Source organism: Ixodes scapularis, unplaced genomic scaffold, assembly GCF_016920785.2.
Source record: "Ixodes scapularis isolate PalLabHiFi unplaced genomic scaffold, ASM1692078v2 PGA_scaffold10__122_contigs__length_95168666, whole genome shotgun sequence".
Taxonomy (NCBI): domain Eukaryota; kingdom Metazoa; phylum Arthropoda; class Arachnida; order Ixodida; family Ixodidae; genus Ixodes; species Ixodes scapularis.
In genome coordinates this window covers 3403058-3979773 of record NW_024609836.1, presented here as the reverse complement: position 1 = coordinate 3979773, position 576716 = coordinate 3403058, and the positions used below count along the sequence as shown (strand labels likewise).

General features: G+C 47.5%; 7 protein-coding genes, 1 long non-coding RNA gene and 2 pseudogenes across 12 annotated transcripts; 2 read left to right on the top strand and 8 right to left on the bottom strand.

The window, feature by feature from the left end:
• Nucleotides 1–56966: 56966 nt before the first annotated feature.
• Nucleotides 56967–69229, bottom strand: LOC121834870 (probable serine/threonine-protein kinase clkA). The gene is made up of 3 exons (XM_042288771.1): nt 68947–69229; nt 68344–68889; nt 56967–57187 (listed from the first exon to the last, which is right to left on the bottom strand). Exons 1-3 carry the CDS (start codon nt 69227–69229, stop codon nt 56967–56969), a joined length of 1050 nt encoding a protein of 349 aa, XP_042144705.1.
• A 6964-nt stretch (nt 69230–76193) lies between these two features.
• LOC121834868 lies at nt 76194–85420 on the bottom strand (annotated as a pseudogene).
• A 107701-nt stretch (nt 85421–193121) lies between these two features.
• Nucleotides 193122–195385, bottom strand: LOC120840937. Its single transcript, XM_040211730.3, has 2 exons — nt 195167–195385; nt 193122–194145 (listed from the first exon to the last, which is right to left on the bottom strand). Exons 1-2 carry the CDS (start codon nt 195311–195313, stop codon nt 193348–193350), a joined length of 945 nt encoding a protein of 314 aa, XP_040067664.1. The 5' UTR covers nt 195314–195385; the 3' UTR covers nt 193122–193347.
• Nucleotides 195386–240906: 45521 nt separating this feature from the next.
• On the top strand, nt 240907–241797 carry LOC115320000 (sulfotransferase ssu-1). The gene has a single exon (XM_029980083.4). The coding sequence runs from the start codon at nt 240907–240909 to the stop codon at nt 241795–241797; it is 891 nt and encodes a 296-aa protein (XP_029835943.2).
• Nucleotides 241798–253718: 11921 nt separating this feature from the next.
• Nucleotides 253719–254891, bottom strand: LOC115320011. The gene is given in 1 exon segment (XM_029980090.2): nt 253719–254891. A coding segment is annotated over 1 exon segment (1173 nt).
• Nucleotides 254892–293394: 38503 nt separating this feature from the next.
• On the bottom strand, nt 293395–317177 carry LOC115320174 (annotated as a pseudogene).
• An 853-nt stretch (nt 317178–318030) lies between these two features.
• On the bottom strand, nt 318031–321523 carry LOC115319989. Of its 5 annotated transcripts, XR_005715658.3 has the most exons (16): nt 321472–321514; nt 321245–321296; nt 321018–321069; nt 320791–320842; nt 320564–320615; nt 320335–320386; nt 320108–320159; nt 319881–319932; nt 319650–319701; nt 319423–319474; nt 319196–319247; nt 318969–319020; nt 318738–318789; nt 318507–318558; nt 318280–318331; nt 318031–318104 (listed from the first exon to the last, which is right to left on the bottom strand). It is a non-coding gene; the product is annotated as an uncharacterized LOC115319989 (long non-coding RNA). The 5 variants fall into 5 exon arrangements; XR_005715659.3 differs by lacking the exon at nt 321245–321296 and having other exon boundaries at nt 321472–321523; XR_006076793.1 differs by lacking the exon at nt 320108–320159.
• Nucleotides 321524–326767: 5244 nt separating this feature from the next.
• On the bottom strand, nt 326768–364055 carry LOC8040158 (eukaryotic initiation factor 4A-III). Its single transcript, XM_002413988.4, has 11 exons — nt 363854–364055; nt 361004–361076; nt 358119–358248; nt 355713–355845; nt 352077–352157; nt 343419–343560; nt 341029–341167; nt 334946–335061; nt 332135–332242; nt 330424–330551; nt 326768–326856 (listed from the first exon to the last, which is right to left on the bottom strand). The coding sequence occupies exons 1-11, from the start codon at nt 363993–363995 to the stop codon at nt 326840–326842; spliced, it is 1209 nt and encodes a 402-aa protein (XP_002414033.1). The 5' UTR covers nt 363996–364055; the 3' UTR covers nt 326768–326839.
• Nucleotides 364056–364309: 254 nt separating this feature from the next.
• On the top strand, nt 364310–371603 carry LOC8040157 (protein yippee-like 5). The gene is made up of 3 exons (XM_029980073.4): nt 364310–364490; nt 367447–367615; nt 369105–371603. The coding sequence occupies exons 2-3, from the start codon at nt 367455–367457 to the stop codon at nt 369298–369300; spliced, it is 357 nt and encodes a 118-aa protein (XP_029835933.1). The 5' UTR covers nt 364310–364490; nt 367447–367454; the 3' UTR covers nt 369301–371603.
• A 3744-nt stretch (nt 371604–375347) lies between these two features.
• Nucleotides 375348–571809, bottom strand: LOC8040161. Its single transcript, XM_040211726.3, has 15 exons — nt 571196–571809; nt 426830–427105; nt 421321–421619; nt 409140–409240; nt 408926–409042; nt 406097–406154; nt 397354–397446; nt 395438–395599; nt 391656–391811; nt 389673–389768; nt 388574–388703; nt 385992–386117; nt 385253–385263; nt 380233–380340; nt 375348–378028 (listed from the first exon to the last, which is right to left on the bottom strand). Exons 1-15 carry the CDS (start codon nt 571275–571277, stop codon nt 376040–376042), a joined length of 3804 nt encoding a protein of 1267 aa, XP_040067660.1. The 5' UTR covers nt 571278–571809; the 3' UTR covers nt 375348–376039.
• Nucleotides 571810–576716: the final 4907 nt, after the last annotated feature.

The window sequence follows — 576716 nt, the reverse complement described above, 5'->3', positions numbered from 1 at the left end:
AGCGTGCCATCAAAGAGTTTGGAATAGATGTTTTTAACCAACATTACTAATCACCTAGAGCGTAACAGCTTCATACACCCTTCACAACACGGTTTCTGTGGGGGTCTATTTTGTGAAACACAACTAGCCGGATTCCATCACGACCTACATATTAATTTCGACAATAACACACAGACAGACACCATTTTTCTTGATTTAAAAAAAAGCGTTCGACGAAGTCCCGCATCGCCGACTAATGTCTAAACTTGCCCTGCTTAACCTAGACACATTCGTGTTATCCTGGATAAACATCTTCCTTTCTAACAGAAATCATTTCTTCGTTGTCACTCCCTCTAACACCAGCCCCGTTCTCTCGGGAGTCCCTCAAGGCACAGGCCCTCTTCTCTTTTTGATATACATTAATGATTTACAGCTCTGTCTATCTAATACCATCCGCCTCTTTGCCGATGATTGCGTTTTATATTAAAAATTGACAGTTACAACGACCAAGTAAAATTGCAGGCAGGCATTTCAGCTATAGAAAATTGGTGTAATAAATGGAAAATGTCCTTTAATGTTTCAAAATGTAAACTTCTCTCCTTTTACAAGTGCACGAATTCATTTACTTATAATTATTCCATTAATAGTTCTGTCCTACAAGGAGCTAGTACTTACAAACACCTAGGCGTGCACTTCAGTAAATACCTTTTATGGTCCCTTCACGCAAGCAGTGTAATTTTAAACGAAGGTAAATCCCTTGGTTATCTGCAACGTACCTTAAAATTTGCTCCTTCTCACTTAAGACTGCTCGCCTGTACAATACCCATCTGTCCCAAACTAGTACATGCCGCAGCGATATGGGATACATACCAAAATGATCTTATTGAAAACTTGGAAGCCATTCAAACTCGTGCTGTAAGATTCGTGTACTCCGACTATTCGTCTTTTACCTGCGTCATTCAACTAAAGAAACGTGCCGCTCTGCCTTTGCTAAATCACCATCGAAGAATTGCCTGATCGTCACTGTTTCACCGGTATTATCACACGTTGTCACCAAACCCTTATATCACGCTCCGTTCGCACTTTTCAAATCTCACCAACAACACCCAACAAGTGTCACATCCTCGCCCAAACACGGATCGATTTGCAAATTCCTTTTTTTATTAAAACAGTCAAAGATTGGAGCAATGTTCCTGAAAACATAGTGCAGCTTAGGGATTTAGATAAATTCAAAGGAGCTCTTATAGCGCTAGATCAGTCATAGTGTCATAATGATGAAATCCTTGCCTGCATTTGTGTGCTCTCCCTGTCTTTTTTATATCGATGTGATCTTTTTGTATTCTATTGTATTTTGTCCACAGGTTTTTGGAATTTTCCCGGCTTTGCTGTGTAATACTCACCCCTCCTTAAATACCACCCCCCCCCCCACCCCCCCTTCGTGGGGTATTTGAGGAAAATAAGATATATAAATAAGTAAATATCGAATGAGTATATATCTTCATGAACAACGTGTATTTGCAAATGAACAATACGGGTTTCAGAGGGACAAATCTACAGAAATGGCGCTAGTAAATATTAAAAAAAGGTAAATATTTTTAAATAAAAAAAATTCACTGTTGGAGTTTTTGTTGACTTTAAAAAGGCATTCAGTTAAATGAAACACAACATTCTGTTTCACAAACTTCCTTTTCATGGAATGCAAGGTGTGGCGCTAGAACTGATCCATAGCTCATCGACGGAATGGCGCTGACGGGGAATGACGTGTCTGACAGCGCTCCCCCGAAGGGCGTATGCGGCACGTGTGCTGTGCGTTTCTACGGGAAGCAACAGTTCCTCATCTGCTCCGCCGGTTGTAACCGGCGTTTCCACTGTAAGTGCATAAACGTAGGCCAAGAAGAGTACAACGTTTACATGGCAAGTGGTAAGAGCACCTTCAAGTGCACGGGCTGTACCAGGAGACGCAGCCTGTCACCAACGAACGCCGGCACGAGTTCTCCTTCGGGTGATGTGAATACTACTGACGCAACGCTGGACGAGGATGCGCTCACCGCACTGGCTGGAAACTTCCCCCCACCCGGTCTTGTACGTGTCATCGAAAGCCTGTCAAGCAAGCTCGATGTACTGAAGGCCGAGATCATGTGCCTCAGAGCTGATAACAACAGTCTTCGTTCAGTGGTACAACAACTGCGGAAAAACGTCATGGAAAGGATGCCACTCCCGTCATCCTCGCCGCCCCTGCACGCCTCCGTGACCGCACATTCGTCTGTCGTGTCATCTGTCGCGTCATCCTCGAGATCGACTCGGGACGCGCCAATTCCATCGTCTGGGCCTCCTTCAACGCGTGAGGCTTTCGACGCATCTCCCCGACGGCCTGCTGGGACCACGAACCCGGAAATACTTTCTGGAAATGGTGCGCATGCAGCTACTGAAATCACCGACGATGACGGCTTCACCATGGTTAGACCAAGACGACGTACCAAGCCGTCAACTGGAACAGCTAAAACAAAAAAGGTGACTGCTGTTCCTCGGTCAAAACGCCCTTCAGCGTTGTTTGTTTCTAGGCTTGCTCCGGACACGAGTGTCGCCGACGTGATGGCACTAATCGCTCCTTTCTTAGAGGGAAAGCCAGTCATCTGCTCCAAGATGATAGCTAAATTTGATTCCTACTCTTCTTTCCACTTGTCAGGCGACGAGTCAGTGTTTAATGCTATCAACAATCCTGAAGTGTGGCCAGAGGGCAGCATTTTTCATCAGTTTTTTGGCCGACTTGACAGCTCCCGTGTTCACCCTGTTAGCGAGGTAGATAGTGGAAATGGCCCAGAAGGTTAGTGTTTTCTATCAGAATGTAAGAGGCTTACGTACGAAGGCTGCCGAGTTTATGTCAAATTTGGTAGGTTCTCCGCACAATATTTTTTGTCTTTCTGAAACGTGGCTTTGCAATAGTTTACCAGACACTAATTACTTCAGTCCGAAATTCAATGTATATCGCCGAGATAGAGACTATTCTTGTACAGGGCAGAAGCTAGGCGGTGGTGTTTTGATTGCCTGTGAAGTCTCTGTTGCCTCGCATAGAAGGTTTGACCTTGAATCTTACTCGGAATGTGTATGGGTGGAAATTAAGGCAAGTGACGGTTTTAATTATCTTTTGGGTACGTATTATTTTCCGCCTCTTTCTGACCAGACAGTTTTTATTGAGCATTTTGAGGCAATCAGAAAACAAATTAATTTCGATAAGTATCGTGTGCAAATATATGGAGACTTTAATTTACCAGGTGTTGACTGGGCACTTCAAAATGTGAATAGCAACAGCATCACAACTAACAAAGCATCTTCGTTATTATCTTTTATAAACTTCTGCGGGCTCGAACAGCACAATACGATAAAAAATAGCGTAGGAAATATTCTTGATCTTGCTCTTTCGAATATACCGATTTTAAACTTGAGTCCTGCCTTCGATCCCCTTGTACAGATCGATGTTTTTCATCCACCTTTCATTGTCCAGTTTTATCTTCCCTTCAGGTCACGAGTATCGTGTATGCCATCAAATTATTGCTTTTCGAAAGGGGATTATATGAGTGTTTATAGATCTATCGAGAATTTTGACTGGAGCAATGTTCTTGCTATGTCGGATGTCGATCGCGTTAGCGAGACGCTTACCTCAGTTACTAAAGATGCTATCGATAGCTTTGTGCCTAAAAACATAAACAAAATTTCCATCTATCCTAACTGGTTTTCGCAAGAACTTAAAATATACCTGCGCAAAAAAGAACATTTTCACAGACTCTTCAAAAATACTGGTTAAACACTTTGGTACACCAAATTTAGCATATATCGTGCTTTAGCAAAAAAATTGTTCAAGCGTGATAAACGTTTTCACCTCGATAGCGTTGAGACTAGCTTGATTCGTCGACCAAAAGAGTTCTGGCAGTTTGTAAAACACCACACGCGCGATGCAAGTCAAGGCATCTGTTTACGTGATGATGTAGTGCACACACCGGCCTATCATTCGTCGCCTGATGACGTTGCAAATATTTTTGCCGATTATTTTAGCAAATGTTACACTAGCTGCCACGGGTCTTTCCAGCCTGGTGACGATAAGATAAGCTGTCATGACTTCTTGCATTCCGTACAAGTGGATGATGTCGAAATTGCGGAAGCGATAAGAAAATTAAAACCAAAGTTTTCAAGTGGTGTTGATGGTATACCGAGTTTTATAATCAAAGGATGCGGTGATTTGTTTATTCCCGTTTTAAAGCACATATTTAATCTTTCGCTTAGTTCTGGGGTCTTTCCATCTCTTTGGAAGAAATCAGTTATTGTTCCGATTTTAAAGAGTGGTGATGCCTCGGTTGTTACGAATTATCGTCCTGTTTCTCTGCTCTGTGGGTTTTCTAAGGTTTTCGAGATTGTTGTACATACTCGGATGCTCTTTTATTTCCGTCAAAAATTAACACCTTTGCAGCATGGGTTCCTGAGTGGTAGGTCTGTCCAGACTAATTTGTGTACTTTTCTTGATTTTTGCGCTCCATTTGTTACAAATAGGGGGCAGGTAGACACAATATACTTTGATATGACTAAAGCTTTTGATAAGGTCAGTCACAAATTACTCTTGCATAAATTATTTTTATATGGTCTATCCCCAGAGTTATGTCAGTGGTTCCAGAGTTACCTGTCACTCCGCTCGAACTCTGTTCGCGTTGTTGATAGTTATTCCCATAGTTACTTTTCAACGTCAGGTGTTCCACAGGGGTCAATCCTGGGCCCTCTCTTGTTTTTAATATTTATAAATGATATAGTATCTTGTGTCCAGAGTTCCCAGTTGTTACTTTTTGCTGATGATATCAAGTTGTTTAGAATGATTCACTCTCCTGTGGACTGCGAGATCCTACAGCGTGATGTGTCCCTCATTTTTCAGTGGTGTGAACAAAATCTATTATTGCTTAATCCTGCAAAAACAAAGGTCCTATCCTTGTGCCGACGCCATGTGCCTTTCAGTTTTACTTATCATCTTGATATCATGCCAATTGAACGTGTACTGTGTGTGAAGGATCTGGGCGTGTACGTTGATAGTGCCTTGTCTTTTAGAAATCATGTATCTTTTGTGGTAGGAAGTTCTATGAGAGTTCTGGGAATCATATCACGTTTGTCGAAGAATTTCAGGAGGCCTCATTGTTTGTTACATCTTTACAAATCTTTAGTTAGGTCACGTTTGGAATTTGCCTCGGTAATATGGAACTCAATATCTAGGGCACAGGCCTTGACCATCGAAAATGTTCAAAAAAGATTGATTCGTATTGTTTACGATAGGTACTTTGAAAGGCGCTGTTATTATGACTATGAATACATACTTAGGTCATTTTCGCTTACACTCTTGTCTGAAAGGCGAACGATTCATGATTTTGTATTTTTGCATAAGGTTGTAAATAGTGTAATTGATTCGCCATCAATGCTCAGCAAAGTTAATTTTCATGTTAACTTACGCCATACTAGACATCCTGTATGCTTTGATGTACGTTCACCTTGTTGTACTTCACCGCTTTCTCGGATTCAGACATTATACAACAGCATTGCTCCTAAGCACCTCGATTTCTGTACATCCATTTCATTGTACCGCCATCAGTTGAATAACCTTTTAATTTACTGATAACATTTTGTTTGTTTATTTGTTTTTGGGTGATCGTAATATACCAACGTGTTTCTAGTATTGAACAGGTGCACCAAAGTGAAGACCGCTGTGGTTGTTTTTGGGCACTGAAAATAAAGTCATTATTATTATTATTATTATAGCTATCTGTCGAATAGAATCCAATAAACTTGTCTAAACGGCTACCGATTCATGCCCGAACTAATCACGTATGGTGTTCCGCAGAGATCTGTTCTGGGACTATTGTCCTTTATTATCTATCTAAATGACATTGCAAACATCCCACAAACTGCAAATATAACTTTATGCGCGGACGCTGAGAGCTTGCTCTTTTCCGGTAATCATTTGCGGCTAACATTTGGCTAAGGGAGCAATCTGCCCGAATGGGATCGAATCAGCTACAGGTAAACACGTGAGCAAAACCAAATATGCATTTTTCAAGCCAAGAAATAAACTTGATGACTGCAATATTATCTTAAACTTCCAAAACAGTGTGATTGAACGAGTCGCCGCTGATAAATCTTTAGGTGTTCGTTTTGAAGAAAACTTACCATGGATTCCCCATATAAATAGATCCATAAGAACATCTCTCGATCTACTGGCATCTTATATTGAGTTAGATCTTTGATTCCAAGGTGGTTAAAACTACAATTGTATTACCCTTTAGTGCATTCCTATGTTTATTACAGTATATTAGCCAGGGACATCTAAGAGAAACCTCAAAAGGCTTTTTATCTTCCAAAAAAAGGCAATACGCTGCATAGAAAATACTAATTTCATGGACCATACTGCTCCGTGCTTTCAAAAGCACAATTTGCTTAACGTTAACCAAATGTTTTATCTAAAACTTTGAATTTACATGGGGAACGACTTAATTAACGACCAAACGACGTTTTTGAGACATTCTTTTGGAGTAATACTCTATATAATTTAAGGCATGAATCCTATAGAATACCTCGGTTAAGAACAACCTATGAAAACCATAAATTAGCATACTTGATACCTCAATTCCTAAAGAAACATCCAGATATTATGGGAATAATACTAATAGAGCTTCATGTTGCAGCTTCAAAAACGATGTAAAAAGATATCTGCTGGCATATAGTTTGGAATTAGTTTTGAACGTCAATTTTTCTCGTCATACAATGTGTATAGTATTGTGAACACGCCTCTCTTAGCTACTGTATAAATTATGACGTGTAATTTTTATTTCTATGGAGGTAATGTACCTATGACATTGCACTGCAGTTTCTTTCCGACGTTTTGTTTTTTGGCCGAAGTTTTGTACTTGTTTTTTTCCCAATGTACTGAGGGGACTGGGTCTCGTCAGGCAGAGCCTATCTGACTTTTGTCCCTTTGTCCTTTTTTATTATTTAAGAAAACTGTCAGCGTTCACTTGAAGGCTGTTACAGGAGAGGTGGCAACAATATATATGCAATCATATAAAATTTGAACTCAAAATGGAAGAAGACTGTTATACAATTTTTAATTGAAGACAACATGAACATATCGCTACACTTTGTGAAAAAAAAGAAAAAGAAAAAAAACACCCCGTTTTATTTATTGTTGTCTTTTCTAAAGAAGACTCGAACCGGGACATATTTGCAGAGTTAATACCATAACCTGGGGGTTGGTTCCACTTTTCAATTGTTTGCACAAAGAATTAATATTAAAAAAAAAGAAAACGTATATCCTACTATTATACGGTTGGATTGTTTTATTGTGATTTAATCTGTGCGATCGCTTATGTGTCTCTTTTAAATATACTTCAAGTTCAATGTCTAAGTGTTTGTAATACAGCGGAAATAAGAATTTTAGCCGCGCTATATATCGTCTAGTTACTAATGATTGAAGTCCACACTTGTTAAGCATTTCAGTCACAGAGTCTGTTCGCTTGTATTTGTCAAGAATGAAGCCTGCAGCCTGCCTTTGAGTTTTATCCTAGTTTATTGATGTCTAATTTTTTGTTTGGACTCCATACAACGCTGGCGTACTCTAAGGTAGGACGGATCATTATCTTATAAACTGTCATTTTGGCAGTACTATCTGCATGTTTTAACTTTCGTTTAAGGAAGCACAAACTTAGATAGGCAGAGGAGTAGGCATTATCTATATGGGTGCTTCATTGCAAATCGTGTGAGATCACCGCACCAAGGTAGTTAAAAATGTTTACAATTTTCAAATTAGCATTACCTATATTATAACAAAATTTCAAAACGCTTTTTCTGTTCGTTATATCGATATATGTCGACTTAAGAAAATGTATTTTCATTTGCCAGTCCTCACACCATTCATTGCCTTAAATTTTCCAGGTTCCTATTGAGGGCTAATTGATCATTAGTATTGTTTAACAAAAAGTAAAAAAGGCAATTATATGCAAAACGTTTTAGTTTTATTGGTTCTTCAATGTGCGTAGCTATATCATTCATATGTATATAAAAAACAATAGTGGTCCCAATACTGAGCTCTGCGGGGCTCCTGATTTTACAGATAGAGGTGCAGATATGTTTTCACTTATCTTAACTTTCTGACTCCAATTTGACAGGTATGCTTCTATCCAGTTACGATTTTATCACACAACCTTATCTTTTTTAGTTTCAATAATAATTTTTGTGAAGTATGCGGTTGAATACAAATTACATCGATCTGTTCTTTGTTATTTACAGAAACAAAAAACTCATGAAACGTTTTCACAAGCTGTGTTACGGTTGACGAGCCACTTCGAAAGCCATGTTGATGAGAGTATAACGCCTTCCGCTCCTCTAGAAAACTAAATATATATTTTGAAATGACGTGCTCCACCACTTCACAACAAACGCTGGTCAATGAAATAGGCCGGCAGTTTTCTATCTTAAAGCGGCTTCCTCCTTTCAACACATGGGCGCCACGTGCGGATAACCATTCTTGTGGGAGTGACTCTTTTTGTAACGATCTGTTGAAGTTAATTTTTAAATAAAAAGATATCTACTCTGCACATCGCTTTAAGAATTCATTCGGTATTTCATCTAAGCATGTTGATTTTTTTTGTATCTAGAGACAATAGCTTAGCAAATATTCCGGGGTGGCTTATTTCTATTTCTGGGATACTCGCTTCAATATCAAAATGAAGGACCTCATCGAGATTTTGTAACTCGTGGACTAAAAAGTCTGATTGGAAAAACACGTTACACCGATCTGCCATCTCTGCGCTGTCAGTAATAGCCACGTCGTTTTCAACAATCTGCTCGATCGTTTCCCTCTTCCCTCTTAAGAAACGCCAACGTTTTGGAGGGGCAGCTTTTTAAAAAGTTGTGAAGTGTCACTGAAAATAATCTTTCTTTGGCTTGTTTGAGTGACGTTTTTAATTTAATTTTTAGAGTATTCATATGTTCTTCAGAACTTTTTTTGTGCCTCTTGATTTTACCTTTTAAATGAAAAACTTTACACGTTATCCGTGAATTTGTGGGATGTCTTTTTAGTTTTGTTAGGAACAAAGGAATTAATGCAAAAGGAAGTAGTAGTTTAAAAAAAAAACAAAAAAAAATTCCACAGATCATCTACTAGACCGGTAATGCTTAGTTGGTCTAATTTTGACCGTGTCCGAAATAAAAGAAACAAAGAAACTGCGAAGAGGTGCCCGACGGAACGCAAGCATCATCACGATGCCGACCGCTACCTGAGGGATTCACGTCGTTCGCCTCAAGCCGTTCTAAGCTCGATAGGACTGTGGACGTTTCTTGTACCATGGTTACTCTTCAGTACACCGTTCCTTTTTTTTAACTCTGTGTTGCATGGAGGCGATGCCTTTTTTAAGGGGGGGGGGGGGGGGTGGTGTAATACCTGGCGCGCAGCTGTCCAAGTAGACAGCTCGCCCGTGGCCGAATGGTTAGCGTGCTCGGTTCCTGCAAAAGACCGACATTCGATGCCTGGGAGAGGACGCACCTTCATGGTATTTTTGTTTTTAAATGTCGCGTTCTGGTGTATTCGGGAATTTCGTTCCTTTTGGAGGTCCGAATGTTCTTCTTGCCGAACCTTCTACGCCGATTGTTCGTAAAACGCACGCGAATTCATAAGGAGCCCCGCGTGGCAAACCGGAGTGAGTATTTGGCCAGCGCTCGATCCAGCTGCCACGCCGCCTTCGACGCCCACGTACGATGCCTTTCTTTTTGTTTTGGCCACGAGTTCGCCTCTATTAAACGTATACTTTTCTACTTATTTAACCGTCTTTCTGCACGCCATTTGTGAGAATATGGGGACATGTTAACTCCAGCGAGTTGGAAAGTGCGTTAAGCAGCGACCATAATAGAGGCACTCAGGTGAGCCCCTGAGCGTTATAATTTGAGTCAGCCGACACCTCGAATAGAACGACCTCAGAGCCAGTTTCATTGCGCCACCGCTGCCGCCACGCGTCCTGGAATATACTTTGTGCACGTGCGAGGTGAGCAGAGCACGAGACGGCACGAGCTGCCTCATGAACTGGAGCCTGACTCGCACAAACTACCCTTATTGCGGCGTCACGCCACTGATCTCTACTATTGGCAGCGGGATATTTTCGTTGGCGCCCTTCCATGGCTCCCTCTCGTGACGTCATTACATTAGGAACAACAAGTTCGATGGTGTTTGTTATTAGCATGGTGGCAGCTTGAAACGTAGCTGTCATACCCTACATCCATGGTCTCACACACAACCTAAAAAAGATTGCCGAGAGGCATGATAATCGGGTTGTGTGCTCGGCACCAAACAAGGCCTACTCCATGTGCCGGAGGACTAATCGAAAAAATCAACAGAAGAAGCAATGCACAATTGCTCACAGGACACAATACACCCCGTGCCAAAGCGGCGTTGTGTACAACATACCGCTTTCCTGTGGCAGGTGTTACATAGGGCAAACGGGGCGGTGTGTGAACGATCGAGCTAGGGAGCACGCGGCTTCTGTTAAAGGAACATCGGCAGGACATCTTTCTGCACATTGCCGGTCCTGCAAGTGCTCTCCTAATTTTAACAACATCACCATTATAGGGCGGCACCGGAACGCATATGCACGTGAACTAATTGAAGCTCTGGCCATCGAAGGCAGTGCTCAACTGTGCGTCAGCACCCCGTCTATCACAATCCACCCGAAAGAAAAACAATACTTGGGACGTGGCACGAGCCGCATAACACCCTGAGGGGGGCATCGCGCGGACATGGCGGATGGCTGTCATCACTAGCTGTAGTAAAGGGAAAAAAAAAGGAAGACGAAGTATTAAAGGCAGCAAGTTGATAGTCAGCGGTGTGTATGTATTTCCTTTCACGGTTTTTTTTCTAATTTGTAATTGTTCAGCTGACCATATTCAAGCCTATCAATCGGTCGCCTCTGGGACAAGCCGCTTGCTTCCGGTGGCTTCGTACCTGTCTGCACAATGCGGCATCCAGCCTCCTAGTTGAGATCAGTCATGCGCGAGGGGAACGCTTAGTGAGTTCGTCCAACTAGGAGATTACTTGATGTCCTAGGGGTAACATGAGGTATTGAACAGAATGTTTATTAAAGGGTGCCAGAGGACTCCACGGGGTACTCGACGGGGGTGCCTAATGACCCCCTAAAACGTGGGAGGGGGGATTCTCTGCACTACTGTGAGTACCTGAGTTATGAGGATTGGATCAGGTTTGGTTATATTGTCACGAATGAAAAGTGATGAGGCGGGGATTAACTGAATAAACTGAGCGTTTAAGGGGGGGGAGCTTGAGCCCAAAAGAAAAGAGAAATGGGTCAGCGTCGCAGGCGTCGGTGTCGGCGAACCAGCAAAATCGAGCTGTGGGGCGAGACTGACCCCGGCTTGCCAAGCGGAGCGCCTTTTGTAGCCGCGTGGGTTTCTGGATCATACGGCCTAGCACTTTCGGCGCGTAGAATATTCGTAACTCAATCAGACAAGATAGTTCTCAAATTTGCGGGAACGCCACTTAGGAAGGATAAATAAAAGAACATTCCGCTACCTGGAAGCGAACCTGTATCCTCCGCTCGACAGCCAAGTGCGGTAACTATTCGGCCACGCTCGCGCTCGCTCAGCGACGCCCGAGGCAATGTATAGGGCAGTGTTTGACTCACACCCTGCGGGTGCCCATGAATGCCAATATTTCATTGTGCAGAATTCTGAACTCGGAGTTGCGTTCCTGCCTGGAACGAGACTCCGACTGGTGTGTTTGCCTCGTCCAAATAACTGATCCCTAGATTTACGCCTGGTGAGGCCATCATAGTGTCACGCTGTTGACCGGCTGCAATCCTGGTGGTGTCGGAAGTGTGGTGGTGGACATAATAGACAACTCTTCTCTTGAAGCTCGCTCTCTAGCTTGACCATCGACGGGAGCTTTGGAATTCGGAGACTGAGGCTCAGCGGCGACAACGATGCTCGCGCCGCTCATGCATTTCTCCGAGACTTCGATCTCCAATCGCTAGGTCATACGGCAGCATGGAACGCCGGCTTCTGTGACGTCATTTGTCGCCACTTTGAGACCACTTGTGATTCATGGGCAGCATAGGACGCTAAACGCACCAGTTGAAAACGCGTTCTAGGCAAGATACTTATAGCCTGCCGCCGAAGTAGAGGTAAAATATGGCTTACCTCTAGAAGGCGATCGTAGTTGGCGACCCATACTCTGCTGGTCACCAGAGCATCGTGCACTGGGAACTTGAGAAGCCCATAGTGACGAATTTTCTTCGTCCAGATTTTCTCAAATGCCTCTAGACCAGCTTTTGTATTCAGGTGCTTGTACGCATCGAAGACTTTGCTGCAAGAAATAAGAATGGCGTGAGTTCTTCCTTGCGATTCTTATTTCAATTTTGCTTCCGAAGCCCAGTTCAAGGTTACCCAATCAATCAATTAATCAGTAAGTCGCTCGCTGACTCACTCACAAGTTTAATCATACACTCACTCACTCTATCAATGAATCAATATTCTTAGAGCGCAGCTCTTACCGCTCATTCGCACTGGAAGCGGATTTCGCAAAGCGGTTGCGAACGCGGTTGTATAAAGATCCAGTACAATTGCACACGCATTTGATGTCGTCGAATGCGCGTTCAATTGTACAGAATCTTTATACAACCGCGCTAGCAACCGCTTCGAGAACGCGGATCCGCTTTCCCGAAGCGCTGCGGCCTTCTTGGCTGAAAAGCTTATCGCTCGTCTGTTTCGTCTCGCAGCTTTTCGTCCGCCCGATTTGATCAGCAAAGCAGAGCACGACGGCTATCACTCCTGCAAGGTTCATCCATCGTTTCACCGCCGCTCAAGTTTCGGACTTCGTCATCTTGCGTCGTGAAGTCTGCTACACGGCGGCGACACCATCGAGGTTCGCTTTGGTCGGCGCTATAAAACGGGCGGTTAAGCTGCACTCCGTTGGGATTTGCGGCCTTCTTGGCTGAAAAGCTTATCGCTCGTCTGTTTCGTCTCGCAGGTAAGAACACTGCACCGTTTTTACTTAGCTGTGTTACTCTGGCCGCAAGTCCCAGCGCGAGTGTATCGTGTACGTCTACTTTGTGAGCATGGGCATCTGCCTTGCTGCCTATCGTGCTCGCATTGGACGTTTTTTTCGATCTCGTTCCACTAAAGGACGTCATCGTTTGTTGTTACCTACTCTGAACTTGTCTTTGCCAAAGTTCTGCCTGGTATTCGTCTCAGTGTGCGTTTGCGCTCTACTGATTCTTGCGGGTGATGTCGAGACTAATCCTGGACCTAAAACCGATTCCACGCAGCTCGAAAGGCTCCAGACCACTCTAGACAGGCTTCTGCAGAATACCGATAGCTATCAGAAAGAAAATACGGACAAATTAAATGCTATTCAGGCCGGCATTTCGAGCCTAAGAGGAAGGGTGACGGAACTTAAAAAAAAGTGGACGCTCAATCGAGCTGCCAGGAGGACGTGATTTCAATGAAACAGGATATAAGCTCACTGGAAAGCAATTTACGGAAATTATCTCTAACCTGTGATAATGTTGACGCGGTAGCGCGGCACGTAGATGCTCTGGATAATCGCTCTCGACGAAATAATCTTATCTTCAAAGGAATTCCGGAGGAACACGGTGAGACTTGGAATCGTACTGAACAGATAGTGATAGACTTTGTTAAAACTTACCTAAACGTTGACCCGGGTGAAATTGAAAGGGCACATCGTATAGATAGGAAACGTGACAGGTTTCACCGTATGATTGTTGTTAAGTTCCAAAGTTTTAAGAAAAAACAAGAAGTGCTTAGTAAGGCCCCGGCCTTAAGGAATGTTCCATCCTTAAAAGTATGGATTGACGAAGATTTCTCGCCACATATTCAGGAGGCTCGTAGGAAACTCAGAGAATTTGGAAAACCGCATCGTGATGCGCAGAAAAAAGTTCGATTTGGTTTCGACAAACTGTTCATCGACGACAAAGTGTTTGTTTACGACTCCACTTTTAACCAGGTGGTTGAATTGCAAAACGCTCCCTCCAACCCTGAGCTTCCAATCTCTCAAGAACGAGAATGACGGTCTACCACAGAAAGTGAGGTAAATCAGTTAACTTTCCTTGTTGCTAATTTTAGAAGCTTGTTATCAAAACAAGTTGAGTTGAGTAGCACTATTGAAGTATGCCACCCCCAGGTCATTTTGGGAAGCGAAACATGGCTCTCTAGTAGTATACCTAATGAAGAACTTTTAATTCACAGTGATTTTACCATCCATAGAAAAGATCGTTCATTGTCTAGGGGAGGTGGTGTTCTTGTTGCAATCCAAAAGTGTTTCTCCTCGGTAGTCGTGGAGCTAGATGCCGATATTGAGGTATGCTTTGTCAAAGTTAAATGTGCATTTTCTCATATCTTAGTTGGAGTTTGTTATAGGGCTCCAGACTCGCAAGCTGTGTTTCTCCAGGAATTGTATAAAATTTTGAAGTTTGTTACACTAGGTTACCCGCAGTGTCCTGTATTTCTTGGTGGGGATTTCAATTATCCCGGGATTGACTGGATTGATTGTGTGCCTGAGAGTAGTTGCAGAAGTTCTTCGCAGTGTAGGGACTTCATTGATATTTGTAAATCTTGTTCTCTTGACCAGGTTGTGTTGGTGCCTACGCGAAACAATACGATTCTTGATTTATTCTTTACATCTATTCCGGAGTTAATTCTATCTGTAAATGCTATTGACGCTATCAGTGATCACCGAATGGTGGTGATCGACGCTAACAGTGCTGTTCACAAAAAGTGTTGCGAACATAAAGTCATCTTTGATTATGCTAGGGCAAACCTACCGGAGATTACTTCGGCACTCGAGTCATTCCTTGTCGAATGTCAGGGTTCTTTTAGTCTCAGATCAGTTGAAGATAACTGGACTCTAATCAAGGACAGGCTTTTAGAGCTTATGCATCTATTTGTGCCTAAAATCAAAATACCATCCAATACACAAAAGCCATGGTTCTCAAGGTATCTAAAAGGCCTCCTTAACACCAAAAAACGACTTTTTTTAAGTGCAAAGAAGCATAATAGTACGACATCTTGGGACAAATATTTAACCCATTCTAAACTCTGTAAGCAGGCAATTGAAGATGCCAAACAACGATTCTTTGGTGGCACTCTTAAACAACGACTAAGTTCAAATCCTAAAAAATTTTGGAAAATCATTAGCCCTTCGAAAAGTCAAAATGCCCCGAGCGTTCTTTCTGACATCCATGGGGATACGTTGTCCGATTTAGAAAGTGCGATTACTTTTAATCAATTCTTTGGAGGGGTTTTCACTGATTAGTCATTTCCTTTACCTGCCTGTAATAACATTTATAATAATTCTTTCCTTGATCACATCTTTGTTGATTCTGATGGGATAAGGCAGCTTATCCTCAATCTTTCGAATTCAACTAGCCCGGGTAGTGACGGAATTACGTCTAAACTGCTCAAACTCGCGCTGCCGGTCTCGAGTATTCTTCTGCAACTTTTATTTCAACAAAGTCTGGACCAAGGATACTTACCTAAGGACTGGAAACATGCAAAGCAAAAGTTACCCCTATTTTTAAATCCGGTGATGCTACGTCCGCCAATAAGTACCGTCCCATTTCCCTAACTAGCATACCCTGTAAACTTCTGGAACATGTGATCTACAGCCATATTGTGAATTACCTTACAGAAATTAATTTCTTTTTTCCTAACCAACAAGGCTTCCGTAAAGAGAAGTCGTGTGAAACTCAGTTATTTGAATTTATCACTGATATCCATGACAACATTCATTCACAAACGCAAACTGACGCTATCTTTATCGATTTTTCGAAAGCGTTTGATCGGGTCCCGCACCAGCGTTTGATAAGTAAACTTAAGTCACTTAATATGCATCAGTCTCTTGTAGACTGGATCAAAGAATTCCTTTCTGAAAGAACGCAATCAGTCTCGATGCATAACGACTCATCTCGAAGTATCTCAGTAAAATCCGGTGTCCCGCAAGGCTCCGCCCTCGGCCCTCTTCTCTTTTTAATTTACATTAATGATCTACCTAACTTAATTTGTTCAAAAATTCGGCTATACGCTGACGACTGCGTAATATACAGGAGCATTATCTCGAATGAAGATAGCTTCGTCCTCCAGCGTGACCTAGATTCGCTATGGTTATGGTGCGTTAAATGGCAAATCGATATCAATATTACAAAGACCAAGCTTCTTACTTTTGCTACAATTAAGTCTGCCTTTGATTATAAAGTTAACGGTGCAATTCTTGAAAATGTAACTCATTACAAATACCTCGGATTATTTCTAACGGATAATCTCGACTGCAAAATGCATATTGATCATATTGTGAGCAAAGCGAATCGATCTCTAGGGTATCTTAGGAGGAACTTGCTCTTAGCACCAAGTGACGTTCGATTGTTAGCTTACAAATCTTTTATTCTTTCAAAACTAGAATATGCGAGCATTATTTGGAGCCCATGGCAAGATTATTTAATTAAAAAAATAGAGTCTGTTCAGAACAGAGCCGTACGTTTTGTCCTTAGAGATTATTCCTTTACGTGGAGTGTGACAGCACTAAAAACAAGAGCTGACCTTGTTCCTTTGTGTAATAGACGGAAAGTATCACGACTGGCTTTTCTTCATCGCGTGTATTATTACAACGCTGACCTTAAAAGTCAACTTTTACTTCCGCCCCATAGGATTTTTCCTCGGCATGATCACCGTCATAAAATTAGGCTACCCTTATGTCGCACTAAGCATTTTTCAGAGTCGCCCTTGATCTTGGCTATTCATGAAGGGAATGGCCTCCCTGAAAGTGTGGTTGATATCTCAGACTGTGCACAGTTTAGGAGTGTATGTGAAGAATTATTTAAGTCAGTTTAATTTTATACGCTCTCTGGTGTGTAGCTGTTGTGTCTATAGTATGCTGTGTATGTGTGCGCGATCTGTCGCGTGCTGTTTTCAATGTTAGTGTTTTCTTGTTTTTGCAGCGAACTTTTTCTTTTGTCTCTCCCCCCCTCATGTAATGCCTCCGGGCGCTTTGAGGGAACAATAAATGAAATAAAATGAAATGAAATGTGAATGAGCGGTTAGGCGCCCGTTTCCGGCTAGAGCGGCGCCGCCGTCGGCGTAACCACGGCGACGTTTCGGCTTGGTGACGTTTCGGCACCGTGCCGAAACGTCCGCACGGGATCACATGACGTTACGGGGGTCACGGGACGTTAGGGGGTCACGTGACCTCAGGGGCGTCACGTGACCCCTTAAGGGGTTAGGGGGTCAAGTGACCCCTGTAAGATCACGTGACCCCCGTGAGGTCACGTGGCCCCCGTGAGGTCACGTGGTCACGTGACCCCCGTAAGATCACGTGACCCTCGTGAGGTCACGTGGCCCCCGTGAGGTCACGTGACCCCGGTGACGTCACGTGACCCCCGTGAGGTCACGAGGGTCACGCGGCGTCACAAGAGTAACGTGACCTCACGGTTACGGCGACGGCGACACCGTTGCCGTTCGGAGGGAGGAGTAGCAGGGAGAATGAGGAGAAGGGAGGAGGGGTGTACGCTGCCCTCAGTATCGTTCCCCTCCTCCTCCTCAAGAGCGGCGCTCTAATTCGGCCTTACAGGGAGTTGTAAACGGCTTTCATTTTTTTTTATTACTTTAAAAAAAAGTTGGCATCCCTGGGGAAAAACTCAACAGTGACTGGAGCTTGCTCTTACACGAAATACATGTTCTCAAATATGTTGCTGGATAGCCTAGATTTTCCTCCTGCCTAAACTTCGTAAAAGCAAGAATTTTGCTTTTGCCAACTGAATGGTCGAAAAAACGACACTGGTCCGATTTAGGATTTCGATCATATACCATACTTTTACCGGTCCGCTTTAACTGTTTTTCAGTGTATGATAGGTTGGGCGTAATACCAGCATCGTTCAAAATTAGCTGAATAAAAAACAACACGAAGATCACTCCCAATCCATTGCGACTTATGATCTGGATGCTTGGAACGAGGTCCACGGCTGCTTCTACAGGTAGAAATTGAGAAAGAGGGGGAGACGCAATCGTGCGGGGGCGCCAGAGCCCGGCTCTGACTGGAAGGATCAGTGGGTTTGAACGCTCGAGGCTGGACGCCGGCGTCCGGCGTTCGAACCTGTTTGATGCGTGAGTAGAGACAGAGTCAGCTGTACTCTGGTGCAGTGGAAACGGGAGGCCTTGCATGGGAGCTGGGAGTTGTATGGTTCAACTCTGCTGGCTGGTAGCTGTGCCGAATAGACAAGAGACTCACAAGGATGTCAAATATAGCGAAGAAAAAGACGAAGCGGTGGTGTTCTGTGCCGCTGTGCAACGTGAGTTACAGCACATGCACAGAGAAACACTCCTTGTTTCGGACGCCGGGCAACGCCTTTCTGTTCGACGAATTTGGATGGTGTTATTCCAAAAATATTTCTACTGCGTTCCGCGAAGGACGTTTTGCACATACCGACGGCACCAAGCGGTGGCAGCGCGAACTAAAAATTGAGGAAGTGACCTACCTGCGATACCAATCGATAATGGGAGCTACGCTACCAGTTTCTTCTCTCTCTGAGCTGCGGCGCGTGCCCAACGCAACTTTAAAGAGGGGCGTCCGTGGCGTCCACCCAAACGTCGGGTTTTTCTTTCCGTCCACTTTCTTGTTTTTCTGTGTCACACGATTATATACATGCTGTAATTACGTGTTCTTCTCGCTGATTCACAGCCTCCTTCCGAATTTCCTCGATTTCTCGTGCCGACTTCCGCCGCTTGGCATCGGGCGCTCGCGAGTGCGCAGAACGCTTTTAGAAAAAGGTACATAATATTTCTTGCTCGAGGGCAAAGAAGTGATGCAGAGAAAAATCAGAGGTTTAAAATATGAAAGACGCATAATATGAAAACTAGAGCGTAGCTCTTGAGGAGAAGGAGGGGAGGGTACGGAGGGGAGAGCATGTCCCTCCTCCTCCGTACCCTCCCCTAATCCGCTCCCCCTCTCATCCCCTCCTCCTCTCCCCTTCCTTCCCTCCTCCTTTCCTACTACTCCTTTCCCCTCCTCAACTCCTCCCCCTCCCTTCCTTCTTCTCTCCTCCTTCGGCTAAATTTAGTGGGAAAATGTTCCCGCTAAATTTAGTTGGGAAGTCAACGTCACGGGACTTCATCACCAGTTCAGCTTGCCGGTAAATGTAGCGGAGAAAATGACGTCACTTGACCTTGTGTCATGTCACCCATGATCAGTTTCTCCTCTAGATTTAGCGGAAAAATTGACGTCTCGTGACCTCAACACCAATTCAGTTTCCCGCTACATTTAAAGGTTCGGTCCCGCTCGCGGTGACGCCGAACGCCGCGAAACGCGGAAACGAGCGCCTAAGAGCTGCGCTCTAAAAGAATGTGTGACCTGTGTGACATGTAAGAGAAAATATATTTCTTCAAATGGGATTGCTCTTCAATAAAGCCAGTGGTTGAAGTTACTCCATTTAGCTTTTGGTGTTTATTTTCATATGATGTATGCTCACTGGATGAAATCAGTACAGATATTTCCGGTTCTATAAGCTTTGGATTCATGCAGAAGTGAAGCTCGGTTCGATTAATCCGTGCTTCACAAAAAGGATGTATTGTTGGGAAGAAAAAGACGAGGAATGGTTAGCTACGAGAGAACGAGCAGGTAGCGCGCGTGGCTGCATTGTTGGTTTTCGAACGGTTCACGATATATGTCGCTTCCTCACTGTCTGTTAAATCATCCCCCATTCCACACTTTTGCGGTCGTCCCCCACCCTCTCGCTCGCCTCCGGCTCTCCCACGCTATCGCTCTAGAACTCTGTAGCGGCCGCAATATCACTTCCATGCCAGACCAGGTTCAAAACGCCCGCACCACCTTCCCCTGGAGCCACCACCCCACGAATCGTCAGCAAACCGGCAGCGGGACCCGATGCCTTTTGCAGGCAAACCAAATTCTGAAGACCATGACTGGCTCAAAACCTACAAACTGGCCCGTCTCCACAACCGTTGGGACGCCTCTTTCATGCTCGCGAACGTTTTTTAGAGCGCAGCTCTTTGGCTTTTGTTTCCGGGTTAAGCGTCGTCGTCGTCGCCGTCGGCGAAAACGCGCGTTGCATTATAGGACGCTTGCCATAATGACGTCACACGTGACGTCACCTGTGACGTCACGAGGGTACGGCTGATGCCACGAAGGTCACGAGAGTTACGAATGGCGTCACGATGGTCACGAGGGTCACGGGGGTACGAGTGACGTCACAGTGGTTACGGGGGTCCCGAGTGACGTCACCCTCATGACGTCACACGGGCATACCCTCCCCTCCCATCCTTCTTCTAAAGAGCTGCGCTCTAATTAGGCATCAGAGAATATTAAACGTCTTTCATTTTTTCTCGTCAGGGACACCAGTCCGCAATGGTTTGAATATAATGAAGACAAAATTGATACCCCTGTCAGACGGGCTAGTTTAGTGTCACTACAAGCGAGTGCACTTCACCCTCAGTGTCATTTCCGTAGTGTGCCACACTGCTCCTTCCTGAGGAACACACTTCGCTTGGGGTGAGTTTGAAGAACTCACTTCGCTCGATCGAGTGCGTGGCATCAATAGGAGTGTTTCAACGGTATAACATAACAACACATAGACCAAAAGCGTGGCGTAAGTTTTATTTTATAAAGAAAAAGAAATTCACGAAAGAGACGACATGTAGAAGAGTGGCATTGCAAAAAAATAGTGGGGTGGACTTGGAGTTTAGGCTGATCTGAACCAAGATTAGCGCTGCGGTGAATTGATAAAAGACGACAACGAAATCAGTCATTCATGGCTATCTTGGTTAGCATAGAATGATAGAGCCTACTTTTGTTTTAGCATGTAACTATTTGAAACAACACGATAATTATGATCTGATTAGGCAGTGTCAGGGCCTCCTCGTAGACTTCCGGGGAACGAAGCGGAACGCCAAAGTTGGATATGCTTCGTTCTTTATCTTGGCTTGCAATGATCGATCAAAATCATCCAATTGGCGTAAAAATCGTTCATTAATGCAACGTTGTTTTAGAGCACAACTCCTAGGCACTCATTTCTGAGTTGAGCGGCGTCGGCGTAACCACGCGTTGCATTAAGGGCTGTTTCCCCAAAATAACGTCACACGTGACGTCACGTGTGTCGTCACGAGGGTAAAATTTTCCCGATAAATTTTGCGGTAAAAGTTTTTGCTAAGTTTGGCGAAAAAATTTTCCGCTAAATTTAGAGGGAAAATTTTACCCGTGTGACGTCACACTTAAAATGTCAGATGACGTGTCATGTGCCGTCACACGTCAATTCAGCGGGAAACTTTTCCGGCTAAATTTAGCGGGAAATTTAGCGAAAGTTTTACGCTAAGTGGGATTGGAACAGTAGAGGTGCACTCTTAGAAAAAAAGGAGTCCAAAGGGAGTCGCTGCTTCCATGACTCTCTTTGACACTTCACGACTCTCTTAGAGAGTCAATTTTTCGTGTGACTCTGTTTTGACTCTTCCCCTTCTCAGCGGGAGTCACAGGCCAGCAGCATTTGTACTACCGAAAAAAAAAATTATGAATGCTGCTTCGCGGCGTCCATCCGGCAACCCAAGCCCCGCCGTTTCCCTATGCACCTCTAGAAAGGGAGTCCGACACCATTTAGTTCAAAGCTTTGTCGACATTTTATTTTCAATAATTGTGCAAAAAAAAAATAAAAAGGAAAGGAAAAAAAATAATGCACAAAGTTTCGTCGACATTCATTTTTCTCAAGAATAATTGTAAAAAAAAAAAAAATGTATGTTTATTTTTTCATCGAACCTGGGTTCGCTTTGCAAGAAGCGGGCACCTTTCCACATAGCTACACCTGCGAGTACTCGTTTTGAGAATTCGTTTTATACGAGATTCAACAAGTTTCGCGTCGTGCACATTATTCGAAACCGAATCCTGCGTCTGCATTTTACATATTTCTAGAACTGTCGTGGGGTGCGTCTCTGGGAGCGAGTGAAGGTGCAGCAGCTTATTCAAGACTATACTCCGTTTCATACGTAGCATGCAACGCAGTCAAAGCTAGCGCACCGGTTTGCATCGCCGACCGTGTCCACGTTCACCCCATAAAATAGTGCGTCCCCTGCGAAAACACTTATAAAAAAGTCGAAAAAGGTGCCTCCTTGGATCTAGAAACTGATAGTGGTGTTATGATTTCGACGGAGCACACATTTTTTTCAATAAAAAGGAAACGATAATGTAAACTACTTTAAATTGTTTTCGTTTTCGTCCGTGCGGCAGCAGCTGCGGGTTTTCGGGTTGTGTGGCACTGGCTGGTTTTGAGAAGATGGCGTCTTACGCAACAAGCTCAAGTACCTCTCCTGCTCGGATATGTTCAAAGATTCGTTGTGCGCAGACCTTGAAAGAGTGCAAGCAGGTGATCGCCAACGTGTACTCGAGTAGAAGAACGCGTTTCCCGGAGAAGTCGGTCGTGAAGTCCTGGAGACGGTCAGTAACAACACCGGAGTGTGGGCCCGTACTGTCGCGAAGTACAAGGCGCAGTGTCTATCTGGCAAGCTGGCGTCCCCGGAGCGAAGACCTCGCCATGTAGAAGTTTCGAGCACGGGGACTGTCAAGCATGCCGAATTCACAAACAACGCCATTCGCCTCAAGGTGCATCGCAAGTACCCCGAGAGGGGGATTCCTACCCTTGACAGCTATTTCAAAATAAGCTGTTCAGGCCACAACTATTGTCGATTAACGTCCTATTATAAATTTTGGGGCAAGGCTGCTATCAGTGAGATTCCTCATTCCACGCTGCACGAAAAAAAAAAATATAACTCGGTACTGCAGGCAAATAACACTTGCAAAGCGGCAGAGCAGATGGTAGAAATGTGGCCTCTCGGCGACTTACAAATAAATAGCAAGAAGAAAGGAGGAATCGAAATATGTATTTCGGCAATGCGCACAATCTTGCACAAAAAATGGCTAAAAAAAAAAAAACTGCGCGTCTAGAGGGTTTGAATTACTGCCGCCGAGACGTCGGTATCGCCAGAGCAGCCCTACCACTCGTCCACGAAACGCGCCCAGGAACACTTTTTTTTTCTGTATTTTCATGCGCACCACTTCAGTACCTTTGACAGCTATGCACGCTATGTATGAAAATGAGTATAAGTGCCCATTTTGAGAACCACACCACCACACTGCGAGTTGAAGCAACGCCGAAGGCTCGCGTCTCGCAGCGCCGCCTGTTGAATAACCATTCGAAGAGTTTGCACACTTTGAAGGTAAGAGCGCTCACACCGAAGAGCTCTCTTTACAACGCCTACACACACACAGAGCTCACAATTGAAGGGGGGCCACTGAGGTTTTAAGAGCCACTGATCGTAGCAATCGCATTCCAAAGACGCCGCGTTGTCGTAGATTGTTTTTCACCAGCTAGGTCCTATAGGGATGAGGCCAAGGCCAAGGCTGGGGGATTCATTGCCGGAAACGTAAAGGAACCAAGCAAACGGCGTGAGGCTCGCGGAAGCGGTTCGTGGGAGCCGACGACGTCCAAGCCACGATCCAAGTAGCCCTAGTAGCAGCCTTGCTTCCGAGAAGACTGTATATTCTTTCCGGCGGGCACACAACGCTCCGACAGCATGCTTGCGGCTGATGTGGATTGCAAGAGGTGGCTAACAGGACGACCAATGCACAGAAAATAGGTTGAGCACAACCATGGAGAATAGAAGGGAAGGAGAGGGCATGACGTCAGCCGCGTAGCCTCCACAAGCCATGCTCCCTTGACGCCTCGCCTCTTTCTCATTTTCCTCCTTACTCTCCTCACTCACCATGCCAACGTGACCACATCACGTGACCGTAGCTAGCCTTCGTCTTACTGTAGGCTACTAGAATACACCACAGTCTAGCCTTGGATCTGATAAAACCTACCGGACGGAGCGCGCGCAAGCCTGCAAGGAGTCCTTCTACAATCAACCGTCCATCTCACACGTGACTTGTCACGCGCACCAATCGCCAGACAGATCTGCGGTCACGCTGGGCACAAAATCGTTTAAACTTTTTATGACTAGGCTTCACCAATATTGCAACGTGCCCCCTCCTAGTACTTCTAACCTCCTTGAGCACAACACAGCACGCAACGATTGTCGCCGCCATGTTGAAATAAAACCAAGCTGAGACAGGCCAAGCTACAGTTTAGTATACGACGAAGCTGAGACAGGCCAAGGTTCAGTTTAGTACACAACCAGCATACTTCATTACAAAGAATTAGATAAATGTTTAAACAAATTTTTTTACGTTTAATAGTTTTAATGTATGTCGATTAAGACAGAAACATTCACGTTGCGTCAAATGAGTTTCGTCGTAACCAGCGAACGTCGCCGCGTCGGCCGCGACGCCATCGCCAGCGTAACCAAAATCAAAAACAAAGCAAGCTGCAAACTTTCGGGCGGTTTCAGGCCTTTAGTGCCTTCGAAGAACGTTCTCCGAAAAACAAAAAGTGTCTCAGATGTCGCCGTGCCCATGGACCGAGCTGTGGGTTTTGTGTCTACTTGGTGAGTACTCGTCTATTCGCTTGACTTTTTCAGTGCTTCCCTTTCGGAGCGTTTGTAAAGTGTCCTTGTGTGTGTGTGCAGGAAGCGTGAAGGCGAACGCGGCGAACGTGTGGGGCTCCTTGTCGCACACGTGCTTTGCGCATGGGATGACCTTCGAGCTTTTCCCGAGGAAGTCCCGCAACCAACCTGTCAGCACGGCCTGTCAATGAGCGAGCAGTCCGATTGCGGGAACGCACACAGAGGCGAAGGTCCCACCGAAGCCGGAGGGGGGGGGACGGGACTTCGTAAGTGTATCGGGAGCTTTATCTCGTGGATCGGTGGACAAGGCGAGTTCTACAAATCGGGTGGCGCCTTGGTACGGCTGTGGTACCACCTAACTAGGCGGTGTGTTTCGCGGAACCCGACTGCTATGGTACCCATTATGTGCTGGCGCTCGTATTTGCACCCCGATTGCTTTTACTGCGGGTGTTCGAAATCAGGTTCGTTTCTCTGCATTGTTGATGTTGCTTTCAAAGAGGTCTTTTTTGACTAGGGCACAAACTTTTTATACAAAATGCTGTATATGTTGCAGTTATTTGGTAGCCCTCTGGCTGTAGTGTATTGTGAAGGTTGTGGGAAAAAACGCGCATTGAGTAATTACAAAAAGATATACCGGGTGTTTTTGCGAAGACTTTCAAAAATCCTAAAAATTAGGGCGATTGAACAAAGAAGAAGCTCTCTTCGGGAACAAACTACGAGCCACGGCGGACGGCAGGAATTGCCAAAAACCTACTAATTTGCCAGATAATTAAAACTTGTTAATTAACTTTTTAATTAGTGGAAATAGACATATGATTCCAATTAGAAAGTTGCTGAACGTTATTGAAAACCACTAAATCAGTCATTTTCAGAAAGACTTCAAGCGCTTGAGAAGAGTAGTAGCGCACTAAAATTACCACTTGTGGAGCAGGTACAAGGCTGGGGCTAGATAAGAGGCAGAAAAATCGCGCGGGCGCCTTACCGCAAACGCTAGCCTTGTACCTGCTCCACGAGTGGCAACTTCAGTGCGCTACTACTCGTCTCACGCGCTCAAAGTCTTTCTGAAAATGACTGATTTAGTGGTTTTCAATAACGCTCAGCAACTTTCTAATTGAAACCATATGTCTATTTCCCCTAATTAAAAAGTTAATTAACAAGTTTTAATTAATTATCTGGCTAATTAGTAGGTTTTTGGCAATTCCTGACGTCCGCCGTGGCTGGTAGTTTGTTCCCGAAGAGAGTTTCTTCTTTTTTCAATCGCCCTAATTTTTAGGATTTTTGAAAGTCTTCGCAAAAACACCCGGTATATATATAATGTAGTGTCGAGTACCGTCCGACGGCACTCTTGCAGAACGTTCACGTGCCTTGCAGTGGCACTCCACTCACGTCTTCAAGTGCCGTCCGAAAGTCTTATGTAAAGCGAATTGTCAAAACGAGTTTTTCGAAGTTGTAGCGTAGCTTATTGGAAATTGTAGCATAGCTCGCCTCATAGGCAGCGTACCCGGATTCGATCCACAGTGTGGGCTTACTTTTTAAAATCTTTTTCTCAAACATTTTGTTTTTTCGAGGTATTTGGCGATATTTACGTCATTTCTTTTTTACCATTAACACTGGGGAAAAAAAAAGGATGTTGTCGACGAAACTTTGCTTAAAGGGGGCCCTGCAACAACTTTTTGACTGGTTCTTAATTAACACCGAATTTGAGCGCACTGAACGTAGTAACTTAATCGTTTCCCAAATTTCGCTTTATTTTAAAAGTTATAGGCAATTTAGAATTACAAAAACAAACAAAAAATAACCTCTTTCATGACGTTGTAGGTCCTGGCTTGAGTGGCCGTGAACTAGAGGAGTAGTGAGCTCATCGAGCGCTCACGGCTGCTGCACTCCGTGTCGACGGCTCGAGAGGGCGCTACTAAAGCATATTCTGGATAGGCTGTATCAGACGGGTGGCCAGGGCGGCTTGCATTGCATTTGCTGCGCGATTAAGGACTAATTTGGCATAACACTTCATTGGCCACAAACTACAGCAAACACGGTGTAAAGATCAGTTCAGAACGGGAGCCACTTCGCGCTGCCATACCGCCAAACGGCCAAATCGCCAGCCAAGCCCGTGCTGAAAGCCTTCGGAACGCTCGGAACCGGTCGATTCCTCGATCCGGTATACGACCGCAGCGCCGCCGCGTACATCCGGGACCTTTCTACGCTCGCTGTTCGTCGGAGCCTCATCCCACAAGCCTTTTCTAGTATGCGCCGTTTTTTCCGCCGCTTGGTGGCGGGTTTGTCGACGAGTCTTTTCTTGTTTCCATACTTTATAAACTGCATTTGTTTCTTTTCTGATCTAAATTACCAAACAAAAACTACTTTCATACATAACTGAAACGGTTCGCGACACTTATATTTTGTATTTCGACTAAAAAAAAGCTTTAGCGGCTCTGACCAGTGGTAAGCCCAGGACCAAAGACGTTACATATTGCGCACTTTCGGCGATGCCGGTCGCCCTCATAAATGGAGGAGGTTTCCGCATCTTCCGGTTAAAATATGACTCACTGATATTTAGTTACTCTCTCCGTGCCCGCTGACTTGCCCGAACCCCAAGAGACGTGGAAACCGCAAAGAAGGTAGGCGCTTAAATATGATTGCAGGGCCCCTTTAACAAAATGGTATGGGCGTCCCTTTCCGGAGGTCAACGGGGGACAGCGGGGCTCGGTATAGGGGTATTCACACGAGGGAGAAATCCCGGGGATTTGTCCCCGGCACGCGCGCATCACGAGATAAAAACGCGAGGCTTTTGCACATCGCAAAGCCTGACGTTTTCGTCGTGGGCTTTGGAAGACGGCTCTGGAAAGCTATAGATTAAACAAAACAGTTATTGCCAAAGAAAGCATTTATGACGACTCTACGGGAAGCTCGTTGTTTGAGGCGAGGACGGGTGTTCTGCGAACCAGAACATACAGAGCGAGGTACCAGGAAATGGATACAGTGTGCACTGGTTGTGGAGAGGAGGACGAGACGGCTGAGCACTTGATAATATACTATAAAGGGCTTCACCCTATGCCTACTGAAGACAACATGAATTTAATAAAGTCATTGGGTTTTAGAGACAGCGAAGGGAAAGTGGATTTCAAGACTGTAGAGATTACCAAGCCAAGATTAAGTGAATGGTGGCAGAAAGCGAGAGAAAACTAGGTATTTTCTTATTAACTGATGGCAAGGGGTTTCATAGCCCCACTTTCTTTGCGGTGCGGAGTGAATATAGATTTCACATATAGATATTCTAAGCTTAAATGGTGAAACAAAATGGCTAAGTGGCATAAGCTACCGTCCGATCCAAAGGGCTCAGCCGGATTCATCCATCTATCCATCCGTTGTAAGAGGTTTTAAGGAACCCAGTTTTAAGAGGTCGCAAGAGTGTGAACGGGCCTTTAGAGAACCATGCAGTGAACGGAAAACTTAACAGTTCATGCGTTCTTGGCATTTCATCAGGTTCTCGGCAGGCCTCTTCACGATGTATATTATGTGCATTACTTTGGTATTTGTTGATTTTTCTGGAAACAGGTGCCAGCAGGTAGGGCATAGACAATGGTAATTATATTCGTGCATCTGTACAACTTTTTTTGTTATTTTATTTTAAAGCTTGCTATTTAGTTTTGAAAGAACTTTGTGGTTCCCATGGCAAAGTTGCAAACATGATATTGGTGCACTCAAAACCAGTCCAAGGTCAGAACTAATGCCAAGGCATCTAAAAAAAATAATGTGACCAGAAACAATGTCATTTATTATGTTGTCAAGGTAGGCCTCGCAAATGTTAGCCAAATCGGGTCCACTAATGCCCACCCATGTAAGAGGGTGTCTTTAGTGCCCATGCCTGTTGTTTAATTAGACCTTGAACATGATTCCTTACTACGTAGGACTTGCATTTTGAATGAGTGTTCTAGTTAACGGCGGTGTTCCTGTTAACAAACCATTGTATTAGGTTGGTAGAAAATAAGAGTGAAGAAGTGAACTTTGGTCTTTAATGGCAAGTAGGTTCATATGGAATCATTTTTGCTTCAGTGGAGGCTCAAGTATGCACGACACTGAAGGAACTTTCCTTTCAGTCGACGGAGACAAGGGTACTACAAGAGCCAGCGAGGGAAAGAGAACGGGACCTCTTGGTGTCAACGCCTTGCCGCCTGCGTGGGTGTGCCCCGAACCGTGCAGTTTTTGCCGAGGTAAACAATTCGGCCTTTTGAAAGTTTTGCGGATAAAAAAAAAACATGACTCACTTGCATGCCTTGCTGTAAACAATCCAATGCAGCACTGAAATTTGTGAGTTGCAGATAATGTCACAGGTAGGATAGATAATCTCTACATTCTCAGAGTTCTGTGGACAATGGGGCTGCCCAAAGATTACACAGCAGGATGGCGCCCCGCTACAGAGCACCAGTTTATGTCGTATCATAGCCTCCTTTATACTGACGAAACCTGGCAGATTGCCACGAGGAGCGGTCGCCGAAATGGAAAAATGTGGGGTGGCATACAACGGAGAAGAGTCTCGCTGCAGCGGACGCGAAACACGAAAAAAGTATGTTTTGGGACCTCGCCACTGCAAAAGCTGTGTGCTGACGTCCAGGTTCCCCGAGGAATGGCTCTTTAATGCTCTGTGCTACCAAATCCTCACGTTCCAAATCTGTGACCAGGCACTCTATGACTCCGTCGTCGAACTGGCAGGCTTTATGAGTATAGAGGTGCTATGGTCATACTCTAATCCACTTCACTCCTTTTTTTTTTTCAGTGGGAGAGCATTCGTTTGTTTGCATTCTTAAAAAAGAGGGTTAGACTGTTATGATTAAATTGGTGCGGACAACCACTAACAAGCTCAGTTTGCTATCGTCAGGGCTTACGCTATTCTTATCAATGCCGATCTTCGCAAAAGAAAACAAGATGGGGGAAGGGACAAGAGCAGAGGAAAGCCGTGCCGTTTGCGTGGTAGATGTAACTACTCATGCTGAAGATAAATCACATGTAACTATGGTTGTTTAAGATAAATGTGTTTGAAAGGGTGTCTTCGCTATGCCAATCTATAAACATATTTTTTTTTAAAGCTGGAGACCAAGTGAGATAAGTATCATCTGCTGTCTTCTCAACTGGTTATTTCAATATTTTATTAGGAGTACTTGGCCATGACTTCAAAACAAACCAAAGACCAGATTCGGGCTCATGTTGGAAGGCGGGTCTTTCCTGCCAAACTTCAGAAACATTTATCTAAGCAAAGATGATAAACAAATTACTATTAGTTTTAGTGTCCCGCCATTTCTGCATGCAAAAGATGCCTATATAGGTACAGCACATGAAAATTTATAAGAGACTTTGTAGTGCAGAGATGCATTATGTACTCTTTTTTTTATTGTTGATGAGTGATGATGGAAATTGTAATGATTACTACCTTGTAGTAGGCCTTGTACATGAAGCATTCCCTCACATGCACACAGATGTTAAAGCAAGCTTTAAGCCCTCTCTAAATTCCATCGTGGCTTGCTTTCGTTACAACTCAAAAGGGAGCACAATAAGACGGGGACAAGAAAGGAAGAAACAAGCGCTCACTACCAACTAGTTTATTCAGAAAAAAAGTCTTCCCTTCCTTTCTTGTCCCTGCCTTAATGTACTCTTTTCTTTCATTGCAGCCGCGAAGCACCTTGCCCAGCAAAGAATTTTATAATGCTTCCTTTGACTGTACTAGACACTCTCAGTAGATAAGCCCCAGTCTTGCCTAGCAACTAGATTATGCAGGGTGCTGCAGAACAGGTTCAGCTAGATTTGGTATCCTCCCCTCTTTCCTCAGTAGGGACCGTGCCCCTTGTGCTTCAAGTGCTCTCACTGCACTTACTGATTTATTATTTACGTTCCCTTTGAGCCTTAAATTGATATTCTTTTAAAAGAAAAAGCAGACAATAGCAGCAGCAGCCTCCCCCACCCCTCCACTCTCTATCTCTCTCCATGGGAATATTTTAAGTTCCTCCTGATGGCTAAAATAATTTTGAATGCAATAGCCTGCATTTTTATGGTGTCCATCTGTAACCTGATACATCATCAGGGTGTCTACCAACCTGAAATTCTCAGGGAAATCGTCAAAAAGTTGGCTTCATCAGGGAAAATGACCACTGAGAGTGGAACGGCGATACGAAACAAAGCTTGATGGTTGCACATGGGCACGACTATGCTGAATAATGTTTCCGAATTATGATCCTTTGACCCAGGAGTGGTCAGGAAGTTTTTATCAAAATAGTCAAGGGAAATTTTAGAAAAGTCGAGGAATTTGAAATCAGAAATTTGGTAGACACCCTGATGCGCTAGTTCCACCGCACAAAATGCTTCACAATCAAGTGAGAATTGGGGAAAGCAAAATATAGAAAGGCAGCAATGGGCGTCTGCCTCACTTGCCTTCACCCTGTTGCATGGACTTTCCATCTATGACACTGCGGGCACTTAACATGTCCTCGACAATTTTACTTTGCTCACCTACAACTTCGTCCGACTTCCAGAACTTATTTCTTATCATTGGCTTTTTTTTTCCCCAGGACCCACCCGGTAAAGACTTTCGGGAACCCGGCGTTACTTTTCACTGGAAAGCACCCATGGACATCTGGCAGCATGTGCGTTGTCTGCGAGGCCCTATCAATCGACATCCTGGACTTTTCAGCAGGAATCTCTCGGGTATTAGCCATGTACTGAGCATAGAAAGGTCAGTATGTGGGGGGAATCGACGAAGCACACTTTTTGTGTTTGAGCACCCTCATGGGTAAAAAAAATACAAAGATTTCGGTAAGAGCTGTGAAAGTTGTGACAGCACTTAAAGCACATTCCTAGAACAGGGAAAAAGAATTACCAATATTGGTTACTCTTTTAATGTTTTCCATATGTATTTGGTGAATATTCCAGCTATAATACAAAGGTTTGTGTGTTCCATTGTGTATCTAAACTTCTGTTAGATTTTTTTTTGTGCATCTGTTGATATGAGGATTCAAACCATAGAAGAAGAAACTGCAAAAAGAAAAACAAAGCTTTGAAAAAACAGCAAGTAGGCAAACAAAGCTTTTAGGAAACTTGTTGTAATTTTTTTTAATTCTAATTTAATCCTCAACATCAAGCAGGCAAAGCAAGCCTTCACAAAACTTGTCATTGTAATTTATTTTCGTTCTTGTCTAATAGTTATACCAGTTTTGTGTATTAGTATTATTTCTTATGATGTTATTTGTTTAGTGTTTGTGATAAAACCCCTGTGATAAGCCGAAGCAGGCTTTTGAGCCAATATGTATCACATTAATTTCTAATAAAGTAATTGTTTTAAATACTTGTGGCTTGTTTTGCAGTGCCTGCATGGTAGGACTCATGAAGTTTCATTTCCACAAATGGCAGTGATATGAGCTGAGAGAAAACAGCTATCTTTATTGTTAAATTTGAAGATTCCTGCAATTTATTGCCACCCACCTGCCCACTCAAAGCAGGCATAAAGCAACAGAACATGCTCGTTCACACCAGCTCTTGCCAATAGTATAGACATGTGACATAAAAGATATACAACCTATTGTAAATGATAAGTATAACCAAACTAATAGAAAGTTAAGCTGCCGATTAAAAAAAAACTTTTACTTTTTTTTTTGTTGTGTGCAAATTCCAATGTAACAGAACAATGCTGTCCTGAAAGCTTCTGTTGTGTTTCATGATAAATTTTAGAGCAGCATTCAGTTCAGCATCGTTAAGGCCACCATCGTTCTTTTTTCCATGTTTCATTACAGGAAATTGTAAGATATCAGTTCTGCATTTCGACGTTTACACTTGCAGACAATTGATGTTACCACTTCTTTTAGGTGGAATCGAAATTCCCATTTCAACTTTTATATTTTCACACAGTTGATGTTACTACCCTTGTTTTAGAGTAATTCAAGTTGAACCTCGCAGGCGACAAGAAGTCTCCTAGCGATCACAACGCCTCCCTTTGTTCAACAAACTGATACTTGACTAGGGCTGCTATACTCCAGACAAAGTGAGAGCCAGCACTGACTATCTTTCGGAGAGTCGCTCATACACTCCCATGACTCTTTTGCGATAGGAGTCGGGGGACTCTTCATAAAAGGAGGGTCCTCACAGCTCTTGTTAGAGAGTCACGGGGATTACCAGGATGGAGTCGTGTGACTCTTTTTCTTCGTTGGATAAGAGTCGTTAAAGAGTCGCAGTTGACTACGTCACCTGGAGTCGCCCATACACTACCATGACTCCAGTGTGATGAGAGTCGCGGGACTCTTTTTTAAGTAAGAGTCAAGTGACTCTACAAACGAGTCGTGGAGGAGTCAGATCTGTAGCGCGCAGAGACCCCCCACGGGGAGTCGTGGCGACCCTTTTTAAAAAAAGAGTCGAGGGACTCTACAAACTGGAGTCGATTCTGCGGCGCGCCAATACCCCCCAAAGAGAGTCATAGCGACTCTTTTTTTTTAAGAGTGTGGATGGGAGGGTGTGGAGGGGGAGCAGCTGGCATACCCTCCCCTTCGTACCCTTCTCCCCTCCTCCTCCTCAAGAGCTGCGCTCCAATTCGGCGTTACAGAGAATTGTAAACATTTCATTTCTTTAACGTGTCTTTATTATGGTGTATCGGTGGCCGAGTGGGCTAGCGCCCACCATCGGAGTCCGTGGAGAGAAAGCTCGCGCTCCTCAGCTCAATCCCCAGACCTGCCAGAAGAACACACTTCCAATGAAGTGAGTTCTGGGAGCACACTACGCTCGCTCCGGTAGACCGAGTGTGTAATCTCGATAGCAGTGTTCAAGGAGCAAAAATAATAGAATAAATTAACGCGGCTTAAAAAATAGTATTAACTTGATAGGAGTAATATAGTAGATGCGCACTCGTTTTCTGTTGGCAGGAAAGCAGTGCATTGTAGAAAAACAAGCGGCTAATCGTTTCCAGCCTTGGCCCCTGCGCGACGGCCAGCGACAGCCAGAAGGCACCTGCAAGACTCAGATTCCAAGCTTGAAGGTAAACATGTTTGAGAGAATTCTCTCTGGTTGGGTAAATAATAAAGAGATAAGATAATCCGCCAACCAAAAATTGAAATAGTAGCGACCCTACGTTTCGAAACCGTTCGTTTCTTCTTCAGGGGGATGAATGAAGGACAGCAGCTTCTTTTTCTTCTAGATGTTCAGCGACTTCTTTTTCTTTTTCATTGGTCTTAGTAGGCTGGTCGTGCCGTGCGCAGTCTGTTATAACATCTTGGAGGCCGGTAATATATAAAGTTGGAAGTGCCCCTAACATCTAGAAGAAAAAAAAGCTGCTGTCCTTCATTCATCCCCCTGAAGAAGAAACGAACGGTTTCGAAACGTAGGGTCGCTACTATTTCAATTTTTGGTTGGCGGATTATCTTATCTCTTTAGATTCCAAGCTGGAATCTGAAAGTGGCCGGAGAGACGCGAAAGGCTAGCTTGAAATGGAATTCGCCCGAATGGGGCAAGGTGTCTTCGAACCACCGTTCGTTCCTCTGGAAAGTCCACCGTTCTCGACTGATCACAGGTAGGTTGTCGGTCATGAGAGCGACTATGGTGAAGGCATTGGCCTGCAGCTACTGATCGATGTCACTTGAAATTCTTGCCTGTGCGTCGGCATCCAGGTCCAGCTGCTTCTTATCTGAAAGGCGGTGGGCTCTCACGGAGAAAAGTGCCCCAACCACGCACTTCCAGTGTCCAGCATCGAGAATATCGCCCTCCAGCTCGTCCTCCACACACTCCATGATGTTTCGTTGTGGCGAGTGGCGAGTGGCCTAGTGGGCTCGCGCACACCAGCTCGGAGCACGCGGAGCGAAAGCTCGCGCTGCGAAACCCTGGAATCCTGAGTTTAATCGCTACTTCTACTCGTTTCGATCAATACTCCGTTTCACCTTATGTTGTGCCGGAGACAAGGCTAGAAGCGCGAGCTAATAGCGTTGGGAGCTACTCTCTACGCACGAGAGCTTGTGCCGCCTTGAAGTGCCCTAGAGCAAGGAGCTCGCGCTTGTAGCCTTTTCTGCGGTACATCATAAGGTGAAACAGAGTATAGATGAGCATCGTACCGGCGTGCGGACGTGTATCACTGGCTTGTAATGGCTGATCGTAATGATCAAATTGGATTTAAATTTGGATTAAAGCTCGTGACTTAGCGCAACAATCCGTGGTAACGTGTTTCTAATAAGACGACGAAGTTATTTATGAAAAAATGCGTATGCACTGTAATATTTTGCGTGCCCATTACTTACCCATCGTCATTGCCATCATTTTGGAGTGACGCTAAGTTTTCCCGTGTAGCACCAACACACTTGAAGTGTGTTTCGACGGGTTGAAGTGCACTCGCTTGTAGTGACACTAAACTAGCCCGTCTGACAGGGGTATGACTCGTAGAACACCTTCGAGGCCACTTTTGTAAATGCCTTTGGCAAGCCAGAACAGCGTAAACAGCAAGCAAAGGACAAGTTTGCTAGCGGCTATAATTAAGGAACACACCGAATCATTGACTTCTTAAATCGAGGATGCAGCCGCCTCGGTGGCTCCGAGGCGAGAGCGCTGGCCTACGGATCCCCATGTGGCGGGTTCGGATCCTGGCCGAGGTGCCCGCAATTTGACGGAAGCTTATTTCGGAGAAGGCGCCGTGTAACCGAGCTTTCGGTTGCACGTCAAAAGGTCCCCGGGTGGTCGAATTTAATCCTCAGTCCTCTGCTGGGGCGTGCCAGATGCCCGTCGTTGGTTAGGCACGTGAAACGCCCAAATTTGACTTTAGACTGAGAATGTGCTATGACTATGCTCCCCCGTTGATCCTAAAATGCAAGAGGAGGACCGCATCCAACACATTTTTAAAGGAATTTCGCAGGAGCTATTCACACTTGTTGCAACAAAATTGCCACCAATAGTCCAGAAGCTCATTGTCGAATGCAAAAAGTACGAAGAGCTACAGAGGGCCCGAATATTCATAACACATTTTGAGCCTCTTCCCAAAACGCGTCTTGGCACTACCCCTAGTATCGACATAGTGGCATTAATCCTGACCATCATCTGCGATTAACCATGCCTCTCTCTGGCTTATTGGACACAAGCCGCTACTATCGACCAGCAAACATTGCAGGTGCGATCTATGCAGCAAGTATTCAACATAGAATCCGCGCTGCGTTAGGTCACCTTGCCATATCAACTGCCACTTGCCTGGCTGTGCCATCGGCGCCTCCATGTGTCTGCTCAATGCTTCAAGGCTCACACACCCCCGCTACAGCAGGCCTGCTTTTGAACAGACCTTCCCGGCCTCATGGCCCACGTCGCCAAACTGAAATCTGGCGAACCGAAGACAAGCGTGCCATCTGCTAGCATTGCAACTCCCGAGCCATATCGCACGTTACTGCCGTCGATCAGTAGACACTACAGTCTACCGGCCATTCACGGCAGGAACTTCCTTCACTTTTATTTATTTATTTGCAGTGCTTACCAATGGCTAGAAGCCTAGGATGGTAGAACACCAAGTCACATTACAAAGTTGAAAGCGACAAAACAAATAAATTCAGAAAACAACCGGACGACAACAACGCACTGTATCAGATTGTCAACGCTTCTCTTGAATGGTGTGATGTCATCGTTAAACAAGTCAAGGCGCGTATCAAGATGATTAAAATAGTTCTGTCTGCAAACTACAGGAGAGAAACAGTGCATGGGATTAACGGCAAACGTGCGGTTGTTGCGAAAATGCCTAACAAGCGCATTTAGATTGATGCAAGACACAATAAAAGAGAAGGACAATAAAAGGCGCTCCTTCTGACGACCGACTTAACGCTCTTCCTTTTTCCACAATAAGCAATCGCCGTGGCCGATCCCCGTCGCCTTACTCTCGCCGACCTCCCCCCCCCCCCCCTGCCCCCTCTAATGGGACTAAGAACGCCGTGGCCGATTTCACCGACACGTCGAACTAAAAGCAGGAGTCGTGCTAAACCTGGAGCTCATACTGCACCCTGCAATCTGGACTGAAATCCCCCTTTTGACAGCCAAACGAAGGTTCAAATTTAAAGTGTTGGGAAGGCGTTTAAAGGTCTAGTGGATACAGGGGCCGCCAAATCATGTAAAGTCGGAAATGTTCATCATCACCTACGAAAGCAATAATGTGTTTTAGTTTCCGTCAATAGTGTTTGACGGAGGGAGACATAGGAAAAAATCCAAATAATGCATCTTGAGAAGCCCTGGGCCCCCATCCTTACAAATGGCAGCAGTGGCACAGAAAACAAAACAAAAAAAAAAACAAAAATTCACGTGAACAAATATTCACACGAAAAAGAATACATACACGAAAAACACAGTTTAATACAACAAAGTAAGGCAATATATTTATGGTAGTATTGTTTAAAATGTGAATATTATACGTTTGCTACACAGTCATATTTGATGGAAAAAGTGCTCGAAGGTCTTTAAGTGACATGGTAGGAAGATGGATATTTTTGGTGTGAAGTAAGTTGAGTAGCCTAGGTAGTGTTGTACTTGATATCATTTGCTCGCCATATGTTGTTTTGTAATTTTGGAGCATCCAGTACTCCGTGTTACGGGTGGGATATGCGGTCACTCTTGGTGTCAGGGACGCGAGTTCCAGACATGTACGGGATCTTTTTCTACATGTGATTTATAAGTTATACAGAGTCGATATTGATACAGATAATTCACAGCCATCAGACTCAGGCCTATAAAAATAAATACATTGGGATGGTCATATAGGACATTACGAATGTTTCTTAAAAACTTTTTTGAAGGACACGTTTTTTTATTTAAATTAGTATTTTCTGTATTTTCTCAGACTAGATTGTAATAGTTCACATTGGAAAAAAATGAATTATAAGCTAGTAATTTTACATGTTTTGGCAAAATATTGCGGTGACGGTCTCGCGCCAACCAGGCGTGACAGCTTTACCAATTCCTAATTCACATGGTCGTCCCATCTTATTCGATCTGTGAAGATGACACCAAGTGTTTTAAGACTAGAATTAACTGCTATTTTTTTATCGAAGACATAATCGCTAGTATATTATCATTATTGTTTCTTGGATGAAATAAAATGGCTTTTGTTTTGCTCTCATTCATTTTTAAGGAAGTAGAACTACCCCAAGCCACTAGGCCTATGAGAGTTTTATTTGCTTTAATTACTAATTCGTCACAGCAGTTGCATGAGAAAAAAAAACTCCCATGGTCAGCGTAGATTATATTGTTGGAGCTGGAACGAAAGCCGTTCACGTTGAGTGTTAATGTCTTGGCTTTGCGATCAAGCAATCGGAACGGTCCGTCGTAGGCCGGCACCAGAGGTAGACGGACCTGGTCGCGTCGCAACGAAACGTGCGAGCACGTCTTGAGGTCTTGGCTAACGAACACGTGTCGATAGCTTCGTTGAGTTGGTAAAACGAGACGGAGACGACGAAAGGTTTGTCGAAGGTCGTCGACGTAGCCACTGGGGCCTTCTCTTGACTCAGGTGAAAATGGAGAAAAGAACTTGCCAGGTAGGTGCAGTGGCGTGCCGTAGACTGACTCGGCTGCAGAACAGCCAAGATCTGCCTTGAGGCCAAGCGAAGGCCCAGCAGAACGAGAGGAAGGTGGTCGGCCCAACGTTCTCGCGGCTCGTATGTGGCAAGAGCTGCCTTCAACTGGCGGTGCAGCCGTTCCACCATGCCGTTAGCCGACGGTTGATAAGAGGTGGTGTGAATGTGTCTGATGCCCAGGATGGTGGTGAAGGCGGCAAATAGAGGGGACTGAAATTTCCGTCCCCTGTCAGTAGTGACCACAGCGGGGTAGCCGAAACGGGACACCCAGCCGTCGACGAAGGCTGCAGCGACTGTTTTTGCTGTGATGTCAGGGACAGGGAATACCTCGGGCGATATCTTGAATCTGTCCACGCATGTCAGCAAATAGCAGGTTCCCTGTGATGATGGAAAGGGTCCTACTAAGTCGTTGTGGATATGGGCAAACCTGGAGTCCGGTGGACGAAATGTTGAGAGGGGGGTGATTGTGTGTCGTGTGATTTTGACGCGTTGGCATTGAACGCACGTTCGTGCCCAGCGACGTACTTCTGCGTTCATATTCGACCAGAAGAAGCGAGCAGTTATAATTTTCTGTGAAGCGCGGATTCTTGGGTGGCTCTTGTTTTGTAGATGGTGAAAAAGAGCGAGACGAAACGCTGGTGGTATGAACGGGCGGGACACGCCAGTTGATGTTTCGCAGGTTACCGTTACCGGGGAAAAAGGGAGGGGAACGTATGTAAACTTCAGCGATTCAAGAGAGGCGCGCAAGCGCTGGAGCTCAGAATCGTTTCCTTGAGCGGTTGCCAGCTCTTGCCAGTCTTGTGGATGTGCCGAAAAAAGAGCACCGACGCGGGAAAGTGCGTCAGCAGCAGTGTTTTTATGGCCGCTGACATGGCGAAGATCGACGGTAAATTCTGATATGAAGCAGAGGTGCCGGATCTCACGCGCTGTGTGATTTCTGTGGTTTCGCTGGAATGCGAACGTCAAGGGCTTCTGGTCTGTAAGAACGTGGAAGTTCCGGCCCTCGAGGAAGTGGCGAAAGTGCTTGATTAACAAGTACACTGCCAGAAGTCCGCGTGCCAAAGTGCTGTACTTTTGTTCTGGGTTCCTTAGTTTACGCGCGAAAAATCCGAGAGTCTGTTAGCCATTGACGTTCTGTTGAAGGACCGCATCGACAGCTACGCATTACACGTCGGTGACGAGTGGTAATTCTGCGTCTGGAACGGGGTGAATAAGCATTGCAGCGTCAGCGAGAGCCTTTTTCGCTGAAGAGAAAGCAGAGGCTGCATCTTCGTCCCACTCAAGCGGCGCAGAGGGCTCTGTCTTGGTGGCGAGCAGGTCGGTCAACGGTTTGATCATTTGAACGCAACTCGGTAGGAAGCGATGATGGAAACTTAGGAGGCCTAGGATTTCACGCAGTTTCTTGAGAGATGTTGGCTGCGGAAAGTTTCGAATGGCCGTAACTTTTGCATCTAAGGGCTTGATTTCTTGCGGTGTCACTAGAGGCCCCCGGAATTTGATGGTCGGCACGGCGAAGGTGCATTTGTTTGGGTTGATGACTAACCCGTAGTCGTCAAGCCGGGTGAAAAGAGCGCGAAAATGTTCTTCGTGCTCGGGCTGTGACGTGCTGTGACCATAATATTGTTGAGGCAAGCGAAGACGAAGTCTAGACCTCGAGTAACCTTGTTGATGGTACGTTGAAATGTCTGTGCGGCATTCCGCAAACCGAACGGCATCTTCACATACTCAAAGATGCCAAATGGTGTGGTGATGGCGGTCTTTAGTATGTCGGCAGGCTCAAACGGAATCTGGTGGTATGCCTTCACCAAGTCGATATTGAAGTATATCTGGCAACTAGCCAGATTCGTTGTGAAGTCCTGTACGTGGGGAAGCGGGTAGAGGTCAGACTAGGTGTTGGTTTTGGGGGCGCGGAAATCGCCACATGGTCTCCAGTCGCCTGGGTCTCTCTTGGGCACCATGTGCAGTGGGGAGGCCCAGTCTATCGATGATGGACGAAGAATGCCAAGTTCAAGCATATGCTCAAACTCACGACGAGCAACGGCCAGGCGTTCTCTAGGCAGGCGTCGAGGACGAGCGAAAGCAGGGGGGGCAGAGGTGACAATGTGGTGAGTGATGGTATGCTTCACCGGCGACTCCCTAGTGTGTGGCCTCATGATCTTCAGAAAATTCGCGAGAATTTTCTCATAGGCCGATGATGGTAAAAAGGCTCGAAGTCCTGTTGCCCTGGTCGTGGAGAGCACGCTGTTCACGGAGAGACGTGTCGTCTGGTCGATGAGGCGTCGTGAATAGATGTCGACGGCCAGCTTGTAGAAATTGAGGAAGTCCGCTCCCAAGATGGCCTGCTTAATGTCGGCAACGATGAAGAGCCATCGGAATGTGCGGCGCAGTCCAAGGTTTATTGTGAGGGACCGCTGACCATTGGTTGCGATGGGCGAGTTGTTGATCGCCTGGAGCGGAGAGGTCTTTTGTTTGCATTGTCGGTCTAAAAGAGAGGCCGGTAGAACGCTGACCTCGGCTCCCGTGTCGCCCAGCAAGCGATGGCCAGCCACCATGTACCCTACATAAAAGAGGCGGCTTTCCTGTCGACCGGTATCACTTGCCGCCGTCAGTGCCCGGTCTTCATAGTTTCTCGCCGAAGAGCAGGGCTGGCTGCACTTGCGGGCAGCGTTGTCGAAGGTACGGTAGTACCAACACATGCCCGAGCCCGAGTCAACTTGACTGCTGTTGGAGACGGTGGAGCGCTCTACTGAGGTTGAGTGGGAGCGCAGGCTTCGGCGGGGGTGTGGCCGTTGTTGCGACGTCGTGACAAGGGTGCGAAAGCGACAAGCTGACGACTCATGGCCTCGACATGGTCCTAAAGACGAGACAGACTGAAATCTTCCGAAGTTGTTATGGGAGCTCGGTTAGTGACAGCCCTGATTCCAGGGGTTCGCAAGTAGTCGGCGACACGGTCGGCAAGCTCAGCAAGCCTGACTAGTGACATGTAATGCGGATTCTTGGGCGAGTTGGTACTGAAACTTGGAGAACATAATAGCGCTTCACGACAGGGACGAAGAGTAGGAACGAGGTAACACAACGCGCTAACTTCAACTGGTTTAATCGTCAGAAAATCAAGGTTATAAATACTCTGCATCATCGCGCCATCCAACCAATCCCAAGCTACGCCACTGATCGCAAGAACTGTGTCTCTTTGCCGCCCAAATCGATCGACGCCACGCTGATACATCGATCCCCGTAGTTTTTTTATCAGGTCTGCCTCTATAATTTCCCTTACCGTCTTATCTCTATGTTTTCTAATAACAGTGCACAAATTAAATTTAGGTTTGTACCGACAGTCATGTCAGTGCATCGACAAATGACCGTCACGCTGTCCGCTCACTTTTTGGTTGTGCTCGCGCAATCTGTCATTCAGACATCTTCCCGTCTGTCCAACGTACTTTTTACCGCACGTCAGCGGGATCTCATAAACGACGCCTTCTGCGCAATCTATAAACTGGCTGCGATGCTTCTTCAGGCAGCCAACCGGTGGTTTGCGGTAAGGGTCCGTCATTTTGCACAACTTGGCAAGTTTTTCCGGCGCAAAAAGAACTACCCGAGCATTTACGCGGTTTGCTATCCTTTTGAGATTGTGTGCGGTTTTGTGCATGTAAGGCACAACCGCCACTCTTTATTTCTTTTGGGCCACATCCTGGTCTGGATTCGCTACTACTCGTAGCTTCTCTAAAACCTTTTCTGCAACCGACACCAGGAGCGTCCCCGGAAAAACGGCAGCCACCAAGCGTTCTGACTGCTCCTGTTTGCCTCTCCGTCTTTGTATTCGTCTTTATTCTGCGCTTTCACTACTTTCAACATGCTCCTTCAGACCTGAAGGCATCGCATGATGACACAACCTTCTGGTGGCGTTCACAAAGCACAAATTTACAATTCCTCTCTTAACAAGTTTCGAATGGAATGAATTGAACGGCAACAGGGGCTTATTTGCTCTTGGTTGGTATTTCCAACACACATGTTGCTCCAAAAGTGTGAGCCTGATATCTAAAAACTGTATGACGTTGTCCACAGGTACCTTGTGCATAAGCTTGAGAGGATCTAGGACGGTACTAAAAACTGTTAAAAGGCTGTTGACCACCGAGGGAAAGTGAGAAACATCATGGTGAAGAAAAACTAAATAATCGTCGACAAATCTAAAAACCTTACTACCATTAAAGTCATTCAAGAGTTCCGAGAGAACTCTGTCATGATGGGCTAAAAATATATCGCTTAAAACTGGAGCTAAACACGAGCCAATACACACCCCTCGCTTCTGAATATACACTCCGCTGTTCCGCTCAACAAAGGTCGAGTTTAAATAAAATGTAAGTAATTCGAGAAAGTCATCTACAGTCATTCCTGCTGCGATCTGAAATGCCACCACCCCGCGTTTATCAATGGTTTCCTCTACGCAGGTCAGTAGTTTGTCGTGCGGTAGGGAATAGTATAAATCTTTTTATGTCTAGTGAGCAGGCTAGAAAGCCTTTGTCCGCGTTTGTCTTTAAAAAAATCTACGACTTCATCCGAGCTTTTGACCAAAAACGGGTCGTCAATGCAAATGTCTCCCAGTTTATCTTGCAGAAAGAGTGCTATCGATTTCTGCCATGTGCCTCTCTCCGAAACTATCACTCTTAACGGACAATAAACTTTGTGCGTCTTAGCGCTGAACATCATCTGTAGGCACTCCCCTTTGGTTTTGTCGATACTCTGTGGCAACCTGTCTAATTTTAACCTCTTGCACAATTGTTTCCCCTCTGCTTTTAGCTTAGCTAAAGATACCTTCCGACGCTGATTGAACACTGACAAAATAGCCTCAAGGGCCTTACTCCCGAATTCGGCTTCTGTTAACACCACAAACCCTCCTTCCTTATCGGCGGGAATGATAGACAATCGACGCTCTTTCAATAGCGACACCACACGCTTAACCGGAATGTGGGGCTTCGAAAGTTTGGTATTGTCCCTAGACAGCACGTCCACTCCCTCCGAGATACAACGTTCAACTTGGCCGTCTGGTGCGCACCTGGAGACTTGGCGGACCAGGCCCAAGAGTTCCGGAGCGTCCATGTCCGGCTCAACCGCAAACTTTGGTCCTAGAGCAAGAACTCGTCGTACATTTCCTGGAAGCTGCACATCACTCACTGATTTGATGTCACACTTGGCCACTGGACGTCGCTTGGGTAGGGTGGCGCAGTGACATGTCTTCCGCAGCCGCTAGAACCGGGAGCATGGTCGATGGAACTCGTTGCAAAAAGAACTCACGCAGAAGGCGGTTGTTGGGGTCCGGGTTCTGGGCTCTCAGTAGCTGCAAAAATGTTCCAAAAGCCGGGTGAATTCATGATTGAAAAGGTTTACTCCGACTGAACATAACAAATTAATAACAAAAGATACAGACGTTTCGCCACCTATGCAGGTGGCATCTTCAGTATACACTGACACAAATGAGGTGAGGTCGACCAGTCTACTTATCACACACGTCCCCGTAGACGTCCGGCAGGGGAATTACCATAACAAATTAATAACAAAAGATACAGACGTTTCGCCACCTATGCAGGTGGCATCTTCAGTATACACTGACACAAATGAGGTGAGGTCGACCAGTCTACTTATCACACACGTCCCCGTAGACGTCCGGCAGGGATAATTAACATAACAAATTAATAACAAAAGATACAGACGTTTCGCCACCTATGCAGGTGTACCCTGCCGGACGTCTAGTGTACCCTGCGGACGCCAAGTGTACCCTGCCGGACGTCTACGGGGACGTGTGTGATAAGTAGACTGGTCGACCTCACCTCATTTGTGTCAGTGTATACTGAAGATGCCACCTGCATAGGTGGCGAAACGTCTGTATCTTTTGTTATTAATTTGTTATGTTAATTCCCCTGCCGGACGTCTACGGGGACGTGTGTGATAAGTAGACTGGTCGACCTCACCTCATTTGTGTCAGTGTATACTGAAGATGCCACCTGCATAGGTGGCGAAACGTCTGTATCTTTTGTTATTAATTTGTTATGTTAAGTCGGAGTAAACCTTTTCAATCTCAGTAGCTGACGCATGCGATGAAGAAGCTGGGGTGGGCGTTTGTCACCGAGCTCCTCGGTGTTGAGGAGTTGCTGAAGTCTGCTGCGCTCCAACTCGGTCTTGTAGTCAAGGATGGCGGCCTTCAGTTCGTTGAAGGGGTTAACCGGATCCGGAATGGCGAGAATGTTGGCTAGCTCCTTGGCGACGTCAGTTGGTAAGGAGGACACGGTGTGCAGGTATCGCGTATCTTGACTGGCAATGTGCGCGAGATGGAACAGGGCCTCGACTTGCATCAGCCACACGGTCGGATTTTTCGTTCAAAATGGTGGCAGCCAAATATTCTGTACCGCTGCCGAGGTTCACTGGAGGGGGTCGCCGTCAGGGGGGCGATGGACGCGCCGGAATGAGCCATATAGAGCAGCAGACCTTGAAGCAGCGAATTCGATTCCGGGTCACCAAATCTGTTGGAGCTGGGACGAAAGGAACCAGCTCAGACGGCGTTTGGATTCGGACAGATTTTTTTTTTTTAATATCGCTTGCTGCAGAGGCATCTCCCCCTCGCCGTCATCGTTTGTGCGGCATGAGCAGGCCGTGAGTGCCACTACAATATAATAAATATCTGGGTTTACGCTTACAATATCAGTCACATCACATCATTCAAACAAAAAAAAGTCACAATATACTCCCCTGCGAAACACCGGGTAAGATTGGTTTTACATTGGAACAGAAGCCGTTAATGTCAACATAATGTTTTCGACGCGATATGTATGACGTAACTAAAGTTAAGGCATAACCATGAACTTCATACATTTCCACCTTTGTGATTAATAGATTGTAGTTTGATGACGTAATTAAAGTTGAGGCATAACCATGAACTTCATGCATTTTCACCTTTCTGATTAATATATTGTAGTTTGAATGATTGAATAGGATTGGCTGAAATCGATGAAAATTCCGAGTGTAATCATTTTATCTTTAAAACTGCGAAAAATGTATTTTTCTTTTATTGCTCTAAAAGTGCAAGTTCCATTAGATCGTTTTTTCGAAATCAAAACTGTAACGAACGATTATCTTATGTTTATCAGAATATTTCACTAGTGGCAAATGCAGATTTTTGTCAAGCCCTTTCGAAAACACTGATAATATTTAAATCGCCCTGTAGTTGAATTGAATTGAATTGAATTTATTTCCGCCACATTGTGCCGATGACACCGGACAAAAAGCCTCCATAAGGAGACTTGACAGGGTACGGTGCCCTTGTAGGTACAGGACAGTTACCTATGTCATTCCTATCACCCTTTTTGTACAAAACACTGACCTTTGCAATCTGCATTTTTTTAGGAAATACCCTGTGCTGTGAGCACAAATGAAAGATATGCGTCAAAAAGAAAGATATGAAATCTATATCATATTGTATGGGACTTATCTGGATGTGGTCAGGGTCACAGCTTGTACTGTTTTTTCGCGACCGAAATGTTCGCATCGCTTCCATTTCTACAGCATGCTCAAGAAAGATCCAGCTTACATTTCCAGGCTGAATATATGCGCAAGCGTTTTCGTTATGGTTTTCTCTAAGTTTACAAAATAATCATTATGCATTTGCTATTGGTCGTTCTGTTAATTCAATGCCATTAAGATAAGGTTTTTCAATTTGCTTTGTACCGCGGGAACGGTTTAAAACGCCATTTTATTTCTCCATGCCACGTCGGTTCGCATTGCAGACGATGTAAAGTAATTACTAAAATATCTTGCCCTAGCAATTTTTAGTTCCTCTGTAAGTCTATTAAGGTATACTTTGAACGTTTTAAGGCTTTCAGGGTCCTTTGTTACCATGAATAATATATTTAAAACATTTTTTATTCATTTTTATTCGAAGTTTTTTCAGATACCCAGAGCGTGCGACACTTTTTTGACAACCTAACAGGTGTGTTTGGAAATCACTCTTTATAAATGCGCTGAAATTTGTTTAAAAACAATTTGTATGCTTCGCGAGCGTCTAGTTTGTCGTAAGCGTCATTCCAGTCGAGCTCTGAATGTTTTCACCTGAATTCAAAGGCTGCTTGCTGTAATATTCTGAAATGATCCACGAAATGGGTTCCTCATGGTTTTAATTTTTTTTTTATCTATAGAAATAAATATACCCAGATGGTCACTTATGTGTGATTTTTATATCTGATATTAAATAAGCTAAATTGAAATTTTTTTAAACAAGCGGAGTAATGTTGATGATTCTGCCGTGATTCGCGTAGGCGATGTAATTACGTTAATTTAACCACTACTGTTTAGTAACAGTTCAAGTTTTAGTTTATTAGTTGTATCCTGCAGCATGTTAAGATTATAAGCCCGTCCCAAGATAATATTATATCAATTCTCGGTTGCAAATCTTAAGAACATCTCTAAAAGAAAAAAAAATCCCCTTAAAAAAAATTGGTAACAATTTTCGGCGCGTTTTATCTTTCCGCAAGCCACAACCGTTGCTTTATTGTTGCATTTAACTACCGCACCCGGTGCGTAGAGTCGAAACCTGTACCAAGGCCCGCTACCCAACAAAGTCGCAGATTTGCTACTTTATAAGATCCTACCTCGGCATAGAGCACCCCGAGTCATCATCAGAGATCGCCGCGCACACCATTCATCACCAAGCATTTTGAAGAGATTTTACATCTCTTTAACACTGTTCTCAAGTGGACGAGTGCGTATCACCCACAAACTAACGGGCTAACCGAATGCATTACAACGATATTATCGCAAATTATATCAATGCAAGAATTAAACTAAGAGTAAAATATTCGAGTGCAAGGACAGACGGTACAGTTATTACGACCAGCAACCAAAATTACTGATGTTTGGGTCTGTCCTAGTCTCTAAGTATTTTTATTATTTCTTTGATTTTTATATTTTCATCAATCTGCTCTTTTGTTCTTTGTTTAATATCAAGGTATGTCGATGACTATCATATAAACTGAGATATCGCACACAATACTGGGACAGTGCACACATCAGCTGGGTACGCACACAACACAGCACACCAAGCTACCACGGGCTTTCCCCCTACCACCTGTTATATGCCCGCGAACGTCTCAGCACTCTTGACAGTCTCGCCCTTTATCAACGACTACCTAGTGAGTAGCCTTGCCGGCGATATCGTCTGTCGAGCCCAAGATGCTCGTCAAGTTGCCCGTCTTCACACCCTAATGTCCCAACAGCAACAACAGCTTCGCCAAGCCGAAGGACATTCTCCCGTCACTTACTGAATCGGGGACACAGTTCTCTTAGCCACACCAATGCGTCAACCGGGACGGGACTATATTGAAAACTTCCCTCCAAGTACAGTGGACTCTATCGTGTTATTCGTCGCCTTTGCCCCACGAGTTATGACGTGTCAGTGTCACCATGGTCGCCTCCACAAGATCATAGTTCAAGGACCAGTGACAATGTTCACGTAGCCTGGATGAAGCCCATCTACGTTGCAGGCAATGCCTTTTTAGCCTGACTCATTTATACTCTCCACCCCACCGGCGGGAAAAGTTAGCAAGATATAGACGAGGGACGGTTGGATACGAGAGAATGCGCTGGTTGTACGAGAGGCTACGTTGTTGTCTTACAAAAAATTCACTATATCTGTCGCTTCCTCACTGTCTATTAATTCATCCCCCCATTTCAGACCCTGACTGCAGCCAAAGCTACAAGCGCGAGCTATCCCGCACTCCTGGTTTAGAGTCGTGCATTTACAGCTCGAGCGCTCGTTCTGTTTCTACCCATGAATTTTTCCGGCCACAGCTTAAAGCTCTAGTAGCGCCGCGCGCCCTGATCTCCTCCTCTCTCTTAGGTTCTACCTACAAGCGGACCACAGATTTTTTAGTGTATTTACGAGTCCTTACAATTCTTTCTTTGGTTTAATAATTATTTGGGAAAATCTTCGCAGTAAAAGGAAGCCCAGATATTTTGTTCTAAGTAAGTCCTTAGGTAGGTAGCGCCTCTAACTGTAACTTAAACCGAGAAAGTTTTTCGATGCAAAGCTACTTCAGAAGGCGCTCTCTTATGGCGTCAAACCGTCAGCCAGGAAGCAGCAAGAACATAGCTATAGAAAACACATTTAAAACGCGCCATGCAACGGCTTGGTTAGAGAAGGTTAAGCATCGTCTAAAATCCTCAGTTTCGGATTTGTAAATGGCGACCAAAAGCAAATTGGACTGCCGAGATGGGAGACGACGCAGCCGCTTCCCTTCGCCGGATTGCCGGTCGAGTGACGTGCGTGGCACGTGACACCACGAGACAACTGCGCTTTATGCAGGTTTCGGTTCAGGAAACGCTTATGGACTTACAATGGTTAACGTTGAGTGGAGGGACAAACTTCCGGCGATTTACTTTAGTGAACAGCCAGGCAGGTGGGGTTGCAAGGGGCGGGTGGGGGGGAGGGGGGAGGTCAGGGTTATAACATCGAGGAAGAGGAATAAGAAGGAAGAAAGGAATGGAAGAATAAAGGGGCTTTCTGTAGATGTGTATGTCCAGGCCCGTTGCTGTCAAGGCAGTCTGCTCCTTTCTATGACCGGTTTGCACCACGTTTCCGGCGTTCGATGCCGATCCTGTGACTCTGTCGCTTATAGAGCCTCTTGTCGTTTGTGTCCGGACATCGGACACTTCCAGATGGATGTCGTCGCACTTCGCGTCCGGTTGCAGGCAATAGACACACTTGTCCGAGTCTGGCACGTGTTCTGGATCGCGGCAGTGTCTTTTTGCGTCGTCCCACTTCTTAATTAGGGCAGGGATAATTGCGTCTCAGGCCCTCAGTCTTTTTAGCGTAACGGTTCCGTGGCGTCGAAAAACCGCTCGAGGAAGGAATATTGTCCTCGAGTGATGGTGGCTCGGTGTGGTGGCGGTTGGGGGGGGGGGGGGGGGGAGGGGCACGAGGAGGACCGCACCTACCGTTGCCGTCGCCGAGAGATGGAACGAGTTAGCTCCTCGACGGCGGCTGGGTGTGCAGACTTGTTGCCTGCGACAACCTTGCGCCCCGGTACCCATTTCACAGATACTCGCTGCGATATTTCGTCTTCCCTCTTCATCTCCAGTTCATCCGCCAGTCGAAAGATCACTCCGACGACGGCGTACGACCGAGTGCGTGCTCTGACTTCTGAGTGCACGCACCGTCGACTGTGAGTCCGTAAAAATTCGCAGCTTCCTGACAAGTGGTGGCGTGGGCGACGTGGTCGCGTCTCTTAGCGCTTCGAGTCGCTTCGCTTCACACTGGCACTCTGGAACCTCCTTGCTCTTTGTGACACCTGTGCCCGGGAGTACGCGACGCCCATGTAGACCGTTGCCGTGTCTTGGGTTGCTTCTAGCAGCTCTCGTCCGTGTTCTTTTTGGCACACTTGCGTCTTCGGCCTCGGTGTAGAGCCGCACTCAGCCTGCGCTGGATCGATCGGTTTTCTGGTGCCTGGTCGTCTTTTCCCACGGCGGGATTTACTCGGGGATGGGTGCAGAACCGTTCTACTACCATCTGAGTAGTTCGGACCGGGCCTTACTCTGTATACATCAACTTAAGCCGAAAGTTGAACTCCTGCTGGGATACAGACTTGGGAAGTGACCCGCTAACGAACTCCTTGTAATTCGTTACTTTTTCAAGTAATTTTGTAATTGCCATGTTCCATTTTCGGAAGTTTTCGTAATGTAATTTTGTTACAAAATATTGCTAAAGGATTATTTTAATTACTCGTTACTTTTTAACAATATGAGCATAATACAGTAACAAAAGCAAAATGAGCAGAACGTTCAGCAACATAACGAGAGCAACTTTAACAAAATAGAAAACATCGAGAATGGGAAACTAGCCCAAAAGAAAACACGATTTTTTCACTAGAACCACAAGAAAAACGTGCAAGATATGTACAAATAAACGAAAGACAAAGATCAAGTAAGGCAACGCCGAGTAGGCTCTCCGTCGCCTTCCATCATGTTTTTTTTTTTTTTTTTTGTCTTTTCCGAGGCAGGAGAAAACTTTTCGAGTTTATTTATCGTTTACACCGTTTCACCCTTTCCAATTTCTTTGACGTCTCCCGTCACCTGCGCAGGCACCAAACGCGGGTCGGCACCCCCATCGATTCGCGGGTTCACAACTAGCGTAACAGAGGATGTGGCCTCGCGCGAAGGGGTCGAATTTTCTCTGTCTTTGATGTGAGCTACTGTATTCTAGCACGCTCTTAAATCACGGCTCAAAACCGCCGAACGCGATGCTAAGACCATCGTCTTCGAGTGTACGGACGATACTTCTTTTGGTTTCCGTGTGTGGGCATGGTGGTCGAATCCACTCGTCACTTTACAGGGGGGGAGGGGGGGGAGGCCATCTAAGGAGGGCTGACAAAAAGAGAGAGAGAACGCGTAAAGGTGGTGTGATCCTCTGTTATTTTGCGGGACCGATGGCCACCGTTTCTCTCGCACTTTTTACCTTCCTCTTCCCTGGCCTCCACGAATATTGGTATGAAATTGAGACCCGATGAACGATCGATAACCCGTAAGCGCCACTGTTTTTCTGACTTGTCGAGTTTTCGGTCATGGAGTCTCCATGGCCATCACTTATTGAGATGTTAAAAATTGAGAGCATTAAGGAGAACGAAAACCTAGAGTTTCAGTCCATACTTTGCTTGCCAAAACAAAAACGCACATTGTCATCATTATGAACAACAAAATCTAATCTACGGAAACACATCAAGGTAAGCTGTGACACCTGCATTCGGCATTGGCTGTGCATTTTAACGTTAGAATGCAGTTTTTCTTTTCTTGCGAATAACAGGCGAAACACCCGAGTCAAAAGGGAGCTATCGTAGATCGCTTCTTCAGCTCCTAATCTCGTACCGGAGCTAGACGCAGCTACTGAGCATGCGCACCGCTAGCTTTGTCTCCTCAATTCCAGGGATCATTTCCGGAGTTCGTAAGTTAGCAGGATGGCGGGTGTGGTTGCAGCTTTCGGTGCCTTGTCAGCTTACAGGTGAACGGAGTGAACCTAAACTCTTTTTCTTGAATACAATATTTTAATTTTACAAGAACTACCATAATACGGGTGATGAAAAATGAGAATTAGTGTCGCAGAACATTTTTGAACAATATCGAAATTGTTTTCATTGTTGTTTCTTTTTGTGTGTGTGTGTGGGGGGGGGGGGGATAAGTGTGCAGAAAAAGTAATGTGGAAGTAATCTGTAACATAACGAGTGAAGTAATCCGTTACTTTTCAGCGAAAGTAATTTATAACGGCAATCCATTATATTTCAGGCTCGGTAATTTATAGTTGTAATCCTTTACATTTTTCAAGTAACCAGCACAAGTCTCCTGGGATGTGAACTCGTCCAGGGGTAGCATCGAAACCGCCTTGTGCAGCTCTTCGAGGCGCGTGCATTCGGGCACTCCCGATACGCATCGCCTCGGCTCGTTTAGTAGATTCTTCAACTTTGTCTCGTATGTACAGTTACGCCGGTAGAATCGTAGCCCGTAGGCGATCTTGGATAGTAGCGCTGCTTGGACCAGCCTCTTGGCTACCCGTTCTCTGAGACCTCCCGCACGAGTGGCGACTCTACGCACGATGTTTAAGGCCTGTTTCAAGGTCCCACAAATTCGTTTTACCCACATTGTGGAGTCGAGGCCCAGTTCGACCGTGACTCCCAGGACGATCTGCTCCGTTGTCTTTTGAAGCCGATGTCTATCGAATCTCAGGTTGGCGTCGGCACCGATGCGGTGTCGACGCCAACAGGTGCCGAAAGCCATGTATTTGATGTTTTCTGAGGAAGGGCGCATTCCGGCTGGAGCCAGGAACGCTGCGATTTCATCGAGCACCCTCTGCTTAATTTGTTTCCGCTAAGTGTGCCTTGTCTGACGTCTTGATCATTGTTTACAGTCTAATATCATCTACGTTTATCGTGAACGCCAGGTTTGGAATTGTCGCCAGCTCCCAGAGAAGCGGCGCCATCGCCATGTTAAACCACGTTGGTGACAGTACCGCTCCCTGTGGCACGCCGATATCGTTTCGCTTTGTGTGCTTTGGTTTTCTCTGGTTGTGAACAGGTAGCGTCTGTCCCGCAGGAACGCCTTCACAAAATTCAGGGGTCTTCCTCGCAATCCCAGTTTTTTTTGTTTTTGCCAAGTCCACGACGGTGGCGTGCAGCAGGTTGTCAAATGCCTTCCTGATATCTACGGCTACGAGGAGTTGTCGTTCCCGTTGAACATCTCTCGCCTGCGTTGCGTTCAGGTCCGTCCCGAGCAGCTACTGGCGCAAAAGAGCTAGGCTATCCTGCGTGCCCAGGTTCTTCCTAATGCCCGTCTGAGCCGGGTGAAAGATGCATTTCTTCTCGACAAAAGCGTGTATAGGTGCGAGCATCATGTGTTCAACGTGCTTGCATATTAGCGATGTCAGGGATATCGGCCTCACGTTGCCGGTGCCGTCGGGCGTTTTTCCTGGTTTGGGAGTCGGGCGTCCCTAGGACAGCTTCCATTGTTCTGGGATTTCGCCTTCGGCCGCCTTTTTTTAACGAGTTCTAGCAGCTTCCTTTTGTGGTCATGCGAGAGTTTCTTGAGCGTCGATTTGCCGACGACACTGCCTACAACTGTACCTTCACGGGCCTCAGAGCGAGATATGTCGTCGGACTCCATCGAAGCTGCGTGGATGTCCTGTCTTCAACCCCAGGAATCTGCAGCTACGTCCGATGGACTTCTGACGCAAGTTGCTCCTCCAGGTCGTGAGAACATGGCGAGACTCCCACCAGCGTTACCGGGCCTTCCAATGTCCTTGAAGGAATACAGTCACCTCTTTTCTCCCGAGCTGGGTCACGTGAAGGACAACACTCACAAGGTGAAGATTCGAAAATCAGTGCAGCCTGTGCAGCGTAAAATGCGTCGCACTCCATTGATGGCCCGGAAGCCTGTGACTGAAGAAATCAAACGCCTTGAGGCAGCGGGAGTAATTGAGCGCATATGTGCCTCAGAATGAGTGTCACCCATTGTTGTGGTCCAGAAGAAAGATGGATCAATTCGGATGTGTGTGGACCTTCGGGAAGCTAGTAAGGCTGTCGTTATTGACAGTTACCCTCTTCCTCATATTGAGGAGCTTCTGAATGCGCTGCACGGCGCGAGACGTTTCTCTAAATTGGACCTGGCGTCAGCTTACCATCAGGTCACACTTCACCCTGACAGCCGAGACTTAACCGCGTTTATAACGCACGAAGGCTTATTCCGTTTCAAGAGAGTTTGTTTTGGTCTCGCTTCTGCTCTAGCTATCTTCCAGCAGATGATGGCAACAATTCTAGAAGGATGCGAAGGGGTCTTGTTTTACCTGGACGACGTCATAGTCTTTGGTAGGACTAGAGAAGAACACCTGGAGCGATTGCGCCATGTCCTCAAGCGAATCGTTGATAGTGGACTCAAACTTAACAACAAGTGCGCTTTTCACGTTGCCGAACTTTCATTTTTAGGCCATCATGTCAGCGGCGAAGGAATCGCCCCACCTAAACAAAAGGTAGACGTCATCAACGCAGCTCCCATCCCAGCAGACATTTTGCAACTTCGATCATTCCTTGGGTGGTAGAATACTACAGCCGTTTTGTTCCTCGTCTAGCCGCAGAAGTAGAGCCTCTGCGCAAGTTCTTGAGAAGAGACATTCCATTCATTTGGGATACCGAAGCTGACACCAGTTTCAAGAAAATCAAAACAATGCTATCTTCAGCAAGGGTTCTGAAGATGTTTGACCCCAGTCTTCCCTTAATCGTATCCTCCCATGCGTCTGGATACGGGCTAGGTGCCGTGCTCCAGCAGCGCAATGGGAATGAAGTTCAGACCATCGCTTTCGCCTCTCGCACACTAACAGAAGCAGAGAGAAAGTATTCGGTGGGTGAAAGAGAAGCACTGGCATGCCTGTGGGCATGCGAGTGCTGGCACAACTACCTGTGGGGCCGCCGTTTCACCCTTCGGACCGACCATCAAGCCTTAATGACCCTGCTAGCAACACGGGGTACAGGCTATCGACCCCTTCGACTTACGAGATGGTCGACCCGTCTCCTCTGCTACAACTTTCAAGTCGAGTTTCAACGCGGAGCAGAAAATCAGGTCGCCGACGCGCTTTCTCGCCTCCCTCAGCCTGGGGATGAAGGCGGTACCGAATTTGGCGAGGAAATAATTTCCTTCATTGCATTGCAGAACGAATGCATCACCAAGCTGCAACTTCAAGAAGCTACAGCCAATGACTCGGTCTTGTGTGCTGCCATGACATACGTCACATCTGCGTGGCCCTCAAGACGTAACTTGTCCTCTGAACTCATTCCTTTCTATGACCTTAAAGATGACCTTGCCGTGGATGATGGCATTCTTTTGAGGGATGAGCGGTTCGTGATCCCTCAAGAGCTGCAAGGCATTCTCATCGCCAAGGCGCACGAGGGGCACACCCGGATCGTCAAAACCCGTACGAGGCTCCGAGAGCTCGACTGGAGGCCGAAAATGAACGCTCAAGTGGAGAACGTCATTCATGCTTGTGACATCTGCCAAGCGGCCGACAAAAGCGCAAATACCTTTTCTACTCCGCTTCAACCAGTGCCTTTCCCTGAGCGACCGTGGTCGAAGGTAGGAATCGACATCGTGGGCCCTTTTGAGCGTGCCGAACCATCATGCCGCTACGCCATAACTCAGGTTGATTATTTTTCGAAGTGGCCAGAAGTGCAGTTTTGTGCAGAAGTCACCATCTCAAGGGTAACATAATTTTTTCATCTGGTATTCTCCAGAGAAGGTTTACCAGAGAGCCTAGTGTCCGACAACGGTCCCCAATTCATTTCTCAACAATTCAAAGACTTCTTAAGTTCTCGTGGAGTCAAACATCATCTGATTTCGGTCTACTACCCGCAAGCCAACGGGCAAGTTGAGCGTTTTAGTAGAACACTCAAAGGTTTCATCCAGTGTGCATCGAGGGAGAAACGGCAGATAAAATCTGCTGTAGTTGATTACCTGGGCATATACAGATGCAGACCTCATACGACAACAGGGCTCTGCTACTTCATGGTCGAAAACCCCGAACGCGATTGAACATTCTAGGACTCTCATCGTCAGAGTTTCTTCGTAACCCCTTCGAGGAAGTGCAGCGACTTCGTCGACGTGTTCGACAACAACAAGACAAGACCAAAGCCTACATCGACAGAAGGCGAGGAGCTAGAACACCGAAGTTCAAGGTCGGACAGCAGGTCCGAGTGAAGAAGCCCGGATCTTTCCGAAAGGGTCCTCTGCCTTTAGCAGTCCCTTCCGGATTGTCGAGCGTGTGGGCCGCTGGACATTTTGAGAACATGATCCTTTTTTCTCGTGTTTTTTGTCATTCCCTTTCTCAACGTTTCAAGTTTTTCAGGCGTTTGGTTTATTAATATTTTTTTTAATTCGCATCCGTCTTGCCACGGCAGCAGGAACGGTGTTGTAATGACTGGACGAGTTGATTTCGTTTTTTTGTTGTTTTCTGTAATGTTATGTGAAACAGCGACGACGAATTGAAGCCGCTTGAATACTGTCCTTCAATGTGCTTTTTGAGTGGAACGTGCTGTGCATCAAGTGTGTAGCCGTGGATTTTGAGTTTCGCATATAAGTACCCCCAAAGGTTGGTCAGGGCGAGATGCCGGAGACGAATCTCGAGTTTTTCTCACTAACTCAGTTTTAGCGATTGATGGGGCATTTACTGCGACTGTATGAGTCCGGTGCTGAAAGCGCGTCTTCGTATGCAGACTTTCGAAGTTGTTTAATTAAAAAAACGTTTGGATTTAAAGATTTCATGTTTAGATGAATAATTATATTTGGGCGAGAGAAGATTACGTCAATTTGACTTCTCAAATGTCAACACACCCTTGTCGACAAGATAGTTGGGATAATGGAATTAGAATAATCGCTAACTCTTATTCACAAAGCGCGCGATTATCGGTGTACCAACTAATGTATGAAAGAACGTTGACATTAAATAAATACGCCAGTTTCACCCGAATTTGTTCAAGGTTTGCAGCAGTGCTGGCTGTGAAGTCGCGCCGATCTCCAATACGAGCGAAATATTTGTTGTCTTTCCGTCGATCATTCCGTTTGCCTTTTGGGGACTTAAACATACTGATGCACCCTTTCGTAGCAACACTGTTGGCTGGTTTTGCTCGGGCACGAGTCTTGGTTAGTCCCGGTCGAATGCAGTTAGCTACCAGATTTTGTGCAGAGAACCTAGCTCAAACCGGATGGTTACCGAAGGCCATTTTTTTAGAGTCTAGAGTTTCCAACAAATACGATTGCTCCGAAATAAAAAGAAAAACATTGTCAACAGCACATCAGATGTTCAAACTTTCACCAAATCTGCCATTAGGCGGCACATTTTACCTGGTGAGATTTCACGATGTAGCTTCCTTTCTACCAAAAATAAAACAACAGAAACTTTCTCAGGGCCAACGGTAGACGCTTACATGCACGACCGAGCTAGCGATGCCAATACTCGTGGCGCCATGCCCATATAGCCATCGGACGGCATATTACGTCGTCTCCTAGCGCTGTGCCTATAAGGTTGCAGAAGTTGGAATCATCGTTAACTCGGTCGTCTGCGTTGAGCAGGACAAGCTTTGTTGCTCCAACGCTTTTCTTGGACGGGGGATACGCCCTAAAATGTTACCAAATAAGTGCCCCACCTAATTGCACATTCGGTGAATGTTTTGAATTTTCTATGTGCAGAGACCAGTTTTCCCAGCTCGTTTTGAACAGCTAGAATTTATTGTGGCCACAGTATTAATCTAGAAATGTTCCGGGAAGCCAAAATCCTTCTAAAGCCTACCTGTGTGGTATAGCCAGTCCGTATTGCGTTGAACCAGAGTAGTTAGCGGCGTAGTTCAGAAATGATCTAAATTTGCCTTGGCTGGTGTCGAGCAACGAGCCCCCTCCGTGCAGGTAGAAGGTTTCATAAAATATAATATCGCAGACGCCATCTTGGGGTCTTGGAATGATTTGCGTGTCGATTGTACATAGGATTGGTTTCTTAGCAATTGGTGTCCCTGCAAAAGAAAATGCAGTAATGAAGGCAAAAATGTATTGGGGTCGTGCGGCACCTCAAGAGGGTGCGCCGCTCCACTTGGGCAGGTGGTCGAAGGCGTCACTAAAGGCTCTGTTTACTCCGACGTCGAATGTAGAAAACGCGGTGTAGCGCAGCGCACAAATATACTGATTGGTAGGAACTATCGAGTTTCCCGTCGCCGGACGATGAAAGGCTCACGGTATGCGCTGCGTTCGCTGCGCTCAACGTAGGAATACAACCAAGCTTTAAAGAGCCACTGACACCCCAGAGGTCATATTTTTTTATTGCCTAAACGATGCAAGTTCTAGTCATAGACACGCAAAAAAAAAAAAAACGCATCGCGAAAAAAGATTTTTTCCCGCGCGCGCGCGCCTTTTTATTTTTGGCGTTTTTTTCCCCCGCCGCTCAGCTCCTTGCTTCGTTTGATCGCTGACGTCAAAAATCAGAAAATTTAGAAGTTTTGTACGCGAAATTTCTATAACATTTAATAGCGGCAATCGTAAAACCAGTTTTTTTTTTTTTTTTTTAACGCAATTGCGAACACACTACGGCTCCTCTTTTTGAAATACCCAAAACTCCGAGTTCGGTGTGATGTCGCTTCCTGGATTTCTATCCGCCGACGGAAAACTTGGCGGCGCTCGAGCAGAGGATGACCGGCGAGTCGGGGAAGAGACCGTTTTTTTCCCGCGCCCGGCGCCCTTCTATCCCGTCTGCTCACCTCCTCCTCGCTTCGGGTCGCGGTGGCAACGGCGCTTTGCTTCGTAGCGTGCGGCGGAGGTCCGAAAGAAATTCGACTCGCAGGAGACCGCAAAGTTTGACTCACTGCACTGGCGCGGATCGCGCGGCAACTTCAAATTCGGCTTTTGGAAATTTTTTTTTTTTTTTAATTCAAAAATACTGAATTTTCATTTTTCGAATATAAAGGGTAATGTCCCGGCATCGCTTTCAATCGTTTCGGATAATAAAAAAAAAATGCTTTTGATGTGTCAGTGCTTCTTTAACTACAGCGTGCGCTCCACGCCGCATAGCGAAGCGCTGCCCGCTCTGACCACTTCTAATGCAAACAGCAGCGCCATGGCCGCGTCTGCTTCATCCTTCCATTTTAGTTTTCTATCTCGCTCCGGACACAGGAGTAACGGTTTCATACCTTGGCATTCGAAGACCCGTCCGCGTCCGGCATTGCTCTACGTGTCTCTTCACGTCAATCAACTTGCAGGAGTTGATCGGAGCTCGGGTTTCATTGTGTCCTTCGCAGGTGTAAGCGCTATCCACGGCAACACGCCGCCATATTCCTCCTTCACTTGCGCTGATGCGCTGAAATTCGCATTTACGAAGCGCTTGTGTATTTAACGGTCCGCAGCTCACTTCGGGACAACATTCACCAGTGCCAGTAATTAATAAAATCTTCATGATAAATCTTTTTGAACCTCTTCTTATCATTGATACGACGGCCTGCGTGGGCCACGCGTGTGATTGGTCACGCTCTGTGACGTCATTGGGCAAGCCGCCTTTATGTTCTCGTTGGTTGCTAAATAAAGGAGTTCTGCATTTGGCCAACAACTGAGTCAGCCTACCGTGCGTTGTAACAGTGGCGACGACGGATACGAACCCCGCGCCGCGGCACTCTATTGTTTTCGGCGCTTCAACTCATGGGCACAAGCCCGCCCGCCGACACCCTTTCGCCATTCGCCGCAAACCATTGCCACAAGCTTCTGCTTTCCGAGCTTCGACGAAGCGCAAGATAAGTGGGACATTTATTTGACTCGCATCGAAGACTATTTCGAAGGCAATGGCATCACGACACAGGACAAGAAAAGAGCAGTGTTGGTCGCCGCACTCGCTACGAAAACAATGAGCGTGCTAGCGGGCAGCTGCGCTCCCCGCAAGGTGAATGAGCTGAGTTACGAAGAAGCAGTTTCTTTACTCCAACCAACACTACGCCACGAAACAAAACGAGATTGCCGCATGTTACAAGTTTTGTACAAGGAGCCAAGCGGACGGCGAGACTGTTCAGGAGTACATTGTTGAACTCCGCAAGCTCGCAAACGAGTGCAACTGTGGTACAAGCCTTCAGCGTATGCTTCGTGACCGCACTGTTTGTGGCAATCGAGACCGCACCGTTCAGCGAACGCTGCTAGCACAGGCCGAGTTGACGTTCGCGGAAGCTGAAGCCATTTCCGCAGCAGCGGAGGCCGCTGCAAGGGAAGTCAGCGCCATGACGCAGCCAGATAACAGCAATGCATCGGTATGTAATCTGAGTAACAGAACACGTTACGATAACTACACCCGAGGGAGTACCGGAAAGATAACGCAGTCCGGTGACTGTGCACGATGCGGAGGCCGGGGGCATCGAGCCGATGAGTGCAGAAACAAAATTGCGCAATGTAAGATCTGGTCCTTTCCTTGGACGTTCTTGTGGCAGAGCACCCCGATGGACAGGACCAGATCGTGAGCAAGGTTCTGCACAGACTCCAGGAGAACGGAGTCAAACTGAAGGCGGAGAAGTGTCATTTGCGACCACAGTCGACCGTATACTTGGGCCATCACATCGACAGGGACGGGTTGCATCCTCTGGAAAAGAACCTGGCTGCTATACGAGACTCACCTCAACCCACGAATGTAAGTGAGCTACGTTCCTTTTTGGGTCTGCTTACGTACTATCACCGGTTTTTGTTGCACATGTTCACTCTGTTGGCGCCGCTCTACCGATTACTTCAATTAGAACAACGCTGGAAGTGGGGTCCTCAACAAGAAAGCTCGTATCAGCAAGCTAAGGAAGCTCTGTTAAGCTCTCCAATGTTGTCATACTTTGACCCGGGTCAGGTTGTGAAACTGGAATGCGACGCGTCTCCATCAGGCATCGGAGCTGTTATATCGCACCGTGTTGGGACTGTAGACAAGCCCGTGGCGTTCCGTTCGCGCACGCTGTCGTCGGCCGAACGGAACTATTCGCAATTAGAAAAAGAAGCACTGTCGCTAGTGTTCGGCGTAACTAAGTTCCGCGACTACCTGTTGGGTCGAGAGTTCGTGTTAGTCAGAGACCACCAACCCCTAGTGGGACTCCTACGGGAAGGCAGACCAGTGCCGGCAATGGCGTCAGCACGAATACAAAGATGGGCACTCCTACTAGGCCAATATCAGTACCACATTGAATACAGGGCTGGAAAGCACAACGCGAATGCGGACGCTCCTAGCCGCTTACCCGTGCCAAGTTCCGACGCTCAACAGTCGGACTTCCTGCCACAATACACGCTGTCAATTGAGCACCTAGACAGTTTGCCCATCCCAGCGCACAGGTTACGAACGCTTACAGACGAAGATGAACAGCTGTCCATCGTCAAAACCTTTGTGAAAAAAGGGTGGCCTAAAGCGCTTTCGAAGTGTGATGCACAACTTCAACATTACTTTTCCAGAAGGATGGAACTCTCCACTGCAGAAGGTCTTCTCTACTGGGGCCACCGAGTGGTAGTGCCCTCAGCAGCCCGAGGCGCCATGCTCGCTATTCTACACGAGTGCCACCAAGGAGCTTCCACCATGAAAAGACTCGCTCGGACCCTGTTCTGGTGGCCGGGAGTGGATGGTGAGATCGACGACCTCGCGAGCTCTTGCGTTCCATGTGTGCAGGCTCAGCCAATGCCGTCGCGGAATGTGCCTGTTAGTTGGCCGGAAGCGGGCACAAGATGGTCCCGGTTACATATAGACCATGCAGGACCAGTCGATGGTCGCATGCTGTTGATAATTGTAGACTCGCACACAAAATGGATAGAGGCGATTCCGGTCCGGTCATCAACCACAGAGATAACGATCAGTAGACTCAGGGGATTGTTCGCTTGTTTTGGGTTACCGAGAACTATTGTGTCAGATGACGGCCCCCAGTTCACAAGCCAGCAGTTCGCGAAGTTCGTGGCTGACAACGGCATAACTCACATAAGAAGTGCACCGTATCATCCACAATCTAATGGCCTCGCGGAGCGCGCGGTGCGGACAGTAAAGGACGGTCTTGCAAACTTGCTGCGATCAACGACCTTGAAAAGAAACTGGAGCAAGTTTTGCTCGGCTACCGACGTGCTCCGCTACCATGTGGCAAGTCACCGTCGGAACTGTTGCTGGGCTACAGATTGCGGTCGCGGTTGGATATAAGCTTTCCAACTCCCTCTCCCCCTTCTTTACAGTCTGGCAGGCCTTGCCAGTTCCAGCAAGGGGACCCGGTGTGGGTACGCAACTTCGGCCAAGGGGAACGGTGGAGTCCGGGTGTCATCAAATGCACGAAGGGCTCTCGCCTGGCCACGGTGGAAACTCCAGAGGGCCCAGCTCAACACCACTTCGACCGAATACGTCGCCGGACGCCTAGGACTCCGAAGCTGAAAGAACGAACAGGGCTCGTCCAGAAGCCTGAAGACCAGTCCCCTTCGCAACCAGAGCAGCAGAGCCCGCAGAGACTCTGCCCAGGTAGGGCAAGTGACTGCACTTCCACTCCACCACCGGCCATGCCCGTCCGATCTTCAGAAGCTCCGCCGGAGCTGCGGAGGTCCTCCAGAGTCCGGAAGCCGGTGCAACGACTACAACTTTAAAGAAAGAGAGAAGTGATACGACGGCCTGCGTGGGCCACGCGTGTGATTGGTCACGCTCTGTGACGTCATTGGGCAAGCCGCCTTTATATTCCCGTTTGTTGCTAAATAAAGGAGTTCTGCATTTGGCCACCAACTGAGTCAGTCTACCATCTGTTGTAACAATCATATTGCTAACGCTCACGGGTGGATCGAGTAGACGTACTGGGATTAAGATGACCTTGACGGTTTTTGCCAGTGCATGAAGGCCATCTATGTTCTTAATACACAGCTTTCATGTAAAAGTGTTGACAGCAATAGTGGCATGAAACGTTTTGTAGAGGGCAATGCTCAGGTAAGTTGTCTTTGGTTAAGAAATAAGGTCAAGTGCTACAGAAACATTTTGAGCGACCCTTCAAAGTGCTATCATGCATAAAATACCGTTCTTAGGAGAAATTGATTCAATTGTTTGTGACACATAATATACAAGTTCCGGGAGTGAGGAACCTATATTTTATTACTTTTTGGGGAAACTGAATTGGTTTGCCACGCGGCCAGGGAGCGTTATGGGGAGGGGAGGCAAATGGGAAGGGGGAGGAAGGACCAGGGTGTCCAACCGAAACTCATTAAGGTTCGGTTCAGGTGACGATTCACATATTTCGGTTCCGTTCAGGTTCGACCCCGGAGCGGACGAAATAAAGGTGTAAATCTGTTTAAACCGATTGATACCGGTTCATATATCGGTCGAAGGAAAAGTAAAAAATTTAACCGAATATTCGCACATCTCTACTGGCAGGAAGAGAATTACTACGGTATAAAATATGGAATATATTTTATCGCTTAAAAACAAGGACAAAAAGACGAGGATCAGACACCAGAGTACGCTACTAACAACTGATTTTATTACATGAAACGACACTTATATAGCATCTGAGTTTTTGATATCGCCCCATCACTAGCCAAACCGGTGCCAGACCGCGTCATTGAGGAAGGCGCGTTCCTTGTCAAGTAGATCAATTGAGGCCACGCTGACACATGCTGCCCCACCCTTCTTAATCTCATCTGCCTCGACTCTCTCCCTCACAGTGTTTTCCGTGTGCCTCGCCAGAATCTTACACTCGGAAAACAACGGCACAGCCTTGCAGCTTTGACAATGATGAGACAGATGACCGTCCCGATAATTTCCTGGCTCCTTCTGGCTGTGCGGTGAAACAGAGGAATCCCTTAGTTGAATGTGCGGAGGAAGTAGTGTATCATATTCCCTTATCATGCGGAAGCAAGCATATTGGTCAGACCAGTAGGTGCGTTAATGATAGGCTAAGGGAACACAAACTTAAAGTAGGAAATTATCGGGACGGTCATCGGTCTGATCATTGCGAAAGTTGCAAGTGTGTGCCGTTGTTTCCCGAGTGCAAGATTCTGGCGAGGCAGAAAAAAGAAACTGTGAAGGAGATAGTCGAGCCAGATAAGATTAAGAAGGGTGGGGCAGCATGTGTCAGCGTGGCCTCAATTTATCTACTTGACAAGGAACGTGCGTTCCTCAATGACGCGGCCTGGCATCGGATTGGCTAGTGATGGGGCGATATCAGAAACTCGGATGTTATATAAGTGACGTTTCATGTAATAAAATCAGTTGTTAGTAGCGCACTGTGGTGTCTGTTTCTCGTCGTTTTGTACTTGTTTTTGAGCGCTAAATTGTATTCCGAGTTCCAAAACTAACTAGCTCAACAGTCTACTCTACTGGTATAAAATAAGCTCTAATTTATTGATTTTAGGTTCTTCATGTGTCTATGGAATGATCTTTAAAAACTCAAGACCTGACATGGGAGTGCGTACCAACATTTGATTCACCATAGAAAGTATTTAATAAATCTTTTGCAAGAATGGACCAGGGCCTCCCAAAAACTGTTAAATGCACATGCAATATTAATTTTACTGATATGTGCGCCCTGCCTTGCCTGCGTGAAACGACCGGAGGAAAAGGACCTCATCTAGTATGTCCGGGCTGCATTGCGTTCGTTGGTATGACAGGATGCATTTTAACCTCGAGAAGGACCTTTCTACGATGACTTGCGTGGCCGGTATTGCAAGAGAGACGTGTGCAAGGGAATGCAATTCGGGGCGCAGGGAATTTTCCTTTTCCCAAAATTAGAAGACAATGTACTCTAGCTCATTCGGAGCACCTTTTCAAAGCCGTCCAGTAAGGTCTGAATGTCCCCAAAGATCGAATAATGGCCGCTATATACTTTCAGGCAGCCGCTTTCTTTTTTTTTTTTTCCTGAGGAACCCTTCGAGGTAGTCAACTGGGCAAGTGAAACTACCCGTTGTGCGCGGTGCTTGAGGTTGCTGTGGCTGGGCATCTTCTTTAAGCGCGCCAAGCTTCCTCCACGCGAGGAGCAGATGCTGCTTTGCTCCGGGCCTCTCCTCGCTTGTTAGCGGGACAGGGTATCGTGGATCCAAGTATAGAGCAACACAGAATATCTGGCTTCCGAAGAACCAATTCTCGCCTTTTCATGGCAACGGACAGCTGATTCGTGGCCCAGTGCCAATATTTGACCTCTCAATCCGACACATGAGCCATGCTCTGTGGAAGACTGCACTGTTGGTACCTCGGCCGGCCCCAGGTAGGCAACTACGTGTCTTATTGTTTGCCAGTCTTCTCGAGTGAGGCGGTGTTGATCATTGTCTGCGATAAACTCGTCGCAGAACTCTCTCGGGTCCAGCAATGGTCGCATCCTGGCCCCGGTGGTCATCCACCTCGGTACGCGAACCTGATAAGCTTTTTCAGATCGAGCTTCTTAAGTAGAGACAGCACGGCCTTCGGCCTTATTTTTTGTACAACTTTAAAGCACTTCTGTACGATGTCGCTAGCAGCTGTAGACTTGAGAGTGTCATGTATAAGCGAGCTGCAGCGTGTGCCCAGCACACCTCTTTCCTTGAAGTTGCGCTGCGCACTGTCTAGTAATGCACGCTCGAAGTAGGGGATACTTCATTTGAAGCAGCTTCCCCTTTTCGATAAACGGCGTGTCTGTAAACTGAGGCTGCCTTTTTTCTAAACCAGTGTGTCGAACCGAAAAAAATACGGGTTCGGTTACGGTTCAAGTTCAGGTAAATTTATTTTGTTCCGGTTCAGTTCCGGTTCGATTAATTCGATCCGCGAACCGGTTCGCGAACCGGTTCGGGGCGCTGAACCGGTTCGCGAACGGGTTCGGAAATTATAAATGACAAATTGCAACATCAAAATAAATTGCAAATGAAACATCTGAAATGAGCACATACGAAACGGGATACATCGTAGTGTAAGGCTCAGGGATTTCTACCAGGAATGGTTTCTTTATGTGCACTCAAAGCTTACCTCACCGACGTTTACGCATTCGGACTTCATCTAATTGTGTCCGACGCAGTAGCTGTAAAATCCGCGACCTCCTTACAAACCCACTCGCTAACTATCCCGCCACCTCGGCGTGTAAGCAATTGAAGGAACAGTGGGGAGAAAATACAGCTTTCTTTATTTGAACTAGTCTTCGGTAACTCAAATTAGACCCTTAAAGAAGTTTTCATCAAACAAGATACGGAATATGAAAAACACTTCACCGAACGCAACGCCAGAAGGACGAAATAGGATAAATATTAAAATAGAAGAGTTCGCTGTCTCACAAATATGTTAGCTTCTAAGTGCCTATACGAAACCGGATGCATTATTATCAAACTCCACAGCCTTTTCTTTTCTCATTCCGATGGAAGCAAGCTTCAAAAACTTGCGCGTTCTAGAAACGTGTTATGAAATGAGCACACAGCAGCATTTAGGATTTACGAGATTGTAGGAAAATAAAATCCCGTGACGCGACTTTTTTTTTTTTTTTTTTGCACAGCCTTCCAATTCTTTTTCTTCCGTGCAAGCCGCGACCACCGCAATACTGGTTCCTATGTCAAGATTCATGGATGCAGCGTTTGTCAAGATTCATGGATGCAGCGTTTATATTCCTAAGACTGAGCGGAGAAGAAAAATATGCAAGCAAGGTGTGTGTCAGTTGACGGCACTTAAAAACAAATGGCATTGATAGCACATTCATTGTCAACAGCGCGTGGCCGAACCGTTTTGACATGAGCCGGTAACCGTTATTTTTTTTTCCAGTTCAGTTCCGGTTCGGGTTCATCGCGATAACAATATAACGGTTCGGGTTCGGGTTCAGTTCCGGAAAAAATACCGGTTCGGTTCCGATTTTCGGTCCGGTTCGGTTCCGGTTCGACACCCTGTTCTAAACCCAGCTTCGATGAAACATGCCCATTCTCTAAAACGTTTTTCAATGAAATGGCGTTCGGTCCACCGTAGTGAACCCCAAAAAATTAAGAAAAAAATATGCGGACAATTAACGCGGGCTACTTAGGTTATCTAATCCACATTGTGCAGCCTGGCAAAACAAGCTAACAAACTGCTTACTTTTTATTCCAAATTCCTACTCAATGTGATCTAAAAAAAAATAACACGACAAATACAAGCATGTAGGATTTCCGGCCACCTCTTAGAACCGAGTGCAAGTGAAGCCCGATTTCAAATGACCGAGTGGGCCCAGGACCAGGAGTGCAGCTGAGCGCCATCACAACATTCCTTGCCAGGTCGTTTCCTTCTCACCGCTGGTCAAGGGCGCGCCTCTGTCCTTTGGACCCTCGTTGCGGTGCGGTCTCAAAAGTTTGGCGAGCGGAGGAGGGGGAAGCTCCGGGCCGGCCCAGCGTTTCTTCGGCCAACGGTTTCTTTCTCTCCAGTGTGGATACGAACCACGCGCAAGGCATGTGAACATTCGTCAAAAGCCTGGGGGTTTTCACGATACAATGTTCTCCGTCTTCCTTTGAGACCTATGTTGTACAAGTTCCTCAAAAAAAAAAAAAGGAACGAAAGCTCGTTTTTTGTTCCTTTTGATTTTCGGAACGGATTTGGAATAAGGGCTGGAACACAAGCGCTATAAAAAGTCAGAGGCATGATGAACTTAAAACAAAAGAATTGACTAAGTTCAATTATACGGTGAAAGATAGGAGAGCTCGAAATCTGTTTAAAGCCTAAGTGTGTGGAATCTGTTTTCCTCGCCATGGCCTCCGAGATTCTTGGCGCGCAAAGCTCTCCTCCGGCCATTTCCATTTGTCAGGAGAGCTCGCGGCTGCGCGCCAGTTTCCCGGATAAAGAGGCGCTTGTTTACCCCGAACTATAGTCGTTTCAGGCGGTAACGCCCCGGAAGTCTGGTCCGTCTGGTGGTGCGGTTGCTCACTTCGGTCAAGGAAGCGGGCTGCAATGGGGGGGGGGGGGGGGGGGGGGGGGGGGGGGGGGGGGGGGGGGGGGTGCCCAGGAGACGTTGACGGCTGCAACTGCAAAGAAAGGCATTCATATCTAGGGCTTGAAATGTAGCGCCGCGGTCACTGGGTATAGCATCCTGTCATTCTCGTCATCGTCGTCCATAATGGTGGTGCCTGCAAGCCAGCGTTCGGAAGGTCCAGAGGAGAGCTATACGCGCTACGAATCTTGGAGGCCATGGCCCCGTTCACATCAGTCTCATTCGTAAAACACACACGGCGTGTGTGGTGTGCATATTTTTTTATTAAATTCCGCCAAGCGCTGCTGCTTGTCACACTTGCACTTTCACCGGTTGCTCTCTGAGCACTTCCGTCGCTTAGCTCAGCTGACAATCACTTGGTCGAGGGCTCGATTCCTGTCGGGAATGTCCTTGTGTTCTTTTGAACCCCATTATCGTCTTATAAACTGTATTTATGGCCTTAAAATTTGTTTAACGTTCGAAATGACGCTAAAATTTAACGCAGGAAACAACGCTGGAAGATGACAGGTTTTTCATGGAATTTGGCATATAGAACACATTCATAAAAGTATCACGCCATTAATTCAAAACAAACAGTGTGCGAGGGTGGGGGGGGGGGGGGGGGGGGGGTATGTATCGCAAAGGCGTCGCAAGTAGATGTTTAAATACTGAGTCGCGCAATTGTGCGAACGACAGTTTTTTTTTTTTTTTTTTGCTCTCTTGCCACGAGATAACACTGGCACCCTGCGCCATCTGTAAAAAAGTTACCATAAAATATCCTTTCAGCAGAACGGGTTTTGCCGTGTTTGCGAAGTCAAATGTACATACTCTTTTTGAGAGATGTTCGATTATAAGATTGTAAAGCGGTTTTAAAGACTATAAAAAGGAATATTATACTAAAAATGTGAAGTATTCGAGAATTAAAAGTCTTCCATTCCTACCCGATTGATGGTGTCTTGCTCTAAGAATCACAAGAAAATTTAAGTCACTCGGTCGGCAGCTGTCGCGAGTTTATGAACTAGCCTCAACGAAACCATATTTACAATATGCGTGCTGTAAATACACTCCTATGTCCAGAGCTAAGAATTACTTTTACGTGTTCCGAATGCTGCGCTATTTTTTGTTGGTTATTCCCACATGTGGGAATAACCAACTCTTGTATTGTGATTTGAGAACACCGATGTCGCTCTAAGTTACGAGCATCTTTTGGAGAGTTGCGGGTTTCGCTGAAACTTACGAGGTGCCGTAGTTTTGGTTGTTGTTGTAGCATTTGCCGTTGTTTTTACCGCTGTTGTTGCCTTGGTAGTCGGCGTTATAGTCGGCTTTGTAGTCGGCTTTGGAATCGTTGTTGTAGTTGATGTTGCTCTTGTTCTTCGTGTTATAGTAGCATTTGCCTCGGTTTTTGCCTCTGTAGTCGGCGTTGTTGTTGTAGCCATTTCCGGTATTGTTTCCTTGGTACCCGGCTTTGTAGTCGGCTTTGGAATCGTTGTTGTAGTTGATGTTGCTCTTGTTCTTCGTGTTATAGTAGCATTTGCCTCGGTTTTTGCCTCTGTAGTCGGCGTTGTTGTTGTAGCCATTTCCGGTATTGTTTCCTTGGTACCCGGCTTTGTAGTCGGCTTTGGAATCGTTGTTGTAGTTGATGTTGCTCTTGTTCTTCGTGTTATAGTAGCATTTGCCTCGGTTTTTGCCTCTGTAGTCGGCGTTGTTGTTGTAGCCATTTCCGGTATTGTTTCCTTGGTACCCGGCTTTGTAGTCGGCTTTGGAATCATTGTTGTAGATGACGTTTTCCAGGTTGTTGTAGTTTTTGCATGTGTTGTTGCCTTTGTAGTGGGCTTTGTAGTCAGCATTGAAGCAGTTATTATATATTTAGCACTCGGTGTTGATTTGACCTTTGCCATTGTTGTTGCCTCTGCTATAGTTGTTGATCTCAATGAAGATTTTATCGCTGATGCCACTATTTTTGATGTTATGTGGCTTTTGGTCGGCGTTATTGTCGATGACCTGGCTGTTATTGGTTTCGCCTTTGTTGTGGGCCTGGGTGGTTGGCGTGGAGACTTGGGGGAACTCCTGGGGCCAGTGGTAGATGGAACAGTGTGCAATACCCCCTCGGGTGTGGAGTCGAAGTCCTCTGTTCCTATAATGCAAAGAAGAGAAGAACATCGTTTGGAGCATTTTATGACACCTCAATCAATGAGGGTCGGTTCTCGGATGAGGAAACAAACTGCAGCTTAGAGCACAATTAGAGCGCAAGCTTGCGCCGTGGAACCCGGGAATGCTACGTTCATATAATACCACCTATGAGACAAAGCGTCCGCTTTTCCCCCGAAGTCATCACTAGTGAATCCACGGAGCGCCACCTAGCTTGCGTGGGCATCACCGCCAGCGCCACTAACAGCGTCTCACAACGATTGCCACCCTAGCACGTGGCGAGGCAGACAAGTGCGCCTGACGCCTTGCGGCGACGTTTGTTGAGTTTCAGCCTGTTTAGATGCTTAGGGCGGGATGGAAAGCCACTAAATATGACGTCATGCGCATTCCTTGTCTTCTATACTCGTTGCCACCATAGGTACCGTAGTAAAAGATGTCCGGCTTCTGGAGGAGTTTCACTACATTTCCCTTTTATTTGGAGAATTAAGGCATATCTCGCTGCCTTTTAGATTGGATACACATCTTACAAATGTTTTGAACACCAAAAGCATCGCGTCTTCCTCCAACAGTCAGCTTTTTCAAACTACTTTGCGCTGCGCATGAACAGTGCACACAGCTTAAACCCCTGTCAGACGGGCTAGTTTAGTGTCACTACAAGCGAGTGCACTTCAACCCGCCGAAACACACTCCAAGTGTGTTGGTGCCACACGGAAAAACTTAGTGCCACTCCAAAATGATGGCAATGGCGATGGGTAAGTAATGGGCACGCAAAATATTACAGTGCATATGCATTCGTTCTTAAATAATTTCGTCGTCTCATTAAAAACACGTTTCCACACATTGTTGCGCTAAGTCACGAGCTTTAATACAAATTCAAATCCAGCTTGATCATTACGATCAGCCATTACAAGCCAGTGATACACGTCCGCACGCCGGTACAATGCTCATCTATACTCTGTTTCACTTCATAATGTACCACAGGAAAGGCTACAAGCGCGAGCTCCTTGCTCAGGGCACATCTCGGCGGCACAAGCTCGTGCGTTAAGAGTAGCTCCCAACGCTATGAGCTCGCGCTTCTAGCCTTGTCTGCGGTACAACATAAGGTGAAACGGAGTATAGATCGAAACGAGCAGAAGTAGGGATTGAACCCAGGATTCCAGGGTTCTGCAGCGCGAGCTTTCGCACCGCGTGCTCCGAGCTGGTGTGCGCGAGCCCACTTGGCCACTCGCACGGTGGCCACTCGCCACAACGAAACATCATGGAGTGTGTGGAGGACGAGCTGGAGGGCGATGTCCGCGATGTTGGACAGTGAAAGCGCGTGATTGGGCTACTTTTCTCCGTGAGAGCCCAACGCCTTTCAGATGAGAGGCAGCTGGACCTGGATGCCGACGCACAGGCAAGAATTTCAAGTGACATCGATCAGCAGCTGCAGGCCAATGCCTTCACCATAGCCGCTCTCATGACCGACGACCTACCCGTGATCAGCCGAGAACGGTGGACTTCCAGAGGAACGAACGGTGGTTCGAAGACACTTCGCCCCATTTGGGCGAGTTCCATTTCAAGCAAGCCTTTCGCGTCTCTCCTGCCATCTTCAGATTCCTGGTAGAGTCTCGCAGGTGCCTCCTGGCCGTCGCTGGCCGTCGCGCAGGGGCCAAGGCTGGAAACTAGATTAGCCGCTTGTTTTTCTAAAATGTACTACTTTCCTGCCAACAAAAAACAAGTGCGCATCTAATATTACTCCTATAAAAATAATACTCATTTTGCGCAGCGATAATTTCTTGTATTATTTTTACTCCTTGAACACTGCTATCAAGATTACACACTCGGTCTACCGAAACGAGCGTAGTGTGCTCCCCGAACTCACTTCATTGGAAGTGTGTTCTTCGGGCAGGGTTGGGGATTGAGCTCAGGATCACTGGGTTCTCCAGCGCGAGCTTTCTCTCCAGGTACTCCGATCTGATGGGCGCTAGCCCACTCGGCCACCGATACCCTTTAATAAAGACACGTTAAAAAAATTAGACTTTTACAATTCTCTGTGATGCCGAATTGGAGCGCACCTCTTGAGAGGAGGGAGGAAGGGTACGAAGGGGAGGGTATGCAGCTGCTCCCCCTCCGTACCGTCCTATCCTCCTCTCCTATTCCCATCCCACTTAGCGTAAAAAATTTGCTAAATTTCCCGCTAAATTTAGCCGGGAAATTTTCCCGCTGAATTGACGTGTGACGTCACATGACACGTCATCTGAAATTTTAAATGTGACGTCAAACGGGTAAAATTTTTCCTCTAAATTTAGCGGAAAAATTTTCCGCCAAACTTAGCAAAAACTTTTACCGCAAAATTTATCGGGAAAACTTTACCCTCGTGACGTCACACGAGACGACACACGTGACGTCACGTGTGACGTCATTTTGGGAAACAGCCCTTAATGCAACGCGCAGTTACGCCGACGCCGCTTAAAGGGCCATACGCACATTCGCGTTTGAACGCGTTTGAGTGCGTTGCGGAGTACTTGCGGCCAGGCGCGGTCGCTTGCGGAGCGACGCGCGCCTTCCCGGAACGCTCGGTAGCGCGACGCAAGCGAGTAGAGGCTCGCTCAACTTTCCGAAGCGTTGCGGTGCGTTCGGGTGCGTTCGACCAATCAGAAGCCGAAAGAGGAGAGAAGGTGACGTGTTCGCTCGCCCCACCCGGCCAACTCGGCGAGACGTATCCGGTTCGCCGGTCGCACTGCTTGCTTTTTCGTTTTGGGGAGCGGTGGGGACTGTATTTTCCAAGGCTGCGATGGTTCAAGCTTAACAAAACGTCGGAGAAGCCGGCGAGATTCTCCCAAGATCGAACACTTCGACGCTGTCGCCGTGCGCCGCCATGTTGCCTTGGATTTCGCTTACTATTGGTGACCCACTAGCGACGATAGCGCGTTCTTATTGGCTCTTGACTGCGGTTGACTGCGTGTCAACGCAAATGTGCGTACAAGTTTGGCGCAAGCGGTCTTCGCAACGCAACGCGTCCGCTTGCCGCTACGGAACGCACCGCGCTTAAACGCGAATGTGCGTATGGGCCTTAACTCAGAAAGGGGTGCCTACGAGCTGTGCTATAAAACAACGTTGCATTAATGAACGATTTTTACGCCAATTGGATGATTCTGATCGATCATCGCAAGCCAATAAATATAAAGACGAAGCATATCCAACTTTGGCGTTCCGCTTCGTTCCACGGAAGCCTACGAGGAGGCCCTGACACTTCCTAATCAGATCATAATTATCGCGTTGTCTCGAATAATTACATGCTGAAACAAAAGTAGACTATCATTCTCTGCTAACCAAGACAGCCATAAATGACTGACTTTGTCGTCGTCTTTTATCAATTCACCACTGCGCTAATCTTGATTCAGGTAAGCCTGAACTCCAAGTCCACCCCACTACTTTTTTTTGGAATGCCACTCTTCTACATACGTGTCTTTTTCACGAATTTTTTTTTATTTATAAAATAAAACTTACGCAACGCTTTTGATTTCTGTGTTGTTTATGTTTTACTGTTGAAACACTCCTACTGATTCCACGCGCTCGATCGAGCGAAGTGAGTTCGTCAAACTCACTCCAAGCGAAGTGTGTTCCTCAGGAAGGAGCCGTGTGGCACACTACAGAGATGACACTAAGGGCGAAGTGCACTCGCTTGTAGTGACACTAAACTAGCACGTCTGACAGGGGTATTAGTTTTCCTAAAGGTGACAACATATTTGGTTCATTAATTCAATCCACACCCCTGCCCATTTTTTTTTTTTTTTTTTGTGGATAAGCGCTGTGCCTTTTTGTGGTCTGAAACTTCTACTATGTGGTGCATGATAAAGACGCCAAGCTAACAATCGTGCTGAACTGGCTAAATTTGTCTTCTGCGATGAACACACCCGACGCCCTCCTATTGCGATGATCAGTTCCCCCTGTTTAAACGTACACATAGGACGTATGTTCTAGTCAAGGCTGAGTGACTGAAGACCTAGTACAGATATGGTAATCATAAGATCACTCGATCAATCGAACACCCCTCGACGCCTTTCCAAAGGGACCACAAACGGCGTATCATACACCATCACGCAGTGTACAAACGAGCGTGCGCCTTTGGGCGTGCCAGTGCTGAAGCCAGATTCGCGTAAGGTGAAGCGTCTGCACATGCGCAGTGCCAGCAGCAGCGCCACCGCATAGCCGTGACGGTGTACACTCTATAGAAACCTAAAGAGATTTTTTGAAAATTATAGAGAGAAAAACACTAACTCTTCCTGAGGATGCTACCATAGGCTGCGTTTATTTAAGAGAGGGCCACTAAAAATCCATTCACTTAATCCTGCAAGTAAACATAAAACACTTACCTCGTGAATTTTTTTCGTCATTTTAGCTTCGGCGATTGGGAAAGACTTATACCTTTCTAAAAAAAAATGTACTCGAAAATACATTTCATGTGACGACCGAAATGATAATGCTCTGATGTAGGAGAGCCCGGATTAGTATATTTTCGCCGATTGAAGTATGGGAGTAATCCGTTACCACAGAAACAGCGTAGAGAACGAACGAGGGAACGACAGCTACTAATAGCCATTAGACATCACGATATTGAACATGCTACTGCATTCAGCATAAACTATCTGCACTCTGTACTATGTACTATCTCCACTATGTACCACGTAACCTAAGCGGGATTCACGCTGCAAATATGTATTACAGAAGGCAGTTTGCAGACACTGCCTTAGCAGTGTTTCTCCCATGACCGCCTATCTTTTATTTTTTTTACCATCGTGGCAGAACCTTCCACGATGTTAAAAAAATAAAAGATAGGCGGAATTTTTCGAAGCATGCGCATGAATGAAACAAACATGCTCCGAATATGCTTGAGGCGTGTCCTCAAGTAGTATTGTAATCATACCTTGCGCGAACACTGCGTATTTTGTATGATGTATGACAGCGGCTTAAATGTCCGAGAGCTTGTATTCAACATGTGTTCAGCTGAGGTCATTTGCGTCTCAAAAAAGTAAGGCGCCGTTACTCGACAGTGGCTCCAGTGAACCCCGCATAGCATTATCACCATATAACGTCGTCGAACTATATGGTGTCTGAAGTCGCCATGCTCGATCTAAAATGGACCGTAAGAATCGACGCCTGCACGAAGCAATCTAAAGTTTTAGTCAATGGTGTATTTCACAGATTTGTCTTTGCTTGTAATATTTCAAAGCGCAGCTCCATTTATGTAAATAATGGGGCCAAAAAGCTTTCCAGGGTCAACGGCCGGCGGCGACGCAGACGTCTGAGTCGAGTGGTGGGGTGCGTTCGGCGCACGTATTGATATATGGCGCGACCTGCTTATCGAAAGTGCTCGCGATGATTATAATTTACTAAAACGAAGATTTTTTTTTTTTGTAGTGTACCTTTGGTTTAAAGAAATCGAAACAATAAAGAAAAACTTGAAGTTAAGAAAAAAAATACCGCGGTTGCATAACGACGGCGTCCTTGCTGCCGACGAATTTCGCCAGCGTGTCGTCTGCTTTCTTTCGCTGGTCGGCTACACCTTCCGACGCTACTCCCGACGCCATCTATTAATACGTGCGCCAAACGCGCCTCGTCGCTTGACTCAGTCGCCCACGTCGCCGGCCGCATTTGACCCTGGGAAGTTTTTTGGTCCTATGTCCTAAGGGAGCTGCGCTTAGTAATTTTACACAAAAACAAAATCAAAACGGACCTGTGAAATGCGGCATTGACGGAAAGTTTAGTTTCCTTCATGCTGGCGTCGATTTTTACGGTCCGTTTTAGATCCAGCCTGGTGACTTCAGGCACCCTATGCACTGAAGCAAACCCAGCACTTGGGAGCAACACCGACGCCAAACGCGCCCATCTAGAATTCTAGATATTGGCAGAACACGAGGCCCAGCTGAACGCTGACTCCGCCATTTGTCCAATCAGTTTCTGCGGTCGATCCTGCTGTTATGACGTGAATGTTCGGTAGTAAAGACTTTGGTTATTTTATACGGTGTTGCTAGTGTGCGATTAACATCAAATTAGTACGCAGGGTGTACATTTTCATTTTGAAAACATAAAAAAAAGACTGTGGTGAAGGTTTGACGAGTGCCGTCTTCATCATGGATTTATCAGGTTCGGTGGACACCAGACAGTGGATAATCGCCGTGGCAAGTTGACTAATTGACTTAAGTCTGAAAAATAACTTTTGAATGATTGATTTTAGGGGTTGTGGTGAAATTGGAGTCTCTACGGCAATTTCAACTGGAGGCAACCAAAATTAAAACGATTAGCTGTCGTCAGATATGTCGGTATATAGCCATGTCTTGGTTAAGCATATCACATCAGAAAAAAACGTACACTGTTAAAAAAAGTGCCGTTATATTACAGAACCGTACTGCGCTAACTCATGATGCCAGACATTATCTGTAACCCTCCGTAATACCACCAAAGCCGTAGCTGACAGTTCGCATTATCATTTCTGTACAGCACACATACAGCAATAGAAGCGCAGTACGCAAGTACAGGACTAAAGCCGCAAACTTAGCTCGAGGTATCCAAGCCGTCGAGTGTTCAGACGGTATTGAAGGCGTAAGGGAAGGGTACGGTTTCAGTTCCGTATTTTCATACTGCACTTCCATTGCCGTATTGCGACGGTAACAGTTCAGTTACCGTACCCTTCCCTTACGCCTTCAATACCGTCGGAACGCTTGACGGCTTGCATACCTCAAGTATAGTTTGCAGCTTTAATCCCGTACTTGCGTACTGCACTTCTATCTCTGTGTGCTCGCTGTACGGTAACAATAATGTGAACTCTCAGCTACGGCCTGGGTAGTATTACGGAGAGTTACAGATAACGTCTGGCATCATGAGTTAGCGCAGTACAGTTCCGTAATATAACGACACATCCTGAGTAACAAGTGTAGTGTGTCTGAAAAAAGGGACAAGACAAAACGGAGGCAGTTTTGAAATTGAAGAACTATATTGTAAACCGTAAAAGAACATAATTATAAAGAAGCCTTCATGGCATCCGATCGATCATCAGATGAGCTGAAAATAAAACAAATTCATATTCAGATGATTGAAAAGGCTACGGGAGGACCACAACCACTTGCACAAATTGCAGAGGCGCACGCATATGAAGTCACAAAAACCTGTACAGCGGGGCTCCCAAGCTCACAGAGCGATGCCCTAAGCCTCTGGTAGCAGCGCACAAAAACACAAGGACAAAGGGAGGAAATGCACGAGGCGAGCGCTGAACTTCAACTAAATGTTTAATGAAAAGGAAACACCGAAGTCCTGTGCATTCGTCCCTTTGTCCGTGTGTTTTTGCATGCTGCTACCAGTTGTAATCATGCACCAACTCGCCTCTGCATTGCCACATTGAGCAACTCAGCACCATGACAGATCAAGGTTCCTGCCCTCGACCCCTGTGAATGCATTGTCGTGCCGCTATTTGCTTTTTTTTTTAATACAAACAAGACTGGAAACCTTTTGATACCACATCGTACACATGCCAAATCAAATATGTACTCACACTGTTCCATTTTTTCTCGAAAGCAGCAAGATCTGTGGCGGCTTTGATTGCTCTTGCCCGAGCTCTTTTCGACCTCCTGGCCTCCTGTCGTGACCCATCATGTTGTTTGATACCAACTTGGTATCTGAAACAAAAAGCAGATTGGCCCATAAGTATTTGGTCAGAAACCAGACAAGTGAAAAAAAATTGCAGTGAAGGATTTGGGATCAGTACTTGCTGATATTTTACATGCACAACTAATGTCGAATGCCCCAAGCTTTGCCACCAGTGACATAGGTGCACAGTTCAAAAGTATAAGTGTGTTGAAGGTTCCTAAAATAACAATTCAGCCATAACAAGCTGAGCAAAACCTACATTTAAGCCAGCAGACTGTGCACTTAAAGAAAATATGTCAAGGTACAAATTCATGCCTAGATTTTGAGGAAAATAAAACAATGACGGAACAACAACAAAACAATTGTAATAATGTGACACTTTTCTGCAAGAGGAGAAAATCTGGCACTCAAGGCTTCCGTCACTCAGATGCGATGGGGATACAGAACTCGGAATATTTCAGAAGTTATAAGCCCCATGTGGCACATCTTAAGGGGTAGGATTCATATAATGTAACTTTTAGACCTACAAAACACTCAAAACATGTTGATATAAAAAGATATTGAACAGACAGCGATATAATTGATTTGAGTCATTTGGGAGAAGCTTTGGAAGCAAAGAAAAGTAAATTTTATAGCAGCGACATAAACAGAAGAACAAGTACATACTTCGCGCTTATTTCTTTTATTACAATACAGCATTAAAATTTGTCTGTTGTCCTACACAGTCACAAAGCAATTCCTCCTCTGCATTTCTACTCGTAATTAAGCAAGCACTCATTTGCATAATTAGTATTGCAGACAGTTGAATGACCTAAAATACTCAACTAGCTGTTAATGATTGCTTAAAAGCACCAGACATGGCAAAAGGAATGTTGTAAGAGAAGCATTCTCTTTTTTTAGGAAGCCACATTTTGGCCAGCCACTGTCGAAAGAACATACGATTGATAAACATGTATAAAGACGAGAAAAAGGTATTCAGGTACAAAATCAAACGTGAACCACATGCTACTAAAACATGCAGAAATAAAGCTTCAAAAAGTTGTGAAAAGGTTGTATATCAGTCAAATTTAGTTATGAATTAGAGATCATCTGCACATATCACTTCTAGACACTTTTAGAGTGATACAGAATAGTGTGGTGCAGTAAAGAAACTCTTACATAAATAATTAGCTGAGTATATTAAACATATTTTGAGGCTCCAATTTGTTTCCAGCCAAAAATAATTTAATGATGTATACTGCTTATGACTCTGCCTTCGAACTGAAGGCCAAATAGAAGTAATAAGTAAATGACACATTCAGTCAAGATAAAACAATTGGAATAGTAGATATATTGACATATTTATTTGTGATTTCTGGGATAGGATCAAACATAGTCACATTGTAACATTAGGTGAAATTTTTAAATCGAATTATTATGCAAGATATAAAAATTTTTAAAGTAACTGAAAGAGTGTGTTGATAAAATTCTCAGACCACAGAAAGAATAAAACATACCCGGACGAAGGACAACAAACATTTTTTTTTAATTAACAACATGAATGAGCTTAAAAGCACTTACTTCAATTCAGACCGCCAAGGAAATTGAGAGAAAGGGAGGCAGAAAGAGAGAAAGGTAAGTGTCAAAAATTGTAAGGAAGGAAATAAGAAAAAGAGTGAAGTAACAACATGAGTTACAATTCTAACTTTACACTTTCCTTTTTATCTTCCTGCCTCCCTTTCTCTCCATTTTCTTGGCAGTCTGAATTGTACGGAGTGCTCCTAAGTTCATTCCTGTTGTTCTTAGTTGAAAGAAATGTTTGTCGTCTCCTTCGTCCCGAGCACGTTTTATTCGTTCTGTGGTCCGTGAATAAAACATCCTATTGCGGTTTAATAATGGACTCTGAAACTGAGCTTGGAAATGTGGGTAGCCAGTGACAAATTAAAGGACAACTCTACACAATTTAGAAAATTTCAAGATAGTGGATGACCTTACTTGGAAAAGCACTCATGAACAACTCTACATTGTTTCACGAAAAGTAGAATATTGTTTGTGCAACTTTGCTATTTATAACTCAAGTCGCAAATTGAAACCGAAACTTCGGCAAAGGGTGAGCAGCGACGTCAGTTGCATGCCCACTCATGTCCATGGCAGATGCATGATTACGTGAATTACCCCACTCACTGGGTCAACTCTAGGTAGTGTCTGAACCGACTGGACATGTGTTGGCGTTGAGAGAGAAAAAAGCCGGTGTATACAACAGACATCAACATGACGTCACATCTGAAGGAAGTGCCACTGATGGCTAGCCTGCACATCGCTCGCTAAAATTAGCAGATTAGCGCTTGTCAAACTTTGAGGGTCCAATTTAATATACAGAAAGATTTTAGTTGTAGCCTTCCTAGATGATTATAAAGAGAACTAATCGTTTTCTCAGCCAAAATTCAGTAGAGTTGCTCTTTATTGCCTCTCTTAGGCTCAAAATTATGAAGGAAATAAACCATATCTCTGAATGAACTCAAGTGTGGTTCCCGCACCTTTGGCATACTGAATGTTTAAACAATAATAAAGGGCGAAAAGGAGCTCCACAACTTGCAGAAAGCCCACATCTTCCACCATCACCTCATGGTCCACAAACAGCTGGCAGCTGCATTCGAAAAGTGAGCGGCCTAGAAAAGAAACAAGCGATCAATGTAATTAATGCGGAGAAAATGTTAGTATCAGATGTATCGACCTATCTAGTCAAGTAACCAGAAAAGTCATGCGACCGACACCACTACGCCGGCTTTTTCTCTAATAGGGCTTTTAACGCTCACGCATTAAATGAAGAAAAAAATACTATCGTCATATTCGCATCTGGAAACTTCTATAGAGGTATTACCAGCAGGAACACTGAATAGGTAGGCACACTGATATAGGATTGTGACGCATATCTGAGATCTGAGACTGAGATGCATCACAATCACAGATAAGGCACACCTTATATGCCAAGCCAAATAAGGGTCGCACTAAATAGTGTTGAGCAACCATACCCAGTAATGACATCAAGTTATGCAAAGTGCTCCTGAAGGCTTGAACAAAAGAAAAAAATTTGTAAATGAGCATGCAGAATCAAACACTTTTTGTTGAGTTTGTGAACAGAATCAGTAGCATGGAAGTCTGATGCCAACGTGCGATGCCAGTCGTCGGTTTCGTTTAAATTGCTTTTGCTAGAAATTAAATGACCGGAGACCGCATGCGACCACACATTCTACGAGCAGAAAATTTGGCTGTTGGGGTTTGACAAGACACAGAATGCAGGCCCAAACAATCAAATGCCTCACAGGCACCTGCTGTTTGGGCTGTATGCCGTTTTGTGGCACCTGCACTCACAAACCAAAATAAAAACTTCTCTTTTTCTTGCTGGATCAATCAAACATTGATTGTCGAAGTATGGTATAATACCAGGACATGTGCTTTACATTGGTGCTTGACAAGGCTGCCGAAACCAAACGATGTGGTCGTCCATCTAGCTCTGGTCAAAATCGGCACATCACCCTTTGGTTACACCACTGCAGTATTCCAGCACTCTAGTTACACCACTACAGTATTCCACTACAATTGAGTCACTAGGAGTCATCTGCACTGACCCCTCTTCTCTCTCTCACTCTCAAAATGGCACTACCCACGATAAAACGGTCTAGGTTGTTGTTCCAGAATTCAACACAAATTAAAAAAGAAAGCACCTTCAAAAATACAAAGCATGCAAGGAAAAGACACGTGAAGCTCACCCAGTGCAACAATTACAGGAGAAGCGGGCAGACTGCTACGAAACTCTTGTGATTTCTGTTGTCACCTAAGAAAAGTCAGAAAACATGTGTGGTTAATTGAGAAATGCACGAAATGCTAGTGAAGGTACCATACATCTATGGGTCTATATTTATTCCCACAGAATGTAGAACTGTGGGACACGAGCAAGACGACGCAAGGCGGATCGCAAAGAATGATGCCCGAAGAACTTATCGTGGCCGGCGACTTTACCGCAGATGCAGGAATATGGGGATACGAGCGAGACAGTGACAGAGAGTGCAATGTCTTAACACCCACCAAGCAGGCCAATCTATGAATTCTCAAAGAAAAACAGACTGCCATTCGCATTGGCAAACGTCGCACTGAGAACGACACCACAACAGACTTGACATGGGCCATACACAACATCCAAGCCCGAGGGCGAACTGCTCCGACGCCTTGGGAAGCAAGCACCTACCCGTCGAAATAGAATTAATGACAGAAAGACACCGCAACACTAAATGACAAATCAGCTTCATTAACCTAGCACCTGAAAAAGTGTCTAGGTGAGCGAATAATGAAAGCCACATCCACTCAGAAGTACCAAGCCAAACAAGACGACCCAGACCCCGACCTTCATCTCCTCAACTTGTGTGCTATCAGACTGCAAGCCCAACAATGTTACAGGAGAAATAAGGACTGAAAACTCCAAGCCAATTTCAATGCAACCACGGTGAAGATAAAAAAATACACCCAGAAGCTCCGTAAACAACTGAGGTGCAAGCTCCGAGATAACACACGAGTGTGGGGCACATTCAAAGGACTCTGGCAGGAAGGCCGACAACTTTAAATCCAGGAGTCAAAGAAAGAATAAAAACACTTAGGGACAAGGACAGACAGCACAGTTCTTTCAACTAGCAACACACATTTACTGGTGTCTCCTTCAATAGTGCTATCTCCTTCCTAACGTTTGAGACTAAAGAGGAAGATGTGGAAATTATTATTACTACACCCGGAAAAAAAGAACAACACAAATTCACACCCAATACACTAGAAGATAAAGAAATTCAGAAAGAAAGAAAAAACACTATTGACAAATTGAGATAGAGCGCCCTTTTGGCTAATCCAGCTCTGGTTTCAGGTAGTTCTGAATTCTTTATCTTCTAGTGTATTGGGTGTGAATTTGTGTAGCTTTTTTTTTTTTTCCAGGTGTATATATATTAATTTCCGCATCTTCCTCTTTAGTCTCAAACGTTAGGAAGGAGATAGCACTATTGAAGGAGACACCAGTAAATGTGTGTTGATAGTTGAAAGAACTGTGCTATCTGTCCTTGTCCCTAAGTGTTTTTAATCTTTCTTTGACTCCTGTATTTTCACCAACACGCTCTTTCATCTTTGTAACTTTAAAGCCACCGCTTCCTGGTACACCAAACCATTCCCAAGGAAATGAAACAGTGCCTGCCGCCGCATGCGAGTTCCTGTCTTCCCTTATCCTTACCATCCTTGGTGACAACAGCGCCGCCTTCATTGAAAAAGGCACAAAGGATCCCCTATTCTCCCAGGAAGCCAAACAACAGGCCCACTGAAAACACCTCATGGCTCTACTCAAAGAAGACTTAGACCCACTCCCAGATGGTAATTATACCAGGTGGGAAGAGGTTCGCCTGAAAAGACAACGGACCCACACCACTATGGTTTCCAAGGAAACAGCAAAATGTAACACCCACAAGAAGAACATGGTGCATAAGCCGCCATACACAGGAAAAAGACAAGAGCCTATGCGCCCACTGCGAGGTCAGTCTCAGAAGCGCACTCCTGGTACTGCCCACACATGCAAGTCAAGCAACCCCAAACCTTGAAAGAGTCTGTTAATCCCACGGGTATTCGGGAATACCAAAAGGCTATTCTCCATTCACCCCTCACTTATGTGAAAGAGGTTCGTCTCACCCACTTTATTTTCATCTCACCCTTATTTCCTTTAACCCTTCATCCCACCTACAGGAGATAGCGTTTGCTGAGATTAAAGGATGCGGTTCCTGTTATTTTCTCACTAATAAGGACATTTTTAACTACAAACATTTGTTGTCCTAACGCTCAATAACAACTAAAAAAAACAGTGTTAAATAAGCAGCAATGTATCTGCTGATATCTGTCACAAAGCCTCATTGTTACACCAGCGGGACAACGAAGTTGCTAATATTAAAAACAAATGATCCTAACTTAGGAGTCGAAGTGGAAGTACAAACGTTTGTCACTAGTTAATTCTTTAGCATAATTTTTGTGTTAACTCTAACACTCGATCCCAAAAATGCAAAACATCATGTGAACCCATTAGAAGCAAGTGGTGCAAGAGTGGGTGCTCACCGCCGCTCCCCCTTTGGTTTAGTGAAATATTTATGTAGAACATACTATAAGATGACCCAGCCTAGAGTTGCATATCTTCCCATTGCACTCTAATGTGAAGTATAATAAATTGAGTCACCTCAACCAGGAAAAGATTAAGGAAGGTTTGGCTCCTCGTAGAGCAATAGTAATTTCATTTTTTGCGTGCTCATTATCAGCATTGTCGTCAGATACCAAGAAAGCGTTCACAAAGATTTTGCAGACAATTCTTAAAAAGTGGGGGGATGGTCGCTCAGAAAGCTAAACTGCAGAAAGAGTACAAGGCATTGCTCCAATGGTTAAAAATCACTAGGTAGGCGCCTATTTGGACATAGGTGCATGACCGGTATGTTACGGTATACAGGAAGACTGATATAGCTGAAAATTTCAAAAATGAAGAAAAGTTTAGTATTTCCAGATGCATAGTTTCTCAGTGGAATGCTGACTGCCTGTATGAGACTTCCAGGAAGTTCTTTTCAACAAGGTCATGAGGATGTGTCTTTGGAAACAAATAGCCTGGTTATTATGAATGCTACTACCTGATGTAACTGGAAGAGCTCTCCGAGGTTTTCTTTAAAGTAGGATGCAAGCAATGGGAGGAGGCAGACAGCTGCTGCGTTTTGATCTTAGAACTCTGCCTCGGCCTTGTTGATTTTGAGGCTCCACTCGAGCACAGCATCATTTTTGGGGCTTGAACTTAGGAATGTCACGAGGAGGAGGACATTTTTGGGCAGGCTCAATTTTCCAACCAGACAGACACCTGTAAGCCTTAAAAAATTCATGTTATCACTGACTCCTCATATCCAAAATCTTTGTAATCAAAATACCTTTTTGCAAAAAGCAAAATATTGAAGGAAAGAAATCTGCAGGGACCACTGTATGGTGAAAGTAGCAATCATATTCGTCGTTCAAAGCACTTTTTTATGAGCATAATAGTGCATGTTTGTTTTAGGAGTGAGTGACTCTTGCAAAGAACTGAACAGGAGAACAAACTAGATGCCTGGGCCAGCTTGCGAAAGGCAGCGTCTCGGTTGAGACTGCTCAAAGAAAGCGCTGTCAAGGCTAGTGCTAGAGCTTAAACCGAGTCCTAGACGCTCGCGCGCCCGAGCCTTGGCAGCGCTTTCTTTGAGCAGTCTCAACCGAGACGCTGCCTCTCGCAAGCCGGCCCAGGCATCTAGTTTGTTCTCCTTTCTACCTCAAATACTCCAATAAGACAGATGACTTAACTCCAACTATAAGGCAACACATCTTTTTTTTTTTTTTTTCCACTGCTGGCAGCCACTTATTACGGTGCAGTTACCAAATCATTTCTTGCCCGATTTCATTTTCTTTTTTTCTAAACACACGACGCCCTTCGTGCACCCTGCTGTGCTGAGACCGTTTCTTCTCTGAACAGAGCTGCGCCGCGGCAAAATGTTAAGGCGGAAACACATTTGCAAGAAAAGAAACCGAATATAGAACGGAAAACGGAGGGTGCAAAAATTGTTGCACGCAAATTTGGAAGACAAGTTACACGAGAAGAATGATCCCGCGCAAAAGGCAACGTCCTCCGCAGTAAAATTAACGCAAACAACACCAAACGTGCATTCTTGATATATATATATATATATATATATATGACTCCTTGATTAGGACTTGACAGAATCATCGGATAAAAAGAGACTGGCTGTATCAGCTTTGGTTTTCGAAGCAACCGAGGGCTTCACGCACCGGTAAAAAGACTGCTATTACAACAGATGAAGTAAACAGAAGCAACGTGCGGAAACCAGTGTACGTATGCCAACGGTCACGACATCCTTCTACAGCCACACGCTTGCCTCGTTCTTATTCACGAAGTTCCTGGTAGATTAATTCCTTCTTACATGCATGGAGTCAGCCACAATCGGCACTCGATGTTTAGTTGAGATTGAGATGTGCACCGACACAAGCATCGGCCGACGTACAATCGGGAGCAAAAGTTTGCGGGGCACGGGAGCGCCTGTCGAAAAGACTGGCTGCGCCTTCTCACGGCACGTTGCTGCTCCAAGACTCACGCTATGCGCACGCGCTTCCTTTCTTGTTCGCGGTCATGCTTTTTTCGCTCGCTTCCGTTCGACACGCACGATATATAACTGGGACTGGCGCAAGGTGCCGCGAAATGTTATCTGAAGCATGCGCGAGTTTCGTCACCCATCACGGTGGCTGAGGCAGACGCGCGGCGTGATAGCTGTCATAGCGGCACCTTGCGCCGGTCCCTGGTTATCTCGTGCACGTCGGGCGGAAGCGAGCGAAAAAGTCATGGCTTCGAGCACGAAAGGAAGCACATTCTCGAAGCGTGAATCTTGAGAGCGGCCGCGCGCCGCAACCAGTCTTTTCGGCTGACGCTCCCGCGCCCCGCAAACTTTTACCGCCGACTGTACACGAGCAAACTCACCGCGATCTTGCTTTGCCCGAATGCCACAACACAGCGAACAGTCCACATAATTTTCAGCCTCCGCAGTGCTCCGCAGATCGGCGAAAATCAGTCTTCGTACAAAGCTGATCAAAAACCGCGGAAACACTCAACCAGCCTCGGCGGCTGCTGCGCCATAGCGTAGAAAACCCGGAGAGGGAAGGAACGGACGGAACTCCCGAAGTAACGTTGCGACATCGCTCCGTCCCCCTCCGGGTTTCCCCGCCGAAAAAAAAAAAAAAAAAAAAGAAGGCAATAGGAGTTGCTGTCTGATTTTCGTTTGCGATTTCTACATACAATTTGGCCGCTTTTCGCAAATGTGTTTCAGTCATGACTCATTACGTAGAGTCCGGCGCCGTCGCTACACGGTAGCGCGCCAAAGAATGGAGAAAACTAAACTCAACGAACTCAACAAAAAAAAAAAAAAAGACCGCGGACTTAAAGGCGTGCTGCAAAGCATTTGAGTACTGGCAGTGTTAGACACGAAGGTCGAGTCGATCAATTTAAAGTTTCCTAAATTCACACAAGTCTGCCGTAACAATATTGCCACCCGCAGAGCCGAGAAGGCAACGCTCGGTCACGGTCTTCTAGAAGATTCCCGGTCATTCTCGCAGCAGACCTAACTTTCCCTCTGCTTTGTTATTCTCGAAAGTGCCAGTTCATCCTCGCCCCGAGAGCGCGACGCTCGAACCTTCCTTGCCGAACTTTCGAGATAGTGACGCACGGTAGATAAGCAACTGCCCGCGACCTTGTCGAGTCAGTCTCAGTCTCGCTAGCGCTCTCTAGTACCGCCGAATCGCCGCCCGCTTTTCTGCTGCCTCGACGCTCTTCCGTTACTTCTTTTTGTTTGGCACAAGTTCGCCCATTAAACCTTTATTTTCAGTTTACTCTTTTCTTTCTCGTCGCCTTAATTCGTGACATTTCTGGTGGAGGTGCGGGGTACAAAACCCGTGCAACGTATACCCCTAGAAGAACTCGGTCAACAAGCCCCATTTCCCGACGACCTTTCGTTGAAGACCCGAAGCACCGTGCCAGCTGCCGTCTTCAAGGGCAAGCTCCTGAATTCGGACCATTCACCGCGAGGACAAGGCAAGCGAAGACGACGATGGCCAACCAGTCGCCGAACCCCGCCGCTCCTGCCGTCGTCTACCTTACCGTCGCTCCTCGTACGCCGACTCCCTTCCACGGCGAGATCCACGAGGACGTTGAAGACTGGATCAAGAACTACGAGCGTGTGGCGCGCCACAACGGATGGACTGCGGAGCAGTGCCTCCAGAACCTCTACTTTTCGTTGGAGGGTACTGCGAGGCACTGGTTGGAGAATCACGAGGCTGCGCTCACGTCGTGGGACGCCTGCGTCACCGAGCTGAAGCGGGCGTTCATGAATCAGCATCGTAGGCAGCGGGCCGAAGACCTTCTCCAGGCGAGGACTCAAGGCCCCAACGAAACGGTCACCAGTTTCGTTGAAGACATCCTCCGCCTGAGCAGCCGCGCCGACCCGGAAGCCACTGACGAGAAAAAGTTGCGCTTCCTTATGAGAGGCGTAAAAAGCGAAATCTTCGGGGGACTTATTCGCAACCCTCCGACGACCGTCGAAGAATTTGTTGCCGAAGCGACAAACATCGAGCGGGCGCTAATGGCCCGAGCGCTGCACTACCATCGGCTCAACGACGTTTCAACTCTGGCATCGGCAAGCTCCGAGTTCAGCACCAGCACCGACGAGCTTCGCGAGATTATCCGTCAAGTCGTTCGCGAAGAACTCAAGAAACTGCTGCCTGCTGCCGACCCCCCGGCGTCGCTGTTCATTGCCGAAGTTGTGAGGGACGAGCTCGAGAGAGCCATCGAACAACGGGCTCCTGTCAACCCCGCTCCGCTCGAGCAACCGACGGTGAGCTACGCCGCCATGGCCCGACGACCGCCACCTGCTGCCCATCAACCTCCAACACCACGACGACGGGACGCACCGGCACAGCCGTACCCCCGACGTCTCGACGATCGACCTCAGTACGTCCGGCAAGAGCAACCGGCGCCCAGGAAGACCGACGTGTGGCGAACGGCCGATCGACGCCCGTTGTGCTACCACTGCGGGGAAGCCGACCACATCTACCGTCGATGCCCCTACCGCCAGCTGGGCCTACGAGGGTTTGCGCCCAACGACCCTCGACCACGTCTTGGGGAGCGACCTCGGGACATCGAGGACTACCTCCGCCGCTCTTCATCACCTGAGTCGTCTCGCCGCCGAGGATTCCGTTCACCATCTCCCCGACGCTCGTCATCGCCCTTCCGCCGGTCTCGCCGAGACAGCCCGTCACCCATCGCTTCCCGTCGGGAAAACTAAGTGCGGCAATGCCGGGAGGTGGTATTGCCGAGGACGAACGACGCCAATATCCTCCACAAACGTCGGAGGGCTCCCCAACTAGCGACGAGACGGTGTCCAATAACCTCGACGTAATCATCGACGGCCACGACGCGAAGGCGCTCATCGACACCGGAGCAGACTATTCGGTTTTAAGTGGGAAGCTCTCTCGCCGCCTACGGAAGGTGATGATGCCGTGGGATGGCCCGAAAATACGAACCGCCGGCGGACATCTCATCACACCAGTGGGAAGGTGTACTGCGCGCGTGGACATCCACGGAGAGACCTGCCCCGTGAAATTCCTCGTCCTCAAAGACTGTTCGAGAGACGTCATCCTTGGCATGGACTTCCTCTGTGAGTACGGTGCGGTGATCGACCTTGGAGCAAACAGGTTGACCCTGCGAAAGCCCGTGCTACCTCCGGAGGAATCCAAAACGTCGCCAGACGCCGTCCGAGTCATTGCGGACCACGTGAACCTGCCGCCACGGTCGAGTGTTCGTGTGCCCGTCGTGACCGACGCAGTTGCCAGCGGGAAAGTCCTTCTGGAAGGCAACGTCCAACTGCTTCTCGGAAGAGGAATAGGCGTCGCAAGGGGCGTAGCAGAGCTGCAGGATGGACGTTGTGTGGTCCTCGTGACGAACTTTCGACCGGAGGCGCAGCATCTCACGAAAGGGGCCACTATAGGACACGTTGAGGAACTTCTGGCCGACGCCGAAATCGCCGCGATCTCCGACGAGCCCTCGCCATGTCAGCCGTCCAGTACAGTGCCGCCACAGCTCGACGTCAACCCCAAGCTCAGCGCCACGGAACGACGACAGCTCGGAGACCTCCTCGCTGAGTTCGGCGACTGCTTTGCGACGACTTCGAGGGTGCGCCAGACCACAGTTGCGAAACACCGCATCATTACCAACGACGACGCGCTCCCTGTGCATCGGCCGCCGTACCGGGTCTCCCCAAAGGAACGAGAGGCCATTCATGAACAAGTACAGGAGATGCTCAACGACGACATCATTCAGCCTTCGAGCAGCCCGTGGGCCTCTCCAGTCGTGCTTGTGAAGAAGAAAGACGGAACGCTTCGATTCTGCGTCGACTACCGGCGGCTCAACGCGGTCACCAAGAAAGACGTGTATCCGCTCCCCCGCATCGACGACACGCTGGACCGGCTGCGCCACTCCCGATACTTTTCGTCGATGGATCTTAAGAGTGGCTACTGGCAGATCGAAGTCGACGAACGGGACCGAGAAAAGACTGCCTTCGTCACGCCCGACGGACTGTTTGAGTTTAAGGTGATGCCCTTCGGACTGTGCACGGCGCCGGCAACGTTCCAACGTGTCATGGACACCGTCCTGGCAGGCCTCAAGTGGCAGAGCTGTCTCGTTTACCTCGACGACGTCGTGGTATTCTCCGCCAACTTCGACGAGCATTTGCGACGCCTTCGTGCCGTTTTTGAGGCAATCAGGACCGCAGGACTCACCCTCAAGCCGACGAAGTGCCGGTTTGCCTACGGCGAACTGAAGTTCCTGGGCCACGTTGTGAGCAACGAAGGTGTAAGTCCTGACCCTGAGAAAACTCGCGCCGTAGCGACCTTTTCACCGCCCACCGACAAAAAGGCCGTCCGAAGATTCCTTGGACTTTGCGCATACTACCGGCGATTCGTTCAGGATTTCGCCAAGCTTTCTGCGCCGCTAACGCGCCTTACGAAAAACGCCGTGAACTTCGAATGGGGTGGAGAACAACAACAGGCATTCGACGAACTAAAGCGACGGCTCCAGTCACCACCGATTCTCGGCCACTTCGACCAATCAGCCGAAACGGAGGTCCACACGGACGCCAGTAATACAGGACTCGGAGCGGTACTGGTCCAACGACAAGACGGTGCGGAGCGCGTGATCGCATACGCTAGCCGGACGCTGTCAAACGCGGAAAGCAATTACTCGACGACCGAGAAGGAATGTCTGGCCGTCGTCTGGGCCATCACGAAATTCCGCCCATACTTGTACGGGACTCCTTTTCGGGTGGTCACCGACCACCATTCGCTGTGTTGGTTAGCGAGCCTGAAGGACCCTTCGGGACGCCTTGCTCGGTGGAGCCTACGACTGCAAGAGTACGACGTGACCGTGGTCTACAAGTCAGGCCGAAAACACAGCGACGCCGACTGCCTGTCCAGAGCCCCTGTCGAGTCAGCTACCGGATGTGCCAAAGACGACGACGACCACTTTCTTGGCGCGGTGAGCATTCACGGCATGGCAGCGCTCCAGCGGGACGATCCTGAGTTGCGTGCACTGATCGACCACTTGGAGGGACGAGGGGGTACGATTCCCCGAGCCTTCTCGCGTGACCTGCCAAGATTCGCCGTCCGGAGAGGTCTCCTCTATAAAGAGAACTTCGGGGACAACAACTCGACGTGGCTCCTGGTCATTCCTGCTAGTCTTCGAGAAGAGATCTTCCAAGCCTGTCACGACGACCCAACATCTGGTCACCTTGGCTACAGTAGGACTCTTGCACGGATCCGAGAAAAATACTACTGGCCCAAGCTCCCGAAAACTGTCCACCTCTACGTCCGTTCGTGCCACGAATGCCAACGACGCAAGAAACCACCGACGAAGCCGGCAGGTCTCCTGCAACCGATCGCGCCCCCGACTGCACCATTCCAGCAGGTTGGAATGGATCTTCTCGGACCTTTCCCACCGTCGACGCAGGGAAACCGGTGGATAATCGTGGCAACTGATTATCTCACCAGGTACGCCGAGACAAAAGCACTCCCGTCGGGGACCGCCGTGGAAGTAGCCAAGTTCTTCGTGGAGTCTATCGTCCTCCGACACGGCGCTCCCCAAGTCCTGATTACGGACCGAGGATCCTCGTTCATGGCGCAACTGACACAAGAGATACTCCGCCTGAGCCACACCGACCACCGCCGGACCACGGCATACCACCCGCAGACAAACGGGCTGACGGAGCGACTAAACAAGACCATCGCCGACATGATTTCGATGTACGTGGACGTGGAACACAAGACGTGGGATGAAGTGTTGCCCTACGTCACGTTTGCGTACAACACGGCGATTCAAGAAACTACCGGCATTACACCCTTTCAGCTGGTGCACGGCAGAAAGGTGACGACGATGCTCGACGCCATGCTGCCCCACGACCCGACGGACGACGGCACTGACGACGCCCAGCTGGTCACCCAACGAGCAGAAGAAGTACGACAGCTAGCCCGTCTTCGAATTAAGGACCAGCAACGTGTCGACGCAGGCCGCTACAACCTCCGCCGCCGCGACGTGGAGTTCCAGCCCGGAGACAGGGTATGGGTGTGGACGCCCATCCGCCGCCGCGGCCTCAGCGAGAAACTGTTAAAGCGCTACTTCGGACCCTACAAGGTCATCCGCCGCCTTGGGGACCTGAACTACGAGGTGCTCCCCGACGGAACTCGACCATCAGGACGCCGCCAGCCACGACCCGAAGTCGTCCACGTAGTTCGACTCAAGCCGTTCTACGCGCGTTAGGATTGTGAAACTGCATGTTTGTTTTGTTTCCCCGTAATTGTTTTAGCCATTTCCGTTTTCCTTTCGTTTTGCATCGGGGCGATGCACTTTTAAAGGGGGGATAATGCCACCCGCAGAGCCGAGAAGGCAACGCTCGGTCACGGTCTTCTAGAAGATTCCCGGTCATTCTCGCAGCAGACCTAACTTTCCCTCTGCTTTGTTATTCTCGAAAGTGCCAGTTCATCCTCGCCCCGAGAGCGCGACGCTCGAACCTTCCTTGCCGAACTTTCGAGATAGTGACGCACGGTAGATCAGCAACTGCCCGCGACCTTGTCGAGTCAGTCTCAGTCTCGCTAGCGCTCTGTAGTGCCGCCGAATCGCCGCCCGCTTTTCTGCTGCCTCGACGCTCTTCCGTTACTTCTTTTTGTTTGGCACAAGTTCGCCCATTAAAGGGACACTGACACCCCCAAAAAAAAAAAAAATTTATTTTTTTGCCAGGCGCTTCATTATGGTGTCGGAGGACTACCCAATTAATATTTTGCAACAGAGTAGCGTATTTTTTTAATAAAGCCAAAAGACGCAACTCCTCGAAACCGAAACCCGACGGAGGTCGGAGAAGTGGAGAGAAGAGAGTGAGCGGCGGAAGTCACGTGACTACACCCTACCGTGCGTTTTTTTTTTTTTTTTTCTCCTCTCCGGTAGCAGACGACAGGACATGCGGCGTGCGATGGGGCGTGCGGGAACTGCTCGCCGCGCGATTTTTTTGCAGTTATGTTTGTTCCGCTCGTTGTTCTGTACTCCAAGATGAGTTGTTTTGTACATTGAGGAGTTGGAGATGAGTAGTGAGTGCCCGTGGTGAATTTCCATGATCGGCTCCGAAAAGAATACACCCAAGATGTTGCGTGAAGAGCTGGCTCACATTTCCTGAATCCGAAAATAGTGGCATTGTGCGACAGAGTTTCCGAAAGATCAACGGGATCGGGACCAACGGCTGGCTGCAATTCCTGTAGAACATATACAGGCACCTCGGAAAGCGGTCGTTACCTGATTTACATGCTCTTTGCATTTTGTGGAAAGTGATTACATTGAGCTCGCAGGTGTCAAAACGGAAATCCCATACCATTTAAATCAGCGAAGTATCGTCCACAACATTAGTTTGTTATTTTTTTGTTTGTTTCTTCAGTGATGATTGGAAAAAAAATATATATATGTAAACATCGGAAAATGTTCGAAGCAAAAAAAAAAAAATTAAGTTCCACGAGGGATCGAACCCGGTCCTATCGCGTGTGAACCGGACGTCTTTCCCACTGAGCTACTGGCGCATTGCTTATCTGGTAGATCTCTTTCATAATAACTCAGCCGGTAAACTGTAAGTTGGAAAGTTTGCTGTCGATTTTTCTCTAGCAAAAGCACTCCCGGGTCGAAGTTGGGAAGCACCACGCTTTGGGGACATTCGCACCTAGTAAAGAAATCGTACGCGTGCATATTGAACTCGAAGTAGACACGTCGTGCTTGACGTTTGCGCGAGCGATGTCTTCAGCCACGAGAAGGGATCGACGGCTCGGCGACGTCTTCGTGCAAATCGGCTTGGTGGCCGGGCGTGTCGTACGGGATGAATACCAATTCTTTTGATCAGTCCCAAATTTCTCTTTTAACGGTAGACAGAATTCGCCGGTACCGCGAACGACAGTACTGAAATAGAGGTCCCACGCCCGTCGTCCGCTGCTATCGCCGTCCCCTCGAGTCCCACGATACGCGAAACGACGAACGCACAGAATGCTTCCGGTTGTCTGTGGAACTTTTTTTTTTTCAATCAACGTATTTACAGCTTTTTAGAAGCCACAAAAATTGGGTTTCATATTTTTTTTCTATTTTTAATAATCAGTGTGTGCCTTCAGTGACCCACGACTTTGATTAAATTTGGTGGTCGCATCGATACCTTAGAAAACGGCCCGTGACCGCGAAAAAGAGAGTGAGGGAGACTCCAACCGGCCAGTTCTTGATCGGCGGTTTTCGGGCGGAAAGAAACCGAATTTCGAGCCGCAAATTCTGTTCTGGGTAGTTGAGCTCTCATATGTCACGTAAAACTAAAAACCTCAGCGAGCATAAATACCCTGTCAGTGTCCCTTTAAACCTTTATTTTCAGTTTACTCTTTTCTTTCTTGTCGCCTTAATTCGTGACAATATGAGAGTGCACGGAAGCTAAATGTAGGCTCGGCACAAACGAACAAAAAAAAAAGGAATTTTGGCACTAGTTTTTCACACTTCGGTCAAACGTATATTGTATACCATTGTGAGCACTTGTTTCGAAACAAATTGCACCTGAACAGCACGTTATGTCGAACAAGCAGCTACCGAAAAAATCGGCGCGCATGGTCCTCGTACCGGACCAGGGACCTCTGCCTTTCCAGCGGAGCGCTAAACCAAGAGCGCTTCACGTAGCCGAATAATATTTAACTAAGAAGGGAGCAAGAAAAACGTAGAACACCAACACACTACGTCTCATGATAATGCTAGAGTAACACTCGAAAGCACAAGGCAAAGACCCCGTTACCCTAAACGCTACGCACCTCCAGCGCGAGGCGCACATCGTCTGCACACGCTTGTGGCGAGCAATACATAATAGTGAATCCAGACAACTGCGCGACTCATCTAGGAAAACAGTGGTGCGACAGGTATTCATCAAACAGCTCAAGGAAGGGGATGTAATGCACTTACCGTGAAATCTCCAGGATTGAGTGCGGCGAACCAAAACATGTCCGCAAACTCGCCGAATTGCGCGGGATCTGCCTGGTCTCGCTCACTGCGCATGCGCCAGAGGTGCCTTCACGCGGCGCCGCGTTCCCTTTCCCTCCTTCCCCCCCCCCCCCCCCCCTGCTTCACGCGGACAGCCGGACAGCGTTCCACGGGAGCGCGGGAAAGAAGTTCACGTGATCTTCCGCCTCTCCGAATAAAAGGGCTGCATTGACTGCGCCTGCGCAGCGCGCCGACTATGTCTGTTCGTTCGGGTGCGGTGGAGGGGTTTACGGCAAAACGGCAACGACGGCTCGCGAGCGGCTCTGGTCCCGTTGGCGCTCCCTGTAATTTTACGGTTTTTTTTAACAGTGTAGCAAAACATTCTGCATTAACGCAGATAACCTAGAACGCGAGCCCCGTGTGTTCTGAGAATATACTTCAAGGGTTTGAATTATTCGTAACCGTTTCAGATTGGTCACATACACTCGTGAACTGTCCAGTTTTCTAAACAAATTCATGGAAGATCGATCCCCTTTGGCGAAATTTTTATTTGTTTAATATATCAAGAACATATTGGCCACCTGCGATGTGGAGCGATGAATAAGAACGAGATTTCTGTTTGTACTTGGTGACTCAACACAGCTGCTTTCACAGAAGGGGGTTATCAGATCTTTAATGTCTGACACAATTGAGTAAGGATCTAACCTTGAAAGAAAACGTGCTTTCATCCGCGGTTGGCGAGACACAGTTAGTACCTCCTTAGACTTTGCCGTCCCTGTTGATGTCGGAGAACTTCGTTTCCGCACTTGATCGAAGCCTTCGGAATCGGGCTGTGCAGCAGCCAGACGAGCATCTCGACAAAAAGCGGGAACTTTCGAAGTAACGGTGGGCACAACACCATCCGCCGAGCTGATGTCATGCTCCGATGTCGCACCCTCGTCCAAGCTGGTCCGCTTTACCGCCCCCGTACTCAACGTAGGCCTTGCAACGGAAGACTCTGACGAACGCAATGTCGCCGCATAAGACGCTTGAGGTCTTGCAGCCAAAGACAGTCGCTCAAACACCTTTCTGTGCCACAAGGACAGTTCTGAGCGTTAAAAGTTGTTTTCGGCATTGAGGCTCTCTACCTCGGCAACGTCCAACTTTGCAGACATGTTGTGCAGTGGGCGAACAAAGTCTGTCGATGCCCAAAGAGCCGACCCCGTAACAACGCTCTCCTTAGTGAAACACGGATGTGACACCTTAGTCTGGTTATGCCTGTCATCATCGGCGTAGTGCTTGTCGTCCGACTAAGTTAGGCGACGTCTGGTATACTTGGTGCTTGTGTAAGGGCTCTTACCGATTTAAATTAGCTGGTTGTATACTTCTTGGCCTACGTCATTACATTGGCAATGATATTGTCGATTGCGAAAACCTGAACTAGCCGAGAACTGCTACTTTTTATAAAAGCGATGGGTGCACTCACCGCACACGTCTATCGGCATCGCTATAATACGCAAGCATAATGTAGCCCTTTCAGTCACAATATCACTTGTGTCGTCTGCGTATGCAACAAGAACGTGCTGCCGATATAGTGACAACATAACTCAAACGACTACGTCAGCCTTCTAAGCTTTATTGTGGGCAGAGCTTACGGCGCGTTCTTGCGTGATTTTTAAATCTGGTTAAAAACGATAATGTTGATTGGTTAATATATTTTTGCAAATTCTTCCAATTAGTTTGTCCTCTAATTCTAATTGCCGTCAATACTGGAATTGCAACATAACGCCTGATACCAATGATTAAAAAGTTAATTATGAGTTTAGGTTGAGATGCCAAATTATCATCATGATTTTCATTCCTCTAATGTCCGCCGAGCCTGATATATACAAGGTGAAATGTGTACTTGCCCCCCTCATGCAAAAACCAAATATCTTCCGATTAAAATAAGCACCCTGTATAGTTACTCCATTTACAGAAAACAATATGTAATAGTGACTCCAATTCGTTGTCTCGCCGCAATGGCGATCGCTTTTGCTTCGTACTTTTCCTCAAACGTCGTCTTCGTTGCTGTACTCTGTTCCACACTAAGCCCGACCGGCGCCAAGGCTACGATCTGATGGAGTGAGGCAAGCAGCCCTAAGTGTATGTGGCCATGGCACACATCGTCTTGGAGCGTTTTCTATCAATGGGTGAACCAATCGGGGGTGAATGCAGCGTGACTATGCGCGTTTTCGGCGCCGGTGATAACAAAAGCTCAGAGACGCCGAGAGCCGCGGCGGTGCGCTTACGACGCTGCAGATCTGGCGTTATCGGACCGTAGGTCGGCTCTGGTAGGACTATGAGCTCTAGAGTCGGTGACAGCTTAATCGTTCAGGGGAAGCTCGCCCAATTTTCTCCACCTCAGCAGAGCGAACGTGGGAGAGGAGGTCGCCTAATTTCCAGCGTTGACTTTACTACACTGGAAAGGAGTGGGATGAGCTGAATTCTTAACCTGTCACCAACAGAAAGTTGGAGGCGAAAGTTCGCGGAGCACGCCGATTGCGCTTCGTCAGCAAGAGTGCGATATCCTCGTCACGACAGTCCGAAAGGTGCGCTCCATTAACTTTGGCCCCAACTTGGTGTTTGGGGAGTCCGGGGCACAATAGATAAAGAAAGAACTGCCTGAACGGCGCCTTTAATCCATGTATGAAGTGCCGTGGCGCAGCCAGGAATTTTTTTTCTGGGTAAGGGGGGAGGGGGGGGGGGGTGCTGGGATGCTCAACATCATCATCATCATTAGTTATTTTCCTTGAGGGCCCGTGGGGCATTATACGAGAAGGTGGCAATAGCACAAAAAAAAATTCAGCAGTGAACACAATTGTAACATTTAAGCTAGCTAGGTAGCTGAGATACAGGGAGGGTAATGGCTTCAACAAATTTAGTAGTATCATTAATAGAAACGATGTTGTTAGGTAGTGAATTCTAACCCTCAATGGCCAATGGTAGTGTCAAAGTCTGGTGAGAGACAGTTGATGATCGAATTGGACGAATTTACATAGGTGATCTAGACGTGGGAACATACGATGGGGAGGTGATAGCAGTGATTCTTTGCGGTGGCTATTGGGATAAAAAATTCGATGGAGGAGAGAAAGGCGTAGTACTCGGCGGCGAAGGGAAAGTGAATGAAGGTAGCTGTTTGGTGTTATCCTGATATGCTCTTATATGGTGAGTAGTTGTTATAAATAAAACGAATGGCTCCGTTTCGGACGGATTCTACATTATTTGCGAGGTAGGACTACCACGGAAACCGCAGAGATGAGGCGTATTCTAAATTCGATCTTGTAAGTGTGGTATAGGCTAGTCGTTTTACAAAGGGTAGTGTCGAAGTGTGAGGTTACGGCGCAAATGTCCGAGAGAACGGTTAGTATCATGAATAACAGAAGTCTTGTGAGTAGTCCATGATAGGTCAGAGGTGAGATGAACACCCAGGCATTTATAAAATGAGCATGCTATTGCTTGAGTGTTAGTGAGGTAATACAAAAATGGTGTCGCACGCGAACTGCGGGAAAATGATAGGGATCTACATTTATTAAACTTTAACTTCATCGGCCATTTTTCACACCAATGGATTACAGACTCAAGGTCTGGAGAGCATGATGATCATGGTATGAAAAGATGGATCGATAAATGACACAATCGTCGGTGAATAGGCGCACAGAAAAAGCTATTTTAATGTGGAGACCATTAATATAGATTAGGAGCAGAAGGGGCCAAGTAGGGTTCCCTGGGGGACACCTGACGTTACGATACAGGTGGGAGATTTTCCGTTTTTAACGGAGGAATATTGCTTACGGTTAATTAGCATTTCAAAAATCAACTTAACAACAGAGGAGTGAATGTTTATATCGTTAAGTTTTGTTTAAAAAAATGTTGGAGTGGAACTTTGTCGAATGCTTTGGAGAAGTCAATGAAAATGGCGTCGGTCTGAATATTCGAATAGAATCTTGAATAAATATCAGTGAGGAAGGTGGTTAGCTGGGTTTCACACAAGAAGGACTCACGAGAGTCAAGAAAGTTCATTATATTTGAGTAAAGTATATGCTTCATGAGCTTAGATGGAAAGATGGCGAAAGAGATGGGACGGTAGTTACTTATGAGTTGGCGATCACCAGTTTTGTGAACAGGCATTACGTTCGCTATTTTCCAGCCACGTGGAACTATGGAAAGCGTGAGCGATTGTGAGAATATATCAAAGAGGAAAACAGAGGAAATGTTTTTTTGTGTTATCTAAACAGATTTCTTGACCACATGACTTGGGTTGCGGAGAAGGGGGAGGAGGGGGGGGGGGGATGAAGCCTCATAAGCCTCCCCCCTGGCTACGCCACCGGTCAAGTGTATCGAAGGTTTGCTGTGGAACATGACAGGGGCTTGAGGAACCGTCGTCATCCGTGCACATGTTTTCAAAGTCCCGTGACGCGCGGCCACGCGTGCGCGGGAACCTTAAACAGCCAGGAGATGCACGAAATCACGGGGCAATTTCGCACCCATTCCTGGCCTTGTTTAGACAGTTCTGTTATTGTCTACCGTGGTCTAGGGCCCGTGGCTGATTTGTAAGAGAAAGTTGAGTGGAAGGAGAGAGGCCACGCAAACGCATACACGCAGGCGTAAAGCATATTGTGACCGTGCAGCTTCCGGATCTGACGGGATTAGCAGCGTGGAAGACACCTTTAAATTGATACGTAGAGTCGTGACATTCTGATTTTTGAGTTTTTTTGGTTGACGCCATAGCCTCGTAGCCTCCGGTGCGCTCTGAAGGCATAGACAATCCCCCTCCCCTCCTCCAGCTCCTCCTCCACCGTGCAGGATTTGTATCCATCTTGTTCTTGCTCTCCCGCACTCGACCATCACCGTCCCTAGGGAGCAAGTGGCGCTCTTTGAACTCTGTTACTTTTCCGTACAGAGAGACTCTATTGGTATCCCGTGCATTATGTTTAATCATCAATGAGGGCTTCGCGGTAAAACCAAACACCGATTATTTGAAAACATTCGTTGGACGACGATACGACAATGTAGATAAGTGACAAAATCTCTTCCATTTGTAGCGTGCACGTTTTTATAAATACACGTTGAGTGCGTAAAATGCAAATGCCCCTCGTGCATATATGGACTGCACATGTTTTTCTTTAGTCCTGCTGTTCACCTCCAATAACTATGTTTTGCCCGTTTTTTTTTTTTAGAGCGAAGCTCTTAGGCGCTTGTTTCCGGCTTGAGCGGCGTCGGCGTCGGCGCCGCCGTCGCCGTCGGCGTAACCGCGCGGTGCATTATGGGTAAATTTTCCCGAAGGAACCCGAGGTCCTCCTGAAGGACCTCGAGAGAAACTCGAGTTCCTTCGGGAGGACCCCGGGAGGACCTCGGGCTTTTTCGGGAGGACCTTGGGAAGACCTCGGGTTCCTTCGGGAGGACCTTGGGAGCACCTCGGCTTCCTTCGGGATGGACCTCGGGAGGATCTCGGGTTCCTTCGGTGACCTCGGGGAGGGGGGTCACGTGAGCCCTCCCCCCCAGGTCACATGACCCCGCCCCCCTCAGTACCCTTCCCTACTCCTCCTTAAGAGCTGCGCTCTAATTCGGCGTTACAAGGAGTTGTAAACGGCTTTCACTTTTTACTGCGCTCTGCTTACCGAAGTGTACGGTGAGGAACCCGATTACCAATAGCACCAGGAAAAGAAACAGGCAGAGGGAAATGACAGCTATTGTCCTCCTCCTGAAATAAAAGAGGAAAATGTTACATCCGCATAAAAACATATGAGCAGGATAAATTAGCGATGCTTTAATGTTATGGCACGTTAACGTGGTGCACGTTAAAGCCCCCAGGCTAGCGGTTTGTACTGCACTAGCTAAATTTCTCATCTACAGCTGGGAGACAAGTCGCCCGATGCGGCAGACTAAGGTCTAGGCTCTATAAACATGCACACACCCCAATGGCACAAACTATCTTATCTCATTAGGTATATATTCTACGGGTTGTTCGCGGAATCACATACGCAGATTAAAAAAAATGTATATAAAAAAGTACAGCGGTACGCAAAGGAATAATAATGACAGAAGCAATTTAAGTAAGAAATCCACTCGATGTCTTTGTCTGTGAACTGGCACCGTCTCACACTCGGCAAGGAGGCTCATTTTACGAGTAAAGGATTTGCTTTGTGATAGTGATGAGATGAACGGTACATCTTTGTTAGTATTAAAATTAATAGATTTTGGAAGTGATTACGAGGGTGACATACTGTCAGTTTTGATTGCACCCATACCCTTCATCCCAAACAGTATAAAGAAGATGATACCCTACTGAAAAACCCAGCATAACTTTTCAATATCTGTAACCGGAAATCTAGCTGGAATAGTTTATGGAATACTGAAATCCAGATTGGAAACAGGACAATGATTTATGGACACCTGAAATCCAGATAGAATCCAGACAGATTTCCAGTCCCCTAATTCAGATGGCGAAAAGTTATATAGTTTTTTTTTTTTTTTTTTGTGAGTCGACCCCTTCTACGATACAGGCCATGCACCTGTATTCTTTTCCCTACAAACAGTAAACTAGATGGTGTCACGAGCGTATATGATGCTGTAAAACAAGCCATAAATTAAGGCATGCACGTAGAAAGCTCTAGCTTTCACCGAATGTGCTTCAAACTACTTAGTTTTGCCGTCTGAAATTTAAGGCGTAGTTTTGTTCCAGTAAACAGTGGGAGCAACAAAGTTGCCAAAGTAAATGTCAGGTGCGTTCCTAGACGAACGAGTTAGTGCAGCTAGTAACTTGTAGCACTATATCCTGTTATGCGCAGCGAGGGGAGAAGCGTGTGCGTCGTCTAATTGCTGCGCTGTTGGCAGATGACGACGCAAGCTAATAGCGTCGCCAAGTCCATCCTCTGCGAACGAGCCCATCGTTGATTTTTTCAAGTTATTTGCTCAAACGTTTTATATAAAAAAACTACGCCTTCAAAAGTTACACCTTAAAACTTACCTTATCAGGGCACATTTTGGTACACTTCGAGCTCGGCTCATCTTATAGCGTCGAATTCGCTTGTGCCGGGGAGACAGTTGAAAAGTTTAAAATTGAGTGTGCGATAGTACATATCGCACACTCAATTTTAAACTTTTCAACTGTCTCCCCGGAACCAGGACACTAAATTTGGGGGCTAGTGGGCGTTTTTGAAATAATTATATCTTTATGAACAGTCTAGCGGAAAATCCAGGATTAGAAAAGCCAAAATGGTCCTACTCGCTATTGTAAAGAACATGCAGTTGTGGTGACAGTATTCACGGGAATGATGCAAGAAGTATCAGCGCCACTAGAGGCAGGATGAAGCATCCGAAGCTTCAAAAGTTTTACAAAAGTTCTCCTACCCTTGCGAAAATAACCTGTACTACTAGATACTTCTTTCTAGAGGTTCATACCGGTCACCGTTAGAGCCGTACAGCCCCCCATATATGTACCGGTTTCCAGCACATGGATACAAGTGACCCGTTTCCGGGTACGTGCCACCTGGTACCAGGTACCGGGCGCCGACACGAGTTTACTAATCGCCAGTAAAGGGGTAGATGCAACGCTGGTATGATGCTACCGGCGAAAAATCATATAGCCAAGCGGTCGGTATCCTTTCACAGGTAGCTGTATTTTTATACATGTACCCAGCATCGCGTACCACTGCTCTATATACATGACCGGCGGACTGTATTGGCAGGCCGATATGACATACAGGTATACTGTCGTAGCATTTTAAAATTTCCCTTTTCATTATCTTCGAGAATATCTCACATTTAATGACAATTTGTATGTTTTTTTTATTGTGGAAACAACACGAAAACACGATGACGTAGAGGAAACATACGGGACAAGCGCTGACCACCAACTAATCAATTTTATTAAGACACACGAAAACGACCTTTCATTCTATCGCAGTACGATTCCGTGCTGTCAGAGTGATCCTGCGAGAGCTGAACGACGGTTGGAACTGTCATCATGTATTGCGCTTTTATAAAATAAAGGGTCGCGTTTGTGTGTCTCCCTAATAAAATTCGTCAGTTGATAGTCAAGGCTCGTCCCGCGTGTTTCTTCTAGGTCTTCGTGTTTTGGCACTGTTTTTACGATGAATTCCTACCAACGCGTCCAACTATACAATCTTCTAAGTGCACTTTTTCTGTACAAGAGGTTCTTCTAAATGTATTAAGAACCTTCGCACTAATCCTGCTGTTTAGTCGTCAATGATCACGGTGTACGTATGCAAGGTCCGATTGGCGTCAAGGTACCTACGTCAAAAGACCCTTATGAACCCGGAGTTACAAATTATCTACGGCTGGATGGCCCTATCGACGGGGCACTCGAGAAGGTTGTGCCGCATTCCGGGCTTGGAGTGGTGCCAAAGGTGTTGCTTTTTCAATGACTGTTTTCGTGTTGTGGAAACACGTAGCACGAAAAAAAACAGCCATCGGAAAATCGTTATTTCTAGAAATGGTCGAGCATCTCAGCGCAGTTCACCGACTTTCTGTGGAATCAAGTGCTCGCCACAGTAGAAACCAGGAAGAACACAAAGGAACTATGGTGGTCCTAGGTGAACAACTAGTCCCGGAAGAACGCAGACGAGTTCTGCACATGGGCACGAAGTTCTTCTCCAACCCCGCCCTCAAATGAATGAAAAAACTGGAGCTATCAATGTCTGTGTCACGCCAGGTACCGGAGGAGGAAAAATCGAGGTGCTTCGCGGAGTGCGTTGACGTTCTGGCAAGATGTGAAGCTAGAACTGCAATGAGCCGAGCTCTAGGACCTGTGTAAGGCTTCCTGGAGATTAATGAGCTGGAGGCATTGTTGTTCGAAAAGGAAGGTTTTTTTTTTGTAATTTCGCCAAAGTATATGCTTTTTGAGAAATCGGACACAGCGGTACAAAAAACTTTCATCAGAGGTTACAGAGAACGTACAAGGTTAAGGTACGAGCTGTTGGACTACTCAATAAACTCGGCCTTGAAAAAGTGGCCGGAGGTGTAGAGCGAAGAACCTCCGGTCGGACTTATTTATCGCGGTAAAAACACAAAAGCCTGGCCTCCCGTCTGGCTTCCCACAGTTTCTGGCTACCTGCAAAGCCCCCTACACTAGCTGGAAGTTGGTGACCATTGTAGCATCCCCATGGCTCGGGTTGCCGTAGCATTTCTAAAGAAAAACAACCCAGATGGATGCAGCGCGTTCAGCGTAGACGTTGAAGTCCTGTCTCTCCTGATGACCTTTTTGATTTATTTTATTTTGTATTTTGCACCTCAACAAAGAGATGGCCTTCAGATCTCAGTGTGGTGTAGCAGTCGAATAGTTTCTTGAAGTTATTTATCGTTATTTAAAATAACCTTGTATTATATGGCAAGACGACGTCTAGATTCAGAAATCCGGAGTTTCTAGAGGTTTTAGGGTAGTCCCTGGGGTGAGTGGCATTCTTTTTTTTTCTTCTTTTCTTTAAGCGTATGGAGCATTTTAAAAACATTTAAAGGTACCTTTTATAAGGTATTCAGGTCGCAGAGGATTATGCCGTCTTCGTAGAAAAACCCGATTTCAATCGGACGTTTAATAACGGGCTAAAAGATTATTTTAACAAGCAATTATTAGGCCTGAATTTTACGTGTCAAACTTTAAAGCACCAGATACAGGTTGTGAATTTTAGTGTTGATCTGAAGAAAGAACAGGTTTGTTGGCTTCACCATTCCAGAACCGTTAAGTCTCTGCTTGATGTTTGGTCCGTCATTCAAAGCTCAGAAGAAAATGGTGCTGTTGTGTCTTGTATTCGGTCTGCTCTAGCAGAACCCTTCGGGCACAAAAAAGAAAAAGGAAAGAAAAAAAAAAGAGAAGAGAACTGCGTTTCAATTTTAATAGTGAGGCTCTGAGGCGCAGAATTTCGAGATCCAGTGATCACCACGGCCTAAGTAAAAGTAAAGTATCAAGGTAGATGTCGGTAGAGACTGTGGGGGAGAGAGGCCCGGAAAACAGAAATAAGATGGCTACTATCCCTTGCGTTCGCCTTATCTCCCATGAATAAAGGGGGTTGCCTCAAGATACGGAGGGTGTGTCGTTTTTTCCGGGCAAAATCAATTTGAGCCAGACTTTGCCTGCCATAAAAAAAGCGCGTCAGTAAAAATAATAAATAAAATCAAAACAAATGGTCATATTTGGATCAGGAAAAATAATACGAAGTTCATATTGAGTACCGCTGGCGCAGTGTGCAAGATACCATTCATGTGCAGGCAGGCATATATCGGTCAAACTTGGCAGTGTCTGAACATCTGTTTAACAGAGCACCAAAGGTTTTGAAAGGATTTGCTCACTCTCGTCTTGCAATTCGTTCTCGTATTTGTGGGTGAGAGGCAAGATTAATTGACTCATAAGTAAGTTTTAAGCACAAAGATCAAGTGTCTAAAGAGATAGTGGAGGCGTAAAGAAAAGTCGGGAACCCTTGCGTCAGCCTACCGGTGTTGGCGGTGTGAGAATGAGTGGATTTGGGCTAGCTTTTTTTAACCCCTGTCATGACGCCCTTCATATTACAAATTTAATCCGCTGGCTCTAGATCGCATTGCTACTGAATGAAGGGTCGTTCTCATGTGTTTTTTTTATAAAAATTTGTCAGTTGATAATAAGGCCTTATCTCGTGTGTTTCTTCCATGTGCTCCTGTTGTCGTGCTGCTTCCAGGATGAAATCCCGCCAACTCGCCTAACTATCCATTCGTTTATATAAATGGGCTCGTACGAATTCCCAAGTACGTCAAGTAAACAAAGCTTACATATCTACATGGTACACGAAGAAGAAATATTTTCACCTACAAAAGAAAATTCTAACATCTCCCAAAATTGAAGATGCGTCGGTGCAACTTTTTGTGTCCGAGGGTTTTCGGACGACGTGAAAGTTACCAGTTTAATTTCATCGCACCAACATTTGACTTTTGTAAATGTACATATATTAAGTACTTGGAAAGTACAAAGTTGTATGCATATTCTTTCTACAAGGATATGTTTGACCCCTATTTGATTAACTCTCGATCTGCTATTTTTGTGTTTTTAAAATAGCTGACACGACAGGACTTCACCCGTTCAACCACCAGAAACCTGCAACAAAAGGCGGATGTCAGCGTCATGAAAGGTAAGTTCGCGTTATTATAGTTTATTTTCTATACATTTCTAAAGTCGATATAGGTGTAAAACGTTTAAGCGCCGTTCACACTCTTGCGACCGAGTACGACCAAGAGAGACCAAACCGGTTTTTAACCCTTTTGGGACTTCTTAGGACCGGATGCAATGCAGCGGAGCTGGTCCTAAGAGATCGCAAGAGGCTTAAAAACCGGTCTGGTCTCTCTCGGTCTTACTCAGTCGCAAGAGTATGAACGGGCCTTTACATGTCTTCATGAGCAGTTTTAAAATTTAAAACCCAAATAGAAAAAAAAAAAAGCATAGACGCTTTGGAAAGATAAAATCCTCGTTACATGTTGAAAAGTTCTCGGGGTATTAATGAATTATTTTGATGTCTCGCAGCTTACCGCAAATCATGGAAAGAAGGTGGAGCTTTATTGGCAGAATTTACGTCTTGATAAACACCAAGGAGACAAGTTTTAGATAACATTGGGCGGGGTAAAACAGTGCGATACATTGATTGAAGTCAATTCTCAACATTTCTTTGTTTTTATTTTTTGGCACGTTTTATGACTGATAGGCTTTTTTCACTGTCAGAAGTAGATTACCATTTTAACGGCTTCGCCTAGGTAGCTTGCATGCTAGAATTTAAAAAAAGTGGACCTGCGTGCCTACAGGCCCTTTACGCAATCAATTGTTTTTTGTATAAATAGAGGAAAACATATATGCGTACTGGTCCTGCATGAGTACAGGTCGTGCGTGCATACAGGGACAGCAGTTTGAGTACGGGTTGTGTATCTCTTAACATTATATGAGCTAAACTTGTCAAACTTTAGAAATATTTAAACAGGTTTTGAGTCAAATTTCTCTTAGCCATTTTAAGAGGTTCAAAACCACAGTGATATTCAACTCACCGATCAGCTGAAAATAAAATGATAGAGCCAGAATCACATATTTGTGACTATTTGGTCAGTGCTTTCAGAGAACACAATGAAGGTGTACATACTGTCTTCCTCCGGCGGTGCTGAAGCACCTACCAAATTTTGCACGTCCGTGGTTTCAGTGACTGAAAGAGGTGAGATGATTAGAAAGTTAATTTCAGGTTATTTCTCAGAGCCCGTGGGTGGTTAAAAAGTGTGACGAAGCTTGACTGGTCGTCAAAATGTGTCTTTAAATGCCCACTTCCATTGAGGCGCGGTGACCTTTCTTTTTCCTTTCTTTTATATCGATTTTTTTTCTTTCAATTACTGGCGTTCACGCGACTCCGTAACATGCCGTCGCCTCAAAAAAAATAAAATACGCCAACCTGATGTAGAAAATACGCAAAACAACTAGCGTTATGAAGACACGTTAAGTGCACACAAAAAAAACAATCGTCCCACGCGATGGTTGCAAGTCCTGTACACGTATGAAGCATCGTTCTATTGAACAATTTACGAAAGTGAGAATGCCGCAACATGCTCTAAATACGGTTTCAGTTTTTCTACGTGAACGACGTGCCGTTCAAAACCATCATTGAACTCTATTTCGCAGTTCACCGCAGATAGCTTGGCCACATCTTGATGAGCCCCAGTGTACGTTGTCCATTTTTTAAGCCCCACTGGCGGCGACCTTAACAGCACCCACTGGTCTCGTTCAAAGGCTATGTCAGTTCGGTATTCGTGCTTTTTTTTTTTTTTTTTTGCTCGTCCTAAGCCAGCTTGATGTGTCGTGCAGCCAATCTACGCGCTTCGTTCAAGCGCTCGCGCACGAGTCCCACGTATTCGAAGCTTGCTTGCAGCTCTGCTTTTTTCTGTTATAAACATCATCCAAAGGGAACACAGGGTAACATCCATACAAAAGGAAAAATTCTGAAGTACAAACTGTATCCTGATATCCAGTGTTATAACGCAACACTACATGGGGCAGAACGTCAGCCCACTTCCCTCCAGATAATGTCGTGATTAGCATAATTTGTTCCAGCATTTTGCTGGCTCATTCGACGAGGCCATCGCCAGCTTGGTGATAAGCTGTAGTCGTTGCGTTACGTATATCACGGTAATTGAGCTAATCGGAAGTCGCTCTGACAGTCATTTGTGTGCCCCTGTCTGTAATTAGTTCTGTGGGGCATCTGTGCTTGAGGATAATTTTCCTCTCGATGAACTTGTGCACCGTGGAAGCCTCAATGTTACGAACAACTTTCGCCTGAACAAACTTGTTTAGGTAGTCTATGGCACCTATGACAAACTTGTACCTTCGTGAAACCTGAAAGGCCCCAATTATATTTAGTCCAACTGTATGGAATGGCACATCTACTTTAACTGGCTGCAGGAGTCCTTAAGGGCATGCCGTAGTCATATTAATCCGTTAAGAAAGGTCAAAGCTTTTTACGAATTAATGGACGTCCAGATACAGTCGAGGCCAGAAATATGTACATTTTCTCGTATGTGCGTCAGATTCCCAGGTGTGCTTCCAATTGACTTCCATGATATTCGTGAAGTACTTCGCATCGCATTGTCGCCGTCAAATCGTTCATGTGCTGGTCCTGCATCCCTTATGCACAAAATACACAATGAAAAAGCACAAATTGTTTACTTGCTTTCTTCTGCTGTTTCTTTGTACCAGCCTCTTTCTCTAGTAGTTTTATGACTTTCACAAAACGGGTCCTCCTTCTGTGCGGAGCTTAACTCGGGCTCTGCTACTTCGAACGCATCGCAGGTGACGGTCCACCCAGTCTTTCCGAAGCAATCGGTACTTGAATGTTCGCGTGAGCAGAAGCTGCTTGAAATACGGGATAGACAGTCATTGGGAGCGTGACATGCGCCAGACATGTACAAATCTTCAAACGACGAATTTCTGCAGCAGAAGAGACCGCATGAGCAGGTGCTGTCTTTCATTTTTGTAACGAAGATCCCAGCAGAGCGCATGGTGATTTGTAACAACATGGAATTTGCTGCCGTGTAGGGACGTAGTTATTCTAGTGACCACTTAACTGCGAGGGCTCCAAGTTCAGTGTATGTGTAGTTTTGTCTATCAGAATACCGATTGTTTGGCGACAAACAACACGGATTGCGGCGAGGCTTATCAGCCATGACGCAGCTTATAGAAGTGGTTCACATATTCTCAGAAGTTTTGAATCAGAGGAGACAAGTGGACGTCATTCTTCTCGAATTAAAAAAAGAAGTAATTATATAAGGTCAACCATAGGAATTGCTAATGCAAGTACAACTGATGCTTACGAACCCCAATCTCACTACATGAATTGAATCGTTTTTAAGTGGGAGAACGCAATTCGTAGACATGAGAGGTAGAAGGTTCGCTGACAAGTTGCCGGTCCTCCTTTGAACTCGAACGAAATTCCCAAACATTTATACAGCGCCAACTGCGTAAAAAGGGTCGTCTTAGGGTCACCGGGATCCATCCCTATTTGGTAGAATCCTGAAAGGCGGTCCAACGTTAAAAATACTTGCTCCCACTTATTGTCACCAGAGAATCATCTATTCTTGGTAGCAGGTAGATGATGTTATCAGCTACACCATTTACTTTTCTATAGTAGACACACATTCTTGTCGACTTGATTTTTTTTGTTGGACTAGAAAGGTATTTTATATTTGCCTTGACAAAATCTCATTGAGCCGGCGAAGTTTGCCTAGGGTACTGTGCAGTTGGTTTCGCATCACCAGTGGAAACGGAATGCTTCTCTATCCTACAAGAGCTCAGGTGTGCAGTGTTGGTTGTATAAATATAACGCTATTTTATCAACAGTTGTTTTACTGCCTCCAGCCGTTTGGGGTTCAGTGAAGCTGCCACGTTAAACTCAACTCAGCAATTATTATCAGCTGCGTTTTGTCGCTGACTATCGGAACACATTGCACGACTGACTCTCATTCGATAGGAAACACGTCAATCGCTTCAACAACTTCTAGTTTCACTGCAGGTCCTGAAGACGCCCTCGCACGTATTTTGGATGGCCTCAAGGAAATGTTTGTGGCCAAAAATGTGAAAGTATTGGTTTCTGCGCCGATGACTGTCAGTTGCAGTTCCAACAGGTACCGTTCCATAGCTGACTGCTACTAGGTACCGTTCCATATCTGACCTGCTACTAGAAGATATCACGACTTGTCTTGCTGGCTGGGGCTACTACCATGACTTTTATTACCTTCCAAAAAAGTGGCGGCACTACTTGGGTGGTCCTCGCATAAACCTTGAGGTTTTTTTGGCTTGGATTAAAAAGGTGTCTATACCTTCGTCGATAAATGTTTTTGATGAGCGTAAAACGTCATTTCCAAGCAAGAATAGGTCTTATTCTAAAGGTGGAAAATAATATTTGGGGTTTGGGGGATATTTAGACAGCGTGTAGTTGGTCAGCCATTTCAAAGATGAGAAACTTAGCCACTGCAGTACAACCGCTAGCCTGGGGTCTTTTAGTGTGCACCATGCAGTAGTGATACACGACGCACGCCGGTACGATGCTCATCCAGATCGAAACGGGCAGGGGTGGATATTTTACCCAGGATCTCTGGGTTCTGCAGCGCGAGCTTTCGCGCCACGTGCTCCGAGCTGGTGGACGCTAGCCCGCTCGGCCACCGATCCCCCTTTAAAGGTGGATAACAACAAAAGTTTGTTGTAACAACCTTTTTTCCCCATAATTTTGACACTAACTTCTCTAGTATTTCCAAGTGGCAACCCATTTGCTACCACAAGTTTCAGGGAAGATTTTTAAGGTGCCATCTGAAGTCTCAGGCAAACGGCTTTATTCTGAGCACGTCTAATGAAACCAGAATCCAGGATTGCACTGCGTTCAAGGAATCCCATAAAGACTGGAACCCGTTTGACGCCCGCAGGAGATTCACAGCTAACGGGCCGGCTGCACAACTGGTGTCGCCCCTCGGGCTCCGAAGAAACCAGGTCGGAGTTTTCAGGTCAATAGGAACGTTAAGCTCCACTTGAAATGCGCGCTGCCATTCAAGAAATTCTTGCGTGAGAGGCAGGGGTCACCATATAACAAAATAACCTTCCTGTTTTCAATTTAGACAAATGTTGAGTACTTGTTGACGGGATCCTTGAGCCTTGGTCTGGGCTTCGTCGTTCTGGTGACGGAATCGCCCGTGGTTGGCCAGGCTTGGCCGTGGTTTTTCATTCGCATTGCACGCTGCAGGGTATTGCATGCACGTTTCTGTGGAAGTCTGTCTTTGAGTGAACATTGCTCGTTGATTTTCCACGGTGCTTTCTAAATTCTAGTACCGTTGAAATGCGGACTCACGTCATTTCAACTGCTCATTTTCTTGGTATTAAGCTGAAAGCTCACCCAAGCAAAATCTTTGGAAGGAAGTGTTGATATGAGCTGCAGCAGTGCGATATCTTCCGGCACCCCGTAAACTTTCAGCCGAAATTGGACCCGATGGAACCACCAATTGTGTAAGGGGAGAGGAGGGGAGCTCCACTTTCAGCTGCGGTGAATGGCTGAACTCGATGGTGTATGTTATCTCGCAGGCCTCTCCCCTGGTTTTGCTGGTTCGAGTCCTTCCTTGTCTCTGCTTTCAGATCTGCTGCTTGAGTTTGGAACGCTCTCTTGTAGCTCGGTATGCGACCGATGCTGCCCTTTCTTTCTCTTAGATGTCTTATTCCGTAACCCTTGCTGGTCACCGCTTTCAGAGTTGCTTCTCGAGCTTGCGGCTTCCAAGCAGTTGAGCCTCTTGATTACTGGGGACTGTAATCCGCACGCCAGGAACTCCACGGCTTTCAGGGAAGCGCTGTCCCCAGCAGCACTTACGCAGTACACAGGCTTTGATCTATATATCTCTACACTCTAAGAAAAAATGGAGGAAAAGGGTAGCAACGCCGCGTCTTCCTCCCTTCTACTGACGCGCCTCCCAGTGGACACGAGAAGGAAGGAAGGAACGAGACGTTTTCGTCCTTCTCCAGGCAGACGGGAGCAAGCTCTCACCCTCTCGACTCATCTTCTTTCGTTTTCGTTTTTCGACTACGTCGCGCACGTTGTTAAATAAACATTGTTGAGCTAATTGAGCTCCAGCGGCAGCGAAGGCCGCCTGTAATTCCGTCTTCTAGTTCAAACGTGCAGAACATTTCGGTGGCATTGACGTTTTTACCACTAATTTTATCAAACGAGCACATGAAGCCGCTAGAAACAGCGAAGTTCCGGAGCAGTGCGAGCAGCGCTATGTACACTCCGTAAGATGTCCGTCTCTGGATTGCGCGGGACCCACGCGGATCTACAGTAGCGGAACCACGCGGAACCGTGTCGACGTTTTCGACGTTACGGAAATCGCAGGAACTGCGTCCAATGCAGGCAGGTTTTCCTGCCGGCTGCCTGGGTGCCTTCCATGTTGAGTTCGGTTCTGTTCTCCCGTGCCGAGTGCCAAACGGCGTTCAACGTGGTTCTGTATTTCTGCGTGTCAGCAACATAGCAGCAACATCGTGATGGCAGTGTTGTGCGTAGTGAACAGAAGACTGGAATCATCGCCGATGTGACCATGTGTTCGCGTATCAGTGGTTACAACAAGATGAGATGACGTAGACTGTCGGGCATTGATGCCGCTGGTCGGGCCGTGATCGGAGAGGACGGGGTCGCGCAGGTTGATATTCCGCTTTACATTAAAGAGTTTAAGACCACTTGAGGAATTAGGTGCAGTCGATCGACGTGCGGTTTGTCATGTTAGAACGCTGGCTTGAACGGTAAGCTCCTATCGTACAGTGGCCACTAGCCAGTGTGACTGTCGGTCCCCGAGAGCGATTGCGCTCTGGGGAAAAGACTGAACAGTACGAAATTATGACGGAAAGTATGTATATTTACAGTGGAATTTTAGCATTAAAAATAAACAGGTAAAATCGAAAAAAAAAAGAAGCTATCCTTTATTTTACTGTTTAGATAGACTACGGTTCCTGGAGGAACTGCCCTCCAAGTGGCGCGCTGAGATGAGCGCAAGAGGTTTTCGAGCTCGCCACGGCGTAGTTCCGTACACTTAACACCTGACTCAAGTCGCGGCTTCGACTGCATTCAAGTTCATCGAAAAGCGATTTGTCTGGCCGTGAAGCATCACTTACAACTGAGTAAATATCCGCTCTACAGAGATTAATTCAAGACGGCAATTGCAGCTTTGCGCGATCAGCACAAATAGAAACACAAACACTACAATAGAAATACTGGCCACGAAGTGCCGTGCGGGGAAACAAACTCATGGCTTGGAACCGCATTGGAGCGGCTCGATTTATTGGCTTCCAAATAATTAGGGCATGATCGAGCATTTTCTTTTTAATAAGAGATTCATCCCCTGAGCCTTTATAGATATTATCAGAGGTATGACATTGCTGGGAAAAAATAAACATGCTGGGAATATTTTTTTATTGCTTAGGGAGTCGCCGAGAAATTTCGTATATTCAAAACGACCAGTATAAAAGACGGAAACGCAGAGCTTGGGAGTAGTGATCGTGTTAGTGTGGTGTTGTATTGATGTTTGTATGAGCGATGCATGTGTATGTATGTTCAGCTGAATGCGTAATATGTCTACATTTGTATACTATAGAGGATCCTGAAGCGCAATAAAAAATAAATATATTGTTTGAAAATTTTGTTTTGTAATTGTAAATTGGGCGGTACCTAGCGCCACCTAGCAGCTACTTGCGACTACTCTGCTTGACCCTGCCATCTGGTGGCAAGCGATTTAACCTCCTTTTACTCTACGCGGCTCGGCCATAATTTCGTGTTACCGTGCTGAAATGAGCCAAGAGGCTGCTTCGGATTTGCTTTTTTTGAGAGTGGCTTTTGGTTTTGCTGGCGGATGGTTTACCACTCCTCCGCGATGTGAGGTTCACGCAACGGTTGACGAAGCAATTGTGGCTCGAGAAATAGCAAAGGTAGGACATAAAGTGCGCGAACTGGGTGCCGGTTGTCTCCGTTTAACATCGCAGTGCTGGCGATGTGAAGACTGCAGTGAGTCACTGCATGCTTTCGAAACGTAAGTTTCTTTACCTGCAGGGGGAAGCCAGCTTCGGAAATAAATACAGTTCGCAGAAAGCTCGTGTTACATTTTTATTTGCTGCTCCTCTTGCTCCGTACAATATACTTAGCGTTCTCGCTAAGCCTTATTGAGCTCGATTTGCTTGATTCATGGCCACCATATTGAGATGCAGGCGGCGGAGGAACTTTTGCCCCCCTGCTTTAGGGACGAAAGTTTCTCTCTTTCTGAAGGAACATATGTGTCAAGAGCGTTCTTCCATTTAGGGAGGACTATACTGTCCCTTTTTTCTAAGAGTTTATGATGCGTGGCCTCCAATAAGTGACTCCTTCGTCCATGTTCAAAAGGATCCGCTAAAGTTCGCTTCGTGCAGCTGCTGCCTCAAATTAAGCTTGAAACGATGCGTCACTGCCGCGTTTTGCGCAGTCTTCCTCCATCGTTCTTAACTCTGTAAAAAAAAAAAAAAACCGCATCTCCAAGTGGTGAATAACGTTGATTTGGGCGAAGCTCTGGTGCTGCTTGTCTGCGTAGATGCTGAGCCGCAGCATGCCGAGACTTTCGTTCGTTTTCATCCATGTCACGCTGCGGTCAAATGCTCAAAGGCGTGTATAACCACGTTCCATACCACACATTCTCTTTCTGACATGGATGGAAACGAACGAAAGGCTCGGCATGCTGCGGTTCACCGTCTACGCAGACAAGCACCACCAAAGGTTCGCCCCAATCAACATCATTCACCACGTGGAGATGCGTTTTTCTTTGCCCTACACGAGCACGGGAGCACATGCTCACGTACTCGTGACCCGACGGCGGACGGACATACGGACGTGGCTAGCCCCTAAGAAGCTTCGCCCCTAAAAAGAAGGCTGGTTGGCCACGGCCAAATCTTGGGCCAACCAGCCTTCTCGTTGATACGAAGAGCTTAATGGCGATTTGATAATGACCGCCGTCCCCATGTAAATTTACCTCATTACGGAGCCCTACGTTGGGCGCCCATTGCGACGAAGCTTCATTCGTCGCCGAAATATATCTTTTAATATCCGGCTTCATTGAGTCAAGGTGACATTTTTTACTTTTTTTTTTATCGATTTTTTTTTTCTTTTCTTCACGCGACTCCGCCACAAATAGTTAGTGAGATATTTTATTTCAGCACCTGTCCACAGCCAAGTGGCCTCCAGGACAATAAAATTTGTTACATACCGAATACTTAAGCGAGGGATTTTCGAAAATCACAGTCAAAAAGTAAATGTCACAGCGCACCGGAGAGTGTACAAAAAACTCGACCCTAGTCGGCGAAAGGTTGGGAACCCAGTAGAAGCCCCTCTTCCAGCACGCGCGCGTTTCCTTTTGGCAGCCTTTGACTGCGCGCTCAACGAAGTGTTTTAAAAAACGGAAGGCTCGATCTCGTGAAGGAGCAGCTGGTGGTTTTTAGCCTAGCTGTCACCAACCGTAAAAAGTGTTGCGTAACAATGCGTAAAAAAGCGAATTGTTTGTTTCTTTCAAGCGGCCGTTTGACTGAACCCCTGAAATGGATATCTGCATAAAAGGTGTTGACAATTTCCACGTTTTCCCGGATGGGTCTTGGAATGGCACTAACGCCAACAGCCCATTACCGCTGTTGGCTGTGTTGAGTTGATGCGCTAAGAAGTTCCGAATAACACCATGAAAGTGATGCCGTTTAAGGTCGCAGTAAACGTCAGAAACAAAGAGCGTAGCAAGCCCCGTGCATCGTACTTTCACTCCACATCCAAGAGGATTCGGAAATTAGTAGATAAGAACGCCTATAAACAGATCATGAAGCACGAGGTGAGAACGCAATGAGGCACAGCCTGAATCTCTGAAGCTGTCGTCGCGAGCAAAAACCGCGATTAGTTAAGCCGCGAAAGGAGCGAAAAAGAATAGATTGACCGACAAACTTACGAACAAAACACGTTTGTTCAACTGGCTTACGGTGCACTCTACAGGCAAGTTTCTCAAAAATATTTTTTCCCCGCGGTGGAGGAAGAACATTTGAGCAGGTACCGGAATGGCACTAGCTATTGTCCGTTAACTGCGGCCGGTCGGGGAAAGCGTGATCCCAATTCCAGGATTAAAAGCGCTAAAAAACGAGGACCAGTCAAAGAAGACACACACACAGTAGATCGCACTTGGAACTGAGGTTTAATGTGAATTAAACCAAAGAAGAAGCAAATATGCCTTGTCACCAACCATCCACGTCATGTAAAAACATTGTTCAATAATCTACATATAATCTTTCTAGCTTGGGCTAACAAAGGACTGAAGATACGCCACCTCCGAATCGTACAATGCTATCGATGGGCCGGTGATGCACGTGTCGCTGTCGCACATCCTTATGAAAAACGCCTCCGAAATTTCCCTTGTCATTTTGTTACGATTCCTGCTCAGGATAACAGTTTCCTGAAGCTTTGGGCCACAATCGCATCGGTTGCAAATTATCGCAAGATTACCCGAGGGCGAAGATCTTACTGCCAGTGCGTGTTCCCTTAGTCTGTCGTTAATGCACCTTCCGGTTTGTCCTATGTAAACCCTCCCACACGTTAAAGGTATTCTATACACCACCCCCTCCTTGCACTCCACATATTTAGTTCCATGCTTCTTCTTACATATACCCATCCTCAAATCTCCCCTTTCTATTCTTGCACACAGTTTACCCCATTTCTGAAGCGCTGAGAGTAGTACCGGTACTCCATGTTTTTCGACCACTTTCTTCAGACCATGGCTAAATTTGTGCACATATGGTAGCCATAGTCTGAAGAAAGTGGGCGAAAAACATGGAGTAACCGTTGACATGGACTGTTGGCAAAGCGCCAATGTACCTATATATGTTTCCTGACGTCGTTTGAGTGTACCAGGATTCAATGAAATGTCTATGCCGGGGCTTAGTCTCTGCGTCGATAATAACGATCGGCGCAGCGGTTAAGCCTTCCGCGCAGACGTTTTATTGAATCCAGGTGCAATCAAACGAGGTCAGAAAATTAAAATAGTGCCTTGGCGCTTTGCCAGCAGTCTACGTCAACGGGCTTCGCCATTTCGCTGAAAAAACCACATGGAAAAATATTTCATTACAACGGGCATCGCGATAGTCACCCCTGAAGGAGAACCGAGTACGCCTGCTAACGTAGGGTCCCCATTATTAGCATTTGTTGTGTTGTCGTCCTTAATTTCTTGTTTTTCCAACCTCAAAGGGTCCCAATGTCAGGTTGTTAACCCTGGCGCTGTTGGTGCAAAAAGGTAACGTGTTCAATTTTCCACCGTGCTTTTTACACACAACATCGAACTTGTCGTTCGATGCCTTGTTTTTTCTCGCCGGGATAGTAGGACTCTCGGCCAAGTGGCGTAGTACAGGGATTAGCAAGCATTCGTGACGTGGTCCACATGACCTCGATACGCGATGTCGTCGGCTCCTTTTAGTGTGCAAAATCTTATTTGTGCGAATTTATCGTAATTTGTTCTTAGATCTTTAGGCAGCGCAAGGTGAAACACCCCAAAAGGCACCTGGTGTCTCGGAAATGGGCGAGGAATTTAGCGCGCCGGTACCATGCTTATTTATACCTAAATTAGCGGCGACGTGCTTCGAGTCGATGATTCCTGGGTTCTGCGGCGCAAGTTTTTCCTCTGGGTTACTCTCCTGATGTGTATAGGTTTGAAGCCAAACGTGCTAATGAACAAGTACTTGCCTTGTTCAACAGTTGGAAGATCCAAGGCAAGGCTCAAAGGAGCGGGCACGACCTGTTACGGCCTTTGCACGAAGAGTGGTTGCTCTCTGCAGCCGCAGCTCGAAGAGGTCACTGTAACCTTACACTTCCCAGAGCCGTGTATTTGTAGAGTTTGGCCATCCATTGGTCTGAATAGGCGAGCATCTCGGCGCCAACCACAGGCCGCGAAACAGACCCTGGCAGGGATCATGAGCTCTAAAAACGCGACTCAACTAATTTAAGCAGGTTTAGCGTCGCTCGAGTAAAAAGGTATAACTCTTGTTGACTGGAAACTTGGCGCATGTGAGGTTTTTGCAACGAGGTAGATGGGCTTAGAACAATAAACCGGGGTTCCGGTCCGCACTGGAAAGTGAGCTCCATAAGGCGGCTGCCATTGTTAGTAAATTGGACCACTCGTCACGTGACCCAACCAAATACGTGATGTCACAGGAAAGATGGCATCGCCTTGGCAGCGGCTGGCACCAGCTGGGCCGGAGCTGGTCGGGTGCGATTTCAGGCACGGAAGCCACCTCATATGGCGGCTTCCGTGTCTGAAATCAACGAGTTGAGTTCAGACACGGAAGCCGCCATATGAGGCCGGTTGAAAGCGACTTCAGAGTTCAGCGTGGTGACTGACGTAGGTATAACGTGAAAATACGGAGGAACGATGTGCATTTCGCTAGTGACCGGCGGGGATATTGCCTCGAAGGAGACAATCGTCCCTGCGTTGCTCGGACCTGGGATTGATTCGGATATCGCTAGAATAAATTTTAAGGCGACGTTTCTTGCTCTCGTTGGCCATCTGAATCTTCGAGGTCTGCAGTGAAGCGTATGCAATGAATTTGGATACACGATTTAGCGACGGTAATTGCGTGTGTCGTGCTTGGCAGTGTGCAATCGTGGTGCCGCTTCGTTTAAATGACCGAAGACTCACTTTGTTTGTGCGGCGCACCGGAGAGCTGCATTGAAGCTGGTAGCTCTCATGCCGTGCTAAATGATGCTGTGCTGCCTCCCAAATTGTTCCGGCGTAGACGTGCACTTTGACGAAGCACAGCTGTGCGGCGCACCGAAGAGCTGCTTTCAGGCTGGTAGTTCCTGTGCCGTGCTTTAGGTGATGCTGTGCTGCTTCCCAAATCGTTCTGGCGTAGACGTGCACTTTCAGAGAGCACAGGTGTTGCCGTTGGTATTCATTCCGCTGTCTGTCGTACGTTTCGTCGAAACAAGGGTTTCACCAACACTCGTTACGCGAATTGCAAGCTTATGGACATTTCATCAAGCAGGTTACCTACCCAGCTCACCCGTTCACGCCGCTTTGCGGCGACAGTCTGGAGCGGCTCACTATCAGAAAAGTGGTCCCACATCCATTTCAGTTCAGTTCGTTCATAACAGTCGCCAAACCCCGAAAGAGAGGATTTATTCGGACAAAATAATGCGACTAAAGCACTGCAATTTCTTTAGTGTTCAGGATACTCTCTTTTGTCCGTTTTGTTATATTTTCACGGATGCTTGCTCCAGTCCTATCTTTTATAGATATTTACAATTCTGGAAAGTTACAGGCCATACTCGGCTATCATCGTATGTTGTGGTGGAGGTGCTGGGTAGTTCACCCATATCGCTTCACTCTGTGTGCACCCCGGCGGCTCCTTAGCCAAGTTGCCCTATTACGGGACACAGGTGGCGGACTATCCTGCGTCTTAAACCCCGGCGAGCCGTGAACCAAGTCCTATCTCGAGCCCGGCAGGAAAACCTCAAGACGAGCAAGTACCAGAAGAACGAACCTGCGAAATACACCACGAAGAACTTGAAATACGAGCCAGTCACTGCTACCAGCAAGAACCACCGGAATTCGGTTTCCCGCTAGAAAAACTGAAGCTGTCTAAACCAACAATGACAAACATGTAGCTGCAAACCGCTTCCGCTTCCACCATTGTTTGCGTGCCCGTCGCACCTCACACTGCGATGCCCTTTCAAGCAAGGTGTATGAAGACGTCGAGGACTGGATTGAACAACATGACCTTGTCACCCGCCAGAATAGGTTCACAGACAACCAGCTCCTGCAGAATCTATATTCCTCGTGGAAGAAACTGCGAGGCACTGGTTTGAGAACCACGAATCCTTCTTAACGTCGTGGGAAGTTTGCAAGATCGAGTTGAAGCGCACGTTTATCAACAGACATCGACGAGAGAGAGCCGAATTCTTGATTCTGTCCAGGACACGGCCCCAACAGAAGTGTCAGCGTCTATGTGGAGGATCTTTTGCGCCTGATCAAGCACCCACGCCGACCCTGATGCTGCCGAAGACAAGAAGTTAAGAATCCCATGTCCCTCATATGAGGGACACCACCTTCGACAGCCTTTTCCGCAACACATCGAGAATTGTCGAAGGGTTCATATCACCGAGACTTGCAAAATTGAACGTGCACTGCATGCCCGAGTTTGTCACTATCAACAACTTTCAGGCGACTCGACACTTGAGTCGTCCAGCAGCAACTTCGACGCCAGTCTCCCAGGCATCCGCGGCTTCGTCCATGACGTTGTCCGGGAGAATATAAGGAAGCTACTTCCTGCCATCAGTTGGCCGGCTTTTATTTTGATTGCCGAGATTGTTTCGGAACAAGTTTGACTGGCATTTTAACTGGAGACTTCTGCGAGCGAAGCGGCATCTGACGAATCGAGGGTGACTTGCACCACAATGCCACAGCGTTCCTAACATAGAGTGTAGGTCTGCTCTGTGCAAAGTACACCGAGGAAAATGGAGGTTTTGTGAAAAGTCCACCGAAGACCACTCTGCTACCACTGCATGAGGTATTCCTTCCATGTCTACCGGAGCTGCCCATACCAATAAATTAGCCTGCGAGGGTCCGTGTCGAACGACCGTCGACGATGTATCGAGGAGTGACCGCGGGACATTGAGGATTATCTTCGGCGGCGTTTGTCCCTAGTGTCGACATTACCCCGAAGGTCCTGACCCGCACTCCCACGGGATGTAAGCAAATACGATATAGCTTCGCCAATACTGGAAACTACTCCGAAAACCTATGGGAGCGGCGGCGAACGTGACAGTGGCGCCTCTAGCGGACTCGGAGTCTACGGAAGCAGTCGACGCAATGGAAAAGTATAGGCTCCGCGACGTCCTCGAGCATTACGAGCCCCGTTTCGTCACCCTAACAGCAGAAACAATTTATTACGGTCAGTCCGCTTGCAAAGTGGAATTCACTGATCGCAACTGCAACGACAATCGAATAACGACGCGCACATAAACAAAGATAGAGCAGTTTATTTAGCGGTCTCAAACGCCTCTCGGGGGATCACCCGCGTTTGAAACGTGTCTGGGAAGCGGAAAAAAGGCGTTTAGCTACTCGAACTACGTCGTAATCATTAAAACAGGCAAAAACGACATGTTAATATTACCAGAGCAAGCGCTCGAGCTGCTGGAGCATAAAAACAAAACAAAAAGTAAGGATAAAAATGACCGTGCTAACACTTACCGAACTTTGCAGAAAAAATGGTGTCGCCATTCCCGACGAAAATAAGAAGAAATGGGAAAAAGAAGCGAACAACGGCGAATAAAACAAAGAAGCTAGCAAAAAACTATTTCAACGACGACGATCGTTGCGGCGCTTGTAGAAAAAAGGAAAGAAAAATGGAAAGCAGCAAATGAATAGCTGGTGGTCGCCACCGGTGTTGAGTTCACGACAAACAAAGCGGAAGCAACAGACGAAACTAATGAAAAAAGAAGAAAGCGTCCCTTTTTTTTCAGCTGCTTGTTGTACATTTCTTTATTTGCTTTCGCGGCGTAGGTACGAACTAAAAACAAAACAGGGGAAATGAATAACGTAGTGCAGCTCACACTGACCGGTACAAAAGAGTCGCAGAAATGTTTTGGTCGCAGGCAGCAATCTCCCATATGTGTTAGCAGTGAGTAACCTTTTTTTTTGCTTTCGAATTTATTTTTCCAGTGACTTTGGCGGGTTGTTCGTTCGCTCGCTTGACGAAGCAGTTTAAAAGTGCATTCAAGTACTTGTTGACGTAGGTGTCCGTAGGTTGACGTAGGAAGCAGAAGAAAGATTTTCCACCACATCGCACAAACTTCTTGCAATGGTAGGCAGCACATAGCATGCCTGCCATCTCTAAGTATGGTGTATGCTCGAATGCGGCCGGTTGATCAACAAACGATGACCCGTAGCAGACGTGCCGGCCGGAGTATACGAATAAAATTCGAATAAAAATGTATAACGAGCTTACACTTCTTAATATATTTAATAAATATCAAAAAGCACGTATGACAAATTTTGGATTAGAAACTCAATCGAAGGCGAAAATAGGAGGTTATCGCAGACGACAGTGGAAGAAAACAACAACAGCAAAGTTGCAGACGGCCCTCAAAATGCCCGGGCCTAGCGGAGACGAATCGGGGGTAGTAAGCGCCGAAGCGAAGGAAAGGGAATAAAAACTAAGCCAAACAAAGCAAGGATACGCGATGGTTTACACATCGGACAAAAAAGCAAAAAGAAAACAAAAAATATACACAGCAACATATAAGCAAGAGGAAGAAATAACGCGGCTGAGTGGCGTCGCCTCAAAAATATAAAAGAAAGAAGACTCAAAAATGGAAAGGGGGGGACGGTTCAACGGGGTGTCGGCCTTTATCGTAGAAGTAAAGAAGCAGCGAAGCAGAAGATGTTGGTCGTCCCCGCGCTAACAATCGGAATTTGTGCACTGTAAATAACGTGACTGAAATCACATTTTTTCTGGGGGCTGCGACGCTCTCCCCTTCTTTCTTTGCAAGCGCGAGAAGTCTGCTTTTTTTCGTAACTCCGCTTTTGTTAATCTATAATTGCGTCAGATTTGCATATGCACAACGACTTCTTTCGGTGCATACTGACATCGCCGCAACGTACGTGGCTCGAAATTGACTTCTGCTTCTTCATCCGGAGACGATCTTAACGGGATTAGCCAGCTCGCCTGTTCGACGAAACGGTTATAAGCAAGACATTTATGAGAAATGGGAATTGCAACGATAAAAGGAATTGATTGATAGGAACAATAAAGTTGAAATGAAGCTATGTTCTGAAATGTTTGTACATTTCCCTTTTTCACGGAACAGCGCGAAGGCATACATTCGTGTTTTGCTTGGCTTACATAAGTTGTGACAGAATGTTTTCTTCGGGAGAACTCCGAAATTGCACCCAGAAAGCTATAAGATCTTTCCCACGCGAAGGGGATGTCCTTCACTCAAGAGCTGGCACCCATTTTTTAACTTTCAAAGCAGCGAATGTCCGTGACAATTTTTTTTTTTTGTTGGTCACCTCGCTCGGAGATAGGCGAAACCAATGCATTTTGGAGAATTTGTCTGCTAGTGGAGACTCCGAGCTCACCAGGGGCGCTGCAATCACTTTTCGCCCGTTTTCCGCGGGAGTTGCCAGTATTGGCTTTTACGGTATTTGATGTAAGCACGACAAAGCATGTGAGTGGCAATGCAATCACAGTTGATTTGGTGTCGGTTGTTGTCCAAGGACAATACCTAATAATTTGCTGGCCCCATTTAGAATAGAATAGTTTATTTAAGACATACACGTGTCACACACGTGTATAGGGGGCTGCTGCAAAAGAAGGCAAAAAAGCCCTCTGACGTGGCCGCCAGCCCCCCCTCCCTCCCCCATAGCAGTCAACAGACACAGGATGCAATAATTAAGCAACACAATTGAAATAAACATAGACATCAATAAACCATTCCGATCAATATCATTCATACAAGTATATGAACGTAAGCAATGCGTCACAATAAAAACAAAAATATAGAAACACGCAAAACAAGAACAAAAAAAAAACAAAAAAAAAATCATGAAACAAAAAAAAAAAGAGAAAACTGCATTCATGGACATTAACAACGTCCCCTCCCATTATCAACAATATCATTCAACGCACGTCTGACATTAACACATCACAACAATTCCTAACTCCGTGAAAGAGACACATAATAAAGGCACTATATTTGCAATAAGCGCTCATAAAAGTTATTTTCTTACAATAATCTTAAGGTATACGCGGTCAGCTTCAAGGCAATATGTTTTGACTTTTTTCCTGAACGCGTAGATTGTTCTACACTGCTGTGCTATCTGTTCAATGCTTTGGTGTTTATTTAGTAGGTTAGGAATTTGGTAATCTAGTTTTTGTGTGCCATAGTTAGTTCTAACATTTGGTTTTGAATAATTGGTACGTCTGAGATCGTATTCCGCGGGTTTATGAAGATCAGTATCAAAGAAATGTGTCTCATCATACTTGATCTGATGAAAAATTATGATCGCCGATTTATGTGAGAGGACATGTTCTATTGGTAGTATTAGCTTGTGTTTTTCGAATATGGGTGCAGTATGTTCGATGTAGCCTAAATTGTCAATAATTCTTACAGCCTCGTTTTGTAAAAGGAATATTTTCTCAGTGTTGGTTTTTGTTGTTGTGTCACACACTAAAAGACAATATTGTAACCGAGAATATACAAAAGCGTAGTACAGTTGTAGTTTGAACCAGTTTCGTAATAATTCCCTTAATTTGCGCAACATTCCATTTGAACGTGAGATGTTATATCTTAGGTTATTGACATGATTTGTCCAACTTAAAAACTTCTCAATCCATACTCCGAAAAATGTTTGCGCCGCAGTAGACTCTATTGTAGAATTTCGAAAGTGGATATGTGGTTTATACTGTGACCGCTTGTTCTTTGATTTATATATTACATATTCTGTTTTGTTTGTGTTTACTTCTACAGGTTTTCCCGCTCATTTTAATCCAAGCGACGACCAATTTAATCCCGGGGTCACTCAATTTAATCCAAGCGCCATACAATTTAATCCAAGCGCCACACAATTTAATCCCGGGGTCAGTCAATTTAATCCACAATATATATATCCACTTATTGTGTTCAGTGGTCGTGTTTTGCTTACACATTTGGTAACTTAGAATAATTGTTTATACGATTTGAATTTTTGGGGCGTAATTGAGAATTTGGTCACTAATGTGATTACTTTGAGTTACTAGTCCCACTATTGACGAGGCTTAATTGATATGTTGGTTACTCTTTTTACAGCGCAGCTCTTAGGCACCCGTTTCCGGCTTAAGCGGCGTCGGCGTCGCCGACGCCGTCGGCGTAACCACGCGGTGCATGATGGGCAAATTCCCCCGCTAAATTTAGCGGAAAATTTCCCCGCTAAATCTTGCGGAAAATTTTCCCTGCTAAATCTAGCGGAACATTTTCCCCGCTAAATTTAGCGAAAAATTTTCCCCGCTAAATTTCTTCCCGCTATATTTAGAGGAAATTTTCCCCGCTAAATCTAGCGGAAAATTTTCCCAGCTAGATTTATTGGAAAATTTCCCCGCAAAGTCGAGCGGAAAAGCTTCCCCGATAAATCTAGCGGAACAATTTTCCCGCTAAATCTAGCGGAAAATTTTTACTGCTAAATCTAGCGGAACATTTTCCCCGCTAAATTTAGCGGAAAATTTTCCCCGCTCTATCTAGCGGAAAATATTCCCCGCTATATTTAGTGGAATATTTCCCCCGCTAAATCTAGGGGAAAAATTTCCCAGCTAGATTTATCGGAAAATTTGCGCCGCAAAGTCTAGCGGAAAAGCTTCCCCGCTAAATCTAGCGGAGAATTTTCAAGCTAAATCTTGCGGAATGTTTTTCCTCCTAAATCTAGCAGAAAATTGTCCCGCTAAATTTAGCGGACAATTTTCTCCGCTAAATCTAGCGGAAAACTTTTTCCCGCTATATTTAGCGGACAATTTTCTCCGCTAAATCTAGCGGAAAAAATTTTCCCGCTATATTTAGCGGAAAATTTCCCCCGCTAAATATAGCGGAAAATTTTCCCAGCTAGATTTATTGGAAAATTTGCCCCGCAAAGTCGAGCGCAAAAGCTTCCCCGCTAAATCTAGCGGAAAAAATGTCCCGCTAAATCTAGCGGAAAATTTTTACTGCTAAATCTAGCGGAACATTTTCCCCGATAGATCAAGCGGAAAATTTTCCCAGCTAGATTTATCAGAAAATTTGAGCCGCAAAGTCTAGCGGAAAAGCTTCCCCGCTATATCTAGCGGAAGATTTTTAAGCAAAATCTAGCGGAATGTTTTTCCTGCTAAATCTAGCAGAACATTATCCCGCTAAATTTAGCGGTCAATTTTCTCCGCTAAATCTAGTGGAAAATTTTCCCGCTATATTTAGCGGAACATTTCCCCCGCTAAATCTAGCGGAAAATCTTCCCAGCTAGATTTAGCGGAAAATTCGCCCCGCTAAGCCTAGAGGAAATTTTTCCCCGCTATAACTAGCGTAAAATTTTCTCCGCTAAATTTAGCGAAAAATTTTTCCTGCTAAATTTAGCGGGAAATTTTCCTCGCTGTTTAACGAAAAAATTTCCCCGCTAAAATTTGCGGAAAATTTTCCCCGCTGAATCTAGCTGAAAAGTTTCCCCGCTAACTTTAGCAGAAAATGTTCCCCGCTAAATCTAGCGGAAAACTTTTCCCCGCTGAATTAAGCGACAAATTTTCCCCGCTAAATCTAGCGGGGACATTTTCCGCTAGATTTAGCAGAGAAAACTTTACGCTAGATTTAGCGGGAAAAATGTTTCCGCTAAATTTGGTGGGAAAAATTTTACACTAGATTTAGCGGGGAAAATTTTCCGCAAGACTTAGCGGGGAAAATATTTCGCTAAATCTAGCTGGTTAATTCTTCCGCTAAATTTAGCGGGGAAAATTTCCGCTAGATTTAGCGGGAAAACGTTTCCACTAGATTAAGCGGGGAGACTTTTCCGCTAGACTTGGCGGGGCAAATTTTCCGCTAAATCTTGCTGAGAAATTTTTCCGCTAGATTTAGCGGGGAACATTTTCCGCCAGATTTAGCTGGAAAAATTTTCCATTAGATTTAGCGTGGAAGCTTTTCCGCTGGACTTTGCGGGGCAAATTTTTCGCTATATCTAGCTGGGAAAATTTCCCGCTAGATTTAGCGGGGAAAACTTTCCGCTAGATTTAGCGGGAAAATGTTCCCGCTAATTGTAGTGGAAACATTTTACACTAGTTTTAGCGGGGCAAATTTTCCGCTAGGCTTAGCGGGGAAAATTGTCCGCCAAAATCTAGCTGGGAAATTTTTCCGCTAGATTTAGCGGGGAAAATTTTCCGTCAGGTTTAGCGGGAAAATTTTTCTACTAGATTTAGCGAGCAAACTTTTCAGCTCGACTTTGCTGGGCAAATTTTTCGCTAAATCTAGCTGGGAAAATTTTCCGCTAGATTTACCGGGGAAAACTTTCCGCCAGATTTAGCGGGAAAAAATTTTCCGCTAAATTTAGTGGGAAAAATTTTACACTAGATCTAGCTGTTAAACTTTTCCGCAAGACTTAGCGGGGAAACTTTTTCGCTACATCTAGCTGGTAAATTGTTCCGCTAGATTTAGCGGGAAAAATTTTCCGCTAGATTTAGCGGGAAAAATTTTCCACTAGATTTAGCGGGGAAACGTTTCCGCTAGGCTTTGCGGGGCAAATTTTTCGCTAAATCTAGCGGGAAAAATTTTCAACTAGATTTGGCGGGGAAAACATTCCGCTAGGTTTAGCGGGAAAAAAAGTTTCCGCTAAATTTAGCGAGAAAAAGTTTACACTAGATTTAGCGGGGAAACTTTTCTGCTAGACTTAGCGGGTAAAATTTTCCACTAGCATCTGCGGGGCAAATTTTTCGTTAAATCTAGCTGGGAAAATTTTTCGATAGATTTAGCAGGAAAAGTTTTCCGCTAGATTTAGCAGGGAAATTTTTTTGCTATATTTAGCGGGGGAATTTACCCATCATTCACCGCGTGGTTACGCCGACGGCGGCGGCGACGCGGACGCCGCTTAAGTCGGAAACGGGTACCTAAGAGCTGCGCTCTAAAAATAGTAACCAACATATCAGTTAAGCCGTGTCAAAAGTGGGACTAGTAACTCAAAGTAATCACATTAGTGATCAAATTCTCAATTGCACCCCAAAAATTCTAATTGTATAAACAATTGTTCTAAGTTACCAAATGTGTAAGAGAAACACGACCACTGAACACCCCCAAGAGTGCATATATATATATATCTATATTGTGGATTAAATTGACTGACCCCGGGATTAAATTGTGTGGCGCTTGGATTAAATTGTATGGCCCTTGGATTAAATTGAGTGACCCCGGGATTAAATTGGTCGTCGCTTGGATTAAAATGAGCGGGAAAACCTGTAGTTGAATAGACTCTAACCATACATAAAGTTCATTGAAGCCCATATCACAGGGCAGCGTAAAGGTACCTTTAGCTTAGGTCCCTTAGCTGAAGGTACCTGTAGTAAACGGCGTTCTGAATCACGCTATAAATAAGCGGAGCACTTTGATTTGATGCCAATTGCAATGCAGTTTAACCGCGGGAGGAGCACGTGATAAGAAATTATTCCTCAAAATCGGTTTGACGCGCAGTTTTTTTTTTTTTTTTTTTTTTGTTTATTATTGTGCGTGAAATATGACATTTAAAACCGAAATATTATTTCTGTCTGCTTTTGCGGCACTTTACTTTTTTCTTCTAAGTCTGAGGGCGCACCTAAATGAGTCTTGCTCTAAAACGTCCTACCCGTCTGGCCACACTGGCCCTAAATCATCTGCGTTTACGAGTTCGCAATGCGAGGTGGGCGACCTTTTTATGTTTAGCAGCTCCATTTTCTTGCAACGTCCTCACTGAAGTAGCTAAATAGTGCACGGCAGAAACGAACTACGACAGAATCTCATGGATGCATGACGACGAAGATAAAGGGTCGTGGGCAGGAGAGTCGGGCGACTCGTCTACGACCTCGAAAAAGAGTCGCACGGTTCATCGCGTTCGGGTTCGTAGCAGACATTGCTTTCCACGTGCCGCCGCTGCTACCTGCTGGCTAGAGTATGCGTTCGTCGTTAATCTATTATTACATCACATTTGTGGTCGCAATCATTTCATAATTTGGTACTTATATATATTCAAGTTGTTATAACGCATTAAACAAAATATACTTATATATCTGTGATATTATCTTGAGTTCGTGGGTCCGAGGCTACTCCCTGTAGCTGTTAAGGGAGCTCGGCGAGCTCCGTTTAACATAGGACCTCCCTTAGTGAAAGGGACCTTTATGCGCCGTGTGATCACGATCTCCAGCTCCCTTTACTACAGGTACCTGTGCTAAAAGTACCTTTACGCTGCCGTGTGATTTGGGTATAAGCCAGCTATTTGCAGATTATCTCCAGAAAACAACACGTTAGTATCATCAGCATACAATATAATATAGGAAGTAAGCAGCACGTTAACAATATAATTTATATATTGTAGGAATAACAAATTCCAAGGATGGAACCTTGTGGAACACCGTACTGTAAGCGGGAAATCTGCGATCTAAAACCATTCAGGACACCCTGTTGGAAAATCTCGAGATGGAAAGATGACGGAAAAGGCTCATACAAGCGTAACCGTAATATGGGACATCCTATACAAGCGAAAAAGGCGGCTCCAGTATAGTGGAATAAGGTGGAACGATACAGGTGGGCGGAACCATACAAGCGTGTCGTATTATGGGACATCCTATACCAGCGTAGTGGATATAGGCGGAACCATGTAGGCGGACGGAACCATACATGCATAACGTAATATGGGACATCCTATACCAGCAAAAAGGCGATACCAGCATGGTGGAGCCATATGGCTCCAGCGTGTTGGTTTCGCCTTTTCACTGTTGTACAGGGCGATTTAGTTTTAAGCTTTACATATATGTTTAGAAAGGTCGTGAAAGCTATATTAATGCGGTTTGTGCAGGCGAGTTACACGGCCAGGCGTACGTAGTATAGGGACCTAGTCGTAACGATCAGTCAGATAATTAAATACAATTTGTTAATCAACTTTTTAATTAGTGAAAATGAAAATATGGTTTCAATTAGAAACTTGCTGAGTCATTGAAAACCACAAAATCAAGTTTTTTTAGAAGGATATAATTCAGGGGTAGCGTTTTATGCATTCTGTAAAAAACTTTATTTGGACGAGTTTCTAGGTTTCAGTTTCTTATCAGAGCTCATCTCTGCGCCCACGATCCTGTTCCCCAGGGGCATAGACACGCAACACACATGCGCCTTGCTTCCCTTCATCCTACGAGGGAGGCGAGGGGGCGGCTTCGCACTGCGGTCACCGGGCAGCTGGACCGCAGGTGCAAAGATGCGCTCTGGTAAGAAACCGAAGTCTGGAAATGCGTCCAAATTGACCATTTTTTTATAACGCCATAAAATGCTACTCGTCTTATATCTTTACAAAGAAAATTGATTTAGTGTGTTTTGATGATGCTTAGCAGGTTTCTAATTGGAACCATGGGTCTATTTTCACTGATCAAAAATTTCACGAACATACTATACTTAGAGAGAGGCTGAAGCAGTTTTGTATTTGAGAAAGCACTTTTAAATCTTCTTCATTCGACCTCCAGAATCTCAAATATCAAAATTATTTGCTAATTTAATTAATCAAGGCTGCATAGTCATTTTTAAAGCGCTGTGAAAGCACCTCCCTAGAGAGCGACGTCACAACAGCAGCTTTCAAAATCTTTGTTCACGCATCTTCAGCGCCTATCAAAGCTATGCACGCACATGCTATTTTTTAAAAGGGCAGAAAAATGTGTCACGACTGGTGCCAGTGCCGGAGAATATACCTAGAAAACTTGCGATTGGACGCGCGGCCCTTAAGCGACACACGCTTGGCGGCCGAAAGGTCTTCTTACGATGTCACTGTTGGTGGGATGTTTTTTGTGTTTTCTCACGTTTAGTTATATCTTTGAGGAAAACGAACGGGATATTCAGATTCGCGGGATAAAACTACGCTAGAATGAACCTCCATCTAGTTTTCTGAAAGAAGTCTGGCACATCTCTGTAATAAGCCGACGGATCATTACAAATTAGCCTTTTATACTATGCCGCCCTGGCCATATAACTCACGTGCACAGACCGCGTAAATGTAGCTTTTACGGCTTTTTTAACAAAAATCTGTAAAACATAGAAAAAAAACTCTGTAGAATGTCCCCCAATACGATACGATTGTATGGTTCGTTCCCCGCTTGCATTGTTCAAGAAAGACTTGTGGACATCCAGCGTTTCATTGGAATGCTGGATATCAGCGAGTCTCTACATCAGTGAGTGGTTTCAAACAAGCATGGTGTTTGCACACCAGTAAGCTCTTATCCGAGGCTCACCAGGACCACTAAGAGCAGAGGCGAAATGTCGTGACCTGGTAAATTTGGTTGCAGGTATTTATTTTTACAAGAACTGCATGCAGCAAAGCTTAACTTTGCTTAAAAGAAGATTATTAAAAATTCAATACTGAACAATGGTGTCCCTTGAGCTGTCAGACCAAACTCCCACTCTTGCCACTCAGGAGTTCCTAACTTGTGCGTAGAGGATCAGCACAACCCAGATTTGTGCTGCGAGCGCACCTGCAATATAAAAGTTGAATAAACATGAGATGAAATATGAGACGTTTACAATTCTCTGTAACGTGAAATTAGAGCACAGATCTTGAAGAGGAGGATGGGAAGGTATGCCCCTCCTCCCCCTCCCCTCCTCCTCTTCTGCTCCCTCCCATTTAGCAGGAAACTTCCCAGAATTTAGCGGGAAAATTTCCCCACTAAATTTAGCTGGTTAAGTTTCCCACTAAATTTAGCGCAGAAATTGATGTCACATGACCTCAACACAAATGCAGTTTTTCCGCTAAAAGTAGCAGGGAAAATGACGTCGCATGACCGTGTCACGTCAGCCATAAAAAAAATTCAGTTTCTCAGCTAGACTTAGCGGAAATATTAACGTCACATGACCACAACATTAATTCAATTTCCTGCCAAGTTTAGCAGGGTGGTTACGCCGACAGCGACGCCGCGAAACGCGGAAACGGGTGCTAAGAGCTGCGCTAAAACTAAATGCATCAGGTGAAATAAAGTGAACATTAGAGATACTGTAAGAAAAAGAAGAGAATCTAAGATACCGTTCTCAGATCCTTCCTTTTGTCCGTTCTCAAATGTTTTGATTTCAAGAAATGTTTATCTCTTTATCCATACCTAGAGAACCCCTCCCAGTTTCAGCATGAATGCAATAAATCAATGCAGACTAGACCTTGTAAACTATAATCCACATGAAAATTAATGTTTGCCACATAGTCATGTATGAGTCAGTGGCTCAGATCTCTAAATACATTTGTATTGAGGAACATTCTTGAATAAAACTTCTGGGCTTCGAATTCAACAGTTTGTACTTCCATAAGGAACACTGTATGGCACTGGTTTTTTTTTTTGTGACACATCAGAAACAGCACAGCACTGTCATCCTCGCATACCTAACAAGAATTTGTATTTTTTTTTTTTTAGCATGGCATGTGCTATTCTAATGCCCATACAGCATCTTTTAACAAAATTTCCTTTGTAGAGCTTTTTATTGGTTCTTATTTAGCTCGCACGACAGATTCGGTACCTTGAATTCTCACTCGGCATCAACAGTTTTATATATTAATGTAATAGCGAAAGACAAGATGTATGGACTTGAGTACGGCTCAGCAAGCACAGATGTTGAGAAAAGTACTGAAGAAAACTCAGATGTCAAAATAAAAATAAGCTGGAATGTGGAATTATGGACATGGACATGAATACAGTTAGCAGATTCAATATGAAGAATATGTGTTAGACGCACGCTCAAAGAAACCTGTTGCATCTATATTCATTCAAATTACTTTGCAGAACCCAGCGCTGCAGTCTCAGGTGGGAGTTCGCTGAATGAGTCTACTGAAAATGAGTGTAGACGGAAAAAGCAGTTTGATCTGCGATAATGAACATTACATAAGTGACATGTCATTATTACTGTTACAGTGCCGAATGTTCCAAACTGTCAGTCGCATCATTCTGTGAGTTCCCTCCGTACATTACAAGGTTTGGCTCTCTCGAATGCTTTGCGAGAAAAATAATGAACTGAAAATATCTAGAGTAGTTCTAGAAAAACTATTTCCAGAATCTTATCTCAGCATCGCAAAGAATATAAAAAGTTTCTAAAGACAAGGTTAGTGCAGGAGTTGAATAAACTAAATACTTTGTTTTTCGAAACCATCTTGCCGTAGTAAACGTATGAAGTTCCCCTAGGTAGAGCTAGTCATTACGGATGATTGTGCCCATTGCGTACCATAAAAATTTAATTTGCGACCTACAATATTTACAAACTCAATTAACTCTGAATAAGTGGACCACTTGGCATTAAAGATTGGCCTCACCATGACTGTCTGCCAACATCTACATAATAATTTCCATGAACCTATGTATTTCAAGAAAATATTTGGTGCGAGCTGCTTAAAACACAATAGCACTTTTTAGCAAGTGCTGATTGTTGGGCAAGTTGGTACGGTACGTTAGAAAACATGATTGTGCTTTGAAGACGGGGACATAGGAAGGACAGACACCACAGAGTGCTAACTTTCAACTGATTTAATTCAAGAACCTCGGCGTAGAAACACACTGCGTCACCGCACCACATCTCAACCAATCCGTGGCCCTGCCACGGATTGGTTGAGATGTGGTGCGGTGACACAGTCCGTTTCTACGCTGAGGTTCTTGAATTAAATCAGTTGAAAGTTAGCGCTCTGTTGTGTCTGTCCTTCCTATGTCCCCGTCTTCCAAGCGCAATCATATTTTCTACCGCACTTTTTAACACTAATAGAAAGCCTGTAGTGGGCCACAACTTAAGCAGTTTTCACTTCATTATAAAGAGCAATTACACATATGTGAACCATGAATATAGGCCTGCACTGAATTTTTTTCTTAAGCTGAACGTGCTATGCTCTGTTTACTATATAAATCTTTGCAGAGCTGACAATGTGCAAGTTCCTGTTTTTTTATATTTCACATGTCCCGACTGGTGAGTGTGGTAGGGACATAAGATTGATGACACCAACGAAACACAATGATTATTTTAAGAATTTGTTTGGGTATAGCACAAGCAAGGCGATCTGCGGGAAGTTATTTCTGTGACACCGTCGAACCTACATCCGCGGGCTTTAAGTTCACATGTTAATCATGTCTGCAGACTCCTTTTTGTAATTGGAATTTCATCCAACCCAAGATTTGAATATGTTTTTTTTTTCATTTTAGGCTTAGTAGTGCTTTTGCTGTTCTATTAATAGGTAAGAAAAATGCTCATTTCAAGTGGCATACCTAACACCTGGTGGCACGAGGACTCCCCTGTCGTGACGCAGACCGAAAGTCACAGCCAGGGAGATACTGCGATGCTCTTGTTGCTGGGATTACCTCCCCCATGGTCCTGCCCAGACCACAGAAAAAGATTGAGTCCCAGCTTGTGGCCACTAGGATCTCCAGATCTTGAGGCACCCAAGTAGCTGAAAATAAAAACATATCACAATCAAGTACTTGGCAGAGCTACATTAGAATGGCTAGCATATTCTTTCGTGATCAGCACATAGATCCTCTTATTTTAGTCATAGTCACCCCCCAGGACAAAGCTACGTAGGCGTTAAAATGATGGGTACCGAATTTAGGTGAATGATCAAATGCATTCATTTAACCCCCTTTCGCCCCAACCTGAGACTTCTGTCAAATATTCACATTCAACTGTAAAGACTACAAATAAAACTACTACTGCAATGCAAAGCCGTATAGTGGGAGAGTTTAGCCAGCGGGTGTGGCAACGAAGGCGCCGGAGAGGAGGAAAGGGAGGAGAACGCCGAAGGAGGGAGAGAGAAGGCAGCAGGGAAACAAAGAGGAGACGACCACCATTTTGACGCAAAGCTGTCTGCACGGAGCACTGTTGAGGCTACGTGTCGTCTGCTACGGGCTTATTTATTTTTTTTGCCTAAATAAAAGTGCGTTCAAACATGGAGGAACTTCTTTCTTTGGGTTTTTAAGCCACCGAGGAATAACACTATATCATTTTATTGCCAGAGCCTGCCAAATAAAAGGAAAGAACCGAAATTTGAATATCGATCCCATGCCGGGCGAATGAATGAAAATGGCGGCCCTCCCCGCTCAGCTGGGAGCAGCCTAGAGTTCACGCGCATGCGCTCACGCCTCTTGCTCTGTGCCGCGGGCTGATCAGCTCACTCGGAAGGGAGACGTTACGGCAGCGAAATCATAGACTGCCAGACTCTCCCCATATATGGCTCTGCTGCAATGGAAAGATTTTCCTACCCTCGTGCTCAGCGAGTGTCGACTGTGGATACAACTCCGGTTCATACACTCGCTGAACATGAGGGTAGAGTGTACCAGCAGAGGGCAGGTGTCTGTATACAAAGAGTTTAGTTGGCACACCAAGAGGCTAACGAATAAGAATGGGTACCACTCTGATCAAAATGCCAAAAAAGCGTGGATCTCGGCTTGACACTAACAGCGGCACACAGTATCTATTTTAGTGACAAAGGGGTACTAAATCATTATTTTCAGCTTCCTAACTAAACTAAATATTCTTCCCGGCTTGCTTTTTAGGAAAATCTCGAAATTTACAAGAACTACTAAGACAACGTCTAAAAAAAAGCAATGGCAAAACCAGCAATCGAATTCGCCTGCTCTCCAGTAGCACGACATCTATGGCAGGCAGACCTGCAGAATGAGCAAGCAGTTTAAGAAACAGAGATGTCCTATGTATAATTTTTTTTTTATGCTGCAAAGCAAGCGCTGGAAGGAGGTTTCCAACATTAACGAAATTTCTTGCAATCAGTTGAGAACAAATTAGAGCAGTGAACTTGTCCTTGCTTCTGGCATAACGTTTTAGTGTTGCCCATGGAAACTCACATAAATTTGAAAATAAAAACAAAAAAGACTAACCTTCATAAAAAAATCTAACTTTGGCAAAGAAAAGTTACCTTGGAAAAAATATGTACAATACAGTTGTACAGCGTGCATTTGTGTGCTTAACCAATTTTGAGGCAAATCGGCGACAATGAAAAGAAGACGTTTGAGTACAATTAAGGGAAAGACAGAAAGGATGCATACCTACAACAAAAACATTTAGAACGACCACGGGCAGGAAACTCTGGTGAGGCTCTCGGAGTGACTCCCTCATATGGGCCTGCGCAGACCACAGAACAAGATCGGTCAGAGCTTGCAGCCATAAGGTGCTTCATACCATGAAGTTACAGAAGCGGGTGCAATTGGAAGCAAAGTGCATTTCATTTCTCTGAAAAACGAAGAGTTTAATAGGTAGCTTGCATTCATAAGGTGATACAGTCATGAATGCACAGACTTTTCAATGCAGCGCTATATCACCAACTTGTTAACCATGCCGGGCAACACTAAAAACTGAGAGCATTATTTTAAACTATCTCAGCTTAAAGTTAACCACGACAGAAGCTTCAAGCCATCCTTGCAAATTCAGTGCACAAAGCAAGCCATGTGACCTTCTAGTTGGACGCCATGGTACGTCGAGCTTATAATCATGCGTCATGCTGTTTTTGCTGCAAAGGCTTGTAGTTTCAAAAGTGGTCGAGCTTAAAGAGACTAAAAGTATAGACGTTTATGAGTGGGGCCCTCATTTAGTCTGCAGCTACATTGCGAAATGGGACGTTCCAACCGGGATGTTTGCTGCCTGTAACCACACGACCAGCTTGTGCCCAGCGATTGTTTGAGCTGAATACATGTCCTCGACAGTGCCATTATTTGACAAGCATTTCTATGACTGTTAAACATGACTGACTTACAGAGAGACTCCACCTCAACGACTAATGACTTGAGATACCTAACTGAATACTGATATATCAACTAAATGCAAAACAATTACCTGGCAAGCATTAAATTTTTCAAGAGGCTGGGTCGACTCCGCATTAAGTTGAAGGAGTCGATGCGTAATAGGACAATACAAACAAAAATATGCCTTAGAATTCCTTTTGCACCCCCAAAATGATGTGTTTTTGAAGGTAAGGTACACAATGTTCTTGATTTAGAAAGTGCCTCAGCTGTACAAATGCATATGCAATAAGGGCACTTGCCAAGCCTATTCTACTCAGCTCTGTGCAGGTTAAGCTAAGTTAGAGTATAGAAGTACATGCTCACTGACACCATCTGAAAGGCAGGGAGAAGTCTCCGTTGTTCGACCTCCAGCCCGTCTGCTACCTTCGATGACGTTTCAGCGCCTGATGAGCCTGGAGCGAGCACATCTGTCTAAAGCGGGGTGAAAAGCACAAGCATGTGCTGGAGGACGCCCAGCCATTCTCTTTTTGTCATCGGCTATACTACATATTTTTAGTAAGACATATTTTTAAGTGAGGAAAAGTACTGCAAATATGCAGTCCACCTTAAAGATAACAACAGTTGCCATTCACCATTTTCCAAATAAGTGCTCCCACGTACCGGAACATCTACACATGTGGTGCGTGAGTAGGTTCAGGACTGAGAGGCTAGAAAACGAAGCGCTCGCAAGGCTTGTCTGGCCCTTCCAACCATGCGGGTACATTCGTTGCAAGTTCCCGATTTGTAGACAAAATGATTTAGAATGAGCAAATCTTGTCTACGCCCGAGGTAGAACATTGAATTGCGATTCCCCCATATTGTGCGAACCATCCTTCAAACTGCGGTACCACCTGCAAATAAACTATGTTGTGCTGCGGCACGCGTCCATGCTGCCTGCTTCACAGGAAAACCACTGCTCGTGTTGAAGACGACATCCCACAGTGGACAGGCAACAATTTTTAACGAACAAAAACAAAATTGATATCATTCAATAGACACAGATAGGCTCACAAAATGTCGGCACCATGATTGTTGTTGTTGGTTTTACTCTTGCATACAAACAAAGGTGACTTCCTCTCTCCTCCGATGGACAGTAAAACCCCCTTATCTTGGTGGCCCCTATTTCTTCTCGAATCGGTCACAGAGGACATAATCGCAGTCACTGAATTCCGCAAAATTAAAGGCCGCGAAAATTAAAGGTTCGCCAACATTAAGGGGTTTACTGTTCTTCTGAGTGTCACATGATGTTAACATTTCAAGGAGGCTGAAGGTATTGGTTTAAGAAAAAATTGACCTATGAAAAAAATGCCCTTCTCCAGGTTAGGCACGCGAGGTTCTTTTGCACTACCTATAAGGTGGCAAGTTTATTTCGGCAGAGCTTTTGGTAAAACGGAGTCACAAAAGTAGCTATATTTGGCGTCAACTATTTTGTGCTGCATTATAAAGCCAGAGTAGATTCCACAGTGCGTGCTTCAGCAGAGCACTGTTTGTTGCGAGAGCATATGTGGTTTAGTGTTGCATCCCATTTGCATAATCTAGAGAAACTAGCGCTGACAGAGTTGGAGCACTCCAAATATTAACAGCCGACTGTAGAAGCATTGAGAGATGCACACATGCGAACTGTGCATTTCTTAAAGGTGGGTTCGAGCAAAGGTAAAAACAATATCTATACTTACGGCGGCCATACTTGCCTTTCCCAAGCACGACCACTTTTCCCTCGGTAGCACCATCCAGTAAGAAGCACCAGCAACACGCCCATGAGACGCCGCCGCCTCCTGGATTGAATGACGACCCGCCTGAGGTCTTGGAAGGAGATCCGGAACACTGCTTTAGGCCAGATGTTGTATCTGGTGGGGCAGAGACTAAAAGCAAAAATTAACAAATTTATCTGAAGCGCTACATTCCTATAGGACAGCAGTATTTTTTTTAGGCCAGTGATTCGCTTTAATTAAACACAAATGGTTGGTTTATATGATGAACCATCAGCCCCTATTTTTCTTAAGTGTAACGCAGTGTCTAACGTTACGTCCGACGGAACCCGAAATAAAAATTAAAGTTACGCCCAACGTAACTGTCAAGCATTCGAGTTACGTCCGACGTAACCCAAAATAAAAATTAAAGTTACCGTATTTACTCGAAAATAGGTCGAACTCTATTTGTTGGACCCACCGAGAATAAAAAAAAAAAATTCAAATATAGGTCGACTTTTTTTTTTATTTTTAAGAACAGGGGAAATTTTGGGCAAAAGAAAGAAACCTTTATTTACATCACTTCACAGCTTGGTAGACATCCTCGCAAATCCGCCACAATACTTCACTGACACCGTTGTAAAATGACGACAAGAAACGAAAGAAGGTGCGAAGCGACGAAAGACAAACTACAAAGACGCAAACAAAGCCGCCGTGTCGCCATGAGCAACACGCGAGCCGAGCCGCCTCAAGCAACTAACAAAAGTAACATCTTTTTTTTTTTTTTTTTTTTTTTGTGCGCGTTTGCGAGGATGGAGGACAAAGTGCATGGCGCATCGCGTTCCTCTCCTTCCCCATTGCCCAGCAAGGGGAACGCTAGAGGTGCGATGGCGAAATCCAATGCCCCAAGAGGTGCGCGCGATAGCGGCATCGGCCACCGCTGTTGTTTTCGGTTGTTTAACAAAAGCCTTTGGAAACAAGAAGCGGCGCAGCTCTACGGCAACGCCGGCTCGGTGACTCGATAGCTTCATGCCTCCGGTACGGTCGCAAAATTTGGTCGCGAATGTAGGTCGAAATTCTTTAGTCACGATTTCCGAAAAAAAAAATAAATAAATAAAAGAAAAGAAAAAAAAAAAGGTCGACATATATTTGAATAAACACGGTAGTCAGCTGCGCGACGAGACACACATTATGAAAGCGATTGGTGCGAGCGATCAAGGTGATGAGCGACGTTTTCTAGAAGCCCAGGAACCGAGCGGCGCAAGCAGCGAGAGTGAGAAATCTTCGTCGCTCGGCGCCGGCACTCGTAGCTTCTCGTCGTCGCTCGTCTCGTTGATCGCTATATTGCTTACATGCTGTTCAGAAAGGTGCTCTAAGTGGTTACCATTGCATTGGGACCAGCCTCGCATCCAACCGTAACCAGTCTTGACTTTTTTTTAAGCCGCCCAGGTAGAATTTAACATCGTACATACATCGTTTTCAAGCATGGCTCCTCGTTCATTGCTCGATTTACTTTTTCGTAAATGACAAACCGCAATGAAGCACAATTATTCTAGTTCAAAATTGTCACGAACACTTGGCACGCATGCTTACACTGTAGCGCACCTAACGTAATTTAAAAGTAGAACGAAAACGGGACGAGATTCGCTTACCGCTTCACGGGAACAGAGTCCTTCGGATCCTAGGCCTAACGGCCGAAATCGGAAGTCGCCTGCGGTCCGGCGATCGGACGAGTTGAGCCGGCCGCGCTGTGCTGACCCCGGCTGACCACGCCTGGTTGAACCATGAGAGGCGTCGTCGAGTTGAGAGCCAGAGACGCAGTAGAAACGGACCGTAAAACATCTGTCCCGTAAAACGCAGAAGGAGCCAGCGCCAATCCCGCTACGTCTGGCTGCGTCTGCGTCGCCATCTCCGCGACGACCGGAAGTGTGAAAACCGGGACTGGCCGGGAAGTTAGAAAAGGCGCGGCAGCGGAAGCCACTGGGCGGAAGCTTTACGTTTCGGTTTCGCTTTTCTCCGACATCGGCCACGGTCGCGGGCTGGTATGTTTGCGGCTGGTTGCGACGACGCGAGGGGCCACGAAAAGACGCCGAGTTGGCCGAGTACGAGTCACGGCCCACGATACGAGCAACGGGCCATTTGCCCCTGTCGACCGGCGATGCGGTATCCGCGGCTTAGTGTCACGATCGGTTTGTTGCCGTGCACGTTAACTCAAAGCTCGAAGTTATGCAGTTCCGTCAGTTCCGTTCCGGCACCAGCCGCACCACGTTTTCCGGTGCATCGCACGTGGAGGCCTTTCGACGCATTCAGTGAACGTAAAGATCGCGCCCGCTGTCTTCGGTGCTGTGGAAGAAGTTGGGAGACGGAAGAAGCATCAAAACCAAGGCGTTTAGGACTCCAGTCCGGGCCGCCGGTCCACTCTGAACGAGAGGCGACGTGTGTGTGCACGCTTTGAGGAAGCCTCCACGTTTCGCCGCGCCAGACCTCGCCGATCGCGACCAGACCCCGAGTCCGAGAGGCTCTTGCGCAGCCAGGAACGGCAGCGAGGTAGGAGCTGCTCGTTCTGCGCAACCATGCAGTGCTCTACAGTGATCGGAGCTCTCGGTGTCATGCGTGCTTGCACCGAAGCCGTTGTGACCCCTTCGGACGCGCAAGTCGTACTTCGCAAAGGTTTGGACGGGGCCGCCGTCACCGAGCAGCTCCGCTAAATTCCGCTTACTTATGATCGCAATAAAAGCTTGCGTTTGTTCTCGGGAAAAAAATTGCGGGACCGCTCTCCGCGCCGCCGACGAGGTTGGCCGCCACCATGTTCTCAGCTGTTCACTCGCTCCCGCAGCGAGCGCCTTCCGATAATCCTCCCCGTTCCAAAATGCGATGCGATCTTCGTTTACATGGGCTGAATGAATGCGCACTCGCCATCTCGATCCACCTCTGTCTAGCGACTTTAATGCGATGCGCTTTGCGCATTATGCCGTTTACATGACCGCATATTGAATGCGGCAACTGGATTCAATGCGACTAAGCCGCATTCATGTAAACGCGGCTTATGTTATTTTTCGACATGTATGATGTATGTAACGATACCGGTGGTAAACGATGGACGTTTTTGTTGGAAGATGGCGGTCGTCTTTCTGCATGTATGGTTTAGTTATACCGGTGGTCTTGTGGTATAGGCGTTTCGTTGGAAAGATGGCGGTCGCCTACGTCATCGGACGCAAAATCATACCAGCCATACCGAGTCATATCGGCGAGCAAACCGGCTGCCAGTATAGACAGACCCGGAGCCATAGCGGTGCCGGTATCTCCAGTTATGGAGAACGCAAAACCAAACTAGCTGCATGTATAATAACAATAAATTATGGTGGTGTCATACCAGGACTGTACAAGCAGCAGGTTTGTTTCTTGTACGTTTTTCCAATAGGGCAGTAAATTGAGTTCTATCGAATAAATAGTTTTTGATAAGGTTAAGAGCTATTCCCCTTACTCTATTCCGTGGTAATTTTCCTATAAGAATGTCATGCTTTATGAAATCGAACGCTTTGCGAAAGTCTAAAAATATACCGAGTGTGTAAAAGCGATACTCTATATTACTGAATATTTTTTCCTTTCTGTTCAACAGAGCCGATTCTGCGGATTGTTCTTTCTGAAATCGATACTGACAAAGCGTTATATTTTTTTTAAACAAATACTTAGAAAACCTACTGTTTATCACTTCTTCAGCGACTTTTGAAAATAATGGCAGTATCGAAATTGGCCGATAGTTATTTAGATTACTTAGGGCCGGTTGCACCAACGCCGCTTACCTTGACCCAAAGCGGCACTTTCCTAAGCCGGCTTAGCGCCCTAAACCGAGCTCAGGTAAGCACGGGTTTAAATTCCGGTTGCACCAACGTTAAGCCGGCTTTACAGACGCGCCCCTAGCTAAACGCTGGATTTGCGTAGGGAATCTAGGGACAAACAGAGCGAACTAGGGAACGCTCAGAGGGACGAATACGATTGGCGGAGAGGAATCACGTGAAGTAAACAAAAAGAAAAATGCCGTAGTAGTCGCCGGCGGCGTCTGCTTTTCGCTGTATTTCTTCAGTGAGTAACAAATTAAAGGTCTCCAAATTCAATCATTCTTTCGTTTAACTTTCAATAACAGAAGTCAAAGCTTCAAATAAACACGAATGCTCTTTACATCTGTGATTGTGTGTTTAATATCGGTTGATAACAGGATATTTTGACAGTGGTAGTAGTTTTCGTGCTCAAATTGTGAGGTGAAGGAGCCATCGGGGACTCTACTCGCTCCATCGCTGAAGACAAAACATCATTGATATAAGTAGGCAGGTAAGATGACTACTAAAATCAAGTCAAGCCTGAGACCGGTGAAGTTCAAAACAGTGACGAACTCGCCACGGCAGCTGCGAAAATGGCCAGATATCGTCGAATAGAAGTCGGCAAGAGGTCAGGTCACGAGACCTTGCATCGACGGTACTCGTTGCTCTCAGCAAGGTGACAGAACTGCACTGTACCGTCGTTGAACATCTGCTGCAGCCTCAAACGGACTTCAGTTTCACACTGTCGAGTCCAGAGAAAAAAAAAACTCTTATTAGAATATCACATCGTGCCGATAAGAACAGTCGTCTCTTCGCATCGCCTGCCCCAGCCTGCCCCGATACAGCAATGAACGAATCTAGCATAGTAGTCGTTACGATTTGTCGTTGCCACGAATGAAAGATATAAAGCAAAATATTCTTAAAAAATCGCGATCACCAAAAAACTTACGGTTATGGAACGATACAGTTTTCTCAAGCCAAGATTCTACTCGCGAGATTAGGAAAATTCACTGAAGATTGTCTCAAAACTCAGAAAACGAAAGAAATTGAATTTTCGTTGTTTTATTGCTTAAAAGCGCCGCAATCTAATGCGAACGGCAGAGGTGTCGACAATCAGCTGATCGCCGAGATCATGTACTGCCACTATTCAACGCGCTGATCGAATTGAAGGATGCGCGCTGCAAGTGTAAATAAACAAGTTGGTAAATAACAATACGTTACGGTTATGCGAAAATTAGTAAGTACATACGAATAAGCTCGTTGACAGAAGAACCAACGGGAAGACAGACATGAGCCCCGTGAGCCCCACAAACCCACAGCTCCGTACGTATCTCGGTTAGGGCTAACACGCCCTGAGAGTGGAGAGCCAACTTGAAAACAGGGGTCGATAAACACTTCACGCGACAATATTTTGCATCCTTGTCACAATCGAAGGTCATTTTGTAGAGGTTTTTTCACGCTGATGTAGCCTAAAACACTTTGCACAACCAATTTCGTCCACCGCGTCGACCGCGACAAACCAGCCGCCATGTTTTTAATCCACGATTAAGAAAGAACCAAAAGCAAAGCGCCCAATGTTGAGCGCTCAAGTTAAGCGTAGTTTAGTGCTAGGTTTAGCGATAAGCGAGTTTGGTGCAACCGAACGAAACCGAAACTAAGCTTAGGTTCCCGGCTAAGCTCCGCTTTGCGCTAAGCGGCGTTGGTGCAACCGGCCCTTAGAGCACCTGCTTTATGTATGACACATACCCTAGCTTTTTTCATTTTATGAGGAAATAGGCCTATTTCAAGGTTTCTATTACATATATGCGCAAAAAAGAATAACATATCAGGTGGTTTATTGCTTTGATGAGAGCTACAGTCAGGTCGTCAAAGCTTGACGCGGTGTTGTTTTTTAATGATATACTTATGTTTCTGATCTCGCATTCAATGGTTGGTGCCATAAAAATAGAGTTAGATCGATTCATATTAATAAAAGTTACATAGAGATTGCTGTGAGTTTTTGAAGGAGCACTGGCGCCAACAGTAAAAAAAATGGGAATTAAACTTCTCAGCCAGTCACTCGTGCGAATAGGTCTGACCTTCAATTCTGAGTTCGTTTGGAATGACTTTGGGAACTGACGATAATAGGTCTTAAGCTATACTCCATATTTTTCCAGGGATATTTTGGACAGATACAAATTTATTTGTGTGATACCTGATTTTTGCTTTCTTTAGAGCTGCAGCTAGTTTGTTGCGCACTTTGCTCGGCTAGGACTTCAATGTCTTTAGTTTTTATAAACTTATCGAAGAGTCTGTTTCTTTTTGTCATTCTCCTGTTTAATTCGGTGGTAATCCATGGTTTTTGGATATACTGTACTTCTTGTAATGAACTAGAGGGAACGCTGTGTCATAATGTTTTCTTATCTTAAGTACAAAGTTGTCATATGCGTTATCAGGGTTCAGTTCAGATAAAACCTCGCCCCAGTTGTTGCTTGAAACGATAGTGTAAAATTGCTTAGTATTTTCGCTACTCGTGTCGTGGTTTCTTATGTTCTTATGTGGGTTTGATCTCTCGCTTTCAGAGTAGTCGTAGTGTATAAAACAGAATATAGGAAAATAGTCGCTTAAGTCAAGTGAAAATACGCCCGCATACGCGTCATCAGTTCGGCAGTTGGTTTATCTGTGTCCACTCCACGAAGCATACAATTTCCAGCTTTGAGGGAGAATGCCGCTGAGTGACTTGAAGAAATAGAGTAAATGGATGGTTGTTCTCAAAAGTGAACACCAAGCATCACCCGACTTCACTTTTCCACACGAGACTTACACATGTTGCAGTAGTGGCAGGATGCAGAAAAAATTGTGTTGTCCCCTGCAAGCCGGGAACAACACGACAATCGCCACTTACGGGAACTGCTCTCCGTCCATCGACCTGGGCCTTAAGAGAACGTGCCGCTGGGTATTCATAGTGGCCGATGTAATGTTTCCGATCCTTGGAGCAGACTTTCTCCGGAACTTTGTCCTTCTAGTGGACGTGCGCAACAGACGGCTCCGATATCCCGTCTCGCAAACGGTGCCGCAAGGCAAGCTTTCTAGGCACCCCCCCTTAAGCCCCACGCTATTAGGACCGTCGGGCCCTGCCCGCTTCAGGGCAATCTTACAGGAATTCCCTGATTTGACGCGCCTTGTGCAAACGGACTCGGCTGTGAAGCGCAAAGTGCGTCACCACATTACCACCACAGGCCCGCCCGTCCACTCACGACCCCGTCGTCTATCGGCAGAAAAGCTACGAGTAGCTCGTCAGGAATTCGACCACATGCTCGAGCTCGGGATAATGCGCCCATCATCCAGTCCCTGGGCATCCCCACTGCACATGGTGCCAAAGTCCACACCAGGAGACTGGCGCCCGTGCGGAGGTTACCGAGCACTTAACAGAGCGACAGTTCCTGACCGGTACCCGGTTCCACACATTCACGATATTACCACGAACTTACACGGCGCCACAATCTTCTCTAAAGTGGATCTGGTTCGAGCCTACCACCAAATCCCCGTGGCAACAGAAGACGTTCCGAAGACGGCCAAATCAACACCGTTTGGCCTATTCAAGTTACTCCGAATGCCGTTCGGGCTACGCAACGAAGCCCTGACATTCCAGCGCTTCATCGACGGCGTCCTGCATGGCCTTGACTTCTGTAACGCCTACCTCGACGATGAGCTTCTTGCTAGTAGCTCGCCGGAAGAACATGAGGAACAACTGCACACCGTTTTCCGCCGGCTGACTGAACACGGTATCGTGATGAACACCGCGAAATGCGAACTCGGTGTACACGATTTGGCTTTTATCGGCCACCTCATCTCAAGCTCGGGAATTCTGCCAACTCCAGAGAAAGTCGAAGCTATCAGAGAGTTTCCCCCGCCAAACTAAAGACGTCAGCTCCGCGAGTTTCTGGGGAGAGTAAATTTCTATCGCCGCTTTGTTCCCCAATGTCGGCCATCCTGCACCCTCTTCACAGCCTCTTGGCGGCACCAGGGAGCCAAACCACTGCACTTCACTGGACCGATGAGGCAACAGATGCTTTTCGACGAATCAAGAATTGTCTTGCAGATGTGGCACTCCTCGCCTACCCTCAGCCAGGGGCGCCACAATGTGTCATGATCGACGCTTCAGATACAGCCGTCGGAGCCGTTTTGCAATAGCTCAACAACGGAGTGTGGCGACCAACTTCATCCTTCTCCAGGAAGCTGACACCTACTGAGCGACGCTACAGCACATTCGGACGCGAACTACTCGCCATCTACGCGGCAATCGGGCATTTTCGTCCTTTCCTGGAAGGAGTAGACTTTTTCATACTAACGGACCACAAACCCTTGATCTACACCCTCCGTTCTCTCACCTCAGATAGCAGCGCCCATACAGCGCGTGAACTGCGTCAGATGGCTTACATTTCGGAATTTGCGACGGACATTCACCACGTCAAAGGGGTAGACAACGCCATTGCGGATGTGCTATCGCGTAACCCAATCAACGCACTCAAGTAGCCCCCGGGATTCGACTTAAAAAGACTGTCGCTACCTCAGCGACAGCGTGGCGATCTAGATTTAAGCCGGCTGCAATCTACAAGAAACGCACTAAAGCTGCAGTGGTTGCCTCTCACCGGAGCGCAATACAAACTGTGCTGTCATTCTTCCACAGGTGACCCCCGCCCTTTTGTGCCCTCCAGTCTCCGCCGGGATGTGTTCACATCACTGCACATGCTGTCACACCCAGGAATCCGTGCGACACAAAAGATGGTGACTTTCCGCTTCGTCTGGCCTGGAATGACCAGAGACGTCCGGCATGATTTCAAAACCAAGAGTTTGAAGGCAAAGCCGCTTCAACTGTGCCTCAGACTTGAGTTGGAGCAATTGAGGAAGACAATTACAGCTACAAAAAAGGATCATTTGGATATGTTTTTCACAGCAAAAACACACAAGGACGAATATCCTTTTCGAGTTGGGGTCACTGAGAAAGGGTCTTGGCAGGGTTTAATGTCACGGTTCCTCTTAATCCATTTGTCGAATCTCCAGCTGAATGACCCATTCCTAATAACAAACTCAAAGGAAATTATTAAGTATCTGCAACTAAATGCAATGACAGTGCGCTTTGGGTTCTCACTTGATGTGGAGGATCTATTTTACTCAGTACCACACATCGAATTATTTACAGCAGTAAGCGAATGTATTGAAGCCAATGGAACTATTTCCTTTCAAAACAAGTGCGGCATTCCGGTAGAGTCCTTCTTAGAACTTTCAAAGTTCTACCTTTCTGCTACAGTCGTCACTTTTGAAGTAATTCTTTCCTACAAAAGAAACTTATCTGTAGAGGTTCCAGTGCGGCACCTATATTATGTGATATTTACTTGTCCCAATGTGATCGGGGAATATACAGTACAATTTCCAACAGCCATGTATCTCATATCTTTCGATATGTTGATGATTACCTCGTTCTCCTTCAACATCGCCCAGGTGAGAATGAGACCCAAATATTCAACATCATCCGATCTAACGTTTTAGAAAATGGCCAGGGTCTCAGGTTCACCCAAGAGTCACCAGTGAACCCCATACTCCAATTTTTAGATCTAAGACTCGCGTTCTCTGACAACCACGCTTGCTGGATGTATTCCCCTCGATCGAAGAAAGGTCTTTTACAGTATGATTCGGCTCATTTCAAAATTATTAAAAGAGGAATTGCAAAAGATTGCCTGAATACAGCTCTTAAAAAATATTGCGTACACTCAGCGGGGGAAAGCTTCGATGCTCAAGTACAAAGGCTGAAAGCGTCGGGATATCCGAACTCGATAATATATGACGTCGCCGAATCCTTGATGATCTCAAATAAAAAACGTGACACTGAAATACACAAAAAAACACCGACCGACTGTTCTGCCGTATATACACCGCTTGTACCACAACTTGAAGAGAACAGCCGCGAGGTTTGAAGTCCAAGGCGTGCTTTCACTGCGGACAAACTAAAAAGGCTCTGCCCTAAGATCAATTGCCAACAGCATCAACAGGCAGAGTGCTGTGTAAAACATCGACTCAAGTATGTAGAATGTGAAAGTAGAGTAATATATAAAATACAATTTACATGTGGCAAAGTGTATGTAGGTCAGTCGGGGCGATGTATTAATACGAGATTAAGAGAACATGCCCAAACGTTGAACTCAGCACCATCGGGACATCTTGCTGTGCATGTCAGAGACTGCAAATGCTCACCAACATTCAACCAGACCAAAGTTCTAAACGGTTCCGTGACAAAAACACCAGAGAACTGTATGAGGCTCAAGTCAGTGGTGACAACTGTATAAGCGCGCCATCAGTGACCCTAACACTAAAAAAGAACTTCAGTTCCTTCGGTGTTTCCCCTGAAGACCTGAAACACAAGGGGAACTTCAGTTCTAGCGGTGTTTTACCTGAAGACTTTTAAGCCGTTTGCTCAGCGTAATTTTTTTTTCTTGTATTTAATTTTTTTTTTTTTTTTTTGTATACACAGTTTTTTATGTGACAAGTACCTTGCCTTTGGCTTAAGTTAAAATAATTTGTATTTCGATTTCTAAAACTAAATAGGTTCTTTGTAGCAGCAGTGACTTTAATTTTATCTTTCTTTTCTTCCTCCTCCTCTTCTTCTTTCACTCCCACCTTGCCGTTCTCCAGATGCTCTATTAAATTTGACAGTTGTAATTAAGCGCTCTGTCCTGTCCCCTCCTTCTCTTCTTAGTCCTTTGCGCTTTTAAAACCACCGCCTAGATGTTCAACGAACTAGCCCCCCAATTATTTCTGATGTCTCATATTAGGGTTACGCTTGTATGAGGCTTTTTCCATCATCTTTCCATCCTCGTTCGACCGAACGGTGACCGTCAAGCTTCGGAAGAGCAGCGTACGCAATATTGGTGTCTTCGTGTCACAGGCTCGCAGCTCGCTGCTTACCGTCTCGGTTTTAGTGTATTGCTACACGTCATCAAACTGCTCTATAATTATTTATTGGAAGTTTGTTACCACAGGGCTACCGTGCGGTGCAGCATTACAACCGGAGGCTCGCGCTGCGCCTTTGAAGCACAATTTCCAGCGCACGCCGAAAGCGTTGCCGCGCTCATGAGTAAAACCAAAAAAAAAAAAAAAATGTTGTAGTCCTTACACCCCTTGTCAGATATAGGACACTCCAAAACTTCAGTTCGCCGTGCAGCCCACTGACGTCAAGCTGACGGCCCAACTTTTACGAGAGGCTTGATGACGGCGCAACGTAAGATATTAAACAGCTAAAGTACGCATCGAAGAGTACAGAAAAAAAAATCTAGGTTTTGTAGTAAGGCCAAGAAAACGTCGATTACTTTTTGTTCACACTTATTTACACATATTTAAGCTATTTTAATAAGTTGCACAGCTCGGATATCAAGCCGCTCGTGAAAGTTGGTAGCGCCGGTTGAACGTCAGTGCGCTGTACGTGCAACTGAAGCTTAGGGGTGTCGTACGCTATGCAAAAACTGCCTTTTAACATAATAGTCGCGTCTAGGGGTTTTATTTATTGCTCTATCAAATAAATATTTTAATATACCGTGCATTTGTCGCACCGTGGTATTTGCAACATTGGGTTCTCTCTGGCCAAAACTGCGCGTTCTAAGCTCTCGTCACAAACGCCTGGCTGACACAGACGTGCTTAAAATGATTCGAGCATTTCTTTATTTGCTTGGCAATTATCTGAAAGCAAGTACGGCCATTCGTCTTTTTAAAGTTCTTGGAACAAATGGTCATGTTTCTTGTAACGGCCTTAAAACGCGAACCGATTCCTGATTTGCATTGGTAGACATACCTTTGCACGACGAGTTTTCTCCTACTTATGGCAAAAAATAGACTTTCCGTAGACCGTACTATAAAGTTCTTCATTATTAGCGGGAGCGTTTTCCGTCACGTTGAGCACAGATTGAGCTGGCGGCCATGCACAAGACCAGAAATCCGCATCGTATGCGAGTCCCTAATGAAATTAAACATCCCGGTCTTTCGTGCAAGGCTGTTGCAAGTCGGAGCACAAGAATTCCTTTTTTAGCGCGCTCACTTTTTTCGTTAAAACGGCTTCACGCACCAAGGCCGACAGTCCCTGCCACCGTTTCCGCGCCGCCGCCGCCGCTGCCGTCCCCGCTACCCTGGTTCTCCGTTCGTCCGAGGGAGGGCGAGCGGCGCGCTGGAGTTGCGAATAGCCGGTCGGTGGCTTCGTTGATGGCGGACTCTCCTCTCGTCACTCCCATGTCGATCGAGTCTGCTGTTTGTTTGACATTAAGCTCAAATAAACGCCGTATGGATTACTTATACATCGTCTTGTACGTACAGTCGGGAGCAAAAGTTTGCGGGGCACGGCAGCGCGTACCGAAATGCGTCGCCGCGCCGTGCAACGGCGCGCCGCCGCATTAAATAGCCCCGTTTTGCGCGTGCGCGCCCTAGGTGCTGGTAGTCATGTCTCTTTCGCTCGTTTCAGTCCGACTCACTCCTGATAACCGGAGTCGGCGCCAGGGGCACTAGCTGCCGTTTCGCTGGCTGTCACGCCTCGCGTCCTCTTCCGCTGCCTCAGCAACCGGGATGGGTGACAAAGCGCCTGGTTACCCCACCCTGCGAGCTCCGTCACGAAGCGCGGCGGCAAAGGCGGCTGAAGCAGACGTGCAGCATGACAGCCAGCGAAGCGCTAACTCGTGCCCCTGGCGCCGATCCCTGTTATCAGGAGTGCGTCGGAAAGAAACGAGCGAAAAAGACATGATAGCGAGCACGAAAGGCGCGCATGCGCAAAGCGCGGATCCTTAATGCGGCGACGCGCCGTCGGACGGCGCAGCGATGCATTTCGGCACGCGCTCCCGTGCCCCGCAAACTTTTGCTCCCGGCTGTACGCTTTATTTCTTGAGTAGGTTTCATTTATTCCGTTTGGTAGTAGTAAACGTTACAGGTCAACCTAGAGCAGATACCCTGCCAGCTCCGCGGTAGCGTGTTGGCTCCGCAATCAGGCTCACAACGTCTCTATCGGCCTTAGAAGTGGGGGGCACGGTGTCGAAAGCTTTCAACAGCCCACGTGACTGTTCACAACTGACATTTTGGTTTATCAGGGGCGGGTTCCGACGTAATACAGGCAAAGACTAACAAGGTAGCGAGCGACGGGCTGTGGCCACGCTCGCTGCGCCCCGAATAATAAACAAACCCTTAGCCGAACCAAATCACCAGAGCGAATCCCGTTAAGATTAGGAGTCAATTCTTTCTCCGGCAGATTATAAGTGACGGACGGGAACATCACGTTTCTTCGTTGATTTGTCTGCTGTAAAGCTAGGACTACAGCGCCTTGGACACCTCACCTGCGACAGATGCCTTCGTGTTTCGAAAGCCACCGACGTCACGCCAGCGTCGGGTTGGGATTGGTTGCCGTCTCGCGGTTCGCGAACGCGGTTGGGGCGAATCAGTACCGAAGCGGTTGGCGAAAACGCGCTGCAACCGCTTTATCCCAGCCGCTTTGCGGTTGAGAACGCGCGGATCCGCTTAGCTTTCACGGATCCGCTTTCACTGTGAACGCGCCATTAATGCTGCCCCTATAAAGAGTTGATTTAGTGGTTGTCGATGATGTTTAACAAGTTTCAAATTAAAACCATATGCCAATTTCTACAAACTAAAAATGTAATGAACAAATTATACCTAATTAACCGACTCTCACCTGCGCAAACCGTGCAAGTGTAGCTTTCACGACTTCTTTAAAACAGTTTTGTTAAGTTGACAAAAAAAAAACGAAACAAACGTCCTGTATAGTTGTATACAATAAATATCTTACGTATCGACCAGGCGTTATAGCAGCGGGTCGAAAACATCTGTTTTATCGTCATATTTTGTGGCCGCCGTGTGGCCGTGGCCTTTATGACAGAATATTGTGCATTTCTCCGCTCGACACCGTCAGGCCATTTGGCGGTCCACTGAAATAGGTTCAGGCTCTTCCTTTTTTCGCTGACACAAATATTCCGGACAGATTCAGAAAGAGCAGTGGTAAATTTTTTTTGAAGACTCGTAAAATAAACTTTTGTGGGGACATTTGCATCAGTCATCTGTTTCTTGCATTAGCAGATGTTAAGGTACGGTTTCTATCTTCGTCATTGTCGCGTGTTCTTTTATAGGATTTACCACAAGGGCTTACTGCAGGGAATTCTAGTTTTGATGCAGGAATCAATTTTTTTATGCCTGAACTGAAGAGGGAAAGGTTGGGGAGCTAACCTTTCTTTATTCTATGTGGCCTCTGAACATCTATTAAACTGCCAGTGCCGAGTGACTGCTTGTGTCGTGTTTGCTTTCTACTTTGACCTCGTCTTCGACGCCTTTTTAACCAGAATATCGCCATTATATTGAACGTTGTTCGCAGCGCGTTCTCAGAACTACTCCCCTATTTCTCTCCCAAAAACAAGGATCATGATTTTGTGGAATGGATGTTTAACGTCCATCCTCGCGCAATCATCCCAGGCAGTGAAGCCAAAGCTACAAGGCAGTAACCTAAGTGATCAATTTCGGCACCGCCGATGCCCTTGAGAAGTAAATTTTAGAGACACTCCGACGTCGGGACAGCCTACATGAAGTCGTGTAGTATTCCAATATTACCGCACATTCGTGCCTGACAAGGTTGAAGCGAATAAACGAGAGAGAAGGGGGAAATACAGATAGACTTGCCTGTGCCATTGTCTGAGCGCAATAAGGTCATTCCATGTAAAACGTCCCAGACGTTGCTCTCGACCCCTTCCGATTTAAAAAAAGAAAACGCATAGCCTTTGGCCGCAATGTCCGTAGCCATGCCCTAAATGATTTTTGGCGAAAAAAATTTTTTGATGACGTGAGCGCGGTTTTAATTTTTAAAAACAGCGTGAAACTAGGCATCACTCAATAATTGATGAAAGTTCAGTGTTTTAGTGAAACACCCAACAATATTTTTCTTAAATTTGCACGGCTTTCGATTTACAATGATGCTGTGATTGTAAAGTTTTGTGTAATTTAAATATTTAAAAAAAAAAAAAAAAAAAAACTTTAAAATTTTAGCACTTTTGTTATCTTATCAAACAAATATCTAAATGCTCCCGGGACTTAATAGAACTTTTTACGGGCCGTCCTGCACCTATATAATCTATAAAAAAAAATGTTTAAAACCGCTCATTTAAATATCTCGCAGTAAACAAAAATCCTGGAGTTGATAAAAAGTGCGTTTTGACACATAAACAGCCGTTTATTTCACCCTGAGGTGGTCCAAGTAAAAATACAGACTATAATGGGTTTGCAAGAACAATCAATACTCTTTTGATTCTGAAAGTTTAATCAAAGTAATTTTTGTTTAAAGCGAGAAAACAATTTTTGAAGTTGAACTCTCGCACCACAACCCGGCGTCACTTCTTAACGCCTCTTCTCCGCCCAGCACGCCACTTGCGACGATAGCTGACACGATTAGGTACAAAGAAAGAGCGGAGTTTTCTGTCGCTTCCTCTTGTCCGTCTTTCCGGCTGCAAGGGAAGAATAGGCGGGTATCATGTAATAATCGGAGGTGCCGCCAGCATGTAGCAATAGCAGCCCCGTTGTGCCCTTTCTACCTGAGGGCGGCTCGAAACGCGATACCTAATACGGGCGGCATCAGTTGACGTGGACTTCTCCCAAAAGAGAAACGCGATAATATCGCCGCGAAATCTTGCTGTCACGCATACTGCGGTGAAAAGCGGAACTATTTAGTAACGCAACAATTTGTCGTTTCAAAGCCGATTTAAAAACAAACGAGGCGTGAGCCTCCAACTCCGCGCATTCGTTAACACCACATCGCCTCGTCGTATGAGACTGCCTATTCATGGGGCTTTTGTGTTGCTGTCTACATCTGCCTGACGTCGAGAAGAGAGAGTGATTGCGATGTGTACGTAAGCAACAGCTAGCTTACTAGTGGATGCTCTTACCTGGCAGCGCTAAGCATTTGCTGATATTAAGACAGTGGAAGTCCACAGGAGGACAAAGCTGCGCAAAACGCTCAAAATAGCAAAAGCCATAAAGCAACAAGAGTAGAAAAAAGCCTCTTCTCACCAAGATACACCGACAAATTGAGGTCCTGCTTTCTACCTGCGTGCGCACACCGCGACAGCGTCGTGCGCTTTGTCGGACTTGACGGTGGCGTACTGTGCAGAAAAGAGGCTCAATGAACGACGCCAGGCTGCGGCGCGAAAGCTCACCTTCAAAATGTTTTTTTTCCTCTTTAGAACAAAATTGCTTTAGGTTCATTCCATGCAAAAGGAGACGGCAATTTTCGTCATATGTTGGATATGCTTGAAAAAAATAATGGCTAAGTTTGAGGGCTGAATTATGTTTATTTTTGCTGACGTCATGCTCCAAAGTGCCGGGAATTTGAGAAAACCTCCTGTATTTAAAAAAAATTGCTGAAAAAAAAGCTATTCTAACCACATAATTTGACGTTTGCATGCAATCAGGCATAGATATATTCTATCTTATCTTGAAAGGAAAACACCTTACGCCGCCATTTTGGGTCCAAACCGAAGTAAATTTTTAAGATTTCTTGATTTTTTTAGTCAACTTGAAATTAATATTTGACTAAGAAACTTTTTCTACTTATTTTTATAAACCTTATACTCGACTAGGTTGCATTACAACAGTAAAAAATTATTCGGACAGTTTTTAATTAAATGGTGAATGTGACACTTTCTTCAAAAACTGCCCTATAGAGGGTAAAAAAAAGCCATGTGGGCAACGGTGCTCGCATTTTCTGAAATAGCCAAAAGTTTAACCGACCCAATCTGTTCAACATATCAAAAAATTGGAAAAGTACTCTTTGTTATTTTTGGAGAAATTATTTTTTAAATATAAGACGGAACGGCATCACCTCCAGGCGTCCACCTTGTCGGGAACGCACGCCGTCGTCTGGTACGGTCGAGCGAAACACTGCACGGGGTACTTACTTTCGTTAAATATATTTGTATAGCTAAAGCTGAGGATCTTGACATTATGACATGTCTATTTATAGTGACTAGAGAGTGCATTTTTTTCTTTAAACTACATGTCCGGGTGCGCTTGCAAGTTGAATAGCGACAACTCGAAATATTGTTTGGGATACTTTTTATCAAAGCCGGAACAAAGCACATTTGCAGCTCACCGACGTCTTTGTTTCTTAAGTAGATAAATATAACATATAGTCAAGAAATACTATATCACATTTAGAATATCAGTGTTTCATTAGCTTTCAGGTCATGTCATAGGCTAGAACGCTGCGCACGTCTGGAACGTCACGGGTGTGAACCGTCTGCTGCGATGTCTTAAATTCGCATGGAAAACTTCCTGCACGATGGACGTGGGTGTTATTTTAGCCACCACGTAACAATATTCTTTTGGCACGCTAATTTGAAGGCTTTAATTCCACTTTACATGTGCTCAGGTGACTGGAGACAAAGCCGTCGTCTACTAACCGAGTTTGTGAACGCAGACGGTTCGTCAAAATTGGTTAGCAGACGGCGCGTCTTCCCTTTTTGGTCATACTGCGTTTGCTTGTAAAAAATGACATATTGAACGCTGGAGATCGTCAACGATGCCGAGCGATAACGGTGATTTTCCTCCTTTTCAACGAAAAGGTATTGGGGTGCAAATACATAGTGCAACTGAAATACAGAGAGTGAAACATTAAAAGAAGCAGAACATTAAGAGTGGATATTCAGGCCAACGGCCATTCGAAGGTTATAACACAACAAAAGCATGTTGCGTGTTTACCACTTGTAAAATATATGTCTCCCCTATATGAAAAAAAAACTTCTGTGTTGTGCTCCTATCGAAAACCCCTAAATATGAGTATTCGCCTGCCCTTTCTGGGGGGGCGTGGCACCATCGGGATGGCGCACTCACCGTCACTGTACTTACAGATCCTGTTCCTCATCACAACCCCTACCTTTGATGCGGCTCCGCCGCCGACAGTACCTGCGGCGCCTGACGTTCTTCGCCAACAGCAAGCAGCGGAGGATTACCCGACACACCCGCCAAAACTGGACTCATCGCTACCTTTTCACTGGCAACCTACGGCCACAGCGTCGGCAACAGGCAGCGTATATAACGAGGACCCACGCGCCTATCTATTGGGGCGTGACACCATCGGGATGGCGCACTCACCGTCACTGTACTTACAGGTTAGTTATTTAGACCACTGCACTACCTATCGATCGAGCGACTGTTGTTTGTTCGCGGTGTCATGCCCCTTTGACCACCAAAGTATTGGAAAGAGAATTCGCGCGTGCTTTGTATCTTTTTTCCCTTCCTGCTTATCACGTCTAAGGCTTCTTGTGGCAGGAGATGTTGAATCGAACCCTGGCCCCGAAACCCGAAGCGCTGATGTTCAGACAACAATCCTAGCAACTGTGCAAAGAATTGAAGAAGGCCAAACACAAATTCTTAGTGAAGTGAGACTACTTAAAGATAAACAGAAAACCACAGATACTAAACTGCAACAGTTATCGGACAAAGTGACAGCAATAGAAGCCGAGCTTGCGCAGTTCAAGTCCCAATCTCCCTCTCTCTTACCCGCTGAAACCATCCCGTCATTGGAATCTAAAATTAGTCATGTACAGGCTAGATGCGACGATGCAGAAAACAGAGTTCGCCGTTGTAACATTTTGTTTTACGGTATCGAGGATTCTGAAAACGAAACGTGGGCCATGAGCGAGGGAATCATTTTAGAATTCTGCATGCAAAAACTTAAACAGACCGTAAGCTCCGATTGTGTTGAGAGGGCCCATCGCCTGGGACGTTTTTCAGCGGGAAGAAATCGGCCAATAATCGTGAAGTTTTCCCGATTCAAGGAGAAAGATCGCATCTTAATGTCCGGTCCATTGCTTAAGGGGACACCTTTTGCCGTAGGGGAAGACTTTTCTTTGGATGTTCGTATTGCTAGAAGAAAACTTCTCCATTTTGCAAAAGAAAGAAATATGTCTTACAAGCTGACGTTTAATAAGCTGAAAATGGAGAACAGGATATTTGTTTACAATCCCCTATCAGACAGTGTAGAACAACTGACAGCATAACAGCGAATGAAACAAAAATCTAAGCCCTCCTGTCCTAATCGGGTCTTATCAAGAATCTCGGATAAAACGTGCAATGTTTCATTTATGTTCACTAACATCCGCAGTGTAATCCCTAAACATGATTTACTATCATCATATTTGTACGATAACGATACCGACGTTGTAATCCTAACAGAGACTTGGCTTAAACCTGGTATACTTGATAAGGAAATATTTGACACTTGCGCAGACTTCAGCATTTATCGCCGTGACAGATGTATAAGGAGGGGAGGAGGTATCTTGATAGCTGTCAAAAAAGACATTCCCTCGTGCATAATAAAAATTGATAAAGACATCGAGATGTTATGGATCTGTCTTCATACTTCATTCAAGAAAACCATAATTGGCGTCTGTTATCGACCACCCAACAGTGACTCATCATTCTGCGATTCGTTTCACGATAACTTAAACCTGATTCATTGCGACCATCCGAAAGCTGACGTATTTGTATTTGGTGACTTTAACTTTCCATCTATCGACTGGTCGACACTATCATCCCAAAATAATACTGGAACAAATTTCGTGGATATATGCCTAACTTTCAACCTCGTACAAGTCGTATCCGCCAGCACGCGCGGCAACAACATACTCGACTTAGTACTAGCATCAGCACCAGACGTAATCACTTCCTTGACCTGCTGCGACAGTTTCAGTGATCATAAAATTGTGGATCTGAAATTAAACTTATCTACCCCCCAAAAGCTGCATACTATTAAGTTGATAAGAGATTACAGCAAGGCTGACTATGACTCAATTAATAAAAGCCTCCTGCGTTTTTGTTCTTCATTCACTGCCGGCTTTCACACTCGTACAGTAGAAAATAATTGGAATATGTTTAAAAATAAATTATCTGCGCTCATTGATGCTCATATTCCCCTTGTTTCAATCCGTTCCGACGTCAGTCAGCCCTGGTTTAATAAAGTACTAAAAACGCTTCGTAATAAAAAGAAAAGACTATTCCAAAAGGCAAAACAATCCAATTCTGATGCATTGTGGGCGAGGTACTCTAGCTGCGAAAAAGAATATATTACCTGTCTAGAAAACTCAAAGAAAAAGTACTTTAATTACGATTTACCTGCTCTACTTAAAGACAATCCAACTAAATTCTGGAAAAATTTATCGCCTACCGAGTCCCATGATAAGATATCCCTTATTAGCGGCTCTGGCCAACTCGTACCCGACGCGAGCTGCCCCACAGTCCTCAATACTTTCTTTACGTCTGTTTTTACAACCGAGGACCTAAGTAATATTCCGTTTGTACCAGAGCTAGACTGCCGTTTTATGGAACCCATTTCAATATCGCCTGCAGGAATTCTAAAACTCATCAATAACCTTAAAATCTCAACATCCGCGGGCACCGACATGATTAACTCTAAAATATTACGTAACACTGCTGAGGTATCATCAAATATACTTTGCTTACTTTTTGAACAATCATTATCTACCGGATCCATCCCTTCTGACTGGAAGATCGGGAAGATCGTTCCAGTTTTTAAAAGTGGCAATAAAAACTCACCAAATAATTACCGACCCATCTCATTAACGAGTGTTGTCTCAAAGGTATTGGAACATGTTATTTTCTCGAATGTGATGTCCCATCTTGACCAAAACAACTTTTTTTACAAACACCAGCACGGATTTCGTAAGGGGTTCTCATGCGACAACCAACTCCTTGAATTCACTCACGACATACATAGTAACATGGACCTAAACACCCAGACCGACGCCATTTTCTTAGACTTCTCTAAAGCGTTCGACCGCGTGCCGCACTGCCGTCTAATATCTAAACTCTCCTCACTTCGCATTGACGACTTAACTCTTTCCTGGATCCGAAACTTCCTCTCCTTAAGACAGCAGTTCACCACAGTAGGTGATTTTTACTCGGAGCTTTCCGATGTAACCTCCGGGGTGCCGCAAGGTACTGTCCTTGGCCCTCTTCTATTTCTAATATACATTAATGATCTCCCGCAGTCGCTAACATCCTGTGTACGTCTTTTTGCTGACGATTGTGTACTGTACAGAAAGATTAACAACCCTGACGACCACTTACATCTCCAAACTGATATTGATCGGGTAGTTACCTGGTGCCACAAATGGCAAATGACCCTTAACACAGCAAAATGTAAACTTGTTTCTTTTACCCGTAAACGCACAAATTCAGACTTCACATATTTACTCAACAATTCGCCCATCATCGCTGCTTCCGCTTATCAGTACCTCGGTGTCGAACTAACTTCTAATCTTTCTTGGGTTTCTCATATTAACACGATAACCGCTAAAGCATCCCGTACCCTCGGTTACTTGAAACGCAATCTTAAATCTGCGCCCTCTCACCTCCGCAAATTATCCTATGAAACCTATGTTCGCCCGAAATTAGAGTACGCCTCCGCTATGTGGGCCCCTTACCAAACCTACCTTATTAATCAAATCGAATCCATTCAAAACCGTGCAGCCCGCTTCATTTCTTCATCATATTCGCGTTTCGACAGCGTGTCACTAATAAAGCAAAATTATTCTATCTGTCTACTGGAAACTCGACGTAACATTTCTGTCCTATGCTTAATTCACCGATTATGCCACAGCCCCGCTGGGACTTGGTTCTTGCATCTGGAACACCTGAACAAGGAATCACGTAATTTTAACACTAAGAGTTTTAAGCGCATCTTTGGGACATCATTGTCATTCAATAATTCTTCCCTGCCACATGCCATCAAGCTCTGGAATGATCTTCCCGAGGCCGTTGTTTCAATTTCCGACCCAGCACTTTTTCGTTCAGAATTAACCACATATATGTTAGCCAAATAAAAATGTGTAGCGATGTTATTTTCTTGCAAACTGGTCACTGTATCTATATTTTTACTCGAGATGTTAACGGGTGTGTGTATTATTATTATTTTTTATTTCATTATGTGCTTTATGTTACCCAGCTGTGCAAATATTTAGTTTATTCTGTTGCGCGCAGATGTGTATTGTTGTTTGTATAGAGCCGGCGTGCTCCCTGCCATTCCTTCTTTGTGTTAACCAGATTATATAACCCCCCCTCATGTAATGCCGACAGGCCTTTGAGGTACTTTGAATAAATAAATAAATAAATAAATAAATATTGATATCTTATCTGAGTGACATCTGTATATAGTATCTCTGGACTATATATTACATTCATGTACATAAGAAAAAAATAAATGTCGATGAACTACAAATGTGCTTTGTTTCGGCTTTGATAAAAAGTATCCCAAACAGTATTCGAGTTGTCGCTATTCAACTTGCAAGCGCACCCAAACATATTGTTTAGACAAAAAAAAAATATCCCCTTTCTAGTCACTATAAATAGACATGTCATAATGTCAAGATTCTTCGCGTTAGCTATACAAATATAGTTAACGAAATTAAGTACCCCGTGCAGTGTTTCGCTCGACCGTACCAGACGACGGCGTGCGTTGCCGACGAGGTGGACACCTGGGCCGGTTTTCTCGAAGCGATAGTAAACCCATTTTGGTAAACCACGGTGCCTAGGAAGGGAAAAGTACCTAGGTACTGTAATAAACGGCTGGATATAGAACAACAATAAGTATTTTTGATTCGGCAATAAGATGCGCCATCTGTCGGTGGAACAAGCCAGTTATTTTGTTTATCCTCTTTTTCCGCTGGTTGTCATCGATCTAGTATGGTATTTTAAGTCAAAATATAGTAATGTTGTACTTGAAGACCAATTTATTTGCTTCCGAGGGTGCGAAGAAATTTTAGCTACTATACTAGAGTTTGTCGACGAATATTCGAAATGTAAGAAACTTTTCCTTCAATATGTTTCGCCATAAACAACGCATAACTTTCCCGTATTTCTTCCAGTCTGGCAACGCCGGTGCTGTAGTCTCGTTTTCGTTCCTTGCGACGCACGTTTCTGCGATTCCTGCTGATCTCAACTGTTTGCCCTCTCTTCCGTTTGCCCAACCGATTCACCGGCGACGAGAAGCTAAGCTTTTCGTCACCGTTGAATTGCTGGCCACCGGGGATATGTAGAAACCTCAATGCTGTCGGCATACTGTCGGCGCACTGTGAACAAAAAAACAGTACAATGTCTCAGCTGTTCACCCGGAACGAAGACTTTATTGAGGATAACCCCCTTTCTCCGCAAAGTAATCGCTGCTCACGAGTTGGCGTGCATAGTGTAACGAATTAAACGTCTTAGTATAAATATGTACCAACACTCGTTCGCAAAACATTTTTTTTTACTCACCATAAAAACACTTGCAAGGCTTATGTACCGTCATATGTCTTGGATCCCGGACTGCTGCGTTCGCGGAATGCTGCCGTCGGTTAGTTTAGTAGACCCTCAGAACTATCGCTTTGCTTGACGTGCTAATAGGTTGATGGTGAGTCATTAACATAACAGCCAGATCGAAGTGAATGTTCAGCAGAACCAAGCAGAACTATTAGCCCTCATTAAGCGACGCCGCGGCCATTTTGCTTCTAGGTACTGCTCCTCCCTCGGCGCCCCTGCTCTCCCAGTCACGTGACCTGGAATTCCCCCTTCTAGGGACAATAGTTAACTTTAAACCACGGTTCGCGTTCGAGAAAACGGGCCCTGGAGGCGATGTTGTTCTGCCTCATATTTAAAAAATAATTTCTCCAAAATATCAAAAAGTACTTTTCTAATTTTTTTATATGTTGAACAGAGGGGGTAGGTTCAACTTTTGGCTATTTCAGAAAATGCGAGCACCGTTGCCCACATGGCTTTTTTTTACCCTCTATAGGGCAAGTTTTGAAGAAAGTGTCATATTCACCATTTAATTAAAAACTGTCCGAATAATTTTTTTCTGTTGTAATGCAACCTAGTCGAGTATAAGGTTTATAAAAATAAGTAGAAAAATTTTATTTGTCAAATTTTAATTTCAAGTTGTCTAAAAAAATCAAAAAATCTTAAAAATTTGCTTTGGTTTGGAGTGCCTGTCTGGACCCAAAATGGCGGCGTAACGTGTTTTCCTTTCAAGGTAAGATAGAATATATTTATGCCTGATTGCATGCAAACGTAAAATTATGTGGTAAGAATAGCTTTTTTTCAGCAATTTTTTGAAATACAGGAGGTTTTCTCAAATTCCCGGCACTTTGGAGCATGACTTCAGCAAAAATAAACATAATACAGCACTCAAACTTAGCCATCCTTACTTTCAAATGTGTCTTTATTCATATTATTTTTTTTCAAGCATATCCAAAATATGACGAAAATTGCCGTCTCCTTTGGCATTAAACTTTCAAGAACAAAAGGAAATAAACTCTTTTGTAGAAGTCAGCATGTTACGTATTTTTCATTGGGCCATCTCAAGGCACAATTGACGGCTCTTTAAACGGCAAAACGCAATTTTGCAAAAAATTCAGTTTTTTTAGCAAGATATTCAGTTGTACGTCATGAAACATTTTTTTGTGTACAGTATACCTACAGGACTGCCAATAAGAGTTTTTACAATCGCATGCAGCAAGTGCATAGTTTGTAACAAAACTAAAAATATGCTACAATGCTCATATATTCTTTATGTTTTAAAACTGCTTCGAGCATACCAAATTCCATGACCATGATCCTTATTATATAACAATCCAAATACCGTAGGGTCTTTAGGCAAAAATATTTCAGTGTTTTGTAAAAAAATCTTACGTTTCTTCAGTTATTGAATGACTAGTAGTTCCGCCGCCCTTTTTCTAGTTCAAATCGCCATCCCCCCATGAAATTTGTTTTTCGGCAAAAAAAAAAATGTTATAGAGGCACCACAAACGTTACGGTGAAGAGCCATAAATTTTATTTTAGGAATCGGAGGTGGCCGTGGGACCTTCGGCATGGCATGGAGAAGTCCTCGTCACTAGATGCTGCCCGTTGTTTATGCATCGCGTTTCGAGCCGCCCTAGGTACAAAGGGCACAACGGGCTTGATATTGCTACGCACTGGCTGCACATCCGATTATTACACGATACGCGGCAGTTTCTTCCCTTGCAGCCGGAAAGACGGACAAGGGGGAGCGACAGAGAACTCCGTTCTTTCTTTGTACCTAATCCTGTCAGCTATCGTCGCAGGTGGCGTGCCGTGCGACGAAGAGGCGTTAAGAAGCGACGCCGGGTTGTGGTGCGAGAGCTCAACTTCAAAATTGTTTTCTCGCTTTAAACAAAAATTGCTTTGATTAAACTTTCAGAATCAAAAGATTATCGATTGTTCTTCCAAACCCACCATATTTTGTATTTTTACTTGGACCACATCAGGGTGCTTTTGACGTATAAACGGCTGTTTATGCGTCAAAACGCACTTTTTTTGCAACTTCGGGATTGTTTTTTACTGCGAGATATTTATTTGAATGATTTTAAACATTTTTTTATAGATTATATACCTGCAGGGCAGCCAGTCAAAAGTTATATTAAGTCCTGGGAGCAATTAGATATTTTTAAATAAAATAACAAAAATGTCAAATATTTCAAATCATTTTAGTTAAAAAAATATTTAAATTAAACAAAACTTTACAAGCCCAGCAGCATCGTAAGTCGAAAGCCGTGCAAATATAAGGAACAAATATTGTTGGGTGTTTCACTTAAAAGCTGATTTTTCATCAATTATTGAGTGATGCCCAGTTTCACGCTGTTATTAAATGTTAAAACCATGCTCACGTCATCAAAAACTTTTTTTTCGGCAAAAATATTTCAGGGGATGGCTACGGACATTGCGGCAAAAGGCCATGAATTTTTTTTAGAAATCGAAGGGGGTCGAGCGCAACGTATGGGACGTTGCGGCAAAAGGCCATGAGTTTTAGGGGCGAAGTTCCTTAGGGGCTAGCCATGTCCGTATGTCCGTTCAATGACCGGCGTTGGGTGCTCGTGCTCACGAGCACGTCAGCACGGGAGCACGTGAGCACGTGTTCCCGTGCTCGTGTAGGGCAAAAAAAAAACAAAAAAACAACCGCATCTTGACGTGGTGAATGATGTTGATTGGGGCGAAGCTCTGGTGATGCTTGTCTGCGTAGATGGTGAGCCGCAGCATGCCCGAGCCTTTTGTTCGTTTTCATCCATGTCAGAAAGAGAATGTGTGGTATGGAATGTGGTTATTAGCGCCGAGCAGAGCCGTATATGTAGAGAGTTTGGTCAATGGGAGGCGCGGGCAGAGCCAGGGCGTGCGGCAGACTAGGAAAGAGGGCTTGGCATGCTCTCTTGACCAACCAGAAGCCGAAAAGAATCCCCTAGCGGTGGTAACGAGAAACAGTTCTGAGCCGATCGATCATCGAAGGTCTCTGTTCGTATATGGTTTTAATAAGTGCGTAAGAGTGAAGTGTAGTAACTCTTTGTGGTTGAAAATAGGGTGCACCTGTTGCTCATCATGATCATGCAGAACGATGTAAGAAACGAATGCGCCGCTCAACTATGTTTTGCGCGGACAGAGTGTGACCGCTCTGACGGCAGATTCCCGGCGCTCGGCGTTTGGCGTAAGGATTATGTCGATCTTTCCGCTAGTCGCACACTTCCACCATCATTTTAGATGAGTGTGATTGAAACATCACGTGTACCATATTTTCAGCCATTGAGAGTTACTCCAATGCAGTTATCAGGTTTGTTTCTCGCGACCACCGCCAGGGTATTATTTCCGGCTTCTGGTTGGTCACATTCGAACTTCTGAAGACGCCCTGGAACACGCCCAGCCCGCGTTCGGCCAATGGCGCCGCTTCATTTGTCTCCTATACTTCCCAACGAATTGCCAAGCTCTCTACATATACGGCTCTGGCGCCGAGATGTTTCGGTGGCGCCCTCTTATGGTTTTCCTCCGTGACGTCACGACTGCGATTTGCCTCGCCGTGACGTCACGAGTTGTTATCCTGGCTACTTGGCATCAGGTGCGACGACGAGTTCGGTGGTGTGTTTAAAAAGCACAGTAGAAGCTAGAAGCCATCGCAATCAGAAACTAACACCGTCAAAGTTGGCAATCTGACAATCCTCATATGCCCATGGTTTGGCCAATCGTGGAAAGCTGACCACAGCGACGCTTTTCGTCGCGAACATCGCTAATATACGCATTTGAACATTTGACCGCAGCGTGACATGGATGAAAACGAAAGAAAAGGCTCGGCATGCTGCGGCTCAGCGTCTACGCAGACAAGCACCACCTGAGCTTCGCCCCAATCAACATCATTCACCATGTGGAGATGCGATTGTTTTTATTTTTTTAGAAATCGAAGGGGGTCGAGCGCAACGTCTGGGACGTTTGACATGGAATGACCCTATACTCAATACTGGAAAAGAACATGGATTTATGTTTTAATATACAATAAATAAAATGGTTCGGCGCCGAAAAGCATCCAGTATACTCACGATTGTTTCTGTTCTAGGTTTCAGCACTTTTTTTTGGAACCAGCGCAGTCAACAAACCCGAAAGGCCTTCGTCATGGAGGAAGAAATGTTGCCTGATTTCTGAGCTCCGGCGAAAAGTTCGCTCTCGGGTGAACATTGACCGTCGAGCATGAGCATTATTGAAAGCATCGTCCGGCAGCAAGGTACATTATCGGGCAGTTTGATACTTTAGTTGCAGATGTTACAGATGAAAACACAGGATGCGGGATGGCCAAAAAAACATGCTTCTCGTTTAAGGCTCGTCAAATTATGAGGTGCTGGAGAAATGCAGCCTTCTGCGTTAAGTCTTTATTTCGAACTCTGTTCGCCTTCCGCCCATTACAGCGATACTAGATGCGTTCTTAGACCTTTCCCGCATGCTTTTTAATGGGCGGAAGGCGAACAAAAAGAGTTCGAAATAAAGACTTAACGCAGAAGGCTGCATTTCTCCAGCACCTCATAATTTGACGAGCCTTAAACGAAAAGCATGTTTTTTTGGCCATCCCGCATCCTGTGTTTCTATATGTAACATGGTCTAAAGTATCAGACTGTCCATTATCGTTGGATGCTAGACTACAAAAAGTTGGCACACGGATTCACCGGCGGGGCTAGGCGCCGACATGCTTCCGGTATGCTCACGAGCGTTTCGGCTCCAAATATGTCCCCTACGCCGTTCAGACTCCTTTTTTTTGTCGATGCTATGCCCCCATAGCATCAAACGTATCTATACTTGTGCACAAAATAGCACAGTCAGTTGTTTTGCTTTAATATTATGCACCATCAAATCTCTGCTAGTAACATCTGGCGATGTCGGAAGGAACCGTGGTCCAACCGGTATTTAAGAGCGTATGACCGAATTTATGCAAGCGGTATCGCTTGTGCCTAAACTTGAGCAACGAGAGGCAACGCTGTTACAATACCCTAGAAATGTCCGAGCCAAACAGCAGGCGATGAGTGATATGCTAGAATCTTTTTTGTCGAAATTAACACAACGGGATCCGAGTTAAATTAACTCAAAATGCTGAAGGATGACGTGACGAACGTTAGCGCTACACAAAATATGTTTCGATGCAGGATTAATATCTTAAGCTAGGGCAAGATAGACTCGAAAATCAATCCCGCGGGTCGAGTTCACTTTTCTATGATATTTCAGACTCCGAGAGCGAATGGTGGTTTTTTTTTTTTTTTTTTTTTTTTTTCGAAGAAAAGGTAGCGATGCTGTGTTGCGATAACCTCACTTATGTTCTTGAGCAATATGTTCCTGAACGTGCACATAAACTGGGAGTTTACAGCCCTCACTGAGACAGACCCGTTATAGTTAAATTTGTGCCATTGAAAGTAAATCAAGAGCTATTACTGTGACGTTCTAAGAAATAAAAACACATATTTTTAGTATGCACCAGGAGTTCTTGGTTAATGTGCGCGTGTAAAACAAGAAACTGCTCAATTTCGTAAAAAAATTAAATATACATTTCCTATAAAGACTACGACTTAATAAAGCTTTCATGTGCCGAAATAGGTATATTTATAATGCGGAATTACAAACCGTTATCGAATGTCGCCCTTCGCAATTACAAAATGTTTATGCAACACTAGCAACATCACTTGATAACCTTACTTTGGTTATCGTAAACTCTCGAAGCACTTGAAATAAATCGGTTGATTTTGCTAGTCTAATCTCAAAAGCCGCTCCAGGTGTTGTTATGGAAACTGAGTCATGGCTGGATTTATATATTTTTAACATAAAAGAGTTCCATTCAAGTTTTACCGTCTATCGACATGATAGAGATAATCACGGTGGCGGTGTGTTTTCCTCGTGCCGAACAGCGTTTGCATAGCATTCCCATAGAAATTAGTGACGTGTTTTGTGAAGCTTGGTGGTGTAAGATTTCCCTTTCTAGGAGGAATATTTGACCGTGGATCTGTTTTACAGGCCTCGATCGAGTACTGCTCAAAAACTTTTTTTTAATTACATGATACATTTGTTGTTGCTTCGGGACATAGATTTTCAGGCTGTGATTTCAGTGTTCCAGGGCCGGCTCACTAGAAACAGCTTCTTATCTGAGACTGGGTGAAAGAAAGCCTGCCCAAGGCGCGCGAGCGCTTGAGACTCGACTTGAGAAGCCACTCCGCCCGTGTGCTAGCTTTGACAGTGCTCTTTTGCACCCTGTCTTAGCTGAGACGCAGCTTCAAGAAAGCCATCCCAGATTTGTTTTGGTAGATTACTGCCCTGTGAATAATTATTCATCATCTCCTTATTCTACTTTTTTAATATTGTCAGTGATTTTGATTTACACTAGCTTGATCGTCACGGAATCAACAAGGACTGGTGTTAGTCATTAAAGTATTTCAGACATTCATTTTTTCGATAGATTGTCAACATTTACCTCGTTTTTTTTAGTTCGAGGCATGAGCGACCATGAGGCAGTTCTAGCGACTATGAAATGTTCCAATGTACCGAGGTATAGAAATCAAGCTACAAAGGTTTATATGTCTAATAGGAGGAATTATGATAAGCTAGGTTTCGATCTCATTGATATGTTGTCTGAATTTGAAGTATGGAGTGCATCGACCAAAGTGAAGTTTTTTACGAATGTATTTAAGGATAAGGTGCAAGAATTGGTCGACATTCATGTGCCCTCAAAGAGAGAGTGCGAAACGCAAACAAGATAACCCTTGAAGGAACTTGGAAATCAGGCGCTCAATAAAAATTTACAAGCACGTCTTCGCTCAATATATGAAAAGTAATGAGGCAGGCATCATAGACTGTATTTATAATGTATAAAGAGACCTCAAAATTAAAACTAAAAGACACAGAATCTGATTACTTTCTTTCACTTGGTCAAACGCTAAATAAATGTCCCAACGAATTATGGAAGTATGTAAAAACGTAACGAAAGTAAATTGCAGGCGTCTCTTTTATAATGATTGATGGTGATCTGGTGACAGAAAAGTGTTGGAGCAACCGCTTTTAATATATATTTATATTTGGAATTTTTTATTTTTAGCACTCACAGCCTAATTCCTACCTGAAACTAGTGATAAAGTTAGCTTACTTGTGATCACAACATCGTACGCAAATTATTGGGAAATATTGAACTATCAAAATTCTTTAGATCATCTGGAATCCCCAATATTGTAACTGAAATCGTGTGCTGATATCGTAGCGCCTTAGTAATGCTGCTTACGAAGTCGCCAGGAAGTGAATATCTCCCTGACAATGGGAAATGCGGAAATGTAGTTCCACTATACAAAAATGGTAAAATGATAGTGTCGATAGTTATAGGTTCATATCTCTCACGACTGAATGCTGCAAAATTATGGAACACATCGTTTACTCTAACCTGGTGGGCCATCTCAATTACAGAAACTTCTTTGCACCAATTAAACATGACTTTCGCGGAGAGTTTTCATGCAGCTCTCAACTGCTGGCATTTTATCATGATCTTGCCTGTGCATTTGTTGCAAATGCACAGGCAAATGAAAATATGCAAATGTGGCCAAACTGAGTGTGTCTTTCTATATTTAAGAAAATCTTTTCATGTAGCTGACTATTCACTCCTAACTAAAAAATAGGGTAGCCTAAGCATTGAATAATACATTCTTACATCAATAGCTAGTACTCAATTGCAGAAAACAGCGTGTTATCATAAATGGCGTTCACTCATCATATGTATATGTAACGTCAGGAGTGGCTCAAGGCACGCTCTCAGGCCCTCTTCTTTTTTATTTAATATTAATGATATTACCGACACAATCTAATCTATAGTTGCTCGTACGCAGACGATTGTGTCTTACATAAAGTGTTCAGTGACGATGACGCTATTTCTCTTTACAGTGAGGTAAACAAGATTTCACAGTGTTGTGAGAAATAGAATATGTCACAGCCCAATGTATTAATGTTAGATTTGATGGGAAGCGAAATTCTATTAAAAATATTTTATATTAAAAAGGCTCCAAGTACACCTAAGCACTTCTTATGAGTTGTGAATGCGAAAGCACGCACGCTGCTCTTAGCTCCCTTCTTTAATCTGCGGCGTACAACAAGCTGACCTTGGGCGTGGAGCGGTGGAGTCACTGCCTCGCGGACACGCAGCGCCATCGGGTGAGCGATCGTTCAAACTGTCGTGTGCCTTGCGGCGCGAGGAAGGAGCAGAGAGCAACGTAGTTCCTAGCAGAACGAACCCCTGTTTATTTCATGCGCCGTATATATTGTCACGCACCGTACAACCGATAACAGGTGATAGAACGCGGTGATCAGGGATGACACAACAGTGTGATAACACAGTAAAGATGACACCTCACAAACTGACGAGCAGCGGCCAATGGGAGCCTCGTCGACGCGGGTGAGCCAATGGGACGGAAGTGTAAAAGGTGCCGTTGGCTAGCTTTCCGCTTGGTTTCATTAAGGTGCCATTTTGCATGGTTTCAAAGCTGATGACCTCGGCTCGCTCCATGAGACAGTGAATGCTTTCGCATTAAAATCCTCATTTTAATGTTTTGCACGAAGGCAGTCTATCTCGAAGTGCGGCTGAGAGCTGACGTATCATGTAACAGTCACGTGACACTACTTTAATGCGTCGCAGTGTAAAAAATCCAGTCTTGAGGAAACCTTGTACATTTTAAGAGACTGCCGATTTTAAATTACGATTGTATTGTATGGGACCCATATATTTAAAACTGTATAAATCAAATCGAAATAATTGAAAACTAACCCGCGATATATCTTTCTAATAACTATATTTTCCGCAATACTATCTTTGAAATAAAGCTAACACCTGGTTGGAAAGCCCCACAGCAAAGTCGAACATGTCTTCGTCTTACATTTTTTAATAATCTTGATTACAGTAACACGGGTATCAATATATCACAAGATATGATGGCACCAAATTATGTTTCTCGTGGAGATCTTCGTATCACGAGTTTATTGTTTTAAGTAAATATGTTATTGTATTCTGATTGGAATGTTTCCTTTTGAGCATTTATCTTGATTAATCTCATCGTTTATTATTTGCTGTTTTTTCTGTGCTTTTTGTTAATTTTTCTGTCCCCCCCCCATACTGTAATGCCCACTGGGCAATGTAGGTAGAAACAAATAAATATTAAACGAATACAATAAAGATATAGACAGATAAAAGATAAGAGATCAGAATAAAAAGATAGTTTTATGGTGGTTTAAGAACGTATAGACCAGTGTCTGCTCTGTTCCATGGGCGCCGCCATGTTCGTTTATGCTGACGTCATGACACAGAAGGGGGGCTGCGTTTTTTGAAAGGCTCAGATTCTTTTAGAAACCTTTGCCCATATCGTATACTTCGTTTCAGCCTAGGTCCGAGGACGGCCGATGTTATGAGCCGAAGGGCCAATCAAACAGCGAAAAAGGCACAACGTCATGGTGCGCTCTTTGCAGTTGATAGGAATAGCCGGTATTCGCCGGCCCTCTGTGCGTGCTCCTCTGCTGGCTAGTCCTATGAAGCGCAGAGATCACGCCATGACGTTGCGCTTTTTGCGCTGTTTGACTGGTCCTTCGGCTCATAACATCGTCCGCGCTCGAACATAAGGTGAAACGGAGTATGGTGCAAGAACGTAAGAAATGCACAGTCACGAAGCTCCAAGAACCGCACCGACGCCAAGAGTGTTGTAAAAAGCAAAAATATTGTTTTATGCGCAGCCCCCCCCCCCCCCCCCCTCCTCTTTACAAGAGCCTGCGTTTGAGATTATTATTTCCCATTTTTATCGCTGGGGGCTAGGATATCGGACACTGGTCTATAGCTTGCAAGTGTCGCCATTGCTGGGTGCTGACGGTTCTTTCAACTTATTCATTTTTTCGAATTTTATTTTATGCGCCGCGAACCGTAGGCTCGCGGCGCATAAAATATTGACACGGCCGCGAGTGACGTTACACGCAAGCTATGCATAATGTGCTCCCGACAACATCAAATGTGAGAGACGTAAAGAAATTGCTTAGTTTGGTGGAGCAATGATGGCGCAGAAGCTTACCCATTTTTGTAGTTGTCTGCCTCCAACGTTGGGAAGGCTGGAGAAAGAGTCAAATGAAATCTGTCGATACTAGAAATAAAGCAAGTCCGAAAGTGCCGCCGAGGCAAATATCGCGACGCAAATCGCGGACGACCTATCACGCGCTCACTTCCCGAGAGCACACACTGAGTGCAAGACTAAGTAGGACCAGAATAAACTCGGCAAAGACAATGGCGGAACCTGAGCGACTGATTCTTTAAGTTTAAGGTGAATGGAACGGCGAGAGCGTGCGAACGTGACTCTTAACACCGCGAGGGAGCGAGCCATTTCGTTTTTCTCTGATCTCGGCTCGTGACTTGAACCGCGCGCCACTCTCTAAAACAGGCGCCTTGTTTGTTTTTGACTTGGGAACTTGCGAACGTTAAAATCCGACTCCAGTGGCCTAGAGATCCGACTGAGCCGAATATGCGACACCCAACGCGCATCGTCGTGGCCATCGTCGTCTTTGGACGTTTGACATCACTTAACAAACCAATCGCGTGCATAAAAAAGCCCAGTATCGAGTGACATTCATTGTGCGTGACCGATAGAGCCGGTGATATCAAACGTGAAAAACGACGAGTGTTACGACGATGCACTTGTGGGCGGATGGAGTGGATTGGCTTCTGTCGGACTTAACGTGAAACGGAGTATATACTTCGTCTCACCTTAGTATGGACTATTTTTAGCCGCGCGTGCTAAAAACGCGAGCTAGTCGCTTTGAATGCAGTCTTGAACACGTTACTAAAAAAATGTAATCGATTAGAATTACTATTACTCTTGGCTAAAAAGTATTTGATTAGATTACTTGATTACTCGACGGCAAAAGTAATTGGACATTACTTAAATAAGTAATCGTTACTTTTCCGATTACTTTATTGTGTGAACACACATCTTAAGCGCTCATAACAATGAACTACTTCCAACCTATATTTCACATTTGCACAAGTATCGAGGAAGAAAAACTGACTCCCTCTTCGTGGTCGTTGCACCTTCACAATGCGGACACAAGCATAGAACTCGTTTGAAGACGTTTAATGATTTGGGCGTTCGCCAGTGTGTGTGTGTGTGTGGGGGGGGGGGGGGGGGGGCGGAGGAGGTTCTAGATTGTGTTAAGCTTGAGCAAGGGTTGTCGCTCAAAGTTTGCGTCGCTCATTTTATTATTCACATGTGAATGAGCTCGCATGTTACACAAAAGAGCAGCAGCTCCAGGATTTGAAATGGATCATGTGTAGTATCCATTAGCGGAAGAGATCGCCCCGACCACTTCTCAACTTGAAACATTGCTTGTCACAAAGACCACGTAGGGGAAATGGGGAAATATATCAACTGCCTTTGTTATATTTTTCATCCGCTTTAGGCATTCTTCGGTTCTGGTTCTCCTACGGGCTGCGAGTAGGTACCCTAAGCAGGATTTTTTTTATTTTTTTATTTCTGTGTGTGTGCGCGTGAGGGGGCTAGTTTAAACGAAGGACTCACAAATTTACATTCTGCTTCCCCAAACTTCGCCCTGAATGGCCTTTGTCACGCACTGTGGCTTCCCTGGGGCTTCCCACTCCCAGTCCCAGCTCGAAAAAAAAAAAAAAGAAAACGGACATTCCACAGAAACTGTACATAGAAAGAGATTGACCTTGTTTCCTACAACTCCGCAAAAATCTTTCCTTTTTCCGTTCGAAAAAAAGACAAGCAATTTTTATTTTTGTCATTTCATAAAAAAAAAAAGGCGTGTGCCGGGAAGGGGGGGGGGGGGGGGGGGGGTGTCCCGTGGACAAATTGTAACGGTTACAAGTAATTTTATTACTTCAAAAAGTAATCAGATTACTCTTGTGATTACTGCCTAATAAAACTAATCAACTGATTACAAAATTACTCCAAAAAGTAATCGATTACAAGTAATTTGATTACTTGTAATGCGTACGGTACAAGTCTGTTTGAATGAAGCCGCGGCGGTTGCACGAGCGCTCGTGCAGCAAGTGCTCGAGTCAAGGCAGTCAAAACTGGCGCTCGCGCTAGCACAGCCTTCGCGGTTAGTCCATGCTAGGTTGAGACGAAGTATAGCGCTACCGCAAAATAAAGAGTAAAACACATAAAGTAAATTGGCACACCATTCACTGATTTTCTTGCGGGCGACTCCATTTTGGTGCTTTGCCCGTAGCGAACCAAACTGGCGTTTGTCACTATTTAAAAATACTACTCCCTGAGCTATATCAGCACAGAGATATTTTCGTAGCGCTGGATCGTGGCCTTCGAGACTCTTGCTGCGAAATGCTGTTCTCCGGCCCTTCCATGCGCTCTTTTTTTCAGCAGGAGGAATGTCTCGCGAAGTTTCTCCATATCCCTGAAAGATGATGCTGATACAGAGCCAGCATCAGCATCTCAAACGTCAAATGTGAGCGCGCGGTATAAAGCAGAGTTACTAAGCTTGGGGAGTAGAACCGCTTAGAGCCACTAAATGAGCTGCGCTTCGAGTATCGACATTCCGTTCCCCGACACTGTTGTGGGCGGCGCCATTTTGGTGCTTGTGCAGAGCAGACGCAAGTGCCGATTGTCACGATTAACAGTGCGTCCTCCTCAGCATTAGATTTGGTGGTAGGAAGGTCATGTAATATGGCCTTGCTCTGTCGCGAACTGTTTAAACATCTGTAGAGGGCGGAAAAGCGTTTCCTGTGATTTCAGATAAAGCTTCAGATAACAGGCAGCCATTGTTTTAAGACACAGTATGGTCAAGTGTCGTTACTCTGAAGCGTAGCTTATTCAGAGGCACTATTGGGGACAACCTTCTCTGGCATCTACGAAGAAGTGAGGACCACGCGAGCGCAGATCTGATCGGCGCTCAGTGTGCTCGAGGGCACGGGCACGGGTACACCCATAGCTTTGGCGTCATTGGCAAGAAAAGTCTCCAAGTATAAGTCCAAGTCAGTTGACAGGCTTCCTTGAACGCCTCGTGCCTTCTCGTGGAGCGTGCGCTTCCTGGCGATGACAGTATTCTAGGCATAGAGTTATTATAATGGACGCTGGAGGTTCAACTGGGGCTACTGTATGCGACTTTCGGGAGGCAAATGAAAGCAGACAGCAACCAGACAATATGTGCGGTGCTCTTGTGCACAACATTACTGGGTCAAAGAAGTTGACAAGCTCTGAGAAAAGAGTGACGCGCTCCCATTCACTGCCACGTAGCGGCGCTTGTGTCCAAGCGGCCCGATCCGTTCGGTTTGACTGGCCTCGGTACCCGTGGATAAGCCGTGAAACATCGTTTTTTGTGGTTCGCAAAGTGTATTACTAAGGAATGTTGCCAGTGTGATAATGTCCGGATTGAGACATTTTGTGAGTCTTTTGAGGCAAATTTACACCCGGCGGGCCTACTTAGTTTTGTCAGTTTTCCGACATTCGGCACCATGGCAAGCAGATCGGAGAAATGGCTGCGTCTATCGTTCGTGGTTTCTGGCACATGGACCGTTGTGTTTTGGTCCTTTGCAGACTAAAATATCGTGAACTTCCTTCTTCTGGTGTTTTGTGTTTGTGTCAGAAGTTTAGGTTTAAACCGCGCTGCATACATACCAAAGCCGCATTAGGAAAGAATGACAATTTGAAAACGTCGTCGTCATTTGAAAGAATCCGGCTGTTTTTGTATTCGAGCGCAGCTCTTAAGCGTGTTTCACATGCAGCGATTTTGGCCCTAAAGCGGCGCGATTTCTGCCGTCGCGGCGCTTGTGCCGCTCAACCGCTGGCGCTGGCCAGAGCGCCGCGAGGGCAGAAATCGCGCCGCTCTAGGGCCAAAACCGCTGCATGTGAACTAGGCTTTAGGCGCCCGTTTCCGGCTTGAGCGGCGTTGGCGTCGCCATCGGCGTCGCCGTCGGCGTAACCAAGGTCACCCCAAGATCACGTGACCCCCAGGTCATGTGACCCCCAAGGTCACGTGACCCTACCCAAGGTCACGTGACCCTACCCAAGGTCACGTGACCCCCCAGGTCACGTGACCCCTCCCCAGGTCACCTCAAGGTCAAGCGAACCCCCAAGGTGCCCCCAAAGGTCACCCCAAGGTCACGTGACCCCCCAATGTCACGTGGCCCCCTCACCGAGGTCACGTGACCCCCCCCCCCCCCGAGGTCACGTGACCCCCCCCCCCCCCCCCGAGGTCACGTGACACCCTCCCCCGAGGTCAGGTGACCTCCAGAAGAGTGGTTGTTTGGGCGAGTTGGTTCGACATGTTATACAATCTTGTGCGCAACAAAGACGAGGACAAAAGCAGAGAAGAGGACACAACAAGGCGCAACTTTCAACTGAATTTTATTGAAAACGTGTTCTGGTACATATGGTCTCAATCATCGTCACAATGACAACAAAACGACTAAAGTAAAGGAAAAACAAAGGGAAAACACCATGACAGAGCATAACTGGGAAACAACACTATCTCGTTCTCAGGAAAAACAATTCCTTCTCCGATAATGCAATCGACGGCATAGCAACACACGTGTCTCCTAAATAATCAATGTGCTCGGCTTCTATGATTTCGCGTGTTACCGCTGACTTGCATTTCCCAATTTTTTCGAATTCATCCAACAGTGGGTTACAACCGCATGTCCTGCAATGCAAGTAGAAAGCCACCGTTCCTTCTTGACTTGCATTGCAGGACATGCGGTTGTAACCCACTGTTGGATGAATGCGTGAAAATTGGGAAATGCAAGTCAGCGGTAACACGCGAAATCATAGAAGCCGAGCACATTGATTATTTAGGAGACACGTGTGTTGCTATGCCGTCGATTGCATTATCGGAGAAGGAATTGTTTTTCCTGAGAACGAGATAGTGTTGTTTCCCAGTTATGCTCTGTGATGGTGTTTTCCCTTTGTTTTTCCTTTACTTTAGTCGTTTTGTTGTCATTGTGACGATGGTTGAGACTATATATACCGGAACACGTTTTCAATAAAATTCAGTTGAAAGTTGCGCCTTGTTGTGTCCTCTTCTCTGCTTTTGTCCTCGTCTTTGTTGCGCACAAGATTGTATAAGATGTCAGGTGACCCCCCCGTAGCATATTAAAGAATGAGGGGAGGAGGAGGAGAAGGAGGAGGAGGAGGGGTCTACCCTCCCCTCAGTACCCTTTCCTCCTCCTCCTCAAGAGCTGCGCTCCAATTCGGCGTTACAGGGAGTTGTAAACGGCTTTCACTTTTTTGTATTCGCCTACGTCGAAGCCAGCTACTGGTGAAAACGACTGAGTTATTCCTCACGCGTGTTCGTTACGTGTGTTAAAACCTCTCTCCCTTGAGTGTGCGTGCCTCTTTAGAGACGTGTAATAATTTCAAGACATCACTTCCGATCAGTTGATCAGCGCGGATTTGTGTGTGTATATTTGGAGCTTTACGTGTGATCGTGCGATAGACATTAGAAGCGTTATTTTACAGTACCTGCTACAGCTTCGCCGCAACAGTGCACCAATTGTGGGACACCCTCGTTGACTATGTGAAACGAGTTCATTTGTGTAAGCGTATGCATGCTCCATATGCCTGACAGCAACATGCTTGTTAACGTGTTTATAAGCGCGGGTTAATTCAAATTTGCTTTATGTTAACTACTATTTTCTTAAGGTCGTAGTTGTCCCTAAATTATAATGTTGTTTAATTGATCTCGTGACGCTTCTGCAATCTATTTCAAGCCAAAATAAGGACATTTTAGCTACCTTGAGAATGCACAGGAAGGCTGGGAGGCAAAGACCGCTCTTGATAACTGCTATGCCTCTTAGTTGTCACGCAAATGCTCTTCTACGCGAGATACATCAATCGAGAGATGACGGAGAAGGTGATAGTAGCAAACAAGGAAGCTCGGGTCCTGTGATCGCCAACTACGGGTATTTTCAGTCTTGGTGTTTTGCATTCTGCTCGCGACTTTTTTCTTCAAAAAGAAACAAACGTTGCACAGTATTCATCTGCAATTTTAGCCTCGCCGAAGATTTATTGTGGTATCAAATAAAAGGGAGAAAACGCATTTTGTTCGTTTTCTTGTGACAAGTGGGAGCGTTTATCGAGAAATGTATACGGCGCTGACAGCGCACGCGAGCCCCTGCTTGTGGATGATGGTCATAGACGAATATGAAAGGCATCAACTATGGCATACATCCCGTTATACATTAACATTACAGGAACATGGAATCGCACTAGGAAGCCAGACCCAAAGATAGGCACCCATGCTGCTATCCTATGAATCATAGAGTAAAAATCAAAGAAATCGTTAGCGTGCATAATTACAATTGTCACTACAGCAGAATCTACTTGCAGAGTTCATTTTTTTTTTTTAAATAAGTGCGCAAGCACCATTGACATGCCGCCGACCGCCTATTTCGCAATGAAAGGCCAGCGTCCCAAGCTCGCCCAAAGCTCGGCCGGCCTTGCGGCCCGGGCGGGCTCAGAGCCGTATATGTAGAGAGTCTGGTCAATGGGAGGCGCGGGCAGAGCCAGGGTGTGCGGCAGACTCGGAAAGAGGGCTTGGCATGCTCTCTTGACCAACCAGAAGCCAAAAAGAATCGCCTAACGGTGGTAGCGAGAAACAGTTCTGATGAAGGTCTATGTTCGTATATGATTTTAATAAGTGCGTAAGAGTGGAAGTGTATTAACTCTTTGTGGTTGAAAATAGGGCGCACGTGTTGTTTTGATCATGATCATGCAGAAAGATGTTAGAAACGAATGCGCCGCTCAACTTTGTTTTTCGCCGACAGAGTGTGACCGCTGGGACGGCCGATTCCCAGCCCTCGGCGTTCGGCGTACGATTATGTCGATCGTTCCGCTAGTCGCACTCTTCCACCATCCTTTTGGATGAGCGTGATTGAAACATCACGTGTACCATATTTTCAGCCATCGAGAGTTACTCCAACGCAGTTATCAGGCTTGTTTCTCGCGACCACCGCCAGGGTAATATTTCCGGCTTCTGGTTGGTCACATTCGAATTTCTGAAGACGCTCTGGAACACGCCCAGCCCGCTTTCGGCCAATGGCGCTTCCTTATTTGTCTTCTATACTCCCCAACGAATGGCCAGACTTTCTACATATACGGCTCTGGGCGGGCTGCGACGACAGCGCCACCACGCTCGCTCGAACGGAGGGGGCCGGCTTTCCAAAGCGCGGCTAATGCGGAGCTTGTCAACTGCTTGTGCATTCCTATTGGAAAATGCGCGTGCACTTCGTCGTAGTAAAGTGGTAATTTGAACAGTAGTGCACTTAGTCTCTTCGCCAAAAAATATCGTAGAGCACTTTTGTTATTTGGGTTGTACCTGATAGTATGTACATTGATTAACATAGTAAAAGTATAAATGCTTTAGCTGGCGCATTCTTCTTCATCAGTGAACGATGTCTAACTTCGCCATATTTCGAACCCAAACCTCCGTTCCTTAGCAGGTGTGTAAAAACAAGCGACGAATCTAAGCATAATAGCAATCGATAGAAATATAGAGCGTGTTCAAGTCTCGCCAGCATTCCGGGGACGTGTATGTATTGCTAATATGTCAGTCTTGTCACTATATAAAAATGACCCCGTCTTGCATCTTTACGAGTGGTTAAAGTCATTCAAAACGTAAAGAATAAAGTACAGTGGCTAAGAAGGGTGTCGTTTTTATTATTTTTTTCTGACGGGCAGCCTTTGTTTGGCGCTTGGTATCGAAGATTTAGAGCGTGCGGGTGATGTTTTGAACGTAGAACAAGCATCTTTGGAGAGAGCAGAAAAAACAAAGCAGTACTTATTGAAAATCAGATTATATTACGTGACCTTCAATATATTTTGATCTTACATGCACAGGGAGTACTGATCCAGTGTTATTGCGCACTTCTTGCCGACTTTCTTAGTTTTCCAGATGTCCTTCGTTCGTTTGGAACATATATACCTCATGCTGAAAAGCGCCGACATCATGTTGGCGCTAAAGCGGGTTTCCCATGCAGCGATTTTGGCCCCAGAGCGGCGCGATTTCTGCCGTCGCGGCGCTCTGGCCAGCCGCAGCGGCTGAGCGGCACGGTTCCACCAGGTTTGAAATTTTTCGCCGCGGCAGAGCGGCAGCTTCCGTGCTGGCCACTCACAGCGCGGCGGGAAATCACGTGACAGGACGAGAAACATTGCGGGAAAGCTGGCGCATAGGAAGGCGGCGTTTTCACGTTTTTTAAGCAGTTCGTAATGCGTTTATTGGCCATAATCTAGGGGGAAAGGAGGGGGAGGGCGTCGGAAACTATGCGGTCTGGACGCTGGCACGAATTTAAAGAGAAGGGATTAGATGAAGATGTCCAACTTGGCCTCATAGATAAAATCCAGGAGGCCGTTCAGGATTCTCCTTTGGTTGTCCTGGGATCCAGGCGGGTGGGTCCATCTCTCCAGGAAGCTATGTCCGGGGGTCGGTGCTTTGTCCTGGCTTCCTTTGATTTAGGGCACTCCCATAGGATGTGGTGAGTGTCGGCCTTCTTGCCCACGGTGCACCTTGAGCATTTTCCAGACCTGGTTCCTTTGCTCCATGATGCGATGCGGGCAGGCGTGCAGGTGGTGTCCGTGCGTATTTTCGTGAGGAGAACGCTGGCTCGTCTGCCGAAACCCTGGGAAAAGGGATCTGCGCTCGGAGGAAGTTTTTTCCACAGTGTGGTCCGGTATTGCTCTTTAATCTGGGCCCGTTCTTCATCCGGGTCGCATCCTTGATCTTTTTGGCCAGCCGTGTCCTGATCACAGGCGGGGGCATAGCCATGGTCGTGTATATGTGGAGGGACGTCAGCATCTTCGCGGAGAAAGGAAAGGGACGCGCGAGCTAGCTGATGAGCCTCTTCATTGCCCTCGATGCCTCCATGCGCAGGGACCCAGAAGATTTTGGTAGTCGTTCCTTCCTCCAGGAGTCGGGAGGCGAGCTTCTTGATATCCCGAACTATGCGGCTCGGGCTTCTTGCTTTTTGGCATTCTTTAACTTCTTCTCTTGAGTCCGAGAACACTCGAAGTTCGCGAAGTAGCGGGTGTTGTGACTTGAGGACTGTTTCGAGGGCGAGGTGAATCGCCGCAAGTTCACCCCCTTTGATGGAGGTGCGCATTGGAAGTGCGTTCGCGGCCGAGGAGCCGAGAGCTGGAAAGTAGACTGCCGCGACCTTCAGCGAAACCGGGGAGTCTTCTGCGGCGGTGCCGGTATATGCGGCCATGATGTGAGTGAGGTTGGTCCATATCTCAAACATTCTGGAGTGCGCTTTTTGCGATTCGTGCTTGCTGTTGGGAGTCGCTTTTTTGAGCAGTCGGCTTGTTTTCAGCTATATTCATGTGATCCTCCCAAGAAGGGAGTTGCTGGGGAAGGTCGGGGAGGCCTTCTGTTGCGCGCAATAGAAGTTTACGGATTTCCCGTCCTTGCTTAAAGTGCTTAAGACGTTCGCCGTGTGCAACCGTGCGAGCGACGACGGTTCATGAAGTGAGTTGATCTGTGTGTGCTCCTTTAGTTTCCCGACCGGGGTGAACCGAGGAAGGCCCGTGATGATCCGCATAGCTTGGTTATTCAGGGACTCAAGTTTTCGCCACTGTGTCTTGGTGAGCCAGTAGTGTCGGGCTCCGTAGCAGACTCGGGAGACTACCATGGCCTTTACCATCCTTCTGGCGATCTCGTCCGTTGCACCACCCTTGGCGCTATAGATTCTTCTGATGGCATTGAGGGCAGAGTTGCAGTTCTTCAGCGTGTCTTGAAGCCATATGTCCTCTTTGCCTGTCTCCTCCCCGGTAATTCATAGGGTCTTGACAGACGTAGAGGGCTGGATTCGCTTTCCTGCGGGCACGAGATGGAGCTGGCCGCCAATCTTCATTACTCGTTGTCGTTTGGGTGCTATGGTTACATAGTTTGTCTTGCCTGGGGAGGCTTGGAGGCCTACCTTATGAAGGTGGTCTTCAATCATGTCTAGGCCGGCTTGGAGTGTGGCTTGTTGCCTCTCGATGTCTTCGCTCTTGGTCCAGATCGATACGTCGTCGGCGTACATCGTAAACCCTAGCTTGATTTTTTCGAGTTCGTAGGGTAGGGCCGCCATCATGATGTTGAAAAGCATCGGTGAGATGACAGAGCCTTGTGGGATACCTACGGGGTTGGCCTTGGGTTTACTGTAGTTGGCTCCGCAGCGGACCGAAAAGGTTCTGCCTTCGAGGAAAGTCTTGATGAAGTTTAAGGATCTCACAATGATGCCAAGCTGCTGAGATTCTTCTATGATTGTTGACTGTGGAACAGGATCGAAAGCCTTTTTGACATCAACTGTGATGATGGTTCTGATGTTGGAGCGGTCAGGGGTAATGTTGCGGATAATATCTGCCGATATCAGAGCCAGGCTTTCTTAGGTGCCGACGCCGGGTCGAAACCCCGTCTGGGCCGGCTGGAAAGAGTTGTTGGATTCGAGAAGCCATTCTATTCTTGAAAGTACCATGCGCTCCATTATCTTGCAGGTGCAAGACGTAAGGGTGATCGGTCTGTAGTTTGTGAGGGTACCTTTTTCCTTGCCCGGCTTGGGGATCGGGATGACGAGGGAGTGTTTGCAGCTTTTGGGGAGCTTGCCAGTCTCCCAGATCTCAATAATCCACTCTAGAAGCTCGGATTTGGTAAGATCTGGGAGATTTCTCAGCACTGTCATGGTGATCTTGTCGTGTCCGGGGACTGTGTGGGTTTTTCCGCGTTGAAGAGTGCTTTCGAGCTCGCCCCGCGTGAAGGGCCGGTCCATGCCGTAATCCCGAGCCAGGACTTCGTGGTGGTATGGCGAAGGACAATTCCTCAAGTCGGACTGGGGAAAAAAGAGGTCCCCTGCCATTCAGGCGAGTTGTCTCTCAGTCTTCTTGAGTACTGAGGCAAGTGTGAGTGTTGACCCTTTGCATTTCTTCGTTCCTAGAAGCGCGCGATTCGTGGCCCACAGTTTCGATATCGACGTTTTCTCGGAGAGCGATGCGCTGTAGTCGAGCCAGCGGTGTTCGTCGAGTTTTTGTGCGTAAACCTTCGCTTCCACCGTAGCCCTGGTGATGTTGCGTCTGGCTTCGGAGCTTTTCGGCCCTTTACGGTACTTTTGTATCTTTTGCAGTCGCTTGGCCCACAGCTTGAGAAGGTGGAGATTGGGTGTTGGAGTATCTTCACCGATGTCCTTTTTGATGGTTGCAGTCCTCAGGGCAATTTTGAGGTGCGATTCAAAGTGAGCGTCTTCAACTTCCTCGCTGTTAAGGGCTTCCCTAAATTTGTCCCAGTGTACAATGTTGGCTGTGCGTTTTTTAACCTTGTCCTTTACCCGTCTCGTCGGCGAGAATTCGAAGCGGATGGGGAAGTGGTCGCTACCCCACGTATCTGGTAGGCATTTCCACTTGTGGTGTTGAATGTATGGGTTCGTGGTCCTAGTGAGGTCGGGTGTGGTATCCGACTGCCCGGAACCTCCTAATCTTGTTTTGACTCCTTTCTTGTTGACCAAGTTTAAGCGGAAGGTATGCATCTCGCCCACTAAGTCTTTCGCCCCCGGAGATTCATGGTTGTATCCCACATAGGGTGGTGGAGATTAAGGTCTCCTCCGTAGAGCGTTTGTTCTTTGGGGTAAAGATCGTGAATATGCGAGGTCCATAGGTTGGTTCTTTGCTGTGTCGCGGACTTGAGCGGTCTGTAGCAGATGGATGCTAGGACGATGTGGTGCTGCTGGACCTGGATCCGCACCGGCACGAATGGAATGCTTGGATGTTCTGCTTCACCTTCTCAGCCCATAAAGTGCCGCTGTATGTTTTGTAGTATTTTTTACTCTTTCTGTGTTCTCCGACGGCTGATGGAGTCGGTGTTGTTGTTTTTTTTCACTTTCTGGATGTCCTCCCGCATCCGTTTCTTCGTTACCGACCACGTTGGGCATTTGCGATCGGTACCCAGGTGGACTTCCTTCTTGCACCCCTGGCAGTGGGGGGTACAGTCCGGACATCCTGGTCCCTTGGCGGGGTCAGTGTCGGCTAGGTGAGAAACTCCACAGGTCGGGCACACCGCCTGATTCGGGCAGATGTCAGGTTTGTGGCCCAGCCTGTGGCAGTTACGGCACGTAACAGCCTTTGGCTTGTGTGGAAATACCCTCGTGTAGCGCCTGCCGTAAAAGATCGACCTCGGTAGCCTCTCTCCGTCGAATGTTTTCTTTTTTTTCCCGGCGGGTCGAGCTTTTTTCTTCAGCAGTCGCATCGGAAGTGATCAGGAGATTATAAAGAAGGGGGATTGCTGACCCCTTCCTCAGAATTTGTTTTCTCAATGATTTACGTGGCTCTTTTTTACTTTCCTCACCTGAGCACCAACTGTAGCGAGAGCAAGAGACGCTAATCGGAAGCGGCTTGTGCGAGCGCTTGAGAGAAAAAGCAAAGAAGAAGAAGAGCTGAGCGACATTCACATGTCTTTTCCAACACAGATTATCACACAAAGTAAGACAAAATGTATGGCGCACAGTTCATTAAACTGCTTATCAATGAAGTGTCGAAGCGTCGGGTGTTTCGGACGCGCAGTTCAAAGAATTCAGGAACAGCGGGACCAAAGAGAAACACTGGGAAGAGGTGACTGAGGCCGTGAAGGTGATCGACAAGACCGGTATAAAACCACTGCACTACTGCGGAAGGTTCGGGTCTACGAGGTTCGGGTCGGCCATATAAGTTGGAGTCTTTACATCCGAGGAAGGCGCTGTCCGTGACGCTTCCGAGGGTGACCGGAAGTTTAAACCTCCGCGACAACGAAGTTTGAAAAGAAAGAACCATAAACAAATAAGGCGAAGGTTTATTTGGTATTTTAAACGCTTTTTTGTTTTGTTTTATTAAGGTGAAATTAAAGGGGAAACTGAAAACTAAGGCATTAAAATTGTTGTTAGAAGCCGCTGTAACCGACTAGGCGCACCTGCTTGCTGCAAGCAACATCGCCCATCGCGACGGCAGAAGAAGTTTGTGTGAAAGGAAACCTCGCGATCCGTGCCGCCAGGCCGCTAGCTGCAGCGATTTTGGCCGCGGAATCGCTGCATGTGAAACACGCTTAACAGTGTCCGACAGTACAAATAAATACAGGTACGAAGCCGTTTTAGCACCGTTTTAATGCAATGTTTTCGAAAAACAAAACACCGTAACTGCTCAATCATTTCATCTGCCTGACGCAGAGGGTGCCTTCATGAGCGCTTTGCTTAGAGAGATAATATCTTACATTTTTGTTCTTGACGTTTTATTTTTTCGTTCATGAGCGCGAGCAAGCGCGTCTCTCGGCACGAGCTCTTCGGGTTGACAGTGCTATGGCGGCATTTTCTGACCGGCTATTTTCTTGTATTTTTTTCGAGAGTGCGCGCTGTTGGCATCGGGTACTCCTAGAGCCACTCTATATGGCAGCGTAGCTGCCAGAGTAGCGACACGACGGAGAATTATCTAGATGCACGACGTCCGAAGCGCGGATAGTGATCTCCGCTTTGGGCCTGGGAGGTTGCCATAGTAACCGTGGTTCTAGCGACACCGGGCGGCAACCTTTGTAGTCTAGTTGATGTCTCCATTCGTTCATTATAAAGTGGTATAAGACGCTTGGCATCGCGGTACGGCAAGAACCTCTGGAGGAACGGTGCCTGTTTTTTCTGAAAAGTGAGACGATTTGCAGCCCGGGGACTGTCGGGCGACGAGAGCTGCTATGATATCGTACGTGCACGGACAAGGCGAGTGGTTTTCGGCGCCGCCGGGATGGCGGCCGCCTCGTGGGACGAACGTACCGTCCAAGTACTTTCGGACTTCGCTCCAATAGAACAAAATCCGATTACGCCGGCCACGACAGGACGATTGGCTCAGGACATGACTGCTGCTCGACTGCCCCATAGTGAGCGAGTATATATGTTTAGCATCATACTTCTTCAAGACCCGATCATCCCTTCAAGATGAGATTTTCTCACCGACTGGTGAGGAGCGACGTCAACGGGGTTCAACCAAGAAGGACGGCATGGTGGTTTCTAGGGAACTGTTGACGCCATCAAAAGAGACTGACGCCGGATACGAGGTGTTCTTGCCGACAGGCCAAATGGTCGTTCGGAAGTTTACCGGCATTCAAGAAGTCAATATTTTTATCTGCTGTAGCACACGTATTCGTGTTAAAGGGGCCACGAAATTATTTTTAAACTTCTTCTTCCTTACCTGTAATCCTAAACTCAGAGAGAACTGTGAAATCACGCAGTCGTGACATGCTAGGGCACCGGTGCGATGACCCCAACCTTTCACCGTGCTTTTTAAGCACACCGTAGAACTTGGGATTCGCAAGTAATGATAAGTTCCGTCACGGCACTTATTCGCCAGGAACGCGAATTTAAATATCCATGGAAGAATTGATTGCTCACGAGCGCATACATCCGCGCGGCGCAGTTTTCGCGTCCAATGCGTGAGTTGGGGTCGGCTGACGTCAGTTTGGCCTTTGTAGGCATTGTAAAGAGGATATTTAGAACCATACACATATGATGATAACGTCAATGCACACTGACGTTAAGGAGCACAAAACGGGCCCAGCTACAGAAAATAAATATTACACTCGTAAGAAATAAATACGTCTGTAACTTGTTAATTACAAAGACGAACACACCTCTGAGCATCAAAGTTTAATAGTATGTGTTGATGCATTGTCATATAACAGGACATTTCATATACGTCACTTGAGCAAACGCCAGTTTTTCACTTGAAAAACAAACCAAAAAACACTGCGATCAAATTCAAGCTATTGCAACGAAAGCAAGTTGTATCAAACTCTTCAGAACTGCCAATTCGTAAAATTGGCGATTAGTAAAAAAAGGTTAAAGATCGCAGGAGCTTCCTCGCTAAAAAATGCTGTGATTATTCGGTGACCCAGGGCTGAAACAATTTCCCCTAGGCCCTACACGCGCCGTATACCTTTCGTTATGATTCTCAGAAATTAAGACTTTCAAAGGAAGCTAGAAAAATGCGAAAATGTTATCCTAAAAGGTATGTGGAGCGCAAGTTCGTCTGCTTCTTTTTGCAGGATTTGTGGTGACGTCAGAACGCCGAGATCTGAGTGGCTCTTATGGAAGGATAGTGAGTAGACCTAAAAGCAAGTTGATTTCAGGTCTACTTACTATTCTCTACTCAGAACCAATCAGAGCTCGGCGTTCTGACGTCAACACAACCCCTACTAAAAGAAGCAGACGAACTTGCGCTGCGCATATTGCCGCGCGCGCAGCTGGCCAAGTAGGCAGCGCGCGCGTGGCCTAACGGTTATCGCGCTTGCTTTCCACGCTGAAAGCCAGTGTTCGATTCCTGGCCGCGGAGGCACATTTTTGTTGACTCTGTAAAGTAATGTTCTGGTAAATTCGAGAACAATGTTGCTTGTTCGAGGTCGGAATGTTCTACACGCCGAACCTTCTACGCCGATTATTCCAGAAGACCACGCGTGTACAGTCGGGAGCAAAAGTTTGCGGGGCACGGGAGCGCGTGCCGAAAGGCATCGCCGCGCCGTCCGACGGCGCGCCGCCGCATTAAGGAGCCGCGCTTTGCGCATGCGCGCCTTTCGTGCTCGCCATAATGTCATTTTCGCTCGTTTCTTTCCGACGCACTCCTGATAACAAAAGTCGGCGCCAGGGGCGCGAGTTAGCGCTCCGCTGGCTGTCATGCTGCGCGTCTGCTTCAGCTGCCTCGGCCGCCGCGATTTGTGACGGAGCACGCGGGATGGGATAACCAGGCGCTTTGTCACCCAGCGTGGCTGATGAGGCAGCTGAAGAGGACTCGAGGTATGACAGTCAGCGAAACGGCAACTTGCGCCCCTGGCGCCGACTCCGGTTATCAGGAATGAGTCGGACAGAAACGAGCGAAAGAGACATGACTGCCAGCAGGAAGGGCACGCATGCGCAAAGCGCGGCTTTTTAATGCGGCGGGGCGCCGTTGCACGGCGCGGCGATGCATTTCGGCACGCGCTGCCGTGCCCCGCAAACTTTTGCTCCCGACTGTACATAAGGGGCTCCGCGTGGCGAGCCACAGTCAGTCTCGCCCCAGCGTTCGACTCTGCTGCTACGGCGACCTCGAGGCCCGGGACGCTCTGTTATTATCTTTTGTACCCTTTTATTTTTGGCACAAGTTCGCCACATTAAACGTTTATTTCTTTCTGTTTATTTATTGTTTTTGGTCACCACCCGTGACAATATCGTAAAATCGTTAATTAGTATACTTGGGAGTGGTAGTTGGTTGGTCAGCCATTTCAAAGTTGCGAAGGGAGTCACTCGCTGTAGATGAGCAATTTAGCCAATGCAGTATAACCGGTAGCCTGGCCGGGGTCTATAGGTCTTTAACGTGCACCACGCAGTAGTGATACACAACCGCATGCCGGTACGATGCTCATCCAGATCGAAACGGGCAGGGGTGGGGATTGAACCCAGGCTCCCTGGTTCATTAGTACAAAACGTAAACATCGCAAAAGCTTCCTCGCTAAAAGTTTGTGATCACGCGGTTACCTGGGGCAAAAACTAATTCCCGAAGGCCCAACATGCGACGCATAGATTTCGCATCGATTCTCAGACACTCCAACGTTCAAATCAAGCTAAGAGAATGCAAAAACTGCGTGCTAAATGTCTTATCGATCCTCAAACACATCCGGAAACCCGAGCACCGCTAAGGCGATATTAATGATGCTCTCGCACAGGTGCTAATATCCACATCGATCTTGCACAGAAAGGGTATAAAGTATCATTCTTTCAGATCTTCACGTTATACCTACGTCTGAAAGCACGAAGAAGCCCTAAATCGTCGGCAAGCTGCGGCACATCGTGCACGACTAAGGGCACCGAACAAACTCGCATCCACCAGCTCTGGGCGCTGCCATCTTACCGATGACATCACGGCTCTTGAGAGGTCACGTGACGGGTCGTCACTCGGTTGTTACGGAAACCGAGCCAGCTCGGCTCGTTGCTATGGTACCGCGTGTGACCAATCGCGGTGAGAGGCGGCACAGGGAAAAGCGTGGCGCTACTCTGGCAGCTACGCTGCCATATCGAGTGGCTCTAGGTGGAATCGGAGACGACACCGCCGCGGCCGCCGCGAACATCCACGTGCACTTGTGCGTGGACCACGGTGTAAGATACACTCTTTAGGTGTGGACACGGCGGGGCTGAACGCGGGGCGCGAGGAATCAGATAGTGTTCGTTCGACGGGCATCCGCAAGGCTGCATTATTCCGCGGCCACCGTGCCCGCAGCTGACAGTGTCGCCGGTGGCCAAACGACGAAACTGTGTGAGAGCGAAAAAAATTAACTCGTTGCCATGACACCCTGGTACACCGTGGTCTTTCTGCACGTGCGACAACCTCGCTGGAGCTCTGCGCGTGTGGAGCATGAGGCGGCACGAGCCGTCTTTGCCGTGCCCACGGGTCGACGAGTCATCTGCCGGCGCCGCTTGAAACCATAGTGAGAGAGAGAAAGAGACAGAGTGAAAAGCGAACTTTATCTGCACTGCGCGAGGAGCACGCTGTCCTCACCTGAAGAGTACTATCTTACATCGTGGTGCCGCCTCACGCTCCACACGCGCAGAGCTCCAGCGAGGTTGTCGTTCGTGCAGAAAGGCCACGGTGTACCGGGGTGTCATGGCAACGAGATAATTTTTTTCGCTCTCACACAGTTTCGCCGTTTGGCCGCGGGCACGGTTTCGCTGTCAGCCGCGGGCACGGTGGCCGCGGAATGATGCCGCCTTTCGGATGCCGTGTCGAACGAACACTATCTGATTCCTCACGCAGCGCGTTCAGCCCCGCCGTGTCCTCACCTAAAGAGTGTATCTTACACCGTCGTTTGGAGTAATAGTGTTCAAAGAATCCATGAAACGATTTTCGGACTTCCGGCCAAATAAGATGGCGTTAGGGGATTCCCCTGAACTCATACAATGTTTCCCGGGTCACGTGCGCATGACGCGCCGCAGGGTACGCGGCTTCCGGTCTTGCCCTCTCCTTAGCACTGTGGACGTTGCTACCAAATACATTACTAGAAGGAATACATTCCGCTCTGCTCATTTGCATTAGACAGAACGCCTACAGCGCCGAATCCAGCCCTGACGGAGTGGAGGTCCGCGTCAGTCCAAGCGCAAGTGCACGTGGATGTTCGCGGCGGCCGCGGCGGTGTCGACTTCGCGATTCCACCTAAAGCCCCTTCATGTTTGAAAAGTAGCGCAAGGTGCGTCGATGCACGAGGCACGTGGGACGTGCGACCCTTGGGAAGATCATGGCGGCAAAGCGCAGCAAAGTTTTTAGCACACCCCTACAGTGTACTAGAATACTTGGGTAGTGTTGGGACCGGAGCGGCTCGGCAACGGGAGCTCGTGAGGGCGCGTGTATTGACAGTTCGTGGCGGCGCTGTAGTCGAGTTATCCGGCTCGCGCAGCCCGCCTTTTTTTGTTTTTTTTTTTCTTTTTTTTTCTTTTTTCTTTTTGAGCGGTGCATGTATCGAAAGCTAGGAGCGCGAGCTCATAGCGTTGGCAGCTGCCCTTGGTGCACGGGAGCTCGTGCCGCCGAGATGTGCCCTAGAGCAAGGAGCTCGTGCTTGTAGCAGACATTCATATTAAAAATAGCGCAAAAGAGACGGGACAAAAAGACGAAGAAGCACACAGGACAAACGCTAACTGGCAACTAAACTTTATTGAAAGCTTCCAACTTTGCTATCGCCATGCACGTGCTTAGTCTCGTTCAACAGAGACAGGGCGTACCGCCAAATCCGCACAAACGGTTCTTGTAGCGGACGACGTTGCGTCGTCTGCTACCAGAACCGAAGAAAGGTGGATCATCTGTTACACGCTGTATGCTGCAAGTGAAACGATAGAAAAAAAAGTTGCATTGGGAACTTCTGCTATTTAACAAGGGGCACAATTGATGACCTGTGCTTTACTTGGAAGTGCCAATTCATTCTAAAGCGTCATATGCTTAGGTGCGAGGTATCATGTGGCCACAGAGCAGCCGCTTGCAGCCAATTTCGTTTTCTATACCAGGGCAAGTGTTCTTAACGGGATTCTCTCCCATTCTTAGACGGTTGATAGTTAAAAAAAAGGCCGTCCTGAAAGCCCAGAAAATGGCAGTTCCAACAAGGGTACAGGCACCAAGCTAGGCCTAATAGGCACGGACCTATATATCAGATTTTTAAACTGGTGCTTATCGCAGCCAAGCGTAGCGCGTCTCGCGTGCGTCGCCGACGAATCAGTATTGTTATTTCCTTTGATTGTCAAAAAACATCATAAAACTTTGTGGAAGCATTTATTTTGGCCGTACGAGCCAAAACTGTGAAGTTCTGAAAATTGGGGCTGTGTCTCCTTTTCAGAAAGTTTATTTGATTAACACATTTTTTTATTAAATTTATAAATATTGCATACAAATAATAATGTCTCTTAAATTTTTACAAAAATTTTAAACACTCACTCTGTCTGGCAACCGTTCCAAAGCTACCCAAACCATCCAAAACACCTGAAGGTTCAAGCGTTCTTCTGAAACTTCCCGAAACCCAAGTTTCTGAAAAAGTTTTTTCGCATCATCAGTGCATAATGTTGATCAGCAAAATGGATAATGCTTTCTTATGCCTTGGTTATCTTGCAGCCTTCGACGCTCAGCTGCTTAGGCCGTGATAGACCTGCACATCCAGAATGGGCACCTACAGCAGCAGAACAGGGAACTGCAAGTCTGTTGGGCAGGTGCTCGGGCACGTGGTGTCTTTCAAGCACCAGGGAGAGCAGGCGAGGCCCGGGGAAGAGGCGACGCCCCAGGAACCGGCCAGGCCTGAACCACTTGAGCTGTTTCTGATGCCTCTCCGCAACATGGAACAGCTTAGTGCTGCAGAAGCGCAGCTGAAGAACTTCACCAACAGGACACTGCCGGTATTTATGTGTCCTCTTTTTCACAATATTTATTTATTTATTTATTTATTTACCCTCAAGGCCCCGAAGGGCATTACAGAGGGGAGTGGGGGGGGGGGGGGGGGGGGGGGGGGGATTAGGTGACAGGGTACAGTTGTTGATACATGAAATATGATACAGTAATTAATGCACGCTTGCTTAGACACTTCAAAAATATTTACACAATGTTATAACAGTAATAACAACTAGAAAATGGTTAATGAAAACTAACAAACAAGGCATTTTTAAAATCAATAATATTGGTTATGGAGGCTATGTCAGCGGAAAGGCGATTCCAATCGGAGCTAGTACGAGGAACGAAGGAGTTATAATAAGTGTTAGTTTTGTAATTGGGGATACCGACTTTGTACTGGTGATCTACGCGGGATGAAACATAAGTAGGTGGCGTTAGAAGTTCATGGCGCATGAAAGGGTTATTATGGTAAATCTTGTGAAATAAAGTGAGGCGAAAAATGCGTCTACGGTTCATTAGTGTGGGTAAACCAAGGGTATTTTTCATTGAAGTAACACTGGATGTACGATGGTAATTACAGAGTATGAAACGTGCTGCACGATTTTGAACCGATTCCAATGTTTCAATGATAGTATTATGACCGGGGTCCCAGATAGAACATGCATATTCAAGTTTAGTACGTACTAAAGTAGTATATAAAAGGAGTTTTAGTGACCCTGGTGACTGTGAAAAATTTCGTTTGAGATATCCAAGCATGCGATTGGCGTTGTTAGTTACGTAGTTAGTGTGAGTTACCCAGGAAAGATCAGAAGTTATGTAAACACCTAAGTATTTGTAAGAGGACACAGACTGCAGCGGAGTGTCGTCAATGTAGTAATTCGAGCATATGTTAGTATGACGGGAAACTCTCATGGATTTACATTTATTAAGATTGAGTTGCATCAACCACTTGTCGCACCAGTCAGATACAGAGTTAAGATCAGATTGGAGAACAGAGGTGTCAGAGTTATTTGTTATTTCTCTATATAGTACACAATCGTCAGCAAATAAACTAATATTAGAGGAGACACATTCAGAGAGATCATTAATGTAGATGAGGAAAAGTAGCGGTCCTAAAACAGAACCCTGGGGAACTCCAGATCCTACGGGAGTCAGTGAAGAGTTAGTACCATTGGCATGCACAAATTGAGAACGGTTGGTTAAAAACGATTCTATCCAGCGTAGCACGTTCGGATCAATATTGAGGTTGCTAAGTTTTAATAGGAGTAGCCGGTGAGAAACTTTATCGAAGGCCTTAGAGAAATCAAGGAAAACGCAGTCTATCTGGGAGCCACGGTCAAGGACAGAATGAAGCTTATTAGTGAAAAGTAGAAGCTGTGTTTCGCAGGAAAATGATTTGCGGAAGCCGTGTTGAGTAGGGTGAAAAAAAGAATTCGATTCTAGGAAACATGCGAGGTTTGAATATATGATATGTTCGAGTATCTTACAAGGAATGGATGTTAGAGAAATTGGCCGGAAGTTATTCGGTGAGGAGTGGTTGCCACTTTTATGAATTGGAGTCACCTTTCCAACTTTCCAGTCTTCGGGAAGGCAGCCTTCCTCCAATGATTGCTTAAAGATCATTGATAGTATAGCTGATGAATACGATTTCGTGTTCTTTAAGAATTTAGAGTTAATATTGTCAATACCGGATGAAGAGGAGAGCTTCAGGTTATTAATTATTGCAGCTATACCGTCGTATGATATTAATATTGGATTCATTGGAAAAAAGTCAGGGCAATTAAAGTTGGGGTACACAGAAACATCGGTGCAAGAAAAAGATTGAATAAATATATCGTTTAGCAATGATGCACACTCATCATGGCCTACTGGTTCCCCATCTGTGTTTGTAAGCTTCAGGTCACCGTGGTTATCATTAGGTTTGATTAAGTTCCAAAAGTGGCGAACATTTGTAGATAAAATTGTGGGCAACGTGTTAGTAAAAAAATTGCGTTTTACTTCTAATACTGCACGTTTATATTCCTGCTCGGCGTAATGATAGGCGTTAAAATGACTCTCTAGTTTTGAAAGTTTGGCTACACGAAAGAGGCGTTTCTTTTTATTTGAAAGTCGTTTAAGTCTGGTGTTGTACCAAGGGGAATTACTTTTGGATGATAATGTGCGAACAGGAATATATGTGCTTATTAGATAGTTCACTTTGTTTCGGAACAGACACCAATTTTCATCTACAGACCGTTCAAAAAAATTTTCCACAAAATAACTCAGAAATTCACACAATTCAATATTTATAGCCGTAAAATTAGCTTTTCCGTAATCACGAATCGTTTTAACTATTTTCGGGGAATGACTTGTGGTTATATTTAAGGTGAAATGCAGCAATAAATGATCACTAAAACCAGGCAGATAGGTAATAGGAGAAACAAGGTCGGCGAAGGTTGACAATACAAGATCTAGCACTGAGGCACAGGAGGGCGTAATTCTGGTGGGGCGAGACACTAGCTGAGAGAAATTGTAGTCCGAACATAAATTGAGGAATTTGTCACTGTCAGACGAAAAAGGACTTGAGTAAGCTGTTTCCGCCGACCACACAATATTTGGATAGTTAAAATCACCCAGAAGGATGACGTTTGGTGTGGGAGATCGCAAAGTCACTGTACTGATTACGTCATGAAGTTTGTTCAGAAAGCTATCGTCACTTGAGGGAGGGCGGTAACAGGCACCCAAGATATATTTTTTGTGATTCACGGAAAGGCAAACAAAGACTGTTTCGAGATCACTTGCAACATTCAAATGAAGGGAATCTATGTGTTCGGCGACTGCAATCAACACACCTCCGCCTTGGCGAGCTTCCCTATCAGTGCGATAAATTTTGAACCGTTTGTTAGTAGTTAGGATTTCGTTATCATGAATTTTGCTAGAGAGCCACGTTTCTGTCAAAACTACAACATCAGCCCCGGTGGAGTCAATGGCAGAGCATAGATCATCGCGATTTCGCATGACACTTCGGATATTAGTAAACAGAACAGTAATTATTTCGGGCGCGAAAGAAGAACCACTACCCCTCGCACTATGTTAGGGCAAGGCAGATCGGGCAGATGCTGCGCGGGCATTTAAGTTTGGTGCCACGTTATTTTGCAACGATGAGGAAGGTTGATTATTATCGCCTCCAGGGCTTCTTGTATTTGAATTGCTCTTGCCCGGCCTTCTGTCATTTCCAACTTCATACACCCTGTCGTTCGCATTTTCATACATGAAACATTTATTGTTCACGTAAAGCTTATTGTAGCGCAGTTGGAAGACGCTCTTTTGTAATTTTCCAAAATCAAAAAGTTTCTGTCTTGCTAGGCGCGTAGCCGGAGAAAAATCTTCATTAGCCGTTATGCCGCAGGCTTTAAGCTTAGGTCGTGATTGCAAAATTGTTTGTTTTGTTTTGAAAGAAGAGAACTTGACAATCAGTGGCCTGCATCCTCCGACTGCGTGCGAGCCAAGCCTGTGAGCACGTTCAACGCATTCGTCAGAAACTTGCAGACTAAGTGAAGTAGATAACCTATCTAATATTTTTACTTTAGACTGTTCCCAAGATTCAGAGGTGGAATCTTCAATACCGTGAAAGATAATATTGCTCCTTCTTGAGCGGTCCTCAATATCGTTCAGGCGCTCGTGCAGTCTTTGGTTGTCCTTAATAACAGACTGCATTAATCCCTCGGCAGCCAAGAGTTCTTCCCGGGTTGCATCGAAAGTTGCTACTTTGCACTCAACGCCTTCGAGCCGATTTTGGATGTCGGTAACCTTTAGTTCGACGGATTCTTGCTTACTTTTTAACTCGTTAATAGACTTAATTAGGCTAGCTTGGCCTTGGTCAATCTTGACCTGTAGTAAAATAGATAAATGGGCTAGTTGGTACATCATTGAATGGAAAGCGCCGAATAAACAAGGACCAAGAAGGGGACAGAGACGAAGCGCTTCTCACAACTGAAGGTTTATTGAAAACAACATTGACTATTAATACCGTCTATCAGGGTGTTGGCTCAAAAAGAAAAACTCTTTATCAGTTAAGTGCAGTGACGGCGCACTAATACACAGACTCACCCCTTGCTCTCTTATGCGGAATGCCTCGTGTATTTCTCGCGCTGTTTTGTTTTCGTATCTGCCCAGAACTGTTGTTTTTTCCAATTCCGGGCTACATGGGCACCTATCACAATGCACCGCAAGGTTGCCCGACGGGGACTGTTTGACTGACCAGGCATGTTCTCTGGCCCTTTCATTAATGCAACGCCCCGTTTGGCCGACATACGATTTCCCGCAACAATCTAAAAAAAGTGGCGGCTCATTTTGAAGTGCCAGTGGTGTTTTCAGCGCCGCATAAGCTGTTTCACTTGTGTTCAAAAATAAACAACAAAAAGGGAGAGGGTAAGGTGTGTCAAAGGAAACACGCTAATCAATACGTGGAGTGTGCAACGTCAGTGGTGTATAACATACCATTGAGTTGCGGGAAATCGTATGTCGGCCAAACGGGGCGTTGCATTAATGAAAGGGCCAGAGAACATGCCTGGTCAGTCAAACAGTCCCCGTCGGGCAACCTTGCGGTGCATTGTGATAGGTGCCCATGTAGCCCGGAATTGGAAAAAACAACAGTTCTGGGCAGATACGAAAACAAAACAGCGCGAGAAATACACGAGGCATTCCGCATAAGAGAGCAAGGGGTGAGTCTGTGTATTAGTGCGCCGTCACTGCACTTAACTGATAAAGAGTTTTTCTTTTTGAGCCAACACCCTGATAGACGGTATTAATAGTCAATGTTGTTTTCAATAAACCTTCAGTTGTGAGAAGCGCTTCGTCTCTGTCCCCTTCTTGGTCCTTGTTTATTCGGCGCTTTCCATTCAATCTTGACCGTACGTTCATTTACATCTTGCAAGAGTTTGAACATGTCGTTAAACTGCTTGGCCTGATCGATAGACATAGGTCCCGGATTCGCCTCGACGTCACCGGAGCGTAACAAGAGAAGTTTTAATGTATCAGCGGAATGTAGGACAAGCATCGCATGTGTACACAACCAGTAATACAAAGAGCACAAAGAACAAAAAAAGCGCGATGACCGTGGGCACGGTAACTCGAGAAGCCATAGGTTATTACTTCGTCTAGAGTGTATAGACCTTTTCATTTCAGTAGTTGCTTGACCGGCGGGTAGAGGGCGCTGGCGCACTCGCCGCCATTAGGTTGCTTTAGTTTGGTCGGTTTCGGTTTCAACGTGCACGCGATTGTGATGCTGTTTCATGCCACTTTCGATTAATTTTGCAATATAAATTTCTTGTAGCACACAGCGAATGAAACAATAGTATTGAGCCACTTGGCAAACGACGAAGTGGTTTCGAGCCTAAATTGCGATCTTTTTTTACGAACACTATATGCGTCCGATTCCGTCCATCGTTAATTTCGGCCAGGTTCGGCGGTGAAACAACTGCGCTGATGCACAGGGAAAGTTCCATTGTCCAGGGCCGTACTCGCGGATACTAATTTCCAGAAGAAAAATAAATAAATAAAGAGCAGGACAAGCTCCGCCTGCAGCGTGCGCTCGTTGCCTGCCACCGTGCTTTGGCTGTGCGTGCACCGAGTGGTACGGAAGGTAGATAGCTCGCGCTCAAGTCAGAGCTGCTACTGCTAACCTTATATTCCAACATACTATATTGCATGAGTGCTTAGTGAAAAAGCAGGTCGACAACATGATTAACAATCTGCTGAATCACCAAGAACAGATGAACTGACAAGTTTACTGTTCGATGTTTGGTTTCCGTACACCAACCTAACTGCGAGACTGGAAACGTCTTTTATAATGCCTAGAAAAGTTTTATATAATCACGTAGATAATATAAAAAGTGATATTGTCTCGACCGGTTTTATTTAAGGAAATTAAGCGTCCCAGAAATATTTTGATACACCAGCGTAGGCTGACTAGACAATTTCTTTAACTAAAGTACTCCTTTACAGCATTTCAAAATATTGGCCTTATGAAATAAACTTTTTGTTATATGGACATCTGCTTACGACGTTCTCAAGGTATGAGAATAATGAGATAAGTGAATGCCAGACTTTAAATAAAATCTAATATTCATCTTCTGTAAAATTTGCCAAATGAAATTGAAGAGCGCAAAAGAAATGATCTCCGATGATTAAAACTTGTTGTTGGCCTAGTTGCTTCATGATGCAGTCTAGAGGTTTTTGCGCGACACAAGGGACGATCACAAGCGAGTAGACACGGACAAGCGCTTGTGATTGTCCGTGTCTACTCGCTTGTGATTGTCCCTTGTGTCGCGCAAAAACCTCTAGACTTCTTCTCCGATGCGTTTGGCTGAAGTCGAACGCCAGGCGCCACCCAATGGACGAAAGCTGTTCACTGATTTGAAACGATGCGCTTTGCAGATTTTGACGTCGCCAGCTACTGAAAATAACTCCCTATTCGCCGTCGACAACCGGCTGTACTCGGGTGATTTTCATGCAGAAGGATTCTTTTCGGCGTCACATTTTGTGAATCATAGGCACAATCAAGCTGTCTGCGACAGTTTCTTACGCGGGGAGTCCAAATATTTGTGTTGAAATAAATTAATTGAATCTGCGTGGTTATATTTAAAAAAGAATGTCTTAAACAATTTAAAGACTATGGACATGGGACCAAGCACGATATTCAATTCCGTGGAATTCATAAATAAACCGATAAAGCGAATGCTTATATCGCACACGCGATTAAGAACGTAAAACAGATATAGGTATGATATTGCGAACAAACAAGTTGCCTAATGTTAAGGTACCGTTATTTCTAGCATAAAAAAATAATTCAAACTAAACGTTTGTTCCCGCGTCTTGTCCACAAGTTCTCTAGTGTAATCAAAACAAACTGTTTTCGATTTGTTGTAACTGCAAAACACCATGCTTTTGGGAAAAACACGTGGCTAATTACGCCGAGTGTTTTTGTTTCCTTCCTTGACGCCAATGCGCACTCATATATATAATAACATTAGGCTTCCTATTGCAAATGTTCCGCCCTTATTAGTAACCAAACCTCAGTTCTCATTAGATATTGGTATTTGAACCCTCGAGGCTCTCTTCAAGTCATATATGTATTCGATGTGCGCAAGTGCTAATGCTGATTCCTGTATCCCGCACGCCGACGGTAAAAAAAATATTCAAAACGTGTTACAAAATCAACTACAGAAGATACGCGCATAATGATGTAGTGGAATTGCATAGTAAGTATAAGTATCTGACGACACTTTACGGAGTAAGGCAAGAGACGCGGCGAAACGCGACGAAAAACACGAATTCAAAGCATCCGCCAAGGCGCGGACGGGAGAGCGGAGCAACAAGTTGAAGCAACCTAATGGCGGCCGCATCACGTGATTCCAAGATGGCAGCGCCCATGCGGCGGAGGGTGAAAAGGTCTATAGAATACTGATATCTTACCTGTACGTAGAACAAGAAAGGGTTCGTCAGCGACATCGCCGCTAACGAGTCACCGTGCCCACTGGCGTAGGCCACACCATGCGCTGCTTTTGTAGCAATTGACGTGGCTGTCGCAGTCGATGGTCGCGCTAGGTGCGGCTGAATCGACGCAGGATTCTCGATGAGGGCGACGTCCTCCAAGGCCGGTGAAGATGGGCACTTCCATAGGATGATTGACGGGCATAAGGCTGCGATTCTTTGTGGTTTAACTTGGGTTATCTGAAGATTTATGCAAATGGGGTTGGAATGTGGACTGAAGCCTTTTACCGTAATATTTCAAATGGATGCCCACCCAAACTATGTTTTAAGCACGGTCGGTGGCAAATTAAAAATGAGTAAGTTACCCTACCTTCATTACGGGCCTTCTGGTATTTATAACAGCAGAGTGCATGCACAGCCAATGCACAATGGAAGGCTATTTATTGTAAGGGGTACCCTTAAACTGAACCGTGCGATAGAATTGTGTCAAGGTGACTCAACACCAGTTGCACGTTTTGCAAGTCAGCTTTAGTAGCCTGCGTAAACTTTTTGCAATTGTTAAACTACGTTTCATAGAGGCTACTGAAGGGAGAAATGATGGACGGTGGCCACCAAAAATTAAATATTTGTGCATCATTACATTTTTGAACAGTTCTTTCCACCCGACGGTCATGTAGACAAGAGGCCTTCATGTGCATCCTCATTGAACGGCATTTTATGTCTTTTTCAACTGCCGCTTCTTGAGATATTTTTAAGTAAAACATTTCACAATGGGGGAAGTAAAATGGCCCACATATTTGCCTTTGGGTGCTTACAATATGTCGGCCTGCAAATAATCATAAATCATGCTGATTTGCTACGACACTTCTGCCCGTTTTATCCTTATAAGTTAAATTCCGCACCTGCAACAACTCTCGCCGTGAGTATGTGTGCGGAGCACGCACAAACCTGCCTGCGTGCTTTTTGTGTTTAATGCTTGCTTGACAGAAGGATCGAGATGCTGTAGTATATATTGGGCTTCTTTTGGTTTTGTTCCTGTTCTCACTTGAGGCTATAATCAAGAGATCTAAATATTTAGGGCAATAAATTCATTTGTGCTTTCGGCATCTGCTACAGAAGTAAAGGTACATGCTTGAAAATAACTTTTAGCCTGGTCTAAAATCGCTTTTGAGCGTGCCCACCATATGCGTATGCCCAAACAAATTTGTAAGGGGTTGCCAGATAAATCTTAATTAATTCCATCTTTACTTTACATTAGTAGTGCATTTCCAAAATAAGATGTTAACCAGTCCTAACCGAAGGTCACCCTATGAGAGGAAATCAAATTTTCCAAGGTGAAAGAGTAACTGTCATTGCATCCGCCACTTTATTTAGGGGGTGTGAGTGCATGCGTAGCTGTGTCTTCAGGCATAGCCTACGGTAGTCGCACAAGCGATTATTACACGAGGCGAGCTTGAGCTGAGTAAGTTTTTTCATTGGCCTACAGGGCCACAACTGAGTCAGCACTAAACAAAAATATGGAAAGGTAACTACTCATACTGTGCTGCTGTTGCCATTTTTTGCAACTATGATGACGGTTTTGGTCAATTCCTGCCTTTTTATGCCTTTTTCAATTCCAGTCTTCGTAAAGTCGTAAAATAGGTGATAAATTTGTAGGGTGACTAGCCGGCAGCTAGACTAAGCTTTAACAAAGTCAAGATGCGCAGGGTCTTGAATGCACTGTTTTGAGAACCACATACATTATTAAAATTACTGAGTGGATGCTGATGGGCAAAGAGGATCCATCAAAACGTTTGCACAATTTGAACGTTGCAACGAATTTGACTGACTAATGAGATTTAGCGGAGTATGGAGGGGAATATTTTAATCTTTCTGGTTTCGTCTAAGACAGGTAGAGATGCCATATATTCTAATATTTTTTATTCTCTCTCTAGTAAATATTGTAACATTTTGATGCATGTATAGTGTGGCTTGCTGCATTTACCTGGGCATTCACATTCTCTTACTTGAGACATGTTCATACCATTGTATCTGCATATAAATAACTTTATTGACATATTGAGAACACATTTTGTCTTTCTAGGAGGAGCAGCTCGTGTCTCTAGGAGACAGCAAGAACCTGCAGAAGGTGGTACGAGAGATGGTGGGACGCCTGTTCTCAAAGCAAGTCCAGGAGCAGTTCTCCGGCCCTTCTGGGCTACCAAGGAAAGTCAAGGTTCAAGGACGCCATGATGTGTAAGGTGGTCATCGGTAATGCATATTCTTTACTAGATATTAAATTGATGGTATCTCTATTGGAGCACAATAGACAAGCACAATCTTTGAAATATGTTGACAATTAAAGGGAAACTGAAAAACTTTTTGACAAAAAAACGAGTTATAGGTGACTTCTGGCGTATTTTTGTCCTGTGAATCTGAATATCGCTTTCGTTTTCCCCAAAGGTGTAGCTAGACGCGAGAAAACACGAAAAACCTCAGAGCAGTCGTGACGTCGTACTAGGATCTTTGGGGCGCCAAGCACGTGTCGCTCGTGTGGGCGGCGCGTGCAATTGCAAGCTTGCCAGTTGTATTTTTTTCGACACTGACGCCAGTTGTGGCGTCTATTTCTGACCTTTTTAAGAATAGCAAGAGTTAACGTGCATAGGTTTGACAGGAGCTGAATATGAGCGAGAGCAGAAATTCCGAAAACTCCCAGCATGACGTCACGCCTTGGGAAGGAGGGGCTTCAGCTGTACTTTAGAAATTAATTTCTGCAGCCTCCATGCACCAGATTGAAAAAATAAACTCAATATTCGTGATCCTGGAGGCCATATCAAGACGATTTTGGTGTTCTTCCTCAAATACAGAAGAGCTTCAGTTTCTTGTTAAGTCTTGCAATATGCAAAATTTAAATCGTCAATTCCTGTCGTTTTTTTTTTTAATTTGATTTACATTTTCTATTATGAATATCAAGCAAGCAAAAAAGCGCCGAAAAAATACAGGGACACAGACGAAGGGAAACAGGACAAGGCGCTCCTATTATGAATATCTCCTGTGTTAGCATTCTCGGAACCTTCATACTGAAAAGCAGCGTCTTGAAGGAACTGTGAAAAAAGGTTTTTGTTGCTCTTGTATTGTTATCCTGTTAGTTTCCAGGTTGAAAATCTAATGATGACCATTTAGAGGCCTTGGTCTGTAGAGTGTCAGTTGGGAAAGTTTTGCTCCTTTTTTAACCACTCATCTCTGCACCCCACCCCTTCTCGCCCCCCACCCCGTCTCGCCCCCCATTTCAGATTAATAGGATGTTGCGTGAAATAGCCATATGCCTCCATAGAATCTGCACCTTAGCGTGGTAGCCAAACCCACAATCTCCACCTCTGTGGTGCTCTCTTTCTGTCACCTTTGAGATGCAGGCTAAGTGAGGGACCTATATTTACACAAAGGAAACGCTCACAAACTGCAGTGTGTGAACAGCACCTTGTGTGTACCTAATATGCAAGATATTGGCTTCCCCTATCCCTCAACTAATCTGTGTGATCTGACAATTCTCTTTACAGGTGCCATACAAAGTTGCACACGTGCAGCGTGGACGCGGTGCAGAAGTGGCTGACGGGCAGGGAGGCGGGCAAGGGCAATAGAGTTAAAAAGACGGACACTCCACTGGTGGTTCCAACCGCCTTTGACGATGAGGGACACTCTGGCTGAGGAGCTAGCTGCTATGGATGCACGAGTCACAATAAAGAATGTCACGGTAAAAAAATTTTTGTATGTTCCCTTCTTGTACTACCCACAATATGCATCTGGGCGACAGATGAATGGGACATGTCGTCTCAACGAGTATACAATAATTGCCATGAGTAGACTGTATACATGGAGAAAGTCAATTGTTCACACATAATTGTTTTTTAAAATTGCACAAATACTAAACCGGCTTTTTTTCAGTTCAAGTCCGAAAAACATGTTAAAAACGGTCAGCACCTATAAAAGATATGAAAACCAATAAAATAGTTCGGACTGAGAAATTTAGCATTTCCACGTTTAAGTCAATTTGATCTACTGAGAAGTTGGCTGTTCAAAAATGCAGTAGGATGTCATTCCTGGGCTTTAAAGCCTGACACAGCTAGCATTCTGCTGGTTCTATGTTGGGTACACGGAATAACGCATACGCTGGTGCTGATCCGCAATTTCGGAGGCACTGACCCGCAATTACGTTGGCACTGATCTGTTTTTACGCTGGGACTAATCCGCAATTGGACTGGCTCTGACCCGGAATCACGCTGGCACACTGATGGTTTCCTACCGTACCACCGGTTCCATGCCGGGGATCTGTGTCGGGAGCTCGCTGGGGACATCCCGTATTCCCGGCATCCCGGTTTCCCAATAAGGTCCCGGTACCGGCCGGATTCCGGCATTGGGCCCGGCCGATGTCGCCCCTTGGGGCGTTTCCGGTACTGGCCGGTATCGCTATCCCGGCAGGCCAATACCGCCCCATCCCCAACCCGGCGTGTTGTGCTACTTGGGGTACAGAGTATAGGGCACGTAAAAAAATCGGTATTTTCAGTTTTTTTTTTTTTTTTAATTTTTGCGGTAGGCAAAGGGTTAATGAAATGTTTGATGGGCCATATTGCAATTGCAGCTTTAAAGGGAGCCATCATTAAAGGCCAACCTAATTTAAAAAGTTCGCGAACAAACAACGAGCGTTGAGCGAAAGTAACAAGGCGTTCGTTTTTGCTGTGTTTGTCCGTCTATTTTCGATTCTTCCTCAAGCTTAATTATCTCTAACAACCCGCTCGTTCTGTCCTGAAATATTCATCGCTAAACTTTTGCCTTTCTTCAATTAATTAAAAAAACTGCGCGCTGAAAGCGCGAATGAGGTTGTGCTGATATTGATGCGTAGAAGATTGACACAGTTGTTTCTGTCCCCTCGTCACTAACTCGACAGCGTTTCTTCGGTGGACTCGCCGGCGCCACACATCAAGACGACTAAGTTACTTTTCTACGTATTATTTTCATAACGCGGTTTCTGAATCAAGCGAAGAAAGGCAAACTTTTACGATTAATTTTGCGAACCTCGTTGCCTTTTCGCGAATTGTTGAAATTGTGTTTGCCTTTAATAATGACTCCTTTTAAAACTGCAATTGCACCATGGCCAATTAAGCCGCTAATAAACAAGTTAACTAACAGATCTTGGTTCATTATTAAACATTGCAACGGTTATTCACCCATTTATTGTCCACCGAGCCCTACAGATATAACGAAAGACGGCATCCACATATCTGCCACATCCTTTTTTTGCAAAATATGTAAAGTTCTGTAAAGACTAAAACAAAAACACCCTGAATGTCTGCGTGAACCAGATACGCCCCCTGTGGAACCATGGGTGTTTCCCTTCGAATACCCAGCTCAGGCGAGACTTACCTGGTTGTCAGAAAGCAGCTGTCGGTTAAATGTATTGTTGTGAGCATGTAGGTTTCAGATGGTTTACCCTCAAGAGGATAATGCGCTGCATATTGTAACCATGTATGCGCTGCACATTGTAGCCATTATTTCAATGCCGTGCTGTAAACTATTACAACTTTTTCCTTGCCTGATCTACGTGTGCTCATGTTTTCTGCTCAAAATGATGTGAAATAGTTTCTAGTTTTCTTTGAATCTTATAAAGCATTACTTGTTCAGCCCACATTGTCTCAGTTTTTGGACTTAAGTGAAATGTTAAAACGCGTGATAAAAATTGTCACGGCTTATAAGCCATTTCTTACAAGTGAACGTCGGGTGATTCTCGGATGGTCGTGGCAGCCACGAAGAAATAGAAGATTCTCACCCCTTTGCGACCGTCGCTTGGGTGGTTCGTCGCATAAATGGACACAAGAATGAGTGACAAGTGAAGCGAGCTGATTAAGGTCAAGAAAAAGAAGACGGACAGAAAAGAAGACAGAGAAGTTAACCTGGGGTATTAAAAACATACTAAAAGAATTTCGAACTTTAGTATGGGCCGTTTCGTTCCGTTATAAAATAAGATAGGAAAAAAAAAACTGCTTCCGAGTTTTAGATATCCCTTTCAAATATCTAATGTTCGGCATTTGCGACCAAGGAAATGGGCATTTCATTTAAAATGCTCACCATCCGACAAACCGAAACCGCTTCTTTAAAGTCGAAATTGTTTTTATGTAAAGGAAGGGTAATGTAGCTTGTACCGTCCAATACATTGAAGCATCATGTTGCTAACGATCGTGCCGCAGCGTAAAGCCTAGTTCACATGCAGCGATTTTGGCCCTAGAGCGGCACGATTTCTGCCGTCGCGGCGCTCGTGCCGCTCAATCGCTAGTGCTGGCCAGAACGCCGCGACGGCAGAAATCGCGCCGCTCTAGGGCCAAAACCGCTGCATGTGAAACACGCTTAATTGATGCCGCGGTACGACCGCTGGCAGGTCGTAGCTGTATCAGAAATCCTATGTGCACTCCACCAAAGCGGCACCAAAGATTCATATTTTCGCGCGTGCAGCCGCGCATGCGCACACCTTCCGGATAAGGCGCCGGACGCGACACCTGTCGCGATCAATACCACGCGCTTCAGGCGAGCCCCTTCGGTCCGAACACTACCCAAGTATTCTAGTACACTGTAACACCACTGAGCTAGAGTTTAGACGCCATGTTATTCTTAGAAGTGGCGCGCGGCACGTGTCTCGCGCGTTTCCACAACAATGGATTCGGTATGTAGAACATCAATATCATCGATAGCCGAGACCTTCCCGCCGATACATGGCTCTCGCCAAGCCCAGAAAACCTGTCCGCGCCGAGGCTATTGTATTTGAGAGGAGTGGAATGTATTCCCCAAGTAAAGTATTTGTTGCTACAGCGAGAGCAGACTCTCCCCTTTCTCCACATTAATAGGCTGTTAAGACCGGCCATTTTGACGGTGTGGAATGCACGTTGCAAAAGAACAAGCCTGGAAGCTAGCCATCAGCACGCGCTTAGCAATCGCGCACACAGCTACAGCCGCCAGTGAATACTTACTATAGGGAGTATTCACTGGACGCCATATTTGTGGGTACTGTTTAGAGCGCATGCTCAGAACGAGCTCACATCAATAGGCTGCTAAGACCGGCACTCTTGATGGTGCGGAATGCACGTTGCGAAAGAACTGTGGAAGCTCGCCATCAGCACGCGCTCAGCATTCGCGCACACAGCTATGGCCGCCAGTGAATACTCCCTATACTCTGTTTCACCGTGTGTTGTACCGCAGGAAAGGCTACAAGCGCGAGCTCCTTGCTCTAGGGCACACCTTGGCGGCACAAGCTCTTGTGCACCAAGGGCAGCTGCCAACGCTGTGAGCTCGCCCTTCTAGCCTTCGCTGCGGTACAACATAAGGTAAAACGGAGTATTAGCGATGTGCGTGACCAAAAGCGTCGCTCTGGTCCGCTTTCCACTAGGGTGCCTCAATGTGCGTCTGTCATAGGGTGAAAACGCCTATTGTTGTATTGAAAACTGCCGGCACGTGCCGAATGGGCCTTAAAATGGCGCCAAAGCACCGGGCAGGGCTAAGCGCTCGCTCCGAACGAGATCTAAGCTCGTGCATTCTGGGCATAGAAATGGCCGAGATGCCGCCACCCTAAGGCAGACGTGGCAAAAGTGTATGAAGGCACCCTACTTTCCACGATTGGCCAAACCATGGGCATATATGAGCACTGTCATATTGTCAACTTTGACGGTGTTAGTTTCGGATTGCGATGGCTCTTAGCTTCTACAGTGCTTTTTAAACACACCATCGAACTCGTCGTCGCAACCGATGGTAAGTAGCCAGAATAACAACTGGTGACGTCAGGGCGAGGCAAATCCCAGTCGTGACGTCACGGAGAGAAACCATAAGTGGGCGCCACCGAAGCATCTCGGCGCTAATAGTTGCAAGCAGGCGAACCGGGCGCACAGAAAAAAAAGCCAACTCTGCAGCTGCCGAAACGTGGTTTTCATATCGCGCTGATCACACCGCTCGTCCGGTAACAGCCAGCCAACGCTGCTATACTTCGTTTCAGCTTCGGTCCGAGCGCGGCCAATGTTATGCGTCGAAGGGCCAATCAAACAGCGAAAGAGGCACAACGTCATTGCGTGCTCTCTGCAGTTGATAGGACCAGCTGGTATTCGCCGTTTCTCTGCGCGCGCTCCTCCGCCGGCTAGTCCTATCAAGCGCAGAGAGCACACCATGACTTTGCGCTTTTGGCGCTGTTTGATTGGCCCTTCGGCTCATAACATCGGCCGCGCTCGGACCGAAGCGGAAACGAAGTATAGGCAGCGGAGCAGCGGGGAGGGGATGCTTTGACTTACTCCGGATAGATGGCGCTGCGAAAACTTCGTGTACTGAACAAGAATATGAAACTTTCAATTCATTTGTTTATTTTGGAACGAATTATTTCTAAACGTTACCATTAAACTGAGAATATACTTGTTCAAAAGCGATCTCAATAACCGCACCCGCCGTGACGTCACAAAGTTAGTTCCTATGGCCGCCGTACGTGAAGTCAAGTCAAGAAATAGTTCCTTTTTGTCTTCGCGGTTACGCAGCGCATTCGCGACATTTTGAGAGAAGTAATCGTGTGCTTAAATGCGTATGCTTCTTGCGCTTAAATAAACAAGAGGGTAATAACGTACACGTTCTCTCGACGTTCAAATCGTTTCATGGGCCCTTTAACGACGAAAAGAGGGAACCCCTGAGGATAGAATACATTGTAATAGACCATGTAGGGAAATACAAATATCGGGAAGTCTGGCTGAATGAGCGAAGGAAATATCTAGAGGAACATGAGGAGAATATAATTATGAACGGGAAAACAAATTAATCTATTATTAAGCTCAAGGCACTATGCAACTATAATGGATGGTCATGGGTAAATGGAAAGGTGTGATGATACCCGCAGGAGTGGTTTTTAGTAAGGAGGTCATGCTGCATGAAGATCAGAGGTTTAATCAGGATTAGAAATTCGACAAAGGAGCGTAAGCAAAGAACTTAATAACAGTTTAATAACAGTTTATTTCCATTACACCTAATGGTGGAGCCAAGAAAAAAAAGTCGCTCTACGCGGCTTGACGAGTTCTCAGCCCCAGTACATTCTGCAGAAGCGTCGGAAACATCAATATACAAAAAATCGTGCATAATCACAATGAATGCGAAAAAAACCACAAAGAAAACAACATGAAACTAGAAAACGCCACTGAGCACCATATTAGTTGACATTCACAAATCAACACAAAACACACTTTTAAACTAAGAAAGAAGAAATCGCATCAATCTATATATGCAAAATCATGCATGACAGATCGCAATCCACCCAGGCTTAATCTATCTATAAAGACACCTTTAGGATGCAATACATTTAAAAGCTTTGGGATTCGGTATGTTAACATTTCCTTTCCAGTGTTTAGCCGACACGTTGGTACGTGCCAGTAATCTGGGTTACGAATTTGGTATGGTACGATATGTTGTTGCAAAGCAGACAATTCTACCAGGGATGAAGTGTTGTAAAGAAATTCTGTTCTAAGTTTTGTGGATAGCCTATAGTTATAAAGATTGTGAATACTGAGTATATGATAACTTTTAAACAGGTTTTCCGTGTGCGAAAGATAAGGTACGTTTGCAATTACTCGCAACATTCTTTTTGAAGCAGGTGCACCTTCTCAAGATTAGTTGCAGTGGTAGTACCCCAAACTAACGAACAATAATTTAAATGGGAATAAAATAATGATTTGTATAATAATATTTTAACAGATGTAGGAAGTAAATACCGATGCCGACATATAATACCCACAGTTCTTGACAAGTTTTTATTTAAATGTTCAATATGGCTATCCCAGGACATATACTGGGAAAACACTACTCCAAGTGTTTTAAAATGATCAGTTAATTCGATACTTACCGAGTTTAAAGTAATGGTGTTTATTGAAGGGAGAAGTTTATGCTTAGGTTGAAATAGTACTGCTTTAGTTTTACTTGTATTTATTTTTAAAGCGTTCTTATTTGTGCATACCGATATCTGACCTAACAATAGGTTTACTTTTGGCACGAGCTCCTCAGGATCGTCCGCAGCATACAGAAGTGTTGTATCGTCAGCATATATTATCAATTTAGTTGTTTGGTCAATATTCACAATGTCATTTACATATACGTTAAAGAGAAAAGGGCCTAATATACTTCCTTGTGGTACTCCAGAGACTATGGGTTTTATACTGGATGAAAAATTACTACAGCACACATATTGTTTACAATTTTCGAGATATGATTGCAATAAAAGCAGGGCTTGCCCGCGTACTCCATAACATTCAAGCTTCTGTAATAAGAGCGTGTGGTTCAAATAGTCAGAAGCTTTCGTAAAGTCAATATAAACTCCCAAAACTAGTTTTCTATCTTCTAGGTTACGTAAAATAAATTCCTTTTCTTCAAGTAACGCAAGCTCAGTGGAACGGTGCTTTCGAAATCCAAACTGGGACTTTGTAATTAGCTGATGCTTATCAAAAACTTTTGAGAGCCGTGTATGAATAAGTTTTTCTAGCCCTTTTGAAAAAACAGGCAGTATGGAAACTGGTCTATAATTATTTCTATCATTTTTATCGCCTTTCTTATGCAGCACAGAAACTTTTGCTATTTGCATACGCTCAGGGAATACACCTTCAGAAATACACAAGTTAAATATATAAGTCAAATAAGGTATAATTAACTCTAAAACGTATTTCACAGGTTTAATCTGTATATCATCTATATCTCTGCTACGAGTATTATTTAAATTCATAAATGCTTTAAAAACCTCGGAATCGTCAACCGGATCCAAAAAGATTGAATTTCCACTTCTCTTTTCAATATACCTGCAAGCATCATCATCGTAATTTATATTCACTAAATTTACAAAATGGTCATTAAACATATCAGCTAAAGCAGTATTCTTTATTTCTTCGCCGTTTATATACAACTTCTCTAGGTGTTCATTTCTTTGACTACCCCGTAAAATCGTATTCACCTTTCTCCAAGTGACCTCAACATTTCTAATTGTCGAGGTAAAACTGTTCTGGTAATAACGTTCCCTCGCCTTTCGTAATTCTTTTGAGAGCTGGTTTCTATAACATTTGAACTTTTTTTAAATCATCTTGGTTTCTAGTTTTGTTAAAGTTATGAAATAGCTGATTTTTTATAACAATTTTTGATAAAAGGTTTGGGGTAATCCACGGCTTTCGAATTTTACACGACGATTTACATATCTTATAGGGGAAATCCTTCGCATAGATCGTCTGAAACCTATTAAAAAAAACGTTGTATGCTATATTGGAATCAGTCTCTGTTAGAACATCATTCCAACTCGCGCTTACAATATCGTTGCGAAACATATCAAGATTGTCAGGCGTTATGTTTTGAAATTTTCTTAATGGCCGAATGTCTCGTTTTGGGTGAAGGGCTTTGTTAATGCAAATAAATATCGTAAGCGTAAGGAGGAATAAAGTTGAAAGATCGCACAAAAAGGAATGACTCCAAAACGGTCCTACTCTGTTTCCCTTGGAAGCAGTGCTGCTGGTGGCATTGGAAACGCTATCCGCCCGTATCTGTTCGCGTGCAGGTAACAGAAACTCTTGCCTGCACGCTATTAGTACGCGGTCAAAAGCGTCGTTGTGGTCAGCTTTTCACGATTGGCCAAACTATGGGCATATGAGCACTGTCAGATTGTCAACTTTGACGGTGTTAGTTTCGGATTGCGATGGCTCCTAGCTTCAACTGTGCTTTCTAAACACATCATCGCACTCGCCGTCGCACCCGATGGTAAGTGGCCAGAATAACAACTGGTGACGTCACGGCGAGGCAAATCCCAGTCGTGACGTCACGGAGGAAAACCATAAGAGGACGCCACCGAAACATCTAGGCGCTAATAGTGTTAGGCAAAGGCAACGTTACTAGAATCACTCAGTTGGGAAACTGCCATAGAGACTGCTCCGAAAAAGTGGCCCCAATCTGTCCACCAGAACCAAGCTAATGGCGAACACAACGCCGCCATTTCTCCCACAGCGGTCACTCGAGGAACTGCATATTACTTCTATTTTGGCTTTAATCGGCCATTTTCGTGCCGAAACAGATACAGCGGAAGAGGTCACAGGGGTGCCACCCCAGTCTCCCCAGCGGACGCACCGCGATTTTCTACCGAAGTTAAAATGCACCTAGGTCGGGACGCGCTAACTCAAAGGACCGCTGAGGCCTGGTTGTATAAAAACAATATTAATTGTTCCGCAAAACCTTGCAAACTAAAGATGATAAAAAACATCACGCGCCCTTTATTTGTACTAAACTTCAACAAATTTCATACAAAAAGAGTCTTTTTCGTTTGTTTTTACGCAAAAACATGCTTTCTAAAAGCTCAAGTACAGACAAATGATAAAGAGTGGCGCTGTTGTCGTATTTAGCTCGGTCTCGGTGGACGCCAGCGGCCCAGGTTTCGACGGCGAGTTTCCCAACTGAGTGTTCTAGTAACGTTTGGCAAAGGTCTGTTTTGCTCGAATGTCTTTCCTTTCTTCCGAGCGGTTCTGTTGGAACCTCGGAGTTAGCCACAAGACAATTTGTCGTCTGAGTGCTCCTGTGTGTCACGTGCTTTTTCGCTCCATCACTGTGACTGGCTCGAGGGGGGCGCAGCGTTCGCTCTTTGCCAAGTTATGCTGAAACGAGGCTGAGCCACTCGGTAGGAAACAGGTGCGACGTGGCTGAACGACCGTCTGCTTCATCCCCGGGGGACATTACATCGTTGTTCCCGTACCCTCGAAATGACGCGATTTAACGTACGCACTCCAATTTGTCGAATTTAGAAATACACTTTTTACTATGATGACAAAAAAATGCGCGCTGTTAGTGAAAGAGTAGTCACTCAGTGACTAAAGAACGACGCTGCATATTACGTGGGTGAACGACGACGCGTATTCCTTCGAACGACGCGCCGCGTATCCCGCACGACACGTCGTGTCTGTTTCCTGTGTCTTTACAAGCAGTGACAAAGTTTCGATACGCACGGTCGGTTTGTCCAGTCAAGGAGGCGGCCGAGCTCAAGCAATGATGATGCGAAATGACGGGAGACCGAACCAACATTTGTACGAACGGCTGCGGGGTTTAGCTGCGTGAACGTCACCTCCCATAAAACTTCCCACGCTCCCAAATATACTTAAATTAGCCTCGGTCAATCTGCTAAACCCGGAAACGCGTGAATGTGTCGTGCGTGCAACGCATCTGAAACCACCCAAAGCTATCCGCCACCGAGCATTAAAATTAGCGCACGCTACTGCGCACACGACACATTCTGTGCGTCTCTACATTACTCGAATTAATTAAGACAATTTTTTTCTTTCACCGGGTTATACGAGGCGTTCCCTTCGTGTTTCGAAACAACGCGTGCGTCCGTCAAGACGCCATGGACGCACTCGGAACACCGACTGTACTTCTCTTTGTCTGATTACTTCAGCCAATAAAGAAAGGCGTTCGTACGAGATCTAAGAGTAACCCAGTCTAGTGGTAAAAGGAACGGACGCCCCTTTTACCCACCAGACCCCATGGTCATTAGCACGATCGCTCATATCATTGCTGGAACTAATCGACAATCGACACTGATAGCCATGAAGCCAAGATCACGCATCGTATACAAAAGACCGTCTGCAAACAATGTCTAAGGCACGCGTTTTTCTTGTATGGCGGCCCTTCTTGATCATAGAAGAACTATCTGTAGACATTATCGAAGCATGTATAGGTATGAAGTGCTTCGAAGGTACTTGATGCACGTCCTCACATATTGTCACGTCTAGAGCGAACGCAGTGTCTTTTGAATGACATGAGCCGTGTGACCCTGGCTTTAGTGTTTTCAGCAAATCGGGGAGTAGAATGAATGCAGGGACTTGGGAAAGTACTTCTGAAAAAACAGACCGAAATATAAAGTTTTCCATCATTTCCACCTCGAAAGGGTATGGGTGAAATGGTAAAGGTGTAGAAAACACCTTTACCGTGTCTCTCTTCCTCGTCCACGTTTTTCTTTTTTTTTTTTTTTTGTATTTATGTTTTTTTAGGTAGAAAACAATACGCATCCCCCGAGCCGCATGTGTGTGAAACGCACAGCTGCGCAGCAGCAACTAGGCCCGCAATCTGACGGCGGCAGTTGCAGTACAGTGCAGTACAGAACCCAACCCGGGCAACGGAAAGCATCCAGGTAAACGCGTCATGGTCGTATTTTGTTTTTTAACGACTCTGTCAATTCGGCCTAAGGGCATACTTCTCGTCTCGGACAGGCCGAGGGTTTCAAGAACACGCGCTCTTTCCGTCCAAAGAGCAGTTTTTTATTGCAGCGGAGCTGTTAAGGTGCAACCCCACCCTTATTTAGTGTGATTCTGAACCAACAGGTGGCAGTGGGATTGCCTTCCACGCCTGTACGTCAATGCGAGAAATCGTGTGTGGTGACGCTTCGATACAGTAGGGTATTTTTCTATATCCTGAATTTGACATCCCTGGTCTCTTGCTTGTTTTTGTCTGCAAGAGCTTTCTTTGGAAAGCGCACGGCTACGCCAGTTCTCGTGCAAGGGGTCCAGTTGCATACGCTCCGAGCTCACGTCTCCAGTAAATGTGGGCAAAACAAAACGCAAAAATCGTCCTGAGCCAAATGGCGAGACACATGCACAACAAAACCACCGACGCATTGAAAAATATAAAATTGCCTGTGCGCCGTTATGGGAGATTTCAGAATCGAATTACATATATTTCAATGTGATCAGATTTATAATGACGCAAATGAAGGTGACGAGAGGACGATTAGTGGACTGAAAAATAAAAACTTAATCGGCGAACTTGTGCCAAACAAAAAAAAGTAAAGAAAGGGCGTCGAGGCAGCAGAAAAGCAGGCGTTCCTCAGCGTAACAGAGAGCGAGAGCGAGGCTGACTCGAGAAGGTCGCTGGCAGCTGCTTATCTACAGTGCGTCACCATCTCGAAAGTTCGGCAAAGAGGTTCGAGTGTCGTGCGCTCTGGGGACCAACGACCCTCGACCACGTCTTCGAGAGCGACCTCGGGACATCGAGGACTACCTCCGCCGCTCTTCCTCACCTGAGTCGTCTCGCCGCCGAGGATTCCGTTCACCGTCTCTTCGACGCTCGCCATCGCCCTTCCGCAGGTCTCGCCGAGACAGCCTGTCACCCATCGCTTCCCGTCGGGGAAAGTGAGTGCGGCAATGCCGGAAGGTGGTATTGCCGAGGACGAACGACGCCAATATCCTCCACAAACGTCGGAGGGCTCCCCCACTAGCGACGAGACTCATCAGAGCGAAGCTTCTGCGACGGTGTCCAATAATCTCGACGTAATCATCGGCGGCCACGACGCGAAGGCGCTCATCGACACCGGAGCAGACTATTCGGTTTTAAGTGGCAAGCTCTCTCACCGCCTTCGGAAGGTGGTGATGCCGTGGGATGGCTCGAAAATACGAACCGCCGGCGGACATCTCATCGCACCAGTGGGAAGGTGTACAGCGCGCGTGGAAATCCACGGAGAGGCCTGCCCCGTGAAATTCGCCGTCCTCAAAGACTGTTCGAGAGACGTCATCCTTGGCATGGACTTCCTCTGTGAGTACGGTGCGGTGATCGACCTTGGAGCAAACAGGTTGACGCTGCGAAAACCCTTGCTTCCTCCGGAGGGATCCAAAACGTCGCAAGCTGCCGTCCGAGTCACTGCGGACCACGTGAACCTGCCGCCACGGTCGAGTGTTCTTGTGCCCGTCGTGACCTATGCGGTTGCCAGCGGGTAAGTCCTTCTGGAAGGCAATGTCCAACTGCTTCTCGGAAGATTAATAGGCGTCGCAAGGGGCGTAGCAGAGCTGCAGGATGGACGTTCTGTGGTCCTCGTGACGAACTTTCGACCGGAGGCGCAGCCCCTCACGAAAGGTGCCGCTGTAGCACACGTCGAGGAACACCGGGCCGACGCCGAAATCGCCGTGATCTCCGACGAGCCCTCGCCATATCAGCCGTACAGTGCACCGCCGCCACAGCTCGACGTTAACCCGATGCTCAGCGCCACGGAACGACGACAGCTCGGAGACCTCCTCGCCGAGTTCGGCGACTGCTTTGCGATGACGTCGAGGGTGCGCCAGACAACAGTTGCTAAACACCGCATCAATACCAACGAGACGCGCTCCCTGTGCATCGGCCGCCGTACCGGGTCTCCCCAAAGGAACGAGAGGCCGTCCATAAAGAAGTAAAAGAGGTGCTGAACGACAACATCATTCAGCCTTTGAGCAGCCCGTGGGCCTCTCCAGTCATACTCGTAAAGAAGAAGGACGGAACTTCGGTTCTGCGTTGACTACCGGCGGCTCAACGCGGTACCGAAGAAAGACGTGTAACCACTCCCCCGCATCGACGACACGCTGGACCGGCTGCGCCACCCCCGATACTTTTCGTCGATGGGCCTTAAGAGTGGCTATTGGCAGATCGAAGTCGACGAACGGGACCAAGAAAAGACTGCCTTCGTCACGCCCGACGGACTGTATGAGTTCAAGGTGATGCCCTTCGGACTGTGTACGGCGCCGGCAACGTTCCAACGTGTCATGGACACCGTCCTGGCAGGCCTCAAGTGGCAGAGCTGTCTCGTTTACCTCGACGGCGTCGTGGTATGCTCGGCCAACTTCGACGAGCATTTGCGACGCCTTCGGGCCGTTTTTGAGGGAATCAGGACCGCAGGACTCACCCTCAAGCCGACGAAGTGCCGGTTTGCCTACGGCTAACTGAAGTTCCTAGGCCACGTTGTAAGCAACGAAGGTGTAAGTCCTGACACTCGCGCCATAGCGGCCTTTCCACCGCCCACCGACAAAAAGGCTGTCCGAAGATTCCTTGGACTTTGCGCCTACTACCGGTGATTCGTTCAAGATTTCGCCAAGCTTTCTGCGCCGCTAACGCACCTTACGAAAGACGCCGTGATCTTCGAATGGGGTGGAGAACAACAACAGGCATTCGACGAACTAAAGCGACGGCTCCAGTCACCACCGATTCTCGGCTACTTCGAACAATCAGCCGAAACGGAGGTTCACACGGACGCCTGTAATACAGGACTCGGAGCGGTACTGGTCCAGCGACAAGAAGGTGCGGAGCGCGTGATCGCATACGCTAGCCGGACGCTGTCGAATGCGGAACGCAATTACTCGACAACCGAGAAGGAACGTCTGGCCGTCGTCTGGGCCATCACGAAATTCCGCCCGTACTTGTACAGGAGTCCATTTTGGGTGGTAACCGACCACCACGCGCTGTGTTGGTTAGCGAGCCTGAAGGACCCATCGGGACGCCTCGCTCGTTGGAGCCTACGACTGCAAGAGTACGGCGTGACCGTGGTCTACAAGTCAGGCCAAAAACACAGCGACGCCGACTGCCTGTCCAGAGCCCCTGTCGAGTCAGCTACCGGATGTGCCAAAGACGACGGCGACGACGATGACCACTTTCTTGGCGCGGTGAGCATTCACGGTATGGCAGCGCTCCAGCGGGACGATCCTGAGTTGCGTGCACTGATCGACCACTTGGAGGGACTAGGCAGTACGATTCCCCGAGCCTTCTCACGTGACCTGCCAAGATTCGCCGTCCGGAGAGGTATCCTCTATAAAGAAAACTTCGGGGACAACAGCTCGACGTGGCTCCTGGTGATTCCTGTTAGTCTTCGAGAAGAGATCTTCCAAGCCTGCCACGACGACCCAGCATCTGGTAACATTGGTTACAGTAGGGCTCTTGCACGGATCAGAGAGAAATACTACTGGCCCAAGCTGCCGAAGACTGTCCACCTCTACGTCCGTTCGTGCCACGAATGCCAACGACGCAAGAAACCACCGACGAAGCCGGCAGGTCTCCTGCAACCGATCGCGCCCCCGACTGCACCATTACAGCAGATTGAAATGGATCTTCTCGGACCTTTCCCACCGTTGACGCAGGGAAACCTTTGGATAATCGTGGCAACTGATTATCTCACCAAGTACGCCGAGACAAAAGCACTCCCGTCAGGGACCGCCGTGGCAGTAGCCAAGTTCCTCGTGGAGTCTATCGTCCTCCGACACGGCGCTCCCCAAGTCCAGATTACGGACCGAGGATCCTCGTTCATGGTGCAACTGACACAAGAGATACTCCGCCTGAGGCACACCGACCACCGCCGGACCACGGCCTACCAGCCGCAGACCGACGGGCTGACGGAGCAACTGAACAAGACCATCGCCGACATGATTTCGATGTACGTGGACGTGCAACACAAGACGTGGGATGAAGTGTTGCCCTACGTCACATTTGCGTACAACATGGCGACTCAAGAAACTACCGGCATTACGCCCTTTCAGCTGGTACACGGCAGAAAGGTGACGACGATGCTCGACGCCATGCTGCCCGCACGACCCGACGGACGACGGCACCGAAGATGCCCAGCTGGTCACCCAACGAGCAGAAGTACGCCAGCTAGCCCGTCTTCGAATACAGGACCAGCAACGTGTGGACGCTGGCCGGTACAACTTTCGTCGCCGCGACGTGGAGTTCCAGCCCGGAGACAGGGTATGGGTGTAAACGCCCATTCGCCGCCGCGGCCTCAGCGAGAAACTGTTAAAACGCTACTTCGGACCCTACAAAGTCATCCGCCGCCTTGGGGACTTGAACTACGAGGTGCTCCCTGACGGAGCTCGACCATCAGGACGCCGCCAGCCACGACCCAAAGTCGTCCACGTTCGACTCAAGCCGTTCTATGCGGGTTAGGATTGTGACACTGCATGCTTATTTCGTTTCACCGTAAAGGTTTTGTCATTTCCGTTTTCCTTTCGCTTTGCATCAGGGCGATGCACTTTTGAAAGGGGGGATAATGCCGTCCGCAGAGCCGAGAAAGAAACGGTTGGTCACTGTCTTCTAGAAGATTCCCGTTCATTCTCTCACCAGACGTAGCTTTCCCTCTGCTTTGTTATTCTCGAAAGTGCCAGTTCATCCTCGCCCCGAGCGCGCGACGCTCAAGCCTTCTTTGCCGAACTTTCGAGATAGTGACGGACGGTTGATAAGCAGCTATCCGCGACCTTGTCGAGTCAGTCTCGCTCTCGCCCTTTGTTACGCTGCCGAATCACCGCGTGCTTTTCTGCTGCCTCGACGCTCTTTCGTTACTTATTTTTGTTGGCACAAGTTCGCCCATTAAAACTTTATTTTCAGTTCAATTTTCGCCTTCTCGTCGCCTTAATTCGAGACAATATTGCGTTGCTTTGTCGCGAAATGTTTAAACATTTGTGAAGGACAAAAAAGAGTTTCCTGTGATTTCAGATAAAGCTTCAGATAACTGACAACCATCATTTTAAGCACCAAGATCCGTATAAAGCCTAGCTTATTTAGTGGCTCTAGTTTAGCCCGACCACATAGGGACAGAAAGAGAACGAACAGCATTTAAGTTCACGCTCTTGGCGCTGCTTCAGTGGCTTCATCAGCCCGTAGCGTTGGCTGCGCTCCGAACATAAGGTAAAGCAAAGCAAATATTCAAATCTTAGGTTTTCACAAGCCAAACCAACAATGATTACTTAACACGCCCCAATAAAAAAATGCGGGTTTATTTTGATTAACTGAAGATCTTTTGACGTGCAACCGAAATCTCAGAGTGGCCTCCGTCGGACTGCGGGCACCTCGGCCAATATTTAAAACCGACACATATGGATTCATGGGCCAGCACGTTGGCTCAGAAGCACTGTTTTGTTTTTAATGTTTTGTGTTTTAGTTTAATATCATTGCCACTTAAGAGCCACTGAGGTGGTTTTTGTAAAAAAAATATTCAAACCATTCCGACAAGCATAGTTTGATTGCGAAAATGATTTTTGCAAGTGATAAACACATTAAAATATTTTCGCATACGTGTCGGAATCTGAAATGACGGAATACATTTCATGGGGCCAATTTCATTTGGATCGCGTCGGGCATGTGTACCGACACACTGTAGAACCCGCGCAAAAGTGGCTGTGGTGCACCCGCAGCCTCGCGCTTGTTGTTCTGACATCTCTGGCTCGCTCACTGCGGGCATCCAGGCATCTGACACCCGGACATCTGGCGCTTTTTCTGTCTTTCACATGGCGTCCCAAGCGACACACGACCGAAAATGCACATCAAGCTGTTCTTGAACAGGTGTCGCCATCTGTACTTTATATTAAGAAACTATAATTTTCCGTCACCGAATGGGAAACGTTTGATGTCTTATAACATTTTTAACCAGTAATATATCAATAGGAAAGTCCTGAAAAATGTAATATCGAAGGATGCTTCATATTTTAACGTCTCGTTATTTTGGTTAGTTGACGTGATTCCGTTTTATAGCGCCATTAAATAACGCCATTTTAAATTTTATTTTTATATTAAAATATACATTATCTGTACAATTTTAATTTATTACATGCAGCCGAACGTTCACGTAAAATATCGTGAACGATGGAACGTTATAACTCGAGAAACATTTTTTTTCTATATTAGAGACTGTGGTCTATTAAAAGCTGAATAATTAACTAACAACCAAAAATAATCGTAATATCGAGACAATAAACTATCGTTGAAAAACAGCTCTTTAATTTGACATTAACTTTATAATTGTAAGATGAATGTAATTGAAAGAAAGTTATAAGGTGTCAAAAAATGAAAGCCGCTTACAACTCCCTGTAACGCCGAATTAGAGCGCAGCTCTTGAGGAGGAGGAGGGAAGGGCACTGGGGGGGGTTAAACTAACCAGGGGGGGGTCACGTTACCTTGGGGGTCACGTGACCCCCAATGCCGATGATGTCATCACTGACGTCACTGATGACGTCATCAGTGACGATGACGATGCGGGTACCGATGACGTCATTAGTGACGTCACTGATGACTTCACCAGTGATGACGATGACGATGCGAATGTCGGTGACGTCATCAGTGACGTCGCTGATGACGTCATCAGTGATGATGACGATGACGATGCGGATGCCGGTGACGACATCAGTGACGTCACTGATGACGTCATCAGTGATGATGACGATGACAATGCGGATGTCGGTGACGTCATCAGTGATGATGACGATGACGATGTGGATGCCGGTGACGTCATCAGTGATGATGACGATGACGATGTGGATGCCGGTGACGTCATCAGTAATGATGACGATGACGATGTGGATGCCGGTGACGTCATCAGTGACGATGACGATGACGATGCGGATGCCGGTGACGTCATCAGTGATGATGACGATGACGATGTGGATGCCGGTGACGTCATCAGTGATGATGACGATGACGATGTGGATGCCGGTGACGTCATCAGTGATGATGACGATGACGATGCGGATGCCGGTGACGTCATCAGTGATGACGATGACGATGTGGATGCCGGTGACGTCATCAGTGATGATGACGATGACGATGTGGATGCCGGTGACGTCATCAGTGATGATGACGATGACGATGTGGATGCCGGTGACGTCATCAGTGACGATGACGTCATCGGGGGGTCACGCGACATCGGCGGGGGTCACGTGACCTCGAGGAGGGGGCCACGTGACCTCAGGGGAGTCACGTGACTTCGGGGGGTCACGTGACCCCCCACGAGGTCACGTGACCTTGGTGGGGGGCTCGCGCTGTGCATTATGGGACATTTCCCATGATGCACCGCGCGGTTACGCCGACGCCGACGGCGACGGCGACGGCGACGCCGACGCCGACGGCGACGCCGCTCAAGCCGGAAACGGGCCCCTAAGAGCTGCGCTCTAAAAAGCACCAAAACGTCATGCACGGTGGGGTTGCACCTTAAAAGCTAGGTTCCCCAGGATCATGTCCGTGTATGTCGACACAAACCTGCCTGGACAGCTACCGCCATCTATAAGCGACGGCGGTAAGCACACAACCAGTAAGGTTTCCGCCGTGGCTCGTAGATGGCGGCAACCTTTATAGAAGAAAGGATAGTTGGGCGGCGCGTTGGTCGGAATTCATCATAGGAAACAGAACGAAAAACAAACGACGACGAAGAAGAAGCACACAGTGTATCGAATACAGCTCGGCTGGTCTTCCTTCTTCACGAGAGTGGAAAGGCTGAACGTTTTTAGTTCCGCCACTGAAAAGGTGCGATCACAGTCTGAATGGCCAAGAAGGCGTTTGCCTTTTCTGGGGGCGGCTCTGCAAGACGGCGGGACGACGGGACCGGGACATAGCCACCTGCTGCGATTGGTCAGCGCCACGCCGCTGGCCCATCCCAGCAGGCGATGCTGTCTCGGTACCTTCATCCCGCCGTCTTGCAGAGCCCCCCTGGCCGCTCCACGAGCATCGGGGCGTGACACCGACCTTCCCTAATTGGCTGACCTGATCAAAGAAGATGGGCGTTCCCGCTGTGTCGCGGTAGCCTCTCCTGACAGCTTCAGAAATGCAATGCGCGGCTCATTCCCGTTCCCCTTCTTGCCTCCTTGCTTACCAGCTACACACCAACAGGCGGCCATGACGTCGCGCCGTTGCGGTAGTGCTGGTGTCAACACGGCGCTGCTCTTTACACTAATCTGGTTCCTGCGCAGGCGCAGTGCACACACCTGGTGTGCGCGAACGCCGACTTGTTTGCAAACAGCGTGGAGCGAATATGTGGCCAACAAGCGACGCCCCGTGCCACGTCCGCCCTGCGAAGGGTGCAGCAGTCAATGGTTTCACGCCACGCGTAGGGCGAACCGCGCCGGGTTCTTTATTCAAGCAACATGAAGAGAAAAAAAACAGTTGTCTGGGGGACAGTCACAAAAGGCATAGAATATACCTGACGAGGCCCTGTTGCGAGCTGTTGAAGATAGCTGGTAGGACTGCGGGCAAAAAGAGAAGAAGAAAGAAGTCGAGAAAGCATGGACTGATGCGCGAGGACAAAAAGACGAGAAACAGAGAGCACAGTGTGCTACTAAGATCTGATTCTATTACATGAAACGACACTTTTATACCGTCCGAGTTTCTGATTTCGCTCCACCACTAGCCAACCCGATGCCAGGCCGCGTCATTAGGGAGTTTAGTAGATCGTTTTTGTCCACCCGCACTGCAAAGCGGAGCGCGGAATCGCCACTGCGCCTGCGCGCCGATGGCCTTGGCTGTAGAGTTCCTGGTAGCGGAGGGGCTTAGCGGAGGGGGAAACACGGTCTACTAAAACTCGCTATTGAGGAACGCACGCTCCTTGTCCAGGAGATCAATTGAGGCCACGCTGACACATGCTGCACCACCCTTCTTAATCTCATCAGCCTCGACTTTGTAGTACCCGATGCCGACAGCACGCGCTCACGGGGACAATACAAAGAAATCGACGAAAACAGAATGTCGCCAGAGCAGTCAGCGCCACAGACGCGTGCAGGGACACGCTCTTTCACGCGCTTCTGAACAAAAAATAAATGTAAAAGTGGGAACAAAATGGCCAGATGTCTCCACCCTAAGCAAAGCGCACATGAAGGCACCCTAGCCTCGACTACTTGCCACGAATGCAGAACGACAAAGTACGGGCTTGGCATGTGGCGTGAATCAGAAGTGGTACAATGGAGCATGGTTTCAAGGAAGAACAAATAAAAGGACCCGTTGTACAAGAAATAAATTTCAGAAGAGTAGATTGTTGGGCTAGTTGGTTTTGGAGCTTGGAATACATTTTAGCGCTTAAAAAACCAAGGACAAAGAGACGAGAAACAAACAGCACTGCTGCGTGTTTCTCGTCTTTTTGTGCTGTCTGTTTCTCGTCTCTTTGTCCTTGGTTTTTTAAGCGCTAAAATGTATTCCAAGTTCCAAAACCAACTAGCCCAACAATATACTCTACTGATACGCGAGGACCTTGGAAAAGCTTCCTCTGCACAGTTGCCTGTACATATAATAATAATAATAGGAGTTTATTTTCCAACAAAGGACAGGTTGGAGGGCGGCTTGGAAAAACAGCTGTTAGCACAGCTTGACTGGTCCCGAGCCCCCACGACATCACGACATCAGCAGCGGCAGAACAGCGAAAAAAAAGAAAAGAAAAAAAAGATGAAGAAAAAAATCAACATTAATTTTTTCACGAAAGAATCATTTGCACGTATATTAGAAACAAAGTGGGGCTCACTGATCTCTACTATAGGGGGCTGGATGGCGCTTAGCTGCTCTCCGAGCCAGGCGCAAGTGAAGCCACCGGAAGTTCGATGCTTGTCCCGGAAGTCGGGTGTGCGCTGGGCTTCCTAGTGCATTCAGTCGATATTCTGGACCATGCTTTTTTGTGTCTTTGATTGGGTTTTAATACTCCCGTTCTGGATTAAATCTCGAGAATGAGGCATTTGAACTTGGGACATATTCACAACTTGATCAACTAGAATCTCAAAACGTTTACAATGAATGGCTTCCCATGATACTTCTCGGGTCCGCATGCGCTCTTACTGCGCAACAAGCAGGCTCTCTTCAGGGAACAAGCGAAAATCCAGCGCCCTCGACGCTTTTCGAACCAGCACTCGGAAGGGTTACAAAGCCTGCCAAGCGCTCACTTCCGGGACAAGCCGCTCACTTCCGGTGGCTTCATACCTGTTTGCTCAATGCGCCATCCAGCCCCCTCTAGTGGAGATCAGTGGTGGAGCTCTATACAACAACTCACGTTTACAAACAAACCGGAGCGCCTCTAGTGGACGCCACCGGCGCCGCGCATGCGCGATGGGGGTGTGGGCAAGAAGCGCGCCGTCGCCCATAAACAAGCCATTGAAATGCGATGTTGTCGGCGTCGGTGTGAGTTCCCCTGACCTTTTTTGCGTTCGAACTGTTGATTCCACGTCTTCCTGGCAATGTCTGACTACTTGAGTGGCCTCAGCAAAATTAACGAGGCTCGTTACCCCGCAAAACTTCGCGCGAATACTGCGACATGCGGCAATTTATTCCGCGTGGACGCCACAGAATGTACGCTAAAGCCTGATTCGGATGATGAGATTTCGCTCGCAACTTTCGGTCGCGACGTCGCTCGGGCTGCAAAAGCGTGAACCGTAGCTGAGATGGTCGTCGTCGATACTGAAAATCGCAAGCAGAATCGGACCAAGTGAATCAGGCATAACAAGTCGGTGATGGCGACTGGTAACAATGACCAACATATCCTTGTATCTACTCATGTCGTATTACACCTGAGACTGCGGTGGAAGAAATCGGAAGAACTTTCAGTAGAAGGAACAGACACAGAGAACGTCTCAAACTCAGCTAACTGGTTTATTTCTCAAACAGTCTTTAAGTACCCACGGAACTTTTTTCCCAACCACACTCAACAGATAAACTCCTTTGTTGCAGAAAAAAGTTCCGTGGGTACTTAAAGGCTGTTTGAGAAATAAACCAGTTAGCTGAGTTTGAGACGTTCTCTGTGTCTGTTCCTTCTACTGAAAGTTCTTCCGATTTCTTCCACCGCAGTCTCAGGTGTAATACGACATGATTAGCTACCACCAGCTCGCCTGCACTCTCACCGTCTTTTCACTTGTATCTACTGTTTACATACAGCCTGCTTATCAACCTTCAAACTTAAGTCTTTTGAGGTTTGCACTTACTTCTTGTCGCACGTGCCGGGTCCACATTTGGTCTACGGGCCGGTGTCGTCTAAAAGAGCAGACAAGCTGAAACGTTTGAAAGGGCAGACGACAGCACGAATGATCAGGTGCCCGTTTGAACTTGAAGACGCACTGAACGTAGTCCGCAGGTGGTCCGTACAATTTGACGGTTTTCCTGCGTTCATGTTGGAACAAAACAAATAAATCTTATTCAAAAATAATAAAACATTCTAAAGCATCTTTCAGTCATGGTCGTTCCGGCTAGAGAGCATCATTTTCCGCAGACCGCCCACTGATAGGTTATCTAATTCTATGTGATTGGCAGAAAGCTGATTCAGAATTGTTGGAAGTGTGCGAGCTATGGTTTGACGACCGTAATCTGTTCTAGAGAAAGGCACTTACCAGGGTAACATTATACGTGTTTGATAACTGTATTCTCTTTTTTTAGATTTTATAACTCTTCAAGATGTCGTATGTGCATATTTTGTTCAATTTTATATTTTAAGCATAGGCGATATCTATAAAAATAAAAAAAAATATATGTAAATATGTAAATATCCCGTCAGTAAATGAGTGTATTTCTTTTCGATTCAACAACCTCGAACGAATTATTCCGCCTTCAGCTTTGATGATTTGCTGGTCGGGGCCCTGTCTGACGAGACAGCTAACATACATGACCAAGCAAAACTAATTTTGGAGGATGCAGGAATGACACTCCGTAAGAGGTCGACCAATTCAAGAGAATTGCAAAACCTGTTTGACGAAGGTTCAGATACACTGTTCGCCGAACCTAAAACGGTTCTTTGGGTGCGATGAAGGCGCGAAAATGATCAGCTGATGATTCCCGTCACTAACATCTTGAACTTCGTCACGTCGAAAGAAAAAACCAAACGTCACGTACTGCAAGCAGCAGCCAGAGTGTTCGACCCGTTGGGGATGATCACTCCATACTTAATGAGAGTGAAGATACTATTCCAACGCATTTGGGAAAGAGGCCTTGACTGGGATGCTAATCTACCAGACGATTTAGAGTCACAATGGCAAGGTTGGTGCTCTGAACTACAGCGTATACAAGACGTAGTGACAGGTCGCTGTATTATAAAGGCGCCAAGCAAATGCATTCACTCACTACAGCTACACATCGTTTGTGAAGCAAGCCCGCTGGCTTACGGAACTTGCGCTTACTGGAGAGTCAAGGACAGGGATGGGAAAACAAATGCAAATCTGGTATTCTCAAAGTCACGTGTAGCACCGATAAAACGGCTCACACTTCCTCGCCTTGAACTGGTGGCGGCAGTGGTCGGGAGACGAATGGGGCATTACTTCAAAGACATCCTGAGCTGTCAGCACACGTTATACTGGACAGATAGTACTATCGTTCTCCATTGGATCAAGGGAAATGCAAACAAATAGAAGCCCTTTGTTGCAAACAGGGTAGCCGAGATCCAAGCTAAAGGGGCACCTTCAAGCTGAAAACACTGCCCTGGAGTGGATAATCCAGCGGATTTAATAACACGGAAAATAACCGCAGAAGACTTGTTGACAAGTCAAGTATGGTGGAAAGGCCCGACATGCATGGCTTTCAGTGAATGAAAACACTTGGCCAGGTGTGCCTACCACTGAGACTGTTTCGGATGCGGCTATTGAAGACGAAAGGCGACAAGTGCATCGTGCGCTCCAAACGACTACAGAACGGGAGCCACCCCGGTTAGCGTTAAAAGACTACAGCAAGCTTGGACGGATTCTTCGCATCACAGCCTGGGTGATGAGGTTCGCCAAGAATTGTAGGATACAGAACCAACGTCACGGCCCTTTGAAAACGGAGGACCTCGAGCGAGCAGAGGCATATTGGATCTCCCAAACCTAAATGGAGGCCTACTCACAAGAAATGAAAGACATTTCTGATAACAAAGGGAACAATGAAAAATTTACTATACACTCACTAAGCCCCTTCGTCGACTCAACCGGACTTTTGAGGGTTGGTTGACGACTCCAGAACGCTAACGAAACAGTGAGAGCGAAACGCCCATTCCTACTTCCTCCTGAGCACCCTTTTACAGAGCTGACTGTGCACGACTGTCATCTACGAACTCTCCACGGGTGTATCCAGGACACCACAGCACAACTGCGAGAGCGATTGTGGGTGCCGAGAGGACGACAGATAGCAAAGATAATACACAGGTGCAATGGCTGCGCTAGACTGAGAGCAAAGAGGGCCTCTGCTCCCACAGCACCACTTCCACAAGAGCGAGGGAGTGAAGCCGCTCCATTTGAAGTGGCTGGGATAGATTTTGCCGGACCGCTGTTTGTGAAGTCCCAGCCATCCGACGAAAAGGCTTACATCGCACTGTTCATCTGTGCGGTTACGAGTGCAGTTCACCTTGAACTCGTCTCAAATTTATCGGCTGCGGCTTTCATCATGGCATTTCAACGATTTACATCACGATGGGCACTGCCCAGGATTGTTTACACAGACAATGCCCTAACGTTTAAGAAGGCATCGAGAGATCTCTGCAATTGATGGAATGCTATCCGAGACAAAAGTGTCCAGGAGCACTACTCGGAGCATAGGACAACATGGAAATTTATAGTGGAACGAGCGGCATGGTGGGGAGGATTTTGGGAGCGGATGGTGCGAATGGTGAAAACCTGCCTCCGGAACGTTTTGGGGAAAGATCGCTACAACTTCAAGAAACTCACTACTATTCTTCATGAGGTGGAAGCAATTATCAACCATTGACGTTTCTGCATGCCTCATCAGGTGAGCAGGAAGTGCTAATTCCCGCACACTTTCTGACCGGAAAGCGCCTGACGTCGCTTCCAACATCATGTGAACCAGACACACAAATCGACACCAGTAACGACCTCACTCGTCTTTGGAAGCACCATCAAAGGCAGCTAGATCACTTCTGGACTAGATGGCGCCGCGAGTATCTTCTTCACTTGCGGTCCTCGCACGAGTCGCCTAACTGTCAGTTGAGTAGAATACAGGCTTCATAGAAGAGGAAAAGACACCACGACATTTTTGGCGCAAAGGAACGTGTCCAGAAGCTTTTTCACAGGAGGGATGGAGTCGTACGTGCATGCTCCGTTGCCTTGCGGGTGCATAAGTGCTGAAGCGACATGTGCAACTGGTATACCCCTTAGAATTTGTAGAATGAATGAGCGTTTATTGGTGCGCTCATTTCGGGGGGAGCGTGTTGCGAATTGTTGAAGATAGCTCGTGGGCCTGCGGGCAAAAAGAGAAGGAAGAAGTCGAGAAAGCATGGACTGATGCGCAAGGACCTCGGAAAAGCTTCCCCTGCACAGTTGCCTGTGCATATGTAAATATCCCACCAGCAAATGAGTGTATTTCTTTTCGATTCAACAACCTCGAACGAATTATTCCGCCTGGAAGTATAACAGGCCCCCCTCCTCAAAATCGCATCACTCAGCGAGCGAGACAGTATATTCACTGTTGTATACACGAACTCATCTCTGTTACGTCACACCGCGGTGGTGGCGCGTCGGACGCACTTCCGGTCCGGGGTTGTGGGCGGAAGTGCCCATGTGAGACGTGTATTCCTGCGTTGTTTTGAAAGGAACCTGACAAAAACGTGCCTTCTCGTCAAAATATTCCGACTGCGGCTGTACGAAAAGTGTCGAGAAAGATTTGAAGGTCAGTTTTCATGCGCTCGGTTCGTCCGAGAACGTGGATATGTGCCGTGAAAAGGGAAAACCAGACGCCGTCGGACCACGATTGCTTGGGCGGGAAGCATTTTGGGTTGAATTCATGGATACTTCTGGTCATTAAATTTATTTGTTTTGTTCCAAAATGAGTGCCGGAAAATCGTCAAGTTGTACGGACCACCTGCGGACTACGTTCAGTGCGTCTTCAAGTTCAAACGGCCGCCTGATCGTTCGAACTGTCGTCTGCTCTTTCAAAAGTTTCTGCTTGTCGTCTGCTGTTTTAGAGGACACCGGCCCGTAGACCAAACGTGGGCTCAGTACCTACGATAAGAAGTAAGTGCAGGCCTCAAACGACTTAAGTTTGAAGGTTGGTAAGCAGGGTGGACGTAAACAGTAGATACAAGGAGATGTTGATCATTGTTATCAGTAGCCATCACCGACATGTTATGCCTGATTCACTTGGTTATATTCTGCTGCCATTTTCAGTATCGACGTCGACATCTCAGCTACGGTTCACGCTTTCGCAGTCCGAGCGACGTCGCTACAGAAAATAGCGAGCGAAATCTCATCATTATTAAAATACGACGACCAACCAATTCCTAAATCTAGGGCCCAACGTTTCGAAACCGGTTCGGCTTCTTCTTCAGGGGCGACTATGGAGGAAAGGAGTCATAATCTTCTTTTTCCTCTATGACGGAGGCGAATGTGCACGATCCCATCTTCTTCCTCTTTGATCGTTTTTTGAAGACAACTGATGGAGTCCGTTCACATACACAGATGGCAGTGCGCCAAGAGACCTATTAATGTTTGTTGGCGTGGTCTAAATGTGCCAAGATTCAAGGAAGAGCCTCCGGCGAGGATTAGTTTCGATGTCCAGGATGCGTGTGTTTAGAAAGTCAATGCGGTGGTCATTTTTTTCACAGTGTTCAGCAACCGCGCTGCGCTCTTGATCGAAGTTGCGCACATCAGCCTTGTGTTGACGAATCTGTTCATGATAGTTCGTCGTTTCCCCAATGTACGAGGACGGGCACTCTGCGCAGGGAATCTCGTGCACCACACCTTGCGCTTTCTCTTTAGAGGGCCGATCTTTTGGTCGTGGCATAAAGCGTCCAAGGGTTGAAATTGGCTTGTGGGCCATCGCAATACCCTCCTTCGTTAACACCCGCGCCAGCGCTTCACTTGTTCCCTTGATGTATGGGACGCTGATGCGCGTGGTTGGCCGGCGTTTCGTATCAACCTGCGACTGGCGATGTTGTCGACTTCGGTTTTGACGACCGGCAATGCGGTGTATGAAACTGCCCGTATATCCGTTTTTTTGAGGTCGCAAATGGTGATTTCTTCTTCCTTTCGTCGGTCAGAATCAGTTGAGCAAAGGTTCTTTGCCCTTGATAGGAGTCTGTTAACCACCGATACTTTATGGCTCGTTGGGTGGTTGGAGTCAAATTGTTAGTATCTTCCGGTGTGCGTTGGTTTCCGGTAAACTGAGAACTGTAGATGGTTTTTCTTCCTTTGTACAAGCACATCGAGAAACGATAAGGTGTTGTTTTTTTCCCTTTCCACGGTGAATTGGATGTTAGGCTCGATCGAATTGAGGTGTGTCAAAAAGTTGTCTACTTGAGACTTCTTCATGACGCAGAAGCAGTCGCCCACATATCTTGGAAACACCTCGGGGCTTTCAGCAAAGGACTGGAGAGCCTTTTGTTCTATGACTTCAATGCACAGGTTTGCCGTGGCGACAGAGATGGAGGCCCCCATTGCGGTTCCACTGATCTGCTTAAAGTACTCTCCTTTGAAGCTGAAATAAGTGTTACTCAGGCAGAATTCGAGGAGGCGGCAAAGTTCGTCCACGTTGAGCTTGGTCCTGTTGCTCAAATCGCTGTCTTTCTCCAGGGTGTTTCTGGCAGTCATGACTGCTAAGGAGCCCGGGACGCTTGTGAACAGGGAAATCACGTCAAAAGATACCAGAATCTCCTCAGCGTTTATCTTTAAATGCGAAATCTGCTCCACGAAGTCGCTGGCATTGCGCACATATGTCGGGGTTTTCCCAACGAGAGGAGAGATGGTGTGATGAAGGTAGTTTGACAATGCTTTGAGCGGAGAGGTGGTGAAGTCCACGATGGGTCTGAGGGGGACGTCAGGTTTGTGTATTTTTGGAAGTCTGTAGAAACCGGGGGTAAAGCCATTCCGGCAAAGAAGGCGCAAGTGAAGGCTCCTGGAATCTGGGCGCCCTTTGAAAATATCCATAAGAATCTTGTTCAACTTCGCCTGGATCCTGCCAGCGGATAAGGGCAACTCAACGGTCGTCCTCGACCGGGATGCCTACGAGCATAAGGTCCGTGATCTCCTTGACTGCTCTACGTATGAAAAACTCAAGAGGGACCCAACATCACAAATCCAGACGAAGTTGAACAAGATTCTTACGGATATTTTCAAAGGGCACCAGATTCCAGGAGCCCTCACCTGCGCCTTCTTTGCCGGAATGGCTTTACCCCCGGTTTCTACGAACTTCCAAAAATACACAAACCTGACGTCCCCCTCCGACCCATCGTGGACTTTACCACCTCTCCGCTTGAAGCATTGTCAAATTACCTTCATCACACCATCTCTCCTCTCGTTGGGAAAACCCCGACATATGTGCGCAATGCCAGCGACTTCGTGGAGCAGATTTCGCATTTAAAGATAAACGCTGAGGAGATTCTGGTATCTTTTGACGTGATATCCCTGTTCACAAGCGTTCCGGTCTCCTTAGCAGTCATGACTGCCAGAAAAACCCTGGAGAAAGCCAGCGATTTGAGCAACAGGACCAAGCTCAACGTGGACGAACTTTGCCGCCTCCTCGAATTCTGCCTGAGTAACACTTATTTCAGCTTTAAAGCAGAGTACTTTAAGCAGACCAGTGAAGCCCCAATGGGGGCCTCCATCTCTGTCGCCACGACAAACCTGTGCATGAAGCCATACAACAAAAGGCTCTCCAGTCCTTTGCTGAAAGCCCCAAGGTGTTTCCAAGATATGTGGACGACTGCTTCTGCGTCATGAAGAAGTCTCAAGTAGACAACTTTTTGACACACCTCAATTCGATCGAGCCTAACATCCAATTCACCGTGGAAAGGGAAAAAAACAACACCTTACCGTTTCTCGATGTGCCTGTACAAAGGCAGAAAGACCATCTACAGTTCTCAGTTTACCGGAAACCAACGCACACCGGAAGATACTTACAATTTGACTCCAACCACCCAACGAGCCATAAAGTATCGGTGGTTAACACACTCCTATCAAGGGCAAAGAACCTTTGCTCAACTGATTCTGACCGACGAAAGGAAGTCTTGGTTTTAAAAGCGCACAAAAGACGAGGACAGAGTAAGAAACACAAACGACGGACGAGCGCTCACTCGCAACTGATAGGTTTTATTGGAACCTCAGAAAACACAAAAAGCATCCCGCCCCCCCCCCCCCCCTTCCCCAGATCGCTCATGCGCACCGCAGCTCCTTGTTGTCAAAATACACATCTTAAAAACTATAAAATCACGATGTTTACTTGTTGACACGTGTCGTTGTCTATAGAAACGCCAAATCGGCCTCAGTCAGTGCAAGGGAGGGTTGGCTTATGCATCCCACTCCCCGAGAAGCTATCTGAAAGGCCTCCAAGATCTCTCTCGCCCTCTGTTCTTTATACGTGCCCAAAATATGTGTGTCACCGAACGCTGGAGAGCAGCCGCAGCTGTTACAGTGGACAGCCAGGTGGCCCGACGGAGTCGCTCGAAGAGAGGCACGGTGCTCACTGAGCCTTTCATTAACACAGCGACCAGTTTGGCCCACGTACACTTTGCCACAGGATAGAGGAATGCAATACACCACACAAACCCGACATCGAACAAAACAGTTCACATGTTTTTTTCCACAGGAACATTCACCTCTAATCGGTCAAGCCAATTTAACACCGCGAATCTCCTCGCTTTGCTACGAAGTGCGTGAATCTCTTTCTAGTTGTCCCCTTAAACTTTTCTTTTTTTTTAAGGCTGTGCGATCAGCAGTTCGGTCTATGGTTCGCTCAAGTGTGTTGTGGGATCCCTAATCTCTTATGTTGGCCTCGTCATTTGCTTGACAGTATGCAAGCAATAGGTCTCACCGCTCGCGTACCGACCACACGGTAAACACAATTTTGGGTTCGACGGCGTCGCCAACGTTCTTGGCTATCGACACGCATCTTTGTGGGCGCTCCAAAGGGTTCGTCGCGTTGATTTCTTTGAGGAGGTTGCGGGTCGCCTGTCAATACCGCCCTATCAGGCCGAGTTCCACTCGCTCCGAGGAAGTCACACGGGGAAGCGCTACCATTGGGAAGAGGTTTAATCTGCAGTTATGTTTAGAGTCCGATGAAGAGGAGGGCCAAGGCTGTCTAGTGGTCCGGGTCTTCAGTTGGAGGCCTTGCTCGGCACCGGTTCTTTGGTCTGTCTCCAGCTCCGAGGTCCGCGTGTCCTCGCCCGCCACGAACCTCGCCCTTTTTCCCTTCTTTTTTATCTTTCTTCCACAAGGTTGAGGTCATCTTCAATGGTGAAGCGAACCCGTACAATGTGCGTTGCACTTCCAGTGGTTTGCCTCACCGCAGCCATTTTTCAAACTGGAGTAGTCTGGCACTTTCCCGTGCGCAACGAGAGCAACGAGAATGGCACGCAGGGGACCGCTACGTACGCTCGCAAAAATCGATAGCGAGCGTACGTACGCATAGCTCGCTGCAGTACGTACGTTTGGCTCATGCGCAGTGTGGAGGACGCACCGTTAACACTAACGGAGGGGGCTTGCGCTTGCTCCTATACACCAACTCATGTTTACAAACAAACCGAAGCGCCCCTAGCGGACGCCACCGGCGCCGCGCATGCGCGGTGGATGGTGGGCAAGAAGCCCGCCGTCGCCCATAAACAAACCATTGAATTGCGTTGTTGTCGGCGTCGGTGGGAGTCCCCGTGCTCTTTTTCGCGTTGGAATTGTTGATTCTAGGTCCTCCTAACAATGTCCGACTACTTGAGCGGCTTCAGCAAAACTAACGAGGCAAAACTTTGCGTGAATAATGTGACGCGCGGCGATTCATTTCACGTGGACGCCGCAGAATGGGCGCTAAAGCCTGACTCCCACGATGAGATTCTGCTCGCTGTTTTCAGACGCGACATTGCTCGGACTGCAAAAGCGTGGACCGTATCTGAGATGGTGGACGTCGATACTGAAAACTGCAAGTAGAATCGGGCATTACAAATCGGTGATGGCCACTCGAAACAATAATGATCAACATCTTCTTGTATCTGGTTACACTTAGCACTTACCCCAACCAAACTTCAAAAGTGTTTTGAGGCCTGTACTTAGTTCGTATCGCAATTACCGGGTCAACGTTTGGTTTACGGGCCGCTGTCGTTTGAATGAACGGACGACAAAAAGCAGCCAAGTTTGAAAGAGCAGACGACAGTTCGAACGCATGCGTAATGGAGTGCGGGCAAGAAGCACCGCGTCCCGCGTCAACAAACCATTCGAATGTCACGTTGCCGGCGTCTGTGTGAGTCTGCGTACTCTTTTTCGCGTTGGAATTATCGATTCTACGTCCTCGTCGCAATGTCTTGCCACTTTAATTGCCTGAGCGAAATTATCAAGGCTCGTTACGCCGCTAAACATTCCGTAAATAATTTGACGTGCGGCGATTCATTCGCATGAACGCCGCAGAATGGACGCCAAAACCATGATGAGATTCTTCTAGCTATTTTAGGTAGCGACGTCGCTCGTGCTGCAAAAGTGTAGAAGGTAGGGCGACGAACGACGTCGATACTGAAAATCGGAAGCGGGAACAGACCAAGCGTAACAAGTCGGTGATGGCCACCGGTACCAATGATCAACATCTTGTATCTACTGTTTACACCGAGCCTACTTAAGTCTTTTGAGGCCTGCAATTACTTTTTATTGCAATCACCGGGTCAAAGTTTGTTCTACGGGCCGCTTTTGTTTGAACGAGCAGACGACAAAAAGCAGACAAGTTTGAAAAAGCAGACGATCAGGCGGCAGTGTGAATTTGAAGACGCACTGAACCCGCGGGTGGTTCGGACAACTTGGCGGTTTTCTCTCGTTCATGTTGGAACAAAGCAAACACATCTGGCGACCACAAAGTGTTGCACGCACACGCAATCCTAGTTCGACAGCGTCTGGTTTGCCCTTTTCACGGCTACTATCCACGTTCTCGGACGAACGGAGGGGGCAAAAACACATGAAAACTGATCTTCAAACCTTTCCAGACTCTCTTGGTACAGCCCCCGTCGCAGTATTTTTACAAAAAGGCAGGTTTTTTGTCTCGTTTCTTCCAAAGGAACACAGGAATGCATGTCTGGCACGGCGACTTCTGCCCACCGCTCCAGACCGGAAGTGCGTCCGTTGCGCCACCACCACGGCGTGACGTAGGAGAGTTGAGTTGGTGTATACGTATTACTAAAACTCTCTAATATCTGCTGTTGTTTTTATAACAAGTGGTGCAGAGTGTCTTCGGAACGAAGCGTTTTCGACAAAACGCACAACTCCTTTTTGAAGTATGTGCAGGTATTCTATATATCTTTTTGGTGTAGTTCCCCGTACAAGAAGGCACTAATTTAGACGGGAATGAACTAATGTGTAATATAACTGTTTTTTCTTTTTTTAGATGCGGAGCATCTCTTGCTCGGGTCTATGTCCCGCGGCGTCGTAGCCCGCACTCACACTACGCATGCGCAACTCTCCTCCTTCCCTCTCTCCAACAGCTGCGCGTTACTCTCTCCGCTCTCTCTCTCTACCAGCTGCGTGCACTTCGCGTGCGTTCGCTTCAACTCACACCGCGCGCGCATGCGCAACTCTCCTCCTCTAGTCTCCTCTCCTTCAAGTGTGAATATAAGCAGCGGTAGCGCGCTGCGCGCGTTCAGTTCACCGCTGTTGACTCCACTTCACTCCGTTCTTCCGATGAAGTGTGATGGAAGCAACAGTCCCGTCAGTTAGTGGGTTGGCGCAAGCAAGCGTCAGCACCATCCCACAAACTAACGTAATAACACGCAAGTTAACAACGTTACTAACACCGTTAATAACACCGTTAATAACGATCCGCGATGCTCCGCATCAGCCCATGGTTCCCCTCGGGAAGATAGTGTAATTTTTTTTATATATATAATAAGGCATTGCACGCCTTATTATAGATGGCCCCTATAGATCGTAAGATAGCAGTTCTTACTCCTTCGATATGAAACGACTAACCCCCATTTTCATGAAAAGAAACTCCGAGGAACCTACGTGATATTACAAGTTCAATCATTTCCCCTTGAGATCGAATTTGAATTCACCGTTCAATACATTTGTTACGTGAACAAAAGATAATATACTTTTTTTGTTGTTTTTGTATTTAATTCTAGTTTATTTTCACTTAGCCAACATGAGAGATTTGCAAGCCATGCATTAGTTTGTCGCTCAAACCTTTGTCAATGTTTTTAAGCAAAAAATATGTTAGTGTCGTCCGCATATAAAATTACATCTGATATAAGGGGTATGTTTACGATGTCATTTATGTATATATTAAATATAAAAGCGGTCCTAGAACGAACCCCTGCGGGTCACCGCACTTTATTTTACCAAGGTTAGACCTTGCGTGAGTAATATCTGTATATTGTAAACGATTTGTTGAATAACTTTCTATTAAAATAACGATATTTCCTTTGATTCCATGATTGGATAGTTTACTAAACAGTATGTCATGCTTGATAGAATCCAAAGTTTTTGTTTTTCTTTTTAAGACAAGAAACACTCCTTTTGTATAAAAATTGTATTCAGAATCGTCAATTAATTTATCTTTATTTTTAGCAGTACCAATTCAGTCTACTTTTGCTTTTAAAAAACGTGCTTTTATTTCACTAAAACATTTGTTCGTTTAAAGTAATTAAAACAAACATTCATTACTTGGTCGATGGGTTTTGAGAAATTGGTAAGGCAGAAATTGGTCTATACTTTTTTAGGTAATTTTGATCCACTCCTTTCTGTACTACTGACACCCTCGCTATTTTTAATTTATCAGCGAATTTACCAGCAATCAGGATCAGGACACATATATGTGAGTGTGGGTGGTTGAGATGGGCAACTGATTTCAGAGGCTGAGCTTTTCTGCCATCTTCACCGGCGCAAACACTGCCACTCTTCATATCAAGCAATAGGTTGCACATCTTCGATTTCGTAGCAGCAAACAAAAACAGTTTTAATTTTCAGTGCTAGATTTAATGTGAGATGTGTAGTTAGAACTACTCATGGCACCAATTTTTGCAGCACCAGACGCCAAAAAGTGGCGTCTTGTGTTCCGCTTGTCCGTGTCTTCCACTTGTCCTCGTCTTTAGCGCTACCTCTAATTTTGCAATGTTTAACCAACTAGCCCGTCTCATGATCCTAGGCCAAAAAGCGGGCATTGAATGTTTCGGCTACTATAGTTCCGGCCGTAAGGCATCCCTTCAACTGTAAGCTCAAGCATACTCCTATTTTTGTTTTGTTTTTACGAAAGCTTATTTACCGTAAAATTAGTGGCCTTTTTCGCAGCGTGTAGTTCACTCTAGGCAGCAAACGATGCGACGTTACACGGCTGACGTCGCCTGCGGCGGGGATATGGAGGTTGCGGAGCCGGAGCAGGGACCGGCGTCAGGGCGCTCTTCGATCCCTTAGTTTCGGTTTAAAGCCGTGTACGCACCAACTCATGTTTACAAACGAACCGGAGCGCTTCCAGCTGCGGGTCACCGGCGCCGCGCATGCGCGATGAAGTGTGGGCAACAGGCGTTGCGTCCCGTATATCAACAAATAGCCATTGGAAAGGAACGCGATGTTGTGGGCGTCGGTGGGAGTCCCCGTGCTCGTTTTCGCCTCGCAATTGTTGATTCGACGTCCTCTTAGCAACGCCTTGCTACTTAAGTGACCTAAAAAAATTAACGAAGCTCGTTACACCCCAAACTTCGTATAAATAATGCCACGTGCGGCGATTTATTGCGCATGAATGCCACAGAATGAACGCTAAAGCCAGATCCGCATGATGAAATTCTGCTCGCTATTCTAAGACTCGAGGTCGCTCGGGCTGCAAAAGCGTGAACTCTAGCTGCGATGCTCGACGTCGATACTTGAAAAAGTTGGCAGAATCGGATTAAGTGAAGCAGTTGTAACTAGTCGGTGATGGTCACTAGTAACAGTGATCAACATCTCATTTTAGGGGCGAAGCTCCTGAGGGTCTAGCCTTATCCGGCGTCCGTGCTCACATCGATTGCCATCCCATCTGTCTTCTTAAAAAAAGAAAAAAAATGTTTGAGCAGTCAACAGGACTCAACCCTGTACGGGGAGACCCCAATGGATTTCTAGTCCATCACCTTAACCACTGGGCCACGACTGCGGGACGAGTAGGGGACTCTGAGATGTGGTTGTAACTCACAAGCTTGGAATGTCATGAATGAAACGTTCCATATAGCCGCTCCACGTCTATACAGGAGAGGGCGCTGCGGTCAGATGCGTATATAATCGCGTTAAACTTTGCATGCACTGGCTCAACGTTTATAGACAAGAGGGCGCTGCGGTCAAATGCTCAAATGCGTATATAAGCACGTTCCATACCACACATTCTCTTTCTGACATGGACCGTTGACTTAAGCGGTGGAGATGGGTTCCCACGGCTTCTAGCGGATCCAAGCTAATCCAATAGAAGACCCACTGGCTCTGCATTTCACTGACCATAAAGCAGTAATAATGAAGTCGAAACGCAACCCGGAACTCAGCACTACCTATGAACAATAAAATCAGTATCATCAGCGCCACCAGAGCTTCGCCCTAATCAACATCCTTCACCACGTGGAGATGCGGTCATTTCTTTTTTTTTTTTATCTGCTGTTTACACCAAGCCTACTTAGCACAAACAGGTTTAAAACTTAAGTCTTTTAAAGCCTGCACTTAGCTCTCATCGCAACGTTTGGTCTAATTGCCGCTGACGTTTGAACGCGCAGACGACAATTTGAACGAGTTTCGAAGAGCAGACGACAGTCTGAATGACCAGACGGCTGTTTGCATGAAGGTAGCAAGCTTCTGGGGACGACATGACGCCACCAGAGCTGCAGCTGGGGGAGATTTCCGGTTTAGAGGGACACGCCCCCAACGATGGCGAACAAACGAACAAGGCGAAAAGACGCTATTGGACAGAAAGGACAGCTGATTTGGCGTCAACTGCTGTTTTGGTCACCCTGGGTATGGTGCCTAAAGCGCGTCTTGGACTGGTGTGTTTAGTGTCCCAACCCACCCATACATCAAAAGTGGTCCTGAAGTGGCAACAAATGACGTCACAGAAGCCGGAGTGTCACGCTGTCGCGATCCTGCCGATTGGTCGTAGAAATTCTGACGAAAAGCTGCGAGTAACACAAGCCAACGCGAGTGTCGCTGTCGTCACGGCGTCCCAACTTCTGGCTGCCGGAGTTTCCGTGGACTGCCACACTGGAGAGCGACCGTAAGCAGAACAGGCCTCTGCCACATCCAGCACAACTGTTGGGACGCTACCAGGATCGCAACTGGCGACAGCATGACACTTGTATGACGTCATCAGGCGGAGATCGAGGAACTACTTTTTGGACGCGGTAAACGCACCGGTCGGAGACGCGTTCCAGGCACCATACCCTAGGGGGCGTTCCCCAGTGGCCGCAGCCTCCCCTTCCGGCTTCACCTGAGATTTTCTCGTTTGGCTGGATCGAGCTAGTGCCGCTGACATTGAATACCTGTGACTCTAGCCTGAGCCGGTATGTCGCCTCCTCTTCTTCCTACCTCCATGGCTGTTTTGACGTGAACACGCACTGAACGTAAGCCGCGGCTGGTCCGGACAACTTGTCGGTTTTTCCGCGTTTATGTGGAAAGAGAACGAATAAATCTGACGACCACGAGTATCCGACGATTCAACGCAAAGTGCCTCCAGCACAAGCAAACGTGATCCGACGACGTCTGGGTTTCACTTTTCACGTGCCTATCCACATTCTCGAACCGAGCAGAACACTCGTGAACTGATATTCACACTTTTCCTGGCTCTTCTTGTGCAGTCGCGGCGTTTTGACGAGAATGCAGGTTTTTGTACGGTTTCTTCTAAACCAATGCAGGGATGCCCGTCCCGCATGCTGACTTCCGCCCATCGCTTGGAACCGAAAGTGCGCCCGAAGCGCCACCACCGCGGCGTGGCTTAGCAGAGTTGAGTCGGTGTATGGCCCCCGAGATTTTTCGGGCGCTCTGCTCCGGCCTCTTCAAACGCTCAGCTGCCCAGCCGAGCGTTTATAACCAAATCAGAAAGACTGCGACAGAATCGCCTCAAAGCACGATGTCAAGTGGGAGCCGGAGGCATAAAACTTGCATTTTCATTGGTCTCATCACTGATAAATTGATATCTGTTGATTCGTAATTTTTATTCGCTGCTCCGTTTTTGCCCTGTTTCGCTGGATGATAAATCAGAATACAAGATTTAGTGCGAATCGTAATATGCGGATACTGTCTGGGCCGGTGGGACAAGCATACAAAAAAAAAATATTTGTCATGTGAAGAACAGGTTTTTGAACTTGACTGACGTGCATGAACATTTCTTCTACACCTTTCGTGCTTCGAAAAGATCTTCAAACTTCGATCAACTTCTTCCTTGTCAAAGGTCGTTGTGTTGCGGCGATATGCGAGGAGCACATTTCGTCCTGCTCCTAAGTTCCGTAGACCGACGATAATGGTAATGATGATAATTCGCAGCTATTTCTTTCTATCGTTTGATTTTTTTTTTTGTTTGAAGCGGCGTCGTGGAAATGCTCAAGATACCTGCCGCCCGCCACTTCTGGGAAGAACATGGCGTCTGAGATCTAGCTCAGTGCTACGCTGTGCCGCCAGGATCTTCTCAAGGGCTGCACGTGCCTCTCGCATCGACGCACCTTGCGTTACTTTTAAAACATGAGGGGGATTTCAACATTGTAAAACCCGAGACGTAGGAGTGTCCCCTTTATTCTTCTCCTTTGTCTCACGTCTCGGGTTTACAATGTTAAAAGTTGACTAGCTCGCTTGCATCTTCTCTGTAATTTCTAAGGGGCTCATATGGTTGCCAGCGCCACCAAGCGCCCCGCAGCAACAGTCTCTGCCGGCGAATGCAGTGGCCCGGGGAACGCAGTCAGCGCGCGCAAAATCTCGGGGGCTATGGTTGGTGACTAGCACTGATCTCTATTGTAGTAGGCTGGATCGCGGACCGCAGCCTCGGCAGCTGGGGCCGAGTGTCGCCACCGGCGGACATTGATTTACAACAGCCAATGCATGCGACTCTATGGGAAAAACAAGAAAAAGTGACGTTTTCCCTGTTTCTAAGCTGCTGTCGGCACAAATTTTTTGGATGCTTTTCGATAAGCCCGTCAAATAGCTTGCGTACAAACATTAAAACTGACAGCCATCGCAGTTCTTATAAATAAATATTTTGTGGTCGAGAGTGACTCCGCTGTAGTGCAGCTCAATGAGGCGAGAGTTAACTAGAGTTACTGCGGAGTCCGTGGCGGTTTCGTTGAGTTGGGTTTAGCAGACGACAAGTTCGAAGGGTTTGCTACGCGGAATTCGCTCACTCCCAGAAAGCCGCTGTCGAGATGGAACTTCTTTGTCATTCATCAACTTCTGGGAAGGTCCTATTGACGGCAAGTTACGGACGGTCTTATTGACGGCAAGTTAATTTGTTTACTCCACTACGAGAGCAAGCTTGCCAGCTCAGCCGTAGGTGCTCCGGTATGTTTGATTTTTTTTATTCGCCAACCGGACGTTTGACAAATACGGATTCGATCTTCAAACGCCCGACATAAGGATCACAGCGCCTCATAAAATACTCGCCTCCGAGCACAGCGTACATGCTTCAATATGCTTACTTATGTGCGTTTCTCCCATAAACGCGCGTGTATTGCCTGGTGTCAAGCAATGGCCGCCGGTGGCGACACCGACGGGCTCCCGATCCGCGATCCAGCCTACTACAATAGAGTGGTGACTAGGCCAACGCGCTGTTTCCAAACCAGCCCGCATGAGGTGTGGACATGGCGCGTGCGCAGTATCCCAGTCAGGCGAAGCGTCTGCTCAGCGGCTTGGCGTCAGGGGCCGCGTGTTGGTGGCCACGTAGCGCCCACTGCGAATCGTTCAATCAAATTTTCACGTCCCAATTAGACCAGAATCTGGTCAAGTAGCAATTTTACCACTACGTTATGCTCTCCAATATTTTAAGTGGATAAAACATGTTTTACTTAATAAGTCTTTTTTTTTTCTAATGACCTTCATGGCCACACTTAGTGGGACTAAGTGTGGCCATGAAGGCCATTAATAATAAAAAAAAAACTTACGCAAGATTTTTATTTTAACCCTGGACCCATTAAAAACCATGGTTATTCAAATTGCGTTTTCAATTACAACCGTAATTGTGATCTGTTACTTGCATAGTGTCAACGACGTCACCTAATCTCGCCCCTCATTTCAGCATAGGTGAGGGTCGGTAGCGTAGCAGGCCACCGTGGGTAAGGCTTATAAGGGTTCAGCCCCCCCCCCCCCCCCCCCCCCCCTCCGATATCCAGCCGACCCTATATATACACGTTCATTTTGCCCCAAGGCAAAGTGAATGTGTATATTTCCTTACCCCTGGCATGGACATCCCTGCCACCTAAGCCCCTCCCTCCCTCCCCCTCCCCCTCCCCTCCCCCCCCCCCATTCCCCCGCCCCCCCCCCCCCCCCGATAATAATTCCTGGCTACGCCACTAATGGGGTTCCGCGGTTGCGTTTCATCAAAAAGAATCGCGCTGAACGCGATTATCAGCTATTAACTAATACTTTGCGTTGGCGTTCGTTAGTAACTTGTAACAAACTTTCAGCCGAATAATAGAATACATTCCCAGCTCGTCACTCCGAGTGAGTGGCTCTGTTTCAGTCTTGCTTCTATTTCCTCCAGCAGGCGAGCCTAAAACACCAGAAAGGTGCCATGGTGTCCCGCCAGGTGTACAGAGAAGTCGAAGGCCTTCACCTCAGTCAGTTCTACTCCGACCAGAACATCCGCGCAGCACTGGCCTACGAGCCCCGTCCGCACGACATCTTTGCCGTGAGTTACCCCAAGTGCGGAATCACATGGCTGCAGTACCTCGTGTTCAGCATCTTCAGCGGCGGCATTCCTCCTCAAAGCGCCGAAGAATTCTGTTCGAGGACACCCTTCCTGGCGGTCACCGACATCGAGCGGATCAGGAGGATGCCTCGACCGGGAAGCATCAGGACGCATTTCCCGTTCCAAAGTCAGCCTTACTCGAGGCAGGCCAAGTACTTGTATATTGCTAGGAATCCTTACGACTGTTGCGTTTCGTGCTACCACCACACGAGAGCTCTTCCGGTCTACCTCTTCGAGGACGGGACCTTCGACGAGTTCTTGGAGATGTTCGTCGAGGGAGACGTGGAGTGTGGCGACTACTTCGACCATCTGCTGTCGTGGTACGAGCACCGACACGACCACAACGTCCTCTTCCTGACTTACGAAGCCCTCCAGAAGGACACAGAGAGTTGTGTGCTTAAGATTGCCGATTTCTTGGGGGGCAAATACAGCGAAAGGCTGCGAAGGGACAGGAGGCTCGTTTCCCGAATCTCGACGATGTCTAACGTCGAAATAATGAGGCGAATGTTTAGCAGGATATTCGAGATGGCTTTCGAAGGTCCTTTGCTCACACGGAGAGGAAGTCAGGATGTGGATAGTGTCACGCAGCCGATAACAGGACAATGGAGGAGCCATTTTTCGCCGAAACAGGTGGAAAAAATGAAAATGTGGATACGTCTTAAAACTGCAGGAAGTGACGTAATGCAGTTGTGGACTGACGACGACGTTCCGTGACGGCACTCGCAGAGGATCCCAAGTGCATGCTGCACCGCGACCCACTTATAACACCAATCGCTCGGCGACAGGTTACGAGCGCAGTCTATCTCCAGCGCGAGCTTTATTAGGCCCGACCAGAGCCGTATATGCAGAGAGCTCGGTCAATAATTCGTAAGTATTGGGCGAAACTAAGGGCACATCACTGGCCGACATTGTTTCAATGACCTTCGGCCGCCTTCCATGACAAAGCATCTGCGCTGCTCAGTTTCGCTCAGCCAATGGGAATTTAGGTGCCGTTTCGTTCAGCCAATGAGAATTTAGGTGAGGCTTTTCGCTGCTATAGACAACGTCTACAGGCAACGCCGGCTTCGCTCTATAAGACAATCAATGCTTTCGCATTAAAAGGGACATCACGATCCCGGCAAAGAGGCCTTTACGCCTTTTATAAGTGAGCTGACCATTCGACAATGATACCGATCGCCATACTTTGGGATGAAAGGAAGATCAATCAATGGAGGGCGTATTTTTCTTCTCGTTTTTTTCCGGAACGTTCTTACCTTCGCCAAGTCGCCAAGTGGTGGCAGTCTCACAATGAGCCAAAATAGGAATGTATCGATTTCCGAAGAGCTTGAGGGGGTAAATGCAGTGCCGAAGTTTCAGACGTTGTGTATGTTGTGTATCGTTTATTGCATGTCCCTTTTAAATACTTGGGCAGGTACTTGGGTTAATACTTGAGCAGAAGTGAACTGTTAAATACTTGGGCAAATATTTGGGCAGGAGTGAACTGTTTGCATATTAATGTATCCAAAACAAAAGCCGTGATGCTCCGCCCACGACGTCCGAGTAATGGGCTTTACGATCCTCTTAATATTAGTTCTTTAAATATTGAATTTGTAAGAAGCGTTAAAACGCTTGAATTGTTTTCTCGGAAAACATGCTTCGGACTAATCATGTTAAAAATCTCTGCGCTAAATTGCAAAAAATCCTGGGAATTCTTAATAAACCGAGACATATTTTCCAACATGTGTAAAGAGGGTTCTATATAATTCGTTATTTTATTATCATCTGTGTTATTGTAATACAGTCTGTGTAAATACATCTTCATCGAATTTAAACCCACTACATTTACTGCAGAAAAACGTGATTAGAATAATTGCAAATGTCACCTGCATATATTTAACACAGTCATTGTTTAAATCGTACAAAATTCTTAATATACAACAGGTCTATGATTATCGATTAACCATCGCGTATAAGTATGCGCCATTTGGGTGCTCAGATATAGTTCTTAAACTTTCTTATTTAAACGAAAAAACAGACTTTTATTCATGTGGACATCACCAGCCTTGGCAGAATCCGAAGTGTAGGGCTAATTATGGTATACAGAAAATTAGTTGCACTTTGTTTTATTGAATAGCTATTTTGATAAAAATATTGATGTTGTACATCTGTCCAAAAGCATCATCCTGAATTTGTTCATTTAGCATTGTAAGTTGTCCAATATGTGTCATAGTCACACACTTTGTAAACAGAGTTTCCTGTGCTCTGTCGTAGTTCCTGAATGGGGGCACCGGAGCTTGGTCAAGCTGCATTTCTGTAGCTTTTTTCTCCGACCTCCCATTCACCACACGTATCTGTAGTGAAAAATAAAATCGTTTCGTATCGTATCGTATCGTAATCCCGCAGAGTTCGATCGCAGCGACAGGTAACTCTTGAACCATCTGCATGGTTCGAGAGTTTCCTGCCCCTGCGAGCGACGTCTGTTCGAGTTGCTGACAAGTTATTCACATAGTTATTTATCAACGTCTAGTGTTCCCCGGGGATCAATCCTGGGCCCTCTTTTGTTTTAGTTTTTACAAATGACATTGTGTCTTGTGTCCAAAGTTCTCAGTTGCTACTTTTTTCCTGTCCTATAAAGTTGTTTTGTGATTAGGTATAGCATGATGCGTCGTCGATTATCAGTGGTGTAAAAATATTATTTTATTAATCCTGCAAAACTAAAACTGTTATCTTTGTGCCAAAATCATGTGCCTTTCAATTTCATCCATTATCTTGATATCATGCCGATTCAACGTGTATATTATGTGAAAGATCTTGGAGTGCTCTTTGATAGTGCTTTTTCTTCAAAGGGCCCATGAAAGGAATTTTTGGCTGAGATAAATGAATTTAGATTAGGAATATAGACAAACAGCATATAGTTTAGTGGTCCAAATGAAAGAAGGTAGAATGTCAAAAGCCCGACTTTCAGTAGGAAAATTTTGAAACCCATCCGACGATTTCGTACCTCCTCCCCTTCGGAAGCTCTCTGCCTTTTCACTGTGATACATCCGCGGTACCCAAAGCGCGTCACCCGGCCCAAAGGCACGACACATGAGACCAGACCTCACTTCTTTTCGCCCCTAAGCTGACAGTCCGGTGGAAGCTATGCGCTTGCCGGACCAAACAGCCGCCTCCTTTTCATCACCTGCTCTCATTATCTGCGGGTGGGTATGCGCGGGAGAGCGTGATCACGTGGCAAAAGTGTGACTGGCCGAACGAGCACGTAGCTTCCACAACAGTGTCAGCTTAGGCGTGGACGGGGTGTGGAACGCAACCTTTGAGTTTTGAGCAACGGGCTAATCTTCTATAGTCGGTTACAAGTCAAGAAGGTAGGAGAAGCTCCTCCCACAAGTGTGATGCGCCCGTTTCAAATCTCTCCGCAGTCGAAAGAAGAGTTCACTGGAAACGCTCCTTGTTCCGCTTCAATGGATTCCCACTTGTCTCCGATCCCACTTTTTAAAGGGCAACTCCGGTCCATACTGTCGATTTTGGGATTATGGCTGTTTTTAGTGCAGTTAGCGCCCCTGAGTTGCAAGGTGTAATTTTTTTTCTCGTTATTGCGCGTAGTTTTAAAGATATCAACGTCTCAAAGTTTTGTTTGGGGCGCGGCCGACAAAACCGAAACTAGCCGCTCGAGGTTCCGGTAACACTGGAAATGAGCCGCTATGTGGACGTGACGCCAAGATCGTTCTCGTTCAGCGAGTACGCAGTCCAAGCGGCACCTACCTCTGTTGCGCTAGTCGTCTAAAAATAGAAGGTAAACTGATTTTGTCTTAATTCTGTATATGTGGTAGTTATCCAGCATATGTAGCAAGAGTTAGTGCGTATACCCAAAAGCTAGCGACTGGAAAACCCGTCAACTCGTTCGGTGGCGTACTCGGCGGCCGCCGCCGCGCCTCCGCTATGCCGTGCCGTACTCGTTGCTTGTATACCAAAAGCTAGCGACTGGAAAACGAGTGAACTCGTTCGGTGCCGTACTCGGCAGCTGTCGGCGTGCGTGCGGTCTCCCGCACTCGTCGCTAGGCCTAAATTGTCATCGGGACTCCGTGGATGGAGCGGCGTTGCTCTACGCCGCGCTGCCAGTGACGTACAGTGCTGGCGCTTTCGCGCGGCGGGTCAGTCCCAGACACGAAGCTTTGAGGCTCTCCGGCGCTTTCCGCAACAACCGAACAGACGTGTGTCAAGCTGTAAACGTCTGTTTTTTCGTTATTTTTTTCTCAGGCGCGTAAAAGCTGAATTTGTAAGCTACGACACTAATTCACCACATAAGTTCGTCCAGGTAGGGAATATTTGTACAAATAAAAAAAAACTTTCCGCACTTAAAAAAAAAAAAAAGAAAAGTTCTTTGGGCAGTCATTTTCTTCTCAAAGCTAGCAAAAGTTTTTGTGGGTGATAAAGGAAAACAGAGAACGTTAGCAAGGTGAGAACACTTTCTTTCCCTTCCGCATTCCCCGCCCCCACCCACAACAATTTTTTTTTATTAGAATACATAGGATTTTAAGTTTTCCTTCGTAACTTTTGACTAATGCAAGTGTTTTTTTTTGTTTGTTTTTTTGCATTTTTAAATATTATATTTACCTCCAGCCGAACTCGGGCAAATTAGAGAGTTGTAACTTACAAATCCGAACTTTCGCGATTTCTTTAAAGTCCCTTGTGGTATTCACAAGCGCAATGTTAATTAATACTGCTACGTAACGGGTTGGAACGATTGGGAGGCGAATGTTTATATCGCATGAACTTCACGCGCCGGCTGTTCGCTAGTAGTCGTTACGGACCTGAACACTACGCACGAGATTGCGTAATAAACAAGCAGTGACGCAAAGCAGAACATTGTTTTCGTTTTCATTACTAACTTCAGTGTTTGGAGCTAGTTAGTGGTTGTACTCTACATGCCCACCATTCCCTATTCAACAGACATTCAATGGAGCATAAATGCTCAATCTTCAACACTGCACTTGACAATGACTGTTTTATTTATTGATCAGGATACTTTTATCATGTTTACCTTTTCTGTACATGTACTGTCGTGAGCAAAAGTCTGGATAACACGGGAGCGCCGACCGAATTGCATCGCCGCGCTCCCTGACGGCGTGGCGCCTGGTGCCGAGACCCGCGCAATGCGCACGCGCGTCCTTTCTTATCTACTGGCCCACTCGTTCGCTCGCTTCAACGCGATGCGCTCCTGAGCGATTAAATGGGCGCTAGGTGCCGCCCCGGAAACCAAGATTCCGAGAGCCTCGCTCACCGCTCGGACGAGCTCGCGTGCTCCGCGGCACGCGCCGTTCGCGCATATCTTTCCCGCGACTCGGCGACGCGTTAAAAACTGTCGCTTATGTTGATGCAGCCGCAATGAATTCTAGAACTTGTATTCGCGTGCTCGAGGCAGCCTTGGGCTTCCTTCCGAGTGATCATGCACGCGCGGTAAAGTGGTGAATGACGAGCAAAAAGAAAACGCCAAATAAGAAAGAAATATTTATTCAACCCCCTCCCATGAAAAAACAAGAAACAAAACGGAAGGAAAAGGAGCCGCTGGTTCAGTTTGGGTCGCTTGTAATTTTTATATTGTTGATGGCGTCAGAAAAAATCGAAAAAGTATCACCTTCCTGCAAAATGTTGCAATTCTGTTGTATAATCGCAAAGCAGAAATGGAAATATTTCCCTCTCTGCAGTTGTGCGCGGCGGCCATGGGAAACGCGCCTTGACGGTGACGCGGGATCGCTGCAGCTCAACGCCTCACGAAGAGCAGTAGAGAGAGAAAGAATAAACATCCTTGAGGAGAGCGCACGGAAACCGGTGCATCCTCACGTCGACGTCACTGAGCACGTCATTCAGAGAGTTGAGGGGTGCCGGAAACTTGAATCTTTGCTATTGTTTAAAATTATAATTAGGGCACACAGAAAAAATCTTTTTTCTGTTCTTTACTTTAGAAGTGTCGGAGAACAACTTCTATAATTATTTGGCCATTGTCCGGAAATCGTTGCATAGCCGCCTTATTTTATGACTTCCGGTACAAGTCATCACAGCTGATGTCAAACTGAACATTTTAAGGTCACTTCGCGAACAACCATGGTGAGAATTTGTGGCCAGTATTATGTTTTTTTTTTCTCGTTGTTTTCTTGACTTCTTGACCCTTTACAGCGCGTGCATAATAAATTGAGCAGCAGCTGTTTGCATTATAGCCGGGGCAAATATAGCGGGAAGCTTAAAAATGACGAATAGAGGGAAGCGACAGTTTTTAACGCGTCGCCGAGTCGCGGGAAAGATATGCGCGAACGGCGCGTGCCGCGGAGCACGCGAGCTCGTCCCGAGCGGTGAGCGAGGCTCTCGGAATCTTGGTTTCCGGGGCGGCACCTAGCGCCCATTTAATCGCTCAGGAGCGCATCGCGTTGACGCGAGCGAACGAGTAGGCCAGCAGATAAAAAAGGACGCGCGTGCGCATTGCGCGGGTCTCGGCACCAGGCGCCGCGCCGTCAGGGAGCGCGGCGATGCAATTCGGTCGGCGCTCCCGTGTTATCCAGACTTTTGCTCACGACAGTACGATGGGCAGAGAGCGACGGGACGGCATCCTTTTTAAGCCTCGACCCCTTCGCTGACAAGCCACAAGCAACCAACACCCGTAGGTTTCGTTCGTAACTCTCCGGCGAAAAATGATCGGAGCAGAGCTTCGATCTGGGGGTTGACGTCCAAGGCTTTCCAAAGTCCACTCGTCGAACAGCGTTCTCCCACACCTTCTCCAATTTCCGATCCGTTGGAAACTTGTGAAAAAGCACCTCCGGGTTGCGCAGCGGCTTGTTTGAGCAGCCCACAGCGCTTTAAGTTGTACTCGGCATCTTTTGACAAACAGCTGGGCAGTCTCGGGCGCACCGAGTTGCTCGCCAAAACGAGTCTAGGAGACCTCACAAGCAAATAAACAAAAGGCTATACCGAAGCTACACGGGCTACAGGTAAAAGCAACGGCTAAACACGCAATTACAAGCCGAAGTAGCGGTGGTAGCGGCACAAAGAAGCGCGCGCGACGGCTGCGCCGTGCTCCGGTCCGGAACGGAGGAAAAAAAGAGAATGATGTTGACATCACGGCCCAATGTTGCTTTAGCGATCGGCAACCCGCTGGCCGCCCGCTAAGGAGCAGCGGCTCGCGGCGGGTCGCGTTTTTATTATCGGCATTAGTTGAGAATGCGGCGTCCCACGGACGTGAAATTTCGGCTGGGGTCGTATTTTGTGTCACTAAAGCGATACCAGTAATTTAATTCATTTTGAGTTTTGGCCGGAGTTGCCCTTTAAGAAAGTGACCTTTGTATTCATCGGAGAGGAAACCGAGCCCCCGAAAGCAGCCTTTGTATCTATCGGGGGGGAAGCTGATCCCCGAAAGTCGTATTTGTTTCCGTCGGTGGGGGAGAACTCTAATATCCCTCTCGTGGCTTCCACAATGCTAAGTCAAAGTCGAAAGATAAAGCAAATATGTACAGAAAGGCAAGACCCTCCTCGCGCGTTGGCCGCGACGTCACGGAAACGGTGGGACGCTATTGGATGCGGAGGTGGCGGAGGGATATATGATTCCCTTTGAGGGGCATTTGCCGCTACCTTCTTAACCTGTAACTGACTATAGACATTTTCCACAGGAGCGCCGCCATCTTGAATTGTCGTCACTTCCAGTATGGGCGACGACAAAATAGTAAAACGTTTCAACCTGTAACTAGTAAAAAAATAGAGGGGAGCCAAAACGAGAATGTGTGACGGTTAGGCTTATATCCTAAATGTCTTCTATTGGTGTGGTGGCGGCAAAGTAATGTTTTCGCCCATACTGGAAGTGACGACAATTCAAGATGGCGGCGCCCTTGTGGAAAAGGTCTATAGGAGGAGAATGGCGGTGTCCAGGTACACAAACGAGGGTCCGAGCAAACACTTGGTCCGAGCAAGAAGGGAGTCCCTCCTTTCCGTCTTCTTGAACTCTTTGGTACAATGCGCGATTTGTAAGTTGAAGAGGAAAGCTAAGAAGGAAAAAGTTGAAAAATCGTTTCATGACCTCTTAAAAAAATTATACGTATCTTTTGTGGTAAGAAGTTGAATGAGAATGGGTTAGGAATGAGATATCAAGCTTGACGCAGAATTTCAGAAAGCCTCATTGCTTGTAATATCTTTTCAAAGCCTCGATTAGGTCTCGATTGGAACTTGCTTCAGTAATGTGGAATTCAATATCTAAAACACAGGCCATGACCATCGGACATGTTCAGAAAAAACTTATTCGTATTGTTTATTATAGATATTTAAAAAGGCGCCTCTATTATGATTACGAATTCATGCTAAGATTATATTCGCTGACACTTGTTTCTGACAGAAGAACTATTCATGATTGTGTTTTTACATGAAGTTGTTAAAGGGATGGTGAACCGAAATTTGGATTTCAAGAAAAACAAAACAGAAGCTGTAGGCGAAAGCTAGAATCCCTACAACACTACTCGTAAAGCGGTATGCCGAATGGACGGCCGTATTTCTGGAAAAAGAGATCGAGATTGAACGAGGCTGACGATGCGCGTGACGTCAACGTATCTCGTTTCCTCCTCTCTTCGCTTCGCCCCCCCCCCCCCCCCCCCCCCCCCCCCCCCCCCCCAAGGCGGCGAGGTGGAGAAGACGCCCGAGGACCCTCTCCTTTTCGACCCTTCTCGGAAAAACAAGACGTCAACATATGTGTCAAATGCACCTCTTTTTTTAGAAAATGCGGTCATCCGTTCGAGATATCGCTGTATGAGTGATGTTTTGGTGTTTGTAGTATCCCATTGCACGCTTTTGCCGCCAAGAACACAGTTACCAACAGAACAGTGGCGTAGGCAAAAAAAAAAAAAACTGCTTTTCGTTTTCTTTTTTTTTTTTTTGCATGAGACATTTAAAAGAAAAGCAAAAACAGAAAACGACTAAGAAAAAAAAACGATTACTATTTGCCTGTGTCTTAGAAAAGTAAAATTCATCCCCTTGGTATTAAAAAAAAAAGAAAACAAATAGAAATATTGCCGTGCGCGCAGCTGGCCAAGTAGGCAGCGCACGCGTCGCCTATATCGTGCCTGCCTCCCATGCAAAAAGTGAGGGTTCGATTTCTGGGATATTCGTGTCCTTTGTTTATTTCTGCAATTTATTCTTCTGGTAAATTTTAGAATCCTGTTGCTTGTTCGAGGTCCGAATGTTGTACGCGTCGAACCTTGTACGCCGATTATTAGAGAGGCCCACGCGTGCACATAAGGGGCTACGCGTGGCGATCGGGCGAAAGTCATTCTCGCCCAGCGTTCGATCCTGCTGTTTCAGCGAGGTCGACGTCTGCGACGCTAACTTCTATCTTGTTTTGGGCACAAGCTCGTCCCATAGAACACTTCAGTTTTTCTCAGTTATTCCTTTGTTTTGTGACCTCGTCATTCGTGACCTTTTGGTGGAGCTGCGGGATAGTGCATTGCATGCCCGTAAAGCGTACCCCTCCGAAGACCAGGGAGGCGCCAGGCTTTCCAGATTGGGGGGGGGGGACTGGGAGGTCAGTTCTGAGAAAGCTGAAATAAAGCGTTGGCAGCCAGTAAATCCGGAAGTGAGCTGGAGGTCGCTAATAATGTCGACCAGCTGCCCGAGAATGGTGGAAACAAAACGGCAAAGCGTTTTACCGCCGTCTCCGGTATAGTTCCACGACATCACTAAAAGGCGGATAATAAAAAAATAACGGACGATGGCTGCGTAGAATAGTCACTCCCAACGACAGAAAACTGGAAGCGCCAAGCAGTTTGGAATATTTTCACTTCACTTCACGTTATTACCTTAAAGATCCCCTCAGGGGGTATTACATAAGGGGTGGGTACACGTGGATTAATTCTTGAATGCCATAAATATTCAGAGAGAGATACGAGTTGCTACATTGTCCATGAAGGTTGATGGGCAGGTGACGGCAGCGATGTTGTGGGAAAGGCCGTTCCAGTCTGAGGCTGCGCGGGGAAAAAAGGAGGAAAACAAATGTGACAGTACGGGTTCGTGGGCGTGCCACTTGGAGCGGATGACCAGTGCGTTGAGAAATGCGTGCCGGCGGTTTGATGTAAGGCATGGAACCAAGCGGAGAATAGTAGAACTTGTGAAACAAAGAAAGGGTGGTGATGCGACGACGGGTAGAGAGGCTAGGCAAGCCCGATTCTGCTTTCAGGGAAGATATGCTGACGTTATATGAACACGAGGAATGAATGAACCTAGTAGCGCGATTTTGAACTGCTTCAAGCGCGTTTATGAGATATACCTGGTGCGGGCTCCAGATTGCAGACGCATATTCCAGCTTTGACCTGGTAAGTGATTTGTAGGCAAGTAATTTTACATGTTGGGGGGGGGAGTGACGGAGGTGATGTTTTAAGAATCCCAACGTTTTGTTTGCAGATGAGATAACATTAGTAACATGCGTGCGGCAGGATACATCGTTGCACAGAGTGACACCGAGGTGTTTATATGACCCTATGATTTCTACGGGTATGTGAGCGAGAGAGTAATGGAAGAGAAGGGGATTGCGGCGGCAATGAAAGGACACGAGTTTACATTTATCAATGTTTAGCTTCATAAGCCAATCGTCACACCATTCTTGTACGTGGTTAAGGTCGTCTTGGAGAGATTGTTGGTCAGAAACGTTAGTCACAGAGCGATAGATAACACAATCGTGAGCAAACATACGAATATGACCAGACAGACGAAGCGGTAAGTCGTTAATGTATATTAGGAACAAGAGGGTATCAAGAACGGACCCTTGGGGGACGCCTGATGTAACTGGAAGTGAATGAGAGGACTGGTTGTTAACAAGAACAGACTGAGAGCGATTGTTCAGGAATTCTTTAATCCAATATAAGACATCAGAGTTTAGATTTAACTGAGAAACTTTTAGAAGCAAACGTTTATACCGTACTTTATCGAATGCTTTCGCGAAGTCCAAGAAAATGACGTCAGTCTGTAGATTAGAATCAAGATTAACATGCAGATCATGAAGGAAAATAGCCAGCTGGGTTTTGCAAGAAAAGCCTTTGCGAAACTCGTGTTGCGACGAGTGAAAAGAAAAAATTAATAGAGTCTAGGAAATGTATTACTTGGGAGTAGATGACGGGTTCCATGATTTTGCAAGGCACGCTCGTTAAAGAGATGGGACGGTAATTTAGTGGAGAATCTTTGCTACCTGATTTGTAGATTGGAACGACCTTTCTCTTTGTCCAGTCCTCTGGTATGATGCCTTTGGTGAGCGACTGAGTGAATAGTAAGCACAAATACGCTGCGCTCGCATACTTGGCATTTTTTAGGAATTTAGAGTTGATTTCGTCTACGCCGACTGACGATGATAGTTTGATATTTTCGATTACAAAAGAAATGCCATCTGTGAAAAAAAGTGACGGGGGCATTGCTGTCACTATGTTAGTAACAAACATAGGAAATGACGTGTACGGTTCTTACTTCTTCGGTGAAAACTGATGAAAAAGCAGTGTTAAACATGTTCGCGCACTCCGGATCATTAGCAACTTCACCCGATTTCTTTCTAAGGGAAACAGTGTGCGTCTGCTGAGGGTTTACAATTTGCCAGAACTTCCTGGGGTTGTTGAGTAAGATATTAGGTAGGTCGGTGTGAAAGAAAGAGCGCTTAGCGCATCGGATGGCAGACAGATACGCGTCTTCAGCTGCATAGTATTTGTCCCACGCACAAGGGGTTGTCCTTTGCTTAGCTGCGCGGAATAGTCTTTTTTTTTTTCTTATTTTCTAGTCTTTTCAGAGTTTTGGTGAACCATGCTTTTTGGTAACTGGCGCGAAAACTGACTAATGAATTTATTTACCAGTTCTCCTATCTTGCTTTTGAAAATCAACCAATTTTCGTTTATGAATTGGTCATGAAAAAATGACTCAAAAGATCTGAAAGACGTGGTCAATTCATTATTTATGGCGTCGTAATTTCCTTTATTATAGAGACGGATCGCTTTCTTGTATGTTTGATAAGCTGTCCGGATGAGGTCTAGAACGTTTGCAGATTCGCTCGATATGCGTGTTGGTTCTGATACCAGTTGGGTGAGATTGAAGTTGAGACATACTTCCATAAATTCCCTCGTTTCTGCGTTACCCACAGTTAGGTTTGACGAGCTAGTCCAATTAGCGTCCGGGTAATTAAAGTCTCAAAATAGGAGGATATGTGCGTTGAGGTGTTCTGCGGTAAGTTGACTTAAGGGGAAAGTCGGGACTGTTATGCGGGGGTCTATAGCATTCGCCGAGTAGAACAGTTTTAAGGAGCTACAGGGCAGATAAGCCATAATATTTCTAGGTCAGACATAATGTTGATAACAAAACATGACAGGTGTTGGCTAACGGCAATAAGGACGCCTCCCCCTCGAGTGCCCTTACGATCGTTACGAAAGAGGTTGAAATTCGGTAGATCAGCCAACACCTCAGAGTCTGTGACGTCATTAGTCAGCCATGTTTCAGTTAACATCAGTAAATTGCTGGCAGATGAGGACACAAGAGTGGACACGAGTTCGCGCTTCTGGAGTAAACTACGTATGTTAGTCAAGATTGCAGAAAAAGAAAGAATTGTTTGGGCAGTAGTCTGAGGGTGTTTTTTTACTCGCTCGCTGATAGCGGGGTGATCACTATGCTATTTCTTTTACAGTTTCTGTTGCCTCATCAAAAACATAGCGTTTAGAACCGATGAACAATGTTTTGTAGCACAGAGAAAACGCGAATGATTTGGTTTTATCAAAAGCAACAAGGTGCCTCCGACTTCGAGCGTTACGAACAGGGCGAGAGAAGTATTCGCCAATGCTGTAATTTGTGCCCCTCAACTTTGGGCCATTTGAAAGGATGACCTTTTTGATTTTGAAAAAGGCGAACTTTACAATTATTGGACGGGACTGGTCAGCTGTATAACGCCCGAGGCGATGTTTACGTTCTATTTCTTTAGGATCCAAAGTGACGTCGAAGAGATCAAAACAGTAACAAATGACTCTCTGTTCCGACTGGGCAAACGTTTCTGGGGCAGTGGGATCAAAAAGACCATAAAAAATCAAGTTGTTTCGGCGGGAGCGATTCTCGGCATCGTCCAGACGGGCCTCCAGGTCACAAACCTGGCGAGCCGTCTGGGCGGTGTCGGCTCCGGTTGTCTCTAGTTCAGTTCACACAGTTGCAAGGCTTTGTTAATGGCCTTCTAGTTCAGCCATTCGCTTGCTGAGTTCAGACATTGTTTTGTCGGTTGTTTGCAGTTGGAATTTGAGGCCTGTTACCTCAGCAAGTAGTTGAGACTGACCGCCACACAGTTTTTGCAGTTCAACAAGCACGGCACCGTCAGGCCCTGGGTTTGTTTCTACGTCGCCTGACAGCAGTAGCAAAAAACGGACAACATGAACGCATTCAGCACAGACGGCAAGGCAACACTGCGGGTTCGGCAGCTGTACCAAAAAGTAGTTGCTAGATTTCTCAGCAAAAAGACCATACGGTTTACCAACCTGCATGGCGAAGACAAGCGGATTAGTGGACTGGGTTGTAGCACAGCCACCGAGCCCACAGAGCCTTGCCAGTGGTCGTCGCTGCTTTATAGGTGCGGCGTCTGGACGTGTCGGTGTCGATTGTGCCTTCCATGCTTGGTCGAGGATCCAGTGCTCCAGTGGCGGCGCAGCCAGACGTGATGACTCACTGACGGACGGCAGATAGTAGCCATTCACGCTGTGCCCATGGGAGAGGAGTGCACATCCCGGACTGTCGTCCGAAAGAGTAGTCAGCAGTGCAGGAAACAGCACGTGGGTGATGACAGAAGCAAAAACCTGCATGGCGAAGACAAGCGGATAAGTGGACTGTGTTGTAGCACTGGCCACCGAGCCCACCTATATAACATATAACATCTATTATCAACTCAATTTATTTCTTTGGTTGACAGTGTACTTACAACTTGAATTTCATTGCACATGCCCGTTATTTACAGATATTTACATTCCAAAATTTCGCATTAAGGCACGTTCGCACTCGTCCCCCAAAGTTCAGTGAAGACGAATCCGTCTGTTGGAATGGGCAGCATCGAAGGCGTTGACAACGTCATTTAATTAGTTGCAGGCTTTTCGCGGTGGTGTCTTCCATGGCAAGGACCGTCAAGTTCGTGAGCCTCTTGTCAGACATTCTGTTTCAGAGATACGTCTTCAGCCGACGAAGGCACGAGAACGTGCGTTCGCAGGCGACGCTGGATGCAGGGATAGTCAACGCAATAACACAAAGACGGTTCCTGAAAGCAATTGTAAATTTGCCTTAAAATTCGGCAAACCATATTGTGGGGGTCACCCTGCACCCCTTCGCTTTCTTGCATGGCTGTAAAACCTTGGGAAGCAGATTCATCTCGGCCACAGGATTATCCCAGTCGGACGAGTGCTAGCGGTTCGACCAGCGAGATGTCCATGAAGCGATCGTGTTGAGCTTGAAAACAGTTCAGGCCCTTGAGGATGAGATCACTGTCGCTATATTTGCGGTGAAGTTCTTCGCTCATTCTATCCAAGATGGGAAAGAACACGTGCGTGCGGCAGTCGTTTTCAGTGGAGTAGCTGGCGCCTTCTCCGGGCAGCTGGGCTTCAGTTAGATAGTTTGCAAGGTGCGCAGGCAGACTGTTGATTCTTCGCTCTTCTACGAGAAGAATTCCGTTGGTCTCTGCAACGCTTAAAAGGCTCTGCAATCATATTTAAGCGTCCACCTTTTTTGCGCTTTCCATGTCTCTTGGGGTTCAAGTAAGCCAGCGGGCACGGAGAGAGTAACTAAATATCAGTGCGTCATATTTTAGTCGGACGACGCGGAAACCTCCTCCACCTACGATAGCTGCCCGCAGTGCTGAAAGCGCCCAGTATATGACGTCTGTGGTCCTGGGCTTACTACTGGTTAGAGCCACTAAAAGCTTCTTTCTTAGTCGAATACAAAATATAAGTGGCGCGAACCGTTTCAATTATTTATTAAAGTAGTTTCTGTTTAGTATTTCAAAACAGAAAAGAAACAAATGCAGTTTAGAAAGTACGGAAACAAGAAATGTCCCGTCGACATACACACCACCAAGCGGTCGAAAAGGCGGCCCATACTAGAAAGGCGTAGTGGCATCACACACTGACGAGCGGCGAGCGTAAAAAGGTCTCGGATGTACGCGGCGACGCTGCGGTCGTATGGAATGCAGGATCCGAACGGTTCCGAGGAACCGGTCGCAAGCTTCGGCTTGCGGTTTGGACGTTTCGCAGTATGGCAGCGCGAAGTGGCTCCCGTTCTGAACTGATCTTTACCCCGTGTTTGCTGTCGTTTGTGGCCAACGAAGTGTCATGCCGATTTAGTGTTTAACCGTGCAGCAAATGCAATGCGAGCCGCCCTGGCTGCCCGCTTCATACAGCCTAGACAGACATGCTTCAGTGGTACCCTCTCGAGCCGTCGACACGGAGTCGTGAACGCTCGCTGAGCTCGTTACCTCTCCTCTAGTTCATGGCCACTCATGCGACCAAGGACGTCATGAAGACGGTTATTTTTTGCCTGCTTTTGTCATTTTAATATGCCTATGACTTTTAAAATAAAGCGAAATTCGAGAAAAGAAACGCTTCATTAAGTTACATCGTTCAGTGCGCTCAGGCTCGGTGCAAATTAAAAACCAGTAAAAAGGTCCTTGCAGGGCCCTTTAAGCACTGGCTTTAGATGCTTAAGAAGCCATCTTTTTATTTATTTTTATTTCACAATACTGCCAGCCCTGTTAAGGGCCAAAGCAGGAGTGGATAATACAAAAACAAAGAATGTACACTGCGTTCTGTACATCGCACACGTACACAAAAAAAAAAAGCCGGTGTTACAAATCCGCTTACAGAGGCGTGCCAGAAACACATACATATATATATATATATTTTTTTTTTTTTTATTCAAACAACACACGTAGAGCATTCTTGAAACCGGAAATCGACTCGAGAGCAACAACAGCACCTGGAAGTTTATTCCAAGAATCTATAGCCTGCACAAAAAATGATTGTTTAAATATATTTATACGGGCGTGATTGGGTTCGAGCACTTTCGGGTGATGTAAGCGCTCTGAACGGTGGCTTTTGGGTGTTACATATCTAGAGCTGTCGATTTTGAGAAGGTGATTATAAATTTGAGAAAATAATTTCAGGCGTTGACATATTCTCCTTTTTTTCAATGGCTGCATGTCTGCCTGCTTTTTCAGCTCCGTCACAGACGTCGTAGTCCTGAAATCAGAAAATATCGTACGCACCGCAAGTGACTGAACCTTTTCAAGCTCATTAGAAAGCGTGGCCTGCCAAGGATCCCACACCTCGGAAGCATACTCCAGTGTTGGTCTTACAAGAGATTGTAGGCAACAAGCTTAACCGAGGGAGGTGTCCTATACAACTTCCTTCGTAAATACCAAAGTTTTTTAGTTGCCTTTTTTGTTACATAATCCACATGTTTGTTCCATTTCATATCGCTAGTAATAACCACACCCAAGTATTTATAGCTGTCAACTTTAGTAAGCCTGACATAATCAAGCTCGTAGTCAAAGTAATTTTTTTTTTTATTCGTGAAGCGCATGTATTGCGTTTTCTGGGTGTTTATTATCATATTCTTTTCACTGCACCATGACGAGATGCGATATAAAATATCATTTACTTCTATCTGATCGTTTACTGACGAAATGGGAGCATATATAATACAATCATCGGCAAACATTCTTACTTTCACGCGCCCGTTTCTACAGATAGAAAACACTGTTAACATATATTAGGAAAAGCAAGGGACCCAACACGGAGCCCCGTGGAACCCCTGAGTACACGTCCAACAATTCCGAAAAGGTGCCATTTACATCGACGAACTGCCGGCGATTTCTGAGATATGCGCTAATCCATCTTATAATCAATGAAGGAACACCGTAGTCAATTAAAACATTAATAAGTTTAAAATGTGGTACTCGATCGAACGCTTTAGACAGATCTATAAAATTGGCATCCACTTGCAGGCGATTATTAACATAACCAGAAATCTCATGATAGCATTCAAGTAGTTGGGTTTTTGTTGAATACCCTTTCCGAAAACCATGCTGATTGGAACTTAGGATGCCCTTATCCTCCATAAAAGAAACTAGCTGTTTATTCACAATGTGCTCTAGTAGCTTACATGACGTACAGGTCAAAGAAATGGGGCGATAATTATCAACTGAATCACCCTTCCCACTCTTTTTCACGGGCACAACTCTTGCTAATAACCAATCGTCCGGTAAAACAGAGTCTCGGAGTGAAATGAAGAATATAATTGTTAAGTATTTCGCAACCCATTCAGCGTATCTTCTTAGAAATTCATTTGGTACAGTATCTGGTCCTGGCGATTTCCTAGAATTAATTGATAACAATAAGGATACGATACCTTGTTCCGATACAAAACCACTCACATTAGAGCCTTCATCGTTGGCAATGCTGCTGAATTCAGTTGAATCTATTGTAAACACAGACTGAAAATAGTAATTGAATTGAGACGACATTATGGCCCTGACGTGCACAACGTTGTTATTAACACGTAACTGACTTATCTTAGTCCGTGACGGAGTAAGATAACGCCAAAACTTTTCAGGGGAGGATGAAATAAATTCTGGCCACGACTTTGTAAAATAGGTTTCCTTGGCTAGCTTTATCAATGTTTTTAACTTGTCACTCTGCTCACAGATAGCAGGAGAATGATGCTTTCGAAGCCTCTTTACGTTTTGCCTGCAAAATTTGTCTTGTAATCCATGGATTGTGGCGTTTTGTCGTGTTAGTTTTCTTCGGTATAAAATTTAGGATGAAGTGCTCAGTAATACTTTTAAAATTCAACCACATTTCATTTACAACACTGTGATCTTCAAACCCGTCTAGATGCTTTTCTAGATAATCAATAACAGACTCGTCATTAGCCCTTTCGTAGTAATAATACTGTTTTACTTGAGCTGAATCTTTTTGGCAAACATTCATATCGCACTTAAAAAACATTAGTTTGTGATCAGATATTCCTTCATGCACAGTAACGCTACAATGATCGAAATGTTTGCTAACGAACAAGAGATCGAGCAAGCTGCTTGATGTTTCAGTAATTCGCGTAGGTTCTTCAACTGTTTGACGAAGACAACGACCAAATGCAATGTCTACGAGCACTTCAGATAGTTTAGTTCCTGGACAAGCCACGCCCTCATCCGACCAGCTTACGTCGAGTGCATTAAAATCTCCTCCGATACTATTTTTTGTTAGTATTAGCTAGCAAATATTCTAGGATATGTTTTAAGTCATCCGGCGGCAAGCCGGGTTTTCTGTATACAGTTCCAAGTGCTAGCCATGTTCCAAAAAAAATTATTTGACACCAAACACTTTCGAAATCTTCGGTTGATTTCATAGAACGGTACACTATATTTTCCTTAACAGCAATAGCGGCTCCCTCCCCCCCCCCCCCCCCCCCCCCCCCGTGAAATCGAGACGATCTCTCGCTTTTAACGGCTAAGGGCATCGCGGGAAATATTTTTGTAGAGCCTAGTGGTGACCGCAGCGGGAATTCCAGCGGCGCACACGGTCGTCCAGACATCGTCACCAAGCACGGTGCATATAGCACAGTACGCTTAAGCACAGTATCCAGTGTTGCAGTGCATCGGGAAGTTCCGGCGGGCAAGCGGTATCCGAGTTGTCCGAGTATTGTCACCAAGCACACCAGCCCCAAGCGCGTCGAGATGCCGAGCCAAAATGCAATATGGGATCAGCTAGGGTGCCTTCATGTGCGCTCTGCTTAGGGTGGTGGCATCTCGCCATTTTGTCACACACGTTTATTTTTATTTTTTGTTCAGAAGCGCGTGAAAGAGCGTGTCCCTGCACGCGCTTGTGGCGCTGACTGTGCTATGGCGACATTTTGTTTTCGTCGATTTCTTTGTATTTTTCCCGTGAGCGCGTGCTGTCGGCATGTGGTACTACAAAGGGTGGCATCACCCTAAACAGAAGGACATTGAGGCACCCTAGGATCAGCAGCTTCATACTATAGGGAGTATTCACTGGCGGCCATAGCTGTGTGCGTGACTGCTGAGCGCGTGCTGATGGCGAGCTTCCACAGTTTTCTTGCAACGTGCATTCCGCACCATCAAGAGCGCCGGTCTTAGCAGCCTATTGATGTGGGCCTGTTCTGAGCATGCGCTCTAAACAGCACCCACAAATATGGCGTCCAATGAATACTTCCTATATGACGATTCAAAGCCGAGGTCAGTGGGTATCCATGTAGGGCAACGACGGGCGCGTTAGTACCCGGGCGTCCGCAGCGCGAACGTCGCCGTCGGGCGAGGGCCGACAGTTCGACGAGGGAGAAGACCCGAAACTCTCGGAACGCTGACGCCGACTGCGACAGACAAAGCAAGGCGCGGAGAACGTTCGCTCGCAACGCCTACGTACGCTCTCAGTCGGGGGCCGGCTATTGGGCCACTTATAGCCGTGACAAGCAATATCCAACTTGTCACGGCGCTATAGCCGTGACAGCATGTCACGGCTCCAAAGCTGTGACAAGTTGGATCTTGTGTCACGGCTGTATTGCCATGACATTATGTCACGGCTATGTAGCCGTGACAAGTTTGAAAAAAAAAAAAGTCAAATTTGGGGGTTTTACGTGCCAAACCTACGAAGGCATCTGGCACGCCCCAGCGGAGGACTGAGGATTAATTTGAACCACCTGGGGATATTTTGACATGACAAGTTTGATCTCGGTGTCACGGCTGTATTGCCACGACATTATGCCACGGCTATGTAACTGTGACAATTTGGACCTCGTCTCATGGCTATAATGCCGTGACATAATGTCACGGCAATGCAGCCATGACACCAGATCGATTTTCTCACGGCTTTATAGTCGTGACTTGTCAAGTCAATACAGGCGGCCCATCTTCAGCCGGCCCGTTGAACGTGCCCGTCCAATTTGCTGTCTTTTTTCAGCCGGCTGTTTCTACACTTTCCAGCACCCACGCGCAAAGAAGAACAAGAACAACGACCCAGACAGTTACAAACCTATCTATTAAATTAAACCCAGCGTTCCACTTGACCTACTCCATAATAACAAAAACAACACACTCAACCGCTTATGTAAACTAAAATATGTGTACATGGTTTACACCTAAAACATAAAATTAGAAACAAAACGCTTTTTGACCTTAAATGACATGATTAAAAAAAAAGCAAAAACATAATTGTTGAAAGTAGTTGTTTTTCAACAGGTTAGTTTGTCAAAACGAAAAATATAATGTCGGCGTCTACTGCAGCCAGGGGAATTGTGCACGATAAAGACTACAATTAACCACTCAGAGCTCCAGAACTGTATAAAAAAAAACGCCGATCAGTTATTGAACGAATTGCTTATATTTTCGTCACATAAAAGTTACATGCACAGCAAAATTTCACAATTCCTGCCCTGGTTCTAAGATTATCACACGGTCAGCGTGAGCGCATTCCAACCCCAGATATGTGAGATCTCGTTTAATTAAAAGACCACACCAGCATAAAACTTTTTTTCTTTTTTCTACGAACAGCTTGGAAGCCACGGTCAAAAGGCGAATTTTTCACAAACAAATGATGTAATTCGGGCAACATTTTCAGCGCAAGACGCATTTTAGTACGCGGTGCAATTGTTCCAAGTTGCAATCACCACAGGTCCTCCGCTGCTGCAGACAGGTGCGAGAGAGAAAAGTGGAGAGGAAGACCGTCCGCTAAAAGTGCGTTTCGCGCCGTAAATATTGCTCGAAAATAACTTACATTTTCGTGAAAAATATATTTTGACCAGCGCTCTGTATTTAGGCTGTTCGTAAAAAAAAGTGTTTGCGCAGGAGTGCCCCGTGGGCGAAGTGATCGCAAGAATGCATTAAATGAATCCTTGGCTGCCGTTCCAAAGCAGACACTGAGTTGATGGAAACTTGTAAGTTTAACTTTCAAGCAATGTGATGTGAAGTCTTGTAAGGACCTGTGCTGCTGTCAATAGCATGATACCATTTGGAAGCGTGTAGAAGTAATAACATATTACAGGAAGAAAAGAAACTAATGTTGCAACTGGCGACGATGTTTAATTAAGCTTATTACTAACTATTAGCTGATGCTTTTCAATTTACAAAACACTGACACTTATCATGAAACTGCAGCCTTGAATGACAGATTACACAAAGAGTTCTACGAGACATGAACTTCTTAGGCATAAGCATTGATATTCAACCTCGTGCAAAATTTAGGCCCGAAATGTTTACACTCAAAACGCATATGACGGTGTAGCTTTATTAAAAATAAATACCCGAAAATATAGGGTGTCCCCCCAAAACATATTACACGCTAAAATAGCCCGCAAAAGTCAGAAACTTGACGAATTAAGTTGCAACCGCTCTCATAAACGTCGGTCACTGGTGACAGTTCTGTGGTAAAATTTGAGGCCTCAGCTTGTGTACAAGGAAAAGAAGAAAAGCAAAACTGATTTTTACTTGTTCTTTTGACGGCGGAAAAAGGAGACACCACCTCCGGAAAAGGTAAGCAAACCCTTTCTCCGCCATTAAAACACGTGAAAAAATCCGGGTTTTTTTTTTTTTGTTTTTTTTTTTTGTTTTTTTTTATTTGTTTTTGAAGTTCAGGCTTTAACTTCTAACGCAAAAAGATGACTGGTCAAAGATATATTTGTAAGCAGTTACAACTTCATCGGTCATGTTTCTGATTTTTACGGGCTATTTTAGCATCTAAACTTCGTTTGGAGACACCCTGTATAATAAAAGATGCAAAAAAACAAACACAAATGGCACCAACAACACATGCGGGTAAGAGCCATTATCTGATGAGCCCTATTTTTAGATTTTAGATGAAATCCTCTTGTCCACGCCAGTCAGTTTCTTAGTCACCCACGCACGCTCAAACCCTGCCACCCCTTTTAACATACTTAGCACGAGCCCAAGGGTTTGGGCGAAGGAGCTTGGGTAAGTCAGGTCTTTCAAGCAGTATGTAAGGATGCATAAAACAAGAGGTACACGATGACACGATGAGTTGAGTTGGATGACCTCCATTGGGTCTGCACTGCACAAGAAGGTTTTTGCTGTCGGTCCAAAATATATGCGAGGACCTGGCGATCCTCCGGGTAGTATGGGCATGTCTCCCTGGAAGGCATAGTGACAATAGAACTGATCACTATCGGCCTTACATTTGTTCGGATGTATAAAATGCCGAAATCTACAATCCCGCCCGATCCTCTGGTAAAATACCATCGGGGAGGAACAGAATAGCAGCTCTTTTGCGGACTGAATAAAGCTCTCGGAGAACCACTTAAAAAAAAAACATTCTGTCTGAAGCAAGCATACATTTACCAAGGTAATTAGAGAGTACATGGAGAACCTGCTCCTCAGATAATTGTCAATGTCATCAAACCCCATTTAGTACCTCTACTTTCATTATTGATATTGATTTCTGCCTTTTTCATGGTTCAGCTTCTTGGACTGTGCACCATGTTTTCGCTTGAATATTACGGACAACCGTTTTTGCACAGATCTCTATAAATGTATACAGGGTGTTTTTTTGTTTTTATTCAACCGAACAGAATTTAAAAAAAGACAGGTGATAGGTACGTTGAGGCCGTCATCTTGTATATACGTGGGGCTCGGCGTACGTTAGATGAGAACATAAGCGTCACATATATACTAATTAACCAAAATATTATAATTAACCTTTTAATTAACGCTTTAATTGGTCATGTCGCCATTGCAGTTTTAAAGGCCACCATTAATAAACCCTAACCTAATTGGAGCGATCTGCGGAGAGACAACAAGTTTGTGATATTCATCGTTACAATTTTGACGTTTTTCTCTCGATTCAAAACCGGGCGCTGAAGCGCCTGATTCTGAGCGGTCTGTGCGTCCGTCACGATCTTGGAAGTGTGACACCGGGGCGTCCACCAATGACGTGCTGCCGAGAGAGTGACGCGGGGCTCGAAACAGATGCGTCACTCCTCTAATCAGGTGCGCCCTTCGGCGAGCAATTTCGAATGAAGCGACGAAAGGCAAAATTTTAACGGTGAATATTTCAAAGCTCGTTGCTTTTTCGCAAACTCTGTGATTTGGGTTAGCCTTTAATAATGGCCCACTTTAAACCAATAATTGGCACTAAGCCAATTAAACTGTTAATTAAAAAAGAAGTGAAGAGAATTTGGTTAATTAGTCAATATACCGTGACGTTCATGCCCTATCTGATGTGCGCCGAGCCCCAAAGAGATTCAGTGAAAACGGCATCCACGTATCTATTATCTCCTTCTTTTAACTATTAGTTTGTTAAGCTTAAAAAAAACTGTATATACATATATAGGTGAACTCGTAGTGGTGAATGAGCCGGGAGACGTTGTAAGCGAAAAGTAAGCTGATGCAATGACAGACTCTTTGAATATATTGTTAACGGCAAGCCAAATTTATTTCTTTTTATATCTAGAGAGATGTTTCTCTTCACGCATATACTAAATCTGGCTTGGCGGACAGTAGACTCCATTATAGCACTTTATTGCACGTAATGAAAAGGAATGCGCAGGCCGTGCGAGTTTTGCGGAAAGGCAAAGGCCCACGTAAACAGGTGTTTCTGCACAAGTGACCCTCCATGGCCTTCAATATTTAATTAAAGTTTAAACAAATAGTGCATAAAAATAACAATACATCTTGGACCTGTCGCTTTTATTTTCGTTGACTGCTTTGAGGGCCAAGTTATAATTGCAGATAGAAAGCTGATCCATTGGTGTTACACCAGTTCATACAATTTTCGGGGAGGATCTAAAACGCATTGCTTCGACTGACCCGTAACTCGGTACCTAAAAATTGCGTTCTTCGCACGCGTGGTCAACCTTCAACAGCACGTACATCGCCATTGGCAACGCTCGCGGAAGTGCGAGGCAAAGTACTTTCTACTGTATTAATTGGACCCTTAGTACCTGGCCATGGCAACCAGACTGACATCATGTGAAAACTATTTACTACACACGACTTAATTTTCGCGAGGACCTAATTTTCTCGAATTTCACGAATCGCCTACAATTGACAAAAAATATGTCCCGCGAACAATTCCGGTAACACGTAAACACATTGGAATGTATATTGAGATCCCTCCGAGTCGCGAAAATATAGAACCCGCGAATTATTTCAAAACTTCAGCTTTCACCTAAATCGCGAAATATTGAGTCCGCGAAAAATAAGTCGTTTACAGCATTTCATTTATTACTTTTCGCATTTTTGTCATCTTATCTTGAAAATGGACGCAAGCGCGCAGGGACTGCCGCCAATGGCCGCATTCGGAAGTGGCTGCTTTTCCGCGGACTCCAAACGTTATGAGAGAGCAACGTCAACGTAGGCACTAAGCTAGCGTGGGGCGGCAAACTGGCCTGGCAAGCAAACGAATGAATAAAAGCGGAAAGCGAATGAATAAAAGCGGAAAGCAAATGAATAAAAGCGGGAGGCGTCCACTCGATCGAACAATGTTTTATCGAAAGCAAGCGAAACCACGAAGTTTCATCGAATGACACTTTAGCAAATGGCGACGTTCTTATTAGCGAACTTAATAACCTAGCCTTTTGAACTCTAGGCGGTAAACACTAGGCGCGGTACACGCTGGAGCTTGGTATTGTATTCATTTCCGAGGCGCAGTCTGTTCGGAAGCCCATCTGCCGCCGCCTATATACAAACAGCCCATTCACTAAAATATGATTCACGAAAACTTCCATTCGCTCAAATGATTCCTAGTCGCATTGTCTTCCGTAACGGACAACCTAAGGCGAATAGAAGTATTTCTTTCCTTCAACGCCAATGGGTATCCAGTGAGTGAGAGTAATTAATTACCCAGGCGGTTTTGCTGTAGAGGGCTGTGTCCACAGTAGCAACACCATCCAAGTTGACCTCGGAGTGGCGGCGGTCCGGCCAGGTCGCTCGTCCGGGTGTAGCCATCACACACTCACATGTGGCGTCTTGGTTACATCGCCCGCGCCGTACAACTCTAATGACTTTTGAGGTGAGCATTTCCACGATGTCATATTGCCACCCGCAGAGCCAAGAAGGCAACGCTCGGTCACGGTCTTCTAGAAGATTCCCGGTCATTCTCGCAGCAGACGTAACTTTCCTTCTGCTTTGTTATTCTCGAAAGTGCCAGTTCATCCTCGCCCCGAGCGCGCGACGCTCGAACCTTCTTTGCCGAACTTTCGAGATAGTGACGCAGGGTAGATAAGCGGCTCCCGCGACCTTGTCGAGTCAGTCCCAGTTTCGCTAGCGCTCTGTAGTGCCGCCGAACCGCCGCCCGCTTTTCTGCTACCTCGACGCTCTTTCGTTATTTATTTTTGGTTGGCACAAGTTCGCCCATTAAATCTTTATTTTCAGTTCACTGTTCGGCTTTTTGTCACCTTCATTCGTGACATTTCTGGTGGAGGTGCGGGGTACTTTGCACGGGTTTTATACGGTCTACTGCCGAAGAAGACCAACCAGTCGACGAAGCCGACCATGGACCCCCAGTCGTCGCAGACCCCGACTGTCGCCCCCGTCGTCTACCTGCCCGTCGCCCCTCGTACACCGACGTCCTTCCACGGCGAGATCTACGAAGACGTCGAAGATTGGTTGCAGCAATACGAACGGGTGGCGCTGCACAACCAATGGACTCCGGAACAGCGTCTTCAAAATGTCTATTTTTCCCTCGAGGGAACGGCGCGACAGTGGTTCGAAAATCGTGAAACTTCGATTACGTCATGGGACCAGCTGAAAGGAGAGCTCCGAGGGACGTTCGCCAGTCACCACCGAAGGGAGAGAGCCGAGGACCTCCTTCGGACGAGGACGCAAGGCCCCAACGAAAGCGTAACCAGCTTCGTTCAAGACGTCCTGCGGCTGAGTGCGCGTGCCGACCCACAAGCCACTGATGACAAGAAGCTGCGTGTCCTCATGCGCGGGGTGAGGGACGACATCTTTGGGGGCCTCGTCCGCTACCCGCCGACCACCGTCGAAGCGTTTGTCACGGAAGCAACGAACATGGAGCGCGCCCTCCAAGCACGCGCCTCCTACTACCAACGACATCCCGGCGTCGTTGCCTCCACCGACATCGGCGCCCGCACCCGGGACATACACGACGTTATCCGGGACGTCGTCCGAGAGGAGCTCCGAAAGCTGCTCCCCGCTACTGAGCGCCCGGCGTCGCTGTCAGTCGCCGAGATCGTGCGCGACGAGGTACAGCGGGCCTTGCAGCCTGAAACTCCCGTCAACGAGCAAGCCCCTGAGGAACCGAGGCTGACCTACGCCGCCATGGCCAGACGACCGCCGCAAGCTCCCCGCCAAGCTACGGTGCCACCACGACGTCAACCTTCAGCGCCACAGTACTACCAACGTCGCGAAGAACGACAGCACGTGCGCCCGGAAAAACCAGCACCCAGGAAAACTGACGTGTGGCGAACGGCCGACCGACGCCCGCTTTGTTACCATTGCGGGGAAGCCGATCATGTCTACCGCCGTTGCCCGTACCGGCAGCTGGGGTTACGAGGCTTCCACCCCGACGACCCGCGACCACGCTACGGAGAGCGACCTAGGGACATCGACGAATACCTCCGCCGTTCGCCATCCCCAGGACCGTCTCCCCGCCGCGGTTGCCGATCGCCATCACCGCAACGCCTTGCATCGCCTCATCGTAGGTCCCGCCGAGAAAGCCTGTCCCCCCTGCCTCGCCGGGAAAACTGAGTGCGGCAATACCGGGAGGTGGTATTGCCGGTGACGAACGACGCCAATATCCTCCACCAACGTCGGAGGGCTCCCACACTAGCGACAAAACGGATAGGAACGACGCTTCTGTGACGGTGTCGAATAACCTCGACGTTACCATCGACGGCCACGACGCGAAGGCACTCGTCGACACCGGAGCAGACTATTCCGTTTTAAGTGGGAAGCTCTCTCGCCGCCTTCGGAAAGTGATGACGCCGTGGGATGGCCCAAAAATACGAACCGCCGGCGGACATCTCATCACACCAGTGGGAAGGTGTACTGCGCGCGTGGACATCCACGGAGAGACCTGCCCCGTGAAGTTCGTCGTCCTCAAAGACTGTTCGAGAGACGTCATCCTTGGCATGGACTTCCTCTGTGAGTACGGTGCTGTGATCGACCTTGGAGCAAACAGGTTGACGCTGCGAAAGCCCGTGCTACCTCCGGAGGAATCCAAAACGTCGCCAGCCGCCGTCCGAGTCATTGCGGACCACGTGAACCTGCCGCCACGGTCGAGTGTTCTTGTGCCCGTCGTGACCGACGCAGTTGCCAGCGGGAAAGTCCTTCTGGAAGGCAACGTCCAACTGCTTCTCGGAAGAGGAATAGGCGTCGCAAGGGGCGTAGCAGAGCTGCAGGATAGACGTTGTGTGGTCCTCGTGACAAATTTTCGACCGGAGGCGCAGCATCTAACGAAAGGTGCCACTATAGGACACGTCGAGGAACTCCGGGCCGACGCCGAAATCGCCGCGATCTCCGACGAGCCCTCGCCATGTCAGTCGTCCAGTACAGTGCCGCAACAGCTTGACGTTAACCCCAAGCTCAGCGCCACGGAACGAGGACAGCTCGGAGACCTCCTCGCCGAGTTCGGCGACTGCTTTGCGACGACGTCGAGGGTGCGCCAGACAACAGTTGCGAAACACCGCATCATTACCAACGAGGACGCGCTCCCTGTGCATCGGCCGCCGTACCGGGTCTCCCCAAAGGAACGAGAGGCCATTCATGAACAAGTACAGGAGATGCTCAACGACGACATCATTCAGCCTTCGAGCAGCCCGTGGGCCTCTCCAGTTGTGCTGGTAAAGAAGAAAGACGGAACGCTTCGATTCTGCGTTGACTACCGGCGGCTCAACGCGGTCACGAAGAAAGACGTGTATCCGCTCCCCCGCATCGACGACACGCTGGACCGGCTGCGCCACTCCCGATACTTTTCGTCGATGGACCTTAAGAGTGGCTACTGGCAGATCGAAGTCGACGAACGAGACCGAGAAAAGACTGCTTTCGTCACGCCCGACGGACTGTTTGAGTTCAAGGTGATGCCCTTCGGACTGTGCACGGCGCCGGCAACGTTCCAACGTGTCATGGACACCGTCCTGGCAGGCCTCAAGTGGCAGAGCTGTCTCGTTTACCTCGATGACGTCGTGGTATTCTCGGCCAACTTCGACGAGCATTTACGACGCCTTCGGGCCGTTTTAGAGGCAATCAGGACCGCAGGACTCACCCTCAAGCCGACGAAGTGCCGGTTTGCCTACGGAGAACTGAAGTTCCTGGGCCACGTGGTGAGCAACGAAGGTGTAAGTCCTGACCCTGAGAAGACTCGCGCCGTAGCGGCCTTTCCACCGCCCACCGACAAAACTGCCGTCCGAAGATTCCTTGGACTTTGCGCATACTACCGGCGATTCGTTCAGGATTTCGCCAAGCTTTCTGCGCCGCTAACGCACCTTACGAAAGACGCCGTGAACTTCGACTGGGGTGAAGAACAACAACAGGCATTCGACGAACTAAAGCTACGGCTCCAGTCACCACCGATTCTCGGCCACTTCGACCAATCAGCCGAAACGGAGGTCCACACGGACGCCAGTAATACAGGACTCGGAGCGGTACTGGTCCAACGACAAGACGGTGCGGAGCGCGTGATCGCATACGCTAGCCGGACGCTGTCGAACGCGGAACGCAATTACTCAACGACCGAGAAGGAATGTCTGGCCGTCGTCTGAACCATCACGAAATTCCGCCCATACCTGTACGGGACTCCTTTTCGGGTGGTCACCGACCACCATTCGCTGTGTTGGTTAGCGAGCCTGAAGGACCCATCGGGACGCCTCGCTCGATGGAGCCTACGACTGCAAGAGTACGACGTAACCGTGGTCTACAAGTCAGGCCGAAAACACAGCGACGCCGACTGCCTGTCCAGAGCCCCTGTCGAGTCAGCTGCCGGATGTGCCAAAGACGACGACGACGACCACTTTCTTGGCGCGGTGAGCATTCACGGCATGGCAGCGCTCCAGCGAGACGATCCTGAGCTGCGTGCATTGATCGACCACTTGGAGGGACGAGGGGGTACGATTCCCCGAGCCTTCTCACGTGACCTGCCAAGATTCGCCGTCCGGAGAGGTATCCTCTATAAAGAAAACTTCGGGGACAACAACTCGACGTGGTTGTTAGTGATTCCTGCTAGTCTTCGAGAAGAGATCTTCCAAGCCTGCCACGACGACCCAACATCTGGTCACCTTGGCTACAGTAGGACTCTTGCTCGAATCCGAGAAAAATACTACTGGCCCAAGCTTCCGAAGACTGTCCACCTCTACGTCCGTTCGTGCCACGAATGCCAACGACGCAAGAAACCACCGACGAAGCCGGCAGGTCTCTTACAACCGATCGCGCCCCCGACTGCACCATTCCAGCAGGTTGGAATGGATCTTCTCGGACCTTTCCCATTGTCGGCGCAGGGAAACCGGTGGATAATCGTGGCAACTGATTATCTCACCAGGTACGCCGAGACAAAAGCACTCCCGTCGGGGACCGCCGTGGAAGTAGCCAAATTCTTCGTGGAGTCTATCGTCCTCCGACACGGCGCTCCCCAAGTCCTGATTACGGACCGAGGATCCTCGTTCATGGCGCAACTGACACAAGAGATACTCCGCCTGAGCCACACCGACCACCGCCGGACCACGGCATACCACCCGCAGACCAACGGGCTGACGGAGCGACTAAACAAGACCATCTCCGACATGATTTCTATGTACGTGGACGTGGAACACAAGACGTGGGATGAAGTGCTGCCCTACGTCACGTTTGCGTACAACACGGCGATTCAAGAAACTACCGGCGTTACACCCTTTCAGCTGGTGCACGGCAGAAAGGTGACGACGATGCTCGACGCCATGCTGCCCCACGACCCGACGGATGACGGCACTGACGACGCCCAGCTGGTCACCCAACGAGCAGAAGAAGTACGCCAGCTAGCCCGTCTTCGAATAAAGGACCAGCAACGTGTGGACGCTGGCCGGTACAACCTTCGCCGCCGCGACGTGGAGTTCCAGCCCGGAGACAGGGTATGGGTGTGGACGCCCATTCGCCGCCGCGGCCTCAGCGAGAAACTGTTAAAACGCTACTTCGGACCCTACAAGGTCATCCGCCGCCTTGGGGACTTGAACTACGAGGTGCTCCCCGACGGAACTCGCCCATCAGGACGCCGCCAGCCACGACCCGAAGTCGTCCACGTAGTTCGACTCAAGCCGTTCTACGCGCGTTAGGATTGTGAAACTGCATGTTTGTTTTGTTTCGCCTTAATTGTTTTAGCCATTTCCGTTTTCCTTTCGTTTTGCATCGGGGCGATGCACTTTTAAAGGGGGGATAATGCCACCCGCAGAGCCAAGAAGGCAACGCTCGGTCACGGTCTTCTAGAAGATTCCCGGTCATTCTCGCAGCAGACGTAACTTTCCTTCTGCTTTGTTATTCTCGAAAGTGCCAGTTCATCCTCGCCCCGAGCGCGCGACGCTCGAACCTTCTTTGCCGAACTTTCGAGATAGTGACGCAGGGTAGATAAGCGGCTCCCGCGACCTTGTCGAGTCAGTCCCAGTTTCGCTAGCGCTCTGTAGTGCCGCCGAACCGCCGCCCGCTTTTCTGCTACCTCGACGCTCTTTCGTTATTTATTTTTGGTTGGCACAAGTTCGCCCATTAAATCTTTATTTTCAGTTCACTGTTCGGCTTTTTGTCACCTTCATTCGTGACAATATCACCACTTGTCCTACGTCTCGAGGTCCATACACTTTAGCAAGTTGGGAATACTCTAAGGCACAAATTTTACACCAAGCACCTCGAAACTAAAGTAACGTCGCTCAAACGTGGCGCGACGGCGGGGCCAGCGGGGCTCCGGTTATTTTCAAAACTTGAACAACTCGGATACCGCTTGCCCGCCAGAACTTCCCGATGCATTCAACACTGGATACTGTGCTTGTGCGTGCTGTGTGTGTGATCCGTGCACCGTGTTTGGTGACGACGCCTGGAAGACCTTGTGCGCCGCCGGAATTACCGCTGCGCTCACCACTGGACTCTACTAAAGTATTTCGCGCGATGCCCTTAGCCGTTACAAGCGAGGGATCGTCACGATTTTAGACCCAGTCCGCCTGGGTCTGAAATCGCGACGATAATTCTTTTGTAGAGTCCAATGGTGAGCGCAGCGGGAATTCCGACGGTGCACCGCCTAGGTCTAAAATTGGGGCCGGAAATGCGCGGTTCCAGGCTGGATACAAACTGGTGCCCCAATTTTGGGTCTAGGCAGAACCGGCATTTTTCATTCCGACCTGTATTTGCCCATAGGTCGCCGTTGTATGTGTGTGTGTGTGCGCGTGTGTGTGTGGTGGGGGGAGGGCGGGGGGAGGGGGGGAGTAAAGGTAGAAAGAGAGAGTCTGTGACGGTTGTCGCAGGCAGCCGAGCTTTACATGTGCGACAATATGCGCGAGTGTAAATGCGTACCGGTATATCTGCGGGCGTGTCTGTGCGTGTGCGTGCGCTCCCGTGCGTGCGTGCTTTTCCTGCGTGTGCGTACGTGCGTCCGTATTTCGTTTCCCCATGCAGAATAACGAAGACGCTGCAACCCAGAGTGAAATTAATTGCGCCTGAGCACTTTATGGGCAACGCTGCACAAAGTCGTAGCGCGATAGGTTAAGAAACCGAATTTTCCGGTCGATTTAAAGAGCCTAGCCCTTGTATCACCCTGTGGAACTTGATAATAAATCAAGAACAATCACAACATTTGCAACACACAACAAACTGTATCACTACAAATGACTTATGTTTGGAATTAATGCAGCTGCCGAGGTTTTCCAGAAAACCATCCGTCAAGTACTCAACGGCATATCTCACGTCCTCAACATCACTGATGATATACTCATGTTCGGCAAGACAAAGGATTAGTATGATCAGGTTCTCCAGGCAACTCTCGAATGGTTGACAGAGAATAGCCTCACAGTTATTCCAAGAATATGTCTCTTTGCACAAAAAGAACTGTTTTTTTCGGTCACATCTTCTCTGCTTTTGGACTCAGAAAAGACCCCCAGAAGATTGCAGCACTGATAAAAATGCCAGCCCCTGCCAACGCTCATGAAGTTCGAGGTCTGCTTGGCATGGTAAATTACAGCGGACACTTCCTGCCTCACTTTGCTGACATAACATATACATTCTTCGGCTTCTCACAAAAAGGAACACCAAGTAGGTGTGGAAACCGCAAGAGCAAGCTGCTTTGGATACGCTGAAAATCTGTCCAAAATCCTCAACCTTGTTTTTTTTTATGGTACAGAGGAAATAATTTTCACGGTCGACGCGTCGCCTGTTGGCCTTGGTGCCATCCTATCACAGAAGGAAGACAACAACACAGAGATTGTCGCCTACGCTAGTCGGGCTTTGACCCCCACTGAAGCACGGTACTTTCAGATTAAATGTGAATTGCTTGCAGGTGTCTGGGAAACGGAGCATTTTCAAAGGTATCTTTACAGCAACAACTTTCTTATTCGTACAGGCCACAAACCCCTTGTGTCCATCCTCACCAACCGACGGGCGTGTCCTTCTGCATGAATTGAACGCCTCGTTTTAAGAATTCAACAATACAAGTTCAGAGGAGCACACGTGTGGAATCAACAACCCCTCGGATTACCTGTCTTGCCACCCCATGCCGAGCTCTCTTGCTGGCGCCCGCCTGGCTCATAGCACTTATGCATATGTAAACTTCATCAACCACCACAACATTCCCAAAGCCGTGACTTGTGCAGAAGTAGCTGCCGCCACCCTAAACGACCCTCATATACAAAAGGTGATCGCTGCCCTCAGCAATCCTGCCAGGTCGAACGACCCAGCGCTCGGAGAGTTTATATCCGTGCAGCACGAGCTCTCCCAGACGGACAGTGGCCTACTACTGAAAGGAAATTGCCTTGTTCTACCGGCTGCTCTCCAGCAACAGGCGATATTTCTCGCTCACATTCGACACCAGGGCATCTCCAAAACGAAAGCGCTCATGAAGCGAAAAGTATGGTTTACCCACCTAGACAGCATGGTACAAACTACTCTTAAAAACTATATGGCATGTCAGGCAACCATCCAACATCGACACTCTGACCCCGTCGCGATTCCATCGAAGCCAAATCAACCTTGGGAGGCGACCTCACTTGACTTCGCGGGGCCTTTCCCTAACGGCAAATACATAATGGTTTTAATGGATGATGCGTCACACTACCCCCTTGTTGCAGTATTATCATCGTTGGCGGCCCCAACTGTCATCACCAACCTTATGAAGGTCTTTAGTACTTTCGGGATTCCTAGGGATCGTCAAAACGAATAACGGGCCTCCATTCCAAAGCCTTGATTTCAAAAACTTCGCTGACTCGCTAGGATTTCGCCATCAGCGCATCACACCTTGCTGGCCGCAAGCGAAGGGTGAGGTTGAACGATTCGTAATGTTGGAAAACTCTACGTGGACCTCTGAATTGACCCTTCAAACTACTCTTTGGAAGACCTATGGGCTACCTCCTTCCCGATTCCGTGCCACAGGCATGGCAACACACGGATTACAAAAATCGGAAAAAACACAAGATTTACGCACATGAACGCAGACACGCGAGACCTCGCAACCTCAAAATCGGAGACCGGATACTTTGTAAACAACATCAGCCGAACAAGTTCACTCCTCCTTATGACCAGCAGCTATACAAAGTGATTGAAATCAAAGGAACACGGGTAACTGCTCAGAGAGATCAGAAAATGATCACAAGAAACTCAAGTTTTTTCGAAATTCTCCCTACGAGTATAAAGCTCAGAGCACATGATGAGATGATTAATACGGATGATGCTGAGGGAGAAAACTTTATGAATACGGCTCATACCCATCCTAACCAGGAAGCTGAACAACACATCGACGTGGGAGAGAGACGAAAACTGCAACCCAATGAAGCTCAAAGATCCGGTGAAGGACGACGACCGGCTCTGGAAGCTGAACAACAGTTCGACGTGGAGGAGGACGAAAGAGACCAGCGATCCGTTGAAGCCCCTGACCCTGACCTGTCAGGAAGAGCACGACCAGTCCATACAAGGTGCCCTCCAGCAAGACTCGGGGACTACATCTGCTGCTAATAAGCCTTTCGCTCTGTTCATTTCTTTGCTTCTCGGGGGAAGTGATGTAGTGATGTAGATTTTATGTTTGCGCGTGACCACCGTATATAGCGGCGGGGACAAAGAAGAGGAAGAGGAATTGTGACGATTTGTTGTGGTCTAGAGAAATGGGCTCCGAGCTCAGGAAAAACGTTAACCTCCGAGGTTTCATGCGGAACTTCTTTCTTTTCTTTTTGTTTTTTATCTCCTGTCCTCACACTCGCACGCGCGGCACCGGAGCTCACACGAGCCGCACGAGTCGTCTTTTGCGGCTCGTCACACGCCGAGGTTTTAGAAACTTTCGGCCCGACAGTGCGCTTTCATGAGACAAAGACAAAACAATATTAAACAAATACCGCGCTCTGAGATATGCACGCGAGTGAATAAATATTTACATACAAGATGCTAAATAAGAAGACACCCTATAAACAAGGGTACATGCTATAGATTACAAAAGTTCAGTCCTCGCCTCGGGTAGAGGCGGTGCAAATTCAGCGATTGGTGTAAGATACGGCTTCAGTTTCTCCACGTGCACTACATCGCGGCCATTACCGGCCATAAACGACATCAAGGGGGAACAGAGGGTCACGGCCGTGGACAAGGGAAAAAGGTGACTGACGAACGGTGTTCTGGAATGTGATATTATAGCAGAAGACAACGTAGGGAAGAACGTCAGCCCACTTGTCGCCTCCGGCTTTTGTCAAATTGATAATTTGCTTGAGTGTTTTGGGGTTCTTTACGGAGGTCCCTATACTAATAATCGGCCCCCGATTGGTATGCGCTCAGCCCGTCAATCAGGGAGTGACATAACGCAATGAAAAGACAGCAAATGGGTTTACTGTACCTCCCCGTTGCCCGTCGTCGAGACCCGGCAGTCCGGGCACGCCGACCCTTGTTGTTGCCCGTCGATCAGAGCACACAGTTGAATTCCGTGTCCAGGCCTGCGGATCGCCTTTCCCACGCCAGCGCTGCGTAGGCTGGCTGTCCCGGGCTATCAATGCCCGCGTCTCGCTGCGGAACCACCCCGGGATCGTCGTAGCCCAGGTCATATGGCCAGGGCTCGCCGTTTCCACCGGTCCGGACTTCGAACTTCGCTGTTGGACCGCTCCAGGGTTCGCCATGGGCCAGGCCAGGTAGCCCGGCCCGACGTTCTTGTCCAGGGGTGCTATGTTGCGCTTTTTGCACCCCCAGGAGACTTGGAAGAGGGAAGTGACGTCAACGACACAGCAAATGCAGATTGGATGTTGACAAAAGAAAACGAAATCAACACCCAATCTGTGTTTGCTGTGTCGTTGACGTCACTTCCCTCTCCCTAGTCTCCTGGGAGTGCAAAAAGCGCAACATAGCCCCCCAGCTACCAGCCTCGCTCCGCTCGCCCCGTCTCGCGCCAGCTCGTGTCTTCTCTGCCGGCCGCCTGTCACGTGCCCTCTGCCTCGTCTTTCACCCTCGGCTCCCACACTCTCCCCCCCCCCCCCTCAAGGCCCGGACTTCGGCGGATTTCATGGGCCTCAGGGAGCGGCTGGGCATCATGGGCGGCCGCTGTTGCTGTTGCCGGAGTGGCCACGTTGCAGCGTCCAAAAGCGGCGAAGGTGGTGGTGGCTAGCGAAGCCGGCAGACAATGCCGACCTGTCTGTCGCTTGCTGTCCCACTCACCGCGATGCGGCAGGGGGCTTAATCTAAGCTGGTCCGGCCGACGTAGACGGACTTGCCCCGTTCCGCTTAGAGGTCACAGCGGGCTTAGAACTGCCCGCCTGAACCGTTCGTCAAGCCGAACAACTGTCAGCCACCCTGAGCCCTTGGGAAAACGAATGGTTCTGTCTTCCCTCCCGGTGGGCTTCCTGGGTTACACCGTCTATGGCCGTCTTTCCAAGAAGCTATTCTGCGCAGAACAAACTGTTAAAACAACACACAGTGAACAAATACTCTGCCGCAGATTGTGGCAGTGGCCATAGCCTCTACCGCCAAATTGCTTGCCGACGGGTTTGTGTACCATGCGGCTAACTCAGCAAGTCCGCATTCCAAAGCTCGCTCCTGGGTCGCCAAGAACAGGGGATTTCTTGTGTCCTACCGCAACCTCATGCTAATCGTCTTCCCCATCGCGACAGCGGTAGTATCCTTACAAGTCAGCGATGTGAACCGGGCAAGCCTCCTCGTTTGTATCTCGCCGAGTAAGAATAGAAGTAAGACACGACGCTCGCGTCTTTATACCTCGGGTGCCCTTTCTCACCTCGGAGCAAGCGATGCGGCAAAACGCCTAGCTGCGCTGCACAGAGGGTGAGTTTCCTTCAGAACAGGTAACGATGGTGTAAACCAAGTCCATCTTTTGCGCAAGCGAAGGGATCCAAGTCCTCTGGCGGGATGGCCATATACTGTACCCGCGTTCCGCAACCATGTGCTACTCGATGTAAGCGTCAGCGTCCCGTTCCGTCCACGTGCATACGAGCTCTAGGGACTGATCGGTCCTCGGAGGGGGCGGCAGCTCAGCGAACAAGTCCGCTTTAACCGTTCACGCCTCAAGGCAAGCTGGACAGCTGCAAGCCACCTAAATGTCTACCGTCTCATCCCCGACCAGGTCGTGACGCGACATAACTTATTAAAAGTCTTGCTGTCACTGCCACGACCGGCCAGAGTGAAGTCGAGAAAGAATCATTTAAAACATTTCGTAGCTTTCTTGGAACGACCCCCCTCAAGGGAGAGTCGTCCCTCTGCCCTTTGTCAGTTGTTGGTGTGATGCGAAGCAACTAGCCGTCTTGGCCCAGCAGTTACAAATCACAGCGCTCATTAACTCGCTTGCCAGTGTTCCCGGTGTCAACCTCAATTTCCGCCAGTTTACCCGACACGCGCTGGCAATCTCGTCCGCCAGTGTTCCCGGTGTCAACTGCTATTCCCGCAGTCTTTCCGACACCCATTGACAAAAATCCATCTGCACCGCGGGCCTCGACAAGCGCTTACTGGCTCACCACATCACTCCAAGCCTAAATCCTAAATCTGCAATGAGTCCTGGCTGTTTCCCTCCTGCCAGTCGCTAACCTGCCTTCCAGTGAACATGCCGTGGCTCTCCCCTGCCTCCGAAGACGACTTTCTTACATCTTAACTGCGCTCCTCGTCTCCTGCCAACCATTATAATAGGGTACCCGAGAAAGCGCGTCCGCAACCTCGTCCTTCGAGCCCTTTAGGTACTCGATTTGAGGAGACACCTGCTGAGCTCTGCTCTGAGACAAGTCACCAAAATTCCAACATACTTTGTCTCAACGGGCATCGTTAGCGCTAGTGAACAACCCGCTTAACGAATCTATGGGCTCCCTCGGGACGACTAGAAGCAGAGGCATACCGAACAGGCCCCACGATGAATGCGCCATTTTAATGTGTGTGTGTTTTTTTGTTGTTTTTTTTTTTACGGAGGTCCCTCTACTAATAATCGCCGCCCGACCGGTATGCGGAACGCATACCGATCGGGCGGCGATTATTAGTCACCCAGGGACTGACACACTACAACGAGAAGACAGCGAATGGGTTTACTTTACCTCCCGGTTGCCCGTCGTCGAGAGCCGTCGGTCCAGGCTAATCGCCTATCGCCAACACTGTTGCAAGACGTTGGTTATGTTCCTCTTGGGTGCGTCCGAAAACCAAAATGTCGTCGATCATGTGAACGACTCCGTCGAGACCCTCCAGAATCCTCCCCATTTGACGTTGGAAATACTCCGGAGCGGAGCAAATTCCAAAAGGAAGGCGTTAGAAGCAGTATCTGCCGAACGGGGTGATGAAGGTCGTGAGGAGCTGGCTTTCGGCAGTTAGCTTGATCTGGTGAAAACTGGCTGTAGCGTCGAGCTTGGAAAAGATCCGTGCAGGACCCAGACGTCCCAGGATGTGCTCCACCGATGGGAGGACGTGACGCTCCCGCTGGACCACCTGGTTAAGGAGTGTGAGATCGACACAGATCCGGTAACCTCCAGAGGACTTGGGGACGACAACGATACCAGAACACCAGTCCGTCGGATCGTCGACTTTGCGGATCACACCGTCAGCTTCCAGCTTATCCAGTTCTTCGCGGACAATGTTTTGAAGGGGAATCGGAATGCGGCGAGGAACGCTGAGGGAGAACGGCTGTGCTCCTGGCTGGAGTTCAATCACATACTCGTCCTTCAGCTCACCCAACCCTTCGAAGCTGTCGCTGTGAAGAGGGCTCTGCTGGTTGAGACTGGAGAGGGCGTCAACGAACTTCACCACACCCAGCTTCTGGATGGCAGGAAACCCCAAAAGAGGCGGGTCTTGCGACGGCAGGACGTAAACCCGCTCCACTACCGACTTGCCTTTCCAAGTCAATGTGGCTTGGAAGGTACCGAGAGCTGTCAATGGGTGATTGCCCGGTCCAGTGAGTTGCCCTTCAGGCTCTTGGGGACTGCGAGGTGCTCCGGGAAACGTGCTTGGCACCACCGTGACTTCGGCTCCGGAGTCCACTTTGAAGTCGACGTCGTACCCGTTGACGGCGACCTTGACAAACTTTGCTCGGCCCGCGGTCCAAACGGCATGTAGATGAACGGTGCTCAAACTTCGTTTCCGCTTCTCGCAGACATCTTCGAAGTGACCCAGGCGTCGACAGTAGTGACACTTGGCTTGTCTAGCCGGGCACTCGTTACGGGGGTGCGCTCGACGGCCGCAGAATCTGCAGTCCTTGATGCCTTCTCTCTGCGACGGCGCCGAGTCTTGCTTGGGAGACGTCCTGAAGGCCGGTTTCCGTCCTTTCTTCACCCGTGCTTCATCCAGCTTGAGCGGCTCAGGTGCGACGGCAGCTGTCTCGTCACGAAAAACTGTCGCCCGCGCCTTGACGGCGTCTTCGTGGATGCGTGCTTGTAGCCGGGCCTCGGCCAAGGTGAGGGTCGGACAGCGGCAGAGCTTGTCAGAGAGTCTCGAGTCGAGAAGTCCTACGACGAAGCGGTCTCTAACGAGCCTGTCCTCCACCTCTGTGGACGGATACTTGCACTTGCGGACGAGTGCTCGAAGGGCCATGTAAAAACTGTCGACGGTTTCCCCTCGTTCCTGGACCCGCCGGTGAAAAAGCACGCTCTCGTACACCTCGTTCGGTGGATGCACGAAGTGCGCCTTGAACTTGTCTGTTACCGCAGCGAAGGACCGCCATTCCTCTGCGGTGAGGCCTAACGTCTCAAGAACACGCCGCGCCTTTTCGGATCCCATAGTGTACAGTAACGTCCGCACCTGAACTTCGTCCGACGCTTGGTAGAGGCCTGACGCAAAGCTGAAGTCTTCGAATTGTAGAAACCATTGCGGCCACTTGTCGGGGTTTGCGAAGTCGAATTTGGGTGGTGGAACCAAGCTCGGGAGTGAGATGACGGGGGCGGTGGCGGAGGCAGCTTCTGTTGTTCTCTCCTGCGACATGACGAGGAACGCAGCGACGGTGACGAGAAGACGGAAAGCGTAGCAGCGTGCGACGCGGAGACGACGAGAAGTAGGGCTAGCTGTGAGCATAGCAGCAGCCAGGAGGACGTCAGACCGGGAGGCCGGCCACTTCTGACACCATGTTGTGACCGTAAGTGTCCGAGTGCGACCAGATGTTCGCCAGGCAGAAGGAACACAACCACACCGTGTGACAGCTCGCCAAAAAGTGTCTTTAATCTTGAATCAACAACCGGAAGAAGCCCCGTTTCCGGTAGTCCCGCAGCACAACACATGTGGTGCCATCTATTGCCAGGTGTCCTCACTACAGGTGCCAGCGTCGAACCAATGTTGAGCGTCACACCCTCAACCGATAGCGGTTAATGTTGAGGGCCGGCGATTTCCACAACATTCGGCCGATCCAGGTCCTCCGGCGAAGGCAGGCTTGAGCAACTTAAGATGGACGCAGTTTCGTCGTCGCTAAGCTCGATGTCTTCAACACTTGTGACCCCCCTAGCGACTCGGACAGTAGCATCAGAGGGTAGAGCCACTAGTCGAAATGACGGGTTGGCCAGGAGTACGTAGAATGTGCTCTCGGTCTTATTCATAACCATGGGCTCAACTAGAAGGCAGTGGCGGTCGTAGAGCAATTTTGTGCCGTTCACCTCTATCTTCGTTGATTGTCCTCGGACAGAATTCTTCAGGCGTGCTTGAACAAGCTTTCGGGACCGCGGAGGTATCAGCTGCTCCGTAACCAAGATGACTTTATGACATGTCGTAGACGGGGGAATCGAGAAGCTATTTGCACCCCAATCGATCATGGCCTTGCACGCTGTCAGGAAATCGTCTCCAAGGAGCAGCTTTTCTTCCTCCAGATGTGGGACCACGATGAATGCCTGGTTCAGCGTCAGTCCGTCAGCCGTCACTGCGGCAGTGACTTCGCCGATATTCGTGAGGGAATGGCCACTTGTAGCATGGAGACGAATGGGAGATTGAATGAGAAGGTGCAACTTGTCGGCGATGGGAGCGTTGATGAGACTTCTCATTGCCCCCAAATCCAAGAAAGCTGTCAGAGGCTGTCCGTTCAGTTGAACCTGAATTGTTTTTGTGCCCACTGCTGCGCCGAACTACTGATGACCTCTTGCAGGCGTCAGAGGCATCATCTTGTCGTTTCCCTGCGTCGGTGCTGCAGTGGACTCGAAGCGCTGTTGCCACTCCAAAAATTCTGGTGTGAGCTCCTGTCGACACCGCGTGACGAAATGGCCGCTCTTCTTATAATTAAAGGCCGGTTCACACATGCAGCGAAGCGCTCCAAGGAGCGCTCATATGGCGGTTCCTGGCGCGTGATGTAGCGCTCTGTTAAGGTGTGTCCACACGACGGACCAGGCCGCGGACCGATTGATCACGTGATGCGCGGCCCGCGGGCCGCCCGGCTGCAATTAGCATCCACACGGCGGACCAAAAGACCAGACGACAGCGAACGGGCCGGTCTAACCCTCGACCTCACAGCTCCGCCAAACGCATGCAGCGAGCTGCTTTGAGGCTATTTGTAAGGAGCCAAGATGGAGGTTGAACGAAAGAGACGTTTGGCCGCGGTGGCCCTGGCGTTGACTATTGAGAACGAGGACGACTTAAGTGAATCAAAAAAGGCATGGGGACATCTTTAGATGATTATTTTAGTAGTCGTCGCGACTATTGTCCCACAGAGCGGGGAATTGCTCCACGAGCGCGATGAAGTAAAAAGTTGCATCGTCGCACAACAAAAGGTTCGTCTTCTTCGTTTTCAACAGTTGGCGCTACAAGAAAACGACTTTGGATTTCGATTCCAATCCAAATATCGAAAGTCAGCTTGTTGCCAGACTTATCGCTTCAGTTATACTAAAAACGCCGCGGTCCGCCGCCAAGGTCCGGGCGAGAAGAGTCGCTTGACATTTCTCAATGCGAGGGCCGCGGACCACCGGCGGACCTCAAAAACCGGTGACGTAAGATCACGTGATGCGAGGCCCGCGGACCAAAGCAGCAATTTGGTCCGTCGTGTGGATACACCTTCAGCGCTTCAGAAGCGCTTTGTTAGCGCTCTGCACGCTCCTTGTGCCGTGCTTGCTGCTGCGGAACAGCGCGTGCACGGCGATTCCTTTGTTGTTGTTTTTCCTTTGGCATTGAAAGAAGGCGAAATAAAACAGCCGCTCTCCAATCAAGGGGTCGGGCAGGCGATCCAGAGTCATGGACTCTGAGCGACTAATTGATTGGGTACGGCCTCATCGCTTTCTATTCGAGATGCGTGACCCTGGTTTCAAGGACACGCAGTTAAATATAATCGCAATCGAAAGAGCTCTGCATGTGTCTCGGTCCCTCAGCCTATGAACAAGGTTCGTCGGGTACCCGTCGGTATCTCGGTGGCGAAAGATTTCGCGCACCCAGAAGGCTCTTCTGGGCGTTAAGCCGTCCACACACATTTGCACTTATCGCGTATCTAAGAGCATTGGTCGCATTTCTATTTCAGCATCCCACATGTCCGCCATGGTGCTGCGGATGCACACCCAACCACAACAATCGGAACCGCAGTGCACACGCTAATCCGCAGCACCGCGGTACAAGAAGCGCTACTGAAGCGCTAACACGGCGCTACTGGAGCGCTAACAAGGCGCTACAGAAGCGCTAATCTCGCGCTCTGTTAGAACTAAGTCACGCGCAAGGAAGCGCCACATGAGCGCTCCTTGGAGCGCTCACGTAGCGCTAACTTAGCGCTCCGCTGTATGTGTGAACAGGCCTTAAGGCACAGCGGACAAACTTCCGGGTGTCGAAATGGAGAACGCCGAAAATCCTGCAAAGATTTTGATGTGCGTTTAGGCGACACGTGCTGCTTGTTTTGCTTCCCGCGTGGAGAAAGAGGCTGCTGTCAATGGGCCGTTCTCCGTGTTCTGACGAGGCGGCGACCGGTCCTGCTTCGATAGCTGGAAGGAGGGCGCTTTCTTGGTTACCTTCCCAGCTTAAGCTGGTTCTGCAGCTACCGTTAATGTAGGTGTCTTTGGTTGGCTCAAGACTACCTGGTCGAAGCGGAGGAATGAGTCCAGCAGCTCATCCAACGAAGCAAACAGTCTGTCGAAGTAGTGCTTTCGTGGTTTGTCAGACAGTGTTGCCAGGATAACCCTGCATTTCCCCGCCTCCGTCTCCGAGTAGTTTCACTCGTCGATGAGCTCCAGCTTGCGGAAGGCGAAGTCTGTGCAGGACTCTCCCGAACGCTGACTTGCGCCGAACATTTTCTGTCTCGCTGCAACTTCGTTGTCCAGGTTGTAACGACGACATAAAGCGCTCTTCATTTGCTCCCACGTCGTTAACTTGGTTGTCTTCAGGTGGTACCTCACCCACATGAAGTTCTTAGATGGTAGCTTGGATACTATCAATAGGATGGCCTCACTTGGTGCGACTTTAAACGTCTGTAACCAGAAATTCATCTGGTGAAACCAGGCGATGATGTCCTTGCCTAGCTGAGGAACCAAGCTGACAGCCACGTTGGTCAGAGACTTTGTCTGCCGGTCTGGTGTGACTGCAGTAGGATGTCGCGAACCACCCTAGGTTCGAATTCGAAAGGTTTCAATATTTTCGAACCGAACTGAGGTTCGAATCCAAAAGATTTGGATATTTTCGCACCTACCGAGGTTCGAATTCGAACAATTCGCAACTTGCGGACACCGTGGAGTTTTGAATTAGAAAAGTTCGAAGCTTGCACGATTTCTAAAAGTTCGGGTTCGAATATTTCAAATATTTTTTTACTTGAGGTTCAAGAAATTTGAAGATTTCGAACTTTCGTAACTTGAAATTCAAGAGATTCGAAAATGCTGAATTTTTGGGGATCTGAAATTCGAAGATTTCAAATGTTTTTTTTTTTTTTGTTTTTGTTTTTTATCTGAAGTTCGAAAAATTCGAAGACTGAATTTCTTTGGATTTGAAAATCGAAAAATTAAAACGCTTCAAATTTTTATAGACATAAAGTTCGAAAATTCCGAATTTTTTTTCTAATAAAGTTCGAAGCTTTTGATTCTCTTTTAGGTCAAAAGTCAAAAGTCAAATTGGACGTTTAGTGTTTATACAGTGTAAGGTTGGTCTGCCAGGATGAGGCGACATTGGTTTACACTGTAGATGAGCAATTTTGCCAGTGCAGTACGACTGCTAACCTGGGGTCTTTAACGTGCTCACGCACTAGTGATACACGACCGCACGCCGGTACGATGCTCATCCAGATCGAAACGGGCAGGGGTGGGGCTCGACTCTCTTTTAGGTCTAAATTCGAAAAGAACTTCGAAGATTTCGAATTTCTTTCAAGTCCAAGTTTTCAAAGTTCGAAGTCCGGTTTTCATGTTCCTCCAGTTTCAGTTTCAAATAACGTTTTCATGCCTCACTGGTTTTTACAAAATCAAGTTTAGAAAACTTCAAGTGTGATATTTAGAAATGAGACGACGAGTGTCCCCTGTGTGCTGGAATATTTTCCAGTGCAGATTGACGTGTGACCACAGATCAGTAAATGTGACTGCTTTAGCCCGGGGGCGGGGCCCCTAACGTGTATCACGCAGTAGTGATCACACGTCTTACCATACTCATCCAGTTCGAAACGGCCAAGGCCAGGCAGGTGGTTGAGGCTCAAGAAAACCCTGAAGCAATCTGGCAGACCACCTACCCACCCCTTTGCACGCTGGTATTAATCTGATCGAACGCCGTTCGAGTGACGCTGGCATATAGTAAGTTTAGTTCGTAATTGTTTTGGAGGTTTATTTTCCGGGACGAAGGAAACGCCGAGCAGAAAGCAGAGAAGCCGACACAACTCGATGTCGAGGGGCGTTCTACCATACCAGTGGCGTAAGAAAAAAAAGAAGAGGGGGAGGCTTTTCCAGATGTATTTCAGATTGTTAAACAAAACAATACAGGAAAAGACGGCATGGTAGAGCTTATTTTAATCTGAAATTATTTATGCATATGTATTGCCTACTGTCGCTCTTCACTGCATATAAGATCGCGTAGATGGTCATTGTCGGAAACTCACTGTCAGAAGGCACTACTTGTCACATGCTTAGTGGTTCGAAAGTTCAAACCTATGTTGTCTTTTCGACCTAAATAACTGTGCCATTGGTAAATATATATATATATATATATATATATATATATATATATATATATATATATATATATATATATATATAAACATAATAGATGCGGGGATAAAAAGCTGGAGAAAAAAAAACCATCCAGAACCCGCCGGAAGTGCTGTATCCTTGCATATTCAGAGGCTCAGAACTTTGAAAAAAGTTTTCCTACCAAAATGTGCACAGGCTAAAAGAAACATGTTTCAAAAAACAAAGCAAAAAAAAAGTGCTCTTTTTTTGCTAATGGCGTGCTGAATTTGAACAATATTAGAAATCTTCCGCCATGAGTTAATTTATTCCTCAACGTGAAAAGACAATAAATGTTATTTTGTATTCTGCAGATGGCAATGATATGTACTGTATGTCGTGTTGATTTAAATGCGATACCTTAAACAAACAATTTAGACGAAAAAAATTACCAAGTTTAGGGCATAATTGCCCGTAGATACATGTTTGGCCATTTCTTCGAAACTCGTCTTGAATAACAATGATCATATCTTAAGACGACACTTACCTAGGCTTTACATAGATCCAGGGATGGGCAAATTACATGCAAATATGTATTGAAATACAAATACAAAATACTTCGTCAAAAATGTACTTAATTACAAATCTAATTACATTTCCAAAAAAAAAGTATTTAAGTACAAGATACAAATACAACTAAATGTATTTGGTCTCATCCAACTACTCCTCAAAATGTGCGTCATCGACTTCAGGGCACCTGCAACGGGTTTCTGGGAATCTCATTTTAATTTTGCATCGCACACTGGGGATAGTGTGTGAGGCTCTAGTAACGTAATAGAAATATAACCACAAAAAAATGTAATCAGCTTGGACGTAATAGGTGAAAAAAGTACAGAGCTTCAAGCAGGTTTTTTTTGTCGATTACATTTTGGTATAGACCAGCAAAGATCCGAGACGGCCAAGACGCGCACCACTAGCTGGAGAATTGTTTATTGTTGCAACTCGGACCAGTTACGAAAATCTGGACGACCCGCGCATTAAGAATGTTCCAGGCAAAAATATGGATTTAAATCAGGCTGGAAAGCATCACAAGTTGTCACAGGCACATATTTAGCCAGTCTGCCTGTGAACGTCGATTTCGTCACTATTCTTGCCCTAGGCTAGCACCGTAATCACAAAGTCATCAAACGCTTGTGCTTGATTGAGAGACACTGTATTCGGTGCAGAACGTAGTTTTCTTCCTGCTCTGGACAGTGCCTTTAAAATAAAGCCGGAGGAGAAAAGGAAAAAAGCCCCATAGCCGAATAAAGGATGGAGACTACATCTTACAACCACATGCATAAAAACAAAAATTGTAACTCTGGCAATAACATTTATTTAACGTAATAGAAGCAAGTACCGCGGGCGCCCGGCGTGACCTGGCCAGTGTGTCGAACCGAAAAAAATACGGGTTCGGTTACGGTTCAGGTTCAGGTAAATTTGTTTTGTTCCGGTTCAGTTCCGGTTCGATTAATTCGATCCGCGAACCGGTTCGCGAACCGGTTCGCGAACCGGTTCGGAAATTATAAATAACAAATTGCAACATCAAAATAAATTACAAATAAAACATCTGAAATCAGCACATACAAAACGGGATACATCGTAGTGTAAGGCTCAGGGATTTCTACCAGGAATGGTTTCTTTATGTGCACTCAAAGGTTACCTCACCGACGTTTACGCATTCGGACTTCATCTAATTGGGTCCGACGCAGTAGCTGCAAAATCCGCGACCTCCTTACAAACCCACTTACAAGTAGAACCCGCTAACTATCCCGCCACCTCGGCGTGTAAGCAATTGAAGGAACAGTGGGGAGAAAATACAGCTTTCTTTATTTGAACTAGCCTTCGGTAACTCAAATTAGACTCTTAAAGAAGTTTTCATTAAACAAGATACGGAATATGAAAAACACTTCACCGAACGCAACGCCAGAAGGACGTAATAGGATAAATATTAAAATAGAAGAGTTCGCTGTCTCACAAATATGTTAGCTTCTAAGTGCCTATACGAAACCGGATGCACTATTATCAAACTCCACAGAATTTTCTTTTCTCATTCCGATGGAAGCAAGCTTCAAGAACTCGCGCGTTCTAGAAACGTGTTATGAAATGAGCACACAGCAGCATTTAGGATTTACGAGATTGTAGAAAAATAAAATCCCGTGACGCGACTTTTTTTTTTTTTTTTTTTTTGCACAGCCTTTTAATTATTTTGCTTCCGTGCAAGCCGCGACCAGCGCAATACCGGTTCCTATGTCAAGATTCATGGATGCAGCGTTTGTCAAGATTCATGGATGCAGCGTTTATATTCCTAAGACTGAGTGGAGAAGAGAAATATGTAAGCGAAGTGTGCGTCAGTTGACGGCACTTAAAAAACAAATGGCATTGATAGCACATTCATTGTCAACAGCGCGTGGCCGAACCGTTTTGACATGAGCCGGTAACCGTTATTTTTTTCCGGGTCAGTTCCGGTTCGGGTTCATCGCGATAGCAATATAACGGTTCGGGTTCGGGTTCAGTTCCGGAAAAAATACCGGTTCGGTTCCGGTTTTCGGTTCGGTTCGGTTCCGGTTCGACACCCAGGACCTGGCACCCGCGGTGAGCGAGACGCGAACTGCCTCAGGACTGTTGTATGAAGAGATGAGTTTCTTGGTTTGTCGTTGCCATTGGCGTTGAGATGAAGAAAGAGCAGCTTTAAACACGTCTTAGGATGAGCAAAATGAGTCGTGACAATAAATTTGAGGGATGTATTTTTGCCCACAATATTGTATTTAATTACAATTGTATTTAAAATATCCAAGTTTTAGTATTTAAATACACACGTCAAAACATTACCCAATCTGTAATTAAATATAAATGCAAAATACACAAAGTATTTGAAATACGTATTTCAAATACTTGTATTTGAAATACTGCCCATCCCTGCATAGATCGCTCTTAGAAAGTGTAAAATCTCTATCATAAATAGCTTCAACTAGCAAGGGGGCTATCCTCGATAAAGTCTTCGTTCGGGTAAACAGCTGGGACATTGTACTGGTTTTTTTTTTTTTTTTTTTTTTTTTTGTCGACAGCATCGAGGTTTCTACATATCCCCGGTGGCCAGCAATTCAACGCTGACGAGAAGCTTAGCTTCTCGTCACCGGTGGATCGGTTGGGCGAACGGAAGAGAGGGCCAACAGTTGAGATCAGCAGGAATCGCAGAAACGTGCGTCGCATGGAACAAAAACGAGACTACAGCACCGGCGTTGCCAGACTAGCTGGAAGGCACACGGGAATGGTATGCATATTGAAGGAAGTGTTTTTCGAATATTCGTCGACAAACTCTAGCATAGTAGCTAAAATTTCTTCGTACCATCTGAAGCAAATTAATTAGTCTTCAAGTACATTACTATATCTTGACTTAAAATACCACACTAGATCGATAACAACCAGCGGAAAAAGAGGATAAACAAAATGACTGGCTTGTTTCACCGATAGCTGGCGCATCTTACTGCCCAATCAAAAATAATTATTGTTGTTCTATATCCAGCCGTTTATTACAGAACCTAGGTACTTTTTCCTTCCTAGGCACCGTGGTTTACCAAAATGGGTTTACCATCGCTTCGAGAAAACCGGCTCTGGAGGACATTTACGGGCACATCGAAAAGCGGGCTCCATTTTGTGAAGTGACTACCGTAACATTCCGAGTCATCGCCTACCCCATTTTTTGGGCCAATATCTATTTCCACAAAGCACAGAGTCATCGCCCACCCCTTCAAATAACCCAATGTGGACTCCGCGATCCATCCGCGAACACTCATCCTACCCGAATGACGCGGCCGCGGGCCTTAGGCCCGCTTCAGACGGAGCAATTTCACCCAGCAACTTGACGTCGCAACACCAGTAACACGGGCCGTCCGCGTTCACACGCAGGAACCGGATTGCTACGACTTGCTGTCATCATCATTCACTTTGAATTTTTTTGCACTATTTAGACGCCCAGCTACGCGCTAAAAACGTGTTTTTATATCTTTGAATGGCATTGAGAATACTAGCTCATCTTTCTGAAAAGGTTCATTTCCAAAAACGATCGATTTCAAACCAGAACAAAGTCTAGCTGTCATCACCACCACCACGGGGGTGTCACGTGAAAATATTGCGTCCCTGATTGGCTGCTGCCGCTTCAAACGGCTCCGAGTTGTTCGAGTTAAAGCCCCTCGATGTGTTTGCGCTTGTTATGCAAGTAGCGTCAAATGCGCGAGTGCACGAGGCCCATGTCTTGAGCGGCCCTTGGAAGCAAATGGCGGCGCAGTACTGAAATGAGCGGGCCTTGGAAGCGAATGGCGGCGGAGCACCTGCTCCTGGCACGTGTCTCGCGCGCTTCCACAACAATGGTTGGCGGTACTTGTAAAAAACGCTTTTATCAAGGGGCTTTAGTTCGAGTTGCTCGTCCGTTTCGGGCCGGACCCGATCTATGTAGCCACTGTACCCGATCTCAGCATTTCGTGTCGATTTGGGGAAAGCTAGGGAACAACCCGCCACCAACCTTTTATGCATTTCCTCCGTGAGCGACCCCGAAGCGGTATCCATGCAAAAAGAAAACGATGGAGATAACAAAATAAAAGTTTCTTTTAATAAAAAAAATTAATGAACCCGACCAAAAAAAAAAAAATTCGGAAATATAACACAAGCAGTAACCCAGTCAGGGACAGAGGTCGGCATTTTAGGTCGCCCTCACTCACCCTCACAGCTACAATCACCTTCAGCCCCTCACTCACCGTCACGGCCCTCACGCACTCATGGGCCTCGCACCCCTCACGCACCATTGCCCCGTCTGAAGCGGGCCTTAGATCGACGGTTTTTGGGCAGAAAGAAACCGAATTTCGAGCCGAAAATTCTGTTCTGGGTAGTTGGGCTTTCATATGTCATGTACAACTAAAAACCTTGTCGAGCATAAATACCCCATCTGTGTCCTTAAGTCTGGACGCAGACTACACTACCAGCTGATGTTTCATGTTTCCATATGTGCTTTATCATCACAGAATCAATCTTGTGAAGCGCAAGTCACTGGGTTCTGACTGACCCAAAACCCTGTGACTTGCACTTCTGACACTTTGATTGGTCCCATCACCTCGTAGCGTGAACTGTGTCCAGAGGTGTGTGCACATCAAAACTTTATTGTCAAAAGGATGCCCCATCTGGCACTACAAAAAGGGTCTTCATCAGTCGGGGTTCTTCGCTGTCGACTGGACGTGAGCGACCAGGGCCCGCTGGAAGGGAAGGGGTGCCGGAGGAGTGAGTGACTCTACCAGTGTCTGGGGGAGCTGATGAGGGGGGAGAGAGGCGAGCACTGGCGCGGGAGGGGAGGAGGGGGCAGTCCCACAGGAGGTGACGGGCATGTGGAAAGGCCCCCGCAGCGGGGGCCAGTGGAGCACCCAGGGAGGGATCTGTAATACTGAAGCAAGGACGGGTCAAGGGGAGGAAGGGTTCTGCGAGAGTCGCATAAGCAAGTCGGGGCTTCCCACCACTCAGCCAGCTTTGGAATTGGATCCTCCAGCAGGTCAGACCGACTCACTCCGGCAAAAGAAGCAAAAATGTGTCGGGGGCCAAGGAGTGGGCCGCCTCATTCCCCTGTATGCTTGAATGACCCGGAACCCATCGGAGGGTCATCTCGAGAGTAGGACTGTAGCTCTGAGATTCGTGAAGATTCCTGGGGGAAAGGGCAACGTCTCGGAATGCGCGACAGCCCACCTGGCTGTCACTTCAGATTAGGGTTCACTTAGCAGGATGTGTGGGGAGTGCAATAGATTTGGCTATAGGTAGGAGGGAGTGCTGACGTAATGTGTGATGTAGAGGAAAGTGTTACAGGAGGTACAAGCAGCCCTGTCGGCGTGTTGGCCCACATTCCATTCATGCTTCATATTATGGCAAATGGAAAGTACTGAAAACTAGTACTTCATTTTTGCGAGATCATATTTTCAAGAATCGGGTCAAAGCTGAAAAATGTGAATTATTTGTGGGTTCTAATTTTTGCAATCTGAAAATATTACATTTCAGAGTAGCTTTCGATGTTTTGACATTTTGCCTGAATTGGTAGCGTGACTAATCATTCACGGCACCCATCTCGGGGGAAGAGTAGGCAATTCGGAAAATTTAGGTCGTATCTGGACGCGCGAAAGTTTAAGCCAAGGAGGACACGGGGTTCGGATGTGGGGAAGGGAAGAGGCATGGTGGGGAAGGGAAGGCAGGAGGAGGCATCCAGAGGTGAAACGAAGCATAGTGTTGTGCTGTATGTGTGAGCAGGCCTTAGATTAGACTGACCGAGGCTGTGCTTGAATCAGGCAAATGCCTCATGCCCTGTAGTCCTCTTGTTTGCAGCGATGTTAATTGTGCCACAAATCTGCAGCCCCAGCGGCGCAGGCCAGGTCTTCGCTGCTGGAGCCACAACCGGTGGCCATTGCAGTGGTCCAGGACCAGCCGAGAAGGGTGAAGCAGCGCCTGGGGCTGAAGCCCCCACCAACCCAGCCCGAGGCTGGCAGCGTTGAGGGCTCAGAGCTCAAAAAGGTGATGATAGTGAGGAAGAGCCTGCCGCTCCACGACAGGCCGGGCGGCGTATAAGCAAACCATATCCCGTACAGCACCTGGCCACGCCCCCTTCTCACGTGACATGACTTCCGGTAGTAAATTTCGTTATGTCACATGGCATTACGTCACTTCCACTTCAAATCGAAACCACTCATTTCATTGCTTAGCAAAAGTCACGTGATCTGATCTCACTTCCAGTTAAAATAAAACTATAGTTCTTTTATTGGTTTGTGAAATGTCACGTGACATGACGTCACTCGCACTGCTTCGGCAAGACAAACATGGCGGCCGCCGCCCGAAACTTGAGGCCTACACGGTTGGTGCAGTGGCGGCTGAAGTCTGAGACGCTTGAAACGCGAAGCCTACGCGGTCGACGCAGTCGCGGCTGAGACCACAGTGGCCGAGACGTTGCAAACACGGTGCCGCGAGGGACTGAGACTTAGTAACGCAACTACGTGACGCCCGCAGTATGCGACATCTCACATTGTGCTTCAGGAGTTCATAAAAGGCGGAAGTACTTTTCTCTTTAGCGTTCCCTACTCGTCGCTTACGTCGCTTACTACCAACATGTACTGCTGGTTTCCGAAGTCAAGCCCTCTCTCGATGTCGCCACCAGTGTAGACCTTATTCTTGCTCAGCAGGTTTGTCGCCGACGTGGTGGATGTGAACCATGTCGTCCATGAACGCTTGCCTTTTTTTATACGAAAATGTGCTCCTAAATATGCTCCGTCGTCACAAACGCTTACGGTGACCCACAAGCTCAATTTGAGGTATCGCCAGCATTTTTATTTCGCCTGTACGTTGCCATCAACTTAAAACCGTTACTCACGACAACGCAGGTCTTCATGCTTGCCTTCCAGCGGCGCCGCGGCTCTCCTGACCATAAATGAAAAGGGCTATGTAACTGCAAATTCGGTAAGTCGTAAAGGAATCAGCTTAGTACTGCTAGAAACACTCGTGCCATTGGAGAGCATTTCGTGGTGGAAATATGCAGATGACTATACGCATGCCCAGAGGAACTATATGAAGAAAAAAATACAAAACAAAAGTGCATACTTTGAACTCGGGATGTTTTTATTTCACCACATTAAATATATCATTGCACTGCAGTGCTGGTTTCAAAGAGTGTTATTTCCTTAGTCCTTTTGAAACAACCAAGGCCCTTATGAGGCACATACATGCAAAAATGAACAATGTGAAGATGTCGGAACAGTATGGCCGTGAGCTATAAAGCAAAATGGCAAGTTCACACAGAAAAACAACAGTATACATACACATTAAAAGATGTTGACGAATTCAAATCATAGTTTCTTTCAAGAACTAGGATAAAGCAAACGGACATGTCGCCTCAAATGTATGAGGCACATGAAAGTTGTAACTTTGGAGGGTACTTAGCTTATTCATGTAAAAGGGTTCACACACTTGTAACTGCTTACGACCAGAGTGGCAGACCAGTCACACAGTCACAAGACTTAAAACCGGTTTCACGCCACTCCTGTCGTAAGCAGTGGCAGGTGTGTGAAACAGCCTGAACTTGTGATGCTTCCGCTGTAAACACGAATTGTAAACAATGAATGAACCTCTTCTGTTCTTACTTAATCTGCAGCATGTCGGATGTTCTAAGAGAATCTCACATCACACTTGTGTGCGCAAGCCCGAAACTAACACGGCTTCAAAATGAGCAGAGATCCGAAAACTCGTGTCGGATTCGAAATCACACCCAACAATCCTGGACATGGATCGGACATTCGATTGTATCTATCCGAGCGAGCAACTGGATTTTTCCTTTCATTAATCTAGACAGTTTAAATGGATGCAGCCTTTGCCTTTGTACATAACATGTGGCAATGAGCATGAACAACAGAAGAATGAAAACACGTTAGAGAGCAGCTGGACCTAATTCTACTTGCTGGCTGACGAGATCGTGGACGACAACATGAAGCGTGCAGTCTTCTGCCGCGCATGTGAACCCTTCGTGTACGCCCCTCTTTCAATTTTTTTTTTTTCTCCGCTTTTCAAGTATCTTTAGAGATATGCTAACAAAAAAAGAACCTTAGGGCTAAGGACGCTGGTAACTGGTCACCGGATCATGCTCAAAAAGTGCTGAAGGCGAGTCTGTGCCCGACTACATTGCTGAGCTGCGTCATGTCGCTCAGCAGTGCAAGTAGACATTCTCGTACAAGATGGTTTGCGGCCGGTTGGTTCATGGTGATGCGGGGAAGTCATTCAGCAACACCACCTGGCCATGCCAGATCTTTTTTGCTAGTCCTCAAGAACTTGTGACTGCTGCAGAGTACGCCACAAACCTTACACGACAGACCCCACACTTCTGGGCTCCAGAAGTGGCAGAGGTTTGCCACATTGACAAACACGACCCACAGAAGGCATCAAACAGTTCATCAATGCCAAGCCAGAACCCTGGCGCAGTGAAGACACCTCCGAGTACAGCTGGAAAACGTTGGCATCAAAATGTTGTGCAGGACGCAAGTAGCTACAATTTTGAACATGCCATATCTGCGACGGAAAGGGACAGATGATACGTGCATGCCGTCAGTAGTTGGCCAAATCCAAGCACCACGCTCCGGAAGCGGGATCCAGTCATCGTCTGGAATAAGACAGATCAAAGGCAGAGCCTTAACTTCGTCGAACTGGGGCGGAAATTGTTGAAGTTAGACTAAATGATATTCCCGTCCGCATAGAAGTAGACACTAGAACTGCTTCGTCCGTAATTGTTCTGAAGAGAATCTGTCATCTTGGAACGGCTGCATAGACTTAAACGTAAACCACTTTCCTAACGTATTCACAACGCAAGTTTGTGGTTCTGGAAAGTGTCAATTTTTCCTTGCAGTCAAAGGGAAAGTAGAGTGAGCCACCATTGCTGACCGTTAAAAGACGTGGAGCAAGCCTGCTTGAAAGGAACCGGTTTGAAGTGTTCGATAAGCTATGTGATGCGTGAGCAACAGACCTTTCCGGAAACATGTGGTGCCCCCAGCGTCTACTTTACGCACTGCGATGTTCAGATGGACGGCACGAGGAATTATCCAAGAAGCGAAGACGAAGTTGACGATTGTTTAACAGTTCGTGATTTCAGAACACGGAGGGGCAGAAAGAAGGAGAGCAAAACAGAGGGTGTGATGAGCTTTTTTTTCTTACCACTCACTCAATTTTTAGCATGTTCTGAGCTCCTAATGATAAGAAAGAGTGAATCGTGCTACTACTATGATATTCGAAGCGTTCGAGCCGGCACGAGCGTACAGTCGGGGACAAAAGTCCCCAGGACGTGCGAGCTGTGGCTGAAACCCATTGCTCTGCCACCTGCCGGCAGGTCGCCTGGTTTCAAGATCACACAAAAGCGCATGCGCGTCCTACTGTGCCTGCAAACATGTCCGTTTTCCCGCTGTTCTGCGGCACGGAGCCTAGCTCGGAATCAGGCGTGTGGTACAGCCTCGGAGATAGCGCTGGTGGCTTACGAGCGTCTGCTACACATTCTGAAACTGGAGATACCGCCTGGGGCATTGCACCGTATTTCGCTGTGTCAGCGCACCTTGCTTTATAACCAGTTCAGCTTATCGCTCAGTTGAGCTGCCGTGACTTCTTGCTTTATAGGTGCCATGTCAGTGAGCGCTATCTCCGAGGCGGTACCACGTGCCCGATTCCGAGTTAGGCGCTGCGCCGCAGAAGAGTGGGAAAGCGCACATGCTGGCAGGCACAGCAGGACGCACATGCGCTTTTTTGTGATCTCGAAACCAGGCGACCCACTGGCAGATGGCAGAGCAATGCGTTTCAGTCGCAGCTCGCGTGTCCTGGAGACGTTGGTCGCCGACTATATATCCAAACAGCCCCACAATTACCCTCGTTGCAAGGTCTCTTGGAATTTTCTGGAAAGGAATATTGCGCATTCAGAAAGGGAGAGAGAGGGAGGGAGGGAGGGGGGGAGGGTCCGAGAAGATGACAAATTGAAACACTCTTTGTCGAGGCTTGAGAAAGGACGGTCTTGCTCTTGTCCACCGTCCAAGACAACACAAAGCACTACTATTCAAGGTGTCCTTCAATTAGCCGAGTCACTCCCATAGACTGTAAAAGCTTGGTCTGCTGGGCAAGTTGGTAGTGGACATTCATATTAAAAATAGCGCAAAAGAGACGGGACAAAAAGACGAAGAAGCACACAGGACAAACGCTAACTGGCAACTAAACTTTATTGAAAGCTTCCAACTTTGCTATCGCCATGCACGTGCTTAGTCTCGTTCAACAGAGACAGGGCGTACCGCCATAGACTCAAGGACTGCCAAAAGAATTTCCAAGGGTCTTCGAGTAAGGACTTGGAGGACCCACATACACCTTCATACTAAATCTAAGCTTCAAACCCAAGTATCACAAGCCTCGACTTGTTCCTTTGGCACATGAGCCAAAGGTGTACTACACCATCACGCAACTCGTGCAACAAGAAATTTTGCCCCAGGTGGGGGGATCTGCATGGGCTACGCCAGCTGCACTCGTGGGGAGGTAAAACGGCATGATCTGGCTATTTGGAGGTTATAAACGCATCATTAATCGAATTTTGAAATCGGAGTCACACCTTCTGTCAACAGCAGAGCAAATGATGACATAACTTGTAGCACAGTCCTTTTAATACGCTCTTGGTCATGAAGCTTCTCCGTAACGCTATGGAAGGGCTTGGTATGCGACCATGGTGTGGCGCTGAGGTCGACAAGGTACCACAAAGCTGTCAATCTAGCCAGCACTGCTGGGAATTGGGCATCCAGGAAGTGTTATTGTAATTTCAAACCCACTCTGAATGAGCCATCTTTACTTCACGGTGATGTGTCACTGCAATGACAATGTTTCTCATAAGTCTAAGTGTCTTTGGCTCTGTACGCTGGGTCAACTCGTCAAACTTTAAAGCTTGCAAGTACCAATTGTAAACAGTGTTGAATGTCATATCAGGCAGCAAAACTTGTAAGAACACTGTGCAAAGCCCAAGTGACGACGCTCCCTCGGCCCCCTTCGCTCGCTCGGATCAAGTATTGTTCGCAGCAGGAAACGGCGAACATAGATAGAACTCTCTCAAAGAAAGTCGCAACGTCCAGTCCACTGCGCCGTTATTTCAACCGAAACTGATTAATGAAACGCATTTAACTCCAGTATGCATTCAATCGACGACGAGGAAGTTTCTGGACCCCCAGGATGGACGCCTCCGCTCATCACGGATGGATTCTAAAGTTTTCCCCCAGTGGGAACTGCAATTAGTGGTTGGAACGCCTCGAATTTTACTTCGAGGCTAAGAACATCACAAGCTCCGCAAAAAAGCAAGCCGTACGTCCTCCTGATGTCCTTCGGTGAATCAACCTACGACACTGTATGAGCCCTGCTCGCACCCAAAAAGCTTTCAGAGGTTGAGTTTGAGGAGATAATCAAGCTCCTCAATGAACACTATGACCCCAAGCCGGTGGAACTGCTGAGTCAGTTCAAATTCTATCAACGGAACAAACCAAACACTGACAGGTTCCATCTCCGAGTATGTGGCCGCACTGCGAAAAATCGCTGCGACTGCAACTTCGGCACAGTGACGGCCACGCCGACCACACCCACCCCGACAACAGCCACGACAGCCATGCCCGTGTCAAATGCCAGTTCATCACGAGAGGCTCGACATGCCCCGCAAGCCCCAGCGAGAGCATTCTCCACTGTGCTACCGCTCCAAGTGATGCTGAGGGACCGATTCATTTGTGGCATCAAGGATTCCCACCTTCAACAATGTTTACTAGTGGAAGGGAACATCACCTCCAACTGCGCCTACACTCTCGCATTGGCGACAGACTCTGCTGCCAGCCAGCAACTCCAGATCCAGAAACAAGAAGGTAAGGTACACAGTTCCACTGCAACCACAAGGGGGCGAAGTCACGAAAGAAACCCTGTTTTTTGTTGTGCAGGTATCCGTTCACCTGTTGAATGCAAGCGCGCTAAAATCGCGTGCAAGTTTTTACACAATGGACACCTCGAAGAAGCGCGTTTGAATCAGAGTTCAGCGCAAGTCACAGGAACGCTCGTCAAGTCGCACCCGTCGGTAGACAGTTACGCAAGGTGAGACACATGAAGACCACTTTGCAGTGAGCAGCGTTGCTAAAGGGGACCCGTTGTGGATCATTGTCGCTCTCCTGGTGAACGGAAGACCTTTGGATATAGATCAGACACTCTCAACAAACGTCGCAGCTTCCAGTTCGCTTCACCATTCTTTCAACCGAAACTCATTAATAAAAAGCATTTAACCCCAGTATGCGTTAGCGAATAAACCTCTTCCACACATCTCCGATTTGAAATGTGTTGGACAATGCAGTCAGGTCTAAAATGAACGAGATTGCAAAATAAGCGCATAACGCGTGGGAAATTAGCAGACTCCCGTGTCAGATAAGATATCTGGGGGTACAATTAGAAACGTAAAGCCAAAAGGGTCCAACCGGACAGTCAACTAGACTCAACTCACTACACAAAGAGGGCTGTTCACAGTGGCAAAAAAAAAGTAGAGGAAAAACTGTTACCGTGGAAGCCCACGCTATTCTCACAGATTACTCGTTTTGTCGTTGCAGAACCACCAGAGTGAAGCTGTTGTTCACGTCCTTGGCAAGGACTGCTTTACAGGGGACAGTTGCCAACACCGATGCAGCTACACTAAAATCGCTGACTACCAGACAGCCCCCCTGGGCGAGACAAGGTATGCCGGCAGTGCCCGAAACCAAACTTCATGTCCGTGTTTACAAAGCGTAAGGTCGGTCTGCCTCTCAAATTCGGCGACACTGGTTTACACCATCGATGAGAAATTTCGCTGGCTGCACTATGACTGCCGGCCTGGGGCCTTTAACGTGCGTCACACAGCGATACGTCACCGCACGCCGGTACCATGCTCGTCCAGACTGAAGCGAGCAGGGATGACAAATGAACGTCAAACGCCTGGGTTCTGCGGTCCAAGCTTCCTGCTTCACGTGCTCTGAGCTGTGGCACACCCAACACGCTTGGCCGTCGATCCCCCTCAGCAGCGTGCCCTTGAAGAGTTGTGTGCCTCGACCCAGTCCCATGAGCCGATCGTTCGTCCAACGTGGACGAAAAAAAAAATTGCCACTCATCTGTGAGCTCAATTGACGTTAACACAGTGGTGTTTCCAGGCCTGGGTCCGCAACTGATTGAAACCTACCTCACATGGGTCCCAAGAAGGCCGCCAGCTGTTAAAGCCTTTAGTGCAGTCTCGCACTTGGCAGATTGTCCTGCGCATTCCTCTGCAGGGAATGGGGCCTCTTTCTTGGCCTCTTGGCAGGCTGATCACTTGCTGGGCGTCTGGCTGGCACCCTTTTTGAGCCCCTCACCAACCCTGGCCTACGTCGGGCAAGGCTCGAAAGCTACACCCGGATCTGGCGTCCCCGGCGCCTTCGTCCTGCCGCAGTCGCCTTGAGGCTCAACACGAGGCCGGTGGCGTCGTTGCCATTGGGCACACGGTCCAGCTCGTCCCCCAGACTCTGCAGGATCTCGAGGTACGTTGCGCTGTCCTCGTTCAGGGCATGCAGGCGCCGCAAGCTCAATTCCAGACGCTGGTACACTTGTTCTCGTGCCTGCACAGAAAGCGTTGAGGCAAGCAGGTGAGCAAGTTACCTCCTGTCCATTCTCTGTCTCACTTTAAGTGCGAGAATAGCAGGAGCTACAAGGAAGGGCGAGCTCCAAGCTTTTGGTACCCCTGCAAGGCATGCACACTTGCGCAGTGCAGGCTCTTTTTAGGGTAACATGTTTGTGCTCTTAGCTCCAGCTTCGCTCCCCCAGAATGTGAAACAAACTATAGTTTGGACTTGCAAGGAGCCCACGGCATTGTTGTCAACACCCGTGTTGTGGTGAAGGTTCAGACTTTGAGGCTACAAACAACCACTAAAAACTCCTTTGTTTCTTTTTCTTTCAATAGGTACACATGCGAGTTTTGCAAGCACACTTGCTTGACGCTGCAGTAAAGTTGCACGACTGCGATTCTGGCCAGATATTGGTGCCACTTAGAAAGTGAGTCCTGCCATTTGTAGACTGCTGGCCTGGCATTACACCAGGCCAGCCATACCCATACGCCGGACATTAAGATTGACCGTGGTAATACTTGAAGCGTCTCGGCATATATACCCGTGCTAAAACAGTGAAAGCGGGCTCTCCGAGCTTCACTCATCTGCTAAGTTGCATTCACATTTTAGATTGGGCCAAACACCTTGTAGAAACGAAACAATTATGCAACGATTATCAGTTTTCATTTGGTACAGCAAACATGAATGCGTGGCTCGCAACAGCCAGGAAATATGTACCACCTAAAATTCTACGCACTGCACTTGTGCACCTCCTAGTATGACTTGTAAGAAGCGTTTCTGTTCTCCAAGTTTACTACCGGTGACCGGCAGAAAGTTTTTTCAGTCTCTGCCTGTGTATTCAGATCGCCGAGAAAAGAAACAAGGAACTGGAGTGAGCACGAACATGAAAGAGCACACATACTTGGGCAATCTGAACCTGGTGAGATCCCTGCACAGCCGGTGACGCCAGAGCTGAGGTGGAGGGCTGGGGGGCTTCTGGCATGCCACTGGCTTCAGCACTGTGCTGGCCTTTCGAGGCCTGGGCGGTGCAGCTGACCACGTCTGGCTCTTTTGATGACTGCTGCCCTTCACAAAGAGGCGTGAAAAAATCTTGCGCCAGACACTTGTCTCCCAAGGCCAACTTGCCCAGTCGGTGACGGTACCCCGTGCACAAAGGTGGGGCATTGGGAAACAACCCTCCAAAGGTCTCGTGCACAAGGGCCTGATGCTTGCAAAATGCCCCTTACTTTCCAACTGGGCAGCTGCACACTCCGGAGCTTGCCGACGCTTCATACACCACGCCGTGGTGGGGGGAACTGGGCACCGCATAGACGTTGTTGCCCAGAGGTTTGACACTGTCTGCTGCACCTTGTGGCATCCCGCTGAGCAGCCGCTTGTACGCCAGCTGGTGATTGGCGACACAGCTGTGGGCATGGTGGAGGATGTGGCTCTCGAAGTACCGCTCCCACAACACGGCCACCGCATCCACCAGTGCCACCGCATTAAAGGCCTCCGTCCTGTTCAAAACCATGCCCTTCAGGACACGGATGGTGGCCTCAGCGAAGTTGTTGGTGTTGTGCACCCGTGTGGTGATGTCGGCACGGAAGAGCAGCACCCACTCCTCCCGTCTCCCAAGGAAGGCCTCCACTCGTGTCACGGACGCCTGGTGCGGTCGACGCTTCAGCTGGGGAGTTGCAGCCTCCAGCTTCTCTTCACTGTCAGCGTACATCACCTGCGGTTGGTCATTGCACCTGAGAATCCTCTAACGGAGATCCGGCCAGCACCTGCCAGACTCCCACAGACACATTAAAATGAAAATGCCACTCTGCTGGTGCAACTAATGTTGAGGTGTGTTGCTAGACCCAATAGCACCGTCTTCCTCACGCCAATGCACACTTCAGAACTCTAGAACATTGCGCAAGAGCCCCGGTTACAAAACTTGCCTCCTGGAAGAGCGACATCAATTGAAGCCTCTGGTCCTTGTCGACGCGGTTGCGAGCTGCCATCAGCCAGCGTTACTCCGCCTGTGCGACGTGGAAATGGCAGAGAAGCTGCCTCGCTGTGGGCCACGTCTTTTGCACCGCAGCCTTCTCTGCACTAGAGTTGTCAGTCATCACCACTTTCGGTGCCTGAGAAACGATAATACATATGCGGCCGACCATGAGACACAATGCTAACAACTGGACAATCGCACTTAATAAATGCCCGTGGGAATTCTTTTACACTTGCTCGAGATGTACGGCTGGCGATGGTTATTTATGCCCAAAATACCAATTTACGGGAACTGACATTTTTTATGCCAGCTTGCAGTATAGGAAAATGCTGCCAGCATTTTCCTATACTGCAACATTTCCTTCCATTCTCTTGTTCCCAACCTAGGCTTTGCCGCTTGCACTCATGCCACAGAGTTATGGTTTTTGTTAGTGTGTTTACTGCTCGGCGACGACAACAAAAATGAACCTTGAAACATGAAGCTGCCATGTCCTTTAGCTTTTGCTAAGTGTGTACTAAATACAGAATGCTATAGTTTATCTTTCTCTCCTACTGACCGACTGGCCCCCAAAGCAAAGTGGGTGGGTGTCACGGAGGAGCTTGAACGCAGTCGAGTACCCCTCGGTGCTCTGCTCGTTGTGGACTAGCACTGCGACGGGGACGGCGCCAGCCATCGTTGCCGCGAGCACCACCGTGACGGTGCATCTGGCCGTGTCGCTAGAGGACGTAGAGTCTATGAAGATGATGTCCTTCGCCACGTCCAGTGCTTGGGCCCACTGCATGATGGGGGTCGCCACGAGAACCGCCCAGCAGGGGCGGCTGTCGCTCCGGCTCACCGTCACGCCACTGCCTGGAAAGTATTTTGTAAGAGCCTTGCTAAAACGGCCGGCTCTTTTTATTCACTCTTTTTTTTTTAGGCACTCAATGCCTCAAAATTTGTTCCTGTATGCTACAAAATACCTAATAATAATAAAAAATAAAAGAAGTTTGGTTATTGTTGAAATAGGTGGCTACGAAACTGCGCACGAAAACTACCAGGGCTATTGTGTACTTTGAATGTAGGCAGCGGCTTTTGGCACGACATGCAATTTACGTGAACCCAAGAGATGATTGTTGGTTAGAGTTGTCCTCTAATGTCTTAGACCCGCTTGAACAACAAACAGCAACCGACATTGACCAACCTCAAGCACGTGAAAGTATCCTTGGCAGAGTTGCAATCACTTGTTTTTACTTCACGAGCACAGGGAGATTCAAAGTCTGCCAAAGGTACCTTTGTGACTGCTGCACGTGCTTGAAGTTGGTCAACGTAGCTCGCTGTTTTCTTGTCGCTCAAGTGAGACTTAACTAAACATGTCTAATGTCGTGGCCCAAGCTCATATACCAACAACATATTTCTTTTGGCAAAGTGACAACTCAGGAATGGGCCATAGCACTGTGGTAAGTTGTGGCATACCTTGAGCCGCATAGAGGGGTGCCTTCTCCTCCAGCTTGGACAGCGGGTCAATGGTGCCACCGCCAAAGCACGTGGTGCTCCACACGCTGTGCCAGTGCTGTGCAGTCCTGGTCGTGGGGGTTCAGGGCACCGTTGGCCAGCAGCACAGGACCGCCGTTTTCTAGGCACAGCTTGCTCTCGTGGAGCCTCCGAGCCTCGCGGACAGTCGTCCCGTCGCTGAAGTAGCGCAGGAAGGTTTCCTTCGCAGTGCTTGTACCGCGAAGGAGGCGAAGGGCATCGGCTGACTGCGTGCTGTGCGTGTGCCTGGAGTCGACCCGAATTACTGCAACCAAGGGCACATCCCTGCGTAGGTAGGCGTCGTTTTTCCTCGTGCCCTTGGTGAGCTTTTCACGCTTGACATCGAGCCTGGCCATGCATGCAGCGTTGCGGCGGTCGGACACCTTGTTCCTCTTGTGGTGCTGGCAGTGCCAAACCTTATGGAAGACCATTCTGCAAATTGGACAAGGGCAACGAAATTGGCAAGAGTATTGGAAGTACTGTAAGTGAAGTTAATTACTGATGTGCAAATCACACCATGCCAGAGAGAGAATTTGTAGCTACAAGCAAGGACCTCCCTGCAAGACAAGTGACCAATCGTTGTCCATCTTGCCCAAAACTGGTTCGCATTCACAAACCCTAGTGTCTGTACCTACCCGGTGGCTGCAGCAGTTTTTCCTCCGAATTTATGGCCCTTCTAAGGTGCCAGACATGCCATTACACACTGGTACAGCACAATGATATCGCAGCAAATCAAAGAAAAAAATAATAATATGTATGACTTACTGCATCAAACAATCACGGCAAAAGAAAAAAAAAAAGTTGTTTATAGCTGTATTGAAGAGTTGAGGAAATTGACTCTCACACTGGATGTTGTTGGACGGTATTCTAAACTTATTCCACTATGGAAGCCAACAAAATTTAGCAATTTGTCTGCAGGGAGCTATATGATGATACCAAATCAGTATGCAAACTATAAATCTGCTTTCTTACATTGAATAGGTATGCAGTTAGACTAATTAGGGTCTATTTCCAAACTTCCAACCAGTAAAGCTATTTTAGCTGAAGCCATTTATTCATTAATTGTCCTTTCGAGTATTACAAGGCATTTCCTAGATATAGCCACGAGCGCAGCTGACCAAGAAGGCAGCGTGCTCGTGGTCTAACGGTTATCGCGCGTGATTTCCACGCTGAAAGCCAGGGTTCGATTCCTGGCCGCGGAGGTGCATTTTTGTTGACTCTGTAATGTTCTGGTAAATTCGAGAACCATGTTGCTTGTTCGAGGTCAGAATATTCTACACGCCGAATTTTCTACGCCGATCATTTCAGAAGCCCACACGTGTACATAAGGGGCTCCGCGTGGCGATCTGCATTCAGTCTCGCCCCAGCGCTCGATCCTGCGGTTTCGCCGACTTCGACGCCCGCGACTCTCTGTTATTATCCTTTGTACCCCTTTTATTTTGGCACAAGTTCGCCTCATTAAACGTTTATTTCTTTCTGTTCATTTATTGTTTTTTGGTCGCCACCCGTGACATTTTGGTGGAGGTGCGGGGTACCGCATGCCCGTGCAGCGTTCCCTTCCCAGGGCCCGCAGTGCAAGCCCGATTCCAAGCCCAGTGAGAAGACCACTCAACGCGGAACCTGAAACTCGGACCAGTCGCCGCACCCAAGGTCTTCACCCAGAATACGGACTTCTGCCACCCAGGACCAAGTAGCCGACGATGGACGACCAGCAATCGCAGTCCCCGACCGCCGCCACCGTCATTTACCTGCCTGTTGCCGAGCGAACCCCAACAATCTTCCATGGCGAGACCCACGAAGACGTTGAAGACTGGCTTCTGCACTACGAACGTGCAGCACACCATAATGGATGGACCACTGAGAAGCGCCTCCAAAACCTCTACTTCTCCTTGGAAGGTACCGCGAGGCAGTGGTTTGAGAACCACGAGACGTCGCTTACGTCGTGGGACACCTGTATCGCTGGCCTGAAGGAGACATTCACGAACCAGACACGACAACAGCAAGCGGAAGACCTCCTTCAAGTACAAACTCAAGGGCCCAACGAAACGGTCACCAGCTTCGTTGAAGACGTCCTCCGCCTGAGCAGCCGTGCCGACCCTCAGTCCACCGAGGAGAAGCTGCGCGTCCTGATGAAAGGAGTGAGGAGTGCCATCTTCGGTGGCCTTGTTCGCAACCCACCAACTACTGTCAATGAATTCGTCACCGTGGCAACTAACATCGAGCGGGCCCTGTCAATTCGAGCCACCCACTACAACCGACTCGCCGGCACGCCTGCTGCTTCGACGCTGACGTCTTCCCGATTCGACGAGGGCGGCATCAGCGCTGACAATCTTCGTGCAATTGTCCGCGACATCGTCCAGGTTCCTGCAACGGTGTCCAACAACCTAAACGTTATAATCGACGGCCACGACGCATCGGCACTTGTGGACACCGGAGCAGACTACTCAGTCTTGAGTGGGAGGCTCTCTCGCCACCTGCGAAAAGTCATGACGCCGTGGGATAGACCCCAAATACAAACCGCCGGAGGACATCTCATCACGCCAGTCGGGAGATGCACTGCTCGCGTCGAGATCTACGGTGAAACGTGCCCTGTGAAGTTCGTCGTTCTGCAAGACTGTTCGAGGGACGTTATCCTCGGAATGGACTTTCTCTGCGAGTATGGTGCCGTCATCGACCTCGGGGCAAACCAGTTGACGCTGCGAAAACCTGTTTTACTGCCGGTGGAGACCAACACGACGTCAACCGCGATACGAGTTATCGCCGACCATGTGAACTTACCGCCACGGTCGAGTGTTTTCGTCACCGTTATAACAGACGCAGACATGCACGGTGAAGCTCTTCTGGAAGGCAGCGTACAACTGCTCCTCGAAAAAGGAATTGGTGTCACAAGAGGCGTAACGGATCTCCAAGAAAGACGTACAACTGTTCTTGTGACGAACTTTCGAGAGGAGCCGCAGCACCTAACGAAGGGTACCACCGTGGGCCACGTCGGGGAGCTTCAGGCGCCATACGTGGTCACCGCAATCTCCGAGGAAACCTCGTCGCCACAGCAGAAGAGCACGACGCCGCCGCCGCCGCTCAACATCGACCCCGAGCGCCCAGCTACGAAGCGCCGGCAACTGGTTGATCTCCTTGCCGAATACAGTGACTGTTTTGCCACGTCGTCGAAGATTTGCCAAACACCAATGGCGAAACATTGCATTGTTACCGACGACGACGCACTTCCTGTCCACCAGTCGCTGTATCGAGTCTTCTTAAAGGAAAGGAAAGTGATTCAAGATCAAATCCAGGAGATGCTCGACGACGACATCATTCAACCCTCAAGAAGCCCATGGGCGTCCCCAGTCGTCCTTGTAAAGAAGAAGGACGGAACCCTCCGGTTCTGCGTGGACTATCGTCGACTGAACGCTGTGACGAAGAAGGACGTCTATCCGCTCCCCCGCATCGACGATACGTTAGACCGACTGCGCCACTCCCGATATTTTTCGTCGATGGACCTGAAGAGTGGTTACTGGCAGATTGAAGTCGACGAACGTGATTGGGAGAAAACTGCCTTCGTCACTCCCGACGGACTGTATGAATTCAAAGTGATGCCGTTCGGACTTTGTACAGCACCAGCCACCTTCCAGCGCGTCATGGACACCGTGCTGGCAAGTCTGAAATGGCAGAGCTGCCTCGTCTACCTGGACGATGTCGTGGTATTCTCACGAGATTTCAACGAACACCTCAGACGACTTCATACCGTACTTCAAGCCATCAAGACCGCTGGCTTGTCACTCAAGCCAACAAAGTGTCGGTTCGCCTATGGGGAACTAAAGTTCCTTGGCCACGTCGTGAACAACAAGGGTGTACTACCTGAACCCAAGAAGACCCGTACCGTAGCTGCATTTACGCCGCCGTCTGAGAAGAAGGCCGTGAGAAGATTCTTCAGACTCTGTTCCTACTACACACAATTTGTTCGAGATTTTGCCAAGCTGACTGCATCGCTGACGAACCTCACGAAGGACGCCGTGAAGTTTGAATGGACAGAAGAACACCAGCGGTCATTCGATGAGCTCAAACGAAGACTCCAGACGCCCCCGATTCTTGGCCATTTCGACCACTTTGCTGAAACCGAGATCCACACCGACGCCAGTAAGACCGGACTGGGTGCGGTACTAGTCCAAGTGCAGGACGGAGCAGAGCGAGTTATCGCATACGCAAGTCGGACGCTGTCTAACGCGGAGAGGAACTGTTCAACGACTGAAAAGGAGTGCCTCGCTGTCGTATGGGCAATAACAAAGTTTCGCCCAAATTTGTATGGAAGTCCTTTTCGCGTGGTCACAGACCACCACTCACTCTGCTGGCTGGCGAATCTAAAGGACCCCTCCGGACGCCTCGCTCGGTGGAGCCTACGACTGCAGGAGCTCGACATGACCGTGGTGTACAAGTCTGGCCGAAAGCACAATGACGGCGACTGCCTGTCAAGGGCCCCAGTCGAGGCCGGTCCTGCCAGCACCAAAGAGGACGACGATGAGTGTTCCCTCGGCGCTCTGGATGTCAGCGACATGGCAGCACTCCGAGACGACCCTGAGCTGCGAGCACTCATCGAGCATTTAGAGGGACAAGGAAGTGCCGTTCCCCACGGTTTTGTACGAACACTGCCAACGTTCTCCATTCGACAAGGCATGCTGTACAAGGAGAACTTCAGTGACAACAACACGGCATGGCTGTTGGTGATCCCTTCTAGTCTTTTGAGAAGAAATTTTTCAAGCCTGCCACGATGACCCGATGGCGGGACACCTTGGTTACAGCAGGACTCTTGCAAGGATACGCGAAAAGTACTACTGGCCCAAGCTTGCGAAGACAGTACACCACTACACCCGATCTTGCCACGAGTGTCAACGACGGAAGAAGGTACTGACGAGATCGGCCGGACTTCTTCAACCTATTGCGCCGCCATCTGCCCCCATTCCAGCAAATCGGTATGAATTTACTCGAACCTTTCCCACCGTCGACGCGAGGAAACCGATGGATAATCGTCACAACCGATTATCTCACGTGGTACGCTGAGACAAAAGCCCTTCCATCAGGAACGGCTGTTGAAGTCGCCAAGTTTTTCATCAAGTCTATCGTCCTCCGGCACGGCGCTCCAGAAGTCCTGATCTCAGACCGTGAATCATCATTCATGGCCCAGCTGACGCAAGAAGTCCTTTCGTCTCAGCCACACCAGCCATCGTCGCACCACGGCGTACCACCCGCAGACCAACGGGCTGACGGAGAGACTCAACAAAACCATCGCCGACATGATCTTCATGTATGTCGACGTGGAGCACAAGACATAGGACGAGGTGTTGCCGTACGTCACATTTGCCTACAACACGGCCGTACAAGAGACCACCGGAGTGACACCCTTTCAACTGGTGCATGGGCGCAAGGTAACGACAATGCTGGACGCTACGTTGCCCCACGAACCGGCTGTCGACGTAAGCGACGACACCCAGGGCCCGTTAGCTCGAAGCTGGTTAACTAACCGCGGTTAACCGGATTTCCCTACGAGGGGGAATTTTGGGTCACGTGACCGGCAGAGTAAGGACGGCGGGGAAACATGGCGGTGCCCCGGTGAGTGAGCGCCGCTCGCTTTGGAACTAATATGTCGTAGTAGCTGCAGTAGCGGGCACGTTAGTCAGCAATGAATGGTGCAGGAGGTTTTTGCATTGCCTTACTTCACTTAAAACGCAAAGCATGAGCAATGACCTCGCTGCATTTTTTAGATAGACTTTCGACGCTGGCCACTCCTAAGCCTAAATGAACGCGATAGTTGTCGGCATGGTAACATCTTTGGAAAGTGGATTGCCTTGACTCAATCAGCCGGGTATTCATAGCACACAAAAGCAGACAGCGTTCCCATAGACCTTTTGCTAAATTTCAATATCACCGAGGTGCATGCAACGAGTGTAGTTACACGCGCTGCACCTGCTGGCGTCTGCAGTAATAACTGTTCTGAAGCAAAAAGCGTAAAACAAATTTTGCCGTGCACGCGTTTTCGTCAAAGATTTATTATGATTATTTACTTCAAATCTTTTATAAGTGGAAGGCCAGCGCGCGCGGATCGTAGAATTGCACTTCCAGCGTTCTTCTCCATGTTCGGGTAATTTACTAATAGGTCAATTTTCAGTGGAGCTGAGTTACAGGTTTCTCAATTTATGACGTTGTTATATACAGTTCTTATATGCTGGCCAACCATGCTGCTGCCGGTATACCGCCCGCCTTTCACTGCTCACTTCTTTCTCAATGTTTCTAGGACTGCACTTCGTCGTCCTCTTCCGAGCTGGGAAGGAAATTTCAACGAGGCTTTTCTTCACTTCATACAGCCAAATATTTAGAAAATTTCAAAACAAGGGTTAATTTAGTTTTACCTTGCCGATTATTTGTACCACGAGCAATAAAAATTGTTTCTTAAGCTCAAATGTATGCCGCGCTGCGTCGCGAGGACCAGGCAGCGCGCATTTTTTAGGTCCCCCCTTTCGGGAACCTTTTCACGGAAGCCACATATATTCGCTACAGTCAGTAGGTGACACCAGCTACCACCCCATAATAAAAAACGGAGCTATCGCTCATCTAGCCCTCGTCAAACTTGGCTAGGTAGGTACTTGTAGGTACTTAGTAGGGAAGGGCGGTTAACTTTTAACCGCGTTTAAAGTTAACCGGTTTCGAGCAAACGGGCCCAGGTGGTTGACCAAAGGGGAGAAGAAGTCCGTCAGCTTGCCAGAATCCGGATTAAAGCCCAACAACGCGTCGACACTGGCCGCTACAACCTTCGTCGTCGGGATGTCCACTTCCAGCCCGGAGACAGGGTTTGGGTCTGGACTTCCATTCGTCGCCGTGGTCTCAGTGAGAAGCTTCTCAAACGCTACTTCGGACCCTACAAAATCATCCGACGCCTCGGCGATCTGAACTATGAAGTTCTGCCCGACGGAAAGCGCCCATCTGCAAGACGCAAGCCACGACCCGAGGTGGTGCGTGTCGTCCGGCTCAAGCCGTATTACAAACGATAGAACTCTGGACTTTTGTCAAAGTGTGAACTGTTAAGTGTGAGTCTCAAGTCTGCTACCCTTTTGCTGTGGATCTGTGTTTTCGTTTTGTGCTGCATCGGGACGATGCACTTTTTTTAAAGGGGGGGATAATGCCGGCGAGCGCAGCTGACCAAGAAGGCAAGCGCGCTCGTGGTCTAACGGTTATCGCGCGTGCTTTCCACGCTGAAAGCCAGGGTTCGATTCCTGGCCGCGGAGGCGCATTTTTGTTGACTCTGTAAAGTAATGTTCTGGTAAATTCGAGAACCATGTTGCTTGTTCGAGGTCAGAATATTCTACACGCCGAATTTTCTACGCTGATCATTCCAGAAGCCCAAGCATGTACATAAGGGGTTCCGCGTGGCGATCTGCATTCAGTCTCGCCCCAGCGCTCGATCCTGCTGTTTCGCTGACTTCGACGCCCGCGACTCTCTGTTATTATCCTTTGTACCCCTTTTATTTTTGGCACAAGTTCGCCACATTATACGTTTATTTCTTTCTGTTCATTTATTGATTTTGGTCGCCACCCGTGACAATTGGATAAGTAAACTAGGGATTCCACATAAATATTCTACTTATACTTCGTTTCAGCTTCCGTCTGAGCGCAGCCGAAAGCTGAGGGAGGGTTCGCAACTTCGAGAAGAGCATTCCTACGCACCACAAAGTAGTCCGCAAAAGTAATTTTCTTATAACTGTTTTGTGCATAAACATTGCACAACATCCCAGATGTGTACTTCTGACAATTATTTGCAACGAAAGGAATTAAATATCTGAAGTGTATGCTGTTATTAATATATGTAAATGCAAACGCGTCCATCCGCTGGCAACACGGCTGCAGCGCTTGGTTTTTTGTGTGATTTCGTTCCCGGTATTGGCCGAATCGTGCTTCGCTGCTTTCCTCACCAAGTCGTTTCAAAACGTCCTTTCGCAAAGGCACATTTGGGCGTCAGGCGCGAGAGGTCGTGTTGAATGCCTACCTTCAAACCCGGCAGGAGTCTCCGGCTGCGTCGTACCGCGAATGCGTTGTAAACAAGAGAAGCGTCTGGGCCGCTACAATTCACTGATACGCGGCGAAATCGAGGCACCCCTTTACTGGCCGATCCCACTGAACGCCGAGAAGCAGGTGGAAAGCCCTGCGCCTCGAGCTCTGGTATATGCAGACAATACAAGGAAACATCAACGGCTGGGTCATCGGGCACGTTGCAATGTGTGCTTAGATCTCGAAACTATGCCGAAATGACGAACAGATGGAAAGCTCCGACACAGATGCCAGCGGCTAGCCTATGTACTGACATCCCCTGGGACTAAATTTCAGAACGTGAAAGGGCACTTTCTAAACCTGTAGCAGACGATACCGTTGAAACACCTGTAGCAGACGAAATACTCGGCGAGCGCGGGCAGCGCAGACGACCAGCGGCGGAGCGGAGTGATACAAAAGTGCAAGCGAGATCACGTGACCTATTGCCGGCATGCGATTGGCTCAGGCCACACGTAGCTTTGGCTGCGCTCGGATGGAAGCTGAAACGAAGTATAGTGTAGTGTATTTATAAATTCGCCTCCTATGCCCAGCTATTTTTTTACATCTGCACCGAGTTTGTAAAGACATAGCTGTGTAACATCATATATATTTATTTTACTATAATATCTGCGGTTCTGTTTTCAGAACGTTAATGTAAGATAGAAATGTCACAGCAACATTAACCTAATATCCTACTTCATTTTTAAATGTGTGTGGGCGTTAGCCGATGCGCGCGCTTGCGTCGTCCTGTTCTGAAAAAGCGCCTCTGCTCCTAGCACGTTGTTGTCACTTCTCCGCTGTGTATCAGTGCATCTGTGCATGCCGAGAAGCGCACTCAACGGAGCCAACTCGCGAATCCAAATCGTACAACAAGCGAATACTTTCGGAATACTGTTCAACATTTTATATTCTGGTGAAATTTTACAGAGTGACCACTTTGCCGCGGTGAGTCTGAAATGACCAGTATAGTCACACCTCCGAATATATTACGGCCGCTTGACACGACATGAACAATGGCGTCGGAAGCCGAAACCAAAAGTGGACGCCATCTCTCAGACTCTTGTTTTCTCGCTGCAGGAACGAAAACTGATCAATGCTTGGCACACCCAGGTTTTAAGAACATCTCAACACCGATGCGTGAAATGTAACGCAATGTGTAAAGTAGACTAATACGAGCAAGATCAAATGCTCACGTGCGTCTATCAACCTACCGTTGTCCCTTTTTCTGGACTTTATGGACAATCCAGGACGACTTCGTTTTGACGCTATACTCTTCCAACCATTCGCCGACGGCTGCCTCATCTTGGAGGTTTGCCCGAAACACGCATTCATGCTCTGTCGACGCCTCAACGTCCTTCACAACCTCGAGCGGCGCAGATGCTTCATCCATTAGAAACGATCGCACAGCACGCGGATACGGAAGCACGCCAGCGAGCACATTGCAATCGCGGTGATCGAGTAACACCCGCCGCCGAAAAAAAATCGCGCCTTCGTGTCGCGCATAGAAACGCGCCACACAATGCAAAACAGATCTCGGCTTCCGAACACCAGCACACCGATCACCGGAGCCAAGTGACAATCACCGGAGCCAAAGACATTAACAAGAGCCAACTTAGAAAACTGCCCGACCGCCAAGCAAAGCATCACGTGGAATTTAGGTTCTCAGAATAGCGTATAAGTCAGTCACATTGTTGTCCTTTGAAGGTTTGTCCTCACAGGAGCATTAAAGGGGCTAAGCTCTAGGAAACTAGGCAAAACCACTCACCTTAAAGAAGGAATGTTGCTCTTGAAGAAACAATGGTTTCTGATGCTTCTTCCTGAAGGAATAAAGAAGCTAACTTAGAAAACTGCCTGACGGCCAAGCAAAGCATCACGTGCAATTTAGGTTCTTAGAATAGCGTATAAGTCAGTCACATTGTTGTCCTTTGAAGGTTTGTCCTCACAGGAGCATTAAAGGGGCTAAGCTCTAGGAAACTAGGCAAAACCACTCACCTTAAAGAAGGAATGTTGCTCTTGAAGAAACAATGGTTTCTGATGCTTCTTCCTGAAGGAATAAAGAAGCTAACTTAGAAAACTGCCCGACCGCCAAGCAAAGCATCACGTGGAATTTAGGTTCTCAGAATAGCGTATAAGTCAGTCACATTGTCGTCCTTTGACGGTTTGTCCTCACAGGAGCATTAAAGGGGCTAAGCTCTAGGAAACTAGGCAAAACCACTCACCTTAAAGAAGGATTGTTGCTCTTGAAGAAACAATGCTTTCTGATGCTTCTTCCTGAAGGAATAAAGAAGCTAACTTAGAAAACTGCCTGACGGCCAAGCAAAGCATCACGTGCAATTTAGGTTCTTAGAATAGCGTATAAGTCAGTCACATTGTTGTCCTTTGAAGGTTTGTCCTCACAGGAGCATTAGAGGGGCTAAGCTCTAGGAAACTAGGCAAAACCACTCACCTTAAAGAAGGAATGTTGCTCTTGAAGAAACAATGGTTTCTGATGCTTCTTCCTGAAGGAATAAAGAAGCTAACTTAGAAAACTGCCTGACGGCCAAGCAAAGCATCAAGTGGAATTTAGGTTCTCAGAATAGCGTATAAGTCAGTCACATTGTCGTCCTTTGAAGGTTTGTCCTCACAGGAGCATTAAAGGGGCTAAGCTTTAGGAAACTAGGCAAAACCACTCACCTTAAAGAAGGAATGTTGCTCTTGAAGAAACAATGGTTTCTGATGCTTCTTCCTGAAGGAATAAAGAAGCTAACTTAGAAAACTGCCCGACCGCCAAGCAAAGCATCACGTGGAATTTAGGTTCTCAGAATAGCGTATAAGTCAGTCACATTGTCGTCCTTTGAAGGTTTGTCCTCACAGGAGCATTAAAGGGGCTAAGCTCTAGGAAACTAGGCAAAACCACTCACCTTAAAGAAGGAATGTTGCTCTTGAAGAAACAATGGTTTCTGATGCTTCTTCCTGAAGGAATAAAGAAGCTAACTTAGAAAACTGCCTGACGGCCAAGCAAAGCATCACGTGCAATTTAGGTTCTTAGAAAAGCGTATAAGTCAGTCACATTGTTGTCCTTTGAAGGTTTGTCCTCACAGGAGCAATAAAGGGGCTAAGCTCTAGGAAACTAGGCATGCAAAACCACTCACCTTAAAGAAGGAATGTTGCTCTTGAAGAGACAATGGTTTCTGATGCTTCTTCCTGAAGGAATAAAGAAGCTAACTTAGAAAACTGCTTGACGGCCAAGCAAAGCGTCACGTGCAATTTAGGTTCTCAGAATAGCGTATAAGTCAGTCACATTGTTGTCCTTTGAAGGTTTGTCCTCACAGGAGCATTAAAGGGGCTAAGCTCAAGGAAACTAGGCAAAACCACTCACCTTAAAGAAGGAATGTTGCTCTTGAAGAGACGATGGTTTCTGATGCTTCTTCCTGAAAGAATAAAGAAGCTAACTCAGAAAACTGCCTGACGGCCAAGCAAAGAACTGCCTGACGGCCAAGCAAAGCATCACGTGCAATTTAGGTTCTCAGAATAGCGTATAAGTCAGTCACATTGTCGTCCTTTGAAGGTTTGTCCTCACAGGAGCATTAAAGGGGCTAAGCTCAAGGAAACTAGGCAAAACCACTCACCTTAAAGAAGGAATGTTGCTCTTGAAGAGACAATGGTTTCTGATGCTTCTTCCTGAAGGAATAAAGAAGCTAACTTAGAAAACTGCTTGACGGCCAAGCAAAGCGTCACATGCAATTTAGGTTCTCAGAATAGCGTATAAGTCAGTCACATTGTTGTCCTTTGAAGGTTTGTCCTCACAGGAGCATTAAAGGGGCTAAGCTCAAGGAAACTAGGCAAAACCACTCACCTTAAAGAAGGAATGTTGCTCTTGAAGAGACGATGGTTTCTGATGCTTCTTCCTGAAAGAATAAAGAAGCTAACTCAGAAAACTGCCTGACGGCCAAGCAAAGCATCACGTGCAATTTAGGTTCTCAGAATAGCGTATAAGTCAGTCACATTGTTGTCCTTTGAAGGTTTGTCCTCACAGGAGCATTAAAAAGGCTAAGCTCTAGGAAACTAGGCAAAACCACTCACCTTAAAGAAGGAATGTTGCTCTTGAAGAGACAATGGTTTCTGAGACTTCTTCCTGAAGGAATAAAGAAGCTAACTTAGAAAACTGCTTGACGGCCAAGCAAAGCATCATGTGCAATTTAGGTTCTCAGAATAGCGTATAAGTCAGTCACATTGTTGTCCTTTGAAAGTTTGCCCTCACAGGAGCATTAAAGGGGCTAAGCTCTAGGAAACTAGTCAAAACCACTCACCTTAAAGAAGGAATGTTGCTCTTGAAGAGACAATGGTTTCTGAGACTTCTTCCTGAAGGAATAAAGAAGCTAACTTAGAAAACTGCTTGACGGCCAAGCAAAGCATCATGTGCAATTTAGGTTCTCAGAATAGCGTATAAGTCAGTCACATTGTTGTCCTTTGAAGGTTTGCCCTCACAGGAGCATTAAAGGGGCTAAGCTCAAGGAAACTAGGCAAAACCACTCACCTTAAAGAAGGAATGTTGCTCTTGAAGAGAAAATGGTTTCTGAGACTTCTTCCTGAAGGAATAAAGAAGCTAACTTAGAAAACTGCCTGACGGCCAAGCAAAGCATCATGTGCAACTTAGGTTCTCAGAATAGCGTATAAGTCAGTCACATTGTTGTCCTTTGAAGGTTTGTCCTCACAGGAGCATTAAAGGGGCTAAGCTCAAGGAAACTAGGCAAAACCACTCACCTTAAAGAAGGAATGTTGCTCTTGAAGAGACAATGGTTTCTGAGACTTCTTCCTGAAGGAATAAAGAAGCTAACTTAGAAAACTGCTTGACGGCCAAGCAAAGCATCATGTGCAATTTAGGTTCTCAGAATAGCGTATAAGTCAGTCACATTGTTGTCCTTTGAAGGTTTGTCCTCACAGGAGCATTAAAAGGGCTAAGCTCTAGGAAACTAGGCAAAACCACTCACCTTAAAGAAGGAATGTTGCTCTTGAAGAGACAATGGTTTCTGAGACTTCTTCCTGAAGGAATAAAGAAGCTAACTTAGAAAACTGCTTGACGGCCAAGCAAAGCATCATGTGCAATTTAGGTTCTCAGAATAGCGTATAAGTCAGTCACATTGTTGTCCTTTGAAGGTTTGCCCTCACAGGAGCATTAAAGGGGCTAAGCTCTAGGAAACTAGTCAAAACCACTCACCTTAAAGAAGGAATGTTGCTCTTGAAGAGACAATGGTTTCTGATGCTTCTTCCTGAAGGAATAAAGAAGCTGACTTAAAAAACTGCCTGACGGCCAAGCAAAGCATCACGTGGAATTTAGGTTCTCAGAATAGCGTATAAGTCAGTCACATTGTTGTCCTTTGAAGATTTGTCCTCACGGGAGCATTAAAAGGGCTAAGCTCTAGGAAACTAGGCAAAACCACTCACCTTAAAGAAGGAATGTTGCTCTTGAAGAGACAATGGTTTCTGAGACTTCTTCCTGAAGGAATAAAGAAGCTAACTTAGAAAACTGCTTGACGGCCAAGCAAAGCATCATGTGCAATTTAGGTTCTCAGAATAGCGTATAAGTCAGTCACATTGTTGTCCTTTGAAGGTTTGTCCTCACAGGAGCATTAAAGGGGCTAAGCTCAAGGAAACTAGGCAAAACCACTCACCTTAAAGAAGGAATGTTGCTCTTGAAGAGACAATGGTTTCTGAGACTTCTTCCTGAAGGAATAAAGAAGCTAACTTAGAAAACTGCTTGACGGCCAAGCAAAGCATCATGTGCAATTTAGGTTCTCAGAATAGCGTATAAGTCAGTCACATTGTTGTCCTTTGAAGGTTTGTCCTCACAGGAGCATTAAAGGGGCTAAGCTCAAGGAAACTAGGCAAAACCACTCACCTTAAAGAAGGAATGTTGCTCTTGAAGAGACGATGGTTTCTGATGCTTCTTCCTGAAAGAATAAAGAAGCTAACTCAGAAAACTGCCTGACGGCCAAGCAAAGCATCACGTGGAATTTAGGTTCTCAGAATAGCGTATAAGTCAGTCACATTGTTGTCCTTTGAAGGTTTGTCCTCACAGGAGCATTAAAAGGGCTAAGCTCTAGGAAACTAGGCAAAACCACTCACCTTAAAGAAGGAATGTTGCTCTTGAAGAGACAATGGTTTCTGAGACTTCTTCCTGAAGGAATAAAGAAGCTAACTTAGAAAACTGCTTGACGGCCAAGCAAAGCATCATGTGCAATTTAGGTTCTCAGAATAGCGTATAAGTCAGTCACATTGTTGTCCTTTGAAGATTTGTCCTCACAGGAGCATTAAAGGGGCTAAGCTCAAGGAAACTAGGCAAAACCACTCACCTTAAAGAAGGAATGTTGCTCTTGAAGAGACAATGGTTTCTGAGACTTCTTCCTGAAGGAATAAAGAAGCTAACTTAGAAAACTGCTTGACGGCCAAGCAAAGCATCATGTGCAATTTAGGTTCTCAGAATAGCGTATAAGTCAGTCACATTGTTGTCCTTTGAAGGTTTGTCCTCACAGGAGCATTAAAGCGGCTAAGCTCAAGGAAACTAGGCAAAACCACTCACCTTAAAGAAGGAATGTTGCTCTTGAAGAGACGATGGTTTCTGATGCTTCTTCCTGAAAGAATAAAGAAGCTAACTCAGAAAACTGCCTGACGGCCAAGCAAAGCATCACGTGGAATTTAGGTTCTCAGAATAGCGTATAAGTCAGTCACATTGTTGTCCTTTGAAGGTTTGTCCTCACAGGAGCATTAAAAGGGCTAAGCTCTAGGAAACTAGGCAAAACCACTCACCTTAAAGAAGGAATGTTGCTCTTGAAGAGACAATGGTTTCTGAGACTTCTTCCTGAAGGAATAAAGAAGCTAACTTAGAAAACTGCTTGACGGCCAAGCAAAGCATCATGTGCAATTTAGGTTCTCAGAATAGCGTATAAGTCAGTCACATTGTTGTCCTTTGAAGGTTTGCCCTCACAGGAGCATTAAAGGGGCTAAGCTCTAGGAAACTAGTCAAAACCACTCACCTTAAAGAAGGAATGTTGCTCTTGAAGAGACAATGGTTTCTGATGCTTCTTCCTGAAGGAATAAAGAAGCTGACTTAGAAAACTGCCTGACGGCCAAGCAAAGCATCACGTGGAATTTAGGTTCTCAGAATAGCGTATAAGTCAGTCACATTGTTGTCCTTTGAAGATTTGTCCTCACGGGAGCATTAAAGGGGCTAAGCTCTAGGAAACTAGGCATGCAAAACCACTCACCTTAAAGAAGGAATGTTGCTCTTGAAGAGACAATGGTTTCTGATGCTTCTTCCTGAAGGAATAAAGAAGCTAACTTAGAAAACTGCTTGACGGCCAAGCAAAGCATCATGTGCAATTTAGGTTCTCAGAATAGCGTATAAGTCAGTCACATTGTTGTCCTTTGAAGATTTGTCCTCACGGGAGCATTAAAGGGGCTAAGCTCTAGGAAACTAGGCATGCAAAACCACTCACCTTAAAGAAGGAATGTTGCTCTTGAAGAGACAATGGTTTCTGATGCTTCTTCCTGAAGGAATAAAGAAGCTAACTTAGAAAACTGCTTGACGGCCAAGCAAAGCATCATGTGCAATTTAGGTTCTCAGAATAGCGTATAAGTCAGTCACATTGTTGTCCTTTGAAGGTTTGCCCTCACAGGAGCATTAAAGGGGCTAAGCTCTAGGAAACTAGTCAAAACCACTCACCTTAAAGAAGGAATGTTGCTCTTGAAGAGACAATGGTTTCTGATGCTTCTTCCTGAAGGAATAAAGAAGCTAACTTAGAAAACTGCCTGACGGCCAAGCAAAGCATCACGTGGAATTTAGGTTCTCAGAATAGCGTATAAGTCAGTCACATTGTTGTCCTTTGAAGGTTTGCCCTCACAGGAGCATTAAAGGGGCTAAGCTCTAGGAAACTAGTCAAAACCACTCACCTTAAAGAAGGAATGTTGCTCTTGAAGAGACAATGGTTTCTGATGCTTCTTCCTGAAGGAATAAAGAAGCTAACTTAGAAAACTGCCTGACGGCCAAGCAAAGCATCACGTGGAATTTAGGTTCTCAGAATAGCGTATAAGTCAGTCACATTGTTGTCCTTTGAAGGTTTGCCCTCACAGGAGCATTAAAGGGGCTAAGCTCTAGGAAACTAGTCAAAACCACTCACCTTAAAGAAGGAATGTTGCTCTTGAAGAGACAATGGTTTCTGATGCTTCTTCCTGAAGGAATAAAGAAGCTAACTTAGAAAACTGCCTGACGGCCAAGCAAAGCATCACGTGGAATTTAGGTTCTCAGAATAGCGTATAAGTCAGTCACATTGTTGTCCTTTGAAGATTTGTCCTCACGGGAGCATTAAAGGGGCTAAGCTCTAGGAAACTAGGCATGCAAAACCACTCACCTTAAAGAAGGAATGTTGCTCTTGAAGAGACAATGGTTTCTGATGCTTCTTCCTGAAGGAATAAAGAAGCTAACTTAGAAAACTGCTTGACGGCCAAGCAAAGCATCATGTGCAATTTAGGTTCTCAGAATAGCGTATAAGTCAGTCACATTGTTGTCCTTTGAAGGTTTGTCCTCACAGGAGCATTAAAGGGGCTAAGCTCAAGTAAACTAGGCAAAACCACTCACCTTAAAGAAGGAATGTTGCTCTTGAAGAGACGATGGTTTCTGATGCTTCTTCCTGAAAGAATAAAGAAGCTAACTCAGAAAACTGCCTGACGGCCAAGCAAAGCATCACGTGCAATTTAGGTTCTCAGAATAGCGTATAAGTCAGTCACATTGTTGTCCTTTGAAGGTTTGTCCTCACAGGAGCATTAAAAGGGCTAAGCTCTAGGAAACTAGGCAAAACCACTCACCTTAAAGAAGGAATGTTGCTCTTGAAGAGACAATGGTTTCTGAGACTTCTTCCTGAAGGAATAAAGAAGCTAACTTAGAAAACTGCTTGACGGCCAAGCAAAGCGTCACGTGCAATTTAGGTTCTCAGAATAGCGTATAAGTCAGTCACATTGTTGTCCTTTGAAGGTTTGTCCTCACAGGAGCATTAAAGGGGCTAAGAGCTCAAGGAAACTAGGCAAAACCACTCACCTTAAAGAAGGAATGTTGCTCTTGAAGAGACGATGGTTTCTGATGCTTCTTCCTGAAAGAATAAAGAAGCTAACTCAGAAAACTGCCTGACGGCCAAGCAAAGCATCACGTGCAATTTAGGTTCTCAGAATAGCGTATAAGTCAGTCACATTGTTGTCCTTTGAAGGTTTGTCCTCACAGGAGCATTAAAAGGGCTAAGCTCTAGGAAACTAGGCAAAACCACTCACCTTAAAGAAGGAATGTTGCTCTTGAAGAGACAATGGTTTCTGAGACTTCTTCCTGAAGGAATAAAGAAGCTAACTTAGAAAACTGCTTGACGGCCAAGCAAAGCATCATGTGCAATTTAGGTTCTCAGAATAGCGTATAAGTCAGTCACATTGTTGTCCTTTGAAGGTTTGCCCTCACAGGAGCATTAAAGGGGCTAAGCTCTAGGAAACTAGTCAAAACCACTCACCTTAAAGAAGGAATGTTGCTCTTGAAGAGACAATGGTTTCTGATGCTTCTTCCTGAAGGAATAAAGAAGCTAACTTAGAAAACTGCCTGACGGCCAAGCAAAGCATCACGTGGAATTTAGGTTCTCAGAATAGCGTATAAGTCAGTCACATTGTTGTCCTTTGAAGATTTGTCCTCACGGGAGCATTAAAGGGGCTAAGCTCTAGGAAACTAGGCAAAACCACTCACCTTAAAGAAGGAATGTTGCTCTTGAAGAGACAATGGTTTCTGATGCTCCTTCCTGAAGGAATAAAGAAGCTAACTTAGAAAACTGCCTGACGGCCAAGCAAAGCATCACGTGCAATTTAGGTTCTCAGAATAGCGTATAAGTCAGTCACATTGTTGTCCTTTGAAGGTTTGTCCTCACAGGAGCATTAAAGGGGCTAAGCTCTAGGAAACTAGGCAAAACCACTCACCTTAAAGAAGGGATGTTGCTCCTGAAGAGACAATGGTTTCTGAGACTTCTTCCTGAAGGAATAAAGAAGCTAACTTAGAAAACTGCCTGACGGCCAAGCAAAGCATCACGTGCAATTTAGGTTCTTAGAATAGCGTATACGTCAGTCACATTGTTGTCCATTGAAGGTTTGTCCTCACAGGAGCATTAATATGGCTTAGCACTAAGGAATTGAGTAAGGCCACTCACCTTAAAGGCCGACCAACAAGCAGAAAGAAGGAAACTCTCCCTCAATTCCTCCCTTCCATTTGAGAAAGAGGGAGACCCTCCTCCTCCCTACCGGGAGTAGTTCAGATTTGGTTCAGAGATCCGCTCCTGTGTGGAGATGAGGAGAAAAGTGGGTGAGCGGGAATGGAGAGAAGGAAACTGGGAACCGGTTTTTTGCCCGGTAGAAGACGATTCGGTAGGTCGGACTTTAATGAATGATCCAGAAGCACAGATGATTGTTTCTGATGCTTGTTCCTAAATGAATGATGAAGCAATATTTAGAAGCAGGTTTTTCAAAGCAACATTATTATACTCACCAGTGTTTGGTTCTCGCAGCGATGGCATTGTTCGGTGCTGCCCCAAGACATTTGCGTTACACTCTTGCATCTGAAAAAGACAACTCTTAAAGCTCTGCGGTCATGAGTACCACACAACATGCTGGTCGGCAAGAAGGAAAAATAAAAAAATTGGCCGATCGTCGCGCCTTTGAAGTCGCCACTTGACATTGACGGACGGGAAGCAAGCGGTTTGATTCTATGTTCCCAAGAGACCAGCTTCAGACAGATGACCGTGCATTATTCTCCTTGCTATAGCCTTTTACATGAATAACTCACAAATTGGTCATGGAAGGGAGGAACGACATCAAGATTTGGCAGCATGCACATCTGAAAACTGAGAACTTTAAAGGGTCTTTATATTCCGGGGCTTTCATTTTTTCTTTATGCTTATGGAGACACAACACATACATGAATTTAATATTTATGAACGGTTAGATGGTAAAATAGGTTGCACCCTCTACGCCGTGTGCATTCAATCGACGCATAATGCATGTCGTTTTGATTTTATAATCGATAACAAGAACGGCTGTCAGTGTAAAGAGCTAACAAATGATTGTAAGCTTGCTTCATGCACGAGGTAATCTGCCATTCCGATTTACTCTACCTTTGGAACATTGTCCAGTTGCACGCTCAGTCTGCCGACACCCCGTGCAAGCATGTCCTCCCGTTGACTGCCACTACAAAGGTTCTCGAGGGTGTCTTTGGAATTCAGTCCTCACGCAGGTTCGCTTAGTCGAGCATATGGTCATAAAGGTTAGAACACACACTGTGACAGTAGCATTCTCAGTGGGGTGGAAAGTGGGGAAGGTGTTGAAAATCCTCTCCTCAATCGCAGCCGGAAACTCCGACGGCGAGGCAACGACAACAACTAGAGGGAATGACTTATATTTATTCCCATTGGCCCGCGGACGACACACACCCCCGATCCACACGAGGGACATCTCCCCGATCTACCGTCAGAAGACCTTTCCGGTCCCCGTTTGACGAGGTCCAAGTTCCGCCCCGGAAAAAGAGGCACGTTCCTCCCAAGCGGAGGAGCTGCTCACGCCCACTCTCTCGCCGGCCCTTCTCCTCGGAAATTTCTCGGCGACACCAAAGGGTAGCAAAAAAAATTACAGGGTCTCTTATGTTATCTCAAGACGAAGGCGAAAGCTTAAATGCCAACACCGGTGATAACGATCATGTTTGCTGGTATTGCAGTCCCAGAACAGCGAAGGCTCTTCTTAACTTTCAATCAGCCCACTCCAAACTCGTCAAACAAGGCATCGCATTTTCCTGTCTGAGGACTGCTCTAACAAGCACATGCATCCACAATTTGAATTCCAGCTTCATGTCCCAAATTCAACGGCTCAAGGATTCGGGATATCCTAATTCGGTCATTTCTTCAGCTTGCGAAAAAATCGTGAAACACCTTAAAACAGATCCCGCGATCGAGCAACGTGACCTCGAGCAGAGAGAAAAAGAAAACCTCAGTCATACCGTACATCCACCGCCTTTTTCACGGACTCAAGAAAGTTGCCTCAAGATACAACGTAAATGTTGTTTTTTCCGCCCGCCACAAGCTCAGCTCTGTGTGCTCCGCAGTCAACAAACGCGCGAGAAATAACGATCCTAAGTCTCACAGCGGCTGCAGCATCAAACACGGAATGCAGTTTGTCGCCTGCATAGAAGGCGTGGTCTACAAGATTCCGTTTTCCTGCGGGCGTGCCTACATAGGACAGACTGGGCGTTGCCTCAACACAAGACTACGAGAACACCACAGTTCTATGAAAGGAACCGCTCACACGCATCTCGCGATGCATTGCCGGGATTGCGGATGCCAACCCCTGTTCAACAAGACTACAGTGATGTTCCGACACAACCACAAACTACCCCGAGAAATGATGGAGACGTACCACATAACAAAAACCGGATCCTTGTGTGTGGGCCAGCCCACAGTGACTTTGATAAAGAGCGAAATCGGCTTTTTGGATCTCGGATAACTTGGCCGGTTTCGCATTGAGTGAAAGAAGCGCCAGGGCCCCGGAGGGGCATGCCTGCACGAGCAGCAGCAGCATCACGTCTTTTCTTTTCAATAGAATCAGTTGCTAGTTCAGTGCTTGTCCTGTGTTTCTCCTTTGTCTGTCCTTGTCCCAGTCGCGCTGTAAGTAATTATGAACTCTTACCAACTCGCCCAATTGTCCATTTTACCGGTGATAATGAACCTCCAAAAACAGCACGCTCTCTGACAATGCACATTTGGTGTCGATCTCATGGCATGTCGCGCGCCCATTCTTCACCGCTGCCCGAGGGGGAGCGTCCTCCTCTCCCACTGGGTTTGCACCATGCACGTGCCTCTGCCAATTCTGGCACAAGTAACGTCATCTCGTGGTCTAGTGGCAAACCATGGGTTTTGGTACCTTTCGTGTCACCGACGTGTTTCCACTCAAGGACTTTGAAGATCGACTGAACGACAAAACATAAAAGGCTTTCGCCTTAAAGTAAACAAACATCTAATAAAAGAAACACAAGAAGCCAAACTGCAAAAATGCCATGTGACATATGCCAAGAATGGCAGGCAGAAATGCACTTCCGCACGATTCCGTACGCACGCCAAGCGCATCAAAGCGCGCAACCAACGTTGCCCACGGCAGTGCGGATGGCAGGCTCGCACACTCCCGATAGGTTATAAAGAGAACCGGGGAATCTTTTGGTGGACAACCGTCTCCAAAAAATCCCGTAAGAACGACCAGCCCAAATTGAAAATATAGATGATGAAAAAATGAGCAGTCCCACATTTATCCAGAGTAGTCGCAGCAATAGCTGCGACACATCACGGCGAAGTCGTTGGGCAATGGCGTCGCGTTGGGCAATGGCGAGACGCATCAGCATTTTTCAGCATCTCACAACACGTGTGACCCCAAGACAAAAGCATCCGCCGCTTTGCGCCATTAACCCGTCACGCTTCAACGCCTTTTCCCCTCGTGGCGTCTCGGGAATCCATTGATGAGGACGTAATGCGCGGGCCCGTCTACTAGGCGGTATTGGACGGATGGATGCGACCAAACCCTTTCATTTGGGCAGCGGCTTGTGCCACCCGGCCAAAGTTTTTAATTTTAACAATTAACTTCAATTAAATTCAGAATTGGGAATGACGAAGGATTCTCTCGCAACGTTACGGCAACTGTGGCCATCTAGTGGGCTCTGCACGGGAGCCCTATGTGCATCTTTGGTTCACTAAGATCGTATATGAAGAGGATTGTCAAAGCTAGGGTGCCTTCATGTGCGCTTCGCTTAGGGCGATGACATCCGACCATTTTTTTTTTAATGCTTCCGTTTTCATCGTTCTCGAGCGTGTAAAAAAGTGCCTTCCGACACGAGCTATTGGCATTGACAGTTTTACAGTGGCATTTTGTTATTGGCTATTACTTTGTATTTTTCCAGAGAGCACATGTTGTTGCCACTGGGTCCTACAAACAATCCATCACCCTAAACGGGACATTGAGGCGCCCAGTCAAAGCTGTGGCGCAGCTCGGCAGTAATGCAGTTATTTGACACGCGGCGGACTCAGAGTCAGATCCCGCAGAAGCTGGGCGATCTTGGTAGAATTGGCAAGATCGATGATGGACGCCCTACGTCCTACTATGGCAACTACATCCACAACTGCAATGGGCATCATTTCCAGTGGAGGGAAGAGCCCTTAACAGCTATCGCTGTAAAACATGGGGTGGGCATTTTTCGGGCTTGAGGCAGAGAAAGTGTATAAAAAATTAAACGGCACCTGGACTCTGCAGGTTGCGGACACGGCAATTTAGTGTTGCACGGTGCAAAAATCACGCAGGAATTCGCTACAAACTGCGCTGTCTTGGAAACGGATGCTGTGGATTGCAGACGCACTGAATTCGCGCCTTACAGTGCGACGAGCACGCGAGAACCAGCTACAAACTCGGGTGTCACACGAATCTATGTCGCGTGTGCAGATTGCAAACAAAAGACACCGGAACACGCTGCAGACTCGCATGTCTCGGGAACCAATACCGCAGATTGCGGACACACAATACGTATTCATGCTCCACGATATCATAAACACATAGGAAACGGCTACAATCTCACGTACTACGGGAAACAATATCAGTCTCAGGATTGCAGACAAAATCTCAAGGACCTGTAATAAACTTGCATGTTACGGGAACAGATACCATCGCGGATGCAGTAGATTTGCATGTCACAGCGAGATATACGCGCAGAAACCTGCTACGAACTCGCTTGTAGCACGCATTGGTGCCAGAGGTAGTGCGGTTGATGAAATTCTCGTCGGACATTCAGCGAGATATCCGATAGGAATACGGGTGGGCGACGTTTTTGAATTGCTAGGTCAGGTATACGCAGCCAAAAAACGGGACGAGCAATCTCCGAGGGCATTCACGCCGGATTTTACGGTAGGTTACGAGCAACTTGATGGAATACGCCTCGCGGCACACCACGCAGAAATCAAAGCCCTAGCCAGGGAACTGAAGCATTGAAAGTCTATGTACGCTTTGTTGAGACCAACAAAGCGCAGCTAAACAAGTTTCCGGTTGTCCCAACTTAACCGTAAGAAAAAATATTGTGAAAAAGGGTACTTTTTGAGTATGGCACCTAACCAATGAAGGAAAGCCATATTAAGAACAGACATTGCCAACGAGACAAATCTGGCTTGGGTGCCTTTGTCAGAGGTGCAAGACCACAGAAAGATTCCAATCAAGATGAGCCATTTATTTTAAGTCTGTACAGAGGATGAATGATTCAGCCAGGGTGGGGAGGCTTCTAGATGAGGTCAGCAACTGAAAGAAAGAGAAGAGGCACATCACCACAAGTGGGCAAAAGCCATCACAATTCTAAACTCAAGCACGGTGCTTGAAGCACTCACAATCACTCGTGCTTTTCGCCAGCATTTCTACGACACACTGCCGATCTCAACATGCGACGGCATGACACCCAAGCTTTTGTGACGTCATTCGTTTCCACTTAAAGGAGCTGAGCAACGATTTTAACGTTTAAAGAATTGGCATCTTCTGCTTTTGATATTGTTTGCCTTGTCACAAATGACAGAAAACACGCCTCCTTTCATCGAAATGTTGCAATTCCGCCGCGTAATAGTGAGGCAAAACTTGGAATATTCCCCGACCTGCAGCCGCAAGCGGCAGCCATGAGAAACATACTTGCTCGTTAAAAGGTAACTTTTCTATAAATCTTGTCGTTCCAACATATATATAAATGCGTCAAAAACCTGGTATCATTGACAAAACTTGTATTATACGGAGTTTTAGTGGCGCCATCTATCCTAAGTCCACAAAACCGTCAGCTCTCTCTGCTACCACGAACAGAGCCGCCAGAAGCTGGAGGGGGAGGGGGACAGGGTATGGCCAGACCCGGATGAGACTTTCCTCCTTTCACCATATTGTTCGTGCGGCGCCCGCCAGTACGTGGTCACGCGGTAGCGAGCGGATGAGTTCTCGCTGCTCACTGATGGCTCTAAAGAGAGAACTTTTCCAGAACCCCCCGCCTACCCCATAAACGTCACCGCGCACGTGACCCGGAAGACGACGCACGAGTTGAGAGGCGGCAAAAACCTGGATCTTTTTCATTTTTTTAAAAATAAAAACTAGGGTATCCAGGCAAAAACTGTTTTCTGTAGTTCACTTCAGAAGTGTCAGGCATCAACTTCCACAATAATTTAAGCAAAGCCTCGAAATTGTTGCACATCTCCTTTGAGGAACACTTTTGATGCGTTGGCGGACGTCAAACACACCAACCGGACATGTGTTCCAGACACCGTAGCTAAGGTATCGAACGGCGTGTGATGGTTCTTCAAATGTTCTCAGAGTGGTGGTGGCAACTCGGAAACCAAAAAGCCGCAAGAGGAATCGCCAAAGACTGTTAAATTTAATATGCCAGACAAGAATGACATTTTAGTTCCACCTACTGCCCTAGTTTGTCTAGACGTCGTATAATCAACGAAACGAAACCCCTTATATGAAACCCTTTGCCTTTTCACAAGTTGTTGAGCCCGATAATGGCTGCCATTAAAACTGTAATTAAAACGTGACTCATCAAACCAACTATTAGAAAGTTAATTAAAGGACATACGCAAAGGAAAAACAATATCTTTTTAAACAGCCTGGACAGGGAAAGGATGCCATAAAATAAATTTACAATGAGAAAAAGAAATTTTTGGAGCTATATTTAAACTGCTTTGTAGTTGGCTCCCGCAGGAGCTGCCACTGGTCAAGTGGCAGACCTGTGCACCACCGCCGCCGCAAGTCAAGCCGGAGCCGTTCAGTGCCGCCGCTCAAGTCCCCGGACCCAGCAAACTTCTGCCGCACGCTGAGCATGGCGTGCCACCTATTCAATGCGTTTCTCCACGCTGCCACCGTCAATTTCTGATTGACGCACCAGTCTATCAGGTAGTGCTTGCACTCCTTCGGGAACTTCCTTTGGGCTCTAAAAGGTACTTATTAATCTTCATTTTTTTGTTCCCCATAAGACATAGACTAATAAGTAACTTTTAGGGACGAAAAATGACCGCATCTCCACGTGGTGAAAGATGTTGATTGGGGCGAAGCTCTGGTGGTGCCGATGATACTCATCTTATTGTTCATAGGTAATGCTAATGGCGCCGATTTTTTTCTTTTTAATTCCTCATAGGTAGTGCTGGGTTCCGGGTTGCGTTTCGAAATCATTATTACTGCTTTATGATCTGTGAAATGCAGAGTCAGTGGTTCTTCTAGAGGATCAGCTTGGATCCGCTAGAAGCCGTGGGAACCCACCTCTACCGCTTAAGCCAACGGTCCATGTCAGAAAGAGAATGTGTGGTATGGAACGTGGTTATATACGCGTTTGAGCATTTGACCGCATCGCCCTCTCATCTATAAACGTTGAGCCAATGCATGCGAAGTTTAACGCAATTATATACGCATTTGACCGCAGCGCCCCCTCCTGTATAGCTGTTGAGCGGCTACATGCAATGTTTCATCCATGACATCCCAGCTCTTGAGTTACTACCACACTCAGAGCCCCCTACTCGTCCTGCAGTCGTGGCAAAGTGGTTAAGGCGATGGACTAGAAATCCATTGGGGTTTCCCCACGCAGGTTTGAATCCTGTCGACTGCTCAAACATTTTTTCTTTTTTTAAGAAGACAGATGGGATGGCAATCGATGTGAGCACGGACGCCGGACAAGGCTAGACCCTAAGGAGCTTCGCCCCTAAGAAGCTCCCAAAAGAGCGCGAGCACCACGTGACCATAGCGGCTAGTAACGTGACCATAGTACAAATTTGTTTCGCGTCGTAAATATAGCCCTAATATTTTTTTTTTAAGGGCAAAGCTCCTTACGGTCTAGCCTTGTCTGTCCGGCGTCCGTGCTCACAATGATCTTGATGGTGCTCGTGCCTGTGATTGTGAGCTCACGAGGACATGAGCCACGAATTTGTGTTGGGAGACCCCAATGGCTTTCTAGTCCATCGCCTTAACCACTCGGCCACGACTGCGGGACGAGTAGGGGGCTCTGAGACGTGGTAGTAACTCAAGAGCTGCGGATGTCATGGATGAAACGTTGCATGTAGCCGCTCAACAGGAGAGGGCGCTGCGGTCAAATGCGTATACAACTGTGTTAAACTTTGCATGCATTGGCTCAACGTTTATAGACGAGACGGCGCTGCGGTCAAATGCTCAAATGCGTATATAACCATATTCCATACCACATATTCTCTTTCTGACATGGATGAAAACGAACGAAGGGCTCGGCATGCTGCGGCTCAGCGTCAACGCAGGCAAGCAGCGCCAGAGCTTCACCCCAATGAACATCATTCAGCACGTGCAGACGCGGTCATTTTTTTTTTGTTACAAGTTTGTTTTTTACCACCTTTTTTCTACCCTAGGCTGTTTTTAACAAAAAAATTTTTCCTTTGCGCATGTTCTTTACTGGACTCGAGTTAAATAGCCTACTGGTCGTCATACTTATCCTCTGATCTAATGCGCGTCAAACCAAATACATATGCAGTAAAGACTATTCCTGTACTTTTTTTTTTGTGAAATCTGTTTAAATTAAAGGAGAACACCCCATACTTCTGCAAAAAACATAATCTGAAAAGCCCGATCTGACCTTTTGCTCCGTCTGTGGTCCCCCCAAGCTTTATTATTTCTCAATATGTCAAATAGTCTCAAGTTGCAGTATGACACCTCTATAGTTTGAACCACGGCTTTCTCAAAAGCTGGCCGGCACGCCAAAAAAAGGCACGAAAGACCATCTGAGCTCATAGTGCCAGCGACAGTAGCATCCCCCACAAGTGAAGCGGACGACCGCATAGGACGAGCAAGGAAGAAAAAGGGTGAGAAAACAGCCCCCCTCACCGTTCATGGGCATCTCGTCGATCTGGGTACTGTAGTACTGCTCAATGTCACGCAGGATGCGGATGTCGTCGTTCTTCACAAAGTTGATGGCCACGCCCTTGCGTCCAAAACGTCCCGAACGGCCGATTCTGCGCGAGAAGACAGCGAGGTGAAGAGCGGTCAGACGGCTTCTTTCGTCGCCCTCTCGCGGCCAGAAGCGTAGCACAAGCTGGTCTGTCGAGTTTTGGTGAGAACAACAAATGCGGAACCGCCCGCAACGCGGGAGATGTTGCTATCTGTTATGTCTTTGGCAAAACTATAAACGTTGTACTCGTACGGTGTTTCACTTTGCTGGGACTATTTATAGTTCTGAAATCAGGAGCTCCGTGCATGTGATACGCTCAGATGGTCACTTTGCAAGTCGGCTGCCCCCATGGTAGTGGCAATCAGAACGCTGGCTCCCTCAATTCAAACTTTTAACGCTTATCAGAGTTGATTTCAGAGAATGAGAGCTTCTCAGTCAATGGAGAACTCTATAAAGTACCTCTGGTTCAGAGTCTAAGACCGCTGGACTGCCACGGAAATGGACGAGCCAAAATAAAACTGAAAGAAAGAAATGTGACAACTTTTTGCCCTTCATACTTCCATTTTGATAATTCTGAAGCAGAATAGCTTACAAGCATCTTTCTGTAAAAAAAAATATATATAAAAAACTTGCAAGAAACATGAATTTAGAGGGTAAAGACAGGATCAGAGATGGCAAATCGAAAGCACTGACATCACATCAGTATTTACAAGAGAAAAAACGAGAAAGAAAGCGACAGCACAGTGGAGAAAGAAAGCAGACGATGTATGAGGCATGTTCGTTTTGCTGCGATGAAGTTTTTCGAGTGCTAGTCAACTTCATTTATCTTCATATTATGCATGATGTCTGTGCTTTTACTGGAGAGTAAGCTAGAAAAGAACTTGGCACAGGCCTCACAGCTGATGCTTTGCTGCTGCCTTAAATATGTTAAGGCTTCACCAGCAATATGGGCCCATCGGGACAACCCAATGGGACAACCGATGGCTGCATCTATGCCTCCCAGTTCCGAAGCGGCTGGAATGCGCAGGACCTTTCCCTCTAGGTTATTAAAATTGTTGCGGATAAAAAAGGCTCGGCAAGCGCAAGCTGAAAATGAAGGTTTAACCGGCGATTTTGCGCCAGAAACGAGAGAAAGAATGAGCGTCGAAACCACAAAAAGCGAACATAGCAGCGTCGGTGCAACAGCTGGCTGGAGCGCAACTGCGAAACGGAGCAAGTTGGCGAGGCCGCACTGTGCTTCTTATCTATTACGCGTGCCATCTCGAATATTTGACCTAGAATGTTCGGGAGTGAGCTAGGGGGAGACTGGTTCAGCAAGGTCATGCTGACCTCTTCTTTTTACACTCAGGGTAAGAGCACATTCAAATCTCCCAGAAGTACGGAGAAGTGTTCCTTTTCAGTCATGCGCACGACCAAACTATAACTATGCATGGACCCATTGGGACCCCCAATCTCTGCCTCTATGGGCTGCCATTTGAAAATGGCCGAAAGCGTGTGAACATGCCGGATCTTTTCCTCAGACTTGCTACCTGAACTCTGTAGGTCCTAAGTGACACGGTTTTAACTAGCAGATGAAATCAAAGGACGGGACATCTGCCAGCCGCTATGCATCACAAAGCACCCGTCATGCACCACCGAGGACCTCACCTGTGGATGTACAACTCTCGGTTGTTGGGAAGGTCGTAGTTGATGACCAGAGACACCTGCTGGACGTCGATGCCCCTGGCCCAGATGTCCGTCGTGATCAAGACCCGGCTGCGTGATAGAGAAGAGACGGAAGAGGTTAGGCTGCAACCCTCCAGCAACTTGAGAGGCAAGCCCAATGTCCCCTGCAGGGTTTCAGAATCATGCTTCTAGCGTAACCACGGTTGTTCTGGCATTGCCACTTGCGAGTTCTTTCTCATCACCTTGAGTGGTTCCAGGGCCATCGGACAGCTTCGAGGGTATGCTTGGCGTTACTGAACAAGTAGGGTGGCCAAATTAGATGTGTGGACGTTTAAAACTGGGAATATTTTTGGAGCTTTCACGGCAGATTGGATGTAGCTCTGTTGTTGAGAACGCTTCTTCACGGCACACGACTACTGAACTAATGGATGTTGGAAGGAGCGCTCATCCATGGCACGATCAAGGAGCACGTTGGTGTTGGCATATTTTTTTTTTTAAAGTTTGTTCAGTTTGCATGTTGTTCCAAATGCATCCACAGTTTGAGATAAAACATAGACATAGAAGACTGATAATAGTATCTGTTTGCTGATCCATTTTTAACACAAGAGCCTATACCATTAACCCATTTACTTGAAACAGAACAATTATAAAAATTGGGTTAGCTACCGGAGTGACCGTCTAGAATGCCCCCATGTTGCACAATTTTTCTTTTTATCTCTTCCGTGACCAAGGGAAAATAGCAATTTTCAAAATATCGGTGCAAACCCTTTTATTTTCCTGCCTAATTTGCATATGAAGCAATATGAAACATCAAAATGTGGCCAATTAGTCATTCTTTCAAAAGAAACCGAGGTTGGTATAATGCGGAAAAATGTTTCAAAAATTCAATTTTTGAAAATACAACCTACTATTGAGGAAAAATGAAATACGAACAGGCTCTCGGTACAGGCTGCACCGTCAAGAAGTGAGCTTAGCCGCAAGGGTGTGTGGCCTACTCTGGTGTGTCTACGCCCCTCGCTCGGCGCTTCCCAAGCTTCATCACTGCACCTCTTAGTGTGGTGAAAACCTTTGCCGCTATCGTTGCTTGCTTGGCGCGTGTGGTGCCAGGAAGTTCGCCGCTATACTCCGCATCACTAGTTACGTGCAGTACAGGCGAAGGCAACGCCGGGCGAGGGGAAAAAGGGCAAACACCGGGAAGGCTGGGGAGGAGGAGAGAAAACTCCTCTCCAACGTTCCTAGTGCTCTCTTTTTCTCCCTCCATTGCTGCCGTCCTGCCTCCCTGGTGCTCGCGCTCTCTCTGTTTGCCTGGCGTTGCCTTCGCCTGCACTGCATGCAACTAGTGACATAGTATCGTAGGAGCATGCGAATGAGCAAGCTGCTACTAGCAGGGAGCTTCCTTGTGCAGCACGCATTCAGCGAGCAACGAAAGCTTTCAGCGCAACGAGAGGTGCAATGCCGAAGCTTGGGAGGCGCTGAGCGAGGGGCGTATACACGTCGGAGTAAACCACCAGTACCGCCACTGGCAAAGTTTGTCGTCTATGGCCGAGACTCCACGCGCTTTTTGCTGCAGACCAAATTCCCGCTGTCCAAACTTCCACCTGACAAAACTGACTCATCAAAATATGAATCGCAACTATCACTAAACCACAGACATCGGCCCCCGATCACGCGGCAAAGGCATTCCCCGACTGCGCAAGTTTGGCCTTTTTTAATTAATGTGGCGTTTCCAAATGACAAGCAGCGGCTTGCGCCATCACGTGTTGTTTGGACGAGGCTCTCCAAGCGGCTGCGCTGCTCTCGACTACACGCATAGTCATTAGAAGGCGTAGGAGCGGGTGTGGCAGCATACTGCAGAATCGGCATGCGACAGCTGCCGGCGCAGGGGATGGGGAAAGGCACACAACTGAGCCGACTAAGCCCTTTTCGCATCTATACGGGACAAAAAGGCGCATTTCTTTCTGCGCGGCTCTGCCGATTTCGCTTGGACTCTAACAACATGGCTAGTCACAAAATGCTTCCTCAACTGCACGTTATCGCTCCGAGGAGGAACCACTTGGGACTCCGATCGAGTAAGGTTGGGAATCTTGGATCCTGACAAAGATTGTTGCGTCAGTCAAATGCCAAGACAGTATAAAAAGGTTGCGACTGCCCATGAAAATATCTTATTAATATACTCTAGTTCACCTGGGTCTTTTGAAATGCGCCGGAGTGCCTGCAAATAAAAAAAAAGAAACAATTACGGACATTGCCCAGACAGTGCGTTGAGAAACGCTCTGTTCGGGCAATGATGATGCTACGTGATTATGTTTCTGCGTACAGGCTTTCTATGCAGCAACGTTGTTGCATAATGACAACAAGACACGAAGTTGCACACTAACGAATTATCTGGACCCAAAAAACCGAGAATGCGCGGCACAGCGGCAGCAGATGCGGCGCCGCCTCAAGTTCTAGTTCAGGCTCTTGCACCCCCATGTGCTTAACCCTGCACTGCAGTCTCCTCAACAGCCTAAGGAAACCAGCGTGGCAAAAGCGAACGACTTTTGTCTCCCTTTCTACGGCCTCGCGGGCTACTTTTACGGGGCTTGTAGGCTCTGGATTCTCTAAATATTCCGACCCAAGGACGGAACATCGACGGTCGAGGAGCGAAAACGCTTCCGCTCACTTTGGTCGCAAAATTTTCATGCACAACCTCGTGACGACCTGCATCCCCGTTGGACACGTCCAATGACCCTGGAGCAACCCTGACTTTCAACCCCAACGGAGTACAGCAGGGGCGAGCGGGAGCGCACTGACCTGGAGCCCGAGCGGAACTCCTTCATGATGGCGTCCCTCTCCTTTTGGGGCATGTCGCCGTGCATCGAGGACACCGTGAAGTTGGCCTCGCGCATCTTCTCGCTCAGCCAGTCCACCTGCGACACCATTCGGAAACCAGACAAAATTAAGAGGGTTCTAGCAGCGCTTCTACACTCATCTCACTGTATGATGGGGCACTTTCATCATCTTACGTTGCCTACGAGAGGCAACATTCGCTCATGTTCATTCGTATATTTTCAAAATTTTTCCTTTTGGAGACCACGTAAGATGGTGAAAGTGCCCCGTGGCTTATCTATTAAAAAAAACGTGGCTCTTGACTCTCGCAAATGACGATATGGTGTCACTAAAGCTCGTAAACAAGAAACATTATGTGTACATGTGACATGACAAACAGCGAGAGGAGTTGTGGAGCACGACAAGCACGTGCCACATGCCGGCAAGCGTGGTGCCGGGTTCCACCTAGAAAGCGGCACTAGATCACTTTTTGCGATGGTGTATTTACGGTCATAACTCAATCCATGGGCTCTGAGCAGCATCAAAAAACGAAACATCACTGTTCATACCTAGAAGATTTCTCAATTAAAATCGGTATCAAAAGATAGACACCAGATGACGTCATCGGACAAGGGAAGGCCGAAACCTACCTTTTTTTGTGCCACGGTGCCGTCTGGTTTCGGCGACAGTTCCCAGGTAATCAATCTTTGTATACCGATGTTAACAGAGAAATTGGGCATGCACGAATGTAATGTATGGTTTTTTAGGATGCCTGCAGGTTTACGACGTAAATAGACTCTAGCAGAAAGTGGCTCAGTGACCCCATAAGGCAGATAGAAAACGCTGAAAAGGCAAAGGTTAGCATTTCCGGCCGGATGTTGGAAGCCCAGAGTCTGAACCCCGGCGATGCCAAAGATTTCGTCTTTCGTCACCGTTGTTCCATTCCATCGAGTATGGTTCAATCATCCGCACACTTTCTATTTCCTCTATTTCACTAACTGCATGCGGCGTCGCCAAAGGTGGGGAGGGCGTAACCCAAGCCGTTAAAGAGGATGGAGACGAGGAACTCCCTTCTTACACAAAGTCTCTTTTGTGCACCCCAGACGGCGCTTATGTCCCCCTCGGAGCCTGTCACTCAAAATTCGCACAAAAGCGGCGTTCCCCTCCCCGCCACTATGCGCACCTAGTGAGATAGCTGGACGAGCCGGCACGCGTAACGAGGAAAAGAGAACGGCACAAAAGGACACGGGGACAAGTGGAACAAATACGGAGACACACTGCCGACTAATGACTCGTTTTTCTAAATGGGATTGCGTCTCTTTGAGCAAGGCGACACCGCTCTGCTCCCTCGCAGACTCTTTCAGCCTTTCTGAAGGACGGAAAAGCGTTTCCAGCGATTTCAGAAAAACTTTCACGTAGCCGGCGACAATGCAGCAACAAGATGAAGCGTTGTTACTCCGAAGCGTCCTATACCTTGGACTGGGCAAGGCTCAAAAGCAATCCAGACTTTTGTAATCGCCCGTCTACCTCCACATCTTTCTCCCAATGATCTCCCGTTGTGCCGGAGCTCCCGGTTCTGCCAGACCCATCTCGCGTGGAGCTGGGAGTTTGTAATTGTGCACCGTACGTGTCAGTTTCACTGCTTTGCACTCGTGCAAGCGACGAGCTTTACCACTTCCACCCCCGAGCTCCTCTCATCAAGTTCAGCAGGCTCGGAAATCGTGCTCACTCTTAAAGGTTGACACTTTTCGTTATGATTGCATATAGGCCCTCAATATTAGGTGGCGGTTCCACAGAGATAATGTGGACTTCTATTCGAATAAATGTGGTATAGTCCCCCACAGCCAACAAAGTTTACAAAAAATAAATCGCTACTCTCCTCTAAAGACCTCTAAAACCAGCTGTTTTGTTATACGGGGTTATGCATTTTTTACCTCTACCGAGGTTTTCAGGAAAAGGTGTCAACCAGGTTCCATTGCCAAGCAATCTGCTGCTGGGAACTCCAATAGCAACTAGAATTCAACCGTCTATCAAGTCATGGGACGGCAGTTAAGGGGTGATACCAACTTCAACTGTCGACTTTTAAACCAGTCGCTCAATACTGATGAATTTAAAGGGTGCATTCATCTCGCAGCCTGAATGCACTGTATGACGTCTCACCTCCACAGGACAAATTTCCGGTACGCCACAGGGGAAGGTGTACAGCTATTAAGGGCACAGGGTAAGTCCTATACTCCCCATGCATTTGAGGCCATGTTGAGGAACATTTTTCTCGGTGGCCATTAGGAGTATTCCTGTCATGTATATATCATTTTGTTCGAAATATTGTGTTTTATCCACTGAACTAGAATTATTTGAACCAATCGAAAATAAGTTTTTTTTTTATTTTTTTATTTTAGTACTGAAATTTTAGTTTTTTTTCATCGATTAAAAACTTTGTAACTCAAAAACTGCTAGGTGCACATTTTTAATTTTAGTTCAGTATTTTGGAACACCCATGTAGGTGGTAGGAATAAAAAATCAACCCTCTATAATGTCAGGTTAAGGAAAAAATGGTACCTATGTACTAAAAAACACTGTTTTGAGATAATTGAGTTTAAAGTAAAAAAACTGGTGAATAACGAATTTCTATTGGCACTAACAGCCTCAGAGTCACTTTTTCAATAGCCACCAGCTTGAAAGGCATTGCTAAAGTCATGTCTTCGCCTTTAGGCTTATCGCCTTGCTTGCCGGCGCCTTTTTTGTGACCTGCCATGTCGCTTGGTCCGTAAAGTATATTAGAGTGACGTCAACTTCCCTCAACCACTTGATGGTTTTCCACACAGGGTTCCATCCACAAAACTTCAAAACATTGGCTTCTGCAATGCTGCCACCATTGAATAAAGGAACAGCATCCAATGGCGCCATTTTGTCGTTACGAAAACACAAACGCTTGAATGTACACACGGTACACACCTGGGAAAAACGTGCACAGCGTCTCGTGATTGTCTTGGTTGAAAAAAAGCTATGCAATAGTTGCGAAATAATTTTTTTGAGATTATCTGTTACTGGACAAGCTTTTAGGTCTTGTGTTGATTTTGTTTTGTTGGAGAATTCATCTATAAACAGGGAGTGTATCCCAAAAGGAGGCGTGGTCACCTGCTACTTGCTTTCGGAAGAAGTGATTTTCAGCCCGAAATATAGCTTTCTAAAAACACTGGGACAATGGAAATTGTGCAGAAAGAACTAAACTTTTCAAATTGCGAAAAAAACTAAAATCGATTTTTTTTTTCAATTTTACCTTACCCTGTGCCCTTAATGTAAGTCGCCTCACTTGGCAAGGAAACCTATCATATAAAATTGCTCCAATATTGAGCATTTCTAAGCTTCAGCCTTGACTAGAGCTTACGGGAAGGGCGCAGCTTTCTTTTTTTTTACCTTGAAATCTGCACTTTTCCTAAGCAAAATGACGATTTGAGAAGCATTCCACATTGTGCTTTTTTTTTTCTCCTCATCAAAACCCTATTTTTTGGCAATAACAACTAATTTGAATTTTGAAAACATATCTAGCCGTATTTTTTTTAAATTTCCATTCAGAAACATCGACAGCTAAGAATAAATTCTGTAATTCATTGAAATGATAGATTTCCTAAAACGATAGTCGCTGCAAAGAAGTGAAACTGAAGAAAAGCCTGTTTGAAGTTTCCAGACCTCATTACATTTGCTTTTACTGGTGGTGGTGGCAACCAAAGGCACCAGGAGCACAGGTGGTGCGCCTCCTTCTCACACCCAATCTCCTGCATGGCCTTGCCGAGCTTGAAACGCTTTCTTCGAGATTGTTGACATGTGGACATTTGATTATGAAATGAGTGAGTAATGGCATATGCTTGCAATACACAAACCAGCGTCAGCAATTAGGGGCAGGGCAAGCATCGTCGAAAAACAAGGCAGACAAACCCACATGAATTTCTCAAAACGAATGTTGGTTTTAGTTAGTTTTCTGTTCCATCAGGGCGGCGGGATTTTCGTTTCTTGGCCATGTGCGTAGCCTCTTCCACGGCAATGCTCGACTCCTATGGTGTTCTTGCCCGAATAGTTTTCACTCCAAAACAAATATGTTTAATGTACTGACACTGTGAAGAAATGCTCTTTCCAACCCGGGTATGATCATCATTCTAGGGCATACCGGGGCAGAGCTACAGCTGTTAGAAAACTTTCACTTGTCCAAAACAGATGATTTTGCACCGTTGGCTTATCGAGAATGTTTTATTTTTCCGTAAATATATCAGATATTGCAATGCAAATTTGCAGGAGTGTGCACAATGAGTTGTTGAACCACAATAAATAAAAATAAAAATAGTCTTTTTTATAAAAAATTGTTGCCAGTTACATAAAAACAAAATCCAAAAGCCATGCATTTTGCGGGTAAAAAATATTTAGAAAGAAAAAAGTTTCCATTTTTGCCAAGTTTTTTAGATTACAATTGTTCCTAATAGAGGAACATGAAAATGCAAAATCTAAGTTGATAGTAACCGGCTACATAAAATTTCGGCATATAAGTCGCAAATATTAAGTCTCGAAAGTTTCATACTGAAACAATAGTACAGTAGAACCTCGCTGATGTTTTTTTTCGGCTGTTACGTTCACAAGCGCCAGTCCCGTTTGACTCCCATTGAGATACATGAACTAGTTTTCCGTCCGTTACGTTTCATTCCCCGGTTGTTACGTCCAAACTCTGCCCCTCGGCGCTCCCAAACCTTCGCTCCTGAGCCGCGTGCGGCGGATTTTCGGTCTTCTGTTAGCAACGTATGCCTCTCGACCTCTCTGCTAGATTCTTCAAATTATGCAGTCGAATCCAAGTGCAATTTAATCCATAGCAGCTAGTGAGCAAGCGATGGCACGATTGGAGTCCGTTTGGGATAGCTCAACCAGCTCAATATTTCAAATTTTTAACGCGCTAGTCTCAAGCACATGTTTTAGTTCCTGGATCTTCAAGGCCGACGTCCAGACTCGAGATTCTGCGAGGGAGAAGATCCTCCTCGCCGTGGGGCACGAGGGAACAGACAACGGTGGACAGGGTGGAAGGGGGGAGGAGGAAGCGAGGGAAAAGTGGAAAGCGTGAACTGATCGTCGGTCTTTAACGGATTCCGTTCCTATCGGACGTTTTGATGGAACTGATGGCAATGCAGAGGGCTCAGTGGGACGCCCGTTCCGACTTCCGAGAGTGGAGCAAGAGCCGAGAAACATTTGGTTGCTGCTGGACGTGATTGAGTGCAGTTGCCAGAAATCGTGCTGGAAACTATTTGCAGCAAAATAAAGGCACCGCTTTATTTCTCTATTAGCCTCGTGCCACATTTGTGGTTCTATTTTCCGCACTGAACAATATGAAAAGTTGACCCTCGAGATAGCAGTTTGCGCTTTGATCGGGTAGACACGGTGTACAGGTTGACTGCTAGTTCTAAACAACTGGGCCGAAAAAGAATGCCCGGCTATATGGTAACATGGTAGTTCTCCAAACCCCCGAAAGTCATTCCGGAGTAAATCCCAGTGTGAGCGTTACTTCCCATCACATCTGTAGCCCCACCAAAAGCGTTATCGGTTGTGACGTTTTCCCGGGTGATGCGTTTTTTTTTTCTGCATTCCCTGAAAAACATACAGTCTAAGCTCATTATAACAGGCCTGGTTACATCAGTATGGATATAACATACCAATTTTGTGAAGTTCAGCTGGTTTTCTCTATGCACCATTGACTCCACTTCATATCTGCATACAACATACTCCTTTTACAACAGACCAAAATCTTGATCAAAATCAAGGTCTGTTATAATGAGCTTAGACTGTATTAACATGGTTCTACTGAATTAAGGTTGGATTTATGCCAAAAAGTGGATCGGAGAAGAACGCATTCAAAGTGCTCGAACCTTTAGCATTCGTGGACTGAGAATAATTTATAGAAAAAATCACTATGCACTGTAAACAAAGGCAACTTTCTGGGAACACTCTAATGTTGCCAGATGTAAAAAGGGCAGTTTCCAAAATCAACTTCTTTCGCAGAGATGTTTCTGGGTCCAAGTAGGAGGAATGCCCACCTTCCTCTTGGTGTTGCAGAAGATGACGGCCTGGGTGATGGTGAGGGTGTCGTACAGGTCGCACAGGGTGTCAAACTTCCACTCCTCCCTCTCGACCGCCACAAAGAACTGCTTGATGCCCTCCAGGGTCAGCTCATCACTGGGGGCAGAGGGAAAGCACTCGGTCAACACCAACGTCCTTCTTCCGCCCAAGCGGGGTATGTCGACGAGCACTCGATTTTACCGCTTGGGTAAAAGCCGTAAAAGTGCCGCGCTGTCGCAGCAGCAACTGCGCTTTCATCACAAACGTATAGCGATACTCCCAGTTTCCAGACGCCTACCCTCAAGGTACTCTTAAGGAGATAGTTTAACGCTTACCATGTGTACACTCTATAGTTGTTCCTAGAACGAAGCGATACTACCGCTAATCGGGCCCAGAAACCTGGCAATCGTCCAGAGCCTTCCAAGCTCTCAAGGTCCTCTCCCTCGGCGCACACGGGAGGTCGACCTCCTCCTCGCCTACCCCTTGGTCTCGTGAACTCCTCACTCCTCCTCTCCCAGCCAAAACGACGATAATAACTGTAGAGCCTCGCAGCCACGCTTTTATCCGGCATTCACTTTTATCTGGGCTTCACGAAATGCCAAACACCTAGCCAAGGAACGCTCGACGATAAAGAAAAACAGTGACGGCTCGTTCCCACGAGCAGTTTTGTGCGGTGCATGTTGGGGAGGACAGCAAAATCAAAGGGTGTCGATGAAAGGAGAGCAAAATCACGAGTGAGCCGTCAAACCTTCAACGTGCATTTCCTCACCTGATGCTGAGGAAATGAAAATTAGCCCCTTTCCCCCGTCATCGTGGCAGAGCTACGCGGAGGAGCTCGGTATACATTTCACGCCTCGGCGCCGGGAACGTCGGCGCGTACGGCGTCACTAAAGGGAGGTCCCCCCAAAGCTAGAGCTCCGGCGGGAGCGAAATGCCTCTCGCTGTCACATGCCTCGGTTCCGACCCCACCGTCTCTTATGCATATCTCGGCAAACCTCACTCATGAGGGCCCTCACTCACCCTCATCCTCACAGGTGAGGTGAGGGTGAGTGAGTTTCTGAACCAGGAAAATTCATGAGTGTGAGGGTGAGTAAGGGCCGTGAGGGCCGTGAGGGCGGTGAGGGCCATGAGGGCAGTCAGGGCCGTGAGGGCCGTGAGGGCGGTGAGTGGCGTGAGGGCTATGAGTGCGTGAGGGCCGTGAGGGCGGTGAGGGCCATGAGTGAGTGAGGGGCGTGAGGGCGGTGAGGGGCGTGAGGACGGTGAGTGCGTGAGGTTCAGTGAGGGTGAGTGAAGGGCTGAAGGTGAGTGTGACTGTGAGGGTGAGTGAAGGGTTCAAGGTGAGTGTAGCTGTGAGGGTGAGGGCGAGTCAGGGGCTTAGGTGAGTGTGGCTGTGAGGGTAAGGGTGAGTGAGGGCGACCTAAAATGCCGACCTCTGCTCTTATGTCCCCGCTTCCTCCGAACCTCCTTCCCTCCCGTCTCCCGCACGCCTTCCCGCCGTTCCTTCGACGCCTCCAAGATGAAGACTCACGCAGGTAGTTAACGTTTCGCTGGGTTTCACTACATTCCCAGGACTTGCGCCGAGTTACGACTGCAAATAGACGGGACATGCGCACCGAGGTCGGCTCGCGTATCGGCGACCAATTACGACGAGAGAACGTGCTGGCACCATGTGTTGGAGAGCCCCGGAACGCTCCCGACCCCTGCATGCACTCCTACCGTGCTTTACGCAAAACCCTCTCTTGCCGCGGGCTCAAAATAATTCTGACAGTGTTACGAGCCACCGCTACTCGGAGATGAATGCTATCTCGCAAATGCTGAGCACCTTTCAGTCCAGTTACACGCGCCACCGAAACTCGTAAGCAGAAAACGCCCCAGAGAGCACTCAAACGCAAATGTGTCGACTAGCCTTTACGGGGCCACCAAAAACTGTTAAAAGCCACAAATAAAATGCACAGTTTAAAAAAAAACGGTACAGTCTCGGCAATAGCCGAGACAACGTATCAGACCTTAATGTATCTTGCCCCTTAGGTTGAGGAACCATTGCCAATGTCTGCTCGGAGCGAAGATGCTTGTCTCTAACTATAAAACCATCTAGACAGATGATGTTCCGTGGCCTATGCTAATCACGTGACATTGCCACTTCGTCACAAGACGAGGACGAGTAAAAGACGCAGACACGGACAAACGCCGTCTTCTACTCGTCCTCGACTTCTGCGCCACCTTTATTTGTTCAATGTATAACCAACTAGCTCGTCATTTGATCTTCGTAACTTCCTTTTGACGTCGCAGTGTGTGCAACAATGTCCACGACGGAGAGCCTAGATGCCCGCAACGGGTGTCGGAAAAAGGGGCTAGTGGGAGGACCCACCGCTTGACGAGGATGCGCACAGGGTCCGTCATGAACTTGCTGGTCATCTCGAGGATCTCGTGGGGCAGGGTGGCCGAGATGAGCACCACCTGGGTGCACGGGGGCAGGTACCGGTACACGTCGTAGATCTGCTCCTTGAAGCCTGCACAAGCGCAAAATCTGAGCCACGTCTCCAGAAACACGTGGACGTTGCCAACCCATAAAAGGACACTCCGGCCTATGCAAAACATTTTTTAAGGTTAAGGTTTAAAGTTTTAAAGTTGACCCAAGAGGGTCAACTTCTGAACCGATGGATTAATATGGATAAAAATAACAGTATATACTGGCAGTTGCAAGGCAAAATGCTGGTCAAAGTTTCATCTATGTACATGAATTGTAAAATAAATTATACCGTAAAATTCCAATCAAATGCCAGCCACCTCCCCCCCCCCTTCCCACACACATCAAAATTACCTGCAAAGTGGGGTGGGGTGGAGTGGCGGGGGGGGGGGGCTATTCTGGAACGGCAACAAAATTCAAGATGATGACGACAAAATTTTTTTGCCAGAAAAAGAAACAAAAACGGTGTGCACACGGATTTAATATTTTATTGATCTCTGAGAACATAGACTTTATTAGGACAAAGATTTGTCAGTGCTATGTTAATCACTTTCAAAGCCACCAAAAGACTCCTCAGAGTCAATCGCAAGAAAAAGTCTGCAGCATTCCGCGAAGTTTCCCAACTGCGTGCCGTTGGCTATTTTGACAGCCTCTTCAGAAAGAAGCCGGTTGCTAATGGTTCATTCTGCCCTTCTTTCGCGCTCCAGGTATTCAAAAAGCGCCTCGTCCACGTATTCACTGAACACCGGCACGCCGTTACTTAGCTTTTGTCGAAGTCTGGCTTCCCCGTAGTTTGGCTGTTGTTTGGCTGCAAATTATCAAAATTCTTGTCCCATTCCCGTATCCGGTTGAGCTTGATATGTCCAGACGTCTGGTGTACGTTTCTCCCATTTTCACAATGCCATTGGACGGCCTAGATTTTCTTTGCCACTGTGTAAGAACGCATAGACGACCTGACACCCCCAAAACAAAGCGACCATAGCGCGTAGCGACCGGGCTGATCGGGCTGCAAAGTAGGATTGGATTGGATTCTCGGACTGAATTTCGCAGACCAGTGTTGCCTGGGCGCGGTCAGCACGGTGCATGAAATGGGTGCGGAGCGGGGAGCGGGGTGCTTTCCCTGAACGGCTCGGAAATTCGAAATTAGCAGTGAAGTTGGGGGGGCTCTTGCTGGGAATTTTACGGTAGTCGTTTTCATCAGGAACACAGCGACTTTGTTTAGGAAAACTATCGTTAGGAAACTTATGTAATACCCAACATCTTTCTTCAGACCTGCAGCACAATGCCTGGAAAGTGAAACTGTGAAAACAAATTTTCAAAAAACTTCTTTTTTTGCTAACATTGCAGCGAAATATCTACCGTAATATCATGAGTCATCGCCCATCCCCGAGCCATCGCCCACCCCATTTTTTGGGCCAATATCGATTTCCGAAAAAACACCGAGTCATCGCCCACCCCTTCAAATACCCCAGCGCGGACTCTGCGATCCGCGAACACTCATCCTACCCGAATGTCGCGGCCGCGGACCTTACAGTTCGAGGACGTCCGTGACAAAGTAAAACGAAGAAGGGAAAGACACTTCTTTTTGTTTACATCCGTCAGCGACCCCAAAGTGGTCGTGTATCCGTGCGAAAAGAAAACGATGGAGATACCAAAATAAGAGTTTGTTAATGTAACCGCGGAGTGTTAGGCCAAAGTCTGTCTCCGCCGAAATAAGGTCACCGCGAACCCGCTCCTTCTTCCCGCCCGTCGCGACCGCGGTTGTGCAATATTTTAGGCAAAGCCAACGCGTAAATAAAGCTTTGCTGGAACGCCCTACACAGACGTTTGCAGAGCGTCCCAACCGTGCATTGATAGCCCGCCGTGCACCGACGCACGTATGTACGCGCCAAACAAGAAAGTTGCGCAAGAGCTTGCAATTGACAAGGCGCCCGACTTGGCCCGACGCCAAAGTATTTGCCAACGCGACCGCCGGCTTTCCCGCTTTCCCAGCATTGCTCTTGGTCGCTTCTTTGGTCCGCTCGCTCGCTCGCTCGTTGCGCCTGGTCGGTTTTTCTATTTTCTTGTAGACTTTTCTTTCTTTTTTTTTTTTTACCAACTAGGAGAACATAGTGGTGACATTCTTTCACGGAACAAACGTTCGCGCTATATGCAGATCGGCGGTGTTTCTAGCGCGTATGCAAGCAACGGACTTCGCTATAGTAAAATATTCTTTCGTGCGCATTTTTTTTCTATAAAACAATGAAACTAAATCGAATTTTGAGTTTGATGTATCTCTTGTGCATCAGCGCTAGATACGCAGAGAAAAATAGGCGGTTTTTTCCGCTTTTTTTAAAGTGTTTGTGCTCACCCACCGAGACATGGCCCACCCCACTTTTTTAATGAATTTCAGGCGGTAGGGGGGCGGGCGATGACTCGGGATATTACGGTAATATATTTTTAACCTTTTACGTCGTAGACAAAATCTGGACATCTTTTATAAAAAACATCCCGAAAGTAAAAAAACAATGTTACATTGCCCATAAAATTTCAGATGAGAAAAACAATGAGCGAGTCTTTCTGCTAGTCCCGTTAACAAACGATAGTTTTCCTAAAGTGAAATTTATCACGAAGAGTGGAACGGAGAAAATTGCATCCAAGGTGCTCTAACCCCTTTTCTTTAGCATCAGTGAACCCAGAATAATTTATAAAATAATAACTATGAAGTTTCAACTAATGAAGCTTTCTGGGAATACTCTCCAGATGTTATTGGATGTAAAAATGGCATTGTTCAAAATCAACTTTTTTTTTTCATAAATTTTTTTTTCTGGGTGTGCTCCTCCTTAAAGGGGCCCTGCAATCATATTTAAGCATCTACCTTTTTTGCGGTTTCCACGTCTCTTGGGGTTCGGGCAAGCCAGCGGGCACGGAGAGAGTAGCTAAATATTAGTGCGTCATATTTTAACCGGACGACGCGGAAACCTCCTCCACCGACGAGGGCGAGCCACGGTACCGAAAGCGCGCAAAATGTGACGTCTTTGGTCCTGGGCTTGCCACTGGTCAAAGCCGCTAAGAGCTTTTTTTTAGTCGAGATACAAAATAAAAGTGTCGCGAACCATTTCAATTACGTATGAAAGTAGTTTTTGTTCACTATTTTAGATCAGAAAAGAAACAAATGCAGTTTAGAAAGTACGGAAACGAGAAATGACCCGTCGACAAACCCGCCACCAATCGGCGGAGAAAAACGGCGCATACTAGAAAAGGCTAGTGGGATGAGGCTACGACGAACGAGGAGCGTAGAAAGGTCCCGGATGTACGCGGCGGCGCTGTGGTCGTATACCGGCTCAAGAATCCGACCGGTTCCGAGCGTTCCGAAGGCCTTCGGCGTGGGCCCTGCTGGCGATTTGGCCATTTGTCTGTGCGTCAGCGCGAAGTGGCTCCCGTTCTGAACTGATATTTACCCCGTGTTTGCTGTCGTTTGTGGCCAATGAAGTGTTATGCCGAATTAGTGATTAGTCGCGCAGCAAATGCAATGCGAGCTGCCCTGGCCGCCCGCTTCATACAGCGTATCCAACACGTGCTTTAGTGGCGCCCTCTCGAGCCGTCGACACGGAGTGCGACAGCCGTGTGCGCTCGATGAGCTCACTACTCCTCCCCTAGTTCAAGGCCACTCAAGCCAGGACCTACAACGTCATGAAGGAGGTTATTTTTTGCTTGTTTTTGTAATTCTAATTTGCCTATAACTTTTAAAATAAAGCGAAATTTGAGAAAAGAAAAGTTGGATTAAGTTACTACGTTCAGTACGCTCAGGTTCAGTGCAAATTAAAAACCAGTCAAAAAGTCATTGCAGGGCCCCTTTAAAGGGGCCCTGCAATCATATTTAAGTGTCTACCTTTTTTGCGGTTTCCACGTCTCTTGGGGTTCGGGCAAGCCAGCGGGCACGGAGAGAGTAACTAAATATCACTGCATCATATTTTAACCGGACGACGCGGAAACCGCCTCCACCGATGGGGGCGACCCGCGGTACCGAAAGCGCGCGAAATGTGACGTTTTTGGTCCTGGGCTTACTAATGGTCAGAGCCGCTAAAAGCTTCTTTTTAGTCGAAATACAAAATATAAGTGGCGCGAGCTGTTTCAATTATTTATAAAAGTACTTTTTGTTCAGTATTTTAGATCAGAAAAGAGACAAATGCAGTTTATAAAGTACGGAAACAAGAAATGACGCGTCGATATACCCACCACCAAGCAGTGGAAAAGGCGGCGCATACTAGAAAGGAGTAGTGGGATCAGGCACCGACACGGAAAGGTCCCGGATGTACGTGGCGGCGCTGCGGTCGTTTACGGACTGGAGGATCCGACCAGCTCCGAGCGTTCCGAAGGCCTTCAGCGAGCAGCTTTGTCTTGCGGTTTGGCCGTTTCGCGGCATGGCAGCGCGAAGTGGCTCCCATTCTGAACTGATCTTTACCCCGTGTTTGCTGTCGTTTGTGGCCAACGAAGGGTCATGCCGAATTAGTATTAAATCGCACAGCAAATGCAATGAGAGCCGCTCTGGCGGCCCGTTGTATACAACCTATCCAGAACACGCGTTGGTGGCGCCCTCTCGCGCTGTCGACACGGAGTGCGGCAGCCATGAGCGCTCGCTGTGCTCACTATCCCTCCTCTAGTTCACGGCCACTCAAGCCAGGACCTACGACGTCATGAGGGAGGTTATTTTTTGCTTGTTTTTATAATTCTAATTTGCCTATAACTTTTAAAATAAAGCGAAATTCGAGAAAAGAAAGGTTTCATTAAGTTACTACGGTCAGAGCGCTCAGGTTCGGTGCAAATTAAAAGACATAAAAAAGTGCTTGCAGGGCCCCTTTAAGTAATAGGATAGAAGATGAACTTTCCCCAAGGGCAATATTTATGTCTAGGGACTATTTCGGGACCAAAATCTAGAAATTGGAGTGTCTTTTGGAAACTGTTTTGACTCAACATGTGTCTCCCAACACTGCACTTTGTGTTTTTCGACATACATGTGCTATTTAACCACAAAAAAACAAGAGTTTCTCGAGAGCTAAGTGCCTCAATTGGCAAGCAGAAACCACCGTTCTTTTCTTGTTTCTTTAGAGCGCAGCTGTTAGGCGCCCGTTTCCGGCTTGAGTGGTGTCACCGTCGGCGTAACCGCACGGTGCATTATGGGACGCGTGATGTCACTGATAACGTCATCAGTGACGTCATCGGCATCACTATCGTCATCGTCACTGATGATGTCACCAGTGACGTCATCGGCATCGCCATCGTCACTGATGACGTCATAAGTGGCGATGACGATGCGGATGCTGATGACATCATCAGTGACGATGCCGATCGCGTCATCGGTGACGTCACTGATGACGTCATCGACGTCGTCACTGATGACGTCATCAGCATCTGCATCGTCATCGCCACTGATGACGTTATCAGCATCGTCACTGATGATGTCATCAGTGACGCCACTGATGACATCATCGGCATCGACATCGTCACTGATGACGTCACCAGTGATGATGACGTCACCAGTGATGATGAGATCAACAGTGACGTTACTGATGACGTCATCGTCACGTGACATCATAGGGGTCACGTGACGTGAGTGACGTCATGAGACCCCCGTGAGGTCACGTGACTCTTGTGAGACGACGGCGATGCCACTCGGAGGGAGGAGTAGCAGACAGGATGGGGATGTGAGGAGGAGGGAGGAGGGTCCTTCCCCTACTCCTCAAGAGCTGCGCTCTAATTCAGTGTCACAGGGAGTTGTAAACGGCTTCCATTTTTTCAATTCATCTACCGTAATATCTAGAGCTATTGCGCACCCTCGCCTGAAATTCATAAAAAAAAGTGGGATATGCCTCGTCTCGGTGGGTAAGCATTAAAAGTTTAGAAAAAGCTAAAAAAAAAAAGCCCATTTTTCTGTACATATTTAGTGCACCCACACAAGTGATACAATGAACTCAAAACTCAAATTAATTTCATTGTTTTACACAAGAAATGCTCATGAAAGAATGTTTTTATATCGCAAAGTCCACCGCTTGCATGCGCGCAATGAATACCGCCGGTCGACACACAACGGGAATGTTTGTTCCGTGAAAGTAGGTTTCTAGCACCCCTATGTTCTCTTCGTTAGTAGAAAAGACAGCAAAAAAAATAGAAAATCCAACCAGGCGAAACGAGCAAGCGGGCAAAATAAGTGACGAAGGGCGATGCTAGAAGAGTGGGGAAAGCTGGCCATTGCGTTGACAAATACTTTGGCGCCGGGAAAAGTTGGGCGCTAGTCAATTCCAAGGAGCAGGCTCGTGCAACTTCCCAGTTTGGAGCATACATGCGTGTGCCCGTGTGGCACCACGAACACAAAGCTCAAAGAGGGACACTTTACAAACGTCTAAGTGCGGCGTTCTAGCAAGTCTTTTTCTATCCCTAGGCTTTGTCTCAAACATTGGACGAGCTTACCAATTGCGGTCGCAACGTTCTCAGAGAATGATTACGCATTCGCAGTAACCCTATTTCGGTAAAGATGAACTTTGACCTTACATCTTTGACCTTCCACTCCTCGGTTAGATTCCAGGATATGGGGCATCCGAGTTACATTTTACTTTTATTTTGAGTCTGAACAAACTTTTTAGTAAGAGAAACAAAGTTTCATTCTGTTATTTTTATAATTTTCCTTTTGCACGCCTGTACTCCGACTTTGGGGTCGCAGAAATCGGGGAGGAAATGCGTAAACAAAGAGAAGTGTCTTTTCTTCCTCCATTTCCTTTTATCGAGGCATCCTCACACCATAACGTCCACGGCCGCCTAATTCGGGTAGGATTAATATTCGCGAATTGCGGAGCCTGCGTTGGGTATTTGTATAGGTGGGCGGTCACTCTGCTTTTTTGGATATCGATATTCACCCAAAAAGTGTGTGTGTGTGTTTGTGTGTGTAAGGGGGGGGGGGATGGGCAATGACTCGGGATATTACTGTACTACAATGCAGAAAGACAACATAGTAAGTGAGGGGTTTTGAACCTTAAGAAACAAATGCGTACCCAAACAAATAAAAGCAATGCATACCCAAACAAATAAAGACAAACGAAAAAATTTAGAATTAAGGTTGCACAACACATTGGTGTTCTTCAATGGCTTATTCAGGATCAATGACAATTATTCGCCTAACTCAAACGTGAAAAGTAATTTACAAATCATTTAGCAGCTTATCATATTTCTACAACACAAACATACATTTTATACGCAGGTATTTTCGTTAGGCGTTATAGATTGGTTTTAAAGAATGCAATGGAGCTACCCAAGTTCGAACTGTGCAGCCAACATAGAATTCGGAATGGCCGCTTCTCGATGGTATTTTCCGCTGATCGCTCGCGACGATTTTGTCCGAATAATCAAACTTTCGGACTTCAAGCTGTCCGAAACATTGGTCGTGTATATACACTATTTTTATAAGGTAAGTCACGGTTCTGCCTTTAGATCCAAAATATTGAACAAGTCAAAATTAGCGGAGTCCGAAAAAAAGAAAAAGAAAAAAAAAAAGGAGATTGCGGCTGAGCGAGTTCATTAAATCAAGGTTATCCAGTGCGAGAGCTTCGTTACATGGAGTTCACGAATACAAGCGCTTCTATGAAGATTGCGTCGGGGAATTGAAGAAGTCTCTTAAATAGGGGATTTCGTTGTATACAGGCTCGTTACATCCAGGTTTAAGGCGCGACATGGGTCTCTGGAGCCAAAAACTTCCTAAAACTTCATGCTTTTGAAAATGGTGATGGCTGTTGTTTTTCTGAATCTACCAGGCTTATAATATCGTGAATGAATATTTGAGCTATAAATCAACTTATAATATCTATGCGGGCTGTATGTGCATTGAAGTTGACTCTAAAACATTGTTTTCACAAAACACAATTTTTGGACTCGTTGAAAATTTACAGCATCTACAGCAGATAGAAATATAACCGTTCCTGAAATGTATAGCTGAATGTGTGAAGCATACAATGTTGAGAGCAGATTTTTTATTATAGTCTAGAAAAATTTCTATTTGATTTTTTGCTATATTACTTGTTAGCCATGCATTGAGCACTGAACTTCAATGTGTGGTAAAATCTCTAATAATGAGTTTATCTTAAAAGTGCTTCCAACATTGTATTCTCTACACTTCATAGTATCTAGCCATGTGTTAAAGAGAATATTTTGTTGAGCAGTTTTTTTTCTATCGTTTTTCTAAACAAAGGCAGGCAAGTTTTAATTACTTTGAGGACAATGCTACCGACTGAGAAAATGACCAGATATATGAAATCAGCACAAAAAGCTGAATAAGCTTGTGCAGTTTCATTAACTTTGGTCTTAAAATAAGATAAAAAGCTCCAAGACCAGTGTTCCCCCTTTAAGTGTACAAAAACTGCCTTTAGACAAGTTCAGAGCATACATAGCCTGTCCGCAGACAATTCTGTCCCCGTGTCTGTGGCAAACAAAGCGTTTTTTTTTTTAAGATGTAGGAGCAATGTAGCTGTGGCTATGTGCTTTACCACTCATGGATTCCCAACCTGCAAAAGGGGCAACATTCAAACTACGTACCCTTGTTGAGCATTTCGTCGGCTTCATCGAGTACCAGCATCTTGATGGAACGGGTGCGCAGATTCCTCCTCTTGATCATGTCTGGGACCGAGACAGGCAAACATATTGTGAGGCAATGCGATACAATCTTGCACAATTAGTAGCCCAGTTTACAGCAAAAGTGGACAGCCACTCCAACATCTGCAATTTCTAATTTGGAAAAAAAAAAAAAAAATCAATCTTGTTAAAGATGGATTACTAAATTTCAATCTTTCTAGGTTTTCGAAGGGTCCCGTTAATGTGACTTTATGTGACATCGCGGCCACGCTAGAATGTTGTGCGACTTTGTGCGAATTTAGGGTCATATGAGCATGGCCTGCGACTTCACATACTGTCAGATACACCAGCTGCTTACAGAAGCAGACCCAAGGCTTATTTTATTTTGGGTTCAAGGAGTCGCGCAGCGACAGCGGTGTTCTGTTTGGACGCCCGTGCCCTTCTTCTTGCTTTTGCCATCCACCACTTTTTTAGGGGCGAAGCTCCTTAGGGTCTAGCCTTGTCCAGCGTCCATGCTCACATCGATTGCCATCCCATCTGTCTTCTTAAAAGAAAAAATGTTTGCGCAGTCGACAGGATTCAAACCCATGTGGGGAGACCCCAATGGATTTCTAGTCCATCGCCTTAACCACCCGGCCACGACTGCGGGACGAGGATGGGGCTCTGAGATGTGGTAGCAACTCAAGAGCTGGGATGTCATGGATGAAACGTTGCATGTAGCCACTCAACGTCTATACAGGAGGGGGCGCTGCGGTCAAATGCGTATATAATTGCGGTAAACTTTGCATGCATTGGCTCAACGTTTATAGATGAGAGGGCGATGTGGTCAAATGCTCAAATGCGTATATAACCACGTTCCATACCACACATTCTCCTTCTGACATGGATGAAAATGAGCGAAAAGCTTGGCATGCTGCGGCTCAGCGTCTACGCAGACAGCAAGCTGCTCCGGAGAGGATTAAAAGAAAAAATCAGCACTACCTATGAGCAATAAAAAAAAAACAGCACCATCAGCACTACCTATGAACAAAATCAGTATCAGCAGCACCACCAGAGCTTCGCCCCAATCAACATCATTCACCAAGTGGAGATGCGGTCATTTTTTTTTTCTGTTTTTGTTTACTAATCATCTTTCGCTACGTATTCCCGTGTGCCCATATGCTGGCTTGGCAGACTTCCAGCGCCGCAACGCAAGCTATCTGTTCGCTGCCGGTTGTCCTTTTTATCCAAATTATCCAAATCCAAATTACCAAAATTTTAAAGTTTGAATTGTGTAGAAAATTTATTTTTGAATAGCGGTTAAATTATTGGATCTGACCGCGGGAGAAGCCACGGCAGTCGTTTTTGCTATATTGAGTGTCCCCGCCATGGGAGTTCGATACAGAAAAACAACGCTCCTCTACTATAACATGCGATTTTCAAGGCGATGTTTGGACTGTTCGATATAAGCAATAATTCGAAATGCCGGGTGTGATATAACCGGGCCGACCGTACATGATGCACTCTGTAACTTGACTCAATGCAAAAAAAATTGAGGTGAGTGTAAATGGTCCAGGGTGTTTCCATTATGCGCATATTCAATAATTCAACTGCTATTCAAAAATAAATTTTCTACACAATTCAAACTTTAAAATTTGGATAAAATTTGGATAAAAAGGACAACGCTTCGGCATTCACTGTCATACAAGACTGTGTTAAGCAGTGACAAGCATGCTTTAAAAAAAAATTGCTTCGATGACCCTGATAAACCCGGAGAGCACATAGCGTGTTGTGCGTGTATTAGTGTGCAATATGATTTGCTATGCTTGGTTGCTGTGGGTGGTTTCGAATGCGCTGCACGCATGACGCTCTTGTGATCTCCGGGTGCACTAGATTGATTGACAAGTGGAAATTTTTTCAACAGTAGAGTGTCTCACGAGCACGTTTTAAGGCGAGATCTTAAGAAACAAAGATTACAACAAAAAATATTTCTGAAAACCTTTAATTTTTTTTATTTACGAGTCACAAAGGACATATATGTAAGTACTGCACTCAGGAAGTGCGCATTTATATAGTTACATTAATTAAAAGCTTTTTATCCGGGCTGTTTGCCAGCATGCTTTCAAAAGGTTTTCCTGTTTCAGCAGAATTAAATTTTTTCGTCTCAACACAGTTTCACCCAAGGTATCTTTTGGACTAGAATTTGAATCTGCGTAATTTTTTCAGGGTTTAATACTTCATGAATCGGAGTGTGCAACGAGACTAATATTTCTGACAAATGTTAGTTACAAAACTTTCTCATTTACGAAGACTCTAATGGCTCCTTCCTAATTATCAGTAAAAAATTTCTACTTGCGACAACTTTTTCTAGAATGACGCTAAAATGATAAGAATGGTTTTGCTGTGGTCTGTCCCATTTTTAGAACATGGAGCCATGCACTGTGCCAGATTGTTTTATGCTGGTATTGCGAAAAAGTTGGGCAGAAACATTTGCAATCAAGTTGAGGGTTTTTTTTTGTTTTTCTTTTAGACAATAACAGAAAGGAATACAATGAGCTTACGTTTGTGCAAAGCAGAAACATTTATAGTACACGCGAAAATTTCGTATAATTTAGATCAGAAATGACAAAAGCATGTTCAAGACCAGGACCTCCCTCAACAAGAAGTTTTTCGGGGATTCTGCTTTTTTGGTGGGTGTGCGTAGGGCCTCGAGTTCTTACTGCTCTTGGATTTTTGGGGACCCCTCGTGGCAACCCAAGTAATCGCGAGGGGAGAAGGTTCCTTGCACCATTTACTCTATCAACTGATAATCGTCCGAAGCTCCGACGTCGAATGCCCGCTGCGCTTTCCCTCGGTCTGTTAGGATTCACGCCGCGACGTCACGAGTCCACATGGTGAGCTACGTCTCATACGGAACCAGCTGCGTGCGCCAGCCAATCCTACGTATTTTGCTTGCTTGCGCGATTGGTTTGGTGACAATGCACTTTTCGCAATGCTCCATCGGCTTTGTCCAATCGCGGCCTCGGCTGTAACAGGATTTAAGTCTAATTATGTCAAACTAAGTACGACTTGCCTCCTACGATTGCCCGCCGACGGAGTACGACGGACCAAGTGCGACTTGCCGCCAACTGTCGCCTGCAAACTAAGTACGCTCGACTAAGTGCGGCTTGCTGCCGACGGTTGCCCACATACCAAGAATGCTCGAGGAAGTATGTGGCGAACTTTGTAGGTTTTTTTTTTCTTCTCGATTTCATTTGGTTACACTAACAGAAAACGAGGGAGATGAAAGAATGCGAGTACGTCGAAGCACCGAGTTTTACTTGAAACGATTAATGGGTAAACACGAAGCAAGCCGTCATCGTCTCTGCGCGCCGTTTGAACATGTTCAAACGCCGACATTTTTGCATTTGTCACCACCCTTATAGAGTCAACGCTTTACCGCCGCCCCTCTTTAGCACAGGGTCGTGGACTCTATTCCCGTGGAGGCAACTCACCCCTTTTTTTTCTCAATTAAATACAATTTATTTTCAATTCAGCGCTCTCCTGTACAGGTCGTGCTTTTCTCGGAGATCTTGGCCTAAACATACTCTGCGTTAAGGACGAGGAGAAGGGCGAACTCACCGAAGACACGTCCTGGCGTTCCAGACACGATGTGCTGCCCATAGTCCAGCTTGCGGATGTCCTCCCCCAGGTTGGTGCCCCCAATGCACGAGTGGCACTGGACGTTCATGTAGTCGCCCAGCGCCAGGATCACCTGATGCCCAGGAAAGAAATGAGGTTAAACGCATCTTAATCTCCCGGTGGAGATCGGGAGGCAGAAAAAGCAGCATGTTCGAAGCTCCTCGGCCATTGGGGCGGCAAAGGCAACGCGAGTACGAGCAGCAACCATAACTGCGCCAGCCGAAACCACTCCATCAGTGCGGGGGACGAGGCACTGGACCAAGCCAGAGGTTGGTGGTTCGATTCCCACCGAGGGACCGTCTTTCGTAAAGACGGTTCGCCGCATTGTCGTAGTTTCGTCACTAAATTTTGCGACGCTAGTGGCTTGGAAGCTAGCCGTAGAACACATTGTGCGTTAAAACTGCCGGAACGTCCAAATCCCCTTGCACTGTCGTTGCTCTCCCAAACGGTCATGAAAGGTTTGCGGCAGTTGAACTTCGAAGGCAAAGATTTTGTGTGGCTGAATACAAGCTAGACCAACAATGTTCAATCACTATATCTTACTGACCTCTAGCAATGAGTTTCTAGCCTCATTCATTCCATACCACCATGGCTACAAGCAAACATCAGTGAGCTGGGCCAAACTGAAGTGATTGTTGAAATTGCTGTTTCTATCGCGAAGTTTTTTTGTTTTTTTTTTTTGCATATTGGTAAGGCTTGTTTACCTCACCAGAGAACCTTTCACACACCATTTCCAAGCCCTGAATGATTAATAAATACCACCATGAAAGAAAACCATAGCAGAAATGCTCACCTCTAAAGTTGTGCAAGTTTCTAGCCACAAATACGGACATTCCTTCGTCCCACTGGCCAGTTACACTGTGCCGCAGCTGTCGAACAACACATCCCCGAAAGAATGCTTAAAGCCCCGTGGCTCCATTCATAATGCCATTCATAATGCACACAGACACCATAGGCTACACAGTCGCCAACAAGCGAGGTCCACTTTTTTTTTTTTTTTTTAAACATTCAATCAACCAAGCAAAAGAAAAAAGAAATTGACAAAAAATGTTTTTACAAAATGCTGACGCATGCAGTGTATCTAGTACTTATTATCACTGAGCAAATTTAGACAATTATGGTGACCAGACCCGCCAGACAGATTCTTCCTCGGCCCCAATAACCGTAGACGGCCTTTCCTCCTCCTCCAAACATTCTGCGGTTCCCTCCACAAGCGCTACACGTCCTTGGCGACCGACGGTCTCGTAGGATGCACAACTGAGAACTCTGGCGACAACATTTTTTTACGAGGGAATCTAAAAAAATTGTGCCACGTCCTAAGTGCCTAGATTGGCGCATTATATGATGAAGTGTCCACATCTTACATATTTTTCATCATTCAGTTTCATTTTTAGTTCATCCGAAGTAAAAAAGAAAAGGCAGCCCTCCTATTCAAGTTTGCAGAAAGCATATGCCACTGTGTATATGCAATCTTGCTCTCGGGGTGCTAGGACATGCCATCAAACTGAGAAAGGCAGACGATCGAAGAATGGACTGTCCATACTCAGAGCTGTGCTTAGAGCATCCACATTTCCCGACTGTCCGGAGGGCGTCGCCATTTTATTGCCCAGTGCAGAGAGGGTGCAATTATCGACACTTACAACCCGAACATGCTACTTCCTGAGCTTCAGAGTGTCGGGAAGTTTGGGCAATATTGCTTTTCTTTGTCATTGACAATAGACCTTTTCGAAAGTCAGTCTGGCAACTTTGAACACTATCATCACCTCAAAGCGTGGCATCTGTGCCAAACTAATGGCGGCCTTCTTGAGGAGGACGAAGGACGAAGTTGAAGGTACGGAGCAGAGCGTACACGAGGACCGTGTGTTCGAGACGTCGGTTCAACACGACGCACGGATTATATACGACGGCCTCGTAAGCTTTTCTTTCGGAGTACAGTCCAATCAATCTCTCGGCACAAGTTTTGCTCTAAAGCGTTTTCATGGCGGAAATTGAAACGAGGGGCTCTTAAATCCCTGCTTTGAACTGGTCAGTTCTCAAGTTATCACCATTGAAACTGAAACTAATCGAGACAGAATTACGAGGTGAATGAAGAACCAAATCTCATCTGCCACTGACGCACGAAAGTGACTGCCTGACGAAATAGTTTTACGACTGCCATTAGTTTGTCGAAAGTGAAACCGGTTTCTGAGTCACCAGATGGCACTGAATTTTGAAAAGGGTCCATTTCTGGGGACGGAAAAGTGTTTCCCGCGATTTCAGGCAAGGCTTCGCGTAACTGGCAACAGTGATTTCGGGCGGCGAGATGGTTATCGCTCCAAAGCGTCGAGTGCCTCCAGTAGTGCCCACCTTCTGGATCTGTCCGGCCAGCTCCCTGGTGGGAGAGAGTATCAGCGCCTGGGTCTCCCGCATCTGGGTGTCGATGGTCTGCAGCACGCCGATGGAGAAGGTGGCCGTCTTGCCCGTCCCGGACTGGGCCCTGCAGAGGGAAAACGACAACATGAACGTACCTCTACAGCCAACTCGTTACTGCGCAGCTCGTCCAGCATCATTTTTACAGCCACTAACTCGTCTCAAAATTGGTCTTACCCATTACTACACACATTTTAACTAGACACCGAAATCACGAGTCACAATACCTTTTGTGGGAGGTTCTATCGGCAACGCTGCGAATGTGACGTCAAGGATGTAACATGGGAGCACTACGGCTCATTGCCAACGGGCTACAAGAAGTTTGATGGTTTGAAATGAATGTGGAATAAGCTCGCGTCAGCAAGAAAAACACCAGCAAGGTGTTGCGTTTCTTAGACTGCCTGCTCGACCTACAGGTTATGCAACGTGCGAGGTCACCCTGCTCGAGTGTGCGGAAAGATTTGAATACCAACTTTGGCATCACCTTCATTGGCCGCTTCCCCAATAGCTATTTTAAGTCCAGAGATAATAAACAGCATGCCAGAAAGAGTCTGGGTATTCCAAAAATCTCTCTGGGTAGCTCAAGAAACCACAGGAGCTCTTTCCTAAGAAACGAGGGGGCTTGCCTCCTTACATTCACGCTTATTGGTTCCCAATACATTCTTGGGCGTTCTTACTGGCCCTCGCTCTTGGCTGTGGAGCGACTTTAAAGGGGCGATGCAACGATTTTTGTATTTTGCGCAAAAAATAAAGAAAAACGAGCAGAGTTCACCCCCTCAACTCGCAGCCAGAACAAGCGGCCACGTGATCTGGAGCCGATTATATGCCGCCAATGTTGATCATAGCCACGCGCTGGGGTTGGCAGGGCACAGGACACGCGTTCCAGACATTGTTATGGTTCGGCTGTTGTCGTCATTGCAGCGATTGGACACGGGCCACTACCCGAATTCACGTCGAGCTATCAATTATTACGAGCCCAAATCTAGTGTCCACACCATGCTCGGGTCCCAATCTATGAACCGCATTCAAATATCGTCACTGGGCGGTACTGCTACCGCCCAGTTACGTCATCCGGTTTTGCGAAGAAGAGATTGTATGAAAACACTCGGTTTTTTCCTCGAAATTACAGCGCAACAAAGAACTTGCTTGGCCAGTGGCGTAGCGTGCGATTATCCTTGAGTCCCACTAGTGCCAGTAAGCTCGTGTAAAGTGAAAAACATTCCGATTGAATATCGTTGCACCGCCCCTTTAAGGGATTACGACATGATTTTACCATTTCTTCCTCCTCAACTCAAACGAGAAATTGTGTGGTCATGATGCAGTTTTTCACCAGATGCGATACTGCAAGCTTCCAGTGCGCTCCTTAAAAGAAACACTAAACTTAGGGAAAAAAAATTTGTTTTTCTGTCTAGTCAGGACAGGCATTTCTCAAAATAAATGTTTGTTGAAAAAAAAAAAAATTATATGTTTTGCCCAACATTTGTGCTACAATACAAATTTTTCGATTTGTGGGCAAAACCAAAATTGCACCCCCGTGGAATGATGATGATAGTGTTTGTACCCAATTTGTGTGCGCTCAGAGTTCACTGAACCTTAGAGCGCCAACTAGTTAGGTACAAATGCCATCATCATCATCCCACAGGGGTATGATTTCGGTTTCATTCACTAATCGAAAAATTTGTATTGTAACGAAAATGTTTTTAGCCAAAATTGGGCAAAAATATTTTTTCAACAAACTCCTTTTGGAACATGGAAAAAAGAAAACTCTCAGGTTTAGCGTTTTTTTAAAGGGCCCCCTAAAAAGAAAGAAATTTTCTTTTAAAACAGTTTGCTAGGGACAGACGTGTCAAAAAAACAATTTTACGCGAAAAAAAATAAATTTGTTTTCAGCAATATTGACGGCGTGAGATGCGATTTAGTGAATAGTCACCCCCTCTTTCCACTTGTTTTCTCTCTCGGCCTTTTGGGCACATGGAGGTGAATCTGCATCGCCTTCACGTTGAGGTGGAAAGAGCGACTGACCATCTCGTTGAGTGTATGACCATCCCGTGACGTCCCGAACTTTGTGCGCAGAATTTAAATTAAGTTTCTCGCCGTCAATATTGCTCTAAAAATTTTTTTGGACACATAAAATTACTTTAACACGCTGTTTTAAAAAAGCATTTTTCTTCTTTTCAGGGGCCCTTTAGGCACACCACAGAACTTGTCCTTCACAAATGACGACGAGCATCGTCGCGGCACTCACAGGTCACAAACGCGAATTCAAACGTTTCTCGACAGATCAATTGTTGACGAGCGCGTATATCCAAACGACGCAGTGCTCATGTCCAATGCGTGAGCTCGCTTCGGCTGACGTCCTTGGACACCGCGGATGCATTGCAGTGAAAAGGCAAAGAACTTTCAAAGGAATAAAAGTAGGAAATAGTCCATCATATTTTCAAATTTTCGTACCAAGAAGCATGGATGTACGGTAACGGTTTTACCTTTCGTAATAGGTAGTAGCTTGCACCACCGAGCCTAGAAACAAAATTAGAATTTTTTTCTCCCCTGCAATTTCCTTTCCTTCTGTCGTTTTGTAACTATCACCAGGCAGTGTGGCATAGTGCCAGAATAACCTTTAAAAAATCAAACAAAAAAGAAACATTTATTTTTAGCAGATTTTTGTTTTTTTACTTTCATGTATTAGTTTCATTTCAGCCCACTAAATGATATGTGATTAGTGAAATCCACTTTAAAATCATTTATGCCAGCCCAAAATACACTTCATGGTCTCTTTAGAATGTTGGTGACTGTAATGCACTAGAGTGGTCTCTAGTACGCACTGGGCAATCACGTCTCGTCCCTTGATGACGGGCTTGATGGAGCGCTGCTGGATGGCTGACGGCTTCTCGAACCCTGAAGTGGGAAAGAGCACATGGCTGTGAGTTTGTGTTTCAAATAGGTGGGGAGGTTAACAAAACATCTCATAAATGAAAAAAGACTGGGGCAGACGAAGTTGGAGGGCCGTTCAAACAGGATACCGCAGATGCCGGCAAAGAAGGCGTACGCTTTTGCAAAAACTGAAAAACGTACACGTGGCCGTTTTCCGTTTAGACATCGACCGTACATATCAATGGGGAGCGTGTGTGCATTTCTTTACTGGTTTATACTTACAGCTAACAAGCTTGCGCTGGAGGCAAGACAATTGAAGGACCTCCCCGACGACCAGAGACGACTGTTATTGCAACTAGTAATTGTGCTATGGCAACTGACAGGATAAAAAGAACAGGGCATCTCCTTCGGACTTCAATACAAAGCAGAAAGCTAAAGCGAATGATACTTGAGACACGCATTTGCCAGCCCCTTACCTGGGTCTTTCACAGGGAACCTTTGCAAGTGATAAGGCTCAGGCACGCACCAACATTCCCAGCATTCTTTTGGGTGCTTGTGTAGTTAAACGCAAGGCGCATTGTCCTCAAGACGTACGCACAGAACACGTCCACAGGGTTAATGATGTTCGGTGCTTAGCATTCCGCCTGTTCTTTGTTCTGCTCACTGCACCACCCTCGAGATGCACACAACTGCTCCTCATTGGGTGTTCCCCTCATGCAATCAATAAGAAACCCGCTCAACGCTACAGCGCACAAAAGACGAGGACAAAGGAAAGGAACACACAGGTGCCTGCGAGTTCCATTCCTTTGATCTCGTCCTTTGTGCACCGCTATGTTCCACCTGTCGTCACAACAACTAGCCCAGCTCACCACACTCCTACAGAATAAATAAAACGCACGATAAGCTCTTACGTGAATTTGACTATACCCAATCAGCACCAAATACAAACACGTTTTGGTCTTGTTTTCAATATACAGATTGTGGATTTCTGCAGAACTCTCAATTCGAAGTTTTAATAAATAACCCATATATGCAGATTGCATCTTGGCGTTGTGTGTTTCGCGGCTCCTACGTACATGCTCGCTGCACCTTTGGGCGAAGAAGCGGGTAAGAGAACTGCAAAAGTCCCTTCTGCTTCCTGTCACGCAACGACGCTACAGCGAAGGGGAGGAGCACTTGGCTGATATTGCTGTCGCTGGACTGCAATTTGGAGCGCGATTTCGGCTGCTTCTTGCACAGGGGTTGCGATGATGTCACAATGCCGAGATCTTATTGACTGATTGAAAAAAAAAAAATAGAGGGTAGACCTCAAGGCATCTAGCCACTATCCTCCCAACCAAAGCCAATCAGAACTCAGCATCGTTCTGACGTCACTGCGATTCCCTCCGCAAGAAGCAGACGACTTGCTCTCCGCTATGCCAACTTTACTAGATTACTTCAGTTGTGAAACTCGCGCGGAAGGGGGTACCCCCATCACTCACTTCAGTCTGCCTTCCATCGTTTGAAGCCCCATCTAGATTTTTGTTTCATAACTGTTCTATAGAGCAGACCTTGAACGCCATCTAGACGCTGTGCTTCGAAATGTATGTATTCCCTAGAATCCACTGCAGTTATTATAGCAGCATTCCAGCGCATCGAGCGACGGGAGGCAAGTGGTGGTGAGTGAGGGGGGGTACTGCTCGGGCAAGCAGAGTCTATGAGCAGTTCCGAAACTGAGCTGCTAATCTAATGACGCTGGCTATGCGGAGCGCACGTTCGTCTGCTTCTTTTGCAGGGGTTGTGGTGACGTCGGAACGCCGAGCTCTGCTCTTCTTTCCAGCGGGGCAGCTCTGCACTTGCGGACAGCTGATACACGCGCCCGTCTAACGACAACATAGCTTGCATTACGGCAACCGTGGTGCTATGGTGCCTGGAACGCGTCTCCGACTGGTGTGTTTACCGCGGCCAAAAAAGTGGTCCCTCGATTTCCGCCTGATGACGTCATAAAAGTGTCATGCTGTCGCCGGTTGCGACCCTGGTGGCGTCTCAACAGTTGTGGTAAAAATGGCAGCCGCCTGTTCTGCTGCAGGTCGCTTTCCATTGTGACAGTTCACGGAAGCTACGGCAACCGGAAGTTGGGACGCCTAAAGCGACGCCGTGACGACAGCGACACTCGCGTTCGCTCGTACTTTTCGCCAGCATTTCTACGGCCAGCCGCCAGGATCGCGACAGGCAACAGCATGACACCCGTGTCATTTGTTGCCACATTGGGACCACTTTTGATGTATGGGCGGGATAGGGCGCTAAACACACCAGTCAAAGACGCGATCGAGGCACCATATTGGTGCTGAGATCGCTGTCCACAACTACGACACGACGGTCCGTTGTGCGCAAGATTCTTCCTGCCGGACTCGCCAACGTCAGTTCAACATACAGCGACGCGTGCCGCAAAGCTTTATTAAGTGAGCTCTGCCACGCCTCGAGTAGCTTTAAAGGAAGCTACATACGCGGGCACATGGAAATGACGTCCGCGACAAAACCAGGGACGTTCGACAGGACGGCCGGCAAAAACTGCCTTACGTAAGCCATGCCACCATCAGGGGTGGCATAGCGAACGAACACGGAACTCTTTTAAGATTACTCTCGAATATAACGACTCTAGACAGATACGAAGGGGGAGCGAGCATTCAATGACACCGGGCTTTGAATTATGGTCGTGCTTTCGACGTGCGACGCATCGGAAATGGCCGCGAAGACGCCATTCAGTGAGGTGAGGTTAGGCCCAGTGATTTCGCATACTCGGAGCACGCATCACAGCTTACCGTAGGCATAAATTCCACGAAGAAGGTCTTCTCTGAGTCCGATTGCGTCGAATGTCGGGATGACTTCCACATCTTCGCTGGTTTCAAACTCTACGTTCGATAAATCCTCGGTCTGCACAACGCGCCTACGAGTCGACGCCATCTTAAAAACGTTTGTGATTAGATCATTGGATTGGATTCTGGATGTGGAAATGGATTGTAGTGGATTAACTCTTATCACTCTTGTTTTTGTTTCGTTTTAAACGTAACCAACGTAACGCTGTTTTGGGCTAAATGTTACATCTATTATTTCTTTTAATTTTTAATTATTATAATAATAATTGGACAGTTTTTTTTTTATTTTAAGACACACAAAGCTCAAAAGGATTGAGTAAAGTGTTAAAAATAATATAAGTAAAAGAGGGTAAAAGGCGTAAAAGGCAACGGCAACGGTAAAAGGGAAAGGATACAGACAACATATGATTGTGACGTCATGTGTTGCTATCTGGTGCTGCTAGTTTCCGATGGTGGTGCGGTGTTTGTCCGTAGTGTTTTGACCTGAGCTGGCCGAGTGTTTACAGTCCTGCACGTCGTGAATACAGCGGTTACTCGGCAACAGTAAGCTGGGAGTTGTGGACGTCGCGTTCACCGCTGATCGGTAAGCCTCCGACTTATAAATGTCGAGAGCCCTAACCCGCATTCTCGTTGTTCAGTTTGGGAACCAAATCCCCGAGGTTACAGTGAACGCGCGATTAAACCGCTTGGTAGCTTTCTAGGTTCTGGAATATTTATTTTCCAGTGATTCGATAGAATTATAGAAGCACGCGAGCGCGTGCGTAGTAACTGTGTACGTATGTACGTTAACCATGCCGTGTCAGCTCGGCAGAACTGACGGTGACAAGTTGTTTTTTTGAGTGTGTGTCGCGGAGTCCTGCGCGGATTCTGTTTTAGTGTCGCCTGTCCACAGCTCCGAGTGTCACTGGAAAAGCAGTGAGCATGCTTAATTCGCTGTTATAGTATGGCAGCGTGTTAGATGCTACAGAAATTCCGTGAATTCAGTTGCGTTGACTTGCAGAGTGTCCAAGTTCATTAATTAAAGCACAGCATATGAGCTGAACCTGCAGTTTATGAAGGGATCGTTCGCGTTTAGTAAGGCGTTAGCACTAGTTTGTCCACTGGCACCAGAAAATGAGTTCGGAGGAAGTTTCTGTCGTTCTTGTGTTGTCCATCTTAACTCCGGCGAAGCTCGTCTACTTTACCGGCTTCATTGTGAACAGCTGATTAGCGTCGTTATGTCCGAGTATAATGCCAATGACGTGGAGACAAAATGAGTGTGCTTGCAAGTAGACGGATGTTGCGCTTAAAAGTACATGCGGAGGGAAATGTGCTGCTCGGGGCATGTTCCCGGCAACAGCGCTTTGTCCGTGCACTTCTTTCACTTGTCCTTTGTTCAATTTTTTGCGCTGTTTTCACGTTTGACGATGTTCAACCAACTAGCCCAACTTACCGCCTTGTTGAAGCTGTGTACCTCTAGTGGGGTGCAAGCATCAGCCTATATGTTGTGGGATTTTGCTAGCTACCAACACAGGTACCGATAGAGTAACCAAAGGGTTGTCTCAACAGCGGCGATATCTCAAAAGAGACGTCTAACCTAGTAGCGCGGTCCCCACATCTCCGCGGCAATGTAGACGACGTTTAGGGCTACATTACTGCGGGTTGGTTCGATTAATTACCTCCGTCGGTGCCAATGATCGTCTACCTTGTCTCACTCTCTCGAATATAGCGGAAGATAAGACACATGTACCAGAGTAAGGATAGAGTTCAAGAGCATTCATTAGAACACTCTTAAAATGAACTACTATGTCCCCATCCAAACTACCCCCTTGCGCCGGCAAGGTAAGAAAAGGTCCTTACCTGGCCAGACGCGGGGTTCCGGAGAGCCAAGACCGGGGAAGCATCGGAGAAGTCGCCGACACACGTCCTATCTCTTTCGCGGTCACCCGGACGAGTCTCTTTCCCGAAAGCGGGAAAACAAGAGGCGAAACCTCCTCGCCTGTCAGCCGTGATCCGAGTGGGGGAACGGAAATCCGTCCCCCCGAGAGGGAGTGGGAGGGGGGCCCCCCTAAGACAGGGTACCCTCCGCCTCACGAACAGGTCGGAGCTCACGGCGAAGGAAGCCGAGTGTTCCGACCTGCGGCCGTTGTCGCAGCCATCGGGGAAGGAAGACCAGAGGAATCCCCACATCGTGAACACGCGAGAAACATTCAAATGAAACCATGTGGCATGTTTCGGTTCCAGTGGACACCCCTCCGGTGCTTTGCGAACATTTAGTGTATTTACCGTTGCTTAGCGGCGTCCCACTCCAACAGTATACACTGCTCCGTTTCGCATTGTTGCCACCAGGTCGTTTAAGTTTTTACCACATGTTTTGACAGGCATGAGCTCCCTTTTTCCGAAGGTCGCGTCTTTGCCAGCGGGTCACGTCGCCTCCTCCAGAGTTGCGTGAAGAGCCTATGCGGAGTGCAAGTTTGTACACTTCTTTTGTAGGGGTTGCGGTAACGTCGGAACGCCGAGCTCCGATTGGCTCCGATTGAAGGATAGTGGGTGGATCCCAAAGCAAGCTGCCTCAAGGTCTACCCACTATCCTTCGATCGAAACATATCGGAGCTCGACGTTCCCCTGTCACAATCCCTGCAAAAGCGGACGAATTTGCGCTCCGCATTGGTTCGAGAGAGGGGGAAACTCGCACCGTAAACGTCACCCAGATCCAACATCTGAAATCTAGGCACACTAGAGTCGTGACACCGACTCGAGAAGATCCGTCTCACTGCCGAGGTAAAGGCGGGTTCACACGTTTGCTGTAGAGTGCGATCCTTGCTCGTAACTACCTCCGGCGAGAAAATGCCGAGAGTCCATATTTCCGAGTTTCCAACCGCGCAATCGGGGTCGCGCGGTTTACGGCCGCGTATGCTGTACGAGTTGCGAGGCGGCGGCGTCTGCGGGCGTCTCGGCCTCTTTCCTCCCCGCCACCCAAAACGCGGCGCACTCACGGCACAGGAGGCATCCCCCATTAAGTTGCAAACGCTTCTCACTGTCTAAGTTGCTCTCTCAAATCTGGGCTCTGTATAGAAAAGACTAAATGCGCAGGCGAGTGGTGGTAGATGTTCCCTTCCATGTCTGTTGCTTCGACTAAAATTTCTTTTTTCCTTTTCTGCCCCACAGTCTTGGGTACAACATGATTAACAAGGTGGTGCCATCTATGAGGTGGCCCCGGAACACTTCCAATCTGCCTATAAGGCTTTACAGTATTTGCGAAATCAAATCTATGCACTCTCTACAAGAAATATTGCTTACAACATTGTTACAATTATTCCGAGCCCACGGTGAAAGAATGGTCCATAAAAGACTAGAAAATGTGCGCGGAAATTGAAGGTGTTCCGGTGCCACCCGATAGATGGCAGCAATGTGATGATTGGTTATAAGCAGTTATAACTGGGTTGTGGGCAATCGCAGCACACTCAAAAGCAAATGCTTGATCTAGCCTTTACTCGTTCTTTTTTTTTTCTCGAAGCTTCGAACGTTGGCAACTGATGTTTTCATTTTCACAATCGCAGGGCCGAGAATGGGCCGTATATTCCTGGAGCACATTGGCGGTGCACGGCTGTTTTCCTGCGCCAGCTGCGACACCGTGCTGACCAATCGCAATGAGCTCATCAGCACCCGGTTCACGGGCGCCACGGGGAGGGCGTTCCTGTTCAACAAAGTGGTCAACCTCAACTACAGGTGGGCTGGAAGCATCACGGTAAATCCTGACACTGCAAAACGTGGCATCTGCTGGAGGGAAGGAAGCTCAAACTTTTGTCGAAGGTAGCAGATTTTACCTGGTGAAATTTCTACGTGTAGCTTCCTTCCTGTCACTTTGTTTCAGAGTTTTGTGCGGCGCACCTGGCTTGTTAAGCCAAATAGATTTAGGTGCATTTTGACTGCATCGTGTTGCTCACTGACCTTGCTCTTGGATGCAATGTAAGAAAACAAGTACAGAAAAGCTAGAAAAAAAAAAACTTTATTTTGTTGATGTATTTTAGTTTTTCAGATGCCTTTTAGTGCGCATTGACAGATGCTGACAGACGCCTGTATTGAACCATGGCTTGTGCACGATAGGACACCACAGTGCAGCTTTCCCTGGACGCGTCTTGCAGACGCTACAGACAGGCAGAGTAGCGGAGGATGGAGTACGCTTCCGGACACCACAGCTCACATGAGTAGCAAATGGATCCAGACTAGAGAACCAGATGTCGTGACAGAGACACATTAGGCTTGCTTACGTGTTTGGCTAAGCAACCAAGCCAATCCAGTAGTAATGGGCATGGCCACTGATATGTGGGTAGGGCTTAGAGTGGGCCATGATCTCCATCTAAATTGTGTCGCGTGGCATAAATATTGCACCAAAATTTCCTTCCTTCATAGAAAACTGTGTTTTTCGGGTATGTGTCCTCCTTAAAAAAAATACTGAACCTAGGAAAAAAAACATTTTCACCTGGTTAGGACAGGCATGCCTCGGAATAAAATTAATTTGCCCCAATTGTTGAGAAGGAAGGAAAGGGCAACTTTGCTCAATATTTCTGAATTTGGGATTACGACTGTTTTCAGCTAAAGCAGTGTCCTCAACTTACAAGGTATCTTTTTTTTTTTTTTCTGGTATTGTGTGGTTTTTTTAAATACAGTATCACAGCAAAAAAATTTGGTTTCGGGCGTCTACGGCAAGATCGAAACTATCTGCTGGAGAGATGGCAACACGTGACATCATCGTGGTGCTGTGGTACAACCAATCAACCGCACCTTGACATCACGGGGATACTGCGCCAATTTTTCCCGTCTAAAAGATAACCTGCTTGCCGCCCGCTAAAGACCAGCTGGTCGCATCTTCAAAATCGGTTTAAGTGGAGCCTGCGGCTCCACTTGACTTAATATATCGGTTGCAATCATGTTTCATGCCATGAAAGCGATACCAGTCATTTATTTTGCTGTCGTTTTCGTTTAGAGTTGCCGTCTAAATCACACTTCTGGTTTGAAGTCCTTCAAAAAGCGCAAAGTGCACCATTTTGCCATTTACATCATTCATTAATTCAGCCGAGAGTTCCAAATCTTGCTTTTTAAAATTATATTTTTATCCGCAAATAGGCCATTTCCAAACTGAATTTTGAGGATAATGCACCATGAATGTTATGGCTGTCGGTGGCCCTTCAATAAGTGAGCTTCCTCTCCGGTGCAGTGAGGTGCAGGACCGAGTGATGCTGACGGGCCGGCACATGGTACGCGATGTGTCCTGCAAGAACTGCGACACCAAGCTGGGCTGGATCTACGAGTTTGCCACAGAGGAGAGTCAGCGCTACAAGGAGGGCCGCGTCATCCTCGAGAGGGCCCTGGTCACGGAGAGCGACGGCATCGAGGAGCACATGGGCAACTGACCCGTCCGCCTGCCCGCCGACAAAGTTTGCCCAAAAGACTCGAGGTCCGTATACCCCCACGGCCTTGCATCAAGAAATGGACCGATCACGATTGTCCACATCGGTGTGTGCCGATCACAATTGGCCGATAGCACTCACCTCCATCGATGCGCCGCTAATGATCACCCGCATCGGTGTGTAGACTATGATGGGCCGATCGCGATTGGATGTTAACGATCACTCAAATAAATTCACCAATTATGATGAGCTGATCATGATCGTGCATATCATTGTGCATACATCATGCACATCACAGTGTGACGATCACGATTAGCTGGTAACTAGCACCTGCATCAGTGTGCCAGTCGAATACCACACCACGGTGTGCCGATCGCAATTGCCCGCATCATGGCCAATTTCCCGTCCGACCAGGTGTAGCAAACTTTCTTTCCAGGTTGCTTAGTCCAAGGGAATGTATGGACTGACACACTTTGGTTCCTTCGTTATTGGGAACCTCGTGACAGTGGAGAAAATTTAGCCGTGGGATGGTACCTGTGGTGCGACGTATGAAATGCCTCGCCCTACATGTTGTCCGTGGCTCAAGCTTTGAGTTAAGACGGTGTTGACACGTCCGTCATCTGTTATAGTCACTATGTCGCACCACTAACGGTTTCTGCATTCATTTTATTCGTGGTGGTTGAATAGTTCTTGACAAGTTGAATGCAGCCATCGCAGAATTCCTATCCCGTCTGTGGAGCAAAACTGCTTGCGAGTGTGCCACCCATGTATATCGGCGTCTCAGAAGACGGCGTTGAGTCTGTTTACTTTGGCTAGCTGCTGTATGTAACGTGTCACCTAGTCAAACGCATCAAAAGGGAGTGGGAGAAGTGTCTTACTTTACTGTTCTTCTTGCATGTATAATGGAAGAAGCAGAGAGGCCCACTTGGTATTCATGGTCGAATTTCCCAATGTGTGAACTTGTGATTAGACAAAGGGGAGAAAAAAAATAAAAAAGTGTGAGGTCGTAAAAATGTACACATTTGACACGGCTCGCAGATATTGTACTGAATTCTTCGCAAATGCGCGGCGCAGGTTTTAGCTTCATACATTCAGCATCCTCTGTCTACTACGTAGCCCGCACCAACGTCACTTTGGCACACATAACGGGGGAAAGGGCGCGCGAGGGGGCAGCCTTAACCAGGCGCTTCTGGCCATCAGAAAGAGAGGCGGACCGGCGTCACGTGCGAGCCATGTATTTCCAACAAAGTTGGCTCGTGATAAAATTGTAGAAATTGCTAAGCAAACAAGAATGCCACCCACAAAACAATGGTAGATGCATCACTATTTTAGGACGTGCAAACTGCCTACACACTGCTGTGGCTCTCAATGCCACATCTTGACCCGAATTCATTAAAGTATTTTGCTACTCGAAAACAAAAATATAGCGAATAAATTTATAGTGAAGCCTCGTACGCATGTAGTAGGTGGTGGGTCGTACCAATTATAGTTCCACGCGTGTACATTTTCATAGCCTTGCTCTGTCCGTCGTAGCATTTCTTGCGTGTCCCTTCTTTCATAGCATTGATGCTGCATACCATGAGCACCACAACAAATCGGTCACTCTAAAGTCGTTTTTTTAAATCAAAAACGGTGCAACGTCTACAAGTACCATGCAGGCAACCATTGTTGTAGAGCTCGCCTCTGCATGTGTGACATGGATGAGCCGCCTTTCCTTGGCGGCATCACACCTTGCGAATTGGAGTAAAACAGGGAGCGCTGAAATATTGTCGCATGTATTGTTTTATGATACAATTTTTCATTCATACTCTGTGTTTAGGTGCCACTACCGGAAAACCAATCATTTATGTCTTGTAAAAACAACAACCTATTTTAGTGGCCCTGTTAGTGCATGTTTTGAAGGGACCACCAAGCTTAATAGGAACATTTGCTTTTTTTGTTTTGTTTTGCAGTAATCCATTGACATAAGAAGCCTATTTTTACACTTAACCGGTATGCATATATTTCATATAGTACCACAAAGTACTCTCACTTGTAGGCAGTGTCGAGACATCCTGGAACAAATTGTTTCGTAGTATTGACATTTGGTCTTGTCAGTGCATCCTGCGAGCTCATTGATGCTGTTTTTCTACAGCTGGTGTAAACATGTCATAGGAGCTTGGACACATCGCAAGTTTAGGGCCATAGCTACACTTGCTTAGAAATACAAACACGCATTGTTTTGCCAATTTTATGAAAGGAGATTTTGAGTGTTTTGTGTGTGTATGCCCACACCGTAATAAATATTTCGCTATTTAAGAGAAAAAGTGTGCGTGTTCTTTGCAATTTACTGGCCTATTCGATATGCTTTCACCTGCACCCAATTCGATTGAAGAGTGCAGCTTATTTTAAAACGCAAACCAAAAGTATGCCACCCGACACCGGGGTTGCACCTTGCACCCTACGTTACTCGTAGAAGTGTAGTGATGCGATTTCTACACCATTTGTGCTAAGGGGCTTACCCCACTACATCCCTCCACATTTTGCCAAAAAATGTGAGAAATTTGTGCCAACATTGCCCGAAAACTTCATTTCTCTTTAATAATACTAAAAAAATTCACGGTCTCTTATGTTTCACGGTCTCACGACTTGAAAGCGAAAGCCCAAGCGCTGACGCATTAAAGAGAGGCACGTGATTTACTTTTTTTCACATTCTCTTTTTCATATTCTCAGATTCATGTTATATCCAGGTTTCACGCACACAATTGCTCGTAGTCCTCTTACTCAACTTTCATTCCTCTTCATTTGCTTTATAGTCCTTAATTTCCCATTACTTCTCTTTAGTTGCTCTTAATTCACTTTAATTTTTCTTCACTTTGATTCCTTTTAAATCACTTTGATTCCTCTCAATTCATTTTGTCATCCTTCTAAATTTCATTGCCTGTAATTCGCCCGAGTGGTCACGTAAATGTTTTAGTACCTTTCGTGTCGCTGAAATGTTTTCGCTCGAGGGCTTTGAAGGTTGACTGAACGATGAGGCATACAAGGCCTTAACAAATAGCTCAGGCCTCGCTACCTGGCCGGATCGTTGAGACGACTGTGCGGGTTTGAGCAAATTTCTATACTCACCTCGGGTAACATACTATATTCGATTTGATTTTGCGTCAAACACAGACAGCACTCTGAAGTTTCAAAGTAGTTCTCATGTTCATGGTCTCTTCTGGCGGGTTAGTTTTGTGGAATGCACTTCCCACCGCCTGCTGGTGTACTGCAGTGAAGTGACAACTGCGGGCACAGATAGTCGTTGCGATTTTGCAGGTCTTGCTTCTCTGCAGTGCACCCATATGTTAGGGGGAAGGCACTCCTCCAGAGCAAGACGTGGCAAAATTCCTGAATAAAACTGACTTGTATGTCAATAGGCTGCGATATCCTGGTGGCATATTTTTCCAATGCAAGATTTAACGAGGATACTCCAGTATTGCAAGATTTATAGAAACTTTTCCCGAGTTTATTTTTTATGCATTGTTCTTGATCTGAATTAAGAATTGCAGTTTTATTACAACCTCTAGAACTTCAAGAAAACAAATTTAAGTGCTCGAAAATATTGTTTTTTAACATTATTTTAGTGAGTTTCTGCTGTCCTTCATCAGTCATCTCGTTACTGTGTGTGGTGTTTCTTCACCCAACTAAACCGCTAGTCCGGTCTTTGAGGGAACCATTCGTGCCATGCAATTGATGCTACAAAAAGGTTACACAGAAGTGAGAAAGCAAAGAAGATATTGTCTTAGTTGGCCAGGCCAACACATGAATCTTAATATTTGCAGCGATATAAATAAAAATGAATGGTGCACTTACGCATTTAAAGCTCTTTTTACTGCTCTAAAATTGACATGACTGCTCCAAGAGCTGCTCCACAATGACTCCGATCAATCACATCCCGAAGTAGTTATAATGGCTATTATCTTGCTTGGTCCGATGAGCTGCTGCTTGCGATGCAGGATTTTGGGCCATTTAATACTGGTTTGTACGCAAAGATTACTTTCTGCACGAAGTTTCAGCTTGTAAATCTAGTATGGTACCTTGACTAGTGAAGTAGTTACTACCCAGAGGGAATATGACCTGCCACACTGGGCTTCACGTGCCTTTCTTGCACCTGCAGTCCCGCACCCTCCCCTTTCTCTCGCATTCAAAGAATGACCCCTAAACTTGGATGTTCCGTCTCTGCTCTCGACCGAGACTTTGTGCCAAGGAAGCATGGAGGGTCGTTGTAGCTCATATTGTCCAAGACTATAGTCTTGGACAATATGAGCTACAACGGGAGAATGAAGAAGTCATCTTTCGCCCACAATGCACAAAGAAATGAAAGCAATAGCTTTAGCACGGTTGTGCTATGCGGGTTGAATGGTGCCGTCACATACCTGAGGACGGAGGAGCAACATGGTCAATTTTCATAGCCGTCGTGATTGGCGTCGTGGATGCCACGGACAACCGCCACCGGATCCGAGTGATCCGTGGAGTAAGTGGATAATTGCGGTGGAAGTTTCTAAAACCATCCAACATCACGTGTAGCAACTGGATATTGTCAGAGCGGGATTTCGTCTAATGCAAGTAATGTTTGAAAACAAGTGTTTGAAGCAGACGACAGGAAGACTTTCTCTCGGTCGCATCGTTACTGGCAGGGAGCTCCCCTCTCCGCGGCCGACAAGAAAACCCGACTTCCCTCGCCTCTGGCCAAGAGTGGAGGGAAGGGTTTTTCCATAGTGGCGACGACGGCCCTCGAGCTCGAAATCTCTGCAAAGTGTTTGTGGCATGCAGCCACGTGACATGTCACAAGACACCGACAGCTTTATACATTCGCAAAACCCCCCCCAGTATGAGCTTGAGTGGCCTCCGAACTGCACCCACAAAAGCATGAGGAGGCCGTATAAATGCTACGCACTAGGACCCCTTTGGAAAATGCCAAAAAGACGGCCAATTGGTTTTGTCCGTCATTTTTGTCGAGTTTTCTTCCTGACATCACCACCGCACACCGAGGAAGTGGCAGGAGCTGCTCGTCGCTAGCCTGGCAAGAGCTTCACGTTCCAGTTTCTCATGTCACGATCGAAGCTGTATACCTTCCATCTCGATTGGTCGAAGAACGCCCCTGCAATTCGCAGGCCTAAAGCCTTCCGCTTCCGATCTTTCATTTTAGGACATTTTGCAACAACTAAATGCGATCGTTCACAATTTATTAATCGCCTTCGTCTTCGCTAGGCTCACAGCAACGGGTGGTTGACCTTGTCATCCATCAAAAAGTTTTCCTCTAATGCTGTCAATAAACACCAAATACAAAAAAAAAAAAAAATAATCAAGCATCAGATTGGAACTTATAGGTGTTACATAGTGTAAAGAACTTAATTTCCGCAGGTTTCCTAATTAGAAAAACATTGCAAAAACTTGATCTCGCAAATATATCGCCCCTATGCAAATGGATTGCAGCGCATAACCAAAATCGCAAAGTACCGATTCCCGCGAAAATTAAGTCATTTACGGAGATCGCCACACGTGAAATCTGACAGGCTCAAAACGAGCCACAAAGGTTACATCGTTTTGGGTTATTTTAGCAGGTGAACTAAAGACTCGTTCCCACACTTGCAACCGATTACAACCTTTCGTGATCTCTTACAAGAGGATGCACTGGTGACCTCTATCGGGTAGCGGCGGAACTCGCAATTTTCATATATTTTTTTTTTTTTTTTTTTCAGGCATTATGCTTTCATTATTGGCTCGAAAAACTTTAGACAATGTTATAAATAACCATTTTTTATAAATAGTAGGTACACTTGATCTCTCAAATACCGCAAAACTTTTGCTCTAGTAAAATGCAGTTCCAGAGCCACCTCTTAGATGACCTCAGGGTGTCGATGTGCTCTCTCGTGTTACTTGGCGGCTCCGTGAAGCACCATCCTTTCCACCCATCCATAAAAAGTGAGGGACCACATCCAAAAGCTGATCCAAGTTCTCTTTATGAACACATTTGAGTCGTGTATAAATGAACGCAGGACGAGGAATCCTATAGGAAAGACGGCTACATTGGGGTTTGGCTCTTCTGCCCGGTGTTTGACATTGCTTGTCCTCCGGATCTTTGGACGACCTTCCTCGGCCGAGGCACTGGGAAGGGGGCAACTTTCTACCGATTTTTCGCTCGAGACCATTAGGAAGTTGAAGGCAGCCACACAGGATTGCAACTCACGCTGAAAAAATATGTCACTCTTGCTCTCTCTTTCCACCAGCTAAATAGCTCATCTGTTTATGGATAAATACTACTCTCAGACCAGCGTAACTGCCTCAGGAACATGGGCGAAGCCTGCATTCGAGCGGGTTTCGTTTCTCATAAAAGGGACGCCGACCTAGGGGCGCCGAGGAAAGCCAACGAGCGTGAGAAAGCAGACAACAAACGGAGGGCTTGAAGAACCATGGCACTCGACGGTGGCAGACATGGTAAGCGTTGCAACTGCAAAAAATGCTCCCAGAAGAGTGGCAACATGCACAAAAATATGGTTTCCGCAAAACCGCTAAATGTACGGCTGCGACACGCCTCGTCTCCATGCCGCTTTCAAAACTGCTGCACACTGGCCGAGAAATGGCTGCACCCTGGCCGAGGAGTTGTGACTAGGAGTGTTACCAGACTGAGGAAAAAAAGTGGCCAGAAAGAAAAGGAGTTTGGCTGGGCTGTCGACCCTGCGGTCAGTTTTTGGCACGACATTCGGAGAAACGCGTCTGGTCACGTTCCGGTCTGAAACCTGTCCACGAGATGCTTGACCCAACCCTTGGACTGCGACGAAGTGTCCGTCGCCGGCGGGTCCTCCCCGTGCGGAACCTCCCGGTCTTCGGCTTCCTCGCCCCGCTGACGACGCCATCGCTCCAGTTCCATCCTGCGCTGCTGGATCGACTTGAAGCCTTCCACCGCTGGCTTGGCCGCTTCATCCGTCTTGAACGTCGAGTTCTCCTGGAGCACCCTCAGCTTCTCCACGATGGCGCCCTTCACCTTGCGCACGCACAGCGTGCTCAGGGCACAGGGTTCGCCGGTGGACTCCACAACAACCGACTTCTCGTAGGCGTACTCGCCGGCACTGGCGTCCGCGTCTTCGGGGTCACTGTAGATGGCAGAATCCCTGAACATCTCTTCGGCCAGGACGTTCTCGATGGCCTCGAACGTCCTCTCGTAGTAGCTGTCCGCGGAGGCGTCGCTGTCGTCCGACTCGGCGTCGTCCCCGAGGTCCACAAACGACTCGTGGATTGCCAGGCTCCGCGTCGCCTCCGCGAGCTTGTCCGTGTCGCTCGACGAAGAGGACGTGCGGTTTGACGAGCCCGAGAGGACGCTGTCCGGCCGGATGTCCTTGGACAGGAGTGCCAGGATGGTCTTGGGTGCGAAATAGTCTGGCTCCCTCTGCCGCGCTATGCGGGCCGCCGCAGCTGCGCTGCCATGGATCCGGTGCAACCTCGGGCTGGTTGGGTCGGGCGGTCTGGCGGACCGCACCACGCTGGCGTAAGCTCTGCTGAGCGAGGTCAGGATCTTCTTGGACTGGGAGGTGCGAGAGTCGACGGTGCGGACGCTCTCGCGACTCGGGAAGCGCTCGAGCCTTGCGCTCCGCCCCTTGTCCTCCGCGGACTCGGCCGAGACGGGCGCGTCCTCGTGACTAGGGGAGAGGCTGGAGCGCAGCTGGCTGAAGCGGGAGCCGAACCCGGAGAGTACGCTCTTCCAAGAGCGGCCTTCGTCCTGGCGGTAGATCTTGTGCTCCGGGTGGACGGGCGACGCAGAAACACTCTCCACACTCGCGGCTGGTGTCGTCGAGCATCCGGTCGTAGTCCCCTGTCCCTCGCGCAACTGGCGACGCACTCCGAGTTGCGCAACCTCCTGGTACCTCTCGGGGTCGTCCAGGAAGTCCACCTTGTCTGGCTTGTCCGAGGCGATCGTAAAGGGACGTTGCTCGGGATGCTGCAGCCTGAGGTGCTCGGCGCGCGTCCGCAGCTGCTGGGTCTTGGACAGCTCTCGAGGCGCGTCTGGCGCAAGCTGGAAGCCACGGGGCAGCGATCCGCACCGACTGCATCCGCCGGTCGGCAGGTGGTCTCCCAGGCGGTCCAGCCATGTCGCCGCGGCCGTGGGGTTCTGGACTCCGTTCGCAGCGAGCTCGGAAAGCGAGCCGTGGAGCTCGGACAACACGGCTGGAACCGCCGCCCTCTTCGGCAGCAGCGAGCCGACTTTCGTGCGGGCCATCTCTGTGAAGCTCCGCGTCCGCCGCACGGACGGCTTGGCGCCCATTTCTTCCGGCGCCTTCCGCGCCGCATTCCCCAGCCTCGCCCAGAGGTTGGCGTAGTCGGGCGTGTCGGTGGAACAGCAGTTGGACAGGCTTCCCTCGCTCCCGTAGGTGGCGGAGAGTTCGCGTCGCGCATGACTGTTGGCAAACTCGAAGGTGACGTACTCCCCGGACGAGTCCTCCGTGGTGCATGACTGCGCGCGGGCGCTGGGGGCGGGTGGGCGGTAGCGCAGGAGGCGCCGCACGTCTACGGTGCCGTACGGATTGTCTTCGTTTTCGGTGTCACTCGTGTCACCGGGATCCCAGCGCCGCCAGGTGTCCGGGGAGCGCGGGAAACCGGCACTGTTGGGCGTGCCGGCCGACGTCGAGAGTAGCGGGGTCGTCGGAGCACTGTTTATGGGTAACAGGCGACCGGAGGGCCCGGCGCAGGTGGATGCCTGGCAGGAGCACACACACTGCGAGAAAGGAGTAAGGTCCTTCGTTCAGGTTTCTTTGGAAAACTACAGGTATACAAATGGAGATATGGACTGCTGGGCTAGTGCAGTAAACGTGCAAAGAATGCAAATAAGATATTTGTTAGAGACGACAAATGCACGCTGTTATTTGCCGAAACCTAAGTCCCCGAAGTGGTATCGTGACCCGCAATCAAGAGGACTCGGAGGCTAAAATCATTGGGGACTGGCACTAGCTTCGTTCGATTTACCTGCACCGGTGCAGAAAAGTGCAGGGCAGTCTACTTTTGGTATGTCTATTGAGATAGGACCACAGGGGGGATCGGTGGCCGACTGGGCTAGCGCACAACAGCTCGGAGCATGTCGAGCGAAAGCTCACGCTGCAGAACCCAGGGACCCTTGGGTCAATCACCACCCGTGTCTGTTTCGATATGGATGAACATCGTACCGGCATGCAGTCGTGTATCACTACTGCGTGGTGCAAGTTAATGACTTTATTGTACTGCACTGGCTAAATTTCTCATCTACAGCTGGCAGACAAGTTGCCCATTGAGGCAGACTAAGGTCTCGGCTGTTTAAACATACACACAACCTAATTTATTAATGCAAAAGCATTAACTGTCTCGTGAAGCGAGCTGACGTCATCAGTTTGAAGCGCGAAAACGGCAGATAGTTTCCCCAATTTTTTGGTTCCATTGGCTGGCGCGCGTCGACATGGCTCCCATTGGCCACTGCACTCGTCAGTTTCCACCACCGCTCAGCCCATGGCAGTGTGTGTCCATCAGCGCGCCATTGCTCCCCTGAACACGGAGCGTCCAAGGTCACCTTGCCCAGGGGAGCACACGCGCTGAACGGCGACGAAAAATACGCAGGAGACGAAAAAGGAAGCAGACGAGCGCTTTGCATGCTTTCGCATTCACAAGTCATACGGAATGCTTAGGTGTACCTTAATCTTTTTTTAGATAGGACCAAAGGTACCTTACTTTACACTTTTCTGCACCGGGGCAGGAGACAGATCGAACGAAGCTACTGTTGGCAAAGGAGCTGCACTACAGGAACCGTAGTCCCTATGGCCGGGTCGATACAAAATTTCTACTCCTATTCTTTCCTTTTTCTACAGATTTTTGTGCCATTTCTATCTATTTGCTTTTCGTAATATTTTGTATGTTTTTTTACACTTCAATTTTAATTCAATTCTACTTTCTCCTCTCATTTGTTAATTTTTACTTCACAATTAAAAATTAAAAAGAGCACAAAGACACGGATAAGAACGAGAAGTTAGACGAAGAAGGCACTGACTTGCAACTGAAGTTTATTCGTGCTAACATCAAGTATAACTACTGCAACGTCAAAACATACAAACCAAGAGAAAATACATGACATAGGTGCCACGTGCTCCTTAAGCCACCGTCACACATTATGTGCATCTAAAAAGCAACATTATGTCAAGCGCTTCATCACTATCTCTGTCCGATAAAAAGGTTGCTTCTTGCACGCACAGTAACAGTGTGTCGTGTATTTTCTCTCGGTTCGTTTATTTGTTTTTAAGTTGCAGTATTTATACTCGATGTTAGCACAAATAAACTTCAGTTATAAGTCAGTACCCTGTTTGTCCACCTTCTCGTTCTTGTCCGTGTCTTTGCACTGTTTTATATTTCTAATCGTGAAATACCAGCCAGGCCATATTTCTTTGTTTGTACTTCCCATTCCCGAGGCTCTTGCCTTCCTTTTTATCTTTAATTTTCACACTAACAAGAACTTGGGTAGCGCTCGTCCTTCTCCGTAGTAGCAAAATGCCTGGAACATATCTTCGATTGGCGCATTTACCCTTCTATACCCCTCCCTGCACCGAAAGCGGTCTCAAAGCGGCAGCAAATTGCACCACACGAGCCGGCGTGTCGTTCCGTCGAACGTTGCTATCCTGGCGGTCGGTCGAACTGCGGCGTAAAAGGCGAGCAAACGAGAGCGTCGCCCTCGTTGCAGCGTCCCGACTTGAGTCTGCTTTCGTTTCCGTCGATCGTCCGACTGCAGAGCGACCCGCAGCAGAACGACCGCCGGCATCGTGGCGGGCGACGCACTTCCGCGACGTCGTAGGCCGGAAATTGAGGGCCACTTTGAGGACGCAATAAACGCGCCGGTCGGAGAGGCTCTTTGGGCCCCCTGGCGGCGCCAGGCGCGTTCTGGCCACGAAGGGCGGCGGGGCTCACCCGGGGGCAACGTGTTGGGAGTCCCAAGGCTCCCGCGCTGGCCCTCCTCGTCGGCCCGGAGGGGCCCAGGTGGCAGCTGCACGTGCAGCACAGCTCTTGCGAGAAACCCTGCACCCAATGCCCCCACGTCACAACTTCCCCAGGAGACGGTTCACAGAGGAAGAAAAAATGGGCAGCCACCTTCAGCTTCAAATCTTTTAATGCATGAAATGCAACTTTAGGACTGACGCAAAACACCGCAGAAGCACCCACTCCATTCAAGCACCCACTATTAACAATTGCTCAATTTGTGAATTCTGGAAATTGCACGTTGAGCGCCCGATTTCACTGGGGAATTACCTGCGTGTGGATTACCCCAGTTTTCAGTGAAACTGGGGTGGGTGCTTCCCCGGTATTCTACGGTATAATGCATTATAGGACATTATAGGATTGGAGGTGTGTGGGGAGTAAGGGGGAGGTGGATGGGGAGGACACCCTGGGAGCAACATCACCTAGGGTTATCTAGGAGGGGGCAAGGATGGGAAGAGGAGAGAGATGGAGAGAGAAAATGAGAGGGAAGGGAGGAGAGGGATGCAGTGAGGTAGTTGGCGTGTCACGTGACATATATTTTCCCACGAAATTTAGAGGCGAAACTGAATGGTTGTATAGGTCATGTGATTTCGGATCGCATGACGTCCATTCGCCCCACTAAATTTAGCGGGGAAACTGGATTGTTGTCTACGTCGCAAGACTCGGAATTTCCCACTAAACTTAGCGGGTAATTGAATTATGTATAGGTCACGTGACGACAATTTTCCGGTAAATTTGGCGGGCAAACTGGATTGATGTTTTGGCCACAAGACATCAATTTTCCCGCTAAATCTGGCAGGGAAACCGAGTTGACGCACAGGTCATGTGCCGTCGATTTCCACAAGGTCCATGGGTCATGTGACGGCCGGACGGAAAAAGTTTGGGATTGGGGGGGGGCGGGTAGCATTAAAAAGCATTTCATGCTTTAACACTTTAAGAAATGAATGCCGTAGAATCCCGTAAGGGCATCCTCTCCAGGGAGACTGCCCATACAGTTTTTCTGGCTAAATATTCGTAACATAAAAATTCTGAAACATCGCCCAGCCCCCGCTTCCCGTCGGACACCACTCAACAGCGGACAGGAATCCCATCCACCGCGCAATCTGCGGTACCAATACATGTGACAAGCGAGTTCGTAGCAAGTGCTCGCGTTTCTGCCCGCGATCTGCGTGCACAATATAGGCTCCCGTGGCACGTGAGTTTGTAGCCAGATTCCGCCTGTTCATTGCCCCAAAGACGAATCTGTTGCATCCACAATCTGCAGTATCCTTTCCTATGACAAGAGTTTGTAGCGAATTCCCGCACGTTTATCGTGTTGTGAAATGGAAATTTGCTCTGTCCGCGATCTGCGGTATCAGATTTTGCATCATGTGGTTTATGGCGGGTGCCCCTGCGTTTATCATTAATTTCCTGTCTCATCTCCAAAGTTTGCCCGCCTCATGTTTTTCACCAGCAGGACAACACCCAGATTCATGCACTTTAAACAATAGTGTCTTCGAATTGGCATATCTCCCTCTTCTCTCTGAAGAAGAGCTTAGGTCAATCCTCTTTAGCCTTAAGCCCAACAAATCTCCAGGTACTGACGGTATTTCAGTTAATGACTTGCGCAGAAACTTTGAAGTGATAGGGTTGTTTTGCTTTCAATTTTTAATCACATTCTATCTAATGGTATCATTCCATTAGCAATGAAAACAGCTTTGGTGACTCCATTCTTCAAGGCAGGTGCATGAATTAATGTAGAAAATTAGAGACCTCTTCCCATTCTGCCTTATTTTTCTAAAATACCGGAAAAACATTTGTGGATAACAACTTTTTAAATAAACACAGTTACCCAAATGCTTCTTGACGACTTTTCCGACATGCTCAATTTATATATACAAAACTTGAAAGTATAAAACAGCGAAAACGAGGACAGGAACAGGACATCTTTCATTTAGCAACAACATATGTTGTTGCTAAATGAAACATGTCCTGTTTTATACTTTCAAGTTTTGTATCTATTAATTCCAACACGCTCGTTTTCAATTGTAGCTCAATTTATCTTTTGAAAGGAATCAAGTTGCCTGCACCTGTCCCTTGATGTCTGCAAGGCATTTGATAATGTTAACCATCACATTTTGCTTTCAAAGCTAAGCTTTCGGAATTCTTTTCTACTGCTACTGGAAAACTTTCTACAGGATAGGCGTCAATGTTTTTCATTTGGAGGGTGTTAACGTGGATTCTTTTCAATCAAAGCTGGTGTTCTTTTCAATCGAAAGTGGGCTCAGTCTTAAGTCCTCTATCATATAAGCCTTATGTTAATGACCTCTCCATTGTGGTACCAATTTTACTATTTCAATATGCTGACAATACCGTAATTTTATCTAGACTGTCCAATTACTCAGATGCCTATCTGTCTTTACAAACTGCGGCGATTGAAACTATGGACTGGTTTGAAGCTAATTGAATTAAAGTTAATGCATCCAAAATGCAACTTATATGTTTTCACAACCCTTTGGAAAAGGTTTATATAACATCTTTCTTACAATTACATACGTCTGAATGTTTATTGTATGCATGTGAGCCTACACAGCATACATTTTCTATCAAATCTCTCGGCTTATTCTTTGACAGTGACCTAACCTGGAATGTAAGAAAATTTGTGCAGTGTCTTGTTTGTTACAAAACACGATATATCCGTTGGAAAAATTATTGCACATGCTCTAGTCTACAGTGTGCTCCGTTATGGCATTACCGTGTATGGTCACTGTGCTCTCCGTTGGCAATTTAGAATTATTTCAATCCTGCTTCCTTTGTTAAAAAATATTTCACATGATTTATGCCTTGGAAAGGTCATTGACACATTTAAAGGATTGCATTTGCGCGATTTTAACTCGCTACTGATGGAAACTGCTGTTCACAGGCATTTTTGGGATAGTCAATTTAAAGTTTTATGTGTACCTTGTTGTATTCCTAGACCTAAGGAGCATTACCGGATACCTCAATGTTCGACAAGATTTGGAAAAAAAAGTTTGTAGTTATTATGAATCAGCATTTCTGAACAAACTACTCTCTGGTATTCTTAAGAACAAAATACAAGCTCAAGAAAGCCCTGAGAAATGTTAGTTTCTAAAGTGCTCACTGGTTTGCCTTTTTTTATTCTAATATATTTTTGTGTGGATATTATGTTACATGATTCCTCTTGCGTACAACTGGTTTCACTGATTATAAGACGCTGCCAGTCAAGCCCAATGTGGCTGTGGAAGGTCCAACTTCACAATTGCTTTGTTTGTCTGCAATAAGCAATAATAATGATCTCTTCATTTTTGGCAGATGCCCTTGCGGGATTTCACAATAAGGTGTTTTCCCAGTTTAAGCACTATTTTTGCAGAGCTAAGCCATCCATTGATGAGTGACTATGAGCAAGCACTGCCTAGCATGAGGAGTATTGTTTACAAGGCCTCTAGGCTCCTGAACTGCTTTACTGAATAAATGCTGCGTTGGGGAGTCGTTCCTCGGACACCAGTCTTGGCAAATAGGGGTTCCTCGAGAGGGGAAAGTTTAAGAAGAATTCCTGCTCTTTGGAAACTGAGCGAGTATGTAATATTAATGCGCCATTAAAGGGACACTGACACCCCAAGGGTCGTATCTTTTTTAATGTCTAAAACAATGCAAGTTGCAGTCATAAACCCGCAAAAAAAAATCCATTGCGAAAAAAAAATTTTATTGCGCGCGCATGACTTTTTATATTTGGCGTTTTCCTCTGCGCCTCCTTGCTTCTTTTGATTTGCGACATCAAAAATCACGAAATTTAGAAGCTTTGTAGGAGACATTTCTATAACATTTAAGAATGGCAATCGTAAAACATGTTTTTTTTTAAAGCAATTGCAAACAAACTACACTACACTTTTTGAAATACCTAAAATCGGAGTCCGGTGTGATGTCTCCTAGGTTTGTATGTTCTGTTGGAAGACATGCTGCCTGGGCAGGGGACACCGCTCAAACCCGTTTTTTTTTCGGCTCGCCGGCACCCTCATCTTCTGCTACTTTCCTCCTCGCTTTGGGTTGCGATGGCAACAGCACGGAGTCGTGAAAGAAAGTCGACCCTCAGGACTCCGCAACATTTGACGTCAACGCACCGGCGCAGACCGCGCGGGAACTTCGAATTCGGCATTTGGAAATTCTTTTTTTACTTCCCAAATACTGGATTCCCAAGTTTCGAATTTTGAGGGAAATGTCTCGGCATTGTTTTCAATCGTTTCGGATAATAAAAAGACATATGATTTTGATGTGTCAGTGCCCCTTTAAGCTCAAAAACAGAGGTTAGAAAAAGAAACCCGAGACATACTAAAAGATACGTTGTACATAAAATACATACCAACTATGGAAAAAAAAAAAGAATGCCACTTTTATTGATTGGTTATAACGAAGTTGGTTACGTATTACGACATAGTGGTTACAGCAAAGCGATCATGATTTTCTATTCCCTTTCGCACTTCGTTAACTGAAGTCTGTTATAACGAAATAGCGGAAATAGTGAAGTGATTTCCTATTCTTGTTGACTTCGTTATAATCGGTCTCGACATTATGTTATTTTTTTATCTTCAATAAATTATGATATGACTTAGTCGGCGTATCCTCTACGAAGAAAACAAAGGAAGTGCCCAAAAACGGCTGTCGATAGAACTACATATATGTAATGAATTTGCTTGAACCCTGTTTTTTGTATTCTCTCTAATTGCTTTTTGTTGAATTTTTTTGCATTGTTTACCCTGTAGTGAAAACACTTGGAGAGTGTAGGAAATGTAATTACTTTCTACATTCATTCCCAGGTTTCCCTGGCCCTACAGACAAAATGTTCTGTATCAATTTTCATTAATAAAATCATTATTAATATTATTATTGTTATGATTATTATGCAATAAAGTGGTGAAATCTCCATACCAACTCCCTTCTCACGCCAGCCTCTCACCTTTTTCAGACCTGCAAAATAAAAGAGAACATTGTTCAGAAACTTTGTTGAATTTGTTTACTTAAGAATGCATGTTCATCAACACCTTGCAAATATGAACAAAAGGCACTCCAGTTGCCCTTCGTATCATTCCGGTGGCTTCTGGCAAAGGGTGCCAGAAGCCACCGGAATAACAGCCAGGTCATAAAAGACTGGCAGCTCTGAATAGAGGAAAAAGCTGAAGCATGGTGGGTGGTACGCCTTTATAACTTCTTGCCAAATGAATACCTCGTGTATTGCATGTTAGCTGAAAGGCAGGGTAACACTGCCTTTCAATTAATGTGCACATAGACTAGTGCATTATACACTGAAGATTGAGGGTTATGTTCATTGCACATACAGTGTGTTGTTGCACTTCTGGGATGAAAGTGAAGTATACGCTGAAGGGGTTATGTTCATAAAGTGTGGTTAAAATAGCTGCTCAAAAATGCCTAAACACAAGGCACAGGCAATTGGAACACCATTACTGGAGTGACGTGCGATGGCTGGGTTATCAGGAAGGCAAACACACTGATGCACACTCAGAAATTTCCAACACTAATTAACGTAGCCTACAATTTCAGAGAGGGGCAGACTCCACTGAAAAGCAGCACATTTCAAACGAGGAATAAGCTCTCTCTGCAACAAGGCTCTTTCGAAACAAAATGAAACGGTGTTGAGCAAAAGCGTGTTGGGCGTTTTGCCAGCCAGAAGGTCTCACCCCTGCGTAGCCTGAAGGCTTTCTGAAGGCTGGTCTCAGACTTGCGCCTGTCGTACTTGCGCTTCTTCAGGTACTCAGGTGCCGAAAGGGACTTCTTCACAGAACCCTTGTCGCACGACAGATCCTCTGAAAAACAAGGTTTCGGGAATGCTGTTGAAAACGTCTTTCAAATGTCACCGACCAGTTCAACGGGCAACTTCTACGCCAATGGGAGGCAAACATAGATTCCATGCCTATTAACTCTTTCCATGCAGCGCACATCAAAATCAACCACCCTAGACGGATGATTTGCGCGGTCCCTTGCAAAGCCTCCGAAACGTTTCTGGAGAAGTTACGGCATCTGGTGGTTGGAATAGACAGATCTACCGTAAAATACCAAGCATCTGTCCATTCCACAATAAGTGCCCACCGCTCAATCTTGTAACATTTAAAAAATACACAAAGAACATATCTTCACATACTGTTGACCTAAGGACTGCCCATCTCCCAGTTTTACATGGCTATCTCCAAATTTTTAGTGGGTGCTTGCTCAGAATTTTGTGGTAGTTTCAGTTTTTGTATACCTATTCTTTTTTTTCCTATGGGATGGCGATTTATCATAACCAAACATACAGCCGGGGAAGAGCTCTGAAACACTCTAAGGAGGCACGCCTGGCGTGCCTCCTCAGAAGCGTACTAAGTCTCACGGCTCAAGGGTGTGTGCGGTCAATTTTGTTGCTTACGCTAGCACCGAGCGAGTGGGAAAATGATGTCAGATCATCAAGTTTTAGTTTCAACAGCGATGACTTGTCAAATAACCCCCAAACATCGACAACTGCGCGTCCGTAAGGCTTGTTTTGGTTTGGCCTTTGGTTTTCAAGTTCTTCGTCGGTCTCGCGCGAAAGTCCAGGCAGTTTCTGCTTGTTGCCAATGTGCCTGGTAGTTGGGTTAGACACTAGCTCCGGTTTTTGTATGGTTATCTTTGTCCCACGAGATGATCAAATGCACAGCTGACGAAGAGCGCTTTCCACATGGCACACCTCCTCGGAAGCCTTTGAGGTCTCGCGATTCTAGCATGCCTGCGGTCGATTTTGTTGACAATACTAGCACGAGCGAGTTAAAAGATGATGACGGACCATCATATTTTAGTTTTAATATTCGTCAAGTTGGTCCGTAGCATCAACGACTGTGCGAGGGCAAAGCTCGTTTTGGTTTTGCTCTTCGTGTTCTTTGCTGATCTCGCGTGCAAGTCCGGGTGATTTGTGCTTGTTGTCAATGCATCTGATGGTTAGATTATACAGTTTAGTTTAAGTTTCTGTATAGCTTTCTTTTCCAAATAATGGTGATTCATTATAAAGAACCACGCTGTTGAGGAGATAGCGCTCCGAAAAGTTTGTCGAGAATTACCATCCACGTGGGTCAAAAGCCCAGAGCACGCGAGCTTTCGCTCCACGCACTCCGAGCTGATGTGCGCTAGTCCACTCGGCCACCCATTCCCCATTCTACTAATGTGCAGTTCCTACTGTTCTATACAGCTTCCTTCCTATGCAGGCGAGAGGGGGGGGGGGGGGGGGGGGTTGTTAACGCATTGCATACCTCTGCCCTTCCCTGCGTTACATAACACCACTGGTTGAGTGTGTCAGGACAACAAACCAAGAGCCGCGTGCTTTGCTGCTGGCATGCCTTCATATAGCCTTGCTACGGTTTCACCAGCACAAACAAGCAAAGTCTGTATTGAATTGCTATGCAAAGCTATTACTAAGAGGGCTTGTTGGGTGGTCTACAGGTAGTCGATATAATGATTCTAGGGTAAGACTCCAAGGTCGAGAATGTTTACGCAAGAAAAAAGGCTCAAGGTACTCCTAAGCACTTCTTAAGAGTTGTGAATGCGAAAGCATGCAAGCCGCTCGTCCGCTCCCTTTTCCGCCTGCTGCGTAATTTTCGTCGCCAGTCAGCGCGCGTGCTCCCCTGGCCACGCTGTCCTTGAATGCTCCGTGTTAACGGCACACTGATGAACGCACAGCGTCATGGGGTGAGCGGTCGAGGAAACAGACAAGCGCAGCGGCCAATGGGAGCCCCGTCGACGCGCACCAGCCAACAGAACCGAAGAGTCGTGGAAACTAGGTGCCGTTTTTGCGCTTCAAACTGATGACGTCGGCTCGCTCCATGGGACAGTTAATGCTTTCGCATTAATAAATTGGCTTCCACCTGCCAGCTCCTAGTTAGCTCCAATGGCAAAGCTCTCCGCTACTCTCAGAGAGGTTCCGGGATCGAATCCCTCATCGGGCGGATTATTTCAGCTACCACCGGTCGCCTTCACGGCTCGAGTTGCACTTTATTTCGATGGAAGCCAATTTATTCTTCCGTCTACAGATCTGGATTGGTGTTTCCAGCAGGGCTGCGTGGATACCGGTTTGAATTAAATCGTACCGAGTTATTCGTAACCTTTTCAGTGGAAGGGAAAGCCATGACAGCCAGTTTCCTTAACAGTGCCGAAGCCAGGAAAGACACTGCACCGTTCAACTCCAACCGGTATTTGCACACCTCTAGTTTCTAGAGCCCGGCTTTCCGAAACCCCAGTACAGCCAAAGGAGGGCACCTACTCTGGCTCTTGGTCTGTCCCAGCTCGAGGACAAGCTGCTTGGCGTGGCTGGGGATGACCGCACTGAAGCTCTCCATGATGGCGCGCTTCAGCTGGAGGCACCACTCCCGCTTCTGCTCCAGGCTACGGGCCTGTCCAGAGAGGACCAACCGGAAAGACCGGATCAGTGCCCATCCGCACAAATAACGCAGTCCCTGCCAGGGACTCTAGATTCCTGGAGCATCTCCAGTACCACTAAGGCCACGTTCCAACATTTACTCTATCTCCCTCTAGGGTAAAGGTTCTGTGCCTTGGCGTCTGAAAACTTACCTGCGTCAAGCGTAACTGTCTTGTCACCCGACGCGTTCTGCCAGAGTAACTTGGTTCCATTCAAACAAAATTTGGACCGTGGCCCAAGTAGGCAAAGCTTCGGAGCAACGACGGGTCTGCCGTTTTGTTGCTTAAACTCGTTGTCACCAGTTACTCGAAATCGCGAGAAACACTTTTTCGTCCTCCAGAATTGCCAAAACGGTCCACGACAAAGCGAAGCCGCGGCGATCGAGCCTCCCGGCACCGTGGCTCAAGTTTAGGAGGTCGCATCTTCGGACCACGACTACCGCCAATTGTGCCCGCAGTGCACTAAGCAACAAGATGGTGGCACCGCGAGAGAATCGAGGAGCGGAGCGTCGATACTCTGCGCGTAACTTATTGAGCGACTCTAGGGGCCTCCTAACTGGGGTTAAAAAATGAAGCCCGCCACTAGGCTCGCACCGAGTCGACTCCGACCAATGGTAACGAGAAACGTAAACGTCTGTCCAAGATGTTTACATTCCAGTCATACAAGGGTACAACCGGATCATTCCTACGTGTGAGGTGCAGTCACTTATCTCATTCATTTTTGTAGATTTACTCTTTCCAGCTACAAACCTACTCCCACTAATGTTGGCTTTCTTCAAATTGCCCGCACCTTTCTAGTTTTGAGAAAATTAATGGGTGTCGAAACATACAATGCGCTAAAGTGCTTAAGGAGTTGTCTAAAATCTTCTCACTTTCACGAGCAACTACTGCTGGCTTGGGTACCCTGGCACAACTAGGATTTCTAGATGCCTGGGACAACCCACCTGGAAGGAGTACTGGTTGCAGGGACTGTTGAAAGGCACCACTTGGAAGCAGAGGGGTTCACCCTGGATGCTCTCTATGAGCATCAGGTTGGAGCACTGCGCGGGAAAGAAACGACACTATTGTCGCGAGGGTCCCTGGTTGCTGGCGCTTCACAAGCTGGTGCACCCGCCTACAACGTGGAAAATCGGCCGGAAACATTGGCACCTGCACTTTGTAACCTCAACTTTTCATCGGAAGCATATTTTAGTGAGGCATTTTACCTCGCGAGATATCGTGGTGTAGCTATCGTGGTGTAGCGCTTTCGACATGGTCAATGGCAGACCCCAGGCGAGCGACAAAATTAACTGAGGGTAGAGGGGCTAGGTTACGGAGGGCTTCCAACTGCGCTCCATCGAGGTCACGTGGTTTATGGGCCACGTTTGCAATACGAGCTGCAAGGAGTGACGGAAGCATCGATTGTTTGCAGGCGTCTCCGCCTTTCTGCCTGCTTTCCTCCTCGCCATGCGACAATGCAGTGCGTGTGCACCGGCAACCTATTGCTGCAGGAGGCATCCGCAATTAAATTCCCAATGCTCCTCGTGGTTTGAGATGGACCTTCTCTTCAATCTGGGCTCCCTAACTGAGGGATTGTAGCACCATCTTTCCACGGGAGCAGCGAGCGGATGACTGTCCTCTGCTTCCGCGCAAGTGTGTCGTCTGCTTGCTGCGCTTATCGGGAAATGGTGCCATGTGCACAACCTTCGGTCAATTTGGCCGTCTGCGTCGGTGTCCACCATGTAGAAGGCGTTGCTCTTTGTATTCACACGAAGGGAGCTATGCCTCGTAAATTTTTCGGGAGGAAAAATCTGCTATCAAAATACACCTGCGATGAAAATTTGAGATCGCTGGCAGGCGCCGATTTTTTCAGCCTATTTTAAAGTAAGCCCCGGTACTGGTAACGCCCTCTACCGGGTGTTTCAACGAAGACTTTGAAACATTGCTACCAATAGGATGGTTGAGAAAAAAAATACACTATTTTTGGGGACAAACTAGCAGCCACAGTGGACAAAAACATACTAATTAGCCAAACGATTAGAATGTTAACTAATCTTTTAATTAGTAAAACAAGGTTCTAATTAGAAACTTGCTGAAAGTCCCCGAAAACCCCCCAATGTGTCAATTTTAGGAAGAGTTAATGCAGGTATGAAGCGTGGAAGTGCACCAAAATTTCCACTCATGCAGCAGGCACAAGGCTTGCGGTGAAAAAACACGAATGGCGTTCTATCTTGCCCTGCTGGAAATTGAGAACACAGATCCCCTACATGCAATGGTGGGTTGCAATCATATCAATCCATGCCCAGCTAAAAATTCCCATTAAATCCGATTGGAATTCCAACTGGCTTTAACTGGAGTACCAATTGGTTTTAATGGGTTCCAACTGGAAGCACAGGCCAATGGGTCTCACCAACTGTAATTATTTTTCCAGTTGGAACCTGAATGGGTTCCAAATGGTTCCCATTGGTTCCTGTTAGTTCCCTATGGCAGTGACCAATTGGTTGTCCAAAAACCCCATTGATGCCAATCAGAAAATTCCAATTGGAACTTAATCGGAATTTTCAACTGCGTGTATACTTCGTATATTCTAAAGACAAGAGGAACAAAAAATACTTCTCACGCAGATTTGATCAGTTACTGGCACTGGTGAATGTCATCCCGTAGGGATTTCCGGACCATCGGTCACACAAGCGCTTGGTCAAGACATATTCCAACGCAGACAAACGAAAAACATGGCGGTGTGTTGCCGTCACTGCCACTTACAACTGCAGTAGACACGACTGAACCCAAGCAACTCCCGAGGGTCGGATGACATGAGAACAGATAAAGAGCGATGCTGGACACAAACATGTTTTCTTTCAAATGTCAAGGTGCTGCCCCCGAACTCCAGGTGCGATCTATATTCGGAGAGATACAAACTGTTCCTAGGCGCAGGCAAGGGGGCCCACCATGATGTGTGTCTTGTGGTTGAGGATGCCTTCCTCCCTCTTCTTGGCAATGAGCAGCACCTTGTCGAAGAGGAAGAGGTGCCGCAGGGCCTTCGCACCCAGCATCCGGAAGGAGCCCTCCGCCACCAGCTCTCCGTACGTCGTCAGGTCTTTGCCCTGGGCAACGAGAGCCAGGCGTCCCTACTCAGAGCTAAAACATTAAGGTGGGCTAGCTGGTGCAACATCCCAGAAGCGCAGGAGACAGACGAGGTCGTCAACAAGACGGACATGAAAAAGAATAGTGCTGTCCCGTCTTCTTTGTGTTCTGGTCTGTCTCTCCCACTTTATATATTTAGTACATACAGCCTCTTCTGAGAAAGGCAGTGCACAATACGTATATCATCTTAGGGCCGCACTGCTGTCGCTAGCATTGGGATCTGTGGCTGTTGTTGTCGTTTGTCTTTTCGTGTGCAATGAGCATATAGTAGCGGTACAGAGGACAGCACGGTAAGCACAAACAGGCCGTCGCCAGCTTCATTTTTTTCAAATAAGCTGCAATGCATGTGCTAAAAACTTTTAGCGTACAGAAACGGGAATCAAAACGAGCACAATGCAAACAAGCCCAAGTGCAGTGTCCTAACTTTGCCGTGCAGTGTGTAGTTCCGGTCATTAGCGGAAAACAAAAATAATCTCGCGACATTGGGTGGCTAAAGCCGCCATCTTGTTGTTTTTTTCTGTTTTTTTTTTAATCGCCTAGCACTTGACCACTTGTTTATTTTTTTTATTTATTCACGATACCTCAAAGGCCCAATTAAGGCCATTACATGAGGGTGGATGCATTAATTGTAAGTATCAATCAGAACAAAATAATAGAGACAAGGTCCATAAACAAAAACAAAAAACACACACACACTGACAATCACAATTGACTTTCACTTGTGCTCCTTGTTTTGTTCCATCTACCGTTGCCGCTCCCGGAGTGATAATGAGCGGAAGTAGAAGACAGTTCACGGTCAAGAAGAGAGCAGTCGCCTATGCAGAAGTCCACGGGAACCTTGCAGTGCAGCGAGAGCTGGGTGCATCGGAGAAGAGCGTACGCTGCTGGCGAGGCCAGAGACAAAACAATTGGCAGCGTGCAGAAAGGCAAAGAAAACTTCAGTTCGTGGACTGCGGTCTACCCCGAATGGGAAACAAAGGTGGCAAATTTCTAGGGCTGGGCGTCGATCGAAAGTTTTAACCCAATGAATCGCAACCTTTTAATCGATTATTTAATCGATTAAACGGTCTCATTAATTTTTATGCATAATATTTTTAAAAAGTCAAAATTAATATTTGTTTTCTGTTTTTACATTTTCTGAATATGAGATAAAGGGCGGAATATGCAATCTTTATTATGAATCAACCATGATGTGTAGTTATGAACAGTTCAAAGGCACTCACACTCCCATATCATTACTTCAGCTGCATGAGGTAAGGAGATTCATTAAAATTCTCTGGCGAGAGCGACCTCCTTTGATTGTTCAAACTATGGTCTCTGCTACGCTAAACGGACACTCGAGTGGCGTTGAACTACACGTGTAACTTTCTGCACTTCTCAGGAGTTAACAATCTGGCCCCTAGAGTTCACTTTAGACTACATTTTGACCTAGAGTTTGCCTTTCATACAGGTGTCCTCGTCCACATCTGCGTGGTAAAACCGTTTAATTTTTACTTTATTTTGGTTCGCTAAAATATTGCCGATTAACCGCGGTTAAAAAAATTAAACACGACTAAAGCATTAATTGATTAATCGGTAGGTTAATCGATCAATTGCTCAGCGCTACAAATTTCATTCGGAATCTGCGTGCCAGATCGCTACCTGTGACGCTAGAGTGAATCTGTACGAAAGCCGTCGAGGTCGCTCCTGCCTCCGGGCTCTGAGGGCGCCATTCAAAGGCATCGCCCCTTTGAACTGTGCTAGTGAACCCTTTGTCGGACAAAGGTTCTGAGGAATCTGAGTAGTAACGCTCGTGCACTTCCTGTTTTATTGCGTGCGAAGCAATTAAATCATTGTGCCGTGTTTTCTCGTCCTTCCGTATGCTTGGCCAAATTTGTTACCAAGGTAAGGTTGCATTATCTTGCCATAAAAACTTTTTTTCACTGTTTGCAACTTGTAAATTGGGGGTTCGACCTATATTCCAGTTCGACCTATATTCCAGTTTATACAATATAGGTATGCAATAAGCAAAATCTTGTTTTAAGACAAAATGATACTCTAGCGAGATGTTCAATAGCTAGAAAAGTATGGCATTAGGAGAAACTAGAATGAGCTGAGTAACACTAAGAGGGGCTCTTTTTAAGAAACTTTACATTTGCCCCAATGCTCACAGAAATAGATCTCTCCCTTTTCCCTAGCAAAAAGCTAATTTAAAGGGCAAAAAAAAAAAAAAGATATAGGATATTGCACTTTCAATTGAAATTTACACCATATTTTGTGATAATTTTCAAACTTTTTTTACCACTGCACGTAATATGGAAACACAATCTCAACATTGTAGAATTTTGCCTGGCATGGGTATTGGCTTTTGCTTGCTCACACAGTCTGCGGCAAATTAGGCAAACTGCTCCAAGAGCCATCCAACCAGCTTGCACGCCGCTGACACGGTTCTGCATTCATCCCAAGCTCGGTTACGCATCTATCGCTCGACAAGTAGAGCAGTCAGTGCTTGCCTGTCACTGCTCTGACGCACACTGCCGACATTATGATTTTGCATCATATGCCTTCAGCATTAAGCCTAATAGCCCCTTCCTTTGAGACCCCTTTCCAACCAGCTTCTGAGCACGCACTTATGCACGCATCATTCGCGAGTCCGTGTGGACGGGGTAAATCGGTGGCAGAGAGCACGCGCTACCGAACACGGAGTTCCTTCGTTGTATTCCTGCCACTGAGCGCTTTCATTTGTGGGAGTATTGTTGCAGCGTGCATTCGTGTAATCACTACTGCGTGATGCGCGCTATTAAGACTCCTAGTTAGCAGACATATTGACCTAGCTAAATTCATAGACTACGGCGGAAACCAGTGTCGTCAATCTCGAGAGAAGACCGACCTTGCGCTGTGAAGGCTTTTCTTCTTGGGATCTATCAATTTCTGCCCAACGACGTCATGAAAGTGTCATTTTATGGCACGCCATGATCCTAGTGGCGGCACAGCAGTGGAACTGCACACGACAGATGCCTGTTCTGCAGTAGGTCGCTCTTGAGCTCTCGAGTTGTAGGTCACGACGACGGTGCCACTTGCGTTTAATCGTCCGTTTTGCTGGAACTCCTACGAAATGCTGCTAGAGTCGCGACACCCAGCAGCAAGACACCCCGGCTCCCGTGACATGCCACAATATCCACAGGGATGCCTCACCCCCAAAGATAACCCGCCGCCTTTTTTAACACAATTTGCACTTTTTTTTTAAAAGTACCGAAAGATAGTTTAGTTAAGTAATAGCAGGGCTTTGGCCAATAGTGACCTCGCACAAGGGGTGTTACTTAGCCACAGCGGGAGATAAGCGAACGTCGCTGACTGGAAAGGATCCAGACATTTTTGGCTCATTGCCCCTCCCTGCGATCGCAAGTTTCGCAGGTTAAAAAAATACTACCATTTTATCACCTTTTTGATCACACATCAAAAGTTAGCTTTTGCTTTGAGGTGGGCCATCTCTCTGGATATTACGGTAATCTGTTGCCACTTCACAACCACTTCCGGTGGGTCCGCAGCGCAGGACGCCGAACATCCCCGGCCAAAGACGCGATCTCGGGACCGCGGGTCTGCCCACCTGCCAGCCGTAAAGCAGCGACTGTATCTCCTGCACCCTGACGGCGTGCTCGTGCCGCCGCTTCATGTCGTTGATGTGGAACGCAATGCCGGTCATCACCGAGAGGGCGTTCTTCACGTCGGGGTAGCCCTCACTCTCCTTGTCCAGGTGCTTGACTATATTCTGCATGAAAAGGAATCCAACAGCACTCGGTGGGGAGAAAAACTAACCGCACAAAGGAGTCTAAATGATTGCAACGAGTAATATCAATAATAATTAAGCGTTAAACGGCACAATGTTTTGACATATCGAGGCAGCTGCGAGGGTGGTGGAGAACTGCTGCCCTCACCATGATGTCAAGTTCAATGGTAAAAAAAAAGACAGGCAACTTCAATCATACTATTTCCACATTTCGTGTCTTCCAGGGAACTTGGGAAAGAGTAAGGGGAGGTCTTTTCTCTCACGGTTTGAGCAACCTTCTTGGCCTAATTTAGTAGATCAAATCCACTTATGCTCGTTTCCACCTCAAGAACTAGAGTGAAAGGTCTGGCCCCTTGCCAAGCATTACTAATTTCCCCCTCTATATGGAGAGTTAAGATTTGTATGTAGGTGCATTTCAGATTAGATATATGTTATCTTAGCAAGACGTACTTGTTTTAAATGGCCAACAGCATCCCACAACCAAATCTTCTAAGAACTACTTCACCTGGCGTGTGAACATTGTGCAAAACTTCCTTTTTTTTCCCCAGCAATAATCAAACCAGACCTCTGTGGCACGAGTTTGCGGGGGCAGAAATTGATTTCAATTCCAACGGGATAAGTAGCGTGGTTCTCGACTGACAGCCGAGACTACATGGTCGAAAATTGAAGGCAGGGTTTTTTGCACGCACTTATCAAGGCAACAATATGGGCTCGCTCAATTTACCCACACCTCCTGCACCGGTACAGGAAAGTGTAGGGCGGCGTATTTGGGGTATGGCTATCGAAATATGATCCTAGGTGTGCCACCCAACACTTTTCTGCACCGGTGCAGGGAAATTGAACGAGTCTAATGTGATGCACTACCCTGTGCTCGGAAAATTCCCCCTCTGGCAATTTTTGGCCCAAAGCCAGATTTTATCCGTTTTCTGAGGCCGACTTTGTGGCAAAACCCACATTATTCCGGGAGGGAATTCTAGCGACTTGGTTCAAGCTGCGCAACTTTTAGCATCGAGACTTACGCCCATTTTGGCTAGAGATGCCACCCTAAAACGGTAGCCTCGTAAAATCTGCCTTTTTCCGAATTCCTGGTCCGAGAGTTTTTGGTACAAAGTTGAGTAGGTGTGGCACGATCTTAAGCGCAAATATTTCGTTCAGCAATAAAGCTAGGTTCTGCTTTGGTGAGCTAGACTTTGCTCCCGAAACATTGCTTTTGTGCCCATTGTGGCTCATCTTTTGCCCCCGAGTTCATGCAAAGAAGCTTTTTCCCTCCTCTTCCTCGTAGTTCTCTTTGTTTTCTTGAGTTCCTTACCACGGGACCCTCAAACTGCATCCATGGCATTCTGGAACATTCCGTGGAACAAAAAGTTTTCAGGGAAATATCAAAATTCTAATTGAATGGCATTTTATGATACCCAGGTAATTACAGCCATGGGGAACATCACAATCTTTTGTCAACAAAAGAAGAAATTGAACACTCATGAATGTGGCCCGTAGGATTCAATGCAAAAAAATTTGTATAGCCGTGGAATAAAATTTATACGCGTCCAAAAGTTTAATTACTGCTTATTGATGCTCTATTACTGTCATCTCAAATATTACCGGGGAACATGTTTGTTGTTCAGTTGAAATTCACATTTTAGTGCTCGCATTGAGACGTTGATGTTCGAGAAAGTTGGGGATGTCCAACGGGGGTGGACACCTAGAAAGGGATTGGGCAGCGCAAAGCAAGAGCTCACCTGTAGAAACAAGTGGTACTTGAGAATCCTCTGCACGGGCTTGAGCAAATAGGAGCCCAGAGGCAAGCTGTGGTGCAGCGAGATTTGGCGAGCCTGGGGAATAGAAGACGTTGGCACCCATCAAACTCCACACCTGCCCCCCGGTGCTTCGGAGCCCCAGCTGCATGAGAAAGTTTTTATGCCATTTCATAGTTCCCTACCTTCGCCAATGACTTTCCCTGGCACATCATCAATGTCTTCCCCTACCCACTTAGGGAAATCTGTCTTTCGTATTGAGGAACTAAATACTGGAGCCAAAATTCTAGAACTCAATCACTGAGTAACTGGAGTTGAGTTGGAATAACCCAGAAGAGACCGTATTTACTCACACAATGAACGCACTCGCGTAATGAACGCACCCCCAAGTCGGCTCTCAAAATTTCGACTTTTTTTTCACTCTCGTAATAAACGCACCCCCAACTCAGAGTCAAAATTTTGACCCCCTCCCCCCACGCGCGCGAAATGAACGCACTTTTCTATCCTGGTGCAGCGAGGTCGCAAATGCATGGGCAGCGTGGGCGAACAAAACGCCTTGCAAAAGGCGTTAAAAAAATTCGCAAAGACGCAAGGGAAGCAAGAAAAAAAGCATGGAGAGGAGCTTTTTTTTTTTTTGCACAGCGCAGTCTGGATTTAGGTTTCGCGCGCCGCCGCGCGCAAGGAGGTAAGAAACAGGAGCGGAGAAGCCCTTTAAGCAAACGAAACAGCTTGCGAAAGGCGGCAAAAAAAACAACAAAAAAACACGGAACTGAAAAAAAAAAAAGAAAAGAGGAGCTTTTTTTTCTTTTTTTTGCACAGCGCAGTTTGGTTACGGGGGTCGTGCGCCGCCGCGCGCAAGGAGATAAAGATAAGCGGAGAGCCCTCGCCTAAGCAAACAAAACAGCTTGCGAAAGGCGTAAAAACAAAAAAATAAACCCAAAAAACAAAAAAAAAAGTTTTTTTTTTTTTTTTTTTTACAGCTTAGTTTGGTTACAGGGTCGGGCGCCGCGCGCAAACAGATAAGAAGTTACTTCGTTTTTTCAGGATAAAAGGTCCGTTCATTATGCGAGTAAATCCGGACGCAAAAATTTTACTTCGCGTAATGAACGCCCCCCCCCCCCCCTCCCCAACTTCGCATCGATTTTTCGGGGAAAAAAAAGTGCGTTCATTCTGCGAGTAAATATGGTAGTCGAGAATTACCGAATTAAAGAATTAATCTATTGTCCAGTTGAGGCTCGCATTAATCCACGCAGTGATGCGCGGCTCTAAGCCACACAGCTCTACCAAAACTTGTGAAACCTGCGATGGTTTGTTGCAAACATTATAATGGTCGATTCCTCAGCCACCGTTGAAAGCAGGCACACCTAGGCCAGGATCCTTCGGGACAAAAGTTTGAGAGCCCGCGCAGTTCATTTTAACGGTGGAAAATAAATAGTTTCCAAAATAAATTCCTGAGGAGCACTACGAAATGTTGTGTACATTTAAAGGACCCAGCTTTTAAGGGGCACAATCGAGAAACTTGTTTTCATGTCACAGGATGCATTTTCCGAGGAGGGAAAAAATATTTAGTGCAATATTTACCCCGCAAGAAGCAATTTAGGCAGAGCCATGGATGGAGCACACAGGCCAATTCTCCTTTTCTCAAATCAAATTTCAAATGTGGAGCTTTCAGGTGCCAAACCAACGAAAGGCACCTGGCACGTCCCAGCATTAAAGGTTAATTTCGACCATCTTTGGACGTGCAACCGAAAGCTCAGCTACACTCGCCTTCCCTGCAATAGACATTATTCATTATTAGCGCCATCTCTCGGCGGCCACGGGTACTATCAGAGGCTCGGCGCCATCTTTGAGGCTTTGCCACCGCCCCGTCGCAGTACAAACTCCTCTCCCCGCGTTACGTTCGTGCACGTTCTTGTTTTTTGTTTTATTTTTATTTTTGTGCGCGTGTTTTTTTTTGTATTGATGGGGACAGCCGCTCTGGAATAACTTGCGAATATTAAGCTCAAGTTTGTTTTCAGTGGTTTTACTACGAATCTCTTTTTATAAAAATGAGCTTCGTTCCAGCACCAGAACAGGCCGACTCACGCACTGTTTTAGAATTGTGCGTTAACTTGCCTGGCCAGCTTAATATGCCTTTTTGCACAAGGAAGATTTGTACAATATATTTAGCAGGGCCGTCAGCCACCGTGTGAGTTTGTTTTTATTTGGCATTCGCGGCTGCGAGTTTAAAGAATGCGAACAGTTCTTCGCCCAGTGCGCCTTGACCCAGCGTGTGCAGACCCGAATCGCTGAGTTCTATGATGGCGGCGTTGAACGCTTAATCTTGGTTCCCTGTTGTCTTAACCTGAGGAATATTGGAGATATGATTCCACACACAGAAAAAAACATGGAATTAAATTTACTACATACATTTTTATTTAGTTCCTTGGGGAGACCATCGAATAGTAGCTCAAAACATTATCATGAGGAATGTGTGATACAGCACGAATCTACGATTGTAGTATTTTTGTTGCAGGTAAAAAATAAAAACTACGCTGAAGATCTACACTAGCATACTCACACAAGCGTATGCGAGGCACAAAAACGTAAAATGAAATGACGGACGTGTCGCCGCGGTGCAAGTAACGTATTAAAAAACACACACAAAAAAACAACAACACTATTTTACTAAAAGCGGAAACATTTTCCTTTTATAATCATAATAAGAATACTAAAAAATTGATTCAGTACTTGCGCATATATCTTTGGCTCCTTGAGAGAAAATGCATTAATAAATGTCAGCGACATTTTAATGTGTTCCTCCTGGTAGCGCGGTCGCATAGAGTTAAATTTCATGCTTACTAGCAATAGAATATGACCAGTGCTCATCAAAGTGGCGGCTACAAATAAAAAAGCTTTTCCCGTAGAGCAAACCCGATTTTTCGGGAAGTGAGCAAGCGCGGCTGTTAAACTCGCCAACAAGTCCAGGTTAGCAGTCAAGAGCCCGCTTTTGTGCTTTCGTGCATTTCGAAAATGTTTCTCGAAATACGAGAGTGGCGTAAGCGAGAGTTCACCTTTGCTTTTAGCACCATTGTCTTTGTCATTCATGTGCGAAACGAAGTTGTTTCGTTGACTTCCTTTTCTGCACTTTGCATTAGCCTTCAACCGGGTGTGAAAGACTTACTTGAGAGAGAAAGAAAGAGCAAAAAAAAACAAAAACAAGAGCAAAACAGTGTATCTGAGGTATGTTGAATGGACTTCGCGGTTCCTCTGCGCGAGCGAGCTACGATGCTAGCCAACATCAAGCTCCAAAAAATCACATACAATGATAGATGCTCACTGATGTTACATACAAATATCATGAGCCCTTCATGCGATTGTGAAAGTGTGATATATTAAGAAAGTTTTAGGAGCCCGGTAAAAGCACGCAACACTAACGGGCGGGTGCTCTTTTTAGGAGCATGAATAGTACAGGAAAGCGCTACGGCTATTCAAACGTTGGCTATAATACCTTTAACTCGAAAAGAAAACAATACGATCCTGAGCTTCAAATCGGTTGTTGTTAATTTTATTTCCTTGTTGAATACGTAGCGGAACAGAGCAGTCGTACGGTCGCTGCGCATCGAAAGCCGCAAACGTCCACAGCGCTTTGCCAGTCGCCTCAAAAATGGCGTCGGAAGGGAGGTTCGCGCCACGTCCGATACATGGCGGGCGAATCTGAATAAGGTCTATAAGCCTCCATCAGATTGCGGGCACCTCAGCTGAGATTCCAACCCGCCACTTGGAGATCTCTCCATTTCTCACTCCCGTGCACTTTCGCAGAAGCAGAGAGGAATGCGGTACACGCAAATGGGCCTGCCTCACACCCCCTCCAACCAATGGGAAGCTTACAAAGCTAGATCTATTTTGATGTCACACTGACATCAAAATAGGAAGCACTTCGCAGCCAGTGGGACAAAATCAATCCAAGCTCTAAATGCATCTGCACAAAGTAAATATTGCATTTCCTCTTTTTTGTTTTTGAGGGGGGGGGGGGGGGATTAATACGTATGAAAGACGTTTACAACACCCTGTAACACCGAATTAGAGCGCAGCTCTTGAGGAGGAAGAGGGGAGGGTATGGAGGAAAGAGTATACCCCTCCTCCTCACCTCCTCATCCTCCCTGATACTCCTCACCTCCTCATCCTCCCTGATACTCCTCCCCTCTTTCTCCCCCTCCCCTTATCCCTGAAGCTACTCCCCCCTCTCCTCCCCCTCTCCCCCTCCTCCTCCCCCTCGTCCTCCTCCTCCTTCCCACGCATTGTATCATGAGAAATGTCCCATAATGCATCGCGCGGGACCCTCGTGACGTCCTGTGTCACGTCACGAGGGTCCCGCGCGACGCATTATAAGACATTTCTCATAATGCACCACACGGTGACGGCGACGGCCGACACCGTTCAAGCCGAAAACGGGCGCCTAAAAGCTGTGCTGTTTTTTTTGTTTTTTTGAAAGCCATCTTTTAATGGAACGCTTTGTCATAAGCTTGAAGCAAGTTGGTTCATTGCTTACGATGGGCCAGCTGAACAAACCCAGGCAGCACACGATATTGGGCCAACATTGGAATTGATGGGACAAAGAACGGCCCAACAATGGCCCAACTGAGCCATGTGTTTACCAATATTGGAATTACCTGGGCCAATAATGGACTATCATAGCCAATGTTTTTCCAATATTGGTGATGCACTGGAATAAGCTGTCCAATATTGGACTGTGAAAGCCAATGGCTTGCCAATATTGGATAAATGCTGGCATAACCTGTCCAATATTGGACTGCCAAAGCCAATTTTTTTCCAATATTGGATATATGCTGGCATAAGTTATCCAATATTGGACTGCCAAAGCCAATGGCTTTCCAATATTGGATATATACTGGCATAACCTGTTCAATATTGGACTGTCAAAGTCAATTGTTTTCCAATATTGGATATATGCCGGCATAAGTTATCCAATATTGGACTGTCAAAGCCGATAGGTTTCCGATATTGGATATATGCTGGCATAAACTGTACAATATTGGACTGTCAGAGCCAATGGCTTTCCAATATTGGATACATGCCAGCATTAGCTGTCCAATATTGGACTGTCAAAGCCAACAGCTTTCCTATATTGGATATACGCCGGCATAACCTGCACAATATTGAACTTTAAGAGCCAATGTGTTTTCCGATATTGAATATACGTTGGCTTAAGCTGGTTAATATTAAACTGTCAAAGCCAAGAGTTTTCCAATATTGGTGATGTCTTGGTATAGGCTGGTCAATATTGGTACTGCCATAACCAATGGCTTATCGATATTTACGTCGCCTAGGCTATAGACCCGCGAACCTCTTTTTTGCATTGCAGAAATAGGAAATTGGAAAAGAGTCATTCATGAGCTCGCTCGGGCGAGAATTTTATTTAGCCAACTTCATGGGGCGTACGTCGCCGGCGCTTTATAACCGCAATCACAAATACGTCCTTAGCTGCCTATATGACTATTGCAGTTTTTTTGCTGGCTGCTCTCCATTCGCATTGCCTTACCTCGGCGTTGACAACTTAACTCCGTTTTTTTAGATTTAAGTATTTTTGTCTTTTCCAATATATTTTTTATATATACGTAGCGTTAACGTTTTCTCTTTGTCCGTGCCCCTGTCAAGTTTGTATTTCTTTCTGCGTGCTCTATTTTTTTATATTTAATGATTCTGTGCATATTTAGTCATTGTCGACGCAGGTGTCAACAAACATAAAGCCGCCGCTTACGCTGCAACCGAAGTGACTCACAGTTTTACGAGAGTATATCGCGATATAAAGTCATATATTAAACTCGAGTGAAGTCTCGAGAGGGTTGCTTCGACTGCCAGTGCACATGTCATCAGGGTAGGCAGAGCAACGACGTAGCTATCGCGACGCGAGAGCACACTGCGCCTCGATGTGGCCGGCCGCGCTCGCTCTGCGGAAATGTGAGCGTGGGACTCTCGAGCCCCGTTAGCTTACTGAAGCTGCTAGACCCTACTTTGTTGTCGCGAATCATTTGCCCTTCGAACGGTCGCGAAGCCGTTGCGCTCGGAGTACCCTACCCAGCATCTTTCAGAAACCGTTCGCGCAGCATCGCAACCCTCTGTCGGCGAGCGTGGGCGATTAATCGTGTGCTGCAATTCGGACGATGTGCTGCTCGGGCTGTCTTTTATGTGTAACTCTTTCGTAAAACAATTTGAAGTTTAAAAACGCGAACCTAACAGCGTACAAACAGTTTTAAATTTATTGATAAAAAATATATTTATATACTTATAGATATATTTGTGTACATCGAGCGCAAAAAATAGTCGCGCTTAGTTCTTCATTACATTATATTATATATTTATATATTATTATATTTACGTTATACGACGTAAAACATACTGTCTTCAAACTTGCCCCGTTTAGAACCACTTTTGGGCTGGAGAGCGTCTTTAGAAGTTCAAAAGCTGACCTTCAAAGAGCTGTCCTGTTAAATCGGTATTGACAGCAGGGTAGACGCTATGCGTGTTTAAGGCCAATCGTGTCTCCGGTTATGGTCACTTGACTACGGTCTCGAAGCTGGTGATAAGGCAGAGCACGGAACCTGCCTAAAGCCCAAGGTCACGCATAACATCTACTGCACTATCAACCTTGGGTAGAAGTGACAAATTCTCTCGCTGCGTTCATTGTTGAGATGCCCCTGGAGATTAGCCTTTTGTAAGCGCACCCCACCCCCGTTCTGGCCTGCTTGCTTTGTCCTCCTTCTCTTTTTTTCTCTCTCCCTAAGCTGAAGGCGCGGTAGACGGTCCGTACTCGCCGGACCAATGAACCGTACACGTTTTATCGCTTGAGTTCGCTCTCTGTGCGCTGGTAACGGCAGAAGCGTGATCACGTGGTTTGACGGATGACGCATTAGCCGTTGAAAAACTCGGAATGCCTGCGTCGCGAAGACCGGACCTAGTTTCGCGTGTGACGCGGCCTGCGGGGTGCGGGCCCGCTGTGGATTTCGCTTCTGTGGTAAATGGTATCTCGTTCGAAAAGTCCCACCCGTGTCGATTTCTTCATAGAAGCCCAAGACATTCTTGTGAATCGTTTAGTGTTCGGTTCGGCAAATGGCAGCGTGTGCTACATCGTGTTGAATCTTCACGGATCACTTCCTTCTGGTTTTTGTGTTTGAGGGGTTTTTGTGCAGTGCCCGTGTTTACATATATGTCGGATTACATCTTTCAAGTCCGGTATTTTCAAAGTAAGTGCGCTGCAACCTACTTGGTGATCATTGTCCGCTCTTGTATGGGTAATCTTCCGGATAACCTCTAGACTTGGGCAGGGCCTATCTCCTGGCAGCCGTTAGAATAAGTTTCCCGCAATCTTACCGACAGTCGCCTGCCATTATCTGTCTGAAATAATGTCACAACTGCAGGTAGAATGCTGACTTTTTTATTCTCCGTGCGTTTCGCGAAAACACGTTTCGTGGCCACCTTTTCGTCGACATTTTTGTTTCATCGACACGCGTTACGCGAATTGCGCACTGTGGGGGCATTTCGTCGTGCGTGTATTCCTGAGGCGCAACGTTTCCTTGACATGCATTACGCGAATTGCACGCTGTAGGGGCATTTCAACGCAAGTGTATTCCTGAGGCGCGTGCTCACCGAACCAGCCCACCCTTTCACGCCGCTTCATGCCAAGTCTGAAGCTGTTCATTGCAAAAAAACAAAAAAGAAAAGAGGGAAAAAGATGTATTTTGAGTTTTTTTATGAAACATCGCGTGTTGATGAAACGATCTGTCTATGAAATGTCGTTCGATGAACTGATTGCACCGCCAATGAAGGGCGAATAGCGGTAGAATTTGGGGGAAAAAATTCTTCCAGCTGCCGGGAGACTGGACACTCCACAATAATTACCCCGGTTTGTGTTTACTTTGCAATCTTCTTAGTTGTATCACAGTTGAATAGTACCTCTTCACATATTACAAATTGCTGATTTTGTGCCTGTCTACAGAATAAGCTGTGTGTAATAAACTTTTTGAAGATTTTAAAACAATCCCTTGTGTCTGTCTACCTTCCTTTTTGCAAACAACTTGGTGAATGCACTTGCAAAGAGCTGGGCGAGTGCAACGATGGCCAAAAATCAGCATAACGGCCAACATTGGATCGGGTCGCCCTTCCAGTGTTGTCCATTATTACGCCGGTTTTCGCCAATGTGGGAGCACCTTGGCTGGAACCATGGTTTAGCAATGGCCCAACATTGGCACCAATGATTGGGCCGACATTGGCTGGAACGATGGCTGAACAGTGGCCCAACATTGGCACCAATCACTGGGCCAACGTTGGAAAGGGTAGCGCTTCCAATATTGTCCAATATTGCAGCCGGTCTTTGCCAATGTTAGGCCAACGTCGGACCGACATTGGTGTGCTGCCTGGGAAGACTACACCGGACACGAAAGAGCACACCATTCACACTGATGGTGCACATCTCCATGATGTCTTTTTTTGTGCGGGGGGTAATCTTTGCTCAGGTGGCCCATCGTAAGTAATGGGGCAGCAAGTTTATTGGAGCCCTACAAGACTTATTTCAGGCACTATTTCTCTTACTAAGACAGTCAGTACAGAATGAGCTTAAGTTGTTGCAAGTTTTAGAAAAGCTGTCTGCAAAAGCACTCTAGAAATTAGTTTAGAGGATTAGGCACGCTATTTATTTGTATTTGAAACTGCATCTAACACAAATGCTTACCTTGATGACTTCTGCTGTTTCTGTTTTTCTCACCAGGTCTGTCAGAACAGACACCGTCCTGCAATGTTCAGAAAAAATGTGCCATTGTATTTTCTACCACACATGAAACAGCAGGGGGAAACATTAAAGTCGGCAAATATTTGCTCATTTTTGCGGGTATTTAAAAAAAAAAAAGCGATTCAAAGTTTGATAATTAAGAAAGACAGAACTTTTCAATTATGTATCTAGAGCTAGTGACGGTTTCTCCGCTCTCCTCGTGCAACGAAATTGTTACATTGCAAACCAGTTTATTGCAGGGGCACAAATCCTTGGGTGGTTTCAAACATTCAAAATGGACCATTTTTAAAAATCACCACTTCAGGAGGTTCTGGTATGAAAATATGCGAGCATGTGCTCAAGCGAACGCGGACCACTCCCTCGACCAAGGAAGTTACATCCTGCTGGCTTCACTGAGCTGCAGTGACCTCATTTGGAAAAGCTTTAATAATTTTTAATCTTTCCCATTTTAAACGTCTGATACCCCCACGCTATTCCAGATCAATGCTTAAAAAACTACAATTTAAAAGTAAATAAGGGGGGACACTACCTGGGCATGTCTACTTTTGAAATGCTCACTCAATTGGCGGGAAATTTGCAGGTGGTGTTTGTAGCCACATAGAAGGAGAGCATGCAAAGTTTCAGCCCTGTGAACCAATTTTATGAGGTACTATACCTCCAGAACGTAGCTTTGTACGGAATCTGCTCAATGGGTTTATCGTTGAGAAATGGTGTTGATCAGCACATATTTTTCTTGTGGAATGCATACTGGAATACTTGTTGACAGTTATTATGAAAAGAAATTTCAGAAAATATGCATTTCTCAAATAAAAAAAAATTTATGAAAGATTTTTTTTTTTTCACATTTGCCAAGTTTTGCAAATTACAATTTTTCATAATAAAGGAACATGAAAATGCAAAATTTAAGTACATAGTAACCGACTCGATAAAATTTCGGCATATAATCCGTAAATATTAAGTCTCTCGGTAGTTTCATACTGAAACAATAGTTTTATTAAGGTGGGATTTGCTGCTAAAAGTGAAGCTGAGATAAATGCACTTGAAGTTTCAAGATGACGTTTTAAAAATTTCTTTTTGCGTCTTAACTGTCAGAAGTTCTTTCCGAGCAGTGTACGTGATGTCTTCCTCAAACTTCTTCTGATATACTGAAATTGCTTTCAGCTATTTTCACTTGTGGATGAGAAAGGAGTGATACACCGTGCAGCACACCTCACCAACATATAAAGAAGGGTGATTTCATTTGAAATCGAACACGCTTGTCAAAGTGGGTCGTTCCATTTTTTTTTTTTAATATATGTAATTGCCTTATTTCTGGAAAGAAAACGCTTTTCAAAATTTTTTTAAAAAATATTTTGCTTCACAAAAAATAATTCAGTGGAGCAGGGTGAAAATCTGTTTTTTACTCCGTGATTTTTCTACCCAGTTCTGATCGCTGGTATGAATACGGAAAGCATACAAAACTCACAGTAATCTTTTGGGATCTTGTATGTTATTTTAACTATTTTTTAGTTCAAAGGAAAAAAACTTTTGTATTTTTGTTTATTGAGGTAAAAAATGACATTGTCTCTTTGACAATCCGGTGACATCTTCAGAGCCTTGTAACTCATGAGTTATTATATTTGTTGCTTACCAAATACTATGCGGGTGTAGCCCCATACATGGAATATCGACGGGCATAAGTTTAGTTTATTTTATTTTCACTGAATTTTGGGTATAAAATTTGAAATATCGTTGAAAATGAAATTAACTGATATTTTGAACCCACTTTATCGAAAAAGGCCATTTTTATTTTGTTTATTTTCTTCTAAAGACGGGTTTAATCCTTCAAATTTTTACACAATTAGAATAACACCTCAAACAATTTGTAAGTCATGCAAAATCAATTTCAAGGAATTTTGTGAATACAAAACAACCACGAAAAATTTATCATGTGAATACACTGTCTATATATGCACGGGACTTAGTTTACATTGAAACACAAATTTACTTTTTCACAAACTGTATTAAAATATCTTACTTTGGAAAATTCCCAAAGTGTCAATTGCAAAATACTGTCATTCAAAGTAGTTGTAACTAGTTCCCCTACAACCTTATTTTCTGGTTAGATTCATGAAAGAGTATGACCTAAAAATAAAGCCGTTTAGTACATAACCCTAGACTGATTAAGAGACATCCAGGCAACACATATGGTCTGCGGTCCTGCACAGAGCAGCTGCGAAGTACTGGTTATTAATTCGTCCCACGCTTTAATCCCGAGCCTTCAGATAAAAATATTGCTTTGCGTTTCATCTAACTGACAACCGTTGTTCTGAGAATGTGCAAGACAGGTGCTACCAGCAAGTGCTTTACCACACTTTGCTTCCAAGGGCCGCACAAGATGCGAGCATTGGAGCGTTTGACGCTACTTGTAAAACAGACACATCAAGGGGCTTTAGTTTAGTTCAGTGGCACAAGAATATTTGCAGGATATCTGCAACAATGCGCGTTTGCCCAGGGAAGTCGGATTTTCCCTGCTATTTTTATAGCGTGTACAAATGTATAATTGATGTTTTTTGTTTGTTGTTTTTGCTTCGTGCAGTGTTCTGTATTTTCGATTTTATATTCCTTGCCCCCCTTTATGTAATGCCCATTGGGCCTTTAAGGGTCGAATAAATGAAATGAACATGTTAGCAGAGTGAGTAAAAAATTAAAGGGAGTCAGGCAGCACCTTTCCAAAACTGGCATTACTGGGTCAGATTCTGACAGGAAGGAACACTGGCCATAGTTACTGACCGTGGGTAGTTTGTACAAAACTCTGAGTAGACCGAGAATCCGTCGCTGTTTGCCACGAAGCATCCCGCAATGGAAACCGGGTTGGACCCGCAGGTTTCCAGCTGCTCCAGGAATGTGCTGCAAGAGAGAAGTCCAGCAGATTGTCAGAGGAAGAACGAGGACGACTGAAAGACCGGTACTTCTAGAAATAAAGAGATAAAGAAATAAAACCAACCTATTGAATGAATAGATATCTTCGATGTTCCCAAACAAGTTGCTCAGGTCATCCTGACTGATTTTGCCATCTGCGGCTTCAGATATTGGCTTGAGGTAGCCCTGCAGGTAAAGACAAAAACGAAAAACATATCACTCCTTGATTGCCTCATTTATACGCATGGCTGTGGGATGTCATAGTGACGCAGAAATCCCCAACTAGAATAGGAACTCCGTGGCAATGTTTACACCAAGGCATAAAGAGGATGTTTTCTTAGGCTTCCCAGATTTGTTTAGGCTACGCTAATGCTGCACAGGCAGCATTACCGTAGCCTTAAAAGCTACGCTAATGCTGCCTGTACAGGTAAGTTATATGGCTAGGGGACACATAACAGATGGCTAATCATCACGATAAATTGTATAATTAACTCAACTTTATTAATTAATTTGCGAATTAGTAAACTTAATGTATGGTTTTAATGGTCCCTTTTCCAGTAACGAGCACCGTCTGGGGAGTTGTCTGCAAACTCCAAAATGTAGGGCCACGCAACCACTGGCATAGCCAGGAATTTTTTTGTTGTGGGAGGCTCAGGCATCTGGGGTGTCCATCTCTTTGTTCGGGAGCGGAGAAAGGGGGGGGGGGGGGGGGGGCCTAATCCCGATAAGCACACTTCTGGCTTGGCCCCTGCACCCAACATACCTCTGCCCGTCAGAACACTTTGGTACTGTGCTCTTGTATCAGTTTTCATTCCTTTTTGTACCCCATACTGATACTACCACTCAAAAAAGGATCGTAAAAGGAAACAAAATAGTAGGCTCTCATTAATTCAAACTCCAGAAAGTAATGCATTTCGTTTTAATTATTGGAAGTTTGAATTACCAAAAATTCACCTAAATATGATGAAAAATAAAATTAAGATTTGCCATACGAATGGGAAATATCTGCATACGAAGCAGATATTTGATGATTTCCGCTACATTGGCCTACTGATCATAAGCAGGCACACCACACAAGAAACATTCGCTAAACGTATGGCGTAAGTTTATTTGTCCCTCAAAAATGTTGTTTATCGCCGGACTGTTTAGACAGCACGCAGCAACCCAAACAAACTTAAGTTTGTTCGTCGGACCAAGAAGGTGTCTAAATGTGGACAATTAAGCGGGGGACACATGAGCGATGAAAACGGGCACCACGCCGCAGTTTTCACGGCAACTTGCGCGGACGCTGTGGCGTGGACTTATGCCATGCCTCCACGTCAGAGCGTCCGCGTGGTGCCCGTTTTCGTAGCTCATGGTGCCCCGCGTTAGCCCCGTTGAGTGCGCTTCCCTGCCCGCACCGGTGCGTTGTGGAGAAGCAACACCCGCGGAAGCAAGCTCCGCGGGTGTTGCTCCTCTCCAGTGCACCGGTGCTCGAAAAGAAGCGCATTCAAGGCGGCGGAGAGAGCAAAAAGTACGAAAACGCCGTTCGAATTAAGCGGCTTATGAATACTTTAAAAGCATAACGTGACAAGCAAAATTTGAAAATGTGTTTGAATTAACCAGAAGTACGAAATATCCGAGTTTGAACTATCGCGAGTCTGCTGTACGCGCAAGGGTAGGTGCGGACAATGTTGGTTGCGCCCTCGGAAAATGGCGACCGCCGGAAGCAAGGCCAGGGCAGAGGGTGGACGCACGAGAAGGACCATTGGAAACTTGCTCAGCGTCATCAAAAACTACTCCCTAAGTAAGCTTTACGAAGCTTTGGGGCGCTTGGGAAGCACGGTGGTGCTCTAAAGGTACCCCTTGTGGAACAGGCGTTTTCGGGCCGCCAGCGTGGCGCCCGTTGCACAAGTGCTAACTCTAGAACAGCACCCTGCTTTCTATGCGCCCCAAAGCTTTGTAAAGTTTTTTTTTTTTTTTTTTTTTTTTTTTTTTTTACGATTATTCTCGTGAGTTGGTTACGTCCCCCTGGCCGTATAACTCGGGCACAGACCACATTAATTTAGATTTACGGCTTTTTTTTTTTTTTTAACAAATCTGTAGGTTTAAAAGAACACCCTGGAGAGCAGACAGCACAAATTAGTTCTGCACAAGATATTGTCCTTCACGAAACTACAATGGTACGGTGGAAGTCAGGAAATTCAAGCAAAACAATTATATGGCTTCTGCGGGATATACACTGATAGACGTCAAATTTGTCGGAGCAAAGTATGCACCAAAAATTAGGAAAGCTCATCTTTCCTGCCTCGCGCAGCACAGGAGTGGAACCAACTTCTCCGGGTTCGATTGCTGCCATCACTGGCCCTAACCTGATCCGAAGTGCAATCACTAACCATTTTTGAGGCGATCCACGACCTGTTTGATTGCTTGCCAGTTATATATCTTATTCGCAATGTTTATCGATTACACTTTTAGCGCCTAATTTTCCAGATATCTGCTTTTCCCTCCCTCCCTCCCGCTAAAGTGCTTGGGCCCTCGAGGTACTATCGCGGACAATGTTAGCTGAAACTGTCCTTGATGCTTCAGCGCACCTACCGGTGAGATCTAGCTGTGGTCTGAACTAGGAATGGAATGCGAGGTTGAGGTCCCATACTTCGGACTATTTCACAAATTCAGAGATAACGAAGCTTGTGGGGGGCGTTGCCAGGATTTCTTTTCGGGAGGAGGTGATGTTTCATATATTCCTCCCAGTTGACTACGCCACTGCTTGAGGGGACTGCAGAAGAAAGCTAGATCGGGTGTTTCACCTCGTATACGAGTATATTCCGCAATCAATAAATCAACAAAACTGCCCTGGAATCGACACCGGTTCAACGCGCGTTCTGAGCGGCGACACACGGAAAATGATGCGTACAGCGCTGCCCAAAGCGTCCGGAGGAAATACTCGAGTAAATACATAAACCGGAAAGCCGCTGCAAGGCAGAGAGGCCGGGTTGCCCACGCACGGCGCGGTTCGCCGGGCGGCCGCGGGGACCGGTCGGGTTTCCAGGCGACCTCGGCCGAACAGCTGTAATCTCGATCCCGATAAGTCGGAAGCGTCGCCCGTTCATCCGTTGGACGGCGACCACCCATTCGTACGAGAGCGCTCCGGCCGCTCCAGGTCCAAGGACGCGCTCACGCCACACAGAAAAGATCGTCAGGTGTACGACAGAACTGAAAAAGGGGCGCCTACGTGAACAAAAACAGCAGCGTCTAGAGTGCCCGGCACTTGACGCTTGTCGTCCTACAGGGCTCTCACCGAGCAAATGCAGTCAATTAGTGAAGATTCCACCCATAGACCGCCACGCCGCCGCTCGAAGCACAAGGCGAAAGCTCGCGCTCCCCAACTCGAGGACCAGTCCTAGGTTCGATCTGAGTGAGCACCAAGCGTGTAAGGTAATGGGAACCCAGGCGGTGGAACAGGGCGATACATTCAGCGCGCACCTGCGAACCCATTTCATGTGTTGTTTGAGAAGTGGCACGGCACTGCCCTATGGGTGCCTTGGACGTGCTCTACGAATCACCGTGGCACCAGGTGCTCCTTTCCCAAATACCTTCGTTCTCCCATACGTTTCAACGGTTTCGACGGAACAGCGCCGCAGATGAACCAAACCAAGAGCAGGCAGGGTGATGAACGAGAAAGCGGCTCCCTTCCAGCCGGCGCAACAAAGCGGGCATCTGAGCGTCGACCGCTTAATCTGAATAATACAAAAAGAATGCAAAAATTTCCAGGGCTGCTCATCATCGTCTCCCAGTGCTCTCGGGCATGGGCATCACGTCTTCCCCGAGACAGCCCGTAAACCAGCCGCCGCAGCAGAAGAGACAGAGCGCCGCCCGCCGGTCCGCTCGGAGGCGCATGGTAGACAGGTCCCAGCCGAGCCCACTTCACTCTCGGTCGGCGAGTGAAGCGTCCAACCGTTGCGGCCAACTGCAAGCTCCTCCAGAGCGGCCGCCCACACAGACCGGCGGCCTCCGCGTAAAGCAAGAGCACTTCTCGAGGAGGCCAAGCAAACAGCAACGCGGCAACAACAACCAAAAAGGAGATACCTTCTCAGGCGACGTGCGGAGAGTGAGAAGTCGAGATATAAAAGTATAAGAAGAAAGCGGGGTATGCATCCACGCAGGAAAAAAAAAAAAAGGAATTATGATCCGTTTTCCCTTCGATGGACTGCCACGGACCCTAGGAGCCAAGGGAATGCCTCGTGAATGTCACGTGACCATCGGTAGGGGTGCTGTGACGCGTGGGGAGCGTAGTCACGTGACCCGTTCACAGCGCTGGACTGGGTGGGACGGCTCGTAACGTCCGCTGCGGACCACCGGAAGATGACCTGGCGGGCCCCCAGCTGGGACGCAGAAGACAGCAAGTACGGCACTCGAGGGCCGCCTCGATATATACGGGTTCGGCGGCGGAAAAGAGGCTCCTTTTTGTTTTAATCGCGCCCAGAAACAACGCCCCGAAACCGCTTCCAAAAAAGGAAAGAAGACCGGGTTGCCTTTTTTGGAAGGGAAGCCCGCAGCGCCGGCGGTGCGTCGCGCAGATGGCTGGCACGCAATCTTCGGCAGCCGAGATTCTTGTCCCAAGCGCGTGTAAAGGGGACCCTCTTGTCGAACTCGAAGCAAAAAAAAAAGAAAAAGAATGCGCGGTGTATCTCGCGTAGGCGTCCCCTTTCTGCGGAGGAACGCTCCGACGCCTCCGGGCCCCGAACCAACTTGCTCTCCGCAATCTACGAAGACGACTCCGGAGGGACGGACGGTCAGAGATGGCGGAGTTGGTCGCGTCGGGGAGAGACCTGCCAGCTGTTCGCATTTGTCGAGTTTCGGGTGGCTTGCCGAAACCTCCGAGTTCCCCAGTCGCCAATGGGTGGACAGCAGGGCGGCTACGCCTCATTGGACACGGTTCACGAAGGAAGACTCCGCGAGAGAGCTGGGAAAACTCGCCTACTATGCCCCAGAAGGGTCGTTCAACTATCAGCGTGTACACGTAAACATAAACTCGCCGTTTGGAAACAATCGTGTAGCCGCAAGTGGTACTGCACACGCGCAAGGAATGAACGGAATGTAGGAAGGAATCCTACCTACAGGCTGTCATGGGGACAGGCACGTAGCTAGGGAGAGGGGGGGGGGGGGGGGGGGGGGGGCGGGGGGCATGGGGCTCGGGCCCTTCCGAAATCTTCCATTTTGCAGGGTCTTCCTCTCCCCTCTCCCCCTCATACAGCATGTTGTCGAATTTGTGCGGTTTTTCAGAAACCCGTCAATCTGTGCGAGCCTTCTATCGTTTTGCAATTTGCTGATTTCATGTTTTTCGATGATGCTAAGCAAGTTTCTAACTGAAACCATGCCCTTAAACACAATATTAAAAAGTTAATTACGCAAAAATAATTAACAATCTAATTATTCTGGACTTCAATAATTTTTTTTTGCTAAATAGGCCCCTGGCCTAGGACCAAAACGACGCAAGCCTTTTCTTGGTGCGACGCGTAGTTTTCGTAATATAAAATTTATCCACCTTTCGTGGAACACCCTGCATATATATATATATATATATATATATATATATATATATATATATATATATATATATATATATACACACATTATGGGTACGAAGGAGGGTGCACAAACGCAGCAGTTGAAGGATGGAAAAATTGTTTGATAATATAAGTAGAAAGAGAGTAAAGCACGAAGTAGGTGAACAAGTAAATCACTGAAAGTACATTAAAAAACAAATATTATATACACTAAAATTCGAAAGAAAAAAAAGAAATTTCAGCGCACGCAAATGAATATATAAAAGCAAGCTCTGGAACCCAGGAACTAACCTGGCCGAAACCCCTAGGTTAGCTGACAGCCACTCATACCACGTAAAGTACTCCCTTTATCGCTCTAAGAGCCACCGATAGAGAAGAAGCCGGTTCAACCCACTGCAGAAAGCAGCCAAGGCCGGCCCAAGCAGGATCATCGCCGGGAGGCCCCCACTGGATACGAGGGGAGTGGTTGGTACACCAAGTCGTGGGTAGAACCAATTCGGCACTGGGCCGCTTTCGTGGACGGCCCCCACGGAGGTCAGAGAAGCTCGCGGCAGGAGAGCATCAATTCAGCGAGTAAATGATCTCGAGGTCAAGACCTCAGGGTCAAGAACCCATAGCCAAGGGCCATCAACGAGCTAGGCTCGATGTAAAATACTCCCGTCAAGAGAGATACATTGATACGCTGCAGAGGTTCCCAAAGAGCTGGACACGATGAGTCGCCCAAGCAGCACCGGGCGAAAGGCAGACCACCTGTGCAGTTGTTCCGGATGCCAGGCATCGGGTTCGCCATAAACTCTTCATTAAGGTAACCGATTGAACTTGGCAGCGGTCTCTCTGCGGTTCGGTGGGCTGCGTTAATCCGTGTCCCCGCGTCCTTTCCCAGCACACCTTCTTTATGGTCGCCACTCGCTGCTGGAATGCCTTCCCAAAAAAGGCGACAGAGACAGCGCAGCATGCAGGGGGGGAGAGAGACGCTCCAGGAGAGCGGGCGAAGGAGTGAGACTTGCGGCCCGACCAGCGCATGAGTCAGGCCGGAAAAAGCTCGCATTCCGCCGAGCTGTCAGGTGAATAATCCGGCCGTCGGGCCCGGATGGCAGGGCAGGGTCCGGTGGGGAGTCAGTGGGTACGGCAGGCGCGCTTCGGTTCAGGGCTCGTCGTGACCGCTTCCGTTGGCACCGTGGGACGGTGAACCCTTTGCGGGGGTCACCGGCGGACGGACGCTCACAAGAGTTGGCCGAGTCGCGCCGGTGAACAAAAGGGAGCGCCGCGCGCCAGGTCTTGGACGAGAAAGGCGGTCCTGCTCCATGCGCTCCACTCGAGAAACAAGGGGACTGCGCGCTGCAGATGTCGGCCGAGACGCTCTGGCGAACCGTATGCTAAAACTTTGCGCACGCTAAATGCGGGTCGGGAGTGCGCATGCGCAGAACGCAATAACAGGGCCAGCGTATTGCGTACGCACGTAACGTTGGGGATTTTGCAGGGTAGCGGGTTTTGGGGTTACCCCGACTGGCACATCGTGGGTACAGCCCTGGGTTGGGCAGTATCGCGAAACGAATGTATCAAGTGTATTTTGTGTTTCTCTATCGAGATACATTTTCGGGTGTATTCTTGGTATCGCGATACTATTAAAGCCTATGTCTTTTGTTATAATTTTAAAAGAATCGTCGACCTCCACAGAGGGGGTCGAAACCAAGTTTCATCAGGGACGTTTTGTGCCTCTGACCGCACACGACACCCTTCTTTATTGAGCGAAAGTTGAAGAATGTTTTCCCAAACTTTAGGCGGTCGACCATTCCAGTCGATTCCAAAAGTTGAAGGCTCTGTCGGCGAGCCCAAAATAACGGAGAAAAATACACGGGTTCCTTGAACTTCACTCCACGGGGACGTTATAAGATCGCTGCTCGAAGAGACGCCCGGATTGGACATAATCCTAGTCACTTCTCGGGGTTACTTGCGAGGACACAAAATTGATTTAGATGTCCCTGGGATTTTGTCTCAAGAAGAGAAGCCGAAATAAAACCGCTCGCTTCCTTTACCACTTCCCAACATACAAGGTGTTAATTCTGCGGTAAATTTGATTCGAGCTTAATTCAGGCTCCAACATGCAGTGAGAACTCGCTTGCATGGTTTAAAAACAAAATCTCCAATTCAAGAGCAGGTCTCTTTTGTACTTCGTACGCTCTAATGGGTGCACCAAACATCAAAAATAATGTTTTTATAACGATGTGTTTCAGTGTCTGTTTTCAAACCCCACCAAAAATGTATTCCCCTATTTGTATTTCCAAATAGTTTTCTATTCTTCAAGTTTATTTGTGATACGTATCGCGATACATTTTTCTAAATGTATTTGAGTACCAGTATTTTAGTTGTTTTTTCCATGCGTCCCAGTAGTTGTATTTCTAAATACTTTTAAGTGCATTTCTGCCCAACCCATGGTACAGCCAGAGTAGCAAGGGCGACGTGATGTTCTTAAGTTCAGAGTCACGTGACATTCCGTGGTGTTCAGCTCGGCAATTCTTTCCGGGACAGTCGAATCAGGTCGCCGTGCGGCTGACGGAATCCACCGTGGAAATGTTCACAGCTCGCAATGTGCGTGAACGCTGCGATCTGCTGAACGTTAAGCCTTCTCGCAGTTCATCGCCGACGGACGAACGACTCTTCGAAAAATCGCCCAAGTTGTCGCCGTGCACTGGACATCAGTTGGATCTGTCCGCGATAGCATCGATAAAAGGGGCCGTTTCCACGGGACGATTGAAGAAGCCTCCATGATGGAATTTGGCTACGCACTCGTACACCTTGCTGATAAGCGCGGTTGACCAGGCAGCTGCGGCTCGGCTTAATTTGAAATAAAATTATTGGGAACGTTTTCATGCTCAATATTTCTATTCGGGAGCACAGTGGCGTTGTAAGCACGCTGAATTCTACGGCTCTGGCAAATTAAATTAACAAAATCACGCGAGATGTTCACTCGGCAACGTTTACGGAACGCACGACTAAAATCGGCCCGAGCAGGCAGTTCTTGCGAGCGCAAGAGCCAGCAACGCTATACTAACTGACTGCTAACGTACGCAATTTTAGCGCACGTTAGCACTAAATGTAGCGGCAAAGCAGAGTAATAACGTTGCTCCGCCTGACGCAAAACCAAAGCATCTCGGGCTCACAACGGCACCAAGATACAGTAACCATGTTTTATTTCACACACCCAATGCTGTAACCTGCAGAAAAAGACAAGTTTTTAATCCTTTTTAAGTACGCGACGCGAGCGGTCGACCGGTCGCGTCCGTTGGCGTTTCGCCGAGCAACGTTCGCACGTCGCAAGCAGCAAGTTGTCGGCGATTGTTGCCCTCCTCGCTGTGTCTTCCGAGCCGTTTGCGACGTGCAGCTCCCTTTAGGAGTGCAGTGCCGTCCTCTAGTCTAACCGGCAGCCGCGAGGATGCCGCCCACGTTGGACTTACGACGGCGGCCGGAGCCGCGGTCCTGCCGTAAGTGTCCTCGTCTTGGCTCAACTTCTCGCGCGTCACGAATCCAAGCTTGCACGAACGCAAACTCTGCGTACGCGCGCAGTTAAAAAAAAAGAAAAAAAAAACAGCGTACGCTAAAATAGCGCGGTTAGCGTTCGGCGCATGCGTGGTGGCGACGACGCTATTCTTAGCGTACGCAAAACTTTAGAGTGTGCCATTCTAAAGCTTCTAATAGGGAGTTGTAGTAGATCGCTTTTCTCTTCCGCTACGGTATCCGTAAAGTAAACGCCGCAGCTGCGCATGCGCGGCGCCATCCTTGTCTGCATGTTCGAGCCTCTTCCGGCGGACCGCTATCCGGGTACTTAGCGGGCTGCGGAAACGGTCTACTACAACTCCCTATGATTAGCCACGAGATGTTTCGGTGGCTCCCTCTGCTGGTTCCTCCGTGACGTCACGGCCAATTCCACGTGACAATCCCCGTGGCGTGTGCAAAGAGCACGCTTGAAGCTTGGAGCTATCGTGCTCCATTCGTAAAAGCAGAATTCATTCTACTCAAGACGTCGTAGTGATCCAACGTTTGGCCAATCGAGAAAAGTAGACCGACACTTTCCGTCGCGCACGTCGGCAAAAGTGCGCCTCGTCGACGAACTATCCCGTCTGGGAAGCAAAAGAGTCGATCTGTACCGTCCACGACAGTGAGACCAACGAACACACTCCTCGCTCGGAGGCGCGATGGTGAAGCTTGAGACCGCGAGCCATTTATACTTTCGAAGCTGGCGTTCCCACCGGTGACAATATGGGTCGAAATGAACAAAGCGTCCTTGGCTCAGCCCCAGCAATCTGCGGCAGCAAGGATGTGGCATACTTCTGGGCGGGCGTCGTCCCATCGTTAATCATCCGAAATCATCGATTCCAAGTGGCTCGTTTCTTTTCCTACTGCGATGTCCCTGTGGCCTCTGCAGCGGTAACAATGAAACTATTCGTTATCGAGAGCAGGAAGAGGCGCCCTCTTCCTGGAGGATAAAAAATGGCGGCCACCCGTGGGAAGAACCGCGCGGGGCGTCCCTAGGCGAGGCCCCCAGACGCGCTTGTGTAAACCATCGTAAACTGTGTACACGAGCGACGGCGAGTGGAGAGGCGCGAGCGAGCACCTCGGGTTTCCTCGGGGGGTGAACGGCCCGCGTCCGGAGAACAGTAAAGCCGCCCCCTGGAAGCCTCTGCCGTCGCCTGGTGCACGCAAGCCTGGACAGTCGTCAACTTTCGTGGGGCCCTTGAGGGAGTCTCGACGCTGTCGAACCGCCTACGCTCTCTATCAGGGTCGGACCAGTCACGCGACCTGACGCCACGTGACCTTGGCACCAATTCAGGTTCCCCGCTAAATTGAGCGGAAAATTTACGTCACGTGACCTATGCACAATTCAGGTTCCCCGCAAAATATGGCGGGAAAATTGATGTCACGTGGCCTATGCACCATTTCAGGTTCCCCGCTGAATATGGCGGGAAATTTACGTCACGTGACCTATGCACAATTCAGGTTCCCCGCAAAATATGGCGGGAAAATTGATGTCACGTGGCCTATGCACCATTTCAGGTTCCCCGCAGAATATGGCGGGAAAATTTACGTCACGTGACCTAAGCACCACCTCAGTTTCCCTCCAACCTGCCCGTGTGTGCAACGATAAATAAGCCTCGTGGTTTCTACAACCCGCGAAAGGGGGCACTATACCGAACTTTGCTACATTAGCCGGATAAAAGTGCAAAATTCGGGGACGAATCATCGCGGTACACGGGCTGGATACCGGAATCCCACAAAATATAACAGTGTTGGCCTACGACCCGCTTCAGAATTTGTAATATAAACATATGCCGTATTTTCCGGACTCTAGTCCTCACCCGGTGCATAGTCCGCAGGGGAAAATTTGGTGTCAAAAATAAACGTGTCGGCTTCGATAGTCCGCGCTTGGTGCCTAGTCCGAACGTAAACATTATCATACACCTTGACAAGTGATTGCTGTATAATCTCACAAGGAAGCCAAGTCAACATACTCCGTTATTCATAAAATCCTTCAAGTCTTGTCACAGCGAATGACCTAGAAAAAAAACCTTGTATAGTCCGCACGAGTGGATAGGCCGCATCAGGTAACCTTTTAAACATGTATAGTCCGGAAAATACGGTATTCTTATTACAGTAATTAAAAAAGTCACGAATTCTAGTTAATTAGTTTGATAGGAGAGATATTGTTATCTAATGTCCGCCGAGCCATATAAACACGGAGTGAAATCCACATTCATACAACTATTCCCTCGCTTTATTAGGAATTTAATGCTGGTTAAAAAAAATCTGTATCTTAGCTTTGGTTTTATTTATAAACCACGTCTAATGTCCCGCTCTGAGGGAGTGCTTCCCCCTAGGACGGGGGTGCGCTGAGGAGAAGCAAGATATGCAAATTGCAACGCCCACTACACAGTTGTCGCTTCACTGCTCTACACCACTGCGCGGTGAACTCAACGATGCTTGTTATGCAGCCAGAACAGACAAGGAGCGTGAGAAATGTTGCGAAACTTGCGACGTATACTGTCGATGCTTGATACTGAGATCAAGTCAAACGTGGTGTTATTTCAGGCGATAATCAAACGTTTTGGAAAATCGCGCAAGCATACCGTAACCATCCGGCCGCGTATCGGGGCCCGATTTATTATATTTTCTGTATTAATTAAGCGAAAACCCGGCGCAAGTTCCCCCCATTTCGGTCAAATGTAGCAGGATGTGCCAGGGTAAGCGCTTTGGCGCAGTTTGGCACACATGGCCTCACTACGAGGGCCACCAGCTTCTCGGAGCGGTTCTTAGGCAATTTACCTAGCCGATTTTAGGTCCCAATGTCGTGCAGGAATCCGATTTCTTCCGCGGTGTGACGACCTGAGAATTGAACTGTTTTGTCTCTGTCGAAGTTTCAGAGAGCTTGATCCAGCGGTAGGCCCGCCGAGACTACACGCTTCGTTAGCGTCGCGGATGGCTTCTCCTCGGTCGTTTGAGTTTCGCCCATCACTCGGGTTACGCCGCAAAATCGTAGTGGTAGGAGCAGGGATGTCCTGGTTTCTGAGAGCCGCAACGTAGTCAAACGCTGCAACGTGGTCAAACGCTGAGCAAGTTTCCAATGGACCTTCTCGTGCGTCCATTGTCTGATGTACGAGAGTGGGACCCTACCGTAGCCTGCTTTAGTTGGAATCTAAACGAAGGTGCACGGAAGAAACGCACCTGGACGATGGCAGCCAAGTCCCGGACGTACGTCCTCTCGGTGTCCACGACCTCTTGCAGGACCCTGTCCAGGTAGCTGGGCCCGGCGGCCCTGCCGTCGGAGCCCGGCGCGCCCGTCGCCTCGTCCTGCTGGCAGGGCTGGGACCCCGGGGCCCGGTGCGGGCAGGGCCCCGACGAACGGACCCTGCACGACAGCTGGGCCGTGGCCGCGGGGCTCCGGCCGGAGCGACACCCGGGGCCCGCGTCGTCATCCTCCAGGCTCTCGATGCTCGCCAGGTACGACTTCTTCACGTCCAGCCCTGCGAGGCGGGATTTATTTCCTCTACAGGATACTGCGGGCCACGATTCGGCCCAAGAAGGAGTGAGACACACTGATGCACAAACACGCCGCCGCGATGGCGCGGCTGTCGGTGCGGCGCATGCGCAAACGCGTCACCTTCACGCAAATACGGTTTCTGCGAACGCGCAGCGGCCACACCTTAGCCACCAGCGAAAGTACAGTCAACGCGCCGGCCAGCTGCTGGATGTTTACCACCATGATTTTAACCCAAGATTGAAACAAAAGGAGGAAAAATCTTTTTTTTTTACCTTCGAAGAAAAAGTAACAGGGACAGACAACGTCTCTAGACGTCTGTCCCTGTTACTTTTTCTTCCAATGTAAAAAACATTCTTCCTCATTCTGCCTCAGTCCCGGGTTTAAATCATCGTGGCAACCTCACCCAAACCTCGTGTGGGCGAACTTGTTTGTAACTAGCGTGTCGCTCTATAGACATCAGGCGCAACACTCCGTAGAAGAAACGCGATACTTCTTTAAATTCCTCGTGACACTTTTGTCTCAGCACATTTGGTAACAGCGTCTACGAGCGACCCCGTCGAATTCTGGCAAATACAAAGAACAGAACGAAGTGACCACGAGATTGTGGCGTACCAACTTGGTTTTTCAGTGGGGTGCACGAGAGCACGAGGCGGCTGCCTTGCAACGTCCGCCAACGAGCACTCGGGCTAGAAATGCACCGACCATAGTCTCCTCTATACTCACAAAGCCCGGCAGTTCGACGGCGGAGCCATGGAGCGCCCGGTCGCAAATTTGGAGCGCGAGGATTTGGTAGCACAGAGCACCAAAGAGCTATTTCTCGGGGAACCTGGACGTCAGCGCACATGCTTTTGCAGCGGCGAGGACTCGAAACACACTTGTTCGCTCGGGACAAGTGTGTTTCTGCGTCTCGCCGCAGCGGGGCGCCAGTCAAGTGGCTCTCCTCTCATCCGTTGTCTGTCGCTCCACCTTTTTTTCATTTCGGCGGCCGCTTCTCGTCGCGATCTGCCAGGCTTTGTCAGTATATAGGAGTCTATCAATGGACGGCGAACGAGTGTTTCACGCTGAGTCTTTGGCTCATCGGAACAGGGCCATTCCATGTCAAACGCCTCAGACGTTGCGCTGGACCCCTTCAGATTTCTAAAAAAGAATTCATGGCCTTTTGCCGCAATGTCCGTAGCCATGCCCTGAAATATTTCTGGCGAAAATATATTTTTTTTTTCATGACGTGAGCGCGGTTTTAACTTTTAAAAACAGCGTGAAACCAGGCATCACTCAATAATTTATGAAAAATCAACTTTTCAGTGAAACACCTAAGAATATTTTTTCTTAAATTTGCACGGCTTTCGACTTACAATGTGGTTGGGCTTGTGAAGTTTTGTTTAATTTAAATATTTTTTAAAGAACTAATTTGTTTTCTACATATTAACATTTGTTTTTTTATTAAAAAATATCTAAATTCTCCCGGGACTTAATAGAACTTTTTGTCGGCTGCCCTGCAGATATATAATCTATAAAAAAATTTTTTTTTAAACCGCTGAATTAATTATTTCGCAGTAAACAAAAATCCTGAAGTTGCAAAAAAGTGCTTTTTGACGCATAAACAGCCGTTTATTACACCTTGAGGTGGTTCAAGTAAAAATACAAAATATGGTGGGTTTGGAAGAAAAATCAATAATCTTTTGATTCGGAAAGCTTAATCAAAATAATTTTTGTTTAAAGCGAGAAAACAATTTTTGAAGTTGAACTCTCGCACCACAACCCGGCGTCGCTTCTTAACGCCTCTTCCCCGCACAGCACGCCACATGCGACGATAGCCGAAGCGATTAGGTCCAAAGAATGAAGGGAGTTTTCTGTCGCTTCCCCTTGTCCGTCTTTCCGGCTGCAAGGGAAGAAACGGCCGCGTATCGTGTAATAATCGGATGTGCAGCCAGCGCGTAGCAAGAGCAAGCCCGTTGTGCCCTTTGTGCCCGAGGGCGGCTCGAAACGCGATGCCCAAACGACGGGCAGCATCAAGTGACCAGGACTTCTCCATGCCATGGGCAAAGGTCCTACGGCCACCTCTGATTCCTAAAATAAAATTAATGGCTCTTCACGGTAACGTTTGTGGTGCCACTCTCTAACATTTTTTTTTTTTTTTTGACGAAAAACAAATTTTATGGGGTGGTGGCGGTTTGAACTAGTAAAAGGGGGTGGAACTACGAGTCATTCAATAATTGATGAAAAGTAAGATTTTTATGGAACACTGGAATATTTTTGCCTAAAAACCCTACGGTATTTGGACTGCTGTGTTATAAGGATCATGGTCATGGGATGTGGTATGCTCGAAGCAGTTAAAAAAAAAAAGAAAAAAAGGAAAATATGAGCCTTTTAGCACATTTTTAGTTTTGTTACAAACTATGGCTTTGCTGCATGCGACTGTAAATACTCTTATTGGCAGCCCTGTAGGTATACTGTACACAAAAAAGGTTTCAGGCCGTACAACCAATTATCTTGCTGAAAAAAAAAACAACTAAACTTTTGCAAAATTGCGTTTTGCCGTTTAAAGAGCCGTCAATTCTGCTCTAAGGTGGCCCCAAGAAAAATACGTAACATGGTGACTTCTACAAAAGAGTATTTCCTTTTGTTCTTGAATGTTTAAAGTAATTTTGTTCTAAAAAGAAAAAAAAAAGCATATTGAAGGTGAGCTTTCGCGCCGCAACCTGACGTCGCTCCTTGCGCCTCTTTTCTGCACAGCACGCCACCGTCAAGTCCGACAAAGCGTGCGACGGTGTCACGGTGTGCGCACAGAGGTAGAAAGCAGGACCTCGAGTTGTCGGGTACATCTTGGTGAGAAGAGGCTTTTTTCTACTCTTTTTGCTTTATGGCTTTTCCTATTTTGACCGCTTTGCGCGGCTGTGTGCTCCTGTGGACTTCCACTGTCTTGATATCAGCAAATGCTTAACGCTGCCAGGTAAGAGTATCCACTAGTAAGCTAGCTGTTGCTTACGTACACATCGCAATCACTCTCTCTTCTCAACGTCACGCAGATGTAGACAGGAACACAAAAGCCCCGTGAACGGGCAATCTGATTCGACGAGGCGATGCGGTGTTAACGAATGCGCGCAGTTGGAGGCTCACGCCTCGTTTGTTTTTAAATCGGCTTTGAGACGGCAAATTCTTGCGTCGCTGAATAGTTCCGCTTTTCACCGCAGCATGATCGATTTCATCCCGTTCCCTTTTGGGAGAAGTCCACGCCGTTTCTTCCCTTGCAGCCGAAAAGGGAAGCGGCAGAAAACTCCCTTCATTCTTCGGACCTAATCGTGTGAGCTATCGTCGCAGGGGCGTGCTGTGCGGAGAAGAGGTTAAGAAGCGACGCCGGATTGTGGTGCGAGAGTTCAACTTCAAAAATTGTTTTCTCGCTTTAATAAACTTTCAGAATCAAAAGATTATTGACTGTTCTTCCAAAACACCATATTCTGTATTTTTACTTGGACCACCTCAAGGTGAAATAAACGGCTGTTTATGCGTCAAAACGCACTTTTTTGCAACATCAGGATTTTTGTTTACAGCGAGATATTTAATTGAGCGGTTTTAAACATTTTTTTATTGAGTATATACCTGCAGGACAGCGGGTAAAAGGTTCTATTAAGTCCCGGAAGCAATTAGATACTTTTTGATAAAATAACAAAATAGTACATTTTTAAGTTTTTTTTTTTTTTTTTTAACTATTTCAATTAAACAAAACTTTACAAGCCCAACCACATTCTAAGTAGAAAGCCGTGCAAATTTAAGAAAAAATATTTTTGGGTGTTTCACTGAAAAGTTGATTTTTCATCAATTATCGAGTGATGCCTAGTTTCATGCTGTTTTCAAAAGTTAAAACCGCGCTCACGTCACCAAAAAATGTTTTTCGGCAAAAATATTTCAGGGCATGGCTACGGACATTGCGGCAAAAGGCCACGATTTTTTCTTTTTAATAGGAAAGGGTAGAGGCGCAACGCGTGGGACGTTTGACATGGAATGACCCAACAGAAAATGTGCGCCAATGAAAGAGCAACATAAAGAACGCGCAGGGAATACGCGATGACGAGGCAGTCCATTGAGGGCCGTCATTAGTTCCGGTCGGTAAACAAACACAGACAGGTGCGAGTAAACACGCACGAGGCGCGCAAGGAGCACACGAATTTGCACGCTGTTTTCGCAACTTTCAGCGATGGTGCTGCCGGGTGTGAGAGCTCGCGCTCCCTGGCTCCCGGGCGACCTTCAGAGTGAAGGAGCTTGCTGGCGTGGAGGCATGGAGTAATGCTCTTATATCGGTCGTATTTTACAAGATTAGAATTACATACGCGTCGGAGACCCAACCTCGTAGTGCTGCTCTACGGCGATCACCCAGATGACAGCCATTTTCGTAGGAACTAGTATGCCCCTATAGGCTATGAAAGTTTCGAATACACTGACCTATAAATATACCTCACGATGGAGCTGACAGATGGAGCTCAGCTGACGATGAACGTTACAATGAATCTTACAATGAACCATACGATGGACCTCATGAAGGACGTGGTAATGGACTTTAAAATGAAAACGATGAACCTGGTGAGGGACATTGTGATCGACCTAATAATGGACGGGAGTTCATATATGCAAAAGATCATAAAATAGACAATATGGTGAACTGGATAAACTCTACAAGAACTTTTCCATTGGAGCTCACAGCTGGACTTTAAAATGAAAGCATGGTGTGCCTTGTAATGGACCTTAAAATGAATACAATCAATGTACAACGGAGAGCATGACGGACCTTACAATAAACACAACAGACCATACACTGAAGAATACAATCAACACGATAGACGACACAATGGACCACACAGGGGACTATATATACAATGGACAGCACAGTGGACCCTACAATGTACCACACAATGGACAACACAATACAGGTTGAAACTAAGGGAAAGGGGTAGACGTGAGAATACTGAGCTCTGGTTGGAATGATTAGTGGGTAGGCGCAAAGCAAGCCGCCTTTGTACTCACTCTTCGAACGCCGGTGTCCTTGTGTTCGGCGTTCCCGTTTGAACGTGCTCTTACTGCGAGTAGATACATGGTCAGCTATCCTTGCTTCTAGCTAGACCTCTACCCACTAATCATTCGAGTCAGAGCTCGGCACTCCCGTCAGTATAACCTGACTCCAGGGTTGCCGCACAGCCTCACCTCTGGGCAGCGAGGACGACGACGACGACGAAGAGGACGAGGAGCACTCGGAGCTCGAGCTCAGGGGCCGCCCACCGCGGAGCTGCTGCTCCCGCAGCGGGGCCGGGTGGGTGTGGGATCGCTTTAGCGGAGTGCCCTGCTGGCACGGCAGGGCCGGCCGCTGTCCCCGCTGCTGGGGAGGCTGGGCCGACTGGCCGGACAGGTGCTCGGCTCGCGTCCTCGACGCCAGGCTGTCGTACATGGCCAGCAGCGAGCCGCTGATCTCCAGGGACGGCCCTGCGCACAAGACGACGCACGCGTTCCTTGTATGGTCACTGGGCAGTGGACGCGGCCTTTGATATTCTGCCCTGCACATGCTCAGATTAATTCAGAGCCCCGTGGACAATGATGGCGCACAAGGGGATTATTGGAATGGTCCTATAACGTGTTTGCCTAGAATTAAATATCACTCGGACAAGGGCTATCCACACACCCCTTTTAGCGGACACAAATGTGTACACCATGGGCGCGCACACAGAGTGGATTAGCGATAAAGCGGGCCCGGGGCAAGGGGAGCTTTGCACGCGCTCCTATGGGGCGCCAAATTGTGTCCACTACAAGTCGGAGGGAATCGTGCCCTGGCTCAACATTACACGGAGTATTCACAGGACAGTGGGACGTTTTTCTGTTGTCACCTGAACAGTCCGATATGGCGGGACGTGAACGGAGTGGAATTAAAACTGGGATATTAATTTCTTTCTTTATTAGAAGAAGAAAAAGAGAACATCGATTACAACACAAAAAAAGAGGTTGGCTGTTATATCAATTAGTCTTCTTTGCTTGCGACAACCGCCATTCAATGCCATAAAAGCGAACGAGTAAGAAAAGACTCATTTATAGCCTGCGAGTTTAAGCATGCATAATGTTTTCATTTATAATAAACAGTGGCCGAAAATATTTCGGGTCGCCAAAGAGACTAGAGACATTTCTGGTGCGTTAACATGCAGGAAACGTAATAAGTATTCCATGGGAGATCGAGATCAAAGTAGAGGCTAAGATAAGTGCTTAACTCACATTTTTACAAAGTTACGTAAGCCTAATTTTTTAAGCATTCACACAAAAACATGTATGGTGATACCCAGTCCCGTTCGGAAGTACTTTACCGTACGCTAGTGCACTAAATGTCCAGAGGATCCAGTAGTGTCGCGAGGTAAAAAGTAAATAGACACGGTAGTTCAAATATCATTTACGCCCAAATAATAATCGTGAAAGAATAAGGGCCCCGCAGATTCTAATACTGTGCAACCGGGGCTCCATTAGATAGAAAGCTCCTTTCACAATCCACGCGATAGCCCCTAATAGATAGCTTGCACGTTTGGCCATCGTAATTAACGGTGTCGTAGTGCACACAAACGCCGTAAAAAATAAAACAGGCGCAAAATGTCACACAAAAGTCCCCAAGAAGAGTAGTAATAATGACCCACGATGAACCCGCATCGATTTGGCGTAATTAAAGAGTATTTCCCGACAAATGCGGACTATATCAAGATGCAAGGCACAAAAAATAGCCCCATGACACTCCTCGGACACAAAGGAGCAGGTGAAAAGAAGCGCTCCCAAGAAAATAAACACTCGAGTGAGTGATGGGAATCGGTCCCCTTCCTTTAGCTGGACTTGGGTCAGGTAACCAAAGATGGAATCTCGATACTACAAAATAGATTAGAGCCATGTATGTGACTCCCAGTCGTCTTGTGTTCTGCTTTCGCTCTATTCAATCACCCGCAAACACGAAGAAACACGATTCTGTAATACGCGTTGAAAACATTTAGAATTTACACTCGACGATAAATGTTTGTACGATTCCTATTTGCCCCAAGAACTTTTGAGTTTTAGAAGTACGACGTTTTGAATAAGGGTATGTCTTTCGCCGAGGGATGCTTAGTCGAATTGAAGCGTTCCGTCTACTTTTACGCTTCCGTGAAATCTGCGTCAGAGGAGTTTTTTTGCAGCGATCAGCTGACGCATGACGGTCGTCATCTTATGCCATACGTGTCGCCTGGCTTCACGATAGTGAATAGCTTTCTGCAGAAGGCAGCTGGAAGCGAAGAGTGTCTTTTTTTTTCTTTTCTTTTTTCCTGGAGTCGTAAGTTATAGATTATAATTTATGAACACCTCGTAGAATTTTAGAAATGGTCTTTAAAAAACATCTAGCGAGTACAGTCGAAGGCTCGAAGTTCAGCGCCCAGTCCCACCTAAATAAAGCAAACCAGCGGGGCCGTTGATTAACCTATTTATTACATTTTATGCAGGTTGGTGGCAGGTTGTCTAAATTAACCTGTGCCCTATATTTCGTTAAAAAAAATACATCTTGCTAAAAAAAAAGTTACAGCAACGCGTATATAACAGCCAATATTTTTCTAGCGAAAGATGCGTTACGGGGGAGATACCAAAACGACTCCGAAAAGACTATACGAAGTTGAGCGGGGAAAGTAATAAAACGAGAGATAATACTGAACTCAGGGGAACACGAGGCTCAACTCCGAATCTCTTAAAGGTGTACTCCGCCGATTTTTGAGCTACCTCAACTAACTATATTTTCTGACTCCCAGGCCTTTACCCTTTCTGGAATGCTATTTAATATCGTGAAATTCATAATAGTTATTGCGAAATCGGCAAATGAAAATGATGCAAAAACAGACATTCAAATATACCCGCCCTTTTCAGGGCCGTGACGTCATTGGAAGTTCAGCTTGCCAGTCGGGCGAGTAGTCTAAAAAATAGAATATGCCAATTATTTGTTCCGTGCTGGAGCGCGGGGACTGGAGCGAGCTTCCAGGGCATTCATTTGACACCATGAAACTGCTTCAAATCAGTTGGGAACAAATTCTACAGTCCAAAGAGTGAACCCCTGCACTTCCAATGACGTCACTTTTTCATTGTTGCCAGTAGAGACTTTCAGTTTGAAAAACACGGTAAGGACCAAAATTGTAAATTCAATAACTTCGTGAAAAAAAAATTATTTTGACCTAATATTTGGGATACTATTTTGGCGATGTTGTTTGGCGAGTTTAGCAAAATTTAAAGCAAATCGGGGACCATGAAGAAATCGGCGGAGTACACCTTTAAATAGAACCTTGGACACATATGGCCATGGAATATTTTTGTTCGAAACTAGACTACTCAAAACATAACCTTATAAGGTCTAATTTGTCGGTCCATCCCAATCAGAGAAGGCAGATGAATCGGCCAATGAATTCAGAGGACTAGTCGAGCTAGACTTGGTTTCAGCGGAAGTCCAGACGCTGCCCACGCTACGAGGGAATGGGGCGAATCGAGTGTGGAAAGCGGCTTCTCTGTTTAGGATTGACAGAACACGCACAGAAAGAACGTCACCCTTTTGACGCTCTCTCATTACTCCCATCAGCTCGTGGCGTCTGCGCCTGCTGTTAATGGCTCTGCCTCTTATGTACAACGCCCCCCCCCCCCCCCCCCCCAAAAAAAAAAAAAAAAAAAAGACGCCAGGACAAGACAAGGCATAATTTTCAACTGAATTTTCGAGAAAACCCCATATATAAACTAACACTTGGTTACAGAACTTCCCTATCCACGCTTTCTTTTTTTTTTTTTTTATGTATATGTTTTCCTTGAATAAGTAATTCAGTTGAAAGTTACGCCGTAATCTAAACGCGTTTTCTTTTTTTCAACTAATTTTTTTTTTTTTTTTAACCGGCCAGTGAACTTTGGTTTGACAGGTAGCGCCATCGTGTGCGGGATTTCTCGGAATTCTAAGACCTCCCGAGGCCACGAGCACTGGATCCGATCTCGAGCTCGAATGTGCGAATAGCCTGGCGAAACATTGACGTAACACTGGAGTAATACTGACGTAACACTCCTATCCAATCGCTTGGTGGGACGGCCCGTTTAGTGTTGTCCCTTGTGGCTACCGGCCGCGCTGACTAGAAACCGATCGAAACGCCTCCGGGTGAGCAGCGCGCGCGCGGCTCCCGCGCGGACGATTGGGGTCGGATTACCGCTGTCCGTTCGCATTTCACCTTCGGTCGCTTCGCAGAAAAGTTCCAGTGCATTGTCGTTAGCTGTAGAGTTTTCCGGATTCAAACCTTCATGAACACAGACCGTGTATAAAATCAGCAGTCGAACGCTGCGCACGAGGTCAGTTTCCCGCTCGACCCCGCTGCCTCGTCGACAGCCAGATATAGTATTGTGTACGTTTAATATGCCACAAGTCTGCCGCATTAAACGTTTAGTCGATTAACCTTCAAGTTCGGGCTCGTTGGTATTCAGACATAATAAAAACAAGAACAGCGCGAAGACTAGCTAGGACAAAGTAAAAGGTCCTGTCAGTTACCGTTTACTTTGTCCTCGCATTCGCGCTCTTTTTTCTTTTTTTTTTTATTAATCATAAAGTTCTTTCTGTCCTTTATCGTTTGTCTACACCGTGGCAATAGTGCGTGTCATATCAAACGAGCGTCATCACCACGCCATGACAGCAAAGCTTTCGCTTTCCAAAGGGTGAAAGTATGAACCTTTTCCTTCGATGGTTCGTCCTTTCTTATCCGCGTGCTTGTCCTGCTCAGTTGTCTCGGGTTTTGGATGCCGCCACGATTTGAAAACATCCTTCGCAGCGGTAGTTGGCGGACGTTCGGGGTGACGGCGTAGCTTGGCAAATGGCCACAGCTACGGCTCCACCCAACCAATCACAGCGCGTGGGAGTCACGTGACAACGTGCGTGTGGATCAGAAGCTTCGCTCCGACACGCTAAATGGCTACCACGGGGTCTGCGCCGTTGGCCGAGTTTCGGCTGAAACGGAGTGTGGAGGGGGGAGGGACAGTTTCATGGCGACGCCCTCCTGCTCAGCGAGGCGCTACACTCGCACAGCCGGGCTCTGAGTCAGCGAGGGGCAAACTCGGAATCCGGGGCCCGATTCCCCTCGCAGCTGCGGCGTCCCCCATTCACACGCCCCCGCCTAACGCAAACGGCAAAAAAAGCAAAAAAAAAGCAAAAAAAAAAACAAAAAAACGGACAGATACACGAAGCCAAGAAAAAAAAGAAACCAGCTTTCGGCATGACAGCGGGGCTCTTTTGTTATTGCGTTTCGTTGCATCCAGAACCTAGAGAAGGTTGTGTGTGTCTGGGCTGTGTTTGCGACCCAATTTCCAACGCCGAACCCACTGTACGCGTCCATGGAGCCCCGGGGACGCTGGGAGCCATCGCAGCCAATCCAACGCCGCCTGAATGTCACGTGGCCTTCGGGGGGGGGGGGGGGGGGGGGGGGCCTGCAGCGACTCGTGCGACGATCACGTTCACGGCGCTGGACTGGCTAGGATGGCTCGTGCAGCGCCCTCTGCACGCTTTGGTAAGGCAAAACGGATGCTAGAATGCCACTTGGAATCAGTCGCCACACAGCCCACCACAGAAGACATGCGGGGCCACATTGGCAACATTTATCGCGCCTCCAGCCAACCATAGGGGGCGCGCTGGTCACGCAAAATGGCTAGGTGGCGTAAACTACCGCCCGATCCAAAGGGCTCAGCCGTATTCATCCATCCATCCATCCATCCATGGCGGACGAAAGGAGGGCGTTTTAGTCGCTCAGCACGCGGACCACCATTAATTTCTTCCCCTGAAGCGTAAAATTGGTATTACATATAAAAGCAAAGCGATTTTTCCACGCTAGAAACCTTCTCTAGTCTGTGCGTAGCAATGAGACGGCGGAAGCATAAAAATAATTACTGGAAGCGATGTTTGTTTCTATGCTGCCTAAGATATCCAAGCAGCGATAGCAGACGACGGAGTCGAAACGACCTCCTCTCTCGAGCTTCTCGGCGTTGCCGCTATGCGGCGTCGATTTCGCAGGAGTCGCCATTATGCCGTTTGTAACTTGGCAACTCGTACCCCGATTTGTCTGAACATTCGCTATAGGCACGAACAGATATCGCTGAAATAGTAACCCAAATATTAGGCCAAAATAAATATGTTTTTCTCTCAATGTTAGTGAATTTACAACTTTGTGTCCCCAACGCTGTTTTTTTTTTTTTTTTTTTTTTTAATTGAAAGTATTTGCTGGCAACAACAAAAAAGTGGCGTCAGCGGCCAGCAGGGGGTCACTCTTTGGACCGTAGGAGCTGTTCCCAACTGATTCCAAGCAGTCTCGAGGTGTCAAACGAATGCTTTGGAAGCTCGCCTCAGCACCCGCGCAGCAGCACGAAACAAGTGCTCGGCATGGTCCATTTGTGAGACTGCCTGCCACTTGACGTCGCCGCACTGGGAAAAGCGGCCAGATTTGAGCCTTGATTTTGGTTTCCATTCCCCGATTTCACAATAAGTATTCCAAATTTCGCGATACCAAATAGCAAACTCGAAAAGGTAAGGGCGGGGATTCGAGAAATAGAGTTAGATGAGGTACAGAAAGCAGTACAGAACTGTCAAGCAGTTTTGTACTGCTTCTTTCCCCTCCTTTCTGTCTTCTTGCACGGAGAGAAAATAAAGAAACTTGAAACTTAAAATGGCGAAGGCCAAGCGAGCTAATCGGAGCGACGAAGCGAAGCCCGTGCCTCGCTCCGGCAAGCTGGTGGGCTCAAGTTGGCCCCTCAAGGAGCCAATCAACTTGCGAAAAAGCGACGCCCCCTCCCCCTTAAAATTTTTGTTTGTAAACAAATTCTATACATTTGTTTTTACGAAGATGTTACCTAGGCAATGCTTCGCCCAGCTCATCTAAAGTTCAGAAAGTGGCACCAAAATGGCGGCCTCTTCGAGAAAATAAGGAAGTGGAGTGCCGATACTCTTCGGCGTAGCTTAGTGAGTTGCTCATGGCGACACGGTCAGACTGGCCGCGCACAGGAAGGCGGCGCCTTCGGAACTCACTCTTCTTTGAGCCCCTCCAACAAAGGCGTCTGATGCAGGCGTCGAAAAACAAATCACGCGTGGGAAAGATGGGAGGCCGAGGCCCGCCTGGCCGCGGGGTTCCTCCTCGAGCAAAGACGAGAACTGCGACGGCAGTCTTCTTTGCCAAGCCCGGAAGCACGGGTGCTTTTGTTCTTCTTCTGGCGCATCCCCCCAAGGTGATCGCCCGGGGTCCCGCCTGGCAGCAGCCGCGAGCGGCCCTTCGCCAGCGAGCGCTTCCTGGCTGACCCCGCGGAGACCTCGCAGCAAGCGGCTCCCTTCGTCGCAGCCACCGAAGCAACAACGCCCAAGGCAAACCCGACACGCTCCCCCCACGCAAGAGGCAGGCAGCAAAGATGACACCCCGCACTCCCTGTCGCCAGCTCTTGCCGACTGTCCTCGTTCGAGAATTTAGAAGATTAGTCGCCAAACTCTGGCCATAGTCACACGATGACTACCGCCAACGATGAGCGCAACATGTCCGAGTTGAAACATACAGCGACATTTCCGCCAACTATCGTTCATTCGACGGGGTGTCCCCAACCGCTACCTCGGGCGAAAAAAAAGAAAAAAGCACAAAGAAGCCAGTGAACGAAGTGCGATGGACCTTTTCACAGACGTGTTTTTGATGATATAACAATCGTAATAGTTTCTTTATCATCGAACCCACGAAGGGGAAGCCGGAGGAAAAAAGCTGGAAGGAACAGCTTGACGAGTGTCCGGACCCCTACAATGGATGAACAGGCGGCAACGAGAAAAACAAAGAAATCAAAACAGGGGGGAAAAAGTTAATCATGAGCGCATTTTTAGCATCGACTAAAAACCTCGCACCTGTTGAGCTAACGTTCAAATGAATATTTGTAAAGCTGTTGAGGAAGTATGGTAGACTGCTAGGATGCATCTGATCATGTTTACCGTAATTCGCTCTGCGAAGGATCACCCTCCAAGGTGTGACGAGTAGTATGTGCCTCAAGTTTTTTGGTAGTGTTGAAAGGTCAGCTAGAGAGCGAGATTTTCTCTCTTCTTATTCTAAAAGTACCGCTCCACCTGTAATTGTATAGATTTTGTGCAGTAATGATGGTAAAGCGTGTAATCAAATCGGCAGTGTGAGAGTCATACGAAACCTCACAGATAATTCTGATCATTATCTTTCGGAGTAAAAATATCTCAGTTTGTCGACGTGGCCGCGCCCCACACGAGACGAGTATGCGTACAACAGGAAGTTGCAGACAAGTCATCGTACAAAAACAGCCGAGGCAGAATGGTGACGATAGACCAACCCGACGATGCAAGATAAACCATAGTGACGCGATTTCATGGTTTGCGCGTTTACAGAAAAAAATAACGCGCTTACAAAAAAAAAATAAAAAAATAACGCCGAGTGTTTAAAAGAAACGCGCAATGTAAATAGGCATCGTATTATATAAGATGAGGCTGGCATTGTGCGACACTAGTTCATTTTGAGCAGGAAATATAGCTTGATAAGGATCGATAACTGGGCGAGTTGGTGAGAGTTCAAGTTGAAAAACAGCGCGACTGGGACGAGGACACAGAGACGAAGAGAACAGCGCTTTGTCTTGTGTTCTCTTCGTCTCTGCGTGCCCTCGTCCCAGTCGCGCTGTTTTTCAACGCCTGTCGTTTCGTTCGCGTTAATTTTTAGCGAGTTTTCATTTGACCATGAACTTAATTTGGACTGGTTTATTCGCCAGACCAATAAGTAAATCTGGCTCGTCGGCGGCAAAAACAAAGAAGTTTGTGTCATCGGCATACATAACCAGTTTGAGCATATTCGAATTCTGCGAGTTATTCTTCCCTTAAAAAAATTAAAAAAATTATGCGCGTGAAAGCCCTTTCAGTTGCCATGCGAAAGCGACCATTATTCGCGCTGTATATTGTTTCCTCTCCTATCCTTGGCTCCACCACTTGACAACACTTACACTTAGAAAACCACTTCTCTTTCTTTTTTCTTTTTTTTTTTTTTACGCGTTTAACTTGCATCGTGTGTAAAAGCGACCGACAAAGCCTCGAAGAGCAAGAAAACGGTGTGGCGTAAGATTCGACTGGGACCAGTTTGTTCGGGTTGGCGCCCACATTTGTCCTCTAGCCATTTTGACCATACTGACCGGGACTATTTTGACTGCGAACATTTCGTCCGGATCCCGAGCATGCCAGAGCTGCAGCGATTTCATCGCTGCAGCGATGAAATTGCTCCGATCGACAACCGGAATGTATTCCCCTGGCGAATCGTTGCCGTCCTTCACACCTTTTTTTTATTTATTTTATTTAACAATACTATCATTCCTTGGTAGGAATACAATAGGAGTGGCACAAATCAACACAGAATGAACAATAATAAAGCAACGCGGTCACGTTCCAATACAACATTACGATAGGAAATACAGATTAGAGTCGACATCAGACAAGGCAAGGGTCAAGCAAGTTAAAAAAGAAGAAAACTATGACAATACATGCACAAGTACATATTCAAGGTCCCGCAGCACAAATGAACCAGAAGGTTAATCTCGATGAAGTAGTTATAGTTAGAGTGCTGTTCCAGCTACAAAACAATCTATCTAAACATAAGGTGCGAGTTGGCCTAAAAACAAAGAAACATTATCACAGTCAACGACATGCTTGGGCAGCTTGTTCCACTCCGATATTGTGCGTGGGAAAAAAGAATATTTAAAGGAATCAATTCGGGACCGGTGTTCAATAATCGTTTTCGAATGTGTAAATCTAGTATTTGTTCTAGTCGTGAAAGTTACGTATTTGTCCTGCGGAATTTTAATAGACTGATTGATGATTTGGAACAGGGTTTTAAGGCGGGCTATTTTTCTTCTAGTTTGCAAGTGTATTAAATCAGTTTGACACATTAGCTTTGAAGGGGAATGGTTACGTCCAAATTTGTTGAACACAAACCTAAGGGCTCTTCTCTGAACCATTTCTAATTTGTCTATGTTTTTTTGTGTAAACGGGTCCCATACAACGCTCGCATATTCAAGAACCGGAATGTATTCCCTTCTACCCTTAAGGTAATTCTCGAACCATTTCAATAAAGAGTCCGATTTAAGAATTGGTATCAAGAAATGGTATCAAAACTTTATAGGCGAGCAGTTTAGTGGTAGACGGAGCATCTTTCAAGATTCGTTTTAAATACCATAATTTGTTGTTGGCTCTGCTTACCATGTAATCGATATGGTTGTCCCATTTAAGTTCCGAAGAGAAAATAAGTCCTAGGTATTTATATTTAGTTACGCTGCTAAGCTTGTGTCCGGACAACTCGTAGTCAAACACAAGCGGGGATTTTTTACGTGAGATCGTCATGCTGACACATTTCTCTTTATTTAATGCCATTTGCCAATCATTGCACCAGTTATATATTTTTTTCAAGTTATTATTTAAGTTTATTTGATCATTACGCGTTTTTACTTCAGAGTATAGTACGCAATCATCTGCGAACATTTTTATGCGAACATCGATAGTTTTCACGATATCATTAATAAATATTAAAAACAACACAGGCGCCAGAACCGTGCCTTGGGGCACTCCTGAGGTTACTGGTGATACGCTGGATACGTTATTGTTAAATGTAACATACTGCCTTCTACCCTTAAGGTAATTCTCGAACCATTTCAATAAAGAGTCCGATTTAGGAATTGCTTGTAATTTAGCTAAAAGTTTGTCGTGGGATACCTTATCGAAGGCTTTTGCCAGGTCTAGAAAGATGACATCTGTCTGAGAACGTTTATTTAAGCATTCGCTAAATTCGTGGGTTGTTTCTAAAAGTTGAGTTACAGTTGAAAGTCCCCTCCTAAAACCATGCTGTTCTTTAGTTATTATAGAGTGAACTTCCAGATGGTTTGTGAGGTGCGAGCATATGATATGTTCTAGTATCTTGCAGCATTGGGAAGTCATTGATATTGGTCGATAGTTTGTGACGTTTGTTTCCTTTCCGGATTTTAGGATGGGAACTATTTTTGAAACTTTCCAATCATCGGGAAGGGAACCGAGGGACAAGGATTTTTGGAAAATTATATGCAGGTATTTAGAAATCCATTCAGCATATCGCTTCAAAAAAGCCGTAGGAATTAAATCTGGGCCGGGACTTTTTTTATCATCAAGGTTAAGCAATAACCTTCCTCCGAAGCCGGCCCCGACCAATTATTGTAATGCCGGCGCGAAAAGGTCCATCCACGAGCTCCGTGGACGGGATCATGAAAGTCAATACGAAGCTCTCGGCTACAAGATGTTTGCCTTCGTCTCACCCTATTCGCGTCTCCAGCTCGACGCTCGCCCTCCCGCGGCGGAAACGGGAAGCGCTCTAGTGAGGGTCCCCGACTCTCCTGCTCAGCGGGCATGGCGGAACTGCTCGCGATCATGGCTCGCGAAATGTCGTTTCCGAATGTAAACAAGACTCTTCACTGTCCCAACGTAGTGCTGCAGCCGGTATGGGATTGTACCTTACTGGAGAGTTTTAGTATTGCGCATAGAAGCAAACGCAAGCGGTATGCGTTTGCGTTAGAGTTCCGTGCCCCACGTTGTGCGTGCGCCCCATCGCCATGCGCCATCCAAGACCGCAGTTTCGGGCTCCGCGCACGCGCAGTGTAGAAAACGTAAAGCTAACGCAAACACACAGGGCTTGAGTTCGCTCGTATACGCAATATTAAAACTCACAACTGTTTCACCGGCTTCCAACGCCAACGAAACGTGCTGCAGTGACCAGACGTGCAAGCAAGTAGGCGTTCCTTCGAACTGGAAAGGTTGAGATTGGCAAAACAACGGCGAGCAAATACAAAAGTAAAAAATGTTATGAAAAAACTAATAATTAAAAAAAAGCTTTTTCTTTTTTTCATTTTTTATTTTTTATTTTTGGGCATTTGGTTTGGAAGGTTATTGGCGGCGACTTTAGGCGTTTCGCCGGTTGTCAAAAGTCGCGACTTTGAGTACAATATACTTTATTCACGGTTAGTGTAATTTTACATGGATTTCTCACATTAGCTAAAATGTTTTCATTGATTTTAGACTATTTTTTTATTGGTAATTAAAATGCAGCAACTGAAACCAGTGATGATAATTAGCACAGTTTTTATTGTCATATTTCTTCGCGCGTTTAAAATTAGATCATAAGCAACAAATTATATTAGAACTGAAGAATTACATATTCAAATATGTGAATTTTATTATTATTATTATTAATACAAATCGCGGCAAAGTATGCCTCCAATTAACGCCAAGATCGCGAGAATACGCCATTTAACCATAATAGTCTTTCCAGAAAGGTATAATTCTGTTTTCTTTTTAGCATAGGAAAAACTCTGACATAGTTATCAAGACAGACAAACAGTCAAACAATGGATGTAATATGAAGTCCTACACGTCACGCGGTGCTATAAACACACACACACACACTTTAGCTGTCTTACTCGGATTCCGTCTTTGGGTTGTTGCAGTGAGAGCAGCGTTTATTAGTTTATACGTTTCGTGGACATATTATAAAAATTAGAATTATTTTCTTATTCTTGTGCTGGAATAATTGTCATTATTTCCCATGACAATTATCTGAGCGAGAGAAAGGCTGCGAGAACGCACAGATATCAGCACTGATTTTTTCAGCAACTACAAATATCACCCTGGATCGAACAATATGCCACAAAATAAAGTTTCCGCGAACAACTTTTCTAAGTAAATAATTACGATGTGAGACACATCTTGAGTCGTGAAATAATTCGAAATTAAAGCCTATATCAAGAAATTAAATCCAAAATAGAGGTAAGTTTCGGTTTCGCTCCAGAATTAAAACACGCATCCTTCCGTAATTTGTACGCTGAACACCGTTCTTGTTTTCAGGTTAAAGAGGTGACCCGCGCTCATAAAACATTAGCGTCCTCGTATTACCAGAAATAATTTATGTCGCTCAGTGAAGCCAGCACACTAGACGGGCTCAACAACGGCACGCATCTCTGACCCTCACTAAACCCGCCATCTTGGAAAATGAGTGGCGCCACCTATAGTTAGTTGGAGTCGCGGATAGGGCTGTCTAAAGCCGAGGCTAGCTGTACGGGGGACTTGGAAACCACGCTCATGTCTTCAGACGGTGTGAGCGTCGCACAAGGAAGACCGCGTGTGCAGAATGTCTGGAGCAGTCGAAGCGCGGCTTTATCACCACACCCGGAGTACTTCCATTTCAGGTCAGCGCCGAGTCGAGATTTTTCCATTCCAGAAATGGAACCTTTTATTATTATTATTATTATTATTATTGTACGTGTCATTTGTGCCTCGACGAGGCGAGCAGCGGCGGAAAATAAGTAAATAACGATAAATAAAAAGGCAAGAGTGGGAAATCACGTTTCTGGCTCCTCTGACCATCACGCGAAAGGTACACAATGTCAAACCTTACGTACAAACTTCGCATACTATTCATTTCAAAGAAAAAGGAAGAACGATAAAAGGAAATTATATCACGCAAGTCGGCAACGCAGAGGCAATTGCCTGCTGATTGGTTCTACATTTTGCCACTTGGCGTCATGGCGATGGGGGCAACTGATTTCACTGGTAACTTATACACCGTGCACCTCTTAGGCCCTACTTTCGACTAAGCTCAAATTTATAACAGAAACAATGATAATAGTCAATTTTGCTGCTTGCTGCTGTCAATTTTGCTGCTGTCCATGTCGTAGAACGCATTGCACGTTTTACGACATTGACGATGACAAAAACGCATGCGCTTCATTGGGCACTTTACCGCCTGGTTTCTTTCCCAACGTAATAATAATAATAATAAAAAAAAGAAACTCACCTATTAGGTTTTTTTTAAGTGCGTGGATAAAAAAAAAAAAAAACAACAAACTCACCTATAAAGTTTTTTTTAAGTGCGTGAATAAAGCACGAAACACATGTACGACAAAATCGTCAGATCCGACGTGCGAACTGGCGGGATGACGTTCGGAGGCTTCGTAGCACCGGAACGCGCTGAAAACCCTCGCCTCCGACCCTCGCATTGCCTGATCGGACGTCGGATCGGACGGTTTCGTCGGACATACGTTTCGCGCTTGAGACACGCATATGAGTATAAGAACTTTCCCCGAAAGAAAATGTATGACAAGAAAATGCACTTCGCAAAACTTTCTTTTTGTTTTGTATTTTGTTAGGAGCGATTCTAATACACGTTTTGATTGAGGTGAAAATATAACAATATTTCTGAATCTTGCCAGGACAGAAAAGCCTGTCGGCCGGTGGGCGATAGTACGTGACAAAACCTAAACGATTAACCACCTTTTTGTTTTTTCTCGAGAAGGGGGGCGGGGGTTTTGTTTAAGGTCTGCTCCGTGTTCTAAATAGGCTCTTCGGGAATGCCGACGCGTCAGGTAAAGGTCCACCGGTACCTCTCGTCGACAGCGGAGCACCGTGCGGCGAAAGTCTTCAGGGTTCGTTGGTCGGTCTCTCGTCGACGGATCGCTGATGGATGACGAACACGACTCGCAGCTCTCTGGTGGCGCTCGACCGAGCGGAACCGCATGCTGGGCAGACGATCGACGCTGCCCGCCTCGTCAAACTCGCTTTCCTTCCCGCCGCCGGGAAGCATTTTCCACGCAGGCTGCGAGTGCTTCGTCGTCGCGAGCAGACGAGCGAGGAATAGGCCTCGCCACAGCCTCCTATATTCTGACGAAGCCCGGCATATCGCCACGAGAAGCGGTCGCCCAAACGGAAAGCGGCAGACGAGGGTGCCTCCACTTGCCGGCCGCTCCGCTGACAGGGTCGAGACACCCGCCTCTTTGTGGCCAACTTTGGGATGCTCTCACCGGTGTCATATGGCGTATATCTTTCCAGAACTTTCGCTAAACACAACGTTTTTGCACCACGACTTTCTCCCACACACTCTACAGGACCGACACCCAATGTGGAGCTAATACTGGACTGAGGCGCCATATTGTGGGATATATAGGCGCCATTGGTATCTCCACCCTGTCAGCGGAAGCGGCCGGCAGATGGAAGCACCCTAGGAAAGCCACGTGGCTGGCGCCCCCGCTGCGGCGAGACGCCGAAACACACTTCTACCGAGCGAACGAGCGTGTTTCGGGTCCTCGCCGCTGCAAGAGCTTTGCGCTGACGTCCAGGTTCCCCGAGAAATGGCTCTTTGATGCGCCGTGCTACCAGATCCTCGGGCTCCAAATCTGCGACCGGGCACTCCGTCGTCGAACTGCCAGGCTTTGTGAGTGTAGAGGAGGATATATGGCCTGGTTTCTATCGACTGGGGTCCGAGTTTGTTCGAGGATAGAGCGAGTTCGTTCTCGACTGCTCATTGGATGGGGCGCCAGAGCTTGCGCGCTATCAACCAGTGAGCCATTTTGACCCGTTCCCGAATTCACGACCGGGCAATCGTTTGGTGGGAACGTCTCGCCAACGTACAAGCACCGAGGTGTGCTTGTTCTTAGCGCTCCTTTTCACACCGGTCGATATATCAGCTCGTGTACGGCAACAGAACTTGAGATTCGCAAAACGAAGCGCGGGTTGTCAATGGCTTCCAGCGCGAATAGCAGACGATCACAATTTCAACCTGCGTCCGATCTCACTTGGCCGCACCGCTCATTTCGTTGCAAACTATCTATCCCAACCCCCCCCCCCCCCACCCCTTTTTTTTTTCCTGGTGTGATAGCAGACGACGTACCGTGTTTTTTTGTTTTTTTTTTTCGCTTTATTTCCGTCTGATAATGACGCTTCGTTAGCAGACGAACAGTCTACGAACGCTACCTTGGCTCGCTCCTCGAGAGACAACGTGCAACGCGCTTTGGCGGTGACTAAAAGCGAAGCTCTACCGCCCATGTATCGAAAGTGGTCCCGAAGAGGCAACAAATGACGTCGCGGGAGTGCGCCATTCTAGGGCGTCTTCCAACTGCTCGATCGGGATCAGGTTGTTCACGGGCCGGGTTCGCAATACAAGGTGCGAGGAGGAGGCAAAAGCGTCGATAGTTTGCAAACGCCTCCAGCCACTGCTCAGTCTCTCTCCACCCATTTATCCGAATCGACACGAAGAAACGCACGCACGTGCACGTGTTATACCGATTTGCACGAGCCGCCATTAAAAAGGCCAAAAAATTTAATTTTGGGCTGCAGTCGTGATTCTAGAGTGGAATTTGACTAATCGCGTATCGTTTAGTGGGCAAAACAACAAATGGTAGAAAGTCAAAAGGCTGCCTTTCGTACGAAAATCTGAAAATATAGCGGACTATTTCGTACCTCCTTTGCTTCGAAAGCTATGCGCCCTTTTCACCGTGATACATCCGCGCTTCCCGAAACACGTCAGCCGACCAAAGCTAACACATTTGACGCGTGAACCGCGTCAGTCGGGCGTATCCGGTCTTTAACAACCAGTCGGTCGACGAATATTTGGATTGGCGTTCGTGGCCAATGAGTGCCCTGACGGAACTTAATCACTTGAGAATGAAAAGTTCCATGGTGAGCTTAAAGAGCACGGTGGAAGCTAGGAGGAGTCATCGCACTGGTGCTCAAGAAAGGCACGACGACGTGATTTCTCATTTCGCTTTCGAGGTGAGAAGGAAAGCTAAGGAGGAAGAAGTTAAAAAATCGTTTCATGGACCCTCTTTTAAAGAGAGACTGCAAAGTAATTTTAGCACCTATCTTCTTGTCTTAAGGGGATACTTCAACAAAGTTTGAAATATTCCCGTCGTGTTCAAATATAGGTTGAATATGATCCACAATATCCGTAAATGACAATCGCACGTTTGTATTTTGAGCCTGGTGGCTGTATTTTTCGTTATAAACGGCCCCCTCTAGCAAGCGCTCGGAGAAGGCCCAGCGGAGACCACGTGACATCCAGCGCAATCATGACGTAGGTCGTCTCAGGACGAGCAAAGCTACGGCGAGGCTGACGTTGAGAGGATGGCCTAGTCGTTCCAGTTACCGAAGCGGCTGATTTTGTACGAATTTGGAGTGACGGGATAATCTTCTGTAATCTTGCAGGGGGACAATAGCGACTTCTGCGACACACAAAAGGCATTCTCGGGAAGAGGGGAGTTCCCCCTGCCCCCCTACTCTCGTCGTGGCCGGAGGCGAGACAACCTCCATCACTGTCTGTCAAGGTTCGTAGACGGGTATTGCAAGCGAGGCGTTAGCGAAATCCACCAGGTGCTCTTTGCTAATCGTTTAATTCGTTTTAAAATTCCTTTTCGTGACTTTTTTAACAAGATATCGGTATGCTCGATGTGACGCTGCTCCTTTGAACACATATAGACCAAAAAATGAGCGCCGAAATTTCGTTGTAGTATCCTTTTAATGCCAACCCCATTGTAGTCACACCACGGGGACGTAAAAGTTTTTGCTCGAAAAGACACAGAGTCATTATTTCACAGGAGCTGAGCATGAAAGCAGCGCCGCGGAAGTAGCTGCGTGCGGGCGAGACAGCTGCTAAGACGCCTTTCCAGATGCTCCAAGCGAGAGGGTCCCCACATTCCCCGGCGCCGTAAGGCCAGCGGGTAATTAATCCGGCGACGACTAATCGGATGTCTCGGGCTGTTGTTGACGTCGTTTTCTTCCACGTTTAAGCTGCGTTGGCACGTCTCCGAGACAGTCATCGGTCAAGGAGTAATTTGCATACAGGTATGGGTCCTTGCTAAGTCGCTTCTGTTTATCCCGACTCTTTTGGCCCTGACACAAAGGTGTAGTGTTCCAAAATAACTAACCTTCGAAGCTTAAAAAAAAAAAAAAAAGTTTTCTTTTGTTCAATTTTTCTTTACTGATCGCTAAGGGAGAGATAGTTGGGGGGGGGGGGGGGGGGGGACAGAATGGCGACGGAAAAAGCGGAAAGTGGAGGTATTTATCGCGCGACTCGTCTACTACTTTTGGTCTGTGTCACTCGACCAGTTTTCAAAAGAACGCGCCATCGAGTAGCAGCTGCGCCAACTGTCTGAGTCCGCCGTTTTGGTGCGTACTCTGAGAGTGTAGTGGACACCGAGTGCTGTGTCGGCGTTCGGCGAGGACTCGAATCCAATCACACGCTTCGTGCCCAAGGATGGATGGACGGATGTTCACGGCTATATCTTCGTAACGACGGTAGCTGGCGCCACCTAGCTCGAGTCTAATAAGACAAACATACGATTCCTCCGGCCCTTCGAAAACCTATTTTCTCCCCCCAACTATCAGCGGGCAATGTGGGATATCAGCAGGATGACCTTGAAGTGTCCAGCCCCAGTGTCGCTTCATCGGGCATCAACAAGGGTATACTTTCGCGTTCCTCGCCGCGTTACCTAGAAGCGTTGTCGTCCTTAACGTTCATTCCATCCGATCAGGGCCCAGGAACCTCATGCACGCAGACTTCGTTCCAATGAGATTGCTCGATCCAGCTCAGGCATATTCGGTAAACTACTTCCAAAAATGTCTCGGTGCAACACTGCGAGCGTTGCCTTACGGTAGTACCTCTTTGGCCATGGAGAGGAGTGGGTTCAGTTTGGATCGCCCGTCGACGAGGTAGTGCATCTCGGCACTGCATGAAGATAAAGTCAGCGCTCGCTAGGGTTGCACACATTCAACTTCGTGAGAGTCCCCCCGTTGGACCACGGACCTCGAGCGGCCGTAAGGACCTCCTATACTAGGCTGGACAAAAATTAGGAGAAGGGCCGGCCGCGTCCCATACTCTCCTGGCGGCCGGACTGCACCACTCCAGAGTATGACCCTCCCGGATCATTTGAGAAGGCCATTGAGAAGATGAAACGGGATGACCGGCCCAGTTTATACCTCTTCCATGTGTGCCTTCTTAGTCCATTCACATGCGTACAAACTCCACCCCCACCCCCCCCCCCCCCCCCAAAAACAAGGTTGTTTTATTATTTTATTTGTATTGGTACGCAACACCTATAGTTTTACACAATTAAGGAAAGAGTCCCATATTCTAAAATGCGAGCACAGTATCAGTTGTGAGGGAATGTCGTGACCCGATGTTGGCAAATCGAAGCCGGAAGTGTGGCCAAAGGGTGCCCAAACGCTTTGAACGGCACTGCGCCGCTAGGATATCGCTTCCATTTTGACAGAGGTCTATTACCAGCCCGCTATACGTGGCCGAGCTGGAACGGATAGTAGCCAATAATAGTGCGCATTTTGTGTGAAGCACGTTCACCCATTGTCCTCGCGTTTCTCCGCCCTTTTATTTAATCTATGTTTCTTAGGTTGTTATTTACGTGTGCGCACCAAAGGAAAGACCCATGTGGCTGTTTAGGGGCGCATAAAAGTAAGATAATTTATGAATGCTTATTATGATTATTATTACGTCGTCCTTGAATACAGCAGTCTTACGTATAGTGTATTAGTACCCTATTCCCGAATTGTGCAGAACGGGCACAGTAAAACTGGTCGTATTCTAAAGAGTTAAAAAGCGTTGGGTACCACGTTGATTTTTTCTTTGGAATAGATGTGTGCTAGAAATTCTGCGGATGCCGAGCATTTCTTCCCTTTTGGTGGAAACTGTCGCGCTTCGCCATTTCCCGAGTACTGACTTGCTTCTCGCAGAAATCTCGGTCCTATCCGCCTCGTTTCGTAACTCCACGTTGTGTCGGCCGTTGTGGGAAACGAGTTCGCTCCTGTAGACGCTTTCAACACTCGCCCGATTGAGCCGCCATTGCCGACCTTCTCTCGTCTTGCAGACCTTCTCTCGTCTTGCCGAGAGGTCGAGCCACTAAAGCGGGCGTTGACGAGCCTCCCCAAAGGCCTATGCTAAGGACACAGCGGCACCTGAAGTGGCACTCACCTGTCCTCCTGAGGCAATGATGAAGTGAAGCGAACGGAATAAGGACTCAAAAACTGAAGGTCGGTTAGGGCGGCTCCCATGACTTCCAGAGTATATGTTCGAAACTAATTAGTAGAAAAAGAAATTAAGAAAATGTAGACAAAGTAACACTCTAGCATGACCTTGATGTTTCACCCCACCCCCCCTTTTTTGTGTGTGGGTGTGTGTCAGGGGTCGTGTTGCTAACCGCCGAGTGCAGTTTTTCGTCGCTCGACCGTCGGGTTCTGTCCCCCAAGGCTCATTTGGCGTGGACGGGCCCGCATTTTGCATCTTGTACGAGTCTACGTTGAATGAAACTCGGAACTATTCTATTCCTAACGTGAAACGCCCTTTGGCTCGGTGTGCGGCATTTTGTGAAGCCCAGATCAAAGCGCGGCCGCGATGCTCGACACTCATTGGTTGACGGCTGGGAGAGGAGGAGTCAGGTGCTCGACGCTGATTGGTTGACGGGGAGGTCACGTAACCAGAGGGGTAGGCGAGGAGGAACTCGACCACCTGTGCGCTCTGAGGGAGAGGAGGTGGAGAGCGTGAAAGGCCCTGGAAGATCCCCAGGTTCATGAGCCCGATTAGCGCTAGTATCGCCTCAAAAATAACTATCGAGTGTACAGATGGTACGCGTTGAACTATCCGGTGAAGAGCCCCCAGAACGAAGGCGTTTGGCGTCTCGAAACTCGGAGCATCACTAACGTTCGCGATGTCAGAACGCTTGACGCATGCAACGCAATGGCCTAGCAATTCCCCTTAATGTGTTTATTCCCTTGTCCCTGGTGAAGTGGGCGGTGTTGGGGGTGGCCCCTGGCGCAGTGCGGGGGCCACCGGTGCCGAGACGGCGCATGCGTCAAGCGGCGTGCGCGAAACCCGTCCCGGGGACAGCGGTGCAGCCCCCCTGGGCACGAGGAGTCAACGGCCGCCAGAGACCCCCGAAAAGGAGCGCTCCCCCCGCAGACACACGACGGGACCCCGCTCACGGCCGGGCAGACGCGTCGTCTCAGCATGACTCGGACAACGGCGGGCACTGAGGCCGCCCTCAGCCTAACAGAGCGACGGAACCAATCACGTGACACCTCTTCAAGAACAAAAAATACACTCCGACGCAAAAGAAAAACACTTTTTTAGTGTGTGTGTGTGTGTGTGTGTGTGTGTGTGTGTGTGTGTGTGTGTGTGTGTGTGTGTGTGTGTGTGTGTGTGTGTGTGTGTGTGCGTGTGTGTGTGCGTGTGTGTGCGTGTGCGTGTGTGTGTGCGCGTGTGTGTGTGCGTGTGTGTGTACGTGTGCGTGTGTGCGTGTGTGCGCGTGTGTGCGCGTGGAAAGGTGGTGGTGTTAAAGAGTTTGACATTACAGGCAGATGAGACATAAAGGACGAAGCGTTGCCCAGATCTATTCCAATAACCTTATAATGGCCAATAAAAAAAAACAATCAATTTTTACTTTAAAAGAACTTGTTGGATATATCCTTTTTTTTTCCATTGAAAAAATGTTGCCCTGGAGGCGTTCCTTCTCCGATGTGTCAGGTGTACGGCTCAGACGCCTGAAGTGGCCCGTTGGGGTCGCAGCTGTGGCCGTTTGCCAAGTTCTGCTTCTCGGGGCGGAAGGGAGTCGCGCAGGAGGGCAGTGGGAAGACCGCCTGGGGACCTGCCTCACAACGCGGGAGACGCCCGCACACTTGGGACAGGTTTCTTCAAAGAGAGGCGCACGATCCGCCGAGCGGCTGGACACGGGCGTCTCGCAGACCGAGCAGTCGATTCCGTCCACCTGGGTCGTGATTCGGCCTTCATCTCAATTTCACCAGAACCTGAGACAGAACCAGTTCGACGGACGCAGCAAACTATGCGCGAAATTAAAACCTGCGACCACCACGATAGGAGCGCCAATGTCGTATGGTGAAAACTAAAAACCCTCGCTGGGCAAGGGTGAAGCGATGATTGACACCAACGCGAAAACATGGTCGTGTTGGATTTTCGATCCCCACGGTTTAAGATGGATTCTCTCCTATCTAGGCTCTCTATGACAAACCGTCGGATGCCGCGATCCTGGCGGTTGGGCGCACGAGTCTCGGTAAAAAATAGGAGCCAACGCGAGTGTCGTTGCCCTCGAGGCGTCCCAACTTGAGGATGCCCAAGTTTCCGTGGACTGTCGTACTGGAGAGCGCAGCCGAAGAGGCGTCTGCGACGTCCACCACCGCTGCAGGGACACTTCCAGGATCGCTCTGCAGGACACTTTTACGACGTCCTCAGGGGGAAATCGAAATTTCTAGGGCGAGATAAACATAGTCGGAGACGCGTTCGAGGCTCCACTCCAACAGCCTATACAGTTGACGTAAAAAACGCAAAAAAGAAAAAAAAAAAAGAAAAAACGCCGCTTAGTTAAGAGATTCCCTCGCCGCGTGATCTTCCGGGCTCCTGCAAAGCACCGCAGCACGTCTTATGGCCTTGGCTTTTGTTGTTCCGGTTCCGCGCTCAAAGGGGCCGAAATCTCCGTGCCACGCGGATGCATCGGCGCCTCCGACATATCGACCCCGACAATGAATTCCGACTTGCGCAATGGTCGGCCCACAGACAACGGGCCGTGACGTCACCCGCCAGACTCGTGCGCGTTTTCACTGCACGCGAGGCGGCGCTGGAGACGGAAGCGCGGGCCGCCGAAGGTCGCGCTCCCCCTGGCGAATTTCATTAGGGCTAATCAGTTCCGCGGGTTAATGATCGCCGATGCGCGGAATCTGTGTCGCTCACGGCCCGTGATTAACGACGCGTTTATTCGGCGAACGATTCCATTGGCAGGCAGAGATGCAACGCCGCGGACCGTCGTCTGGCAGGCGTCCCAGTTGCGCCAGTCAAGGTCAGCGGGCATCGAAGATTCCAGACACCCTGGAACAGGGAATGCCACGGGTCGAGGCTCTGGAATTACACCGTTCCCTCATGGCTGTCCCTTGGAGGGGGACACGACAGCGCACTGTTTTCGAAGGAGCGACTGTTGCGGGCTCCGGGCAGGCTTCCCGACGTGGGACTCAATGATCCGACCAAACATGGACGCCATATCCAGTCAAAGCGTGGCATTGAAGATAACTCTCGACGAGGAAAATAGCACGCCTATCTATGACTGCTGCCAAAAGAGAAGAGCCCTTGCACCCTTGTAGAAAGTCCGCCGAGCTCGGCGATCTCGGTCTGCCTCAGCGCGGCGACGTTTTCGCGTCAATTCTGCCTGAACTCAGATGGTAGGGGATACAGCAAGTTTCGGTTTCAGATTTGGCGTGAAATTGAATGGAAGTAAACTATACAACAACTCAAGTAAAAGCTTCCCGCCAAATTTAGCGAAGAAAATCAATTGGTGCGTAATTATGCACCAATTCAAGTTTTCCCGCTAAATTTAGCCATTGAACCGTGACGGACGGGCGCCCACGATCTCAAGTTTTATTGCGCGTAAAACGACTGTGCCTGTGGCCAGCAGCTTTTCAAGTTTGTTTTCTTGACTTGCCGAGGGGCGTATGTTGCAACCGGGTATACCTCGTTCCCGGCTGCTCGAACAGTTCCCGGCAAACCGCATCAGTGCTTTCACGGAGTAGAACGTGTCTTTCTCGGATGATTCGTCTGTGTAAGATCCTCGGGAGTTGTACGAAGGTGTGGATTTAACCACTTCCCGGAACAATGACATGTGGCTATGGGCGATGCCGGGAACGCGTACAGAGAGTTTCCATCTGTGGACGATACTGCATTACGCTGTGAACCTTGGTATACTTTGTTGTTCTGCCACATGCAACCGTTCTATACAAACAAAAAACGTTTTTAAGTTTTTAAAGATTTGTTTAAAAAAGCCGTGAAATTTACACTTATGCCGCTTGTGGCGGCGGTGAGTTATACTGCCAGGCGGACGTTATGTGGGTGGATGATGTTTGAGATAAGTCGGCTAATGAACTAAAATTGGTTAATCTGTTTTTAACTAGTGAAAACAGACATATGGTTCCAATTAGAAACTTAGAGAGCGTTATCGAAAACCACTAAGTGAACTCCTCTGAGAACGACTTGAAGCTCGTGGGAAACTCCGGGGCGCACCAAAGTTACCCCTCGTGAAGCAGGGGCAAAGCTGGCAATGGCGGAACGCGATGAGAATCTAATCATACGCGTTTTGCCACTGCCAGTTTTGTGCCTGCTTCACGAGTCGTTCTGAAAAGAGTTCAGAAATATTGTCCCCACATATTGTCCCCATGGCCGGATAACTCGCCTGCCCAAACCGCTTATGTGTTATAACTTTCACAACTTTTGTTCTTAAAAAAAAATGTTCTTACGCTTTCAGGAAAAACTACCAGTCACGGCGGACATCAAAGATATAAAAAAAAACATTCTAATTATCTCACCAAATAACTAATTAAATTAGTGAAAACAAAAATATTGCTTCAATTAGAAACTTGCTGAGCATCATAAAAAAAAACCAAATCAAAGCATTTAATATAAGGAAAATCGAAGATTTTAAAACGTTCAAAAAAAAAAAAAAAACAACGTTCAATCTGGACGCGTTTGTAGTCTTCGGTTCTCTATCGGAGCGCATCTTTGCGCTCCGGTAGTGTCTGGAAAATGGGGACTCCATCGCACTTTTAACATCGAAGCGAGGACAGATATCGGCAGCCATTAGTCTAACGATGGATACTTGTACCCACGAAGCACGTCACGTGAGAAAAACAACGTGTACCCACAGGGAAGGATAGCCCCATTCGGTAGTGAACCGGCCCAGAGGGAGGGAATATCGCTTCGTATCCAATAGCGCAGTGACGTCCAGAGCCCGCGTGTTATGTTTTGTTGTTTTGCTTCTCAAACTGCGAAAGCTATCGAAAAATTCAGATAGTGTCTGTGCGCGCAAAGCGTCACCCTTAGATCATAAGGGTTTCAGTATATTTAGGATCCTAACGAGACGGGCATTTCCACACCGGGTAAAGACAGAATCAACACCTCCCTCACCTCTTGCGCAGAACGCTGTCCACGGGTTCTGCGACATCGTCGACCTTTGGCAAAATCCCCAAAGATTTCTCCCGTCGCTCACGGGGCGGCAGTCTTTGCGACCTCGGCAGTTGATCCCACAATGTCGCATGGCGTCGCTCGATCGAGCACCGTGGCATATATATATGTGACCTGACGAGCACGGTCCTTCGTGAAAAGAAAAGCCTCTAGGGCGTAGTCCCCGCAAGAGGTTCTCCTCTATGGCAGCCTATACACAGAGGTGCACGCGAGCGTGGCGTGCGAGCCGCACGACAGGAAAGAGTAATGGACTGCACTTTTATGGTTCGGGGCCAAGTGGAAGAAGCAGGCATCTACCCGGTGCCAACCGCGAGGTGTTAGCATGTTTCTATTGCTGCGTTCCGAGCTATACCTACGCCCGGGCAAAGATATTTAGAGGCCTCGATGCACACTCCTCATACACGATGTTCGACGATGACAGAATTACATGCGGCCTAAAGCTTGTTCCAAGCCTGCCTGCCTCACACATCTTCCAACATGTCAGGAGACAGTTTTTGTACGATCAAACCTCAGACAGTGCCTTTGAACGATGTTTAGGAGTCGTGGGTTCTAACCTTAGACGCGTCCCTTCGCCGAGGAGGGCTCAGTGTATTCGTGAAAACCCGGTATATCCTTTTACACGTGGCATCGTTATTTCTTTTCTGTGAGACGAACTTGTAACTACATAACGAACACAAAAAAATGACGCGTGGGCTCCCAAACTGTGAGTCGAACCACAATAATCGAATAACTTTGGTGCTCGCAGAAACGGGGTACTGAGCTCGAGATACGGCGTCAGGAACGTCGATATCGCTTTGCCCTGTCGCGGATTGTCGGAACATTTCTGGGCGACGGAGGGTCGTTCCCCGAGATTTCTGACTGAGCTTTAAATCGCAGCAGACTACACTTCGTCTCACCCTACAATGGACTAAAGGCAAAAGCTACGGGCCGCCAGATCCAATCACAAGATACTTAGAAATTGTGCGGTATTTCGGCTCGATGCACGTATCGGTACCCGCGTCTCGGATCACTGATGAGGGGATGGGTGGACAGTGGTTCGAATCGAAGAGCACTGAGTGACTCAACAATTTCACATCGCGAAGAAAGTCACAAGATGTAGGCTCTGCAGTGTCGTAGCTATAGAAATGATGTGGCGCTTTTGGATTCGAGCAATATTCGTCTACTCCTAACCAATGCAAAGCGTGTCATAGTATAACGTGGAATGTGATTGGACCTGGCAGCCCGTGGTTTTGACCTTTAGTCCATCGTAGGATGAGACAGGGAATATTGTTATCGTGAGAGCCAAGATGGTTGGAGCGTAGTCAACCTGAAGCCTATGCTTGCCCAGTGAGTACGGGTCAGCCGGGACGAGCGAGTGCACGGGCGGCCTTGGTTCGCCTCGGCCCAGGGAGGCTGGCTCGCCCACGCTGCCTCCGTTGCCGCGAGCGCCCCTGCACCGCAGCGAAAGACGAGCGGACCCCCCGTGGTCAAGCGAACCTCCGCCGCGAGGCGGGCTCCAGTCGCCCGAGACCCGCAAACAGTGCTCCTCAACGAAGATATGGCGACATCAGCGCCCACTACTCTAATCACGCCAAAAATGAGAAGAAAAAAAAAGCTTCATAAATTTGTTTTCTAATTATGGCCGCTTGACCGTCGCCGCGACTTTACGGCCTGCCGCTTCACAGGGGAGCGCGTAGAGAGAGTCACTCGACTTTCCAGAGTTGGTCACTGAGAGTGTGGCCCAGCAGACACCGGTAGCCCCTCGATAAAATTCAAGCTTGGCGTTTCTTACGAGTACCACCGACATTTTAAGAAGGCGCAAAACACGCGTCACGAGCGAGTCCTCCGCCGTCGGTCGCTTTCGACGGCCACTCAACAAACGTTTTGCTCAATTATCCGGGCGCCAAGGAGCATGCTACAAGTGTATAGTTACACTCGCTGCACGTCGTCTGCAGCAGTAACTGTTCTAAAGCAAAAGCCTGAAACAAATTTCATCTTGCACGCACGTTCGTCAAGGCTTTATTTTCGTTATTTCCTTGGAATCTTTTATACGGAGAAGGAGAGCGCGTGCCGGTCGTGTACCTACATTCCCAGCATTCTCCTCGATGGGTCTATCCGGTGGTCCGCCGCCATCTGCTTCCTCCAGCACGGCCCTCGTACGTCGGCACATTTCACGCGAACACAAACCCACCAAGGGGCTTCGAACACGAGCAATGCCCTGGCGTTACTCCAGACTCGCGACGCTTCCACTCGTTCGCCGCCTGCTATGCGGAGGGCAAGTCGCCTGCTTCTTGCGCAGGAGTTGCGTGAAGTCAGAAAGACGCCGAGCTCCGATTGGCTTTGATTGAAAGGATAGCGGGTACACCTGAATGCTAGAGGCCTCGAGCTCTACACACTTTTTTTTTTTTTTTAATCAGCCAATAAGAGCTCGGCGTTCTGACGTCCAACGCAACCCCTCTGCAAAAAGCAAACGAACTTGCTCTCCGTATAGTCGGCTGGTCAGCGCCCCCGGGGGCTCACTCCCTGCGGCCGCTCCGTAAACTTTCCTCCGGCAAAAAGAGCCCCTCGGCAGGCCACTCTTGGCGGAGAGGGAGACGAGATCAAGTGTCCGTCCGAATTAATGAGGGACGTCTACCACGGAAGAAGCTGCATGGATTTAGACCTATCTTTCCGCCTGCAACCGAAATCTCCCAGCAGAACAGCCAAGCCCATGGGCGGCTCACTTCAGCTGTGTGCGCAACAAATTAATTACTCGTAGAACAGAACTGAGAAGAACTTTCACCATCTTCAAAACGCCAGACCGAGAAAAAAAAAAAAAAGAAGAAAGAAAGATACACGGGTCTTGGGTTTCGACGGCGTTGTAACTTTTTTGTCTTTGACACACACAAACACAGACCCGTGTGTGCGTGATGTGGCCCCTTTTTTTTTTTCGTTCCTCAGTCTCGGGTTTCCACGATGTCATCAAGTACTCGTTTCTTTCTGACGCAACTTTCGGCTGGCAGAAGCCGAACGTTGTGTGGCCGCTCGGCTCGGGGCTTGCGTTCCCTCGGCGAAATACAGATGGAACGCGGGGGTCTCAGCCGAACATTGACTCGGCACCCGTGTCGAATATACTGTCCTCCCGCGCTCGATCGAAGTAGACGACGTAGCGCACCGGTATCCTGTTGTCTAAACACCAAGCCCGCGGCAAACAAGTTGTACATAACGTCCCCTCTGCGGGCAGAAACCGAAGGACATCAGAACGCTGAAAGGATTAGTGGGTCGACCTGAGGCTCCTTTGCCTCCATTGCACTCGTCGAACGCTGCGTTACAACGCGCAACGCAGGCGTCCGGCGTTTGGCTTTCGGGTTCTAAAGGCCCGTTCACACACTTGCAACCGAGTAGGACCGGCTCAGACAAGATTGGTTTTTAAGCCTCATGCGACGGCGTGGGACCGGATGCGCTGCTGCGTAGCAGGTCCTAAGCCGTCGCTAGAGGTATAAAAGACCGGTGTTGTCTCAGCCGGTCCTACTCGGTTGCGAGTGTGGGGCCTAACGCGCTCCACGAGTGCAGTGGAGATACTGGCATAACTCTCTCATCTCCTCCTCTCTCTCAGTTTCTGCCAGGATTGGGCAGGAGATCGAACTATAGGGGGCGCTCTGACCCGTTTGTTTTCCCCACGCTTGGTGTTTACTCAACACAAGGCCTGTGCACATGCCGACAGGCCTTATGGGCATGGCCATGTCATCTTCTACAATAGAGCGCGGGGCGCAGTTTAATGTAAAAAATACTAACAATCGACGAAGCCACGTTAAGTGCCGGATCTATCCTCAGAGAATGCGAGCTTGACCCACTTCGGCTTTTGTGCTGAGCTGGAATCGTGCATGCTGCATTGTTCATGCAGGCCGTAGTGGAAACAAAACAGCCGCTCCTCCCCCTGCCGGAGAACACGAACTCCAGCCGAACGCTGTCGCCGCGTTCGGTTATGTCGGCCGAACGCTGCGTCATTGTATTTGTTGTCCCCATCCGTGTAGTTGTTAGGTTAACCGCTTGGGGCGTCACGGTCTGTCCTCCTCCCCAATAGCCGCGTACCCTCGGCAATAGCCCTCCCTCTGCCGAGATTCGAACCCGCGAACCAAAAACGGCCCGTAGGGGTTGCCCCTTTCGACTGGCGTCGAAAACAGGTCGTACCGTGTCGCGATATTTGCCTGAAAATTTGCTAAACACGCAAACAAACATCGCTGAATAAGTGCGTGTTCCTAACGGATCACGAGCAGTTTGGCGGACGAATGCTCGGGAAGCTCGCTCCAGCACCCGCGCAGCATCACCAAACAAATGCGCGCCAGAGTAGCAGGCAGGCAGGCAAACAAACAATGGCTTGTTTGTTTGCCTGCCTGCCTGCTACTCGGCGATTTTTTTATAAGCTACCCTAAACAACTATATTTTATGAGTCCCTGACCTTTACTCTTTTAGTTGAGTTTTAGTGAGTTTTTAGCCTTCTTGGGGCAAGCGATGGAAGAATATATACCTACTAGTCATACTTAGAAAACCCCGAAACTAGGAGCAAAAACAAAAGAAAAAACGCATCTCCTCGTGGTGAATGATGTTGATTGGGACAAAGCTCTGGTGGTGCCTGTCTGCGTAGACGCTGAGCAGCAGCATGCCCGAGCCTTTAGTCCGTTTTCATCCATGTCACGCTGCGGTCAAAGGCTGAAATGCCTATATAACCACGTTCCATACCACACATTCTCTTTCTGACATGGATGAAAACGAACGAAAGGCTCGGCATGCAGCGGCTCAGCGTCTACGCAGACAAGTACCACCAGAGCTTCGCCACGGGGAGATGCGTTTTTTTTTTGTTTTTTCTTTGTGCCCTACGGGAGCACGTGCTCACGTGCTCGTGAGCACGTTAGCGCATGAGCTCACGAGCAGGACGTGCACCCGACGGCGGACGGACATACGGACATGGCTAGCCCCTAAAGGTGTATCCACACGACGGACCAAATTGCTGTTTTGGTCCGCGGGCCGCGCATCACGTGATCTTACGTCACCGCTTTTCGAGGTCCGCCGGCGGTCCGCGGCCCGCGCTTGTGAGAAATGCCAAGCGCTTTTTTCTCCCGGACCTTGGCGGCGGACCGCGGCGTTTTTAGTATAATTGAAGTGCTAAGTCTAGCAACAAGCTGACTTTTGTTTGGATTGGAATCCAAATCCAACGTCGTCTTCTTTTGGCGCTAACTGTTCAAGACGAAGAAGACGAACCTATTGTTGTGCGACGATGGCGGCATGGTGCGACGATGCAACTTTTTTATAAATAAATGAACTGCGCAAAGGACGAGGACAGAGGTAGAAACGAGTACGACACACAGAGCGCAGACTTCCAACTGTTTATTTGGCGCAGACACAACAGTATATATGACAGCAGCAATCAGTTTGCGGTTAAATAAGGTTTAAACATGACCGTCCAAAAAAGAGAATTCCTTGTCTGATAGTGAAACAGATTGCATGCTTATGCAGTCGTGACCTTTCTTTTTAATGAAGTAGGCTTCTACGAGTTTTCTTTTCGTTGCCTCATTTGCTCTTGCGAGAACACGTGTCCTTTGCAAATCAGGATGACAACCGCATTTCAAACAATGTACAGACAGATGTCCGCCTGTGTTGTTTTTTATCGACAGATAGTGTTCTCGTGCCCTCAACTTTTTTACTTCATCGCGCTCGTGGAGCGATTCCCCGCTCTGTGGGACAATAGATGCATGCCCTTTTCGGTTCACTTAAGTCCTCCTCGTCCTCAATAGTCAACGCCAGGGCCACCGCGGCCAAACTTCTCTTTCGTTCAACCTCCATCTTGGCTCCTTACAAATAGCCTCAAAGCAGCTCGCTGCATGCATTTGATGGAGCTGTGAGGTCGAGGGTTAGACCGGCCCGTTCACACTGTCGTCTGCTCTTTCGGTCCGCCGTGTGGATGCTCATTGCAGCCGGGCGGCCCGCGGGCCGCGCATCACGTGATCAATCGGTCCGCGGCCCGGTCCGTCGTGTGGATACACCTTAAGGAGCTTCGCCCCTAAAATAAAGGCACTATTTCAAGGTTCTTTAAGTATGATGGTCCTCCAGCAAGCCTGGGCTATTGCCCTCATTTCAGTGTTAACTATAGCTCGTTTCATTTGCCTAAGCCGTTTTGGAGCACCTTTTGGAGCAACCAAAACAGCGTTTCGGAGCAGCAAAAGTGGCCTTTGGAGCAGCCAAAACAGTATTGTGGAGCAGCAAAAGTGGCTTTTGGACAAGCTAGAACTGTGTTTCGGAGCAGCAAAAGTGGCTTTTCGAGCAGATATTGTTAGAAAAATAAAAATATTAATTTCAAGTGGTGGACAAACGAAGGGAACTTGGCTCGCCACAATACACAGTACGCCAATGATGACAATGATAATTGAAATGGCAAAAGCATGACATTTTGCAATGCTTCAGTTAAAGAATAAATAAAAATGTACCTGCTATAGGGAGTATTCACTGGCGGCCATTGCTGTGTGCGCGAATGCTGAGCGCGTGCTGATGGCGAGCCTCCACAGTTCTTTTGCAACGTGCATTCCGCACCATCAAGAGCGCCGGTCTTAGCAGCCTATATGTGGGAGCTCGTTCTGAGCATGCGCTCTAAACAGCACCCACAAATATGGCGTCCAGTGAATACTCCCTATAGGTAAATAAGAACCAAACTGCATATATTAAAATTTATTGGAAAATGACCAGTTTAGTAGTAAATATCACAGCATTGGCTTGACTAGTAATATAATTAATGGAAGCAGTCTCCAACTGATGAAACACGTAACTACTGCCACGCAATGCGAAATTGTCGCGCGAGCGAAGATGGCTGTTCGAACGAAACCGTGCCACTCCCCGCTCCGTCGCAAACTGGTTCCCAAAATTGTATGCCAAATAGAACTGTCCAGCATACGACAAAAAACAGTCCAGCGGCGCGTGCTTGCCAGGCCGGCAGGCAAGGTACAAGCTAAACAAACAGAGAAAAAAAAAAAAAAAAAAAAAAGAACCTGCGCGCATCGATGCATGACATCGCGAGCCAGGGTTAAACTTTTCTGGGAGCGCTTTGTGCAACGACTGAACTCGAGAGAAACAAGCACGCTGTGCGGGTTCAGCGTGCAGACATTGCCTTCTTTGCTTTAGCTCACTTCTCGTCATCAACTTTCTTTTGCGGCACACACGCACCGGCGTCCTTCTCAAAAGAATGTCTACCGAGAGAAACCTAAGTAATCAATACTTCGACACAGCAGTCTTTGAGCTAAACGGATTTTTGTAGCAGCGTATTGAACAAGAACAGGAATGTTGATGAACATGCGGCAGTCCTTACGCTTCAGTTTAGAAAGCGCCATATCCGACGTCCCCACGTCGTATCTGCAGCGACCCGACGTCGTGCCACTATGGTGACTGGCAGGCAGGGGCTTTGTACCTCTTGTTCCCCTTCTCGAGGGATTACTTTCGTCATTCTTGTCCAGCTCGCTTGCACCTTTGCACCAAATATAGTTTTCCCATGGCCATTGGCTGTTGCTGTTAGGAGCGGGTGCTTCAGCTCAAAGTAACTCCCGCCGCGCAAAAACATGTTTTCGTTTCACAGCATGACAGCATGGCTGGCATCCAGCACGCTAGCGTCGGAGCGTCCGCACACGCCCGCGTCTATCGTTGAAAAAAGTTTAAAAAAGACGCGAGACGAAAGACGGCGGGAAAAACCATGCAAGACCGGATGAGCGACTGATGCAGGGTACTTTGTGTCGGGCGGCCGCTTGCGCCACCTAGCTCATGTGTGTTCAATTACGGTACTCAGTTTAGTTTAGCCTTCAAAGGCGACCAAATTGGTCCTTTGGCGCAGGCTTGGCACAGATTACCCATATTTTCGCAAAATGTAGCAGGGTTAGCCCCTTGGCGCAGTTTGGCGCAGCAATCACATCACCGAGCTTACCTTCAGACGCAGCCGACGAAAAGAGGTAACGGGGGACGAAGCAAACAGCGTCAAAAACGGAAGTCCTTAGGCCTTTTTTTTTCATGATTGGTTTAGCGATGACAGAACGCGTACAGAAAGAGAACACCGCCATGATGGCTCCCTTTTGACGCCATCTCATTACTCCCATTAGCTGGTAGCGTCGGCTGCTTCTGGACTTGAGGTGAAAAGAGGCTTAGTGCTGTCTTTCTACCACGCTGATGAACGCTTCTAAATGCACAATAGGGAGTTTTCGAAGATCGTTTTCGCCGTCCCGCAAGGACCTCCGCAACCCGCTACGATAGCGGGAATTCCACAGTCAAGGCTATCGGCGCGCAGGCGCAGTAGCAACTTCTTCGTTGCGGAACGCTTAAGGCCCGTTCATACTCTTGCGACCGAGTACGACTGAGAGAGACGAGATCTCTTACAACTTCTTAAATGTTTCTAGAATGAGGGAACACACTGACATTGTGGCGCCATCTATGCGGTGACCCTAGAACTGCATTTCACAAAAGCGAAGGTTTTGCGGGATTTCCGAGGTCAAATGTGCGTAATACCCATAGAAAGGCTCGTTTATAACATTGACAAAAGTTTTTCGAGCCAAAAAAGAAAGGATATTGCGCGAAAAATAAAAAAAAATATGCCGGACCGCCGAGTTTACACTGCTTCCCAATAGATGGCGCCAGTGTGTTCTCTGGTTTAAGAAGTTTTAAGGAACCCAGGTTTAAGAGGTCGCAAGCAGTCGCAAGAGTGTGAACGGGCCTTTAGCGGAGGGGGCAGCGCGGTCTACGAAAACTCCCTAATGTCTTGGTCACTGGGTTCCGTATAGGCTGCGTTCGGAGCGATCTAGGCAACACGCTGATACGACAAGGTCACAAGGACAACTGTGCCAGAATCATTAGCCCATCGTCAGTCACGGTCTTCCCTGCGGCCCTTGCTGCCGTTTTGGTTGCTGCGGAGAGAACTAACAAGACCTTCGCTTTCTCCATCGCGCCAACCGCTAACAACGTGCCACCACAAAAGCCACGGGAGACGAGCAGAAATCGCGAAAGGACCTGTTCCGGACAGTTGAGTGTTTTCCCGCTAGGTGCCGCTCATTTTTCTGGAGTAGCCATATTACGCCAACGGTGCCGCAACGCACCGAGGAACTTCAGTTTGCCCGCACTTGCGACGACCTGGTTGTAGCTCTGCGCGAGCACGAGACGGCACGGGCGCTGCCGCCCGCTCCCCGAGGAAGTTACAACGGCGCCACGTATGCGCCCAACGCTCGGTGGCTGCGAACAAGCCCTCTAATGCCCCACTTGAGCGGTAAGCAGCAACAACCGACAAGGAACCTCAAGCAGGGGCAAGTACCGTTGAAAGGTTCCATTGGAAGAGTCGCGAATCTCTCGGGGCTCCCCAATTGTGGTGATAACAAAGCCTGCCAAAAAAAAAAAAAACATTCGCACGCGTGCTGCACGTACTTGAGGTTGGTTACTCTCGGCCGTTGCCGATTGTCGCTTAGTTCAGACATTTGCGTCGGTTGCCTTCAAAGCGATCGAAATAACAGCAAAGACAAAGTAAGCGGGGCGACCTTTCTTCATACAGAAGGCGGCAACCGATGCGAGAAGGAACTTCTGGGAGCAAGCATAGGTGTCAGAGTTGTCCCGGTTGTTCGCGTCGTTTCGCTTGCCGTGGCCTACACAGGCGTGTGGACCCAGCTCGAGACTCACCGCGGCTGAAGGAGTTGGAGCGCCTCGAGATCTGTCCACCTTTCCGAAAGCTCCCTCGAGAGTCGATGCCCGTTGTCGCTTTTCTCTCGCGAACTGTTTACGATGTATACCTGACGATGAAGGCCCCCCTCCTCCCATCGTAAAAAGAGGGGCAGGTCAAGCGTACCGAGCAATTCCAGCTCATCCAGCGTCCCGGCGCGATTATGGTTCTCCTCGGCTTCACCCCGCAGATAGAGATAGCCCCCGACCCAAAAGAAAGCGAGCGGCCGGAGTCCCGTTCCCCGCCGACAGTGCGGTGAGAGCTACGCTCTCGCCGGACCAATCAGCCGCCTTCCCTTTGACCAGCTGACCCCGCGCGTGAGTGTCGGGCGCCTGATCAGGCGGCCAAAGAGCGACCAATGGCCGGTCTAACGAGCGCGTAGAGCTTCCACCGCACTGTCGGGGGGCGACCGGCGTGGCCCAGCGACGACAAGTGGGCTACAAATAGTCTTGTCGAGCGCCCGCTAAAGACGGTCCGATATCATCGGGTGTCTTATCCGCGCCACGCTCGACCCAATAAATGGACGGCGCTGGTCGCGCGAAGCTCCCCCCGCGGGTCCCGTTGGCCGCCCGCCGAACCAAGACGGCGTCAGCTTCCGTCGCCGGAGAAAACGGAGCATCAGGGCCGAAGACACCCAAAGCCCGGCTGCTCTTCGTCTTCCCGTTTGTGAAGGGGCACGCAACATCAAGGTCAGGAACCGCCGGCAGGGGTTTCCCCGTCCGCGGTTGCCGGGGCCCTCGTCTCGATGAGCTGCCCCCCGAAGAACCGAAATTCGAAGCACCTTTGTGCGTTGTGACGAAGACTGATGGAAAAAGGGCTCTCGTCGCTGCGTATGCTATACTCCGCTTCACATTAGGGAATTTGAGGGGATCGTTCGGATAACGATAGTTGATGACGAAACGACACATTCCCAAAGGCGTCGGCGGGGTATCGTTACCAAAATTACGAGCCAACAGAAAAAAAAAAAAAAGAAAGAGCAGGGTTACGAGGAATTTACAGTCCGTGATTGGTTCAGCCCTAGATTGCCAGCGCACCCAGACGACGATCGCACTGATGACGCAGTTTTTGCGCTAATTGATTTTCTCCGTCAGAATGCAGCGCCGGCTGCGGTGGGAATGGAACTAAACGGGGCATCCGAGCTATTCACCGAACCATCGAGTCGCAGCTCTCCATCCCGGGACGATGACATCAGCTGCGTGACTGCGTCGATTCCACAAGAACGGAAGTAGCGTGCACCCTTGCCGCAGCTCCACTCCAAAACACGTCACGATAAAAGGCTGTGACGCAGAGCGAGCCGATGCGGGAGAATGCGGTCGCCGCGACCGGGCATGCCAAGGGCGCCGCTGGTCAGCGCTCTTTTCCCTTCCAGGTCTGTCGGGGCAAGGAGAGCACGTCCCAGCTGCGAGGCGGCACGCCATCGTCGTCCTCCATGACACGATAATAACGCCACGCATAGAGTTCAAAGGGATCGGAAAGAGGGGTCAAAGAAAAGCGAGACCCACTACGCAGAAGGAAAAAAAAGGTTTCTTTGGAGTCATCGGCTGCGAATGGACCGCAGCTCCCTTTCAACGTCCCCTTGACCGTCGGGAATGGATGAATGGCTCGTGTACTACGACGCAGCGGGGCAACCAGCTGGAATTCTCGTCCGGGTTCCAAGCACAAAGCGGCTCGTTGAAAATTCGTCCGGCCGGCCTGTCGACGAACGCGCAGCAGCATGGCGCCAGAAAGACGGAACCCGAACTCGTCGATGTCGATGTGGCCTGGTGAGAGAAGAATGCCGAGGCTCATCCCCTCCACAACTGGACCACGTGTGGGTTGCGCGACCACGGGTACGCGGCAAAGCCGGGAGGAAACTCCGACGCAGGATGGAGGGATCCCAACGTCATCTTCTCGTAACGAGTGGTAGGTTGCGCCACCTATGGCATATGACTGACAGGATATTACAGAACGACAGACTTGACCTTGCCACTAAGCCGGCCTGGTTCCTAACTCTGCCTCTACATCGCGGGGGAGTTTTTTCAGGTGCCAATTGACCTTTGTCGAGTGACGACCACTGTCTTGTGGTTTGTCTGCGAACTACAAACGAAGGGCAGCCCAACATGTCTCTGCTAGTCTAAATACATCGCCATCAAGTCGTTCCATAGGTCTTCGTTGCTCCTAAAAAAACCATACGCAAAAAAAAAAAAGTGAGGGACAAATTATTAGGCAATTCTGTCCATACGTGGAACGTCCTAGCCTCCCAACCGTTTAGCGATAGACCGAGTTTAACGTATGAAGGCCGATACACCTGGCCATCTTCCCGAGCCTTCCATACTCTCGAGCTCCTCTCCCTAAATGTGCACAGGTGGTCGAGCTCCTCCTCGCCTACTCCTTCGGTTACATGACCTCCCCCATGAACCAATGAGCATCGAGCTTCGCGGCCACGCCTTTCAGGCTTCACTTATTTCACTTTACGAAGTGACGAGCACCTATAGCCGAAGAACGTTTCACGTTAAAAGACGAAATACGCGCAAAGACGCATGTGCTGACAATGTTGGTCGTGCGGGGCCTCCGAAAACGGCAACAGCGGGAAGCAAAGCCAGGGGAGAGCGTGCATGCATGCGCAGACGCATACTAGAAAATATCATGAGCCATTCCACTCTGTTAAGGTGGATGACCAGCGAAGCTGTTTAGCACGCGACACAGACGTGACATTTGAACGAAGGTACGAACACATTTCTTGTCAGGATCGGTACTCGTCGTGACGAAAGGTACGCGCACACATGTCGACGACTACCGCCGCCCCGAGGAAACTACCTAGACACGCGCGACGCGACCACCACCCGGCGGAAGGAAACAGGCACGCATGGAACGACGACAAACTTGAGGGCGGTGCGAGCCCTCTCCGAGTTTTTGGTAACGCACACGAAAAATCCCCCGAACGCTGGCCATAAACAGCTTCGCTCCGAAAAATCCACCGAGGAGAAATATACGAATTTTCCACAAATACGAGACTCCCGCCCATCTTCGCCATAAGGAATTTTCCCTGCGAGAAGGGTGAAAATTTTCCACCATGAATCGGTGTTCCCATTGAGAAATCTAAGTTGTTTACACATGGGTCGCGCTGGCTCGCTACGCGGTGGCCTTGGCTTCAATGGCGAGTCGTTCGGATTACCTCCATCGCTAAATCACTGTTCCGCTAACGTCTTTGGGTAAATAGCGGGTACCCCCCACACGGGGCGCCCCGCCGTCAAGGCCTCCTCCGTCCCGTTTCGATTAGGAGCGCCGCTGGTCAGGCCTCCGATTCAAAGTTTGGGCTGTTTACGTGCCAAACCAAGCAAGGGCAACCGCCACACCCCGCGGCGAAAGATATGCAGGCCACCTTAAAGGGACACTGCTCGTGCGACATAAAAACCTCGGCTGGAGGTACAGGATGACAGAAGGACGTAGGTTCAAGATGTCTGCAGACGGCAGACATCTTGGACCGTCGCACGAGCAATGCCTCAGGCAGCGTCGGCAGGCTGTCTTCCTCTGTATGACAGTAGAGGGAGTATTTATAGAAGCACCACGAGGCTCCCAAGATGGGAAGAACACAACGGTACTTATGTCGTCTGTTGTTACTCTATTTGAAATTTAAAGTTATTGCAAATTTTGAATGGACAAAGATAGCGCACAAAAAAATTTAATAAAAACTCAATAAAACGATTCATTACATGGATTGCTCTCAGAAGAATTACAACACGCGGAACCTTTAGTTGTGTGCAGTAGACAAAAGCGCGAACACGTGGGTTCAGAATCTCTCTTTCGTGCAAACATGTCGGCGGAAGAACAAAAAAAAAAAAAAAAAAAATACACCGTTTTACCGAGTCATGTTTTTGCGCGTGTTCGGTCTACAGAGCTGCACACGACCGGTGATGGACACAGAGACCGCACGTAAATTCGGTCACTACACCGAACATCTCTAAAGTAGGTTACCAAAGTAATCGAACACGAAAAGAAAAGCTTAATTCGTCTTTCACGATATTGGACTCTTAGAATCGCCTACAACTCGTACACCATCAACATTGGAAAAAGGAAAGAGACCAGAGAATGGCGCCGCGCTCCTGCCAGGCCAGAGAAGAAGCTGTCCAAGAGGCGACCAAAAAAGACGAAGTGCGAGTCACGAAGCGGAATTCGATCAGGCCGGACAGAGACAGACCGTCGGATCTCCAGCTCCGGCGGCTCCGTCGTCTGTCCAGCCCCCGTGTCAACTTTCTCGCGCCCGAGGACTAGGCTGCCCAGGTTGCAGAGTGCTTCCAACTGCTCATCAGAGTCTTGGAGGGGACGAGAACGTTGTTCGTCTGCAAACGTCTTTTCGCTTCCTCCGCGCGACCACGGAATGCTTGAGCACTGCCGAGCAACCTGCGAAGGAGGCGCCAGCCATTCAATTGCAAAGGCAATGACTATATTGCGACGTCCACCACCCAAATATCCCAAACATTATTTCGACGTCTCTGACGTCACTTGTGTACAACGTCAAAATAGCGTCTTTATTATTTCGACGTCTCTGACGCCACTTGTGTACAACGTCAAAATAGCGTCTTTATTATTTCGACGTCTCTGACGTCACTTGTGTACAACGTCAAAATAGCGTCTTTATTATTTCGACGTCCTCGTTCAATGCAGCAGCCGTAGCAGGGGTAGCCGTTTTGTGGTTTCGTTCTGTTTACTTTCTAATGGTGTCGTCAGGGTTGTGTTGGCGTTTTGACGGATAGTTTCGGTCCTAGTTGAAAGTGCAAACGTCCTATTCAGCGTGTGTGCGGGACTGGCTCGACAGGTTACTCTTTCGGACGTGACACGCCCGGTGGCGATGTTCTGAGCGTTCCGAGCTCGCATCTCGGCACGCGTCTCACTGAAAATTTTGAATTTACAACCAAGGCGAGCTGGATATCCCTCTGCCTTGCCTGCACGTAACAAATGTAAGTGCGTACGTAATACTGAAAGATTTGGCACGCTTTTTGTCCGTTTGTATTGTGCGAGCGCGTCTTCGTGCTGTTTCAGTCTCGCTTTGCATCTGGCTCCCGCCCTGTTTTTAACCGGGTTTCGTGAGATCGTTGTTTAGATTTTCTGCTTGGCTCGCGTATAACGAGCGGGTTAACTATGAAACGATAGGGATGTTAAATCAAATGCTGTGAATTGCTCTGTTGATGTTTCTTGACCGGCACGAATGAACAACGGTTCTAGCGGGGTTTTCAAGGATTTTCCAATCAAGTGCAAATCTTATGACACGGCATTCGGCTCCTTTGTCTATGTAAATCACGGAATCACGAAAAGCAGCGGTGCCGCATACTGGAATGCTTGGCACAAGCGAGCAAACGTTACTTTCGGCCTGATAGCCGATGTACTTTGAGAAGGTCTTGTTGCATTCCACATCACTTAGAAGGTTATACTAACAGGGGACGACCACGTGACATTTGTTCTCCCAAAATGCGTGACAAACGGCGACGCTGCCTGCAAGCAAGATTATACTAGTTAAGGCGAGAGCCTTATCTGTCTCATCATTCAGTCGATCTTCAAAGTCCTTGAGCGAAAACAGGTCGACGGCATGAAAGGGCGCCAAAAGTGCGTCGTCAGAGAGCGCGCTGTCTTCGGAGGTTAGGCTTTCGCCCGTCTTAGGCATACCATAAGAGACCGTGTGTTTTCTGGCCGCCACCTCCGATCGTTCACCAGACCGGACTCTAAAGTTCCATGTTTGAGGCGTCAAAAGAATCACAAAACTATTTTGACGGGGGACGTTTCAATCTATTTTGAAGATGATATCGCGTCTTCAGGAAGTGGCGTCGCGGACGTTAATATAATACATAAATGACTCTGAAAGTGGACCTCTAGGGTGCGCGTTGCTCGCTGTCTCGAAACTCTGCTCTGTCCCGAGGCGAGCCGCACCTGTGCCATTCCGTCGGTTGCAACGGGGCAAGCGACCAAGGAGGCTCGTAGACCCCGCGGCGTGACTCACCTCCAAAACACGCGGAGGGGGAAAGGGGGGCCCCCAGTGCGGAGACAAAGGCGGCGCATGCATTCCCCTCCGAACCGGTCACAAAGGAGAGCGGACATGCTGCCTCCGAAACCGAGCTGCCGCCGCCGGGAAGGAGGAGCCCCCCGCGCGCCGTCACAACAACGCACCTTCGGGCCGCCGGACAAGTCGCTCGGTCCAGAAACAGCGCCAAATCAATCCCCCTTCGGCCAGCGCCATGACTCGAAACGTCCTTTTCAGCCTTTCGACGAAAGCGATGGATCGGTATTGATGCTCACGCGATGGGTTGACTCAACCACTCCCGCCATGTGTAGTCCTTTTCCTGGCCATCCTTTGTCACCTTCATCCCGGATTGGCCGGCAAGGGAATCCACCATTGACGGCTCGTTTCGCCACTGCCTCCCGCGGGAAAATTTCTTGGCGTAACCTCGATGAATTCAGTCACCGTCGCTCATGCGAGAACGGACCGCTGGCGACGCTACGATTAGCGTACAGATAGGGCCGTAAGAGCGGGACAAGACGGGTACAACGCTCCACCGAAAGACGCTGGTGAAAGCAATACCCGTATAAAAACAAAAAGAAAAAAAACGTTGTTACGGGGGTTTGAGCATGAACTGGGAGAGGCCTGATAACAAAGACGGCTTCTTCCGCACCACAGTTTAAAGCCGGGGTCACAGTGGGAAAACATCTAACAAAAGACAGTCGGCAGCCGCTGCCTGCAGCGGGTTTTTTCCTCGCAACACGTCCCGTCACATCGGGCAAACAAAATCTGTTTGCGGACATGTTCGAAACATGCGTGAACAAGCTTGCGAACACCGCGTTTTTCGTACGACGTTTGGGCTGCTGCGGTTTAAAAGAGGGAATAGGAGAGGTCAGTTTTGGTCTTTCTTAATATCGAAGGGCGTTGAACTTTGTCCGAATACCGCCCTCCTCCGAATTCCCTTCAAGGTCGAGCACATCCAACCTCCCACGTGAGAAATTGGACGTTTCAAAATGGCCCGCAAAGCTCATTCGAGGCATCTGCCAGAAACGAGGCTACATACAGTCGTCTCTGCGCGCGAACCTCGTCAATTCGCGACTCGAGCAACTTCTAGGGGTCGCCAGTATCGGGTAAATATGGCGGCCTCAAAACGGGTCGTGCCGTGTGCCAGCTCAAACGCTCGGGTTTCGGCGGACGAGCATCGGACTCAAAACGGTTTGCCCCGATTCACAATACGTTTGAAAGCTGCGGCGATGTGTCGGTGTAGGCGAGCTTCCCAGGGCTCTTCGAAGACGCCACGAAAGGACAGCGGTGCTGAGATCTGGTTCACGAGGTGGCGTGCGTTGCCTTCGGAACGACCTGGGAGAGTCGCCGGCACAACTGTTCCATGCCGCCAACCGCTTACAATCACGGAAGCCACAAAGGGCCAGCAGAAATCGCGACAGGATCTGTTCTGTTCAGTGTCCGCGTGCATGGCGCCATTAGCGCGTCCCGTGGTCGGTTCAACAACCTACGGGTCGTTATTACCATGTGCAAGCGAAGACTAACCGGAGTGCGGGAGCGGTCCGCCTCTTACGACATGACGTGAAATCGCCAGACTTTCACGAACCGAAGCTTTTCAGCTTTATCCGTACAGCCATTGGGGCAGTCGTACACGCAACAAAACAAATCGGCGATTACTTTTTTTTTTTTTTGTCCACAATAGCATGACATGGCGACGTACAAGTCCTGGTAAACGCTGGCTCACCTGCGGAAACGGAGCGCCGGCAACATACCAATAGTTCCTCTTTTAACCACCAGACAGCGCCACAGTTACTATTTTTACATTAGCCTGCTCGTCAAGACGCCGCGACTGGGGCTGTACCAAAAGAGTCGAGAAAAGTTTGAAGGTCACTTTTCATGCTTTCGGTTCGTCCGAGGACGTGGAAATGTGCCGTGAAAAAAAAAACATGACGCCGTCGGACCACGATTGCTTGGGCGGGAAGCACTTTTCGGTTGAATTCACGGATATTTGTGGTTTGTTTTGTTTTGTTCCAACATGAACGCCTGAAATCCGTCAGGTTGTACGGACCAACTGCGGACTACGTTCTGTGCGCGCCTTAAGTTCAAGCGGCCGCGTGATCGTTCGAACTGTTCTGTGGTCTTTCAAACGTTTCTGCTTGTCGTCTGCTCTTTTAGACGACACCGGCCCGTAGACCAAATGTTTGCCCGGTACTTACAATAAGAAGTAAGTGAAGGCCTCAAAACACTTAAGTTTGAAGGTTGGTAAGCAGGCTCGATGTAAACAGTAGATACAAGGAGATGTTGGTCATTGTTACCGGTGGCCATCACCGACTTGTTATGCCTGATTCACTAGGTCCGATTCTGCTTGCGATTTTCAGTATCGACGTCGACCATCTCAGGTATACAGTTCAGGCTTTTGCAGCCCGAGCGACGTCGCGACTGAAAATTGCGAGCGAAATCTTGTCATGCGAATCAGGCTTTATCGTCCATTGTGCGGCGTCCACGCGGAATGAATCGCCGCCTGTCACATTATTCGCGCGAAGTTTCGCGGTGTAACGAGCCTCGGTAATTTCGCTGAGGCCCCTCAGGTAGTCAGAGATTGCCAGGAAGACGTGGAATCAACAATTCGAACGCAAAAAAGGGCAAGGGGACTCACACCGACGCCGACAACACCGCATCTCAATGGTTTGTTTATGGGCGACGGCGAGCATCTTGCCCACACTCCATCGCGCATGCGCGGCGCCGGTGGCGTCCGCTATGGGGCGCTCCAGTTTGTTTGATGATATTGTACTAATGGCTAACAACAGGACAGAGTTGCAGGAATTAATGAGCATCTGTGGTAGGGAAGGAGAGGAATTAGGTTTAGAATTCAGTAGCGAAAAATCGGCAGTCATGATTTTTAACGAGGATGAAGTTGAGAGGCTGAAGATACAGAATATTACAGTTGAGAGAGCTAGTAAATGCAAGTATCTAGGAGTATGGATATGTGATGGTGCAGAATATCTCAGAGATCATGAAAAGTATATAATAGGTAAGGGCAACAGAAATGCAGCTGTAATGAAAAATAGAGCACTTTGGAATTACAACAGGTATGAGGTGGTGAGAGAGATTTGGAAAGGGGTCATGGTGCCTGGCTTGACTTTTGGAAACGCAGTGCTATGCATGAAATCCGAAGTGCATGCGAAACTAGAAATAAAACAGCGCGGAGTAGGTAGACTGGCTTTGGGGGCACATTGCAAAACGCCAAACCAGGGAGTACAAGGAGACATGGGATGGGCATCATTTGAGAGCAGGGAAGCGGTGAGCAAGGTAGAATTTGAGGATAGGTTGAGGCTAATGGACGGGGAGCAATGGGCACGAAAGGTTTTCAGCTATTTATACATGAGGAGTGTAGACACCAAGTGGAGACAGCGCACTAGGAAATTAAGAGGAAAGTTTTTGGGCTATAGCGAAGATACGGAAGAGCAAGTCTCAGTTAAGAAGAAAGTTAAGGCCACAGAAAGGGATCGGTGGCTAGAGGGAATGCAGGCAAAGACGGCTCTGGAAAGCTATAGATTAAACAAAAGAGTTATTGCCAAAGAAAGCATTTATGACAATTCTAGGGGAAGCTCATTGCTGTTTGAGGCAAGAACGGGTGTTCTGCGAACCAGAACATACAGAGTGAAGTACCAGGAAATTGATACAGTGTGCACTGCTTGTGGAGAGGAGGACGAGACGGCTGAGCACTTGATACTCTACTGTAAAGGGCTTCACCCTATGCCTACCGAAGACAACATAGATTTAATAAAGTCATTGGGTTTTAGAGACAGCGAAGGGAGAGTGGATTTCAAGACTGTAGAGATTACCAAGCAAAGATTAAGTGAATGGTGGCAGAAATCGAGAGAAAACTAGGTATTTTCTTATTCACTGATGGCAAGGGGGTTTCATAGCCTCACTTTCTTTGCACTGCGGAGTGAATTCACATTTAAATATTCTAAGCTTAAATGGTAAAACAAAATGGCTAGGTGGCGTAAGCTACCGCCCGATCCAAAGGGCTCAGCCGTATTCATCCATCCATCCATCCAATCATGATTTGGTGTGTAGTGCCCATAACTCTCGCAACCAACGGTGCGGCTTATTTCGGCTTGGCTAGAGCAATCTATATGGGCAGAGGACAGCGTAGTAAAATAGAGGCCTGTCTCCGGGCACCAGCCTCCTCCGCTTTCTTCCATCGCGGGCCGGACAAGCTGGAGCTTCGGTGCACGACAGTGGAGGGGACGTCTTCTCGTACTCCCGCCTCTTGAGAAACAGAGAAAAGGGGACCTTTCTTTTGCTCTTCGAGGCGAGAGCAGCCCACCAAACGGCTTCGGGGGATCGCTCACCGGCATTGTTCCCACCGCAGCAGTCCGCCGGGCAGATGAAGAGACGGGGAGCGGCGCAGGTAGAGCACCCTCGGGCGCTCGCCCCGTTCCAGAATCCAATTTGGGAATGCCTCAGTTCCTCCGCCCTCCCGCTACAGACAGGTGCGCGGCTGGGCCACGACATACCCCAGAAGTGCGGTACAAGCTAGGCACTCGCCGGGCCAATCAGCCGCCTTCCTTTCATCAGCTGACCCCGCTATCGGAGAGAGAGAGTGAACTTTAGTCTCACCGGCAAGAGCGCGATACCGAAAGGCAGGCGGCATGGTTTAAAGCACAGGCTTCCAGCGCACTGTCAGCTTCGGGGTGAACGGAGTAGGGTGACCGTTGGCGGTGCTCTCCTCGCCGTCTAGACAGCCGTCGGTGAGAGCCGCTCGGGCTTCCTCGGACCCTGCGTGATACCGGCAGAACCGGCAGCGTTTCGGCAACACCAGCTACGAGACAAGGCCTTGCACCAAACGTCAGCGCTCGCGGACCCAAGCTGTGCCGCCTGGCTCGCTTCAGCGTCTTGCCGCCAGAGCGACGTAGCACCTGGCGACGCCCAGAAGCAGGCGTCTGCCGCTTGGCGGCGCATACCCTCGTCGAGCTTCTGCGTGCTTGCCGCTTGGGGCGGGGCGAGCGTCCCCACCGAAGGCCTCGTCTTCCAGGTGGCTCTCACGGAGCATCGATGAATCGCAGGAGAAAAGTATCGGGGCTGCGTAGGAAAGCCGCGCTTTGCAAGTTGCCGGCCAAGACTCGCGATCCAAAAGTTCTTGGGTCGACCCCCGCAGCGCCCACCCCACGTTCGAGAAACGAGAGAGAGTCTTGGGGGCTGCGCTCTTCCGGGGTACTTGACGATGGAAAGAACGCACCGGAGAAAGCGAGGTAAGCGCGGACTCGGTCGTCTCAATCAGCCGTTGGGTTCGAAAACAAGCACCCGTTTCATCCGATGCGTGCGCAGTAGGATTGACCGCCAGCACGGTGCCGCAACGTCACGCGCAGGTGTGGGAACTGCGCCTGCGCGGAAACCACACTTCCGGCTCGAGGCCAAGCTTCTGCGCAGTGCGGAGAGCAGCACCAAGTGGCGTCCTCCTCAGTACCTCATATACTACGCTCAAAGCGGGAGAGGATGTGGTCGGATAAGTCGACTAACGCTCCCCTAGTTATAAAAGAAGAAATAAATCGTAACAGGTTTCTAGCGGCCACGAGATCTGGGAGCCCGGAGGCGACGTCTCGAGTACTCGCCCTGTCTCCAAGGCCGAATCGGTCGCGACGTCGCGGCGGAAACGCCCGCGGAAGCCAACCTGCTGGGACGCCCACACGGACGTCTTGGACGGGCACGTGCTTCCGCACGTCGTTAGCGGCGCCGACGGCAAGGACGGTCCGAAGCACGCGTCCTCCTTTGAGAAGTCGCCACGACGACCTTCCCGGTGGATACGTCAAGTCGTTACGTCCCGTCGTGCGAGCTTCCACGCTTCGCCGGAGAAAACGGACGGGAAAGAAAGGCCGCCAAGGGTAACGGTACTTGGATGCCAGAAGGGCGGACAAAGCGGGCAGAAAGAGACGTTGCGGGGAGAACGCTTTCAGCGGAGAAGGCGCGCAACGGTTTTTTTTTGTTAATGGCCGTCGCACTCCAGGCAGACAAATGATTGTTGGACAGTCGTGCCAAGAGGGTTTCCGCCGTTGGTCGTCGCTTGGGTGTTAATCGATGCCGGAATCGTGTTTTCTGGTACGAGAGACGATGACAAACCGTTCCTAAAAGGATACATTCTTCTTTTTCGCTGCGCCCGACCTTTCTGTGGATTACAAAACGCGATGTTTGACAGGTACACTGGGGCGTGACGGAACTTGTTTTTGTAAGGTTGGTTTGACCTCTCAAAGAGGCAAGCGGGCGGAATAAGCTGCCGGCCGGAAGAAAGTTGATTACCAGAAGATAACAATAGTTATCCTGTGGTAATCAACACCTTCAGGGGCACCAAAGGAATTCTTATTTGATAACTTATTTTTACGGCGCCAAAGTAATATATAATGGTATCCTCGATCATCCGCACCGGTGCGCACCGGGGCACCGAGGTGCACCCCTTCATCTTCGATCAAGTGCACCGGTGCGCACCGGACGTCCTCGATCAACGAAGCGCAGCCTCCCGGTGCGGCTTTTCGTTGCCCCAACGCGCACCAAGAAAATCGACGGTGCGCCGGGGTGCAGTCCCATCAGGCATTGCGGCCAGGAGCGGGATTCGAGAAGATGGCGGGAGTAACAGACGCGCAGACCATCGAGATGGCGATCTTGCAAAAACGAACACGCCTCGCAGATGCTCTAGATGAATTCCTCAGCTCTTCTGACGGAGAGACGACGAGCTTCTTACCATCGCCGCGATTACCGGCGATTGCTGCGGTGGCAACGCCTGAAAGGTACGAACTTCGTGGAAAGCGTCGCGAGGTACGGCTATTATCAGGTGTTTCTCTTTCTTGAACCAACAATGATGGCCAGCATATACATGTGGAATTGTCACCCGCTTCGTGACCCCATCGACAATCACGTCCACGATGTTCATTTGTGTGGGACCGTCAAATCTGCGAGTAAAAAATAGGAGAAATTGACAGACGGGCAGCATGCGCTGACCTACGCAAGAAAAAACGAACAAAACGCGAAGTAACCCAAGGTGGAGCTCGCCGGCGCGGCGCAGTTTGTCCTCGATGTTGCACCGCACCGACTTCGCGCTGCACGACCGAGGAGCGCTGTGCACTGTGCTGGTTTCAGGGCGATTCCGGTGCGAGTTGATCGAAGACGGTATAAGCAACTTACACCACCCAAAATCACAATCATGCGTGGCATATTTGCCCACTAAGACCGCGATAAAAGATAGCGACAAGTCTCTGTTGCGATGTTTAGTCGCGTTTTTAACGGAAAAATAAAAAAGAAAAAAAGATCACGCGTGATCGTAACCTTGGCTTTTGTGGGAGGCCTAGTGCGCATCGTTTGAGCGATCGCTATGCAAACCCCAACTGGAACGCAGTTTAAGGATGATTGGGACATGTGCGTTTCAGCTACCGCTTGCATTCCGGTACGACGCGCTGAGCGAAGCTCGGTTGCCATAGCAACCCCCCCTGTCGCAAGCGGTCACAAGCCTGCCTCGGACACAGTCCAACGCAGACGTCTAAAGATTATTCGCTCGTACGAGAGACAGTCTGCACTCTTCGGTGTGTTTTCCTCGTCTGACGGTCGCAATGGTCAGAGTGTCGGCAGACAAGTTCGAATGATTGAAACGTATCGAGCAAACGTCTACGACTGCGCTTTCAGGCGTCAGGGAATTCTCCCGTCGTGGTGAAAAATACGCCTAAAAAACACGGACAAAGAAAGAAGCACACAGGACGAGGGGTTACGCCTCGTCCCGTGACCAACTAGCCCAACTGGCAGTTTTAGTTCTGTCATGGTGCCTGCGGCGAACATCTTTTGTAGAGCAGTATGATTGGCGCTCTGGAGGCCATTGAGGCAGGTAACGACAGCGGTTTCAAGGCAAGAAAGACGCGTCTCCGAATACGAGGGTCCTCTCGGAAAGCGGCGCCCGCAACGTGCTCATCGGGTATACAAGAACTCTATCGGGCTCCTCCGCCGAGCGCCACTTTCGGGCGACACCGGACGGTCTCTTCGGGGGCGATCTGTCCGATGAGTGACGTCCCGAACGACGCGTCCGCTGCGGAAGGCGGCGCCGGAGGCTGCCCATGTCGTTGTCCTCCGCCACATTTCTCCCGTTTCACGTCACGATGGACGGCCGCGGACGCTGCGGCGAGCCATTCCAGCCAATCGAACGCCGCCCGAGTGTCACGTGACCCTCGGGAGGGACGCGGCGACGCCTGGGGCGCGTAGTGACGAGGCACGTTCGCAGCGCTGGAATTGGCTGAGAGTGTTTCGTAGCGTACGCCGCTGTCCGTCGTAACGCGAAGCCGTGGGTACTGCGCTTCGAGGGCCGCACCCTGGAAACAAATGGAAACTCTGCCCATCGGCACCTCGAGGGCAAAGCACATCTGGGAAATCCCCAAATGGACCCGCTGAAACAAACGAAAGGAACGAAATACGTCGGTAAAGTTATTGAATATGAGCAAAAACAAATATTAGCGCCGAAATACCCTCGAATTCGGAAGAAAACAAACCCTGAAACCGCGGAAACCGATGCATACAAAATGAAACATACGTAAAAAAAAATACAAAGAACAATGACGTTCGTGTTCTACACAGGCTGAGTAAGAGCGGTCTGCCTTTGAGGTGCGGCGACACTGGTTTACGCTACGTAGCCAGTGCAGTACGACTGCGCGTCTGGGGTCTTTAACGTGCACCGAGTCGTGAACCTAAGTTCGACACTCGGAGAGTAAGTCGGCTCGATCACCGACCACCGGGATCGGCCAGCGACGCGCTTGACCTTGGAGTTGGCCAATCGCGGCCGTCGGAGTTCTCGCAGTCTTCCTCGCCGAACGTCCAGAGCTTTACTCGTGATACACGACCGCACGCCGCTGCGATGCCTAATCCAGATCGAGAATGGCTGGCTGGGATGGGGACTGAAGCCAGCGCTCTGCAGTGCGAGCTTTCGCTCCACGTGGTCCCAGCCGCAGTACGCTAATGCACACGGCCACCGATTCCCCCCAAACTTTGCGGGGTAGGTTTCAAAGGCCACTTTCCAAGGCGGACGGTGTCGAAGAAAGGCGAGCGCGGAAGAGGCGCCCAAGGTCGCCGGAAACCGGGCCGCAATGACCCATTAGGAACTAGAGCCGAGTCTCGGCGGCAACGAGGGGCACGCGCTTTTTCCTCTCTCGGGCGGCCAACACCCCGCCGGTGACCTCTCCGTCGCTTCTTCCGCCGAAGCCCGCGGCAGCCCGTGGCTCGTTCTGCGCGGACGCACAAGAGAGGAGCTCTCCCCCGCCTGACGGCGGGCCACGACCAGCCACGACCGATTAGGGGGGCACCTCGGGGGGTCACCAATGGTTTCTCCGGAAGTCGACCTCGACACGTTCGGGGCCGGAGAAAGCGAGGAGAGCGACCGTTCGTGTGGGAGAAGAAACAATCCGAATTCCTCGGGCAAAACCTTTCCTGGGCTAAAGCTGCATTCCCTGGTCCAGCGCTTATCAGCTGGGCAACAAAAATGCCAAGTCACTGGGTTGTTGACCCGTCAGGGGCGTTTTCGCGGAAGACAGCCACTGCGCTAAGGCACCCGAATAACCGAAGGAGCGACATCTTCCCCTCTATCATGCAGACTGTCTTATTTCTATTCCCTGCTCTTTTGCAGTCGCGCGTCGGTGGTAGGGTCGCCTGCTCCGCTCCAAGATAGCAGGCGGTCTGCCTACACTTGGTCTTCACGTGAGTCAGACCGCTGTCAAAGCCACACGCAAACGCAGGCACAGAGAATCTTTTTTTATTATTATTATTTCTTTTTTGTATTGGTAGTATGAGACATTAAAAAAAAGAGAAAAAAAACACTGAAAACCGAAACAACGGCACCATGCCAAAGTACTCTGAAGGGCATGTTGTGCTGCCCTCCTTTTGCAGTTCGCAGACAATCTCCCAGACGGCGCTCGTTTTTGGAGAAAAATTAAATCCGATTTTAATTGTAGATACGTAATGACTGAATTAAGAAGTTTTGACTAGGTGGCGCCAGCCGCCGCCCGATTAAAGGGGTTTGGCCACATCCATCCATCGAAGTCCATTGGATGAGCCGCGAAGAATAAGCCCAAGACGTTGTTGTTAGCGATGCAGTTTGGAGAGGGAAATGACGATCGTGGGTGTGGGCTCGCGGGCCCGTCTGTGACTGCCTTTAAAGACGAAAGCCTGGACGTCTCGCTTTGGGCGTTAAGCGCGATCCAAACCAACGCTTCTTTTTGCGCCTGTAGGTCGTGCGGCTGCGGATGTGACGCATTTTCGTGACGTCGCGCCGCTTCTTCGCTCCTTCCGGGCGCGCATAAAAAAGTTGGTTGATTTCAACTTCTTTCTCAACGCGCACAAAAACGCGCGGTGACGTAGTAGGACGCCCCTGTGTCCCGGCCAATCGGTGGAGGGCAAGCTAGTTCCGGCTCCGCGTTTCTCGCCGTCTGGCTGCCCTCTCCTCCCTCGCTTTTATTCTCTTCCAACATGACAACGCGATCTCTCTCTCTCGCTTTCTCTCGCCGTCTGGCCGGCCAGTCTGTCGCAGTTGCACTTTGCTTGTGCGCTCGTGCCTGCGTGCGCGCGTGCGCGCTCGCCCGAAGTTTCGCCCGTCCAAACCAAAGCGCACGGTTCTGACTCAGAAAGCGCGCCCGGAAACAGCAAAAACGCCACGAAATGCGTCATATCCGCAGCCGCACGACCTACAGGCGCAAAAAGAAGCGTTGGTTTGGATCGCGCTGTACTTGACCGGCGGAGCGTCCACTGCTCTCTGACAACGGATATTCGTCCTCGCACTCCTGCGTCGAGGGTGCCTGAAACGCGACGTCTACGTGCTTCTTGAAATCATAGAAAAGATAGCAGGCATTCTTCGAAGGATGTCGGCACCTTCGCGTATAGAGGGGCTCGCTTAGAACGCCTCCGAGAGCAGTCACTAGCGACTCGAGGGGCCGTCGCCTACTAGTAAAACACCGCACGTTGAAAGGCCGACATACAACCTCGGTTTTCGGCAGGGAAGGAAGCTATCCCCTCTCTCCCCCAAGCTGCGAGCAGAGCGTGGAGGATACAGGAAAGGACGGGGGTTAGCGCTCTCTGGACGGCACCATTTTGTTCGACAGCAGCGCCCTCTCCATACATCCGGGAAATTCAGCGGGTTCGGCGGGGTAAAACCAGAGAGAGGGCCCGACTCCGCTACCAGACGACTAACCGGGAGGTTGCCATCCTCCATCTATGGGCTGTATCGGCGGGCTGTACGGAACATCGAACTCTCGCTCGTGGCTGCCGTTGTGAAGTGGTTCGCGTTCTTAGAATAGTTATGGCTACTCGAAAATCAGCCTAGAGCTCTGTTGTTCTACCTCGGTAAATGATCAACTGACATATCTTTTTTCCGTTACTTAAATAGCAGTTGAGTCAGCCGGCAGTACTACCCTCAACTACTGCGTGTATTGCCGCAGGAGAGCACGTTTTTATTTATTATTTCAGACATCCACTCATGGTTGCTAAAGGCCTACACCAGTACGAACTTTGTATAGCAAAAAAGGTACAGCCACCGGATTCACTTTTCACCGGAGAGACCGGCCAGTCTGACCCAGTTTTCCCTATTTTTTTTTTTATTTGCACGCAGATAGCAGCGCAATTGGACTCTGTTAGTCTTTTTTATCTAGCATAGTAGTACACGATAACTGGCATACCAAAATCTGCGCATCTGCGCTTGAAATTCCCAAAATGACGCGATTTGAAACAGAGTTTGTACGCCAGCCGGATGTTAGGTACAGTCCACTCGGCGGAGCAGACGAGATGCGGGCGAGAGGAGGAGGGCATTTTTTTCTCTTTTTACCCTCTCTGCTATGACCCTAATGGAACGGTCTATATTGCGTAAACAGCGATCATGGGCCTCCTTTCCGAAAAGTACGCGCCCTTGCGTAGCTGCTCCGAGGACACCACACTCGGGGCATGCACTTTCGGCACGGGTTGGACAAGAAGGCTGCGTTCGACGAGCAATGCGGTCTGAATCTACTCGATTCGCTACGAGTGCTGTGTGACCACTCGACGTGGATCGAATATTGCGCTTCGTGAAGGAAGCGACGCCCAAATTATGGCGGCTGTCAGTGTTGCTCGATGAACTTCGGCAAAGGGCCAGTTATCATTTAACATCTAAAAAAAAAAAAAAAAAATTTTTTTTTTTTTCAATTTGCAAGAACGTGCGCAGAAGCCGGGCAACACGATTTATGAAGTCAAGCTTCGGCGAACTTTGACAAAGGTGCCGAGGGTCGCCCCAACAGTCGAACCTCAGGCTCGACGGGAGCGAATGGAAATCTGGAAAAATAGAAATACGTAGAAGCACGATACGAACGCTCAACGCTTCCGTGTATACTAGCATCAACGGGGAGCCGTCCACAAATCGTTCAGGACGAGCACGCGGGTAGAAACTGGGGGAGAGGAGGAGAGAGCGTGCAGAAACACCAAAAGTGTCTGTGTGCGTGTGCGTGTGTGTGTGCATGCGTGAGCTTTTCCGATATGTATTTCACACCATCCTTACCTGTCGGGGAGCAGGCTGTACTGACCCCGTATGTATTACACCATTTGACGTTCGATTTCAGTGTTGCCCAGCAGAGCCTCTCTGCCTCTCAGATCAAATTTAAAACTGCAATAACCTCGCGAAAAAAAAAAAAAAGTTGTGTTTTTGAATTAATTCTGAGGCAAATCGGTCGCTCAAAATTTCGCTTTGAACTGTCCCTACATTGGACAGTTCAAAAAACCACACCACGCGTGTCTGACGATTCGTGACGCTTCACTACGTAATTCTGCGATTTATGAGAAACCTAAAGCGCACGACGGGCACAATCCAACGAATCGATTGAGGCCATCTCAGATTCCTCTATGTCCGTTCTCCATTGAATGCACCCGACGTACTAAACCTCGTTGTTCGTAAAAAAAAAAAAAATTTGTAGTAGTGTAGCTAATCTAGCGGAAGCACACAGGCGTCGCTGCAGCCGCACGGATACGGCACGGGTGTATATGGTATACGGCAGCTTTCCTGCTCCGATCCAGTATCCGCGTGCACGCGACCGCCAGTTTGCGAAAAAAGAACGAAACCGCCAAGCACGTAACGTGGGCAAATTATGCGAACGGCCTGCCTCCACATTTCGCGTGAACGAGGAAAAAAAAAAAACGCACGAAAAAAAAAGCAAAAAAAACAAACAAACACACAGCTAGAAACTGAGGGAGGCGATGTGATCAGAGCGTGCTGGGATGTCAGGGCGCCGAGCTCCGGCTGGAACGATTATTGGGTAGTGGGTGGTCAAGCAGCCTTTCGTCTCGACTCACTGCTCGAAAGCGTTCCAAGGGGGAGACAAAAGGCTGCTTGGCGTCCACCACCCACTCATCCTTCCAGCCAGAGTTCCTCATTTGTCGGCAATAGGATCCAGAGCCGTGTATACAGGGCCATTCATTGGGAAGGAGGAGGAGGCGCCATTGGCCGAAAGCGGGCGTGTTCCGGGGCGTCTTCACAAATTCGAATGGGGCCAACCAGAAGCCGGAAATAATACCCTGGCGGTGGTCGCCAAAAAGGAAATTAATAAGCGCATCGGGGTGAACTCTCTGGGACTGAAAATATGCTGCGCTTGATATTTCAATCACGGTTATCCAAGGTGATGGTGGAAAAGCGTGACTGGCGGAACGATCGACATCATCCGTATGCCAGGCGCCGAAGGACGGGGAATGTGCCGTCCGAGGCGTCACACTCCTGTCCGAGTAAAAGCAGAGTTCGAACGGCAAAGTTGTTTCTTACATCTTTCTGCATGATCATAATCGAAACATCGCGTGCACCCTATTTTCAACCATGGAGAGTTACTACATTCAACCCCAACGCCCTCATTAAAACTGTTTCTGGCTACCATCGCTAGGGGATTCTTTTCGGCTTCTCGTTGGCCAAGAGAGCGTGCCCTCACACTGCCTGTGGTGCAGGCCCTGGCTCTGCCCGGTCCTCCCATTGACCAAAATCTCTCTATACACGGCTCTGGTATGATCGAATCAGAAACCTGAGACGTGTATAGAGTTTGAAGGCGGACGGACATCCGCGGCTTTCTTTGAACAAGACGCCGAAAATCGTATACCGTCCCCTCGAGGGTAGCGACGGAGGGACAGAAGGCTTATCGCGCGCTTCTGACAGACTGAGAACCACGGGCATAGCCTCCTTCATACTCACCAGGCCTGGCAGTTCGACCACAGAGTCATAAAGTGCCCGGTAGCAGATTTGGAGCGCGAGGATCTGGTAGCACAGAGCATCAAAGAGCCATTTCTCGGGGAACTTGGACATCAGCGCACAGCTTTTGCAGCGGCGAGGATCCGAAACACACTTGTTCGCTCCGGAGAAGTGCGTTTCGGCGTCTCGCCGCAGCGGGGCCCCAGTCACGTGGCTCCCCGCTGGCTAGGTGGCATAAGCTACCGCCCGATCCAAAGGGCTCAGCCGCATTCATCCATCCATCCATCCATCCCTCCCTCTCATCCGTTGTCTGCCGCTCCACCATTTCCATTTCGGAGGCCACTTCTCGTGGCGGTCTGCCAGGCTTTGTTAGTATATAGGAGGCTATGCCACGGGGTGTCTCATTCCGGTGCCCTCCCTCCAGACCCGTTCGCTGCCTTCCGTCGTGCTGCGGTTGTACACACGGTTCAGGCTCACAAGAGGCCGAAGGGTGGTCGAAGGTGGGAAGCTGTCGCTGGGGGCGGGACAGCTGAAGGACCCTCGTTGTCCTTCTCCTCCTGTCGGTTGGTACAGGAGGAGTCGCTTCGTCGCTCGGAGGGTCTTGGGAATCGGAGAAAGAATATTCCGACCAGATGTTTCGGTCACTCCCTCTTCTGCGTCTTATCTGTGAGGTCAAAGCTATCGGCTACGAAGGTACCGCTTCGACAGCCAAGGGCCCTAAACTCGTCCAACACAAAGTTGGAGCAGAAAGTTCGTGGAGCGCGTCGATTGGACATCGGCGAAAAAGGCACGAAGTCGTCGTCGAAGTCAATTTCGGCACCAACTTTGTGTTTGACGAGTTCAGAGGCACAAGTCGTCATTTTACGCGCAGTAAAAATAAAAGAGTACGGTGGTAGCTTAGAGCCATCGCTTTTTGAAAGATATACACCGTCAAAGCTGATCTGACATTCATCTCATTTCCGTCGATGAAAGCAGAATTAGTCCTACTGCAGACGAGTTTGGTCAGTCATGATCATGGAAGGCCGACCACAGTGACGGTTTTGATCGTGCAAAAAGCTAAGAATAATGCAAACATCTTTTGTTTTTAAACAGTGGAATTGTTTGTTGCGTTGACCACTTTCGAAGAAATATTTCTTAGCTGGGCAAAATAGGGGCTGAAAAGCGCAAAAAAAAAAAAAAAAGAAGAAAAGATCGTTGTTTTTTCTCTCGTTGTTTAACAGTTTATTGTGGTGAAACAGCCAACCGTGAAGCGTGCAGGTCTGAATGCACCAATGGACTCGACGAAACGGTCCACCATAGGGCCTCTTGCGAGTTCTAGACTGCAAGGCCACGCGGGTACTGCATCCCGCTATTCGGGGCCAACACGACGCCCCAGCCGGTGAAATAATTGGGTGACTTTCGGCGAGCGAGGAAAGGAGGACTCGGGTGGATTTCCGACACAGTGGGAGCTTCACGCGAGACGCGCCCCTGCCGCCACGACAGCGGCTGGCGCGGTTCGGGGCCAGCCGGCGTTCACACGCTCTCTGTTTTCGCTCGGCAAACGGCCAAAGCTACGGACCCCAGCGAGCCAGTCAGCTTGTCGGAGCCAGGCACCTAAAACGCAGAGTTCGCTCCTCCCGCCGAGAGCTGTCACGTGCTGCGCCTGCGTCGTTCTTATTGGTGCGAAGAAAGTGTCGCTCTTTGCCCAGTTGCATTGTACCCTAACATGGCAGACGGCCAAAGCTAGAGCACCGGAGAGTTAACCGGAGCAAAGGCGGCACATGACCACGTGTCGTCGGAACTCGCTCCTTCCGCGGGAGAAGTGTCACGTGCCTGACTCGCGTCACTCTGATCGGCTCGCTGGGGCGAGTAGGTTCCCCCTTTGCCGAGTGAGAGCCGAAGCGGAGCAGCAGCCCGGCGGGTTGACGCCTCGCTAGCGCGACCTGACCCCTTTTTCGGGGCCAGAGACTTTCCATCGGGGCCGCAATGAGAGCGACAGCTGTGTTGGGGCAGCGGAGGAGGCTCCCCGGAGCGCTTCGTCGGCGCCTCGGGCAGCGGCGGCCTGCCACTCACCCCCTCCCTGGATCTCGATCGTACGGGCGGACCCCACCCACCCACCACCTCGTGTCCAAGGGTCCCCCCTGAGAGGAACGCGGGACTCCGAAAGTGGAGCGAGTCCCCGTCCATGTCGACTGGATGGCGCGTCGGATGAACACACACTCGCCTCTTTTGTGTTCCGAATCGGAGAGCGCCACTAGAGAGAGCTTTGTGGCCTCCAAGACGAGTTGATAAAGCCTAAACTGTATTCTGCATCCAGTGCGTAGGCTGCGAGGGTGAATTTCGGTTCAGTGAATTAACTTGCATCTCGAATACACCCGGTGCATAGCCGTGAGCGAAGCCCGCAAGTAAAATATCATGAGCACATCTTGACAAACGCCTGTATTAGAGGTGGACATAAATCGTTATAAACATACTGCGAGATCCGTCATGTCTTCTCGTGATTAGCGACATGGAAGAAAGAGAAAAAGAAAAGGAAGCAAATACTTGTTTGCATGAAATGGAAACTTTTAAACGTATGTAGTCCGCGGGTCATAATCTGAAAAATATGCTAATGTATCCTAGCAGTATACAACTGGATTAAGCGCTTTCAAAGTTCATATTTTTTGGAAAATTCGGAGGGTGCTTTCTCGGACTTTATTCTATAAAAACATCGGGGTTTATAGGCGTTTATTTTTAATAGACGATTCTCCCAAATTCGGATTTGATTTTTACCGTGTTATTTTTTTTTTGTTAATGAAAATAAATAATGTAACGCAATAAGATATACTAAATTCATTAAGTTTTTTTGTTTTTTTTTAATCCGGTATCGAAAGATATTTTTGCAGCAGGATTTGGCACTGGCACCCTCGCTATTAGCACCCCCTAGTGACAGTCCCACGTCAAATCTCGAAAACAAGTGCTACTTCAACGGACGCCGGGACTTTGAAATAGCCGAATTCCTGAACTCATAAAACCTTCAGCTGCCCTTCCCATCCTAGATAATCTACACGCTCGTCTTTCACCGTTTAAAAACACGATTCCTCTTCCCTCTAAGAAGCAGTATGGTTCAAATTGGAAACTGGAACAGGGGCCTTCGTCGTGGTCCGGAAGTACATTGGCCCATTGTACTGAACGAAGGTCAACGAGATAAAAGGGAAAGAATATTTTGTCAATGGTCCAACATGAAGAAAAAAAAAGAGCCGAGCTTATCCGAGTGCGAGCCACAGTGGGTCGTGGTGCGAGCAGCCACTACAGACGACGCGCCCTTCTGACAAGGATCTCCTGGCGAGCGACTATAGAGGCTTCTCTGGTCTCGAATGCGAGCGGACAAAGCGTAAACAGAACCAGAGATGATGTCTCGGCTCGAAGAACACGTCACACCGCAGAAAGCCTCGATGACGTCTTTCTCGAATGTTCTTCCTTCGAGATTGAAAGGACGCCCCCTGAAAAAAGACGCTGGCAATATCAAATATCGAACTATTAACAAAAAAAAAAAAACCTTTTGGATTTTAATTTTTAGCAAACAAGGCCTGCGGCGCTTCCTGGCGTACTTTCGATATCCTCAAAAGTACTGGGTTGTCTTCACGGCCTGGCTTTCCATCACCGATTGACCAAGACGTAAAAAGGGAACTTCTACATCGTGCCACTGCAAGCCTCGTCAACTGCTCATTTCCATAGGTGTCCTTTCTTTCTTCGTGTCCTTCCCATCCCTCATCCCCTACCTCCAGTCGGGGGCAACTGTTCCAGGATCCCCTCTCGGCGCTCTGGCCCCTCCCTCTACTCGCTCGAACCCTCTCCCTAAGCGAAGAGCGCGAGAAGCCTTCCGTATCTGCAAATGACGGGATTAGAATGTAGGTTCATAACGTTCAGCATTTCTGCTCTCGTGAAGAAGGAAGACCAGCGGAGCTGTACTGGATACACTGTGTGCTTCCTCGTCGAGGTCTGTTTTTCGCGCTGTTTCCTACGATGAATTCCCACCAACGCGCCCAACTATCCATTGATCTATTAAAGCTGGAAAGGTTGCCGCCATCTACGAGCGACGGCGGAAACCATAATGGTTGTGTGCTTGCCGCCGTCGCTGATAGATGGCGGTAGCTGTCCAGGTAGGTTTGTGTCGACATAGCGGACAGGATCCTGGGGAACCTAGCCCTTAACAACCCCAATGCAAAAAAAAAAAAACGCGTTTTACGAGGTTTTTTTTTTTTTTTTTTTTTTTACTGTTTTTTTTACATAGCGACTTTTCTCGGCGAATTTCCTGCGTGTTTTTAACCTGTTCATTTATTTTCAATGTGATCAAGTCCTCAATGCTTACGCGGGAGCAGGCTGAGGCACTTTATTTTTCCTTCCTTTCCCTGCCTCTCCTCGATGAGACAGACAAGTCTCAGTACCAATGCGGGCTCGTTCCAAAAGTGAGAAGAAACTAAACAACTTGCGCTCAAACGTTCTCTTCTTCTTCTTTGTGTTAGGAAGGCGGGTGCGGCAACATTGGTTGGACGCCGTGGTTGCCAGCGCCTGGAGCGGCAGGCCGTCGCCGCGACGGTGTTGGCGCGGCAGCGGCCCTCGAATCGGTGCCAAGGCAAAGCTGGAATTGGCGCTTTTTCTGAAGCGGAAAGGACGGCGCAGCGCCTCCTTGGCCGGAAGGACCTCGTCGACGAGCCACAAAAGCGGGCAAGGACGAAGCCGGAGAGGAGCGCGACAGCGGAGCGCTTCCTCAACCACGCTGTCTCTCGTCAACGAACGACAAACAGCAGCTTGTGGGCGGGGCACGATGCTCGACGGAGCAGCTTGGATCCGTCGGGGCAGACATGTGCACGGTACCCGTGCAAAGGAACTAAAAAACGTTACTCGTTGCTGCCGTTCGAAAACAATGCGTAGTCACTTCCAGGTTACTCCGAATGCGCCGCATTTACGACGCGGCAGCCGGTTTCGATATCTGTCCCCTTTACGAATTCCGAGTTTTCCAACGCGTTCATTCGGGGATAATCCGTTATTCTCACGTAAAGTTCAGAACGTCTTTTTTTTTTTTTAACTATCTATAGATTTTTTGGCGTGGAAAGTACGAGCGCGAACTGCGATGAGAACTATGTTCGGTACTTGTACAAAGAAGTAAGCGTAACCTAAAATAGTTTCCTCGTTCCTTCTCTTCAGAACGTCGTTCGGTGATTACCGATTAGAACAAGAATAGTACAAGTGACGCGCGACGTGTTGGAACCCGTCACGTACAAGTCTGGTCGGGAGGCGGGACTGCATGCGCCCACAGCACCACATGGCGACAAAGTAGACGCGCAGATATATACTAGGATATCCGATAGGCTATCCAGAGACGACTGCTACCATTAGGCACGTCGCGAACGCTTCGAATAGGGCCTACCGCAGGACGCAAACCAAGTCGAGACCTGAGACAGTTGACACCGGGTTACGTGAACCGAAAATGACGGCGATCGCGAGCAATGTACTCCACCCTAACAGTCCCGGTTAACGGCGCAGTTTTCTCGGACGGCGGACGTTTATTTTTACACTTTCAGCGTTTACGATCACTCGGGCCAAGAGCTATACAAAGAGAAGTGTTTCGCTGTTTTCACGTCCGGTCCTCTGCGAGCGTTTATTTTCATAGAGCCTCGGAAAGGAGCAGCGAGGCTGGAGCACCGTTTTCCCGTACCTCGTGATCACCCACGGCGCTCTCTGCCGCCGTCTTCGACAGAGATGGATGCCTGTCCATGAGGAAAATCACCTTGTCTCGTCGTCAACACGCGGACTCAGCGATACTTCATTGATGTGGATCAACGCCTAACTGCAGGCACGAGCTCATAGCAGCGTATTTTAACTTGGCTACGGAAACGCAAGTGTTTACATACGATCTTTGCTAAACAAATATTTGCCGAGGCTTCATATATTTTCCTTTTTCCCTTCACGCTCATCGCAATTTTAAACAACGGGGAGATCTGCATGAGCGTAAAAGCGAACGTTCAGGGGGCATTGCTCGACGGAGTCCCATCCATCCCAAGTGCACGTCCATCGCAGAACTAAAACCACGTCGAAATGCAAGGAAAACACAATCCCTTTGCTTCATTGGGTTTTCTCGAGACTTCCGAACGAGCGGATAGAAACGTGCGAATAAAAACGATTCGTGCGCTGAATCGCGGCTGGATTGAAGCGACGCAACTCGCACATGGCTCGACATATGAACGGGTCCAAAGTAGGGGCGTCGCGAAATTTTGTCGAACCTCGATTTTGACGTCGGTTCGACTGGTTCGCCGGACCTTCGAATTTTACGCAGAAAGTGCGAAACAGTTCGACTTACGGGCGGGGCTGCCCGGCTTCTACGCGAATATTTCGAATTTTGGGAAACAAATAATTTAGAAAACACTTTATTTTATATTTCATTAAATGGTTACCCATGCTTACACCATATATAATGGCGGAAATGTGCACTTTTAATGTTTTCGTTAGTTCGTAATGTGAACCTGTGATGCCAATATACCCGCCAATTACTGCACTTTTCCTCGCCCAGGTGGAGTCAATTGGGTTTTTAATTTTCGCGCATGCGCACAAAAGTCGAAATTCACTCAAACCTTTCTCGAACATCATGTTGAAAGTTCGAAAAGGTCGACCTTGGTCGAACTCGAACCTGGCCAGGTTCGCGACACCCCTAATGAAAAGTTGGTCGTGTCGAGACACGGAGGGGCGCTCGCGGTGGCGGCGGTGGCGACAGCAGTGACGCACACGCGAGCGACGCGAGGTGCGTCAGCAGGCCGCGATATTCGACACGGCCAATGCTAATCTCCGTCAACAAACGTCCCGGCAGCAAACCGACGGCGAGAAGGACACGCGGAAAAGCGACGGCGCTACTTTTTGCGACTGCTCTTCTTGAGCAGTGCCAACACCTTCAGGGTCGGTAATGTGAAGGAACACCCCTATTGCGTCGGCGCCAAAGCGCACGTGTTATTTATTTTATTTACAAATACTGCTAATCCCTATCAGTACTTTCAGGCAGTATCGCACCGTGATATCTTTAGGCTAGGGATTGATTTGACTCGGCTGACTATAGATCGAGCTGGCTTGTATACGTTCAACCCAAGCAAGATGTAAAAGAAGGCTTTTACATTTTTTTGTAGAAATTATATGCATCATATTTATTTCATTCACATCAGATTTATTTGACTTCCATCAGATTTATTTGACTTCCATTAGATTTATTTATTTTCTTTATTTTTTCAGGTAGAAATGAGTGAATCCTTACCGCTGTTCGCAGCAGGTTAGGAGTTCAGGGCGAAAGAAAAGAGGGATGGGGAGGAGGAAGCAGATGGGTTGCTGGAGACGAGGAAACATCCCCCTTTGTCCACCATCCTTCCTCGTCCCCAGCCTTCCTTGCCCTAGCCCTGAACTCTTAACCTGTGTTAATCGTGGCGGCAAGAATGGTTGACCGATTCGTCCGATCACCGATTACAACGCGGCAGAAAGCGTTACTGTAAATTTAAACAAGTTTAATGGACAAATTTTCATTGATATGTGATACGCGCCATACTAGAAGAAAAACAGCCCGCTTTTTATGGTTAGTTAAAAGCATTGTATGCTACTTCGTTTGCGTTCCGACCTGATTGCAATAGGGCGTTATGTAACTGGAAGGTAGAAATCAGGCCTAACACTCTAACTTGCTAGAAGAGCACTTCTTTTTGCTCGTGTTTAGCCTTGCAAATCTTCCGATTTTTTTTTTATTTAAATACAGAACAAGCGTACATAGAAAGCATTAATGTTAAATAATTCAAAATTTAAAGAAACGGCAAATAAAAAAGATTTTCGGGATTATTTTTGCGGGAACCGATTCTTTTAAATTATCATTGTAAAACGTTCGATTCGAATCGCGATTTAAATGGTTACTAAAATCGCGATTGAAATCGACTTCATTTTGTACGCTCAACAATGACTCAATAGTCTTCCCGATGGTTGATTTCTTGAAATGCAGCATATTATAAAACAAAAGTTTCATTTTCCACCTTCGATAAAAGGAAATTGCATCATGCACATGATTTTTTTAACATGTTACGTTGTTTCAAGATCCATTAAATAAGCTGCGCTTCAGAGCGACTACACTTCAGCCATCGATGGAGCGATGGATGGGTGCTAAGGGCTGCACAGTTTACAACGGACGGTAGCTTGCGCCCCCTAGCCTACATCGGGGTGCTTCAAATCATCGTTGCCAGCTATCTCCAGCTTGGTACCAAATGGCAGGAAACTCTCATCCGTCCTCCAGAAATGTTAAAGCAGTTCTCGACGGAGCAAATCGATAACGCCCGAGTATTCCTGACATCGTATCTGAAGAAGTCGCGTTTTCGAACCGTGACGAACGCCAATCGCGCGGCCGCTCTGCGCTAAGCACCAACATGGCGGCGTCCGCAAGAAAATCGGGGATTGAAGTGCCGGTACTCTAAGCGTCAGTTGCGTCAGTGTCTCTAGTCGCCACCAGGGATCTTTGCCAGGCGTAACGGCGGAATCGATCTCGATACGATGTACGAAAGGTGCACATCCCGAATCGTTCACTTATCCTTATCGAAAATAGCTAAAAAAAATGCCAAAAACAGCTTACGTTTTTCATAAGTCGTAACGCCACCGCTGTGAGTATCCATGGCGAGAGGCCGAACAGTGCTGGTGACGTCATGTCTGGAAATCTGTATACGCTCGGGAAGGTAGTTTCCCTCGACGTATGGGGGAAAGTCAATATGTCGCAAAACTGATGTAAAATATCTTATATAAGTAGTGACCAGTTTCCAAATAAGTGAATAGGCGGCAACACAATCCAGCTTCGTGATACTCACTGCGCAGCAACGAGGCAACAGTCGCAGGCTTGCGCAGCTCAGTTTAAAAATATCGAGCGTGCTCCGGGAGTGTCCGTTAGAAGAGCGGTGTGCTGTTGCGAGTTTTCTTTGTGGGCAAAAGAGGTTCTTGCAAAAGATACACACGAGGGAATATGCTTCTTGTTTACGGTGAGCAGTGCTTACCCCGTAAAGTAAACCAACCGGGTTGTGACATTCTCTGAAGGGCGCTCCAATGTTGTTGACGAGGAGCGAACTGGCCGTCCTGTTGGGTTTGCGTAAACAGCGCGGCGGGTGGAAGGAATAACTCGAGTCGACAGGATAGTCACAACAGAGAGCATAGCAACGGAAATAGGTTTCGCCTTCATCATGATGCATGAACGTCTGAAATTTCGAACAGTGTGCTCCCGGGGGGTGCGCAGACCGAGGAACACAAAAAGAATGGAATGGGCATATATCTCTTTCGGTATGCCGAACGAGGAGAAGACACGCTTCACAAACTGGGGATGGTTTCTGGGTTCATCACTGGGTTCATAACGGAAGCATCGTTCACCACCTTCAAGCGTGTTACTCCCTCAGCTGTCAAGGTTATGGTTAGAGTGTTTAGGGACTCTCAGGGAGTGATTTTCTGAAACGAGGTGAAACTGGGAATGCTGGTACCGCGAAGTTCCGCCGCAGCTTCGGGCAGGAATTCGCAGAAGATGTCCAGGCCCCTGCGGGAATCTTGGTCCATCTCGACAACGCCAGGCCTCATGATGCAGCTCAATTAACTCGGGAGACAACTGATACATTGGGGTGGCAACTGCAAGCGACGATCGCTCGTTCGGTCCGTTAATAACTCGCATTGGAGGCACAGGCTTCGCGAAAGAAAAGGATGCAGAACGTGAGCTACGCACCTAGCTAAAACACCAGCCAAATAACAATAAAAAAAAAAAATAAACGCAGCAAGCGTCGGGGCATTGGTATACAGATGGGATAATCTGTCACTGCTGGGGGGAGGACGATATGTCGATAAATAAAAAGGGTTTTCAACTAAACATCACGCACGTTTTTCTGTAGCCTTCTGTGATTTATTTATTTTTCCTCGTATATTAGCACACACACGTGTATATGTATATATATATACGAAGGAAACAGTGTTAGGTTCGAAGGTTCGGCAAACATCCCTTCCCGAGTTCGAACAGACGGGCCGAACCTTGAGGACCGCGATTCCGCGAACGCGGAGGAGAGAGAGTTGCTGGGAGTTGACGGGCTGACGGAGTCTACTCAGGCTGCAGCGCCGAGTGGCCTCCCAGAGCCACTCGGAAACAGCCGGAGTGCCGACGCAGCCGGCGCTCAAGGACGCACAAAAGGCCGTTCTGCTAATAAAACCGAATACATCGCACAAAAGACGTGTTGGGCGTGTTTGCACGACGGTCACATTCGTCACATTGTCTGCAGACATGTTACACGAAGCACGCGTGGAAACGAACATGCTTCCCTTCAGGCGTGTCCGCAAGCATGTCCGCCATCAGGTCTCCTGCGTACACGGTGTCTCTCGTGTGATGAGTGCGGCTTTCGGTTGCCCAACTCACGTGTTGTTACTCGACACAAGGCCCGCGCGCTGCACTCAATCACGTCATCGAGCGCAGGCCACAAATTAGACGCGAATGCCGCGTCAGCCTTCGACTGGGACTCGTGTTCTCGCTGACTGAACGCGAGTCTGAGTCAACCTTCAAAGCGGCACTGTCGAAGAATCACTTTGGCCTCCGTTTGGTGACCCGGAGAGCGGCCTTTTCACCCGCAAGTTGGGAGGTCAACCCGGAGCTCCCGCATTTCCCAAAAGCAGTTTCTACGCGGCTCGAACTGAGGCCGCATCAACGTCCATTATCGCGATGGCTTTACTGCTGGGCGTGTATACACCAACGTGGACACAGCTGGCTGTAACATCGAGCGCGGCGTCGTTTGCTTCGCGGATAGCGGACGACTAACCTTACATTCCACTGCTAGATCCCGATCGGTTTCCAAGATTTGCGAGGGAGGAGAAAAACCACTCCGTGGCACCCGTTTAAAATCGACGAGCGGAAGATGGAGTCGAACGACCAACCGTCTCCGGTGGAGCGACCCACCGGAGACGGTTGGTCGTTCAAAGTGGCCGCTGCTCCAATTTGCACAAATTTGCCCGAGCTCGAACTTGACGAGCTGAATGAAATCTCCGACGAACGATCATTACCCTTCACCGGCAGAAGAAATAGCCGACACAGGTTGAGCGCCGAACCACGGGGTCCATGTCACAGAGAGGGAGAGATCCGCGTTCGCAGCCCCGCAGTGGTTGTCAGCGGCGGAGACATTAATAAACGCATAAAGGGAGCACACCGTCACTTGCGTGGTCGTTGCCTAGTCTGTTCTCGCTTCATTGAGCGAGAACCCACCGACGGCGTGCAGTGTACAAAGGGAAACCATCAGTTGCGGCCCGCGTCTGCTTCCTCCTTTCCTGCCACGCTTTTCCTCGTCCTTCCTCGCGAGGTCGCAGACGTCAGCCCTGACGATTTGCCACGCTGCAGTCCCGCCACTGCACCCCGTGAACCATGCGAAGTAAGAGCGTCAACTCCCGCGTAAAGAACCGACCGACGACCGGACCGGACATGCTCGGCCCGCGACGCGTTCGCGCAGCGACGCGCTGCTGTCGACTTCCGTGGAGACCTCCCGAAGTTGACGGAGAGGTTGGCGGCGCGGTCGGAAGCGCTCCCATAGAGCTTGCGTTACCTCCAATCTGCGAGCGGAAGATGAGCCAGACCTGCGAGGGGAATATGTGCCTTCCAAGAGAGACGCTGCTATACTGCGTTTCACCTAATGTTGTACCGCAGCGAAAGCGGGAGCTCATAGCGTCCAACTTCAATTTTGACGGTGTTGGCAGTGCTGCTTTGAGACCGCTATGATTTCAGGCTTCCAGACTGCTCATTACAAACACTATCGGGCTTGTTGTTCACAAGGTAATGACGTCACGAAAGGTAACCACACGAGGGAGCCACCGAAACATCTCGCCGCTAATAGCTGTCCACGAGAGTAACTCCCGCAGCATACATTTCGCACTAGCGATTTGTTTTTCTCTATAAGAACGAGTAGAAATGACCACTGCTGCGATGATGTCATCTGAAGCCATGAGTAGCGCGGCCTACAAGAGACTCTACAAACGAACGAGTTGGATCTTTCGTCTCGACTGAACTTGTATGCTGGAGGGGAGGCTACCCAACGCTGCCGTGGATGCGGACAGTCTGTCAGTGGGATTACGATGTCGACGGCTCGTCGGCCCCAAATGTATTACAATAACATTATTATAGGACAAGATAAGAAGCGACTGAAAACTTAGTGCTGTCTGGCAGATCAGCGATCAATTCTTTTTTGTTCCACCGAGACACTTGACGTGATTGCACAACGCCGTGCACAATGTCTTTCCTCAACTCGTTTTCCGTGACCTTTACATAAATATTAGTTCATCGCATACACGCGAAGACATCGCTGTACCATCACGAAACCGGAAATCAGTCCAGAGATGATAAAGACTCGGGTAGAGCTGAAAGTACCAAGCTGCTGAGAAGTTGCGAAATTTACTGAAAAGTAATTAAGAAGTTCAAACAAAAACGAACAAAGGCACACGTACGACAAGCACTGGCGCCAGTCTTTGTCGTACGTGTGCCTTTTTTTTTTTTTTTTTTTCCTTTTCTTGCGTGCGTTTTTTAAGTATTTTTAGCATGAACCAACTAGCCGAATCAAGAGTCGTGTCGATTTACCACTTCGTTGCCGAAACCATACGTATCGGTTTAAATATAGGCGTTTTCAACATCACCACCACTCATATCACCAAATGATTTTCATCGCTTCCGTAACGTAACGATGCATTAAAAAAAAAAAAAAAAAAAAAAAAAAAAAAAAAAACAACGAAGGAGTATGACGCATGCGTGACGCGCTTTCGAAATAAAGTCATATGATATGAGGTACCTTCGAGTACAATGACTAATCATCAATCATTCGTTCATTCATTCGATAGATTATGAGTACATAAAAGCGGCAACAGAAATCGGAAGTGCATCCGTGTACGTTTACAGGGTGTTTTCAGACTACAATCATTATTTAAAACGGCTCTTCAGACCTTCTTTTATCAGAACGTTCTGGGCCGCGGCAAGTACGATAAATAGAGGGGCGATCGGTAGCCGATTGGGCTAGCGCACACGAGTTAAGCGCACACCAGCTCGAAGCGCGTGTAGCGAAAGCTCGCGCTGCAGAACCCAGGATCCTGGGCTCAATCCCCTGCCCGTTTCGATCTGGATGAGCATCGTACCGGCGTGCGGTCGTGTATCACTACTGCCTGCTGCACGCTAAAGACCCCAGGCTAGCGGTTGTACTGGACTGTCTAAATTTCTCATCTACAGCTGGGAGAGAAGCCGCCCCTTTTGGCAGACAAAGTTCAAGGCTGTATAAACACAGACACAACCCAATAGTACGACAAATAGCTTAAAAACAACTGATATTTACCTAGTCTAATTTTGAGCAAAGCAATTGTAACGGGCACGTCTCAATTCTAGGTTCGGAGCCCGTCCTCACAAGGCAGGATGGTGAAACACTATGACGTCCTGAGTACGATCATTTCTGCTCTGATCGACGGAAAGAAGAGCAAGAGCAAAATGACACTCAACTCTGACGGTGTAGCAGCGTGATGACGACGCTTTCACCGCGTATTTGACGCATCATCAAACTTGTCGCTCGCAATACCGGTCGTGACGTCAGAGATAGAGCCCAAAGAAAGCGCCACCGAAACGTCTGCATCATGGCGGAAGTCGCCTAGGGAGGACTGGACGGGAGGCAATAGAAATTTGAGGCCCCGTATATTATCGGCTGAGTTGGACCCTGTCTCGACAACGCGCACGCACGCATCGTGTTTTTTTTATTATTATTATTTTAAGTACGGCGGAATATTTAAAGGCGGGGTACAAACGGGCGACGGGTCAGTTCGCAGGCGTTTCCTTCTGCAGTTCTATCTCGGTGGAATGTTTACAGGCAGCAAGCTCCACTGTCCGCGTTCGGACTTTACGACTCGACTTTGCTGTGGGGGCGATAGGTTCGTCGTTGCACTCGAAACGCTGGGACGCACTGCTGTAAGGAAATGCCCCTAAAGCAGACGAGGCATTTCGAGGAAACGACTCCAGGGGAAGGGGGAACACGCGCGGCTCCAGGGAGTCGAAAGAAAGACCAAATTCCGACTGGTGTGGCGTCTGTGCCTCATATATGAGGCACAGACGCCGTGCTAATAAAAGAGAGAACCCTCCTCTCCCTCTCCCCCGAGAGAAACGACAACAAAATATTTGTTTCTCGCAAAAATAAATTACGCATTGCCGAACGCTGTTTCCGCAAGTGTAACGCTAGTGGTCCATACCATGTGTCCAAGATTCAGAGCGAGCAGTGATCTGATTCAAAAGTCGATTTCCGAAACTTTCAATGGGAAAATGTTTCCCGTAGATGGCGTCATTTATTTCCGTGTATCCGCGGGCTTCGTCGGCTGCCAAGCTTTTCCGTTTTCCAAATGGGTAGAGAACGAGAAGAAGACAACGTGGAAGAGAAAGGACAGACAGTGGCGTCTCAAAGCAATATGAATTTGCAGATCCAAAAAACGAAAACATCCCCCTCTTGCTGCTGTACAGTAAGTATAACTTTAAGTTCGGTGCCTGACGACACTTCTCCAAATGAGCATACTAAGAAGATGTCATCGACATAGCGCCTCGCAACACAGCTGTCCGGTGGCATCTCTTTCGGTCCTCTGACCACGGCACAAAAAGAGAGAGAGCAGGTAGATTTCGTCTACTATTTGTGCCACCGAACAACCTAGGCAAACCCCTTCTTTTTTATGTTTGGGAGAAGAGCGTGTTGGTTCGAGTGATGGATGAAGAAAGAATAAACAATTAACTCGTTTATTCTTTCTTCATCTTGTTATTTGTTTATTCTGCCTTCTTTTTGCACAGATTTACTTCCCTCATACTCTAGCACACTTCAATGATCCCATCGAAAATTTCCGAAAATTGTTCTCAACTTTTTAATCGGGCAAGGAACGAATGGTTCGTTCTGAAACATTGGCATCCGCTCCGAAACGCTACGTTTTGGCGGAGACGGAGTGTTCAGCAATGCGTAACCTACTCTTGCAAAAAAAAAAATAATAAAAAAAAACGTTATATTTTGTTTTTGGGGGACACCCTGTATCTTCGTCATCGTCTTGTCTTCAAAACGGTGCCGTCGAGCGCGCTACACCGAAGCCAAATCCAGGCGTATTTCGTGGTCGCTGTGGCGCTCTAAGTATAGAGAAGGTGCGCACGGACAGACCGTCGGAGACCACAAGGCCAGCGTTCGGTCGAGCAGAACGAGCGAGCCATTCGGTGTTCTTGTGGCAGGACTGGGTCGCCCAGCCGGTTTCGGAAGGACGGCCCTCCCTGCAGCAACCCCGCCAAGCAAAACGAACATCACCAGCCGAAGTTCAGAAGCCGCTATCGACAGCCCCAACGCGACCCAGAGATCAAGTTCATGCCGTTTTTTACAGCCGTGAAACAAGAAATAACAAAAACGACACGCAATAGTTGACCGCCAACAAAGCGAACTTACAATTGAGTTCCATTCATAGTAACTTCATAGTTTCGCGCTTGTTTCGATTGTGGCAGATTTCTCAACGTGGTGACCGACGACCATAATGTTATCGCTAACACTGTCGCTACGATTAGAGGCTCGAGATTAAGTACGAGCTCTTTCTCTCGGCTGAAGGCCCTCTCCGCGCGCAGCAACACGATTCGTAGTTCGGGGTGAGCAAACACCGGCTCGTTATTCGGAGGGTGCACTTACTCATTCGATGTCGACGCAACGTTGACAGCGGTTACTGGGAAGCGGCAGGCGAACAGACATGCCGTCGCGGCCGCCGAGCCGAGCACGCCGTCTTGAATCCAAACAAATCCGAGGCAGGCACGCGCACAGGAGACACCAGACGAGGCACACAGGTGGGAATTCCAGCCGTCAGCTGCGTGACACCGCCACACCCGCACGAGAGAAAACTAACTCGGAGGACGTCGCGCACAGCAAGCGTGGTCCCGCGGAAGCTCAGCAGCGGCAACGTCGATCTCGCCGTTGACGGTCCGCGCACAACCACGACATCACGGATTCACCGAGTCTCTTCGTCGGCGTCGTTTTGCTTCGTTCCTCCCTCCGAAAAGAGAGGGGAACGACGCGAGAGAGAGAGACTGCCGAGAGAGCGGCGAAACGAGTTCCGGAAAGGCGCTCCGGCCGGAAACGGCAACTCATCGGGCTGTTTCGCCCAGTGCGAGGGCCAAAGATGGCGGCGCCCAGTGCGGAGGCGTTGAGCAGTCTGTCTGATAAAAGTATCATGCGATCGCCTGCTCGTAGCATGCTGGTTCGCGGAAGGCCTGCACGATTTCCGCGTAGTAGTTATATGTGCACATATAGCATCACATTTGGTGGGAAAGAATGTTTAGATAAAACTGAGTCTTCAGGTTGTCCAGACACGCGTTCAAACACACCCGTGCATTGTGTCGAATGGCTCGCAAACAGATACAGTGCAGTAAAGGTCGTGAGAGTTACCAAGATGACAGCGTTGGCTACAGTGTCAAAATTATCATTTTGCCGCCGATCTCCAAACCAGAGCGAAGAGTATTCGTGACTCCAGTATTTTTCAGCGTTAAGTCAGAGCGCAAAGACGCGAACACATGTATTAAAAATGCAAGACAATGTTTCGGGGTTGATGATCGTACAAGCGGGGAAAAATCAAGAACGCCAGTGACGTTGCGTTTCTAGCGCTGTGGCTTCTGATAGGCAACAGCGACCGACCGCGCGACGAAATGTGCGCGAAGCAACCCAGGGAGACAACCTGGCGCGACTCGCCAACAAGCTGTCCCACTCTCGCAGAGGGAAGGAGCCCCTCAAATGGATGACGCCCAACTTTCTCCCTCTCAGAGCACGTGCTGCCAGGAACGGCAAGCGAAAGACGAACGCCTCCCCTGGAGGGCGCCACACATCAGCCATTCCCTCTCCCGCTCAGGGCGCCTTCCTTTCACAGGCCTGAATTATACATCGTCTGCAGCGGGGCTGCCGCGTGCTTCTTGCCCGGCCGTCGCGGTTCCACAACAAGGCAAACAAAACGCTTATGAAAGAGCGAAGCAGGCGTCGCAAATTACCGGCGTCTCGAAACACGTTGTGTAGAATAAACGGCGTAACTGTTGAGGTCAGGCTGAGGAAATGGGGCCTTGTACGTTTTATAGGCGGTGCTGTTAAAGCATCTTTTTTTCTTTCTACTTTTTTTCTTTCTTTTTTTTTTTCCCCTTTGGTTTGCATTTCCAATTTCTCTGCTTGGGCGAGCCAAAATGGCGCCACGCCCGGCACCTTCGCTGGCGCTCTTCACACCCATAAGACGAGAAATTGGATCGCTGTTCTGCATGCAAAAGAGGCTCGGAAAACGAAGCAAAACCTTAAAGCGCCCCACCCCTGCCGGCGGGATCTTCACTCGATGAGGCTATAGACCCTGTTACACCTGACGATGGACCGCAACGGACGCTGAGGGCCATTTGAGCCAATGTAACCGCCCAGCTTATCCCGTGACCTCGTGCACCGCTGGGCCCCATGGTCAGGCCATTTTCGGTCTGATTGGCTAGGATGGCTCGTAGTGTCTACTAAGGTCCATCGTGAGGTGAGGTTTATAAAGCAGATGAGCCAAAGTATAACACATCCCGAGGATAATACAGCGTTCTCTTCGACAGACAGCAGCCACATCTTGCAGAACTATCCTGAAAAATGTCGGTTTAAAGTGAAAAACCGACGTCCCTGCAACGTTGACTCACAGTCGCAGGACCCCCTAATGGCAGGCTCGGGCAGGCCGCTACTGTTTGGCAGGCACTTACGAGTGTAGTGTGCTCAGCGCGTTATAAGAAAACAAACTAAACGACAGGGCGCTAACATCGCTTACGACCCACCTGCACTTACTAGTAATCCTTTCAATTTCAAGCACCTACAAAACTTGTCAAACTTATATAAAAAAAAAAAAGAAGTAATAATCGTAAAAAAGCCAGGAAAATTGTCTCTGTGAACACCGGGACTTTGAATGAGATTTGCCATCGTCATAAATCGCGGGGGGAGGAGCACCAAGCGAGCAGTTGAACGAGGAGCAGATAAATATAATTTGAGTGACTGCATATTAAGTTTCTTAGCATATTTTAGCGTGGGCGCTGACACAACCTCGTAGAAATCGTGCGTCTCTGCGACCCCCCAACTCTGCTAGCGTATTTCGTCCGCAGCAGTTGCCGAAGAATACGCCGGGGTTAGCGTAAACGGCGTCCCCAGACGCTCGTAAAGCCGCCGAAAAAATATCGCCGTCTATCCCCGTCGCAGCTTTACAGCCTGAGCAGCTGCGCCAGTGGTACGATCGTGTTCCACCAACACCTACTGTACAGGTACCGAGGCCGAAGCGATGCATCTTGTCTACTTCAGGTACGGGAAGCCAGCGTAGGGCACAGATTGGACCCAAGGGTGTGACGTCAGGGTTCGGCTCAGACTCGTGTCCTCGCTGATCGGATACGAGTCTGAGTCGAACGCTGACGTCACACTCGTGAGCAATCTGAGCCCGGTGCTGGTCTCCCGTAGGCGAAATCCTTCACTTCGGCCTTGTTATGTACACCTGTTTTCAGCCGAAGAACCACAGTAAAAAAGAAATCCACCTCCTCGCGGATCATCACTAAATTCCCCCTTTATGTGGAGAATTGAGTCGTATGAATCTGCTTTTTAGATTAGATATACCGGGCGTCGGCGAGAAAACCGAACCCTGTTTTTCGCGCCGCAAAAATAAAGTAGACATCGCGGAAAGCTCAAACTCCGCTGGAACGTAGCCCCAGACGTTCGAGCAAGATGCCGAAATTTCAGCACCAACCGTTATCTTATTCAAAAGTTAGAAGTGATTTTCTGAAAATTTCAATGGGAAAATGGCGGCCGACGGAGCTCTCGAATACATGGAGCTCTATGACGCTAGAAGCCGAAAACGGGCGAAAGGAGGCCCCATTTTTCCATTGAAAATTTAAGAAAATGAGTTTTCGACTTTTGACTGAGATATCGGTTCGGGCTGAAACGTTGGCGTCCTGCTTGAACGGCCAGTGTCACGTTCTGGCGGAGTTTGAGCTCTCCGCGATGTCTAGTTTATTTTCGGAATGCGAAAAACAGGGTTCGGTTTTCTCGCGGACGCCCCGTATGTTGTCCTATAAAGACGTACACGTTGCAAACTCCAAAGAATCGCTTCTTCCTCCGACAACCAAATATTCATAATTTTAAACCCCGAGGCACCGAATAAATAAAGATAACGGACAAGGCGACACAATGCGGAGCAAGTTCGTCTGCTCCTTTTGAACGCCAAGCTCTGATTAGGTCTGACTGGATGGGTAAGCTGCCTGGAGGTCCACGTACCTCATAAAATAAATAAATAAATAAATAATGAAAAAAATCCGTCTATCTGGATGAGCATCTGACGAGTCCGCCCCTGCTACGCCAATCCCTTCCCTCCCTCCCTCCCTCGCCCCCCCTCCCCGATTTTTCACCTACAACGTCTACACACGCACTCCGTCTGGTTACCAGCCCCCTCAAAAAAAGGAAGATCCAGCTCTCGCTCTCGAGACATTCACGTCGAATTTTCTTTTCTAACCAATCGTTCTCTGGGGCAAAGGTAGTTTGATGCCCACGAAAAAGTCAGGGGGAAACGCGCCTGGGATTGTGGCAGATCATCCTGAGAGGAGAGATTCGCGAGAGCTCGGGAAATTCCGATAGCCCGAGCTTGACCCGACAGTCGGGTCGGGCATGGGGCCGGGCATGGGGTCGGGCATGGGGTCGGGCATGGGGTCGGGCATGGGGTCGGGCATGGGGTCGGGCATGGGGTCCGGCATAGGGTCCGGCATAGGGTCCGGCATAGGGTCGGGCATAAGGTCGGGCATAAGGTCGGGCATAGGGTCGGGCATAGGGTCGGGCATAGGGTCGGGCATAGGGTCGGGCAAAGGGTCGGGCATAGGCTCGGGCATAGGGTCGGGCATAGGGTCGGGCATAGGGTCGGGCATAGGGTCGGGCATAGGGTCGGGCATAGGGTCGGGCATAGGGTCGGGCATAGGGTCGGGCATAGGGTCGGGCATAGGGTCGGGCATAGGGTCGGGCAAAGGGTCGGGCATAGGGTCGGGCATAGGGTCGGGCATAGGGTCGGGCATAGGGTCGGGCATAGGGTCGGGCATAGGGTCGGGCATAGGGCCGGGCATAGGGTCGGGCTGGGATTGGTCATGGGTTCGGGCATGGGGTCAGGCATGGGGTCAGGCATGGGTTCGGGCATGGGTTCGGGCATGGGGTCGGGCATGGGGTCGGGCATGGGGTCGGGCATGGGGTCGGGCATGGGGTAGAGCATGGGATCGGGCTGCGGTCGGTTTCGGCCTAATTTATGAGAGCCTCACTCGTAAAAGAAGAGAGAGTAGAGAGTATATTCACTATAAATAGTCACTGCCAGGATGAGAACGAGAAGGCGTGTTTTTCGAACGACGGGCCTCCAGCATGAGGGCTCCAAGCCTTCCGCCGTACTCTGGCTGTATGAAGGTGCATGAAATGGCGTTGTGCAAGGCAGGAAGCTCCGCACTGGAGGTGGGACACTCTGCCCTGCTTCTCCCCTTGCCGGTGGCCAGAGTCCGAGTTTTGGCCTGCCTGCGCTGTTTCCCCACCGATTGCCCACCGATCCACACCAGCCGCTTTATGGGAGTTTTCGCCTTTTGTCAAATGCTTAACGTGTCTTTTTGTTTTCTGTTTTTTAGGCGAGGTAGGAATGGTCACCAAATCATGGGCACCGCTTTCTGACGACGGTTTCTCGCCACTCATGAAACGCCAGGAGGTGCCCTTCTAAGCAATAATAATAAAAGAAATGCCCTAAAATGCCGGTTGGCCGTTTGATGCAATCTAATTTCGTAATGTGACGGAGTTTCGCAAATGTTAATAGTTCCGGTTATAATAACCATGCATTCAACAGCCAAACAAGCCAAGCCAGCCGCGACCCTTGGCAAGCCTCCAGGAATTCGGGCACTCAGCTTGCGCGCTGATTGGCCGGCGGCGCGGGTCGAGATGCTTCCAGAAACAAAGCACCGAAGCGCCGCGACTAAGCCCAAAAAAAGGCTCCAGCTAAAGCCTCACCAAAACGCAGAGACACCCTCTCATACAGAACGGGATAAAGCGGGAAAACGCGCATCGTCGCCCTTTTGCACTCGAGTTGTGCCAACACGCCTTACATAGCAAGGCCGCTAAGCTGGATTATTTGACATCACCAACAGGAGGTCAGTGATGGGGCAATATTGCAGACGCCCCACCCGAAGACTAAAACTCCGGTGGCGCATGTCATGTACACCGTGATTCCGCTACGCACAACTCACGGGTTATTCTTACATTATCATCCCCGCCTGCATTATCGGTGGGAAGAAGCGAGTCCAGATGGTGGCCGCAGGGGGAGAGGCGCGTTCGCCGCAGAGACGGAGAAGCGTGCCTCCTTGGTCGGCGCACCTTGGCGAGCCATGTGGCGCACGCGTCGGGGGGCCCCCCGTCGACCGGCACCAGCTGCCCTGGCTCTTTAAAGCCCCGGCCGACGTCTCTCTGACTGGGAGCCGCTCCCACTGCCCCGACCGGAATGAAAAAAGGGAGCTGCAGAGACGGGGCTCAAATAAAGAGCGGATATCGTGGACCACAGACATCCCTGGCAGACGGGACAGAACAGAGTGCGGGGGTGGGAGCTTAAAGAGAGAGAGAGGGAAAGGAAGAGAGTGGGAACGTGTCTGTCAGGGTCTGTCGGTCGTTCATCTGTGCATTAGTGCCTCTGTCTATACGCCTGTATGCGTGCGTGTGCGTGCGTGTGTGTGGGTTCCGTCCGTGTGTCTGTGTGAGATATGTGTGTGTCTGCGTGTGAATGTGTTTGTCACGGCCTGCCCGCAGTTCCTCTCTCTGCGCGCTTGTATGCGTACACATATTTTCCCGTATTCACCTGGCTGTATCTGTTCGCGAGTCTGGGCGTGCGCGCTCCTATCTGCCCGTGAGCGTCAGCACGTGTGGGTCTGCGCCTTTTTAGGTGTTTTCGTGTGTGGGGGGCTGTGCGTGCGATTTCACGTATCTCTCCGCGCGTGTCTACGTCCGCGCGCGGATATATGCCTGTGCGATAGAGGGTTGTTGCCGAATGGACATTGCGACTGCGAGCAACGCAAATTGAACTCTGCACAACGAAAGTACCGTTCTGATTTTGTGCTGTCTAACGTGATAAAATAGTAAGGGTGCAGGCGAGCTGATGAATGTTAACCATGTTGCATATACCTGAGACTGGGGCAGAAATGAACTTAAAAGTCGAAGGAACAGAAAGGGACAGGACGACGTCTCAAACTCAGCTACCAGGTTTATTTGGTCCTCCTCCTGATATAGCCCACAATCAGCCTCCACCAACACAAAGGGGCAACTCTAACAAGTTCAAACGCCAAACCCTCCAATCAGTCACTACCAGCAGAAAGGGACAACCTCTAAACAGTCCAAACGCCAAACCTTCCAATACACAAAGTAGCGCAGACATGTATCGGACAGTCTAAAAAAGGGAACCGGTCGTTTCGGTACCGGACATTTCGGTACCGGACGATTCGGTGCGGACGTTTCGGTACACGGTCGTTTCGGTGCACGGTCGTTTTGGTGCGCCGTCGTTTCGGTACGTGGTCATTTTGGTACGTAGTAATTTCAGTACCGGTCATTTCAGTTGAATGCGCCGCTGACCTTGACCTGCCCTGCTGACCTATATATCTCCCTGCTGCATACACCAAAAATAAAAGGTGTACCTTCCTTTTTTTTTTTTTTTTACTTCGTAATTGCGACGTTTTGTCTAGGCTCTGGTTATACATGGCTTGAATGACGTGACGTCATTCAGAGAACTCTTCGATAACCACCAGAGAAGAGAGGAAGAAGGAGCTCCCTTCTTATTAGGATCCTCTTTTGTGCCTCCCGGATTTGCACAGACGTCGCTATTCTCCCCCCAGAAGGTTATATAAGATTAACCCGTAATTCAAATTTTTTACAAAAGCAGGTTCTTTCTCCTTTTCTTAAATGGTGGTCAAAAGTATGCGATGTGACGTCCGTCATATAAGAGGGTTAGTTTTCCTGTCCGTCATTACCTGTTTTCGCGCATCGGGGTGATGGCTTCCTTTTTACCGAGCAAACGAGGAGGACTCAAGCTTTTATTCGATGGGTTCAAATACGACAAGCGACGAGGAACGGCGACAAGGTATGTGCGGTCTTATATTTCGTAAAACATAATGCTTTATGACTTGCATTGAAATGCTAGCCACTTAAGCTTGACTTCGGTAGCTATCAGTGAACGTTGATACTCAACCACAAACTTTTCTCTGTAGGCTTACACTGCCAAGTACCCATTATTGGAAAGAGTCATCCCATCTAGCTTTCACGATGCAAACTTCTTACTTTATTAAGACGCATGCAAATACAAAGTTTGGCACGAAAGAAATATTTAATTGACATCTATATAACGATCTTCCATGCATATGGCTCCTGGAAGCAGATGCTGATGCATTGCATGACGATCTTGCAGATCTACTAGCAGTGTAGTAGAAAGCTCGAATGTAAGACCCGAGGCCACTCCATCAACGGAGACGTGGTCAAAGCGGTGAACGACCATACACGCGGGCCATCGCTGCTCGAAGAGGCGAAATTTGCTTACGCCGCCATGAAGGAAAGGTCTCGCCAGGCGGAAGAAACAAACCAGTGCATCGTCGGCAATTTCGTGGAAGCAACGTCTGCGGAGTCACGGTGCTACCTGCCTTCCCAAGCAACCATGAAAAGAAGCCCGAGGTGAGTTCGAGCTGGGAATTATCTTCGATAAACAACTCATTCGTAGTTCTATGTAAAAGTGAATGTTTTACACGAGTATGGTTTTTATGCAAGTGTAGAGGACGGGTCCCTATCAAAACGCCGAAAATCAAGAGGCCGAATTATGGAAAGGCCGAACGCCAGTACGCCGAAAAATTGAAATGCCGAAAAGACATAACGCCGAAAACCACGTGAAAAAGAAAGGACGCTGTTTGTGACTACCACTTGTTCGTTTTCCGGCAGAACACTTTTCACAGACACGAGCCTGTTTAACTCGTTCTGCAAAGACATCAGTAGATTAAACTGATGTAAAATTTTGTATTCTTCTATCTGTCGTAAAGCTAGGCATATCAGTCGGACAAAACAACTCTCATTGGTCATCAAAAAAGAAAGAAATACTGCGCTGTTCAGAGTACAAGAGGAGCAGCAGCATTGTGCGGGAGTAATCATTTCATCGATGGAGCGATCAGAGGCCAACCCCGCCGCTCACAAAGCAAGAAGTGAAAGTTGGGCGAAAATCGTTTGGCAGCTGCTCTGGGCAACCGGGACAATGTCGACGTTCTAAGCTTTCTTCAAGGAATTGCACGCAACGTATCTGTTTGAAATGGAATAAACGAGGAATCGCTCTGCTATGCGACGAGATATGCGGTAATATATTTTTCCTTTTTCGAAGGCTCGAACCACGCGAAGGGAAGCTCTCGGGGACAACCTTTCATGGCCATTAGAAAAGAGGGCGAAAGCGCGCACATCCGCCGGCGGAACCTCTCCCCTAACTTTGATCACATCGCCAAGAAAATTCATCGTGCCGAAAAAAGTTCACCTTTCTTTATAACTAGGTGATGTTTCGGCGTCTTGAAGTTTCGATGTTTTGACTCTTCGGTTTTTGGAATTTTCGACTTTTCGAATTTTCGGGGTTTTGAATGCCACCCGTAGAGGGCGTTTCCTCTATATCGCGTTTGAATTACATTATGTACAGAACAATTTATAACTGAGAAGCGAAATCATCTTAAAGGGAAACTGAAGCGGTTCTGTACTTGAGAAAAAGCGTTCAATTCGTCTTCATTTGGCCTCCAAGATCATGAATATGGAGACTATTTTTCAATTTGGTGCACGGAGGCTGCAGACAATGTTTTAAAGTACCGTTGAAGCCCCTCCTTCCCGGGGCGTGACGTCATATTCAGAGTTTTCTGAATCTCCGCTGTCGCGCATCTTCAGGGCCTATCAAAGGTATGCACGCGCCCTCTTGCTATTTTCAAAAAGGTAAGAAAGAGACGTCACGACTGGTGTCAGTGCGGGGGAAGCTTTGCAATAGCACGCGCTGTCCACACGAGCGACACGCGCTTGGCGGCCCAAAGGTCTGCGTATGACGTCACGAGTGGTCGGAGGGTTTTCGTGTTTTCTCGCGTTTACTTACATCTTCGGGGAAAGCGAACGTGATATTCAGATTCACGGAATAAAATATACTCTTCTGTGTTCCTGAGTCTCGGGTTTTATTACCATGACTCTAGAATTCACCTCTAAATTATTTTTTTTTTCAAGAACATCTTTAGTTTCCCTTTCAGTCGGGGCGGGGCGGTCCTGGGCTCGTGTCGGCGTGACACTGGTTCCCAGTATTTCAAAAGTATGAAATATTGAATATAAATCAAATCCTGCTTCTTAAGCTATCTATTCTTATTTTTAATAAAACTAGACAGAACCAAGCACACTTTCTTTATATCTTCGATCGAACCTCGGTAAATTACCGTTTCAGAAGTGTACAGTATACGAAACCTAGGGTTCGAACTATTTACGGTACACAGCACCTTACACATCTCGTACCAGATCTACTAAACACACACCCAAACATAGCAGAAATCGCCCAGACACATTTCGTTTTTCCATTAAAAAAAATATTGTAGAATATATACTAAATCACTCACGATCTTCAATTAGTACGAAGTTGACAGTAGTGTTATTGTGTCTGTTGTGGATTCTAAAATTGCTGTATTTTTGTATATTTATTTTGTTTCTGTTCCTGTTTTTCCTCCGAGTGGTGTAAAAAAGGGGCTGGAGCCTCGTCAGAAGGCAACTCGTCTTCTTTTGCCCCAGCCCCCCAGACCCTTTTTTGTGTCTGAAATAGAGGTGCATACATAGATGCATCTTTGTGAATCGGATGAAGGCCGTCCATAGCGCTACTTTGTGTATTGGAGGGTTTGGCGTTTGGACTGTTTAGAGGTTCTCCCTTTCTGCTTGTAGTGACTGATTGGAGGGTTTGGCGTTTGAACTTGTTAGAGTTGCCCCTTTGTGTTGGTGGTGGCTGATTGTGGGCTATATCAGGAGGAGTGTGAAGGTCAACGTAAGCCACAGCCACAAATCCAGAGGCGCGACATGCGCAGGGTTTCGGTACAGTGGCTGTAGTTTCGGTTTCGTCTTTCTTTTCTCTGAGTAATGACTTTAAAGTGAGCGACGCGACTGTGGCTCGAGGAGACAAGGAGAGAGGAAAAGAGACGCGCGAGGGCCGGGAAGAACGTCGGTCGGGCCACCTTTCAGTCTGTACTGTAAATAGACGTTTCTTTTTATTTCTCTCTCACTGATGGAGTCCTTTCAGTCATTTCTTAGACCATCAACCTCCGCACACCATCGGCGTTTCCAGTCATCGGGTCCCTGACGCAATCCTAAGAAGAAAACGAACCTTCACTAGGAGGACCAAATAAACCTGGTAGCTGAGCTTGAGACGTTGTCCTGTCCCTTTCTGTTCCTTCGACTTTTAAGTTCATTTCTGTCCCAGTCTCGGGTATATTCAACATGGTTAATTGTCTAACGTCACTGGATGCAGGGAAAGTAGCACCAGGGGGGCTATATTGCGCTTTTTGCACTCCCAGGAGACTTGGAAGAGGGAAGTGACGTCAACGATACAGCAAACGCAGATTGGATGTTGACAGAAGAAAACGAAATCAACACCCAATCTGCATTTGCTGTGTCGTTGACGTCACTTCCCTCTCCCTAGTCTCCTGGGAGTGCAAAAAGCGCAACATAGCCCCCCAGGCTCCCCGTATGGCCGCCCTTTTGGCTCATAGAGTGAGTAGCTTCTTTTTGGCTTCTCCGTTAATGGTGAGCCGATCTAAATTAGCTGGTGACGGGAAGCTTTACAGAGACCTTCCTTCAATACCGAGATTTTGTTGTCTACACAACGGCGAAACAAGCGCACATCCTTGCACCGCCACCACACGCTGCGTCGGTGCTCGGCAGAGCTCCCCGCATCCCCAGATCAAGCTCCTACCGACCGTCTGCGAAGAACGGCGGTCTTCATGGTGTGGAATGCACGTTGCGGAACCTCTGTGGATTTCTTTGCTAAGCTTCGCGATTCCGTACAAGCTAGAGTTGTCTATACACGTTTGCAAGAAAGGCTCCTGTGCGCTGCCATTTTGAGCGATGCTGGCGCCCCGTACCGTTTCCGCCATGCTGGGGTGCGGCAGGGGCACGTCACTGGGGTGCGCGATGACAAGATGGTGCCGTTTGCTGCATCGCCGATGGCTTACGTTGGCGGCACACTTAACTGTCTCGGAACGCAGGAGGAGGTATCCACACGGAATCGTAGCGTCACATATTGTAGGACGGGGCATCTTTCAGGGTTGGAGCTGACTTTATAACGATCGCAGCCTCTGTTCCTGCATGTTGTGGAAGCCAGAGCTGCCGCGAGCGCAGCCATCGTTGATGCAAAGGCCATGCGACTTTTGGCGCATTCTGAAGAGAGCGCCTCGAGACTTTCGATCTTTTTGAAAATTTTCGATTTGTTACCGCTTTAGGCATTTTATTTAATTATCCTTGCTATTTCGCTGTCGAAGACGACACGTATACGTTTTATAATTATTTTTTAAAAATTTCATCCTGCGCTCAGTGGTGTACGCTTCGGCGAGAGACGCTTGGCAACATTGTACGACAACCAGCGAACGTCCTGGCTGGAGAGTAGGTCAGCCTCGCCTTGGCGCGCGGTTCGAGGTTAAGCCGGGATCCAACTTGCAAAGGTGTATTCATTTGCGGTGCACTTTCGTGAGGGGCACTGGGATGGAAGGCATCGTACGTCCTAACTACATCGGCCTTCTCAACACCATGCGGTGTTGAGAAATTGTTTCATTCGATTCGAACTTACTTTCTGTGCGTTTACGAACAGAAGACGGGTGTTTGTAAGGTGCAGACACAACGTAGTTTCTGACAAAACAAAGAATTACGAGCTAAAATTTTGTTTCCATACACATTTAATGGACCGATGTCGCCAGCCAGTTTGGCTACGCCACCGCTGCCGCAGTGCATCGAGGGAACCTTTTTGCACCTGTGACAACTAGAGCCACTCTATATGGCAGCGTAGCTGCCAGAGTAGCGACACGACGCAAAATTATCTAGATGCACGACGTCAGAAGCGCCGATAGTGATCTCCATTTTGGGCCTGGGAGGTTGCCATGGTAACCGTGCTTCTAGCGACGCCGGGCGGCAACCTTTGTAGTCAAGTTGATATCTCCATTCGTTCATTGAAAAGTGGTATAAGACGCTTGGCATCGCGGTACGGCAAGAACCTCTGGAGGAACGGTGCCTGTTTTTTCTGAAACGTGAGACGATTTGCAGCCCGGGGACTGTCGGGCGACGAGAGCTGCTATGGTATCGTACGTGCACGGACAAGGCGTGTGGTTTTCGGAGCCACCGGGATGGCGACCGCTTCGTGGGACGAACGTACCGTCCTAGTACTTTCGGACTTCGCTCCGATGGAGCAAAATCCGATTACGCCGGCCACGACAGGACGATTGGCTCGGGACATGACTGCTGCCCGACTGCCCCATAGTGAGCGAGCATATGTTTAGCATCATACTTCTTCGAGACCCGATCATCCCTTCAAGATGAGATTTTCTCACCGACTGGTGAGGAGCTACGTCGACGGGGTTCAACCAAGAAGGACAGCATCGTGGTCTCTAGGGAATTGTTGACGCCATCAAAAAAGACGGACGCCGGATATGAGGTGTTCTTGCCGACATGCCAAATGGTCGTTCGGAAGTTTACCGGCATTCAAAAAGTCAATATTTTTATCTGGTGTAGCACACATATCCGTGTTAAAGGGGCCACAAAATTATTGTTAAACTTCTTCTTCCTTACCTGTAATCTTCAACTCAAAAGAGAACTGTGAAATCACGCAGTTGTGACATGCTAGGGCACTGGTGCGATGACCCCAAGCTTTCACCGTGCTTTTTAAGCACACCGTAGAACTTGGGATTCGCAAGTAATGATAAGTTCCGTCACGGCACTCATTCGCCAGGAACGCGAATTTAAATATCCATGGAAGAATTGATTGCTGACGAGTGCATACATCCGAGCCACGCAGTTGTCGTGTTTAATGCGTGAGTTGGGGTCGGCTGACGTCATTTTGGCCTTTGTAGCCATTGTAAAGAGGATATTTAGAACCATACACACATGATGATAACGTCATAGCACACTGACATTAAGGAGCACAAAGCGGGCCCAGCTACAGAAAATAAATATTACACTCGTGAGAAATAAATACGTCTGTAACTTGTTAATTACAAAGACGAACACACCTTTGAGCATCTAAGTTTAATAGTATGTGTTGATGCATTGTTATATAGCAGGACATTTAATATACGTCACTTGAGCAAACGCCAGTTTTTCACTTGAAAAACAAACCAAAAAACACTGCGATCAAATGCAAGCTATTGCAACGAAAGCAAGTTATATCAAACTCTTCAGAACTGCCAATTCATAAAATTGGCGATTAGTAAAAAAGGTTAAAGATCGCAGGAGCTTCCTCGCCAAAAAATGCTGTGATTATTTGGTGACCCAGGGCTGAAACAATTTCTCTGAGGACCTACATGCGCCGCATACCTTTCGTTATGATTTTCAGAAATTCAGACTTTCAAAGGAAGCTAGAAAAATGCGAAAATTTTATCATAAAAGCTACGTGGAGCGCAAGTTCGTCTGCTTCTTTTGCAGGTGTTGTGGTGACGTCAGAACGCCGAGATCTGAGTGGCTGCGATTGAAGGGTAGTGAGTAGACCTAAAAGCAAGCTGCCTTGAGGCCTACCCACTATTTTTTATTCAGAACCAATAAGAGCTCGGCGTTCTGACGTCACCACAACCCCTTATTAAAAGAAGCAGACGAACTTGCGCTGCGGATATCGTAAAATCGTTGATTAGTATACTTGGGAGTTGTGTGAATATCTATACAGCGAATAGTTGGTCAGCGATTTCAAAGTTGCGACGAGTCACTCGCTGTAGATGAGCAATTTAGCCAAGGAAGTATGACCGCTAGCCTGGGGTCTAAAGGTCTTTAACGTGCACCACGCAGTAGTAATACACAACCGCAGGCCGGTACGATGCTCATCCAGATCGAAACGGGCAGGGGTGGGGATTGAACTCAGGTTCCCTGGTTGATTAGTACAAAACGTAAACATCGCAGGAGCTTCCTCGCTAAAAGTTTGTGATCATGCGGTTACCTGGGACAAAAACAAATTCCCCAAGGCCCAAGATGCGACGCATAGATTTCGCATCGATTCTCAGACACTCCAACGTTCAAATAAAGCTAGGAGAATGCGAAAATACCATGCTAAATGTCTTATCGATCCTCAAACACATCCGGAAACCCGAGCACCGCTAAGGCGATATTACTGATGCTGTTGCACAGGTGCTAATATCCACAGCGATCTTACACAGAAAGGGAAAGTCATTCTTTCAGATCTTCACGTTATACCCACGTCAGAAAGCACGAAGAAGCCCTAAATCGTCGGCAAGCTGCGGCACATCACGACTCCGCGCACCGAACAAACTCGCATCCACCAGCTCTGGGCGCTGCCATCTTACCGATGACATCACGGCTCTGGAGAGGTCACGTGACGAGTCGTCACTCGGTTGCTACGGAAACCGAGCCGGCTCAGCTCGTTGCTATGGTACCGCGTGTGACCAATCGCGGTGAGAGGCGGCGCAGGGAAAAGCGTGGCGCTACTCTGGCAGCTACGCTGCCATATCGAGTGGCTCTAGTGACAACCGTTGGTGGAGCTCTGCGCGTGCAGAACACGAGACATCACGAGACATCTCGGACATTGCCGCTTGCCTCCTGTGAACTAAAATTACGGCGGTGTCACGTACGTACCGAGCGCTTGGTGAGATCGGTCTCTTGGCCATGGTCCGAAAATCAATGCACCGGCCACATATTGCCGCGCGCAGGGCCGAACAAGCAACGTTCGGTCACAGAATTCTGCAACAATCGCGTTTCTTCTTACTCGAGGCGTAACGTTTATCATTTCGCCCTAGTTTTTTGTTCTCCAAAGTGCCTGTTCAGGCTCGCCCCGAGCTCGCGATGCTCGAAGCTTCTTTACCGAATATTCGAGAGGATGACGCACACTATAGATAAGGTGCCGCGCGGTACCTTGTCGATTCAGTCTCGCCCTCGCCTGCTCTTACGCCTCCAAATAGGGGCCCACTTCTCCGCTTTCTCGACGCTCGTCTTTTCTTTTATTCGGCACAAGTTAGTCGATTAAACCCTTATTTTCAATTTACATTTGTCGAACTCTTTTCCACCCGTGACAATATAACGGAGATCGGTTCACAGATTCGTGTCTCGGTTGCATCCAGAGCAAGCAATACGACAGCAACGACCGGAACCCCTGGACAACCGGCACTCATGCTTGTTTCACCAAGCTACTTTTTGCATTGCTTGGAACGAAAGGCGACCGCTTCTCCCGGTGATCTTGTCGTCGCTGTCGTCTCGGTCGCTTTGAATTCAATTGTCTAAACCAGGCTGTTCATGTTGACAGAAATCCCTGCTTGCTGGTTCCCCTGTAGGCACGCGGTGCACTTTGTTACAAACTACCGAGGCAGTTTTATAAACCCCCACTCTTTGGGGCGTCGCACAACCTATACGCGGAACTTCTGCACATGCGCAATACGATGCTCTAAGCTCTTGGGGGGACCCAGAGAGTGGGGGCCCCCGACTCTAAAGCTATATCTGACTTGGGTACCTGACTTCCTCCATCGCTTAACTTCCACCAGAGCGCGTGCGAATAAAACGCTACGATAGACCGATCTCTATAAGCCTTCGGCGCATGCGTCACGCCGCCATAACTTTAGTTCACAGGAGGCGTGACGGCCGCGCATGCGGGGCCTGTACCGTTTCGTGCTCGTGCACAGGCACAGAGCTCCAGCGGGGTTGTCGCACGTGCAGAAAGACTAAAGGCCGGTTCACACACTTGCGTTTGACTGCGTTGCGGCAGCGAGAAACCAGGACATCCCTGCTGCTTATATCGCGTGCCCTGATGATTCCTTGCATTGGAGTCCACGCTTCGTACAAAGTACAGATGTCCCGGTGACTCGCTTTCGGTTCTCGACGCAACGCAGTCAAACGCACTCAAACGCAAGTGTGTGAACCGGCCTTAATCCCTCGACGCATTGCGGCAGCAGTGGCGTAGTCAAACTGGCTGGTGGGATTGGTCGAGTGGGGCCAACGAGAGCCACTAAATGAGCTGCGCTTAGAGTATCGGCACTCCGTTCCCCATTGCTGTGGGCGCCGCCATTTTAGGGCCTGTGCAGAGCAGATGCAACTGCCGATCGTCTTGATTCTGAAGTGCGACTTCCTCAGCATTATATTTGGTGTTAGGAAGCTCTTGTAATATTGATTTGCTCTGTCGCGAGCTGTTTAAACATTTGTGGAGGACGGAAAAGTGTTTCCTGTGATTTCAGATAGAGCTTCAGATAACTGGCAGCCATGAATTTAGGCCACAATATGTCCAAGTGTCGTTACTCTGAAGCGTAGCTTATTTAGAGGCACTAGGGCCAACTTTGTGTGTCAATGCAAAGGTATAGGTTCCCCCTCCCAAACTGAGCGCCGATTAGAGGATATGAAAGCTGCGCAAGCGCTTTCCTGCTCTCGTCGGGAATGTCCCAGAAAGGACCCAGAGCATAGATCGAGGCACCGGCCTCGATCTATGCTATTTAATAAGTTAATAAGCTATTTAATAAGTTATATCGCACCGTTATCAAGCCCCTCGTTAAATTCGGGGCCGTCTGTTCGACTGTAAGGCGATATACGTCGAACTGAAATTTCGGGCTGCATTATATGGGACAAAAGGGTGTAAGAGGACACTTTTGTATTATTTTTTTTAGAGTGTATATGAGATCCCAATTACCCAGAACAGAATTTTCCGCCCGAAATTGGTTTCGCTTTCCGCCCGAAAATCGCCGATCGAGAACTGGCCGGTTCGAATCGCGCTTTTTTATAGTTTAGACGAAACCACCAAAAATAATCAAATGTAAGTCGTTGGTCATCGAAGGCACACACTCAATAGTAGAAATGGACAAAAAATATGCTACCCATTTTTCGTGGCTTATAAAAAACAGCAAATACGTTGATAGAAAAAAAAAAAAATAAGTTGCTCAGTCTCGTGACTTTCGATATTTTCCTCCTAACATTTCTTCTTCCTTTCAAGCTTAATTTCAGCTTCGCTTTCGAGCAGTTGGGTTTTTTGAGGATATTAAAAATATACATGACATTGTTGCGCAACATTGATGGCTAGTCTTCCGGTACCATAATAAAACGCCTGGCAAAAACACAACAAAATGGGGGTTGGGGAAGGGGGGTTGTCAGTGTCCTTTTAACCTCTCTGTCAACGTTCAGCACGTTTAGAGCCTGGTGTCCCACCACGCAAACAAATGACGGAAAACAGAAACCTCGCATACATGTCGATAACAGCTTGGGACTGACTTCTTTACGTATGCAGCGCCACCAACCGGTCCACGTTTTCCCGAACAAACGGCGCGACGGAACATTTGCTCAGGTCGCCAGGAAGCTGCAGGCCCTTTGCGCCCTGAGCCACGAAGCAACACAGGCATGGACTGCGACACATGAGACCCTACGAACAAAGACGACCCTCGTCGACCGGTGCCCATCGGTCGGCCATTCCGCAAGGCAGAACTGAGCTTGGGCTCCGGGGACCGAGCGCATTCGTCGTGAGGAGGAGGTGCACCACCGAAGGTGCGCGTTCGTTCCTCGCGAAGCAGCCGCGGGAAGCTACACATTCGCCGGCAGGGTGAGAAAGCCAGTGCAGCTCTCCCGGATGCCCAACCTCGCGTTCATTCCCTTCCGCCGTGCTTTCCCCGCCAAAGCATGCTCGAGGCCGACGACGAGTCGCCCAAGCCTTACCGAAGGCACGAAGCTGAAGCCTGAACAACGAAAAGTCGTCCAGCCTGTCGCCGATGCACCGCTTCCAGACAAGCCCGCACGAAATGTGGCCACTGGGCGTGCGCCGATTCACGTGAAGAGGAGCATCCGCGCGTGCGACCTGCCAATAGAGCGCAGCGGCGTGACGCCGGGGAGAAAGGCCTTCACCGAAGCTCCTTTCATTTTCGGCATTTTCTCAGCATTGCACGTGACCTGTGAACTTTGCCTGGTCAGCTCTACACGCCTTACCCTCCATGTTCTTTGGAACATGGTTAGAAGCGCTAAAAAGACGAACAAAAGAGGGAAGACAATCAGAAGAGCTACTCACGACTGTATGTGAAAAAAAAAAAAAGAAGTACATTACGCAGGCGCCAGGGTACACGCCCTACGACCCGTTTACATGAATTTACTTAAAAAAAAAACAAAAAAAAAAAAACAGCAACGTATCTCGGCATTACAAACAAAATCGAAGTGACGCATTGGGGACCCTTCTTTCCGATAAAGTACGACTCCCGCGACTTTTTCAAGAAGCGTGTTTGTCGTATGTTTTTTTCTTTTTTCTTTGTGTGCTTTTAACCGTGGTTCAAAACGTTCGTCAGCAACTTGCTCAACAACAGGTACTTCTACTTGCTCGTGCCGAGAAAAACGAACTGGTGGCTGCAAAATGTATGCTGTAGAAGGTACGCGCTCAGCCTACAGGCCAGACAACAACGGCACCCAATGTGAGGCCGATGCAAGCCCCGCGTGATCGCTCCAAATATCTAGGTGAACTAAACTCGGTGGAGTACCAACTTGTTTCTTGACTAGAGGGGCAAACCAGACCCCTCCCCCCTCTCTCTCTCTCCCCCCCCTCCCTCCACACACACACACACCAACCAACACCTCCTAGAAGTAAGGCCGTAGCGCTCCGAGTAGTTACGTCACAATGTCGGAGGAAGGAAGGCCATGGCGCTACTACGTGAGAAAAGTTCTGCTATCGACGCACATCGACGTGAAAAAAATGTTTTTTCTCGAGAGGCGCGTTGGTATTCGTGCGTGTTTATCCGAAATTAATACACGTTTTAAAAGCGCAGTCTTGTACAATTTATTATATATATAATATAAACGTAATTACAGCGCGTTATCAGGCACGTAGCCAGGTTGCCCCCCCCCCCCCCCCCCCCCCTCCCCCGAAATAAAATCCTGGCTACGTGCCTGCGCGTTACCAAGGTTGAAAGTACCAGATTTATATTTATGATTGTCCCCGTAACCGCGGGACTACGCGCAGTCCCGCAGCTCCCCACACTTTTCGAATGAACCGGCTCTGAATTTACGATGCGACATCTTCCTTCGGACGGGCTCCGATTCTGGTAAATTTACGTTGCGTGTGAGATGTTGACTGTCTGAAAATGAACGCTGGGACATTTCAGGAGGGAAAGGAACCAAAAAAAAAAATAAATCCATTCATCGCCGCAGGGAGCGCACACAAGCAAGAGATCGGTCGACAATGTTAAGCCTCTCGTCCCACACTGCTGCTGCTCTCGTGTGCGTGCGTGTGTGTGTGTGTGTGGTTCTTTTGATCCTCCTGCCCGTCGTTTTTTTGTCGTCACCGCATTCTCGGGTAGTTTTTTTGTGTTCGCTTGAAACTATGGCATTTACGTGGATTCGCGAAACAAGTCCTGCTACGGTTTGAGTGACGTGTGTGGCTGCTAGTCAACGATGACACTGCTCGATGACCTCTCTCTCTCTCTCGAGAGAGAGTGAGAGACTAGTTCATGCTCAAATGTTTTCGTGATGGATCTTGTGGGACGTATGGATACGATCGACAGGTGAGAAACAACTTATTTGCGGGCTTTCTTGGTCATGTAAGACGGAGGTAAAGTGCTGCAGTCGATTTTTTTTTTTAATCTCCTGATAGAATGGAATTTCGTTCTTCGCGCTGCAGAACCCAGAACCCTGGGTTCTGGGTTCTGGGTTCTGGGTTCTAGCCCCATCCCTGCCCGTTTCGATCTGGATGAGCATCGTACCGGCGTGCGGTCGTGTATCACTACTGCGTGATGCACGTTAAAAACCCCAGGCTAGCGGTTGTACTGCACTGGCTAAATTGCTCATCTACAGCGTGTGACTCGTCAACTTAATGGCTGACCAACTACACGCAGTATAAATATCCCCACAACCCCAATTATTATTAAGCTTGTGTGATTATTGAAAGTGCGTTGTTTGTGCTTATGCGTTTATTTATACTAATGTTATTTTGTTACCTTTACCGCGTTTATACTAGAATCTTAACTGCATTAAGGTAATAGTATTATTGCAAACAATATAGGTTATATTTTGTTCTCAGGCACCTCGAGCCCATAGAGAGGAGTAAATTAGTTGGCTGTAAATAGTAAGTTTAGTACCCCTGCCACACGGAAAAGTTTTGATTAAATAATACGGGATTTAATCGGCTCGGTGCTTTGAGTGATTATACGAGCGTCGCAAGCGGATCTGTCGACCCCATATGGTCAATCGATCGAAATTATACTAATTTTAATTCAGTGACTGGACGCGTTAACGTCGCTTACATGATCGTAAGTGACACTTGTCGAGCCGTGTCCGCGTTGACTACGTCTACCTGATTTTCAACAAATCTGTATTGTTGTGTCCAATCACTGCGTGTCTCGCCATTTTGTCGAAATATCTCTGTATAAAATATGCCTTGCTACAGCAATAATTGCGTGACTCGATATTTTCTACTTAAAACAATCACGTTTTTCTATAGACGTCTTATACGCATATCTCCTGCCATTTCGTATCGAATATTTAGCGCTGTAAAGTTTTTCCAGCGTAATAAAGTGTTTCTTAGACCCGTTTTTAGATAATATTTTAGCCATTTTAGCTAATAAGACACACGCCTGTGACGAAAAGCGCGTTACGACGGTCGATCCACGCGCGTTGCCTTCGCTTTGACGCGCGCCCCCGATGGCCTTCCTTTGCGACGTCAAGAGAAGAGCGCTACGGCCGATTTCGAGGAGGTGTTGGCAGACACTCACCCAGAACCGGGGACCGGTGCCCCTGGTATCCCATGGGCACCGCCGGCCGGTGTTTGTCCTGCCCAGTGGTGGCTGTTTCAGAGAGGGGGGCGGGGGCGAAACGCATGCCCCCCCCTCTGAGAACTGGGGGTGGAGGAGGGGTCAAGTGAGCCCCCTTGGCCCCCTGGTTGGTGCGCTCATGACTAAGCTATTACATAAAAAGCAACAAATAAGGCGCCCCCGACAAAAGAATTGCCGGCGGTGACACGCGAGCCTACGATACACTGCGCGTCGGGCACGCTTAATTACCTAATCAACGACGACCTACAGCGTGTCTTCCAAAACAAATTTGCAGTGTTTCTTTTTTCTTCTTCGCCGCAGAAATAAATCACGCATCGCTGGACGCTCCATCAACCATCCAAATGGGGTGCTAGCAATCCGGACCAGATGCCGAAGTTTCGAAACTAACCGCTTTCTTACTTAAGGGGGACACTACCTTGAATTGCATTTTTTTTTAAATGCATATTCAGAACTGCAAAGTTTTGGCATGTATGGATAACAAAGAACACTCTCACAAAGTCTCGTCAATGTGCACTGACGAACAATGTCAAAAATAATTATTCTTTATATGTTGGTGAGGTGTGCTGCACTGCGTAGCACTCGTCATTCACAAGTGAAAATAGCTGAAAGCAGTGTCAGTATATCGGAAGAACTTTGAAGAAGACATCACCTACACTGGTGGAAAGAATTTTTGACATTTAAGACACAAAATAAATTTTTAAAACTTCATCATGAAACTTCAGGTGCATTTATCTCGGCTTCACTTTTTAGTGTGAAATATCAGTTCAGGGAAGCTATCATTTCATAATCAAACTATGCGTGCAGATATACTTTGGTTTCTCTATATTGAAATTTTCTGGAGAACACGACTGTGAACTTACTTTCTTCATTTTTATGCTCTTTTGTTATGAAAAGTTTATATTTCTTTTAAATCAAATGTACACAAAAAACTTTTTTCCATATTTTTTTTTGTGAATAAATTTTTATAATTTTTGAAATTTCTTTTCATAGTCGTCTGAAGCAAGTACTGTAGTGTATGCTCCAGCAAAAAAAGAAAAACTGGCTATTTTCATTACCCTTTCTAAACGATAGCTTTCCTCAGCAGATACACTTTTTTATTATGAACTTTTATGTAACTCATCGTGGGATAAATTTATAGGGTTGAAAATTTCCACAGCATCCTTGTCCAGTGCTATGAATTTCATGCAAATAAGACTGCAAATTTCATGCAAATAAAACAGACGGTTCAAAAGTTAGCCTTCCGGAGTAGTGTTCCCCCTTAAATGTTATGAGTGGTTTTCTGAAAATTTTCAATGAAACAAAATGGTGCCCGTTTCCTGTAACTGAAGCCAATTTCAGGTTTATGTATTCGTGGGCTTCGTCGGCCGCCATTTTCTCGTTGAAAAATTCCGATAATCGCTTAGAACTTTCGAACCAGATAAAGGTGTAAAACTGAGTCATCTGGTCCTGACAGCTAGCGCTACATTTGGCCGAAGACAGGGCGAAAGCCGATGCATGGCTACCTTATTTGCGCGCTAAGAGAACAAACAAACGCTGTGAATTTCTTTTTTTTTTCGGAGTCACCCTGCGTAGTAGAACACGCCGCACGCGGCACGTGGTCACGTCTCAGGATTCACAAGTATAGGCACAAAGCCGACGCATCCGCAGCGCCACGCATACCCGTGACGCACGAGGCCCACAACAGACATACACGCAACCATATTCGCGCTCACACTTCCAGCACGGGTGTCGGAGTGGAGCTTCCAATTAAAAAGGCCGATGCCACTAGGACAGTGTGACCTAGAGACTCGAACCCACGCCTGGTCCGATAACGGAGGTCACGCAGCGTGAGCAACAATGCGCCGGACAAACTCGTCTCAGTCGAGGAGGCAGGGCAAAGCTCAGCGCACAAAAGGCGGCAGACAAGCGACCGCCGCTGCAGGCCAGCCGGGTCGTGCTTTCATAGGGCCCGCGGATCTTAGAATGGACCGCAAGGGACGCTACGAGCCACCAAAAGCCCAAAAGCCAGTCATATGCCGTAGCGTTCGATGGTCCCTTTTCAAGTAACGAGAGCCTCGGAGGGGAGGGGGCTGGGAACTACAAACCAAGTGCAACCCAATGTGCCTCCGTCCCGCAGAACACACTGGCATCGTGCCGTTGCGTCGATTTTTGTCCACATTGATGGCACATGGTACCAATGCTCGATGAAAGAACGAGACGGAGCACAAAGATGGGTACGGACAACGTTGGTCGTGCCCTCCGAAAGAAGCGGCGGGGGAGCACCACGGGGAAGTCCCCGTGCTCCGCAAAGGCTTACTGGGCCCCCATTGGCTGGAACGGCTCGTTGCGGTCCGGGTGAAACGAAGTACAGAGCCGGCAGCAGCGGACCGCGCACAGCGCCTACTAATGCGCGAGCGGTGGGCGATCGGGTAGCCGACGCGCCGATCCGTCCAGACACAACACGATCGTGACCCCCAGCTCGCTGATAACAGTGTCGGCGAGAAGCGCGGCGTGAAGTGGACCGGGAGTCTCGTCCTTCGGTCACGTCGAACAGACTCGTAGCTTCCGGTTGTTGGCGGCGCTTTTTTCTTTTCCTCTCTTTAACATGGTGCTTTGTTCTTAAGGCAACGATATTCAATGGGAATTTTTTTTCCCCCTTTACACGAGCTTACTGGCACTAGTGGGACTCAAGGATACTCATACGCAACACCACTGGCCAAGAAACGTCTTTGATACGGTGTAATTTAAGGACAAAAGCGAGCCTTTTCATTCAGTCTCTCCGTCGCGAAACTTGACATAGCTGGGGGATCGCAGTACACCCCAATGACGATAGTTGAATGCGGCTCGTAGATTGGACCCGAGCAGTGCGTGGGCACTCGACTTGGTCTCGTTGTAATGGATAGCTCAAGAAGCATTCGGGTCGTGGCCCGTGTCCAATCGCTGCAATGACGACAATAGCCGAGCCGTATCAATGTCTGGAACTCAGCGCGTGTCCTGTGCTTTGCCAGCCCCAGCGCGTGGCTATGATCAACATTGGCGAAATATAATCGGCTCCGGATCACGTGGGCGCTTGTTCAGGCTGCAAGTTGAAGGGGTGAACGCTGCTCGTTTTAGATCGCAGCTCTTAGGCGCCTGTTCCCCGCTTCAGCGGCGTCGGCGTTGCCGTCGCCGTCGGCGTAATCGTGAGGCCACGTGACCCCCCCCCCCCCCGAAATCACGTGGCCCCCTCCCCCACGGTCACGTGACCCCCCCCCCCCCCCTTTGACGAGGAGGAGGAGACGAGAAAAGGAGGGAGTAGCAGGCAGAATCATGAGGTGAAGAGGAGGGAAGAGGGGTCTACCCTCCCCTCAGTACCCTTCCCTCCCTTTCCTCCCCAAGAGCTGCGCTCGAATTCGGTGTTACAGGGAGTTGTAAACGGCTTTCATTTTTCTCTTTCATTTTTTTCTGCGACTTGGATCGCATCTGGTGAAGAGCGAACGGGGGTTTCACAGGCCATTAACGTGAGGGATCCGTTCGAAGCGGTGTCTGCGCAAAGTACAAAAATCGCTGCATCGGCCCTTGAATCGAGCCACAAGGTATGCTTAGTCCGCGGTCACGCTGCGAGTCCATCATACCGGAGACAGCGTCCAGACACTGCCTGAGGCCTTCCTCGTAAAGGCGGACCTCTCAGAAGGCTCGTACAAAAAGTGCCACGCGTTCGAAAAGTACATCTCCGCGTCGGCTCTTTTGCGTTACACTGTCGAAGCTAGCCTAGCTTCCACCATGCAGCAGTCCCGCACTGCTGCGGCACTACGTGGCCTTGTCTTTTGCGCCTCATTCGCGCTGGCTACTGCAACCAGCTTCGACGCAGTTGGAACGCTCTGGAAGCTAGGATAGCTTCGACAACGCGGCACAAAATAGTTGACGCCAAGTGTAGGAAGACGTTTCGAGCCCGCTTGAAGCGCATCCGCACGTAATTCCGTCTTCTCGTGCGCCGCCAGCTCCGCGCCCTGCGTAGTATGGAGCAGAGGGAGTGAGACTCGAGTACAGACCTTTGCATCGCTTATCACCCTGCGAAAATGCTGAGTCATTGAACTGTGAACGCATGCGCACTATCTGATATACCGCGCAGCAGAGCAACAGCGCGTGTTCAGGAGTTTCACAGTGCACCAGACACAGATAACTCCGCAGTAAAGGCGTCTTTTTTTATTTTTTTGCAAAACATTAATTTTGGCATTTTTTGATGATAATGAGAATGCCGCCATTCCGCTGCTCGGTACAGGGCGGACGCAATCGGCGATCGTCTGGGTCTGAAAATGAGACCCATTCCTGAGCTTTGTGCTTCAGGAAACTCGGACGACATTGTTCTCGGCAGTCGCGGGCTGCTTAAACATTTTTCGAAAACGGGAAAAACTTTTTTTTTTTTGCTTGTTTTAGCAGTCTCGCGTTTACTCAAGGTGCAGTCAGAGCGATGCTGCGAAATGTCAAGTGAAACTCGTCGGGCATCGGCGTCACCTTCACGGGTACGGGAACAAAAGCGTTCGGAACAAAATGAACATCCGATTTTGTTCCGATCGCTTTTGTTTCTTCTTGTTGCGGAGCGTGTCACAGCGCATCTCCCGCCGCGAGCTCTTGGCACTGACAGCGCTACGACAACATTTTGTTACCGGCTATTTTATTTCTTTATTTTTGTTCAGAGAAGGCGTGCAGTGGGCATCGGGTACTACGGACAACTGGCGTATCTCTGTGGTAACGCCTCCGCTTTGCACGCAGCAGACCCGAGGTCGACATCCCGCGGGCGGCGGACAATCTATTTCCAGGATTTGGCAACATCGACGACAGACGCCCTACTTGCCAAGTACAATATCAACAACGAACGTCATCTATAATGGCGGGAAAAGCCCTCAACGGCTGCCGCCGCAAAATAAACGTCGCCAAACGCTTAGTCCATGTCAAAATGGAATGCTAGCGTTTAACAGAAAATGCCCCTATATTAAGGTGTCGGAACTCACCTCTATCGGATTCAAAAGTTGCGTTCTTAGGTGCCTACAGAACATGAAATGTACCCAACCAAGAGCGGCACGGAGGCAGTCACAGCAGGACAGGCTAACGGCCGATCAAACGCCGCTGTCTCATCTGGCTTCCCCCACGAAGCAGGCTTCACAGCACGTCCTGGCGCTATGTGGCGAAACCGAACGACGAAATGGCAGGCGCCGCAGGGGGAAGGCGCGATATTTATTTTACTTTATTCCGGCGCGCAACACCGATACCTAACCCAGAAAACACGGCTTGCGGATGACGTCATTGTAAGTGGACCCCCGACCCGCCCCAAGCGGCAAACACGCTGCAGCTCGACGAGAGTGGGCCGCAGAGCGCAAGACGCGTGCTTCATGGCGTCGCCACGTGTTAGCGTCGCGCGCTGTGGGACGCTGAAAAGACCCGTCGGTGGCGACGCTGAAGCGGGCTGGGCAGCGCTGCGCACATCCTCTAAAAATGACGATTAGGCGGGAAGGGCGCCGGCCTCGTCTTCTAGATGGCATCGGTAGTAGCCGAGTCCCACTAGCACGTAAAACAGGCCTTCTGACGTAGAACGCCGTCTTTGCTCTCACGGAGCGACAAATTTATCCGTGAGAGCGCAACAATTTCCCGTAGTGCAGGTTCGGGCACTGCTTCGAAAGTATTTGTCGTGCAGATGTGGGGCTTATACCAGTAGATAGACGATAAACGTTCGCCCGAAGTCATGGAAATATACATAGAAGGTGAATTATACGTACGAACAGCACCCCTCGAGAGCAAAATCGAATATTTTTTTTAGGTCGCGTTTCCATCAGTGGGTCATTCCACGTCAAACATCCTAGACATTGCGCTCGACCATGTCGATTTCGAAAAGAAAATGCGTGGCATTTTACACCGAAGTCGCTATCCTTTCCCAAAAACATTTTCGCCACTTTTCTTCTTTTTTTTGAATGGCGGGAGCGTGTTTTGAGCTCTTAAAATTGGCATGGAACTAGGCATCCTTCAATAAATTAGTCAAAACCAAATCTTTTTAACGCTTCGCAATTTATTTTATGTAACTTAAACGGCATTGAGCTCACTATGTTGCGACCACTATGCTAATTTTGTTGTTAAAAATTACTATATGTATATATCAACGAGATGCGCGAAATTAGCAGTTTTGTCAATTTGCCGTTTAATTATCGCTTTGCGCCTCAAAATTGTATCTTTTTTTTTCTATCGAAAGGTTTGTAGGTGTATAACAAATGAAAAATATTCAAGTCGTACAACAAATCACATAAAAAAATTCTACAATTGTGAGTAAGTCCGTCTTGCTGCCTAAACATTCTTTCATTGTACCCCGAGGTGGTCCAAATAAAATTGCAGGCAATAACGAATTCAGAAGAGTCTTTTGCCTTTCATTTCGTAAACTTTAAACGAAGTGATTTTTTTCTAAAGCGATTAAATTAAATGGTGAAATTGAGCTCCGGCATCGCTAACTGGCACGGCTCTTAGCGTCTCTTCGCCGCACATCACACCTGCAGACACGAGAGCTGACACGAGAGCTAAGTAGCTTCGCGCGCGCATTTTGGGCCATACTTGGGTAGTAATTCAATTACAGTAATGCAACTAGTGTAATTTAATTACTTTTCTTGGTAATTTGTAATTGTAATTTAATTACTGGAGAGCGTCAGCAATTGCTAAATTTCAGGCACAATTACAATTACTGTAGCAAGACTTTGCGACGCCGACGGAACCTCTCTGAAAGCCTCAGCGCTCGCACAAGCGGCCTAGCGCTCGGTGACACACTCGCACACATAGACACGCACTCGCACATACACGCACAGAAAAAAAATAATATTGCGTTATTTGTTGTATTGTTGCTTACACTGTGGGCTGAGAGACAGACCTCTTTGAAGTCTCCCTCAACGGCGCCGTGCGGCGCCGTGTGTGGACCGAGCAGAAAACAATAGCCTAAATACGCCAAAATATTGGAAGAAGCAAAGATTGAGCTTCAGCTTTCAGCCGAGCTTGGGAATTTTAATTGCCTATGTTTTTTTTTGTCAGTTTTATACGCCTTTCTTCCAGTACTGTCGCGTCATTGTACTTTTGTATTATTTTCAAGTTTATTTCGTGTTGGTTTTACTTCGTATATTATTTGCCTAAGCATTTTGGAGACATACCTCGCACCTGCGAATATTGCCATCAATGATTTGAAAGCCCCGATTCGGTTTTATATATTTCCGAGCCATTATGATTTCAGCTCAATGTAAATCATTTACAATATCATGATGTTTGTATGTAAATGCGGTCGTATTAGCGCGTGTGGATTTTAGTTTTATATTAATACTTGTAAAATATGCATATATGACTAATCGTCGCATTGTCGCCTTTTTATTTGCCTAGCTAACAAAAGTCTGTCAACCCAATTTTTTTTGTTAGCCGTCTCGCGTCTTCCAGCATGGGAACTAATTTATTATTATTTATTAAAAATATAAGAACGTAGTACTTCATTGCCCCAAACTGTCAATTCCTATCATGAATTCAACGAAATTCATAAAAGGAAAGTACAATACGTGACATTTATGCGGCGATGCTTAAGCCTCCTCAAACATTTGGGCTAGGAATGAGCCAATACGTTGCATTTTATGCAACTCATTTAAAGTTATATGGCCCAAGTCGGGTTGCTCTCAGAAATAAGTAATTGTAAAGTATTTTCATTACTTTCGAAAAGTAATTTGTAAATATAATTAATCAATTTTCACGTAGTAGTAATTGTAATTGTAGTTAAACTAGTTTTGAAGCAAGGTAATTGTAATTGTAATTAAATTGCATTTTGAAAGTAATTTACCCATGTATGTTTTGGACTTCAACTGCCTGGCGTATGCAGCCACTGTTTAAAACTGAATGATCAAAATAGCGCGAAAAACAAAATCAAAAAACGAGGACAAGAGGCGAGAAGTCTGAAGTACACACAGGACAACATGCTCCGTGTAATCCTCTCCCCTCGGGTTTTTCGCGCCGTTTTTCATCAGGGACGCAACGAGCCCAACTGCCCATTCTGTTAGGACTAAAGATGGGCGCGGTTTGCCGCGGCCGCTTCCACTCGTCCTTCTTGTCGACTGCAACGCAAAGAACAGCGGGTGCGATACACGTGGGTGCCCCCTGCACAGCGGAATGGTTGCTGCCACTGTACCGATGTCAGCTCTCCTCACTCCGAAACTCGAAGCCTAACGGCGTCGGCCTCACCCTGACCGGGACTTCCACTTTTCATGAAACGCGATACTGATAGAGCCAAGTCGCACTGGACTTTTGAAAGGAATAGACCGTAGGTAAGAAATGGCTGACCAACGGGGGGTAATTGTTTCCAACGACCACCGAGTCTGTTTCACCTTATGATGTGCTGCAGGAAAGGCTACAAGCGCGAGCTCCTGGCTCTAGGGCACGCCTCGGCGGCTACGAGCTGGCGCTCCTGGCCTTCTCTGCGGTACAACATAAGGTGAAACGGAATATAGTTGCAATCGGGAATCTACCCAAAGCAGATAACTTTTTTTTTTTTATGGGAATTGGTGGCCGAGTGGGCTAGCGCACACCAGCTCGGAGCAAGTGAAGCGAAAGCTCGCGCTACAGAACCCAGGGATCCTGGGTTCCATCCCCACCCCTGCCCGTTTCGATCTGGATGAGCATCGTACCGGCGTGCGGTCGTGTATCACTACTGCGTAATGCACGTTAAAGACCCCGGGCTAGCGGTTGTGCTGCACTGGCTAAATTGCTCATCTACAGCGTGTGACTCGTCGCAGCTTTAAATGGCTGACCAACTACACGCTGTATAAATATCCCCACAACCCCCCCCCCCCCCCCCCCCGCCCCCATTTGTTTATTCTTTTTTGCGGGAGTACGGTGCCATATCGTAGGATGAAGCAGGTCACTCGGCAGATGAAGTCATTCTGTGGTTCATGCGCATGCAGATGAGGATAAATAAAGAATTCTCATTCTTTTATTGTCTAACCTATAAGAGGATAGTTGTGTCCTGTTTACTCATGTGTCGCCTGGCGGACACAGATCCAAGGTAAAATAAAAAAAAAAAGGGTCAAATTAGTCGTTAGTTGTTTCCACAGCAGGAGGTTAGTCTGCCAGAACATGGCGACATTGCTACCCACTGTAGGTAAGTAATTTAACCAGTGCAGTAGACAATAGCTATGCTCCGCGACAACTTTTCTTGGCATTTCCGAGGAGAGGAGGAGAGCCCGTGCACAGCTTTATTCAGCGCTCAAAATGAGGGGGAACGCGTGCCTGTGCCTTCCACCGCACTGCCAAGAAAAGTTGTCGCGGAGTATAGCCTGGGGTCTTTAACGTGCACCACGCAGTAGTGATACACGACCGCACGCCGGTACGGTGCTCATCCAGATCGAGACGGGCAGGGGTGGGGCTCGAACCCAGTATCCTGGGTTCTGCAGCGCGAGCTTTCGCTTCACTTGCTCCGAGCTGGTGTGCGCTAGCCCACTCGGCCACCAATTCCCATAAAAAAAAATATATATATATATATTATGAGGCGTTAAGCGATAATTATTATTTTTTTTTTAGAAAAGTGAAATTGTTTTTGCATTTTGTTAAATATTTTCGAAAATATTTTAACAATCAAATTAGCATAGTCATTCCAGCAGGCCGTTCGATTTACACAATATAAATTCTGAAGCGTCTGGAATAAAATTTTATTTTTACTTAATAACTGAACGATGCCTAGTTTTATGCCCATTTTAAAAATTTGAACCAAGCTTACGACACTAATTTTGTTTTCAAAATCGGAAACGGCCGAGCGCTACGTCTGGGACGTTTCGCATGGTTGACTCTAGCGCGTTCTTACCCCCCCTCATGTTAAACAAAACAGCTGCAATTCTTTTTTTTTCTTTTTTTTTTGCGTTTTGATAGGACGCTAACATTACGAATTGTTCATCTTTTCTTTTTTTCTTCAACGAGTATATAGAGACGCTTACGAACGCTATTCGAACGTGCATTGTGCATGACTGAACGCTACAACGCCGCCTTTATTCTGGTCGTGTCTCGCAGACGCCGAAGCCAACATTCCACGGTCGCGCGTTGTGGAGGCGCTCCCGCGCGTCCCCCTCCCTGGTCGAGCGCAACCGGCCAGGCCCAGTATTGCCCCTTCCAGGAACGCGGTGCACAGCCGCAAAGCTGCCCTTGCCTGCAGAGACAGACGTCCGCCAGCCGCGAACGTCGCCTGCGAGGTTTCAGTTTCATCCGGACACGTGATGCGAAAGGGGGGGCGACAACTTCCGCTACTCCCCTCGATGCCCCCTCTCCGAGTCCCGCGTCGGAGCCCCGCGGTCTCGGCCGCTCGGAGAGGCATCGAATGGCCCTCTCTTTCCGGGCTTCACTCCGGTTCACTTCATGAGCTGCACGGGACGCGGCGCTCCATAGCGGAGCCCATCCAAAGCCGTACCAGTGTCACGTGACCTTTCTGGTGCACCGCGCGGGGCGCGTAATCACGCGATACGTTCAGGGCGTCTGACTGGTTCTGATGGCTCGCAGAGTCCGCTGTGGTCCACCTTAGGGTGAAACTGAGGACCGGAAGGAGCCTCGCCATGCCTGCCTCGTCGCTAGTACACTTTCTGTCGCCGTAACTTGGCAAAGAGCGAATGCTACGGTCCTTTTCGGCCAATCAGAGAGGCGGAGCGAAGCACGTAACAGCTCTCCGCACAGGACGAGTGTACGCCGACGTTATGTCTGCATAATGTAACCCGAGACCGGCAAAAGAAAGACACAGAACAGAACCTTTGTTTGTGTAGGCGATGTAGTTGAAAAAAGAAATAGAGCCTATCATGGGTGTAGGCTCCCCCTGCCCCTGCCCCTCTCCTCTTTTTTTTTTTTTGTATTTTCCTTAGGATTAGCAACTTTTCGCTACCAGCTCGCCTGTGCACCCGCCACCCTTTTTTCCCGTTACGTAGTCACGTGCCTCCCACCGGCGCGCCGATTGGCTCATTGGTGCCGTAGCCTTCGCCGTTTGCCGAGTTGTGGGAAAACGGACTCCCGCTCTCTTTCGCTTCCTATCCGTGTCTGGCGTTTCGCAGCGTCGGCGCCAATTCTATTAGACGGCAGCAGGCCAGCCCTCTCTCCTGCCCCGCTACATAGAGGAGGCATCGTTTGGGAGAAGCCAACAACGGGGGAGAATATTCAAAGTGCGGCAGCGTACTGGCGATCCGGACGGACGTCAACGGTGCTCGTTCGAATCGTTACCAGGATGTCGTTACCCTAGTTTCCTTGCTTTCTGAGCGCTACCCTTCGAAATAGAACCCGTAACTGTAGCTCTAGTACTTTTGTCAAATAACGACCATAGTAACGACGTTACTGTTGTCCTTACTGTGCCCAGTTTTTTTGGTTTTAAGATATCACCGACCGAGTCCGATCAAGCCATTCCTTCCACTTTTCAAACGATGTGGTCCAACATTTGGAGGGTCGTTCGCCTTGTGCCAACTTCCGCGAACTTTATTAGTACTTTATGCAACAAACGGGAAGGGAGAATTTTCTACCTTTTTTTTCGTCTCGATTTGTAGTCTTACAAAAAAAGTAGCTAAAGTAACGTCCTTACTTTTCAGAAGTAACTGAAACGAATTATTTTTTTCGTTCCAGTAACTGTAACGGTAATTCCGCTATTTTTATGCGAAAGTAACTGTAATCCATTACTTTTTGTAAAGTTCCTTACTCAAGACTGCCCCATTGGCCATATAAGCAGTCCCGAACTTCGGAGCACTCGCTGAATATCCAGAGCTCTGCGGTGACTGAGCTGTAAGATAAGCGGGACACGAAAGCTCGTGGGAGCGGTTCATTTGCGGCGAACGTTACTTTCACCGTGTCTCCTTGGAATCGCGTCTACTGCGACATTGTTCTGTGACAGTGTTCTGGAAGCTGAAAATGCACGAATAGCGGACAAAGCGTAACCATGCAGGTACAGGTCACATAATGACAATGGAGTGATTCTTGGGGCTCGAAAAACGCAAGCATCTCTACGTTCTTGGGCCGCAGGGGGCCACATTGCTTATAGTTAAGGTTGCGTGTAGAACTATAAAGTAATACCCCTGTCAGACGGGCTAGTTTAGTGTCACTACAAACGAGTGCACTTCAACCCGTCGAAACACACTCCAAGTGTGTTGGTGCCACACGGGAAAACTTAGTGTCACTCCAAAATGATGGCAATGACGATGGGTAAGTAATGGGCACGTAAAATATTGCAGGGCATACAAATTTTTTCATAAATAACTTCGTCGTCCTATTAGAAACGCGTTACCACACATTGTTGCGTAAGTCACGAGCTTTAATCGAAATTTAAATCCAATTTGGTAATTTTGATCAGCCATTACAAGCCAGTGATACACGTCCGCACGCCGGTACGATGCTCATCCAGATCGAAACGAGCAGGGGTAAGGATTGAACCCAGGATCCCTGGGTTCTGCAGCGCGAGCTTTCGCTCCGCGTGCTCCGAGCTAGTGTGCGCGAGCCCACTCGGCCACTCGCCACTCGCCACAACGAAACACCATGGAGTGTGTGAAGGACGAGCTGGAGGGCGATACCCGCGATGTTGGACAGTGGAAGCGCGTGGTTGGTGCACTTTTCTTCGTGTGAGCCCAACGCCTTTCAGATGAGAGGCAGCTGGACCTGGATGCCGACGCACAGGCAACAATTTCAAGTGACATCGATAAGCAGCGGCACGCCAATGCCTTCACCATAGCCGCTCTCATGGCCGACAACCTACCCGTGATCTACCCGTGATCCGTGATCTACCCGAGAGGAACAAACTGTGGATCGAAGACACCTTGCCCCACTTGGGCGAGTTCCATTTCAAGCAAGCCTTTCGCGTCTCTCTGCCACCTTCAGATTCCTGGTGGAGTCTTGCAGGTGCCCCCTGGCCGTCGCTGGCCGTCGCCCAGGGGCCAAGGAACTAGATTAGCCGCTTGTTTTTCTATAATGTATTACTTTCCTGCCAGCAAAAAACAAATGCTCACCTAATATGACTCCTATCAAAATAATACTAATTTTACGCAGCGTTAATTTCTTCTATTATTTTTACTCCTTGAACACTGCTATCGAGATTACACACTTGGTCTACCCGAGCGAGCGTAGTGTGCTCCCCGAACTCACTTCATTGGAAGTGTGTTCTTCGGGCAGGTCTGGGGAGTGAGCTCAGGATCACTAGGTTCTCCAGCGCGAGCTTTCTCTCCACGTACTCCAATCTGGTGGGCGCTAGCCCACTCGGCCACCGATACCCGTTAATAAAGACACGTTAAAAAAATTAGACGTTCACAATTCTCTGTAATGCCGAATTGGAGCGCAGCTCTTGAGGAGGAGGAGGGAAGGGTACGAAGGGGAGAGTATGCAGCTGCTCCCCCTCCGTACCCTCCCATCCTCCTCTCCTGTTCCCATCCCACTTAGCGTAAAACTTTCGCTGAATTTCCCGCTAAATTAAGCTGGGAAATTTTCCCGCTGAACTGACGTGTGACGTCAGATGACACGTCACCTGAAATTTTTAGTGTGACGTCACGTGACGTCACACGTGTAAAATTTGTCCTCCAAATTTAGCAGCATTATTTTCCACCAAACTTAGCAAAAACTTTTACCGCAACATTTAGCAAGAAAATTTTACCCTCGTAACTTCACACGTGACGACACACGTGACGCCACGTGTGAAGTCATTTTGAGAAACAGCCCTTAATTAACGTGCGGTTACGCCGACGCCGCTCAACTCAGAAATGGGTTCCTGGGAGCTGTACTCTAAAACAACGTTACATTAATGAACGATTTTTTCGCCAATTGGATGATTTTGATCGATCATTGCAAGCCAAGATAAAGAACGAAGCATATCCAACTTTAAAGTTCCGCTTCGTTCCATGGAAGTCTACGAGGAGGCCCTGAAACGGTCTAATTCGATCATAATTATCCTGTGGTCTCCAATAGTTCCATGCTAAAACAAAAGTAGGCTACATCATTCTCTGCTAACCAAGATAGCCGTTGAATGACTGAGTTTGTCGTCGTCTTTTATCAATTCACGCTGCGCTGATGTTGGTTCAGATCAGGCTAAACTCCAAGTTCACCCCACTATTTTTTTGCTATGCCACTCTTCTACATGTCCTCTCTTTCACGAATTTATTTTACTTTTTCTTTATAAAATAAATCTTACGCCATCCTTTTGGTTTCTGCGTTGTTATGTTTGACTGTTGAAACACTCCTACTGATGCCACGCACTCGATCGAGCGAAGTGAGTTCGTCAAACTCACTCCAAGCCAAGTGTGTTCCTCAAAAGGAGCCGTGTGGCACACTATACAGAAATGACACTAAGGGCGAAGTGCACTCGCTTGTAGTGACACTAAACTAGACCGTCTGACAGGGGTATAAGTGGTGGGATAAGAATGGCGTATGAGGGCCGAAATCCTAGCACGCTCTCCGTGACTACCGCCGTGATTTGGCTGCGCGTGCTCGCTCGACGTGCGCAAGACGCCGAAGCATCGTCAAAAATGCTCGGACAACTGAAGCTCCTCCCTGCCTCTCTCCGAAATTCGACTTCCGTGCTTATACCGCCCAAGGCCCTCGAGGTGCGGCGACACCGGTTTCCACCGAGAAATTTAGCCAGTGGACTGTACCACTGTTAGCCCGGGGTCTTGAACGTGCATCGCGCAGTGATACACACGGCTCCGCGCCGGTGCGATGCTCATCCAGATCGAGACAGGTGGGGATTCGAACCCCGTGATTCGTGCAGCGCGAGCTTTCGAGCCACGTGGTTCGAGCTGCGGTGAGCTAAGACATTCGGTCAACGACTCTTCCGGCCTTTCCCCCCTTGTCAGTAAGGACTTTTAGCAAGCCGTCACCGCGTTCCGTAAATCCGCACGGCCGGAGCCTTTGAAGCGCACTTTTAAAGGGATGCTGAACCGAAATCTGGATTCCCCAAAGCTCGCGGCAAAAGCGTGCAACGGGGTGCAACAAACACCAAGACATAACTCATACAGCGATATCTCGAACGGATGACCGTAATTTAAAAAAATAGAGGCACATTTGGCAGGAATGTTGACATCATGCTTCTCCGAGAAGGAGAGGGAACGGCCTCGCGTCTTCTCCGCCTCGCGGACTTGAGGGAGCGAAGCGAAGAGAGGAGGAAACGAGGTATCTTGACGTCACGCGCCTCGTCGGCCTGGTTCAATCTTGACTTCTTTTTCCAAAAATACGGCCGTCCATTTGAGATATCGCCTTACTAGTAGTGTTGTAGGTATTGTAGCGTCCCTACTAGGATCTCCTGCATTGTTTGTTTTTTTAATCTAAATATCGGTTCACCATCCCATTAAAGGTTCCGGTAGCGCGGTTCGCGGAACACGGTAACGGTTTGCTAGAGCCGGAGTCACACTGCTTAAGGCCCTGTCACACTGAGGCAACAGTTGGACAACTCTATCCGGCAACACGGGGAAGTCGTGTTGCCGTCGACCCTGTCACATCGCGGCAACAACAATAGTCGGGCAACATGTTGCTGCTGCCCGGCAACCGTGTTGCCCGATTCGGTGTCCGACAACCCTGTCACACCGCGCTGACGGCGGGGACAACACGGGGAACACTTCGCCATCTTGATTGTTTACCTTCGTTCGTGTGCGGCGCGGAATCGCTGGAAATGTGACCCAACAAATTAAGTGCTAGTGCGTTCGAAGGGCCGGGAATTACCACGGTACGACATCAACCAGTGACTGTGATTAGAAAACTTGACACGGGGAGTATTTTCCGCTCTTTATTTTATCTAAATGTTCTTCATTCGCTGACAAAGCAGATAGCCCTAACCGAGGAATGTGACATCGCTGATATATGTTCGGGATTTACGCCACCGTATTAAGTGTTTCTGTCCGGTTCTTTCGTACAATTCCTATACTGTAAAATTGCGTTAGCACCGGTAGTACCCCAAAGCGTCTTTTGTAACATTGTGTTGAGCTGAACTGACAGTGCTTCAAAACTGCGACACCGACACCATCGGCCTTCATAACAATCGGTGGAATAAATAGTTTTCAAAGCTTTCTACTTGTCTACCGCCTGCTATGTGATCGCTTCATTCCCCCCAAACGTCTTGGGTATTTTTAAAACAAATCAGGTGTCTGGTAGCGGCTGTTTCCAAGTTCCAGGCATCAACAATCATGATCAGAGTGGTCGTTTTATGCTTCAATTTTTTTTAATCTTTGGTTTTCTGGATTATTTTTTTTGCACTTTATTAGCGGGTGAGTAGGCATGTCATTTTATTTCACTGTCACTAATGTGAGCTGGTCTCTCGGGAGTTCTAATTTCAAAAACCAGTCTGAACGTTCACGACCGTAGCTGTGACCATTTCGAAAATCGCTTTCCGTAACTCTACGCAGCAAAAACATTAATCGAAAATATTTTAGCTGCACGCCAGTCCTAATTAATGTTAAATAACGTTTTCCAAGCCTTTGTTTGAGTAAGACTTCATTGATAGGGGACTACCTCTACCATCTACGCTATCTATGTTGTCCAGTTGCCGGCCCGAAATTTGCTCAGCCAGCGATCAGGGCAACACACGTTGTCCAACACAAGTTGCTGCCGTTTTTGTTGCCGAAAGCTGTCATACCGAGGCAACAGTTTAGTTGTCGTCCATGTTGTCGTGCTATTGTAGCGATGTGACAGGTCTGTCGGGCAACACGGGGAGCGAGCAACAATTTGCCCGACTGTTGAACAACGTGTTGTGTTGCTGTTGCCGTCGTGCTGCCTCAGTGTGACAGGGCCTTTATGCCCGAGTCCCACTAGAGCGACAAACAGATCCCCAATGCTTAGGTCACGCGCGGAACGGCCTTCGAATCGTTCAATTTCTCTGATCGAAAACGAACAAAAAATTTGGTTTGTTTTTCAAACAGCCGAAGTGTACCTCTGGAGGTTCGATCTCCTTCCCAATGACCCCGGCTTCAAGGTTCCCAGTGACTCACGCTGCTTCCACGTTTCAGCATCCTTTCTAATCTTTTGCTTCTGTTTTGTGTTCCGCTATAGTTTGACCCCCAGAAGACCCCAAAAGCTGTAAATCCGTTCTCACGATTAATAAAAAAAAACATATATATATATAGAAAGTAGACAAAGATGGCATACACAGCATCGCCTCGTGCGAAACGGTGGTATGCATGTCCTATGTCTCAAGAATTTTCATTATAATGGACCTTTTCCACATACCGACGGCACCAGGCGGTGGCTGCACGAACTAAAGATCGAGGAAGTGACCTACCTGCGCTACCAGTTTCTTCGCTCTCTGAGCAGCGGCGCCTGCCCAACGCGACTTTAAAGAGGGGCATCCGTGGCGTCCACCCAAACGTCGTGTTTTCCTTTCCGTCGACGTTCTTTTTTTGTGAAACAATAATTATGTATATGCTGCAGTTACGTGTTCTATTCGCTGATATACAGCCTCCTTCCGAATTTCCTCGATTTTTCGTTCCGACTTGCGCCGCTTGGCATCGGGCGCTCGCGCGTGTGCAGAACGCTTCTCGGAAAAGGTCCATTGCGCACCAGCTCGCCCACGTTTTGACTCTTATTTCGGTATACGAGTTACGTGGGATATCACAAGAATGTTGCAAGAAGCAGAGGCGTGAATTCGGTGGCCTCCACTGAGCGTGGGTGATTCCGTCTAGAGCACTGCACGGGCCGGAATTTTTAGGCCCGGCCCGACCCGGCCCGGTAGAGACACGGCCCGGGCCCGGCCCGAGCCCGACAGAATTTTTAATTTCTAGGCCCGACCCCACCCGGCCCGGAAGAGACACGGCCCAGGCCCGGCCCGAGCCCGACAGAATTTTTAATTTCTAGGCTCCGCCCGAACCGGCCCGATGGCTGTAGCCCGAAACAACCGATTCCCGTTTGAACCCGTCCCGTTTCGACCGGTCCCCGAAACGAGCTCCCCATTTGAACCCGTCCTGTTTCGACCCATTTTTTAAACGCCCTTCCCATATGAACCCGTCCCGTTTCGACCAGTTCCCTAAATGCCCTTCTCGTTTGAATTTGTCCTGTTTCGACCCATTCCCTAAACGCCCTTCTTATTTGAACCAGTTTCCGAAACACCCTTTGCGTTTGAACGCGTCCCGTTTCAACCTACTTTTATAAAGCCGTGCACATCGCAACCTCTTCGCAAAAAGTCTCCATCGTTCTAAGCCTGGTCTGCGCACCTTTTCTGTTTAAGAATATGTTCTGAAGTAGCTTTACATGTCAACGCGTTCTTAAAATACACAATCCTTTCAGGCTAGCTTAAGTTTAATATATTCCTACTTAACCCCTTAAAACGTTTTTTTCAAGATGGTTCCCAAAACGTGCCAGCGCGGAACGGACTATGTACACTGCGCGACACTGATACCACGAACACGACGTTGGCTCTTTTTTCGAATTTTACTTCGAAATGGTGTTAGTAGGCACCAAAGTATACCGCTTAGGTCTGTCTGTGGCCTAGATGAGCACTTCTAAAGACACTAATAGTTTTGAAAACAGCGTTTTGATTCTATGAGATAAACATAAAAACACGACGATCACTTGTTCGCGCTAATATAGTGTCGCGCTCTGTGCAATAAGGGGGTTTTAGAATAACGTACGCAAGCACTTTGGGCAAGCTAAAATTAGCACCGCCATAGGTTTTACATCACAACGCTATTTTTACGGTACCCAAAGCGCTTGCGTACGTTTTTCTAAATCTTCCTAATAGTGAACTAGATATTTTTGAGAGCGATGAATCAGACAGGTTGACAAGCATATGACTGGGACTTTATTTTGTTTACAATTTATAACACTGAACCCTCGCTCACACAGAAAAAGCTTGAAGGCTTTCTAGCTTCAAGACGTCTTTTAGTTATTATTTTTAACGACGCTGTAGGGAATTTGCATTTCGCTTTTTTTTTTTTGTTTTGTATTCAATGAATCTAAAAGATTAATGAGCAAACGTCTTGCTATCAACAACAACTTATGATTTACGGCACAAGATTGCCCAGGCACGGCCCGGGCCGGCCCGGGCCGGCGCGGCCCGAGAACTTTTTTGTTCAAGCCCGAGCCCGGCCCGGGCCCGAGAAAATACGTGCTACCCGGCCCGAGCCCGGCCCGCGGGCCGGGCCGGGCTCGGGCTTTCGGGCTGGCCCGGGCCCGTGCAGTGCTCTAATTTCCGCCCCCCCGACACGGGCCTATCCCTCGGTGAGCAGTCTTCACTCGTTTCCAAGTCGAATCCCTGTAGGCCCATACAGAGCTCTGTAGCAACACGGGGCTCTGCAGCGTCACGCTGCACTACGGCGCACACGAAGACGCGTCACCTCACGCCAACCAGGGCTCATGCACCCGAATTACCCTCGTCACATTTGGAGTTGTGACATATACATTTTTTTTCCTGCGGGGGGGGGGGGGGGGGGGGGGGAAGAAAAAAGAAAAAAAAAAAGAGAAAACGCGACCTTATTTTGGACAGGATTTTCTGACGCGGAAAGAGTATCTTGCATAGGGGGACTGGCCGCACGAAAAGCTTTTTCTCTTCCATCAATCAACGCGCATGTTTCGCTTTCTCTTTTTTTTTTTTTTTGCTTTTTTCTCCAGCAAGTTTGTGTTTCCCCACACGCGGTGGGGGCACAGCGTCTGTGCAAGAACCAGATTCCTGCGCATGCGCAGTGCCGACGGCAGCGCCACCCTAGTGACATCACGTCAGCGACGCTACGGAGCCGATTGAGTAGCGCCAAAAGTGCACCGTCACGCTGCACGTCGCCATTTGTGCGTTTTTTTTATCACCAACTAAGCAAATCCCACGCCAAAAAAGAAGCGCATGCACGATCGTGGTGCATTTCCTGCGCGTGATTGATTTAGTCGCTCATATGCAAATGCACACAGGCGACGAGTACCGCGACGAAGCGACGGTTGCAAAACAAACAAACTAATAAATCTTTTTTTTCTTATTTCTCGTCTTTGTTCCGAGTTTATTGCGTGCAGTTCTTTCCGACTGGCCATCCGAGGCACGAGGCGCTCCACAACGGCGGCCCATTTTCCGAGTGCGCTAAAAAGCGATCCCCAAATCAGAAACGTGCAAAACGTGGCACATACATGCACCCCTTAAAACTACGCGTTCGTTTTTTTTTTATTTTTTATTATTTTTTATCACCCATATCATTTGTTTTTTTCCTCGCCGGTGGGGTTCTCCAGCGGCGTCCGTCTCCCAAGCGGGGCCTCTGGGCGGCGATCATGCTCGCGGGGGGCGTGGCGGCGGGGAGAAGCGATCCGGCCCCGCTGTCCCGCGCTCCTATCGAGCCCGGCGTTATTAATGCGCTGTCCGGCCGGGGACCCCACGGCCAGTGGCGGCGCCGGCCCGCCGCGTTTCCAGGTCGGTCCGGTTCGCACGTGCCTGCACGGGCCCCGGCACCCGTATCGTGTAACCTGCCCGGCCGCTGCTCGAAGAACAGGCGCGTGCCTCGGCGACCAGCGCCAATTATGGAGCATTTGGCTACAGGCTCCGAGCCAGCCGAACTCTGCGAGTAGCCGAAGCTTCGCCGCCAACGTTTTGTCGAACCCGAGACTCGACGTCGGAGCGCCTGGCGTAGCCGAGACAGCCGGAGCAGCCGGCACTCCACACACGGTGTCAACATCTCCGAAGCGCACATCTCATCTACTAAAGAAGACATAGTTAGGGGGGGCATGTAATTGAAGCCCCCCACTTACTCGGACTGTAGCTTAACCCTAACGTATACACGTGCATAACGCCTAAAATCTCTCATCCCCTCGACCAAGTCTGACTGCTTCAGCGGTGCTTCTAAACTTCCCCGAATTTCCGGTGTTTAGAGAATATAGAAGCGGACATATCGTTCAGCCTTCGATGATCTCGTTAATCCGCGCCAATGTAGGCTCGCGCTCATAGTAGTCTCGCTTTTGTCGAACTTATACCGAACTTGGAGTTAAAATTTCGTGGAACCTGGTCCAACTCCAAGTCCGACAGGCTGGCGTCGGACCTACAGCTATGTAGCGCCGCTACACTTTGATTTAGCGTAAGGTGGCTCGCAGCGAAAACTGCGACCTCAGCGAGCCAGTCGCAGCGTCACGGGGCGGCACGTCACAGCGTATAGTCGGAGTGCACTCCTTTCCCGAGCAAACAAGTCACGTCCTCTTGATTGGGTTAGTTGGTCGAGATTGAAAAGTAAGTAAATAGCGCGAACGAGACGAGGGCAACGGGCAGGCATACGACAAGGACTGGCACTAACTTCCAACTGATTACTTTGCAATGTCAATTGAAGCGTGTAAGCGTGCCAAGTTAAGCGTGACCCGTCTTTGTTACGCTCAGGGGTACGGATGATTGGGTGTAGCAGCATGCCAATCCAAGCATGGAACGTAATTGGCTAGAGGAGATTATATATTTCACCCTTCGCCAAGTTTTGACTCCGACCGACTGAGACACGACCGGTTTTTAACCCTTTAAAGGCCCGTTCACACTCTTGCAACCGAGTACGACCGAGAGAGACCGCACCGGTTTTTAAGCCTCTTGCGACGTCTTAGGACCAGCTCAGCTGCAGATCATCCGGTCCTAAGAAGTCGCAAAAGGCTTAAAAACCGGTCTCGTCTCTCTCGGTCTTACTCGGTCGCAAGAGTGTGAACGGCGCTTAAGGCCCGTACACACTCTTGCGACTGAGTACGACCGAGAGAGACCACACCGGTTTTTAAGCCTCTTGCGACGTCTTAGGACCAGCTCAGCTGCAGATCATCCGGTCCTAAGAAGTCGCAAAAGGCTTAAAAACCGGTCTCGTCTCTCTCGGTCTTACTCGGTCGCAAGAGTGTGAACGGCGCTTAAGGCCCGTACACTCTTGCGACTGAGTACGACCGAGAGAGACCACACCGGTTTTTAAGCCTCTTGCGACGTCTTAGGACCAGCTCAGCTGCAGATCATCCGGTCCTAAGAAGTCGCAAAAGGCTTAAAAACCGGTCTCGTCTCTCTCGGTCTTACTCGGTCGCAAGAGTGTGAACGGCGCTTAAGGCCCGTACACACTCTTGCGACTGAGTACGACCGAGAGAGACCGCACCGGTTTTTAAGCCTCTTGCGACGTCTTAGGACCAGCTCAGCTGCAGATCATCCGGTCCTAAGAAGTCGCAAAAGGCTTAAAAACCGGTCTCGTCTCTCTCGGTCTTACTCGGTCGCAAGAGTGTGAACGGCGCTTAAGGCCCGTACACACTCTTGCGACTGAGTACGACCGAGAGAGACCACACCGGTTTTTAAGCCTCTTGCGACGTCTTAGGACCAGCTCAGCTGCAGATCATCCGGTCCTAAGAAGTCGCAAAAGGCTTAAAAACCGGTCTCGTCTCTCTCGGTCTTACTCGGTCGCAAGAGTGTGAACGGCGCTTAAGGCCCGTACACTCTTGCGACTGAGTACGACCGAGAGAGACCACACCGGTTTTTAAGCCTCTTGCGACGTCTTAGGACCAGCTCAGCTGCAGATCATCCGGTCCTAAGAAGTCGCAAAAGGCTTAAAAACCGGTCTCGTCTCTCTCGGTCTTACTCGGTCGCAAGAGTGTGAACGGCGCTTAAGGCCCGTACACACTCTTGCGACTGAGTACGACCGAGAGAGACCACACCGGTTTTTAAGCCTCTTGCGACGTCTTAGGACCAGCTCAGCTGCAGATCATCCAGTCCTAAGAAGTCGCAAAAGGCTTAAAAACCGGTCTCGTCTCTCTCGGTCTTACTCGGTCGCAAGAGTGTGAACGGTGCTTAAGGCCCGTACACACTCTTGCGACTGAGTACGACCGAGAGAGACCACACCGGTTTTTAAGCCTCTTGCGACGTCTTAGGACCAGCTCAGCTGCAAATCATCCGGTCCTAAGAAGTCGCAAAAGGCTTAAAAACCGGTCTCGTCTCTCTCGGTCGTACTCGGTTGCAGGAGTGTGAACGGGCCTTTAGCGTCGGCTTAGGACCGGCTGCATTGTTGCGCATCTGGCCGTAAGCCATAAGCCACCCTAAAGGCCCGTTCACACACTTGCAACCGAGTACGACTGAAGAGACAAGGCTTATTGAAACCTCTTGAAATTTCTTAGGACGAGAGAACACGCTGGCACGCTGACGCCATCTATGCGGTGACCCTAGAACTGCATTTCACAAGAGCAAAGGTTTTGCGGGATTTCCGAGATCAAATGTGCGCAATACCAAGGATAAAGGCTCGTTTATAACGTTAACAAAAGCTTTTCGAGCTAAGAACACGAGAAAAATAGAATAGAATGCACGAGAGAAATAAAATGCACGAGAGAAATAGAAAATATGCTGGACCGCCAAGTTTCCGTTGCTACCCAATAGATGGCGCCAGTGTGTCGTAAGAGATATTAAGAGGTTCCAAGGCACTCGGTTCTACAAGGCTTAAAAAGCGGTCTTGTCTCAGTCGGTCGGAGTCAAACGCAAGTGTGTGAACGAGCCTGTACGTATCTCAAGCCCTTGTCATACTGCCCTTATACAAAAGATAGTCTGCACACACTGGGGCATGTTTCTTTCTTGTTCGGTCGTACAAAAGAACTGTATGAAGCGCTTCCAACAAGCACGCGTCCTCGTTTGAAGCGCTTCATACATGTCTGCAGCCAGTTCTTTTGTTTGACCTTACGAGAAAGAAACATGCCCCAAACGGTGCAGACTATCTTTTGTATAAAGGCAGTATGACGCGTTCTGCAGACGTGACCCCACGGCGCGCCGTGAAATCACGTCTGCTGAACGCGTCTTTTGGTTTTGTGAGTGAGGCTCAAGAGGGCACAGCGCACGTCCCCGAAGGGCTCAGTCGGTACAGCACGGGAGTCTCAGGGTCGTCGGTTCGGGCCCCACGTTGGGCACCAATGGAGGAGCCCAAAATAAGACGCCGGGCTTCTCGCGGGGACTCTTTCGTACCTCTCTCGTGCCCCACCCCTCGCGTGCCGCCGACGCTTCTCTTCTTTCTTTCTCGTATTCCCTACACTCTTTACTTACTTTAGTAGTACCCATTGACGCTACTCGTGAGCTTTCAGCTTTCGGTATTAAGCAAAAAAACACAGATAAACGCAAAATAGACTTCAGCAAACGAAAAAAAAAAATCCGCGTATACATGTAGATACAGAAAAAAAAAATAAGAAGGAATTATTCTATATATTTTTGTTCCGTTCTTGATATCCGGTATGCGCAGTACAGAGCGGAGTGGAATGCTGGCGCCGGTCGTGCTAGCGTTCGCCTTCCCGGCGATACGTGATCAGAAATCAGACACGCTCAAGCAACAAAACAGCCTTTCCTTTCGCTTGCCTCCGCCGTTTACTTGATTATGCCAAGGTCTTGTGAGCTATACGGCTTGGAGTCGGAGCCAAAAAAAAGACACCAAGAAACGCCGAGTTTCTTGCAGTGAGGTAAACGTGTATATTTTTGCCGAATCGCGGTACAGAACGCGTCAAAACCCAGAAGCTTTAGTCGCTTTTAATGATCCTTACAAGGAACACGTTCAGATTTTCTTTATTACAAAATCTCTAAAAGGGCACGTGATGGTTGGACCAGAGCTCACTAGTCCCTGCGAGAATAAAAAACCAAGTAACGACCAACACTGATACGGTTTCATATTTTCGTGATCAGGGGTCGTTGTGGAAATGACTAATATCGTCGGCATTCTTACGTATATTTCAATAGTTACGCAAAATTACATTACATGAAAAAGGTAAAGTGTGTTATTACATTCCGTGAAAGGTTGTCATTGTCATGGCCTACCGACTGCGGTTGCACGTCGTTCTATAGGATGTCTCAAGCGGACCTTCATCTGTAAAACGTGCCTGAAAAATCGACTCCTGCACATAGAAAGCTAAAACTTTCATCGAATGTGCACTGAACAGGTCAGTCTTACAGTGTAAAATGTTAAGGCGTTCTCTTCCTGTCAAAAAAATGAGAGCATAAAATTTGCCAGGGTCCGCGCTAGGCTCGTTGGCAGACGACCGAGTTATGGACGCAAGTAATATGTGGCGCCATCTTCTGATAGGTGCAGCGAGCAGATAACAGAGCGCATCGTCTGCTTGCTGCACTTACTGGAAGATGGCGCCACAAGTTAATAGACCCCTTTCAAAGTACTCTGTTGGCAGCTGTGAAATTCCTGCACAATGGTGGACTAAAACCTCAAAGTCACGGCACACTGGAAAAAACACACCCACAGAAAAAGGTGATGTGCGCAGTGACGTTGCACTTTCGACGCTGTTTGACTGGCTCGTCGGTTCGTGGTGTGGCCGCGCACCGACGTTCGCTATTTTACGGTAAGACTTGCACGTTCCACAATGTAGTCGTTCCGCCATTGTGCAGGTGCTCACATTTTCTAATAATCGGTACGTGACTTTCAAAAGGTGTCTATGGCGTCAGTAACTCGGATGTCATGCAAATTTATCGGTTCGTTTCACAGCGGAAGATCCGCTGGAGACACCCTATTTAATTGTTATCACAGTCAGTACATGGTGTCCCTCCCTCCCCCGCACATACACACGCACATATATTTTTTTTTTAATTGCAAGATGCTAAAGATTACAACAAACTTGTCAACTTTTCTGAAAGTTCAAGATTAAAAGAGAATAAACATGTAAGACAACGACGACAATACCGCATCTTTCAACTAGGAACGGACATATAATAATACAAAAGCGAGCAACCGATTAAAGGCCCAAACATCGAGGAAAGGGAAAGTAACTAAGAAGGGGGAAAAAAAAGGGGGGGGGGGAGGTGATAAAATAAAATGCAAACTCAGGTCGATAATCACCTCCCCTTTGAAAAATTCAACGGTTCAAGTTAAATCTTCATAAAAAAAAAAAAAAAAAAAAAAAACGCTGAGGGATTTGAAACGTTGTTGCTGCTTGCAGTCTGTGCAGAAACGTTTCTGTACAGACTGCAAGTCTCGTTTTGAAGATACAAAAAGGGGGAGGGCATGACAGAAGGTTTGGCCGGGAGATTATAGAGTCATTCGCCACGAACAGCGCTAACAACAACTTTTCTAATCCCTCACTGTTTCTTACGAAGAGTAAAGTTGAATTGAACAAATCAGGGATGACTATGTCGCCCTGACTTTGCATTTGACCTTATCGCCTCTTCCCTCCTTTCCCTCTTTTTAGTTACTTTCCCTTTTCTCGATTTTACCGTCTTAAATCGGACACTCGCCTTCGGAATTCTTATATGTCCGTCGCTAGTCGAAAGATGTTGCGTTGTTTTGTCCTCCGTGCTTATTCTTTCTTTCATCTCGACCCGCATCAGAACGCTCTTCGTCCATCAATACCTCCTCAAAAGTTATAAGCAATTTTCTAAAATTTTCAGCAGTAAAATGGTGGCCATTAGGCCTCACAAATACATGGGGCTGAATGTGGCAGACTCGCGAGGGCCCCATTTCCTCATTGAAAGTTTGAGAAAATCACTTATAACTTTTGAAAAAAAAGAAACGGCTCCTTCTGAAACTCTAGAATAATTTTTGGCGGAGACAGACAGTTCGGCGATGCATGTTTTAATTTTGCGGTGAAAACGAAGTACTTTTTTATTTGCGGCACGATGTATAACAAACACGCGACTCCGACGTCATGCCCATGCGGTGGCGCGGCCTTAGGAACTGCGCGAACGCTTACGCGAGCCTGGTGGGGAAAAACGCAGGCTTGTTTGTAAACAGCGCGTCGACCTATAATCTCGCAAAAAGAAAAAAAGAAAATGATATTCGCCTACTTGAACGAACGTGGTGACAGGCGGCCTTCAGAAGCGTCTTTACGAAATCAGATAAATGGGATCTGGGCCTACGTGACCGTCGTCGCTAATCCTTCCAGGGAGACAAATCACCGCCCGCCACGAGTGAGCGAACTCTCCGGGTGCTGCTCGGCCTTCCTATTAAAGCCCAGCATCTTGCCTCTCGCACGATAATCCGATTTGCCAAACGTACCGCCGCCAGCGAATGAATGAAGCCAGCATCCATTCATCGACAGCCACACGCATAAACTTACGCGTGTACTCGTACAGAATTATACGGATTCCCCGCGCATGAATGGATAGACCTGTCCCGAGGAAGCCTCTTTCCACCTTAGCAGAACGAACCCTGGAGTGACCACTCCACTAAAAAGAGCGGACAGAGAAACGCCTTCTCTCACCCCGGGGCAATTCGTCTGATCCGTACAGTGGGCAATACCTCCGGCTGGCGTGCAAACACGGTGAAAAATCGCCTCATGTCACCACCAATATAAGGCGCAAATGGTCGAACTTAAGAGTGAAAATTATCGTGCAATGCTATGCCTGATGAAGAGACGGATCGGGCAAAATCCTACAGTCACATGCCGCGCAAATAAAAAAAAGTGAATACAACCTTGTATACAGTTTGATCGGTCTGTCGTCTCCGGCCAAAAGTGAATCCGGTTGCAGTTGCTTTTTGCGAGACAGACCTCATACTAATTTAGGCCTATGTGGGTCTGCCTAGATAAAAAGAAAAGAAAAATAAACGTGATCATTATCTATACAACAACCGCACTTTTATGTTGTTTTTATTTTTCAAAAACAACGAATTTGCACGGAGTATATCGTCTGCTTGACTTAGATACAAAGGCCTTAGAGTGCTCACATTGTCACCGATCTTTGTAGTGGTCTATTTGCAACCATAATAACTTTTTGTTATGTTTACGCGTAGGGGGTACGTTGAAAGCGCCTGGTGGGTGCGCTATGCGTAGAGCAAGTCGGCTGCCTCTTGCGCAGGAGTTGCGGTGACGTCACGGCGACGGCCAGCTCCGATTGGCTTTGCTTGCAAGGATCATGGGTAGAGCTCATTGCTAGATGCCTCCAGGTATACCCACTATTTCTTTTTAGAGCCCAGCTCTTAGGGGCCCGTTTCCGGCTTGAGCGGCGTCGGCGTAACCAAGGTCATCTCAAGGTCACGGGACCCCCAAGGTCACCCCAAGGTCACGTGACCCCTCCAGGTCATGTGACCCCCCAAGGTCACGTGACCCCTCCTAAGGTCACCTGAAGGTCACGTGACCCCCAAGGTGACCCCCACGTGACCCCCTGAAGGTCACGTGACCCCGAGGTCACGTGGCCCCTTCCCCAGGTCACGTGACCCCTCCCAAGGTCACCCCAAGGTCACGTGACCCCTCAGTCACGTGGCCCCTGCAGGCCACGTGACTCCCCGAGGTCACGTGACCCCTCCCAAGGTCACCTCAAGGTCACGGACCCCAAGGTGACCCCCACGTGACCCCCAAGGCCGCCCCGGGTCACGTGACCCCCCGAGGTCACGTGGCCCCTTCCAAGGTCACCCCAAGGTCAAGTGACCCCATCCCCCCGAGGTCACGTGACCCCCCGGAGCATATTAAAGAATGAGGGGAGGAGGAGGAGAAGGAGGAGGGGTCTACCCTCCCCTCAGTACCCTTCCCTCCTCCTCCTCCTCAAGAGCTGCGCTCCAATTCGGCCTTACAGGGGGTTGTAAACGGCTTTCACTTTTTTTTTCAGCCAATGAGAGCTTGGCGATCTAACGTTATCGCAGCCCCCGTGCAAAAAGCAGACGAACTTCCGCTCCGCATTGACACCCAACGACACGGGTGCGCCGGAAGCGGGGTTTGTGCGCAAGGAAATAATTGGTATTCGTAAAGAAAAAAGAGAAGAGCGAACTTCGACCCGACGGCGCTTCCTTGGCTAGCAAAATTCTCTCGCACATGGCTGGGAACACGTAAAAAAGACCGCTCTGGGTTTTAATGGGGGGTTTTCGTAGATGGTTTTCGCCGTCCCCTAAGGCTCTCCGCAACCCGCTACGGGCGCGCAGGCGCAGTAGCGGCTTCTTCGTTGCGGAGAGCTTAGCGGAGGGGGAAATGCGGTCTACAAAAACTCCCCAATATTTCTAGGCCCGGAGTAAGAAAAAAAAGAAACGTTTTAATGCGTTTCACCAAAGTCAATCGATCATTTTTCGAACTTAGAAGTGAACAATGAGGATTCTCTTTTCTGCTGACGCAGTAGGCGCATCGGTTGAGGAGTTCAGCCGGAGGACGGCATAGCTATCGAAGCAAGCGAACGAAGATACTCTAACCGATCATCTACTGAAATAGTATACCAAAACAGCGAAAGAGGAACATCCTGGAGTATCCACTAATCTTCTAGAAGCGCGAACCACCTCATAGTGGCAGCAGCGAGCAAGTATTAGTTGTTCCGTACAACCAACGCGCAGCCCAGTGGTACAGCCAGTACAGCCGAAACGTTGAGAAGGGCCGCTTGGTCGTCCGCTATCAGGATCGGGCGCGTGCCCTCTCCCTCTTTTACTCCGCAAATTTCCTTGAAATGCCCGGATAAAAGAAAATGGCACCGGCCTGGGAGCACTAAGTGCACTAAGTGGAATGGTTTTGAGATAAAAGCGAAGTAACCTTTTGCGCATTACTCATGCGCTGTGCGAAGTAGCTCTCACGAGATTTGGTTGTCAAGAAAAGAAACCATGTTTTTGTTGTTTGAAACGTGCACGTGTTGATAAAATAACGTGAGGCTAATCTAAGATACCGATGTCGTTATTCGACACATGAAAGGGGATAGAAGCTTGGGCGAGTTGGTGAACCATACTTGACGGTGACAGCGCAGGAAAAATCAATCTCACACCAGACACTCAGGAAGACAAGCACACGCGCTGAATTGACAACTCTTGTGTATTCGAGTGCTTCATTTCTCTCTAACGTCTGGGTTGACTTTTCAGAACGTGATAAGTAGAAGAAGTAGCACGAAATACAAAGGAAAATTCTAAAGAGAAGGCAAAAGAACAGTAAAAGAGAAGACAAATGAAGAAACGGAAAACATATCTAAACGAAACACTTTTACAAATCGTCCCTCTCCCTCATCGCTATCATTTAGATAGAAATTGGAGCTCTTTGGTCGACAGCACTATAGAAGGACTACTTACACACTTGTCCTTCAGCTGTGCTATCCTTTCCGCTTCCATTATTTCTCTAGTCAATGCGTTTCTACTCCTACCTATTACAGAACAATTTTAAAAATGTGCTACACAGCCACAATCGCGACAATGGATTCCCAAGTGTCCAGCTACGACTCGGTGGGTGTTATAAAAATGCTCTCTTAAACGAGACACCTTCCAGTCTGGCCTATATACTCTCTACCACATGAGAGTGGGACAGAGTATACGACTCCTTCAGTACAATTTACAAAGCTCTTTTGGTGCTTTTTCGAGCAACCAACTTCCCGGTGTGCCGATCCGTTTACCTTCCTGCACAGGCTTTGAAGCTTATTTGGTGCTGAAAAAGCAACATTAATGTTAATGCGGTTACCTATCTTTTTTAGACCGTGCGAAACTTTATGTATATATGGAACAACGGCCGTCCTTTTCTTTTCTGTACTGCGTTTAGGTCGTTCACCCCATCTTATTCTCTTTAATAAATCCTCTGCCACGGCTGTAAGTAATGCACTAGGATATCCTGTTGACTTTAACCTGGCAATTTGAGCATCAAAGCTAAACTTAAGTGAATGAATACAAGACTTATTAAGCGCATTGGTGAGACATAATTTAACAATGCCTCGCTTAACAAGCTTGGAGTGTGCTGACTGAAAATTAAGAATAGGTTTCTTCCCTCTCGGTTCGTATGACCAACATAAATGATGCTCCGAAAAAATTAATCTGAGGTCCAAGAACCGCAAGGAACCTTCTGTGGGGAGCTCATGAGTGATTTCTAGTGGATCTATACAGGATTTAAAACAGGAAAGAACGTTAGAGACTAATATTTGAAAGTCATTAGCTGCACAATCTAGCACAATCAAAAAATTATCAACAAAGCGAAACACCTTCACAACAGTAGAAGCATCCAAGCTACGAGAAAGGATCCGGTCCCGATGCGCGAGGTAAAGGTTACTCAAAAGTGGTACTATGCGTGAACCAATGCATACCCCTGCTTTTTGGAGAAAGGTGTTACCCTCCCAACAAGCAAAAGTAGATTTTTAAATATACGGTGAGCAATTCAAGGAAACCACCTTGGGAAATTCCTGACGCGGTCTGAAAAGCAAGATATAGCATCGTACAAGTTCAGCCAAACCAACTGACCCAATCGTCGACGTTATTTAGCTGAAAACTGTGAGGTCAACCGGTTCTTTGTAGAGGCTTGCTACGCTGTGAAAGGAAATTAAAGATAAAAAATTCCGAGGACACCTAAGCACTTACGAGTTGTGAATGCCGAAGCATTATAATGTCCAATTGAATGCCACTGAGTGCTCCTCGCTGGTGACTGCTGCGCCCCTGGATCAGGCAGCGGTGGGAGTGCGAAGCTCAGCGCGGCGCGTGCTGAAATCATGTGCGATCATCATCGCCCTAGCTGTGGGTACCAGTTGACGACGTTAGGCCTCAAAGCGTAACGATAGGCCTAACGTTAGGCCTAACGTCAGGCCAGTGCACACCCGCGTCATCCCCCCTCCCGCTGCGCAACCAGCAGTTCGGCTGGCTCCTTGGCAACGATGACGCCGTTGCTATGGAGCTGTTTCGCTCAGCCAGAATTTAGGTGCAGTTTCGCTCAGCCGAAATTTAGGTGCCATTTGTGCCCGCAGACGGAATTCAGTTGCCGTTTCGTTCATCCACCGGGAATTTAAGTGCCGCTTATCGTTGCAACAGACAACGATAACGCCGGCTTCGCTCAGATAACGCCGGCTCGCTCCATGGGGCCAGTTAATGCTTTCGCATTAAAATAGGGCGGTATGCGCCTAATAAAAGGCAACCTCCCTATCTCCTATACGATCGGTATCACCGTAACCTCACAAACGGCGAAGGCTGCTCCAGTTCCAGTGAGCCAAACAGCGCGTTAAAGGCAGACACGTGACTGCACTCTATCTCACTAGTTGCGCGCAGTGCTGTCAAAGTTAGAGGCGGGAGAGAGTGACAGCTACCTTCGTACGAAGTGTTAGTGACCGGCTCATTTTCTACGGGGAGAAAAGTTACGCCTGGGACACATGAGGGGAGACCGCGCAGAAGGGCAGTTCCTCCTTCCGCTCTCCTCCAAATGCTCGCGCTACGTTCTCGTCCCTTACGTGCTCCGGAGCGCGAGAGTTGGGCGCTCCGCTCACTAAACGGACGGGAGCGCCGGCGGAGACACACACTCAAGCGCGCTCTTCGTGCACCGAGTACTTCTCGGAGCGCGAGTGACCTTGTCGCGCTCCGCTACGGCACGCCCATAAACAAGATGGCTGCGCCGACAAGAAACGTTGTCGAGAAGAAGGGCGCTGCTTGACCGCTGCCTCTTTTCGGTTGAATAGTGCTTAATCCAGCAGGTAAAAGCGATTTAATTCGAAAGCCAAGACAGCAGTTAACGTTCTGGAATAGGTTGGCTCGAGCACCTCGTCTGAAAACGAATTCATCTATCAAACGCTAGCCTGCCGATAGCACAGCGGGAGAAAGGTCGTCGAGATAAAAACACAGTCGGACCGCTGCCCTTTTTAGAAGGCATAGCCGAGCGAATAAAAAAACTGATTGGAAAGCCGAAATATCAGTTAGCGTTGCGGAAAAGGTTGGTTCATGCACCTCGCCTGAGAACGAATTGACGTACTTTTTATTAAACGCTGGTGTGCCGGTATCGGTGTAGCGCATCGACGGGTTTCGTCTCGCGCTGCATGCAAGACAGAACCACGGAACATCTGACAACTTTGGCAGTTTTCTGCGTCGAAAAGCGAGTTCAAGAATGTTGTATTTCATTGAAATTTTAACAGCATGCATGGTCAATAAATAGATGGGTCAAAGTGACTTTCCGCATATTTGCTCGAAGCGAGTCTTCAAACCTTTCAGGAATATTAAAACATTCGTAAACATCCGTCTTCCTAACGTCAAAGCCTTTTTCGTTTTTGCTTTACACACTGCCCTGCACAGGCCTTAAAGGGGCGATGCAACAATTTTTGTACTTTGCGCAAATACCACTTAGAACGGATCCCTGACGTTAATGACCTATGAAACACGCGTTCGTTTTTCACCCCCCGCAATAGAAGTCCCAGAAAAAAATTAAAGAAAAACGAGCAGCGTTCCCCTTCACTCGCAGCCAGAACAAGCGGCCACGTGATCTGGAGCCGATTATATGCCGCCAGTGCTGATCACAGTTGACGCGCGTGGAGCGAAAGCTCGCGCTGCAGAACCCAGGGATCCTGGGTTCGAGCCCCACCCCTGCCCGTTTCGATCTGGATGAGCATCGTACCGGCGTGCGGTCGTGTATCACTACTGCGTGGTGCACGTTAAAGACCCCAGGCTAGCGGTTGTACTGCACTGGCTAAATTGCTCATCTACAGTGTAAACCAGTGTCGCCCCTACTGGCAGACCAACCTTACGCTGTATAAATCATTCAAACGTCCAATTTGACTTTTTGTTGATCACAGCCACGCGCTAGGGTTGGCAAAGCACAGGACACGCGCTGAGTTCCAGACATTGATATGGCTCGGCTATTGCCGTCGTTGCAGCGATTGGACACGGGTCACTACCCGAATGCATGTCGAGCTAGTAATTATCACGAGCCCAAATCGAGTGCCAACGCAATGCTCGGGTCCAATCTATGAACCGCATTCAAATATCGTCATTGGGGTGTACTGCGATCCCCACGTTACGTCATCAAATTTTGCAAAGGCCAGATTGAATGAAAATGATCGCTTTTGTCCTCGAAATTACAGCGAAGCAAAGGAGTTTCTTGGCCAGTGGCGTTGCGTGCGAGTATCCTTGAGTCCCACTAGTGCCAGTAAGCTCGTGTAAAGGGAAAAACATTCCAATAGACCGATCTCACGGAGCGTTCGGGGCATGCTTTACGCCGCCATAACTTTAGTTCACGGGAGGCAGAGAGCCGTGAATGCGAGGGCTCGTGCCGTCTCGTGCTCCACAAGTGCAGAGTTCCAGCAAGGTTGTCGCACGTGCAGGAAGACTAAAGTTCCCCCGATGCATTGCGGCAGCGGTGGCGTAGTCAAAATGGCTGGTGAGATCGGTCTATTGAGTATCGTTGCACCGCTGCTTCAATTAATTTTCGAAGTAATTTCGGCTTCTGCCACTCGTCTCCGCGAGATGCCGGGTTCGTCAAAACCGTGTGGTGGTCGGAAGTGGCTCATGCGGCTCGTCGATAGTTAAAGGGGGGGAAGGGGGGTTCACCGATTTTAAGATGAAAAGAATTTACATCTCGTCACTTTTACGTTGTTTATTGTGTCCCGGAGGATAGAGAAAACATCTTCATTAAAAAATGTCGCGATTCCGCTGCATGAGCACAAAGTAAAAGTGGAGTTTTTTCCCCCCGCCTGCAGCCGCGAGTGGCAGCCGAAGGAACTACGGCTCTAAGCTTACGTCACCTCGCTCGGCTCTAAGCTGCAGCATAACGCCCGCCAATGTCAGCAGATAGAAGGAGAGAAAGCGTCCTCCGAGAGAGCATACGGAACTACACGGCACCCCGAATTACGTCACTAGAAGGGGGACCAGGTGTGACCCTGAAGACTGGGAGTGAGCTGAGGGGTGCCGGAAATGCCAATATTTATGCTTTTTTTTTTTTTTTTACGCAACAACTAGGACACGCGAGCGAAATCGGTGTTCTGTTCTTTACTTTAGAAGGGTCGGAGGGCAACTTTCACAAATGTTTGACCGAAGTCCGGAAATCATTGCACCCCCCTTAAAGGTCCGCGCTCCTGTACGCTGTGCACCGTTCTGAAACTCGGAGCGTCGGAGTAGGAGAACAGGAGCGCGGACTTGACGCGCCCAATGAGGGGCGAGAGCGTAGCCCATCAGGGGCTGCCCCGTGTTTAGCTTCCGTCGCCCCAATGGGCTCGAAGGGCTGGTAACGCTCGCTCTTTGACAAGTTATGCTGAAACGCAGTATAGCTTATTTCGACAAAATGCGCCGCAAGACAGGGACAGAGTAGGTAAGACAACACGAAGCGCTACTTTCAACTGAATGTTTATTGAAACGACACACTATTTGTACACCCCAATCGGGCTTTTCAAGTAAACATTCTAATTCCTCGTCTGTTAGTTCTGTTATCTAAAAGACAAGGAATTTGAATTTACTTGAGAAGCCCTATTTGGGGGGGGGGGGGGGGGGGGGGGTGTACAAATAGTGCGTTGTTTCACTAAACATTCAGTTGAAAGTAGCGCTTCGTGTCGTTTTACCTCCTCTGTCCCCGTCTTGCGACACATTTTGTCGAAATAAGTCATGCAGCAACTGGCCCACCTTTTCACTATTGATGCAGTTAAGCTGCCCTATACATGGCTTGCAGGTGACGTGAGTCCGCCCCTCTTTCTGGTGGCCAAAGGCGCCTCGTTATTAAAGGCCGACCTGCAGATTCGTCTTGTGCAGAAACAATCTCCGAGGCCGCCCAGAAAGGATCTCCCTCATTCTCGGACGGAAAGGAGGAATTGGGGGAGGGACCTTTGTGCTTGGACCCTCTCCCGCGCCCTTTCCTCCAATTTCCTCCCGGCGGCCAGAAGTTTCTCATGAACACAGCGGATGCCTCACGGGCCCTTTCCCACCACCACGTCTGACCAAGTGACGTCACTGCAAGGTACAGTCTTTGGCCGGAAATTAAAAATTTAGAGGAGGAAATTGTGTCGCAGTCCAGCGAGGTCGCAGGAGTCTAGTACAGATTTCACACCGCGCGCGCGCCATCGTTGTAGCCTCGGTATTGGCGCTCCTTACCGAAAAACGCCGATATCTATGTACGCCGATAATGGGGAGTTTGAGTAGATCGTGTTTTCCTAGAACGATATTGGTGTCGGAAGCTGGCGCCTGTCTCCTCAAAGCATGCCTCGAAGCGGGCAACCGAATTGGAATCCAAGTTCCAAAAACAATACGCAAAAAGGAAACGAATCTTTTAGGAAACCCGGAAGAAGAAAAAGCAGCAAGCAGCTTTTCATACAGAGTGCATATTTATGCAGATATCGCGGTCATGCGTAGACTTCCTTTCGGAGATACGCGATCCGAAAGGTGCTCGCAGCCGAACAAGAGTGCATACTGCATTTATATCTGGTTTCATTCTTACCTCGGCGCGTTTATGTTTGCTCGCGCATGGGGTTATTTTTTCTCCCTCTGAAGTTATTTTTAAGGAAAACAGATACCGTAGAGTGTAGTGAACGCCGAAGGCTCCGATCTCCGCAAGGACCTCTTCGCCAGAAAGCGCCTGCAAGCGCCTGGCAAGCCGCACTCAAACTGCTCGTACATTACTCAAAAAAAGAGAAGCAGTTCGGTGCAGACACGCTGGCAGAATGATCTCCCCGCATTAGTGAGCTGCGAAGATGTCTTCGGACGGTTTCTGTAGGACCAATGGAACAGTCGTCAAAGGAAAGCTTCAGACTGTGCCTAAAGACTGTCTTCACTAACTCACCCGCTCGGATTATGAGCTTAAACATTAAAAGAAAAGTGCGAAATCAACGACCTCCCTCCATCTGTTTCCTCCAAAAATCAAACTAGACTAAATTCTCGAGGCCCCGCGTCTCAAGCGAAAAACCAAAGAGTGCGGATTTTTTAAACATTTATTCCTATCTCTATTCTTTGTCTTCTAATCTTTGCAATCCCTTCCCCCTTCCCCAAGTGTGTGTGAAGTATTGGTCCTCATGCCATTCTCTGCGGGAATGGCATGAGGACCAATACATGAGGACCATCAATCTTGGAATAAATGCATATCCCTGTAACACTCTCCTAGCTCTTTTTCTTAATAAGACACCAGTAAAGGAGTCTGTTAGTCGGGGGGTCAGGGGCTGTCACAAAAGACATGCCTGACGAGGCGACAGCTCAGCAGGCATGCCATTGCCTGGCGGGCTGTCGCCCCCATATACAATTCAGCGCAGGTTCGAACACAAAGGAAAGTGTCAGATGCCTGGCGTAACTACAGACATCAAAAGGTCAAACAGAGGTAATAATAATAAGACAAGCTCTACACAAAAACAATATTAACAACAGCGCCAAGGCGTTGGAAACAAAACAGTCATCAGTGACAATAAAGAATTCTTTTTGTTTTACTCGTATAGACATTGCGCGAAAAGCAGGGTTTCGCGTACAAAACCAGTCCATGGGAAACATATAACAGAAGCACAATGAAAACCAAGCATTCACTTTTCAAGCGACAAAGAGTGTGTTTGGTTTAAGCTTGGGTAGACACTGCAAAAAACTGCAGGGTACATAAATATATACATTCATCCGTAAGTGTACAAAACTCCTTCTCTGTAAAACGTTTCTATGTGCTCCATGAAAACCTTGTGGGGAATCTGCATTGAAGTGCCTCACGCATAAATAGTCTTAAATTAATTTCATTCAGTTTTTGTCAATATTAATGTTAATGATAATATTGAATAGATTCTTGTGTTGCCTAACTAGCTCGCCTGCATATTTTTTGTGTCTTGCATATCAATAACAGGTTGTTTAATCGAACACCGACCCTCTGTCCGATTTATTTCAGCTCGACCGCGAGCCCCAGATGCAGCAGAAAATAGACCTTAGTCCCGACTTCACGCACGGGAAAATTCCAAAAAATAACACCGAAGCAGAATATTTGAGATCTCGAAATGAGCCGATAAAGAACATAAAACGAAGATAGTACCCAAGTCCTTTTTCAATAACCGTCTTCCACGAGCTGCTATCTTTGTCTACTGGGCTCTGGGACGCGTTCCGAGCACGCGCACTAGCTCTCTTCAGAGACTGATCAGAGGTTGCGCATGCACCCAAAGACCAGTGACTTGGCATTTTTTACTAAAGTGCTACGTGCTGGAAAGACACGTTCGGAAGATTCGACCCCTGGGCGCCGCCATCTTGCCTCTGCTGTGTGTACATCGTCTGATAGCCGAGTCTGAATAGAAGGATGTATAAAGGGGCTAAAATCTGAGTATCGGGTGGTAAAGTAGCCGATACCTATCCTATACTCCGTTTTACCTTAGGTTGTACCGCAGCGAAGGCTATAGAAGCGCGAGCTTATATACGTTGGCAGTTGACCTCAGTGCACGAGAGCCGCCGAGATGGGCCCCAGGGCAAGGAGCTCGCGCTTGTAGCATTTCTTGAGGTATACATCGTAAGATGAAATATAGTATAAAAACATTTTTTTACGCCCATCCCTTTTAAATTCTCCTATAAATTTCGCCTCTCGTTAAATTATCTCACCACCAATTGTGCGCAAACTCCTGGCTATAGCGCTTCTCAGGGTTGCATGACCGGTACCTTAACAAATCGTTTTCTACCTCGGTGTCCGGACTAGCTTTTGAGGGGTGGCCGCTCGCAAATACGACTCAAAGTCTTCCCGGACGTGAATAAATATGGAGCGCTTTGTGCCTCGCCGACAAGATCATCAACTGCATCCGGTCGGTTGGATCGGCAGAAATGGCCGGAAACTTCACGAAAGGCTTGCAATCCTAAGTATACACACCGGATGCGGTCATCCTGCCGCAAGGTGTGTGACTTGTATCCTCCCGAGAACGTGTCAGATAGCAAGCGCGCGAGCACGCCCATGGCTGCACACAAAGACCTCAGCGAGCCAGTATTTACGAATACCTTCCAGATATCGGAGTCCGAGGGAATAGCGATATCAGGTCGTTTCGAAGTTCGTATCAAATGGGCGAGGAGAGATTGAATGGGACATCGATCACGCATTAGTAATTAACCAGCACAAGGTGGCAAACTATTGCCACCTTGTGCTGGTTATTGCAGAACGTAATTTAGTAAGTAGCACCGCTCGAGAAAAACAGTTCTACTTTTGATTGGGGTTGGCAAGATTACCCATCATACCTTTCTTTTTAAAATGCCGAAATTTTAAAATTTACATACATTGGAATAAGAAGTATGGTTCTTTCTAATATTATTTTTCAAATTACCAGATTTTTCTTTTTATATTGCAAGACACAATAATTTTTTTATTCCGCCCTTCGGATTTTATATCAGCTATTGGCTTTAACCTTTCTTCAATGCAAAAAAAAAAAAAAAAAAGTCTAAAGTCTGACTGGGGAATTTTATGGAAGTTTTAAACGTGCCTTCTCGCGTATTTTAATACTTAATGAACGCATCAATTGTTCCTGTTGCGGGTATTACCGACGCGAACTATTCGGTGACTGCTACATTTTGCGCATGATTTTACTAACGTCACAACATTGGTCGCAAGCTTAAAACGTGGGATCTCGTGATATTTTGTTAAAATGGCGATGCTGATGTCTTCTCGATGATATGATTGCGTTTATGTCTCGTTATGTCGTTGTTCCTGATGTTTGTGTCGTTTTGATGTTTACGTGTTGCTAACTCCTGCTTAGCCTAAATTGAGTCTGCAGTATTGAGAAATAAATCAATGAAGTAAATAAAATATGACGATGTGGAGGGTGGTAAATAGGTAAACAAATAGGGAAAACATGCGGGGAGTATGATAAATAAACGAATGAAACGCGATGATGTGGAGAGGTAAATAAATAAATAAGGCATGTCGTAGAAGACAGCACATAAATAAAACATGATGTTCTGTAGTGTATGATGAACAAATAAATGAAACACGCTGTTGCGGAGTGTTCGACAGACTCATGAACGAACCCCCGTAATAATGTTTGAGTAATAGCTCTTTCATTAAGCGCCTGCGAACTACACGCTTCTCCCTCCCTTAATCTCTTCTCTGTCTCTACGAATGCCTCTCTCTCCCGAACAGAGCCATCGTCCCAGAAACATACTTTTTCGAGCCGTGCCCTCGGAACCTGCGCGGCGGCAACCGGACACGTTTTTCCGGCGACGGACGGCGACGACGACGACGGCTTCAGAGCGGCGCTGTTTCCGTCGAGGCCCCCCCTTCGGATTGTCAGCCCCCGCGCCAGTTGTCAGCTGTCCTCGGTGGGTTCGGGAAAGAAGTGCAGCCCAAAGCCGCTTCCTGCTCTGGCGAAGCCTCCCCGCTGTCCGCAGCGTGACACACTCGCCGGGTGAAGAGCCGCTCCGTGGAATGACGCCTCTCCTGCCTGGACCGACCGCGACGGAACCGCGCCGACGTACGGGGTCGCACAATCGGAAACAAGCGAGGCACTCGCTCGGGGGGCTTCTTTCTATTCTGCAGACAGGAGCCACGGCTATTTCACGCGCTAACTCTGTGGCCAAACATAGCTCGAGCTGCTCCGAAATCTACTGAAATGAGAGTTACTGCGACGGCCAGCTGGGGAACGATCACAGTGAAAAAAACCTCGAGACAAGGAACGAAAAAGAAAAGGGGGACACAAACACAACACCGTTGTTAGAGACGGTGTTGTGCTCTTGCTCCCTTTTTTTTCGTTCCCTGTCTCGAGGTTTTTTTTCACAATGATCTGAAATTTATATCGATTAAACTGCAGGTCACGTGGAACTAATACGTTATTATATTAGAACTCGCCTTGAAGCTTCACCAGATGCATACATACATACATAGATACATTGTCGCAAATATGCGGTTCATTCATCCGCCTATTTTGGGAGGAGGGAAGAGCGAAATTCACCCGAGTTTTACGATTAAAACTACGTTATAGACAATATATATCTCAAGCAGGCCAGGATTTTGTTCCGGGAAAAAAGGGGGGGGGGGGGGGGGGGGGGAGCGGTGCCGCCCATGACAAAACGCTGTATGAGGGGAAGGGGGGAGAGGAGGACTCAGCAAAGTGGAAGAAGCCTGATGTCAAGGAGTTCGGAACAGTGCAATTAGACTGTTTTGTAAATTACCTCGAACCAATGATAGGTTTGTCAAAATGGAACGCGCCCTCGAGGTTGAGGGCATTTCTTTCTTTCTTATGCGACTTAAAAGACCCGAACGCGTTACAGAGGGATGCGCTAAAAAGACGGAGGAACGTAGAGTATGGTAACTTGACTTTAATTCGTAAAACAAAGTAACTTAGTCGCGCGACTCACGCCACGGAACACCTTACGGAAAAGAGGGGAATCAGTGAGAATAGAGAATGTTGGAATCAAAGGCGGTCTCAGGAGCAGCTTAGGGCGCCGCAATGCGCACGCCCTCTGGGACACCCCAAGCTGTTTGGGCGCCTCGAAGCCATTGGCCCACCCCTTCTAAAACTCTCGATTAAGATAAGCCCCTTTAAAGTTGAAAGAATAAAAACGCGAGGGACGACGACGAGACAACAACACTCTTTCTTTTATTCGACACTTGCGAAAGAGCGTTGTTGCCTCCTCCTCGGCCTGCGTGTTTTATTCGTTTGAATTTTAGGTATCTACATTCGAACACGCTCGCCTTTTTCAGTTCAACGTAAGCTCGCTTTAATGTTTCCTGCCTCCCACCTTTCGGCAAACAAAAGAAATCGGGATTTTGGACCCGAGAAAAGCGTCGAGTATTATTTATTGCCATTTATTTCTCGTCCCATTTCTTTCCTATTCTTATCGGCTTTTTCTTTAAACACATTCACTATCCTCCGTGCTCCTCCGCATAAAAACGAATAAAAAGTCTGGGTCGGACTAGTCCAACGTGTTGGCTTAGCGCCTTTGCGCCTCTGGGCTCTGGCATATACGCACGTATGAATAGGCGAAAGATTCTTTATTTATGTAAATTGCTCACCTTAATTTAGAAGTTGAGCGGGAGAGGTTAACCTAAGGAAATACACAAGGCACACATTTTCGAGCATCATTGCAATCAGTGGCGTAGCCAGGACTCATGTAGACGGCTGGGCTATACCCCAATTCAGCGGGACTCCGGACAAAGCCAACGTTGTGAGTTCACGGGACCAGTCAAAGAGGGTCAAAAGTGCAAACACATTGTGTTCGTCACGTTTCTGCAATTGTTTTATCAATGCTGAACCAATCATGTACCCCCGTGGGAAGAAATCGGAGCAGAAACACGCGATCCGGCCCTTTTCTGCGGCCACGGAAGCTCTCTTATCTCTCATATTGTCAAAAAGTCTGGAGAATTCAGTTCCTAGTTCGGGCCAGAGCTCTTTAGAAGACTGGCGGGCATACGCCCCCCATCAAGGACATCTCGTATTGCCCTCGACAGTACAGGGAAGGCCGGTGACCTGCGCTTTTGGCCCAGTTTTTTTGGACCCGTCAGCTCGCATCGGCTGCGTCCGAGCGTAGATGAGGGGAAACAAAGCCTTCGATTTTAAGAAGTACGGACAGCACAACCATATGGAAATAATCAAAGACTGACATAGAGGAACAGCCCGGTTGATTGTCAGTCTCCTTGTCGCAGTTGCGTTCTTTGTCCTCTCCGGATTATTTTCGAGGAAAGGGCCGAGGTTCAAAGAGAGGTGTGTAGGCGTTGGAAAACAAAGAGAGGCTTTCTCGGTGTTATCTCGGACTTTCCACGACGTTTTACTGGTTCAACGGACTGAAGACTGCAGTGACGCGTTGTGAGTCTTCCGCAGCTGACTGCTTCTTGGCATAGGCATAGTAACGGGTTGCGCAATGCCTTCACGGCGTGCGATTCGCTAAGCCGACTCCCAGCCTCCCCTTCGGTTCAACTGGGGGTGAAAACGGAACCTTCGCGCTGCCCACCGAGGACGGCTGATAAACCCGACCTGCATTTGGCAGCTCGAGCGCGCGCTCGTTCCGGCGCTTATCTTATCCGCTTGCGCGATGCACCGGGTGAAGTCCGAGCGGGCAGTACGTGCCTTATCGGGGCCCGAAATAATACGCCAATGCTCAAGTAAGCAAAGGCCGTCTTCGAAGGCAAAAGCGGCTGCCGAGGGGCGAAAGCGCGAGCATCGGCTGTTTGTCCGTCATGGGCGTTCTGCTTCTCTCCCGGAGCTGCAACACGAGAAACGCACTTGGGCGCTCGCGTCAAGGCGACTCGGGGGCGATACACATCACGAGCACGCGAGCGAAGATACTGGGCAGCTTTAGCAGGTCGTTTTAACGCTCCGATAAGAATACCCCACAACGCAAAAATACTCCAAAAGCCGGGAGACGTTATAATTAAAATAAGAGCCAAGTCGCTGCTCTTATTTTAATTACCTCGCAACGTTAGAAAGTGGTAGCAAAGGCGCCGGTGGAATATCCGGTAGTTACCAACATGATTTACGAAAAATCCCTATTCGCGATTCTAGATAGGCGGCCCCACAGTCTGTCCGGTGGTGAAGGACAAACAGCCGGAAGCTACCGCCATTTCAGTTCTGCAACAAAAACGGGCGCGTCTTAGCGGTGGAAATATGAGGCAGAGGAAAGGGTTAAAAGCGTATGCTGTTGGACTTGCCAGATAAGTCTCTCTCTCTCTCTCTTTCTCTCTCAAGCAGGCTAAGATTCTCGCTTACAACACCAGGTGAAACCACCAACTGAGTTCAAGTTAAGAACACTGTAGCTAGGTGGCGCAAAGCGTCACCCGATTGGAAGGGTTGGGTATCCATCAATACATCCACCGGCCCATATCATTATAAAATGATAGGCGCGCCAGTTATATATAATTTACACTTCTGATCACAGCCTACTCGGAACCAACAGAAATAATCACTCGCTATTCTGTCCGACAAAAGAATTCTTTACAGTAAAGACAAACCGAAGTTATCCCACGAACGGAAAACACCAGTCAATTAATATATATATAATAAACGCGAAATCCTCGTTCAGGTACATTGGTGGCCACACTAGGTCCAAGATATCTCTCAAAAGCTGAACGTGCGATCTACTCTCGAAAGTTGCTTGAAAACGTTGAGCTTCCCCCGAAACGACTTCATTTTCGCGAGCTCAATATTTCATAAATCTGGCAAAAAGGACGGGGGAATATTTCGCAGGCACACAATTTTCGTGATTAGGAGTTATATGATATGTATTGTTGACTACGCGGGATAGATTCGTGTGATCAATTTTTCGCGCAATTATTAACGTCGCGAAATTCCCGAGAATTAAGTCGCTTAAAGCACGTTGTGCATGCGCTGGACTCTTGTAACGAATAAAAAGTACTGTCATACCCCACTCATTGGAGCAAAGCTGGAGTTTGAATCGCCGATACCTAATCGATTCCAAGCCGATGCGATACTTTAAACAAATCGCCCAGGCTTATTACAAGTTTGATTACTCAACCTAATACCATTAACGTCACACACGTTAATGACTCATTATATTTAATGTGGAGAAAAAGTTGCAGTCGACCTGCAAAATTATTCGTTATTACACGATTTATTACAGTAAAACTTCGCTCAACAAAAAGAATGAACTCTAACAATTGCCCGGATAGTTTTGTTTTGTTTCGATAACTAAAACGTTATTTCATATATTAACCCCTTCAGAGCGCAGGAAACTAATCCCCTCAGCTAAACGTAGGCTGCCATTCTTCTCAACCCGAACAGACTGGTACATCATAAATTTGTATTAGAACTACTCAACACCACTAGACATCACTAAACCTGAAGGTTAGTATTCATGCACCACAGTCACATACAGACATGCGTGTTTAGTTTACTAACAAGTTTAAGAAAAACCAAACAAACAGATAACGTAGTCATTTTAAATAGCTACCTATCTGTTTCGTTCCTATATACCCAGTGTGCCACGTCTTCGCATCTTTAATAATGAATGTATTACTATCGTAGGCATGTATTGTTGTAAATTACCTATCGGTAATGCGAACGAGGAGCCTGGGAGCGCCTTAATGGCTACAGGTAAACATTTGCCCGTAATAGAGCGTTTCCAAAAGTGCGCGCCATTTATTAACTGCTACACCCATCATTCCAGCCCGCATTTGCTTCGGCCGTGCTCCGAGCGTGTATTGGATACGAGGCCTGCGTCTGCGTTCGACGGTAACTCGACTCAGCACGTAATGTAACGAGGCGGCGACATTCAGTACCTCTCTCTTCAAATCATAGAGATCATACATACTAACTCTAGAGGAAAAGGTCCGCCATTTTCCCATGCATTCTGGCTGCCGCAAGCGGCGGAGTATGCAGGCAGACCCTCGGGGTCCCACATGGTTACCAACTGCCTTCGATTTCACGAATATATCATCAGAGCAGTGTCATGAACTTCAACAATCCGCGAACTTACCGGTGGAAAGATATTCGCGTTCCTTTCGAAGCTTTCATTTTGCATAACACGCAGATGTACGGCCTCCCGTCAACACTAAACTAAACCAGATAACCGGCTTCGGTTATCTGGTTGTTTCGTATTTCCGTGCAAGGGTGGCCGCGTCCGGAAATACGAAACCGGGCAACTACCAGATTTTCGAGATTTCGACAGAAGGGAAGTTAATGGAGCGTAATGAGTATGCTGTTTTTATAAACCTTAGAATAACTCAGAATTTAGTTTACAACGTTAAATTATCACTGTTTATATTGCTGAGAGTTTTCATTCTTCGCGATTACCATTGCGACTGTCGTCCTTCAGCTGGCAACATTGGTTTCTTTCTCTCGTGTTCTGTCGCTCTCTTTCGCGATCTTTCACTCGGGACCCAGGATGTCGGCGCGCGAGATTTGCCACTCCTCCTCACTCACCTTTACCCCCTGCTTCAAATGAATGGATGAATGAATAGATGGATGCTAATGGCTGTACTCTTTAAAACGGGCGGTAGCTAGCGACACCTAGCGCAGAAACCAAAAGTTCTTCCACCGTGTCGCCAATGTTGCTCGATAAGGTTTTGAAAAGGGTCTATTTTAGTTCCGTTGGGAGCGTACCACGTGCGCAGGCAGCTAGACAGAGACGATGCACTAGTATCCGTGAAACGAGTGCCACACTGAACAGGTGAAAGTGGGTTTAGTGTAGTTGTCGCCGGCAGGATTCCTCTTTCTTTTTTTCTTTCCCGACAGCATCTGCCGTCAAATCGTGCGAAAGCCTGCGAGGGCTTGCGCACGCTGTCATAAAACAACGGATGTGTAAGCCTCTCGTAACTATAAAAGCGACGCATACATTCTAGTACCAATCCCGGACGCTCTAACAATCAAGGGGAATGGGTGTCCGAGTGTTACCGCCGAATTCAGAAACCTCACTCAAACTACACTCAAACTGAAGGGCCCCTCCACTTCCTCGAGCAAGGCGCGAGGGCCGGCGCTGGCCAATCGCGAGGACGGAATCGCCGTGGCGATTGGCCAGCGCCGGCCCTTGCGCCTTCCTCGAGGAAGTCGAGGGGCCCTTCAGTTTGAGTGTAGTTTGAGTGAGGTTTCTGAATTCGGCGGTTAGAGGACCGTAGCTTGGGGCACGTGGAGCGAAAGCTCGCGCTGCAGAACCCAGGGATCCTGGGTTCTAGCCCCACCCCTTCCCGTTTCGATCTGGATGAGCATCGTACCGGCGTGCGGTCGTGTATCACTACTGCGTGATGCACGTTAAAGACCCCAGCGGTGTACTGCACTGGCTAAATTTACCATCTGTGGCGTAAACCAGTTTCGCCGCACCTCAAAGTCAGACCGACCTTACGCTGTATAAATACAAGCGTTATTTTTTTTTCTGGTACTTAAATACAACGATTAATAAACAAACCTTCCAAGCAAAAAAAAAAAAAAAAGTGATGTCAATTAACGAAGAAGTTTGAGCACCGCTAGAATGTGTGACATAATACGACCAATTCCCTCACTATCGCCCATTACATGGCATTTCCAGGTCGTATCTGCTTTATCTGAGCAGAGCGTCGAGATCGCCGTCCAGGGGCTCTGTATCGCGATTAGCGCCCTCTGGGCGCGGCCACCTTTAGAAGAGCACGACTCATTGAGTAAGGGCGGGATTCACTCGAAAGTAATAGCGACGTAACCCTTCCGAGTCATCGTCTTGTTTGAGAAACGGACCGCATCAGACTCGACAAAAACCCGCGAGGTGCATCGACTAAGCGTTCTAGCTCACCCACAATTTTCATTCTCGGCTGAACTGAAGGGCTATTGGCAGCGTAAAGGCAGATATAAATAATAGGCAAACGGCGCGAGGGACCATAGAAAGATGAGCACCCGGTTTGGTTGATTCTTCCTTCGCATTTTTAGTACTCACGCGGATTAGTAAAATATCTTTTTAAAACCCGCTAGTCCTTGGAACAATTTTTTTTTGCTTTCAGAAATCTATTTTGAATGATCTCTAAAAAGCAAAGATGAGTCCACTTCTCATCTTAAAACGTGACCAAATTTTTCATATTGCTGCCCAAAGTGAAAAAAAAAAAAAGAGGCAGTAACGTAACTAAAACATTCCGTACAAAAGAAATCGGGCAATCTCTCGTTCAGTGCTACGGGGAGAACGCATCCCCGAACCCCCCGCCTGCATTTCCGTCTGACTCTGGCCCACGCTTGTGCAATTCGGTGTCGTTTGTCCGCCCCCTCAAAATTAAAAATAAAAATAAGACTAATTGCTTGGAAAGGCCGGTACGTGCGTGCGTTCGCTTGGAGCATGCCCAAAGAAACCAAGAAACAAGCTGGCAGGCATGCAGGCATAAGCACAGGCACCGGTTCCGCCCCTCCCAGAGTATATGCAGCGAGTGGTCTCTTCCATCGGGTCATCTAGAGCTCGAAGACCGCCCGAGGAGAAACCGTCAAAAGAGACGGGAGGACAAAAGAAGCGCCCCGACCGACCACGGCGATCGAGAAATCACGGACGTGGATAGAGGAACAAAAATAGGCCAGAAAAAGTAAAGAAATGATCGAATGAGTCAAGATTGCGCTCGAGATTCTTTCCCAAACGAGCAATAAAAACATACTTGCAGCGACCTTTATCACCCAAGTCCTTCAAACTGATGCATGGAACGAGGAACGATCGTTTCCATTCGTTTAGAAGATGTGAAACCGCCGTTCCGGAAAGCCAAAAAGATATCCGAGAGCTTTCGTCAATTGTTTCCGCTGTCCCGCAATGTTCTCCGCAATCCGCTACGAGGTCCGGGAATTTGCAGGGAGGACTAGCGCCGCGCATGCGCAGTAGTGGCGTTTTCATTCCGGGGAGTGGAGGTGGGAAAACGGTTTTACGAGAACTCTATGAATATGTATTCATTTTCCCGCTAAATTCAGAGAGGAAACTGAATACCGTAAAGTCCTTTATTTTCGCGGCCCCTGTTTTTTGCGAATCGGTCACAGAGGACCTACTCGCGACCACCAAATTTCGCGAATCCCAGACGCCTGCATTGAAACACTCAAGAATAGAAATTTTCGCTGCCCTTAAATTTTGCAAAATTTTTCAATTCGCGAAATTCCCGAAAATTTAGGGCTTGCGAACATTAAGGGTTTTACAATACGTGTATAGCACAAGTGACGTCAACTTTTTCGCTACATTTAGCGGGGAGCTGAATTGTTGCGATGGACACGTAACGTCAATTTCCCCGCTAAATATAGCGGCAAAATACACGGACGCAAAGGGACAAACAACCGAACGTAAAAATAATTCCAAGGCAAAAAAAAAAAAAAAAAAAATAAGCAAGAAACAAAATTATTGACCTCTTGAACCGAAGAACATATCGTTCACGCGGAAATCCACCAAGTCAAATGCAGACCCACTAAAGCGGAGCTTGGGTCTTGTGAGCGTCATCAGTCACTGCCTCACCACGGGGACAAAGCCTTCGGGCTGTTGCCGACAGTTTTGCCCATCAAGCGTTTTCTCGTTACCATCGGAATGGGAAGAGACAAGAGCGAAAAGTCGGTCTTATCGTCGCTTCCTGATCCCCCCCGTTGACTCGTTTCGTGGCCGTGCGCCATAGGAAAGTTGAAGAGTGACGGCTGCTATGGGACACGCGACTTGTCCCAAAATCAGTATCCCTTTCCGACGCTTCTTACGCTGCTTTTTGTAAGTTTCTTTGACCGGGTATACGTCATCGGTAGGACGTTTGGTCCCAGACCGAAAATCGACACCGAAGAACACCAAATCTGTGAACCCCCTCCCAATTGGACGAAAAGTAAACCCCGAAAACAGGGAATCCTACTTAGTAAGCAAATCTTCATCGCGTAAAAGTAAATACCCCTAAATATCCTTCTCCCATCAGCGGCCGGAGATTCCGGAGGACCGTTAGACATCTTTCGAGAGCCTGCCCTCACTATTGGAAGGCTCTGGAATCCCTGGACAATGGCGGACACGGACGACACGGCACAAGCAATGCTATCGAGACGATGGATGCGAACAGGCAGCGCCAAGAAGCGCAACCTCAAGGCGCTCCTTTGTCTGCCGATGCGTATGCTATTATAGGATAGACCACTGGTTCTCAAATGGGGGTCCGCGAAGCCCTGCAAGAAAAGTTCTATTTTTTTTATCGAGACAAAAACATTCCGATTTTTGGGTGAGTTTCCTCGTGTGTATATCAGCGAGAGAAGTCTACTTCACACTAGCCCTTTATTATATGTATTCAATAAATCATTATTATAATTAACCTATACGTTTTCCTTCCCCTCACCACGAACCGGGTCCGCCATTATCTCCGCCGATCCACGAGGGGTCTGCGAAACATTAGTGGTTGAGAACCACTGGTGCTAGACCGACCAAGCGCAGGCATGCACCAGTTTTAGTCTTTGCCTTTGTAATTTTTCTCGTTTTACAATTTTCACGTTCAGCGCTGTCGGTTCCTCCGCCATTGTGTGTAGCAGAAGGTCTTGTAACGCCATACCCGACCTTCAATTTTTGTTTCCTTTTATTCCGTTTACTTCACCTCGTCATTACCAGGTCATTTCCATTTCAAATTCTACCGTGTCGTTGTTCTTCCCAGCATCGGCCTTTCTGGTGGCTCGGGATCTCGACAAGAGAAGTTCGGCAATGGCGGCTCACTTTGGCGCCTGCTTCAAGCGTCTGTAGTTCTGGCGCATAAGGCTTGATCCCGTGTACAGCTTTCAGATATTTGGAAGAATGTCGCGCGAACGCCGACTGGTCTGTAGACGAGCGCCTTTTCGCGGCGGGAAGACCGGGTCTGCGGGACTACGCGCGTGTGGCAGAAGCAGACTTGTACCTGAAGGCCCGTTCACACTCTTGCAACCGAGTACGACCGAGAGAGACCAATCCGGTTTTTAAGCCTCTTGCGACCTCTTAGAACCGGGCGCGCTGCCGCGGAGCTGGTCCTAAGACGTCGTAAAAGGATTAAAAACCGGTCTTGCCTCTCTCGGTCGTACTCGGTTGCAAGAGTGTGAACGAGCCTTAACGCGTTAAGGCCCGTTCACACTTTTGCAACCGAGTGCGACCGAGAGAGACCAAACCGGTTTTTAAGCCTTTTGCGATCTCTTAGGACCAGCTCCGCTCAGTGCATCCGGTCCCAAGAAGTCTTTCTCGGTCGTACTCGGTTGCAAGAGTGTGAACGCGCCTTTACGAGTAATGGATTACTTGTAATCGATTACATTTTACTGTAATTTTGTAACGCTTGCATTACTTTCTTTAAGGAGTAACGACCCCTGTAATCGGGTTACTTTTTTGCTGTAATTGATTACAAAATCACCCATCACAAGTTTTCCCAATTTCTTCTCCTTTTTTTTTTGGGGGGGGGGGGGGGGGGGAAGGGGGGAGGCGTTAAATGTGCTGGAGTCACTCGGCTCTGAGCAAGGGTCAATGTTTTTTTCGAAACCGCTTCTTTGTTTCCTGGACACATTTCATATTTTTTTTTTTTACACCGGAGGCTACGTTTGGGCACGAAAAACGACCTTATTCAGCCTCTTGCGAGTAGTGCATTTAAACGGCGCTCTTTTTCATTTAATTTCACAAGAGGGATTGGCTGTGTTCGCGTCACTCACTCAGCTCTAAGCAACGACGGTCGAGGCTTTCTTTTTTTTTTCGGCACAACTGAGCTCGAGGCCCCAAGGATTATGTTACCGTAATAAAAGAACTGAATGAAAAGTAACGTGGGAAGTAATGTATTACTTTAGAGTAATTGTTCGATTACTTTGGAGGCTGTAATTGTAATTCTAATCACTTACTTTTTACAGTAGAGTAATTGTAACTGTAATCGGTTACTTTTTTTTTTCAGTAACGTGTACAAGTCTGGGCAGAAGGCAGGCGCCTGGCCTCGCCGACTCGCTGTTTCAGGCCGCGATAAGGCGGTCATTAACAGACCAGTCGGCATTCGCGCGATATTAGTACAGAAATCTGGAGGCTGCGACGTGACGGGCGTGATGGTTTCGTGAGGATCGTGACGTGCGCGATGAAATAAGTATTCACCTAGGGTCAAGAAATAAAAGATAGGGTTTAAAACAAGTCAGCGCTATCAAGCCTAGCCGCTATTCTCGCAAACGGCCAATGCCCGGCTCACGCGGTTCTTCTGGCCGCCAGCATGATGGTCGACACCGGACGATTCTGTGGCTTCTTCGGCTCTTTGCACCACTGTACAGTGTGTGAGTGCGCTACATCATTCAGGGCACACACCAAACGATAATTTTCAATTTCAGTCTTCAGGCGCTTAGGACCCAATTAATCAATCTTGAAAAAAAAGTACAACTTTTTTTACCATCATGGTTATTATACGTTATACTTATCACTGCGAAATTGCTACCTCACAGAAAATAGCGTATTTGCCGAACTATGGTCCGCAGACCACATTTGTGTTAAGGTTGACATTGTACGCTGTGCAGCTGGAGATCGCCCGCACAGCCTATACGACTTGCCGATGAGGCCAGCTCGTCCTAGGCCAATTTGCACGAAGGTCAACTCGCTGAGAATGGCTACCCGTCCAAGAACAATTTGTCCAAATGTCCCAAAAGAGCGTTTGTTGCCAAGTGTAATAATATTGCTGTCTCTTGCATTCCATCTCCCACCTAAAGCAGCCTGATGACCTTACTACAAACTGCTCTTCCGAAGAGATCCCCTACTACAAACTGGCTTGTTCGACAAATTGCCCGACGAGATGACCTGGACGATCCGTGCGGACTAGACAACGATTCGTTTCCTTTTTTTTTAATTTCTTTGTTCTTACCAGACAGGTCTAGTGTGGCAGTAAGGCAGTGTTATAGGCGTTACAAAGAAGCGACGGGATGCGTTACAGGTTCGTTGCAAATAAAAGAAGCACGATATTGTTACCGATAAAAAGTAACGCAGGTTACTTTTTATTCATTAAACATCAGGTTTTACAGTTTTGAGCTTGCAGGTATGCATAAGCGCCATAGATTTAAAACAAAACATTATGTCCATGCAGAGGAATATTAACTAATAGTTTCGCCGTGATGTCTAATCAGTGGCGTCACGAGGGTCAGCGGCACCCGGGGGGGGGGGGGGGGGGGGGACAGCCCGCCGGGACATTCCCCCCCCCCCCCCCCCGGCGCTGTCGCGTTGCCCGCCGCGACTCCCCCCCCCCTCCCCCCCCCCCCCCCCCCCCCCCCCCCTCCACTCTCGTGACCCGCCGCGACAGCCCCCTGAGCGCTGCACCCGGGGCGGTCCGCCGCCGCCCCCCCCCCCCCCCCTTCTCTGAGGCCACTGTGTGTAATTAATAAGCATTTCTTCCAGGGCAAACATCCAGGCAAACTTGGCTGTTCTTTTATTCATCAATCCGCATTTATATATGCACAATCAACCTTACTTAAAAAAGAAAAAAAAAATCCTACGTTTTTTCTTATAGATAAATAAGGACTTACAGCAGTTCTACTGTAATGCGGATATAAGGTCTCATATGATCTTACGTGCACTCATACATTAATTCGAGACATTCAAGTACTTGTTTACTAGAGTCTACCTTCACAGTGCTGCGCAAATTTGTGGAGGTTTTTGCTAAGTTCGATCCAGGCAAAGTCCGCCGTCTTTCATTCATCCTCCCTGGTGCATGCGGCACTATATATTGGTACTTATGTGCAGGTTTTAGGGGATTACGGAAGCGACAGCATCGATCAGGAAGTGCCTACTCCAGTGTTCGCGACAGTTGAGTTGAAACGTATGTATTTAACGACCAAAGAAGTGAGAACCACATGGGCCCTGCTTTTTGGCAAAAACAACAAACAAACTTTGAGTTGCTTTATTTTTCGGCCAAGTCGTTGAGTGCGTGCTTCGATACCGTTGGCCCCCCTTCTGTTGCCAAGTCCGTCTAGCTTAGCGGGGCATCGTGCGCGAGTGATCGTCAAATATACTATTTCCACACCACAGCGGGCCAGTTAGGGCCAAACAACGAGGTACTCACCGAAAAAATCCTCCCACTTTACAGAGTCGTCGGAATCCTCGGCGACGGTCGAAGCTGCCTCGGCGTCACCCAGCGGGCCCATCCTGTCGCCGCTCCAATTAATCGCGCGGAGAACACGTTTTCACTTCCGCGACCACGGCGATGCGACACGGGCAGCCGAGATGCCCCGGCAACAACCAACACTCGGCATCCATTAACCTTGAAAGCGGCCTCCACCCAAGCTCACGAAACACGACAAACAAGGCGACGCTTGTTTGCGTAAAACTGAGCGCACACACCCACGCGCCTCGGCACACGCCGAACGTGCAGCTCTCCGGCAACGATGTACGCGTTGTCGCTCGGTCCGTTCCGAATGAATCCCACGGACGTAGCCGTCGCAGCAGATGGTGCGTCGTTCCAGACTGGCCGCAGTTCACTCGAACGCCGCACACTTCACGAGAGAATCGACGACACCGCGCCGCTTTCGTCGGTTTCCGGACTGTTCGACGGAGGTTGTTTCCGTGCGGCGCACGATTCCGCAGGGCACGCGATGTTCGTGCGATCGGCAGCCGCGCCGAAAGTGTGCCGTCTTCGCGTTGTTTTGGACTGGCACGCGCGTCTGCTCTTGTCGCTGTCGTCTGCTATCGCGCCGGCGGCGGCGCTGCGGGGCACGCGGCGTCGTGGCTCCCTAGCGGCTGTCGGCGTTGCCGGCCCGAACGTCCGAACAGCCGAGCTCTCTCTCGGGACGTCCTCCTCGCCACACTGCAGCCCTACTCCGGCCAGCAGCTGTCCCGTTGTCGTCTGGAGGGCTGTGCGCCCGCCGAGCGTTTGGGCTCCCGTCTCGTCCGAATGACCGCCCATCCCATCGATCTGGGATTTAATCTGGTCTTCGTCGCCGGACAGAACGGACAGATATCGCCCACTTTCCGGGGGGATTTATAACTCCGACGGGCTCGTCGTTACATATTTTTACTTGTTTACCTTGTTCGAGTTCTTTTTTTTTTTATGTATGTTTCGACAGTGGCAAGTTAGTTTGCTTTGAAATGTCCTCAACGCTCGTCACTGGAGCCCATCCAATGCCGTGTCGCATGACATCCGGGAGGGGACAAACGTCCCCAGGGCCCCAGCTGCCACGCACGCTGTGAGATCTTGACTACCCCCCCCCCCCCTCCAAAAAAAAAAAAAGCGTCACTGTGTTTTTTAAATTTTTTCTATAATTATTATACTGTTTGAGTACTGACTGCGGTCAAGTTCTTTATGTTTTCTTCTTTTTTTTTTTCAACAAAATTATAAATTCCCGTGTTGTTCTAGCGTTTGTTCGAACGTACACGTGAGTAGAGAGCTGGTGTAAAAGGATAAGAGACGAATCCAGGGCTGTGCGACTGAAGCGCATAACCGAGACTAGGTCGAGAAATTCAGACAACCTTAATATACTCAACAAAGAGCATATCTCTTTTACCGAGCAATTTTCAAAGTACGCGCATTATTGGAGACATTAGCTAATAAACAAAAAATGCGTTTAATCATGAAAGATGCAACTAATCAACATGCATTCATTACCTTTTCTTTACGTATACGCGAGACAGTAGCCTGACTCGAGAAAGTGATGATCAGTCATTATCGAGCCTAAAACGCCGAAAAATTTGTTCAGCAGTAAACGCGAATTGAGAAGTTGTTGCTTCGTTTAGGTCGAATACGGAGATAAAGAGGGGGGGACCCCCCTTGTTCCAAACGCCACAGGTGTGTTGGAAGGTTGGACTCCGAGGCATAGCCAGGGGAAAGCTTATGGGGCTTCAGCCCGATAAGCTTTCCCCCTGGCTACGCCCCCGGTTGGACTCGTCAGGCTCTCCTCTCCAGTCACGTGACTATGCACAGCGTGGTGACTCCGTCTCGTCGCCACATAAAACCGCGGGTCCTCTCGATGCCCTTTGTAATCTGCGCGTGCGCTCGCTCTTCGAGGAAAAGTCTAGCCCCGGTGGTAGGTTCGTAAAAAGAAAAGAATATAGCGTCGGTTCTCCGTTCACGCGAAACTGCCCCAACGGAGACCCACCGGCAAGGCTCGGGAAGCGAGCAAACGCTACGGCCACCTCGGACCAATGAGAGCGACGAAGCATGTGTCAGCTCTCCGCAGGAGGGGAGCACTCCGACGACGACACGTCGTCACGTGCCTCTCTCTGACGCCCCGATTGGCTCTAAAGGAGACCGCAGTCTTCGCCGCTTGACGAGTCTATACGAAACGGAGTGCTCTTGCGTAGAGAGACCAGATTTTACAGAGAAGGAGCAACTCAAACCACAGAGAGCGTTTTCAATTTAATTCTCGCAGTGCGAACGCGGCAAAGCGTGGGGACGACGACGAAGCGCTCGTTCTAACGGATCCGTTTTTCCTCGCTCCGCCGACATATATTTATAACGCCGAGTTTAAAAGCCACTCGCGCCCCGGAAAAGGGCCCCATGGATCAAGGGGAACCCTTCGTTACTCTCCGACCGTCGATTTTGGATCCGGGAGGGACCAGTTTGGTGAATATGGAACCCGAGACTATGGACACCTCGCTAAACCTAGCGTCTGGAATACGAGGCACGGAAACTCGGGCTGCCGCTACAGGGACAACCGCGACCACGGCGGGCCCATCGATGGAAGGCCTTCAAATTATACTGGACCGGAATAGCCTCAGCAAATTCAAAGAATTTGGAGTTGCGAGGGAAGATATCGGAAGGCTCTTTGTAAGCTTCTTGACCTACCTCGCTACCGCACAGCAAGGAAAAATGCGCGTAACCAGCCGCAGCAGAGACGGTGAGCTCAAGCCTTGGACAAGAATATGCCACGCTAACTCAAGCAGCACAATTGACAAAGACCCCCCCTAAAGAGCCAGAATGCTAAAATTAAACGGGACAGAAGCCGCCCCTTTGGCGGAAAATATGGAGGACAACTCCTGGATACCACAAGGTCAATCCATATGGGTCGCAAAAGTGGAGCAAAAAAGCGGCCCAAAACCAATCGTCCGCGTCATCACCTGGAGGCCGCGCTACCGCAGCGCGACTGTGTTTTGCGCGGCCAAACACTAAGCTGATAAAACATTAAAGAGACAATTTTGGTGTTTAATAGAGTTTGCTTTAAATCAAAGTATTATTTATTCATAAGAACTTAGTTTAGGCATGTTCAGTTGGGTGATTTTTTAGGTTATGTTTAATATGTATTATTTTGTGCATACTCGTTGCGGCATCTACAACGTCGCTATTTTTCGCCGTCAGCAGGAGTTCACAGTCCTGATACGCCTGGTGTTTGCATTGTTTGCGTTCGCCAGTGTGCCTGCATTTCTGTAGCTCCCGTCAAACTTTCACTTTGCAATCGTTTAACGAATTCGTCGTCTTAAGTTTTCCCACGTGTCCGAGTGCAAAACGGTTTGTACTAGTTAAAGCCTATTGCGCCGTTCTGCGGGTTTTGTAGTCGAGCGCCCGCCGGGCGCGTTCAAGGCTCCGTTCGTCAGGACGATGCGCCTGCCGCATGTCAAGAGACGCTGCTCGGAAGCGCGATGCCCAAGTGATGACTGCACCGCTGGCATCACACTCCATCATTTTCCTGTGGACTCTGCAAGGTAGCAGCTGTGTCCGCTGCAACTATGTCTGATGTCCTGATGTCCGTTGTCCGGTGATGTCTGGTAAGTTCTTGACCTCTTCTATGGGCCCTCATGCATGCTCATTTAGTAATAGGCACCCGCTGATCGAGCTTTTTTTGGGCCCAGTCTTCGTTCCAAGCCTGCGCGAGACGAAACTAATCTCAAATATTAGTGACGGCTTTGCTTGACCTCTGCCGAACGGCTGCGCGACCCCAAAAACCTAATAAGAGACAATGACTGAACATTTCAGTTTTAGCGAACTTTCATATTATGGTGTGAATAACATTAAAACATCCTTATTACTTAAAACGCGTTTGGTGTCGTCCCTCTAACATGCTGGCGACATCAGGTCTACTTGCTGTAGATATCATGCTCGGGAATCTAGTAATGTAATCGTCTGCGTTGTGGACCTATCTAACCTCACGGGCACAGAGGTCTGCTCCGCGCTCATGGCGTTCGCTGGACCCAGACGGTAGACCAAGTACAAAAATGTCCCTGGTTCACCGCTAACACTATTGTGCAATCTTGTTTCTTTCTAAAATGTCCACTTTAGCCCAGGGTATGTAAAGCAATACACTGCTTCACGTTCAGGCGGAGGGTCTGGGTTTAGTTCGGCCGGAACACAAGCCTACAGAACAAGACACCACAGCAGCTGCGGGAACGGGCGGTATGCTCCAGGCACTTCAAGACCTCCATTTCTTTATCGAGGAAGGCTGCGTCGTCATGCAATACCAACATATTTCACCACTGAAGTTAAGTACAAAAACCTGTTTTCATTATTACTGAGAAGGTTAGCTTATTCAGAAGGTATTTCATATGCAGATGCAAGGAACTGTTTCAGTGTACATAACGTGTGTGCTTAACTTTGCATAGGTGCCAAACATGCCGTACGGAGCAGCAGCCCTGGCCAATTGATCAGCGAGGGCGAGCTGGTCAGCAGCAGTAGCACCGGTGGGCCTACATCATTATTGTGTCACACGCACCGCACTACGGAACAAGGTAAAGCAATTGCATATTGGCGGAGAAGTGTTGCAGGCCATGTTTCTTGTATATTTTGGACTGCCGCACAGTAGCCATCCTTTCTATGATAGAGTGTGTTCCCTGTACTTGTGCTTTCTTGGGAAACATGCAAAACATCTATGACCATGTTTTTACATTAAAACAGAATGACTAATGTTCTTGACAGATTTTTTATTTGCCTCGTCATTGCTTCGCAGATGTGGGAAGCAGTCTCACGCGTCTGTGACCTGTAGCTCGAAGACCAGCCCTCCAACCAGAGTTCATGGTAAGTTTTGATAGCTTGCATTGTTTAGGACAGTCTTTGAAGATTACTTTTTGCATAGTACTTGACCGCCTATAGCTGGTTCAGCTTCTTCAACCACTCTGTCACTTTGTTTCCTTTGTTTTGTTTTTTGTAGTGGATCACACATACAAGATGAATGGACATGGTCTGCCGTCTGGAGGAAATTATGTGTGGGCGCCCGAACCTTCCCCTACCGATTGATGCGTCGGTGACTTCGACTTCTACAGTTTCTCACCAACGTAGGTGTCTGTCATAATGCACAAAGTTTACTTGTACTTCCACATTTTCCACAGCGGAGGCATATTGTTTATTTCATTAATTCTCGAGACGTTTCATAGTTGCTCTTACTTTCCCCTTGCAGGGTCCTGTGCCACCCGCACCGAGGGCAAGGGGAAGATGGACGTGTTGAGGGCCAAACTTGGACAGCTTCGGAAACACAACAAGAGACTCCAGCGACGACTGCAGTGACGGCGTCATATGCTGACTGACACTGAGATAGTTGAAAGTGTACGTAGCCTTGTGTCTCCAGCCGTTGCTGCCCTCGTTGCAGGTTCGGCAGACGGTGGTGCAGCCAGAACAAAGCTTTTGCCTTGGGCGTGTACTTTCACAGCCCTAAGGGTTACCG

Excerpts from the sequence above, each read along its gene's own strand:
- LOC121834870 (XM_042288771.1), bottom strand. The coding sequence starts at position 69,229 with ATGCTCCAAACGATGTTCTTCTCTTCTTTGCATTATAGGAACAGAGGA. Across the intron at positions 68,890-68,946 it reads AGGCAACAACAATGGCAAAG|CCCACTACAAAGGCAACAAC; the intron begins GTCAAATCAACA and ends CTGACTACAAAG. Across the intron at positions 57,188-68,343 it reads CTACCAAGGCAACAACAGCG|GGACACCAATTGCTAAGAAA; the intron begins GTAAAAACAACG and ends TTTCTTTTGCAG.
- LOC120840937 (XM_040211730.3), bottom strand. The coding sequence starts at position 195,313 with ATGCTTGTCCTACATTCCGCTGATACATTAAAACTTCTCTTGTTACGC. Across the intron at positions 194,146-195,166 it reads AAGATGTAAATGAACGTACG|GTCAAGATTGACCAAGGCCA; the intron begins GTCAAGATTGAA and ends ATTTTACTACAG.
- LOC115320000 (XM_029980083.4), top strand. The coding sequence starts at position 240,907 with ATGGTGTCCCGCCAGGTGTACAGAGAAGTCGAAGGCCTTCACCTCAGT.
- LOC8040158 (XM_002413988.4), bottom strand. The coding sequence starts at position 363,995 with ATGGCGTCGACTCGTAGGCGCGTTGTGCAGACCGAGGATTTATCGAAC. Across the intron at positions 355,846-358,118 it reads TGGCCGGACAGATCCAGAAG|GTGATCCTGGCGCTGGGCGA; the intron begins GTGGGCACTACT and ends CCTGGGCATCAG. Across the intron at positions 352,158-355,712 it reads AACGCCAGGACGTGTCTTCG|ACATGATCAAGAGGAGGAAT; the intron begins GTGAGTTCGCCC and ends TCTCGGTCCCAG.
- LOC8040157 (XM_029980073.4), top strand. The coding sequence starts at position 367,455 with ATGGGCCGTATATTCCTGGAGCACATTGGCGGTGCACGGCTGTTTTCC. Across the intron at positions 367,616-369,104 it reads GTGGTCAACCTCAACTACAG|TGAGGTGCAGGACCGAGTGA; the intron begins GTGGGCTGGAAG and ends TCTCCGGTGCAG.
- LOC8040161 (XM_040211726.3), bottom strand. The coding sequence starts at position 571,277 with ATGGGCCCGCTGGGTGACGCCGAGGCAGCTTCGACCGTCGCCGAGGAT. Across the intron at positions 421,620-426,829 it reads GTCGTCCTCGCTGCCCAGAG|GGCTGGACGTGAAGAAGTCG; the intron begins GTGAGGCTGTGC and ends CCCGCCTCGCAG. Across the intron at positions 395,600-397,353 it reads AGTACCACTTGTTTCTACAG|AATATAGTCAAGCACCTGGA; the intron begins GTGAGCTCTTGC and ends CTTTTCATGCAG.